This window comes from Neopsephotus bourkii, unplaced genomic scaffold (assembly GCF_033783945.1).
Source record: "Neopsephotus bourkii isolate Nb327-2 ecotype Australia unplaced genomic scaffold, CSIRO-AGI_Nbou_v1 NB_716, whole genome shotgun sequence".
NCBI classification, from domain to species: domain Eukaryota; kingdom Metazoa; phylum Chordata; class Aves; order Psittaciformes; family Psittacidae; genus Neopsephotus; species Neopsephotus bourkii.
The window spans coordinates 1418539-1992011 of record NW_026901215.1 but is presented as its reverse complement, the minus strand read 5'-3'; the positions used below and the strand labels follow the sequence as shown (position 1 = coordinate 1992011).

Below are 573473 nucleotides of genomic sequence, written 5' to 3'. Positions count from 1 at the left end.
TCTCTTATATTTCAAGGTCTTCTGCACAAAATGTTGTTCTTAATTTCGGGAAGATGTAGAGTTGATTTGTTGTTTCCGCAACAGAAGCCTTCATTTAACTTCATGATTCTCAAAACAAAAACTGAAAAATCCCTTACATTTACACCAAACTTTCTGACATAATTCAGACTTTTTTGTGTCTCAGTTGCTTATGCATGCTCTCACAAATTTGTATTTTCCTAGTCCATGACTCCAGCTACACGGCAGCTTCTAACACACAAGCTATGTGACTTCAGGGGCACAACCCTTCACAACTCACTTAGTTCCTGTTAATTTTTATTTATTGCTCAAAAATAAAGCCTCACTTCCAATCTGCCCCGATATCTGTACTTTAACCCACTGTCACATTGTTCAAATGGTACGTCCATGCTTTCTCCAAACCAAACCCTATTTCACTGTATCCTATTGCACCTTACTTATAAATTCCCTTTTCTGTGATTCTTGTAAAAATAGCTCAGTGGCTTTATCTGCTAACTAGCTCCCATTTTAGCTCAGTCTGTCTATCATTATCACTTTCATACCAGTACACCAACATTGTACTATAGAAAAAAAACTGCTAATTTTTATTTAGCTCATTTTAATATTACAGGTGTGGATTTTATCAGTCTCAACACAAGAAGGAAGCAGGTTAAGTGCAAGGAAGATGTACCCTTTTACTGGAATTGTAACCCTTTGGAGACATGCAGTGAATTTGCACTGTCTCGTTCGTAAGTCTGAATCTTGATCATTGACTTAACATTATGATAAAAAAAAACTAAACAGTAATTATGTATTGAATATTCAAGCAGCACCATCTAGCTGTTCAAAAATTAAAGCAGGGGCTATGAGCGTAAGTAAGAACTAGTTCTCAATGGTTCAGAATATAAATGTGTATTTCTGATCAGGAACCATCCATCTTCACGGCTCTTCAATGAAGCAGGTGCAGCGCATTATTTAATAGAGCTAGTAAAAATCACAAGGAGATGAAAGTAGGCAGCCTTTCTTTGCATTGTCTGAAACCTAGGCTGCCCAGAGTGGTTGATCTTCATTTTATCCCTAAGCACCACACTAAAAATTTTATCCTGTAAGGCATCTTATGATAGGGTCTGTGATTAGCATCCATATTTTATTAGGAACCAATATAAGAACATACATCTTTGACTGTTAATAATTAAAGCCACAGCTTTCCATATGTTCCAGAGAACACCCTGGTGTATCAATCATCTCTTGTTAGTACATAAGCAATCCCACCATTTTCAGTTTTCTATTAATATATAACTGTACATCTCTAGCCACTATTATTATCATCAATTTCTACTGCTTATCAATATACATCTCTCAAAATATCCCACACTTTAAGATATTTTACTTATGCTCAAAGTTACCCAATTTGGAAGCGTATTAACACAACAGAAAGCATAAACTTCATTTACAAGTGTGACTGGATTTTTAGAAGCTTATTTGTCAAAGTACAGACCTACCCTGAAATAAATGACCTCCATAAACATACCTACAGCTAAGAAAATGAAGGATCCTGCAGTTTTGTGACTTTGCTCTTTTCAGCACTGCAGTCACCAGACAGTGTGAGTTTTGTCCCCTTTCCAGACAAAAGAAAGAGGTTGGTAGTCAGAATAAGAATAAGATGAGCATTTCATTTATATGCTGCACTGAGCAGGCTTAGTCAAGGTGACATTTCATTTAACTTGAATATTATTTTTTAAAAAATGCATCACATTTTCAGATGAGACTTTCAAAAATGATTCAACAATTACATAAAGATATGGCACAAATAACGCATTTAAAACACCTTTGACCATCTTGAAAAAAAGAACACTGACTTGCCCACTTCAAACTCTGCTTTACTTTGTGATTATTTTAGCTATCTATTTCTTAAGCTTCCTGGTTATGCATTCATTTTCTCTGAGAGGTTTTCTCCTCTGAATGGCCCATACTACTTCCATGATAACAAAAGAACAGCTAATATCTCACTGTGACCTTGAAACCTGGGAAGTGGAATACATTTAAATAATTTAACAACATGTAGTATCTCAAGTGGTTATTACATGTCTTGCATTTTGGAAATGCTGAAGCCAGGTAAAAAATGATTAGATTTTTGGTAAGCAAATCCTGTGTACTTCCACATAATAGCCCGTTGGCTGCTGTTGCACAGGTCTTTTCAAGTACATCATATTATGACAGAAATGTAAATATATGCACGTAATATGCATACAGGTCATGCACACAGTGCCACACTAGCATGCATATGTTTCTGTATTCAAAAGCCAAAACTTCATTTCAAAAGCCAAGTTACTGAACAATAGTAATACACTTACCCTGATCTATTCTTTTCAAACTTGAAAAGAAATGCCAGCTAAAGGTGTTGTGAAGTTTAGGCTCACAACATAACAGCCAGTTCTCTAAAGGAAAATGGCTGTACACTTCAACAAGAAAATGGAAGAAAAGTGCATTTTTAGATTAAACAACCTGTTGTATTCCATCATTCATAAGAGGCTCATGACTCAAACTGAACTATGACAACAAACTCTTCCCTTAAAGGTCCCAGCGCTGCGGAAGGAACATGCCACCTCAACACAGCCCAGTCAGCTCTGGCACTGGGGATTCCTCAGCAGCAACCACTTGCATTGCAGCACTTACATTTGCATCTGAGCTGCCAGGAAAGCACAGGCAGCATTCACACGTTCGCAGATCCCGATCCAAGCAAGAGGCCTTGGAATCAGTGGAAAAGGGTCTTTTTATTTTACAAGTCCTAGCAAGCCTTCTCTCAAGAACAGATTGAACATTATTGAAAATGTAAAGTCACCCCTTTCAAAAACTGAGATATAGCTAAGACTATATATATATATATATATGTATATATAAATAACCTCACTGATTGGCAAGCACAAGTCTTTCAGAAAGCTGAAAAGAGAGAATTTTATACCTTGTAAGCGATTAGTGTCTGCTGTTAGTTTCTTCCAGAAGCATCTTCTGCTTACAGGTTTCTCTAACAGTTTAATAGACTTGTAAACTTCTCCTCAACTAGACCCTTCCTAAGACAACCCAAATGACAGCTTATGGCCCAGAACATGTGCCCTGATCACCCCCACCTTCTTTAAGCACCTAATATTGTGCCTGCTTGAATCTTTAGCATGCATTTTTTTGCATGCTGAGCAAAATAGCCATTGAAAAGCCCAGGCTTTGGCAGCAACTTCCTTAATTTCTTTTTCCTTCCCCATGAACTGAAAAACACTACTTCAGCTGTGTTGACAGAAAATGAATTGTTTTGTTGATCACCATTATCAAAAGCTGTTGAAGGATGACATTTTCTCATGGCTAGAAGAGCACAGAAGAGTACAAGGATGTGATATCACAGCCAATTGCTTACTAAAAGTTGGCAAAACTTTCTGCTAAGTTTCACATAGACCTAAGCCGAAGAAACCATGGAATGGTGACTGTGCAACATTTCTCCTGCGTAATTAATATTACAACTCAATTTTCACATCAGTTTAATAAATTGCCATGTATAAAGTCCTCTTCCTGCCAGAGAAAAATGCTATTTGTCAGACCTGAAATCAAGGAATGATCTCTTGAGCAAGCTGCAATACAAGCACTGTTCACACGCAGACTTGTACTGCTGTATAGATATAGCACAGATACAGAGGGCATGGAAGGGTATATAATATCACGAGCCACAAGGGAATTCATGGCTTTGCAGTTTGGAAATCTGTTTGCAACAGTTCTGGAGCACATTCTTAGCTTTTGGAACTAGCTCTTATTTCAACAATATTTATTTCTCTACCTTGAGAGAAATTAAGTACTTCTTAAAAAATAATCACAGCAGTCCTTTTTCTCAGCAGTGTTTCACTATTAATATTATGAGTTCATACAGTATCTTTTATAGAAACCATCTCAAACTTCTACAATGTTTAATCAACAGTTTGTTGATGGGTACAACATCTTCCTCACATGCCACAAACTGAGAAATTGCAAGTAGCAGAAATGACCCTATTGCTTTCTAGAAGATTGCTCTTCTAACCTAAATAATTCCCCTTTCCTTCACTCCCACATCACTCAAGTACTAGTTCAAGGAGAGAAACATTGGTGTAATAATCGCAGTTTTCAAGATGACCTACCAAATAATCAGTCATTGACTTCAGTATGTCACTGAAAAAGGTCCCAAAGATAACAGCAGTTAATGAAGAGTGTGTAAATGTCAACATTACCTTACATGCAGCATTTTGCAAGCCACATGTTCAATGCGTTACCCCACACAGTGAACCAAGCAATGGGCAGGGTAATGTGACTGAGCCTAGAGGCCAGATCAGAGGCATTTTTGCATCAATCCGGTAAACTAAATTTACTACTGTTCTATGCCAATTTTCATCTAATTTAGGATGAATCATTTTGCTTTGAACAGCTTATATTTACTCTGGGTATTACAATTGGCAAATACAGGCACACCACACACTTTCCAAAGGTGGCTTTCCTTATAACAGGGGACTCTCAAGACTCTCAGGACTGTCTTTATGCTTGCAATAGTAGTTATGGGCTGCAGCCAGGGGATGGGTTGGGAGGTTAAGGCACATCTGCATCTTCCAAGTTCAACCATTGCAACTCATCTCCTTTAATTTACTTGTCCCCATCCAGCTGATGAAGAGGGACTTTTTCTATTTATTTAATACTTCATCTGAAATTTATCTTGTTTATTGGTGTATCTGGATTTTGCACAAAGATAATTCAAGATAAATCTTAATTACATCTTGCCAGCAGGCTGCATAGCCATTTTTCAAGGCAAAACATGCAGTCATCATTTTTGATGTAACTTTCCTCTCTGGTATTTCACAGCACTGTCAGTGACTGGACAAAGGAGGTACATTAGAAGTCTCAATGCTCCCCAGCTGAAAGCAGTCAAAATGGCTTTAATAGAAAACAAATCTGCTCTAGCTTGAGCAAAAGTATACAAATTATCCCAATATATTTTACCATTCACCTTTCAGATGAGTATCTCAGTAAGGAGAAAGTTAGTAAATAAACAAGGTCCCTGAAAAGTACTGCCATTTAAAGAGGTTGACATTGCAGCCACCTATCTTTTCTCCAACAAAAGAAAACAACAGAAATAAAACCAGCTGGTGCCTTTGGTCTTACAGTGGAACAATCGTCGGTTTTCACCTTCATGGAATATTCCACAGGACAGTAAGTTGTCCTTCCCACTCATTTACTTAGGCACTCAACCAGTTGTAGGCTATCAGGCACACAGCCTACACAGAGTAGGAATTTACAGAATAAACACGATCTCCTTTCACTCTACATAAATACAGATTTATGGCTTTTATGTGTTGGCTGCAGGTTTTTAAGCTACCATCAGTTTTTATTTATGAAAGAAAAGCCATCAAACAGTCTCTGGGTTCATTTGCCTGTGTAACTGCCCATTATTTACTGAGAGTACACTTCTGTAGGCCTCACCTTTGCCATTCATAGCAGAAAAGCTGTAGATGTGGGTCTTGCAGTGATACTTACAAAAACTGTTCCTTTTCACCATGTTCATATAAACAAGGCAAATGGTACTTAAGTACATTGATTGATAGATGTTCTCATTTCAAGCTGAAACAGTGCATGATGAGAACTTGACATACACCACTTATTAGCAATTTCCGTAGAAGCGAGTCTTTGTTGCCAAAGTCAATACTTCCAAGGTAACAAAAAAAAAAAAAAAAACCAAATAGGAAGAAAAATCCTATTTTAAGTTGCAGAACACAAGGTTAATTTTCAAATGTGATGAAAATACAGCAGTTTGTAACCTAAGAGAACAAACACACTTGAGTGGGTGGTATTTTCAGAATTGAGCACTCATTTGTAGGTAGGCAGGAAACAAGGCAAGGTAACCATGTACCTGACATACAGGGTACTGAATCACAAGGAAGCAATTTGGTTTTGCTGGCTAACCAAAGAAAAATCGGTTGTTTTATTGACTAAGAAAAATCCCTGTACCTTAACACATGTTTTTGATTAGTTAATAACATTTCATGTGTATGTGTTTTTTTTTTCTGATGGTTAAGTCCCGATTTATACAGGTCACCAATAACTCCCATTTCTCTAGATGACAATTGTGTTCAACATATCGATATGAATCATACAATAGGATGAGCTGGAAGGGACCAAATGATATGATTTTACGTAATCACTCAGTTAAAAAAAACATATTTGGCTAAATGGCCTAATGTCTTGCAGCTATATCAGGGCAGACATTATTACTAGCACTTAACAGTTGTTGATTAACATAATGTAAGTATGACATTAAAATACAACAATGTGCTGGATTCCAGGAGGTCAGGCTAAAACAGCTGGTGAAGTTATGGTTTGGTTTGTTTGCAATACGATGACTACTTTACTAATGAAATCAACATAACACATTAACATACGAATTTCTTTGTGGTATCTTACAGATATATACCATTTGAGCATGTTTTTAATAGACAAAAGCAGCAGACCCCCCTTCCCTCATTCTCATTATTTAGGCTTCACACTGCTGTAACACGCATTACTTTTAGACCAATGATGTCAAAGAAGCTAAAGATCTCAAGATCTGCAAGAGGACATTTGTCCCCATTAGCATCAAAAGTCAAGAAAAGCTAGTAGCTCAATGTCTGGAATTCCAAATTCATTCCCCTGCTATAATCTGTGCCCTGAAAGCCACCATAAACTCATGTAGATTACACCAGCTCTTCCCCTTCTCACATACAGACTCTTCCAGGATACCGTAACTGCAGATTGTGATTCCACGTATTCTTGCAGTGAATTTGTCTGCTCAAAATTGGTCGGCATTTTGATTGTTTGTACTTCTGCCTGGTGCCAGACATTCCCAACTCAAGGACACATGACTCTTCCTAGCAAAGGCCCCAGCACCAGTTTATTTCCCATGCCATTCCATAACACTCTCTGATCAGCCTGGTCTGTTCTCTTTAACAAAGCATCCTTTTTACTAGGAAACATGAGTTGAAGATCCAACAGAGCAGCAAAATTGACAGAAAACCACCTTGAAGGATGGCCTTGATCCCGCAGCAGACTCTGGAAAACAAGCTTTTTACAAACATAAGAAAATATTAGCAGAGCCAGACCCCAAACCTCCTAAGAGCCTGATCTATGACAGCCCGTTTCCTCCTCTTAACCAGAGACTGCAGCAACAGCAGTATGCTTTTCCATTTCACCTTTAAATAGCAACTAAGAAACTTCATAGAGAGCACTGCCTCTTTTATACAGCATACTGCGGGCTTTATGGAGGGTAAGGGAGGTTAAAGGTTGTTGATGTTTGCCAGATAGTGCGAAGATTGTACAATGCCAATTGCCAAGGTAGGCTTCCTCCAGAGCGCAGTATGATTGCTGCCATCTCTCTACACTGAGCACAAAATTTTAACACAGATGCAAAGCAAAGAAAATGAAGGTCACGCCATGGCACAGATAATTAAGAGAAATGATGAGCTAGATATTGTGTTGTTTTTATTAACATGTGCCCTTTGACTCTAGTAGAAGCATGAAATAAATCCAGCTTTTCAGCCCTGTGACTCCAAACTTTAACCCTGAACCAACCAATCAGTTAATTCACACACTTCAGGCCTCATTAGAATTAATGCCTGCTTGTTAGTTCAAATCCTGTTCCAACTTTAAAGGGCCTGCAGAGGCCAGTAAAGAAACCCGATTTACAAAGGCAGGCCCAAACCTTAACAGGAATACAAACTTTGCCACCCGATTAACCACCCCAAAATAATTTTTACCTATCTCATAATTTGCCCTAAGCCCCATCTTCAGCTAACCTTATCCTAGCTCTGCAACCTTAGAAGAATCTACAAATCAAAAACTTTAGTTTTTAACAAGACCCTTGTAAGCATGAGCCAACAACTTCACTTTTCTAAATTTTAACCCTAAACTCAAATTTTCACCTTAATTTTTATCATAACCAACTTCCAGCATACATCCAGTGCCACACCAACATTAGCCCATTGAACACCAGTTGGACCGCTCCTCATCCTTGCTTTACAGACCTGCAGGATCCACTATGGAATCAAACATTAAATCCATAGTACTCCCTTTACTGTCCTAATCATTGTCTTAAATACAGTACACTAAAGAACACTACTAATGGAAGAAAAAACCTAGTACCTGCTTTCTGTCTCAGCCCCAGTATAGCATTTTCATCCTTCACAGCAAAGATAGAATAAGGGGAGGCAAGGAGTTTACAAAGAATTCTGAGACTGATGGATCCACAGACAGGGAAACATTCCGAATTGAGACTATAGTTCAGAGCTGTAGAAGCTGATGCACTCCAGTTGTTGCTGTGGTCAGTAAAGTTACATAGTTCAAGAGAAACTGAGCAGTGCTGCCATTCACAAACTCCTTATCACAGTTCTGATGCTGTAACAGGCTCCTGGGCTATATAGCTAAGCATGCCAACACTAAGGTTACATTTAGAGGTAAAGAGGATTGAAGAATTTGAATTCTTTGCATACACAGAACTTCCTTCCTTCCAGACTGCCATGGAATCTGTAACTTCTAAATTGAATTTAAAAATTATAATTAAAAAATACAAAATTTTAAAACTGTACTGCGGGCACACAGAATTGCCAGGTCAGATGACTTCATTCATAAAAAGCTTGTAAATAAATCCTGTTCTCTCAACAAGACGTCTTCCCCACAACTGTCAATTATGCATTAAACCTCAGCCAGCAAAGCAGGTGTAATAAAACTGCCCCTCCGTTGCATGCTTCCCCAGCTTCTACCAGGTCCTTCTGCCATCCTGCAGCTGCCCCAGGATCTTCACACCAGGTGTCGCTCTCAGAACCTGAGGGACCTGCTATGACCCATCCTCACCTTGAACAGTAACACTCCTGCCTACTTAAATTTAAGACAAAAATGAAGTAGAACATGTACAGTAACCAAAGAGCACTGGAAAGCTACCAGCTAAAAGAGTGAGAATATAAATGGGGCTAAGAGGACAGGAAGCAGAGGGGGTTGAATCAAGACCTGACAGACTGCAGTTGGTGTCCCCATGGCCAGTGTTTCTCCTTGGCAGCTGTCCCCAGGCTACATCACCTGTCTGCTGCCTTAATAAAAAAAGAAAGAGAAGCTCCCTGTGCTTCTGACAACATCTCATTACTTAAACATAATCTCACTTTTACTTGTGTGGCAAGTAACAATGCAAAATTAAAGAGCCTGGCAGCATTGCTGATGTATTCCACAAAGAAATTGGAGGAGATACACAGATTTTGACACAGATGTATTTGGCATCAGAAGCCAGTCTTCATATCCATGGCCAAAAATCAGTGCTTAAATTGCAACTGGTAGTTACATATCTGACAAGTTCTTTTAATAAGCAGATATTGTGGTTTTCTAATCAAATAATTCTTTATCTTACAACTCAGTATGTTGTATATCAAACAGCTGTATCTTTTGTCTCTCAATAGGTAGAAGTCTACACAAAAAAGAGAGAAAAATTTCTACTTCACTGACAAGCAGGCATGTTGCCAGTTACATTTCCAACTTTAAGGAATTCTATGGGCAGATTTCCAGAATATTTTTTTATTATCATCAAGCCATCCTCAGACAGATCACCAGGAACCCAACCACACTGTGTCAAGAAATTCTGCTGGACAGTAATGTCATCTGACATACCTAAATTGTGTGCAGGTGGTATTTGAAAGCTGAACTCAAAAAAACCATAAGCAATGCTATATACTACTTGGCATGGCCACAAAAACACAAACTTGAAAACAGACAGTATTAAACCTGCAGGAGCAAAGAAAAAAATCACAGATATCAGGTGCCTACATAAAACAGCAATACAGATACAAATTCCAAGCAATAATGATAGCAACTCTATTTTCTACTTAAAATTATTCTTTTTTTTTTCTTTTTAAAAGAAAGATGTAAGTATATGTAAACTTGTAAGTAAATTTATCTTTTTTCAAAATCAGTTTGCCATAATGATGCATGTGCAATCCTCAGTCAGCAAAGAATTCTCCAAGTCACTTACCCAAAAGGGCCAGAGAAGCACAGCCTAAGCAGAAATCATCCCATCATGTCAAAAGCCACTGTGAAACACAGGAGAATATTGTACCTTCACCAGGCCACTAAAAGATTGTTTATTTAGCAACTAGATAAAAGCACGTAAAGCCAAATCTCTAGCTGGTATAAATAAGCAGAGTTCCCTTGAATCTCATAAAGTTAAACTGACCTATAACTGAGGGCATTCCACATCATACAGCACACTTTATACATATATGTATATATACGAAATTAACTCCTAATTCCATCTTTATACAGTATCTAACGTCCTGCCTAATGGTGCTTGGGACTAGCCAGGAACTAAAATACTAATTAAATATAATAAACTAAATGTTCTGCTGGATTTTCTGAAGAATTAATACTTAGAAATATTTTGTAATATTTCTAAATATTAAAATTGTATGCACTACACTGCCCACCTAAAAGTGAATAGTAGGGGTTTCGCCCACCTATTTTTTTCTCCTTCCTTTTACAACCGACCACACATTCCTTACACATTTCAAAGCATCACTCAATATTGTAGCAAGCTTTCAGAGAAATCAAGAACTAATCAATGCAGATTAGACAGCGTTGTTTGAAATTGCTCTACATTTTAAATTAAGCAACAGCTATGCTGTAGTTGTAAAAGATAGCTAAAACTCCATGAAAAGAAATCAAAAAGGAGACAGCCACCCTAATTTAATTCTTCTTATTTTAGAGTTATTTTGTAGGCACGTTCCCCTCAATAACTTCTTTTGTTGGAGCTGTCATTAACAGGTTTTAAAAAGTTATTAGAACAGGTTTAGTGCAGCCAGAAGAGCTCTTGCCCCACTTGTACAGAAGCCACATATCCTTAACCAGCCCTGTCAAAATTAGCTGGTTACAGTGCTGAACACTTCACTCCTGGGGGTATGAGCCACATCACCAAACAGGCCTCACTCTGGACTTCTCTTGTTATGCTGAATCATGACCCACCTTATAAACAGCATGCATTTAGAGTGATACGATCTCAGGTTCTAACAGTTATTTAAGAGGCACTCTCTGCCCAGCTCCCTGGAGAGAAATGTGACCACTGACAAAGTTTGTTTCTTTATAGCAATTATCACTTCAGCACACCTATCAAAGTGTATCAGCAGTGGCTTCACTACCTATGGCAAAAGTAAGACTGAACTCGGGAAGAGAAAACCTAATATAAGGCCAAAACTCTCCAGCAAGCAAAACAGACATGGTTATGGCTGTTGAAATGACCCAGTTCATTGGGTCACTATTCTGTTCAGATTTGCAGTACAGAAAAAGGAAGGAAGTTTGTGCCTCCCCATCTTTAAAATTATAGCTAAAATTGTCCATTTAGGTTTGCTGAGATCTACTAATGTTTTCTGTTACTCAAAATTGCACTTTAGCAAGCTAAAAACTCAGGAAAAATAAAACCCACTCAAATCAAATGTTAATAAAGGGTCACAAGCTCACAGATTTGTATATTTACAAGAAAGTCTGGATGGATCTGAAAAACATACCTAGGCTGGTTATCCACTTTTTTGTTGTTTCAGCACTGTGAACTTCATATTCCCATGTAGTTCCATTTTCCTTATGTGGAAAATTTCAAAGAAGCAGTATCACCAGAAAAGCTGTGGGTAAGAGACATGAAACGGATGGACTCTTGAAGTACTTTACAGAGCTCATGTCCCTAAAATATTTTAAAGGGGCATTTTTCTACTTTGAGCAGGGGATGCAATGCCCACAGAGAATGAAAACATTGAAATTATTCTTTCAGGTTCTGCTGTGATTCTCAAAACTCAGGCTACACAAGTTAGTCTCCTAAGGAACAGCTTATTTCCATATGTATGAACTGAGATGCTCTTTCCAAGATGCAGAAAAGTTAATGAATTTTCCTGTGCGCACCTGAGAGTCAAACTGTAGCTGGTGGAAGAGAACAAGCACATCTGATTCCACACAACTCAATCTACTTGTAAACACAGTATCAAGCAAAGAAATGAAGAAAAACACCTGTGCAATCTCCAGAACAAGCACCTAAGAAATAATAAACTGGGCTTTGACTCAGAAAACAATTGGATTTCTAAACAATAGAGAGTTTAATTGGAGGAAACATTTCATTTCTGAAACAAAGGAATTCATAGTAGATGTCTAAGCAAGACCTCCACAGCTGAGTCAGAAAGGGCTTCATTATCTGCAGTTTTCATCATGTTAGACTACTATTTTATATAATTAAGCTCTGCACCTGCAACAATCTTACAATCACTGCAGTGATTAGTCCAGCTGTATTTATATTTTCTGTAAAGTTTATTTTATTTCTGATTTCTTCTTTACATTCCAGCCCTGACAGTAAATTTACTTTTTGCACAATATGACTGGGATTGGATTTGAGGCCTTCTGTTAAAATTAAACTACTAACAAAACATATTCAGAGAAAGTTGTATTTGGAAAAGAGACATGCTAAGATCTGGCCCCAGAATTCCTCATCTTACAAGGATCACTGGAAAAACTGGCAAAACGGTGAAGAAAAGTAGAGAAAGAAGAAAGCACAACCTAGGAAATCATTTACCCATAATTACAAATAATCCCTTGAAAATCTTCTTCAACATTTCCTGTCACAGAATGAGAGGCCTCCTTAAGCCAGTGGATAAAATGTGTTAGGGAGACACTCCTGTTGAGTCATGAGGTTCAGAAAGGAGTCCCTTACTTTCCAGCTGATTCTCAGATATTAGAGGGGCTGGGTGCTGCTGGATCCAGTCCTAGTCTCAGGCTTGGTCAATGGTTTATGTCTAAAGGTTCTGTAGTGCTTGTTCTTCTTGTCCAAACTTGTCCCACATTCAAAACAAATTTACTGTCACATTACACAACAGTGTGTGCTAATTTTGTCTTCTGCATGTGCAGGTCTCCCTAAGCCATAGAGAGCTATCCAGAACCTGGGGTTAGAGCTCCCCTCCGCCAAAGATTTCCTGTATAACTTCAGATGTCTTGACAAGAAATTGGCTAAAGCACTTGAGCAGTTTTCCTAAGTGTCTTTGGGGATCCACAAAATCATCATCTAACTGCTTAAATGGCTCCCGCTCCTAAGAATCATTTACATGCAAGAGGGCTGCTGCCAAATACAGCTGTGACATGATCATCTGGACCTCTCCAGACCCTTCTGCAAGATATCAGCCACTGCACATTTCTCTGCTCGTAAAACCCTTCTATCTTAGAACAGAATCATAGAATAGTTAGGGTTGGGAAGGACCTTAACATAGAATCATAGAATAATTAGGGTTGGAAAGGACCTTAAGATCATCAAGTTCCAACCCCCCTGCCATGGGCAGGGACACCTTGCTCTAAACCATATCACCCAAGGGCTCGTCCAACCTGGTTTTGAACACTGCCAGGGATGGCGCATTCACAACCTCCCTGGGCAACCTATTCCAGTGCCTCACCATCCTAACACAAAAGAATCTCTTCCTTATATCCAATCTAAACTTCCCCTGTTTAAGTTTTAACCCATTACCCCTTGTCCTATCACTACAGTCCCTAATGAAGAGTCCATCCCCAGCATCTCTATAGGCCCCCTTCAGATACTGGAAGGCTGCTATGAGGTCTCCACGCAGCTTTCTCTTCTCCAGGCTGAGCAGCCCCAACTTTCTCAGCCTCTTCATTTCTTAGGCCAATAAAAAATTGAGCTAATAGACTATAACACATAGAGCAGGTGTAAAGATGAAGAGTCTTGGGCGGGGGGGGGGGGGGGGGGTATGCCCTTACTTTACCAGAACAATATATGTACCAAGAACGAAGGAAGATAAATACCTGCAAGTCAAGCCTAAACTGCATTTCACTCAAATGCATTGATCTGTCACAGTCACTTTTCCCACTCATTCTCCTGGGAACTACTACTGGTGAGGACAGATTTTCCAGGAAAGCCAAGCTACACTACTTTTAAAGTCAAGCCAATTATGCAGCATATATTTCAACTGCCCTGCTCCCTCTGGCAGATCTTCAAACACCAAGCTGGGCTTTTTCAAGTCCTTCTTGTACAGCTGGCTCTCCCATTGCTCCTCCATCAATTTCAATTCAATTATTTCAGAGAAAGGGCAAAATGGGTCCTTCAGTGTCACTGTAAAACCACATTCATGGAGCATGAGACAGCATTTAAACAGCTTGAAAGTGTATTATTCACAGGATATTTCATACAAAACATATACCTTAATGTAAATAGATGCATTTCTGAAGTTGCAGATTTTGATACAGTTATTCACATAAAGGGGAGTTTATAGCTTTATACCAGGGAATTTTTTACTCCTTATTTTCTCCGCTCTGAATAAGTGACAAATACCTATTTCAGGCAAAGTCACTATACGATGAAGACTAACTTTTATTCATCTGGGGGGAGGGGCATTAAGTTATTCTAGATCCAAAATTAAACATTAATCAAGAATAGATCAAGCAAAATACTTAAGAACTGCCTCTTCTCTGATGATGCACTTGGATCTCAGACTAGTAGCATTAGCTGAGTGCTTTTCAGATACCTGCACTTCCTACTGTACTCCTAATAACTCATGGTCTTGTTCAAAGCTGCTGAAAACAAGGGACAAATCTTCAAGTTCCTGCCCAGGAAGTTTTTCAGTCAAGATCTACTTGAGGAAATTCACTGGTTCTGCTCACTCCACATGCAATGCAAAGCTTGTCTGCTCCTCTCCAAGGGATCTCAATAACAACAAAATTCCCATTAACTGCATATGACAACGCTAATGGGTACTAAAATTCACTTAGTTCTCTGCTCTTAATAGCTGAAGTCTGCTTAAGCCAATCTGTAATTTTAATTATGAATGATACTTGGGTAAGTGCACAGTTCTCACAGTTCATTTAATCGTTTCTGTCCCTCAGTCCTTACAACTGCTAAGTCTCAACACACTCTTGTGAGTTAAGCATCCCATCACCATGTGTGTTATGCACAGCACCTCTTCTTGACGTCATCCGGGCTCCATGAGACCCAGGGACACTTCTTGTGTAGTTTTTTCAGGTCAACAGATCTAGGACAGTGAAATGGTTTTCATCAAGCTTGCAGAAAGATGTTGTTCATGGTGTGACTCCAAAGGGCATGCTGTGTGCCTGGCACAGCCTAGCATAAGTTGTTTGTGACTTCAGTCAGAATAAAATACTACTTTCTCTAGAGAAAGGCAAACTTTGTAAGTTGTTTCTGCTACCTGACTGGAGCACTGTATTGCCAGCTGTATTTGGTTTTGTTCTGGTTTCAGCTAGGGTAGAGTTCACTTTCTTCCTAGCAGCTGGCGCAGTGCTGTTTTGGATTTAGTCTGAGAGCAATGCTGATAACAACATTTTAGTTGTTGCTCAGTAGCACATCCCCTGTCACCCACAGAAAGCTAAAAAGGGCTGGGGGGACTAGTATGGGGTGGGGAGTTTTTGTTGGTTTGCTGTTTGTGCGTTTATTTTTTGAAACACCTTCCTACAAGACTTTCTAGCATAATATTTGTCTTGGGTCCACACACACACAAAAGATAATCTAAAGCCTAACACTGATAATATTTTTACAAATATGTTACCAAGAACTGGGAAACCTTGTTTTCTGGATTATGCCTTGAATGTTTGCACCAGTACTCCTTGTGTGGTATTCCAAATACTTACATAAAAATGAAGTTAATTTAAAAAAATTAAGCACTATTTCATTTGTTCTTAGTTTTCCAGTGTTTACATTTGGCCACTACGAATGGACAAGACAACTTGAACAGTCAGACAAACCTACACTGTGTCTTCATACCTTAAATGTGGATTGTCCCCTTCCCAAACTCAAGTCTTGCAGCCTGCTTCTCCGTGCTCGTGAGCACCTCACAGTCAGCAGTAAGTTTGCATGTGGTGCACAAGCACACAGCACTGACACGTGCAGGGGTCTTTGTGTGACCAGAGCTGTGAGGTCACATTTGGAAGCAGGCAGCCTGGCTTTGTCCTACTTAACTTTCATGTGTCCTGTTTCCTCCTCACAAGAGAAAAGGAGTCGCTGTTGAAGGAGCCAACTCCAGTGAAAGGCTTGTGTCTGCTCTGGCATGACCCAGCAGACACTCCTGCTGAGGAAGCCAGCAACACTGACTGTGCAGAGGAATTATTTTTGCAGCACAGCCCCAGGATAGTTGTATTGGCACAACTAACAGGCAGCAGACTGCAGCATGTGAATGAGGACAAGTGATGCAGGCAAGGAAGCAATTTCTTCAGTAAGCATCAGGCCCAAGCTGAATTAACTCAAATGGTACCCACAAGCTGCAATAATATTGTCAGTTTAAGGTCTGTGCTGAATTAAAAGGGACCCTCCTGTCAACTCCCAGGCCTCAGCCAGTCTGTCTCCCTCGCCTTGTTCCAGCCCTCACATTCATGAGGTGAGGGAGCTTAAGCAGCCAAAATAGCCCAAGCCTAAGTACAGGATCAAAAAACCTCTCATTTTCTGTCACACAAGCTCTTGTTTCAGGGCAGTAAGAGAGATGGGAACATCCAAAGCTACATATGGCAGTTATCTTCTTCAACAATCTACAGACTTACCAGCACTACCATGCATCCTCACCACCTGCATTCATTTTCATGCCTTCACCATAGGTGTAGGTGAGGGAGGAAGGTGCATCTTTTGGTCCCTTCCATGTCTGATGAAACAAATCTTCCCCTTCAAGCTTTGAATATTCAATACAAAAGGACAGCTCAGTCAGACAGCATTTTTGCACAGTTCTGTTCAGTAGACAACCCTGCCCAGCTCTGTGCACAGTGCACTCACCTAGCTGAAGTACTATGGCCAAAACATAATAGGGCCCCAATTTATCTGGGCACTTAAGCATAGGCCTAAGCTTACATCCATTTCTCTGTCATGGAAAATAAGATATAGGCAAAAGGAAAGGCTTCAAGTGTATTTTTACAGACCACAGTTCCCAAGTCATACTCACTGCCAGCTGCATGACTATGGACTTGCATTCATATTGTGGGCATCTCTAAATACAGGTTTGACAGGTGACTCTGCTCTTTTAAGGTTCATGGTCACCCTAATGTTTTCACTAATTGTTCGGTCTTTGAACTGGCCCTTAACCATATTGCAGACTTCCCTAGTCTGTTCCCATAACTTTAATCTGGGATAGCCAAGTCATAGCCATCTACCACAGATGCCTCCAATGTTTCATATTTTCCCATAATTCATCTGTTACACTCTTAAAAGAAACCTCTCTGCTATTACAAACACTGTCTCATAACAAATATTTCCTCTTAGTCTGCAAATTCCTGCTTTTCTGGTGAGAAAATGAATCCTTTTCAGGTTGGTGCAATTCTCCCATGCCCCAGGTCTGTCTCCCATTCACACCTGGAGCAATGCCTGCAATTCACCTGACAACAGCCACTGGGATACAACAGCCTCTGGGATACAATCCAGCTATCAACAGCAGGTGACATTATATGAGATTTCTCTTGTAATCACATTGTCACAACTGACCTCTTCAGAATTCTTTGTACCCTTCACAACAAGCGCATATTTGATCAGCATTTCAAAAAAAGAAGCTTATGTTACGTATGCAAAAATATACACTGCTGTGGCTGACCTCAAAGCAAAGAAAGCTTCCTAGAGTAAGCTGAACAAAGTTGAACCTTGAAAACTTTTTCTTTCCTTATAAATGTTAGTTACAGGAATTTAGGTCTACTGGAACAGGCTATTACATAATTCTCTTAATCCTGCAGTATCTTAAAATATCTTACTGTACTATCACATCAAGTGCAGGCACACAGTGGGCATCAGATGTTTTGCTTGTGAAGAAAAAAAAAAACAAAACAAGGAATGGAAAAATACTCCTCTTTTATTATCAATTTATATGTTTTACAATGCATCTTTTCTTGAAACAAGCTGTTACTTTCTTTGCACTGTAGAAAAATATATGGATTTCTGGTTCTTATAAGGTTTTTTTTCTTGTTTTTAAAGACTACAATGTCAAAAAAACCATGTTTTTCTAAAGAAGTGTATTCTGTACTCACTAGTTCGCATGAGGACTACTGGAAGAAAGACACAGTAAAGTCTGGTCACCTTCTATTTACCTACCACAGGCTTTCCTGCAGCTTCAGAATAAAAAGAACATTTGTGATCTCTATCAAATGGAGCCATATGGGAAGGCTGTTCTTGAACAATAACTTTTTTCAAAGAAGGAAGTAAGCTTTGCTGAGCTTTGAATACACATCCCATTACAATTCCTTGCATTGCTCCAATGCCACATTATAATTACCTTACACCTTTTCTCAATAATTGTTATCTAGATCACAAACACACACTATGCACATAGAAGAGTACTTCAAATAACAAAAGCTACTTTATGCATACAGTAACTACAGGGTTTAATTAGGAAGACAAGGGGGGGGGTTAGATAATTTTTTAAACTCATCTCTTATTCTGTAATCTATGCTGGTGACTCCCGCTTCAGAGCGGCTTCAGATAAGAGTGGATCTCAGCAGTGGCTAAGGAGCTTCTGATTCCCAGTTGGGAGCTTGTATTATTAATGAGTCTGTAACAGCAGAAATTCCAATGTCAGAGGGAGGCAGGAGCAGGCTCTGAGAGAAAGGGCACACTCCAAAGATTTTTCAGGTTGCTCAAAAGAGCTAGCCCACATCTGTACAGACATGATGGAGTATCCACAGTTACATTCCGGCACGTTACATATCAGCTTCCCCACTTCACACAGGTTTCACTGTGTTCTGTTACTTAGGAAATTAAGAAGCTTCTTCAGGGGAAAGCCTTAGCACAGACTCGACAAAAGACAATCCTTGTTTCTATATTAATATCCTATATTAATATGAATAAGATTTAGTCCACTATTATTTTGCACAGCATTTAGGGGTCGCTCTCTGGAGTGACTCAGGTACAGATGCAACTACAGAAAAGCCAAAGTCTCTTCTAGACTATTCCTGGTCCATAATGTTTCACAGACCTTTAAAGATCTACACTTCAAGTTTAGCTTCAGCAAAGGCAATCAGAAAATCTAATATTAATTATCATTTTCAGTAATGTATTCTTTGGATTTCATACCTTGAAGAGGTATTATAACTTGAAATGTTATAACAGTTATTTTGCACACAAGTTCAAGAACAGAACAAGACCAAGGTCCTTCAAGGTAAGGTCTGTTGCACCAGGCCAACGTTCTACCACCTGCAGAAGTCATGACCATGGAACGTTATAGCCTGTGAATCATTCAGTTCCTTCATTTTAGGTTGTTTGTGCACATCTATTCAGATTTCATCTACTTAGAAGCGCATATTCCTATTATAGTTCAGATTAATAGAGTTGGTAGGTATGCATACAGAAGACTATGTCCTAACACACTACTCAATTTCTTACTATTCTCAGAACTTGGGCAGAAAAACTAATACAAATTCCTTAAGCAAACTATCCCAACTATCTGGGCAGGCAGAAGCACCTTTACCACAGGCCACCTGCAACAAAATTATCTATAGAGAGCCTGCTTAGGAAACCTGGGTTCAAATCCCCCTTAACAAATTAGGCAAGAAGATTAATTTTCTCCATTCTATGTGATGAACTGACTATTAAGCGCCAGGAGAAATCTGTGATTTCTAAGACTCTTCTGGGTAAGTTCATTTTGAGAACAGACTCACTCAACAGAGTTCTATTACCAGCTACATACAATACAACTGGCTATAATTCCAGTCCTGAGATTTTGTCATCTGAAAATTGCCAGATTTACTTCTGTACAAAACTGCAGTTAATATGCTCATTTAAACACTGTTACCAGTACACACAGCAGTACTCCATCAACATGGAAGTCAATCATTAGCAACAGTAGTTTCTTAATACAAGTGGTTTAAATAAATAGCTATCTTTCATTAGATTAAAATTAATAACATTTATCTCACTAATAAATCTTAGATATACATTCAAGAATTCTGACTTCTGTTGAATTTCATGTTTACAAGTATTTGCTGTTTACAGTGTGAACAGAGATTGTACTGAACACTATATAGACATTGTATTGAACAATGCATCTAATGAAGCCTCAAATTGAGGTTTCATTGATCACACTTGAGCCAAGATTGGGGAAACTTTCCTAATGATCAGAGCATTAAGCACATGCATCTCTCTCTCTAAAATACTTCACAAGACATATTGAAGTGTAAACATTTTTTGCTTCTTAGCAAGAAAAACAAACCAACCAACCACAACATGTTTAATGGCCAGTTAAACACTTCTCTCCAACCAGACCAGGGTAGAAGAATAAATTATTCTAAATGCTTCTATAGACACCTTCTGTTTTCTTCTGGATGGGCAATTCAGACTCTTAGGCCATGACTGCAAGTTACCAAATGATTGTTTTTCTTTTGACAAACAAGATAAAGACTACATACTTTCATCCATTTCTGTCTCAGACTGAAAACTCCTCAGAAAAGATTTACTACTGTAGACTACTCACATATTTCAATTATAATTGTAATCACAATTCTAACAAACTGGGTTTTAGCTGAAATGTTGTGATTTAAGTTTTTATAACATGCTGAAACCCCTAAAAAATTAATCATTTACATTTCTAATTCATTTTTTAGGGATGCTCTCAGAACAGATTATACGTAGTGGCAGTATCAAAAACAAGTTTCCAAGGCCTGCAGATGATATCAAATTTTAAGAATGAAAGTAATGAATGACAACACAAGCAACTTTAAAAGAATTTCAATCATTTAAGCAATTGCTCCAACAGATGGCAAAAGCACTTGGGTACACACAATTACAAAATAATTTGCCTGAAAGCAAGCAAGCCAAGGAAAGTGCATTAAATGCGACAATTATTCAGCACAATGATCTGGGGGCTTAGTGTGGGAAAAAATAAATTCATTGAAGCTATTGGCACAAAGGAAAGTAACAAGACAAAAGTATTCATAAGTAGTATCAGATACCACACAGGTTATCCTGCTAGTATGAGGTGCTTCCCAGCTAACCTCTACTATTCCCTGTCCACAAGAAGGAAAGCAGATCTTTGTGTAACTGGAGTTATTCCTTCATCCTTCTTTCCTCTTTTATCACACTGTTTCATACTCTTATATTTTAAGAATTCTTAACATACTTTTAATTTACAGTATGAACTTGTATCTCCCACAATCAATGCCACAGTTCTTGAGTCAGTTGTCACACCATACTCCTTAGACGAGTGTAAATTATACCAGCTCTTTTTAAAAAACAAAGTTCCTTAAACAAAGGAGGTCAAAGCAAGCTGGAAAATTCCATTTAGCAGGCATCTAAATTACCAGTTGCAACTTCAGAGAAAGCAAAACTTCAGGCCAACCAGAACTGAAATACTAGCGATCCCCTGAACATAACCAAACTATATCAGAAGAGAATTTGAAAGAGGCAATCTGACCGTATTTTTCTGTCTATTAAGATTTGAGCATCTGATAGATTTTAAATTTTTTAGATTAAAAAAAAAACCCTATAAAGATTCTAACAGGTATATATGGAATTTAAAAGTATTTTCAATTTATTGTTTACTTCTGCATGTGATCTTAACAAAACAGGCTGAAATATTACCTGTCTGCATTAATTCATTAAGTTCGTTTTTCAGTAAAAAGCTAAGCACTTGAACACTGAAAAAAATAGTTATAAGATGCAGTTTAATTTTGAACCCATTTACCCCCTGCCCGATTAGCATTGCTTTTCTTCAATGCGAATTTCATTTTCACAGCAGTTTCTAATAGAGGACTTCTACTATAGGTAGTATTTCCCATTACATATCCCAGCACCTTCTTTTCTCCTAAACGTGATTTAAAGCCACGATACAAAATGAATGTAGATACAGAGGCATAGCATTACAAAATGACAATCAGAATTACTGCTAATCTGAAACACTTCTCAGCCCTACCATCAGCTGGTTAGCCTAAAAGGCATGGCAGTTTAGCAATGAATCCAAAAAAAGGCAGTCAGCTGGTGCTCATCTTTTCTGGCAGAGAAGAACACCTCAGCTAAGTCTGCCTAGCGGATAATGACTGGGAGACCCAAAGAAAATGTTTTCTAATAATATAAACAAATTTCCATATTTATTTGGAAATGTTGATCTGTGGCTACACAATGACAGTTATCACCTGCTGACACAGAGTACACATCTATCTATGCCAGGGCTTGCTACTCGGCTAGCCAGTTGCTAGCCAGTCCTAAGAACACATACAGTTTCTCTCTAGAAAGCATAAATCTTGATGACGAATAAACTGAGGAATATGGGGATCTGGGCTAGAGCTGGATCTAAGAGGCAGAGCATCAGTAGAGACAGCATCCGCTGGAGCACTGCTGGAGCTACAGCCTCCAGCAGAGAGAACATGGTCTTCTGCAGAAGGAAACAACATTTAAAAAGCAGCTTGGTAGCAGGGTGTCAGAACTAATCCTCGTCTGCACAACCCTGGACGCTGACCTGGTTTAACAGAAGGCAAAATACTGTATGCAAAGTGGCAAAGGGTTTTCCACTATTGCAAAGCAGAAAGCCTGTCAGAAACAAGCTTGAACCCAGGATCCAAATCTCATGATCCTCGAGCCATAAAGCAACAGTTTTTTCTGCTTCTGACTTCACTTGTAAATGGTACCTTCTATACGCCTTATATGAACATCAGTTATACGTGATTTGCATTTGGAAGAAAGGATTCTGAATATTCAAAAAAAGTAAGTATCAAGAGACATCTCCTGCTAATTTCAGAATAAAATTAGATTTAAAAACAAGACAAATATAAGGAAAGATACATTTCTCTTAGCTTCTCCCTGAGAGTTTGAAGGAGTAGGAAATCAGTCAGTAGAGATGCAGAGAGATCAGATTTCTCTGGCCACAAATCCAGGCATGTCTGGGTCTCACAGGAAAAAAAAATAAATAAAACTTTTATGGCTTCATCCATTTTCTGTATCTCAGAGTGAAAAAAAAAAAAAAAAAGAAAAATTTACATTCTAGATAAGAAATTCATAGTAAGAATTTATATCAGTATCAAAGAGTACGCAATGTGAATGATTTTAATCTAAGACACTAATGTGACTGAACAGGAACAACCTGAATATATCACTGACCCACGTACAGACAAGACACTATCAGGAGGCTGGATCAGAGACAGCATACTGCAGCTACCTGGAGTACCCTGTACATATGTAGCTCCTAAATAACTACATCCTGTGGAGATTATACAGCAGCAGAGAAAAGAAAAACAAACTACAAAAAACCCAAACCAGCAAAGGCAAAGGAGCCGAGGGGTATGTGAAGGAAGATGATTACACTTAGCTGTACAACACTGACAACTATCTTTGCATGAGAACCAGGAGTTCATCAATGGCCTTGCTCTACATCTGGATGCAAATGAGATCTTGCAATATTTGGGGAAAGGAAAGCTATGGGACTGAAAGCTCCACCCCAAGTACAGACTGGCAACTGCTAATTTGGAATAGCATTTAAATTTCTACTAATCCCATGTGAAACACTTTTCCACAACCCAAATACATTTACTATGAGAATCTTCACTTTCTCTCTACTTTGAAAAAGTAAAACCACCTTGGACTTGAGATACCTTAGGGAAGAAGGTTTTAAGTAATATTTTTTCCCAAATTAGCTTAGCTTTACCAGAACAGCAGGAGGGAAAGAAGTATAAAATAAAAAGAATAAGACAGTTGAAGTTATTATACAAGTGCTCATTTTCCTTTCAGTCCTTGCTTAGCATCAAAGTAGCTGTGTTTTCATGCAAGAATTGCACTAAGAAATGGAACAAAAAAAAAAAAATCAGAAACCGTTAAAATACTCATTTAAAAAAAATGCTATACAATAATGGAGGTACCTGATTTTGTTTGTAGCTTTGAAAGGGAAAGAAAATACTTGCAAAAGTAGAGAAAACAAGCCACTGATTAAAATACCATCATTTAAAAGAAACCATCTTAACAAAAGGAAAATACTGAGGCTTCCCAACCACAGAAGCAGAAAGAAGGATTTGGTGATAATAAAAATGAATTTGCAGCATCTTCATTCATCTGGCACAAAGCCTGACTAATACTGAAGGACCAGCGACCAGATCTTGCTACACAGCCCCAGGGAAGTGTTACAGTCAAAGCATTGGAAATAGTGTATCCTATTGGAGAAAACTAAAAATCTGCACAACAGAATCACCACCACATCTGGATTCCTCTGTTACAGCATATTGCATCATTCTTAGCATTAAGTAGCTCAAATACAGTCTTGCTTTTTTGTTTTAAGTGGTTCAAGGTCAATTTCAAGGCACATCGTACCTTAACAGAGATTAAGGTACTATACAAGCAACTTAAAGCTTAACCACATTCCCCTTTTATCACTTCTAAATTGCAGGAAATAACCAGGACTCCTTAGCTGTGTATCAAGGCAGAACAGAAAGAGACCAGGAAGACTGTTAGTTTAACAGCTGTTTAGTCCATAGAAAGGAAATGAAATATTCCTTCTTCAAGTGGTTAAAGGCCCATTGCTCATCTTAAAATCTTGGATGTCAACAGCTTAGTTAACAGTTCTTCTCAAGGTTAGATTCCAAAAGTTGACTAGGAATGTTTCTCTGCTTCTTTTCCATTATTGACAACCTGTCAACAATGGGGGAAACTGCTTGCTTGGTTCGGGCTTGTCTGAACTTGATTGAACTTTGAAGTACCTACACTAGTGGAATCTTCAGAGTGCTTTGTAGTTTTCAGCAAAAGCCTTCACCTTTGACATTCCATCCTTTCACAAATGGTAATTCTGTATAATGAAACTGTGCTTTTTCAATTAAAACTGTCAATGAGCATTTAATAGAAAAGTAATTTTAATTACAGAACTGAAGTTTCAAGAGACTATCTCCATAACACAAAATTATGGTTACTAATACTTATTGGTAATTATTATTAATTATAAGATAAATCAACCAACACTTTTTTAACAACTATACTGCAATTCAAGCACGCAATATAATTAGAGTTAAGAGTGAAGAAGCACGAGATGAAAGTGAATGCTGGAATCTAATGTATTTTTATTAAATGGTAGCTCATAATCTTGGTATATATTCAGACATTCTTTATTAAAAACTATTCAAAGCATTAGCTGTAGTTCTTTCAAGAATGAACTTGAACACAAAGGAAGTGAACACAAAATCTCTCTTCCCTTCAGCCACATTTGGATATTTTGCCATGATGTTTGCAATTAGATGCCCACATTGTCTGCTTTAACTTGAACATAGCCTTAAAAGTAAAGTATGAAACAAGAAACCAGGTTCTAATTTTTATGGCTGTACAGGTTCAAGTAGTCACAATATTTTGCAATCTGACAATGTGGCTCTTTAATTAAAATCAGGTGCGATTCCATGCATGCCCATACCCAAAATCCCCAAGTTTTAAAAACTGCCACTGTCCTTGAATACCTGCTGCATATCCACAGAAACATCTGCACCTTGTATATCTGCCTATAAATTACTATTTTAGTGAATGATGATATGAATATAGCTACAGTTTTATGGCAGGTTTGAACTAGTGGGGACACCATTACACTGATTTAACTGGGAGCAGAGTCAAACACAGTTTGCTGCTTCTGAGAGGTGGTGAAGTGCAGCAGCCATGGGGCCAGGGCTCTGGGCAGCGACAGGAGCCTTGCAGCTCAGTCTCACAACCAGACAAGTTGTAACACTAATCAGCTTTTTGAACGTATTCACCTCTTGGAAACTACAAGCTCCCTCTTTTCTTTCTATCCCCTGAGGCCATTCTTAGTTCTCCTCACAGTATCTGGAATTTAGGAAGATACTAAAGGTAAGGGCTTATAGTGCAGTCAGGACTGAACTATATCAACGCTGTCTTTTTCAACCCCCCTATTACATTTTTATAACCAACAGAAGTTTTTCATTTACCTTTGCCAAGGTAGGTCTAACACCAAGTAGTTTTAAGACTTTTATATCTAGAAAATACCATCCACAACCATTATACAATCTGGTAGTATCAGCTCTCTCAATGTCACCCAAAACTAACAGCAGAAAAAAATGTTTCTAAATTAAGTGCAGAGGGGCTCAGCTCTCAATGCTGCAACTTTTAATTAATACAGTTTTCAGCAACTCTGCTATAATATTCAGTGATCAGCAAAACACTTTCATGCATTCCACCTCCGTGGTGCATGTGTATGTTGCTCACAATGCTAAAGCAGACAGCTTAATGAGAAGCTTCTGGATTTGGATGGTGTACTGAGGCCTTTTTCATCATCTGGCAGCTATTCCTCAATAATTAAAAGGCAGGAATTGATCTCTCCCTATACCGTAGTTTATCTGAAAAAACTTGCTGATGTGGTTTCTCTGGATTTAGCTTCATACCATTGGTTCCCTTTTGAAGGGTAAAATTTTAAAACTCCCCACAAAGTTGAAATAATGGAATCTGATGCAGTTTGTCTTAGGGTTTTTTTTCCTTTATAGCTTTCCCCATGTGTTTCTTTTCTCCCAGGAAAGGAACTCTATAATTTCCAACTTTCCCTTTAAATATACTGGGCAATAATAGAGGAAAATCATGACAGGGATTAATCACTATCAGAATAGCTTACTATGTCAGAGTGCTTTCAAGCATGATGCGAAGTTGTATTCACAATTTGCATTCCTCTGTTTTAGGGTAAAGTCTCGTGAACTACGCAATAATTGGCAACACTTTGTAAGAAATGGTACAAGACAAAATGACTGACCTTCACTTATAACACTTTATTATAGTTAGCATTTTTAACTTACCTTACAAAGAAATAAAAGCCAGATCTGGGACATAATACTACACAGTGCTGATACCCCACAAGGATAATTTTCCCTAAAACCCTGGACACTCGTGGTTCCAACCGATTTGTGTATTATCAGCATTTGTGATACAGCAAAAAAAAAAAGGGAAATCAAGACATTGACACTTCTCAAATCTCATCTTATCTGACCCATTTGAATTTAATTTTGGAAAGGATGCCTCAGAGGGGCAAGACATCAATAATCTAAGTAGGCATGTGGCCACCAAGCCTGCCTGGGACAAATACAATCAGGAACTCAACCACAGTGGTTTGCTCCTGTGTGCCTTCTATTCCAAATTAAAAACTCTGTGTTAAACTCCCTAATGCCAAAGCACTTTTAGACTCCTCCTTTTAATGAGCCACTTTCTAAAGCAGAAACAGACCCTTAGAGAAAGTTAACACTTCAGATTAATTTCTCTTTCCTGCATGCTTCCCCTTTATAAGAAACCGCCAGGTAAAGTTTCAGTGCTGGTACCACTGCTGCTTTCCCCCATGACACCAAAAGTGATCTGAGCACCTTGCCTCTGGCAGCCAAAGGTCAAACCAGCCTGAGATTGATTCATCACCCCACCCCCCCATCTTCTTATATTTGAGGGCTCTTTCACTGATGTTATTGTATGTTCTGAATTCCTAAAATTTAATACTAAAATCTTTCTAACTTATAATTTAAAACACAAAAGAAATCCCCCCCCAAAAAACAGTTTTGAAAAGTACTCCATGCTAACTTGGTTCCTTCAAAATTCAACTATGAATCTCCAAAAGATTTGATAACAGCTAAGCCAAAAGCAAGAAGACAACTGATTTTTAGTACAAAAATTTTATCATATGCTTTTATATCACATTCTTGAATAAGAAACCAACGGTAACATTTCTCAAGTCTAAAAAACAACCAAACAGCAAGAGTCACGTTTCAGTTAGGTAGTCTTTAGAAAGAGACAAGTATTTCCGTTCAGTGTTAATATTTGAGTATTTGAGTAAATAAAAACCTGTTCTCAAAAAAAAAAATTAAAGCAAAAAAAAATCAATTTTTTTCTCTCCTAATAAGTCAAAAATTGATATTTCAAAGTTGCCAAATTTGATTTTGAGTTCATGTTTCAGTTGATATCTGGAACATATTTTAGCCATTAATAAATGCTGAATTTTTGAAGGCCATGAAGTCCTCCTTCCTCACCAAAATATAAACCTTGTAGCAGAAAATAAATAATAAAAAAATCCTGACTTTAACAAAAAAAGCCTTTGCATGCAGGCTACCACTTTTCCCTATGGATTCTCCTTGACCTTAGATCTGCCACAGTCGCCTCCAGAGAACAATGTAATCGATTCTTCTGCTGCCTTACAGGCCTAGAGTATGCCTGACACAACTGTACTTAAAAGCTTTAGAGCTTTGTTTTTAAGAGCTGAAGCAGGCTCATGTGCATGGCACTGTACCCCACTGTAAGGGCAAGTTTAAATGATATTTCCACAAAACAAAATAACTCTGAAGCTTTGTTAACTAACAATTATAGATGCTCGCTGCTATGTTTGTTGAGAGGATAATTTTTAAGAGGCTAAATACTGTCAGTATTCAGATATGAACATAGTATTTTCATATCATTAAGTGGAAGAACACAACTAATCCATCACACCACACAGCAAACATTGCATTCAGGAAAGATTGTTCACCAAAATGTTTAATAAGAGAATAAATCACAAAAGCTGAATTATTTGTTTTATCTGCGACCTTTCAAGCATCACTTGTTCATTAGCACGCTCTACTCCAAACCAACTAAGCAAATACCAACTGCTCCAAAATACTTCAAAACACTGAATGTATTATTACATATTGCAGTGTTAGGGAATTGACAAAACCAAACGGGTTTATTTGAAGGGCAGTTCATAGCAATGTGCTACAAAAATCAGGTTTTGGGAAAAGTTTTTAGATGCACGAGTACTTTATCAAACTTATTTGAAGAAATTACTATACATTTACATTCTTGAGAATTCTATGCTCTAATGCCACAGTATTTGCTTCTGTGTTTCCATTTGAGACCACTTTGATGCTTTTGTGTTTTCTTATACTTTTCAGGCTATCACCATATTTGCCATGACAGTTCAGATTCCAGAGAAAGTTGCCAGAACCATGGAAAAAAGCTCAGTAACTCCCTGCATTCAGTGTCACTCACTGCAGGCTTCTTTATGTAGACTCTCAATTGAAACCTTAGTTTAATTTAAACCTCTATTGAATCAATCCTAAAACCAAAGGGCTCAATTCATCTCTTAAGAAGCGCTACTGAGTACAGTATTACTACTAATTTAAACTAAGAAGCAGAACACAGACCAGGATCAGACCACAGGAGAGGACAGCTCTTGCCCATCAACTATCTCTCATTCTTACACTTTTGCCTTTCATTTCCTCCTGCTCAAAAGTCATCCCTGAAAGGAAGACCCACTGTGTAGTATAGGCCAGTATTTTGGCAGCCTGGTTCCGTTTATTTCCCGACGACTGAAAAAGGGAAATATAACCCCCATTTTCAATAAGGGGAAAATGGATGACCCAGGGAATTACAGACCACTCAGTCTCACCTCTGTGCCTGGCAAAATCTTGGACCAGATTCTCCTGGAAGGCATGCTAAGGCACATGAAAATCAACAAGGTGCTTGGTGACAGCCAGCATGGCTTCACTAAGGGGAAATCCTGCCTGACCAATGTGGTGGCCTTCTCTGATGGGGCTACAGAACTGATGGACAGGGGTAGAGCAGCTGATGTCATCTACCTGGACTTGCACAAAGTGTTTGACACTGACCCACACGACATCCTTGTCTCTAAATTGGAGAGACATCAATTTGATGGATGGACCACTCGGTGGATAAAGAACTGGCTGGATGGCCACACACAAAGAGTTGTGGTCAATGGCTCAATGTCCCGCTGGAGACCAGTAACGAGTGATGTCCCTCAGGGATCGGTGTTGGGACCAGTCTTGTTCAACATCTTCGTCTCTGACATGGACAGTGGGATTGAGTGCGCCCTCAGCAAGGTTGCCGATGACACGAAGCTGTGTGGTTCGGTTGATACGCTGGAGGGAAGGAATGCCATCCAGAGGGACCTTGACACGCTTGTGAGCTGGGCTGATGCCAACCTCATGAAGTTTAACCATGCCAAGTGCAAGGTCCTACATCTGGGTCGGGGCAATCCCAGTCACAGCAACAGGTTGGGCAGAGAAGAGATTCAGAGCAGCCCTGAAGAGAAGGACTTGGGGGTGCTGGTCGATGAGAAAATGAACATGAGCCGGCTTCAGTGTGCGCTTGCAGCCCAGAAAGCAACTGTATCCTGGGCTGCATCAAAAGGAGTGTGACCAGCAGGTCGAAGGAGGTGATCCTGCCCCTCTACTCTGCTCTCATGAGACCTCACCTGGAGTATTGTGTGCAGTTCTGGAGTCCTCAACATAAAAAAGGCATGGAACTGTTGGAACAAGTCCAGAGGAGGCCACAAGGATGATCAGGGGCTGGAGCACCTCCTAGGTTGAGAAAGTTGGGGCTGTTCAGCCTGGAGAAGAGAAGGCTGCGTGGAGACCTCATAGCAGCCTTCCACTATCTGAAGGGGGCCTACAGGGATGCTGGGGATGGACTCTTCATTAGGGACTGTAGTGACAGCACAAGGGGTAACGGGTTAAAACTTAGGCAGGAGAAGTTTAGATTGGATATATGGAAGAAATTTTTTCTGTTAGGGTGGTAAGGCACTGGAATGGGTTGCCCAGGGAGGTTGTGAATGCTTCATCCCTGGCAGTGTTCAAAGCCAGGTTGGACGAGGCCTTGGGTGATATGGTTTAGAGCGAGGTGTCCCTGCCCGTGGCAGGGTTGGAACTAGATGATCTTAAGGTCCTTTCCAACCCTAACTATTTTATGATTCTATTTACTCTAAGCAGATGGTTTCTTTTCTTCTACAAACAGCTACCCCATAGCCACACCCATGTCAAGATTCTTTAATACACTTATTAGTCATTACTCACACCTTCAAGAACAAAAATAGAACTGGCAGCACAAAAGATCTACAGTGAACAAGTTACAAAACCTACTTCCTATGAACTTCAAGCAATCTTATAGCAGTTGAAGCTCAAACAAAATTGAACAGTTTTATTTACAAAATTCGATTTCACAAGTACCACAGGGTTTACACGCTGTTCCCCAGACTCAAATATGACAAAAAACATTCCTTAGGCTCAAATACGAGCCTCAAATCATATAGCCATAAAAACAGGCTATATGAGATAAAACCAAATTGCCTTTGAAAATTCCACAGCATTCTCCACGGAAATTGAGCTGTTAGCCCTCTTGTCCTGGCCAACATCTCGTTTGGGTAATTATGTTCTCTTACCTGAATTTCCATTAGTTATTCATTTTCACCACCTGTCTTAAAACACTGTATGAACAATTAAATTCTCATTGTGATCCTAGACAGCTGGTGGAAGGTTTGTTGCTTTGGCCAAGTTTTATAGGAAGAAAAGTCATAAATAAATAAATATACATACATGTGTTTTGCTGATCTCAAAGCTCTCATCTGCATTTTCTCAGATTCCGCTGGCTTCCTTAAAATCTCTCCCTGTTACTTTGCCAGCTAAGACAGAGGCAAGGGACTTCACATTAGAACCATGAGCCAGATTGCCTTAGAGCTAAGAAATCATGCTTCTCAAGCCTCCAAGGCTATCAGCTGTGATACAGTGTCCAGCAGCCTGCTCTGGAGAAAGGAGTCTGAAGTCAAGAGATCCAAAGGTTTTGCAACAACTGGAGGACTTGAGATCTAAGAAACATCTTCAACAAAGCTGAAATGGTATTGAATGGACAAATTTGTCTCCTTCATTAACCCACTGCAAAGTTTAGGAAACATCACCCACTGAAAATGACTCTGTGTTTGCAAAACATACTTGAAGCTTGTGTAATTAGGAGGGCAATAACCTTCTGCACTTCAAAGTCAACAAGGCATTAGGAAAAAGTCAGGTTTTATTCCATGTGCTTGTGCATGCAAACAAGCACTCTGATCCAACTGCTGATCAGATTCACTAGGTTTTGACCACTTCTAGTTACTAATCAACACACTCAGGATTTGGCTTCATTAAATTGCTGCATTTCATCCCGGAGCTGTCTACTAATTAATTGTGTATGTCAGACAAGGTGAGGTTTCTAAGGAAACATTCTAAATTCTATTAAATCAGTTGATGCAATTAAAAAAATATTCATGCTTCTGAGAATACAAACCCATCAAGTTCATTCATTCTTAAGTACAGCTTGTAATGTTTTCACATCCTAACTGGAATCTCTAAGGAAAATGAAGTGGTTTAGAAGCTGGGTCAATATTGTTACTACATTGCGGCTCTCATCCAAATTGTTCACACAAAAATATTGTTATATTCCTAGAGGATATCCTTATTGCCTAAAAGTATTCCGGGGTTTTGGTATACTATTACCTCTCTTGAACAAAGACAGTGGCACTCAAGAGTCTAGCTGTATATTACAGCCCACACCTAGAAAATAAAATCCATGTAGGATTACCCCAGCCATACTTTCCTGGAGAAGCAGCTATTAAGTTTGCAGATAAAATTCAGACAAGAGTTCAGATTTCCTATCTGACAGTGGAGACCTGATCATCATATTTTAGTGAACATCATATTTTAGATTCAGGCCTAAAGATACACTTGAAAGCTTATCAATAGATCAAATCAGTAATACAAGATACTTCCCCCCCATTCTGAAGTTTGATGTCTTTGCATTGGTTTACCAGTGTTTTCAACTCCATGACTATCACAACAGCAAAATCCATGTCCAAAATATTTCAGGAAAAAATACAAATCCAATACACTCTGCCCATTCTTTCTGTCGGTGCAAAACACATTTACCTTATCTGGAAAATTCTCCCTAGTTTTTAATCAGTTAATAATCCACAATTTCATCTTTCGCTTTACAGCTTAGTTATTCACCAGCCTTCTGCTAAAGACCCTTTCAGAAGCGTTTTTGAAATCTTCATGAACTGTTGCCGCATCTCTCTGCAGTAAGCCACTAGACCAGCCATGGGCACAGAACAGGAGTAAACGCTGCCCATGCGGTAAACCCTTAGCACAGCCTGTGACAGTTTTGCCCCAGCATATCCAGAAGTTTCATACACAGCGCCCACACACAGAAATTATTTCATTCCATTTGTAGGCAGATGGCCTTCTCTGCTAGCTGAGAAGGTATCGCTCTAAGGAAACAACCTGCCACCTGAGTCCCATGAACTGGAAATCATTCCTAGGCATTTTATTTAGTAGTAAAACTGTTATGACCATCAACCAGATCACCTTCATCCACTTGCTTATACAAACTTCAGATGATTAATGCCAACTTACTCAACACATTTACCCATGTGTACTAGATCTATTACTTACTATAGCTTTTCTCATTACAAGCCCATTATCTGTGATACTGGGCTGTCAGTTACAAGTGTATACTTTCATTTCAAACGTTCCGATCTAAAAGTCAAAGATAATGGCAACTAAGAACACTAAGAACATATAACAACATAAAAAGTTATAACTTTTCTATTCTGTGAGAAAATCATGAGTCCTCGATCCCTCATAGAATCATAGAATAGTTAGGGTTGGAAAGGACCTCAAGATCATCAAATTCCAACCCCCTGCCATGGGCAGGGACACCTCGCACTAAACCGTATCACCCAAGGCTTCTTCCAACCTGGCCTTGAACACTGCCAGGGATGAAGCATTCACAACCTCCCTGGGCAACCCATTCCAGTGCCTCACCAGCCTAACAGGAAAGAGTTTCCTCCTTATATCCAATCTAAACTTCCCCTGTTTAAGTTTTAACCCGTTACGCCTTGTCCTATCACTACAGTCCTTAATGAAGAGTCCCTCCCCAGCATATGCCATAGTGATAAATAAGCCACAAAGCTTCTGGAAAGTTATTCATAATCTGATACTCATTACACATAAACACCTTGTTTCACCCTAAACAGTGTCTAGTCTATGAATGTGCTTATACCACATATACACACTTTACTGTTTCCTTTAAGGCCATCCCCCTAAACTCCATGAAGAATTGAATTAAACCTTGATTAACCCCAACTTATTTCAGCAATGCTACAGGAAAAAAGATTCTAGTCTTTCACAATATGCAAGATAGCAGGATTTGCCAATAACTGGAAGCATAATAGAAAGATTAAAATAAACTAGTGAAGAGTATAAGTAACATGGCTTGACCAGCTCCAAAGGTTATCATTCTATATCCATTTAAGAGACATAACGACATTATTCATTGATTAACTAGCTGATCTACCTGACTTGCTTAACTCCTAACGATGTAAGATTTCGACTCATAATGAGGTGCACTTTTTTCCCCAAAAAACTGCCAGTCTTCAATCAAAGCACCTGAAGAAGTGAAGAAAATTCATCACAGACAGCTTTGAAAAAATCCATGCAAGACAATTTGCTATAAATGATTCCGCTTTGAAGCTGGGTAATTTGAGAACTTGCTTACAGTTGGAAAGTCCTGATGGACTCATGAAAGAAAGCAAAATCAACAGGAAATCAAAAATGTGACAAGTAGCAAGGAACAGGCTGACCTAGAATTAAATGATGAATTGGCCTCTGAAGCATTTTAAGAGCCAAGCATAATAACAAGGTTTGGGTTTCTTTCTCCCCATCCCTGAAGGCCTGTAATACTGCTTCATTAACTAGTGCAACTGAGGAATAGACTCAGTTCTCTGTTTCTTGATATACTTTATTTTTCCTAGTTATTCCCAGGCAGAACTATATGCAACATACAGAATCAACGTATGCACCATACCCACTCTTTCTCCAAACGGATGATGCCAGAAAGAAATGGTTTGAGCCAATGTACTGCAATTCATAGATAACACCTTCCAAATGAAAATCTATAGCTTCAATCCCCAATAAATCACTATAGAATACTAAGTTTAGTGTAAATATCTGTGAAGGTTCAACTTCCTCTTCTTTTTCACAAAATAATCTCTACTTTGAAACCTTTAAACTTTACAGCTCGTTTTGACAAGGGCAGGAAGCGAAACAGAATGGATAACTGGTCTGCAAAAACAGTGTCCTAGTAACCTATAAAGGCCAATTGTCTGAAACATGTCCCACAGTACACACAAGCCACTTTCCATCCTGATATTGGCAAATAGCTCTTCCCTGTTTTGACAGAGTCCATACTGCAGGTGGTTAAGTGCATTTCCACGCAACACCCCCCCCCCCCTTTTTTTTAAGCTCCAATATAAAGCAGAAATTTTATTTCAGCTGTGTTTGCATCATTAGCTTGCTGGCAATCATATAAGCCTAAATTATCCAGGCAAGCAGTTTCATTTATCAAGACCTCTTGCCGGAAAAGAGCAGCAATCAAATCAGTCAGCCCAAATTATCCTTGACATTAACAAAGGGCTCTAGGATCATTGTAAGAAATGACTTTCTTCTATTACCAAGCTGATTATAGTATAGATGCCTCTGCAGCATCACAGCACAAAACCTAGTTTAAAATAAAAATGTTTAGAAGAGCATGCAATTTTCATTGCCACCGTTTTCTGTATTCAATGATTTATTAAAGCATGCTAAATATACATTTTACGTGTATGTGCATGTGCTCACGCATGTGTATAGAAGCAGGAATACTTTGTGCTTACTTCAGCTAAGCAAGCATGTGTAAAAGCAAACAGCACAGGCCCCAGCCTTACAGTCTCTCAGTGAAGCCAAGAAAGCTCTACAGACTACTGCATCTACATCACTGCAGGACTTGCATCTTGTTCTCTCCAAGACCTGAAATGCGAACAAAATTGAGCTTTAGGCTGCTTCCAAGCACTAGATTTCTCACTCACCTCTAAGTTCCTTGTGCTCAGCCTCTCACAGTGAAGCCAAATCTGAGCTTTAAGCCAAATCAGGACCTCATAGTTTAAAAGCAAGACAGGGCTCACATGGCAAGGAAAGACACTGGGAGTTCTTTGTTTATTGAGGGAATTAAAAAAAAGTAAGGCAACTTCACACTCTCAGCAATCAACAGCTTTTCTCTGAGTAACAGGAAATCCTCTAGCACTGAAAGTCAACAGCTGTTATTTTTGATACCTAGGGTCAAAGGGACACTGCTGTTCCTGAATTACTCAGGTAACAGCTCCTGTATTCAAAGCTTGTCTAACAGCATTGATTTGGCATACAAAAACAAAACTACAAGGTATTACCAAAAACTGGTAAGAATATGCTTCGTAATTATTTCAGCTGCAGAAAAAATATGCAGAAAAAGCTAGAGCTGTCAGATGGGTAAGGGAAAATGTTACAAGAGAAGAGAGTATATCCAAGCTTCAAAAAGAATATTAAAAAAATTCTACTGGGAGTAAAAATGTATTTAAAACTGGAAAAATAGCTTCTACTGAAAGCAAGCTATGGAATACAGAATGTGGGATTTTCCCCTCCTCCCCAGGTAAACATAATGAGCTAGATCAACAGACATTTCTGGTTCAGGGCCCAGCTATGTCACAGGCACAGTACCTTGTCTAAAATTACAGGCTCATAGTGCAAACAGATCTTTACTAGAGACAGAAGTCTGAACTGTACACGGTTATCCAGGATATATACTGATCAACTTCAAACATACCAAATTTGAGTGAGAATTCCCAGTTGCTATTTTCCATACTCAAAGTCCATAAATATTTAAGATTGCAATATGGTTGGTCATAATACTGAAGGCTGCAACTGATTTTTAGACAGCCCTAACCTGCATTTGTTACACAAGTTTTCCTTATACCAAATGGTATCAAATCCATTATTACACATTCCCCTCTCAAGGTGCATGGTTTTAAGTAGATTTTCCTGTATAAATACTCAGACATGTTGTGCCAATAGCTCTCATACATTTGTTTGTAGTTCCTTCTCCCAAACAAGTGTGCTACTTCTAAACAGGCAGATTAATTTGTAGCCAAATATGGTTCATATACACGTCAGATATAAAATTGTATCTTGATTTGATGAATTATACTGGTTCCTGGACCAAACTGTACTCTTATGACTACCACTGTAAATAATTGCGTTCCTAACTGTAAATCTCTCCATGACACACCTCATTTTCTAGTACAGTTTATCCAACACTTATCAGAATCATCGTAGTGCCCTAATGAAATTAGTGGTTCATTGTGCCAAATATTTTACAGTTAAAGTAGTCAGTCCTAATCCCCAGAATTTAATTTAGGTGAAATACAGACCATAAGACCAGAAAGATACGGCAGTTTGTTTAAGGACACACAGCATACCTGTGGCAGAAATAACAGTATCAGTCTCTTGAACCCTAGCCAGTGATACAGCCATGGAAGCACACACTAACAGATCCCTGGGACAATACAATTTCAGCTTCTGATCCCCAGGTTTTGAATTGATTAGAAGATAAACTGTTCCTCCCACCAGCTCTTCTACAGCATGAACAAATCCTAGGAAGACGCGATGATGCTTTTTTGCCTCTCTATCTCAGCTAATGCACCAGCTGCATTAGTACACCATTTCAACATCTAAAGTTCCTGTATAAACTGAGCTGACACACTGGAAAAATTCACAAAATTACTTCATCTTTCACCATCATGCTACCACAAAGAGCTATTCTGCCTTAACTGGCTCAGCAACAGCAACTTGACTTTCCCAGCAAACTATGTCCAGGTGGATCCCTGACAGTGCCAGGTAAATTAGATACCAGAAACAGTAATCAACCTTCATCATGGAATTCCTATGACTTCTTTGCCTATAATGTTACACAGGTAAAACTGTTAAAATACCATCTGTCTGAGAGCAAGGAACATTTCACTTTCATAACGGAGATTTACTTTACTTTTTTACTTTTCCCTTGAAAAGAAATATTAAGTCCTTGAGGAATAAAATAAAATTCTCTGTTCAACAGGTATAATGGACATTATAGATATCTGGGCACAGGTCAATTACCCAAAACTTTCAAACAATTAGTTTCCATTACACAGCATGTTTTAACACCATATCCTGCATTCAGATTATGTAAGTGCTAGCAGAACTTTACAATTTTTTTCCTTTTTATTTTACATTCTTTGCAACTTCAACACCCCCAAAGGATCTGTAGGGGTTGGAATAGATAGGATCTAGCTGACAATAATGTTTTAACACTATAGTATAAGGTAATTGCTTTGTTACAAGAATAGAGAAATAACTTGATAATAAGCAACCTGTTACCCACTGTGAAATTTATGACAGTATTGAGATGCTTGTAACAGCAAGTTCTTAGGTGCAAAGTGAATTTGAACAAGATGAATTGGAATCAGCTATTTTCTACCCAGTACCACAGCCAGTGCCCTCCAGGGCCACATGTTGACAGTAAACCCAGGAGACTCCAGGGGCAGGAAAACAAGAGAGACAACCTCCACAGGCACTGCTAGCCCAGCTGGAACCACTATACTGCTCTTCTTAGCTTTTTTCTGGATGACATCCTCTCTGCCATGGAACAGGGAAGTCATCCAATTGATAAAACTTCATATATCCACAATTAAACAGTTCTGGTATCAAAGTCCACTTGTTTTCCACACTGCAACAATCTCCAAATGAAAAGCTTTTTCATTGCTGATTTTCTTGCTTTCTCATTGCACTGAGAGGGTCAGCACGCTCTAGAGATGTTCCCTTTTCAAATCAAACTATTTTCTTCCTGAATTTTAACTGAATTTAAGAAAAGCCTGAACACCCACACAGACAAGCAAATGACAGACCGTTTATTTACCGGAATTCACACTAATGTCTCTTTCCCAGAAAAGATATATGATCCCGGCTCCTTCACCAATAGCATTTTATCAGCAATATCACTGAACACGACCTATCGTTTAAAGATTTCAACCTGGCCAACTACGCAAAGACCTAAAGATTTTGTTATATAATGATGATAGTAGAAGCCTTAATGGTTTCATGAGAACACAGAGGCATCACAGAGATTAGAAAAGCAGAGCTGTGTGGTAATCATTATGATGCCTGGAACAAAGGCTGAAGAGCAGAAGTACACACCTCAATAAAAGAAAACATCTCCTGTAGATTCCACAATACATCAATTTGTAGAGACACTGTAATACCAAGATATTTCCTTTTATTCAGTATAAATGGATTCATTTAACTACTTCAGTTCCCTCCTGAACCCAGACAGTGCGTAAGAGCTGATTTAAGCGCCATACTAATTTTTTTCCCTGTCAAGCCTTTGGGTAGTGTATAAGTTCATATACAGTACATTAGTCTCCACAGAAAATTCACAATCTGTGACATTCTACAAAGATCCCCATCAAATGAAGAAGGCTACTTTGCCTCTCCTGGCAGTTTTTATTACTCTTATGTCCCCACAAATCCCAAACTCACTAAAAGAAAATGGAGGGAATATTTTGAAGATGAGAAAAACGTTGTCAGACTGTAACTACAAAGTTTTTTCTGACCTTCCTTCTTGAGGGAAAGATTAAGACAAGAAATACTCCTCCACCCTCCCTTGGAGCTAAACCTGATGCAGTTCTTTAAGACATTCTCCAATGAACCTGCTTGGTTCTTCAATACCTCTAGAGAGAACATGTTGCATATATGAACATTTCTCCTGCTTACAATTTCCTTGCTAAAGGCCTACATTTGTGCCTTCAAATCGAGAACATAATTACTCTTCATGGCACTTGGACACACTTGGAATTCAGGTATGTGGCAGATAACAGCTGCATCTATATCTAAATATTTTCATATAATTTTTTTACAGTGAGATTGATAACTGGGTTTCCCCAAAACACACATTAAAGTAGTTAAGTTATAGAAAAATCTTAAGCATTTTGACATTGAAAAATATCTTTAGCTGGACAGATGGGAAAGCACCATTTAAGAGCATCTTGCATAATGCACCTTAAAAGCATTCTTGCAAGACGCAGTAAATCTGTATTTAAAAACACACAGAAAGCAGAGAAAATTAAACTAAACCTCAGCCTTTTGTACTAGGACAAACACTTCTCAGAATTTCACACCTTTCAGTTACAGGAGTCAGGAAGGTGGCAAGATGAAACAAAAGCTTCTTCCCCTTCCCTCTTCTCCCCCAAGCCCTCATACAATCCATTCAGACAGGTAAAAGTGATGTTATTTGGAAATAGCTTTTGACATTTCTATTTTTACCTGTAACAAAAGTGTAGAAAAAAATTTTCATTAGAAAGTTTCAACTGCATAAAGTTTCTTATCAAGAGCTTAAGCTTTAAATTTCATAGTCACTCTTACAAATAAATTCAAGAAAATACTTCAAAGCTATGCTATTATTCATTTTTATATATGAAAGGAAGAAGTAATTAAAAATAAAAATGCAAAGAGTCATCTCTTCCAAATGCTACTGAGAGATCTGAGGAAGCTGCGTGCCTGCTTAAGAAACTTAGTCACTCAGTTCCACCCTCCTGCTAAAACACATTACAGAATACAAATCTGAAATGACTGAAGCACAGTCATCTCAGAGCAAATCATAAGTGCTTTCTTCTTCAACTTCAGTTTTTTTAATGGAGGCTAATCCTTTGCTCCCTACCTCTTCTTCTGCCTTCAGTAAAAATACATTATGGACTAATAAAAACTCCCATCAGCAAAAGTTTCACAGCTTGTATAGCAAGTCTATATGAAAAAAAAATATTAAGGAAAGGACAAAGTTTTTAGATGTGGCTCTTCCTTTCTGGTACAATTTTTATCTAGATAGTAAAGATTACAATATGTACAAAATATCCTTTATATACTGAAAGTAACTGAATTAATAAGGTTGGAACTTTCACACATAGTTAACTAAAGTTAAAAATTCAATAAAATAAGACAATTGAAATTACTAGAAAGACTGTTAGTAGTTTTCCAAAGGCATGGAAAGGGCATACTGCAAACAGAAAACCTGACAGTTACGTTCCTGAAACTGTATTTCAGAACAGACTATCTCGGAGAAAGACTGAAAGAGACAGTCATTACCACACATATGTACCTTTTTTGATTTATTAAGTGAAGAAATAGGCTATTGTATTTGATTCTTAGCCTTTGTATGCCTAGGTCAAGCTGAGCTCTCCTGTCTCAAGTGTGTATTTTACTGCAGAGGATCTTTGTTCAACTAGTCTCAAGTCACAAAACGTGCCACTTTGAAAAACAAACTGAAGAGCAGGCGCTAATGGTGAAACAAGGTAAGTGGACATAAGACTTCTTTCAGAGAAAAAAAACATGTCCAAACATGCCAAAAGTTGTGTCATACCCTAACAGAACATGGCACGAAATTATCAGAAAATTATTCATTTTTAGCAACATGGCAACAATCAACTGCTCAAAAGTTCAGTCACGAAGTTCCAAATAATGATGGTTTCTGATAAACATCTCTCAAAAGTTACATTAAGCTTTTTTCTTTTTTTTTTTTTTTTTTTTTTTTTTACAAGGCAAAGCTTCTCTTTGGGGATTTTTTTTTTTCCTCATTAGGAAAGAGTTTCTTTTAGGTGTACCAAAACCAAAATTACACTATTTCTCTCAGGACACTTTCACTCAATAAGCAGTAGTAGATTAGGCTGTACTGCAAGTCAGTTCCAAGCTCACTCAGGTTTTAAACATTTGAAAAAGACTACCCCAGACTTTGTGGGTTTAACCAAAGCTCCGGAATCCTCCTGGCTTGGTTCTTGTAAAAAGCCATTTACATATTGCTGCAAAATACAAACTAAAAATATCAAGAAGCATCCTGTATCTTACTGCCAGGTATTATTCCCATGCTATTGCTATCAGCACTAGCACCCTCCCTGATCTCACCACCAATCCAAAATACTATGTAAGAGCAAAAACATTTTATCTTTTTTCCAAAGTCTCAAACCACTACACTTAACAATGATGCATTTTAGATACATGGTTTGTATTTGTACCACAGGGAAGACCTGAAACAGAAACAGGTACAGCTGCTAAGGGATGCATCAGGAAAAGAGACAGTAACCTGAGAGCAGCTAGAGACCATTCCAAAGGCAGTGCCAGAAAAAGAAAAGTCCAACACCTAAAAAAGCAGTGAGTCAAGTGCTCCAAGAGCTCTGCCGAGGGTCATTCCTGCCCTGCAAATTCAAGTTCAGCCAAACCAAAGGCACACAAAGGTGCTGTGAGCCCAGGGGACACATAAAGGACTTCAGCACTGAAGTTAAAGTGGAGACAGTGTTGACAAGTTAAAGAAATTGGAGGAATTCCATTCTTAAAATTGATTATCAAGGCTTAGAAAAACATCATCGGGACAGATGTTCAGAGATACGGATCTTTGTGTTAATTTCACAACACTAGCAGTAAGGTTGTATTAGGCACCTGGTAAAAGAGTAGAAAACATAAAACAGGAGTAGAGAAAACAATAAAAGAAGGATCAGGTTAGATCATGCCTGCAATTTAAAACTGAAGCACTACATTCCATGCTGCATTTGCAGATACTAATTCAGATGTTTGTATTGCAATGGAAGACTGATGCCATCTTTTATGTTACCTGATTATAAACTGGACAAAAAAAAGTGTCTTTTTACACACTCTCACACACACACTTATTTTTGATGCAAAGATATCTAGGATGTATCTGTGGAAGAATGATTTTGAGTGGGTTATTTGAACTCTGCTAGGAGGCTGAATCACTAGTTCAGTGAATATGGAAAAACTAACATAAAGGAAGTATTCTATTTTCAATTTCAAACATTCTCAGTTGCTGTTTGGGTTATTTTTGTGGATTCCCCTCCCCCCTAAATGAAACAGGAATTAAAATTATTTTGAACTATTACACTTGAATTATTTTTTTAAAGAAATACCTGAATGTCACAGTTTTCTTCTGTTTCATTTTCTTTAAGGGAAAATTTCAGCAAAACCAAAATGAATTATGCAACTTAGAGCATCAGCAACTACATTTTCTGACAGAAGGTTTTGGTTGAAGCTTCTTGCTTGCTCCAGAAGAGGTTACATAGCTCTGTAAAACCCAGCGTTCATGCATCTTAACAGTGCATTCCCCCAACACAAGGGCTAACTTGCAGAAGTGCTAGGAAAGCATGTGATGGGATAGAATTGAAGCTTTTCAGTTTTCTTAATTAGAAAATTAATTACAGTGGCTTAATTATTGTGACAAAGGATGTGTCAGTGTAATTCTACATTCCCTGTAGGTAATAAAACCAAGGCAGTCAACAAGCTCACAGGTTATCTCAAGCTCCTCCTTTCTCTGCCATCCCCCTCCCCTGCTGCACCACATACTTTGTGTGATGGCACAAAATGACTTGTTCATTTTTCTTCAGATGGAAGGCTGATATGAAATCATTAAATGCAATGCTGTAAATTGTGTTTTGGTGCTTCCAAACTACTTTTTCATTTATATTACTATTAATTTAATGAGTTATTTTTTTCTTTTCCACACTTCCTAGCAGTTCAGTTCTTTATGTGTCCCCCTCTTACTTTCTGCACTGTTGTTATACTAAGGACAGAGACTCAGATTTTGATAAAAAGCTCTATAAATAAGCATTTGGTTCTCCTTCTACAACTAAGTTATTAGATATTTTTCATTTTTATGAGGCTAATCATGTTATTTCTGAAATAGAAAAAGCAGGAATATAAATCAAAATAGACTGCAAAGTCAGTCAGCAAAGTTGCAAGCCCCCGCCCTGACTTTGCAATCCTCTGAACATTTAAACACATTTGAGCCTTGCAGAGAGCAGCTTCTATGCATATACCTGAATTCAGCTGGGCAATGAATAAAAAGAAAGCACATTTGAGCAGATAAGAGGCCAAGCAACCGTTGAGTGAGAGTCTGTATCCTAGAAAAGGGAAAGCAAGGAGTAAATGTAAAGCCCCTAACTTCTGAAAGTATCAAACACCATATTCCTCCTTGCCTTTTAGCTTTTAAGACTCCATGTGTCAAACCCTACATCAGAGGATTAACATATTTTACTTTCAGAAGCCCAAACACAGTGAGATGATAAGGACTTGGAATAATAATTTTACTAATACAAAAACCTTCATGGACCAGATGTCTCTTTTCCCTCCATGCCATGAACTCCCTGAAGTTACTATTCATTATCAACCTCTTCTGAAAAAACAAGGTTCTCTTCCCGAAGTGGAAGATGTTCATCACTGATTACTGGTCTGTAAATACTGCCAGAAGACATTATTCCACCGAGCTCTTCAGACAGGTGAAATCTACCCAGAGAACATCAGCAAGAATTCCACCAGCCCATTACCACTTAAAGCACAGCTAGCTTGACTGCTCACAGGGGGAAAGGGAGACAGGGCACACAGACATAAAACGATGCATTACACGAATTGCTATTCTATTAGCAGAATACAAACTTCAGCTTTTTCTCATTTCGAGCATGTTCACCTACTCGCTTCATAGTGTTTAACTCACATAATTAATCAGCTTCAAGTATGAGAAAGAACTACACAAAATACTTTAAAAATGAGATCATAAGAAAAAAGCTGGATACACAGTTTTCTGGACTTCAAAGCAATAGCATTTTCTTGCAGATGCACAGCAGGGATTGCTTGAGGAAAGATATCTTGACTTGTGCAAAAGAGACTCATCCTAAATATTAATAAAAAGGCTGACTTGCAAAATACAAAATACTTTAGTCTAACACTATTATAACCAATAAGAGAAGAAGAAGGTAATACTAGATGTTGAGCTTTAAAGGTAAAACTCCTTTAAGGCAAGACTGTCACTAAAAATCAGTGACCTGAAGAAAAATATGACAAAAGTTGGCTTTCTTTTCAGTGATCAGCAAAGTTACAAGTTTTAAAAATGATCTCCATCACTTTATATAGGACACAAGCAACAGCACTACAGGTTTTAAATGCCTTTTCACTGAATCCTCAAGAAACACAGCTGATGGCAACACAACAACTGACATCTACACAGGACAGGCACAGAACAGGCTGTCATTATTTTATAGTACTTTAAAGTCGGTACAAAGCCTATGGTAAATGGGATCACAGCTCTTAAAAACTTGCAGCATTCAGAAATTCTGCAGTCTTCTACAAATATTTTACATAAATATAAGGCAGTAGAGAGAAAACAAAAAACCTTTCAAAGTTCCACCTGAGTATTTTCTGAACAAAGGAATAACAGCCTGTACATTACACTAAGCACTTCTCTTAGCATTAATAAGATGTAAATGATTTACCTTTCTGTAAAGCAGTGAATAAAAATGTCATTAGTGTTAACGAAGCATCTTTTAGAAAGCATCACATGACACTATGAAGCTGTGAGCTACTATTTACCAGATGGCTCAGTCTCTCATCAGATACTAAAAAGATCCAAAGACACTTCTATGTCTGGTAGGTACTGTCTGAAGTATAAAATATTACCAGAGGTAGCTTTGTCAAAAAGATATCCAATATCTCTCTGGACTAGCTATTATTGCATCCTCCAAAGCTCCAAGAAATGATGGGAAATACAATCCCTCACAGGGGAAAAGAAAAAAAAACAGCAATAAAAACTATTTAAAACCATGTTAGCATACAAAATATGGCAAGATTATGACAAGAACTGGCTCTGAGCAAGTTCAGTCTGGAGATTTAAGTAAGTCCAAGCTACAAGCAGAATGAGATTTAGAAATCTGTCTCATCAAGAGTAGAGGCTAAAGAAAGCTGAAATAAAAAAGAAATTAATAGTGAATTGCCATTTTGCAGCTCTGTTTCTCCCAACATTGAACTAGTTGGTCATTCATTTCTGTTGTGGTTAACTGTGTATCATTTTGATTATTATGTTATTACCATAGTCAACCTCTGTCAAAAAAAAAAATCGGATTTTTCTTCCAGGGAAAGTACATTAAAGTAAATCCAATTAGAGTACCTTGAAGAAAGCGTAAATTTTTCACTGAGTTATTTAATAATTAACCTTAAATATCCCAGTAGGGGAAATTTAATTCTTATTTCCTGACATTTTTTCCACTTTTCTGAAACTTCAGCATCATGACTTTGTGTCAAACAGACTTCTAAACCCTTAATGCAAGCCTGAAAGAGAATTCTTACACCCAGGGTAACTTCAGTATATTGCATATTAATGGTAGTAACTGGATTTCTGTGTAATTTCTACACAAGCCCATTAAAGACAAGACTGACTTTTCCATCTCATTGCAAGATCAAGCCTGAGACAATGAGATGATTCCTCCCCCAACGCTTTTTTTTTCTACTCAACGTCTTACCTTTTCCTTCCCTTAGTGAGGTATTAGAGAGACCAAAAATGAATTTTTCCCCCACATTAGATACTCTCAATCAAAAGTCACATTACAGTATCAAATCTGACTTTAATCTGTCCTTCAATGTAGGCAATAGCATCCAGTGTTTCAGCATTTTTATAACAAATAACTATTTTTTTCATTTAAATCCTAAGCTACCTGCATAACCAGTGAAAACACAGTGAACTCCCCTGACAGACTTCAGAAAGAGAGAACTCAAATTTGATGCATGAAACCATGTTTTCAATAGGCTTTAGGAAATATGCGTTTCTAATAAAGTAAACCACAGCTGTTTACAACATGGTAGAAAGAAAAACCCACAACAATCCTAAGAATTCCATAATAGTGTTTCAATAAATCTCATTCTTTTCTTGGAAATCCATAAGGCTCCATCTATGATAAAATAAAGAGGTTGTTGCTTTGCTTTTTCTAACTTTGGATACTCTCGCAACCAAAACAGATGATCTTACTGCAAAAGAGAACCCAGTTATTTCTCTCGTACCCACAGGCCACTACTTATACTCAGGTTCTTTTCACTTATTTTCACATTTCTTTGAAAAATGTGCTTTTTTGTCTGGTTCTTGATAATATCCCACTGCCTCAAACCCCTTCCTCTAGCAGATGAACCTGATTAATATGCCATAGCTCAATTAAGACTTTTTAACCTTAGAACCCCTGCATTCTATCTCTTCCAGTACTTCAATGCAGCTGTCACTCCCAACACCCACAACTATGGAAGAAGAGGAACTATAGCGGAAATACTCTCATTCTGCAACAGTTTGTATGTGAAGAAACTTATAGAATATGGATACTATTAAGAAGCTGGCACACATCTTAGAGGCACTGAGGTCTGTCTTGACAAAGGGGACTACTCTCTCAAAACTGGAAGAGGTAATACCTCAAAACTTAGACTTGCATGTTCTAGATACAAGCAAAGAATCTTTCAGGTGCCTAGATACTGGGTAGCTACACACAGTTTCTTCAAGCCTTGTTACACAAAACAAAAAAAATTTCTGTTTTGATCCCTTTTCTCTTGGATTGCTCCCTCACATATCCCTTTTAAGCACTGTACTACACAGAAGCAAGTCTTGAAAAAGAACTTCTGGTGTTTATGGTGCCTTGTACAACGTATCACACTTCCTCCGATGCTTTCATTCATTTATCAAACTGCTAGAATTCCAGGAGAAAAAAAGAAAAAAGAAAAAGGCAAAGAGTTGCAAAAAAAAATGCAACATCTGGTCTAAACACAAGGCACTAAGGACACCCTAAGAATAGAAGCACTTGAATATAATTACTGCATATGTTCTCCAGGGGAAATATAGTTTATGTGTCGTTAGTTACAACCCACTGAGTCAGACTGGATATTCTGAATGCTGCTGTAGACCTGTCTGTCAGTGAAGCAAGACCTATCTCAGTTTTACACTGCAAGTGATCTTTAAGTAACAAAAGCAAGGAAAGGATTATTGGGTTTTTGTTTCCATTTTTTTTAATACTATTGTACTTATTTTGAGCATATAATCTAGAATAGCAGAGCATTCTAGAAAAGTAGAGCAACCATCCATCAGTCTGATGAGACCATGCTCATTTTGATACTTTATCAAAGCGATTTTTAAAAGCTAGTTTGCAAATCTTACTTGTCACTGCAAAACTTAAGTATGCTGGGTTGTGAACATATACTAACTCAAGAGGCAACCAGGGCAGAAACTTGCTTGTTCCTTGCACATCTTCTAGTCTTAAGGAAATCTTGTGCATTGGCTAGATGTAATGCATACACACACAGAGACTTGTCTGAGTGGGAAGAAGGGGGAGAAAAAACTTGAGATACAGTAAAAAGCATGGAATTATGTGTAAAGAACCACCTACATCAGTCACCTGCTCTTCTACTCAAAGAACTGCTTCACAACAGGATCTGGAGCAACCCCAAAGGGGAGATGGTCAAAACTTCCTTTTCTTAGGTATTCTTTTCCTCTAAGTCAGTATTTTCTAGCAGGATAACACTGAAAGAGAAAGCATTCAAAGTAAGATCATCAGCCAAAATAATTTATGAAATCTTTCTTAAGACTATGTTTTATTTACGTTACAATGGTTGAGGAACTAGAAGCTTCTGAATTTTCTGAATAGTCCTTCAAGTTTTTTTTATGGCAATGACATCTTCAAGCAACATGTGACAAGATAAACTAGAAGAAATCGTTACTTCCTTTCAGAACAAAGGTTTCAGCAGAGTTCTTACTCAGTGGTGCGCTCTTACATTTCATCTCTATCACTCTGTTACATACTAGCTCCCTTTGCAAGAAAGTGAAAGGCAGAATCAGTAAAAACAAAAAAAAACAAACGAAACCAACACTCATCCAAATAAACCCAACAACTTTTTTGCTACAATTTCTACCAAATTGGCTCCATATCACTAAATCCCTTTAAAAAGGTTCTTAGTATCTGCCATAGAATAAATATTAAAATACACTTCAAATAAATAATAAAATACACTTGAATCATAAAACCTGTGACATATAAAAGCATAAATAACATTGCACTTTGCAGTGAAGAGCTCCCCTCATCTCCACATCTTACTACAGACTTGCTTCACACAGGCTAATGTTCTGCTTAGAAGAGTTTAAGATCTCAGTGAGATACTGAATCTCTCAAGATCTCATTAAGTTTAGAATTTATTACTTCAGTGTTTACAAACAAAGTTCCCTGGATCAGCTCCCCATGTCCTCAAATATTAGACCCTTGTTTCCCCAACAATTTAATGTTTTACAGAATCAAAAAGCCTCAAGCATACTACACAACTTCAAAAGCCAGGAGCAGGACAGGTGCCGCAAGCAGACAAGTACACTCCCAGTATAGCAATATCAACCCTCAGATGATAAAAGTTATCAATTTTGCCCAAAATAGAAAAAGTACTAGGGATGATTTTCACATGAAATGGTGAAGGAGAAAGCTCGGAGAAGGTATAAAAGCACCACCAAAGTCAACAAAGGCATCCTCAAGATCTTCAAAATAGTACATCCCTGTCACCTCACAGAAATCTGATTAGTAAAACAGTGTTACAGATTCCAGATGTATTAGATACTAGATACCATATACACACACACCCCCCACAAAGATGATTACTACCACAAAAAAAAAACCCTACACAAATATTTATTTATTTTTATATATATATATATATCTCAAATACATTTGGTCCATTTTTATTTATTCTTAAAGGTTAGCTAGTAGATCATAGAAATTACTGCACCTCTTTTAAGGAAAGTTAATTCAAGATTTAAAAAAGAGATTAAAATACAGGGGCATGGACAAAACAAACAAACTTACTAATCCCAGTGGGTACGTTCTTCTAACAGTTTGTCTATAACAAGCTGTTCTCACCGTGTGAAATATTGAGAAGACTGATCTGAAGAAGGTTTTCAAATAGAAAAAATAAAGTGTTTCCCTCACGTTTCATCTGCTGATTGAGCTGCAAAAAGCAGACGCACTACATGAACATTATGAATCCATACATCTGAAGTTATTTGAAATGAATAATGAAAATTCACTATGCCAAAAAAATCTGAGAGATTGATTGTGTTTAATGATTTCTTTGAAGCTCACAGTGGCTGTTTTTCATGAATTGATAATTCCTTACATTTGGAATATTCTCTCCAAATATTCAAAAACAGCATTCAGTGTGTAGTAACTGTTTATACTGATTATAACATAAAACTATACAGAAGAATCAGAGAATAGTTTGGGTTGCAAGGGACCTTCAAAGGTCATCTACTCCAAGCCCCCTGCATCTACATTACCATTTTCATATTTTATTTCACAATATATATGCTAAGTATTTCTAGTTACTATAGAGCTTTTGTAACCCTCTCTACACATTTCCCTTCAAATGACCAAATCAGTACCCTGTTGTCATAGCAGCAAGTTGCTTTTTGAAGCCCAGACAGCTAGGTGGCTGTTATTGAAGTCCAGCTAGGTAAATTACCTCATCCATCCATCTGCTTCTGTAATGGGGCAGAAGGGAAAAGCCGGCACAGTTTGCTATACCCACATCCCCTGCATCTCAAAAGCTTCCAAAAAGCAGTAGCATTAAAGCAGGATCTAAGCTTCCTTCCTTCGCTTTCAGTTCTTATAGCCCACAGCCAGGAAAAAAAAAAAAAAAAAAAGAAAAAGAAAGGAATCACAGCAGAGGCTCCCCCTTATTACTCAAAACCATATATTTTAAGTAATATATATGGCTTTCAAGAAGAATATTCAATTAACTTGTTGAACAATACCACACAGCAATAGCTATTATCCTGCCACTGATACTCCAACTCCAAAATCATTTAATAACTCTTTGGCTTTCTGCAATGCCAGAGGAACAGGTACCTTCTCAATGTAGCTTAAATAACCACAACAACCTTAAACAACCTTTACAATGTGCCTTAAATCAATATATTTGACCAAAGTAGTAAAAAATGCAAAGCCATTCAATACTTGCAGAAGACTGAACTATCAGGTCGATGTTCACCACGGACACTCTTCAAGCAGTTCTGCAATGGCAGATTCTGCAATGGCAGCCTGGTGCTTGCTGTAAATTATTTCAGCAACAGTTTTATTCTAAATGCTTTAAGACCTTTGCTCAAGAATCCACAATGGACATCACAAATATCAGACGCATACAGCTTCCCATTTCTTGGCACTATAAGCCAAATAAACTATTCTGATCCCGTTTTTATTTGTAGTCTCTACAGTCACTAAGATCCAAAATTGCCAACTGAGTTTACAGACTAAGAAAACCTGATGTCCCTGCAGACCATACCAAGAGCTTTTAAACAAGAACACCATGATTCCCACAGCAAAAGCAATAAAAGCAAGAGGTGTGACATGCTGGCACAAAGCCTGACTCCTAGTGCTTGTGCACCTTTGCTCTTTAATGTGCCTTGGGTTAGAAACACCATGCCTAAGTGTCCTAAATATATAACTCCATTTTCAAAACCTCGACCTCACTTTCTGATGCATTGTCATATCAAGATTTTCTGATTATACAAGTGATGGTCATGAATAGATTTGCCTCAGATTCACAATGTTACAATATAAGTTAATATTATCAAGAATTCCACATGTAATTTTTGCCCGCTTACAACACGCCAGCATTCCTTTGGTAGCCTTTTTAGATGTTTTTTTCCTCCACAACTTTCTCCTCCAAGCACATTAAGTCACAAAGCTAAACGCATGATTAAGCAAAAACACAAGTGTTGAAACAGACCACATGAATAATTCAGTCCCTGCTTTCACTTGCTCTTGCTGCCCACATTAATAGTCCTTGTTCCTCTCTCCTGACTATAAGCATTTATCCAGTCCATCAGAAAATTTTTCCTTAGCCTCCAGAACATTAGCTTGCCATATTTTCTTTCAGCAACTAGAAAATGTTGTCACTAGTGAGATGTTATTACTAAGCAAATTTAATTACACAATAGCCAATAAAAATATTTTTAAAAAGGATACAAGTTTCGAACATTTCTATAACTTTTACGTTTTCCCCAGGGATCTTCCTGTAATGAAGATTAAAAATGGAACAAATTGTTGGTTTTGTCGGTTGAGGGGTTTTTTGAGAACAATAAATAAGACACCAAATGAGTTAAACGATCTTCATACACAGCACATCATAAAATAATTGACATCAAGTAAACAATGAAGGGAAAAAAGGGAGCTATAGAAGCTCCAATTGGAAATGCCTTGCTCTAAGAGCACACTGCATGTTTCTTGCATCTGAGAGGCAAATATCTGCCACATGAGGAACCTCAGGTAAACGCATTGATAAAAGAACCTTCATCAGTATCAAAAGGTGACTTCTTGAATACAGGCTCATAACTACTCATTTCAAAGATGACAGCACCTTCCCATCCTAGTAAACAGAAGAGCCACCTCAAACAGGTAATAGCAGCTTGATTTTGACAACCAAATTTCATTCCTTTGAGTAAATCTACACAAACAAAGAAGACATGCAAAACGTTGGGTTTCATTCACACTTAGTAATAATCAGAGGATTTCTGTACAGTAAAAGTAAATCTCCACTTTCTAGCCATACAGGAATACTTCATTGCCAGAAAAAGGCTAGGTTGGTGAAAAAGCAGAGTGAAAAAACTTAATGAAGTTTTGCAAGTAAAGCAACCAGCAATGGCACAGGTTCAGCATCTTCAACTACTTCAAATAAATTCATCCTAGTGGAGTAATCATCTGGACAAACAAGAAAAAAAAAAAAAAAGTCATTGGTAGCCAGCTTCCTCTCCCTTTGCACCGGGACAGGAAATAAAAAAGGAACAATACTTTCCTACTCAATAAATGCCTATGCAGAGGCAAGAGAGCCAACATTAAATCCTCCACACCAGCTAAGTTCTCAGTGCATAACACACTTTCAAGAAACAGTTATCTTCCAATAGTTTACAGTTTGTTTTGTTTCTGCTAATTGACCTCCCCTGCTTTCCATGTATCTAACAGATTTTCATAAGAGGCATATTTGGATTAAGAAATATTACCTATACTCATTCTATGTGAGAGCTCACAAATGCCAATAAACCCATTATGCATTTTACATTGAGCTAATCCATCCCAAAAAACCCAAACCACTCATTTTTGACGTTGTTTTGGACTAAGTAAAAGTTGCTCAAGTCCTCCATCTCTAAAGATCATACATGACTTTTAAATTCTTCCTCTGCTTGCACAGAGGACTTGAACATCTTATTAGTTACAACTCCACTACAGTATTCAAATCCTATGTGTGAAGTCTAGCTCATAGAAATGAGCAATACATGCATGTATGTATTTAAGCAAAAAAGTATGTGGAACTCTTATTGCTTCCACAACTTTTCCATACCCTTCTCTACCTTTCAGTGTTGGGTTCCCCCCCCTCTGGAGCCCATGCACACAGGAAGAAAGGGATAACGCAAGCAAACTGTGGCCTCAATTTCAGAATGAGAGGTGTTGGAATGAGTTTTAATTACTGTGATGATGCTTGGGCCCATTTAAGGTGACCTGAAGTACACAAGGAATTTACACTGACAAATCACCGATGAGAGTTGATGAAATTTCTTAAGATTTCACCCTTGACTTAAATTTCCTTCTACCCTGTTATCATTACCAAACATTTTATTCTACAGGGGGTCTAAACCATTCATGCTGATTTAATTTATGGCAATTTAAACTGTGTCAGAAAGTTAATAACTTAGGAATACAGCGTGTGTCTCTTACTGAGTTTAATCAGTGCCCATTAACATGCTTGTTATTTTGCCTTTTTGTTATTCATGCGTTCTAATCTGAAGCTACATTTACATTGAGTGGAAACAAACTTACCCAACTCAGGAGACCTCAAAATAGATACCTAAGTTGCCCAAACACTTTTATCACTCTCAGAAGTGTGAAAATTCTACTTTTTCTTTTTGGATGTGCAAGTCAATATTTCCACCAAAAAAAAGAAAAAATTAAAAAAACAGTAAAAGGAGATTTAAGCTCTTTCATGTAGATCAACTGCATTTAAGAATTGCACTGTATTCATCTACCACTATAAATCAAGAAAAAAAAAATCAATGGAAGTTGTACCTCATTATAAGAGTGGCCCTACCATGGTATGAAACCAGTGCAAATGACAAAAGGTTCAGGCTGTAAATCACACATGCAAACTCTTTTGTTTGAACAAGGAATACATCAATAAAAAGAGTTTTGAGTACTTAGCTGTAGAATGAAGTTACACAAACACATTTAAAAATGCAGCCTGCAGTACCAGCAGTTGGAACACTCATTTTTAGTGTACAGTCAGGAGGAAAAGTCAACCTTACAGAAAGAAATTTTCAAGCGAGGTAAGCAGCGAGTTGAAGCCATATGAAACAATGGTGATGTTTCAGTTTATTTTAACATTTCAAGCCCCATAGAATGAAACAACCATATGGTTTCAAGGCAGCTGACCTTTCTGAAGATTTTAAGTTGTAATCTAAGCAGTTTTGCACCTAACTATATAGACCATACATGTTTAACTTCCTGTGTTCATTGTGGATTTTGCCCACTCTCAGTTAATAAATCTCTAGTATATATATTAAACAAATCTCATCTGAAGTTATAGCCATCTCTTATTCATACCAGAAAAAAGGCAATACAAGCCCAACCATTACATGGAGTTTGTAGTTTGTGTTATACTCTGCAAATGTTGTTAGCTCCATAGGGACATACCAAACATGTTAATCATGTCATCAAAACTTCATGACAAATCACCAATCAGAAGACTTTTCCATGTCAATTCAGCCACATATTTGTTTGTAATTTACACTTAAAAGTAAGTCATCTTTGGCTGAAGAGATCTTTGCCTAAGAGTCCAGATTTCCCAGTAGTTGCATCAGCCATTTACAAATGCTAATAAAGAAAATAAAACCATCTAAAATGAACAATTAAGAGGCTGGTTTTATTGAAGTGATTGCATTTTCCTTAATAGAAATAAAGTTCCCACACAGATCTAATAAATACAAAAATTTGCAAATGTACTTAAGATGCCATTAAACAAAAGGCAATTATTTCAGCAAATTCAGATTTCCAAGCACACTGCAAAAATAAAGGTAACTATTAGCATTAATAATTGCTAAGAGAGAAGGAAAACCTCACTAAGTGTATTTTAACTGTGGGAAGTGAAACAGAACATTTCAGTGCACAGTTGTCTTTTCAGAGACTTTCTTGCAACCCACGATGCCAGCAGCAGTGGATTAACCTAGTTTCTGTGGGCACAAGTCAAGAATCTATTGCTGAGTGCAGCTGTCAGAGCCACCTGCATATCTCTGGCTCCAGTCAAGTCTCAGAAGCAGGCCAAAGGGTGAATTCGGGATGCTGCAGCGTCCGTTTTCATTTATGTTTCCGAAAAATGAAATAAAAAAAATAAAAATATTAAAAAAAAAAATGATATAAAGTACAAAGGTTGGAAGTTGCTCACCATGGCTGCCTAGAAGCTTTGATTATATAAATCTGGCACAATCTGTGCTTGTCATATTTTTCCAGCGTATACAATGTCAGTTCAACCATTGTTTATATTTGTATACCTGAAATGGCTTTCCCTAACTTTAGAGCATGTTTGCATTAGCCCGTGAGGAAGCTGTTAACTGCCAAGATTAAATGGCAAAAGCAAAGCCAATCATGAGGGAAAAAAAATGAGTCTCACAGATAAAGGAAGTAAAAGATAGTGACTTCGAGTTTCAAGCAAGCTAACTTCAACAGTTCAACTTCAGCACTGTAAAGTTCAGATGCTTATTCAGACTCTTCCAGATATCCTCAAATCCAAATCTGGAATACTAATTAGGTTGACTTCTTTTGAAGTTTATCTTTTCCAACTCACCATTCTCTACCTCAGAGAAAACCGACTCAATTTGGCTGTGGACACTGCAGACACTATCCACACAACACAAGAAACACAAGTTGTGTTAAATGTTTTCTTTACAGCATTTGTGCATGTACAGAGACACACTCATTCAAAAGACCCCAAGGGCTGTTTGGTTTTTACTGGTTTGACCACTAACAAAGCAATAGAGTAGCCACCTGGATGACTTTATGTGTCCCACAAAACTTTCCCTGTTTTTGGGAATACACTTTTGGGTGTTCTAGGCGCAGAAAAATTAGTTTCCCATTTTCTGAATGAAGAGTTCATCAAAGCTGAGCAAAGTTTTGCAGCTTCACAAGCACAGGCAGAATAACAAGAATATTCTGCTAAAAACTCACATATTCGAAGCTAGTGAGATGAACAAATAAGGTACCTTCTAGTTTGCTACAAGTTTCCCAGATAAAGTGAAAATACTGGAAAAAATAACCAGGATAGTAAGTAAGGTTGTACGCACACATAAGTATTAGAAATGTCCAGGAGATAACACTAGAAATACTTCTATTACTTGTCTTTAAAAACTCACATTACTGCAGGAACGTACACTGTTTTAATGCATCCCTCTGGCCTATTTAAAAATCATGATGAAGCCTCTGCTTGTTTCTTACATTGTGGAGTTGTACGTACATAAGGACACAGTTCAAGATACTTGCACTACCTCTAAATGATTTTACACCTATAATACACTAGTTACACTATGACAGCATCCCCCCTTGGATAAGATAAATTCTGCTGCAAAGTTTTCTCTCTGTGCAGCAGTGCACTGTTGTGATATATACTTGAATACAGGTTTACAATCCGGCTTCTGTTGCCAGACAGTGCCAGATTTAGAAAACAGCTGTGAGAGATCTGTCTATCATGCCTCTGAAGGAGCTAAAGAACAATCTGATTTTAATATTACATAGCCTTATAGCACAGCAACCAAAGATGAGCTCCAACATATTCGCAAGAGACCCATAGAAGTGAAAAGGAACAGCCCAGCTCTGGACTAAAATGGTTGGGATTGATACGGAACACTGGGACAGCAGTTGGGGGAGAGCAATCGCATCAAGTCCAGGCAGTGGCACACAGAGGCACTCACTCGGGAGCTGCTCTGTAGTACACACAACTGTGCGTGCACTGCACAACACAGTATCATTTCTCTCCATTATCTTGAGGGCTTTAAGACTGCTTAGTTTCAAGTCATACATATTGCCTGCCTTCTCCTTTCCTCTGCACAAGAATGATGTAGAAATGCAGATTCAGGAATAAAGAATCCCCTAACTGGACACTACTATGAACCCAAACCCAAAACTAATACCTTGGATACGTGTCTGCTCAAATCCAGAAAGGTATCACTTTGCAGTCTTCCACTGCTGCCATGAATCAAGTTCAATATTAAAACCTTAATAGTTAGATCAAAACTAAGCTATTCAGATTCTGCTTATTTCTATTGTTCATCCATAACTTTTTAAAACAACAGCTTTATAGGTAACAAAGTTTAAGATATAGCTTCTACTCAGGATTCATACATCTCTCCAACATGGCAATAATTTAATATTTTTAAAGTGGCTTCATGTTGCTACTGTGACATTTGTTTTCATTTACTCTAACTAGATGCAGATGCTGCTCATCTGAGCATCATATTTTTACAGATAAATTTGCAGTGTAAAAACCAATTTGTAATCTGAAATGTATTAGGACTTTTCTTATTTGTAACATGAATGCAAAATGCTACCTGAGATGTATATGCTTTTATTATACACACCAATAAAACACCTTTGTGGGGGGTTTGGGTTGATTTAGGGGTTCTGGAGGGGTTTTAGGGTTTGGGGGTTTTATTAGTATTATTTATTTCTACAAGTTAAAAACCACATTTACTTTGTTTTGCTTTACTTGTAAGATGATTGGTAATTTATGCACAGAAAAAAAAGCTATTAAAATTACTGAGTGCTGTCTTGGGTGAATAACTCTTCTATTAGCCTGGGATCAATGCAAATTAATCCACTCAGTACCATGAAAAGGCTGCTTCTGCTCCTTACGTTGCATCAGAGTAGGAAAAGGTCTGATAAAGAACGGATGAATAGGCAGAACAAATAATTTGTCATACAACTTCCTTTTAGCTGCAGAGAGTAATTAATTTAGATAAATTACATCATGTCCTGCATTTTATATGAGAATTTCATTAAAGTAATGACGCTTTGATTAAGTTCCCCTCTAACATGGATTATCTGCAGGAGGAAATTGGCACTTTCATTCCCCTTTCCTCTTGAACATTCTCTAACAGTTCCTGGGTCTCACCAATTCATAGTCAGAGACCAAAGAAATGTCTGCTCTGCCTCCAAGCCTATGCAGTACCCACACCATTACTATTTACGCAGTACTCTACAGACAGCAGGGTACTCCCTTAACATCCTTGTAAGATTTATGCCTAAGAAACTTAGAAATTAAGACCTTTAATAATGTCCACAGTCACACAAGCATCCTATTCATAATGGTCAGTTTGGATATCACAGTTTCTCAACTTCGAACTCTTATGCAAAATTAAACTATTGCTAATTCAAAGCCTAAAATTATTTTTGGAACTACACCTTTAGAGTAGACGATGTACAATTTAAATAACAGCCCATTTATTTTCTCATTACTTCTCCATGGATTTCTGTGGTCAGTGATAGATTCCCTTAGTACGCAGACATAAACCTTGAGGTCAACCAATCTCTCTCTGCTTGCTATGAAGGCACTGTCACAGCAAGGTTACAAATGTATACAGCTTTATGAAACTAGAGTGAAAAACCATTCCAGTGATTTACTGCAAACCTAGTCAGAAGAAAGCCATTCAGTACATGCCACCTAAAATCATGAAGTCAGGTCATCAAATTACCATCTTAAATCCCAGAATGACATAGCAGCCAACATTATCCATAGCAAAAAGCCACCTGAAAGATGAAATTATGTATTTTCAGGTGGGACACCTAGCTGGGAGAGATATTAGAGTTCCATAGTAAGTATGTTGTCTGGGGAATAAGCAAAGCAGATATAGAATATCGCTTTAAAATCTGATACCTGGTAAATAGTTCAAGCTAGTTTTCCAAAGGTCTAAGTTAAGTTACCCTAGAGTCCCACAGGATATAAACCTTGCAAATTTACAGTAGCATTTTTTAATCAAGATTCATTGCCACAAGGGGTTCCGTTCATATTTGCTTTCCTTGCCTCCTGAAAGCAAAATTCACCTCCAGTCAGTAATGTCTAGAAATTACTTTCTTCACAATTCATTTCATCTTTCTAGCCCTTTATGTGACCCTCTTCTGACAAGAAAAAGGAAGGGTGCTTCAGCAAGTGCCAATCAGTGAACAGGTAAGTCACTAATGTTTTTTCTACATTGTGGAAATCAACATCTTCCAAGACAGTAGAAAAAGCACCAGATTATATGAAATAATTCAATATCGGAGTAAAAAGAAATGTTTTCAAATTAATTGGATCTGCAAATCTGGGTTGGGCTTTTGTCCTGGGTTCCGCAGTAGCAGTCATTCTTCTCGTTCTTAGTAGCTGGTGCAGCGTGGTGTTTTTCATTCTCAGCCTGAGAACAGCACTGATAACACCGATGTTTTTAGCTGCTGCTCAGTAATGTTTACCCTGACCAAGGACTTTCTGAGTCTCATGCTCTGGCAGGGAGAAAGGGAAGCCAGGAGGAAGCAGAGACAGGACACCTGACCCAAACTAGCCAAAGGGGTATTCCATACCACAGCACATCATGCCCAGTATATAAACTGGGGGCAGTTACGCAGAAGGGCCAGGTCGCTGCTCAGGTCAGGCTGGGTATCGGTCAGCAGGTGGTTAGTGGTTGTATGCTCTTCCCTTGTTACTTCCCTTATCATTGTTATTATTGGTGGTAGTAGTAGTGGTTTGTGTTATACCTTAGTTACTGGACTGTTCTTACCTCAACCAATGGGAGTTACATTCTTTTGATTCTCCTCCCCATCCCTCCGGGAGCAGCGAGAAGAAAGGGGGGAGTGAGCAAGTGGCTGTGTGGTTCTGGATTGCCAGCTGGGCTTACACCATGACAGTTCTTTTTTCCACCAGCAAAATGATAAAAGCCACATAAAAAAAAAGGAAAAAAAATCTAAGCTACAGCCTCATTAAGAAAGCTTTTAATCTCTCAGAAGGATAAAAAGGGTTATTCTTGTTCCCTAAATTTTAAAGGAAAAATGCATTTCAAATGGCCATGAACTGATCTATCAATCATTCCAATTTATTGTAGCTCCTGTTAAAAAACAACAGAACAGGACATCCAAAATTAGTTATTCCACCCACTTCTACTTAGCTTTATAATTGAATTTGCAAAGCCAGACATCCATCAGCTAAAAGACAGACCAGAAGGACACTTGGCCTTGAAGAAAACCCAGCCTTCACACATAAATTATTCTGAATTTTTTTCCTTTTTTTTTTTTTGGTGTATCTCAGTCAGATGAGTTAAGAAACAACAAGAAACCACCTTCTCCACTGCCGGGGGAGGAAAGGAAATAAGGGGGGACATGAAAAAACCCCACACAGATTTAACACATTTTATTTGCTTCAAGAATCGTAAGATGTAAGGTTCAAAATGGTCAATCTGTTCTTGCTGTAAAAATGAAGGACCTCAGCCATCTAGGTGTACCACAGTTGCAAGTCCCAGCAAAGGCTTGCTTGCCTCGTTTTATATGAAGGAAAATGGAAGAAGTTACACAAGTTTCTTGGCTTTTAAAAAGAACCTACAACTTTGATGTGTCTCAGAAATTCCAGCACCCTCTCTTCAGAATGGAGATTTCCAAATAAGACCACGCATATCAGTAGGAAGGAAGCAGTGGTACTTATAAAGTTCTACCTACTTTTATCTGAGCTAGCTGTTGCATTTTGTTCTCATACAAGTCACTCAACTCCATCCCTGGCAGTGTTCAAGGCCAGGTTGGATGAGGCCTTGGGTGATATGGTTTACTGCGAGGTGTCCCTGCCCATGGCAGGGGGGCTGGAACTTGATGATCTTAAGGTCCTTTCCAACCCTAACTATTCTATGATTCTAACTTACAGTACTAATTTAAAGCTTGATCAAAATACTAATTATTTTGGAGTTGCAACATTCCCTTATTAGCTTTACTCAACCACTAAGTGTTACAGAAAAAAATACTTCCCCCATCACTTAAAACAGACAACAAAGTCAAAGGCATTTATGGAAATAAGATTCTGCAGCATGTCCTCAAGCTCCTTGGACTCCTATGGGCTGATTCAGATGAGCACACGTGCCTATGTACACAGATAACAAAAGAATTTCACGTACATTTTTAAAAATACCAATGAGTAGAAACTCAAATATAAACATGGTATCAACTGAGATTCTTGGAGATCTAGAGGGTTACAACCAGAATTTGGACCCTAAAAAATATTCTGCCACCTAGCAAACTGAACTGATGTATGCATTTTGCCACTGTTTACTGGATCAACGGTTTCATGTCTAACTAACCCTAATTACACCTGCATTAAATCAGAATGAAGTATTGTCCCTAAGAAAATTATCTAGAGAAGCTTTGCTGTAGCTGTACCATGGAAAACATGTCAACTTTAAGTACTGCACTGTCCTACTGTATCCATTCTGCCCATGCTTGTTTGATTCTTTAAATGCAACAAAAATACTGTAACCTGAATGTTATACATGGCTTTTTTCTATTTTTTTCCTATACTGGTGTCACCATTCATATTCAGATATTTCCCTTGCATACAGTGACCTCATACATTATTTCATTTTGCATTGCAGAACGATTTCCATTAACATTAAACAAAAATGCTTCCTGTACTTTAATTTTTCTTTTTAAACCACAACATAACCCTGCTTTTATTATTGTGGTGGAAATTAACAATACTTGGAATAGTACTAGTACGTTTGAGAATCATCATTATGACACACGTCTGCTCCCTCAGGCAATAAAGTGGAGAAATATCACCTTCCCCTTAGACCAGTCTCAGAACAGAATTTAACATTAACTAAATGCCTGTATTATTCAGGGTTCATAATCAGCTTAGTAGCCCTGAAACTGATAACTTAGATCTACCAACTGCTACAGCATCCTTCCTACTAAAAGCATAAGGGGACACTATGTCTTCAAACATCCATCTTTCCTATTTATAGAGTGAATACAGTTCATCTTTGGAGGTTATCTTGGAATGCATCCAGAGGCCAGCTGTCAGAGGTGAAGACTTCCTCAGTGTACTCTGCTAAATTGCCAAGGAAAAAAATGGGTATATCTAATTCTTTATGCAGATCATTCATAGTACAAGTGGTCTCTGATGCCTTATCAGCAATGTTGTCAGAGATAAATTTTTAAAGAAATGTTTTAAATAGTTTAGGCTATTGCTTTATCTGTCATCACATTTTAAGAATAGAGATTAGGGGAAAAGTTGCTACTAAATACTGAAGACTGAATCCACCTATCAGTTAATACACTTGCCGTCTTCTCTAAAGATAGACAGTGGCTGACCAGACAGGTCCAAAGTGAGAGTTTACAATATTATTCCTTTGTGCATAAACAACTGTTGGAGCCCAAAATCACTATACTTAGCCTCTATTAATTAAGGTAAAACATAAAACCTTAGGTTGGGTGTGTCAAGTTCCTTCAGCTCTTTCCTTTCTTCAGGAAAAAAAAGTCTTAACATTTTCCAGACAAGGTTACAGTATCACAGTATGTTAGAGATTGGAAGGGACCTCAAAAGATCATCTAGTCCAATCCCCCTGCCGGAGCAGAAACACCTAGATAAGGTTACACAGGAACGTGTCCAGGCGGGTTTTGAATGTCTACAGAGAAGAAGACTCCACAACCCCCCTGGGCAGCCTGTTCCAGTGTTCTGTCACCCTCACTGAGAAGAAGTTTCTTCTCAAGTTTAAGTGGAACCTCTTGTGTTCCAGTTTGCACCCATTGCCCCTTGTCCTATCATTGTTTGCCACTGAGAAGAGCCTGGCTCCATCCTCGTGACACTCCCCCTTTATATATTTATATGCGCTAATAAGGTCACCCCTCAATCTCCTCTTCTCCAAACTATAGAGACCCAGCTCCCTCAGTCTTTCCTCATAAGGGAGATGCTCCACTCCCTTAATCATCTTAGTTGCCCTGCACTGGACTCTTTCCAGCAGGTCCCTGTCCTTCTTAAACTGAGGGGCCCAGAACTGGACATAATATTCCAGATGAGGTCTCACCAGGGCTGAGTAGAGGGGAAGGAGGACCTCTCTCGACCTACTAACCACCCCCCTTCTACAAGAGTAACTCCATTCATCGTTAGTTTTCAGTCCACGCAGTCAAACAATGTTACATCATCCAACTGTTCCCACTGAAAGTCCACACACTCTGCACCACTCCCCTGGACTGCACAACACCCCCACTCTAGAAAACACATGCACCAGGTACATCTGAGTCTTCAAGTGGGACAGTGACTATGAACAGCAGGAGCACAGAGCATGCTGAGGAGACAGATGATGTAGAAAGAGGAGCCTGTCCTGCTCCACCAGACACGGTTGCAGATTTCCCCTCTAACCCTGGGGGATTGACAGAGCACAACCAGCTGCATTTTGAATCCTCCAAAGATTTGAGTACAACCACTAACTGCAGTTCTCTGGGCACTGGCTGGTCATAGCAGACCTCTTGGATCTACCTACACAAACTGATTCAATCTAACCAGTCTTTTGTTGTTTGCCTATCAGTGCTACACATTGAAGCATCCCCATGACAAGCTTTTGTCAAACCTAGTATTGCTATACAATGTGACATTACTGCAGCAGTAGTAACAGTACAGGCTTGAATATTTAACTACAAATGCCGAAGCACAAAAATATTTTCACCTTGCCCTCACTATACCCCCACTCTGCTCCTGCAGAAATGGTAGTAGAAGGAATATCCCTAGGTGTCTTTTTCCTTAGAATAAGTGTTATGAGCTGGTCCGTCTGTACAGCTGCGCCAGAACCGTTTAACCGGAACCTGCAGCATCTCTACTTTCTTGTCCCAACAACCTCCAGGGAAGAGACTAACTATTTGCTCAGTCACATCAAATACCACAGTGTATTTGTGGCTTGCTCAGAGGGCTGCTGGGCCTTTAATTGCTGCCAGTCAAGTCATTTTGACAATTTATAAAAGACCTGATAACTTAAAAAACACTATTATGTAAACCCCAAAAGCTATTTCCTACACATTTTGAAGAGAAATAAAAGCCTAATTATGAGGGGAAAACCCTAGAAGATAGATGTTTAGGTTTGGTTAAACTTATCACAAAATTAATAATTTTAATAATTAACAAAATTAATTAAGAGTCTACTCATTTTCACCTGCATTGTTTTGGACATGAAAAAACATAATGATAATTTTCAGCAATCAGGAATGTTTTTTAGTTTCCCTATATTTTGCCAATGCTTCCCAAAAGATGCAAGATTCCGGATTATATTTTCCCCAAAAATGCCACTTTTTGGATCAGATGTTTCATGACTTCTTTTTGATGACTGTACAGAATAGGAATATTAAAGACCATGCAAGGGGGATAATACTGCTTAGAAATAGGAGATAAGGTGCATTGCTTACTTTCTCTCAACTAACAAACAGCAACAATTTGAACCTTCTAACAGTCTGCTGTTCAATATGTTATTTTTTAACAAAACAGGTATAAAATTAATCAACAAAGAGTCCCCAGATCATCTACCCTGCATACACTTCTAGTTATAAAAAGCCTCAGTGTGCCTTCCAGCACCTTGCAGTAAACACGAGGCATCTGCCAAAAGGTGCAACTCCAACACCCCACAGCAGGCACTACAGGAAGGGCATCGCCAGGGTCAAGGACCTTGAGACAGCAAAACTTCTTCAGGCAAGCTCTCAAAGTGGCCTCCCTTCCATGCCACAGAGAAATATAAAAAGCATCCACAACTACATAAAAATTGAAAAGAAATAGTTTCTTAGCCTCAGCATACACTTTGCAGTGAACTTACAACTGGAGCCCAAAAATTTGCCCACAGTCACACACAGCGCATGAGGAAGAAGTTCTTCAAGTCCTATAAATAGCTTTGCCGCAAGCCTAACCTTTCCTTCAGTCTCCTATTTTTTCCTCCTTTTAGTCACTGAGACATGATCTTAACTTCAGTTCAGACTTACTCATTTTCTTGCCTTAAGTATTTTAAAGTTTGTAGTTAAGGCTGCATTCAGATGGTTATATATCACTTAAAGTATTCTAATAGATCTGGACAAAAAACAATCTAACAGAGGAACAGAATAAGATGGTACAGACATTACAGATTGTTCCATAGAACCGTCTAAAAAAGTGAAAATACAGGAACTAAAACACAGAAGGAAGGCTATAGCACCTCAGGGGGGTTTGCCATGCAAAATTATGATAAACTGCTACAACAAAGCCTTCCACAAAATTTCTTAATTGCTTCTAATATTGGCAGCTGCCTAACCAGCAACATAACTTCAACCCATTTTATTTGATGCTGTATGAAAACACAGCAATACAGAAGAACTGAAATAGGGTAATATGATCTACAGAATTCTGAAAGAGCTGTTTGTAATGAGCAATACAGGAAAAAAGAACCTCAGATTGCAATGCATGTGGAAAAGCTGATAAATGGATATTAGCTCCCAGCAAACAGTCAACACCTTCACAAGACAGGAGTGATAACACAATGGGGACAAGTCAAATGGGTCCACAAGGGAAGCTGCATCCTTACTAAATTGCCATGGCTCCAAGCGTTAGTCACGTCCATCAAAAGTGACCAACCCAAAGGTCAGCCACACATGTCAAATACAGATAGTACTATGCAGCTTACATTCAGGCTAAGCAGAACAGTGCAACTAGACAGACCTTAAGTCTGATGAAGCATTTAGAAACTATCAAAAAAGCAAAGGTGAATTCTTCCAAAAGCTCAGCTGCAGGAGTATCATCTCTATATATAATTTATTAGTATTTATAAGTATTTATAAAGAATTTATAAGTAATTCACTTTAGTAAATTGTTTACTGCTTATCAGCTCCAAATGAAGCTATTTTCTACATCTAAGACAACACAGACTCAGTGTCTCAGAAATCCAGAACATGTGGGAGGAAGTAGAGATGTGGGGTTTTTTTAATAGACATACTTAAGTCTTATTCCTTACAACACCTCTGAAAAATCTGGCAGCAACGTTTAGTAAACCCACTGCTTTCCCAATAATGATGGTTAAAACAAAAAAACAAACCAACACAAAAAAACCTACCTCATCTACTGTCATTTTTTCTCTTAGTGACCCAGAGTGCCTGAGCCCTTCTGAAGTATTTTATAAGAACAGATTGCATAAATGAGCCATAATGGCTTTCATTAACCATCATTACAGCCACATTCCAGCACTTACTAGATCAGATGGCTTTTTAAAATTATGGAAATAACACAAGTCAACTAAAAGGCAGACACCTTCCTGAGAGCTGCCGTGCTTAGGCTTTATCACTGCGAATCAAAACATGTTTTTAAAAAACCATTTACCACATCCATTTATATTGTAAAGAAAACTGATACCCAATTAAATGAAGTTCTGATTTAAGCACAAATATGACAAATAACATTAACCAGAAATAATATATAGCTCCAGCAAGTTTTTTTCCATAGCTGCTGAAGCTTTAAAGTTGCTTCAAACAAGCAAGACCTGTTTGCACACCCTCTTCCAACTTTCTCAGTAGTCACTCTGACTATTCCCAGTAGCTATCAGTTTGGCTTTCTGATCTCTAATAAAGACCAGTCTTAAACCCATTTGCCCTTTTAATCCAGAGCCACATTATGTGTCTGCAGAAAGACTCATGATTCTAATGGTGAGGGAAGTTATATTCGCCTCTTCTCCATGAGAGGGCAAATAAAGCAAAAGGCACCCTGGCTTCATTCACTTGAAAGTCTGGATTTATTAGAAAGAAAAAAAGACAGAGCAGATCCTTGTCTCACCAGGTCAGTAAGTAAAGTTTTCAGGTCAACTGTTTCTTTACCTCAAAAATTCATTCTTTATTTTCCTGTAGTGTGGGCAGTTTCATTTACAGGTGATGGGTACTGAGCAAAAATGAAAGCTCACATCTGAAAGCAGCAATTTGCATTAGAGGGAAAAAACCTCTGCATTCTAGCCTACCATAAGTAAGACAGAACAGTGCTACAGCAGTGTTTAGACAGAGGAAACTATCCTTCAGTCCGCAAAGAAACCCTTTTTCATGAGAAAAGCAAGTGCCATAGCATCACTCCAGCAATGCAAGACAGAATATAGCCCTTGACCTGCCAATGTGTTCAGTATACTTAAGAAATTCATAATTCACATATCCACCCATGCTTTAGGGCTGCTTTTAAGAAAGGGAATTCAATTTCCTAATTTTTTATACTACCTATGACCTTCCAGATCCAGCAAAAGGCTTACAAATCCCAATCAAAGGCAAGCATACTCATTAGTCCTCCTGTATGATCCTCAAATGCCCAAAACTGTCCCTAACTGAACAGTTCCAACTGACATGTAGTTAGGATTTAGATGAAAGGATCACTGCCAAGTCCTCTCAGAAGCTTTACTATATAAAGACACATGAAGGAAAAAAGGCAATGATTACCCCTTGGATGCCTCACTAAGACACTACAGAATTTACTGTCATTGAAATACAGTGCAGCTGGAAGTGATGCCCAGCTCTCTATAAAATGAATCTATGGTCTAAGCAATCAACCAGTATGTGGAACTCAAATTAGCTCTTTCCTTCATCTACGAAGTTCAAGCTGCTATTTGCTGGATAGACACCAGAGTTACCAACTTTACAACAGTTCCTAGAAGGGCAATTTTAATTTCCAGTCCATGGACAGCTACCAAAATTTGCTTATTTCATTGTTCTTTGACCTAGACCACATAATTTTCCTTTAGCTTGAATATACCATGGCTCCTTGCATGACTGCAAAAGAAATATAAAATGCAGTTCCATAGTTAAAAACAAACCAAAAACCAAACACTATTTGGTAAAGAACAGCTATGAAGAAAAACTCAGTTAAGAACCATTTCAGCTGTAAGTTGCTTAGCATAACATAAATTGACTGCTGTGGCACACAAGGTAAAGACTGACTTCATATCTCAACACTTTCTTTTACTTGTTTCCTACGAGGGGAAAACCAAATTCATACAGACAAGATTACAGAACTGGTCTTCTAGGAAAGCAAGTTCCTTAGCAGGTTTATTTGGACTTGCCTGTCGAGCCCTCCTCCAGAACATAGTTTATCCCAGAAGTTCTGCTGCAGAAGAACAAGATTAAGAATGTCAAGCTTCACTAACTCTTTAATGAAAAATTACCTAAGTTGAGCTTGTTAGATCTTTTTCCCTTCAACTGAGCTGTGCATTGGGATAATTCATTGCACAGCTTCCAAAAAAGCTTTTAGTCAGCAGCACTTCTGTCTGCCTTAGGGTAAGAAAAGTCTTCTGCCTTTATCTCCCATGGAGCTTTAAAACTGGGTGTGATTTCTCTTCATGTGGAGAGCTGCCATCCAACCTTCACTAAATGTTAGATTAGGGTTAGATCTGGATCTGTGGCTAGTTGAGGAAAAAAAAAAAACAGAACACAAGAATCAATCACATCAGCCTGAGGGAAATTCTAAACAATAATACTACTGCATCTTGCAGCTTTCCTTCCTCCCTTCTAGTGAGCCAGCCTGACTCACAGTTCAGTACTGCAGATCTGTGTTATAACATCAGTTCTTTTCATACTCTCACTCAAGGGGTTATCTGTAAGTTTAAAACAAAGTGACCATAGGTTATCACTTTGTGTTGCTCTAATGAATGAAATGAGAGATGCACCCTAGTACATCTCCATAACAATCCATCTTACAGAACTGGTCCTCTCTTCCCCTCTCAAAGGGAGTGAGATTTGTGTGACTGGGCAAAGGGAAGCCCAGGGAGCTGATCGGTTGAAAACTAATCCCTAGTGATGAAACTGAAAGTCTTGGTCTCAATGAGCTAAGCCAGCTCACCGAAGGGCCATGTGCATGTCAAAGCCAACAAGAACATCTGGCAGGGAAAGTGGACCTGCAACCACACAAAACTGGCTAAAAGCACTGCAGGTCCATATTATCAGATTCCCTTTACTTTGCCTAGCTCAACTAAAGTGATTGGCTTATTAGATGATGACTTCATCCCAGAATTACATCCCCATTTTGTCTCAAAATAAAGTCATGCCCATGTTTATGCCATTCAGGTTTTAACGTTCTTTAAGTGAATACTGATATGAGAGCAGGGCTGGGGATATTTTACTGTATGAATTACACTGAGAGAGGACTGCTTTTCTTGATCTGAGCTCTGAACTCACTCATTTCCCTGCAGCCACATAAATTGCATTCCCTGTACTGAAGTGAAAGAGAGTTACTGTTCTGCAGCTTCCAGTCCAGGTTTTCTCTCTCCAGCTTCTCTGGTGTATTTGAGTCTTCTGCTGAAATATGCAGCATGAAGCAAACATGCACCTTGCAGAGCATGAATTTAAAATACACATTTGGGTGGGGGGGTCTTGAGCCTCCTACACCCATCCTCACTGGAAGTGACTGGGAAAGAAAAAAGACAGCCACAGGTACCAGGTTTTGATTTTAAGACTTCACTGAATCTAAATCATAGTTGTTACGATTTTAATACTAGTGTAACACTTCACTACCAAAAAAGGAAATGACTTATATAAACTTCAGTAGTTCAGAAAAGCCAAAGTCTATTTTATAATAAAATAATATAGGCAGGAAGATACTTGTGCATAGAGCTTCATCTAGAAAATTGTTTTGCAAATTGTACCCTGAATTCCAGCCCTTTACTGTTTCAGGTGCTGATGATAAAGGTTGGAAGATGAATAATCATAAAAGCACAGAAGAATTGGGATGGCCCACTTCCTCCTCAAACATCCTCCTATGGATCTATTGGCAGAACTGGTGAAGGGAGTTGCTTGCACTGTGCCAAACTGGTTTCCAAAATTCTTGAACATCAGGGTCATGCTCTATGACAGAAGAAAGTTAAAACTTCTTCAGTGATCCCACCCGAGCCCTGAACACCCCTTGGAGGAGGGAGTTAGGTGCTCGGGCAGGAAAAGAGCATCACTGTTGCGGCTTTTGCTTTCTTGTGCTTGCTCATGCTGCTGCACAGCTACTGCCTCGCTCCCTCGCGAGCTAACTGCTGCACCAAGTCCTGAGGATTAAGAAGTTGTCAGGAAAGCAAGTCTTGAAAACTTAAGTAAAAACCAAACTTCTCGTTTCATCTGCTGCCATCCCCTGACTCTTCCCCCAACCCACACATTCCCAGCCACAGTTTGGACGGGTTAGGAGCTGCTTCTCCAGTACAGCGCAAGATTGCCACCTGCAGGCCCAGGGAGCCAGAACGGCTCCGCTCGGACAACAGCCGAAGCAGAAGGCTGTGTTTTCCCTACAAAATCAGGCCTTTTTTTCTTTTCTTCTCAATACTTGGACTCAGAATATGAACACACAGTTTGCAAGCAGAGTAAAAGTTAAGGGCTATGTGCCGTGGCAGATTGAGTAAACATGATAAAAGATTATCACTACTGTAGTGATAGGATCAGGGGTAACGGGTTAAAACTTAAACAGGGGAAGTTTAGATTGGATATAAGAAGGAAATTCTTTCCTGTTAGGGTGGTGAGGCACTGGAATGGGTTGCCCAGGGAGGTTGTGAATGCTCCATCCCTGGCAGTGTTCAAGGCCAGGTTGGACAAAGCCTTGGGTGATATGGTTTAGAGTGAGGTGTCCCTGCCCATGGCAGGGGGTTGGAACTTGATGATCTTAAGGTCCTTTGCAACCCTAACTATTCTATGATTATTACATTTTCAGTAAATTCTTCTACATATTCACACCCCAGTTCTTATAATTTTCTTATAGCTCCAGCAGATTGTGATATGCTCTTGCCTTTTGTTTTTTCTATAGCTTTACTTTCCCTGTTCAGATTTTGGTATTAAATCAAAACCTAAGAACATATCCACCAGGACTCTCATACACAGCAGACAAGAAAATCATAGAATTGACTGGGCCCACACTGACTTTCAGAAAGAAAAGAGGTTTTTTTATTACTACTTTTATCTTGACTGATACTGAAATGATTTCTACAAGAAACTACCGGCATGCCTACCTGTACAGACAAAACCCTGTATCCCAGTGCACCCACAGTGAATACCAATTCCACATACTTTTGAGAAGGGGAGAAAAAAGCACCAGAGATTTGCTTCATATATTCTGTTTGCTTCAAGTGGAGATAAGTTTGGCAAAATCTTTTTACTGTTACACTTTCATCAGTAAGAAGCTGTAGAGAAATTTGGCAAATAGATAATCAGTATGCAATTTAGTAGGAAGCATGTAGGAATGAAAATGGACAATTCTATACATCGTACATAAGCAATGGTCAGATACGGAACACTTTTCTGCTTCAGGGACCAAGCAAACTGGAGAAAAAGCCCTTGGCAGGGGCAATTCTAATTCTTAAGACAAAGAGCTACAGTAAGTTGTGGCTTGGAGCATATACTTGTGCTCAGAAAAACAAACATTACAAAGATACCAACATTCCCTATAAACCAAGCACCACAAACGCTCGATTTATAAAACTAAGCTAGCTTCATTTAACAGGATTCAACCATACAAACGTAAGCAAATACAATGGTAAGGCATCAAGCAGTTTCAAACTCAGTCTGAAGCAAAACCAAATCAACACCTGGTGTTTCTAGATTGACAATAGTGCAGAGACTTTCTGGAGAACTGCAGATTCTGTATTTCTCCTCTTTACAAAGAAAGAGGATAATTACTTGATCTTAAGGTCCTTTCAAATTGTAACTATTCTAAAGATCAATCAACTCACAAAAACTTACTTAGCTTCCTCATTAAAAATCCAGAAGCTTGGCAAATAAATGAAACCATCTTGATAAGAAACCATGCACTACAGTATGTACATTCAAAGTGGAATGTCCACATGCTATGTAAGTGACTTCAGCAAACAGAGCTTTTTTAAAAGCTAAGGATGGCTAAATCTTATCATGCTGAAAAGAATTTCTAGTCACTATCACATGGCAACAATTCACCAAGCACATTACACCACTTCTACTGAAGTCAAGAAGTATGGGACAAAGCAACAATTTACTGGGTCTCCTTTCTAGTTCCTTTCTCACTCTTTTTTTTTTTCCAATTTCCAAACAGCCATTAGAGATTTCAGTAGTTTACCTGAAATACTGAAATCATCCTGCTGGATTTGGTCAGCAGACAGTCAAGCACCACAGACCAGTGATCAAAGTGCAAGGCAGTCAATGAGATTTTAACAGAACAGTGCAACATCAAGTCTATTTCAGCATATGTTTGAAGCAGTTTTGATTAATCCATTTAAAGGATCAAAAGCTGCAAATTCAGTTTGGGGGGGGGGAATTTGCACTGGTTTAGTTTGGTGAACTTAAACTGGGGCAAGTTTTTTCTGAATACACTGACCCACCTGCTAATGGCTAGTGTTAAAGTGGTCAAAAGCTCAGTGAAGATTCAATGAATCTCCTCCTATGTTACATTTATCATGATAGCTTACTTATTTTCAGAGAAACAAACACTAACAAGAATATGAAAGAGACAGGACTTGCTGAACATATAAAGCTTCAGTTGAAATAAATGGTGATGCTGAGCCGTTTTCAAGATCATATGCAAAACCCATGGTTTGTCTAGAAAAACATACAGGAAGATTTATCTTGGAAAGGAATAGGAAAAGGAGTCTCACCAGCTGAATAACAGCCTTTCTTACAGCAGAAAGCCATGAACTGAGCAGGGACAGTATCAAGAGAAATCACCAACATGAATGCAAGCTGCAAGTGAGGTCTGTATTATTGTCAACCATTGTTTATTTCTGGCTGAAAGAAAACTTTTACTTATTCCTTTCCTTCCCCAGCCATCATTTACAGCCCAAAGCAGAAAACATGGACAATAATCAGATGCACCAAGTAAAAATAAAGTGAAAAGAGAAATTGCTACTAGCAGTTGCAAGCTGAGATCCAGAACAAATTGTTAGCAGACAAGCTCGATGTGAGTCAGACACACAAATAATGGAATGAAGTAGCAGTGGGCAGAAAACCCATTCCACAGACATAATAGCAGATGGACCAAACTTCTGATAGCATAGAGCCTTGAAACTGGAAAAGCCATGATACTTTGTTTGACTTCCAAGTAGAGATACATGGCCTTTTTTTTTTGTTTGTGGTCCTGAGAGGTGGCATGATGCTCAGAGGATCGAGAAAACTACAAAAGGCAAGAAACATTTTCCGTGGGTTTTTTTGACTCAAAAGGAAAAATAATGGAAGATTTCTGAACCACAGTCCCTATGACTTGAGCAAGTTCATCCTTCTTCCAGATGCAAGGTAAAAACTCCTTATTAAAAACAATGGCAATCAAGTTACCTTATGACGAGAAAGGAAGCAAACATTAGCAATGTGCTTTCTAGTAAAGAGAACAAAATATGCAAGAGTCTGCAAGTAGGCTGGACTGAAAATACTTCTGCTGACTCCCAAGTATTACCTGGGATGAGGCTTTCCTTGCACTCATCACAAATAGATGATTCTGTCTAAGTTCAAAGGGAATACATTCTCCAGATCATTTGTGACTATCTAATAGAAAATTTCATGTGTATATCAGCTGTAGTCTTCTAGCACAGCCTCTAGCACAGCTATCAATCTTTGAAGCTTCATCTTCTAAACTAGAGCTAACAAGCTCTAATGAACCATTGAAATCTGTGGTTAATGTTTAAACATTACAGCAACTTAAACCATCCTTTTATTTCCTGGTGTTCATCAGAAGTCATCTGTATAAAATATCCAGGAAGGTTAGAAGCACAGGATGAGACACAGACTATATAATAATTAATACTCAGACAGAAGCACCACCTTCAATCAGTACTCCTTTCACACTAGGCAATACTCAAATATTTTCTGTAAATCCATTTTACATAATAATGCATAAGCAGCAAATTCATTTCTTCTACTTCCCTCCTCTTTTCAGGAAGGTAGAAAAACATCTTCCTCCCTTTCCCCCCTCCCCCCCCCCAACTGCCACACTGCTCTATTTTCTATTTCTAGTTTTCATTTAGAATGTCAAGGACCTCTACTCTGTTTTCAAGAGCCATAGCTGGAAATAATGGGCAGGGATCAAGGGCTACAATAGTTAGTTACAGCTGGTAAAGCATTTCCATGAACACTGAATCTGTAAGAGGCCTGTGTTGCCTTATTCACAAAGGGTGCATGACACAAATTTATGAACTTTGCAGTCCCAAGAGATGTCATCCACATCTCCTTGAGAGTTGCTTTCATTTTCCCCTCAGCATTAGCTTGCTCAGCCTCCCTCTTTTCCTATGACCATCTGCTCCCTGTGTCTCAGGGTGCACAGTACAGGGGAGACAAACCAAGAAATCAAATCACCCTTTCCTCCCAGGTACTCAGGTGCTCTTCCTCTTCACACCCAAGGCCTCTGATTACCACCAGTGTTCTTGAAATGTATTGATATACCTGCTCAGCTCAAGTTTCCCAGGAATAAATATTTCATAAAAGTATTGCTATCAAAAATTTCACATCCACATCCCAATGAGACCAAGAAAAGCAACTAAGGAAATACTATATCCAATCAGTAAAACCACTGTAAAGTGTTACTTCTATCGCGTTACAGGTTTGAACAAGAGGTAACGGATTAAAACTTAAACAGGGGAAGTTTAGATTGGATATAAGGAAGAAGTTCTTTACTGTAGAGGTGGTGAGGCACTGGAATGAGTTGTCCAAGGAAGCTGTGAATGCTCCATCCGTGGCGGTGTTCAAGGCCAGGTTGGACAGAGCCTTGGGTGAGATGGTTTAGTGTGAGGTGCTCCTGCCCACGGCAGGGGGGCTGGAACATGATGACATTAAGGTCCTTTCCAATCCTAATTATTCTATGATTCTATGAACAAAGAGCAGCCTATGATTTGTCATACTCTAGGAGGCCACATTTTATATGTAATGTTTATGTATTAATATGTAATATTTAGTACAATCCACCACTGTTATTACATGACATAACAATACTAATGATCATGTAAATCACCACGTATAACAACCGATTATGTAGCTATCCAGGCCTTTTGGGGAAGATTTTAATTAGACTCCAGAAATCCCACCAACCATTCATAATTTTGGAATTTAAAAGATACAGTGAATACATTATGTCAACTTACACAACACCACCTCCGAGGCCATACTCCAAGTTGTGGAGTTGCATGAGGTTGTCTTGCTTTGGTTTTCAGTTTTTAAGAGCAAGCGAAGGACTCAAGAAAGGAAAACCAGAACATTCAGAAACAGTGAAGCAATGCCTGGATACCCAGAGTATATTTCATGCTAAGTTCTATTCGATAGATCTGTAGTGTGATATACGGCTAATCACCTTGATATTGAACATCAGGACCAAAGTATTAAGAGATAAGAACATGTACTGGCCCTGCAGTGTGGAAGTAAGGCAGAAATTTGCCCACTAGAGATTATAAGAAATTATACTGATGTCTATTTTTCACATGCTTCACAAAACGAATCAGAACATTATTGTTTTGAAGGAGCTGACTGAACTGCCAGGGTTTTCTTCTTATTACTCACACACAGCGAGACTAGCTGCAGGCCCATAGGGACTGACATTCAAATCAGTACAGAAGGTATCAGATGGCATCATGTGTTCCCTTCGTAACAATTTCCAGAGTTGGCAGGAGACAAGCGAGTGAGTATGCCATCCTGTCCTTTTAATTGGGAAAAGAACGTGTTAGGTGAGCACCACAGGTAATGCCAAGCAGAAAGCAAAGGGAATGCATTAATACCAGCCAAAACCCGTCAACCAATCCTTGTTGGAAGGGACCCACAAGATTATCAAATCCATCTCCCTGCTCCTCACAGGACTACCTAAAAATCAAATCATATAACTAAAAGCATGGTCACCTTGAACTCTGAGACTTAGTGTCGTAACTACTTTGCTGTGGAGCCTTTTCCGGTGACACACCACCCTCTCATTGAGAAGCCTTTTCCTAATGTCCAATCTGAACGTCCTCTGACCAGCTCCATTCCGCTTCCACATGTCCTCTCTGATCACCAGAAGGAGGAAATAAGCAGCTGCCTCTTTGCTGCCTCCCCTTTCGGTAATTGTACACTGCAACAAAGTCACCCTTCAGCCTTCTCTTCTCCAAGCTGAACAAACCAAGTGACCTCAGCCCCCAAGTCTTGCTCTCAAGCTATTTCACCATCTTGCAGACCCTCTAATAGTTTGATATCCTTAGAATCACAGAAGAGAATCATAGAATAGTTAGGGTTGGAAAGGACCTTAAGATCATCCAGTTCCAACCCCCCTGCCATGGGCAAGGGCACCTCCCACTAAACCATGTCACCCTTCTTATACTGTGATGCCCAAAACTACACACAGTACCTAAGGTGGTGCTACACCAGTGCAGTGCAGAGTGAGATAATCCACACGTTGTAACAATACTACATTATAATAATACTAGGTTACTTCTGCCTTCTTACAGAGAAGCATTCTGTCTTCCAGACACATCAACTTTCACTGCATAAAAAAAGAAAAAAGGTATTATGTAAAAATCCAACAAAAAAGCTATACTGTAACAACAGCAACATCTTTTAGACCACCCGCAGAATTTGAAACAAGGCCCAAAAGGCACAGATGCCTCCCTAAAATTATATTCAACCAAAACTTTTGCTCATTATGTCAGGTTTGCTTATAACAAATGCTTTCTGGCACTGCAGGCTGAGAAATCCAAATTAAGTTAACTAGTTCTGAGTCAAACTGACCTCAGCTGCATAGCTGGCACTACAGAGTAATCCTGGCTGCACAAACAAGCTACTCTCAAGTATCAAAGTCTACTACACCTTCAAAGAAAGGGGATCTTGTCAGCAAGATTCATTCTATGCCAGAGAACAGGTGATAGACATCATGAGAACATTCATTTTGCTGCAGCATGTTTTCTTGCAACGATTCTTCCTGCTCTCTCAGATTCTTTTAATCTGAATACCATGACAATCTTGTAACCTTGTACTCACAAAGATCCTTTCTACAATATCAGCATTTCTATTTAATGTATTTTTAATGCAGAGTATAATATGAAATCATTTGGGAAAGCTATGCGCAGCTTTAATCTTTTCTGTGAATAATTAGAAACTTGGCAACAAAGGACATTTACTCTCTCTGGATTGACATGTATTCCAGTGTCAAGACATCTGCATCTTCACCAAGGAGATCAGTAATACTCCATTCATTGCATTTCTGTTTTGGCAAGCTAAAAAGGAAAGTAAAGTTTCAAGGAAGAATCCAGGCCCAGTTTTCTTGCAATCATGCTCATTTACCAGTGTAGTACAGCAGATTTGTCTTCTTGAGATGAAACACCCCTGTCATCCAACTACAGTAATAATTCTGACATGGAGACAGAGCCAGAAACAGCTACCAGGTGCCCAAGTTCAGTTTATGGAAAGCATTCCTAAAACTGTTGTTGATTTTAGGTCAGCATACAGGCAACTGCTATTCTGCAAACAACAGCTACCATCCTCAGCCATGACCAAGCCACAGCTTGGTACAGCTTTCAGTGCACACTGCACACTTCTGGCATCTTTGAAGACTACAGACTACACTGCTGGTTTTGACATCCACAAGGCCCATCCTAGATACCTAGCATTTTCTTGCCTCTACACAACTATCTGTTAGGGGTGCAACAAAGAATCACCACCTTCTACAGGGAGATGTATTCCATGTCCTGCCTGCCTTCTTTTTCAAGCTGTTTACAGGTGACCTTTGTTTGGACATAATCCAATTGTGATGCCTCCATCATTATGCTGTGAATTTGGTATTTAGAAAAGCCTAGAACTGTCACTGAAGGTAACAGAGTTGAGGCAGAACAGAAGGAGAATCCCAAGTTACACAAAACTATACAGTTGCATTGAGTCAAAGCTGAAAAACCCATAGGCTCCTGATTTTGCATTCAGTTCATTAAGTGTCCCTAGATGTGCATATGGAATGAAAGCAGCTGATGTGCCCAACTTGGAACTCTCACCTTCACCTGATTAACAGCCCTTATATGCTTATTACCTTTTAAATCTGGGGAAATACTTCGTATCAAAGCTACGATCTGACAAAACTTAATCCCATGTATCCCTTCAACTCCTCTGTATGCAAGACATACCGGTGCACTGTAACAGAAATGCTATTTACTGTTTGCTCAAGGCACTAATTAATTCATTAGATTAACTGAAGGGGAAAATTCAAGCAGGAAAAACTGAAGGGGGAAGAAAAAAAAAAAAAAGAAAAAAAAAAAAAGGTAATTTAAGTATTGTTCCAGCTCACTCATCAACTGAAACAGAGAAGCTCTTCCACAGCTGACAGTGACAGTACAGGACAGCTCGAATGAATCTGAAGAAAACAGTAACTGGCCTTGAATTACTAAAATGGTGACTATCAAGGCAAATAAAACCTTACTCTCCATTTTACAATAAGGCCAAATTAACTTGTCATTTCTTGGTTGGGGGTGGCCTGCAGCAATCTAAATATATAAAAAAAGGCAGAAAAACACCTAAGGATTGAATTTCTCCTTTGCTAGTCCTTGCAAGTCAATTGAAAGACACTTGCCTAGGCTTGTGTTTGATAGAGGGAAAAGTGGAAAGGAAATTAGACACTAATAGGAAGAAATAAATAGCTCTTCTCTAATAAGATGTGGAACAGTAACCACAGTAGAGGAACAACAAATGTTTTCTCACATTTGTCTGTACCATTAAATAACTTCAGCTAAAGTGAATCTGTAAGCAGAGCGGCTGACCCTCACTGACTGAGGAGCTTGCCTCACTCTCACACATGCATAACAGCTTCCTATCACAATGAAAAATAAAGAGGGGCTGGAATTTGGGAGTTCACAAGAGCATGGAGCTTGGATTGAATAAGAAATCTGTGCCTCTTGCTGTGGATGCCTTATACCCTGCTCTTCACTTAAAGAGAATTCTTCATTTTCTTGCAGTAACAATAAGTTACATTTTCAAGTTTTGGCTGAGAAAATTGCATGAACCACAGTTAACAGATGAACCACATATTAAACATGGAATTAGTGTGTTTAGTGCAAACAATGAATCCAAGCTCCTTTTAAGCTTATGAACAAAAAGGACCAATGGAATTCAAGTGAAGTCTCTGGAGGTTCTCCAACCAATTCAGAATTTAACACCTCTCATCTTTAATAGATTTTATATAGTATTCTTTGAGAAATTCAAAATTGCTACTCTGCAGATAAATCCCATCCTGTAGAAAATATCCTTGTCCTGGAAAGCATCAGTCTTGACAGACTGTTGCAAAGGCCAGGCCTGAAAATACTCAGTTTAGTATTTTGAGAGTTTTCTCTTTCCTGGAGAAAATAACTAGAGAACCAGTATTGCATAAACAAAAGTTATCCCCTGATGTCAATAGCATCAGGTTCCAGTCACACAGCCACAGAAAGAAAGTAATGAAACATTTGTTCTTTTGGCTGGTCTGGGGCAGGGGATGGTGGTAGAGTTTGACTGATTTATTATTTTCAGTTTGGTTTGTTTTGTTTCAGAATTTGATAAAACCCAATTAAAGCAGTTCCCATGGCAAGGCTTCTGAATATCAGGCATCACTTATCCACACAAAGAAAACAAAAAGAAAAAAACAAGTAATTTTTTTTTCTTATCTTTATGCAAGATTGGTAAGAAATTATTTTTTTTTCTCCCATACTAGCCTGCAGGAATACTAAAGACATAAATTCAATAAATTGGGAATATTTTGTACCATGTATATTTTAAGCGATTTCTATGCTTATGATGTACAGCTATATAAAGGAGACTGTAGTGAGGTGGGGATTGGTCTCGTCTCCCAAGTAACAAGTAACAGAATAAAAGGAAATGGGCTCAAGCTGCTCCAGGAGAGGTTTGGGTTGTATATTAGGAAAGGTTTCTTCACTGAGAGGGTGGTCAGGCATTGGAACAGGCTGCCCAGGACAGTGGTGGAATCACTGGCCCTGTAAGTGTTCGCAAGCCATGTAGATGAGGCCACCAGTAATACGGTTTAGTGGTGGACTTGGCATTGCTGGGGAACAGTTCAACTTGATGATCTTAAAGGTCTTTTCCAACTTAGTTGATCCTATATGACTGAATTTTCCTCCCCATTTTCACCCTTAGGAAGAAGACTAAGCTTTGAATAATAATTTTTTAGGCATTTACAGAACATTAATTCTACAAATTCCTAAAGATATTTCTAACCTTTCAGACTGCTGTGAGAAATGTCAGGAACACTTCATCTGCCATTGAAATACATTCTTCAGCTAGGGAGGAATACAGAACTGTTCAACGGGCAACAAGAAGAGACATGAAAAACATCAAGCCAGGAAATTATATGGATACCTGAGGCAAGGAGAATGAAATTACCAGAGCTAGAATTTGATCAAGGTACAAAGATACTACTGCTGGTAAACGTTTTCTGATTAACAGTGGTCTGTGGGGTCATTCTTTTCTGCACCAGCAACTTGAAAATGCAGCGGAAATGCAGACAGAAGAGAATTATAATTGCAAATGCCAGCAGTTACTTGAACAAAAATGGAAGCAAGCTCATCGCACTGGGTTATTGTGACCGTCTGCATCTATCGTGTCATTCAGAAGTCCAAAGTTTACAGGTTATACACAGACATCCTTTTCAGCATCTGTAGGTTTTCAAGTACAAAAAAGCAGAATCAAACTTTCCAATCTGAAGTATCACGTTTAATCTATACTGGCATAAATTGGTTCAAAAGCATTTGAGTGAAAAAAACTATTTAGACAGGAATCACCAACACCAAATTGTTTTATACATCACTCCAGTGTTTCTGGAGATGTCTTCCACCTGATGGGAAATGACTCATAAAGTTTAAGACAAATGGTATAGTGCCAACATATATGAAAAAGGCAAATTAATAGTGAGGTGGCTGAACTTTGTAGTCCAATTGCCCTTCTGTCAGATGTAAGTGATGTTGCAACCTTCATGAAGTGCTTGAACTCTTTATGTTATGCCCCCATCCTCAGTTTTTTAACGGTGCATCGATCACTCTTAGAACTGTAAAAAGCACTAGTGTTTTTCTTTTGATTGTTAAAAAAAAAAGTCTATGAGGTGAATTTGTCATTAGTCCAAATTTGGGCCCTTTTCTTTCCACATTCTTCCAATGCTGTCTTCCTATTTTCTCATACATTTACAGTTTCAAGAAAAAAAAAATCCTCTGCAAATCTTTGTCTACACTCTACAGCCACTTCTAAGCCTTCAATAATTCATTACCCAATAGTGTTAGCATAAAATACCTGGAATTCAAGGCAAATTAACAAGAAAACTTGCACCAAAAAAAAATTCACTTAAAGATCTTTTTTTCCCCCCTCTCCTTTCCACAATTTGATGTGGACCATGGTGGGTTATATTTTAAGCAAACATAAACCAAATGACTTCTAAACATAATAACTGCATTTTTAAACATCTTTTACCATAAGAAAAGCTGAAAAATTCAGCAGTAATACTTCACCACTCAGGAATTACGTTTTAACCTTTGTGTAAAATAAGCATGCAAAATCCTTCACTGTTACAATTTCTCTTCCGAGTGCCTCACATTACCAGTATGCCCAATATTAATGTCCAGGAGCTTAATGCACAGTACCTCCTTTCACAGCAATGAACCTCACCTCAATTGTAGGTTAAAAAACCCAACTGGACTGATAACGTCTAATTTAATTTTTAGTACTGCATGAGTGTAGGATTAAGTTGAGCCTTCACTGAAATTACTCCAAATTTGTACTTCAGTACAAGATATTGAATGAAATTTTGATCTAAGACTGAAGTCAAATGAAAGCTTTTATTTCCAAAGTCAAGTAATTATACTTATGCTCTACAGCTTTAAGTCAGCACTTTCTGGTGATGTTTTCTTCACAATTATCTTCACTAAATACACTGAATGGTTATACAAATCATGTATTCAATGCTCAGGGAAGCAGCCAACTTCTGCTCCCTTAGCTGTCTTCTGCATGTGACATACACGAGCCCAAAAAAGAAGCACTTATGATATAGTCCCAGATGTTAACTTCTACGGGCAAATCAGTTATCTTCTACTATACTTACCAGCAAAGTTCAATAATGTACCTTCTAACCACATTCTAGTATGTAGAATGTTCTCACAGCTTCTGAGTGTGTATAGGTCCCAAGGGTCTTATTTCTATGATTTCTTTCCCAAATCTCTTAAGTTACTTATTTCCGTGTTATGAGGCATTGATTTGTACACTTGCTTTACCACCTAGCCTTCAGAGCCGTAGAAAGCAAATATAGATTATTTATCACATATCCTACTACTTTTAGTGTTGAAGTAATGAAACCTTCTATAAGTTATTAATTGAATTGTAAAAGTTTATTACACTACATCTTCCAGAAAAGCCATTCAAAACAGAACTATGCAGTCAATTACCCAATAGAATAAAGCATTAATGCTAATCAGCAAGTTAATGTTCAATTAGATTTAACAGAAATACTGCTGGGAACCTGAGAAGAGCCATAATACTGATAGCCCTTTATTATTGGCATGATAATGTACAACACAAGTCCTGCTACCAACAAGACCTCAGACTACGTAAAAGTCCCAAGAACAGATGACTGTTCCTGAGATTTGAGCTTCCTGCAATTCCTACAGCTCCTTGGGGAGCTGTGTCAATTATACCATCATCAATGTAAATGGCACTTTAAAGAGTCCCTGCAACAAGCAGAGAATGTTAATGCTGATCAGAGGTTCTAATGTACAGCACGCTACTCCCAAAAGCTATTTAACCTGTGGCTTGTCTATTCAGTTGGTTCCAATCCAATCATTTTTGTGACAGGCTACTGGTGCCCTCCCTGCCTTTGCCAGTCAAAAATTAGCTATTAAAAATAACCCACTTTCCATCATCAGAGAACTGTGGAATGCAGAAGTGGCAGCAAAATTATCAACTCCTGTATAGAGAATGTGATAATGTGAAGTCTACTGGCTTTCTTGCTTGATAGGTTATTCTTATTAAGAGAAAGTGTGTGCTTGTTTGTTTTTTTTTTTAAAAACAAAGCCTACTCTAAACAGGAAGATAAATAAAAAAGTGTGATGGAGCATGAAAACACTTAATACAGATACATGACACAGGCAGGAAATGAAACTAGGCCTGAAATTTAATTATCACTATTCTCAAAATAGAAAAATCCCACATGCCCATTTTCCAATGACATTTAACGTGCATACTCCTGATGCTCCACTCATCACCTGATAGGGCTCTTTTGGGAATAGATGCATAGAGCATAAACAAAGTAGCCATACAAATCAAAAGGAAAATGCACTATTACTGAAGAAACATTTGAAAACAAATGAGAAGCCAGTTAACAATCCCACTACAAAAACATTCATATATGCAATAAATCCACTTCACATTTATGTATCAAGGAAAGCCAAAAAAAATCTGCTTCCTATGATGGTAAGCATTGAGAAATTGTGATGTCTACCCCAAATGTTGAAGCAATTCCTTTCATCAACATCACAATGTTGTATTGACTGGCATTGAATAATGTAGTTCAGTTAACCAACATTAAAAGTTATTTGCTATACTATGTGTAAATAATATCTACAATTCCACCCCCCCCAGGTTGTTCCTAATACTGGTTCACAGATGTACAAAGATAAAGTCCTTTCATAAACTATACAGACCTGCGCAAGTGAAGCAAGAGCAAAACAGAAGCACCGAAAGAAGAAATCAAAGGCACATGTGGAATAAGCATTTCAACTTCCAGTTTTAAGCAAAGCTGAGAGAAGCTTTTCAACTGTGCAGTGTTAGGAAGTGTTCAAAGAAACCAAATACTAGGTTCTAACAGCAGCTTTTTTATTAAATGGCTACTCCCCTTTGATCTGAGCTTTAGCCATACTTTGTACTATCTGTAGACTGTTCAGGCTAGAAGGCAGCAGGAGGAGGGGAGATAAAATATATATATATATATATATATATATATATATAGGAACTTACATCCAAACATACTCATAGCACTACTGTCATACTCAAGGTAGGAGATCCCCAGAGTGCCCACATCGTATTTGGGATTATCTGTCTTTTAATTGTGAAAAACACTAAGAAATGAGATCATTTCAAGGTCTGCAAAACCTTCATGGTGACACTGGAATTCAACAAAATCAGAAGACCGCACAGGAAGGTGAACTTCCCAGAGGGTGTTTTACCTTCCAGAAAGTCATCCCTCTGTGCAAACTCTTCTGAATACATTTTCCCATGCACACTCTTTGACAACACAGAAGGACATGCTAATGTGCTCTTCTTAAAGCAACTACAAGCATAAGTTTATATAATTTCTGGGGACAAATTATAAGCTTTTTTTTATTTTATTTTCTAGCAAGCAGAACAAATCAATGAAGTAGATTATTTTATAAATTCCCATGCCTTTTAATAGCTCAATAGCTTTACATTAGGTTCATAGCTTTTTAAAAAGACATTGTCTCCTCCTGCAAAGAATTCTGTCCTTCTGGAAAATGTCATTTTTTTTAACACGAACAGAACACCATTTTTGGCTTCTGTAAGAGCTCCTCTGTTTTCAACATTGAGGGCTGGTAACTCCATATGGCAGTACCAGAGACACTCCACTGATCTAACAGCACAAGCATCAAAGTGCTGTACTTCCTGCAAAGCAGAAGAAAGCTTTCAGTTAACATGAAGCTAGTGTGGCATCCTGCCCCTGTCCCCCACCAAGGATAAACCCTCCAGCTGCTTCAGCACACACTGCTCCACTGACCAGTTTATTGATTAAAATAAGACACCAGCCTCTCATGCACAGCAGTGGCTACCACCGGTAGTGTTACACACCTCCCAGCTTTCACTGCTGCTCAGTGGGAGACACACCAAGGTAGCCACAGCTGGGCCCTCCCATCCCACAGCTCCTTTTGGTGTCTGTGCAGACAGAGCTGGGAGAGCTCTACAGGCTGCACACACCAGCGAGCCCAACTCCCATCCAAGCACAACCGTGTAAAACAAAAGCTGCTCTGGTAGGTGCAGCAGCATCCATAACTTTTCCTGGCTGAAAGTTCTCACATTCAGGAGTACTCTGGCAACTCCGGGCACATAGTTGCCTTCCCTGCAATCACCTTCACTGGTTTAGAGATTTCTGAACCTTAGAGAAATATTTTTGTTGCCACACACACAATTTTATCAGAATAGGAGACCATTCACTGAAGAATCAGTTTTACATATGCACCAATAGAATACTTTATGTTATTAAATGCAAGTTAATTTGAGGGGGTTTTAGAGTATTTACATATTATTTCTAAAAGAGTTTGATCTGTTCAGTTGGATTTAGCTGTAAAGAAGGAAAACAGGTTGCAACTGTACCCAGCTCTCCAGACCATATTACTGTATTTACCAACATGGACAACTTGAATCCAAAACCATATCCTTTGTTTTTTCAACAACCAAAGCTCAAAATTTTCACCAAAACCCATGTGAACTGAACTTTAAGTGCACTATGGAACAGGAATCCCTAATGCATATAGTTTACTTTAGCTTTTGCATGAGCTAATCCCTATTTTTGATTTGATATGTCAGTAAAGGTTTCTATTGATCTCAGTTTTCCAAGTATACTTGAAAGCTTCTAAGTAACAGCGGTAGGCTGATTTTTAATTTTGCTTTCACACCACTTGAGTAGATTCAAATTCTATGAGGCAAAATGATATTTGGCAGCAAATGACACAAGATGCCACTTGGCATCATATTCTGATTTTTAAGCAGAAGCTGTTGGAAGGCTTAAAATAATTCGTCTTACTTTAGAGTATCTGAAATACAGGTCTAATCTGTTAATGACTCCAGTACTAGTGAGAGGAAGCCAGTACATTAAAACCTCCTTTTTCTGTAGATTAGGAGAACATTGATTACATGAATCTGGGAAAAGTTCAAGATACTGCAGGGTAATGTGTCTGAACATTAAAGCCTATTACGCAGTCAAGAACTGCTACAGACAAGTAGAGTTTCTCAGTTCAGTGACTTATGATGGTCATTTTAGTAGTTACCTCCATTTTTATAGTTCACTGCATACTCAAAGCAGAATTTGATCAACCCTTGGTTACATCATGAACACAATTTAAATCAGTATAATTGACTTTGTTCTGTCTAGCCCACATCAACACTTATCCTATCTGTTGAGCTGCAGTACCACCAAGTACTATGAATACTATATTCATGCTTCCCCCACCCACACTCCACCTTTCATTATTCTTTGTTATACTTGCTTTCATCTCAGTGACTTTGTCATTTGTATGGCAACTTCTTCTAACAGCTTTACTCATGCTTTCAGACTGTGCAAAACGCTGAACAAAGCAGAACAAGTAGCTTAGGCACTTGGAATACCTTTAGGAGGACTACACAGTCCTTTAACAAGCATTAGCTAAGCTCCTGAACATTATTTATTTTGCTAATACACTATTTCTATGGTTATGAATTCCACAAGATTCAGAAGCAAAAACAAATAATGAAGCATCCACAAGGAGCACCTTTTCTGTTGGGTGATCCCTCTTGTATTTGGAGAATACACTTATGAAAGAGACGAATGGGATTTAATGCTTTAAAGCAGTACTAGTTCTTAGGTTTGCTCCTGGTAATCAAGAAGCTTGTCAGGAGAAGAGAAGAAAAGAGCAGTGATAACCACCTCCCACTCTTCCTTTGGTACTCAAAGAAGGATCCATCATCAGGCACTGAAGAGTCAGGAGGTAGTACTGCTTAACATCTCATTCACACATAAAACAGTGGTCAACAGGGAGAGTATTTCACATCTGTAATCCGGCCAACATAGACTTCATATCATTAAACTTGTGACACTTAAACAATAATGGAATTTGGCTCTGAAGGTCCAGAAGGGCCCAGCATTTGTATATTCCTATGATTTATTACAAGGGATGTAGGAAAAGAAAAAAAAAAAAACCCAAAACATTCAAGCCTCTTCTTTAGAGGTATCCAAACAGCCTAGGGTTCAACACAAATTCCCCATTATTATAAGCACAGAAGAGTGTATGAGCTGCTGATGGCAGGGGACTCTCCTTCGAATTCTGACCAGAAGCAGCATCTTGACCTTTTCAAATCAAGCTCTTGTTGAAACTGGCCCATCCTAAGAAGGGTTATTTCAACAATTCCTTAACCAGCTTCCATTTACCAGTTATGCACTTAGTCTCACAAAAGCAGATTTTTTCTATTGCCACTCATACAGCTTCAGTAAGAATAGCCCTATTTCACTCAAGTAGTTCAAGACTCACTACATGCCTTCAGACAACTGCCTAGTAATCCAGCATACATATTCGAGCATAACACATTTTCACACTGATGAGCAAGAAACAGGAGCAATGCAGTGACTGTCTATATAGAATAAGAAAGACTTATTTTTGGTAGCTGACAAAAATAAAAAGAAGCATAGATTTAAAAGTTGAAGCATCACTAAGTAAGAAGGCAACAAAATGGTTCAGACTGACCAAATATCCCTTCATTTGTGGTTCAAAGCTATACATCTGTTACAGTTTGAGGCTCTTGAAGTATCCAGATCAGATATTAAACACTGATTAATCACAAAACCAAAAAAACAAACCCCAGAAAACCCTTGTGCCTACAAGTGACTGGGGTCCCATTGCAACTCTGCTGCCCAGAGTATGAAACAAGAGCCATTTTCTATTTAAAAGAACCCCGAAGTTAGACTAGAGTGCTTACTGCTTGAATGAAAAACCCTCACCCTGCTGCTTTGCATTCAGAAGAGGCAGAGTTATTCATCTGCCCAGAGGTCTGCCCAAGAGAACTGAGAAGTCGCTCAGGTTCATCTCCTGTAATTACTTTTTTTGAACACTAACGAGAAAGCCTGGCTCAGACACAATGTGCTGAACAGGACACCGATGAGAGACCTGGCATGACTGCAGAGGGGAACAAATGCAAAGCAGTCTCCATAGGATTATGTATTCGCTCACTTTATAGCAAGGGCTTGTCTGCTTCTGTGTCTCATGGAACGTGCTATAAAGTCCACTTTTTAAACCAAACAGAACACCATTTTTATCATTTTTCACAGAAAAACTGAAAGACAAACAAAACATTGCCACACATGCACTTTACAGAGCTTGTGCCAGAGGGAGCTCTCAAATGCTACATTTGAAAGTGCTAAAATGACTGAAGAAACAAAGCGAAGTAACAGAAGCACAGAGGACAGGCAAGGCAAGCACAGACTAACTGGGCAATAGCCAGCACTAGAGCTGGGCAGGAACCCAGCATTTGATGATGCTCCTACTGTGACTTTTGCCTCAGAAGACTTTTGTCCTCAATCCAGCAGCTCCCACTGCTGCCAGCCTTTCCACCCATTGAGGCAAAAGGTTGATGGGGCCTCAGGGCTTAAGTTCCGAACAAGCTGGATTCGTGTTAACTTCAGCTGTCACAAGTACTTAGCACCACACATCTGGAAGAGCAATTCTGTACCGGTCACATAATTGCCTTACAGAAGCCATAGGAGCCTAAGACAGCTGGAGGAAGTGGAGCTGTGGAAGACAGCCCCAAGAAACACAGTGACTGAGAAACCCTTAAGAAAACACTCAAGAAAACTAAGCACAGGCTGCAGGCTTGCAGGACAGCCCACATTGACTGACTGCTATCAGAGGTTTCAAAAACCAATTACACATCCAATAAAGATCTTTTTTATAAAACGAAGCACATCATGAATGGGGAGATGGGAAATTCAATATACTGACCTTAAAAGCCAAAGTAGCTCTGAATGGCTACATTTCATTGAAACACAAAGGGCACACAGGAACTTTAAAAGTGTTTCTGCAGCATTTGGTTTGCATATATCCACAACACAATGATCACTGTGTCAGTTTTTCTTTAAAATACGTTTTATTATATCAGAATTTACATAAAAGGACATAGGAACCATTCTAGAATGTGGTAGGCACTGCACAAAGCCTGTCTTTTGTCTTTTAAATATTAGTGCATCACAAAGCCTCCAAACACAATTTCTAAAGGATGAAGCAGGAGCTCAGTTCTCTGGACCTACTAGGGAAAATATTTCAAATAAGTATGTACTATAAATATGTGATTTCCATGGCATGAGGAAACCACTTCAGATATCTCAAAACATCAACAGGTTTCTGTTCAAAGAGTTTATTTTAAAAGAGAAAAAAAGGAAGAGGAGGGAGGGGGAAAGAGACACGACACCAAGACCCCATCTGCATCTTAGAATAGACTAGAATCATAGAATAGTTCGGGTTGGAAAGGACCTTAAGATCATCAAGTTCCAAACCCCCTGCCACGGGCAGGGACACCTCGCCCTAAACCATATTACCCAAGGCCTCGTCCAACCTGGCCTTGAACACTGCCAGGGATGGAGCATTCACAACCTCCCTGGACAACCCATTCCAGTGCCTCACCACCCTTACAGGAAAGAATTTCCTCCTTACATCCAATCTAAACTTCCCCTGTTTAAGTTTTAACCTGTTACCCCTGATCCTACCACTACAGTCCCTAATGAAGAGTCCCTCCCCAGCATCCCTATAGGCCCCCTTCAGATAGTGGAAGGCTCCTATGAGGTCTCCACACAGCCTTCTCTTCTCCAGGCTGAACAGCCCAACTTTCTCAGCCAATCTTCATACAGGAGGTGCTCTAGTCCCCTGATCATCCTCGTGGCCTCCTCTGGACTTGTTCCAACAGTTCCATGTCCTTTTTATGTTGAGGACACCAGAACTGCACACAATACTCCAAGTGAGATCTCACGAGAGCAGAATAAAGGGGCAGGATCACCTCCCTGGACCTGCTGGTCACGCTCCTTTTGATGCAGCCCAGGGTACGGTTGCTTTCTGGGCTGCAAGCACACACTGAAGCCGGCTCATGTTTATTTTCTCATCGACCAGCACCCCCAAGTCCTTCTCCGCAGGGCTGCTCTGAATCTCTTCTGTGCCGTTGGCATCTGCCCACCTCACAAGCGTGTCAAGGTCCCTCTGGATGGCATTCCTTCCCTCCAGCGTATCAACCGAACCACACAGCTTGGTGTCATCGGCAAACTTGCTGAGGGCGCACTCAATCCCAAATCCTTTTGTTCTGCCCATGGAGAAAATCCTTTTCAACTACAAATTAAGTACTGCAATAGTTATAGTACAGAAACTCTCTGGAGCACTTCATGAAATCGACTGGCTTTCAGTGTTTTCTCAGATGTACCAAGTCAGAGCAACTCCATTCATTATGAAAATCCATAAACTGGGATACGTGTACAAGGAGTTGCTAAGTAGAAACATTAGTTTTAAAAAAATTAAGTAAAAAAAAAGCAAAGCATGTTTCTGATGAAGCATACTGAATGAGGACTTAAGGATTCACAAAAAAGCTGCTATTTTACTTCACCTATAGTTAAGTGTTTACTAGTTATCAGCTATTAAATATGGGAATTCCTGCATTATGTCTACTCAACCTCTGGTACAGTGATGACCACAGGTACTATTAGAAGCATGGGACTGCAGATGTAAGTATGAGATCCTGGCTGGATCCTGGGATGTTCATAACTTTCTATGCACAGGGAAAATTCAGTCCAAGTGTCCAAAATGGTTTCATTTCAGTAAACTCTCCATTATCTATGGCAAATTTACCGGGTTACTAGCTGTGTGTCATTAGCACACTGACATGCTGTTGCTGCTTAGCAGGCAAGCAGCAATACTGATTCTGAGTAAAGCTCCTTGTGAAAGGAAATAAGGCAAAGCTGAAAATCTTGGGCAAAAGCAGAAATCTGTGTCACATTCCCAGTAGCAGGGTGAGCCCTACCATGCAAAGTGGGTTTTGCTTGAGGCATATGGGTCTACTCAGATTTATCAGCGTAACAAGCCCTGGAAATCACAGATACAGGCAAGAAGTAGAAAAGAAGTCTTGGACCAGGAGAGGCAAAAGTGACAGACAGTACACCACCTCAGCTACCTCGTCCTGACAGAAACAGTGAATGTGATACTCAATGGGTAAGCACAGAAGGGAAGAAAAGCAAATACTCCTTCCATCATGCTGCAGGGCTTTATGTCATGGCAATGATGATGAAGATAGCCTCTACAGGCCTCCTTACGTCTATCTGAAAAAAGTTCCATGTTACAATTACATTAAATCAGGTGTGAGAAAAGCAGAGGCTGGAGATACAGGAGCTTGAAGATGCTCATTACTCCGCAAGACAAATGAAACTGCATACAGAGTAACTGAATAAACCATACTTTCTGATGTGACCAGCTAATACAAGATGTTTTATTGATACATATTTTTTATCTGACATTAGCTTGAAATAACATTTTCAAACAATACGTTTTTCCTATTGATTTTCTGTGGAATCCATTACAATGACTGCCATCACCTCTGAGCCAGCTACAGGATTTTAACCTTCCAAGATGCCTGGGGAAAAAATATGACAGTTTTCCTGAGCAGCATCGATTGACATGTCTCAAGTTATTCTGAATAGGAACACCAGGAAAACAGCTTCTAGATGCATAATGTATAAGCTCATTTACAGGAAGCAGGGAACAAATTGAAAGGGGAGAAGTGACACAGAAGAAATTGATAGAAGCAACAGTAATTCAGTTGAGATAGAAAATATCATGGAAATTTAACCTTATGGAAAACTCACTTTATGCAGAACAGGCATTTAATGAACAATCTTCTAATTTGCAAATTGTGCTTCTCAAGGATAATGAACAGCAACCAAAATGACAGAAGTATTGCTCCTTGTTTCTGAGCTCACAGCGCACAGATAACCTGTCAAAGCTCCAGAGTGCAGACTTCCCTCCCACAAACCCACAACAGCACAAGGAACATTGTACAAAGCTTACTAGCCTTCCAACCTATTCACAAACCTCATGATAAATGCTAAATAGAAGGTTTGCAAGCAATGCACTACCTTAATCATGGAAATACACACACAAGATCTAGCCAAACCTCTACTAAACTGACCAGCTGCTCCTCCTCACCCAAATTCAAAGGCAGGCAGGCAGATGAAGCATAGCACAAGAGTTTGGCTTTTCTAGTTTCCCTGTGTTTGCTGCAGCTCCTTGGCCCTACACCTGCACTAGCTTCGGATCAGCTGCCGGTTTGGTGTAAACGCCTACTGAGGAAAGGGTTCCCAAAGAAAGAGGGGATAAATTGCTATTTCTCAGTTTTAACCTGAAAATGACACTATGTTACAATGTAGCAAACATCCCATCAGGAGTCCACAAATATTTAACTAAGCAATTTCAGGTTCTGTTTGAGCCGGCTTGGCAACCTACAGCGCCAGTGTAAAGATCCTCCAGGCAGACACAACACCCAGTACACCAGGGAATGGGTGTTCTCCCCATCTACTTCCCAAGAAAAGGTTCCCATACTCCTGTCACTGACCACTCTGTCCTACCCATGCACATATAATACCAGCCTCAAAGGGATGAGCTGGTCCCTCCTGGCCCTAGTGCACGTGGCAGTCTGTGCTCCACACATGACTTCAGGCACATGAAGTGACCAACAAGGATGATATAACCTACATAGTCCTTACAAAGAGAAGGTCCGCAGAGCGTCTGAAGTCAAACAGGTGCCAAAACGGCAGCTTCAGAACGCAAGGTATATCTGTACTAGGGATAAATTCCCCCACAAGACTGCAAAGTTCAATTTCAAACTGCCACTTTCTCCTTTTATGTGTGGTGAAGGCAGCAGCCACACATCACCACATCCCCCCCGCCAGTGTTTTCCTCATTCCATCAAAAGTTTGCTGCCTATGTAATTTGAAAACTTGATGTCATATTTGCCAGTTTGGTTTTATGCAGATGTAGTTCAGGTTCCTAAGTCCAAGGTCCATTCATTGCATCGCTTACCATACATAGAAAACAGGAAGTATTCTATGGTATGTTAAGACTCCAGTGGCATATTGGCAGATAAATCCAAAGGGAAGTTTAGCTAGACAAATTTCCTTCAATTACAGTTAAAACTGTGTGCAAGCCAAGCACATAATTTTTCTTTCGCCTAAAATAAAAGCTCTGCCTAACAGCACTCAGAACAGAATGGTGGCTTGTGTTCCTTGGCACACCAAAGCCAGTAACTCCTCTTTACCTTTTGCATCGTCCAGGGATTAGACATACATCTTTCACATTAGCTTTAGCAAAGCCTTTAAGGAAACTCTCATAATCTGCACTGGTGTTAGTAGGCATGCAAAAACAAACACCCCACACCACTGACAAGTCAGCAGCCCCTGTGCTTCTGTGGAGTTACTTTTTAATGCTTCATTTAATAGATCTAAATGGTCTTCTGCAGAAACCTCTCAATTCACTGTTCTGCTCCATCACTGGCTTGTAACTGCAGCGTTTCCAGACTCAGTGGAGCGCAAGCACAACTAGCTTATGTAAAGCTGAGAAGACAGAGAAAACAAAAGCAGACTGGACATTGGATCAGCAGTTTCTTAAAACCATAATACCCAATTACAGAATTATATTAACCAATCCACTAGACCAGTCCTTGTGCCACCTCAGCAAGATACCTGCCCAGTTACAATCTTATCTTCACTGTTATATTAACTGCCCCAAAAATCTTGTCACCATATGCCGTATTAAAAAGTCCTCAACTGGTGGACAAATCACACTTTAGAAGACAACATGCATTAAGACACCTGCAGCTACATACATTGTTCTCTCACAAATCTACTGATCTAACTCAACACTGAAAGCCAGTTAAGAAAACGTGACAGGTCTCATGTTAAAGGCAAAGGGAGGAGTAATTATTCATCTAATACTGCCATAACTGCTGCTGCAAATAAGCCACATGAGGATGTAACAATTACAAGTACCTGATTTAAGTACATAGTAAGTATTTCAGTAAATAATCCTGGCGGGTATTGAACTAAACAATAAAATTAAACACTGTGTATGAACATGAATCCTTCAGAAAAAGAAGTTTAATTCCTGTAAAACTTGACCATCTCCTGAAAAACCTAGAACACTTCAGATGCAGATTTGCCAACTCTACTTGTCAAGTGATAGCATCTTCTTCCCTTCAGCAAGTTCTCCTGCTTTTCTTTGAAACTCATTCTTCGAAAAACTTGGAAAAACATTTTAGTGGGAGGTTAAGTTGAAAGTGCTCTTTATAAAAATCTCTGCCTTCACAGTCTTTTCTGGTATTTCTCAGCTCCGGATTTATAAAAGTAGTTCCACAACACATTCACTGAAACACCTAATATAAATATACCAAAGCTCACAGTCTTTAATGAGTGTTAACATGAAACAGGAGTAAGGACGACACAAATCGTGTGCCGCTACTGCCCTCATGCGGTAGAAGTCTGAATCGCACGTTCTTTCTCAAAACTTTCATTATTGTTATTATAGAACTGATCTTACACACCCCACATAATCCGGATAGGTTCTGTATCATTACAAGTGTCTATACAATTATCAGCAAATTAACAGTAAATGGTATATACGTAATAAATAATGACGCATTCAGAAAATACAGCAAGTGCAAAAAGTAGATATTTATTTGCTACAAATTCCATTTCCAAATGGAAGCTCCACCTTTTATTTGACACAGATCAATATATTATCTAGCATTTCTTTATCATAACCACATGCTAAACAAAAAACCCCAAACAAACACCCATATACCACTTGACAGGACCACTGGGAGGACAGGTTATTCCAATACGACATGAAGCAATTCTCTGAATACTCAGACTATTTATGGGACAGTTTGCAGAGTGTGACACAGCTCCACTTTTGAGAAAAACAGCTGTATTCACAAGCACTTGCACTTAAATCCATCCCAGAGATCTTTACTCTCTCCTCTAACGTATCTGATGTAACAAGTTTCTGTAAAGGAGTAACTCCAGGCAAACCAAATGTCTTGTAGGGCCTCATATTTACTTGGGAAGCTTCATCTCTTTACTTTCATTTCCCCCTCTCTCATGTGCACTTCTTTACAGTTACATTAATGAACTAACTCTAAACAACTATTACTATGAGGGAACAAGCATGACATAACTACTGACAACTGTAATCAAAACCCCGATTCTCCTTATATGTGTTGGTCTACACAAATTGCGTGTGAAACAAAAAAGGGGCAGGGGAGAAACCTTTCCAGCACTTACAGTCACCTTTTCTTATTTTTTTACTGAAACCCCAGCAAAAATAACTTTGAGGAGCTTTATCTTAATTCTGATGCTACAGTTACAAAACATTATATAGTGAAATGTAAAAAAAACAGTATTAACTTCAGCAGTTGTCTTCAGAACAGGGCAATATTAGATGCATAGGTCTCCTTTCATAGAGGAGAAAGGATAATATATTTCCCACTCCCAAGGTCTCAGGCCACATACACACATTCCTCCAGTTAAGACTATCATATTGCAGTGCTTCCTGATGTTGTTCAAGCAAATCAATATCTGTTTACAACTCATCACCAAATAATGCTACAGCAGAAATTCCCCTAGCTGGTAACAACAGGTTTATAATCTCCGAAGGACTTAACTGTGGGATCTGTCTTCTATTAACCACAAACTCTTGCTTTTGCCAAAAAAAGCCCTCAGGAAAGGAAGCCCTATTTGTTTCAGCAAGGATCCTTACAGAAGCAGTTTTTCAAATCACATATTAACACATGGGGTAATTGCAAATGTTACTTCTCACAAGTAGGGTAGAAGATGAGAAAACTGTATTAAAAAAGTCCTAAGTCTTTCCAATGAAAACCTGCTTTTGATTAAAGCTCGTTTATAATAATGCTATTTACAGCAAGACATGTATAGGAATTTTCTCATGTATACAAGGCATTTCTAGATCAAGTGAAGTGCAAAGAACACAGCATTTTCTATAGAATCAGACAAAAGTACTGAGGACTGAATCGTAAAGGCAAAAGAGCCATGGATCAGTTTTGCTCCACCAGGAAAGACTAACCTGAAACTGAGGATAACCCTGGCAAAGGCAGGGCAGGACTTCACCAACAAAGGCATCACCCACAGCAGAGCCAGTCTGGCAACAGCCTGTGCCAATGGCCCAGTGGTTGCCACACACATGGGAGGTGATGAGGCAAATCCAAGGTCCATCTGGAAAGTCCAGCCAGCAAGTCTGGACAAGCAGGGGAGAAGGCTGACCACAGTCCTTCCCGGACCATAGCCCTGAGCTCAGTGAGGTTCCTGGATCCCTGGACAGGGAGTATGGGTAGAAGTCCCAGGTAGTTAAGACCTGCTGGTGCTCTCTGACTCCAGCTGTAGGGATTAAAGACATTTACATGTATTTCTGAAAGACATACAGATATAGATTAAAGAGAGGTGAAGATACCATTCCTGCAACTATCCACTCTGCTTCTATGGCAGGATCACCACCTGCCATAGCTGTAGAAACGGATCAACATGCCTTCAGCCACTATACCTATTCACAAGAAAACTGCCTCAGGCAGGACATCCACCAGAGAGGTAGAATAGACATCTAACAGAGAAGATGTGACACCTTCAGCTATCCAGTCTTAATCCTCTATGTCTGGCAGAGCTCGAAGGGAGCAGCTACAACACACTTCAGCAGTTACTGGCGCCCTCAGTTGTTTGCTGCCACACTCTTGAAGAGTCTTCTGCCCACACTGAGCAGACTGCAGAGCAGATGAAGTGTGTGCACTTGCTTCAGCCACTTCAGCAAAACCTGACACCCTAAAGCAAGACACTTGTCACAGCTGCAGAGTCAGCCCAGGTGGCTAACTTCAAGCTAGACAGCACCAGGGATGTTAACTGAATACAACAGTAAAGGTCCTCTGGGCTTCCACTTACTAAGTGTCTAAGTCCTAGGAATGTTTTTAAATCAAAGCACGTACATTACATTCAATTGACACGAATTAGTTTTCCTTAGTGTTGATTCAACCCAGAATCCTTACTGCAAGAACACAAAATAGGCCAGTGGCTCTGGCTGCTGCCAGTGCCTTCCAACCAGCTCCATAGCCCACTGCTTTTTAGAGTTCTCAGTCTATTTTTAATAGCACAGTTAAGAAATAAAAGCTATTTAAAACAAGCAGCATAAAAAAGAAGTATCATTTGCTTCACATGATTATTATGTGCATAGTAATGACAGGAAGACTACTGCAAATGTTTTCCAACTCTTAAAAAAGAAGAACGCTTCCTTTGCAATATATAATTTTGAATTTTAATTTAGATAACTCAGAGTATTTACTGGCAATAAAAATATGAATATTCATGAGATCTGATTTACTATAATCTTTATTTCTGATGTTCTACATCTGTGAATACTTGAAGTACTTGAGTTTGCATTCATGGGCAATTATACAGGAATCTCATAGTAGCAACAGATTGATTTATAGTTAAGAGTTTGTAGCACAGAAAGCTTTTTTTGTCAGGCTGTGACATGAGATTTGGGATTGACACTTCCACTTTCATTTTTTAACAAATTACTTTTTTTTGTCTAAAAGACATAGAAATCCAGGTCATTATAACGAGGGTCAAAACAGTGATTTTTAGATGCATTCACTCTACCACTAGTTCGCAAAGGCCTGAGGAAGGAAGTGAAATAGATGGCAAGTGGAAACCTGAAGGTTAGATTCTATGCAAGTGCTTTACAGGAGAAAAATAAACACACTGTATGGTCATTCCACCTTCACACGCCAAGAGCTCCCCCAGGCTCCCTCATGCTGGTTTCCAGCAATGCCTTTTAGAAATTCAAGCACTTACTATGCAAAACACATTTTTCTTAGAAATCTCTGCATCTCCACCCACTCTTCTTTCTGGTCTTACCTTTCTTGGCATTCATCTGAGCCTTCTGAAGTATAAAGATTCCTCTAATAAAACAAGCTTTAATTGATTTCCAAAGGTAAGTCATAGGCAGAACGAAACAAACCCGTAACAGATCAGTGCGAAGTACAACAGGAGAAAGTGGGATGAATACAGCTTTTGATACATGCACCAAGTAAGATGATAAAGCCTGTTGATGCATAAAACACTCCCTCTGTTTTATACTCACACTCCTTCAAATAAAGGAAAACGACTGCAGAGGCTTCCCAGGAAAGCTGCACCCTCACCTTCCTCTCCTTGTATGCCAATAGGCCAATGAATACTGATAAGGACAGCCATAAACACAGAAAAGGGGGGGGGGGATGTGCTAAGTGGTGTTAAAATCGAGTTTGGATGACCATACTTAGAGCAACTCAAGCTCACTATTACTTTGGTAAATCCACACATAGTATTGTTACCAGTATTTATCCAATGTCCCCAAACAGTAAGAAAACCCCACATACCATCAATTTTTGCCAAACAAAATCTCTTTCATAACTAACCTTTATTTTCCACACAGACTGCTTTCAGGTGAAAATAATTTCACAGATTACTCCACACATATAATAAAAACATTTCTCAAAGCTATACTGCTAAGACCAACCTCTGAGAGCAAATCCTCCATGCTGTTCACTTCAGGTAACATACTGTGCTATAGGGGAGGGTAAAATACTGTCTGGAACAGGTGTTGGTCCTTTGCAATCAGCCACCACTTCAGGTGCAACTCATCCGCACTTCAGAAAGAAGGCTCACAGCAAATGCAGAACAAACATGTTCATTAGCAGAAAAGGTAGAAACTGAGAAACGGAGTCCTACAGGACAAAGGATGACTTCTTCCACTTAGGCATTCAGATGTAGATTATCGGTATATCTGGCCAAAAGTGGTGGCAGGAATGGTGCTTAAGTACTAAATACAATGTTCATTCTTCCTTTCAGGAATATTTTTGAATGACAGACAAGTTGAAACACTTCACACACAAAAAAACCCCAAAGAAACAGGGAAAGAAAGAAAAAAAAAGCCACCACATTCTTCTCAGGATAATTATCACCTAGGCTGTACTGAAATCCTGGACTTCCAAAAGCCATAAAGCCCACCCACAACTTTTCAAGTCCTATGAAGATGCAGAGAGCTTCCTCGCATCTGCAATACGAATACATCTTCAATATCTATATATTTAGTGGTAAGCAAAGTTCAGGGCATATCACCTCATCTATTAGTCACATATCAACATATACTGTCTTTGAGGAGTTGGAAGATCAAATATAGCCAAGAGGTTTGCCTTCTTAAAATCCCTGCATTAGAGAAAACATCAGTTCACGCCTTTGGAGAATTTTAAGCCTTTCAACCAATTCATAGCAATCATCACAAAACAGCTTGAAAGTTTCAGACTGAAGCAGAACTCAGCCCCCTTTGTTTTAAGAAAGCAAGTACTTAAGCACCTTTAAGCCGTTTGAAAGAGGCTGCATTCATTGCAGGTCTGCAAAACGCCTACTTCAGCCATTTCTCAGCCTTTTAAGAAACTGGGACTAACTTTTGATAAAATAACAGATAATGGAACTTTCATTAAATAAATAAAAAGTCTCGGGGCTCGAGAACACCCTAAACAGAAGCTCTCACCAGTGAGCAACTCCCTTCCCTTGCCTGAAGCCGGTTCAGAAGCAGAACGTTTTCTGCGCCTGGAACAGTTTCAAACTCTGCTTTGTGTATTTAGAAACACCACCATGCGCTTTCCAACGCTGGTAACACGTTTACTTAGCATAAACAAAGAGAAGAAACGCTTATACACAACCTGACCTGAAACTTGCAACCAACCGGAGTTAACTCTCACCGGCCATGCGCTCACCTTCACATAACCGCGTCACTGTTCCCGGCAGAAAGAACGTTTGTTGTGCCGCTCCTCCGAGTACACACACAGAGGTGGAGGCACGTGCGTGGGTAAAGAGCGCCTGAGCCCCAGCAGAGCCCACCGGATCTTTTCACCCGGAGATGGATGGGTCCTGCTGCCCGTCCTGGCCCACCACGGGCACACAGAGAAAACCTTACTGCAGTCACTCATGGAAAGGCACAGCGACGGATTCCACCGGAGCGGCCCGGGTGCAAGCGGCACCGGCCCTAAAGCAGCCCGCACGAGGACCCGGTACCTCGTGCTCTGCAGCGCGGCGTCACAGCGAAGGGCGGAGCCGAGACCTGCTAAGCGGAGGCGCCGCCAACAGAGGTCGCCACTGTGCCTGCACGGCCTATCTCCTAGCAATGGCGTCCCGCCCCTTCCCACCACCCGCGCTCTGTGATTGGCCTGCCTGGAAGACTATCAACTCCTAAGCCCCGCCCACCGGCGGAGCAGAGCGGAGCGGGACGGGGCGGGTAGGGCAGTTAGGCTGTGTGGGGTAGCTGGTGTATGACGTTCTCCCGATGGTCGCTGGTGCCCGAGGGACTGGACAGCGGTTTAGAGTGACCGCTCGGCGCTGTCGCTGCTGGTCACAGCGGCTCGGGGCCCTCCCCATCGAGAAGGCAGCGGGGCGACAGGGACAAGGTAAGATCGTTGGGCTGGGCCCCACCGGCGGTGGGTTCGGGCTCCTCCGCGCCGTGCCCGGCCCGTCAGTAGGGTGGTTGTGTCCCCTCCGTCCCGCTGACAGAGCTGGCAGGTCACTCGTCCGCCGGCGGAGCCCCTGGGGCGGCGAAGGGCAGGCCCGGGCTTGTCCCGGGGTGGCGGCGCCTGCGCGATGCGGGACCCGGGCTTGTCCCCGGGGTGCGGAGAGGGTGGGCAGGGCTCTGCGGGGTCCGGAGAGCGCTGCCTGGGGCCCGGGTATGGAGCCCGGTGGCCTAGAGCTGCTCAGCTGCGGTGTCACCTCGCCTCTGGGGTGCGCGGGGTGGCGGGGGTTTGGGACGAAGAGCATCGCTCCGTTGGATAAGAGGGCTCGGTCTGTGTAGGGGCAGCTTTTCCGCTGAGTAGTTTATATACTTACAGAGAAAGGAAAGTTTCTCTCTTGCTTTAGAGACAACTGTAACTTAGTAAGTTTTGTCCCTTTAAGCGGTTTGATATGCTTACATTTGGTTTTTGTTACAGATGATTGAAACGCTTGTAACTACTGAAGCTCAGGAGCTGCTGGACCAGCTCACAGCCCTCTTGGAACAGGAGTTAAGATGTCAGCCAAAGGCCCCTGGCCTGAGGCTGATCGAATCTACTCACGATAATGGCCTCCGGATGACTGCAAGGCTTCGAGACTTTGAAGTGAAAGACCTTCTGAGCTTAACTCAGTTCTTTGGCTTCCATACAGGGACTTTTTCACTAGCTGTGAATTTCTTAGACAGATTCTTGTCAAAAATGAAGGTAAGGCTTTCTATAGTATAAGCTCTCAGTCACTGGCTTCTGCTCATTGCAGCCTTGTTCCTTTTATAAGTTAAAACATCTTGGCTTTAGATGACTGAAGGTTAAGCTCCTTCCAGAGGTTCAGATTGCACAAGAGATAAGAAATGGCTTTCCCTGTTCAGATTTCAGTATTGATAAAAAAGATGTTACCTCTAGAGAACAGAAGAAAGAGGGAATCATTTTCAACTTGAGGATGTCCATAGGCTTGGAAATGTAAGCCGTATTCATGGGTTAGATCAAGACAGATTGTCTTCCCTGTTGCATATATACAAGAATGCCTTAAATGGCTTACTTTACTGTTTAAACTTACCCAGTAAGCAATATTAAGCTGTTCAGCACTTAGAATCTGGTAAAACATTTTGTTAACAATATTCTACCATGCATATGTGGCATGCTGACCTGGGTTGTTTTTAATTGCCTAACAAAACAGGATTACCACTGTGCTATTTGGTCAAGAACAACAGCTTGTTTTCTTCGTGTGTTAAAACAAAAATGAGAAAGCTAGATGGGGTGGATAGGAAAATGATGACCTCTGAATCCAAAATAAGCAGTAAAAATGGGCACTGTAGCGCCTATGGAATAAAATATGTTTTTTGTATATATATATATGTGTGTGTGTATAGAAAAAAGTAAAAAACAAAACCCCAAACATTTCTTTTTTTTCTTTGCATAAGTCAGTATGTTGCACGCTTTAAGCTCTCAAAACTTCTGATTGGGCTATTATCAAACCTCATTAAGAAAACAGTTCTACCTCAATCAAAATACATTGTTCTACAATCTTGCTTTTTTAGATGAATGAGGCAGAACTTGTAGTGTGTAATGGTCTTCTCATTCAGTTAAATAAAGAATATAAGTAGATAAAAGACATTTGTCCATCTTCAAAAACAGAACAGCCCCAGTCTGCTCCCCGTATTTTTTTTTCCTAATATACATTGGTCCTACATAGTTTGGTACTTATGTATTGACATGGCTGATCAAAGGCTTTCCTCCTTAAAGTTAATAAACAACAATTTACTTTTCCTTAGGTACAGCCTAAACACTTGGGCTGCGTCGGACTCAGCTGCTTCTACTTGGCTGTGAAGGCATCGGAAGAAGAGAGAAATGTTCCTCTAGCCACTGATTTAATTCGAATAAGCCAGTACAGATTCACTGTTTCTGATATGATGAGAATGGAGAAAATCATATTGGAGAAGCTGTGTTGGAAAGTCAAAGCTACAACAGCCTTCCAGTTTCTACAACTGTATCACTCACTCATTCATGAGAATTTAAGCTGTGAAAGGTAATATATACATAATACTTTTTTAGCTATGACTGCATATGATGAAGAAGCCTATGTAGAAAATTAATCAGGGAAATAACTTGAGTAAATGGCCTTTCTATAGTTAAAAACCCCACAAACTTTACCCCTTTTTGGTAGATATTATAAATGTGAATATCTGTGGCTTAATGTTATTTTGTTTTTAACGTTGTTTGCATACGTTGGCTCAAAGAGGATTCCCCTCTGAGCCAAAAAACAAACTTGCTCAATAACAGTGGTATAATAAATCTCTGCTTATGCTGCACTAAGTATTGCTTCATTGCAACGATTTCAAAATCTGGCTTAGAAAGAGATTCCTTTTGCTAGTAAGCACTAAAATTCCTGTTGGTAAGACTATTTTAACAGTATGAGTCTCCCCAGTGTACCACAAGATTTATTTTTAGCATTAGGGCTGCCAAAACTGAACACCTGTTTGACTGTAACCCTAGAACTTCTGGGACAAATGAGGCCTTTGTTTAGATAACAACATTCTTCCTGCTGCTCTGCGTTCCCAAGGGTGGTGCTGCCTTGATCAAGCTTGTGTTCTTTTTTTACCTTCACTCATATGTTTTTATTACAGGAGAAAATACCTTAATTTTGAGAGACTTGAGACCCAGCTTAAGGCATGTCACTGCAGAATTATGTTTTCTAAAGCCAAGGTAAATGTCTTGAAAGCCCAGAGACAATGAGGTTACTGAAACTTAACAAAGCAGTGTTTAAAAACTTTTTCTGTCTCTTCAGCCTTCTGTCTTGGCGCTGTCTATTATGGCTCTAGAGATAGAAGAACAAAAACTGCTGGAGTTGACAGAGGCATTGGAACTTCTGCAGATGCATTCCAAGGTATATATAAAGATTCAGGGAAGGAAGGAAGAAAAATGCATGCAAGTGCGTACACAGAGGAAAAGGGAGAGATACACTGGCATACTGGTTTCTTTTGTGGCTTTGTTGGGATTTTGTTGGTTTGGGTTTGGTTTCATGGCTTTTTTTCCATTTGGCTTGGGATCTCTGGTTTCCCATCTTCTATAAAGAAGCTGAATGTACATGTATGACTAAGGATTTAATGAGTTATGTAAGATTCTGTTTTGCTGTCTAGATAAACAACAGAGATTTGACCTTCTGGAAGGAGCTGGTGCTAAAGTGCCTTACAGAATATTCCTCGAGCAAGTGTTCCAAGCCAAATGTCCAGAAATTAAAATGGATTGTGTCTGGACGTACAGCTCGGCAGCTTAAACATAGCTACTACAGAATAACACATCTTCCTACAATTCCAGAGACCAGCTCGTAATAGGTAACTTCTTTTAAAACCAGCTTCTGATTGTGTAGAAGTAATTAGCTATTAACTACCTCAAAGTTTCTTATTCTGTATAAGTAACTCCTTGAAGACATGTAACATAAACATAGTGGGCCTGTTATAGAGGCTGGTCTGTTCTCATGTTCATGCTTGAGCCAGTGCTGTACCTAAAGAAGTGGCGACCTAATATATAAACACTGGAAAAAGAACTGATCCTCTGGTGTGCTGTGGGAGGAGAAATGTTGTACAGACACTGGGACCTTATGCAGACTAAAATGTGGAATAAAACTGGTAAAAAGCTTGGCTTGCTCCTATCCTAAAAAGAATCAGCTAAGAGGAAAGAGTTGCCTATTAAAATGAGTTTCTTTTAATCTTTCACTTAAACCACTTAAAAGGAAGACAGTTCTATAGTTTTACTTGTGTAACTGTCTGATTAGTTAAGTCTAAAAACTAATTCAGTTATTCATATTACTGGGGTTTTTTTACTCTGTAGAAATTGTGAACTACTTGCTTCCTTATCTAGACTCTTAATTCCAAAGGCTACATATTTTCTGTAACAGCTGTTGTGTTGTTGTCTTGCAATACTGAAGTCTGATGCTTTGTTTAGGTCTTGTAGAAAGCCTTCGGTTGACTGGTTTGGATTTTTTTACAGGAAAACAGTAAAACGAGGAGAGAACTATGCTGTGACCTTGTCAACAGACACATGAATATTTAAGAAATGAAGTCTGAAACTTGATCTTAATAAAACTCAGCTCATGGAAAGAATACGTAACATCTCAGACTAAAGATCCTTCCAGCAAATATGTTCTTTTCATGATGATTACAACAATATTCAGTGTCAGTTTTCAGTCTGGTTAGACTATTTAGTGAAATACCACAATACTGATACATGGAATTTTAACACCTTATAGTTTGCAGAGCAGCTTGTGTAGTCTAACTTTGGTTTACTGTAAGTGCAGGTACTGAATTATGTATTTAATTTTTAAAATCTGATTCCAAAGATTACACGGCACTAGCACAGTGCTGCAGTGTCTTAAACTAAAGACTAATCCTGCTCAATACCGATGACGGTGGCAAATGCCTGTTGGTGCACCTAACTAGCTGTTTGGGCAGTGTCGTATGGTCCATATGTTCCTACTGTGCAGGACACCAGCCTTCTACGATAGACACATTAAAAACTAGGCCATGTGATACCTGCCAGATATGGCAAGTGGCTAAAGCAGGAGAAAAGAGTTCATTGCCTTATAAAAGGGTAGTCACTAACCCAGCATCATTAACTTCAGTATTTTGTAAGAAGGGTAGCTTACTGAGATTAGGAACAGTATCATAGAGTATAAAAGCTTCGTGATACTTGATAAAGGCTGAGGGAGAGTACTGGGTCACCTGCCTTAAATCTGACATCAGTTCTCCAAAGTTTCACTGTACAAGAGGTAAATGCTGATGCTTAACAGGTACATTTTTACAGGCACAGCAAGAGCAGGGCTAATGCCCCATCTTGACCTGTACATAGGAGGAATTGAGAAACAATGAAGATGAAACTGATCTCTGTAATAATAAGCTGCTTAAAATACAACTGTGTTTTTCTGAAGACCAGATCAGTACTTGAAGTGTACCATGGTTCTAATGCTAACAAGGAAGTGAATAATAAGAGTGTATTACTGTATGTAAGATGAATAGAGAGGTTGAGGGAATGTTGCTAATGACCTCCTGAATGCCACATCACTGTGCAGCAGAGGCTGTTAGCGATGTGCTGTTAGGAACGGATTGTCATGTGAACTGACTTAGTGGAGAAGAAGAGATCAGAATGTTCTGTATTTGGAGTGGTTTTACATGTTAGCCAGGCAACCCTTCCTTTTTTATGCTGAGGGGGAAAACATTCTTTTAATATCTCAAACTAGTTAAGCATTTCACAGAAGACTTCATACCAAAGCTCTGTATTGGACAAATCAAACCTTCTCATGAACTCGTGGGTGATTGCACTGCATAACATGTAATTGGGTTTTGCAACTGCCAGTATTATTGTGCTGGCCTGTGAAAAGCATACAACTGATTCGGACAAAGGTGTGGTCAGTCTGCTGGGAGAGACGGTGAAGATGCAGTGTGCAATTCTAATTGTCATGTCTCAATATTAAAATACAGACCTTTCAATTAAACATTGAAACATGCTTACCTGTGTGACTTCTTTTCCCATTTGTTACAAAACATCCTAGCAGAAAGCCTATAAAGTGACTTATCACTGAACAGTACCTGGAAAACTTCCAGGCAGGACATAAGAGATTATGGAGATATTTTCAGATTTTTACTTAAGAGGTTGAAGCTGCATGGGAAAGGCAGGAGAACCAACAGAAGAAACTCAAGATGCTTGACAAAAATTATTGCAACTTGGCCCACAATTACTCTAAATCCTTTGACACCTTTTTATTTTCATCTGTATTCTAAAACTGGAGGCCTGTAACTTGCAGGATATGATCAAAGTAGCTAACCCAGTAATTCAAACCTCTTCTTTTAAAACAATTCAGAACTGTGATGCCAGAGTACATTCTAAGCAGTTGACCTCTTTCCTTGACTTAGCTGTAGGATGACTTTCACGCTACTTCATAAAGCAGAGACTATGGGAATGTCTAGCTTTGAAGTGCATTATAGCAAATGTAAGTTCATGCGCTGAAGTATCAGATGACATGCTAAACTTCTATAAGTAAGACATACAAAACCACCCTGTGCAAACCAATTGCTGTCACAAAAAATGCGATTTCACAGGATGGTACTTCAGCATTTTTGTGCAACATTAACTGTCTTCTATTTTCTCGTCTTCAGTTAATTTTGCACCAGTCTTGTTCATTTCTTAACTATACCATCCACCTTTTATATTAGAATCACGGTAAAGACACAGAACTTCATGGCCAGAAATCAGTATTTGATACCACAGTACTTTACTTTGCATAGTACAGCAAGTTCTCAACAACCCAAGCAGAGTGTATGGACCTACTTCACATTCTGTAAAGATGACATGAGTAGAAGGAGCACACTTTATTTCAGGACTATTAATGCTTGCTTGTTCTTACAAGAAAGCAGTGGATGCAATTAAAATTATATCATTCTTCCCCAACTATTGCTTTATTTTTGCCATGTGCCAACTGAAATAATGGTGCAATTTTAGAAATAAGGCTCAGCAGCATGATGCACAGCTGCCTGCAATTTATCTCCAGTGAGACTTCTGCTTAGGACTTAAATATAGGCAATAGTTTCAGTGTTCAGACTACAACAGGATTTGGCAATCGTTTTCCTCCTCTGTTAGCCTGTTTTACCTAGCCTTCATCCTGTAGTCAGAGTGCTTCGCAGCTCCATATTGCTATGGTTGGAGAGCATCTCAGCTGCATCCTTAACAATGCGTAGAAAATTCCTGATACATAATTGGCACATGTAAAATACTATATGATGAAACAGCCAAGTTTAAAATGTGGTATTAAAAACTGTATTTATAAAAATTTACAGCTTCTTAGATAGCAGCATAGTGCTGTATGTAGGGAATGAGTAGATGCAAGACACCGTTCCCTACTTAGGGACCTCCTATTCCTTTTGAAAGTAATCACATTCTCTTACTTTCAAAATCTTAAATATTTATACTGAAAGGCTGTATTATATAAACATATAAAATTATTTCTATATCAGAGTTCCACCTGACCTTTCAGTTTTCCTGGTAACAAGTACCAATCATCAGTGCTGTACTTGACAGCACAGTGGATTCTAAAATCTTATCCACGGCAAGATGCTGTAGTAATTTTATTTAAATCGCTTTTTTAGAGTAACATTTATGAGTTTTCAGAGGGCTGCTACAGAGGGAAAGTGTGAGTGTAGCCATCCTCATATCCTTCCCATTGCAAGTTAAGAGAAAATATTAAATATCTTGCTTATAACCTTTATTCTGCAACACTGAATAAGGTATTTTTGCATAAGGACAAGTGGCATATTTATAACTGACCAGTTTACTATGCTGTTTCTAAAAAGAAAAATAAAACCCAAACCCACCTGCTTCAAGATGTTACTTTTTGTGTACGCCTTTCTCTATAGTTTGTCCCTCGGTATTAGAAAGTTATCACAGTTTATAAATCAGCTGGTAATACTTTGTCTTCATTCTACTGGAAGAGATCTTTCTCTTCACTTGAAATAATTATTTGACATCAATCCACTGAAGAGATCACTGAAGCCTTCACCAGCTACACGATTCCAGTCCTTACGGGCAATGTGAAATTTCTCTCAGGGAACACAGATAAAAGCAGTTTACTTTTCAAGACTAGAAAAGTCTGGTCCTCCTTTGCTGTAATTTCCAGAAATTTCTGCCCCGCTGAAGTCAAATCCAGGGTTCTGATGGAGGTAAAAGAAAAGTTTAATTGATGCATTATTCATAATAAAAATATTTTAAAACCCCAAACTGTTTCTGTTAATACTCTGCTATTGTACCAAGGACACAATGATCAACTCGTCATGTTTGACATGGCACTGAAATTCTTGGAAAATGTATCAACAAATAAACCCTGAATTGCCACAGTTTGGCTGCATACTGCTGAAGCGACTTTGTGATGCTGTTCTCAATCTGACAAGCAGTTAGGTCTCCCAGTAAAGAAATATTAAGGGAAGTTTAAGAAAAAATTCTGACTTCTAGTGTCCCTTGAAATTACAATTTGAAAATAGAAGTACCTGTCATGCTGGATAACAAGTCTCATAAATACTGTGTTCCTTCTTGTGTGTAGTGTGCTGATTCAGCTGTCAAGTAATAAGTTGTAATCCTACAACTCTGCAGACACTCATAGAAATAGCTGTGTGCTAAAGGTGTACCAAAACAATTTGAACAATTTTAGCAAAAGGGCAAGGAAAACTTCTACATTATCCAATGCTATAGACCAACATATTCAAAACAGCTTAATGCTAGAAGTTGGTTGTAAACACGGCTATGTCATAATTCTATATAATAACAAATTGTGTGTAGCCTAGCTTAAGTGAAAAGTGGTCAGTATTGTGCAACAGCCCTAAAAAAGCAGCACCACCCCGTAACTCATCTTAACTTTTCATAAAACCTTCAGACTACAGACAGAATAACCTCTTGAAAGTACACTGAACAAGCCTCATGAGCATTCTCTATATGTTGAATTACAATACATGCTTCCACAGCACTGGACAACAAAACAATTTTGACCAGCTTTCATGGCCATGACCCTGATGGGCAAACGCAAAATATAAGGAGTAATTCTGGTCCTTTAACTTGCCTCTTTTTGGAATCGCTCCAGTGTAAGTTTCCTTTGCATCTGGTCCTGTACCCAAGGATCAGCAGCATATTCATTTTCTAACAGAGACGTCCAACAATTTCCAGCATCTCGATTTGTCTTCATTAGAACGATTTGTATCAGCTTCCTATCTTCTGTTGAACAAAAACACACATAAACCAACTATTAAGCTCAGCCTTACACACCAGGTTTTGTTGTTGTTTTGGTGAACTTACCATTAAAAAGTACAGGATTTTTTTTTTGTGAAGTAATTTAAATTCTAAACACCAAGAGGGCTCTTGATAGATAAATATACATTAACAAGAACTGGAAAGGCTGAAGCAAAGATGGCCTGTGCAGCCCTTTCTCCCCTTTCTGGCCTGTAAAATTCTGAAGCTGTGTTAAGGGATTAAAACACAGCTTGTCATTACTTCTACTGCAAACATAAACTAACCTTTGAGGTAGGTTCACAACATATAAAAGATTTAATCAAGTTATATGTATACCTCAGCTAAGGCAATAAAGAAACACTTGAGGTCAGGCTTTACAGAGAAAATACCAGTAAAAGCCAGAATAGTTTTAGCACCATACGGAATTCTCATCAATTTATTTAAACACATACAGTATGCCTATAGACAGCATATTGGAAGTACATTTCAAAGGTGACACGTAGGATGTCTGGTTCTACTTCTCTGAATAAATACAGCATTAGCAAGTGTACTTTGAAGATTATTCACAGACTGGAAAAGGCTTCATGATGCTTGTTTACACTTCCAGCTTTCATATTTAAGTTGCTAAATTAGTAATCAATATTTAGAATAAATATTGAATGGAAAACAAAATCCATTGTAAGAGGATTGCGAGGCACATTCCACAAATGTGATTACCAAAACCCAAAATAATTTGACCACTTTACAATAATTATGATGTAACAATTAGAGAAGCTTTTATTCTTTCTTTTTTTTTTTTCCTCATTACCTGCAGGTACTTCAGTGTGATTTTTAGATTGGTTTTTGATTCTCTTGGACTGTAGGTTTTGTCACCCATCCCAAAACTTGAATGCATATAATGTCACCTATCCCTAAACCATAATGCATAACAGAAGAAGACACAAGAAAAGCAACAATTACAGAGAGGCATAGCTATATCAGACCGCATGACTATACTGTAATTGTCAGCTTTAACAAGGGTTTGCAGAAAAACACCCGCTATATGGAAGTGTTTGTAATTTATTGACTACTGGCTTCCAGACACAGCATCTCTAAGGCTTCTGTACTACCTCAGTTCCTTGGTCTGGCCATAGTGGTTGGGTTTTTTACAAGGCTATGTACAGGGAAGACAGTAATCTCTCCTATTACAAAACAAGGGGTGAAACTTCTGCAGCACATTTTGAGACATCCCACTGCGCTCATAATGCCCTCTCAGATGGAGGTTATTACCTAATGTCCATGTTCCTTCATCAGTTACTGTCGAGTCAAAAAGTTTACCCTGCAAAAGACACATACAGTATTACAAATCTGGAAAACCTGCTCAGCATCTAGGTCCCACTGAATTGTCAGGTTTTACTCCCAACTTCCCTTATTTTCTACTGAACATGGATAGTGCAGTCTGGCCCTGTAAGCACAGGCTTGCACACAGACCATCAAAGAATTATTTTTTGTTGCACAATTATTTTTTGTGTACACACAAACAAAACAAAAAGATTTCGTTACACAATTCTGTCTTTTTTAATGAGGCATTTACCTCACAGTCCCTGTTTCAGTACCTCAGCGCAGTGGAAGGGCTCTTCTCAGAGGGTAATGACCTTTGTAATGGGTTGCTATGAAAACGTCAAGCTATGAAAACTTATAGCTGTGGTGCCATGAGGCAGGTGCCCCATGCCGGGAAGAGCTGCTTGTGCCCGGTTGGAAAGCGAAGCTGCTGCTGACCCGGGTTACTGGCTCTCGGCAGCACCCACAAGCTGCCCCAGCACAACCCAAGGCAGGCAAACTCAAGGAATTTGTTGGCTTTGTTTTTCCGATCGTCTTCAAAAGCTTGACAAAACTGTTCTGATACATTCCGCTTTTGATGGATCAAAATCTGGGTATTTAAAAAAGAAAATACAACAGACGCGGGCGGGGCACTGAGGCAACTCATCCCCGTCACCCAGCAGGGCCTCCGCTCCGGCCGCGGGTGACAAGGCGCGGTGCCGTCCCCGTTCCCCCCGCGCCGGCCCGGTACCTGCAGCACGTCCTGGCCCCGCACGGACAGCGCGATGTGCTGGCTCTGCAGGTTGCAGCAGATGTCCTTGGCGCGGGTGCCCGGCGGCACCTGCACCTCAATAAACACCTCCTCCAGGGTCTGGTACCAGCGGCCCCAGGGCGTCCCGCAGGGCACCACCCCGCTGCGCTCCTCGAAGGGAGCCGACATGAGGGACAGGAAGGAACAAGACGAGACGAGATCACCGCCCAGCCGGGCCGGGCGGGCCGTCCTGCGCATGCGCAGGGCGCAGCAGCCGCTAGCCCCGCCCCCTGGCGCACGCTAGAACGGCCAAGCGTCTGCTCCGTGCCAGGCGCGGTGATTGGCTGAGCAAGTCAAGGCAGCAGGAGGTGATTGGCTGTCCAGGGCGCGTCGTAGTGTCAGTTGTGCCGTTTGAACGTTGCGGCGCTCTGTGGTGCGAGTCATGGCTTCTCGCAGCGGTGTGCTCCAGCGCCGCAGGCAGCCCTCCGGTACGTGCTGGGTGGCGGACGGGGAGGGAGCCTGAGCCCTTTGCGGTGGTGCTGGGATAGGGGAAACCGAGCTGTGGTTACCTTGGTGTGTGCTAGTGCTGCCTTTCTTCTCGCTGAGCGGGGAGCTGCCTGTGACCTGTGTGTGTGTGCGCACGCATCGTAGCCCAGAAATCAGCAGCGTGACCAGTAGGTCGAGGGAGAGGATTCTCCCCCTCTACTCTGCTCTTATGTGAGCTCACTTGGAGTCCTGTGTGTAGTTCTGGTGTTCTCAGCGTAAGAAGCACATGGAACTGTTGGAGCAGGTCCGAAGGAGGACCAGGAGGGTGCTAAGAGTCTGGAGCACCTCTGCTACAGAGACAGAGAAAATTCGGGCTGTTGAGCCTGGAGGAGACCCTTATAGCAGCCTTCCAGTACCAGGAGGGGGCCTACAAAGGTGATGTAGAGGGACTCTTTATAAGGGACTGTAGCGACTGTAGGCAGTGGGTTGGAACTAGATGAGCTTAAGGTCCTTTCCAACCCAAACTGGTCTGTGCTTCTATGTATATATACATGTATCGATGCGTATTTACATATATTTATGTAGTAAGCCAGCGACAAAGCAGGTTTTCATAGCCTTCTGGTATCATAGTACAAAACTGCAAAAATACAGAACCAGTCACAGTTGAAGTACTGCTACTGAGAGCATTTTACAATGTAGAGGTTTCCCATAATGAGGTTTTGGCTATAGCTAAATGCTACCATCGCCCATTCTCATGTAAGACGAAGTTACTCTCCTTTGCAGAAAGCTGGAGCAAGCAAACAAGCATTTATTGGGCTTGAGGCCACCTGGCTATAATTGTGTGAAGAACTTGTAGCCATCTTGGTTTTGTCTGCAGTTTCCCTTAAAATTGTTTAATTTTTAAAAGTATTGGTTTTGTAAAGTTTAAGTAATTTCCTACTTCAGAGGAAAAGCTTGGCATTCAAGAACATCTACACAATCTCATCTAAACTGGAAGAGATTTAAATAAAACCCCAATTAACTGAAGTTTTAGTTTATTCTTTAGCCTTTTCACAAGTTGTCATTAGGATCCTCTAACTCTTTGGTTTGTTTTTTTTCTTTATGGAAGTTAATGCACTGCTGTCACTAACAAGATGCCTTGCAATATTGTTTATGTAAATTATACTTCCTAATTTTATTAGCAGTGTAACAAATGAGCTTTTTCCCTTACTGCATGTGCATACTTCGTCTTTATGAAGAGGATGTGAAGAACTGAGACTCCAGTTGTCTGTTTTCCCTTTTTTTAAAGTGGATTTAACTTACATGTGTTACTGCAATTAGTTGAAGTTGGAAACTCTGTCATTTACAATTATAATTCTCTGCTGTTTCTGAAAATCTCATTAATAGCATGTACCCTGCTGCAACAATCCTATGATGTTGAATCTTCAGATGCACTGAAAAATTCTCTGTCCTCCGAAACATGTCACAGGTTTAGGAAGCAGAAAATTAAGTAGCCATAAAAGTCACACAGAACATAATGGTATATATCTTTGAATAATTGTTAGTGCTTACATGCTGCTACTGCTCTGCTCTTGTTTGGAAAATGGTTTATGTTTTAGGGGCTCACTGCCTGCCTTCCAGCTCAAGAGGACAGCTGCTGTAAAAATATGTCTGACTGAATCTTCCAAAACAAGCTTTATATGTGATTTCTGCTGATTAGGGAGACATCTGGGAATCAAATAAATTAGTTAACTACCTCATGAACCTTGAATTTAGTGATAACTTCACAGGGGGTTTGCATATAAAACATCCTTCAGTTGAAAATTGACAGCATGGATCTGGATAGGCAGGGGGGGTAAAATTTGGCAGAAGCTGCATTCTCAAAACTGTCTGTCATCTGGTAGTGTCTCTAAAATCTGTCAAGTGCCTGGATGGCTAATACTGAACTTCCTGACTGCAGTAAGAAGACAGCTGGCATTGGGTTGTAAGGTAGATAGTCTAATAATTGGGTGCCATTCTGCCTTTTGTGTAAAAAGACAATTAACTTTTAGTTTGATTACACTTCACTCCCTGTGCATGCATGCCCTCTTCCTTCATCATTCTTTTCTGCCTCCTTCTGCAGGTGACACAAATTTGAGCAATGAGAAGAGTGCACCTACCCCTGTAACTGCCAGGAGGCTCACATCTCTCGGATCAACAGTAAGATTCCTCTGTGGTGTCTGTAGCACTGCTAAATTCCAGCTAAACCTCACCGTGACTGGTTAAATCACTTAGCACCTTTATACAATTACTATTAACTGAGCAAACTATGAAATTCATTATTGTGCCTGTGCTCCTTAGTAACCAAGTAGGGAAAATGAAATTGCAGCATCTTTGGGAATTACATGATGATTACTTGGACCTAAAATGGCTTGTTGCTTTTGGTGTTATGATCTGTTAGTTTTTTGCCTCTTGCTCATTATATAATGATAGTGTGGTTGGTTTGTTTTTTTTAAGACTATTGTGGTTTTGTTTCTGCTTTAATATCGTGAACAGGGCAAAGCAGAAAGCTAGTGGTGAAAGTTCTTAGTGCAGTGTGTGAGGATAATTATTTTAAGGTACATAGCTCAACATGTTGAAAAAACTGTAACCCTGACTTACTAATTTAGTTTACTAGAACTAGTCATGTAGGATGAAATTCAGTAAACAAACTGGTGGTTAAATGATTGAATTGGCTTTTATGGAGGTGCTAATGTCTCGAACTTTCTTAATCTCCTTCCTGGAACAATGGTTATGAGCTGTCTGTTCACAGTAATGCTTATCAGAAAGTACAATGATAAAACCCCTCCTAACCTGACAACTGCCTTCCCTATTTGTGGGAGATAAGTTAGGTTTTTTTTCTGTGTGTGTCTCTTTAATAGTATTGTCTATATGAAGGCATTTAACTGTGGTGTTAAACTGATTTCTAGCTGCTTACTAGTTTAACCTTTCTAATGCACGTTTTTTCAAAAGGCTGCTAATGGGACTCTGAAGCCTAAAAGAGATGTTCTCCTTATGAAAGAGAAAAAGAAACAGAAGGCACTGGAGAAGGAGGTATGAATACATTACATGAGTGCAATCCTGTAATAGTTCTCATTTACTATACTTAAAAAATACAAGCTCGTAAAATCTTTTTCTTTACAAAACCTACAGGTAGTTCGCAAACAGCTTTGTGCAGAGTAGAGATTATCAAATGCTCTGATATGTAAAAAGTATTGGATTTCCTAATACAATTACATTAATTTCTATTGCTTGTGATAAGTGTAGCCAGTCTCTATTTGTTTGTTTTTAAAAGAGAACAGTCCTGTGTTCTCTAACCCAAAAAGGTTCTCTTCTGTTTAGCAACTATTTTCTGAGAGTTTTTCTTAGTAATTGACATAATTTTAATGTTTCAGAGGCAGCTGGCTTTTTCTTATCACACTTCTGTGTGCTGATATATGCCTTGTGTGTCTGAAATGTCACATTCTGTTTATCCATTCCATAGCCAAAGAGGAGAGTGGCTTCCGTTGCAACTTGAAGCGAAGACTATTCTGAATTTAACATGTTGCTGACTCAATAGCATAAAAAGTCAGGTGAAATGCTAGGACTGCAAGCCTGTGCTGTATAATATTAGAGAATCATTGAAATTTTGTTATCTTCTTTTCTGTGAATGACAGAGTTAAAGATATATATTCTGAATGAATGTTTATACAGTTTGGATACTCAGTCTATCCAAGAAAACCACAAGCACAAAGTAATAATGTTATTTGAAAAGAGTAATAGTAGGAAACAAAGAAAATGCCTCTTTTGTTTTAGATTCGTGCATTAGTGAGAGAGCGTGGAGAGCAGGATAAAAAACTTCAGGCTCTGGGTGAGGATTTTGTTAAGAATGAAGCAAAGCTGAGTGCTGCAGTTCAGGAGAAAACATCTCTCTTGGCAAATGTTGCATGCCTGAAAAAACAGCTTCTGGAACTAAGAAGAACCAATGAACTCCTAAAGTCAAAGGTATTCAAACAAGCAAGCACACATTTGCTTTGACTTTGCTGTCATTAAGCTCCCTGGGCAGGAAGAAACTTCAGTTGGTGATCAGCATCTATTTTCATGTGCCTTTCACTAGCAGAAACAGAGCATGTCTGGTCTGGGATCTTGTGTGCTGCTGTCTAAAGGCAGAGCAGGACCTGCTAACATGCTAACATCCATCCTAGTGATGGGTAGAGATATGTGTTGTGTGTGGGAGGGGGGTACCTTTAAAGCATTGTGCACAAAACCACTCAGATGAAAGAATTATGCTTATTGGTTTTATATTCCTCCCTAATAAGCTGTCTGAAGATGGCATGCAAAAGAAAATGAGCAGCCTGTGCCTGGAGTTAATGAAGCTCAGAAACCAGAGGGATGCTAAGGAAAAGGTATGGCCATTTGCACAGCACAGGATAGTAATTCTGAGCTGTTCAGGAAGAGTCAATGAAGGCCTTGGCACAGACCTGCAGATTATGTGTTGTTTCTTGTCTTCAGCCTGGTAGTTTCTGTGAAGAGAAAGTAGAGAAAGTAGAGAAAGATAAACCACCAAATGTTCTTGATTGTGCTGTTGATGTGCACAGTAAATCTGCATTCAACTAAAGAAGCCTAGAAATATCTCTATTATAATATCAGTCTGTTGGTTGCACAGCTGTTTTCCTCAAAAACCGGTGGTCCTAAATATAGTTTGAAGCTCTTACATGTGGTTTGTTTTGGTTTTGGTGGGGGGTGGTGGTAGTTTTTACAAATGGCTGGTATCTTTAGAAAGGGATAATCTGAACTGCATTTAGCATACAAGTGCTATCATTAAATTGTAGCTGTGACTTAATTTCTCTTTACCACTGCCTCTTAGACAATGGATTATTTACATTTTTTTACTAAATCTTTTTGGTAGTAATATTTGTTGGTTGGATTTTTTTGTTTTTTTTTTTTTTTTTTCTAAGACTGCACTTGCAAAGCAGGAAGACATGGAAATGAAGTTGCAGGAAGTGCAAAGAAATCTAGAGCATTCGCAAGGAAAAGTAGCACAGTTGCAAGAAAAACTGTAAGTAGTAAGGAATGGAAGTGACTGAGGGAAGAAATGGTAATTTGTCTAGCTTATGCAACTGTCCTAGCTTACTTGCTTCTGGTAGAATATGGCTCAGCCTCCCTACTGCAATGAGAAAACCAAATGGAACAAGTATCAAAAGCGGGTAGAATCACATCTTATAGCCAAAATCAGTTTGTCAGCCAAACTGGATTATGAAAAATGTATGTATTACTATAAGCTGTGATTCAATTATTCATTTCTACTTATCTGTAAATAAATAGCTTCCAAGTATTTGTTTAAATACGTCCATCATGAAAACTTCCTGGTTTTAGGTCTGCTACTGAGAAAGAGAAAGTTGAAGAAAAGTCAGACACTGAAAAACTTTTGGAATACATCACAGAACTCAGGTAATAACAAATTGCTCTTGAGTTGGACTGGGTAAGCTAAGAAGCAGTAAAACTAAGCCTCATTTATGGATGGGTGAATTAGAGCCTTAGCAACAATTCTTTTTAACAGTATTAAAATAGAGGGGGGGAAGGAATCAAATATTTTTTCCACACAATGGGTAGGAGTAATAATGTTAGTTATATTTCTTAATGTCTCTGTGCTCTTCTCGGCTAAGCAGTAATATGGAAGAGTTCTGTATCGGGGTCTTGAAATCCTGGTTTTAGCCTGAGTCATTTGTACACAAATCAAGCTGACCCCTTTTCCTCAAAGGTACTGGCAGTAAAATCTTTTAGCCCTGACTTGTAAAACAATTTACAGCAGGGGGAAATAAACCCCCCAATCTTGGCTTGCATAATACTCTGATTTGCATTTATGAATTATGATGAATTGTGTATGTATGAGCATCAGCCTCATCCTAAAAATTGCTACTCTAGTGCTCTTTAACTGACTGAAACTCTGATCAGTCTTCACAGTAATGTGTCCCTAGCTCAGAACATGGTAAAAATACAGAAGTATTTAAATTTAACTATTTCAGTCTTCACCTCTCCTTCCCCTATCAATTTACTCACTAAGAGATACCTCAGTAACTGCCTATATATACTAAGACTCTGCTTATTCTGGTAAAATCTGTTTTATGAATGTGTATGCTTTTCTATGAAAACTCAGCTTTGTGAAAACCTGGATAATAGCAGTCATCTGTAAATCAATTATGGTAATTAATAATGTTTTAATCAAACCTTTATATTTATGCAATTGTTTAAGTTTCTTTTAGAACAAAACATTGATGTTGAGAGAATCTGCTTTTTAATTAACCTGTTTTAATGTGCAAAAACTTGTGTCTGGGAATGCAGCGGAAGGCAGTTTTCCTGTTTGAAACCAACAGTCCTAAATATTTGTTCTTTGTGCTGAAGAGTTAAGTTTTCCAGCAAAACTTAGTGGTAACAAGTACCTGAATTTTCTCCTACAGCAGTGTTGCAGAAACAGTTGAGAAATACAAACTAGATGTTGCCCAGATGGAGGAGACAGTGATAAAGAAAGACCAAGATATTGAGATCCTGAGGGCTACCCTCAAAACTAAAGAGGAAGAATCTTTTAAACTGATACAAGAACTTAATGATAGGTGTGAATTGCTTCAACAAGATAAAGGTAATTGTTACTGTTTGTATGCTGTCAGCATATGTGGGATCACTGACATGTTTTAAAGCATCTCAAATAGGTTTGTTCTAAAATACCAGTTTAGACTTATTTGTTCCAAGTTATCTCTCTGAACTCCAGCTGAAAACAGCTAGGAATATCTCTAACAATATGGAAACCACCTTGAATCTGACATCTTTTAAGTCTAAATTTGTATTTCTCTGAAGGGTTACTAAGGTACGTACTACAGAATAAAAACTGTTTATATAGTAGAAACGGCTTTAATCTGAAAGGTGAACACAAATGACTCGTTCCTTACTCTTCATTGAGGAGCAGTATGATACTGTCTCAATTCACTGTTACAAGCACATGCACAAGTTCACTGAGATATTGGAAATGTGTCTAGGATTCCTTTGTCACCTCTTTTTCTCTCTCTTCCCCAAACCCAGCAACTCTGCAGCCTGAGACTGGTACGCAAGTTCTCTGTACCTGTTGGGCTGTGTGTGCTAGCATTATGTGGAAGAAGCTATGAGGAAATGATTTGGTTTTCTCCACCTATACTGCTGTTCTGATGAAGGCTTGATCCAAAGATTCCTGCTGTTAAATTAATTTTTAAAGTGGTGTACTTTCAGCTGATTTTTGAGGGTTTCCAGATGGGTTAAAGATGAGGGTTTGTTTTGTTTGTTGGGTTTTTTTTCCTTGCATAACAAACTGTAAATCTAGAATGGAAGTATTATAAAGATGTAGTTCTTTGAAGATGGAGAAAGGAATTTGTGTTATATTGACAATTCCTTCATCCAGAGAAAGAACTGTTGGAGACCAGAGGAAAATTCCTAAGTATGAATGCTGAAATAGAACATTTGAAGAAAAAAATTTGTTTAGAAGAACAAGAACACCAAAAACTGCTTCAGAAACATGAGGAGATGGTCTCTCAGCTGAAGAAAGAGAAGGTAAATACAGGCTATAAAGTAGTTAAAAAATGCTCTAATCCAAGTGACTGGCACAAAAGGTTCCAAATTTGCCTACATGTGAGACTGCTGTATGAATAATGGTCTAATCTATGGAACGTTAAGTGGGTGCTGGCTAGCAGAAACTGTGGTCCAATAGCTTTAAGAGTCATAGCTGGTATGGTGGGTGTTTTGGTTCTTCCTGTAGAATTGACCTTATTCTTTTGCTTCCAAGTTTGAACGCTGCAAAACAGCTTTTACTATCTGGAAAAGTACTGGTAGCTTTAAAATCTGTGGTACTCTGGCATGCAGGAGTCATCTGCATCAATGCACCAGCAGTTACTAGAGCTTCAAGATGAGGTAACAAATGAGAGGCGTCTTCTTGAAGAAGAGCTGAACGATGCCATGAATGAGCTGAATAAATTGCATGCACAGGAGAAGAAAGCTGAAAAGCTGGTGAAGCGGTTGGAGCAAGAAATCAAATCTCAAGCTCTTCAACTTTCACAGATGGAAGTACAGCTGAAAGGGTTTGTGAAATAAACTTTCTAATTCTAAACATTTGAAAGAAAAAAATATTAATAGTGTGAACAAAGCTGCTAAGCCTAATTCAGGTTTTACAGACACGAACAGATCTCGACTTATTTCTTGCTGTTTGTTGATCATTGATAGTGATCAGACCAAATAACCATCAATAGTTACTTGAATCAGATTTATATGGTCTTAATTTAGTGCAATTTAATCAGCGTGCTGAGACTTGCTTGAAATGCCAGTACTGTAGTAATATGACATTGCTGTGAAGGGTAAGCTATATGCATGTCACTGGATGCTTCTACCCTGGAAAAGGCAATGACTAGGAAAGATTTTCAAGCAAGCTTTTTCTTTGTTCATGTACTGAAAGTCTGCTGTTGGGTGTAGAATTTATGCTATGCTTACCTTGGGGAAATAAGGCAGGGGAGATGCTTAGTTAAATCTGCTGTGAAAATGGTGCTTTATTTCAAGTTGTGGCAGAGAAGTTACTAGTTTGTCACAATTTACTGCTGCCACTGCCAGCCTTCTGTACCTGATAACAGCATTGTTTAGACATACTTATCTCCAGCATGGAATGATTAACTTCTATTGTAGGAAGAATGCAGAGTTGGAGCAAATCAATGAAATGCACAGCAAAGCTGCTCTGCAAATCCAGGAAGAGCACAGCAAGACACTGCGTAAACTCGGAGAGACTGTTGCTGAGTTTGAAAGGTATTTGAGTTTCATTAAGTTCTAGGAAAGGGATTATCTCTAAGATCACAATAAAATTGGCTGTTTATTCATATGCTGTGATACTTAACACTGTATATGAGCATTAGTACAACATTAGAGCAGAGGACTTTGGAGTATTTGATGTCATTAAGAAATTTATGCCTTTTGAGTACTAGTCAAGTGTAATGACATACTTGCTGTCTAGTACAGGAAACTGGATGTTTCTTCCAAAGTGTAACCAATTATAATACTCTAATGCTCTTGAATCTCAGTGAGAGCTGTAACTAGTGATGGTCTTCTCTTTGCCTAAAATATCTTGCAAAAAGACTTCATGTGTAGGCTTGAAACTTGCACTGAATTATTATTTTTCTACAGTTCTTGCAGATCCTTCCTCTCACAATATTCAGGTTGTGGAAGCATTCAAAAAGTGCTGCTGTTATTGCTAAGTATACAAGGCACCCATGAAGGATCCAGTGGGATACTTGCCAACGCAGCCTGCAGATAGCAGGTCTTTTGGTGTTTAAAATAAGCTTTAGATATAGCAGGTCTTTGGTGTTTTACAGTATCTACCAAAATATGAGAATAGCTGTACTGCAGAACTTGTTGCAATATTACTACTTGTGGTTTTATGGAAATGTGTTGTGGTTTTTTTTTTTTTAACTTTAGAAGATTATAAAATCTCTTATACTTGTTAGCATGAGCTTTTGTAAGGCCTAAAGTCACACAATTCTTCTTATACTAGTTACAAGAAGACAACAGCTGAAGAAATAAGCAGTCTTAAACTGGAGAACACTTCTTTGCAAGAAGAGGTTGTCAACCTAAAAAAAGTAGGCCAAGATCATCTACAGCTGCTTCAAGAAGCAGAAAACACTAAGAACAAAGCAAAAGAAGAATGTGCAAGGTACTAGTCAGATAAACTTTTCTTTGGGCTAAAGAATGCCAACTAGGGCTTGCTTTCCTAACTAGAAGTTAACATGGTGCTCCACTAGATAAAGTTGGTATTTGGTGTAAGCTCAAGTTTTCTTCCTTTTCCCAGTTTGGAGGGTTGAAAATATTGACAGACAAAATTCATTAAGCTCATATGCATCAGAAAACCGCTCTGTTCTGCGTGTTCTGTCTGTTTCTATACTGTTCTTTTGTTAGCACTGTTTGTGCAAACCTTTCACTTCTGCTAACAGCTTTTCAGTAGCAGGTAATTGTGTTTTCAGATTTAGAGTACTGTAAATAAATAAATTAAGGGCTTATTAAAGATGGATAATATTTTCCTCAGGATGCTTTTAGACACCCAGACAAAGCTTGCACTAAAAGAAGCAGAAACAGAGAGAACAAAAGAGTCTTGCTTTGCACAAATGACTAAACTTCAGGAAAAACTGGACAAGCAAACCGAAGATCTGAAAAGAAAATTCGAAATGGAAAGACCAAGGTGACTTTTCTCAAACTGAGCATGCATACTGGAGCACCTCAAAGCTGCAGTGTGAGTAAGTGCTGAGAGTTAACCATGAACATAATGAAACTCCACTTCCTGCTTTTTAGGAAAACCGTAAATGAAGATGTGACCTCCAGCTTAAAAGAAGAGATAAAGACCTGGCGTAAGCTGTATGAGGATTTATATAACAAGACAAAGCCTTTTCAGGTGTGCTACCAAGTAGATGTTTATTAATAACTCTTAAGTTAAAACTTGTGCAGTTGTCTTAAGTTTTAGTCTTGAGAAATAAATAAGCTATTTCCTGTTCTAAGGCATTTATCCCACAACAGTTTCCTACTGTCCCTTGAGCTAGCTATTCCCCTTCCCAAAACAGTTTGTAGATTTTGGTTCATTAAAAAGCTATGTTTATTTTAAAGATTTCTGAAAGATTCAGTGTGTATTTCAGCAACAACTAGACGCATTTGAAGCAGAGAAGAATGCACTCTTAAATGAGCACGGTGCTGCCCAAGAAGAATTGAATAAGCTAAGTGATGCATATGCTCAACTACTTGGCCACCAGAACCAGAAGCAAAAAATCAAGCATGTTATGAAGTTGAAGGAAGAGAATACCCACCTAAAGCAGGTTTGTGAAATGAAAAGTTAGAAATCTAAGTTATTAATTTGCTTGATTTGTTTGCTGCTCTAAATATTTATAGACTCATCCTGCAAACTACCTGTTTTCTGTGATTGTAAAATTCCTTGCAAGAGCTAGATTAGAACAAACCACCAGCCTCCAGAAACACTGAGAAAATATTTTGGTTCTGACTGAATACATAACCTACAGAAGGATCACCAGTGCAAATAACTACCCCTACTTTTAGCTTGGTTGTTTTTTTCTTACCTTTTTGGAGGTTCTAGGCTTAGTAAGCTATCTGCTGAAAGCATTGCCTGAAAGTTTCAGGCTACCATAGTGCTTATTGATCTTACAGAGCAGTTATACAGTGGTGCTGGTTTCTCTAACACCTGTATATTTGTCTTTCATTTGTTTTTTAATGCTACTAACGATTGTGTATGTTTGTGTTTAGCATTAGTGAGAAGGTCTATTTCAGTAAATGAGGAAGCAGGCTTTTCTTAGTTCTCAATCTAATTTCCAAGTACTATGTTTTCTTCAGAATGTCTCAAAACTGCGTTCATTGCTAGCCAAAGAAAAGCAAAGCAACAGAGATCTTCAGGAGCAACTGCATGCAATTCAGGGTGCTCGGCGTTTCGAGCCTTCTAAAGCTTTCCAGCATGATAGCAAGGAAAATATTCCTCCAAAATCTCCTTTTAGAGAAGGTAAGCTTAGATATTGATGTAACTGTGTCTTTGTACCTCTTAAGTTTAACTGAAGAAAGTACAACAGTCTTGCATAGTCTGCTGCCTTTGGGGGAGGAAGGAGAATGGCATCTCAGGTTTCACAGCAGATGGCAGAGGCCTGCCTCAGCAGGGCACTCCCAGTGCCCCATGTTTGCTATTGTGCTTTTCAGCCCAGTTTCTCACAACCCTGCCTGAGCAAGTGGTGTGTGGTGTCAGTTTTTCTTCTGTCATACAGGTTAATGTTACCGCTAGTCAGGTGTTGGGCAGTGTCCCCTGCACAAGTGCTAGGGGTAACAGTGGTTTAGCTAGAGCTCTTTAGCTGCTACCCAGCAGAACCTTACACTACTGTAGGTGCAAAAGGCTGGCAGATGAACATGGAGTTAAGAGGGAAAGATACCAAGAGCACAGGGGGCACAAAGGAAAGCAGTGGAGGAGAGTGTGGGAGGGAAGAGATCTCAACCAGACCTTCATTACAGTGTATTCCAGGGTCTGAAGTTCTGGATTGCCTGGTGTATGAGGTGTCTGCTGGGGGGGAAGAAGGCGCTACAAATAATTACTCTATGGGGTTTTGACTATTGCTCCCACCACAATCTTAGTAATGTTCTCCCATTGCAGGTAATAAAAACAGAATTTAGTCTCTTGGTACTAAGAAAAATACCGTAAGTCACCAATGAATTCCCTCATGTACTACAGAAGACTTCAACAGACTACTGTTCAAGGTGAACCTGGATGCAGTATATAATACAACTTAATGGGAGTACTACAGGAATGGTCTAAACCCATATGTTTTTCAAAAAACTAGGCTTGGTTATGCTATTACTGAGAAGCCATGAGCATACAGGTAACTATGTTCCAGGTGCCTGGTAACATCATTGTGCTCTTTAACTCACCGATTCATGCTTTTGTGTGCTGGAGCTGCTTAGCTTGGTTTTGACAGAGAAACCAAGAAGAGGTGAATAAGCACTTAAGAGTAAGGATGATGCGTTAAATTTAGTGTCGTGAAATATGTTTTTTTTTTTTTATTCTAGCTCATGGTTTTATAATGTTTAATTTTGTTTATGGTTGTTTTAATACCAGTGACAGCAATGCTGCTAGGAGACACTTTCTTCTCTGGCCCACATAATACAGAACCAGTGCAGAAAACTGGACTGTACACTTTTGATATTCTTAATGGGATCTATGTTCAGGACATGCTAATTTCAATCCTGGGGCTGGATACCGCAGCTGTTGATCTTCAGAAGAGGATTTGCTGCTCAAATTCAAATTGACTGCATTTTAGGTGTTAGTATACTGATGCCAAGATTCGTGTCTTCAGAGAAATCTCTGTTCCACAAATGCTGAGCTCACTGGACTCCCACAGTCATAAGTTTGTAGTTGCTGTAATTGATCAATGCTACCTGAAGGGGAGTAACAGTGGAACTTGTCTTGATGAGGTGGGAGGATCCCTGCTGTGTAGACACGTTTATTGTACAGACCTGAATTTTGGCAATGTGGAAAGAATCTGTTTGCGTTTAAAATCTAAGAGTGTTTCAGCACAATAAAAATTTTGAATTAAAGACTTTGTTTATTTCCTTCATAAATAGAGGATAAAACCCAAACTCAAATTACAGTTAACTGACTTAATGTTCTTTGTTCTAGTCTTAAATCTCTGTAATAAAGCCTAGTGTCAGTCTTGGCTCAAAGACTGTGTAATCTGCAATCCTAGTGGAACTGTACAATACGTACAACCTGCAATTCCCTTATCCACTCATTTTCTGTGAGTTTCTCTTAATACACAAGTAAGTACTGGTGCTCAAATGAAACATGGAACTCTGTGTTCTTGCTGTCGTAGCTACTAATACCTTGCACATGGGTGCTGCAGAGAGGCAGTACACGAAGCTTGATGCGTTGGAGATACTACCATTTATACTGATGTTATGGGCTTACAAAGGTTTGATAATACATGGCAAATGAGGTACCAAAAATGTGTAGTAAGTCCAGGGAAAGAAATTGCTAGGTTTTGTCGGTTATTGTCATCTTTCTGTGTGTGCTGGATTACTTGAGCAAGGATGAGAATTACCTTATGGTGTCTGAATTGAAAAATAGTGTTCAATTTAGCAGCTTGCCTGAAGTGTTGAAAGGCATATTGTAGTAAGATTTCTTAAAGAATTTAATACTGGAGTTCTCTCTCCTTGTGGAGAAAAATATGGAAGTTCTCTTGTCTGAAAGATGAGATGGAGTGAAAGAAAATTGTAGAGCAAATGTGTGTTAGCCTGTTTCACTGGATGAGAACATGGCTGTATTAGAAACCCTGATGTTACATGCTGGTTGGTGGATGTGAAATGAGCAGCTGGCTAAACCAAACTGCCTGGTGAGCAAGGGGGTGGGAAGGGACACATCTGTTAACAACTGAAAATGCAGCGACACTCCACAGCTCCTACAGTGTTCTCACAAGATGGCATCATTTCATGCATGGCTGCTGGAGTTGCGCACTTTCTGTGCTATTCTACTTACATGGGGAGTTTTGAGACAAAAATCTGTTCATAAATCAATGTTGAAGTCTGAAAAGCCTTCATGCCAAAAAGAGAGACATCCCTAGTTCAATATAGTTTTAAAAATGTAAATGAGCCTTTTATTTCAAGAGAAATTAGGGCAAGTGAATGTTAACAGAAGCTTCCACAAAACTCAAAACATGGCAACAGGTACTTTTTTTTTTTTTAACTGAACCTTGATTTCTATTTGAAATGTCCTGCATTAAGTTAGCAAGATGTTGTCAGAGGGTGAAAGTATATGGAGTGAAGCAAAATACTGTGTATATTACAAGACTGCTTTTATGATGACTACAAGTTGTTTTCATACAGCCTTCATTAAAACCTTCTATCTTAACTGGCAGTGCCGTTTTAATTCCTTTTTAAGCTGCTGAGAGTATGTTTCTATTGACAGGAGTAGGTCACTCCAGCAAATAATTATGCTAGCCTTACTGCAATGTTAGGTTCTGGTTCAACTTTAAAAGGTATCTAAACAACATTGAGCAGACTAGGGGAAAAGATAGAGTTGAATGAGAGATCTTGAGTGCGTTGTGTCAACTTGAAGTGGTTTACCAGTTTCATGCAGGTATGGAATACCTGTTAAAAACTGAAACCTTGATATTGGTACCTCACCTGAGGTACTCTTGTGGTATTCACTGCAAGAATCAGCTACTTGCATTTTGTGGAACATACTTTTTAATTTTAATTTAAAAGACACTAATTATAAAAGACACTAAATTATTTCTGTCTCGCTGCATTGCAGCAAGGTCTGGGTTGCAGTGAGTTTAAATGTGAAAGGCAGAGTTGTGAGACTCCTCAACCCAGGTGACCTAAGGCGAACCCTCCTCCTGTTTCCTGTAAAAGGAGAACTGCACAAGACTCTCTGCTGGTGCTCTGAATAAATTTGATGCACACAATGGCTGCACTCGCTCATGCTGGCGGTTATGAAGTACAGATTTAAGTCCCTACGGAGCTGCTTAAATGGTACCACTGGGAATTGCCCAAAAGCTTAGCAGGACTCAGAGCCACACGTGATGTAGGGCTTGGATTAGCATTTCGGTTTCAAAGGTCAGTTAAGCCGCTGCTGCTTTTCAGTCCATGTGCTCTCTGCAGGCAAAGCAGACAAAGGGACGAGTGCGCAGCAGAACTGCAGTAACTTCCTAGGCTGGTAATTCCTTCTGTAGTTTGGAGCAATGCCTGAAATGCCGGTGGAAATGGAGCAGGTAAGGCTATGGATCTTTGCATTAACTGATTGCTGGCTGCGCTTTGATTACAGAACATAGGGGAAACAAGACAGGAGCAGAGAATTGTGCTTTAGTCTGCAAATTGCAGTATGAAATGTTAATAAGTAAAGGGCCTGGTGCATTTAGTCACCCTGTGGTGCATTATGCTTAAATAACTGATATCAACTATAATACAATTTCTATATATTCCGTGCAATCACAGTGTTTCACAAAGTGTATATAATGCTAACGACATTGGAAGTGGAAGCTGGAATGCTACTGCATTCAATGTAAATTATGTTATGAAGATAACATATTACACCCAGGTTTTGTAACTGTTAGACTGCTGACAACAGCGTGAAGGTGTTTTACAGGCCAGCTCATGGCTCTTGTGGGAGACCCCGGTGTTGAGCTTTCCCTGCTCTCCCCTTGCTCTAAGAGTGGACGGCTAAGTTCCTGGTTCCACACAGGGTGAGACACAGGTACAGCCCTGGCTGTTACCTCGGGGCTGCCCTGCTGATCCCCCAGGCTTTGCAGGTTCCTCTTCTGAATCTCAAGTAATTCCTCAAGTGAGGAAATTACTGGTATTTTTCTAAGAGTTCCAAGGTTAACGAAGGGGAATTAAATGGCCATAGTGCATTACAAGGAATATAAGGCATCTGCAGTCCAAGAAGGCAGAAACTGTCTGAAGTGATTTCTACATGTATGCTTCATGCGTTGTACATGTCAGTCCTTTCTCACAGGTAAAGGTCATTTACAGTATGGTTCTATTTAGTTTAGCAGATTTTCTAATTTCTCTTTAACTTTGTAATATCGGCTGGTTTTCTCCCTTGACTGCCACTTAAAGAAGTATTTAAGTCAAGCTGAAATTAATTCCTTAGGTAAAGATCTCAGTGTGACCCTAGCTAAACTAAAGCTTAGCTACCAGTTCTTCAAGCTTGTTCAAAACAATATGGAGCAATGGGTCTTTGCCTTTGTGTGGGGCTGAAATATCACAGTAAAAAGCTTTATGAACAGGTTCATGTTACTTTTTAACCCTGCATGTAAAAAAGTAAACTCGTAAGTGTAGAATTTTAGGATGAGTAATGCAGGCAGGGACTGCTGTTGCAGTGGGCTATTTTACCAGTCTTTCTTATGAAGCTGCGGATAAAGGCAATTGGGAAATGCACGATATTCTGCCGTTCTTAAAGTGGTATCTCTTAGTAACTGGATACGTGAAGTAGGAAGTTTTGTTGTATAAAAGGCAGGAGCTGATACTTTTACACAAGTGGAAGCTGACGCTTTCTATGGGCCGAGGTTGTTACGGCAAGGCTGTAACCGAGAAGCGGTTGCTGCAGGAGCTGGGGCTGCGCACGGCAGAACACAGCCCCTGAGCAAGAGCTGTAGGCGCAGCCGCGGCGCTGAACGCGAAGCACACACAAACGGGTTGCTCACCAGCTACTGCGCACGTAGGCCGGGCTGAGAGTCTGTGGGCGCAGGCGGACATCCCTTGCCTCCTCTCGCGGGACGAAAGGGAAAGGAGCAATCGCTGCCTGGGCTGCTCAGCTAAGACGTCGAGATCGGTGCGGGCTGCCTGCCAGCTCTAGCTGAGGGGTGATGGGCTGTGCCGCCGTGCTGGAGCCCGTTACGGCCTCATGTACTTGACACAAACTCCCTCAGAGCCGCTGCAGGGTCATGGTCAGACGGGGGCACCGCTCTGCCTCTTCCTCCTGCTTTCTAGCGGGTTCGCCCTACCGGCCCCAGCCCGGGCCTTGTCTCTGCTGTGCCTCCGCAGGAGCCATGGCCGCCCTTCGGCTCCTAGAGACTAGGGCTGCCGCCCCTACCCCGGGGGTCCGCTGCGCCTTCCGTGAGCGCGGCCCCTTTAAACCCCGCCAGGGCCCCTCCCCTTTGGCGCTCCTCAGCCATTGAGCGCGCGGCGGTGAGAGCTTCGTGTCGCCGCCGCTGCCCAATGAGGGCTCGCCCTGCTGCGCGGCGCACGGCACGTCCGCCCTCCCGCAGCGCCCCGCCGAGCAGCAGCAGGAGCAGGCCCCGGGCCGGGCGGGCCCAGCGGCGCCGCCATGGTCGGCCGGGAGAAGGAGCTCAAGATCCGCTTCGCACCGGGCCGCTGCGAGCTGGTGGAGGTGAGCGGCGGGAGCCCACGGCGCCGTTTTCTCCGGGTGCGCCGCGCCTGCGGCTCCTGGGGGGCTGGGCCGCCCCGCATGGACCTCCCTTCGTAGGGCCGCGGGGTGCACCGCCGGACGGGCCTCCCCTGCGGGGCCGGAGGAGGCGCCGCGACGTGTTGGGGAAGGGCGGCTGTGGCGGCTCCGACTGTCCGCGGAGTGCTGGGTGCGAGGGGAAGTGCGGCCGGCGGCTCCCGCTGATGGCTGGGCTCCGGGATCGGGACCCTCGGTGCCTCATTCCGCCACCGCTGCGTTGCCTCCGTGGCGGCGGTTTGGGCACTGCGGCCCTGCGTGGTCCCGCTGCTGGAGCTGTCCGGTGCCCACGGGCCCGTCCCCTGTGAGAGCCTTTGAGCAGGTGTAGCCGGCGGCAAGGAGCGGCTCTCGGGTGCTCCCGTCCCGTCTGATCCCGCGTCCTCCCGATCCTCACCTCGTGTGCTAACCTGCGTGAGCCCGGCGGCCCCTTCCTTAACATGGACATCTCTGAGTTGATCTTTATATGAAACTTATAAAGTACTTGTACCTTGAAATACCTTGCGTCTTACGGTGTTTTGTGATTATACTTTTAATAGCATCTAAAAATACTTCTAGGTCTCCCAAATGCTACTTTTTAATCTTGGGTATTTTTATTTGAGTGAGGCTTCTGAGTGCATTTCTCTTTTATTATGTTAATTCCTAGTGAGCAGTGAACATCAGACAGAAATCATACACTTTATCATAAAGCTTAAAATGGTGCATTTAAGTAGTATTATTTAAAATTAGTTGTTAAGACAACTTTGTGCACATTTGGTGACTCTGGGTATGATTGCTTCATAATTGAGAAGCACACGGAAAAAATCTGTTAGCAGATGGGCTAGTCTGATAGCAACTTGCATTTAAGGCTACAAAATTTGCAGGCAAAAGGGTGACGTTTGAAGTCTGGGATGTTTGGGCACACCAAGGCCTTCAAGGTCCTTTGGACTCGAAGGTCTGCGCCTGCAGTTCCTTGGTAGAAAGCCTGTTGCAGCTCTGATATTCTGCAAAGGAGCAAGGCAGCATATAGGGAAAGAGTTAACCTGTGCAGGTTTTGTATTACTAGGAACCTTTAACTGCATTAAAACTGGTGGTTGGTGTTGAGTTTATGGGAAACAACTACTAATAACCTTGTGGAAACAAGGGACTTAGAACAATTAGTCTTGCAGACAAGAACAACAGGATGCAGACAGTACTAAACCTGGTTGTGACTGTTGTATTCAGTTCAGGCTGTGCTGCTCGTGCAATATCCTCTTTATGCTGCATAGAATAAACAAACCTTAATGATGCTTAAAAATGCCAGAGCTTAAAAGTGACACAAGTTTTTGTGTTGATCGCTTCCTACTTATTAAAGACATTCTGTCACATTTTTAGAGAACTGGATTTCCTGCCACAAAGCTTTGATAATTATTAGCTCTAGAAGTGCTAGTAAATCTGTCCTGTGGGGCTCTGTCAAAGTCTTGCAAAGATATAAAGTACATCACAACACTGAGTGTTCTTGCTTACGCTTTTCAGAGAACATGGGCATCCTTAAAAATTATAAATAAACATAATTTGCTGTAGTTTGTTGCCTTAAAGAAACTGTCAAGATGTCAGTTACTAATCTTCACCCGGTACTTGAGGAAGTAAGTCTTCCTGCACCTGAAGGTTTAGAATGGAGGAAAACGCACATGCTGTGCTGGGAACTGTCAGTGCCTTGGCATATAACTTTATAGTATAGATTTAGATGAGCTCTTAGGCAGAAGCTCTTCCCTGTGAGGGTGCTGAGGCACTGGCACAGGGTGCCCAGAGAAGCTGTGGCTGCCCCATGCCTGGCAGTGTTCAAAGCCAAGTTGGACAGGGCTTAGAGCAAGCTGCTCTAGTGGAAGGTGTCCCTGCCCGTGGCAGGGGGTGAAACTGGATGAGCTTTAAGGTCCTTTCCAACACAAAACAGCCTGTGATTCTAGAGCTTTAAGGGGGAAAGATGGTAATTTGGAATCAATTTCTGTTACTTCCTGTGCTGCAATCAAAAAACTGGTCTGTCACAATGATGAAAATGTAAGAATTCACAGTAGTGTCAGGGCTATTTGAATCACATAGTAGAGAGCATTTACAAAGTTACAGTCAGTTATCACAGATGGTCCTTGTGCATAAAGGAGTCAGGAAATCCCAGACCTGTGGATTCTGCACACCTGCAGTTTTGGTCTGTACTGGCATGTAACTGTATGCTTTTGGGCTTGTTTATACTACCTTCAGAAGTAAAGTATAAAAGGAAAATAGGTTGCTCAGACAGACATTAACCTTGGGTTTCCTGTCTTGAAAACTTTGTGGTCCAGTGAGTGGTGGAGAGGAAGGAACTTTGTGTGCACTGATGTAAACAACAGTCTCAAGTACTGGAATATGCCAGAGTTAAAGAAGCTTTAGGATGTTGTATAAATGGAAAATTTAAACTATCAATCACTTCCAATGCTTTTTATAAAACTGAGAGGAGACCAGTATCTTGTTTTTACTTATTATTAGACTTGTGTTAAATGACAGTGAATTACTATTTAATAATAAAATTCAAGTTTTCATTTCTAAGAGTCATTGTAGGTAGGCCCACAGGGAGCTGTATGGTATTGCTGCAGCCTCTAACAGGCACAGTCTGTCCAAAATTACTTGTTGCAGGATGTGGACCCTAAATGTTGCATATTTCAGGTCCATTTTCTAAAGAAGTTATTTCCCTCGTTTCAAATTGTACAAAGTTACCAGATTTTGAATGAACTTAAAATTTTGTCTTCATTTGTAGTTCGGCTTGGGTTCCCTTCCTGTTATAGAAGTAGGTGAGTTTCCCATTTAAGTTTTGCTTTCACTGTCAGCAAAAATATGTTTAAATACTTGACTAGGTACTATCTCCATGCTCCCAGTTGTTTGCTTCCATGAGACATTCCAAAGCATTCATGTGGCAAGGGAAGCTGCTTAATGCAGTAGCTCTGGCTGTAGCCTTCCATACTTTTAAAGAAAACATAGTTATAAATAACAGTAGAAAGAAAACTTTTCCTGTTCTTGTTTCCCTAGGAAGATGTTGATATTCCCAGTAGGCGAGCTCTCATTACTGGTGCTACAGGACTTCTTGGCAGAGCCGTATTTAAAGAATTCAAGGAAAATAATTGGAATGCAGTTGGCTGCGGATACAGGAGAGCTCAGCCCAGATTTGAACAGATAAATCTTCTGGACTCTGTTGCAGTTCATGACATTATCCATGATTTTCAGGTAAGTTCCTGGAGTGTGAAGTAGAGGTTAAGTTACATTTATACATCTAATAGTCAGTTGATAGTGCTTTTCTGATACTGAGTTTATGTGGCTGTAGTGGGGCAAGGCTCTGGTGAAAGATGTATGGCAGCCTTTTCTGCCTTGTCTGAAGCTCAGTTTGCTCTGCACATACAGACAGTTCTAAACTCTGCTGGCATCACCAGAGACAGGTAACAGACAGATACGTTGGCACACTTGCGTTTATATTTGAAAGAAAAAGATAACCATTAGTTATTGACAGAGTAATATCAAGCAGTTCTATTGAAGAACACTTGAATACAACAGCAGTAACTCTTTGTCCAGTGTGTAATGCAGGAAGATGTTCAGTTTTTACTGAAAAATGACTTGCAAGAGGAACCCGAAATGCATTATGCAGGGTGCCATTCTATAAAATGGCTTTAAATACCTTATTATTGGTCTGCTTATGTCAAATAAGCCATGTGGAAATGGCTTATCTAGAAATTTTGAGTGCAGTTATGTGTGTGTGAGATACATGTTATTATAATATTTTACATTATTGCAGAGAGTTAAAGAAAAAAAACAACCAGCAACTTCAGGCTTGCTGTAACATTGAAAGTTCTGAAGATCACAGTTGCAAAATTAGTGATCTTTTTTTTTTGGCATCTAAAAGCAGCATGGTTTAGTTTTACTTCCTAAGGAAAGCATGCTTCTGAGCACACCATGCTTACAAATAATTCTACTGCTTTTCTTACTTCTCACAACTTAGTGAAATGCCTCTTTGCCTGAGGGAGTTCATGGCTAGAGCTAGGGTACAGCTGCAATCTCTTGATGATGTTTGTTGTTTAAAATTAGTCTTTAATTTCCAGCCTCATGTTATAGTGCACTGTGCTGCTGAGAGAAGGCCAGATGTTGTAGAAAATCAACCAGAAGCTGCTTCTCAGCTCAATGTGGCTGCTTCAGGGAACTTAGCAAAAGAGGCAGGTAAGGAGACCATCTAATGTATTTGGTTTCTTGTTAAAATGCTGCATTTATTTATACAGGGACATAAATAGGAGTAAGTTATTCCAAGTGCTAATGTCACACTTGAAATCACTGTGCTGTCAACCTGTTTTCTGTAAGGGTAGCATGTGTGTCTGTTTTGAGGATCAGTGAACAGACAAAGCAGCAGGAATGAGTGGGGCTAGAAGAAGATGAGGTCCTTCAGAGATTTGTTGGAAAGTTTATTGGGATTTCAGACAAGGCATGGACTAAAATAGACCATATAAACATTTTCTTCCCAGCTGCAGTTGGAGCATTTCTGATCTACATTAGTACAGACTACGTGTTTGATGGAACAAGTCCTCCTTATAAAGAGACTGACATACCAAATCCCCTGAATTTATATGGTAAAACCAAACTGGAGGGTGAAAAGGTAGTCCTGGAAAATAATGAAGGTAAGAATATGCTCACATTTTGAATAGAGGCTTTCTGTTTATTTAGTTGTATATTTGCTTACTAGACTCGTAAGTCAGTGGTAAAATTGCAAAACCATGGAAACAAAATTTAGAAAAGAATGTGATCAAGAGACATTCTCCTTGCTTGTGAACCATTCTTATTGCTTACAGGTCAACTAAAGCTTTATTTCTTACTTGTTCTGATCATCACTTGTGTTACTAGTCTCTGCTGATGGATGTTCACCAGCCTTTGTCTGCTGTGAATCATTTACTCTAGAGGAAAAATAAAATACATCGGTGTATTGTAATGGCACAAGCTTTACCATGCTTTGTACACAGCTGCTGTTACTTAAGGAGATGCATTACAGTTGTTGTAAATGTACCTTTACTTAAAGGGGAAAATGGACTTGTGATTCAGTAATTATGCAGATAATATTAACATAGGCCTTTGTTGCAGGCTCTTGGTTTTCTTGTTGATCTCCTGGTTTGCTCTCCTAAGTAAGCCATCAAGCCATCCATTTTGTTTTTACCCACCTACCTCACCATGCACATCAGATTCCCTATTGTAGCACTTTCTAAAGAGTTAGTAACATATTTCTGGCTTTAAGCAGCTAAATATTTATTTATTTGTTGTTTAAGTCTTTTCTCAATGAAAATTGGCATTCAAAATACGCAAACATAATTTTAAAACTTGTACCTTGGAGGAGAAAAAAAGCTTGTGACCGATCATGTTCCCTTGCATTTAAAACTCATTTCTTGTCTGAAACAGAGGTTTGGCTGTTTCTTGTTAGTATGCTGACAGCTTCCATTCACAGATTCTAAGGAAAGAAGCACTTGTATTTTCTCAGAGAATTTGAAGAAAACAATCTCAGAGCACTTGCAGAAGAGGCTTTCAATATGTCAGTATTATAACTGTGATTCTCTTCTGCCTAACCAGAGAATGGAACAATTGATAAATTAGTGCAATGGTCTTTCAGTGAGTAAGTATACACTGTATTGGAAAACAATGGGCCTTAGTATAGCTTTGTCATTACTGCTGAGAAATAGACTTTCTAAAAAACATTTTGAGAGGAAAAGCTCTACTTAAGTAAAAATAGAAAGTTGTTCACCCCACCTCTTACTGAAATATCTCTGAATTTGACTGTGATGCTGTTTGCTCCCTCTTCTAGATTGGTAATGAAGATAAGACTGCACCACATTCAAGTACATGTGGCTATCTTGCCAGATCCCAACCCCAACTCAGCAGTTCAGTTGTGTTTTAAAACCTTTTGAGCATGATCTGCCAGGCAGTAGTGTGTTGCAGCAGTATCATCAGCAGAAGGAATTTTGAGATGCTAATGAGCAAGATGCTTGAAAATGTGCATTCTACTGTTGATACAAATATAAATACGTTACATGTATTAAGGCTTCCAACCACTTATTTGCTAATATCGTATATGTAGAATTCAGTTTATCAGATGCCTATAGTTGCATAAAGAATTTCCATATCCATTTTTATTTGTATAGTGCAAGGAATCTCCACAAATAATTTGGGGATTTGCATTTTTTTTTTTAATCTATTTTACTTTGGTTAGGAAGGGATGTAAGTAAGTACTGATGCTTCTAAAGCAATAAAGTTTCAGTGGGTCATCAGAACCACTGGTAATGAAGCTAATGCTCTCCAAGTCCCAGACAGCTCTCTAGAACTGTTGTGTTGTCTTTCTCAAATACTGAGTACTTCTAAAGAGATTAAAAATAAGAGTTTTCAACCAGTATTTAGAGAGAAGAAGAATATATTTGCTGAGCAACTAAACTGTTTTTAGAGCAGCAGGAAATCAGTATCATACTGGGGTTTTAATTGTGTTTGTTTTTCTTATATAAGTACTTCTTTCTGTTTACTTTTCTGTGAGAATAATTTGTGTGTTAGCTTTTTCTTTTTGTCTTTCTAATGGCTATAGCATTTTCCTACAAATCTGTAAGAATTGCAGTGATTTGGTGACTTCTTCCAACTTCTGGACTGACTTTGTTTTGTTTTGTTTTGTTTTTCTTCAAGCCAAAATATCTGTGTTACTTTTAATGCATTTGTCATAGCCTTCTTGCATTTCCCCTCAGAGAGGCCTTTTGAGTCTTCGTGACTGAGGTAGACTAGTATGATGTATTCCATCCTTAAATATCCTTCTCTTTGCACTTGCTTGCTGTTAGTTTAATTTCTCAAATCACTATCTTGAAATTGGATATTGTTCACTGCCATATTCTGTGAACCTGTTCCGTATTTGTCAAGCACATAATTTATGCTAAGGTTCATGTATTTTTTCCTGGTAAATAATATCCTCCTTGATGCAGGCTTCTGCATGCTGGGCAAAAAATCTTCGTCTGTAATTGACACCTGAATATGATGCTTGGTGGGAATTTTTGTTCATGCTCTTACCCAGGGAGGAGGGGGAGTGCTGCAGTAACTGCAGAGCTCAGTTGTTATCTTTGTAATCATTGTTCTAACCCAAACAGATCCTTTTTCTCTTGTGGTGTTAATAAAAGCTTGTTGGCTTTCTGGCAATCAACAGCAGAACTCAAAATAAGTTTATATAAACTCAGTGTTTATAAAATGTTTCAATTGATACAAATTAAAATTATATTCTGAGGGCAAATATTTTAATTGCAATTTTTTTCATGATTTGTAGATGCTTAATATCACCAGCATATTTCTTAACACTTCCCTAACACTTTTCAGGTTACGCTACAGCATTCATATTCATTCATAGCAATGTTACTACTTTTGAAATATTCTTTCTTTTAGGTGCTGCAGTACTTAGGATTCCTGTCTTGTATGGAGAGGTGGAAAGGCTGGAGGAAAGTGCTGTGACTGTTATGTTTGATAAAGTGCAGTTCAGTAATAAGTCTGCCAATATGGATCACTGGCAGCAAAGATTTCCTACTAACGTCAAGGATGTAGCAAGTGTTTGCAGACAGCTAGCAGAGAAGAGAATGCTGGTAAGACTATAAAGAAACAAGCCTCTTTAAGGTAAAATAGATTTGAGTTCTTGGCTTTGTTTCAGAACATCTGAGAACTGCCTATAACCTGCATTATTCATTGCATTTCTGGAATACCTGGAGGGAAGGGAGAACTAGCTGTAGTCTGCAGTATCCTTACATGGCAGCATGTGGATACTTAAAACAAAAGTGAGGGAAGTGATGGGACAGAACCTTCTGCAAATTGTCATGTGTGTTCTAGTCTGCAGGACAGAAATGCAAATACTGACTTTCTGAAGCAGGCCTTTTACAAATTGCCATTTTGAACTAAAAAAACCCCATGGCGATTGAACATCATTCTCAAAGATGCCCTTGTTTTTACTGTATTAAGAACACTGAAGTGGCAAAACCAAGCCACTGGACTTAAATATTTGATTGTGTTTATTCATCACATCAACTTCAGGTTACCATATTTGCAAGATAACAAAATCACCTTTATTTAGCTTGGTAAAAAATGGCCATGCATGTATAGTAAATGTGGTGCAGTTGGTTTGTTTGAAAGGACTCATATATGGTTTGCAGTTTCTTGTTCAGAGTGTGTGGTGCCTTTTGCATTTGTTTTGGGTAAGTGACTAGTATAGAAGAGCCGAGTTTCTCCTTCCCAGCTATTTGGCTTTGGTTGGTTGGCTGGCTCGCTCCTTTCCCTCCTGGTAATAACTCTACAGAATATAAGCTGCTTGTGAAAAGTCAGGCCAGATACATGTAGCACCAGTACTCGGTCTCAGTCCCGAGCCGGGTGTTCTATGAAAATGCTTGAGACATTTCTAGAACGTGAGATGTTGTAACACGCCTTTAGGATAGGATTTGCTGGAAGATTGTTCTTCACAACTCTTGCACTGAGGGCTGTCTGGCTGCTGCTTTTCACCTCTGTGTTCTATCTCTTCTGTAGGACTCATCCATTAGAGGCACGTTTCACTGGTCTGGCAATGAACAGATGACTAAGTATGAAATGGCGTGTGCCATTGCAGATGCTTTCAACCTTCCCAGCAGCCACTTGAGACCGGTAAGTGATGTGTTGTTCAGCCTGTAGAAAGACAGATGTTTTATGGTTTTCAGTAGTGGGTCTTGCTAGCTATACAAATAAACTTTCTGTTCAGGGAGATTGTGTGAGTTTGCCTAGCACAGCGGATCTATTGCTGATGACGCAGTCCGTCAGTAACCAGTTTTGCAGTGTGTAGTATAACGATACTTCTGCAGAACAGTTCCCTTAGGCATGAGTAAGTCCATATTTTTTGTTGAGTTTTTGTCCTTAAAAAAGCTTATGGATTGACAGAACATTAACTCAAAGGTAGGAATCTATAAGAACTTGTCAATGTCCAGATTTATTTCTGAATACATGCACTTAAGAACTTCAGATCATTTCTGCTTTGCTTAAAATGCCTGTCCTGCAGTTTTATTGACACTTGAAAGTAAGACTGCTCTTAATGATATACTGATAATGTTGTGAGAATAACCTGTAAGCAAGATTTTATTTATATCCAAAATAAACTCCAAAGATTCTCAATTAGTAAAGGCTGGAACTGAAATGTAGTTTGGAAGATGGAGGGAAAAAGAATGAATTATTTCTGCGCAGATCAGTTTCCCTTCAGGTATATCGATCAAAGCATGGTTCTGTCAACTTTTGAGAGGATTTTTAACCTTGTGATTATAATAATAGGATGAAAAGAGGAATAAAATGTAGAAAAACGTAAATGGCGAGCAGTAATCAAGTGAGAGAAATTTACCTTGGGATACTTCAGGTCGCTCTGCCTGACATGTCTTACGCTGAAATAAAGTTAACCGTAAAACAGACAAGCAAGTACACGCATACACCCCTCTCCCCAAAACAAGACACAAAACAGTTTGAAGGGAGGAGGGAATGTGCGTGTATAGAAAGCTATGAAGGATAATTTCTAAGTGAGCACATATAGGAATGTTTTCCTGTCATCTCTGATTACGTGTTGGTGTGTTGGGGGTTTTCCTCTTTATTTTTTAGATTACTGATTGTCCAGTTGTGGGTGCTCTCCGTCCGAGGAACGCTCAGCTCGACTGCTCCAAGTTGGAGATGCTGGGGATAGGCCAGAGAACGCCATTTCGAGCAGGGATCAAAGAATCTCTTTGGCCTTTCCTCATTGACAAGAGATGGAGGCAGACAGTCTTCCATTAGTTTGTAACTTTTTTTAGTAAAAGTATGGTATGTGGCACTTTTTTAAAAGAAAAAAAAACATAGTTTTGTATGAGTGTTCTTAAATTGTGACATTTATGATTTTTCATTTAATCAGGTAAACAAACGGTCTTGCACTAGTGAAGTTGTTAGCCTAAAAAGCGTTCAGTGACAAAAACTGAGCCTGTTTGATGTCCTGGATCTTTCTTTCCATTTGTACGAGTCTAAATTAATATCTGTTCCTGGCAGATTATGGTTCTTGTCAATCAGTACCATTTGATGCTAAGAATGACTCAGCTCACTTGTAGACTTACTTTTGGCTGAAATCTGTGGTTGATGCTTAAGGTCTGTGCCATTGTTGTAAATACCATTTCTCTTCCTTAAAAGACCTGGTCGGTTACCACCAACAATCGAAGGGTTTTGTTTTTAACTCCTGAAGGTGGCGTTCTTCTGAAGTGAAACTGAAGTAAGAATTGGTCAATGCTCGTTTTGCTTCAGCTCTGATCAAACTGTTTTCTAAAAAAGTGAAACTTTATTTTTGCAATTTTCAAGTGGACTTTCTATGCTTGAACTATTTTCGGAATGTTCTGTAACTTGAATGCCCGCAGCTTCATATTTGTACAGTAAGTTGTATGCATTTGTTTTAATGGTGACATATAAAAGCTAGAACCAGGTGGGAGGGTGGGAAACAAATAGTTTTGACCTGTTCTTTTGGGGGCTGGGGGATTTTTACTGGAGGGGGGGGGATTTTTTTTATATAAAAGCATGAAAAATCTTCATCTTTCTCTTGCTTTTGTTTTTTGCTGTATTTGGGATTGTTGAAATCAGTGAAAGATGTTTGTTAGCACATGTGGCACGGAGGAGAAAGGTATTTAAGAATTTATAGCACTGCAGCTTCTTTGCACAGACTGTCAGATCTTGCACTGATGGAGCTTGCTCTGGAACAGCAAAGCATGTATATTGAAGGTTTGCAGCAGGTGTCCCTGCCCATGGCAGGGGGGTTGGAGCTTGATGATCTTGAGATCCTTTCCAACCCTAACTGTTCTATGACTCTATAATAAATGTAACCACAATAGTCTCATTGTAAGCAAATCTTGAAGTCCAGTCATTAAAGTCGGACTCAGGAGCCAGGTAAAGCGGAATCAGGTTCGCCTCCTTCTGAAGTTGTAGAATCAGCAATATTCTGAGATTGCCAGAGGATTGGTGGTAAAACAGGAAAAAATCATGTGGGTGATTGTTTATTTTTCTGAGGTTGGCATGAGGGAGAGGGGAAGATGTTCAGCTCAAGTGGGGAAAAAACCCAGGTGGATGACAAAAAATAGACCAACTGAAGCTCTTCTAAAGGTCAGTTTTATGTTCAGTCATTTAATTTCCAACTGGCATATGCTAAGAGTTCATAATCCCGATTTGTTTGAAGTCCTGATATGCACATGGTAACCTATCTCCAAAATGACAATAAATATATATTGCCAGCATGAGAAACCGTTGTTGATTCTTTCTTTATCATCAGGTTTTGTTTCTCTGAATCAGAAATACTTGCAACTCTTCCAATTCTTCTTGAAATCTGTGTGCCCTTTTCAGTCATTGGTGCCCTACCCCCCTTCCCTAATTCAGTGACCCATTTCCAGAGTTAGATTAGATTACATCAGTATTTTTCTCTCGCTGCTGCCTTGGGGATGCAATCAATGTACACAGGAGGTAAAAATGAGCCTGAAATGCCCTGGGCCTCAGTGCCCAATCAGGGGGGCTCTGAGCACATCCCCTCCACTTGAAGGCAGTTCAGGTTTTGTTAAATTTGACAGCATAATTTTTTTTAAATTCACAGTAAATTTAAAACTGATACGAAAAATGGGAGATGGTGGTAAAAGCCACAAAAATAGAACAATGCAGGAACCGTGAGGTGGCAGTCTCCTTGCTGGTTCATTGTGTGGCTTGTTCTCTTTTTCCTTGGCATACATAATCAAAAGAGAGCCTTTTGCTAAGATGAAGTAGCTAAATAATTCTTTAAGTGGTTCTTCTGAAAATTTCAGTTCCATTTTTAAAATGTGAGAAAATTCATGATAAAATACACAGTTGGAAGGCAGTGTATGCTCATCTGGACCTTCAAAACAAGTCTCATGGTCTTAAGAGGCCAAACCCTTGGCTGTGGCACCAGTCCCATAGACATTCATTCATTGAGCATATTTGACAGGCCTTTTCCAACCCCTTCCTATAGTCCTCAGGCTGCTCCTGGCTCTATCTGTGGTGCTCACATGGAATAGCAGCCATGGGTAGTGGTGAGTGGCCTGTACAAGGCTCAGTAGTCTGCTTGTGATGTCCCTGATGTGAGCCCCAGGCCTGCAGATGGCTGCCTCTGCACCTTTTGGAAGAGTCCCCGGCTATTATCACCCATTTGCCTCTTCCTAGCTGTAGTTGTTACACAGGGAGCAGGCTGGGTTGCTGCACCCACCTCCGTCTCTGCTGCTGATGGGTCCTTCATCATCAGTCTGCAGAGCTGCAGAGTACCTGCAAGGGCACCTCTAGCTTCAGGGAATGTCGCTCCCAACTGCAGGTCCTGGTGTTGCAAGCTCCTGTTCCCTTGCGTTATTCCCCTTACTCCCTTCTCTCTGTGCTCCTGGGGGAGGTTTTGGCTGTGGCTCCACTGCAGACTGTGCCTGGAACCAAGTGTCTATCTCCTTGTCCTCCCTGATGGTCCGCAACTTGCACCACCTTCTGCAGCTCAGCATCCTCTGCAGCAGGGCCTGCTGCTGGGCACATGGTCTGCAGGCGATCTGATGCCTGTCCCTCCCGCAGGAGAAGGTCTGGGCACGTCCTGCAGCCCCAGATCTGCCTTCAGTCCCCCCCGCAGTGCTCTGGCTCAGTAGAGGCACTGTCCACGGCTGGGGTGCGTGGTGCAGACCCTCCCCAGAAGCTGCGGCCTTTGCTCTCCACCCAGTGCCCACCGTTCTGCCTTGAGGGTCAGGTAGGATGATGGCCTGTGTAATGTCCCTCCTGTAAGCTGGGTTAGGGTTAGGCAAAACATGCCCCTAAGACACAGTGGATTGATGCAGAATAGTTTGTAGCCAAAAAAGCAGATGCCAACAGAGGATGCAGGAATGATTGTGGGTGACTGCAAAGATGAGTTAAGCAGCTGCTGCTTTTCTTAGACCAGCAGATGTGTTCAAGGTTAAAATGCAGGTAGGAGGACAAAGTACCTCACAAAACTGGGGCATGTTAGGCCATGGAGCACATGAATGAGGCCGAGCAAAGAGGCAATGCCTTGCTGAAAGCAAGGGAACAGCCCTGGAAAATTCATTGGCACTTCCAAAGATTGCACTCTGTGGACAACTGTGCGTGGAAAGAAGCAGGGCAGCTTGAGGTGGCATGAGGGGCTCTTAAGGACACATTCTACATCCAGGACTATACTAGCTTGTGGCTCTTAAGGTGAAAAGCTTAACAGGACACAATGGAGTGTGTGGGTCTATCACAGACAGCAAACCATCTTGGGTTATGGCACCTGTAGCTCAGGAAGACTTTATCCCCAGAAGTACGCGGCAGAGACTCCATGGGGGTATTGAGGCATACAACAACTATCTCTAGAGCTGCTAACCCCCGGCACTCAGCATCAACCAGGATTGTCAGCTTAGGGTAGCATGGAAAACGCTAGAGATGCAAAGCTTCGGCCTCTAGTGAGGAGGGGAAGATGACCATCATGCACATCTAGGTGTCTCCAGTATCGACTGAAGGAGGTTGAACCACAACGAAATGAGAGGACCTGAACATGCATGGAAGAGCATGAACATGGAATAAGCATGGATAAAGGTGATCTGTGGGGAAAGGGAGGGGAATGGAGGAAACCTACGGGTGTGGGGGAGGGAAGGGAACGAGCTGAAGGGCAAGAGGGGCTGCCCTGGACCTGCTACTGCAGCGGGTCCTTTCCTGCCCCCGCTGCCCCTTCCCCGGTCCGTGCCCCATTTTCTGCACCGAAACCCTCGAAGGCCCCAGCCCCTGTCCAGCCCCCCCCGCCCCGGGCCCTCCGCGCCCGGGCAGCCCCGCCCCAGACCCGCCCCTCCCGCCGCAGCCGCCGCTGGGTCCGGGCCTGGGCAGGCGGCGGGGCCGGGGGGGCCGCGCCGGGGCCATGCTGGGCAAGGACTACATGCTGGCCATCGTGCTCGTCAACTGCGACGGTCAGCGGGCTCCGGGGCTGGGCTGCGGGCGTGCGGTGCGGGGCTGGGGTGCGGACTCCTGGGTGCGGTGCGGAGCCGGGGTGCGGGCTCCGGGATGCGGACATCGGGGTGCGGACATCGGGGTGCGGACATCGGGGTGTGGACCTCGGGGTGCGGTGCCGTGCGGAGCCGGGGTGCGGTGCAGAGTGGGGGTGCGGGATGCGGGGCCGCGCCCGCCGCTGTCCGCGGTGCTAAACGGGCCCGCGGCGGCCTGCGCTGGGGCCGCACTCCCCGGCCCTCCCAAGGTCGCGGTCCCCCTCAGCCCCATCCCGGGAAGCGAGCGGGGGGTCCCGCGCATCGCTCGGCCCCGGCACCCCCGGGGGTGCGCTGAGCCCTGCGGGTGCGGGGCTGCGTTCCCAAGGCCCAGCTCGCTGCTGCGCTGCACCACGGGCTCATGGAGTGGCCTCTCCAGGCCCTGGGGTGCACTGGGGAGGGGGTGAGTGTACGTGTCCCAGCTGCCGGCCCGCCAAGGGTGCTTTCCTCCTCTAGACCCCAGCGGTCTGTCCCCAGCCCCTTTCCCCAGCCAAGACGGGAAGAAGCCGGTCTCGGGCACCCCGGGTGCTGGCAGAGGGCTGGTGTTGCATGCTGGCAGGGGGAGCACCGGGCTGGCAGCCCTGCAGTGTGCCTGTCCTGGCAGGAGCAGGCTGGCTGTACACTCTGTGCCTCTGCTGGGTCACCCGTCCCCTGGGGCACCAATGAGGCAGCTGCCTGCACTGATCCCTTGCTTGGGGTCCACCACTACTGCAGACCCCCTAGCGTCATGCCAAGCCCTTCCCTGCCATGCTTCCATCCCAGGCCATGCACCCACCCCAGGACCCTTTTGCCGCTGGGTGAAGCTGCTCAGTTCTCAGGGCACCCTGGAGAACCTCCTCTACCCCCAGCTCTCCTCACGCTCTCCCTCTGCACAGACAACCTCTGGAGTGACCAGAGCCTGGAGACAGACCCCGACCTCCCCCCAGGCTGGAGGAAGATCTGTGACTCTCTGGGCACCTACTACTGGCATGTGCCGACCGGCACGACACAGTGGCAGCACCCGGCACGCACCGCTGGCCCTGCAGGGCGCCCGGAGGCTGATGGGGAGGAGACAGCCCAGGGAATGGTAGGGGATGTGGGGGGGACTGAGGCCTGGTGTGGGATCCCACCCCCTCACATCTAGGGCCTTCTTCACCTGGCTCTGGGGCAGCTAGACCTCTGGACTGGCTGGGTGTTGCTAGTCCAGCCTCTCCTTGGAGCAGGCCTGTCTTTGTCACCCCAAAGCTCTGCTCAGCCCGTCCCTGGCCAGGGTTAAGCCCCTTGAAAGCCTCCAGCAGGCCCCATGTTGGCCTAATCCCAGCTAAACGGGATACCCACAAGCTGAGGTGCAAAGGGAGGAAGGGCTCCTACCTGGTGCCTCCCAACAGCCTCTCTTGCTGCCCTCACCCTTTCCCTCTTCTCTCCCAGGACTACCATGTCACCCTGGCAAAGCACTCGGCAAAGGACAGGCCCATTCCCAGCCCCATGGCCTCACTGTCCCGGAGGTAAGGCTGACCCTTGACCACTGCTGGGCTCCAGGCCCCGGTGATCCCACCAGAGCAGCCCCACACGTTGCAGCTGACAAGACCATGCTGGTGGTCACCTCCATGGGAAGTTTCCCAGCTGGCAGCATGGGGATCTGCTGGTGCCAGGCCATCCCAGCACCTCCCTGTGTGCCTCAAGCCTGTGCTGCTGAGTGGGAGCCATCCCCTCACCGCCCTGTCCCCCTGCAGGACTTCGCTGCCCTGGCATGGAGATGACTTCCAGAGCACAGAGCCTGGCTCCAAGGTACCGCACCCAGGAGGGGACAGGCAGCAGCTGGCAGGGGCAGGGGTGACCCCACTGGCATGAGAGGGTGTGGGGGGTGTCTGAAGCCCCGTGTGTCTCTGTCAGTGCTTTGCTGTGCGCTCGCTGGGCTGGGTGGAGATCCCCGAGGAGGACCTGGCACCCGGCAAAAGCAGCATCGCTGTCAACAACTGCATCCAGCAGCTCTCCAACAGCAAGGGCCAGGGCTCTGCCGAGAACCAGGGTGAGGTGAGAGCATGGGACGGTGCTGCCAGGCAGAGTCCCACCATGGGGACCATGCTGGGAGGCAGGACAGAGGTGGGATACAGGAACAGTGCTAGTGGCAGATCAACTCTCCCCGCACAGGCCATCATCTGGTTGTCCCACGTGTGGTGGTCTGACAGGTCTGTCCCTCTGAGGTGGTGCCAGGGGTGCCTGGGCGGGCTGTCCCTACACATGGGAATAGTATCTGGGGAGAGCTGTGGGGTGGGCAGGGCTGTCCCACACGTGGGGCTGAGTACGCAAGAGGGACAGGGGTGTCCCTGCCACTCGGCTGGGTGCTGGGGCTGCCCAGGCCATGGGCCAGGCTGAGGGAGCCACTGACCGCCCGCAGGGCCAGGACCTGGTGATGATCCTGAAGAAGGACACCATGAGCCTGGTGGACCCGCTCGACCGCAGCCTCATCCACCGCCAGCCCATCCTCAACATCCGTGTCTGGGGCGTTGGGTGCAACAACGGCAGGTCTGGGGGCCAGGGCAGAGCCGGAGGCTGGGGGTGGCTCTGCCTGGGGCAAGGGAAGCATCCCTGCACTAACCTGTGCCCTCTTGTCCCTCCCCAACTGCTACTGTGGCTGCAGGGACAGGTAAGGGGTGCATGGGAGTGGGGGCAAGGCACGGGGCAGGGGATGCGTGATGCCTCTGCCAGGGTCTCACCATCTTGCTCATGGCCTTGCAGAGATTTTGCCTTTGTGGCCAGTGACAAGGACACCTGCGTCCTCAAGTGTCATGTCTTCCACTGCAATGTGCCCGCTAAGGGCATTGCCAAGGCCCTGCATGAGATGTGCTCCAAGGTGGGATGCAGGGATCCTGGATGGTGTGGGCATGGCCAGGGGAGCTTCGGGGTGGGAGGAGGTACCGGGACCCTCGTCTCTTGCAGATCATGGCTGAGCGAGCTGTAGCGAGCAGCGGGCTGCCCCAGGCCACCATGCTGAGGCCCATATCCACCGAGGACCTGCCGCTGCAAGGTACCACCCTGCAGCCTGCCCTTGGGCACTGGGATGTCCAATGGCCAGAGCCCTTTGGCATGCAAGGCCATGTCTCCAGTGTCCTTGGGCATAGCGGGTGACAGGAGGGTCCTGCCCCCAAACCCGCCATCTCTCCTGTCCTGGCAGTGGATATCTTGGAAGCAGTGAGGCAATCCATACAGATCTACGAGGCACTGTACATCGGCAGCCTGCCTGTGCCCAGGGCCATGGGTAAGTACTGCTGGCTCTGCCACAACCAGGGACACATAAGACCCCCCCGCCATGGGATGTCCAAGCAGCTCTGCCCCAGCAAGGGGTGTCCCTGTCTCTGGGGCCTCCAGCTGGGGCAGGGCTGGTGGGATGGGGTCTCCTGCTCCCTAGGGATGGATGTGCTGAATGAGGCCATCGAGAAGCTGACGAGGGGCCCTGGGCGGGAGCACTGGATGCCATCCCTCATCCACGTGTCCGACACAGCCATGAGGGTGCACCCTGCACAGGTGGGGAGGGGGATGTGGGGTGCGGCAGGCAACCCCCCTGGGGAGCCCGGCCTCCCGGCAGAGGGGAGCTGTGGGGCTGCAGGGCTGCCTGGGGGTGTCCAGGGGTGGATGATCCCACAGGGTCCCCACAGGAGGACGAGGACGCGGCGCACATCTGGGAGTGCCAGGTCCGGTACGTGACCTTCCTAGGGGTGGGCCACGATGCCCACACCTTCGCACTCATTGTGGACACGGGGCGACGCTTCCAGTGCACAGCTTTCTGGTGCGAGCCCAATGCTGGCAGCATCTCGGAGGCGGTGCAGGCAGCCTGCATGGTGAGCTGGAGTGGGGTGTGCTCTGTCTCCTGGCTTACCATCCCACTGGGAGCTGCAGGAAGCGAGGGCTGGGGACAGGGCTGGGTGAAGTTGGGGACTGGGGAGGGCAGGAGGGAACAGACCCCACAGTGCTGCGTCCAACCCACAGCCATGTCTGGTTGGGTTGCCCCCACTGTGGATGCTGTGTGTGCCCCACCCCATGTCGGGTCTGACCCCTGTGGTCAACACCATCCCATTGTGTCCCCATCCGTGGTGAGGCCACACTGCATGTGACTCCATGGGCACAATGTATTGCATAGGACTCCAAGGGGATGCCACGTTGGATCCCAGCCCATAACCACATCACGTTGCATGTGACCCCACAGGGACACTGTGTTGTGCCCCACGCCATGGTCATACAGTGCCGTGTCTGACCCCGTGGAGCAAGCAGCCCCTGCGGGGCCGCGCTCCCCTCACCCCCGGCACTCTGTGTCCCTGTTTCCTGCAGGTGCAGTACCAGAAGTGCCTGGTGGCTGCTGCCCCGGGAGCAAAAGCGAGGGCCGCGGCCAGCGGAGCCCCGGCGGGCTCGGGGGACGCGGCCGGCGGGGCAGCCAAGGCGAGCGGGGGCAGCGGCGGGGCGGCGGGAGCCGGTGTCCGCAAGCGGGGGCTCTTCTCCTTCCTGGAAGTCTTCCGCCTGAGGCGAGCCCTGCTGCACACCCCATAGCCGGCCGGGGCCGGGGGCCGGGGCCGAGCGCCCCATCCCTGTCTCCAGCCCCGGCCCCGCCGCCCCGGCCCCGCTCCCGCTCCCGGTCCCTGTCCCCGGCCCTTCCCCTGCCACCCCAGCGGGGCCCTGCCCCTTCCTGCCCCGCCCCGCGCCGCCGGGAGGAAGAGGCAGGGCCGGGCGTGACGTGGCGGCATGGCGGAGCTCTACGTGAAGCCGGGTGAGGGGGCGCGGAACGGGCTGCGCTTCCGGAACGGGGGTACCGGGACCGGGGGTTCGCGTCCCGGGTTGGGATCGGGGTCCCGTGTCTGCGGTTGCGGTCCTGAGTCATCCCTGCGGGTCTCGGTCCGGAGCGGGGCCGTGTCCCGATGCTGCTGTGGGGGAGCCCTGTGGTGCCGTGTCCCGGTGGGGAGTCGGGGGACGGGGCAGTGGGTCCGTGTGTGATGTGGGGAGCCCCGGGAGGACGGTGTCTGGGGAGGGGTAACCCCCTCCTGGAACACCCCGTGTCCGGGTCTCACCGTGCCCTTTGCTGCCGCAGGGAACCAGGAGCGTGGCTGGAACGACCCCCCCCAGTTCTCGTACGGGCTGCAGGCGCAGGCTGGGGGGTCCAGGCGAACCCCCCTCACCCGCCGAGCCCCCCCACCGCCCGCGGGGACACCCCCAGGTCAGCACCAGCGAAACCCCTCAGCGCGCCCTGTGACCCTGCCCCGCCAGGCACCCCCTTTCTTCTCCCTCCCTCTCCTGTGGCTCCGGCCGGGCAGTACCGGCACAGCAGTGCGCTGTGAGCGGCAGCATGGGCAGGGGGTCGTGGGGCCTGAGATCCCCGTGTCCTGCCGGGTCTGTTTGAAGGCGGTGACAAGTGGGACCGAGTGGCAGGTGCACAGGTCCTGGCTCCTGCTCGGGCTCATGGGGCTCCACCAGTGCCTCATCTTGCAGGGGCTCCTCCAAACCCAGCCAGTGCCCCCGCGGCCTCTGCAGCAGCATCACCCCCTCGGGCACTGGGCCCGCCTCCCCTGGGCCCCATCAGCCCCCCCCGGGCAGAGGGCGGGAAGCCGAGCGCAGCAGCAGGCCCCGAGGAGTGCAGCGTGCCCGCAGACACCGTGCTGGCCCCGCTGAGGGAGGCCCTGGCTGCCTGCCGCCCCGCCGTGCAGGTGAGACTCGCTCCTGCCCCCTCTGCCCCGCACTGCGCAGCGGGCATAGCCTCACCCGAGCTCAGCTTTGCCTTCAGAAACAAGTGTGCGACGACATCGCGCGGCGTCTGACGGTGCTGGAGGAGGCGTGGGCTCAGGGGAAGTTGTCAGCCCCGGTGAGGAAGAGGATGAGCCTCCTGGTGCAAGGTGAGGGGCAAGGAGGGGCTGCACCCCGGCCATCCACCGGGCAGGAGGCTGAGCCTGAACCACTGATGGGTTCTCCTTTCCCGGCAGAGCTCCAGCAGCAGCACTGGGATGCAGCTGATGAGATCCACCGCTCGCTCATGGTGGACCATGTGAATGAGGTGAGCCAGTGGCTGGTTGGGGTAAAGCGCCTGATCGCCGAGAGCAGGAGCCTGCCCACAGTGGATGGTGACATGGACAGAAGTGCTGAGCCTGAGCCTGGCCAGGAGGAGCCCTGATGACAGGGCCAGGGCTGCGGACTGAGGAGCAGGGCAGTCCGGGCCCAGCGCCACAGCAGGAGAGGGGCCACAGATGCCCAAGGGGGTCTGGGCACCTCCCCTGCCTCCCACTCCTTGCCCAGGACAAGGGGATTTTAATCATTGCAACGTTTTAGTGACAATTCAGTATATTATGTTTAATAAATAGCACTAATCTGCCCCCGGGGTTCTGGCACCAGACACGTCCTGGTTCTCTCCCTGGAGCAGCAGGAGGTGGGATTGCTGGGTGAATCCATGGTCATGGCAGGGTGCTCATGGCCCACAAGACATGAAGGGAATGAATGTCCCTGGCAGCACCCCCAGGCAAGGGGGTAGTGATGCATTCTCCTGGTGCACTGGCCACCTCTCTGGCCTTGCCTTTGGCAGTGTGGGAGGAACCCATAGCAGCAGACACATGGACCAACCCTCCTGCAGAAGGCAGCAGTACCCACAGCCCTGTCAGCTGGCTGGGAACCAGAGCAGCCTGGCACAGCCAGGGCTTGTGCTGCAGCTGCAACCCATGCTCCCATCTGGGCTCCTGTCCCAAGTCTGGGACCCGAGAAATGTGGGTTGCCTCAGGGGCAGAAAGATGCTGGGACAAACATTACAGTGCTAATGCTGCCCCCGAGGTCAGATAAACCCAGGGTGGTGACACTCACCCTGGACAGGACGCACGCAGCCTGTGCTTGTGGCACCTTGAGCCTGGGAGCAGCCCTTGGGCCCAGTGCTCACTACACCTGGCCTGCAGGACCTGATGCTGTTCATCTCCTCTTCAGCTCCCCTTCCCAGGGCTCTGAGCACACAAACTGAGTCCCAACATAGAGAGGCACTGGGTCAGCACAGGGGTTTCATGGTGTTTATTGATCAAGCATGAGCTCCTAGGCAATTGCACCAGCCAGTTGTGCTAGAGCCTGAAGTGTCACACATCCATCCCCAGCATCAGAGAGTGCTGCAGCCAGCTGGTCACGGTGCCAGCACCTCCACGAGGCCCAGGAACATGCCCAGCCATGGCCTGGAGACAGGGAGCTGGAAACTCAGATGTCCATCTCAAAGTGGTCTTGATCTGCAAGGGCAAAGAGAGGGAGAGGGTTAGGATGGGGGTGCCTTGGGAAAAATGTGCAGGCAGAAAGCAGCAGGACTTGGAACCAGGGCTGAGCCTGCATCTCCCCTTGGGCCTAGGCCTCATGGGAGCCCCACTGGGCTAGGCCTCATGGGAGGCAGGCACAGGCTGTGCTGAGCTGCTCACCTGGCACAGCTTCTTCACTCTCATTCCGCTCCTTGAGCTCCTCCAGCTTGACGAGGCTGGACTGGACCAGGGATGTGGCACCGGGGGTCTGGGGCAGGCAGCAGGGAGGGGTCCTGGCCACGGGTGAACTCTTGCACTCCAGCAGGAACCTGTGGTCGTAGATGATGCGGGTACCTGCCAAAAGCAGGGGGCTGTCAGGCTCTGCCAGCCCCGGCCACCCCCAGTACCACAGCCAGAGCTGGGAGCAGGGGGTGCAACCCAGCGCTTGGCCATGGCCTGGGGATACCGTGGAGCTTCCACAAGGCAGACTGGGACACCCACCCTGCCCAGCAGCAACTCCCACCCCCTGCTACTGACAGCCCAGCCACCTCTCTGCTGGGGTGGGCATCAGGCTTGGGCCAAGTGCCCCAGGGCTGGCCTTGCCTTGGGGTGGCTTCTGCCGCTATCAAAGAGCAAAGGCTGGGTGCCTCTCATTGGCACCATGGGGACCTGTTCCCATTAGTTTAGCTGTCCTGCTTTGCCCTGCACAAAGGCAACACACAGGGTTGGCGGGGACATGGCCTCCAGCCTGCTGGGTGAACAGTGTGCACCCGCACCAAGGTTGTGCCAGGCCGTGCACTGTGTCTGCTGCCTTGTTCCCCTATCGCTGATGACCTTGCAGCCGAGCATCAGTTCCTTGCCAGGCTCCAGCCGTGAGCCCAGAGTTGCTGCATGGGACAGACCTGTCCCAGCACAACAAATGCAGGTTGCACAACCCACATCAACCCAGGCTGGATCCTGGCCCAGGTAAGCTTGTGGAGGCACACGATGAAGGCAGCACCTGGGGCCTTAAAGAAACAGGCCCAGCTCAGGGCTGGGTACACACTACTGAAGAGGACAGATGGCAAAGAACAGGATCTGCTTAACTGCTGAACGAGGGGGTCTGGCAGGGCACAGGCCTAGTGTAGCCCTGGAGGGAGCCCTGCCAATCAGCACCTTCCCCCAGGGCTTGCAGACATCCTGCACCTTGCAGCCCCAGCCTCTGCACCTGCCCCAGCTCCAGCCTTGAGGGACCAGCGCTGCATCCACTGCGCCAGCAACACCACAAGACAGTGACGGGCCCAACTGTCAGCAGTATCTTCCTACAAAGCTCTGGGTTCCCTTTTCCCCTCCAGCTCTGGGCTGCCAGGGTAGTCACCACCCCATGGGCCTGCCTGACCTTAGTGCCCAGCACTGGTGCCCATGCACCCAACCACCAAGGTCTGAGGTGGAGAGCACAGGAAGGGACCTGGCTCAGGAAGGAGCTGCCTCAGTGAGGCAGAGCTGAGGCAGCCAAGGCCACCGTTCCAGTGAAGGGACAACCCCATCTCCATGCTGGGTCTCACCACTGGTGTGATGGAGTACACAGTGGCACTGGCATGGAGTTGTAGCCCCCCCAGATAGAGAATGGTGACTCCCCAGGATGGGACAGGAGGAGATGGTGGTGCCACACACGGAATGGAAGAGGTGTGGGCCTATGGCCCCTTCCCTGCAATTCACTCCAAGCACAGGCACCTCTTGCACTACACCTGTTCCAACACACTTAGTACTTCTTTGGCATCTGCACTAGTGAAGGACAGCAGCAGTCCCATGTTTTTTGCATCTCTTCCTCAAATACTAGGGAAAATATCTGAGCATATCATCCAGCAGCACCTCAGAGGTTTATCTGCCTGCAGTGCATGGATGCTGCTTGTGCATTTTGGGATTTCAGTACTCCTTTCCTCATGCTTTTTCTGGGGGAAACTGCTGCTGCATATAAGCAGTTGTCTGGAGAAGGTGAAAGAAGGTGGAGAAGTCTCCAGCTGGTCTGAGGCCACTGAAAGTGGTCCATTAGACTGAACACTATGTGCACTGCAATAGCTGCTTGAGGAATGGGCCAACTGCACAGTGTAGTTACTGCACCACCACTGAGCAGAATCAGAAATAAGCAGAGTCCAAGTGCAGGAAGTGGAAAACTTCTGTAGCCCGGTAGGGAATGAATGTTCATCTTCAGCAGCATGCAAAAATCCCCATCCTCCTCATGAAAAGGCCTTGAAGAGCTCTTACCAGATTCAAAGGGTTACAGAAAGCTTAGAATTGAATATATCATGCTTTGCTCTTAGTGAGAAGTGGTCTCAGCTTTCCCAAGACCTGCTTCTAGGCAGCTGGTCACATCAGCTGAGGTTAAGCCCTGCATTTACTTACGAGCTGCCTATTTACCTCCTGCAAAATGAGATGGCATCAGTTGCCATGTTGTCAACTCAGCCTTTATTTCCAACCCCTGAACAAAACCCCGTATCTCAGGCAACACACCTGGAAAAAGACTGCTAACAGCAGCAGAACTAACCCAGAAAGGCATAAAGCGCACAACCACGTTCACTGACCAAAAATACAAGGCTATCAACTGTCAGAGGGAAGGACTCAGCAGACATTGTATACTGATGACTGGATCAAATCCCCCCCAAACCCTGACTGCATCCACCTGCTAATTCTGGGACCCTTAGAAATGCACCACTGTGCATGGCAGCAGCTACCAAAGACAACACCATAAAGCCTCTTCCAAAATTCTCACACACAACCTCTAAATACTGTTTGCCTTTTATTGAATATTCAGGTAAATAGTTCACATTAATACAGGCTACATAAAGTAGAGCCACTATACGACATGAAATTTACTCAGCTATTCCTTTTAAGTCCGTAAACAATTATACATGTATTTACCACCCTAATAGGTTGAAATCACGTCATCAGCTAGTTCTCTGCTGTATACAAGAAGCATTCAGTAGTGTTTAGCCAAAAGCATTAGTTTTGTCTGATTTTTAAGTTCAAAATGGCTAAACTAATCAGAGAACAGAATTAGTTTGTACAGGTAAATCACTTGGTGGCTATACAATGGGCCATTAAGTTTCCATTGTTCCAGGCCACAGAAAATTGCTTAGTTAGGCACATTAAAAAAATCCCCAGGGTTCTTCCAAGATCATAAAGATTCCCAAACAACGCTAAAAAAGGATAGACCCCCTTAAATCAGTTGACGTACTTGAGATGCATGTTTCCAATGTGAGGTGCCCAGGTGCCAGGCCAAATCTACAGCAAGAAATAAAAAGACAAGGCTATTATGAAAACAAATAAAGGTTCCTTTAACAGTGTTTAACCACTAGAGGGCAAGCTGAAGGCTTCCCCCTCGAATATAACCAGACTGTCCAGCAGCTGACAGCCCTCTTCAGCTCTGGCCAAAGTTTGACTGACAACCTGAAAGATGCCAAGGATGGATACAAACCCTCTCACTTATAAGTCTGTTACCTGGCTGAGCAGTCTTGAAATGCTGCTTATTTCACCTGAAAGGTTTGGTAGGTAGGGATAGCACCATATATTTTTTATAAACACACACACACACTGCAGGGAGAAGTCATGCAGACATTTTCAGTCCTAGCACCAAAGAACTGAACAAAACCCATCACCTATCCAAAGTGAAGAAAATCAAACCAAAGCACAACACTGTAAAAAGCCCCAGGTAAGCAAAAGTGGAAGAAGGCAGCCATACTACCTGCTGAGCATCAGTACATTCTGTCGAGTTCTGGACAACTTTGATCATGGGATTCCAGGCAGGATCTGGAGTATGGAGCCCATTAAAGAGGGGCCCTCCCGGGCCATCCGCCAGCTGCGGGTGCGAGGGGATCAGAGTGCCACCGTACATGGAGATGGGTAGGCCCTGAGGGGACAAGAGGAAGCACCATCAGTGAAAGCAGCAGTGGTTGTGAAGTATGATCATGGCACCACATCTGCCAAGACAAACGAGGCAGTTCACCTCTGTAAGTGACGTTCATCTAGTCAGATAGCTCTGTGAGGAAACAGGCAGAGCATGGAACACTCACAACTCTCCAGAGCTTTAAACTCAAGTCAGTTCACCCATTTTTCTGAGATTACACCTTGCCAGCATGCAGCAGCCTCTGCACAGCACTTTCTCATCACCCCATAAAGCCAGACACAGCAGCTGTACAGTGATTGCAGTGCTCCCTCCTCTCACTTCTGCAGCATGCAAGGCTTCGAGCTGAAGGTTTTCTATATGTTACTTGTGGACAATTAAAACATTCTTCCAGTTCAAAAAGAGCAAGCTACAAAGCAGCTTTTTGTGATCATGAGATTTCCTTCCTGTGTTGCAATGATTGCTGAGCTGCAATTTAGAAGATTCCAACAGCACGTGCTACAGCTACTTCTGACACGCGCTGTGAGCAGGTCTGCTGCGGAGCACATCATCCTGGACGCTCCTCCAGTGGTGGCTCAGCTAGCTGGCTAGGCCTGGCTACATCTGTCTGCCACAAGCTACATCTGCGATGTACAAGTTCTGGTTCTGTTGTGTACCATCAGGCTTAGGCACTTTTTCCAGGTGGTACTGTGATGAAAGGAGGTGCAGAGAGCAGTTGTAGAAGAGGGATACACATACAGCGTGAACAGGTACAACAGGAGATACAACAGAGAAAGTCCTTGGTCATTTTACAGGCTAAATCCCACCCTCTGAAACTTACTTTAGAAAAATCCACGAAACTATTTGGCATAGGTTGGTGGAAAATATTCGAGGGAGCCACTATTCCAGAATCATCTCTCTCCATTGGCTGATGCTGAGAAAATGTGCCTGGGTCTGACAGCTGCTGATGCATTGGATGATTTCCCATGACAGGCTGGGACCAACCTGACAAGCCTTCTGGAAAACAGGAGATTAAAAATGGCTGATTACAACTCACTGAAGACACTCTGGAGCAGAATTCAGCAGCTGCACGCACCTACATGTATCCAAAGGCTCTCTGAAAACACTGTCACAGAGGTATCTTTGGCCTTTGCTCTGAGCAAGGGCAGACCTTTCACAGCCCATGCAACGCAGGAAGATATCTGCAATTTTTGGCTCATAACCCATTACAGGCAATGCAAACACACAAGTCTTATCTGTAGCATGAAGGCCTTCCACAGGGAAGCTGTAGCAGGCAACACTACATAAGGCTGGCTACACACACACACACACACACACACACACACACACACACACACACTTTCTCTTCCCTCCAGCTCCCACAACCTCTGATGTGCCACAGGAACACAAAACAAGTTACACATAGAACAGGTGTAAACACAGGGACAGAAGAGAGACTGGTGAGGCCAGAGAAGCCTGGCCAGGCACATGCTGTCTGCATAGACACATCCTGATCCTTCAGACAAATGTGGAGATAATGGGGGCTACCAGTGGCAGCTCTCCCTTTCCACAAGAACCTCAAACTATCAGGAAGCTGAATGTAAAACTCCTGGTGTTCAAAAGTTATTCTTTTGAAACTGGAGCTGCCTGGACCAGAAGTGACCCCATTCTATTCAAGAATCATGAAGAGATCAATGCAAAGTTGAGAATCCACAACTTGAGCAACCTGGTCTAATGGAAGACGCCTCTGCCTGTGGCACGGGATTGGAACTGAATGAGCTTTAAGTTCCCTTCCAACCCAAATTATTCTAGAATTTGGATTCTCTGTGTTTCTGGATGCATTAGCTGCACCACAACTAATATTTGAAAATGTTAATGGAAAGCAAGCTAGAAACTTGGACAGAGGTAGTTGTTCCTTTAATTCAAGGGTCAGACGTGGAAATGAATTCCCTTAACAAATAAAAGTCATTTAATTTTTAACTCCTGTGTCTTTCAATAGACTCAATATGAAGTTTCTGAGCTGCTCTCCAGGTTCATAAGTATAAACTTACAGACAATCTGGGTTGGGTGAAAACCACCCACATAGGAGAGAAAACCACAGTGCTTTCACTGATACACACTGACACCATTTTTCCCTTCAGGATATTCTAGATGGAAGTTGATTACTGTGGAACTTCTCTCCTTCTCCCCAACATTCATTTCAAATGCAGTACTTCCAAAAGGCCCCACAAGCTTCTCTACAGCCCCAGGTTGTACAACAGACGTACCAGATACGCTGTTAACTCCAAAGGACCAAATGCCACTGTGACCAACGGGAGCTGTGAAGTTGGTTCCCAAGGGTGTTGGGGTGACAGATCCTCCCTGTCGAATCCTAGCCAGCCTTTCTGTCCCAATGGGCGGGGGAACCTTTCGGTCTTGGTTGGCGTTACCGGTTTTTGGCTGGCCCAAGTTAGAAGGTGCAGAAGCAGCTGAAAGGGGTGAAGATGATCCTGAGGAAACTGATGGAATAGGAGATTCACCTGCTGAAAAGAACATTTCCCTTGCTTAATCACACACAAAGCGCACAAGCATAAATGCTACCCGCTCTATCCCCCCAGTACCATTTCAAAGCAAATCATTAAAGGCTTTCTTTGGCAAGCATTCTTCAGGTCTTGCACAGCAATTCTGCTTAGAGTTTACTCTAAAAATCAACATTCTAACACAAATGCTTTCAGCCATCAGAATTATGTGATATTCTCATGACATAGCAGTACATCTAAATTAATTACAAGAAAGAATAAGAAACATGGAAGAGTTTCAGGAAGAGGTGAAAACATCAGCCAAAATACCATGAGTATCTAACCAGCGTAGTTTTGGTATCCATCACTTCCAGCAGAAGAGAAATTAGACAGCTTCCCAAAGCCACATGTGTAACGTCAGAGCCCAAGTCCCACCACCTGCAGAAGCGTCACTGACTCTTCTTGGGAAATCCAACTTCCTTTGAGCACTCATTTATGTTTTGGTTCTTAAACTCAGAGTGACAATGAAGTTGCATGCAGTGACATGAAAAGCCTCTTCACCTCAGATTCAGAATCAAAGACCCATGTTTTCTGTAAAGCTACTTCCATGTTCTTCCCATTAGCAGAGAAACCCACTGTTACCTTGGATGATGCTTAAAGATTTTGGAGCATATTAAGTAACAAAATCATTCCAGAACCCCAATTAAAAAAAAAAGGGGGGGGGGAGGGGGGAAACCAGGCAAGTATAACTTCAAACCATAGCAAATGTGACATTTTCACCTAATATTACAATCATACTATTCAGAGGGGAATCTTTAGCTTGGTATAACCACCTCCACTCCCCCACAGCCTCACACCCTCTCCTCTCTGAGCCTAGTGAGACATTATTTTGCCCAAACATGCCTTTATCAATGCTACCAGAACTAGTGGTGTTTGACATGGGAGAACACACAAAATAGCACAGCTTGGGATTTGCACACCATCCTCACCGCTGCTAAAAGCAATTGGAAAGCATTTTGTGCATCAGTGGGTAACCTCCCCTCAAGTTACAAATCTACTAGAGACAATAGCTATGAATTTATAGTTAACTAAGACAGACCCATGAAGTTCCTACATGAATTTGTTGCGCTTGTCCAAGGATGTGGTGAAAAATGCTGTCTGTTAAAGCTGGGAGTCCCAACAGGCGCTGGCCCTTGAAGGTAAACCCGTGCTCCTTGTATGTTTGCTGAAAAGCCTGTCAAAGGACCTGAAGAAGAAGTTGTAGAGCTGTTGGATGGATCTAGAGAGGGTAAGCCTGAAATAAACATAAATTTGATTAAATATCTCTCTTTGGGAACTTGCTCCAAAGCACCAGAAGAGAGCTAGTGCTCCAAATATAATTAAAGCATCTCATCACCTTCGGGGGTATCTGCACATGGTAAGTTCATTTTACAAGTGCACGATTCTCCCTTCTAAACCAACAGAAGGCATTTGTGTATGCTCTCTGGTTTGGCCTGAAGCTTGAACAAACCAGCCATCCCTTTGGTCACTGAAAGGAAATTATCTTAAGCAGGGAGGGCAAAGGAGGAAAGCTGGGAGTGGCAAGGATCTTTGCTTACAAAAAAGCCACGCAAGTCAAACAGGGATACAGGGCTCTGTGAAGGTCCCACAGGAATCCAGCACCAAAGGAAGTAGCTCGCTGCAGTACAGTTTTTGCCATCCTATAGGTACATTCACATACAGATTGGTCAGGACATGCTGTGTCCAGAGAAACAGGGCTGACGATGCACAGCACAGCAAGTGGGGGGCTGCTTTCTATGGGGATGAGTAAGAGGAAGAAGGGAGAGATGGAGAGAAAGTTCAAAGTCCCACAAAAATGATTAGCAAGGGGGAATTACAGGTTTTTAATAAGCCAAAGCTTTTAAGTACTTTTTCCAAAATACTGTAATAGCTCTTATCACACCTTATTACCTGAAAGCAGAATTGGGCATAGCCATATGTTCACCTGAGTTCTGGGTTTAGTTTCAAGGGCCTATTAAACAAGACTAGTTTCAAAACCATTTGAACATTTCAAAATGACCACAACCAGGACCAGCCTATGCTGCTGCAATGCAAGGTTGAAGGTTGTACCGGCTTCCACCACAGCAGTCTGCAAACAGCAGTGGTGACAGGAAATGTCTATAGTCATACACCAGAAGTGCACCTTCCATCTCCTGGGCACCCTCCTGAAAGCCAGGTCTTTTTCCACCCAATATTTTCCAGCACATCAACCTATGTACTGCTTCCAGAAGTGCCAGATCCAGCCTGCTCACACTGACAGAAATTACTCTCTGGATTTGATGGAGGCATTTTTCTCACTAGCCCTAAAAAGAGATATCTCCATTACAGACAATGAGAAATCAGTTACTACCACCACCAAAATGGGGTGCTGACATGAGGGAACCTGAGCATGGGAGGATAATCTTTCAGCGTTTATCACAGCACAAAGTACAAGACTCCATGGCTATAAGGATGATGCTCCTTCCTGTGCATGCACATCTAGCTGAGAGCTCTCCCTGTCACAGACCATGGAGCTGCCCTTGGGATGCTCTTGCTAAACCCCCATCCACAAAACACAAAGTAGTCAGAAGGCCCGAGTGGTGCCCAACTCCACCACACATCAACCCCAGATCTCCAGCTGGCTGACAAACCACTGCAGATCCTGAGTCTGCCCCATGCAGAAGGGGTAACAGAGCTGCTACTGCCCATGGGCACTGCTGGCTTCCTAATGGAGAACAAGGCAGAGATTATGACAAAAATAGCTCTTCTGCAGGACAGAGATGCCCACCTGTGTCTTCTGAAGGACGGTCAGCTTTCCCAGTGCAATGATTATACAGCCAAGACCATTTCAGCACTGCTGGGTATTTTATACAGGTTGAAGGAAGTGACAGCCAGAGATCAACACGTTCAATTCAGCAGCTTTCAGTTTGTGAAGAACACTTTTTATCATCATCTTGCCTTTTATAAAAGTGGATAAAAAAAACCTCTGCCCAATATTAAAAATGGTTTCTATGAACAATGACTTATAGAATCCCGCTTTCAGTAGTGAGCTTCCTATTTGTGTACTTACCCTCAAAATCAGGTTTTTAATACCAAAACCTTCTGTAATACCATATTCTGTACTTACTTGGGCCATCAGTTCAAATTCTTCATCAGGGTCTGCAATTGTAACTGAGCGGTCAAGACCAGTGTACCAGTCTCACACAAGCTCTGGTCAAAATTCACTTTGCCAAAGCCTCCAGGCACTTCTGCAGAAACTGGTTACTGTCAGGCCTGCCTCCACCTTCAGAGCAACCACTGTGACACTTGTCACTCCATGTGGAACAAGGACCTCATATATTTCATGCAACTTCATACTTGTGTGCTGCTTCCTAAGCTGGCATATTTCAAGCCTGTGATACCTTTCAGTGCCATTGAGCAAGGTCTCAAACCCCTTCTTATAATGTAGAGGAAAGAAGTAACAATAAGACTTCTTTTAGTATTTCCACAGCCTCCTCTAATGGTTGTGCTACTAAGTCTGCCCTCAATCTGCAAACTGCTTGGACAAGAGATCTAAAGACATGAGTTATACAGAAGGCCCCTTCCAGAACAGATCCACAGCCAGTGAGATCTGCATTTGAATCTGTGCCTCAAGTGAACCAGTGAATCAGAGAAAACTCACACTGCAACTGAGCTTATCCATGAACAGGAAAAGCCAAATACCCAAAATCCATCCTGAGGGGACAACTTGTTAAGAAAAACCTGGCTTAGTGCACAATGGAATTCTATTAGATCTCCACCAAATCAGCTCAGAGGCGATCACCAGGAGATGTGGATTTGTGTAAAACATTTGCCACAGTCCAATGTGCAAGACAGACAAACCTCTGCTCCATCAGGCGTAGTCACAGCTGAGATCAGAGGATGGGTGGATTGATGGCCATTACCAGTCCCTCTCCTTACACACCAGTGTACTGAATTGCCAGGCAAGGTACAGACTGCCCCTTGCCCAGCATATTGCTATTGGCCAAAGTATAAGCCAGCAGGGACCAACCCTCTCCCCCCTTTCTCCAAGTCTCATGAAACCTGCCACTGAGCCCTATGGGAACAGCCAAGGCAGTCCCCAGTTCAACCCACAGTGGAGGCTGAGATGAGAGTTTGTCCCCCTGGGAGGAGGCAGTGAATGAGATGGGTGGGCAGGCCACAGAACCACACTTACACTCCAATGGAAGGCAGCAGAGAGCCTTCAGCCTATCATCCCCTCTCCTTTCCTCACTATCACACCTCCCAGACAACCCCTCTCCCTAGGCTCCCCGAACACCTCTCCTCCTGTGCCACATGCCATTTAGATTCTGAAACACAAGTGATCAAAAGCAGTATGTTAAGTAGAATGACACCAAATCAATCAGCTGAGGAGCTAACTGACCAGTCACCTCCTACCACTAAATACTATCAGCACATCCAGCTGTTAGCAGTTTTTTCTTCACTTGCAACATCCTGATCAAATTGCAGCTTCAGTTGAGAGCAACTTCACCCTTATGTCCTCCAGGTAAACTGCATGAGCTCTCCTTGGGTATCTACCTAAGCTTCCTAACTTGGGCAAGAAACAGATTCAGGCTACCATTTAAACAGGAACAGTCATTTAAGGATATAGAAAGGACCAATGCATTTTTCCCAGGGACAAACTGGGATGACTTTAGCATAAGGGAACAGCTGTCTCTGTATATGCAAGATGTGACCATGAGAAAAATAAAAATAATAAGAAAAAAAGAAAATCAGCAGATCCCACTTGCCATAAGCTTCCCTCCCCAGGGGTTATCCGAGCAACAGCCAACTCCCAATATAGAGCACTGCAGGGAAAAAGCTGAGCCAACATAAAGTGTGGCTGGAGTCTGCTCAGGAAGGTCTGGCAATTCTTTTATTAGCAGCCTGAGGAACAAGGTCCAGTTATTTTATCACCCACAGCTGTAGCTACATCTGGTTCTGCTACTGTGCTGGGCAGGATGTGGCACAGCAGTGCCAAACACTGCAGGGGTAATGACAACTCCACAGCACCATAAAGCCATTATGGCAAGAATGAAGGGGAGAAGAGGGGGGCACAGACTAGATTCCTTAATAGTTCTTTCCAGTCAAATGGGTAGAGTCAGTTGCCTGCAGCATAGTTTGAATACTAAGATGATAAAAGTCATTTAGGCAGAGCACAGCAAGAGTAGGCAGCTCACTGATTGTTCCTAATCCGTTTCAAATAAATGCATATAAGCTTCACCTGCTGTACTTAACAGAGGAAGGACAGGGACTTTGTAATAAAACACCATGCAGTAGCACACCAATTTCCCACAGCACAACATAAGCTTATTTAAATCCTACAGTGATAGAGACTGAAAGTACAGAGAGTTTACCCCCAACTGGATCAGGCTGGCATCTCAGATCAAACACTGAACCACTGTATGCAGTCACTCTAGCAGCTGGAGCCTGCCAAGAGTCCTGGCCCACTGGTTCATGTTTGGTTATCACCAAGTCCTGTGTTCTACTGCAACACAAAAGCTATAATCAATGCTACTCTGAGCAATACAAACAGGTAGAACTCCTGTGTCTTACAGTGGACAATCAATGGAATGTCTGCAATGTTCCCAACACCTAACATCCTAAAAGAGCTGAAGAAAAGAGGGAAAGAATCATCAATGTTTTAAACAGCACTTGGAAAAAGTAGGCCATTCTCATTACGTTAGTATTATCCAACTGTCATTTGTAAACTACTTCTCAGTTTGAGATGATCAAAGTGTAATGGTTGGAGAAATAATCTTATCCAGTGCATGACTGTAATGACTTACCTACAGGACTAGTCGAAACCCGCTGGGAAGGTGGCCTGAAACCAGGAGCCTTGGAGTTGTCAGGATGCACGTTTTCCACATGTCCTAGCACAGAGTTATTCAGAAAGGTAGACTGAACAGTGAAGGATGGGTCAGCTGCTGCTCGGGTTGAGAGTGGACAGTCTCCCCATCCTTGGTTAGCTGGCACCTGGTTGCTATCAAAAAGACTACTAAAGTGATTGAAGAGCGTTGCTGGCCCAAAGGTAGGAGGCAATGATTTGTTTGCTGGGTTAATGTGCATCTGAGAACCGTTCATAACGTTCATGGCTGACGAAAGCTGCACTGCAGCAGGTGGACCTTGAGAAGGTGTTAAAGGAACTTGATTCGTAACAAAAATAGACTGAGGATCTTGATGGAGGTTTGCATTTGGTACCACTGAATAGAAAGAACCTCTGGACTGCATCCTGTGAGTAACTCGAGGTGCTGGTACAGCTACTTGAGGTAAGTTACTGTTGTCCTGATTATCTGCAACAACTGACCTGGGTGACGCTAAGCTTAAAGGAGCGGTTTCTGAGCTGGATGAAAAAGGCATCGGCACGGAAGGACTGATCTCTGACATGCTGGTTGGCAGTATTTCATCTTGGACATTGTTTAGCGGAGCAGGGCTGCTCGAAGGGCGCGTTTCAGTGACTCCTGAGTTGCTGCTTGCTGACATACTGCAACTACTTGCAACTGAAGTCGGTGCACACGCACTTGCAGCAGGCTGGTCTGGTGCTGCCACCTTCTCTTTGGGTGCCGAGACAGCTGAGAAAGAGTCCGCTTTCAGCGCGGAATGCTGCGTTTGGGGAGCATTAGATGGCAGAAATGCTGGGGGCACTTGCCCATTGCTTGGGGAAGCAGAGGAAGCTGAAGGCATAGTGCTACAGGTGCTCGTCACAGTTGAGATTGCTGTTGCTGCAGCACTTGTCTTGGGAACGCAGGCAAACAACTGCTTCCTGACCGACGAGGGAGTCCGATTACTGGTCACGCACAGCGGTTGGGTGGAAGCAGCTACAGAAGAGACAGTAATGGGACAAGTAGAAGTAGCTAATCCAGAAGACTCCGTCTGTAGGATATTTCCATTTTGATTACCTACACGACTCGAACTGTTATGCTTTGGAGAGCTGTTTGTGCTGCCAGGGTTAACTGGTCTCACTGGGAATGGTCCCCAAGTGTTCGGTGAAGGCGAAAAAGTTCCTCCAAACTGGGCCATAGGTAAGCGAGGGTGCCGGATCTGTTGCATAGTTTGGGCAGCCAGCAAGGCAAAATGAGGGTGAGAATAAGCTAGAGGAAGAGACACTGGAAAAGATGAGCGCACGTTGGCTGGGACATTCTTGTTCAGTTTGTTGGTAGGCTGGAAAGTAGATAGTGTTGATGACTGCGATGTGACGAGGGGCGGTGCTCCGAGGGGAAAGGAGTTCTTGTTTGAAGCAGTCGCAGTGCTGACCCCAGATGAGAAGTTTGCATGGATTGATTTGCTACTTGAAGCAGGGGTTCTTATGTGAGTTTTAGGAATCAAGTCTTCCAGTTCCTTGGCAGGATCTTGAATGAGGGCATTGATGAGCTGCACTGCATATCGTGTCGACTCCGTACCGCCCCTAGATTAAATGCAAGCAGATTTATCTTTTGCAAAAGGAACCCCCACTTTGTGCAATGTTCCATAGCCTCATTTTTATACTGATCTGCATGTGTACTCTAGTAAGTTATTTTCTGACTTTTGCATATCTTCATGATTATCTCTGAAGCAGACTTTCAGCATACTTTGGCTGCAGTAATGTATGTTCTCTTCTAGAACAAAGAAGCCAAATATGCCCTGTCTTAAAAAGCAAACTTCCCCATAAATGACATTGTGGACTAACTCAAGACTTTCATTTCTAGGTACCGTACCTTATAGTGATCATTCTCTCTCCATTCTTATCCTTTTGCTTATCAACATCAATATGGGCACCAGTGACATCTTGAATTGCTGTGATGTTGCACCCACCTCTTCCCATTATTCTAGATACAACAGAAGCTGGGACAGACAACTTCTTTGACCTATATCACAAAGATCACAAATCTGAGATTATTCAAAATGTAAAGGCATACAAGTCCCTTGCTGTCTGACAAGGGGCTGAAGCAATAGTATCAAGCTTCAGGGCAGCAAGTGGTTTTCTGCTGATCACTTCTTCACCCTTTGAAGCCTCTCATACTCCTCCACTCAATCACTCATCACTCGTAGTACCAGGTGGTCCTGAGAAGCATTTATTCTGCCACTGTTTTAACACAGCTGTGTCTGCCTCACACTGCTTCAGAAACATTTGGGGGGTTTATCTTACCATGTGTATCTTCAAAGTAAGACAAATCCTTAGCTCACCAACCTACATTTACATAAATAGTGCTGCTTCAAATATAAAAGTCCATGGCTTAGCTACTTTAATCATTTATAGAAAGACTTCCCAGCAAGGAGAAGGTGGTTTTCCAATGCTTTCTCAGGAAAAAGGTCTGTAACACCTGCATTGATACCCCTTTTAGTGCTCACCTCAGGCCTCAAGATCAGAAAGTTTATTGGCGACACCATGCAAGGTGGATAGAAGACTCTTAAATTATGCAGTTCTGTGATTTAAGGAACTGCTGGAAGGTACCTTGAAGGCAGCACAGACTTTCAGAAGCAGGCACAGCACCGACGCATGTGTTCAGAAAAACACACTGAGGACTTTATAATTCATGTAGTTTTGGTGGGTCAGTGCAGGCACTGAAATGGGAAGTCTTTGAACACGACCTGTGCTTGCATCCAAAGCCCAGCCAAGGTCTTTCTGGGTCACCACTGACTGATGTATGGGCTAGACCTCTCAAGCCCATACACTGCTTTCAAGCTTACCAGTGATGTGTGACAGTTCAGAACTTAACAATTAGAGAGGACTCAAAGGTGTTTCAGAAACCACTGTGACCAAAGTGCAGGCCCCTCTGGACACTCTGCAGATCACCAGCACACCCTGAAAAGGCTTCAGCTTTGCCTAGCTATTCCAGTCTTGGAAACTTAGAAAATTTGTTCCAATCCCCACTGCTATGCCTTGGGCTTTCTTCTCCCCTACACCCCAAGGCTCATCTCTCAAGCTAGACATCCCAGTCACCCCCTCCCCAAACCAGAGCTTGCATCCTCACCTGACTCTCAAGACACACCCACATTAATTGCAGGGCTCCTAACCATACCTTTGGTTGCTTCCACCCCATGCCACCAGCCATGGAGACATTCCTCCCCCAGGAGAGCTCACCCCAGTGCCCAAGCCCCTTCCCACTCATCACCCACTGCTGTTTCCCTCCCCACCACCAAGCTTGATGGTTTTTACCTTGACAAGTGCCCCAAACGGTACCTTTTTGCTCCCGAGCAGCAACGCCCTCCTCTCTGCAGCTGAAATTGCTCAATCGGTGTTGGCTGCAGAGTGTTGCTGGGGGGAGGGTCTTTCAAAACTCTGCCTACTTGCCTGTCAAGGGCAGAAGGGATGTTTGCATTGGTTAATTGTTTGATAGTCTTCCCTTCTAGCCAGGGGGTTACTCATGGGAAGAGGGAAGGAGAAGAATTCTTGTTCAGACCAGGAGAGGCTTTAGGGTTGGAAAGCATGCCGCTCCTGGGCAATCTGCATGTGCATCTGAAGTTGACAAAAAGCTCTTTGGTAGGACACATGCTTCAAAAGTCAAGACACAGCAAACACCAGTGCAGAACTTCTTATGAAAGGCCAGATTCTGAATGCCATCTCTAGAACCCTACCATCTCCAGCAGAAGAGCAGGCAATACCTAACCAACCAGCTGAACCAAGCCTATGAAACCCAAGAGACCCAAGGAGGAGAGATAGAGCAGCTCCAGGATCCATGGAGGGGTCTGTGTGAAGCTCTGGAAAAGTCAGCTGACTGTTCAATGGTCTCACAGCTGCAGGACTCGCCACGTGGTGGGCAGTCTGCAACCATACGTGTAAGCAAGGCCATGTCACAGTGGAGAGCCCCACTAGTGAACACAACAAAAGGCACAGACTGAACCAACTCTCTAAGAGTTCAAATACTTAAAATATTCAGACTAAACTGTTTTGAACAGTCGATGGCTTCCACTAATGTGAATGCATTAAATCCTCTGTACAATTACATCCTTTGCACACGGCCTAAAATTCTCCAAAAACGAGCATATTTGGTCACTATCATTACAGAACACAAAAGCAGGAGGGCATCATGAGTGCACCCAGAGAATCTGACACTTCTATGTCCATGATGTACTTCTTTTTGATAAAGGGAACAAAAAGGAAAGCCAGATTATCTCTTCTAGTTACAAGTAGAACCAGTAGTAGAACAAGTAGCTACAAGTTACTACTTGTAGTAAGACGTCATAAAGGTTACAGAAGAGGTACTGAGGTGTTAATGGCCACGTAATAAAAGCCAGTACATTTTCAAAAGGAAAGTTTGCTCTGTGGAAAATCTTTCATCTAATTGCAGCTCTAGCACTCACTTTAAGGTGACAGATGTTTCATGGTATCAGCAATCAACGTCACTGTCTAAAGCACAATGAATTTTAGCCTTGAAGAGATCCTCCACCTCTCCTTTACCAACATCCATCCTGCCTTTAGTTCAAGTGCAGGTAATCATCCAGTGTAGGAGCTTTCTACTGCCATCTGCTCCCTCCCCCTTTTATTTTATCCCCACATCCTTTACTCCAGTCACAGGGAAAGAAAAGCCCTGTGCCAAGTAGAATGTTCATAACCCATTAATGTTAAGTTAGCAAGGAATTGCTACACATTAAGAGTTGCAGTTCGTTTTCACAGCACTGCAAGAGTAAGGGGGTAGATTTTTTTACTAAATTAATTACACAAATAAGCTTTCTGGACATCCTACATTTGAGAATAATCACAAGTCAAAAAGCTCACAGACAGTTCCTAACATACAATTAAAGTCTTTACCTTCTAACCACTTCTTTCCAGCCCTCTTCTCTTTTCTGGCCTCTTTTTGGACTAGTCAGATTCAGCTTCACACTTGGAGAGCTCAGAGGCAGGGAAACAGGTTTATAAGCAGTTGACAAAGAATTCGAATTACCTTCACCATCAAGCCTGGGAACAGAAACGTGCTGATTACACATTACAGAATAAAATGACAGCATTCCAGTGAACATTCTGCACCTTAAAACTACTAGCATGAACTAAATTTATTCTTATTCTCTACCTGGAAAAACTGTTGCATGACCTTCTAGGTAGTTTTTTTACCTTCAGTCCACCGCCTATACCTTTGCTCCAAACACTGGAGTGCTAAATCGAAGTACAAAAACACAGGCATAAATCTTCATAAATGATTGAAAACCTAGCCTTATGTGATTCAATCCAGCACACCTGTGCCACAGCTGGGAGGAAGACCTCATGCTTCAGTTAAGATTGAGGCAACAAGAAAATGCATGTGAAAGAAAAGAATGAAGCTCATTGTGGTTCTTCTGTAGGTACATTTTCTGTAAAGCATCATTACCAAGTCTGAGTTTCAATTACAGCAGCCTTGTCATCAGCATGTCCATGACTACAGAGAAGAGGAATTTGGGAAGAGCAAATTTAGAAATAATTTTTGAAGTCTGCCTAGTGCAAGAGCCAAAGAGCACCTGCAGAGGTCAGTAAAATACACTAGCCCCATTTTGGTATTTATATAAGGTCTTGTTTCTTAGGCGTACTTCATCCAGCAGAAGCACCACTTCTAACAGGGAGTTATGAGTATGCATTTAGTTAGTCCTGCTGGTGTGGACTGCACACGATTCCAGGGCTTTTGTAGGAGATGGGTCCAAGGTAGGAACAAATTATGTTCCTAAAATAGAACAATAATTTCTAACATTAAGGGTAATCCAAAACAAACAAATCCACTCATTCTGCACCTAATTTCAATCTGGGGAAAAAGGAAAAGGAAAAAGTAAGTCCCAACTGCTACCTGGTGACAGCCTTCCCAGTTGCTGCCCTTTCTCATCCCATACTGTTTGTGTTCTCCCTGAAGCTGGGTCCTCAGGCAGGTGTCCTGCACATCAAGCCCCACACCCTCTGCCCTCCCTTAATGTAGGAAAAGAAAGAAAACTACAGAGGATCAGGCTCATGCCACTTATATATAAGAATAAGCAAACACTACAGATTCAGAGGGGATCTCAGCTTTTTGATTCAGGCCAATGACCTACTCGGAAACTGGTGATATAAAAGTTATTAGCACATTCCCTGGCAACTGAACCGTCTTCCAAACCATTCACACGGCCCCTGTACATTCGTCCAGTTCTTTTGACTCTCACCTCTGGCTTGACAAGTTTAAGTCAAACTGGCCATCAACCTGGCAGGTGAAATGCTCAGAGTCATCAACCTCCTCCCTCCTTAAAACAAAAAGATTGCAATCCAAATGAGTTAGTGATGAAACCATAAAACATTCAAAACGTCATGAAGCCACTTCTGTAAATAAATTATAAGTAATATCTGGCATATTCACTTTAAAATCTATTCTAATAAGGCTGACAACGCAACATGATGATTAAATAGAGCAGAGAAAACCAGCTGTTTTGCTGAAGTTGTGTAAAAAACTAGCCAGCAACGCAGAAAGAAAATGAATCTTATCTGTACCAGTTTAAAGAGGTTATGTTCAACAAACTCGACAGGATTATTTAACAGCCACAAAACCCAAGCAAACTCAGTTTCTCGAGACTTTGGGAACGTACCAGCTGGTATAAAGCTTCAGCTACAGAAAGGCTACAGCTATGTTGGCTTAAGTAAAACCCTCTAAAATGAGAGGAGCAACATAGCAGCCTCACCTTGTGGGTGTTTTTGAAGCTGAGGTGCTTGTTTTCTCTTCCTGAGAGGGGATAAGCAGGGAGGCGTAGCGCCGCTCCGAGGAGTTTGTATCCATTGTGAAGTTCAGCTCCTGGCTCTTCCCTCCACTGCTGCTTTCACTGTTGCAGTCTGTGCTATCCAAGTTATCCGAATCACTGTTCCCGCTCGCACCACCACCTCGTGGCTCTCCATTTATTTTATTTTTATCTGCTTTTTGCTGGGCTAGAGATATATGCTGATCTGGCAAAATTATCTGCATGTTCTGAGGAGTCTCTTTTGTTTTGTTTTTCTTGTTTTTCCTGTTTGTGCTGGGGGTAGTCACCACATTAGCTCTCTTCTTCCCAAAGGCATTTGTGAAAGTAGTGGAAGTTGCAGAAATCCCAATGGTGGTTGTTGTAGTTGCACTAGGAGGCTCTATAGGAATTTCTTGCTCCACTAAAAGGAAAACAGTTGACATACAATCAAAGTGCACACGACACAGGCATCAGTGCCCTGACTGAAGGTTTGCCCCAAGCAACACGGCTGAGGATGTCTGTGTGTGAGCAAAGGGGTTTGCTGTGAACTTTGCAGAGGACAAAGGATGTGCAAGGAAGCTGCAGTACCACAGAAGGCAGCTGTCAACAGATTCCCTTACCCAGATGGTTAAATAAAGTCACTCCCACAACTACTAATCGTTCATAGAAACACTTGTTCTTTACCTTCATCATCATTTTCTTCTTCATCATCATCCTCTTGCAGTTCCAGAGTTTCTTTAGGCTTGTTTTCTTCATCTTCTTCTTGTTTTCTTTTTTGTTCCTCTTTCTTCTTCTTTCTCTTTTCCTTTCTTTTCTCCCTTTTAGCTGCAAGAGCTTGTTTCCTGCTCTCCTCTCTTGACTAGGAGAAAACATTTATTTAAACATTTTTACACAGACTAAATTCTAATTCTGATCTTCCCTAAAAATCGGGGGGGGATGAAGAAAGGAGAGGGCAGGATGGATTAAAATGGCTTTGTCGCATACTGAATTGTTTACATAGAAACTGGGCAGACCTTATGGAACAAGAGGATTAGCTGGTCCCCAAACTTCTAAGGAATTCCAATATAATAACAACCAAAACAGAGGTGGTATAAAAAAATAATTTTACTGTAAAACTAACAAAATCTCTTACCAGCTCAGTCCTTTCTCAAAATAATGTCATTAATATTTTTGTAGTAACGTTCACATCTTTGAATCAAAAAGATCTCCCAGAGTATTTTACAGAACTATAATTTTAATCACTTATTTTTAATATACAGCTCAAACCCTTATGCTGTGTGGCAGCAATTCTCTACTCACTTTTTCCAGGTCTAACTCCTTCAGCAGTATAGTTGCATTCTTATTTGCTTCTGCAGCCTGCTGGTCTTTAGCTTTCACAATTGTTTCCACACACTGGTGACATTTTTTCAACAGGTCCTGGAATGCAGACTTATCTTACTATCTCCATAATAAACTACAATTGAGGAGCGAGGCTCACTCTAACAATGCAACAGCAGCATCCTTCTATTCATAACCATATAAACCATTTCAACTGAATTGGACTCTATATGCAGATATATTTATTTATGTGCATGAGTGAACATGTACATTCGATTTTCAAATACTTAAGAATTTCTCATGTATAATTACAGTGAAAATAAATGATCAGGGTCTTTTCCCCAAGTCAAACTCACCTTGTCTGTTATTGTCGCTATGTATCGCATGCACTCAATGTCCGAAGGGAACTGGTTAACTTCTTTCACCAGGAACTGAACTACCTTCACATGCCCCTAGAACACCAAAGAAAATTCTAATCTCTTGTACACAACTCTATTGCCATAATCAAAGTTGACAAGTTTGGTATCACTCAGTCCAATGAAGAAGACTGAAGATTAGCAAAAACATGTCTGGTACTGTTTGGGAAGGAAGGTATCACTGATGGGGTACCCTGTGCAACCACACAGAAAGCATCCAGCTGTTGCCTCTGAAGTTATTTGAAAGCAATGGAGGGCGAGCAGTGGCATGCTCAGTATTGCTGTTTGTCAATAAAGCTGTACACTTATTTGATATGCTGTTGAAGGCAAAGCAGCCCCCATTAATAAATTCCTCTGCTATAGCTATGCTCCTTACATCCAACATCCATGTTCAGCTGACATGGTTTAGTGGGAGGTGTCACTGCCCATGGCAGCGCCTTGGAACTAGATGATCTTAAGGTCCTTTCCAACCCTAACTATTCTACGATTCTAACAAAACTGAGGGAACCTATGTCCTTGCCTGCCAAGAAGAAAAGCTGTAACCATCTTCAACTACAAAAAATGTTCCACTCATGTTAGGAACAGAACAGAAGCACAGAAGACTCAGGACAAGCTTGTTACAGGCTGGTAGTCTGTTCCTCTCAAAAGCAGAACTGACACAAGCAGTACAATCTGCAGGAATTCAGAAGGGACCAGCTCAATAACAAAGCAGTGAAATCTCAAACAGTAACAGTTTTTGGCCAGTTCATAACTGGAAATAAAAATTAACATTGTTTATGGAACAAAGGTTTTCACCTCTCAAAAATGAGACCTGTGTAACATACTCAGATGATGGCATTTTATCTAAACAGTAATTTTGCTGTGTTATATTTGATTCTTCCAAATCCAAGCATTCAGATTTAAGACCAAATGACAGACTGTGATTTGCAAACATTTCTCACTAACATACACAATTAAGCTGGTTTCCTACCTTACGAAACGCTGACATAAGAGGTGTAATTTTCCGGTTATCCGCAGCATCCACATCTGCTCCTGCTTGCACAAGCAGCTGAACCACATCATAGTGACCCCCATTAGCAGCCAACCACAGGGGTGTGTTTCCTTTCTTGTTACGAACATCAATATGTGCTCCTCTAAAAATCCAGTGAAACAGGGAATAAGTAAAGGTGGAAGTCAGGAAGTTAAGACCACAAGAGATCCAAGTACTTTATTCAACTTTAATTCCTGAAATACAGTGGCTAGAAATTCTGTCCCTGAAACCTGCTGTTTTAAGTTGCACTGTGACACAGGGATTATTTAAACCTCCCTCACACAAACACACAGTCACTTGATGCACCACAGCAACCACAAGTACTTTACATTATTATGAATGTGGTGTCTACCCACAGGACCAAGCAACCCCTTGATATTTTAGGTTCTGCTTGAAGAGCTCAAGAGCTAGTGCCAGCCTTTGCCCTCCAGGTGACAGTGGGGAAATGCTCATGTGGGAATTGCTGGATTAATACACATCCAAGAGAGCTGCCAAACCAGACTCTATTTGCTTACTTCTGGCCCCAGCTGCCTGCTCAGCTTAATTAACACTGGAGTAGCATGATACTCCAGGATAACACTGGAGAGTAGGGGACAGATGCAACATTGTGCTTCTAAAGCTTCCCATTCCCTTTGCTCTCAAATGCTGGAGACATCTGCTACAGATGAATATAGCTACAGAGTGTGACACTCATGAAAAGAAGTGATTTACCGATTAATCAGGAGCTCACAGAACTTGTAGTGACCCTTATCTGCTGCAATTGTTAAAGCTGTATCTCTTGAGGAAGGCACAGGTGGAGCATTAACATCCGCTCCTTTATCAAGGAGAACCCTTCCAACCTCTGCATATCCTCCCGAAGCTGCTTCCATCAGAGGTGTGAGACCAGTCTGTGCAAAGAAAAAGAGCTCTGCAGTTTGACATGTGTACAGTGTACCTTCTTTGGATAACACATAAATGATTTCTACATAAGGAAATCAGATTTATTTAGCTGGTTTATATTTAATTTAGGAGCCTAACTTCAAGCAGTCTCTTTCTAAAAAGAAAGAAAATAAACCTCTAAACCCACAAAAAAACCCTGTATAAGAACCCCCCCCCAAAACACACAACCAAAAGACCCCACCCAAACCCAAACAAGAAAACCCCAAACACCAAATACTTTTGGGCTTTGATTTATACAAACCCAGGCAAATGTTGACTAAGCATCACCAGATACCTGTCTGAACAGCAAAACCGAAGTTTACAATGGTATCTCTAAACCAGATGTTAGACCAAATCCAAATGAAGACACAAGTGTTTCTATAGAAATGCTCAGAAACTGGCTCTTTGAGCTTCTCTGTAGCCTGCCTTAGCACTGAGACTGACCTGGGCCCAGCTCAGTTGCCAGGCTAGACTGTGAAATAAACTTACACCAGCTGCCAACATGCCCAACTGACCATTGCAGAGCTGGCTTTTATCCATATCCCCTTTCCTCCAGCCACAGTCATTCCAGGAGCAGGCAGGGTAAACAGACACAGCAATTATTTCAGCAGCCTTAGGAGTTACCAAAACTTCCTTTGTGCTGGGGAAATCAGTCTGGCTGTCTACACAAGCCTTAAGCTTGCTTTATGGCAGGAGACACAAAGCTGTCCCAGAGTACCAAAGGATGGGACCTGTGGAGCATTTCAGAGGCACAGAAAGTCACAGTGCTGAAGCCATGGGTTCTACAGCAACGTAAAAGCTTTACAAAGTTTGACTGAACTACTTCCGTTGTAGACAAAAGAAATCTGTTCTATCTGAGAATCAGTGTAAGCACCACTGTTCTCTTCCTGCCTGGACTTCACTTACATGTAAAAACGTGTATCTGTCAAAAGCACCATGTCAAGCTTCAACCTGAAAGTTTCTCAGTACTACAGAACAGAAGTCGATTAAGTTTCATTTGGAACTCAGGAGGACAGGGAGCTTTTCCCTAGTGCAAAGAATGCATCACCACTGATACTTCTATTTTTTTGGTAAGAAGACCTCCAATCTTATTTCAGGATATTTAGTAAGTCCTTATAGGGGACCTATAAGGATGCTGGGGAGGGACTCTTCATTAGGGACTGTAGTGATAGGACAAGGGGTAACGGGTTCAAACTTAAACAGTTTAGATTGGATATAAGGAGGAAGTTCTTTACTGTAAGGGTGGTGAGGCACTGGAATAGGTTGCCCAGGGAAGTTGTGAATGCTCCATCCCTGGTGGTGTTCAAGGCTGGGTTACACAGAGCCTTGGGTGGCATGGATTAGTGTGAGGTGTCCCTGCCCATGGCAGGGGGTTGGAACTAGATGATCTTAAGGTCCTTCCTAACCCTAACTATTCTATGATTCTATGATGTAATAAGTCCTCTGAGAAGGAGGATTTGTAAGAGAAGTAGTCCTCTGCTTCTGGAGAAGCTCAAAGGAACAGGAAAATTTGAGGCAACTTGATGACTCAGAGAAATCACCTGGCAGAAGTCATGAGGAAAGACAATTCCCACACGTACCTTTGCCCTGTGCTCAACGTTGGCCTTCCTGTCCAAGAGCAGACTGACCACTTCTGCTCGGCCCTGGAAGCAGGCCAGGGTGAGGGCTGTGTTCCGGTTGGTCTCAATTTGGGCATTAATATCAGACCCCATGTCCAGCAGTAGCTTCACAGCAGGGACGTGGCCATTCATAGCAGCCAACATCAGAGGAGAAATGCCGAGCTTGCTGCCAGTCCTGAGGGGAAAGAGACAAACTGCAGCTCCCAGGAATGCTCTGGGAAACCTAAGTGTATCCAAGAGGACCAAAATGCTTTGTTGGAAGCCAGAAAGGAACATATAACTTAATACAAATATAGCCACTGACCTAAAATACTAACATCTCTGAATTATAAAGAGAAACCAGCAGATTAACTATATGCAATAGACAACTCCAGTTTATACACGAAGAAAATACATGTTAACTTTCTACACATTCAGAGGGCTGAAGCACGCATAAGCTTTCAACTATATATATTAAAAGAAAACAAAGGCTGCACTGATTCATTCAGAAAAAAAGATCCTTCTAACACTGCTGTAACTAGATGAAATATACATTAGTTTCCTTAAAATGAATAAAGAGGAGGCTTAGGTGATATACCTGGTCTTATTGAAAAAGACATCCTCAAACACACACACAGAGCTGCCCAGACTGCTTTGGCTGGTTCTTTGACCTGATTCTATCAGAAATAGCTCGGCTACTATATCCCAGAATGGTGGGAAAGAGAAGGGATAGGTTTCCATGCTACAGTAATTCCTGAAAATTTAGGTAAAAGGGAAATGAGGTTTGTGATAGCTAAACGCAATTTAAAAGCACTAAGATAAGGTGAACATACAAGCTAACACTATGTAGAAAGGCTGCAAGGAGGCCTGAAAGCACTAGAGGTCCCATCCTCAGTGTGCAGCCAGCAGCGGAGGGTCTGTGCTGTGCTGCAGCTCCCTGGGTGTACACAGCACATTACCTGGAATTGATTTCTGCCCCAGCATTGAGAAGAATCTTGATGATATTAACATAGCCACCAGATGCAGCAAGGCTTAATGGTGTATAGTCAGACACATTCCTATGTTCTTTGTTTGCTCCCCGGGCCAACAGCAGATCAACCACCTGAAAGGACAGCATGCACATTAAAAGACATACAGTGGCCTTCATTGTTATCCAGGAAGTGAAATGATGTCATCACATGTTTAAAACCTCCCAGTGTGCTACCAGTTTCCTTTGTCAATAGATATGATTCTACGCGAAAAATCTCTATCCTGTTTGGTTTTATTTTTACACATAGGCTGTGCAGACTTCGCATCAGATGATTTGTGTGGGTTCTACAGTGCAGGCAGGAAGATTCTTTCACCTCATCAAAAATGCAAGTGAATCTCTTCCTGGGAATCTTAAGTTTGCAAACAAGTGATCTATCCCACTGCCATAATCTCTCTCACTGTTTGAGCATCATTTTCAGAAACTCCCACCACCTTAATTCAAATGACACTGAAGCCAGTTTGACCATCTGTATCATACAGTCCTTCTAGCAAAACACATGGTAAAAGACAGACTGATGTTAATGGAACAAGCATGAGGAAGGACTTCTCTATCAGAAGCTGCTGTAGATAAATAAAAGGGGAAAATTAAAACATTTCTAGTGATGTACTGCACTTTAGTGGGCCTCATTTTATTCCTAACATAGGCTAAATGATTTTCAGATAGGAGGCAGCCTTTTTTCTGACTTAAGTTGCTAAAGCAGAAACCAAGTTGCTATGCCAGAGGTAGATTCTAGCATAAGAAAAGGAAATAAAGAAGGAACAAAAGATTTAAGTAGTTCAATAAATAATGTTCTCACAGGCCACACTGATCTCGTTTGTAAGCAGCACTTCTACTGTTAAAGATTTGCAATTCAGAAATCAAGTGAAAACTTTCCAATTTTGGCCTGTTTTAATCCATACAAGTTCCAAAACTTAGCACTCCCATATTTGTCACAGAGCTCTTTGCCATCTCTGTGCTATCTTTTATCTAAGCTAGCATGCCCATGACTAAACTAGGAAGGATATATCAAACCCTATCTGGAACAAAAAACCCCACCACCACCCATCAAAAAAAAAGCTGAGAAAAACCTGAAACACCCTTTAAAAGGCCGGTATAATGTGCCCTGCATTGCACCTGCACTGACCAGCCTTGCACATTATCACTAAACCCATGTCCTGCCAGCACAAGATTCCAGTTTCTGTCCTTGTGTGCCTGCACTGGCTGTTTTGGTTTTAAGCACAGGGAGGATGCATAAGGGAGGTGTTCAGGGAACAAAGTGGTCCAGTAAATATCTTTACCTCCCTCACAAATGTACTTGCCTTGCAGAGAAGAATGAAGAAGAACAACAAGTTACAACAAACATTAGAACTGGCACAGCCAAAGGAGAAATGAATAAATTCCCCTTCCTCTTGGAAGAGGAACAAAACTTAAATTAACCACCCTTCTACAGGTCAAAAACCTTCCAGCAAAAGGATGATTTATTATACCATCAACAAAAAAACCCAAACCCTGTAGAGAAAACTGTCTACAAAAGACAACTCAAACTCATGGAGGACAACATGCCCATACCTCCTGGCGTCCACCAGAGCATGCCAACGAAAGGGGAGTATCCTTTGTGCGCTCGGACTGTGCTTCGATATCCCCACCTTTGTCCAGAAGTATTTCCACTACACCAACATGTCCAGCAGTTGCAGCCAGAATCAAAGGCGTAAAACCTAGTAACAAGAGAATATGTTAGAAGCAACCTTGAGAATCATAGAAGTATTATTAAGAAGCAGAAACACACAAAAGGGTTAATTCACAATGACTTCTATTGATCAGACATGTCTTCCTCAGACTGGGGGGCCTCCTGGTATAGGCCACAACCTCAGACTATTTCCTAGCCCTATTCTGACCCTGACATATCTAGGCTCTTAACTCTTTCCAAGTAGAATGAAAGGCTCTTCAAAAGAAATCTAAACTTGCACTGATCAAACTGGACTAAGTTCCAACCAACTTGTCTCTTTAGAGAAGTCACAGCTCTCTACTGAATTACTATTTCATAAAGCTCCAACAAGTGAACACATCTGCACTGCCTATATTGCATAATTCCAGTAGTCAGTGTGAGTTCTAAGGATTGCAGCATGGTGGTTTTCTTCTCTCAGCTCTAAAGATCTGACATTCTGCTGAATTCTGTTATTGAGAACAGTATGATACATACCTGACAACTACTTCCCACTGGACTGATCAGCCCATTAGCTGACATTTTAGCCCATTTTACCCCCATCAGCTGCTCTACCTAGTATGCCAAGGTCTTTTGTAGAGGGTGAATCATCAGGAGCAAAGTGCTTCAATTCTGCAGATCTGATTAAGATACCACTCATATGCACTGCCTTTCCAAAATACAGATGAAGGCATGCCATGCCATTGGCTTTTTATGGTCAAGATTTCTACATGAAGCACAAGGCTGCTTTACAGCAGCCTTCCAATACATAAAGAGGCCTACAAAAAATCTGGAGAGGAACTTTGTTGTAGGTAACGGTCACGCTCTTTCACTGCTTTGCCTTACCCTTCTTGTCTCTGTGTTCAATGTTGGCACCACGTGCTATCAGTACAGATACAAGTTCTTCATGACCTCCTGCACATGCAAGGGTCAGAGCTGTGTCGTGATTACTTTCAGTCTTCAAGTTTGGAAAGAAAAAGAAGAAAACATTTAGAAATTAAAAATGCTTTAAGAAAAATGTCATGTTTTTCAGACAGTTCTAGATCCATTTTCCCCCTCTCCCCCGCCTTTCAGAAGTTCAAACCCAACTGCAATTACTCACATGTGCATCAATGTCAACTGAAGGATACATGGGGAGCACCGACTGTGAGGGCACATTGCTCGATGCCTGTGAACAAGGCTCAGGCGTGGGGGATTCAGTAGCGTGTGAGGAGCTGGTGGAGCCACTGGGCACTCTGCTGTTCACAGCTGAAAGGTAACACTGGGTTACTCATCCACTCTCAGGAATGACACAACTTAGATGAAAAATATTTAGTGCCATAGAACAACATTGGTCTAGTATCAAAACAGTAATGGGGGGAAACAAATCGACATTCCTAAGAACAAAGGAGTTGTTGTCTTTGCAAAGAAGCTTTCCAAGCAGTTACACAGTGCAAGCATCTGGTCCAAACTGTGTGAAGTTGGAAAATAATCTTATGAATTAGTCTGTCTGCATTATGAGTATGAATTATGAAGATTATTAGTTATCCTTTTTATACTGTAACCTTCATTGTTAAAAGTTCAGTCATATGCTCAGTGTAAGCAGGCAAAATACTCCTAACACATAAACCTGACCTTCAGAAATACAGCCTGGAATTCCAAAGTTTTTTCACATAAAGGTTAGTGCACACCTTGACTGCAGAGAGGGTTTTCAAAGCAAGATGACTGACAGCAGCTTACACCATGAACCGTGTCTCACAGTTAAAACAACCCAGGAAGGGTGGAAGAGAAGCAGACAGGAGGGGGCAGCCAACACAACTAAGCAAGCTGAAAACTGTCTGTGCTCCCTAAAATCGATCCTGATTGATCCACAGCCTGTAAAAAGATTTCAACCTGGAGATACAGTGTAGCTCAGGGACACAAGGAATGCAGCTTTATCTTCTTTTAAAACACAATAAATTAATAATGGAGATTCAGCTTTTATTCAACTAGTTTTAAATGAACCTTTATCAGGACAAGCAGAGAAATAGCTCTACATATATCTACCTTTGTAACTATGGAAGCGTTCTGAAGGGAACCCAAATGCACCTAAGGCTCAGCTTGGATTCCCAACAGGCCTATGCACTAGGTACCAGTGCACTTGAACTGTAGTAAACCCTGTTAATACAGCAGCTGGATTTGACAAGAACTGCCACTGCTGGGTTGCCCAATTTCTATCTATGCAGAGATGGAATACCTGCTTAGCTTTTGTGATTCCAACACACAGTGTTTTGTAGTACTCCTGGAACATGCAACTGATAGAAGACACTAACAAAAGCAGGTAAGAAATAACTAACAATATTTAGCTTTTGTCAAGTGTTTCAAGCAGTAAGGGAAGATGAAGGATGAACTCAAACCTGGATACAACTGAAACCATTGCAAACCTTTCCCTGCTCATTCCTTCTTCCACTGACAAACTGCACTCATAGGAAAACAGTGCAGAGGGAATAGTCTTAACAAAAACCCTCAACACGACCCCTAATACCACTAATGCAGCCTACAGTACTGCATATGCATAACAAAGGAAACTGATTAGAGCAAGTGTAGATAGGTCCCTTCAGCTGGGTGCTGGAAACATCAAGGTGATTGTTGCTGAAATTTTGGAAGGTGACATTTCCAGATGTATTTTTTAAGTAAAGCTTCTCCTTGGCATATATGCAAAACCCAGCATTAACACTTGGCTATCACATTTAAGCAACAAAATGCTGTACCTGAATTCAGAGTTGAATTTTGCTTCACCTCCCAACCAGGTCTGTATTAGAAGTTTCAAATCTAAGAGCTCCCACACTTCACCTGCTTCCTGTGGTTCATCATTTACACCAGCAGATGAGCATTAACTAATACAATACAATTGTTTTTCTGCTCAATGCACTGAAATGCAAGATATTGATTTGATTTCTAAAGATTATTCCTTCCAAAATACAAGACACCAAATCACCCTGTTGAAGATTTACAGTAAATAAACTGGCGGTTCCTTATGAAAGACACTGGATCAATACTTTCGTATCTTGCAGATCTAAAACGCACTTGCATGTGCTGTGCATACAAAGAGGGTGTGCAGAGGTACTCCATGTGAGCCACTTCAAGGATACCAATGCTAGATCTTCAGTGACGCTGTTACAGGTTCCACAGATTCTGTTTCACAACAATTACTGAGAATGTCCAAGTATTTCTTGCACACTTTAGATTGTCACAATGTGCTTGAAACATCTTCACATGCAGTGATGATCTCAAATGTGAGAGAGGACACCAAAGGCAGTAGAAATGCAGATAAAAAATACTTGTTTAAAATAAAATCTAAAAACAAATAGTCCTGTAGCACCCACTGATGATTCATTCTCTCCATAACTACGGAGTTTATAAAACTGCAGTATTTCTCAAGTGCCATTTTCTATCTCCTCAGTGTGGCTGGCAAGTGGCCCAATGGAGCATCAACGGAATTCATCCTCTGCAGAGCAAAACACGCCTGAGAACTTTACCTCCAGTTCCATGGGGCTGATTTAGCTCAGCCTAAGTTACACAACACCATTGAGGCTGTTGTGTAACCACCATACCCACTCCAGACTTCCATCTCAATTGGCATTAATGCAGGAACAACTACAGGATGGCAGCCCAGCAGTAGAAAGCAGCACTGCCCCTGCCCAGCTGTGCGGCATGACCACCCTCAGCATCTCCAGCTGCCACAGGATTTTACGAGACTAGAGAAATGTGGAGGTCTACCCTCTGGGAAGACAAGGGGGGAACTTTCCAGCATGCAGACTGCTTCCTATGGAACAGGAATTTTGTCTTTTCACCAGGAAGGGTATAGATAAACACAGTGAGCGCCAGGCATTAATAAATACATAAAAATCCGTTTTCACAGTGTGTACCTCAGATCTCTATAAAAATACATATTTAGTGACACAGGTTTTGGATAGTTCCGTAAACTGCAATATTCAGGAGATTTGTATTAAAAAAAATTAAAAAATTAATGCTACACATGACAAAATCCAGGATCCCCACATTTTAAAGAAGGGCTTGGAGCTTGAATCAGTGTGAAGCCAAAGACAGGTCTCCAAAGACATAAAGCATGGTCTGGGTTGGAAGAGACCTTAAAGTTCACCCAGCTCCAACCCCTTGCCATGGGCAAGGACACCTTCCACTAGAGCAGGTGGCTCCAAGCCCCTGTGTCCAACGTGGCCTTGAACACTGCCAGGGATGGGGCAGCCACAGCTTCTCTGCACACCCTGTGCCAGCGCCTCAGCACCCTCACAGGGAAGAACTGCTTCCTAGTGTTTCATCTAAATCTACCCTCTTCCAGTTTAAACCCATTACCCCATGTCCTGTTGCTACAGGCCCATGTTAGAAGTCCCTCTCCAGATTTCTTGTAGACATGGATGACTTATTTTCCAAAGTTACAAGAAAAATATCACAGGAAACATGAGTAAAACAAGAGGAAACAAGAACCTGGTGTTTTATCTAAGTCAGGCTCTGGAGGCACTGGCAGAACATCAAGCATGCAGCTCTGAATGAGGCTGCAGTTGTAGCCTGGATCTGCATCTACCAAACACTTGCCCTGCTGTGAGCATGGATGTTTATGGACACAGGGTTTAATTTCAGTTCCCTAGTCCTCAAAGTCACTGGGATTTTTCAGGACTGAGCAGTTTTTCAACCTGTCCTGCAGCTCCTCAATAATGTGTTACTGTACAGGCACAGCATTTCTCACTCTAGATTATCCCCATAACTGGTTTTACTCCCAAGAGCAACCCTAAATACAGTAACTCAGATGTCACCTTCCAAATCAATACCACAATTCTGTGTAACTGACCAGAACTGGGCTTTCAGAACCAGGTAACAGTTAATGAAAGCTTCTCAAAACATGCCTGGAGTTTCACTACATAACAGGAGCTCAGAGGAGCCAGACAGAAGCACACAGAGATGTCACCTCCTGACTAAAAATACCTGCTGAGTAGAACAAACAGAAATATCCTAACTAGAGACCAAACCTAGCAACAAAGAGAAAGTTACTCATCTTGAACACCCTGAACCAGCAAAAAAGCCTCAATTCAGATACTGCCGGCTAAGAAATCTACTACAGTAAATGCATAATGTGACCTGAAATGAAGCTCCAAGTATGCCAGGCAGGATGCTTCAAGAAACCAAATGTGCACCAAGAAATGAAAATCAGATCCAAAGTATGCTTTTATATTGGAAGATGTGATCCAAAATAATGTACTGCTTCCCCAGCCTAAACTGCACAATACCTTTATCTCTTGCAAACCCAACCGACAGCTTGACTGAAGTAAGTCACATCATTAAAGACAGGATTAGTTCTAAGACTTTTACTTCAGTACATCTAAATTAACTCCATTACAACCAAAACATTCTGGAGGGGAAAGAGCGGCTTTATTTTTATGTTTTACCTGACTCTTCAAAGGTTACCTGGTTACTTCTGTACAGCTTTATGTAAGAGGGGACTCAAGTATGTGTCTACCAGTGACTAACTGTCAGGGAGACCTCCAACACTTTGCACCTTAACACCAGTCACCTCAACACCCAGCAGGTGGCAGGATACTGAGTCCATTTATGTATGTTGTCACAATTAAGTTAGTCAACAAAATGAGGACATAAGGCTTTGTAGAAATGTAAGTTCTTCCTTACAGTTCTTCCTGGTCTCAACTAAAGCACTGAAAACTTGCCTCATGCTTGGCCACTGGCAAGAGCAACAGGAAAAGGTATTTCAGGCTAGATGGAAAAAAGCCCATTTAACATTTCTCTTCTTTTGAAGTAGAGCTGGTACGAACTGGAATGCTCAGTAGGAATAAAAATGTCCAGATCAAGTCACTCACCACCATTACTGCAGCTCCACTACGGCACCATGGTCAAGGCAGACAAGCAGTTGGGCAAGTGCACAACTGCTCGATGAGCCAGACCTTTCCTGCACCAGGCACAGGGCCCTTAACAATCCTACCTCGTATCTGTAGCACACATGTGAAAAATCAGGTCTCATAGAAGTTTCCATTTCCAATCCTCTCCCAATATTTCATTTTCTTTTTTTTAATGGGGGGGGGGGGCAGGGAAGGGAAATAAAACTTATGAATTTTAGAAGAAAATATGCTTCAAGAAGTCAACATCAATACTTTCTGCAGGAGCCTCTGGAATTGGACAGCTAAAGTCTCCTTGAGTTGCGTTTCTGTAAATAGAGCTTCTAATGGTTGTAGAAAAGCGTGCTATTTGTACAGATTTTTGAACTGAGTGCATCTCATTTCTTAGCAAAAAATGTCTTTAATTACTTAGCAGAAAGAGTAATCAGCTTCAGAAAATGAACCCGTGTCTTATTCAACTTTTTATAATTCTTTTTTAGATGCAGTTTTTCTGGCTGTTTAAAATCTCTTTTCAAGCAGCACAGCTCTCTCAGCTGACTGCAGCAGTTCTTCATTTTGGGTGCACTGACTAGCTTGGATTTAACATGCAGCTGCTCACCATAAGAGGGCACATATTAGGTGGCCTTGTGCTAGATGTGTGAAGTTGTCCGCAACTACTCCAAAGATTAAGCCCGTGTTGATTATGTTTTGCACTAACCATTGAGCTCTTCCTCCTCATACACTCGAATACTCAGTCTCAAGTAATCAAAAATGATCCAATTGCATTTTGTTTTCATTGCATTGTTTTCACTGCATTCCATTTGCATTTTGCTCTTGTTGGGAACTAAGACCGATGCTCTATAACACAAGAGGTTTTCTCTGAAAGACTTACAGCTAAAGGGAGCTCATACAACACACCACACAATCCCACCACCTATGGTTCCATGGGATGTTGTGAAGTTGCAGGTAGTCTGGACTTGCACAAACTAGATGGAATTATTCTAAAAGGTCCCAGGAATGGCTGGCAAAAGGTTTTACCAACACGTTCCTAAAACCTTGAAATGAACTTGAAGAGAACAGGCCAGTGACTACAGGCAGGGAGATGGGGGAGAAGGGCTGAGGGACAGACACAAGGTGCAAAGAAAAGGTGCAAAACACTGAATTAACAAAAAAAGAAAAGCAAAACTACAGACCAAACAACACTAGCTATATCCTACATACCTCCAGCAGCAAACATCAATCCTAGTCAAACCCAGGAAATTAAGTCAATCAAAATGATATCTCTTTATCCACAAGGGGACTTGAACAACCCAACAGTGGAAACTTCCATTCCTCTTCACACCTTTACCAACAAATGGAAGGATGGCTGGAATTTTGCTTTTCATCCAGGTAAAAGGACACAATTTTGCCATGTGTCATATCTAACAAGCAGATATTCCTGTATAACAACCAGGGTTTAGAGGGTATTCTGAAAACACAAGAACCAAGCAGCTCTGCATGGGTTCCAGGTTGCGTTTAAGCTGTAGCAACACCTTGAGCAGCACGGCGAGGGACACGTTTGTCCATGTAAGTGATAATAATTTGGCTTTTTAGAGATGGCTCCTACACTGAAGGAAGTCTCTGAGGTATAAGCCTGTATAGAAAACTCTACAGAAGATATCAAGGTGCCATGCTTTCAGAATGGGCACTTTTGATCACTCATGATACGGCTTTTTTAAGAAGCACAGAAAAAGATGCGGCCAAAGGGGCAAAACCAGGTCTCCAGTACAGGAAGTTTTGCATTTTGAGAACAAAAAAAAGGGTATTTAAAAGTCCCATGTTAGAATTGGAAGTCACTGTTAGGATTAATAGGACTAACGAGGAACTATTCCCAAACTGGAAAACCCCAAGATGTTTTTTGGAGGGAAGGAGAAAGGGGGAAACTGAGCACACAAATTAATGCAAAAATAGGTATATTTCTTAACCCACCTGCTATTAGGTCATCAAGAGTGTCGGTAAGCGTCTGTGCTGGAGTGGCAACCATTAATCCGTCTGGTTCTTGAACTAAGAGCCCCTGCCCAGCAATCTGCTGCTGCTGTCCTACATTCTGCTGATTCCCTAATGCTTTCTGAAGTTCAAGAGACTCTGTCCCATTATAACCTAAATTACCAGAAAAATTACATTGCGGTGCTGGCAAAGGCTGGATAGGGACAAACTCTATTTGTTCAGCAGGTAGTGGAGACTGTTGTTGCTCGTCATCTTTAGACAAGATTGTGTCAACCTGAGGTAACCCTGAAAAGTTATCCTCTGGTAGACCCTTATCGGCTTCCACTTCTGGGAATACCCCTGTAAGTGGGCATTGCTGCTGCAGGGGAAGTGGTGTGTCTGTCTGACCTTTGGTCTCCAAATATTCTTTGGTAAACTGCTGTTGTGTTTTCATCTGCAACTGCCTTTCCACCTTCTGCAGCTCCTTCAATATTTTCTTCTTCTTCTGTACTTGTTCTTCTCTGTTCTTTTTAAGTTCTTCGATCTTATCTTTATTTAAAGGTTCACCTTGAATTAATTCCAATGATTTAAGTTGTGCTTTTTCAATAGCACTAATTCTCTGTCCAAGTTCATTCAGCTTGCCTTCAGTCTCTTCTACTATGCATTCCAAAGGCTGGTATGGGTGAAAAGGTGGCAGTAGGTCCTTATCTGCTACCTGCAGGGAACTTGACTTCTGCTTGGATGCACCTAAGCACATGAAAAATGTTTGAAAAAATGCCATGCTGAAGATCCCCCAAACCTCCCCTCTCACCCACCAAAAAAAAAATTAAATAAAAAATAAAAATAAATAAAGAAATTAAAAAATTCTTTACAACTAACACTGCACATCTGTCAAACCAGAGAAAGGCAAACCCTGCACTCCATGCTGAGACAAGGAAGCATACAGCTGGAATTTAATATTGATACTAACGTCCCTTTGAACACAGCTAGTTTAATCTTAAGGAATAAGGAACCTTTATGGTTTCTGACATACATGCCAATGCATGGGAATGCCAATGGGAAGGGAAATCGGCAAGAGCAGCAGCGAACTTCAGTAGTTCACCGAGTTCCCAAAAGTTGTCCTGGTGTGCAAAGCAGTACCCCTAAGGCTACTTCCCAGACACTAGATTCCAACAGCAAGGTGACAAGTAAAAGTAGTCTGTACTTGAGAGAAGACTAACTCTACAACGAGATGAGTAATTTGAACTGTTTCTCCAGACACAACAGCATTCTGCCTTCACTTTACAAAGAGGATCATCCTAGTGCAGACATAATGTTTTCAAATGTGTTTTGAAGCTTTGGCACTTTTTTGTAAGTTCTGAGACAAAATTAACAACGAACAAATTGCCTCCCTCTCTCCAGAAACAAATTAACAATTCTTCTCACTATTAACACTTCAGAAATGATCTTCAACAAGACAAGGACGCCAGACAGGGCAGTGCTCCTCTGTGCTCACTGCCCTTGGGCAAACCCCAGGCGGCATTCCCAGAACCTAGGAAACCTCCAGTCAGATCCTGCTAATCGTTATCTATTAGAGTGCTGAAATCTTAATTAGGACTTCAGTGGAAGAAACTTTATTTGTAAGTGTGGAAAGCTTTAGCCTTATCAAACCATTTTCTGCACTAACACTCATTTACTATTTCCAAAAAGTGATACAGGCAGCTTTAAAAAGAAAAAAAAAAAAAAACAAAACGATAAAAACTTGAATAGCCATAAAGAAAACTTTGTACCACTTATCAGTAAAAGGGGAATTAAAATTCTTACAGTTTGAGCCCTGGTTTAATAAAATTGCCTAGACATCACACAGTTAAGCAAAAACCTGGATGCAGGAACCAAGTTCCAGATCAGGTTTCATAAAACACCAATTTATTGCTCTCTGAGCCTTCCTTCATCAACGTAATTCACAAGTGACTTGATTTAGCATTGCTGTCCAACCAGCATTCACATACTCCTCACTCTGATATTTTTGGAGGAATTAACTGAAAAAGCAAACATAAGAGAATTTTCTCTTGTAAAGAGAAATGAATATTAAAGCAGAATGGAACCAGTGCTTTGCTGAATACCTTTGCTAGGCACTCTCTCTGGACTGAAAGCAAACCCTATCTAAATTTAAAGCAAAGAGGAAAGATCTTCATAAACCCAAGAAATCCCCAGCACTCTCCCCAGACACTGCAGACACCCCCAGTAGCTCTGGCTCCAGTACTTCGCACAGCTCCTCACACAGGTCAGCAGTTCAGCTGAATGCCTGTTCCAGCCATCCCTATGATTTTGCCTCTCACCCCTAAGTGAGTCCCAAGACACTTTCTCAGCAGGCAATAAAGAATTTGACTGAAGTTCAGCAATAATTTGCTTTGTGCTGGCTGGTGGATACTTAGCTCAAGTGTGCTGCAGGCTATTTGGCTCTGTAGTGTTCCTGGGGTTTATATAGCTCCCCTTTTATTTTAGAAAGTGTGACTTACAATGTAAGTTTTGCAGACCACTCATGAAAAACTGATTTACCCTCAACAAAACCCTCCAAAATGCTTGTCTATAGCTTTGCTGGAAATGTGTAACAGTCAGCATCTTTTGAAACAAAGCTGCTCCAGGGCTGGACTAGAGGAAGCCTAACTGCAAATTCACCCTGCCTTTAAGACTCAAGATGGGAACCTCTGCATGCTCTGTGCAATGCCATTCCTAAGGTTACCATAGCTATCATTTTCATCAGATCGTATCATAGATATTTCCATTCTAACACAAAGCAACCCCACCACCTGGCAGCTCTGGACAGCTTGGACCACTCTGTAGGAAAGAAAATCATAGAATGGTTTGGTTGGAAAGGACCTTGGAGATCATCCAGTTCCAACCCCCTGCCATGGGCAGGGATACCTTCTAGTAGACCAGGTTGCTCAAGGCCCTGTCCAAGCTGCAGTTCAAAAAGCCCCTAAATAATAAAGCACCAACACCGTCCTTCTCTACTATGTTCCACCTGGAAAAAAAGCAAGCCTGTCGGAAAGAGGAAAACCTCTGTACAAGAAGAAAACCTCTGTACAAGCACAAGAGAGTTGCAGAGCAGGAGTACAGCCTGGTCTTGAGAGCTGGGCTGGGTGGAAGAGCCAAGGCTGGTCCAACAGCAGCTCAGGCTGCGAATGACCCCTGAAAGTTGGGACAGTTTCTGAAGAGGAGTGTTAGAAAACCAGTAAGTGCAGAGCTGGGTTCCAGAAGAGGTGTAGAGATCTACTCTCATCAGCTTCTAATCAATGAGCAGGGCCACTTCTCAAGTTCCAAATCACCCTTTCCATGGCAGAAAACAGTTGCAACCTGTAATCTTGGGGATACCGGAAGAGGATGTGGGGTAGGAAGAATGATCTGCTAAACCTAACAGCCAGTTGAAACCAGGGGTGGAAAAGACACTGTTGGTAGCTTCGACTAAGCATTGTTACATTATGATATTGCAAGCACTTGAAAGTAGCTACTTCCTGCTTTATCCAAAGCTCTTCTGTATTACAATATCCTGAAAAATACTGTGCCCATGTTAGTATGTAATTATGAACAAAAGACTACTTTATACTTTCAATTTTGAAACATTTAAGTAAGACTTAAAAATCCAATTGTAGGCCAGATCATAATCACTTCACCTTTTATTTTACCCATTTATTTTGTTAATTTACCTTTTTGGTGGAGCATCAATCTTCTATCCAGCCAACCCATCACACAATTTACTGTAGTAGCAATATTTAGTCAATTTGGTTTTTGAAACAACTGTTTTGGCCACTTTTAGAAGACTCGTTTGGTGTGAAATGAAGACTGAGAATCACTGAAATCCACATATTCTGCACAAATACCTGCTGCCATAAGGTAATCATGATTATAGGACAGAATTGTTCACCTGACAGAAAACCCAGTTTGTGTGATACACATCTATATATTCAAATACATCTTCAGTGCCAAATCCTATACCTAGTATAAAAATCTGTACTAATTACAACATCATCCTGCTAGGCAATATTACCTAGAACTAGGTAAAAAAACACCACCAACAAAAAAACCTCCACATCATCAGTAGGAACAAAAAAGAACCCCAACACAAAATCACCAAAGAAACACATTCAGTCTGTGCCTCACTTCACTAAAGGCAGGTATTAGGGAGCATAAATCCATAGCCAGACCTTTGTGGTGTGTGAACAGAATGGCTTGTCCACTGCTCTTGCCTTTTAGGGATTTTTACAAGCCTGTTTCCACTCAGCAGTGGAGTTGGATTTGCTTAGATTTTTAGTTAGATTTTCTGCTATGAAAATTCACCAGCCTCATCAACAGGAGTAAAATGAGTTCAATATTGAAACTTCTGTGTTTAACTAGTTCGCATCAGCAGGAAATTCAGCTCTCAGGACCTGGGAAACAGCGCATATACACACAAATGCAAAGTAGAGGATGAGAGAATCTGGCTAACTGGGCAACAAAAAACTAGCCTACTTGATCCAAGTACATTCATCTATCACATAGCTGGCAATATGTACTTAATTCTTTGTAAAGAACAGGATGGTTTGTGGAGGGTTGAATGATCACTGAATGATCAAGATGAGTATTTTCACTACCTTCCTCCCGAAAACCATGCAGCATTTTTGCCAATCTTTATCCCTCCTGAGCCTTTTATATGAGAAACTAGCAGCAAGTGGGTGTACTGATATCCAACAGGTTACTGGGCTGAAAACACATAAGATATAAGTCAATTTTCTGATAATCCAAAAACCTAAGTTACTTTCCAATCTTGGTGGTCTTTCCAAGTTTCCTTTAGCGGCTTGACAGTACCTAACTTCAAAATGGCTGAGATGCCATTAAATTAGTCAGTGGCAAGCAGGTGAGCGATACTTTTAAGGAGCAGAATTTCACAAAACCACAATGAAAAGCTTTTCATACACTCATGTTCTTGGGGAGCTCCATGTGCCTTGGTTTTAAATCACCTGCCTGCACTGCTGAAGATTCACCTTAAAAAATAACAGGTCTTGAAATCTACCATGGAAATATTAGTGGTGTTAGAAAGCCATAGAATTATAGAATAGTATTGGTTGGAGGGGACATTCAAAGGTTGTCTAGACCAACTCCCCCCCCGCAATGAACAGGGACATCTTCAACTAGACCAGGTTGCTCAGAACCGTGTCAAGTCTGGCCTTTAATGTCTCCAGGGATGGTGCATCCACCACCTCTCTGGACAACCTGTGCCAGTGCTTTATCCATAAGAAAACTTAGCACTTGGTAATCCTTCTGCTGCTGCTGACTCAGGCCGAAAACATGGAAGAAATGGCCAGAGTTAATCAGAAGACACTGAATGTCACGAAACAACGAACATGCAGCTGGACTGTGCAGTGGAGAGGTCTGAAAAATATCAGAATTGAAAAGCAGGAACACCAGCTTGCCTTTTTAATGCCTGCACCTCAATTAGAACAGTATCATCTTTCTACTTCTACTGTTAAGCCTGGCCCCTATTTCAATTAAATCACGTAACTTACAAGACCTCTGCCAGTATGTAATTCAGTATGAGGCATAAAAGTACATCTTGAAGTAAAAAGTATTTACTGAGTTTGCAGCTACTGAAGTTACTGCATAGAAATTGTTTTTCTTTTCTTTCTGCAACCCCTCAGACTCTTAGATTTACCACAGAGATATAGGGGATACACTGACAGTCTAACTCAAAAAGCTTACAGATTCCAAAAGATCCTATTCAACCTTAAGGGAACTCTTACCATGAAGAGCTTCCACATGAACAACTTCAGTCTATGCTCTTATGGAATTCTAAAAAAACGTGCACCTAAGTGAGAAACATTGCAAGTTACTGCCCACTTCAAAGCAACAGTGGGGAAGACTAATGACAGCAGGTTGATAGGTTTCAAGCACCCAGTTAAGGCCAGTTAGTTAATTCATAAACACAACCTCAGGTTAGCTGGGAAGTAAAACCTATCTAGAGAAAAACTTGCAAAATACCTGATACCTCAGCCTCAAAAATCTGCCTATGTGAAAGTCTGACATGTTTAAAAACACCTTTCATAGTCCAAATATTTTGACTAAGAAAACAATCCTGCTGCTTTCCAAAGGCTTCCCAAGTGGCCCCTTGTTGCACTGGCATGTTTCTCATGGATTCGAACCACTGCCTCACCAGTCATGGTCCAAGGAAGGCTTAATGCAGCATCACAAGCACCACTGGGAGCTTTAGATCCCACTTTCATTAGATATTAGCTTGCATTTACAAACTAGACAAGATTATCAATGGCAATACCATTACACCAGCTGCTCTCCTGAAGAAATCCCACAGCATTCCTTTCAACCATGTCATGTGTTGGGCACTGATGCTCCCTCGCCCCAGGGAATGAGATGCAATGACAGACAGGGCTGCACCACAGCCACTGCATGTCACCCTGGTGTCATGCAGAGCAGGAGGCACCCTCTGGTCCTGCACAAATAACACATTTGGGTTTTCTAGCCAAAAGAGTCTCTGTGTTGAGCTGCTACATCAGAACTGCTGCTGAGCAATGCTGACTGTACTCAAGCAAGTGAAGCAGCAAGTAAAGAACACCAAGGAAGGGAACTCCTGCCTCCACCACAGAAGCACAAAGACCTGAACTCCCCTGGGATCTCACTTTTACATGGACACCACAAATGCATGCTAAACATAGTGTAGTAAAACCAATCCTTTCCAAGCATGGAAAAGGTCTATTGAGTCCAGTGAACTAATTCTGCTGCTCCTTCCACCTGATACTTCTTTAGCAATTTTGGAGGTTGACATAGCTGCATCTCACCTTCGTCTCAGTCCCTCTAGAGCCACCATCAGCTCTGAAATGTTTCTTTTCAGTTATTAAACATTGATATTAGATCCTTTGCCAAAATACTTAGTCAAATAGCAAGCATTCTGTATGTCTTCTTACTTCACTTAAGAATAATAATGGAATTCAGAATTTTGAAAAGCCTCACACCGTATCTGAACCATAGCAGTAACATCCAAGTGTGTTGTAGTTTTACACTCTATTTGCCATGCAGTTACTATTGCATTTTTTGCAGGACTCACACAGGTCCTTAAAAACCAGAGTGACCTGAGGTGATGCTCGGGTGCTCCTCTTCTTCCCCCACCTAGTGAAGATTTTATACAAGACCTAAGGGCTACTCTTGCTTGTGAAGGCAAGAAATTTGTCTTCCTCAGGAGAAACTATCTTCTCACATAGAACTTAAGGCTTCCCCCCACCAAATAACCCACTCTTTATTCACACCCTCTTTTGCCCCTTGTCTCCCAAGGACTCTAACAAGGAAAAGCTGGTATAGTAATACTTCTGTCTAACAAGTTATGAATGGAAGTTCAGCAAAGAACACTAAATTGAAAGTAGCAGTGGTATCACTGCAATGATGAATGTTTGTCCCCAAAACCCCATTTTCCCCCTAAAGATCTGAGATACACCAGAGCTTTGCACACAAACTTTTCAGGAATGCTGCATCAGCCCAATGGCACATTCCAGATTCTGCATCTCCTGCAATCCATCGCTAATTGGTTTTGCTGACCTGCATGAAGCATGTCCTGAAACAATGCTCTGCACAGCTCTGTGCCAGTTCCAACACCATGGTGCTGCTAAAAACATGCCTGAAGTATGTGCTGACATTGGCAATAAGGTTTTTCTTAATGTGAGCTATTTCTTAAACTATAATCAACTATATGCTTTTCATAATTTGATTAAATAAACCCAAGAGTTTAAGCTTGTAACTTTAATCTTTCTTACTCGGTATCAACTAATCTCAGGCTGACTTTCATGCACCACAAACCTACTTCCAGAACACTAATCCACTTTGCAGTAATAAAGTGATTGAACTGTGTGGGCACACATGCTGGTATGTAGCTTTTTGCTGTTTTACTGGAACCGTAAGTTGCACGTTCATTTGTTTGGTACTCAGCTTTATGAAACCCAAAGTATTAAATGCTGCACATCCTGAATGAGTGACACAGTAACTGCGCTGGGGAAGTCACACATGGCAGAACTGCGTGGAGTCACAGCTGCACGCTTGAACACCATTAGGTACACTTTTTTCTCTCTTCACTTGTGCACCTGCAGTTGGTTGGTTTGGTTTAGAAAGCACTAATCACTTCCAGAATTAAGGAATTAAGTAAGGCTAGCTAACAGAGCTTTGGATACTTCAGTATCTCTGTCCAAAACTGCAACTCTCCACTTGAGAAACTTCATCTCTTTCTGAGCTGACTGAGCAGACATGAAGAACTTGTTGTAGAATCCACAACTGGAAATAAACTGTTAAATTTGCCATTTCATGACTGCAAATAATTTTAACCAGCCAGTTCAACCATGTTCAAAGCAAAAACCCTGAGATTACAATTATTTACAGGAGTATTGCTACTAACACAAGAAAACTTCTCCTGTAAGTAGACCTGCATTGGCATTTTACAGCGCCAATGCATTCACATTCTACTGCAGGGACAGAAAAAAGTTGATATAGCAAGTTTGTGGATAGTAGTTGTAACTATTCTAGATGACCAATGTAAATATTCAGAAGTTAACACCACACCTGAAGTTTATTCATGTTTTTATCAGTCTGTACTATGGCAGTTACCACAACCAATTTCTTCCAATAAAAGTAGCATCAGCATAATTCTAGTAAGTTAGAATAAGCATATAAAATTGGAATAACCAGTATACTTTAGAATGCAAGAAAATATGCAGAAACTATTCATGACATAAAATATTAGAAGTTCTATTTCATTAGAGATGTTCAAGAATTAACAAAGTGGGCTATAACACGCATAAGCTCTAATAAAATTGTCCCTATCCATTTCCAAACTGCATATATTCTCTGAGTGGCTACATACTAACCTTTCACCACTCCCAAGAGAGGTGGCGGGTTCTCTTGAGGGGTTCTGTCAGGTTCCTGGGGAGGTACAACCATAGCAAGTGTATGCACCGGTACACGTGGGACCTTAAAACAAAGCCACAGACACACAGATAAAAAAACCACCTTTTGAATGGACAAGTTCTTGAAGTATTAATGCAAAGAGATCTATCTACAGCAGACCTCCATTTTGCTCTTTTCAAGCTGTGTATGCTACCTCTTGGTATGACCTGTCCATGCTGATTTATTGTAGATAACATGTCAAAGTTAACTACAGCACTCTTGACAAAATCCCGGACTGTGTAGGCTGGAACTCTGTTGGCATCTTTAGGCTTTTAATCAACTAACTCCACTGGAAAACTGCCTCTGCAGCCTCTAGAATTCTACATGTATACAATGTATTTTCTTTTGTGTAACAACAAAACCCAGCAACAATATTTGAGGGTTTGGAACTGTTGAATACTCGGCAATTGCTATACTTATCATTCTCTTGCCTGCAAGGCAAGATCATCTTTTGAGATGATGCGTTTGGGCCCATCCTGTCTATGGAGCAGAAAACAAACAAAGCTCCTGTACTGCAGACACCACCAATCAACTCTCTCATTCTCTGTCATTTTCAGATGTGTAGACTTCTATTAATTCTTTTCATTGCATATGGTCACATTTAAAACAACTTCAGAAATTAACTATTAAGGAAATACTCCTTTACAACATTCACGGTGATACTTAAGAAGAATTCCTTATGACTCACCTGAGACTGATCCTGAGATGGAGGTGTGAGCTGAGACAAGTCTGCTGCAGGAACTGACAGAACATTGTTTGGGTAATCCAGCAAGTAAGAAACAACGTTTGTATGCCCTCCTTTGGCAGCTTCGATGAGCATTGTTGAGCCATCCTGAAAGGAGATTTCAGGAATAAAAAGCCAGAAGATTAATTTTGCTACTTGACATGGCACATGAGATATGAATTAGACCATTTAAAATTGCACATTTACTAATCCATTAAATAACTATGTGGTTCTTTCAGTCCCCATGATAAATACATTACTTTAAGTTAGTACCTTCAGCCGATGAGTAGGATCTGCACCATGAGCAAGAAGGAGCTCAACGACTGCGAGGTGACCTCCTGCACACGCCAGTGACACCACCGTGTGGTCATTATTAGCTGTGGCCCTGTTAACATTGGCACCTATAAAAAGAAGGTCTCAGAATTAAACACAGGGAAACCCTTTCTAAAAGGAAGTGTCAACAAGCATTTCCTGAACACAGAGAAGCTCTTCTAATCTTCCTGATCACACACTTTAAAGGTAAAAGCAAGGGATTCTGAATAACTGATGGCTTCTACATATCAACATATATTCTACATATGGCTGCTATATACATGCATACAACCCTCCTCAGCTTGTAAAGACAAGGTCAGTAACAATGGGCATCCTGGGCAGTAAGACAGAGGGAACACCTGTGGTGTACAAAGCACATCTTTTAACTTGTCACTGTAAGCCCTCATCAGCACCACTAAATGGTGCAGTTTGTACTGTTTCAGACAGCACTCGAGGATGCTTTTTCTTCTTCAAGTAGAAAGTGCTTTTTGTAAGAAGCTGAAAATATTTGCTGTGCTTCAGATCTATCAATTAATCTATATACCTAAGTAGGAAAGTAACTACCAAAATACTTTGTGATCCACTGTAACATGAACTGAATCAAATTCAACAAACCTTGAATGGCTTGACAAATGTTCACATATGCATAACCAGAGTAATTTTGATCAAGGATCACAACACAGAGAACTGGAAAGTAGCATTTTAAAGTTTTTAATTAGTTATTTAAAGTAGCATTTTACCTTTGCTAATAAGGAACTGCACGGTACACAGATGACCGGCTCGTGCCGCCTTCATTAGTGGGGTTCTCCCACCTTCGGATTCATGCTCCTGTTGTAAAGAAATAGCAGATAGATAAATTGGCAAAACTTACACCATTGTTCCAGCTTTTGAACCATCTGGTGATGAAACCTGTCTCAGAATTACTTGTCTCAGTAGAATATCTATCTTACAAGCTGACTGGAACCAATATAAACTGATTGGAATCAATTTTCATGTTACCTTAAATACTGAATCACACTGTCAAAAAGCATTAAGACCACATCCATACTGTTACCACACAAGGAAGTTTCCTCGCTTACAGACCCCTTTTTATTATAGTGTTCAAATGTGTAGCATACTTGAGAACAGCAACATCTTGTTTCCTCCCCTAAAAGGAGGACTATTTAACACAAACATTATCCAGCATCAAGAAGTCCACAAATAGCTACGGATTGATTTACAGCAGTTCTGAAATTGTCACATGCTGCACACCAGACCTCAAAAACTGCAATAGTGTCTGAAGTGCAGGCACCAGTTTTAAATCACACTGAAGAGGATCAGCAATAAAAATGAGACAAATCACTGCAGGTCACACAGTCTCTGAACAAGAGAACTGGAGAATAAAGCAGAAAGATGAAAAAAGGATGCTACAAACCAACAAAAAAGGAGTAACAAGAACCATTTTCTAATTCAAAAAGTTCCTGCATACTGAACAGTGGGGTTGAATACAACTTATTTGAGAATAAGTATTTAGAGAAGCTACAGAACAAGAAGTCTGCTTGCTCTGTAGCCATGCTCAATACCACAAGGAATGCTGACTAATGTGCACGTCAACCCTCCCACAGTAGCAAGGGGAGGGAACAGCACCTTCCTGTGAGCGTTGTACTGGTGATCTGAATATCCAGCCTGATCAATAACACACCAGGACAAAGGTTTGGGTGTTTTTGTTGAGTTGTTTTTGTTGTTTTTTTTTTCATTAAATATCTGGGAAGCTGAGCTCTAAGTTCACTATTTACTTCTAGAATTGCATGTGTGTCTGACAGCGAAAGTTAACATTCAGTACTGACAGTGGATGACATGGCTATTTACAAATATAAAAGGACAAGAATAGATTTGGCGGAACATACCAACTCCTTCCCATAGTTTCAGTATTCCTGAAAACTCTGCAGATGTCCTCTGACATATGGCTTGCTTCAGCTGCAAGCTGCACCTTAGATTAGCTTTCTGTTCATACACTTGAGAAAGAGATCTCTTGACTGCACCTTCTATTGGAGCCTGATCCACTGCAGAACACACAATCTTTACTATGAGGGAGGTTACACAACCCCTCTCCTATGTGCTTTGCAAAAAGAAGAAACAGTCTGCTCCTCTGCCTTCACAATGACTTTGTGTTATTGTACCCTGCTTCAACGCATCTAAACCTCACAAACTGCTCCATTTCTTTGCTTACTTGGTACAGTAATGCATTAGTGCAGGCAGGCAGGAAGCAAAACCTTCCAGGCTTACTGGAAGTCACTACTGGAGCCCCCTTTTTTGTTTTAAAATAAGCAGATTCCACTCCCAGGTTTAGATGCTGATAACTATCTGCATGCTTCTGGATTGTCTGCATGTCAGAGATACCTGCAGGACATGTAAAGCTCATTAAGTTAGTATGTCACCTCATGGCATGCAAGAATTAGCAGCATGCCCTTGAGCTCTGGTGCTCAATATTTGGTACAGTCTTTCCTTCCTTAGCCACTGCCAATAGGTCATAGAAAGTCAGATGCTGCTGTCTGCCTGATGCACAGTAAATCCCTGGTATTGCTGGTACATCACTTACAAAGCAGCTATGGATGCAAAGAACCACTGAAGAGGACCAGAACGTTACTGCCCACACAATTCAATACACATTTCTAAATCTCCACTGATGCAACAGCAAAGATGCCAAGAAGCAAAATTTATTTGAGGTTATAGCTTAGCTACATTCAAGACAGTGAAAAGCCATCCAAATGTAGCATTTCAGATAACTAGCAGTAAAATGTTATTTGCAACATTCTCTATTCCTAGCAGACTTCACTGTAAGTCTTAAACACGGATGTCAGGAGGCTCCTCATTGAAATGCAAGGCAGTTACCCTGCCCAGTTTAACCAACTGTCACTTCATCAAGCAGGCAGAACTTGATCCTCAACTATTATACACTTCAAACACTTGCAGTACCATACACATCATCAGTCCAGCCAAACTAGACCATTTGTGTGCCCACCTGCTGTAGATCTGCAAAAGTTACTTCATTTTGATGGTGTTTTTCACATCAAAGGTACAATAAATTTAATCATAAAATATGTGTTTCTATGACTTCAGCACTCTATTTAGCCCTGATAAAGGCCAGCGTCAACTCAATCTTTAAAGGAAAGCATCCAGACCAAGCCAAAATAAGAAGCTGATCCAGTGCAGTGCTTCTGTCTAACTCACATCCTTTTTTTTACCTGGAATGGCCATAAATGTCAAAGATTTATTTTTTTTAGCTGTATTAGATAATCAAAATCAGGACAGAGAACATGAAAACTGTCAAAAGCATCCCCCAGCACTTTCCAATGTGCTACTTCCTTGTATCAATATGAAGCACATGCAAATGCTTTTTTTCTAAGAACAGAACTAGCAAGGAGTGCTCATCTCCAAAGACAACTTCCCCAGCTCTCTGCACTGCAGGACTCACCAGTGCTCTGCCTCTCTTCACTGCTCCAACCCTGAGAAACACTGCAGTTAGTATGATCAGAAAGAGATACGAAGGAGAACACCTATGCCACCGTTTTCTAAACACTTACGTGCTCTCCTGCTAATTCTGCTTGAAAGAATGACTGAGAAGAATTGTCCATAGGTTTAGGTACCAGGAAGGAAGGGGAAAGCAAGAGTATTACCCACATCAGGTAAGAGTTTACATCATCTGCATCTTTTCCACTGAGGCTCAAAGAGGAGATGAAAATCCAGTCAGTAATAACAATTATTTCCTTTCTTGCTAAACCGGTATTTCAGAGAGCAGAGCAAAAGCAGTGTCATCAGAACCTGGTAATTTTTAATCCTTGATTTCAAGTTGTCTGGTTTAGGTAATTCCAAGATCAGCTACATAAGGGCTTCCCTTCCTCCCAGTACTATCCTCCCTGGTTCACAAGGATTCATGGTTGGCAACTATTATTCCCTAGTATACTTTGTTCAAGTCCATTTCCAACGTCATATGTTATTTAAAAATAAAGGTCCAACTGGTCTCTTCAACTCCTAGAAAGCCTCTCACCCATGACAATGATGAATATTTAACAGAAATCTAAGCAAAATGATTTAGATGAAGTTTTTGATGCAAGACAACAGCCAAACAATACATTTCCTATCACTGTGCTACTTTGCTCATTTTCCAGGTTGTATCCCTATGAAAAGATACAGGATTCCATCAGTTACCACACTCATTGTCCCAGATAACCTTCCAGAGATACACAGCAACGCAGTATTTCAGAGGCACCTAAAAACCCAAATAGGCCTCTAGTTTAAAGTAAATACGTGAAAAGGAAAGACCTTACAGGAAGCTAGACACACAGCAACAGATTTAACACAGCTACTTATGCTAACAGACTCAATATCACTTGCTACATTGGTGAAGGCTGAGATACTGTTGTGTGAACAGGGGGTTTAGAAAACCCAGCAGCAGGGAAAATGCAGTACACAGATGCCGTGTCTGGTCTGCACAGTGAGGTTTTGTGTTTTTAAAGAGATTTAGATGCCTTAAAGCCATGCTTATTGCTAGCATGTATCCTGAGGCTGCAGCTTACAAGCATCAAAGGCCAACCTCACCTGATGCTTGCCCGGCTCTATGCCCTCCAAAATAGTCTTCTTTAAGTCCTCCTGCTTGTCCTGCGGAAGGAAAAAGAACAACTCACGGCTCTCGTTCTACAAATAAATGTTGTTCTTGGTCATGAAGACCTGGAACATGAACTTAAATGGACTGGATCCATCAGTTGAAGCCTCTGTTTTGCTGGAATTAGGCAAGCAAGCAAAAGGTAAGACCAAGCAATGCAGCTCTCGCTGTTTGAGATTCCTACCACAAGTCATTGGGATTCATGAGGAGAACACAAAGATTACATACAGCATCTTGTTAAATACAAGATGACTTTTTGCTCATTAGTGGCAAAAGAGAGAATTTGATTGTACTTTGCACCATCCAGAAGCTGCAACACAACATCCAAAAGGTGTTAACTACAAAAATTAGCTCCTCATGTGCTACAACCTTTTGCTTTATTTATAGTAGACTGAAGGCCAAGTCTAAAAGAGACCTGGAATCCCTGACCTTTCCTGATGGCTCAAGAAACAGCAGGGAAAAACGTGACAGCTTCTCAGCTCCATCACTGCCACAACACCATAGCTGTTTCCAGCATGGTTCCATTCAAATCCATAGAGCATTGGCTATTTTTGTAGATGTTTACATGCTGCCTTACACACACTGCATCAAACATGAAGTGTGTCATACACATAGAGGAAAGTGAGTTTCTAAGTAAGGAGCTACATCAATGTGACGGATGTTATCAGCTGAAGGCAAAGCCCCCATCCTAGGGAAAGAACCAAGAGGCAGTTTGGCATGACTGTATTTTCATTTTCATTTTATCTGGTTTTGCAGCTGGAGTTCTGTGGATGCCAGAGAGCCAGTTTTAATGTTTAAGGAAAGCCACATGTGGAATTTTAATTAGTACAGAGTGGGGAGAGCTTGACAGTGTAAAATGAGAAGAAACCAAGGATGAAACAGTCCTCAGGGGTTTTCTTCCATCTCTCAAGTTCAGTATAAAAGCACAGACATATTTTCTAGCAGAAAGATAAACTCCATCATGAGATCAACTCTCCTGTGCAGCAGAGTCATGTACAGCTGCAAGGCAGGCCAGATTACGAAGTCCCAATTTAAAACTATTTTCTGTGCTTCCCAGCTGAGAAAAGCTGGCACTTTCTCAATGCCGAAAAAAGAAGAATCTCTCGTTTTCAGCTACACTGGAACAGGCAAAGATGTAACTACCTTGTCAAGAGCAGTCTCACTCTCAAAAAGGCACCTGGAGTCCCTAGTATGTAGCACTTCATCCAGGTCTGGTTCTATATTCAGAGGGAACAGTACCAGGCCTCCAAACAGGCACTTTTAGTTTATAGAAAGGCATACATCTTAAAAGCAGGATATTACCTCTCATTAAGTAGGACCAACACTCTGTGAGCTTTATAATCCTTAACCTCATTCCTGTGGACACATACATGCACCGCACGTGTCTTACATTATACAAGCTTTGAGATAAAGGAAACTGCTAGTAAGGACAAAAGGAAGAAAAAATAAATAAATAAAAGAGAACTCTACAGGAAGAAGAAAAGTCTTTTCTCACCTTTGAGGTTAGAGAAATCCTTGCCATACAAGTAAATAACTCTTATTGAAGTGCTGGTTCTGCTCTCCTGAAGCTATTAAACCATCTAGAAAAATGCTTCTATAAAATTCTATCTCAGGGTTCTAATCTTCAAGTTTTTACTCCTGTTAACTACAAAATCTAAAATAGGTATTTTGACACCATAAAGAACTTCGTAAGCAAGTAAAATTTACATTTGGTCCAGTGGCAGGAGCTCAGCCTAAGACCCTGAAGTCTCCAGTCCTGCAGGCGATAAAGGGATTAGGATGCAACTATGGCACAGATGGGATCACAGTCTGAAGGCTTCAGATGTGCCTCATATTAAGTCATTCATATGCTTGGCAAGAGAGCAAGCTGATTTCAAAATGCATACATTAGCAAGGAAAGGTGTAGGTCTGCCAAGCTAGCTTTGTTACAGGTTCTGACAAGCCAACTTTGTCCCAAAGAAGGGCCCAAGAAGGGCAGCACAAAAGCATCAGAATAACTGGTAACAAGCCAGGCTTCATGAACAATTAGTCACAAAGAGATACAAACTCATCAGGATACCATATGTGATTGAGCAGCTCTGCAGCAGGCAGAACCAGGGCAGTGTGAGCTCTGACACTATTTGTTTCTAGTAGAATTTGTCAATGCAGAGTCTAAAGGAAAAATTAGCCACAAACTAGAGAAAGTTCATCTCTGCCATAATTTTCTTTTAGTTCTTCTGGTTCTTATAAAGCTATGCTTCTTAATGAATCTAACAGAGTTCTCAAGGTCTCCACTGGCTCTTGAACTGAATTACACATTTGATACCTAAGCCAGAATATCAGTCCCTAAAAAGCAAGAGCTCAAATGCTCTCCTTCCAAGGACAGCAGCCTTTTGTGCTGCTATGTGGTGGTAATAATTACAGTTCAGACAAAAACTTTACTGGGACTAAAACAGTTTGTGTTGGACAGGACCTTCAAAGACAGTCTAGTCCACCCACCTGCCTTGGGCACATCCAACCAAACCTTGAGCTTTTCTATTGATGGGCATCCATAACTCCTTTGCGCAACTTGCTGCAGTATCTCGCCATCCTCATCAGAAAACATGTTCAAACTTTAGCTCAAGGTTCTATTTTGAGCTTGAGAAAACCTCAACTGGACATGAGCAACACACAGGAATCTGTTCACTAGAATGAGGTGGGTAACTTCAAAGTTGGAAGATTTCAATAAGCACAGTACAGGAAACCCCCTGACAAGCATCTCCTGCCTCTGCCAATTTGGCTAACCCAACATGGGAGAGACTCCTCTTCACATCTGTAGTCTCAAAGTTTGCACCTCATCTCCCAGTCAGTCTTGACCTCCTGGCAACTGAAGAGAGCCTTGAGAAGCCAAGAAAGATTTGAAGTCTTAGAATAGATCTTATGCTTTCTGAATCATGGAATAAAGGCTCTGAATTGTAAGGAAATGGAAGAACTGATCACAACAGATCCTGACAGCCAGTGTTTACTGTTCCTTTAACCCAAGAACATTTGGGGAAGAAAGAGCAATTTCCTTGATCTGGAATCAGGGAGAAGAAAAATCCTCAAAAACTATGCTCCTTGCCTGCCTGGTCTGGAAGAAGACAGAATATGGAGGTGGCTCACAAACCAATAAAGTAACAGCAGCAAAATGCAGCAGTGGCTAATATCTATGGGTAAATGAAACAGGGCCATGAGACAAGCTTAGGCATGGGATCACTGGTCATCCACACTGCTTATTCCTTTGCAGCCACCCTGGCATAATATTGGCCCTGTCAAAACCAACATGCCATGAGGTCACCAGGGACTGTTCCCAACGGGCAGCATGGAAAATCTGACATCAAGCTACTTTCCACTTATCTGGGAAGCCTCACATGAACCCCTTCAACCCCACATCACAGAGTGTAGGAGTGCCCATTGTATGCTCCTAGTATCATGGGATTAAAATACCACTCTGGTGGGCTGCAACACAGCCCCTGACATCCTTACAGACACACAGGCACAGCCTCAGGCTCAGTAACATACCTAGGCCTAGTGCTAGCACAGCATGGATGCCTTCAGCATGTGCCATTTGTCCCTGCAATCAGAGAACAGCCCTCAGCCCTGCTTTATGTTACTGTTCAAGACATAACCAGTGTTTTCCTCAAAAAGGACGGCTCTACAAGAGCTCCTCAGTGACTGCATGTAAACCTCATGTATGAAGAAGATTTCTGGAAAACAATGAAACATTAGTGGAAACAATCCCAAGAAAGACTGAAGTTGCAGGATGAAAAAAGGAAAGAAAGAAAGAAAGAAATCCAGCTGGACACATACTTTCATTTGCTGTGTCCCAGCATCAGAAAGATAGCAAAATTAAGCAGAGAGATGAAGACAGACCAGGCAGAGGCCTAAGTCCAGATCCGCATTCAATTCACTACTCCACCACAGATTTCCTGGGACAGCTTACTGAAATCATCTAATGTCATTCAATTACCTATGAAAACTGGAAAAATAACCTCTCATGGTACTGCCAAAGAAGGTTTTGCATAGTCCAGCAGCAAGGTCACACGTTTCAAGAACCTTCCCCAGTACAAAGGTAACCGTTCACAGGAGCTCACAGCTCCTAATACAGCAAACCACACAAAGGTTTGAAAGGAAACAACTCCAAGCCTCAGGCACCTGCCCTAAGCATTGCTGCAGTTGCCAGGCGTTTCCCCATTTACTTACAATCAGAATTCTACAAATTTACACGGCAGATCTCCCTTTCATGGGCAATTTTCCTTTGCTTCCCTACAGCATTTTTCTTGAGGGCTCCCCATTTTGATTGGCAGTACAAGAAAATGCAGTCAAATAAAACTACTATAAAGAGGCCCAAGATTTTTCTCTGCAATACTAATCAGAACTAGATGTTAAAGGCCACAAACACTTCTCACCTTTGTGAGAGGAGGGGAAATAATACAAGCGACATGACTAATAACTTGAAGTGATATTTTTGCAGCAACTCTTGACTGTTTTAAATTAAAAGTTTATGCAGGTAATACTTTTTGCTTCATGCTTTGCTCCTCACTAGAAGATACTCCATGACTCTTATCTGTTTATAACAAAGTACTTATTTATTTAAATACCCAACAGAACTCCAAACCCCTATCCTGTCCCTACTCAACTGGCTGATGTTCAGCACCCAACACTGAAGTGAGCAAAGTGCAACACACACCCCCCCTACCAACATCCCCTTCCTCTCTGGTAGGAACATATGAAGCAGACCTTGACTGCAGAAGAATTAATAAGGCCTGAAAGAAGTATAATCATAAAGAAGAGTGAAGTATTATTAATTCACCATTACAGCATTCTTTTATTTGTAGCTGTAAATATAAATGTTTTAATTTTTCAAGTTTAAGACTGAAATTTAAGTACCTTCATTAGGATGCTGGTCTGTCAGGTTCAGTGATAACATTCTTTGACATCCTTATTATTTAAAAGGAATAAACCCCCCTAAAATATCCAACTAAAACCTCAAGACCCTCCCTCCCCCCCCCCAAAAAAAACCCACACAGGCAGAGCGTGGAAAAAGAAAACCAATCCCACCAAAAAAGGCAACAAATAAATAATCTTCCCCGCTTACCTTCAGAACATAAGGCTCCTAAACTGCTTTAGGAGACTAACATATCAATTGGACTTCACTGCTTAAAAGCCTACCTAATAAGCCCTGAATCTCTCTGTAGCTGATGAAGAGGCAGTTTTAGGTCCCCCACCATAGAACATGAAAAACATCAAAACAATTATGGAAACAGCTTAGTTATGATTAAATGTGTTACAGAAAATAAACACTGAAAACAATACACTAAAACTCAGAGCTACAAGAAAGAAAATAGTTCTGGGACAAAGAACAGATCATCTTATGTTGGTCATTTAAAAGGCATTGCTTAGTTTGGCTGTTTTTGTCTTATAGTTTTAAAAAGTTAAGAGACTCACAGCCTCTTAGCTCAGAAACAGTCTTTTAGTTCAGAAACTAACCCTGAAGTAGAGTACTCCTAGCTCCTAATACTAAAACATTTTAAATTCAGAGAAGTGAAGCAAGTTACTCTAATCCACAAGAGTCTGGGAATTAATAAAGTAGCATAATGAATAAAAGCAATGCAGAAATATCTCCTGCTAAACAATAAAACATATGAGTTATACTGAAATAATAGAATCACAGAATGGTTTTGGTTGGGAGGGACCTTAAAGCTCATCAATTCCAACCCCTGTCACGGGCAGGGACCCCTTCCACTAGAGCAGCTTGCTCCAAGCCCCTGTGTCCAACCTGGCCTTGAACACTGCCAGGGATGGGGCAGCCACAGCTTCTCTGGGCACCCTGTGCCAGCGCCTCAGCACCCTCACAGGGAAGAGCTTCTGCCTAAGAGCTCAGCTCAGTCTCCCCTCTGGCAGGTTAAAGCCATTCCCCTTGTCCTGTCCTTACAGGCCTTTGTCAAAAGCCCCTCCTAGTAAAAATTCCACCCAATAAGACAAAAGTAAGAAGGTAATGAACCATCACAAGTACAAGCTGGAGATAAAACTTTTCACTTAATGGATGAAAGATTACCCAATCAGAATTTTTAAATTTTTTTTAGATCAAACAGAATGTTCAGGCTTCTTAAAAAGGTTCTTCTGTGCCTGTTTTTGTACCCATTGTGAATCTCAATTGCTAAAATCATCTTTCTGCTGTACAAGTATGTCAGCTTTGGTGTACAATTTGAAATCAAAGTTCTCTCCCCATCAGAAGCAGCAGAAATCTTACCAGATCAGCACCAGCTTGAAGCAACACATCTGCAACATCAGTATGTCCATTTTCACAGGCATAGGTCAAAGCTGTGTCTCCTGTCGCTGTGGTGGCATGAACATTTGCTCCTAGAAACACAACAGTAGGACATCACTTTATCAAGCATTTGGTATCAGATAAAACACAAAAATCAAGGCACTTCGTCTGTGACCAAGAGCTTCCACAGCCCAAGGGCATTGCTTTCGTAGTAAAAATACTCTGAGGAGAAGCAAAGGCTTGGAAACAGTATGACCAGCAATCGGAGCACCTGTATGCTCAGTTATTCCTACATTCCCTCTATAGCAATGAAGATTCCAGTTGTTACAACACATAAAAGTGGATCCAGACAGTTGTCTAGACTATCCATTTGACAGGAGCTGACTGCCAAGGAAAAACCAGACAAAATGTATGTTAATTAGTATTAATGCTCCAAGACCATATACTTGTACATATTTCACTTCTTCCTTTCTCTTTTAAAAAAACTAAAATAATAAAATAAACTAAATAATAAAATAAACTAAAAATAAAGTAAATTTCTTTTGCTTTAAAACCATTTTGTTGAAATAATTTAACTAGCTTCATACATGCCTCCATATAGCTTTCATGCTATGCCTGGCTCTGGGTGTGTAATGCATTATACTCCATAAAAGCAATGTGATTAGCCATTTTTGTATTCTCAAGGTGTGAGATATTTAGAGACTCCCTATGCCAAACCAAGGCTTCTCAATTCACTCTCCACATTATCAGAAGTGAAGTGCAAGCAGCATTCCCAGCGAGCTGGTGACGTGTCCCAGCCTGGTGTCACTGCAGAGAGACGCAGTTGTCGCTGTCCTTCCATAAACAGCAAGCATTGCTTTCTAGAATTACAAATCCAGACAATTTCATTCTTAGGAAAGAGCATACAAATAAGTAACTTCCATAAGAAGGAAGACTACCAAAATGAAGGTCCCTATCATTTATTTTTTAAGCAGTATTACTACACTTTGGTCTCCCTACCAACTTTCAACTGACAGATGAAAACTGAAGTGTCATTTCCCCCCAGCTCCAGCAAGATTTAACTTTTACTACTGTATTGTGTAGTAGGAAAACTCACTCCTCACATCCAGAAATCCAGCACATTCCAGAGTGTCTAGCACACTATTTCCCAAGGCACAATTCCTAAAGTACTGGTTATTTAGGGAGATTGACTGCAGGTAACGAGGCTCAGTCAAAGCAGAAGCAACATATAAAACCAGGCATTATCTGTACTAACATTTTGTCCTAAATGCAGTTAGCTAGAAACAATGCTCCTAATGGATATATGGATGGTTCTAGACATGCGACACAATCCAGGGCTCTGTGAGGCACTTTCCTCTGTTAACAGCATCACACAATATTGATGTGTATCATATGCTTTTTCCTTCTTGCTAAAGTATCTGAGAATATAGTTTCCTGTTACAACAGTGACACAAAACCCAGGTATCTTCTAAACCACAGAGAACATTGAGTCTGTAGTATCTGTGGGAGAGGTCATTTGCATTGTACACATACCTGCTGCCAGCAAGTATTTCACCAATTCAAGATGACCCTCTTGAGCAGCTTCCATCAAAGGTGTTGAGCAACCGAGTTCTATATCAGCTCCTGCTTTAATAAGGAAGTCAGCTACTTCAGAAAACCCTCCACAGCATGCCAGAGTAAGAGCTGTTTCCTGCGTTTCTTCTGTCTGTGCATTTATATTTGCCCCTAGGAAACAAAATAGCTGTTATTTTAACTGACCAGACACAGGTTAAGAAGGTGAATGCCCATCGTCTCCACTATTTGAGTGTTTTACCTTTGCTCTGTAGTTACAGCAATGAGCAGTGACAGCCTCATGCTTCATCAGAGGAATTTGCACCTAATACTTAGTGGCAAATGGTCAGCACTACATCCTTAGTAAGCAACGCTCAAGAAGCAGCAGTGCTCTCACCTTGTGCAAGCAGCAAGGCAACCATCTCTTCATGGCCTTCCCGGGCAGCTTCCATTAGAGGAGTATAACCTTCATCATTAACTTCCTCCAGGTTAGCTCCCCTCTCAATCAGGAGAGCTGCTAACTCCACGTGCCCACCACAGGCAGCCAAAGTGAGTGGAGACTCAAATGAATCTGCAGGCATGTTCACTTGAGCACCACTGTCCAAAAGCAAGCGTGCCACTTCCACGTGCCCATCCTACAGAACAGGAACATCAAAGTCAGAAACATTCAAAGTCACTTGATGCTGAAGTTGCAGCCGCTATCATACTAGGTCTAAAAATGATCCTAAAAAGACAGGGTCTTTTAATTGATGATGGTTCCGTTTATGACATAGTTATGGTAATGCTTGAATTAAAGTGACATTCAGTTTTCCACCTATAGCTAAGGTTCAAATGCAAGAGGAAAAAAAAAGAATGTAGATCTATGGTGGGTTTTTGGTTCTGTATGCTTTCCTTTCTTGGGGAAGTAGGGAAAGAATTATGGGACAAGGCTTTCTTCAATATCCAGCACAATCCCTGGGACACAGAAGTAACAGAAACAGCAAACAAGTACCGTAAGTAATAAACCCACTTCATGACTAAACACCAAAACAAACACTGGAACAAATATTTTCTTTTTCTCTGTAGTTGATTAATGGCTTCTACACACAAAAAAAGAAAATACTCCAACTGGCAACTTCTAGATGCTGGGAAAGACCTGCAGAGGAACTGAAGTGGGTTCAATGAGGTAGGTAACAGGAGGAGGGTAAACTCAAATTTTAAAAGAGACTGGAAAGTGGCATGGGGTGAAACAATCTTTGTCATAGAGGAAAGAGAATGAGGATGGCCAAAGCAATCTGTCTGAGCCCCTACCAATCAAAGCATATAAATACAGCTCTCAGCTTCAAAGGAGACTACCACTAAACTCCTCAAAGCACCTGAGATAGACCTAGTAGCAAAAATCCACGGTTTACCTCAGGTGTGCTCTGTAGAGACTCAATACTTCTCAAATGGGGAAAAACTAAAGAAATTTTGACATTAAGAAAGAAGAAACACTCCTATGGGTTCTCCCTCCCACATAACTTCAGATACTGGGGTCCAAACTTGTTGAACAAATTGGAGAAGAGTTCTGGGAAAACTGAAACCAACTGCAAACTACTAATGAAGGGGGAAGTTTCAAGCCATGCAAAAAGTGCTCAGTGAGATACAGAAGGTCTGAGAGTCTAATCAGAGGACACTTTGGAATACACAATAGGATAACTTATGGATGAAAAGGGAATTCCCAAGTGAAAGACTTCAATCAAAGCCTGCTCTGTATCTCTCAGTGGAGAGAAAACTACTTGCTGCTTTGCATACTGCAAGTGCATTACATGCATCAACTTGGTCACTTCATTTGCCATCCAAAGAAATATGGGGTTCATGCAGGAGTAAACTGTCAGCCAGCTTTGATTTAGAGCCCCGTGTCCTGACACAGTCGTTCTCCTAGGATTTGGTAGATCAGATGGATTAATTCTTCAGACTAGCCCCAATGCACATTGACAGATGTTACTAGAGTACTAAGGAACACTTCTTCCTGAGGAAGACAAAAAGGGCTAATTTCAGTAGAAAATAGCAGTTGTTTTTAAGATGTGTCCTTTGAAAAAAATCTAAATGAAGTTGGGGAATACTAAAAGGGAAAAAATACATTAGAAGACCTCTCTGCCCAAGGTTCAAGACAGAGCTGTTGAGGCTAGGGCACTGCTACCGAGGGGTAATTTATAAAGTTATAACGCTAATAATTCCACTAATTCCCAAAATTACAGAGCTTCCTATGTATTAAGAACCACAACCTCAAGTGAACTACCAGTTCCCCATTCTGATCTCATCAGAAGTGCCAGCCAGTAACTCAAACAGCTAACACAAACAGGTATATCAAACACACGACTCCTGCCAGCACTTGTCTTACATTGACCATGAAGCAGGTAATAACCAGAGACTGACAGCAATCAAGTCTACAATAAAAGACAGGCTGCTGTTTTCTGAGAATCTGGCTAAAAGCCAACAACCACCTCATCTAACTAAAGGCATTTTCTAGGTGTGGCACTCTACCTTGCCCAAAACATACTAAAACTCAAAGGCACTTATAATTGGTGATCAGACACCAGACATGTCAGCTCCCTCTGCAGCATTCACTAGCTGGAAAACAGTGAAGACCAACTGGGAAGAGTCCCCATGATTTGATGGAACAGTTCCCTTCTGCAAGGGAACAGCCAAAAGGTAACAAGGAACACATTCCATCATTCAACTTAAGAGTTTGGAACTGAAAGGATCAGTTTCTTTTCAGTTGTTTTTAAAGGTCAACAGACACTGTAACGCAAACTAGTCTGAAACACACAAGAGCTAAAAATGTGCAGGCAACCCACACAGCTTTATCTTCCCCAAGCAAGACACTTCACAGCCTTCAATTCAGCCCCCTGCTCAGACTGCATCACTATGACAGAACATTGAGCTACAGTTTTGCTGCAATGTCCTTTAGGAGACAGCATTCTCAATTGCTTACTGGCACTAGGGTCCCATGCAGGGAACACTATTCAAGGACACTGTCACCATCTCACTGTCAGAAGACTTCAACACAGTTAGAGACGGTATAATCTGACCTTGGTCACTTGCATCATCACCTCACAAGTGCACTGAAGGAACACTTGATCCTCCAGGTCTCGGAAAACTGGAGGAACATTGCAGGCTGCCTTCTAAGGATTACAGGCTACTGGGAGCAAATTAAGGTCCCTTTTCTTTATTCAAAGAACTTCTGCTTGAAAGACAGATAAAAGATCACCTAAGGTCTGGACAAAAATATTGCATGTATGTTTTGACATAACAGCACATTCTTTATTAAGATGAAGCGCCTGGAAAAGTAAATTTTCCTCAATGGCTGCTTTGAAATTAGATGAGTTGTCCAAGAACTAAGAACTAACCTACTTTTGACTTACTGTTTTATTTCAGAATAAAAACCTCACAGCAGCATTTACAGAAGCCTAGAAGAGAGCAAACCATCCCTACATGCAAAACACTTCCTGCAGCAGTGCAGGAACAATGTAATGCATCAGTCATTCAGCTCAGTGTAGTTCTGGAAGTACATACCATGATGATCTGAGAACTTTTATAAAGGCAAAGATGGAAGTGACTCCTGCAGCACAATAGAAACAGTGACTTGGGCTCAACCTGCTGCACTGCACTGCCGATTAGTTATCCCTACACTTTACAAAGAGAGTATATAGAACACATCACCCCCCCAAAACTTAGATTCATTTTTCCTTATAACCAATTAGTTACCTGCAATAACTATAGTAAATGCTTCGTACTATCACAAGTAACACATGTTCACAGCAGAACCAACCCAGCTTGTTAACAAGGGCTCACTTTATCATCTCCTTTATTCCTGCCATTGAAAAAAAGAGAGCAGCAAAATAAAGGCTGTTTACCATGCAGGCCTCCATCAGTGCTGTGTGCATCTCATCTGTTTTATGTTCTTGATCAGCTCCAGCTTCAAGCAAAAAACGAACCATATCTAAATGGCCTTCAAATGAAACAGAGCAAAATAAATAAGCATTTAGTATCATAAACTTTTAGTAGCACAGACAATACATTTTATGAAATTATTTTGATTGTCACAGTTTGCTATTACAGGTTTTACAAGTTACCGTTTGCAAAGCTGTTCTTTTTAAAGTACTCTAAAAAGTACCAGAGCAAAACAGATAGCAAGACTTTAGTCTTTCCCACAGATAATTGCCCAACTCTGAGATGAAGACAGACCTCTCCAATTCAAGTTCACACAAGAGGTACCTTCCCTTGTAACTTCAAGTTGTAAAAGAGTACTTATTCCTTATTCAGCTGTAGAGTGACATGTCATTTAAGTGTTCCAAGGCAGCACATAATTGAGGGCATTATCTTTTAGAGAGGTCCATGCAGATCTGAACTTAACTTTAAGCTTTTTAATCACAGCATCTACATATTCCCAAGAACCAGGACACACACATTATGTCATATTATGTTATCTAACACTATTTTTAGAAGCTTCTACTGAACTTTACCAGTACTTGTTTTCAACTCTATTATAGCTTCTGTCCTTTTAGAATCTGTCCCTTACACCAAGTTGTACATTTTATCCTCTCAATGCGCACCCTCCTCCAAGACAAGACTTACATTTTATACTAACTGAGCTACCTTGTTTTCCTATCAATCACCTTGCCAAAGATAATACAGGAAATCTCTAGTCAATGAGTATCTTACATTACATGCATTAAGTTCTGGGTCACAAGGGACAAGAATGCCCCTCCAAAATGTCTAGGAGAACTATTACTGAAATGTCTATGTAAGGACCTACTATATGCTGCAGGAAACCCATGACAAATCCAGATGAGTCTTCACTAGTTATACTACTATGTACCAATTCTAACCACAGAGGCAATACCTGATAATAATCTGTATCCTTAAAGCTTTGATTAGGAGGAAAACAACTGTTGGAAATTTTATAGTGGCTTTTGGAAGAAAAAACAACAAAACAAAAAGCACACTGGATTACCACTGCACTAAGTTACTTTTTATAGAAGCTTTACATAGCAATATAAATCAGAAGGCTGTGAAAGCTCAAAATGTGTAACAATTCATAGATAATCCTCTAAAATTACACTAAAGAAACAATATCCAGTAATAACATCAGCATTGTCACCACATCAGGTATTCAAGGAACATTTGTTCCAACTTCCCATTTTCCTAACAGCTAACAGAGATGTTTTCAGAACTTGCAACACAGCTGGTGAAGGGAATTTAAATGAAACAAGGGAATGCTGTAGTGGGGGAATAAAAGAATAGTGGTGTGTCAAAGCACAGGTTTGGACCTATCACAAGTTGGAGCCTATCACAAGTTTCCATATGTGACATATCAAATACCCGTCCACCACAAGTAGACAGGCTTAATACTGCTACACGATGGATGAGCATTTGCTGAGTTTACAACCAAAATCCAGTATTCCAAAGCTCTTCAGAAAGTATTCAAATTACAGCTGGAAGCTTTAGTTAGATAAATCCTAGCAAATAAATATAACAAAAAAACACAAAACAAGGCAAAAGACAATACCTTTATAGCATGCAAGTGTAAGTGCACTTTCTTTGAACTCATTGGAGTGAGTGTTGATTCCTGCACCATATTCCAGCAATACTCTTGCAACCTCAACATGACCTGCACTGGCCGCTTCCATTAAGGGGGTATGGCCATTCTCATTGTGGTCTTCTATATTAGCACCGGCTTTCAACAGCACCTTCACTATGTCAACAAAGCCCCCGGCACAAGCGTAAGTGAGAGCTGTGTTCCCTGCAGAGAAGAAGTAGTTTACATGAAAGCCCTTTCAACCACTCACAGGAAAAGAGATTTAACAGCACTGAACAAAAACAAGTACATGGCTGGCAGCAGTTTTTTACCTCACAGGAATGCTACTCCAGCCAGTGATTTCAGGCTGGATAGAAAAACCCCAACACAACTACAATGTGAAAGAGTTTCAATGCTAAGCCAGTATTATAAATCAGGATTCTTTTTCTTTATTATATTTCCTACTTCAGCACACACAGAGAGATCAAATACACACACACACACACACACACACACACACACACACACACACACACACAGAGACCAAGATCAGTGAATAATTTTCACACTCACTGTAGTTGGGGGGATTAAGGTTTTTTTGCCTAGGACTATGCTGTAATTCCTTGAAAAACTTTCCCTGGCTGATGAAAATAAACTTCTAACTTAAAACTCGGGTACTGTAAGTGACAGACAATCACATATGGCTCATGTTTTACATGCTACAGTCAGTTTTAAGGTAAGTTCTGCTTAATACAGCTAAACATCAGGATAAAAAGAAGATTTCATAGTTCAGACACCTGGCTTTTTAAAATCGGAATAAAGTTTAAATTCTATCTTGATATCAGCAAAACCCAGCTGCAGGTTACTGCTCTCAGCAAGGTCAGTTAAGCTGTGGTCAAGCATCAGCAATGTAGAAAATAGTCAATGCTCACAGAATTGTTCCTCTTTTGTTAAAAAGCAACAGACTGAAATAACAGGTTATGACCAGATGTGTCCCAAGGGAGTCTTACTGGGTCATTTGGATTATACAGACGAGAGAAAACAAACTTCATGTGTTTTTCCAGTCATCTAATGCCACTGTGGTTTTCACAGGAACAGTCCTTTCCATTACAGTTTATATTAAAAACAATCTTTAACAACAGCCAGGTAAGACTCCAAACACATCTGCTATGATCCGGTCTATTTCTTAATAGTTCCCTTTCATGTTTCGTTGTGAATGAAATTGAGGGAAAACAACAGATGCTCAAAACAGCTGCACATCTTATGTGTCAGTCTTACTAGTTCTTGGTGCTCCTGCTTCCCAGTTACCTGTTGAAGACTGTGCGTTGACATCTGCACAATGAACAAGGAGCAGCTTAACAATGTCCACGTAGCCTCCACTGGCAGCTGCCATTAAGGGAGTTATGTCTCCTTTGTTCCCTCGATCTTCAACGTTTGCATGCATCGCTAGTAGCACCTAGGGGGAAAAAAAAAATCATTTTAATGAATAAATTGCAGCACCAACATTTTGCTTCTGTGTGAGAACGATTCCCCAGCAGGCAGCCTGGACATCCCCTTGCAGCAATGTCCCCAGTGGTGAGGCATGATGGCACTCCCAGGACATTTATAATTGCTACCTACACTGTCCTCTGCTTCAGGAAATGCTTGGTTTTTAAATTTGTTCCTATCTGCTAAAATCAACATGAGGTTACGGTGCAGCACTGACATTTTCAAAAGTCACAGGGAAATTCACTAACCAGAATGATAGCAGAGAAACTGCAAACTTGCATTAGCGACCAGAGCACACATCAGGGTCAGGCTTACAGTTATCCCCCTGTGCTCTTGCTCGACACCAGAACATGCAGCTGGCCACTTTCTGAGAATTATCACCTGAGCTCTGCCCTTTAATACACAAGTATAAAAGCCAAACATGCACAGAAATTAATTCACTGTTGATACAGATGTGATTAAAAAAAAAAGAACTGAGTGACTGAGACATGAGTTTTTAGAAGAGAATCACTTGTAGTGTTTGATTTTGGTGCTATTTTAGATCCTCTTGCACTGTCTGCTTGGCAGAACAGCTTGACTGCATCTAGAACAATACCAGAAAGGTAGATGTATCACAAAACACGACACATTCTTCACACATGTCCCTTAATCCTAAAGGCATATATGAGAGCAATTTCCATTAAAAAGACAAACAGTAACGGGAAACCCACAATAAGCTGTATTAACCGATACTCTGATTAGATCATAAAATATATTACACTCTGAATAGCTAAAACGTTTACCTACCAAAGAAGCCCCTTGGACAACGCTTCACAAAGGTTTAGTGGTGATTATATTTGTTACTTACTTGTGCCAATTCATAATATCCTGCTGAACAGGCCAAGCAAAGGAGACTCTCTCCTTCTTCAGTATGCTCATTCACACTTCTTCCTTCATCCAACAGCTTCCGGACAGCATTGACATCCCCATCCGAGCAGGCTTCTGCCAAACTGCGACTGGAAGATCATTACACAAAATGAGCTCAACGTGAACTGCAATAGATGGGTGGCTTCACTATGCAAGGGTGAAGTCTTTAAGACTCATGACTTGGCATTAAGCCTTACCAGAAAATAATACCTTACAGATTTAAGTATATACACACATTATCTCTGTTTCACCCATGGAAATAAAGATCTTATGTCTAAATGCGCTCCTGTCCTCATCAGTTGTTAGCTCACGTAAGCTCTCATATACACTAGATGGAGAGAATACTGCTCAAAAGTTAATCTGTGGTGTTTGCAAGGTACAGCAGTAAGCCTCCCTGATGTTATCACACATGAGCAGCATGCCAGATGCACAGAGGCTACAAGGACACCAGATTACTGACTACAGACACCAGGCAAAGTTCTAGCAGAGGGGAAAAAAAAAAAAAGTGAACAGCCTATTATCAAAGACCACTAACACTGAACACTGCAACAACACAAACTGCTGACCCCTGTCTCTCCTGTAGTGGGACTATTTCCTTCTCTGTAGTAGCCCAAAGCTTTCTTCTTTTCATTGAAAACACCAGTTTCTTAATTTAAGCAGTCATTCCAAAGAAAAATCCTTACCTTACCTAATGACATCTTAAAAGAGGAGTATTAAAGAAGTTTACTGTTTCCTTTCATGCACTGTTAAAAGCATATTACAGTTTTCAGATAGATGAAATAAGCCAATTGAACTACATATTTTTAAACAGCAACAATACAGTCCTACATGGAACACTACTTTAAAGAAGCCTGCATGGAACAGTCCTTAAAATGCTTCAAGAGGTAATTACAAACTAAAAGTTTGATGGAAAAGACAAGACAAACCCTGAGTTCTTGGCATCTAAAAGCTCAGAAGTCTGAAATCTCTACTTCAACCACCATTAATCTCTGAAATAGAGAATAACTATTTTCTCTGACAGGTAGGATGGCTCACTAACCAAACCTGGAAACAAGGTGAGCTGAGCTTCAATTCATTTCAAACCAAGTTAACTGTCCTTTAGATCTTTGTCTATACTAAAACCAAAGTCTAACAGCAAAGACAACTGTTAAAGCACTGCTAAACACAAGTGTTACAAACCACAGCAAGTCATGCTCAGCATCAACTCAATTATGCTTCTCCAACAGAGAAAATATGTGCAAGGAATGCCTGTCCTCAGCCACCAGGAACTAATCCACAGGTAATGACCTGGTGAGAGGAAGGGGCAGTTAAGCCAGAGCCTTCTGTTCTAAACAGTACTGGACTGGATGTGATGCACTCCTATCAAGCTATTTAATCTGCAATACATGGAAGCTTGTTTCCTAAAATAAAAACTAGCAGTGAGTCAGGTCCAAACACCTTAGACTTCTGCTTTTTTTTCTGTAAAAGACGAAGTTCACTCAAATTCACTGACAATGCAGAAAATATTAATTCCTCAGGAAAGCATGCAAGTTTCAACTGGTCAAAAACTGTAATGGTTGATCTGTGTTAAACGCCTCTTTTAAAAAGAACTTATTTGTCATATACTCCAAAACAAATTAAACTGTGCCAGCAGCTGACAGGTAATAGCTGAGGTCTGACCTGAAGAGAACACCCACTTATCACCTACATTTGCACTGTAATCACTAAGTGAAGTTTATTATTTGGCTACATAGGCCATATAGTGAAGCAATGGGATCCCTCTGAAATCCTGCAGGACACTGTCAGACCTGTCCCTTCCCTAGGACAGCTCTGTGCTCATGGTACAAGCAGCTCTCCTGCAGCCCAACATGTAACTAGCATTTACAGCTCAGGTTCATGTTCAGCTGGGAGAAGAGGGAAGGGATTCATACACTTTTGCACACATACAGTCTAGCCTTTGGAAACAGGAGCCACCCAGCCCCATAACCTGTGGGACAAATCCTGAAACACATGAATCATTCTCAGAAAATGACCTTGAGACACTTCCTATAATACAGAACTGCTGTGAAACCAAATGTGCCCCAGGAAACAGACTCATCTTGTCCTACTTGACTCAGGCACTTCCAGAGGTCTCCCAGTTTGCTCTCTGCTCAGGTTCCCTTTGAGATATTTCCAAGACATTTTGCAGAAGTGACAGGAATGGCACTGGGCTGCTTAAGATGTTTAGGAACTATGTGCATCACTTGTCAGAGTAGAAAATATTTCAGGACCCTAAAGATGCTTTGAAATTACTAACGTAGAAGAAAGCTTTTGATGACATAGGACAAATCTTCAGTTCTGTCACCATGGGAGTTAAATGCCGTCCTCAATAATTCTCAGCTAGAAAAAGTTATCAGATTGTAATAGAGTTTTAATTTCCCCTTAAATTCCTGAGCAAGATCCCAAGGCAAATCACTGCCCTGTAAGTATGAGTAGTTTCTTCCAACTTTAATACAATGAGCTAGATTCCTTAGTTTCCACCAAAGTATGCTGAGGCAGTAATGAGAAAACTATCACCAACACTTCTACAGCTAAGAATTTAACCTGGTTTTGAAACAGAAATCAACTGTCTGGTACATCGAGCAGCAGGTTAGAAAATAACATTATTTTGTGCCTGTCTCTTACACTTTGATGCCAATAGACGGATGTGACAGTAGTAACACCTTCAGATTCATAAACTATTTCTGCTAGTAGTAGAGCAGATTAATTGCCAAATATCAACAATATAATTAACTTAATTTGAACTTAAAAATACACACTTATATTCTATAAATGGGAAACTGGGAGTGGGAAAGGATCAGTACGTACTTGTCCACTTGTCCTGCATTGTGATTGTTCTCTGCTCTCATCCGCGTCAATGCAGCAGCAGCTTCATCCAGTGCACAGCTGACAGAGGACGTCAGTCTCCGGAGAACCTCGGGATCTGCGAAGGCTTTGCCATCGGCAGTGGACAATTTACCAATCCCTTCAGTGCACGTTCGTTCATCAGTCGGGTTAGTATGGGAGTCACACAAAAGAAATGCAAAGACACTATTTTAGATTTCAGCCACATGCACTATTAGTTAAAAATCATTTGAAACATGCCAGAAAAAAAAAAAAAAATCAGATATTTAAAAGTAAGTAATCTTTGCCTGAGACCTGAACATTTAATCAACTTTAATCAAGCGGGAAGAAAACTGTTTTTCAGCTGGCAGCTTCATTACCTATCCCAAATTCCCAATTCAGACCTGGGGTTGGAGGCATTTCAGAGGAGTAAGGATAAATCCAGGGGTCAAGCTCAAAAAAATGTAAGTTTGGGCAACAGGTAGTATTCCATAGGCTTGGTTTGATATTTTCTGAATGGGATGAGTTTTCCAATGTAAAATGATTCAATCTAGTCCCCCTTCCCTGCCCAACTTCACCCAAAATGAAGCAGACTTGGCTCTAATAGAACTTTTTTTTTTTTAAGAGTAGGAAAAAAACCTAAAGAAGTTATTACCTTCAAGTCCCAATAAATTAACACTCTAAACTGTACAGCTCTGGCTGTAGAAGAACAGAACTCATGAAACAGAACTTCACGTATTTTCAGTGTACTTGAAATCAACATCCCCTCCATGCTAACATCACACAGGAGAAATGCTTGGGCTCAAGGAACTCGTTCTAAAAGTTTGTCTTATAAAAACAGCTGGTTTGCTGCAAGAACAGCACCATTATAAGGTCTTTATCCTTCTCATTTACGTGGCTGATATAAAGCGATGGTACACCTGCGCAGCTCTACTCCATGTAGTTCAACACAGCCTATGGTACATTTGCACGCAGTTGCCTCTGCAGTGCAGGCAGGACTTGTATTTGCATATACAAGTGTGCAAACAGTGTAAAGAAATGCACTGATGAATAGTACAACACCGCCCCCCCCATAGTATCAATCACATGCTACAACAAGATGTTAGTTACTGGTTTACAGATCAGCTGCCTTCACCATACAGAACCAGTAGCTTTTCAATTCCTTCCCTATTCAACAGGGTCAAATTAGACATAAACCTCAGGAAACAGCAAATCTTCTATTTCGTATGTGCATCTCTCTGCAAGACTGACTCACACCACATCTCCCTGTACCCAACTTGCAATTATTACAGATTAAATACTGAAACCATACTTTGAAAGTTTCACACATCACCTTCAGTCAATGTCCATTCCCAGTTTGAGAGCAGTCATTTGGCTTCTCATTAATGTAAGAATCAGTACCTTCACCATGAAAGCAATTCTGGCACACTGCTACACTGCCCTACATCCCTGCTGCAGTGCTTACACCTGTCTGCCACCAAGGTGCACATCTATGATGGGGTGCATCTTAGGTCATCTGAAACGAAGCACGGGCCATTCCACATGTCACTGTTTCTGAATCAAGATATCCAATTTACAACATCAGAATGAAGGACAGAATATATTTACACTTGGTGAATATATTTTAAACATTCCAGTATGTTTTATTGCACGCTGACTGCTCACACTGAAATCCTTGAGAAACTACATGTTGGGCAGTGCTCTTTATATACAGAAGTTAGAAAAATACTGAGAATTCATTCTAGGATAGCCATCTTCCTAAGATTCACATGCTTTTAAAAACTTTAAAGTGTTAACAGATGTAGTTCACATTAAACTAAAGAGCAGTGGAGTCACAAGAGAATGTTCACTTGCTGTTAACTTAAACCAGTTAAAGAACTGGTTAAGTCAGAGCACAGACTGAACTACACCATCAGGATATTTTGGGGTAAGCCATTTTGCCTTTAAAACTAAATTCTTTATTAAAGCAGTTGAAGTTTATTTAAGTTCTTCTTCCCATCTTTATTAATTTCAGCGTGCCGTAAGAGGCTGGTGAGCCCTTGAAGAATTCCCACAATATTCACAGGCACTGACGACATCCTATGCAATAACCAGGACCACAAGTGCAGGGGGATCTCCAGGAGCTTGTAATCTGAGGATGCACTAGGAGTTGCACTGGAATCTGACTACATTTGATTGCCAATGTTACTTGTATAGTGACAGAAACCCTGTTTAGGAGTAGCTGATTCTACTTTGCTTTTCAAAACTACTCACTTTCACATCCATTTCATATCATACAAGTCCTCTCCTGACACACACAGGTAGGTACTCAGTATCTTTTTACCATAGTTTCTTTTACCTCACCTTTTGCAGCATTCATTAGAAAGATGGACTTGGAACAGAAATGCTATTTCCAAGTTCTTCAAAATTCTCACTCCTGACATTTAACAGAAAGGATTATTTCCAAAAGATAGATGTGGAGGCAAATCAGAACAAATCATGGTGACACACACTGGTCAGGTTTTCAAAGGCCTGATCAATTCTCATTCAGATTCAACTTGCTCCTTAGCCCACCTTCAGCAATCAGTAACAGGAGAAAAATACAATTACAGGACCAACTACAGAGAGCAGATACATACACTGTCCATGGGCTTCAACTGTAGCTCAGTTGACTGTCACTGAACTTCTTGCTAATATTCACAACACTGAAACACAGCAGGGCTGGGTTATTCAAGCTGACTAAATGGTACATACGCTGAGTTTACAGATCTAATTTCTGTGCTCCTGACAGTCCCCTTTTTACCAGGGCAGAATAAGGTACCTAAGTGATCCGTCTTACAGCTAGCCACAGGGTAACAGGAAGATTTCTCCTTTCCAGCAATACAACTCGCTAAAGGCTCCACAACAGCACCTTCCAAAGTTTTTTAACCTCAACCAGTGTCACCCAGTAACATTTTGGGTTATATTTGGCTCATGTTGCTCTTCATTACCTTGCTGATTAAAAAACCATCTCTCTGAAAGCACTGCCATTCCCTGGGAAGCAGGGCTCAGAATCTGCACAACCACTACTGTGCTTCAGAGTTAACTGCCCTGCCTCGTTCCTTGATGTCCACTACCTGACTAATTCCTCCTGTACAGCACAGTCAGCTTGCCTGAGCAGCCTGCAGCTTGGTAGCTTCCTCGGCAGAGGATTTATCACCTTATAAAACCACACAGATAACTTTCTCAAGCAGAGTATCTGCAAAGAAAGAAGTCTTCCCCTTGGACAGTACCAAAAGAGGTTAAGCTCAAAGTACCTTACGCTCCTAGTATCACAGTATGCTAGAGATTGGAAGGGACCTCAAAAGATCATGTAGTCCAATCCCCCTGCCGGAGCAGGAACACCTAGATAAGGTTACACTGACAGCAGAAAGGGTCAGCTTAACTCCTATGTAAGCCTTTGCCATCTTCCAAATCACAGTAAATGAAAGAATTCTGCAGTAGTTCTGCTGGCTTCATATGACACCAGGAGCTGACACCGGTGGCAGACAGAAAGCATTCATTACCATGCAAAAGGAACAATGTGCCTAACTTCAGATCAGAAAGGATGGATCAGACAATCCATGGCAGTGGTACTATTTAAAATCCTGGCACGTCTGAAACACCCTCAAGATGGCAAAAAGCTTGTAAAAACAGACAAATTTTGACTGGGGAAGGAGAGGAGGAAGGTGGCAAATTCCAGACCCCTGGAGAGGAAACCTGCTGGGGAGAGAGAAAAACAACATCTCTTTATGGCAACCACAGGCAGAGAATAAACATTCTCATTGTGTAATGGTGACTATTTAGACCGCGACTAAACTTTGCAGAAGTTGTTGACAGTATTTCATGTGTCACCATCACAGCCCCACACATACTTCCAGAGCAGCCGAGTTTTCTTCTACCAATCAGATTCCCTACAGCAAACCCTCACACCCAAAAAATGACATTTTCAATGCTATCTGAAAATCCACGTCAAAACATCTGCTAAGCACTTTCTGGCAAAAGCAGAAATATCATTTTATTCTCCTGTCTTATATGTCATGGTCTTAACCTCAAAATGTACCTTTCTTGATAAATCTCCACTCCTAAAAATAACAGGATCTCACCCACTTGAGCAATATCCACAATTGACAGGGGATGTCAGAAAACACTGAAAGGCCACCACATCCATGCCATTGAAGAGGGTTATCCTCAATCCCAGCTTTTAATTTTTCACTTGCTTGACACTTCAAACTCTTAAAACTTGTATTTGCATTAACACATAGTTCAGTGTAGCTGTCAGCCCAGCAGCCAGAATCTTGATGACAACTGTAGCAGTGAGATTCTCTTTTCCAGAATCAAAAGCCAGGAAGTACTTCTCCAGTTCCAATTAGATCTTACTGTTACTTACTGATGACAAGGGCTCCTTCTGGGGATCACCTGCTTTTACATCAGTGGGCTCAGGTATCTCAAAATCTGAAAGCTGATGTCCTATCCTTCAGCACAAACATGTATTCTTGTTTAACCAGACAATACTCATTAACATTTACATTTCAGCCGAGAGCTTTCCCATTAGATTTCAATCCAGTCTCTCTGTACTTCCATACCAGATTACCTGCTTGGGTAATTCACAACATCAGTCAGCAACTTCCACTTGTACTAAAGCTTGGAAGCCCCATAAGCAAACTCAACAATGAGAAAACAGCTCAACACAGACTCCCAGATGGTTCTAGCAGAATCCCAATACCCCCAAATAGTTTGCCACTTCATATAATTTCTCTACACAAACCCAATCCTCCCATTTCCTTTGTTTTCAGAATGCATAAATGGCTATTTGACAGATATGGAATACCACACATTTTAACTTAAAATGCAAGAAGAAAAGATTGATTCAAACCTTGTTACAGAGTTTTGTTACCATACGAGAGTTCAAATAGGAAAGAATAACAGCAGACAAGTTATCCATATAACTATCTCCACCTTATTAAAATTCCTGACCATAACAGACTTTGCTACAGCAGAACTCTCAATTTCTCTACCGGTCTGACTTTTTTCCAGCTCTCACCAGGCATTCATTTTCTCCCATTGTATAAAAATTGAGTCACCTTTCTTAAAGCTGAAAGAACATGAGGGCTTATGTGCTGATCTAACATTTAGCCACTGCCAGAAAAACTGTGCTCCTCTCCCTAGGTTTCCCAACCCCACCACTGCACTCACATTGCAAAAACAAGAGGGAGATTTCTACCAGCATAACAAGATGGGTTCAACCAGCAAAAAGCCTTTCCAGCCAGCACCAGAACTAGCAAGAGGAGAGAACTGTGCAGTGATGAACAGAAGATTCCTGCCTCATGGTGACAGCAAATAGCCTCTAAATCACCTCAACCCCCTCACACACCTTCCCCCTGGGCCTCTAATCCAGGATATCCACATTTTCACATCTCCTAAGCAAAGAGCTGTTTAAAGAAACCCAACCTTTCAAATTTTCAAGACTTTTTTTCTATTAAATCTCTAGCAAAGAAAGAGTTGCCTTCTGAGGTGACAAGCTCCCAGACACAATCCTCAACACTGCTGATTCCTTACAGGAACCAGGACCTTCAGTCACATTCATCACATACGTGCATAAAGTCATGCTACTCACTCACGAAATGCACTTTGACCTATATATCTTTACATGCAGTTAATATGGAAGCCTCATGAATTACTCCTACATCACAGTTACAGATGTACTTCATCAAAGTTCTTTTTCACCTGTCTAAATGCAGTTAAGCATCAGGGAGAGGTGTCTCCTCCTGCATTGCCTCCTGCTTTCAAGCAGCAGCTACAGTTAGGACAAAAGCAATAACACAGTCAAACAAGTCTGCCAGTTCTGTCACAGTCATCATTTAAACAGAAATTCAGTGGCTGAACTACTTTAAACAAAGCAAACTAAAGCTCAGGGGAGAATATGAGGGGGCTTGTAGTTAACACAAAGCCTAAAGAATTCTGTTCAAGTCCAAGAAAGCATTCATATTTCCTCTAGCAGAGAGGCAAAAATTTAAGACAATTATGAAACGAGCAGACATTAATGCTAGATTGGTTTGGAGTGCTCACCCCTTCTCTATTTTGTTTGTTTGGTTTTGAAGTGTTTTTTTAAGACGTAAGCCTTGGTCCAAAACCAATTGAGTGCACTCCCCCCACCCATTAAATGCTACAACCGGTCACTGTAAAAAGCTGCTTGGTATGCATCTTACACATATGAACCTCCAGACTGAAGCTCTAACTCTCTACCTACCACTGACAGTGAAGCTTCAACTGATGTGTTGAAGTTCATCTCCTCTCTTATGCCACAGCATCCCTGTGCTCAGCTGGCACAGTCAGGAGGCAACAAGATGGAGAGGTAAGATAGGAAGCAGGGAGAAAGGAGCATCTTCTTCACCCCTCAGATTTTGTTCTGGAAAAAGAAGTTCAGTTTCTTCAAGACCAGACCTCCTCAATGTGCACAGATTGCCACCCAGAGAGGTGGTGGATGCACCATCCTTGGAGACATTCAAGGCCAGGCTGGGCAACCTATCTAGTTGAAGATATCCCTGCTTATTGCAGGGGGGTTGGACTAGATGACCTTTTATGTCCCCTTCCAACCCAAACTGTTCTATGATTCTGTGAATATTCCTACATAAGAGGCTCATTCAAACTGTGTTTTGGCTTGCAGAACATATCAAATGCAAGAATAGACATTTACATTTGGACTTGGAGGAGGAGAAAGTATCCCTTCCACCCCGGCAACAAGGCCTTGTTTCTAACATGGTTTTGACTCTAAAAAAAAAGTAAATATGATTTTGCATTTGAGAGGTACATTCAAAATGCAACGCTAACTTTAATCTAAACTATAAAGGACAAGGATGGGATTAAGCACTAGTTTAGAAACACCTGCTTTCCTCTGGATGTGAATTTGTGTTGGTGCTTCTCTAGGATTAAACAGGAGGTACTGTGTATCACACTTAAATACGATCTTATCACTTCACTTGTGAATTTTTTTGAATGACTAAGGGATTTTTAGGCTCTTTTTAAGCCTTAACATAGACAAAACCCAGTGACAGACATCTAGAAAGGGCTGCCATGGCACCAAAACCGCAGCACGTTAGTTGGGTGCCTATTGTCTTTTCCACTGCCAGCCTTCTCTTCCCTACCTCCTCCTGCAACATCTTTTCCAGGGCTGCAGCACCAGCAAATATTCAAGTACATTTATGCACTTAAAATAAATGCTCTTCTAGTTGCATCACGTTTGCCAGTGTCAGTGTGATGAGCTCAGGGCTCCAGCTCCCATTGTCTGCCTGGCTTTGTTCAGCTTTTCAACGGCCACAGCTCAGATGGCAGACTCAGCACATCCCTAGAGCTGGGCTGTCACCTGCTCACACCCTGCCAAATGAAGCGTGAGGACACGGGCACATGCCAGCACGGAGCTGGGCCATGGTGACAGCCAACAGTGAACAGACATGCAGGAAGTGGGACCATCTACTGAGTGGCCAGCAGGAATCAAAGGGGTTATGGATGGCAGCTCCTATACCTCAAGGAAACATCCAGGCTAGAGACAGAGAAAAACCATCACATTGCTTCTGGTTATTCATACAAAGTGGTACTAAAACCCCAAGTAAGTCCTAGGAAATTGATTTTATTTGTGACTGTGGTGCTTCTGGTGTTTACCCTACAACTACAGAGGCAGCAACTGTGCAAACAACCCAGAAAGAGATATCAAAACCTCTGTAAGGGAAGCTTCAAAGTAAACTCGGTACTTCATACCATCAAATACAGAACCATTTACAAGGTTTGTTTTTTTTTCTTCCTGTTATTTTACAGAAAAACACCATGGCCAGCAGCAGGCAATGGATCTTTAATTCCTGGTTTTATCTTTCATGCCTTATCTAATATTTTTTCATTCCAGGCGTGACAGTTGCCTGCCACCAAGAATCTGAAAGATACACTTCTGAAAGACTTGAGACTGACTGAAACATGGCAAAGAAGAACATGAAACGATGCCATCACTGTGGGAGGGTAAGGAGCAAAGACAAACCTCATCTACCCCTAAGAAACACCAAGATAGGATCCACACACACAACAGAGATGTGGGGAGAACTCAAACGACCTTGGAATGCTGTTTACAGGCGAACATCCCACTTGAGCTCTCTTCTCTAAATTTCTAGCATTCAGTGGGAAGCAGAGTTCACATGGGCTGTGACTGGTATCCTGAATCAGAAAATGGCTCTGGCTCAGTACAGTGTTCTGTAACTACTGAGGAAAACAACTCAAAATACTTCTATGTTTTCAAGCAAAGAACCAAGAGTGAACCTTGAGAGCCAGTGACACCAGTGACTTCATCCAGAAGCACAGTTTCAGCCCCAGGTTTACCAATCCTGTATATAGGGCAAAGTAAATCAAAATACTCCAGAAGCATGGCACTTCCTCAGAAAATAAAAAAGATCACCACCCTAATGTGAATAGCACAGGCCAGGGTATAAATTCACATTTTAAGCTGTTTAAAAAAACCTCTGCTCTTCCTAAGATCCACAGCCTTTCAAATGTCCTGTCATTACATACATGCTGCATAACACATCCTGAAAGGAAGGTCTACAGGAATGCCACGGCAGATGTACAAAAATCAGGATGCTGCAGCCTTAGAAGGAAAATAAGGAAATTTATTTTACTTTACCAAACTTGAAGGAAGAACACTCCCATCTACTGTTAATGTATTAGAGCAAACCACCCCTCTACAAGAACAGTGCAGGGGCCTCACATCACCTCACAGCTTTTCGTTCCTTGTGGCATCTCCCTAAGGTCCAAAAACCAAAAGGAAAGAGGACACAGGTACATCAAGAGAAGTCCAGGTCTCTGAAGCTCTTCTTCAGATGGAGAAGGTCACATAATCCAACGTGTGGCACCACAGATCACCATGCTTACTGAGCTGCTTTGGAGTACAATGCAAAGAGAAACTGTAACAAGCATTAATCCAACAGACAGCTTATGGAGGGAGTTACTTCAGACAGCAGTATGGAAGAGTCCAGCCATTTCGGATTTCACTGTACCAAACATCTTCCATTATTTCCCTCCAGGTCTTTGCTCTTATTTGCATTAAAGACTAAAATAAAATAAAGCTGTTCTACCTATGATTCTATCTCTATACTTTAGAAAGATTAGGCACTTGGGTGTACTTATTATAAGAGGAGGTCAATAGACAAAAATCACAGCCATGTTGCAAGTTTCTCCTCTTTTCATTATTAGGTCTTCCTACATGCTCCTTTCCCTCTCCAGACTTCCAAAACATGCTGGTGGCTTGGTTTTCTGGCAATATGAGGCAAAGCCAACTGGAAGTCTGGACAGGTTGGTTAGAATCGATCTCCTTCCCAGGCTCACTGTGGCCTTCCTCTGTTACTCAAAAGCCATGTCATTCTTTGAAACCAAAGATAGAATTTCAGCCTTCATAACAATTCTACCTGAAGCAGGTTTCTTTTAAAGGGCATATCCAAACAGGAGTGTCAGCAAATATATATATAGATACGTGTATCTACACACACAGGAACAATCAACTGCACACACAGAGGAACAGTTTATTTAGGTAACAGTTCTTCAGAAAAATACTGGTTGATATGAAGTCAAATTCAACTTGTAACCCAAAGGCAAAAGGCAGACACCAAACTGAGATATATAAACAAAAGCACAGCTTGCAGGACAGATGAAATAACACTCCTACTCTCCATGCATCAATAGAGCTCAACTTGAGTATCATGACTAATTTGGGGCAACAAGCTAAGAAGAACAGAGCTTGCATATGGACTCTAGAGGAGAACAAGAGCAGCTGAAAGTCTAACTAATAACAGTTAAGGGCAGAGATATTTTATGTTATTTAGCCTGTTTAAAAGAGAGGGGAACTGAGGAACGTACCAATCTATAAATCAGTTGTAAAGGATGGCTGCACTGAAACCGGGAACACTGACCATGGGCATGATGCATAAAACCAGCAGCCAGAGTAACTCCACTAAACCAACACCAATTGCTTAGCTATGGCTTTAATCCATCCCTTGTTAAGCGCTTCCAAAGCAACTTAGTACCCCCTTCACCCCCACGTTAGGTGTTTCAGCACTTCACACCAAGGACTGATACTCCATCCCAATGACTGCAGTTGGCTGGGCATGCTGTGGAGCTTCCAGCACTGGAGAGGGTTTGCCTAACCACTTCTAAAAGCCACCCATCAGGAACGGCACAAGCACAGCTGCATTTGCCTGGGGAGAAGGAAGAGGAGAAGATAAGAACTAGATCTACTGAGATGTCGCTCAGCCTTCTTTTTCCAAGAAGTTTTAGGCAGCTGTACAGAACTGGAGGAAAAGGCTAAATGACAAGTTAGTAATTGCTATTTTAGAGCTAATGCTTTGTTACACAAGGAAAATTACATTACATTAATGTTACATTACACAGCTGCCTCTTGTACCCACAGCAAGGATTTTCTTGATGGATACAATGAGGATAAACTTGTACAATGCAAAAAATTTTCTTTGCATTTCCATGTTGAGCCCTCAAGGATTTAAATACTTTGTATTCACAAAGAATCTAAACTCCATTGTTGTGCACGATGCTTGGTTTAAATCACAAGATTTAAGTTCTCAGCTTTCAAAATAAGGTCTTTAGGCAGAAAATAATTTCTAGCAGGCAATTAAAGCATTCATGGCCCACTGCAAAATGAGCCACTTGCTCCCATCAGTAGAATCCAAGATGAGTGGCAGTATCATTTTTCATTAATCTGGTGAAAACTAGGTTGACTTCCTAGAAACTAGCAGGATTGGATAATTTACACTATATATATATATATATATATATATACACACACACACACACCCATATTATCATTTGTTTTCCTAGAAACTTGTTTATTGTAATTACTCCCTAACTATACAATAGTAATGGTTTGTCAAATATGAGTTACCAATTGAAAAAGGCAACAGGTTCATTCATTACCCCATATACCGTGAGCTATCACTCAGTACAATTTGTTGTTTCTGACACTTAAAAAAAGTAAAACAAAAACCACCAACAAAATATTTCATGCCATTATAAAACTGATAGAAGAACAATATATTGCAGGTCTGCCAACAAGAGCTCAGTTAATTCCTCTCACGTGTCCCAAGACACTCGTCACAGCCAACAAACCAGACACTGAGCAACCCTTCTATAAAACTGGTAGCCCTGCTTCTAACATAATAACATTACATCTCCCAGTACACTTCCAGTCTGCCCCAGGAGGGGTGGCTGCACATTCACACTGCCAACCTGACTTACCAGTCTGTCTAGTTGGAGCCAAGTGGCTGGCACTAGCTATTGCCACCACACTACCATTGAGTTACAGAACATCAAAACCACCCTGAAATCTATGTGGGGAGATTCGGATCCCATCTTCTGCACACTATGAATCATCCACTTAATCCTCAAACTCTGATCTGAGCACTTTTAAACTCTGGTTTTAGCATTATGTACTAAAGAATCTACATGATGGACAGGTGCAGAAAACAAAAAAGCAAACCAAGTGTGTGTAATTGAGGGGGTTTAATAAACTATTAATAGAGTCTTCTTGCAGGAGACACAATCAAGAGACAGGCTTTCCTCTCTCCTTCCTTATTCTCCTGATGCACTCAGGGAAAAGAGTTACATTTTGATGAACTCAATCCTGCAGGTGCAGTAACTGCTTCCTTTCACAAGGGTAACATCCAAGCTCCCCTCTTACACAGGCACTGCAAAGAAAGAATCGGATCAGCAGCCATCTGTTTAGAAAGCATGCCATGAATGAAACAGACACAGAAAAAATACTATACCACACTCAATGAGATACATTCTGTGGCAAGACATTTGGGTCAGCAGCAGTATTTCCCAGATACAAGTTTTAAACACTATGTGGTTTGCACTACTGTTCTATTTTTCTGTACCTGGTTAACATCACAGACACACACAACCAGCTTACCTGAGACAGTGCTGTGCAAGAGCTTCATTTACCAACCCTACACAAATCTCAAGACAACCAAACCTAAAGCTTGCTTCAGTGTACTGCCAACAAGAGTCTCACCAGCTGCCTCACTCAGCCCCCTGTACCTGCACAGGGTACCAGCTCCCCATGCCACAGGGCTGCACAGCCAGATCTAGGCCAACAACCACAAAGACCACTGACAGCTTATGCACCCCACTGCAAGCTCTGAACACGGTTATTTGCACTTCGATGGATGATGGAAACATACATGTAAGGGTGGTGAGGCACAGGTTATCCAGAGAAGCTGTGGCTGCCCCATCAATGCCAGTGTTCAAGGAGGCTTGGAGCAACCTGGTCTAGTGGAAGGCATCCCTGACCATGGCAGGGGGTCAGAACTACATGAGCTTTGAGGTTGTTTCAACCCAAACTAGTCTGGGATTCTACTCCGTGAAAAAGAGTGGGATCTTCCCTTGGCACAGGCTGAATTACAGCTCAATTCAGGCACCATGTAGGACTGTCAATAAAGCAACTTCCTTCCTCTTCCCAAACTCTCCCTACTTCTTTGGCTGAAGCTACTCCAAGCACTACTACAAGCAGCGCTGAAAACAATACTGAATGGAAAGAAGTTTTAACCAGGAATCTCCCCATACTGGAACAGGAGAGCAAAGGGGATTTTTATCTTGCAGAAGAATCCAACTTGCATTAAAAAAAAAAAAATCACACAAGAAAACAAAAACAAATGACAGAAGTAAACAAAAAAATTGAGTTAATGCAAAAAACATATCCAGATCTTTGAAAAAATCATGTTAAAAGAAGAACTGAAAGTTGTTTATGATATGGTCATGAAGCACTGGCTGATTCACTATGATTACTTCCAATATCTATATAGACAGATACATATAAATATGCAGCAGCTTAAGAGACTTGAGGAGTGCCCTGGCCAAATTTAATACACAAACCCCCCAACGTTTTGACTTGTCTCTTCCCACTCCCCATCCCTACTGAAGAAAAGTTAAAAATCTCAGAATCATCTCTGCCCAAGAATTCCAGGAGCAGCTCCTGTGAGGTAACAGAGCTGTCTGACACCTAAAGAATCAATTTAAGTGTTACAACAACGAAACTGTTCTTCGCAGCAAACTCCAACTGAAAAAGAGCCAAAAAATATGAAGCTGGGACATTTAACACACTTTCAAAGTATGGAAGTTAATTTGACTGAGAATGGGATTAGACTGAACTTTTTCTAATCTAAAAGCCTACTAGATTAGAAAAAAAATACTTAAATCATGCAAAACCTCAGAGAAATACAAGATTAATAATTCAATTACATGCACAAAATTCAAACAATTTTATCCAACTTACTCAAAAGCACAACACATCTGTGTGTTTCACATACCATATATTCCTTCCCACTCTGAATCTTTAAATGGCAAAGAAAGAAAATAAGCAAGTTACTGTAATGTGCCAGTGTTTCAAAAGGCCAAAGCTTCTCAGTTAACCAGAAATGATTTTAGTTCAGCTTTGATCACTAAAGAAGCACCAGAATAAACCTTATTCAAGCTTTCTTAATGAGAACAGTTTCTCTACTCATTCCCTATACTGTATCCATGTAACACCAAATATTTCACATCAGATCAAACTGAAAAACCTTTCTGGATTTAAAAATTAAAGATGTTGGACTAAGGTTAAGGTTTTTGCCATGTTGAAGATGGCTAAACATACTTCGAATTTGATACTGCTACATCTTTACAATAAAGTTCTATTTTTGTTCCAATGCCAGCAATTCTCTCAGATTTGTCCTCAGGAAAGACCCTCTTTTTTTTTTTTATTCAGGAACACTGATACAGATCTAGAAGAATGTGTGTTATATTCCACCAGCACAATTTGAAATCTGCAGCCATCAAATTGACAAACATGACCCTTCTGTTTTCCGCAGCCTTCAACTTCTACAGTTGGAAGCAGAGCTCAGATAATCCTTCACAGGTTACATTTCTAATGGACTAGATGCCTACATCCATTTAAATCACAAGTAAGTTACTCATCAGACCTAAGAAAGGAAACACTACATCCATATGAATCTTATTGATCACAAAGTACATGATCAAAGTGTCACTGACACTTGCCAAGGAGTCTCTCAATGCACAGTGAAAGCAAGCTGTTCATCTTCTGTCCTTTTTAGTCCACAGCTCACTCCCTGTATTGCTGGATTACAGGTCTACCTTGTCACATTCAAGCCCCCTCGTTGGGAAAACAAATGTAATCTATTTTAACCAAACAACCTCTTGCTGTTACTGAATAATGAATGGGTCTGGTCACATCATGTACAAAAAAACAGAAGTAGGTTTGATCAACAGCTGGGCAAGAGAGTAAATACAGATAGACATACACACACAGGAAAGCATTCAGTTTTACAACTGCAGAATCTCACTCTCTCCTTTCAGTGTACCCTGAAACAGGCAGATTTTATCTGGCCCATTCATATTTTGACCTGTGTTCTGTATTTCTACTAAGCAGGTGATTGCTTCCACTTTTTGCCTTCCCCGGTTCCAGAATACTCAACCTCTTTCCCTCCCATTTCATCCCAACAGCTTTCCAAAGCACAGTAAAATGCTCTTATGCCTGAATTACGTACTGAAATCCAACAGGGATTAACAAAAACTGACTAAAACTAGAGTTCTCTTTTACCATTTACACTGCATTTAATCCCCTGAAGTTTCAAATACACCAAACAATTTACGTGAGGGTCTCTGGTCACCTTTAATCCTGTATTTCAACAGAAAAGAAGGATGTGTGTAACACTGCTCCCTGTCTGAACACAACAATGGACTACTCACCTCTGTTTCACTAAGCAAACCCTCAGCTGAATATGGTTCCTCTCCAAACTAGCCTGATTCTCCTCACAAGCCTCTTTATAAACCACAGTAGGACTCCTGAAGTACTCTCTGCTAAGAAAACTCCTCCCTGTGTAAATGCTCAACAGTAATGCCAAGTGCTCCGACACTAGACCAAGTGTTTCTTCCCACTTTCTTCTGCATCTGTTTTTTGATGCCTCACTGCCAAAGTCCTGCAACACTCAGATTGAGAAGGAACACACAGGACACAGACACCTGAGCTATTTCCTCAGGTTAAAAAAAAAAAAAAAGAAAAAAAAAAAAGAAAAAAAAAAGAAAAAAGGCAGTTCAGTAGCATTCTGTCATTTCCCAGAAAACTCAGCAAACTCATGCTGGAACACTACAAACTGGGTATGGTACCCGCTTCATATTACAACTTCATATGGAATTCTGTGGTTTGGGTGCAGAAACACCAAACAGGCATAAGAGATTTTTATTTGGCCATCTTTCTCTATCCTCTTTAAGAAACAACCTGTACCTGAGACAGAGAACTGCATTACAGAAGCAAGGAATTTTCCCTTCCTGTTGCTTATAAAAGATAGGAACAGAAAATGGAACAGATTTCACCTGTCAAGCTTCCCAAGTCTTTGGAGGCAAGTTTGCCCTTTTAAGAACAGATGTTGAAAGACCTAAGGAGAAACCTGCCAAGAATAGCAAGAGCTCTGAATGTTACAACCACCCATTCACTGCAGTAAAGAGCTTTCCTGTCATCAAGTGAGTCCAGAGGAGGCCACAGAGATGCTGCAAGGGCTGGAGCAGCTCTGATTTGGAGATAGGCTGAGAGACTTGGGCTGGTTCAGCCTGGAGAAGAAAAAGCTCCTTAAGGGGAGACCTTAGAGCAGCTCCCAGTGCCTAAAGGGCTAACAAGAAACCTTTAGAGAGGCTTTTGACAATGGCCTGTAGGGACAAGACAAGGGGAATGGCTTGAACCTGCCATAGGGGAGATTGAGATGAGCTCTTAGGCAGAAGCTCTTCCCTGGGAGGGTGCTGAGGTGCTGGCACAGGGTGCCCAGAGAAGCTGTGGCTGCCCCATCCCTGGCAGTGTTCAAGGCCAGGTTGGACAGGGCTTGGAGCAGCCTGCTCTAGTGGAAGGTGTCCCTGCCCATGGCAAGGGGCTGGAACTGGATGAGCCTTAAGGTCCCTTCCAACCCAAAACATTTTGTGATTCTGTGATCCTCCAACAGTCAACTACTGTCTCTAAGAAGAGAATTTAATATGCAATTTTACTGAGGAGCCATGGAAGAATCAGGATTCTTCAGAGATGGCTTATTATTTTAAGATATTAACAGCACCCTAATTAACAGGGGAATTGAATGTGTGTAGTGCAGAACATTTATTCCCTGTCAGAATACTAAGGATTTAATTAAATCTCCCAACAGTATGGTTCTCTTTCCAAAGGTCATTTTACCTTTAAATCCCTTCTTTGCTACATGGAGTCAAACTAAAGGAAGATATTCAAAAGACTTGGTTTGCTTAGGATAGGTTCCCAAAGAATAGGATTCAACTGTTTTATTTCATCCTCAATTTCTGAAGACAAAACCAACTCCTATTTATGATGCTCACAGAACAGTGAAGCCTCTCAGTCTTCAGAAAGTAAAACTATTTTTTCTTGTGAAATAATACAATCACTGATAGTTGTTTAAAGATGACTGCTCATTAATAAAGTGCCTGTGCTTTGCCTAAACACACTACAGAAGGAAGTATCATTGTCCAAACTAAAGCTAACCAGCCAGGCTTTCAGTGGACCTAGTAAATGTAGGGAATATGCAACCCGTTTGTGGGCACACATGTATGTACATAGGTGTGTACTTGCTGCTATGTTACAGTGGGCAAGGCACAACCCTCTTGCTAGATATTCTACTTAAGGCCCTTACCCTCAGCATCCAAACCCACAAAATATCATAAGCCCTCCTGGAAACAGAATAAACAAGCTAAACTGCAAAAAAAATATCCAGCACTCTTCTGATGGGTAAATGTAATGCATAGAAACATTTTTAAGCTATTCAACTGAACTCTGGCCTCCACACTTGCATATGCAGGCCTAAGCAACTATCAAGACAGCTACAGAAAAACAAAAACTCCCACAAATCTGAAAGCCTGCGATGGCTGAAAACCACTTATGCATAAGTAATCTGAAGAACAACATCCCACCTGGCTGCAGTTGGTAGAGCTTACCTTCCAGAATTAATAAACAGCATGGCCGTGTGAGAGCTGAGCATTAAAGGATTCATGGAGAATGAGCAAAACTAGTTTTGCAAGTCATATTCATTAAGATCCTCATGACACAGCCACGAACCCCGTATGTGAGAAACCATGAGAAATCTGAGACACTAAAAGCAAGACTGATTTTGCTCTAGGTTGCTAGAGAGGGGATCATCACAATGAAGGCCAAACTCCCCTGGAAACCACATCAGACAAGGCAGTAGCAGAAATACTTGTTTGAGCAATAGCTCTGCCATCTACTTTTGCAACCTATCCCTAATACTAGGAACTAAAATGGGACTAAAATAACTGGAGTGCAAAACAATACAAAGTTCCAACATGAGGCCACTATGTTGCCACGATGGAAACCCAGAAGCCCACTTAACACTGGAAACAGTATTTTCAGTCAAACCTGCCAGAGAAACACAGGGAAGATACAACACCTCCCAAAACCATTTTTTCTTTTGCAATCACTTTCCGATTATGACTTTTCTTAATAAATTAACAGATTCTCAGTGTCTTTTTTAGCTAAGCCTCTTGGTATTTTTCGTGTTCAAATTCCCAGTGGGGAAGAAAAGTACTGCTTAACTCTTAAGACTTTTTCAAGACTATTTTCAATCTTTCAGTCTCACACATTCATCAAGCGGCATTCATTTTGTCCAGTCTTTTTAGAGAGGAAGATGGAACCCCCAAATAAAAGCAACTTCTTTGTGTTTATTTGCTTTTCTTTCCAGATTCCTTCTGTTCTGCCCATTTTCTATATCCCTACTCCAAGCACTCGGGGAATCAAAGCATGGAAACCCCAGACTAAAAACAAATCATTTAATCCTGGGGACAAGGGGCCATCTACTGCTTCAAGTCTACAGAAAACATTCTCACAGGCATCACAGGCAGCAATTCGTTAAATACCATGAAATCATTTTGAACACTGCAACCCCTCAATGTAAGCATGTCTAGAGTCTGCCCTCATAACACCAACTACCAGACATCTCCTGTGACCATTTATCAAGCTAACCATAGGTTTCAGGACACACCAGTCATCAGGTACATGAGTCAAACTGATTTTCATTTTTTAAAATGCTTAAAAAGAGATCATAGCATAGCACCATTTAGATTGGAAAAGACCTTTAAGATCATCAACTCCAACTGTTAACCTGGCACATATTATAAGGATCAAATTATTCACACTCTTAGTGTCTGGAGCATACCACATATTGTCTCTATTCCCTGCAAAGCAAAGTTTGGTCCCCCATGAGTTACATCGAGTTAGAATCATTTTAAGGGACCACCTTTCACTAGGGCTCCTGAATCATTCTGCTGACAAAAGCTGTGCTATGTTCTAAGTTGCAGAGGTTTTTCAAATTCAAAATACAAAGAGAGACAATCTCACAGCCCCTTGCATCTTCCTTCCTCAGGATGAAACTCTCGTTTAAGACTTTACACTAAACACCTGCAAATAAACACTATTTCATCTAGCTCCTGTGTGCTCAAAGCTTAAATCTGAAAACTCCAGTTTCAGCACGTTTCTACTTGTCTGAGTATGTACCCATCATGATTAAATAGGATTTGTTTCAAAACAGGGTTCTCGCATCTTTTTGTCCTTGGAATTCTGAAACTAACAATTTTCAAATTCATCATGAATACCCAAGTCACAAACCTTAGCAAGACTTGAATTAGTCAAGCTTTCACTACAGAACTAATACTTACCTGGTTCATCTAGTTAGTTCTAAAACATGAATATTAAGTATGTATTTTCCAGTCATATCCCAGAACTACAGGACGGAAAAATATTTTTGTGAAAGTTAAACCAGAGAAACAAGTATTTCACCTGCAAACTTCTGGAGCAATGAATCAATAATTATACTGACCAAAGCAGTAGAGAAAAAAAAAGTACTTTTAGCAAGTCTAATTCCTTCCATTCTCTCCCCTTTAATCTTCGCTCTGGTAACATGTACAATCTTATCTGGTAAATGAAATACCATTTAATTAAGTTTTCTAACTTTATATGTACAGGAAGAGTAGACGAAGCAACCCTTAACACCTGTACGAACTGAGCTTGTTTCCCGTGGTCACGGAAAATGGCCAGACTTGTGCATATGCCACTAGGGTCAAATGTACACACTGCAGATCTGTTACCAAGTCGTGTTCAGGAGGAAACTACACAAAGGAAGTACCTGCTGCCTCCAGTAAGGCTTCTAGTCTTGCTTGTGTTTCTGGATCTACAGTTCTCAAGTCCGCCCCTTCTGCAGCGCTCGACAAGAATAACTCCGATGTGGTTTTAAGTACTGGGTTATCAAGATCTTCTTGGTCCAAAATAAAGGATTCAACCTGTTTGCCAAGATTAAAAGAGAAGAAAAAAATAAATTACCATCTGAAAGTTTCATGCTAAATTTAAAATGTTAGATAAAATATAGAAATACTTGAACTGTACTATCAGAATCACAGTTTAACTGCACAAGTCATAGGACACCACTGTAAAAAATGTATGGTCAATTCACTGAAAAGAGAGTTGAAAACACAAAGGAAATAGCTCTTCATGAAATACAGTTTACTGTAAATATTACAATTAACAAGGTCTTAGACCACAGCAATGGCAACTCAGATTAAATATTCAATAAGTGTAATGCATGTTTGGACACTTAAACGACCAAAACAAGACTGCTGCAGAGCTTGCAGCATCTTTGTCACCAGAAGTCTACCTACCTTGTTATTCAAAAAAGCCATCAGAGATGACTTCTGTATAGCTGAACCTATGTGAGAGCCAGAGGGGGACTGAATGGTTTTCCCAGATACCCTTTAGTTCTATTTTTTAAGTAATTACATCTAATGTAGAACAAGGAGTTTGTTCTGAGTAGAAGCACCAGAGTTGACTAAAATTCTGTTCCCAAGCTGGGATTCAGCATTATCTCAATCACTGTGTTTTAGACAAGAACACATATGTAGAACAATTAAGCGAACAGGTATTCCAACTAAGCAGCAATAATGCTGTCCCACCAGTGGCCCATATGATCTCCAAATACACGCTCATGGAATTACACAACATCACACTCTAGTTCTATGACAGCTTGTCAGAGTAAACAAGGAAGATAACTGACTCATTCTCTAATGAGAGCAGAGCTACATTTCAGAATTTGTCCCAAGTTCAGACATCCTTTCCCGTGTTTTCAGTAGTATTTCAAGATAAAGCCACTATTTCATAATTAGACATTACCTGTTCAACACTCAGTGCCTTAAATAAGCCACAGAAACAAGACGCTCTGTATGCAGCCACAGCTATCCCTTCCCACTTCATGCCCCAGCCTCATCTTCCTCTCTCTGTTCTCCCCTACTACTTCCACCATCTTTTTCACACCAGCATTAAATTCTCATCATATTCAGCCCTACCACGCAACACCCCAAAACACCTCAAGAAAGGGACAATTTATACTTTAAGTGTAAAAAACCCAACAAATCAAATCAGACCATCTGCAAACTCACTGGGGGAAAAATGGTAACAAGAGGCTGGAGAGCTACACAGAGCACTGACATGCAAGAGCAACTTAGGGTCATTTCTTCCCCTTTTCGCCATGGAATTGTTCTGCAGCGTCTTCCCCCTGTCTCCAAGCCAATTCCTCAGTGCCCAGCGAGATGCACTGCTGCCATAAGAATACAAAGGATATCAGTGAGAAAGAGGGGCTTGGAGAGCTGACAGGTATTACATCCTGAGGGCCAAGGCACAAATATTAAAGCTAAGACAGCAGGCTCTGAGAATTGAACATTAAACAAGCAGAAAATTAGTGACCTAAACCAGTGATATAGATTTTTACTACAAACATAGAGAAGCTATTTACAGCTCACAGCAAAATGTGCCCATAAAGAAAGATTCACCTCTGCAGAACTCAAATTCCAGGTTACGTCACTCTAAGCAGCTTAAGGACTTCCTGCTGCAAAACTGACCTCTGGAAAAATTCACCCTTACCCACAGAAGCACTTCTCCCCAGGACTACACAGGGCACTTTGCCTCACCAATATGCTAGAAATATTATCATAGAATCCCAGACTGGTTTATGTTGGAAAGGACCTTAAGGCTCATCCAGTTCCAACCCCTGCCACGTGCAGGGACACCTTCCACTAGATCAGGTTGTTCCAAACCCCTGTCCCCAACCTGGCCTTGAACACTGCCAGGGATGGGGCAGCCACAGCTTCTCTGGGCACCCTCGCGTGCCAGTGTGCCAGCGTGTGCCAGCGCCTCAGCACCCTCACAGGGATAGAGCTTCTGCCTAAGAGACCATCTCAATCTCCCCTGTTGCAGGTTAAAGCCATTCCCCTTGTACTGTCCCTACAGGCCATTGTCAAAGCCCCTCTCCAGGTTTCTTGTCAGCCCTTCAGACACTGGAGCTGTTCTAAGGTCTCCCCTTCAGGAGCCTCCTTTTCTCCAGGCTGAACAAGCCCAGCTCTCTCAGCCTGTTTCCAGAGCAGAACTGCTCCAGCCCCCTTCTTCATGGCCCTCCCTCCTATTATCCCTGTTGTGACAGTGTTTGTGTTGTCTGGTGACCGGCAGAAAATCCCACTGTGCGCATAAGGGACTATTCATAACATATAACTTAGAAACACATACAAGACATTCTATTACATGCTAATGGACTTTTTTTGGTCTTTTCCAATGACATCACTAAATTTAACAGCAGTCCTTCCTTCCGAAGACAGGTTAAAATGGCACCTACCCTGAAACAACTGTGATATGAACAGGAAATACAGCAGAAGTGTCCCAGGAGGCTCTTGGCAAGCCTTACCTCCCAGCCTCAGGAACAGCTAGGCTACACCCAGGCCAAGGCAAGCACATCAAGCCTGGCATCAGGCTTCAGAGGCTGAGCCACTGCAACCTTTAAAACTTCATCTTTTCGACAACTGGGTAAAGATATGGACCATTTTCTCCCCAACCGCTGCCACCCTGAAGCTCACTCATATATTTACAGGACATTACCTGCACCAATTCACCTCCTGAACCTGAAGCAGTGTTAATTCACCACTCACAAATACTCTATTAACTTGCAAGGAATTCCTCTCTCTCCTCCCAACAGGAAGCACATTTTGCTTAGAGGAACCTCTAAAGAAGTCTGTCTCTAATACTGATTATGCAAACACGATACACAGCTTTCACTTAGGGTACAAGCTGGGTAGTATCACTGCAGTCTGTTCTTCTCACCACTCTTTTCACCTCTCACTGCCCTTCAGCTCTTCTTCAGGTTTAGTACAGTACCTCCAGAGATCTCACACATGTAAAGTCTCACAGAAAAACCTGCTTCATATACAGTATTTTCATCGTAGTTTTACATCACAGCAAGAAAAGGCAGCTACTTTCATTACTTCTACACTTGAGCATCAATTTTTAGGTTTTGAGTTTTAGTAAGAGTTTAATAACATAACCACAATAAAATAGAACTTGAGTGTGAAAATACCAAAAATCCATATGCAGCATGTGAAAATAGCTGTACTATTGCCAGTCTGCCAGGACGAGTTGCAATGTGGTTTCAAGTCAGACCATCTGACATTGCTGTAAATCCATGCACTTGCTCACACACTAAGGCAAGGCTAGAGAGGATGAACAGCTGGATACCTTATCAATAGCAGAGTAAGAAATAAGCTGAACAACCAGATGTCATGTCTCTTGTGAATGCAATTACTATGATCACATCATAATAACTAAACCCCCCCATATTTAAAGAAATCAAACTACCCAAAGTGTATCAAAGAAATTCTACTTTTGAAACGAAAAATAAACTTCATTAAAAACAAATACCAAACAAAACCCCAAGCAGATTTCATGTTGGCATTCCTGGAAGACTTACTCATGTGGCAAAATTTAGGCCCTGCTCTATCCTAATCAGATCTGCAGCAAAGTGATAGAGTAACCAGGCACTGTGCTATTTTTGGATTAGTTTGCGAGCTGCTTTGGGCAGTTAATAAGCATCTCACTTGGTAAGGCTCCTTAGGAAGATGTATATTCAAAACATTTTTCAACCTGCCAAAACAACTTCAAGTAGGAACAATCAGACCCCAAAGAAGCTGCTAAGCTGCATGGGACCCGAGGACAGGGTGCTGGACATCAGTGTCTTCCCTGCATTGCTGTGTTTCGCACCCATCCACAGCAACCATAGACCTTCCCTGAAGTCCTGCCAAGGACTGCAGCAGCCTCGCAGCTCTGCAGATCCAGTTACACCACTGGTCCTTCCTCCGTAGCAGCTATATTCGCAGCTATTTGAAGTCAGCTACAGCAGTATTTATGGGTTAATGCCATGACTGAGTTTACCTCAGGTCAGGGGTACATAAAGGCGACTTTGCAAGCACTGACTTCAAAACTAATACCAGCAATTCCTGCAAGATGGGTAACAACATACAGAGTTAGAAGCAAAGCCCTTTTCCCAGCATGGCTCAGACCTGCTCACCACCAGCCTGGTACTAACCCAGCCTACAGACAAGTACTTCCTGCAGTAGCCCTACCAGCACCATTTCCGACTGCTCCTCCTACCCAGGCAGGGAAGGGCAGCAGCAAACACAACTTCTTCTACCTTTCCCTTCCATTTGTGCTAAAGTAGTACTTCTGGGAAGACTATCTTTGCACAAAGTGTGGTTAAGAAACAAAAGCTGCTGTTAAATCATATCCTTGAACTTGCATTTTTCAGACACCCCCTGAGCTATCAACCCTTTTCTGTGTATCTACGCTCCTCACTCTATAAATACTGAGCACCTGAGCACTTAACTGGGACCCCTAAACTCCTATTTCTTATGCAAATAAATGACTACCTGATTGTGTGTTAGGTAACCCTTCCTAATTATCGCTGTAAAAACTCAATTTGGACATATGTCTAAATACATCTGAATATATGCAGAGGGACCTTGGCTTCCCTGAAGCTAATATAGGCCTGTAGGCCAGGCTGAAAGTTCATGCCTATGAAGCTGAAATAGATCATCTATATTTAAACTATTTTCATTCCATAATTAACAAGATGTGGTCCTACTGCAGCATTGCACACTAGGAAGATATTGTGGTTTTGTCTGATAAACCCAACCTCTGACTCTTTATGTTATCATGTCCTTTATTACACTGAATGCCAATACCTGATTAATACTTGTAATCCTGCTCTAAGAGTTTTGAGGAATACTGATACCCCAAGGCCAGGCTGCTGCTTGGAGCTGGTTTGGGGCTTGAAGCAACTTGCTCTAGGGGATGGTGCCCCTGCCTGTGGCAGGAGGTGGAATCATATGAGCTTTAAGGTCCCTTCCAACCCAAACCAGTCTGATTTTGTGATTCTATGACAGGACATCACATACCATAACACTAAATGAAAACTGAAAATGAGTTTGTTTCAAGTTTGACCTCAAGCCCCTTTAAATTCCACATATAAAGAATGCCTGCCTCAAAAGTACTAAAAATAATTATTCCAAAGAGAAATTAAAATGAAGCCCTTTGTCACTGACATGGCACTTGTAGGAACTTGCTGTGACACGTGCATCACTACACCCTGGTGTAGACTCACACTAGCAAAAGGCCTGGCTTTGTTTTACCTTAAGATGTGCTTTTCAATGCTGCCCTCCCCATGCCAGTCAAACAATTTTCCAACTACCTAAGGTATCTTCCTGACATTACTATTTCAGTTTCAAGAGATGGCCTAAAGGAATAGGAAAGCACACACCCAAACACGGGTATTTTCACCTGATTTAACCCATCAGAAAGGGATAAAATTCAGGCAGTAGGGAGGCAGGCACAAATAACTTTCTACCACTTTACTGAATTTTATGGACTTAATAAAGAGGTCTGACAAGCTGGAACATTGTTCTTCTGCGAATAGCAAGCCATCAGATCAACTCAGGTCCCTGCAAGGCTAGAAGCCTAAGTGCCCCCCACATTTAACAGAAGCTGCTATTACCTGCACACTGCCTTTGCTTAGCAGCCTACAAGAGTTTTGTAGGCAGGAAATTAGATTGGGTGGGTGGCAGAGAGGAGGGGTGTAGATCTGGTTAGCTTCAATTACAATAGGAAGTTGACTAACATGAGGCAAGATGACCTGAAAGACAGCCTTTATTCCAATATGTATTAAGCAATTATCAGATCATGAAACAAGCAACTATAGGATCTGGGCTGCAACAAGTTCATGTCAAAACAGGTTCATTTTGCAAACCCTGCTATAGACGCAACATAAAGAAAGATGGACACAACTTTATGCTTCGTAACTGGAGACAACTGCCTCACACACACACACCTGACATTCACATACAAACCTGTGCTCTGTGCTCTTGATGTATTAGCACTCACTCAAACTGACCTCAGCACTAACTTCAGCTCACTAAAATGATGGGTGAGAATGAGCAAGGGGCAAACCAACATTCATAGGGCAGCTCCTCTCTGCTCAGTCTAGCCCCGTCGATGGATCTGGAGCCTGGCACCACAAGTCACTACTCCATGCCCAAAATGAGAGCTAGTATTTGAAACATGCAGATAAAATAATAAACCAAAATTCATGTTGTATGGGACTGCTCTTCCAAGCCAGAGACTGTTGATCCTGGGCTTTCAGTTTTCTTGTGTTAATAACTGAACACAAAAGCAGGCTTTCATGACCATCTGTCAAATGGTTCACATGAATTTAACCACTTACCTAATTTCTCTCTTCAGCACTCAACTGACACTAGATATCCTTATGCCAATTTAAGTAGCTCTGAATACTACAAATTACACCTTATCACATGCCTCTGGACAGAGCTGTCTGATACATGACTCTTCCATCTCCAATTCATTTTTATGTTGCACAATGATAAGCCTAAGACAGAACTGAACTCCCAGTTAGCCCTCAAAAAACCTCAGCCACACAAAACACAGGTTGAGTCCTCTTGGCACAATAGGCTGGCAACATGAAAAAGTTTCTCTGTATAGCAGAAAAGAAAGATTACTCATTTCAGTCCCTGCTAGCAAAGAAAAAAACACCAAACCCAAACCCAACCTGTTAGAAGCCAGCCTGCAGCCATCACGCATTCAATGCCTGATACACACAAATAATTATGACTAAGTTTTCCTGATGTTCAAGAGAATCTTCTGCATCCACGAGCTTCCATTTAGAGACCTGGAACTGACAATTGAAGTATATTCAAAATTCACATGAATTCCAGTAAATCAAGTACCTGTTCTTCACATGCGCAATCTTCACGCTGACAAAAACCATTGAACGAGACCAGTAAACCTTCCTAAAATAAGCATCACTTACATTAAGCGCTCAATTTCATGTATTCTATCTCAGTCCACTCTAAATCATGTTTCCAATGCTCCATCTTCACATTGGTTTTAAAATTCCCTACTGCAAAAATAGCCCCTCTTCCCTCACCTAAACCAAGAAACAGGAGGTGTTCCTCAACATTCTTATCTACTAGAACATACAACAGGCTTGTCGTGTTAATGTAGCCAGGGCTTTCAGGCTGGGATCCTTGCTCAAGTATTAAATCCCAGTCATTACACCAAAGAGAAGACAATTTCAAAACCAGAACATGAACAAATGCATTTGTTTGCAGATGTAAAAGCTCATACCCATCCAAGACTCCCTTTTTACAAGGAGGTCCATGGAAAAGATGAGAGGACACGGGCACAAGTTACTCCTGGGGAGATTTTAAATGAACAATAGAGGAAAAATTTTCACTGAGAACCACCAGCCATTGGAATCATCACCCCAGGCAAGGGATGGATTCCCCAGCATGGGACACTTCTAAGGTGCCTGGCATCTAGACTGGGTCATGTGTTGTCTAGAAAGGGTGGACCAGATGATCCTTGAGGTCCCTTTATATATTTTATTTATATAAGGTATCGAGTTTGCCCTCACAAATCCTAAATGGTATGTATCCACTCCACAGACTCCCTTTTCCCCTGGCTACCCTGTCACATTGTGGATGAACACATGCTCCCAACAAGCAGTGCTCTGAAGCTACCATGATGGATGAGCATGGCTTGAAATCAGCCTCCTCTTTTCCCTTGGCTTGAAGTAGGACTGATTCACTACCTACCCACCACGTGACACCATTCGTTTTATTCATGATTTCAGAAAGGGAAGAGTTCAACAAGGTTAGGGATTTTCCTAGAATAAATTCTTAGTTAATTAGTAATCTCTATGTTTTACTGAAGGCAAGTAAGAGTAACTTATGGACCTAGCTGAAACTTAACGCCCAGGAAATGTTAAAAATACCAGAGAGGTGCTTTTCAGTTGTTCATCAGCCACTAAACATCCATCTCTTTATGTGATAAATAGGAAACAGTTTTCCTGCAGGACAGATACACAGCCAGGTGGCTCCCAAAACCTCCCCTGGTCATAGGAGCCAGCCACACGTGTTCACCCTCACCACCAGCATCCTGACAAATACAACATAGTAACTCAACCATGAGCAACCCTTCTGGGTCTAGGACACTTCTTTCAAAGTCTAGGATGCTCCACAAGAGCTAAAGATGAAAAGAAGTTTGAGAAGAATCTGCAAGATTCAGTTAAAGCAGAGGGGGAGGAGAAATACAGAAACTTGCTATTAATAGGGTATACCAAGAGTTTAGAGCTTAGACAAGCACGTAACCCTAACTAAATGAACTCTTGTATCCAAATATTAATTCACTTGTACCCCTTTTCCTTCTTATTCAGAGGAAGCATGGATTTAAAACACAGACTACAATACAAGGCTGCTACAAAAAAAAAATTATAACTTGAAAAGTAAACTAATTTAAAAGTTTATCACAGAACTCCAAGTCATATGAGGAATCAACGAGAAAGTTTCTATAAGATAATCCCTGGAGCCAAGCACTTGGCTCACAAAAAAATCCCAAACTTACAAGGGCACTTGAACAAATCACGGATTTTTGAAGTTTTGCTCACAGTATAGAATCACAGAATAGTTAGGGTTGGAAAGGAGCTTAAGATCATCTAGTTCCAACCCCTCTGCCATGAGCAGGGACACCTCACACTAAACCATGTCACCCAAGGCTCTGTCCAACGTGGCCTTGAACACTGCCAGGGATGGAGCATTCACAACCTCCCTGGGCAACCCATTCCAGTGCCTCACCACCCTTACAGTAAAAAACTTCTTGCTTATATCCAATCTAAACTTCCCCTGTTTAAGTTCTAACCCATTACCCCTTGTCCTGTCGCTGCAGTCTCTAATGAAGAGTCCCTCTCCAGCACCCTTGCAGGCCCCCTTCAGATACTAGAAGGCTGCTATGAGGTCTCCACGCAGCCTTCTCTTCTCCAGGCTGAACAGCCCCAACTTTCTCAGCCTATCTTCATACAGGAGGTGCTCCAGTCCCCTGATCATCCTTGTGGCCTCCTCTGGACTTGTTCCAACGGTTCCATGTCTTTTTTATGTTGAGGACACCAGAACTGCACACAATCCTTCAAGTGAGATCTCACAAGAGCAGAATAGAGGGGCAGGATCACCTCCTTCGACCTGCTGGTCACACTCCTTTTGATGCAGTATCCTGTGATACTGTCAGCAAAAGGACTTCAGGTGGTGTTTGCATGGTACAAGGGCTGCTAGTAGGAGCTAAGGTATCCACAGAAGAATAAAAGCACCCTATCGAAGACTGAAGCTTCAGAGATCAAGTTAAACACTAAGACCTGCACGCAGTCCTCACACAAGATGCACAAGTTATTTTTCTTGCTTCATTAAGTTTTAAGTGAAAAACAAACCTAAGAAAGGTCCTTTTTTTTACATATAAATCAGACTTGCCTCTGTTTTAAGTCCAAGAATCACTTTTACCCTGAACAGCTTGATACTTCTAAGGAATCTTCATGCATGTTACAAGAACTCAAATGACCACTAAGATCAAAGCTATGCAGCCTCCTTATCTGTAGGGTCTAAACCCCAGGTTTGAACTCCTCCAACAAGCAACCAACTCAGTAATGTCGCTGCTCCCAACTTTAAAGGGCAGGCCGCATGTGCAGAAGAAAAGGATTCCCTTTACATTGCCCTTCTCTCCACACTCACCCGTCATCAGAGTGAACATCACAAGGATGGTCTGAGCTCTAAACACAGCACCATCCAGCTGTCCTTACAGCTGTATGGCAGGATCCTCTGACACAAGGAGAGCATCCCATTGTCAAGCCCAGAGGGGAGCAGCTGGGTAGCCCCAATTTGAACCAGAACACAAGGACTCGTGGCTTACCAGCTGTAGCCTGTCCTTGCCTTAATGCTCAAATGAACCCTTCTTCCCCACCCCAGACTGTAACTATTTGACTGGTGAAACCTATGTGCAAATTTGTAACTCAATATAGATGTTCCGCTAAATTTGGTGGATGTCTCCTTACCAAGGGGCAGCACCACATATTTATATAATTACACAGTAGCATTTCACATCTTTACTTTCTACACCTATCATTAGAAAACGGTTGCTGACATTTATTTTAGGTCATGTACTCAACTGGGTCAAGCTGCATTAAAGGGAAACTAGAGTTCTGTAAAAAACTTTGGAAATCAGTTAATTTTAAAGGGTTATTGAATATTAAGTGCTACCCACAGCCAGACAGATTGTTTCTGGCTACCCGAGGCCAGACTTCCAAAGTTACTGAGGTATCTACCAATATTTTTCCAGGAATTAGATGCCAAGTCAGGCTGGGAATGAACAAACACCCTACTACTAATTAGCTTTCTGAAGCCTTCAGCATCACATCTCAATACCTTTGGATCCATTAACCCTCCATGTATTCTAATCAGTGAATAATTCTTCAAGAGAATTTTCCAGTTTGTTCCATCTCTTAATCCTTGCACTACTTTGAAAGAGCTGCTCAAAGGAAGAAAAACATTAACTGCTAAACTGAATCTTACAATTTTTTCAGAGATAAGGCTTTTCTGCCTAATATTATCTACCTGAATTTACATCAGCTTTCTGAATTACTATTCCTTATGGTCAAGAGAATGCTGCCATTTATATTAATTCAAATGCAATACAGAAAAATTGAAATGTATAAGGATTAATCTAAGAAGTCAAAGCTATAGCATGTATGTCATTTAAGAAGCAGCACCATGTTCAGCAGGTTCACATAGCAACGACTTTAACAGACTACACTGCCAATTTAAAACAACTACCTCAGTATTTACTCTGAATTCAAAACCCAGTTTAAAAATTAAGAGAACTCAGATTTGGGGGGGGTGGAGGGGGTGGAAGACTAAGCCCCAAACAAAATCTCCTAGTACTGAAACTGGAGTACATGCCACTCAACTATTAATTCTACTCATCACAGGAGGTAGGTTATGTCTAATTCTTAATTATGCTTTATGTAAATATCCCCAGAGGCTTATGCAATAGGTACAGGCTTAAGTAAGGCAAGCTGGTGGAGGCAGGCAGCCTGCTCTGGAGAGGGGAGCTGAGAGCTGAGCTGACTCCATAGCCAAGAGGTGGGTGAGCTCCAGTTGCCATTGAAGTCCTCCAAAACCCTGAATCACAGAACACAAGCAACTTGCTGCATTGATAAGCTCACCACCAAAAGCCACTTATGGAACTGAGCTCCAAGCTCCTCTGGTACATCTGCCAGCACAGCTGGCTTCTCCTACTTGATTTACAAAAGATCAGCAAACCACACAATCCTGTGAGCACTAACACTGCCATATTTATCACCTGCTTCAAGTCTCTATTTGTACAGCCCAGTTGTCTGCCACAATGGTTTTTGATAAGAACCTCTGTGCTTTGTGGCCAGAAGCTCTCAACCACCAAGGACCCGATGGACCTCATCTACACACACTATTAATCACCACCCTGCCAGCACACCTTCACCTTGACCTACAGGCTTCACAACTAGCATGGAGGAGGTTGTTTAATGCTCATGCCTATGGCGCTACTTTAAGTGCCATCAAAATTCACAAGGAGCAGTAGTAATACACTTAAAATTACACCAAGATCTCACTCTAAATAAGTTGCAGGTAGTGTCCAAACCCTGATCAAGCTTAGAAGGTGACTATCTACACTGAGGTCAAAACCACCTCATCTCTCAGACTGCAACCTCTGGCAAAAGCTTCTTCAAATGCCCTCTGTTTCACACAAAGAGCACAAAGCCTCTTGGCCTCATCCCTCCATGCCCAAAGGCATGCTTCAGCTTGCAATTGTCTCTATTTGCATGTGATAATTTTAACTGGTAATTCTAGAAAATATTCTGTACAGCTGCATTTAAATTCTACCTTACAGATCTGACACAACTCATTTATATGGGACCCACTTCAGTCCCTGCATTCCCAGCCACTGCCTGGTGACTCCCGTAAGTGGGCACTCAGCTCAGAAACCAGCAAGCTTTCAGTTCTCTCCCAGTTCTGCAAGGCAGAACAAACAGTACCCTGTCTTCACCTGTAAAATGGGGACAGTGCTCTCACCATAAACTACTTGAACATCTGATAAAAGAAATGCAATATATTTCTTTAAAGGTAAGCTAAAATCTATTGCTCTTTTCACTCTCTAAATAAATATTTCATTGTATTCCTCATCCTGAGCTTCACTGGTGATTTTATTCTCTCCCTAATTTGCCATTTTGGCTAATCCAATTATTTTAGCATATTAACTTGGACTAATACAAGGATACAAAACCTAAAAGCACTGCAGACACACAGCAGAGCCTACAGAATATCATACCATTATTTTTATGACTTCAAAAGCAGAGGCAGGAGTACAGAACAAGGCAGGATGGCAAACACTATTTATTTTAATTCCCCCTTCTAGTTCTCACTAATTCCACTCACTGGTAATAGCTGAAGGCATACACCCAGATCAGTGACTCATGGCACAAGACCACAGTCCAAACAGTCACTGGGTTTTCAAGGCAGTGCTCTTCAAGGATTGCAGTGTTCCATCCCAGGAGTTTAACTGACTTTTCTTTGTTAAAACAAAAGCCAAAACACTGGAAGCAGGTGCTTCTTTAGTTCTCATACATACAATATCCCTCTTGGTGCTCTCACCCTCAGGCAGAGTCCAGCACCGTGCACAGACATGGGCACATCCTCCCACCCATGCCTCTTCCCCAGGTTACTTTCCACAACCAGAAACAAGACAGACCAACTCCCAGGCAATTTCAGCTTCCAGATTAGCCCAATTCCTGAATGTGTGTTCTGGAAATCTCCAAGTATTTTTATTCCAACCTTTTTTTTATTTTCTCCTTTATTAAATATTTTCAAGCAGAAAGCTTTTCCCAGGTTTTTCAAATGAGTAGTTTTACTTTAATAGCTGTTTGGAAACCCTTCTTTTTTTTGACCTCAATGCCAACCTCCCAGACACATTATTTCTAATAGGCTGCCTTTCTTAATACTTGCTATTAGTCAAAAGACCAATAGAGTGCTTAGTAAACACCTCAGCTGCTCAATCTTCACATCCTTTAAATAATGGGGCGGGTTCAAAAGGGATAAGCTTCCAAAGCAGAGCCCTGCTCATCTTGTACAGAGCCACAAACACTGATTTCTCATTGTTTTCCAGGTTCAGTAACTCCTGCTTTAGTATCTTCAAACACACATTAAATCGTGACACAAAAGACATCTTGGAGAGCAGAAACTCATCAATTCTATTTACAATGGGCCTTCCAGCTCCCCGAAACAGATATGTACTTGAAGATGTAATCTCATATCATCCTGTGCTCAGGATAGCAATCACACAAGTAAGGTTCACACGCAACCACTCAACTGCCTCATCATCACAATTTTCGTTTAGTTAAACATCATGCTGTTAACACAATGTTTGACTCCGTGAGGGGGTCATACGCAAAGTGCAAATGGGGGTCTGCATCAGTTTAATCACTTTTATTCAGATAAGACCTGCCAGTTCAGGTCTCAGGAAGGATGGACAGAAGAGGATCCTCAATGGAAGGCAAAAAAGGATGAATGCAGGGTCCCCTCCTTCCACTTCTTCCAAAGAAATACGGACACATACCAAAGCACCCACTCCTGGCCCCCAAAGCAAAACAGGTATGTATGGCCTCAGTTACCATCTTCTTCCTCCTGCAGAAGCACACAGAAGTACAAAACATTGGAACTGCAACAAGCTTGCAAGCACTAGCCACATTTTCCTCCTTTCCACCAAGGCTACATAAGGGCTACAATGACAACTGTGATCCCAAGTAGCCTTCCTAAAAGCAGAAACTTAAGGAGGTAAGATTCACCCATGGGTGCAGGATGAGTGGGCAGCAGTGACAGATAAAAGCTTTTGTTTATCTTCTCTCCCTAGGCTACATAAAGCAGTAGTAGATGCACATTTACAGACCCAGCAATGTTCCATTTGGGAAGGGATAAGGCTCCAGTCCCTCCCCCACACCCTTCCTTTCAAACTCTCTGCAGGTTTGGAAGATCAAAGGAAGACACCTCCATTACCCTCTTCCATTTTGTTGAGCAAGAAGTATTTCTATTGCATAAAAGTGTATGTGCATGTATATGTATATATATATATATATATATATGTATAGAAATAAGGAATTTAGCAGAGTCTGGGAATCCCACATCCTTCCTCCCGAGTCCAGGGCAGCACTACTGGGGGCCGGAGGCTTTACTTTGTTCTCCGCTGGGTGGAGGATCTCACCTCCCCCTCCAAACCTGGTTCAAAGTAGAAACCACTCCTAGAGATCAGGAGGCAGCAGCACGGGAGACATATTTTCCCCCTCCCTCCGCATGCAGGGAGGCAGCGGCAAGCGGAGGGCCCGACCGCCTCGGGAGGGTGCAGGCGGGGCGGTACCGAGACCCCCTCCCCTCGCTCGCTCCCTCCTCCCCGGCCTCAGCACTAGGCCCGGGGCCGCCCTGCCCGTGCGGAGCCGCCGGGACCCCGCCCCCGCGGCTCCGGTGCGGCCGCTCACGCCCATGGCGGCGGGGAGGCCCGAGCCGGCGCGGGGGGAAGCGGGGTGTGGTGCGGCCTGTGACCCCCGCGCCCGGTCTGGAAGGCGCCAAGCGATCGGCTGGCGGCGGCGGGCCGGCGAGCGGGAGGGCGGGCAGCGGGCGGCAGGGCCTGTCAGGAAGCGGCAGAGGGGAGGGGGAGGGCTGGGCCCGCCGGCGGGATCGCTCACCTCGGACACCTCGTCCTCATCGCTGCCGGAGCCGCCGCCGCCCCCGCTCCGCAGCACGGCGGCCGCCAGCTTGAAGTCGAGGGCGGCCTCGCCAGCTGCGGGTGCGCCGGGGCCTCCTGGCCCGCCGGGCCCGGCCTCCCCGAAGAGGCGCACGGCCCGCAAGCCCAGCGGGGAAGGCCCGGCCGCGGCAGGCGGCTCGGCGGCGGGCGGCGCGCGGGGAGCGACCGAGTCGATCTCCTCGTCGCCGACGGGGGCGGCGGTGCCGTCCGTGAGCATCGCGCTGATCTGGGGCTGCTCGCAGAGCCCAGCCGTCTCCGTCCCCTCACGGCACCGCAGCAGCGCCACTAACTTCTCACACCCTACCCGGCCGCGGGCGCCGCGCCGCCCCCCCCTCCTGCCGCTGCGCCCGCGCCTATTGGGCTCGCTCTGCCGACGGCGGCTCCTCATTGGCGGCGGCTGCCGTCACTCAGGATGGCGTCACGCGCTCCCAGCATGCTGCCCTGAGAGCGCACGCCGAGGCGGTTAGAGCCCGCCGCCCCGCCCCGCTCCCCCGGCCTCACTTCCTGAACTCCCCGCCAGCCGATTGGCAGCCTGGAACATCAGTCACGCGCCTCGCCACAGCTGCGAGCGCCCACGGGGCGAGCGGGATGCCGGTCAAAGCGAATCCGGGAATCGCGGGTTCTGATTGGCCAGAGCGCACATCACTCACAACGCAAGGCGTCTGGCGCCACCCCATTGGCTCCTACCGTGCCCTGGACCCTCCTCCCCCTCGAACCCCTCTGAAGGTCTCCGCACAGCGCAAGTGACCCACGCCCGCCTGTCGCGGGCAGCGATTGACGCTGCGCGCTGCATATCAAGGTGAGCGGCCCACCCCCTCCCTTCCCTCTCCCGCCCCCGTCCCGAGGGCGGCCCGCCATAGGCTGAGCGCGCTGTCACTCCGCTCCGCCCGCTGTGACGTCACTGGCGCGGCCACGTGGCCTCTGTCACCGTCGCGGCCAGGCCTGGAGGGGCGACGGCAGCGACCGAGGGGGGGGCAACGGGGAGGGAGCGGAGCGGGCGGGTGGGAAGGGGCTGTGGGTGCCCGTCCCCGTCCTCGGGAGCAGGCGGGACGGGGCCTGCGGGTGAGGTGTTGCCCGCGGCAGGGCCGGGCACGGCTGGTCGGAAGGTCATATCGGCCCCCGGTGAGGATTACAGTCCTCACGCTGCCCAGGGCAGGTGGCTGTCCCCAGTCCCCTCTGCCCCTCACCGTGCCCTGCGCCCCGGTTGCGAGCCTAGTTGACGGAGATGTTGATCTCTGGTCCCTGGCGATGCATCAGCTCACACTGGAGGGAGAAGGAAGAGGGCTCAGGGCTCGCTGCCTTCCCCCCAGGCAGCTCTATACCCTGGTTCAGGCCGGGCTCAGCCCCGCACCAGCACGCTCAGGGGTGGCTGCGAGGAGTGCAGCACCCAGCACATCACCCACCTCCTCACTACTGCATTCATCCTCCTTCCGCCTCCTGGCCTGTTTTCCCTCTGCCTCCCCTCTGACGGTTTCAGGCAGGAGGCTGTCCAGCCAGCTCAGGTCATGCAGAGAGAACACACGCTCCAGCACCTTCCGGATCCCCACCAGGGCCAGCAGCTGGGGCCAGAGCAAATCGCGGGTCAGCATCGCACAGTGCTTGGGGCTGGCGGCCAGGGAGCGGGCAGTGTGGTCCCCGTCACATCCCCTCTTGTCCCCCGGTGAATGCCAGTGAGATGGCATGTCACCTCCTGCCTTGCTCCCAAGGGATGATACAAAGCAGTGGCAGCTCCAAACCAGGAGGTGAAGGCTGGTGCCAAGCCATGAACTGCAAGGACCTGGCAGCCCTTGGGGGTCTGAGCACCCAAACATGTCTTGCCATTGCATGTGATCCCACCCATGTCTCATGCCCAGGTGGAGGACTAGGCATGACCCTGGTGATGCTCAGGGCATGTGTGGGCAGCACCTGGCCTGGCTCCAAAGCAGTGCTGCCCAGTTAAAAGGGTTCTCTTACCATCACTGGGAAAATAATAGCAGCCACAGTGGATTTGACGACCCAGAGCAGAGCCAGGCACAGCAGCTGGATGATGGTGAAGAGGTGCACCCGGCGCAGGGGCACATGCCGGAGGTAGGCAAGGTCTGGCTGGTGCTTGGCTGGCATCAGGAGCAGCCGCACACGGTCTGTGAGCTGTAGCGAGAGGACAGAGTGTGGGTCACACCAGCTTGCAGGCAGCTCTCACCCACCTCCCTGTTGGGCCCACAGTTGGGTAGGTTTCATATTTCCACAACTCAACCCTCCTGCCAGCTCACTGGGCAATACCATTCTGGGTGAGTGTGAATGCAAGACAAGGGGACAGGCATCTAGAAAGGACTCAAGCTGGTCTTAAAGGGTTAACTGAGAGATGACAACCCCTGGATTCCCATCCCTGCCTGCAGGAAACTGCTGCTGTGTTTGCCAGAGCTCAACCCCGGATTCCCCAAGCAGACTGAAGGAGTGAGGGGGTTTCCTAGCCTGTCATCCAGAGCTGGGTAGTTGCAAGGAAAATGTGCCATTTAGAGGAAAATAAAAAAAAAAAAAGTAGATATTTCTGGAGTGGGGATTTTTTTTCCTCTCTGTGGGTTTCTCAGCAGAGAAACAGAGCTGGTACATCAATGGCAATGCGAGCACCAAAGGACCAGCAAGTCCCAGCTTTGCCTGCAGCTCTCAGAGGGGGACATCCCTGTGGCTTTGAGAGGAAGTCTGGGTTATCCGCTGGTCCTTCCACTTCTCCCAAGCCACTGTTCTATCAGTGCAGCAATACTCCTCAGCATCCCAGACACCTCCCTTCCCCTCTCATCTGCACCAGGAAGGCTGCTCTGTCCCCCTGAACTGCGTGCCAGGCTGCACATCACACAAGGGCTGTGCTGCACAGTGAGAGCAGGTATGAAGCCGGCCCCAACACAGCCCCCCTGCCCCCAGCACCCCGGCACAGCCCCACTCACCTGGATGCTGTTCAGCGCTGCCACCCCCATGTGCAGGAAGACCCCATACAGCACCGGCATTGGTATGTGCTGCAAGACAGGGGCGAGGGTCAGTGCGGTGCAGCTCCTCAAGGGATTGCCATCACTGAGCATCCTCCCCTGCACAAAACTCACACACAGCTTTTGCTTCCTTCATTTCCAACAGCCCAGTTTAATTTCATGGCTTCAAGGGCTTTAATGTCTGGACCTGCTCCCAGCTGCACTGCTTGTGTGGGGACACGCAGTCCTCAGAGAGGGGAAACATGCACCAAGTTCTGGTCTCACCAGAGTGTACTAGAGGAGGAGAATCTCCTCCCTTGACCTGCAGCTCATGCTCTAGGGATACAGCCCAGCATTTGGGGGAGGTGGGGGAGTCTGGGCTGAAGCGCACATGGCAGGGTCATCTTGTCTGCCACCCACCAGTCCACCCAAGTCCTTCTCCTCAGGGCTGCTCTCAACCTGTTCATCCCCAGCCTGTATTGATACTGGGGCTGCACCAACCCCGCTGCAGGTCCTTGCATCTGGCCTCACTGAACCTCTCAGGTTCACATGAGCCCATGTCCTCCAAGGTCCCTCTGGATCCCATCCCTTCCCTCAGGCATGTCAGCCGCACCACTCAGCTTGGCAAATGTGTGGAGGGTGCCCTTGATCCCACTGGCTATGTCATTGATGAAGATATTAAATAGTATTGATCCCAGTAGGGACCCTTGAGGGGCACCACTTGTTTCTACTTGGACATTGATCCACTGTTCCTCTTTGGATGCCACTATCCAGCCAGTTCCTGATCCATCTAACAGTCCATCCATTAATCCCATATCTTTCCAATTTGGAGGTAAGAATGTTGTGGGGGCCCACATCAAAGGCATTACAAGGCCATCCTCAGAGGTGAGAACAGAGGTAAAGGGACCTTCTCCTGCCCCATGTAATCCAGATGTGGCCAGGGTGTACAGGGGTGGCTCTGCCTAATGTGGCAGAGGCAACAAGTGAGAGGCAGCACTAGCCAGGCTCACCCTGCCAAGGTGGTGGGGGTGTTTGGGGACAGGAAAGGACGTGGAGGTTGACATGGGCAGCGGTGTGCTGCTGTGCCCTCTGTCCTGCGGTGTTCCTGCCAGGCCCTTCTCCCAGCCCCTTCCCACGGCACTCAGCTCCCTGTGCCTGCCAGCCAGGCTTCTGTGATGGATCCATGGGATGGACAACAGAAACCTCACAGCCTTACAGGATATGGCTGCCCCCTGCCTTGGACAAGAGGCCAAACCCAGCATCAGGCTTCCTACCTTGAGAACGGGTGCCATGAAGACAGAGAGTCCCGTCAGGATAAAAACAACGATGCCTGTCAGCCTCTGCTCCCTGCAGGCACAGCACTGATGTTAGGGTGCCTGGGGTTCCCCAGGAGCCCACAGCCCACAGCTGCCCTCCCCAGGGTCTCCTCTCTGTTCAGCTTTGATGGAACTATGGCATCCCCTGGGAAACACAATCAGCCACCAAAGCAGCTCATCTGGGCAGCATGGGTATGTCCCTGTCCCCTGACTGCAGCCACAGGCAGGAGGTCCCTGGGCTCACTCTGTACCTGATGCCCAGGAACTCGGGCTGCTCGCCGGGGGCTGAGGTTTCGCTCTCCTTCCTCAGGCTCTCCATGTGCGCCAGGGAGATGACAGTGGCTGAGACATACCAGGGGAGGCCAGTGGCAGAGGTGGCGACCATCAGAAGGGAGACACAGAGGAGGTCCAGATGAAAGCCTGCTCCTTTCTGCAACAGGAGAGTGAGCAGAGCTGGGGATGAGGCATCTCCCCAGCAGCGTCAGAGGGGCACAGTAGGGTCTGCCCACCTTGCCAACGGGTCAGAGTGCTGCTCTCCCTTTGTCTGTGCCCAGACCAGCCTGTACTTGGGTCCTCCTTGTTGGCTGGGTCTTGCCTGTCCCGTGTCCTCACTCACCTGCAGCTTGTACTCCCTGCGGTTAAGGATGACAGCCGTGATCTGCTGGTCCATGAAGATGAGGATGGTGACAAGGACAGCAGGCACTGCAGACACCAGGCAGACCCACCATGGGTTGGCTCCAAAGGGTGAGATGATCCAGCCCCGTTCTGGGTTTGTGGGCTGCAGAGAGCAGAAGGGTCATGGCAGCTCCCACCTGCCTGCAGCATCTGCAGCCCATCCGGGTGACAGGAGCAGCCCCAGGGGTGCTCCACATGGGGAGAGGAAGAGCATCCTTCCTCATCCTGGGGATGATGCAGGACAGTGTGACCCACCAACCCACCCCAAGGCAGAGCAGGCGGCTGCCCCTGAGCATCCCAAGCCAAAAGCTGGGCACGTGTCCTGGGGAGCAGGTGAAGGACATGGCACTGGGTGTTGATGATGACAAGTCCAAGGAGGTGGTGGTGAGCATGGGCTGCTCTGAGGTGCTGCCAGCCGCGCTCCACACCCAGGGTGGGGAGCCCAAGCCTGGGCTTGAGCTTGTGGCTCCTGCTCCAGCGTGAGCTGTACCATGACGTGGTTAGTGCAGGACCAAGCTAGGTTGTTTACAGAGCGTGGGACCTGCTGTCGTTCAACCCCTTCTTTTGCTGGGGCACAACCTGCGTCCCTATACGGATGGACCCGTGAACAGCAGCAAAGCGGCAGGATGGCTACTGTGGGGTGCACAGACCCACCCCCTGCAAAAAACACCCCATCAGCACCTTCAGCTCACTGGGGACAAGCAGCTTGGGAGTCTCCAGGCCCAGGGTGGCATCGACGGCGCAGAAGGCCAGGATGGCCAGGATGATGGCGAAGTCACTCACCAGCTTCCGCACCTGCAGACAGAGGGGGCTTGGCCTGGGCTGCCCACGGTGAGGGGCTGGCCCAGAGCACCCCTGGGTCACAGCACCCAGAGCCATCCCCACACCACTGGGAGGGGGGGCTGAAGGGTGCTCACCCCTGCAGGGAAGTAGCGGCTGCTCCTGAAGCGCTTGAGTGCAGAGCAGGAGAGGAAGGTGCCTCCAAAGAGCAGGAAGGAGATGAGGGTGACATCGGGCACATACTGGCAGCTTGTCCCCAGGAGCTGCCCTCCCCGCTCCAGGCACTGGCTCCTGCTCAGCCCAGCGGGGGCTGCTGGAGGCTGCAGGGACAGGGCAGGTGGCAAGGAGGGGCAATGGGCACCTTGGGCCCCCAGCCCCTCTCCTGCCTGCCTGAGAGCAGGGGCTGTACCTGCTGGGGGGCCATGGCTGACGGGAGCGGTGTGTTGTTCCCTGCGGAGCTGTGACCTGCAAGGGATGGGGGGTCAGGGTGCCAGCACCACGGGCACACTCCGTCAGGGCTGACTGGGACTATGCTGCCATCAGGGTGGCTCCCCAGGCTCTCCCCAAGGGCTCAGGGTGCTGGATGGGGCCCTATGGGACTCCTGAGGCCCCAGCACTGGCTGATGCTGGGGAAACACCAAGAGGGAAGCTCCTGTGAAGGGCTTCATGAAGCACCAGCAGCACCCTTGGCCTCAGGCTGGTGCTTTTGGTACATGGTGTTTCTGGTACACAGTGCAGGATCAGGCCCTAGGGAGCACTCTCTGATTTACAGACTGGGCTAGAAACAGCAGTGCAAACCCAGCAGTGCAAACCCACCCACCAAATGCCCACCTCCAGCCCCTGTCATCCCCTCTCCCAGAGCCACAGGATCTGGATCAAGGCTCTCTGTGCTCCTGGCACTGCAATGCCCAGTGCTTGGGCAGTGCCAGGAGGTAGGGATGGGTGGACAGACTGCATGGGAGTGGAGGAAGGTGCTGATGTGGTCGGGCAGGCAAGGATGGGGCTGAGCCACCACCTCCTCCAGCACCTTCTCCCATCTCGCTGGGCAGCTGGGTCCCAGTGAAGCCCCATGCAGCCGCCCCCTGCTCCCCACCAGCCCAGTGGCTGTTTGGGCTCACCGGGGCTGGACAAGTTGCAGACACAGCTGTAGGAGGTGACGTTGTCCAGCCGGTACTGCCAGTTGATGGGGAAGGTGTCTGCCAGGCTCAGCATCTTCTTCAGGGAGTCGTAGATGAATATCAAGCTGATGAGGGCGCAGAAGCCTTCCTCGGTGAAGCGGGTGAAGTACCGCACCAGGTGACTAGCCTCGGTGGCCACCAACACCACACCAAAAAAGGCCACCCAGAGCCCGATCCAGAGGCGAAACTCCAGGTAGTGCAGGCTGTGGTCCCTGGTGGGAAGAGTGATCGCAACACTCAGCAGTGACACCCTCCTGGCATGATGGTGTCCTGTGCCCCAGCCAGGGGACAGCGGGCCAAGGAGCTATCTCTGCAGGGCACTTACTGGCTGAAAGAGAAGAGGAGGCGCTCGAAGACCAGCATGGGGCCAGTGCTGCTCAGGATAGTGAGGGGCTGGCCAGAAAAGAGGCAGAAGATGAAGCCGGCAAAGGCTGTGCCCAGGAAACTCTCCAGCACCCCCTGAAACACAGGGAATGGGTGCCAGGCACCAGGGGACAAGAGTCTTGGGCCTGTCCCCAGCAGCAGCACAGCTGCAGGCATCTGCCCACACCTCCCTTGGAGCTCAGGGTCAGTGCCTGCGGGCTGCAGAGGCCAGGGAAGGGCAGAGGATCCAGGTGATGGTCAGGATGCCCCGAGGCTCACCAGGTAGTGATGGGCACCTGTAAGGCCCATGGGGCTGGTGCAGGGTACTCTGTGGCTGCACTGACCTGCATGTTGGCAGTGGCATCTCCCAGCATGCCCCCAAAGGTGATGGCATTGGTGACCGTGGCCAGGTAGATGTAGAGCACTGCTGAGAGGCACTGGGGGTGCAGGGCGTCGGAGAAGTCACTGCAGTACCACGGTGCCTTCCTCTGGATGTCCCGCCGCAGCCCCCCAAAAAGCCTGGGGCAGCACAGGGACACCTCAGAGCAGGCCCCCCACATTGGCCATCACCGCCCAGCATTGCTGCAGGGCAGGGGACAGTCCCTTCCCTTGGGACCAGCCCAGAGGGGTTTGGACGTGGTGGCCCCGTGTGCTGGGGAGAGGCAACACCCTGCCCCAAATTCAGCACCCTGCATCCTGCTGCACATTCCACGTCCCACATCCTTCCAGGCACCCACCTGCCTGTCCTCTCCAGCTCCTCCCCAGTGCGTGGGTGCCCCAGGTTGGCTCTGTCTCCTCCTGCTGCTGTGTTCCCATTGCTGTGGGACTGCTGGTCTGGTGGGTGCACTGCAGTCCTGTGGCAGAGCAGAGCATGAGACAAGGTCGGAGCCCTGAGGAGCCAGCTGCATCTAGGGGATGCTATGAGGGGACATGGAGGATGGAGGGGAGACAGGGGTGCAAGCAGCCATGGGAGGACCTCATGTGTCCCCTGATAATGAGGAGAAGAAACATCAGGAGGAGGAGGATGAATTCTATGACCTTCATGTTTGGTCCCAACCCAACCATGATCTCCAGCAAGCCCTGGAGCCAGACCTCACAGGACTGTTTTTCCTGGAGGAGTTAGGAAGAGACAGAGGGGTGCAGCTCGGAGGATGAGTTTCCCATCTGAGTGTTGAATTCCCAGCATCTCCTGCCTGAAGGGCATACTGGGTGGTTTTGCCATCCCCTCCCAAGTGAGACAGCAGGACTAACAGCAGTGGGGACCAGAGCTGTGCTCATTGGCTTGGTCAGAGGGTCTTGGCTGGGAGGACTTCACTGGCAAAGGTTGGTTCCTGCGTATCTTCATCCCCAAGGAGATGGGCATTCCAATGTCATGGGCAGAGGTCTACACATGGGATACTGCAAAGGTTGGGGGTCCCTCCCTCCAGCCTACCTCCTATGCAGGGATGGCAAACAGCTCGGTGGAGGGATTCGGGCATTGAGGTCCCATTTCCCTGGAGGAAGCACTATCAGGTCATCCAGGAATGCCTCCATCCCTGCAATGAGGTCCCCTCGGTGCTCAGCCTGCCGGGCAACCCTTTGGAAGAGCTGTGAGGAGAACACGGTTTAACTACCACGGTCCTGCCTTTGGGCACTTGGAGCCTTGCTCCTTGCTCCCACCCTGCAGCCATCACCAAGAAAGGCACCATCTACTTCTGTGCCCCGATATCCTACAGACCAACCGCAGAACTCTGCTTTATCCTGGGCAAGGGAGGCCACAGCTCATCCCTTCCTCTGACTCCTCTGCTGTAGCCTGCAGAGGAGAGGAGCCCCGGTGTCTTCAGCCATGGCCTCATCCCAGCCCATCCCACCCATGGGTGCTGCACCACGCTCACCTCATCCGTCAGCAGTGTAGCCATGGCCCTGCCAACCTCATGGTAGGTTTTCTCTTTGGCTTGGGGACCCAAGAAAATGAAGAGGAACCTGTGGGTGGGATAGAATATCTCCTGAGCAGCCACCTCATTGTCGAGGGATGCTTCTCCCAGGGGAGACCATGGTGCTGTGGGGATGCTGGGAATGGTGACTGGGCAAGCTTGCAGGGCTTGAGATCTGGGATGGGGCTGTCTGTGGGGTCCTGCTTATGGGAATGCTGCTCACAGGCAGGATGCAGCAGTGTTAGCACTGGGAGGAGAGCTTGCAGGCTGCAGGGGCAGCAGGTTTGATAGGACTGCCAGGAACATGGAAGAGATTGGAAAGAGGGCTCAGAGTCCTTGAAGGAATGCAGCTAAAATCTCACCCTTCAGAGGGTCCTGCAGAATAATGTGGTCTGCAGAAGGACAGCCCATCCAAATACTTAACCAAACCCACTACTCCTTTTCAAAACTGGCAAACCCAGTCACCATCCTGGTACCCTGAGGCTGCAGTGATTGTACCCCAGGCAAACCTCCAGTGAGGGGTAGGAAAACTCCTCTGTCAGCAAGAACAGGGCTGAAGGCAGTTTGACAGAACCAGTGCAGCCCTGACATGCAGCATCGGTGCTGGAGGTCTCCTGGAGCCTGCTCTGAGGGGTCAGGAGGTGATGGAACCCACCTGGGACTGCTCTCACCCACGCATCTTCAGAAAGGCAGTGGGAAAACCTTAAGATCCTAGAGAGGGATGTGGGTGGGAGACAGCTCTGGAATGGTGGCTGTTACCAGTGGGACAGCCCAGGGGGGCTGACAAAGTGAATACCACCAGGGCAAAAAGATGGGTAGGGACAAACTCTCCTTCCCCTCCTGTCTGGGGAAGGAAAATACAGGGCAAGGGGTTGTCGTGAGCCACTCAAGACCAGTGGGGGTTCCCCGGGGACCTGCCACCCATCTCCCACAAGAAGACAGCTGGAGGCGGATGGATGTCCTGCTCCATCCAGCTCTCGGAGGACCGGTGCTCTGGGCAGAGTGACCAGGAGGTGGCAATGTCCCTCCTGATCCCTGCCTGCTTCCTCCACACGCTCCCTAAGGAAGATCTCAGCTCCAGGGGCACACTGACCATTCCCCATTAAGGCTTCAGATGATATATTCCTCAGCCGTGGAGGAACACCTCCTGCCCTGCGCCTTTCCCCCTACACCAACAGCCCCACAGGAGCCACCCCAGCTCTCGGTAGTGTGCCATGGGCAGTGGGAGGGCAGGAGGCTCCTGCAAACCTGTGCCTCTTCCCAGACACAAGCCCCTGTGCTCTGGCGCAGCACATCGGGAGCACCCACACCCGTCTAAGGAGGACAGTGAATGCAGAGCTAGGTGAGGATAACCCAGGGGTACGTCCCTCCCAGGCTCCCAGCGGATGCTTGACTCTCAGCCCATCCCAGAATGCTCCTAAGGAGCTGGGAAAAGCAGGAGGGGAAGTAGGGAGCCAAGGTTCTGGGGCTGTGTGTGGCACTGGGTGCTGTACCCTTTGCTTTTGCCAAACAAAGCCCTGTCCTGGATGGGTGGGAGTGGGGACACGGATGAAGAGGGGTGCAGGGCCTTCAGCCATGCTCTATTTACCTGCTGGGAAGAGCGACTTCAGCCAATGAGCCAAGGACCACTGCTTGCCTGAGACGGATGAAGGCAGTAAAGGGCTTCTCCAGGAATTCAACCTCCCCAACAACAATGTGGGCAGCCTCAGAGCCCGGCGGGACCTTCTTCTTGAACCGGTTTCTGAGCTGCAAGGGGAGGGATGCAGTGCTGGGCACTCGGGATACAGCAGCTGCCCTCAGCCAAGCTTCTTCCCACCTTACCTGCTCCTTAAGAGGTGTTCCAGAGAGCTGTGCTCCGGGCTCAGCCCAGCTTTTGGCCTTTCCTGCGAAGAAAGGCAAAAAGCATCAGAATATATGTGCAAGGGAACAGCCAGCAACTGTGTGTGCACTGTATTGCTGGTGGCAGTGGAGGATGCCTGGTGTGACAAGCGTGTGGCCACTCATGTGCCTACCTCTGCAGGGAGCCAGGCCAAGCTGGGCGAGCAGCCGCAGTGGGGACTGGGTGTGCTGGTGCCGGGGCTGGAGCAGCAGCAGGGCTGCCAGGCGCTCCCTCAGCTCTGGCTGCAGCTCTGCTCCCTCGGACTGCCTGGAAAGAGCCTTGTCTGCAAAGGGATGGGGAGAGCTCTGAGTGCCCCTGGACCGCTGCCTGCTGCAGGGCTGCCAGGGGGAAAGGCCACTTTGCTGGAGCAGCAAACAGCCACACAAGACACCTGCCTAGTGCACATCAGTGCCTTTATATGGGTATATATAAATACAGATATCTCTATAAAGACCACCCCCACCATAGGGGATGACCTTTGCATTCCCCATGTACCAATTATTTCCTTGAAACTAGGGGCATCCAGATCCAGGAGCAGAGTTCCCTTCTGCAGGCACGTCCTGAGCTGGAAGAGGCTGTGCAGGGGGAGGGCAGGAACGTGGGGTGAGCTCCATCGCTCCCCTCCATCTTCCACCTTCTCTTCGAACTTTATCCACCTGCAGGGGAGATGTGCGGGTCAGAACAGAATGCTGTGCCCTAGGCCAGGCACTGGGATCTGCAGCTTTGGTCTACCATGAGGTTGGCATGGGGCTGGCACAGACAGGGAGGGGTTTGGGGGTCCAGAAGGGGCTGCAGTGGGTTCACGGAGCAAGAGCAGATGGACAGCCTCAGTGGTCACATCCCCTTTTGTGCTGACCCACACCTTGCCCTGATCCTCTGACCAAGGGACTTCACCAGTCACAGGATCACAGAACAAGTCCCTTGTTTGAAGGGACCTTCACAAACCATCCAGCCTAACCCCCTGCCACAGGCAGGGACCCCTTCCACTGGAGCAGCTTGCTCCAAGCCCCTGTGTTCAACCTGGCCTTGAACACTGCCAGGGATGGGGCAGCCACAGCTTCTCTGGGCACCCTGTGCCAGCGCCTCAGCACCCTCATCATAAAACATTTCTTTCCTGTGTCCACCTAAATTTACCCTCACCCTTTGTCCTGTCACTACAGGCCCTGGTAAGAAGTCTCTCTCTGTCTTTCTTCTAAGCTCCATTTATATGCTGAAAGGTCTCAGTACGGTCTCCCCTTCAGGAGCCTTCTCTTCTCCAGGCTGACCCAGCCCAGCTCTCTCAGCCTGGCTCCAGAGCAGAGCTGCTCCAGCCCTCGCAGCATCTCCATGGCCTCCTCTGGACTCTCTCCAACAGCTCCAGGTCCCTCTTGTGCTGCTGCCCCAGAGCTGGATCAGGGCTGCAGGGGTGGTCTCCCCAGAGCACAGCAGAGGGGCAGGATCTCCTCCCTGAGCTGCTGCTCACACTCAGGGGGTGCAGCCCAGCACACGGATGGGCTCTGGGCTCAAGCACTCACTGAAGCTGGGTCATGTCCCATCTGTCACCCAAGTGACAAGGAGCCCCCAAGTCCTGCTCTGCAGGGCTGCTCCCAACCCACCCATCCCTAGGCTGTGCTGGGGCTGGGGCTTAGCCTGCTGTTAGCAGGGTCAAACCAGAAATGTCTTGAGCTGTTTGCCATGCTTGGGCTCTGCCGAGTATTTAACTGCTGGGAGCAGACAGAGCTTCCCTTTGTCCCCTTGGGTGGGCACAGTGCTGCGGGTGGGTGGGCATGCTGCATGGGGCAGCCCCTCAGCAGGGCTGGCTGCTGCCCGCAGCAGGGTGCTACAGGGAGAGGGCTGGGCGCTGGAGGAGCTATCACAGCCACAGCTCTTTGCCTTTACCCCCTCCTAGACCCTCTAGACAGGCCCATCTCTGCCTCCAGGCCCTCACAGCCCATGTCCCTGTGTTGCCCTGATGAGCAGTGGAGGATGGTGAGGGGTGTGGGGACATCCTCACCATATTCCTGCCTCACACCAGCTGGCCGTGGTTCATCCCTGTTGGTCCCCATCGTCCCCAGCCAACCTGCCCTGACATACCCACCCAGGCACCTCCAGAGACCTGCCAGGCAGCCAGATCTGGGCAGAAACAAAGCACCATCCCAGCCTCAGCTAAGCTGCTGGAGCCTTGCAGAGGCAGCAAAGGGATGAGCAGAAGCCAGGGCACTGTGCCCATACAGGATCACTGTCTGTGCCCTGCTGACACCCTGCCCTCTCCTGTGAAATCAGTCACTAAGCAGAGCACAAGCAGTGCACACATTGCTATGGGCAGAGGGTGGTGAGCAGCCCTGCTTTGGGGCTGATGTGAGGAACCCCCAGCCTTCAAAGAGCAGCATCTCCTAATGCTTTGAAATGATGGGCTTCCCAAAGCATCACCTACCTGGCCGTCTCTCTCCACTCCAGCCCCGCTGGGGTGCTGAGGAGCTGGTTGAGCTGGATGAATAGCAGTGGGCAGGCAGTATCCCTCCAGTCCTGTTGCAGGGCAGCTGCTGGGGCTGTGCTGGAGGGGAAGATGCTGCAGCCAAAAGCCTGATAGGGAGCTTCATGGTTCCCCTCCTCTGGTCTGGGCTGTGAGCTGGCATCTGCTGCCTGGAGAGCCACGCCATCCACCCCAGGCACATGGGCTTGCATGGCCACCAGCACACACAGTCACACGTGTGGACTCCCCTCTGGAGCTGCTGGCACTTGCAGGATCCCACTCATCCCACACCTTATAGAAGCTGCAAACCAGTTTCAACTGGCCACAAACCAATACACGGGAGCCAAGCCCAAAACAACAACCTCACAACACCAGGGCCACTCAGGGGTCCCAGTGTGGCTGGTTCCTGCCACTACAGCCACCTGCCTGGGCCAGAGTCCAGAGGAAGCCCCTGCCTCCTTCTAGTGACCCACATGGACCATCTGCATTGGTCCATGGGGAGCAGCATGTCCCCAAACCCTCCTGCACCCCACAGGGCTTTGGTGAAGGGATGGTAAGGCCAACCCCAGGCAGCATCGGTGCCTGTGTCCATGGCAGGAGGGGTGGCACGGCCCCATGATAGGTCTTCCTGGGAAAGGGGATGTGAGGACATGTGCTGGGGAGGGATGTGTCACATCTGAGCAAATTCAGAGTGGGGTAAAACAGGGCTGCCGGTGATGGGGCTCATGGCAAGGGCCAGGAGCACGTCAAGGCTGTGGCCATCCCCGCATGAGAGCAGCACCACATAGGCTGCAGCGGATCTTGCAGTGTGTGCCAGGGGGCAGAGCTGCATTGCCCTGTCGTGGACGGGGAGGTGGCATGGCCAGCACAGTGCCACCAGCGAGCAGCAGCACCCTGTGTGTGCTCTGCTGCTGCGTGCCCACCACTGACACCGGCACCAGCACCGGGCTTGGCTCCTGTGGCTCTGTGCAAACAAACAGCGGTGCTGTGTGCAGTGCAAACACGGTGGCAGGCAGCACAAACACCAGCCCGGTACGGGCAGGCTGTGCTGGAACCCACCAGCCCCAGGCAGCATCCAGCCCGGCACAGGGCCAGCGGCCACCATGCAGGAGTCACGTTTTGGGTCAGAGGGAGTGGTCCCTCGGTGCTGGTTCGTGTCTCAGGGGGGATGGGCTGGGAGCTGAGGCTGAGGAGAGGATGGTGCTGGATCCAGCCTCAGGGGAAGTGGGGAGACACTTCTCCACATCAACCTCACTGTCCAGAGCTACCACCAACCTCCCCCCACCATGCTCATGCTCAGCATGAGCAGCTATTTCAGCTCAGCCCCAGCAGCTATTTCATCCTGCCCCCCTTTAGTGCAGGCAGAAGGGGAGAAGGCATCCAAGGCACCCCCCAGTAGTGCAGCACTGGGTTTGGATTAAGCCATCCCTGGTTCATTGGAGACTCCCAGGCAGAGTGGGAACAGAGCAGTGGTAGGGGGTGGGGGTGTTGGGGCTGAGGTGGGGACTGGGGTCAGCATCTGGGTCCTGCTTTGACACGTGCCACCCTTGCGGGGGACAGACATTACCCATGGGGCTGGAGCCTGGCACCCTCCTCTCCCTCCACCTTCATCCCCCAGCTGCTGGGCTGTTTGCTCTGGGGGCACCCAAACCTTCCCAGGGGTCCATCTGTCTCTCCCTCCCCTGGGGCTGCCCCAGCACAGGATGTGCATGGTTGGCAGTGGGGTGCAGCGGGAGGGCTGTGGGAGTCAGAGGGAGCAGGCAGCAGGATCCAGGCAGGAATGACAGCTGCCACCCCTTCCCTTGCCAGATGCCAGCCCTCTGTGCCAACATCCTCCCAGTGCTGACGTGAGCTGGTGCCTCCCTTTTCCAAGGTGCCAGGTCAGGTGCAAACGCTGCTGGTGCCACTGGCAGGGGAAAAAGCCCATCCTCATGTGGGACCTTCCTAGGAGCCGCAGAGTGGGGCTCCCCAGGGACACACCAGGGACACAGCCCCTTGCCCAGGCCACCCCGACCCCCCTTGCTCTGCTGCCAGTCTGTCGGGCTGCTGATGGCCGGAGGAGGCGGAAGGAAAAACATCCAGCAAACAATTGCAAAAGTCAAGTCTGAGCAAGAGGAGGGTGTGAGCGGGGGGTGGCCAAATCCGGTGGTATTCCTTGGAGACGCCAACAACAATGGCAGCAATATTTAATCATGCTTTGCTGAACCCAAACCGGCAGCGGGGGTCCTGACTTTGAGGAACCAGCCAAGGGGCTGCGGCTGACCTGATGTGAGATGGGATGAGACCCTGCGCCCTCCCAGGGCTGGAGTCAGTGTTCTCTGGCCTGGGCTGAGGATGAGCACAAGAAGCTGTGGCCATAGTGGAGAAGGGGGCAGAGAAGCTCTGGCAGTCCCTAAACACCGTGACCACAGGCTGGGATTGCGAGGACCAGGACAGAGGCTGACCAGGAGGGTTTGTGAGATGCAGTGGTGATGGAAGCAGTCCGGCTCTCCATCGAGGCACAAAGGTGGCCTCATGGACAAAACCAGCACTTCTGCCACTGGCACCCTCTCCATCACCAAACAGGGTGGCACGTGGTTAGAGACTGTCCCTTGTCGGGATACCCCACCACCAAGGCTTTAGCGCTGACCATGGGACCCTGCTTCTCACCTGATGCTCTTCCTGCGGGTTCACTTCCCCTCCCCAAAGCCCCCCAGACCACCTTGGGGTACCACCAGGCAGGGGATGCACATTGCCCTCCCTGTGACCCCCCCTTCTCCTACCCCTGCCTGACACCAGTCAATGAAGCCTCAATCCTCTTCCCCCGAGCCACCTCCTGCCCTGCACAGCCCCAGCGCAGGCTCAAGGGGAGCAGCGGCTCCGCCGGGACCCCCACACTAAGGACGGAGGAGCCAGTCCCGCCGCAGCGGCTGACAGCACCCCCCACTCTGAACCCCGCCGCCGCAGCCGGGGAAGCCCTTCCCGGGGGTGGGACCATGGGAAGCCCCGCCCTTCCCCCGGTGCCCCCCCGCTCCCGCCGCGCCGTCTTCTACCCTCCGCGGGGCCGCGGTGCCGTAGAGCGGTTGTTGGTGCCGGCCCGAGCGGAGCGGCAGGAGCAGAGCTACGGCAGCGCCGGGACAAGAGTGCCCGCGGGCCATGGACGGGCGGGCGGTGCTGATCCACGCGCTGCTGGCGGCAGGTACGGACACGAGTGACGGGGTCCCGGGCACGGGTTTGGGGGTCCGGGTAAGGGATCCCGGTGCGGGACATGCGCAACGCAGTCCCAGTGCCGGCCGTGCTGGGGAGCGTGGTCCTGTGAGACGCGGTCCCGGTTACGGGTTAGTGGGTCCCGGGAGCAGGCAGCGTGGCCCCAGCGCCGGACACGTGTGGGTGCGGAGTCCTGCGCTACGCGGGCAGGTCTCCGGTCCCGGGTGGGAGCTCCCAGTCATGGGGAGCGCGGCTCCGGTCCCTGTCGCGGGTGGGGGGTCCCGGGCACAGCCTTCCTGGCCGGACTGACCGCGCTCCCTCCCGCAGTGTGCTCGGCGGCGGCGGGCGGGCTGAGCGGGGACGAGCTCCACAACGAAGTGCTGCACAAGGGCGGAGAAGCGCCCGTCCCGGCTACGGCTCCGCTGCTCGGCGGGAGCCCGGAGAAGGAGGGCGGCGGAGTGGCCTCGGGGGACGAGCTCAGCGAGCTGCCGAGAGGTACGGCAGGGCGGGAATGGGGAGCGGGACGGTGGGTCCGGGATTTAGGGCGGGCAACGGGGCTCCGGCAGCTCCTGGCCTTTCTCCGGGGCTGTGGGTGTCCCCGAGGTCCCCGGAACAGGGGTCCCGAAGGTTCCTGGTCCCGTAGCTCCCCGGCAGACGGAGAGCACGGCAGCCCCTGTGCAGCCCTATGGGCAAGCGCTGCTTCCCCGGTGGTGGCCGCGGTGCGGACCGCGGTGACTCACCCGCCGCCCACACCGGGCTGCTCCTCATACCGGGGCAGGGGCAGGGCCAGGCGGCGGCGGGCCCTGCGCGCAGACTGGGCCGCTCCGTCCGTCCGCTCCGTTCTGCTCGCCGGGCACTCGCTTGGCTGCTCTGCCCCGGCTCGGACCGAGAGCGCCTCAGGCACTGCCAGTGGGGCTCGTCGGATGTGGGTGACCTGTACCTGAGCCTTGCACGGGATACGCTGAGCCCAGTGACTTGGCAGCAGGAGGAGCAGTCTCTGCCCCACAGTTTGTTCGCTGGTTTTTTCCTCCTTTTTTTCCCCCCGTTTTTCTTTGCTTTCGGGCTGTACCGTCAGACTGTGAGAAGCACCCCTGCAAGAGGTTGCATACAAGGGAATGCAGACCCCTGAGCAAGACTGTTACCCCTCCTGCTGGGGCGAGATGCTGCAGCCTGCTTCTCTGTGCATCCCTCAAGGAGGGGACCCTGTCCTAGGGCCAGGGGTCTGGGAGGTGTGGGCTGATCCTGGTCTGCGGGACAGGCTGCAGGCATGGGGGATGTTTGGTTATGGAGGCTGCAGCCTCTCAGAGCACTTTCTTGATGTCTTGAGCTGAGTTATGACCAGAAAAATCTGTTTTTTTTCCTGTCAAAAGCACCTTTTCTTTGTGCCACAACTCCCAGGATGTTTAAGCAGGGGGAGAGCAGCAGCATCTCCCTGCCCCCCTGGGCTGCACCAGTTTTTCTACCAGCAAGATCTTCCACATCTTCTCTCTGTCCTAAAGGAGAGGCCATGGGGTGGTGACAGTGGAGGTGGCTGGGGGGGGGGATGTTCAGCAGCACTGTGTCTGTTGAGATAACCCCCAGGCAAGGGGATGGGGCCGCACCCGGATCCGGAGGTTTCTCCAAGCCACAGAATTTCCTGGAGTATCAGTTTTCTCCAGGCATAATGTGGAGTATGTTGAAATGGTGAAATAACTTTGCTAGGTATGCAGCCCTGTGCTCCAGCACCTGGTTACGTCAGGAGGTGGCTGAGGAGGAACTGGGCAGGTTACAACTCGCTGGTTGGGCTCAGCCGCCCTCAGTTCATGTTTCCCTGGGCTCACTGGAGTTAAGTGCTGTGGTTCAGCAGGAGCCCAAAAGTCACTCCTGGAGCATGAGTGCCCCCCCAGCATCTTGGTATCCTGGGAGATCAAGCTGGGGGCTGAATTTTTGGGCACATCCAAAGAACTATTCCAGTAACATTGCTGGTTTTGGTCCATATCCAGACAAGGAGCTTGTGTTCCTTGTGTTGGTCCCCACCAGCCCAGCAGGGAGCTGGCCTTGCACCAAAAGCTACAGGTCCCTGCACTGCAATTAAAACATACCTTTGTCATTCCTGGAAATGCTGCCCTTGTCATCTCTTTGGCTCTGCAAAGCCAAAACTTAAGCCATTGCTCTCTTAATCCTGCTCTGGGTGCTCAAGGCATTCTTGTACCCACAGGGAGAAGAGTCCATTAGAGCCATGAATAAGGTCTTACAAAAGACTGTGCTCATCAGGGGAATAAAAGCCAGATAAAGAGGCAATTAGCAATTTTCTGTGCTCAGTGGAAACTGGTGCATATAATAGCAACATTTGAGATGCATAAAGCTCTGTTTGCCCTCCCCCCAGCCCGGTTCCTTTCTTTCCTTGAGAATTGTCCTTATGAATGGGAAAGGCCATGATATTTGGAAAGAAAACCCTCTGCTCGGGGGCAGATCAGTGCACAAAGGGCTGCCGGAGTGCCAGGGCTCAGCTGGTTTGCTGCTCTGTCTTCCCTTTGGCTGACACACAGAGGTGATCTGACCACCGCTTTCTCCTTCCCAAATTGTTTTCCAGTTGCTTTCCTGTCGAAGCCTGAAGGCCTGGTTACTCCCAAGAAAAAAGGGAACGGGAATAAAAGAAGAAAAGGCAAAGGCCAGGGGAAGAAGAGGGACCCGTGCCTGCGGAAGTACAAGGATTTCTGTATTCATGGTGAATGCAAATACATCCGAGAGCTGGGAGCTCCCTCCTGCATGTGAGTTGCTGGCGTGTGTGTGTGCCGGGGGAGCCTTAGTCACGGTTCCTTCAATTCTCCAGGCCAGGCAGAGGAAGAGCAAAGGAGATATTTTTAGTGCATGTTCCATGTCCATGCAGGGACGGCTCTGACATGGCCTCTTCCTTGTGCTTCTTGAGCAATGTCCATCCCCCATCAGAATCCACTGTGGATGCAGTCTCAGCATCCCCCAAGCCCTGCCTGAGCTGCTGCAGGATACCTGTGGCAGTGGGCTCAGAGGATGGTGAGCAGGGGCTGGGGTCTTGTAGATGAAGCCTTCTGCAGGTCTAGTTTGTGAGAACCCCATCCTGATTCTGTAACCCCATGGCCTCGCTGCTGACAGCCCTGGCTGGGAGCTAATGACCCCCACGGCTGTCAGGATGTACTGCTGCAGGCAGGAGGAGCATCTCTGCCATGGCACCAGCAAGGGTTGCAGGTAGCATCTCTGGGGACAGTCTTCTAAAGCCGTGCCCAAGCTGTTCCTTAGTCCTGATGGACAGAGCTGTGTATTCCCATCCCCTTTTGCCTCCTTGGGGTGCAGGTATAGGGCAGGGATGGGACTAGACAAGGCAAGTGGAGAAGTTGTTTGCCTGCTGCTGTGAAGGACCCAGCGTTGCTGCTGTGGGAAATAGCCAGGGGTGCATGTTTGATCCCCACTGATGTGGGCAGGAATTAAGCTGGCAGATACATAAGAGGCTTTGTTCTTTGCTATCAATCCTCTGAGCTACCCAGCCCTGCGCCTGGAGCCCAGGCAAGATAATAGCTCCCTGACTTATGGTGCCCACAAGATGTTGTGCCCAGCAATCCGCAGGGATCAGGCTCCACAGGGATCAGGCTCCACGTAGCTCCTTGAACCGCTTAGTTTCTCTCTGCCTGAAAGCTGTCATGAAGTTGGGCCCTTGCACAGGGGGTTCGGGACTGCCAGCAAGAGGAGATCTCCACTGGCTCAGCTTGGGTTGGGGACCCAGAGTCATGTGTGGTGCAGCACCCCCTGCCTGGGATGGTGTTCCTTCCCAGATCCCGGGGGCTGGAAGAGGACCTGGGAAAGCAGGGAGGCTCTAGGGGCCGGATGGGGCTTTCCAGCCTGGTGGCCCACCCCTGGATGACCTCTTCCCAGAGCCGCCATGGGTTCTAAGGAAGAGAGACCAGTCCCCTTCGATTATGAGACCTCACGTTGGCTGGTGTCCCTTGGTTGTAGCTGCTCTTGGTGGGTGTCTGCCCATGCCACAGGGTCTCCCGGATCATTGCTTCCTTGGGCTGGTCCCTGGGCTGTGGGGTGGGTGAGGATGGTGCCAGGCTGGGTCCTGTACATCTGCCTTGTGCCCAGCCCTGCTGCTGTGGTTGGGAGGTGACGTGGCATCTGATGGTGTTGTGAGCCAGGAGGGTTGTGCTTGGAGCCTGTCTTGGAGATCAGCTTGAGGGTCAGTGGCAGCGGATATACAGATATCTATATCTGGTCACATCAGTGCACTTGGACTCCCAGCCAGGGTTGGCAGCTCCAGCTCTGCTGGGGACTGTTATTTCTGTTCTATGAGTAACCTCCTGAGTCTGCAGGGAGGTGGCACCTCTCTGGCTGGCAGGGTGTGCAGGGACATCCTGCTCCAAGGGAAGATCTGAGCTCTGGTTTGGCTGCCTCTCTGCTCCCTTGTATGGGACTTCCTGCTTCCAAAGGTAGTCTGTGCAGCCTCGCTCTGCCTTGGGATGATTGGAAGGACCACAGACCCTGGTGGATTCTACTGTGGGGAGTTCAACCTTTCTAGGAGTCTTCATGTGGTGCTTGGGGCAGGAGAAAAGTTACCAATACCAGGGAGATCACCATCACGGTGATGCCAGCTTAGGCCAGGGGGACCAGGGAGAATGGGTAGGGTGCTGGCTAGGGCTGAGCAAAGAGGTAGCTCCTTTCCATAGGGGTGTGAGGCACACAATGACCTTCTGCTCTTGGTGATGACCAGCCTTTAATACTGTTCTTCTCCCCCAGATGCCAGCCAGGATATCACGGAGAGAGATGCCATGGCCTCTCGCTGCCTGTGGAGCACCCCCCCAGCGCATACGACCACACCACAGCACTGGCCGTTGTTGCTGTTGTCCTTTCCTCCCTGTGTCTTGTCACCATCGCAGCCCTGCTGATGCTCAGGTAAGTGGGATGGGGCTGAGCTGTTGGATCTGCATCCCTGGGAAGACCACGTGGAGGGGAGGGTGGCAGGGACATCTCCATGACCTGAGTATCTGCTTGGCCTCACAGGTGTCACAAGAGGGGTGTCTACGATGTAGAGAGCGAAGAGAAAATCAAGCTGGGCATCACTGTGAATCACTGAGGATGCCGGGTGCTGGCAAGGTGAGCCCCTGGCTGGGTATGAGGCAGTGGTGTGGCTGGGGATCTGCTTGTCCAAGCTGGCTGGGGCCACTGTGTGGATCCTGTGCCAGAGCCAGGCAAGAGTTGAAGGCAGTATGAGCCTGGAGAAAGCAGCTCACTGGATTTGGCCTGAGAGCCTGGGATGCCTTGTGGGGCTCTAGTCTTTCTTCCTCCCCTTCTGCTCAAGCCCTTGTCCCTTGACAGCCCTGCCACCATCACCTCCTTTCAAACATTAAATCCCTGCTTTGCCCTGTCTCTGCATGCTTTAGGGACATTTGGCAGTGGGGAAGATGCTTCTGGGGTTTTTTTTTCCCACCCTGTTCTGCTCCCTCTCTGACCCTCTGAGTCACTTCCGCTCTTTAGATATTGCCTCTATTTTTATATATAGAAAAAACCCTTCCTTTTCACTCCTACTCCTACTCTGCTTATTACTTGCACCAATGCAATGCCTTGCAGCTGGGTATGGGGATCTTGCTGCCAGCCCCATGTGACATTGCTCTGGCTGGGTGGTGGCCCCATGGCCGGGTGCTGGACAGCTTACAGACTTCCTCTGCTCTGATCCAAGCCCTGACGTTAGATGTGCCCATACAGATCACAGCTACTTCTCTTTTCTTAAACAAAAAGGAAAAACTTTGTTCTTTGTAGGGATGAGGTAATGCCTTCAAAGAATTTCTGTAATGTTGGTTAACAGTGCTGGGGGTGGGAATTTTTAGCTGTTTATCAGAGGAAGCTATTTTGAGGAAGGGGATTCAGCACAAGGCTTTTCATGTGTCCCCTCTGCCCTGGGGATTATTGAGATGGATGTGTCCAGGGGGCAAAGTGCTGTGGTCCCTTGGAAGGGCAGTGTGGTGAGATGCTTACCCACTGCTCCCCTGGCAATCCTGGCTCCCATCCTCCTCAGCCCAGCACTGCAAGGCAGCGAGTGGCTGCTGCTGCGGTTGCTGCTGGTGCATGGGTTCTCTTGAAGTGGGATGAACACCTTCCCACCACACAGGAACTGCCCTGGGCTGTGTTGTGAGCTGCTCTGCTTTGTCTTGCAGGGGTCGGCACTAATGCACTTCTACCTCCTGGAAGAGGCGAGAGCCACGGAGCCAGCGCTATCCCTGGGTGCTGGCTGGAGCAGCAGGGCAGCATCTGCTCTGCGGCTGCTCCAGCAGCGGTGTCACTGCAGGGAGCTCCGTGGCCACCCCCGGGATGGAGCTCGGAGAGGTGCTCGCTGGCTGCATGGAGCAGGAGGGACGGGCCGGCGGCAGCTCTCCATGTGCTGCAGTGCACACCAAGAACAAGCTGTGAAAGGAGGAGAGCAGGCTCGGGGCTTGCTGCGGCGCAGGAGGGGCGGGAGGGTAACAGCTATTTAACAAGAGATTTTTCATTTTAAATTATATATTTATTTTAGATAAACTGTACATAGTATTTATATTTATTGTAGGTCTGGCCCCTGCATCTTTCATGTAGGTCAAGGTGACCGGGTCAGACCTCCCTTATTTTTTAAGTGCAATGTTAATATTCTAATAAATAACACTTTGTTACAAACACTTGTGTTGTTCATTTAACAATGGAATTGGAAAGGAATTGGAACTCTGAAGACCAGTGGGGATCTGCAAACAGTGCAGATCCTGAGTGTATGGCAGGAGGTGCTGGGCTGACTCGTGCCATGTTGGGGTGCAGCAGAGCAGCGTGGTACCAAGGCTCTGGTGGCAGTGGCTGTCCTGCAGCCACATCACTCCCATCTGCGTTTCTGTTGCATCTTTCACAGCTGATGCCCTGTGAGGGATGTGCTTTCTTGGTGTCTGCTCACCAGCAAGTGTAAGTGAAGCCCTTCTGGCCACCAGTTCATCCAAATGGGACTGAGTCCTAGTTTTGAGCAGTCCTGGGGGATTGCAGCCTCCGGGGCTGGGGGTCTTGTGAGCAAGCATCATTTCAGATGGTGGCTCAGGATTGACTCCTGACTTTGCAGTAAAAATAACCCCCGAACCACTTTCATCTTCCCCAGGGGACCTGAGATCAGGGTAAGATGCTGTCTCTCGAAGCAGAGAGAGGACTTCCCCTGCAGGAAACCTGCTTTCATCCAGCCCCTTTCCCTTCAGCAGATGTCAAACTTTAGTTTTCAAAGGAAGTGCTAAGCTACTGCTTTCCATTCTTACTCTTACAGCGTGCACTAAAGCTGGGCAGGGAGTAGCTTGTGGAGCTTTTTGGCCTGACTTAGCCAAAATCCAGCTCTGGTAAAGCCTGAAATAAGCTTTATGCCCACTGGAGGAGGGGTTGCTTGGGAAGCCAGTGCATAGGTTCATCCCCCTTGCGCAGTCAGTAAGTTTTGCAGCAGCAAAGCCCAGGGTGTGGGAATGCAGCAATACTTTGGTATTCCAATGCTTCACAAGATAAAAGGGCTAAAGTACATGGCTTGGGCAGGTTGGGAAGCAGATGACTGACAGCGGGCACCCTTTTGTGTTATCACCTGGAGAGTAAAAGCTGCTGCAGTGGCCTGAGTCTTGGAGCCAGGGAATCAATTTATTGGCTCTGAACCTTATTGGCTGTGGGAAGGCCAGTTTAATCAGAGACTCCAAACTTTGGCTTTTTTCAATGTCTATTAAGCAAATAATGCCACCAGCTGCTATGTAGGAGGCCATTCTGCTCCAGGGCATCTGGCTGTGTCCCTCCCTTGCTGTGCTGCTTCCCTTCCTGGACCCACTCCTGCTCTAGCCCTGCTGCCTTCCAGCTGTTCGCGGTGGGCAGCTCTGCATGCCTGGGGCTCCACACCACCCCAGCAGGCACAGGGAGAGCTCTGCTCCGCCTGTTCTGCAGGCAGCTGCCCTTTGTCCTGCAAGGACGGGTTCTGGTCCACTTTGCTCCTCTATGGGCTGGGCTACCCACAGGTAATTTAACAAGCCAAGAGATGGGAAACGTGTTTTGGAGATACAGGCACTGGGGAGCTGGCTGGATCCATGGGCTGGCTCCCCTGCCCCACTAGACTGGGAAAGGTTGACAGTCCTATGGATGTTCTCTTCCTAGCTAAGGCAGAGATGAAGCCCATGGGGCAGCTCCCTGGTATGGCTGCACCTGTGGCCATGAACAGGAGGTGCCCCAGCGCCCGACTGGGGTGTGCAGACCCAGTGTACCCATGCACCGCAGGGCAGACCAGGCTGCTCGCTTCACCATGCGCGCAGGAGCAGGGTGCCAGGAACGTGGCCTGCACCACCCCGCTGTCTGCCCTAGGCAGGAGCCGCTGCCGCAGCGCCGGGCCAAGCTGCGCGGGGAGGGCTCCTGGCGAAGGCAGCGGCAGCCTCCAGCAGCCCCAGCCCAGCCCTTCAGCCCCGTCCGGGCACGCACCCGGAGGTGCACCCCCTCACCCCATGGCGTCGAGCCCCGCTCCGACCTCCGGCACCTCCCCTCAGCTCCCCCCTGCCTGCACCTGCACCTGCCCCGGGCACACCCGGAGCCCTGCGCTCCGCCCCGCGCATGCGCAGCAGGACGCGCTGCCGGCGCTCCCCCCCCGCGCAGGCGCTGTGCGCAGACAAGATGGCAGCGCCCGTGGACCTGGAGCTGAAGAAGGTACGAGCCCCACCGCGGTGGCCAGCGGCTCCTCGCCGCGTCTGCCCGCGTTCCTTCTCCTCTGCACACCCCGCGCGTTCGGCACCCGCCGCCCGCCGCCTGTGAGAGCCGCCCCTGATGGTCGCTGCTCTTTCCCCCTACCCAGGCTTTCACGGAGCTGCAGGCGAAGGTGATAGACACGCAGCAGAAGGTGAAGCTGGCCGACATCCAGATCGAGCAGCTCACCAAGACGAAGAAGCACGCACACCTCACCGACACTGAGGTCATGATGCTGGTGGACGAGACCCGCATGTACGAGGGCGTGGGGCGGATGTGAGTACCTGTGGCTGCGGCTCCCTCCTGTGTAAGGAACGGCTGCTGGGGCGGACCCGGTGCTGCGGTGGAGCGGGGTGGTGGTTACAGCCCTGTGCACAGGGACACCCCAGCCTCTGCGTGCAAGAGGCCCCTAGGCTGCTGCTTGGGCAGCTCTTCCCTTTATGAAGAACACGCCAGGTTTTCCTCACTGTGTTCATTTGTTTCATTTTTCTCTGTCTTTCAGTTGTAGCAATCTGCTTGGGAATGCAGTGAGACTTACTGGGGTTTAGCTCTTGGGGTTAGCTACTGACTGCCTTGAAGGAGGACTTATAAATGTTATTGGCTTTGTGTGGGTTTGCTCCTGGCCATGATGGTCTTGTCTGGCATCTCTGGGAAGTCTGGAACCTACCCTAGCAAATCAGCATTCTAATGAAAGCCGGCATTGGTGAGAAGACTTTCAGAGATCTGTGCAGCTTCAGTCATTTCCAATGTAGTTTACATGAGATTCCTTGAAAAAAGCTTGTGCACAGTTCATGTGCTCAGGACTTTGCTTCCAGAAATGTTCTACAGAAATTCCCTTTGCAGTATCATCCAGAGAATGGATCTAATGCATGTTGCCTGGGTTTTTTATACTCCTGGAAGAGAGCATAAAGCTCTTATGTGTAGTCCTTAAAGATGTGCTTCCATTGTTGGATGACTGTCAAGAGAAATACCTTTGACCAGAACTAACATGTTTTGATCAATTTCTACAATATACTTATGTTTGACGATGTCAGCCTCTGATAGAAGACCCTACAAAGTGGTTTCAAATCTGAAACATGGGCTTACTTGGTAAATATCACACTGGATTTCTAATTGGAGAGTACTATGGTTATTCTCTTGAGTTTCTTGTGAGTTGGGTAACAGTGATGACTCTGCTCAGCTCAGGATGTGGTTTTGCAAGACAAAATCTTCCCTGTATCCTGCCAGAAAGGGTGATGGTATCGACCTCTTCCCCACCTTCTGTTTACTCCACCTTCTTGTGCCAAAGCGGGTGATCACAGGGCCAGGCAGTGAGCCAGGTTAGACCACAAGTGCCCTGATCCATCAGATCATGCAATCTTCAGATGGAGCTGTAGGGAGGTGGCAGGACTGGGCAGCCAAACTAGTCTGTAGCTTGTCCTTAGCTGCAAGTTGTCAGATGAGGTTGTTCCCAGGCTAATGGAGTTCTTTGGAGTGACAGAGTCTCCTTCTTGGCTCCCAGTAAATACATTTTCCCATGCAGGTGAATTGAATGTGGGGTTTATGAGGGGATGCTAGCGACTGGTACCTTAAAAGGAGATAGATTTAGCTCCCTTGAAAGAGGTGACTGATTTGACCCGGGCAGGCTGTAGGCGTAGGGAGCAGTCATGTTTGGAGTAGTCATGAGACGACTCAAAAGGGTTTTTCTTCTGTTTGGTTTTGTCACAGAGCAGACAAAGAGTAGAAGATAATTACAGAGTCAATGATTTTTTTTTAAACCTGCTTTAAAATCCAAAAGTGTGGAATATTTCTCCTGTATGGGGAATTCCCTCAAGATACCTTAAAAATGAGTGTATTATCATAAAGTGATCCTGCTTGTGAATCAGATGCGAGTTGAAGATGCCATTTCAGTGCTGGCTAGAATGCATTGTCCTGCTTCTGCCTCACACTTAGGAGTAATAGATGCTTACCTTCTTTGTGTCCTACGCAATTTACTTCCTCTGGGCCTCTTCCTTTGCTCACTTTTCTGTGACCAGACAGGTGGCTTGGGCAGCTCTCGCTCATCCGGGATGGCAGAGGCACCATCAGAAAAAATATTTGCATTATGATAGTGCTCAAAAGCTTTTCACGGCCCTTGTTGTCCTAGTTGCTATGCAAATACAGATTAAGAGAGTGTTCTTCCTCTGAATACTACTCATTGATACAATATTTCTGTGAGCTCTGCCTGTTCTGTGCCATGGGGCTGAAGGCTGCCTTGCCAATTGGCAGCAATGCTCTGGTGTGATCTGTGTTACTCCCTAGTGTGGAGAACAGGCATCAGGAACACAAGGTTCTTCCTGGAGGCCACTCCAACTATTAACAGAGGATTCATTGCTGAAATCTGGGCTAGCAAAGCAGGCTAAAGCAGCGCTTGAGCAGGAGTTGAGATACCAGAAGGCCCTTATTTTGTGTTCCACTGAAGACCAGAGGAGGTGGTCGTGGTTCTTCTGGACATACAAACCATGTTCTGTGAAGTGGAATTGCAGTTTTTAATTTGTTGGCTGTGTTGGCTTGCATAGATGTGGGGGTTCATCCACCAAAACAAGATTTATGACATCTCAGTTTCTTTTGCTTAGCGTAGCGTGCAAAGGTTAGAGCTCTGGTGGGCTACAGTTATCCAGAAAGGGTGGAGGTCTGCATCAGTGTTAACTCTGATTGTCAGTGCTCTTCTGACAGCTTGCATGAATAGCTCCGTTCTTTGAAATAAGTTTTGTGCTTCTGTTTCTGTGCTCAACTTTTTTTTCCTTCTTTTTTTTTTCCCCTTCTTTAACCCATTTAACCTGCTAGTTACACTCAGGCTTCTGATAGAGCTTCTCTGTTTCTTCTCCATCTTTGGTGGTTTGGGTTGCGTGCTAGTACGTACGCTTCTGTAGGATGAGATACTTCAGGCCTTTGTGGAATTTGAAGGCTTGAGGAACTATGGTGATGTGCATCCTGGGAGGAAGTCTGCCTAGTTCAGTACTTGTTTCTGCACTTCTTGGAAAGCAGTTCTGTGGTTTTTGTTCTTGGAACCCCTATCTTGAACCTCTTTCGTTTCCCAGAGGCTTTCCAGGCACCACTGGTGAATGTGAAAGTCCACTTGTTGTTCCTCAACTTGGTGTCTCTTGGGTTTTCTTTTGGTCTTTTTTGTTAATATTGTAGTGGGTTTAATACTGTAGTGGGTATAACATGCAGAGGCCTTACTGGCTTCCACATTTGGGGCTCAGTTTACTTCTGCTATAGCTATTTTTGGTTTGACATGAGAAATGTCAGTGCCACATAGTATGAGATGATGAATTGCTGTGTACTGTACGTATCCATGAGGCTGGGATATCATCTGGGTGGTGGCATCTTGCCAAATACATTTCAATTCTGTTACTTCATACTCTTTTGAAAGGCCTGTTACGTAGCCTGAGACACTACCACTATGCTGGACTTCTGCTTAAGCTATTTGTGAACTGATATCATCATCTTGCTTTGAGAGCTATGCTGAAAGTTTAAGCTTCAGAATTCTGTCTGAATATTTCAGACCTTTTGCTTTACATTCTTTTAATCCATAACCTGGACATGATCCTTATTTACAGAAGAAAAATGTCTGGCACTTGTGCTAGGCACAGTGGGGAGCACACTGCAGTTCAGATAGTCAGTTTTGGTTTGATATTGCTTCATCATCAGTTTACTTCTACAAATGGGAGAACACTTACAAAACTAAAGTGTAAGAAAGCAAAAATTAAGCAAATACTGTAGCAGAACTTTATGTTCAAGGGTTTCTGCAAGTATAGTATATTATTACAGCTATTACAGTCCCTATAAAATGACTTTGTGCAAGTGTAGTATTCTTTGGGGACAGCTTCAGTAAGAAGATTTTGACTTTATTTTTTAATGGTAGTTCAGATTTTTGATGGCTGAATCATACACAAGTGAAACCCAGGAGAGGATTAAACATTCTTGATTGTTCCTGGGATTTAGGCGCGTTCCTGTTTTTACTGTACTTCTGGTTTTGTTTGAAAAGGAGCCACCATAAACCCTTGTAAGCTCTTTCCTGGACCCCTGAAGACAGCAGTCGCTACCTCAAGTTGCTCGGTGTAGCCATAGTAGCTGCATTTTTACTGTAAGTGTGTATGTGAGATGGGTGCTGTTCTATCCCAGCAGCACGAATCACTGAGGGTATGGTGGCTGTGCTGTGGTTCCTGCTTGCATTTCAAAAACCTCCCAAAGAATTGAAGGACACTCAAGGCTTAATCTTTATGGATCAGTTACCAACTATAGGCTGCCCTGTGAAATCGGAGCAGTTTCTCTGTTGCCATCTCCTTGAGCAAGGCTCTGTGCAGAGCTCAGCACTGAAGCCCAGCTGCTGAGCACTTAACAGGTGTTGAAGTACTTAAACGAATGCCAGGGACAAGCACATTGCCATCGGCCTCTGCTCAATTTGTAGTTTATAAACTTGAAGCTTCTCTATGTAGCCTTTTGGAAAAGGGAAGATTTTAGTTCCCCCAGTACATATGGTGTGTGTAGGAAGTACAATCAGGCACCCAACTGCAAAGGAAACAAAATTTGTGTCCAGCTGTTTGACCGCTGTTTATGCTGTATGTTGAACAAGACCAATATGTTCCTTTCTCTACACATTTAATAAGGGTAGTGGTTCCACCCAGGGAAGTGGTGGACTCCCCATGCTGGACACATAAACTGAGCTATCAGGGCATTGGGACATCTAGTCTAGTCACACTTTGCCTAGAAGGGTTAGACCAGGTGATCCTTGAGGTTCTTTCCAACCTGGGATTCTAGGATTCTGTGAAGTGTTGGGATATGGTGATGAGGACTCAAAGGCTATGTCGCATGACACGTGCATAAGCCATAACTTTTTCCATCACCCAGGTTTTTATTTCAGGCTTTTCTTGATTTTTGAGCTGCTCCCTTTTGCAGCAGCCTGAACAGTGTTCTTCACAGCAGGCCTATGCAAGTTTGCAAGATCTTCTTAGAGAAGAAGATTTTTGCTTCTTAAAGCAACAATCACAACGATGCACACAGGGGTAACACATACACAAGCCTTTGACTTGAGCAGTAAAGGGGCAACCGTCAGTTGTCATCTGGCTGATCAAGAGTGTTAGAGGAGAGCAGCTGGACAGAGGGATACACGGTTGACTGCTGACAGTAGTGGGATACTGGGATTCTGGACTTCTATCATCTGTTCTGGATGAGAAAGGAGCTTGTTCTCTTAGGCACAAGCTCCTTTTCCACCTTGACATCTTCTGCTATCTCAGACATGATCCTCTGCCCTTCCCCCACTTAATTCTTGGTCTTATTCCTGCTCATTTGTAATCTCCTGGTTATCTTGGTCCAGTTATAGCTCTCCTGCCCTGCTAATTTCTCCATGCAGTACTGAAATGTCAGAGAAGAAAAGACTTCCATGGCTTGCATGCAAGATGTATGTGTGCCCAAGTTTAGGAAACAAAATCAGCTTTATACAGAGAAATGATGTGGAGTGGAAGCATCTGTTAAGTCAGCATTTGTCAAATGCAGAAGCAACAGAAAAAAGGGTCTTACAATAATAGCTAATTTAAATTGTTTTACAAATACTAAAGTAGAACAGGAGGAAAGCAGTCCTGTGGGGTGAGGCTGCTGCTCTATATGAGTTTAATGCAGCCACTCAAGAACCAAAGTGCTGAACTCAGGAATGCTACAACTGCTGTCTTGAGTTTTTACTTTTGTTTTCTCCAGAACTATTTGCTGAATTAACAGAAAACTATTTCTGAATTAACAGAGTGTTTCAGCTAGTTTAGGAAAAAAAAGAATTAAAAATAAAAATAAATCGGGCTTTCTGAGGAGAAACAATTTCCCAAAACAACATCAGCCTTTTCAGTCCACAAATGCTGATTCCAAAAAGTTTGTTCTTACTGATTAGGAAACAACAGTGTGATTATTTTAGTGCAGCTAATTTAACTCCAGCATCCATAAATATCTCTGTATAGTGTTCTGCTTGAATTCTTTTGACTTGGTTATCTTTACATCCACTTCTGTGGGGTTTGCTGTGTTACTTTTTGATGCCTTGTTGTAGCAGGATTTGGGATGCACAGAAGCCAAGGCTCTACTATGTAACAATCACAAGCCAGTTACTGGGTCTTCCTCCTCACTTTGCATTTCATAGAATGGTTTACGTTGGAAGGGACTTTAAAGCTCATCCAGTTCCAGTCCCCAGCCATGGGTGGGCACCTTCCACTAGAGCAGGTTGGTCCAAGCCCCATCCAGCCTGGCCTTGAACACTGCCGGGGGATGGGGCAGCCACAGCTTCTCTGGGCACCCTGTGCCAGCGCCTCAGCACCCTCAACAGGGAAGAGCTTCTGCCTAAGAGCTCAGCTCAGTCTCCCCTCTGGCAGGTTCAAGCCATTCCCCTTGGCCTGTCCCTACAGGCCCTTGTCCCAAGCCCCTCTCCAGGTTTCCTTTCCCCTCTCCCCTTTAGGCACTGGAGCTGCTCTAAGGTCTCCCCTTCAGGAGCCTTCTCTTCTCCAGGCTGACCCAGCCCAGCTCTCACAGCCTGGCTCCAGAGCAGAGCTGCTCCAGCCCCTGCAGCATCTCTGTGGCCTTCTCCAGACTTGCTCCAACAGCTCCAGGTCCCTCTTGTGCTGCTGCCCCAGAGCTGGATCAGGACTGCAGGGGGAAGTCTGCTCAGAGTGTGGCAGAGGGAGAGAATTCCCTGCCTTGATCTGCTGCTCACACTCTGGGGATGCAGCCCAGCACACAATTGCACTGTTTACTGCATGGTTTGAATCTCCAGCATTCTTCATTCCTGTATGATAGAGTGGGGACATTTGCTTGACTTTTTGTGTGTGTGTGTGTGAGTTTTCTGTTGGGGAGGGGGGTGTTTTGTTTTGTTTTCTTTTTTTAATTCCCATCGTATCATTTGAACCTTCCAAAAGAATTGGCAATGTTCTTTAAAAGCAGACCACAGTGCTAGTTTATTATTTTGGGTTGTGCTATATTTAATACACACTTAGAGGTATATTCCTGCTTTCTTTTTTTTTTTTTAAGAACCAAGCATGAACAATGGTATAAATCTACCCTCTAGTTAAGTGTCTGGCAATGCAGAAACTGCTGTTACTATCTTGGCTTGAGGTAATGTAATATGCTGCAGCTATTGACAGATCAAAAAACCCAGTGAAAACTCAATGTAAACATGGCCTAAAGTGCAGAACAAACTCCTCTGCCCCTCAGCAGGCAGATGGATGTGCTGGGCTAGCCCCTGGAGAGGTTTGAGGAAGCAAACAGTGTGGCACTTCTTGTTCCCTTCCTTTAGCTCCTTAGAGTAAATAGGTTTATGGCTTACAAATGTTCATCTGAGTAAAAGTTACCCTTATTGTGGCCTACATAAGACATGGTTTGGACTGCTTCCAGTGCCACTAATCCTGGTCTCTGTGTGTGCTCCAGTGTTGTCATTCTGAGTTTGCACAGGTTCTGCTGCCTACCAGAGATGCTGCCAGCATGCTTCAATCTGTGTCTCCTTCCCAAACAGCTCCGGGTGCATGACCGCCTCTCTGAGTGCAGTAGTAAAATGACACGTGAACTATAAACTGCTGCTCCTGGAATGTCTTCATATATAATCCTCCTGATATAAGCTGCAGGATTTGTTTTGCTTTAAGGTATGTGCTGCTTTGGCAGTGGGGTGAGGGGGGAATAGTTAGGTTTAGCTATATTGAGAGTGACCCAATGAGATGACTGACCACTAAAATAAAAGCAAACATAGGAAAAGCTTCAACTCATCTGTTCCAACTCCATCTGTTTCTGAGCAAGCTCTAGTTAAGGCATATGATCTGTTGAATGGGAAATTCAAAATCAGACTGAAAAATGTGAAACCCTTAGACATGAAGGGTGGCAGCACAAGCTATAATTAGTCATGATTTTCTTATTTTCTTCTTTTAATATTGCTTCCTTGTCTTGTTTGGAACTGGGTAATTTATTTAGGATGACTAAAACTGGAATGTGCTGGTGTATAAGCAGTGCCTGTTCTGAACTGCATAGGGAATCATTTACAGAAGCATAACCAGACCCTAGGGGAGTAGAAGGGGACTGTTGGGTGCTTGCAGTTATGCACTGCTGTCTGCTGTTGGATCAAGCTGGATTGCTTGGGATCAGCTCGTTGGAAGCCTCTCTTCTCTTGGCTTTGAACAGTACTTAAAATGTGGCAATCCCCTCCTGAGTGAGCTCTGGCTTGTGCAGCAGGGTAGGTTCAGAATTAAAAAGTGCCCTTAAAGAGATAAGGGCATGACTGAGCTTAGCCCAGCTTTTCTCTTGGGAGCAGTCTAATGAAAACACTTGTTTTCAAGGAGCAGGTTATTCTGTGTAAATGAGCGAGCTGTCATTTAACACGCCATAACGCAGCATGTTAGAGGGGTTTTAAAAATACAGTGAATGCTAAAATAATGTTCTGGCTTTGTACAAAGTCATTGGTTTTGTTTTCAGTATCTTAAGTTTTTGTAGACAGTTTTCCAAATGGAATGGGCACCATAAAGCTGAAGTTATAATGACCATTTGCATGTGCTGGGAGCCAGGCTGGATGGATTTGTGAGACCCCCCCCTGCAGCCTTGCATCCAGAACGGCTTTAAACTGACAGAGGGGACATTCCCTTCTAAGCCAAACCTATCTGTGATTCTGTCATTCATCAGTATTCTGCCAAAAGAGCACTGGAGTGTTCCTACCTGTAAAACTGTCTCACCTGAAAGTAGGCAGAGGGATGTGTACGAGTGTCAGGCACAGGAATTGCTAAGGCTTCCCTGGTACCTTGTGCAGGTCCTTGCAGTGATTTGTGTGGAAGAGTTGCTTTGCAGATGATCAGGTGGGAGCCCCATGGCTGCTGTGTGACTCCTTCCCTCCTGGCTTTAACGTTTTAATACAACCAGCCTCTTGCACCAGCAAGCTGTGCAAGAGAAACATGCAGACCTCATTCCCTATCCAGAACAGGAAGAGGAGAGAATGCTCACATCTGGGACGGACACCTGCCACTGAAAGCTTCAGACACAGAGGTTGCAGTTGCAAGTCATTGAAAATAGGGGTTGTTAATGGAAAACCTTCACTATGAGCATCACTGGTACCCCACCTTTAATAACTTTATGAGTTGTATGTCATAGTGAAAGTGGCTTGTGCTGAACAAACATCTCCATAACCTCATTCATAAGGAGGCAAATATTTCAGTATCTAATACTATGTCTGAAAGTCAAGTAAACAGTACATTTTGGTGCAAACAGGCTGAGTTATGGAATTACTTACACTGTAGGAACATCACTTGGTGGGTGTGTATGTGTGACACAAAGGAGCAGACAGATGATGAAGTTGACAGCAGACAGATGATGAAATTGACAGCATTTTTGACCAGCCCAAGTAGAGCCTGAAGACCATTTTGACCAGGGATAAGGGAGTGCTGTATGAACACCAACCAAATAGGCATCATATTGAGACATTTATAACAGGGAAGGGGTAAGAGGTCCCTTCAGAAGGGAACAAGCAATGAGTCTCAGAGAGTATAGAAACCATGTTCTCTGCCTTAGAGAAACAAAGATCCCGATGTAGAACTGGCAGAGGGAGGAAAATAGAAACAAGTGGGGAATATTTAGAGTGAGGTTTCTCTTTCAGATCCCTTGTGCTCTATTTTTGTTCCTTGTATTGTCCTTGAGAACCAGCAGTCACTGGGACAGCAGGAGAGCCAAGCATGTAGGTAGAGCTCATCTGCAAACACTGCTGTTGTTGGCAGCCCAGATTTGGCTGAATATTGCTGTCCTTGAGGACCCCATTCCTCCTTAGCTTTCTTTTCTATTTGTTTTGTCTTGTTTCTGAGTTATCTTTATGGTTAGTGGAAAAATTGCTCAGTATCCAGAATAGGGCAAATCCTGCTCTTTTTCATTAGCCATTCCCTTTGAAGTAGGTGGCCAACTGAGATGTGGTGAACCTGTCTGTTCTGACCAGGTATTTCTGGTGTTGTTTAACAATAGTGAAAAAGTTCCTGTATGAGGAGGTGATTTCTGCTAAGCTTTGTAATTGCCACTGTAATGCTGAACTTGTTTCTGAATCAGTGTTTCATGGTTGATAGTGTAGGTGTTGTGTTTGACAGATTTATTAGTGCGTGCTGTGATGCTTCACGCAGAGGAGGTGGACACAGGTGAACTTGCTTGTCTGGAGGAGGATTTGCTTTGCTGCTTGTCTTCTGGGGACTACCAGTACTTGAAAGTCATCCTAGTCCAATATACAAACACTGGGACCCTCCTTGGCAGAGTGAACTCTGGAGGTGGCTCTTTGGTGCTGATCTGCACCAAGGGGTTGGTGTTAGTAATGTCATCTGAGGGGCTCAGCATCACAGAGCAGAAAGTGTCTCCTCTGCTCTGCTCTCTGATGTGATGACTCTAATGTGGGGCTCATCCTTAGCTGCTGGTGTGCCTTCAGACAGTGAATGAACCACAGAATCTTTGGATTTGGAAGGGACCTCTGGAGATCATCCAGTCCAACCCCCTGCCAAGGCAGGGCCACCTAGAGCAGGTTACACGGATGGGTTTGGAGTCTCCAGAGAGGGAGACTTCACAACCCCCTGGGCAGCCTGTTCCAGTGCTCTGCCACCTTCAGTGTAAAGAAGTTCTTCCTCATGTTAAGGTGAAACTTCTTGTCTTTCAGTTATGGCCATTGCTACTCATCCTGTCTCTGGGCACCACTGAAAAGTCTGGCACCATCCTTCTGGTACCTGCCTTTGAAATATTGATCTGTACTGATGAAATCCCCTCTCAGTCTCCTGTAAACTAAACAGGCCCAGCTCCTGCAATCTCTCCTCATGAGAGAGATGCTTCAGACCCCTGATCATCCTTGTGGTCCTGGCTGATTCCTCTTCTGTAGCTCCTTTTCTTTCTTTTATTGAGGAGCCCAGAACTGGATGCAGTGCTCCAGATGTGGCCTTACCAGGGATGAATGGAGGGGGAGAATCGCCTCCCTTGACCTGCTGCCACACTCCTGGTGCACCCCAGGATACTATCAGTCCTCCTGGCTGCAAGTGCACAACTGCTGGTTCATAGTCAACTTGTCGTCCATGAATGAAGTTCATGTGTTTGAAAGGCTTGTTCACAAACTCAGGGAAGAACTAAGACCTCAGAACCTCCCATGGTTCTTTCACAAGCTTAAAAACATTGTAAGTAAGATAACCCTGGTTAACTAAAACCAGGCAGCAGAATGACAGTCCCAGTTCTCCAGCTCAGTGAGAAAAAAGCCAAAAACATTTAGTTGGTGTTTTACTTGGGGTAACTGTAAGAATGAAATCCAGTAAAATTCAAACTCTGGTTTATGAGAAGTGCCCTGTAGCATCTCTTGCCTAACGAGCAAGACAAGTGCAGCTGTAAACCACAGTATTTCCTTAGGTAAAACCTTTGCCCAAGATCTCCATGCTGTGTGTATCCCAAGCTAGAAGCTAGAATACAGATGAGGTTTTTGAGTCCTTCTTGTGTTGGAAATTGAAGCCACAGATTTAAATCAGATATGGGTTTATAGCTTCAACTTTCTAAAGAGTAGTTTTTGTCAACTTACATGGTAGCACCTGTGCAATTTAGGCTGAAGGGTCAGTGAAGGGGAATTAAAATGGGTGGCTTGAAGCTGGAATTGGTGCGAACCTTCTGAAGGATACTGGCCAAGTCATGGACATTTGATCTGCTCTGAGCCAGCGTGTGAACGGACACAGGTTCCAGCCCACTATTTTATAGCAAATAAATTGGGGTGGTTGTGTTTGTGCCCAGCTGCCGGCACAAGTCTCGTCATGGCTAACTTCGGCCATCCAATTTTAATGTGCTGTCGCATGTCTGCCAGAGCATTGCAGGAGGGTGGGAGGCAGGGAGGAGGGAGGGTGTTTTTCCCGGTGACTGTTGTTGACATTTGCAGAATAGAAGTGAAGTCAGCCACTTGTTTGTCCAAAGGTTCTAGTGCCTGTAGCGGACCTCAGCCAGCCGGGATCGCTCAGTGCCTGTGACGCAGCACAGGGACCTTCCCAGCTGCAGCATGGGGAATGCTGATAGAGCTGTGTTGGTGTTTAACCTTGTGTCCTAGACCAGGGGCTTCAGTGAAACCAAAATGATTGATCAGGGATAGATTCAGATGAGACGTTAGGAAGAAATTCTTTACTATGAGAACGATGATGCCCCAGCACAGGGTGCCCAGAGAAGCTGTGGCTGCCCCATCCCTGGCAGTGTTCAAGGCCAGGTTGGACACAGGGGCTTGGAGCAACCTGCTCCAGTGGAAGGCATGCTGCCTGTGCAAGGTTTCCAAACCTACGATGAGCTTTAAGGTCCCTTCCAACCCAAATCAGTCTGGAATTCTACACCTTAATATACAGTTTGGGGAAGCAAAAGAGAAGGTATTCTATTCTGCTTTGCTGCCTCACAAAAAAAGGAAATAATTGAGGAAACATTCGTACACCACACAGGCTCAGGGAAGCTGTGACCATGGGGAGGACAATTGATTTTATTTATGAGGGCATCTTGCAGCTTTCATTGTTTAACTACTGACAGCTACTGCAGAAGTAAAGCAAAGTTGTGGTCCTCATACCCAAATCCCCATGTTGTGTATGTGTGAAGGCTGGGGTTTGCTGCTTCTGCTATTGCAGGCTCAAGGTAAGAGCATCAGAATGACGTGGTTGCTGGTGGTCCTTAAAAGTAGCTCCTCTCTGGCTGAATCCAGGCTCTGCATCTAGTAGCAATGTAAATGACTTCCCTTTCCTAGGAAGGTGGTCATGGGTTTGATTTTAACAAGACTGAGCAAACCCCACATTTTATTTCAGCAGGCTGCTCTGTTTTGGACCTGGAAACATTCCCACTGAGTGGAAATGGGTTGTGGAGGTACCAAATGGAAAGTGGGAGAGTGAGGGGACAAAGAGAGTGAGCTGTGTTGTAAAGAATAGGAGCAGATACATACCAATGATGACACCAGTAATAAACATGAGCTGAGACTGGGGAGAAACAAGGAGAAATTTGAGAAAATGGCAATATAAAAGATGAAGTAGCTGTAGAAAAGAGGAGGTAAAGCAGGACAAGGGAGAGAAGTGGGTGAAGGAGGAGGAGGCAATTGGTAAGCGCAGTTAATCGCAGCACCAAAGAGAGTTTTAATTGCAAACCTGTTACAGTTAACCACAGTTCTGCTCCCATACACTCCAGGAATGCACGTAGCAGGGTACTTTTCCTTTTGGCTACTCTGTTGCTGGTGCAGACCATGCTGGGTTTCAAGGCAGTGGCTGATGAGGCCCTGAACAAGCATGTTAGTAATGTCGTGTGTCATGGGAGGTGGCACTACAGACTGACTGCAGGTTCTTCTGTACCAGATGGGGAATGCATTCTGATTCTGCCCTGTCTAAAGCTGCTCACTTTAACTGTTCAAGCACGAGCTCTTGTCACCTGGCAGAAAGACACTGACCCTAGTTGGTGCTGAAGGGAGACCTTGACCTCATTGGTATGATCCAGGGAGGCTCCTTCTAAATCCCCTGGGGGACTTTCTAAGTAGGGAAGGGGCAAATCTGTGGCTTGTACATTCTTTATGTCTGGAAGGTTGAAAAACAACCATAGAGGGTTCCTAAAATTCATCTGAACTTAGTTGTCCTTTACCTCTTTGTGGGATGCCAGTGCCACATGCTGGAGAGCCTCTTTGGATGCTTGTGTTCCTTCAGGGGCTTTTCAAGTTCATCCAGTTCCAATCCCCTGCCATGGGCAGGGACCCCTTCCACTAGAGCAGCTTGCTCCAAGCCCCTGTGTCCAACCTGGCCTTGAACACTGCCAGGGATGGAGCAGCCACAGCTTCTCTGGGCACCCTGTGCCAGCGCCTCAGCACCCTCATCGTGCATTTCTTCCCTGTGTCAAATCTAGCACTGCCCTTCTGCAGTTTAAAGCCATTGCCCCTTGTCCTGTCACTTACTGGCCCTGGTAAAGTGTCTGTCTTACCAGCCCTAGTTATGTACTGGAATGCCTCCATAAGGTCTCTCTGGAGCCTTCCCTTCCCTGCTCTGAACACCCCCAGCTCTCTCAGCCTTCCTCTGTAGAAAGCTTTGTTTTTATTGTGCCGCTTTATTTTGCTTGTGAGCACTGAAATGGTAATGAATGGCTTTTTCCCCTTGAAAGAAGCTTCCTTGACTATATGCCATAAACTGCTTTAGATCCCTTTGAAGGGAATGTGATGACAGACTTTGCTAGCTGTATGCAAGGACTGTTTTCAAACCATTCAAGGACACTGAATGACAGAGGGAGATGAGTGTGCATCCATTTTCTTCCTCCCAAATACTGGGTGAGATTGCTGAGCAAGCCTTTGAGGCTGGTGGTTTGTGTGAGCTCTAGAAGCAATTTCTTCTGCCTCTGTCTAGAAGGTGTGGATTGAGGATGAATACTTGGCAGAGGTCACTGTAGTTTAACTCTGCGTGCAAGTAGGTGTACAACGGATGTAAAAGATACCCAACAGTTGTCTGTCTCTTTCATTTGTAGGTTTATCCTTCAGTCTAAAGGAGTGATTCATAATCAGCTCTTAGAAAAACAGAGAATAGCCGAAGAGAAAATTAAGGAATTGGAGGTAAGTTTTGGCAGGTAATGATGATGAAAGTACAACATTGAAGGTCAATAGATGCTGTCTGCTACATCCCTTGTTTTTATCTGATACTTTCCATTCTGAAGGATTTTAAGAAGGTGATACATAGTGCCTGGTACAAGTAACCTACAAGTAATTCATGGCACTTAGTTACTTGGTTTCTTTCATGGGTCTACAGCCTAACTAAGGATTTCCTGTCATTCCTGATATGCAAAGTGGGGTGAGGGATTCAAATGAGGTTAGTAGGAGCAAGATTTAAAACTAGCAAAAGGATGTTTGTGTGGTTATTTGCAGCAGATAGGTGATGTGAAACTGTGCCAGTGCTGTGGATGCTCGAAGTTTATACTGGCTCAGGACAATTGCACAAATTCATGGAAGAGAAATCCATTGAGAATTACCAAATATGTAGAAATGGCATTCTGCTCAGGAAGTCCTGAGCTAAAAATGTCTGAAGGCTGGGAAAGTATGAGGAGGAAGTTCTGTGTACGCCTGCCCTGTCCCTACATTCTGCCCTAGGCTTCTACTTGTGGCTGCTGTTGAAGACTGGGTCTAGGGGGAGGTAGGACTTTGTTTTGGCAATGTGGTTAGAGCACTTCTGTGCTCTTATGTTTATCTGGTTGGAGTATTCAAGGCAGAGAAGAATATGTAGGAAATATAAAGTACTTTCTGTGCAAGGATCAGTGTTCAAATGAGTTATCTAGAGAATCTTGACTATCTTCTAGTGGCTACATGTACAGCTTACTTAGAGTTCTTCGGAGCAGATATTCAAAATGTACTTTTCCAAGGCCATTAGTGGTTTGTTTTTTCTTAATGTCCCTAAGATATAATAAATGCAAACCCCTCTTCCTTGTTTCTTGGGCAATGACAGAGGAAGCAAAGACTGAGTTGTGGCAAGCTGCTTAACTCTTCTGCGTTTTGGAGAAAGTCAATGTGGAGACCAGGTTAAGTAGGGACAAGCAGGAGCAGGAAGTCAGTACTCAAACCCATTCAGTTCTGTCTCTTTTTGTCTGCTCCTTACAGTAAAACAGAAGTAGAGTTATTATTATTTTTTTTTTATTATTCTTTCTTAAAACTCAGCTTGCCTGGGGAGCTGTAGGACAAATACATCACCATGTGTGGTGTTGCCTGGAGTGTTTCCTGTGCCAGATACTAAGGGGTTTTGTGTTTCTGGCCATGAGAACTTTTACTGAATGGGGAAAACAATTCTCCCCTGGGTAGGCTGCATATTTCGCTGCTGTTAATGCAGACAGGGCATAGTCATTTTTATGGTTATGTGATCAAAGCCATTGTATCCTGGCTACTCTGAAGCCATCTCAGATGCCAGTGGTTTAGAAGAAAGGCAGCCCCATGACTGGGGTTGGAGAACTTCGTAGCAGCAGGTCTGGATTTGCCAGTGATTGGAGTGTGGTTGACAGTCTCTGTTTGCAATCTGCCCATGGGGTCCCTTTCTGCCAGGTCCATCAGGCTGTGGTCAGCTTTTTGGCTACTGTGCCCTTCAGCTGTGGTCCTCATTTTCTTCCTGTTCCTGGTGGGGAATGATCTCGCCTTCTGAACTTTCCGATTGCTGAGTTCAGCAGAATGGATGGAATTTCCCCCACATTACAACCTTTGCTGTTCTTACACAAAGCCTCAGAGCTGGCTGCTTCACAAGTGTGTTTTTCTGCTTCATAGCTCCCTGTTGCTTGAGTCTCTGGTATGGCTACTGAATTGAAGCTCCCCGCAATGATGACTGTCTCAAAAGGTGGTAAGAGTAGAAAAGTGACTGCTACATGGATTGGTTTTTCTTCTTAATGATATATAGTAGGGCTCAGATGGCCAAAACTTTCAATAGTTTGTTTGAATTGAACATTCAAGTCCATCTTTTAACTACTCTGCTTCCAGCTGGCTGGCAGCTTTGTGGAAAGGATTTTCCTTAGGCCTGGGCTTCCCCATGGAAAAGGACAAAGCTTTTAGACTGACAACTGCTGGAAACAGAGATTTCAGGGGAAATACCTGAGTCCAAGTCAGAGAGCACTTATCACAGGAGTTAGGGGATTTTACTGTCCTGAAAACAAGTAGTGACAGAAGCAGGAAAGAATGTGAATCTTTGTGACCTTGTGATTCCACTGCATCACTATAAAATAAATATCAAACCAAGATAGGTTAAAACTTCCCTCCATCCATTATTAAAACTGGAAGGATTTTAAAGCTTAAGTTTATATTTTACATTGTTAACTACCTTACTCACATTTCTCACTTTGCATAGCTGGCTCAAGCTGGTCAGAGTAATCCTCCAGTATCCACACGGTGTGGCTGATCTGGTTACTCATGTACCACGAGCTTGAGACAGTTCTGCCTTCTTATTATGACTCAATTGCCAAGGTATTATGAAATGTGGATTTTTGATACTAGCCTGAATTTGAGATGCGCTGTCCCTGCTGGCTTTTAGTACTGTTTGCAGAAGAGCAGAGAATGGAGGGTTGAGTTCACTGCTGAGGTCTTATGTAAATCCATCCAACTGTGTAGCAAGGAGAGATCCTCTTTGCTGACTGTCCGTGAAAACATGGGTTTTAACCTGCCCCCAGGGGTGTTTGGGCTGTTGAGCCTGGAGAAGAGAAGGCTGCGTGGAGACCTATAGCAGCCTTCCAGTATCTGAAGGGGTCATACAAGGATGTTAGAGAGGGACTCTTCATCAGGGACTGTAGAGATGGGACAAGGGGGAATGGGTTGAAACTGAAACAGGGGAAGTTCAGGTTAGATATAAGGAAGAAGTTTGTTACTGTGAGGATGGTAAAGCACTGGAACAGGTTGCCCAAGGAAGTGTGAATACCCCATCCTTGACAGTGCTCAGGGCCAGGTTGGACAGAGCTTGGAGCAGCTTGCTCTAGTGGAAGGTGTCGCTGCCCGTGGTAGGGAGGTGGAAATGGATGAGCTTTAAGGTCCCTTCCAACCCAAGCCATTCTGTGACTCTGTGTGAGCTGTGTTTCCTGACATTCACAGCTTTCAGAGTGAACTGCGAAAGCAATGAGGGGTTTTGCATTTGGTTTGAAAACTTTTCTCCTTCCTCATCTCATTTCCTAGAGGAACTGCAATTCGTGATTACAGTTAGTCCCTTTTCTTTGCTCCCCTGTCTTGGGTTCCTCCACTTTTGAAGTGATGCATTGCGTTTTTCAAGACAGCATTACAAAGCTGATGTGATACTTCCCTGCTGTTCATCACATAGCAAAGCTGCAAGGAGAAGACCTGTCTTTGTACAGGGCTGGGAAAATAAGCTTTGGCTGCAGTACATGTCTTAGTGAGAGGAACTGTGTTCTGAAGATACCAAAGGAGTATCAATGTGTATGAGAGAGCAAATGTCAGTCACTCTGCAGAAGAAGCAAGGTAGCTTTACCCTTCTTGTTAAAGCTAAGGAATGAAAGCGTGTATATGTGAGTGTCTGTGTATGTATATATACATATACATATGTAACATTCTTAATTTCACAATTTCTATATAATCCTTTAGAATCCAAATTGATAACCTTGGCTTGCTGGCAAAATGCACATGCCTGCATAAAGGCTGTACCAGTGAGGCTTGACTCTTGCAGAGGCTGGTGCACAGGCTCACTCACTCACTGGCATGGGAAGCATCCTGCTTAGCAGCAACGATCCAATTTTTCCAGTCCTGATACTATCAAATTCTTGTTGTGCTTCACAGTGCAAGGGGTATGTGTTAAAGCTATTTTGAAAGCATTCTAAAGGGATGAGCACAGACTCTTTTTAGCTCGGCAATGTTTGTGCAGTATTAGGAGAAAAACCAAGTAATGTTTTTCTTCCCTTGTTTTTAAGGAAACATGATATGTGAGGGGTGGAACAATGCTTTGTTTCAGGAAATGTTATCCGTTTCCACTGTAGGGCTCGATGGATTCTGTTTTTAAATGTGGCATTCTAAAAAGAACAAGCTCTATGATATAAAGACATGGAAAACTGATTCTTCATTAGGGGTGGAGAAAGTGATTATCGCTGTGTGTTTTCTCTGATAGTATCTGATAGTCCCCTTCTCTCCTGCTATATTCAGCATGTTTAGTTGTCAGGCGTTGTCAGACTGAATTGCTAAAAATAACAAATATGGGGGAGGCTCTGCTGGGCAGCTCTGTCTGCTCTGTGCCACTCAATTTAGCTCCTTCGTGAAAAGGGCAAAAGCAACCTGCAGCTTTCAGCTTGAATTGGAGTTTGGTTTTAAAATCTGACTGCAATATTGTTGTGTGCTTGTTTCCCAGGCAGTTCTTTCACATGAGCATGGGAGACTGAAAGTTCACTGCTGCAGAGATAAAGGGTTGGTTGTTTTCTTCTCCGCCTGCAGTAGAAAATGCAATTGGGAAAGCTGTACCTAAGTGCTTGATTTCCAGTTCATAAAGTCTTCATGTGATCCCTAAACTGCTATGTCCAGTTGTCCTATCCTACACAGTGAACTTCTTTGCTCTTGTTCATGGTGGAGAAATGAACACTGCTCGCAAGCACTGCTGTGCTTTGTGTTCAGAGGCTTGGATGGTGTTGCAGATCTTCTTTCTGGTAAAGTTAAAAAGTGATTGCATTACAGTGAGCAGACATCAAAGTTAACAACAAACCTCTTCCCTTGTGCTGCCTGGAGTCAAACATGCTCATGCTGTGGCTTCCATTTCTCTAATCTTATTTCTCTGGGAGCTTTGCTGGAGCCCCGAGGCATAATGGTGTTGCCCCCTTCTCGATGAGTGTGCCAGGATGTCTCTGGTTGGGTTGGCACTACAGTGTTTTCATACCCTGAGGGAACAGTTTTAAGCAGGAGAGGTGTGGCTGGAGAGGAGTGCTGGAGCATGGGAGTTGATATTCTCTGGGCAGGTATGGATGGAGCAGCTCAGCATGGCCCTGCGCCCCTGGCGTGCTCTCTGGCTTTTACCCTGAAACTATGCATAGAGGCTGATTCTGAGGGTGCCTTAACCATGTGAAAACAAGTCTCTTGAGATTTGTGGTGCACTTTGCAGACCACTCGGCAACCAGAAGAAGATAGCAATTGTTTGGCAGTTCCCAAGTTAGACCGATTTTTGTCTGCGATTTACAGTGTAGAAGCTCTCATCCCATGGTTTACTCGGGATAGGCCAGTGCCCAGGAATGTGTGGTGGGCTTTTTAAATAAACAGGGGAAAATAAGGAATGCTCCTGTTTGCTTTGGAGGGGGGAAGCCTCAAGAATAGCCTTCTGTGCTTTAGGCTGGAGCAGGTTTTACTTTGGATGAGTATGCTGTCCTCTCATTCCACTGCTGGCATACATGCACGTACTGAGGACATGATCTTAAACACATGTTGTCACAGAAGCTGCCCCTTGTTTCTAAGTGTGTGCATGGAAGAGGTCAGTCCGTAGCTTGGGTTCAGCCCTCTTGGCTTTATGGCCTAATCTGCTCTAGGAAAGGCTGATGTGCTTCTGTCACTTGTACAGGAGCCAAGCCAGACCCATGCTGGTGCTTGGCTGCAGTCGTGATCTGCAACATGTACCAAACTCCTGTGGCACAGATCGTGTGCAGGTTTGGGGCATTGCTAGGGTGTACACTGATTTTTGTCTTCTAATTTGCTTGTCCTGCAAGGTGGTATGTTGTAGCTTTGTGTTTGGTCTTGGTGTGGCTTTTGTGTTTGGTTGGGTTTTTTTGTGTGGTTTTTGTTTTTCTATTTGTCTCCTCTTCCTCCCTCCCAGCTTTTCAGTATCTAATATTTGGGAATTTAAAGTGGTGATATCTCTTTCTCCTCTTGACCCTGAATTCCCACCTTGGAGGTTTAGTAACTGCAGGTTTCTTTAACAAATCAGGAGTCCAGATGTTCTCTGCATTAAGAGGGAGACAATGATGCTTCCAGAGTCACTCGTTCCTAGAGGTGGTATCTCCCTCTGCTTGCTGTACAGGGAGGCTGCATCCCTGATGTGGGGACAGTGGAGTATGCAAATGAACTTAGTAGGCAGGATTAACATTTGGGCTTACACGGACCTTTTAGGAGGAAGCTATGGAAGCTCCACAAATCATGGAGATTAATCGGGTGACAGTGAGGTGCAGAGCCTCCTCAGGCTCCCTCTGAGGACCAGGAGAGGTGACAGCCTTCATCTTGCATGACTTTGGGTGCCTGAGGCAGCTGCAAGTGTCTGGACAGTTCCTTCTGGGCACTGACATTCAGACTTGGTGATGTTCCTGGGGCATGTTTCATCTTCACTCGTCCAGGCCCAAGTGTCTGCCTTCACTGTGGGCTTGCTCCTGCTTTTCAGGCTGCAAAGCCCGAGGCTTAGCTTGCTTTTGAGGACATGGGTGGTCCAGCTGCCTGCCTAAGCTTGCTGTCAGCTGGGATCATCCAGAGCTATGGCAGATCCTTGGCATGGGCAGAGCTGTCAGCGCTGCTCTGCCCTTCACTGAGGTGCTTGTTTTGAAGAAGGGAGTAGCTCCAAAGCTCTGTTTTTTTCCTATAGGTCTGGCTGTGTTACAGGGAGGAGAGTCTGCATTCTCAGTCCTGATATTTGAAATGGAAAATCCTCTGAGCAGTGAGAAAAATAGGCTTGAAAATAATGAAGTGGTGAGAAGGTTGAGAGTATGGTGGGCACAGAGCCAACACTGTCAGGACAAAATCATTATTTATGGAGAAGCCCTCTGACACTGGACGGGGGCCAGACAAATTTAAGGTAAATACTGGAGGAATTGGGGCATAACTAATGCTGCTCCACTTCTTTCTGTCCTGTAAACTGACTGCTGATGGTAGCATGAATAACAGGCCTTATTCCTTGCTTCCAAGGCTGTGATGACTCACTGACTTCACTTATTTCTTTATGTTTAAGCCTCACAGTCTGTCCGATTGTCATTTGTCAAAAGTGAGGGTAGCAAAAGGATTGTGTTCTCAACATTCTTAACTTTATATGTGTTTTATGCTGTTTCTCTTCTATCTGAATCGCATAATCTCTCATCCCAGACAAATGCAGGCTGGTTGTGTGCAGCCAGCATCTTGCGGCTTTAAAACGAAACAAATGCTCTTCAGTAATCGTGAGGAAGGAGGTGTATCTTTTTAAATCCTGGTTCCAGTTCCTATGGTAGGTTAGTTAGATAAAGATCAAATAAGAGTACATTCTGCTTTGCACATTGCGTAAGAAGCTTGCCCTGTGTTAAATAGTGCACAAGTCACTGGTTGCAAAACATGATGTTGTGATCTCAGAGGCACAGAAAGAAGAAATCATCACGTTTAAGAGGCAATTCCCAGCTCTGAAAGGATCTTCCACTGGTCTAGACCTGGCCTGGCTTTATAAATCAGTCACAACGCTTCAAACTCCCAGGTTTTTGCAAGCCACTGCTTAATAGTAATTCTTTGTTACTCTTCCCTGCACTGCAGACTGCAAAGTAAGCACACAAACTAGCTGAGAGGGCAAAGGCTTCATGAAGGGAAAGCTGGAATTTGATTACTGTTTTATTTTCACTGTTCCTACCCTTATTTTTAGATGGGTAATTGTGGATTTTAAAAGCAGGAGGATAATTAACGTGGGTGTTGATTGCTTCCTTTCAAATCCTTCAGAAGCCGGTTATAGAGGTACTTTCAAAATAAATGTTATCCCAGAAACTCACTTTAGGATTTATTTTTGGGGAGAGGTTGTTCTGATTAAAAAGGAATTAGAAAAGAGTTTAATGGAGAAAGCTTTTAAGACAAACTTCGCCAGTGTGCTCACATTCCTTTGGATTCCAGGGGAAAGTGAAATACATCATGACAATAAATGAAACCCCACTTCTGCTGCTGTGTTTAAATGGTTTTGTCCGTCCAGGAGCCTACATTTAGTCATCTGGGTTTGAAAACGTTGCTTGTTTCCTCTGATTAGCATTAAGCTGCTTTTATAATTACACTGAAATCATTTTAACACAAAGTTGGTAGATAAGTCTGTCTTTGTCATTTTAAACCAGGGTCTGATTCATTGTCAAAGCTCTCCTTTGTGCTTATAGCTGCAGAAGTATTCAAAGCAATGAGCTGAGCTGGATGCGAGTCCCTCTCCAAATTCCTCCTTGCATGAGTAATAGTTAGTCACAGAACCAGAGCCCCTGTCCTTGCCTTAGTCATCCAGGCCCATGCACTTGGTCCTTGCTGTCCTTTATGCTGAGCAGCTCTGGGGAGGGGGATTATCTATGCCCAATAAACCTCTGTCCTGCCCCATCTGCTCCATCTAGCCTGGGGAGAACAGGAAACGATTATTTGGAAAGCGTGCTCCTGCGTGCAGGAGACCTGACCCAGCCCTGAGTCAGCTTTACACAGCCACACCTTGCTCCAGGTATGTGCAGGCTGTTAGGGCTTCCTGCTGGCCCTGCCGCTGGGGTCACCCTGCTCATTGGGCTGGAAGTGTATTCCTAGTGAGGAGATGGCTGCATCCTGCCTGTGAGGCAGCCAGGGGAGTCTGAGCTGGGGGGGATGCTGCTTAGCTGGGAGTTCACATCACATTCTACATGAAACCTGGAGAGGGGCTTTGGACAAGGGCCTGTAGGGACAGGACAAGGGGAATGGCTTTAACTTGACCCAGGAGAAATTGAGACGAGCTCTTAGGCAGAAGCTCTTCCCTGTGAGGGTGCTGAGGCGCTGGCACAGGGTGCCCAGAGAAGCTGTGGCTGCCCCATCCCTGGCAGTGTTCAAGGCCAGGCTGGACACAGGGGCTTTGATCAGCCTGCCCTAGTGGAAGGTGTCCCTGCCCATGGCAGGGGGTTAGACTAGGTGAGCTGTAAGGTCCCTTCAAACCCAAACCATTCTGTGATCATCTCTTTGTTGCTGATTTGTCGAGTCTTTCAAGTTTATGGAAGTAATTTTTCTTTTTAAATGGCCTTGTTTGGCCAGGGCTGAGAGACATAAGGTGTGGTGTGATTGTGCAAAAGTCATATTGCTGGGAGGTATTCTGGTGAGCAGTTTTGGCTCTGCAGGACCATGCAACCCAAAGCACTAAATTAGGGAACTTAACACATTTTGCAAGAGTCAGTTTTGTGAGGGCCACTTCCACCAAACCAAAACGTGGGGATTTTCACAATCTGGGTGAGTTTCCCCTCCCCATGTCCTAAGTGTTTGACCTGACTGCTGACGAAAGTCTGGTTAGGATGCAGTATCTGTTGTGAAGCAATGTACCACTGAAAACTGCCCAGTTCTGGACCCTTCACTACAAGTGAGATACTGAGGTGCTGGAGCGGGATCAGCGAAGGGCAACGGAGCTGGTGAAGGGCCTGGAGCACAGGTGTGATGAGGAATGGTTGAGGGACCTGGGGGAGTTTATTCTGGAGAAGGCTCAGGGAGGACCTTATTGCTCTCCACAGCTGCCTCACAGAAGGATGGAGGCAGGAGGTGGCTGGTCTCTACTCCCAAGGAACAAAGATTAGACTGGATATTAGGAACAATTTCTTCACCAGAAGGGTGCTCAGGCATTGGAACAGGCTTCCCAGGGCAGTGCTGGAATCACCATCCCTGGAAGTATTCAGAAACCGTGTAGAAGAGGCCCTTAGTGACATGGTTTAGTGATGGCTTTGGCAGTGCTGGAATAAAGCTTGGACTTGATGATCTTAAACGTCTTTTCCAACCTAGCTGATTCTGTGATTCTAAATGGGTGGTTTTGCCATGAAGGGTGTCCCTAAAGAATCCACTGGCTTGATAACACATTTCTGCTGCCACCTATTGAAAGGTTCCCAATCGCTTGCTTTTGTAGCAGTTAACATCAGGCTAGGGAGCAGGAGTTCACTGGAATAATCCATCATTGTCCAGTTGCAGACAGCAGCCGTCTCAGCCTTTAGTGAAAGTACAGTTCTGGGGCTGAGACAACAGGTATGTGCAAGGGACAGAAGGGCTGCTCCACAGGCAGGTTTTCCCCTTTTTCTCTAGAAGGTGACCTCGCTTGGTACCAAGTGTGGAAAGCAGCATGCACTTCTTCAAATTAGCTTTCTCAAGAGCACGTTCCTCAGGGTTTCAGAGCACCACGGGAACGATGGGGGAAGCCCTGTTGGTTGTGCCATAGGTAGGATTGGTACATGATGAAGGTGGATTTGCACTAGCAGTTCTTCAGGCAGGTGCTTCTGAAGTGTTGAGTTGGCAAGTGTACTCTTATGCTTGATATCTCCTCCACTCAAATCCAGGTGGTTTTGAAATGACTGAGGGTCCCCGTTACCTCGTGGAAATAGTGGCTAAGGGAAAACCCAGGGATCTGAATCATCTCTGCTCTCTCCTCTTAGTAAATGGCGTCATTGCGCTGCTGTCAGCAGCTGTCATCAGAAACCAGCTGGGCTCCCTTCCTATTACACTTCACTCACTCTTGAGTAAACTCTGGGCAACTTCCTGAGAGCAGTAACTCTGCTTGGAAAGTCCTGAAGTGTATCTAAATATTTGGTGGTTGCTGTAGCGTGGTAATTTCTAATGTGTACTTGTGCCACAGTGCTGTGCTGGGTGAGGACCAGTGCTGGGTGGACCCATCAGGGCGTAGGGCTGCCTGCAGACCCACCCCATCACTGGTGCCCACTATCTCAGTTCCTTCCGAAGCAGAAGCAGCCAGGTGCTGTTCAGCAGGTCCAATTCCTTCCTGTTGATGGGTTCCAAGTGAAATCCTGTTAAATAGGGCACATCATCTTCCATGAGCTCAGGCTGACTGAAACATTTGCCTTGCCCACTGTGTGTGTGCTGGTTCCTGGGTGTGCTGTGCCCTGGGAATTCCAGCCACCTGAACAGTGTTGGTGGCCTCCAGAGGAAGGGCAGCTCACAGTGCTACTGCTGCCTGGCCCCAGCATGCAGGCAGCACAGCTTGCTTTCCTCCTGAGGAAGATCCTTCCCTGGACAAGCGTGTGCTCCCTCCTCTGTCTCAGGCCCTGCTGATCACTTTCCCAAACAGTGTGCACACAGAGCCCTTGAGGAATGCCAGCAGTGACCTGGATTAACTTTGGGAGCTACAGAAACCCTTGGCTAGGAGGTTTATTGAGACAGTGTCACAAGATGGCTTGTCTCGGGGCTCCTGTTTGAGGCACTGCATCATGCACGAAGACTCTGCAGCATTCCTCGACGGAAGCCTTCTAAGTGCAAGAGTGGGATGCCAGCATCTGGCGGCTAGTAGCCAAGTGTGCTGTGAGCCGTGGGGAGGGAAAGAGGGAGGTGTTCTGTGGGGAGAGACCTGCCAAGTTGGATGGAAAACAAGTAGGTAGAAAAGCAGTTTTTAAAAGGCTGAAGTGAGAAGGCATGTCCCAAAACCAGATGCTTACATTTCCATGGAAACATTTTTGTTTGGGTTTAAGCACATTTGTGTTTGCAGGTAGGGGCTTGAAGCTCTTTTCCTCTTGCTGAGCAGAGAGAGAAGTAAAATCTGAAGAGCGAAACAGTAGACGTTGAAGGTCCCTTCCAACCCAAGCTTTTTGATGATTCTATGAATGAGAAACTGTTACTTTGAAACAGGAAATTCACCCGTGAGCATGAGGCACAGCACAGTGTGAATGAGCCGTGGCTGTTGCGTGTAGTTTCCTGCTGAGAGCAGGAGTGCTGTGGTGGCTTTTGGAGCTGAGGGTGCATGCTGCGAGACACCGAGCTCAACGGCCAGCTCAGGACAGGGCTCTGCAGGCACGCGGAGCTGGCTGGAGGCAGAGCTGTCTGAATCATAGTGCTGGGGCAAGTGTGGTGCTTTGATCATCGAAAGCCTGTCCGAGAGGAGCTGATGAAGTTTTTTCATGCTGTGGAATCTGTGGATGTTGGCTCTTTAATCGGTCAGGAATGTAAGGTTCGGGTGCGTCAGCACCATCTCCAGTGAAGCATGAGCAGTGTGATGCAATGAACCGAGGCGGGAGGCTCAAGCAGGAGGTGACTTCCCGCCGTGTCAAGAGGCCACGGGCCACCTCCATGAACCACAACTCCTCTTCTTCTTCAGGGTGTGAGCTGTAATTGTATTTGCATTAAATCTTGTCTTTCCGCAGCAGCTGCCAAAAGCAAATAGTGAGGAGCTGGTCAGGGAGCAAGTGTGGCCCATGACAGGGAGTGAAGTGCACGGGGAGCCTTGGAGCGGGGTGATAGCAGGATGAGTGCTTATGGCACTGCTTTTTGCCAGGGCACTGCTCCTGCACCTCAGTGGGAAGGGGTGGCTGGTGGGTGCTCCCTTGTGCATGCTCTGGCTGGGGCAGAGCAATCTGGTGCTTCCAAGAGCTTTGTACAGAGCTTAAGCAAAGAGGTAACTGAGGCTGGCAGCAGCCTCCCAGAGCCATTGCCTGGAGCTGCCCAGCACTCCCTGAGAGTGGAGCATTGCAGCCACCATCCCTGCCGAGTTGTGGGGTCTTACAGGAGGCAAGGGTCACAGGGCTGGTGGTGCCCTCCATGCCCAGGCAGCCACCTTTCTTCCTGGGGAGGGTTCCCCAGGACGCTGATGGACATGCGTTGCCTGTTGGATGGGGCTGCCTGAGCAGCCAGTCCTGGTTTTGACTGCATCTCTGATCACTTGGGAGATGGTGCTTTTACTCCATGTGTACTAAAACCCTACACAGGTTAGGCCCTTGTACCACATGCCTGGTTTAGGAAGGCTGCTGGAAAGCTTAGAATTGGGGAAGGCTTCTGAGAGCTGGGAGTGAACAGTAATGGCCAGACTTGATGGTACCATTTGCTTTCAGGCACAGCCCAGCTTCACAGCCCCTGGTAGATGCTGGGAGGTCCAGCTGGTGGGGTTGGCTCTGCTTCCCAGTGAAGAGTTCTTGGCCATCTCTTCTCACCCTCCATCCCAGTGCCAGGCAGTCATTAGCGTGGCAAACATACTTCCAGAAAGCATACTGAGGTGAGAATATTTCCTTTTGGGCTACTTTGCAGACAGATCATCAAGGCTGTGGTTTGTCTTGCTCCCAAGCATTGCAGCCATTCCTGCCCAGGGAAGGTGACTGCTGTTGGCAGCAGGATTACTTTAAAGGAATTGCAAAGCTACAGGTTGAGAGGCATTGACTGTACTGGTGTTTTGGGGGCATCTTCTGCAGTTGTGCACCCTACAGGCTCTCTGCACATGGCCCAGACCTCAGTAGCCTGTTGCATGGCTATGTGTTGGCCTTGTGGCTCAGTGCAGGGCGCACCATCCTTTGTGTGCGGAGGCAGAGTGGGGCAGGAGGGTTATCACCACACACCAGGTCTTGGATGAGGACCAGAGTGTGGCCGGTGGTGGGAGCAAGTGAGGGTGAAAACGCTTGTCCTGTGGTGAAGCAGGGCAGCTGGCTTGATTTCAGAGTACGTGTGAAGCGTGCTGCCCCCTTAAAGATGTGTAACTGCAAATCCTGCTGCCTTCTCACATGCCTTCAGCCACTCTCAATGCAGCCTCTGGCTCTACTGTGGAGAGGCTTCAGGTGTGCTGATGGGACCTGCAACTCAGGTCATTCCTCCCTGCATGGGAATAACTGTCATGCAAACAAAGCAGCGTTCCTGGAACATCCAAAGGCTGTGGCAGAGTGGGTGCATTCACTGCCCCGACAGAGCAGTGATCACAAGCTGTGCCTCTTAGATAAGGCACACTAACACTCTAGAATAAATCTCTAGCAAGCAGATGTGGCAATTGCAAATCAGAGGAGGAACTGCTCTTGCAAGTCCTTGTCCTCCAAGGGCTATAGTACCTCTACTGTGGATTCAGGCTGAGAGAGCTGGCCTGGGTCAGCCTGGAGAAGGCTCCGGGGAGACCTTAAAGCAGCTGCCAGTAGCTAAAGGGGCTACAAGAAACCTGGAGAGGGGCTGTGGACAAGGGCCTGTAGGGACAAGACAAGCAGGAGTGGCTTGAACCTGCCACAGGGGAGACTGAGCTGAACTCTTAGGCAGAAGCTCTTCCCTGTGAGGGTGCTGAGGCGCTGGCACAGGGTGCCCAGAGAAGCTGTGGCTGCCCCATCCCTGGCAGTGCTCAAGGCCAGGTTGGACACAGGGGCTTGGAGCAAGCTGCTCCAGTGGAAGGTGTCCCTGCCTGTGGCAAAGGGTTGGAACTGGATGAGCCTTAAGGTCTCTTCCAACCCAGACCATTATGTGACTCTATGAACTGGCCCTGCACTGCAGCCAGAGCCATCAGCTGACAAACCTGCCTGCTCCTGCTCTCCTGTCTGTATTTCCTCCTTCCTGCCTTGCCAAGCTCTTGAGAGCTAAAATCTCGCAGCCACGGGCTGGCCCAAAAATGGGGTCACAGGATGTAGGTTTAACCGGGGCTGCAAATCGAGAGCAAATGAAAGCATGTGATGAGCTCAGGGCAGCTTGGGGGTGGGGATGAAGAGGCCTTGGTGGTGTTCCTCCCAGGGAACAGATCCCACCAGCCTGGCAGGTCTGGCTGGACCAGAAGAGCCTCCAGCAGTGCGGAGGCAGCATGTGTCAGCCGCTTGCTCACAGCGCTGCTCCCTGGGAAGGTGCAGCAGGGAGACACAGAGCTTCCTGTCTAGACCCCAGTAATCACCGTGAGGAGGAGTTTGCACGCAAGCTCCTGCTCTTTCTCCTGGGATTACCAAAGCAGAAACCGGGGAGCAGCTCCTCGGGCAGGAACACCTCGCTTCTGCCACGCATCTCGGAAAATGTCGTGGCTGTCTGCTCCTTGCTCCTACATAATTCCAGCTGCTGGGTGGGAGCCAGTGGCTGTGCTGGCTCTGCATCACTGGCTGTCGGTGTGCAGGATTGCTCAGGAAGCCTGTATCCCCCCAGCTGTGGGTGCAGGGTTTCATGGGATGCTCCTTGAGCTCAGTGGTGAGTCTCCCTGGAGGCTACTTTTGGGAGGGAGGAGTAAAAGCATCGGGACCAGCCCAGATCCTTTTGCCCCAGAAATTACGTGACCAAGGAGAGTGACTGAGGGTTATACAGATTCCCTGAATCCTCACCTGCCTGGGGCTGCAGGTGATGATTAAGTAAAGAAATGGCATTAAACCACATCCCTTTACTATGAGCTGTGAAGCTCAAGCACCTGGGGAGGGCAGAGCATGGTACTGTGCAGGAGTGGGCATTGTGGATCGCTGTTCATAGCCATGAGCACTCCTGCTCTGCACCAGGCCAATGTGGACCTCAGATGGTCACCAGCATGGCCTCCTAACTCTGGAAGTGCCTCTTGCAGCCTGGTGGGCACAAGGGGGAGTGTGGAGGACAGGAAGGCAGAGCTGTTCATAGCCTAGTTCCATTGCACTAAAGAATAATGGTGTAGTAATAAATGACTGCGTGGAAGTCAGCTCTGTTGGTGCCACTCTGCAGTCAATGCAGTGAGCAGGAGCTCAGACCCGCTTGGGTTTTCTGGGACTTGTCTCTGCTCACAGCCCCTGGATTCAGTTCCCTGGCTGTGAACCCTTTGCTGCCTGTTGGGGCAGCGGCAGCAGCCCTCATGCGTCAGCGGGTTGCAGGCAGCAGGAACCCACGCTGCCTCCTCGCCCTGCAGCTCCTCAAAAGCAGCTCTTGTGCCTGGGGACCGTGTGAGAGGGACAAGGAGCCCTTTGCCGTACCCACGGCCCTCATTGTCGCTAACAGCTTTCACTGTTTGAATAAAAGCCCTTCGCAATTCAGAATCGGGGCTTGAAGGGATGGCCTCATGGCACGGGCATTTCAGCTGAGTGCACAGATGTGTCACTGCGGTCTGCTGCGAGGGAGCAGAGGGGGAGTGATGGCAGCAGAACTCTGCTAATGAACTTCCCTTCGGGGCTAAGGGGGCTTGCAGGAGTCAGGGGGAGGCTATCAGGGAGCATCAAAGAAGGCTGGAGAAAAGATGGAGAGAGCAGGTACCTGGTCTGTTTTCCAAAGGAACAACTGGTAGGACAAGAGGTAATGGCCTCAAGCTGCAATTTCTTCACAGAGAGGATGATCAAGTATTGGAACAGGCTGCCTAGGACAGTGGTGGAGTCCCTGCGAGTGTTCCCAAACCATGTAGATGAGGGCCCCAGTGACCTGGTTTAGCTGTGGCCTTGGCAATGCTGGGGAATGGTTGGAGTTGATGATCTTGAGGGTCTTTTCCAACCTGATTGATTCTGTGGTCAGCTTCACAGTGGCTGTGTCCTCTGGCTCATGAGCGCCCCTGGCCACACGCCCCATACAAGAGGCTGCTGCTCCATGGAGGCCAGTGTGTGTGTGCTTGGATAAAGGCTGCAGCCTGCACCCATGGGTGCTGCTCTGCTCTCTCACCGATCCCTCCGTGGGATCCCCATGTTCTCCACAAGCCCAGCTATGGGAATGTTCCCCAAGGGTCTCCCCCAGCTCACAACCAAATGCATTTGGAGATCAGCGCCCAGAGCAAGGGCTGCCCATGCTCCCCCAGCATTGCCTTCTGCCTGCCTGGCCTCACCAGAGACTGTTGCGTCTGTTGTTTGGAAACCTAGAGAAAATAGTCAAAAGAGCCAAGTGCTGATTTTTCCAGTCACCTAGGAGCACCCAGACAAGCAGGAAAAAACGCTGTGTGCTGAATTCCTATCTTGGGATGCACAGCTTCGGGCTGCTTCCCTGCCAAACCTCTCCTAATTAAAGATGATTAAGGAAACACACGTATTTGGTGATGATGCCAGGGAATTTCTGATAGAAAGGAGGGTCTGGGTTTAGAAAACTGGCCCAGCTGGAGGAAGAAAGAGCCTTTTTTACCCAAGTGCAAAAGGACTTTGCTGTTGAATCCATAAGGAGGCCTCAGCATGTTAATTCCTCTCTAGGCTGCAAGCCTACAGGATCTGATTTGATTTCCTTCCTTGCTATGGTTAACGTATCCCACTTTTTGCAGCTCTGCTGTTGGAACGGCCCCAGCAGCTCTGAGGAGGGTTCAGAGGGAACAAAATTCAAAGGCTGTGTAAATGTTGCAGAGGCTAAACATTAACGTTTCCAGGCTGCCTCTGGGAACGAATAACCGCTGTCCTCGCCTTGGGAACGTGCAGGGACACGCGTGCCCTCCGCCGGCTGCCTGCAGCAGGTCCGTGCAGTCAGCACCAGGGTGAGCCTTAACTCTCCTCTGGGTTTTCTACCTTGCAGCAGAAGAAGTCGTACCTGGAGCGGAGCGTGAAGGAAGCAGAAGATAACATCCGAGAGATGCTGATGGCAAGAAGGGCACAGTAACCGTGCGGCTCCCACTGGCCTCCTGCGACCCCCTTGGGGTGGTTTTGGGCAGCTCTGCCCAAGTGCTGGTCACTGCTGCCCACTGGGTGTGCTCCTGTGGCAGCTCCAATAAAACCGCTGTGAAACCTGGGCTCCATTCCTACTTTCATTGACAGATTGCGAGCTGGGCTGGGGCAGCTGCAGGAGAGAAGGCTCCTTAAGGGGGGACCTTAGAGCAGCTCCAGTGCCTAAAGGGGCTACAGGAAACTTGGAGAGGGGCTTTGGACAAGGGCCTGTAGGGACAGGACAAGAGGAATGGCTTTAACTGCCAGAGGGGAGATTCTATGATTGCCTACCACTTCAGGGTCTGCTCTGCCTGTGGGGATTTGATGGAGAGAGGAGCCGGTGCTGAGGTTTGGGTTAGGGTTATTTGGGGCATCCCGCTTCACTCTAAGGAACCCAGAGCCCTTGCCTGCTGGTGCTGGGCCCGGGTCAGACTGGCTGCTGTGTGCTGGAGTGCAGTGGCTGGCAGGGCAGGGGCAGCCATCGCAGGCACCTCCAGGTCCAATGTGCGTGGTCATCGGCTGATGCCTCAGCAGTAACAGGCCCCGATTCCCTCCCTGCACCGGGTCTGACAGAGCCCCGCGTAGCAGCGAGCTCATGGAGGGGCAGTGCCACCCTGTGCTGCGTGCTTGCAGTGCACCAGCCCGGCCGCCTCCTTCCCTTGCTCCTGGCTGAGCTGAAATAGAGTCTTCAGGGACCTCTCCTCTCTCGCCCATGGGTTCTGTTGTGCTCTGGGCTGGCCCTTTGCCACCCGCTTCCCCTCAGATCCTGTCACCTCCTCACTGCCTGCTCTGGTCTCACCTTCGGTGGCACTCGCACACCTGCCCCATGGACACTGGGGTCCATGATCCCCCACACATACAGTGGGGAGTTCTCACCCAGGACAGAGCCTGGGAGCAGCTCAGTACAATTGGACAGTGCTGGTCATCTACACCCAACCCATCCTTTCATCCCTGTACCTCGCTGCTTTTCCACACTTCCTGCTCCCCAGTTCACCTGCACCTCTGCAGCCCTTCCTGATGCAGTGTGTGAGATGTACCCAGGGTCAGGCCCCGTGGCACAGAGCGCAGGCATTGCAGGGGGTGTGGTGCTTGTGGTGGCTGAGGGTGTGAGGTGGCTGCACAGGGCTGGGGTAGCTCATGCCTGGCTAGGCCATCCCTGGGGTCAGCCAGGGGGGTAGGCACACAAAGCACTGTGTGGAGATGAGGGGGAAGCCAGGCAGGCAGGGGAATGGGTGCAGCTGAACACCCCACCTTTACCCTTCCCTGCAAGATGGGTGCACCGGGGACAACCCTTCTGAGCCCTAAGCTGCTGGGAGGTGACAGCGACCATTCCGGAGCCTGGCAGCAGAGCTGAGCTCAGCCCTCAGCCAGAGGCTTGAATGCTGCTGGGGCATGGCTGCTGTGAGGGGCCCTCACCCACCCAGCCAGAAACATTGTCAAGGCCCATTGGAGGCGTGCAGTGTGCCTGGGCTGTGCCAAAGGCAGCGGCACCACCCTGGGGGGAACTCGCAGACTACAGCAGGCAGAAGAACCCAGCAAAGTGCTGGCGAGGCCTGAGCAGAGCTCCTGATGTGGCAGCCGTAACCCTCAGCTGCTGTTAAGACTGCCGGTGCTGCTTGTGCTGGGCCTGGGGCAGGCTGGCTGCCGAGTGCTGCAGCAGGGCAGCTGGTGAGGCAGGGCAGGGCAGGTTCAGTGCCTGTGGTGATGTGTGGTGCCTCTCACAGCTGAGCCCGGTCCCTACAGTGACACTAGACCCAGGCCCATGCAAGAGCAGGTGAGCAGAGCCGCTGCATCACTGCAGCACAGGAGAGCTTTAGGACGCAGACAAGGGCAACTCCTCACTCAGCTCAGCTCAGGCCACCCCTCCCTCTGCTGCCAGATCTCGGAGGGGTGGATACACCATTCGTGAATGCTTAGTGCAGCACCCGGGGACACCCTGCTCCAGAGGGTGCAAGGTGACGGGTGATGTGCAGCAGCACAAAGCACAGCCAGTGTGTGTGGCTACCAGGATCAGTTTTGCTCCCAAGGCAGGAGGATAGGAGCAAACCAGGGCAGTGTGCAGCTGGGTTGTGACAAGCAGCAGGTTTCCCCTCTCTGCCACAGATACAAGCTTTTTATCCCTCTTCTGGCCAGGCATGCTACGAAACAGCTTCAGCTCTAAATCCTCGGCACTAAATTAATCCATGGCCTTGTTTCTTCTTCCCCATTAATTCACCCCCCGCAAGCCTGCTCAAAACAGGGTCAGCCCTGAATGAGCAGAGGGATGAAAACCCAGCTGCGCTGCGCACTGCAGGATGAGGGGTCGGGGTGCCAGGCACAGGCATCCCACAGCAGCTGGTCCCACTGTGCTCCCACAGCTCATGCACTGGGGTGCTGCAGAGAATCCCCCCCATGCTGGTAACAGAGGGGCCAGAGGTGCCCAGACTCCTGCGAGGGGCTGCGGCACCAACTGCTGCTGGAAGGCACGTCCATGGCTGGTGTTGCAGAGTGAGCACCAGGCTGAGAACAGGCAGCAGCGGGGGAAGCACACCCTCTGCGGGACACACTGAGTGAAACAGCCGGGACCTGGTGGAGAAAATCAATTGTTGGCTTTAATTATTGCGTACGTCTTCATCTCTAGGACTAGGAAAATTTCAACTGATAAATATACATTTCATAGGAATGCCTTTGGCTGAAAGACACCATTAGCACATTCTTCAAAGTTACAACAAAAGTCTTAGAAATGTTAAAAAGGGATATTTTTTTTTTCCTTTACTAAAATAAAGAAGTGCACCCCCCACCCCAACAAGGCGCTAGGGCTGACAGACGGGAACTCTTGGCTGTGCAAAGCAGAGTGTTGATTACAGTAACAGAAAGGAGTTAGGGCAGGAGTGGGGAGCCTGCATAGCACTCAGCGAGAGGTTCTGGAGGCGGCTGCACGCGGTCAGGTCAGGTCAGGTCAGCATGTCCCAGAGGCAGCAGCAGCACAGCGCGGTCCAGCACGCCGTCAGGCAGGCGTTCTCGCCGGAGTCGTCCCTTCGCCGCTCCTCCACCACGTACACTGCAGGGACACAGAGCTCCATCAGCCTCAGCACCACACAGAACACCCACAGCACCCAGCCACATCATGGAATGGGCTGGAATCCAGTTCCAAGCCCCGTCCATGGGCAGGGATGCTTTCCACTAGACCAGGTTGCCCCAAGCCCCATCCAACCTGGCCTTGAGAAACCTGGTGTAGCAGAAGGTGTCCCTGCCCATGGCAGGGGGTTGAAACTGGATGAGCTTTAAGGTCCCTTCCAACCCAAACCATTCTGGGATTCTATGGTTTATGCTTTTTAGATGTTTTAAACCCATTAGAAGTTTTAAACTAGAGCCACCTGTTGAGGACATAATGACAAAGCACACACATCCAGAGCATGTATAAAGTGCTGTTACCAAATGCTTAATGGAGTACTTAACAAAATGGCTCTCCGAAACATGGGGCTGTGCGGTGGGAGATGGGCACTGCCACCACGTGTTTGCTCAGTGGCTCGTGTCGGATGCTGCCTCCAGCACTAGAGGGTCACAGCAGGCACCGCTCCTCCCTGCCAGCACCTTCAGCACAGCCATCGCCAGGCTGTGCTGGAAAGGTCTGCACTGAACCAGTTGATGCACAGGCACAGCAGCCCAGGCAGGACAGGGCTAGGACAGAAGAGACGGCTGTCACCAGACAAACTGACAGAAACTTTAACCATAGCCATACAGCATTAATGCTAAAAACCTTTTTCCCATCGACCAGTTGTGTGTGGGGGTCTTATTATAAAAGCAGAACAGATCAAGATGGTCAACCATTCACTTACACCTGCCAAAGTGCATAGGGCAAAAAACAGTTCAAACGAAGGCTTAGATAAACTGTTCCCAGCCAAGCTTCTCAGTAAGCTGGAGACATCCTACACCAATCCTCTCATTTTGGACACTGTGCAGCAGAAAGTCAGCTTCAAAGCACTAAACATAGTGACAGAAGTCCCCAGTGAAATCAAGAGTACATGGTAGCAACTTCCTTTAGCCTATGCATTAGGGCTACTTTAAATGCAGAGGATCCCCTGTGAGCAACACAGTAAGAGACAGCATCACAAAACCCTAGGCACCTTACTCAAACCTCTCAAAATCACGTTGTTAGGAAGCCTTGCTCAACACATAACTGACGTAATCTACCCAAGGTCTTCCCAACTTGCTTCAACCAGAAGTTTTCCGTAAACAGAAATCTGGTTTTCTACTAGAATGGAGTTACCAACAAAACCCCAACCCAAAATACAACAATTAAGGCAACCACTGGTTTTCTATGGGCCTTGGCAGAAGCCTGAATGTCTCCAAGCTAAAGCCACCCACTTTGCTGTGGTGAGCCTTACTGGGGACCTCATTAGCTGCTTTGTACTTCTCTTTTGCCCAGGGTTAGATGCTCCAAAGACCTCCTGTGGCAAGCCAGGGTCCTTGCCACCATGGGCAGAAGCCCATTAGCACTTTGGGACTGGTGGTCTGATAGAGAAGAGAAACAAGGGCTGTTTCCCTGAGGCACCAAGCAGCACTCAGGTTAGGCTTGAGTTTTGATGCTTCCATTGCTTCTTCTGAAACAGGATGGGAGAGGGAATAAGCTGAGCAGACCCTCCCATCTTCTAATCACCCTTAAGGAGCATAGCCCACAATGAATCATGCTTACCCCAAAAATGGCTGCACTCCCTGTAATCACACAGTACCAGCCTGTGCAACCCAGTCGAATAACTCCCACGTTGTTTTTAAAACAAATACTACAATACCTTGTTATTTCATGCATAGTCTGCTTTATCTTAAGCATACACATTTTGTTTCTTTTCATACCTAATTGACACGTTAATCATTAGCTCCATGAGGGAACGGCACAGGCAGCACTTTTCACCTGGTTTGGTATTGTGACCTTAGACTGTAGTGCTCCTTATCGCAGTGCTTTAATGGGTCTAAAAGGCTTTGATGACAGAACCAGCCCATCCTGTCCAGGGACAAATCTACCTTTAAGGTATCAATTTATCCACACGGGGAGCCCCCCAGAAAGCCGACAGCGATGGCACTTGAGAGCCCTCAAGCTCTGCAAGCCCTCACTTGCTCCATGCCACTGGGTGCCATGGCTCTTGCATAGGCATTTCAGGTATGACATGGAGGTAGAGAGCAACCAACAGCTCACCTCGGGCAAGCCAAGGTGCAGGCTCAGCTGCACGGGGAGGAGCGAGGTGCGTGCACCCCTGGGTCAGCCCAGCCTGGCACCAGCCAGCTCCATGGACTTTCCTCTTCCCAAGGTGAAAAGGCAAGAGAAAAGCAGTGAGTTTTAGAGTCACAGAATGGTTTGGGTTGAAGGGACCTTAAAGCTCACCCAGTTCCAACCCCTGCCACAGGCAGGGACCCCTTCCACTGGAGCAGCTTGCTCCAAGCCCCTGTGTCCAACCTGGCCTTGAACACTGCCAGGGATGGGGCAGCCACAGCTTCTCTGGGCACCCTGTGCCAGCGCCTCAGCACCCTCACAGGGAAGAGCTTCTGCCTAAGAGCTCAGCTCAGTCTCCCCTCTGGCAGGTTAAAGCCATTCCCCTTGGCCTGTTCCTCCAGGCCCTCGTCCAAAGCCCCTCTCCAGGTTTCCTGTAGCCCCTTTTAAGTATTGGAAGAGTGTTAGGCCTTGAAGTTTACTTCTCCTTTAGGTCCACCTGTGTGCAGCACAGAGCCACCTTGCATGCAGACAGGGTACTTGCACTCCTAGCTGCTGTAAGTTACTAGGCAAGGCCTGGGGCACAGAAGCAGCAGCAGCAGAAGCAGTTCACCAAGCACTGCTCCTGAAGACCAAAACTCTTCCTGTGGTATCTGAACAGCTCTTTGCCATAGTCACGACTATGGTAGAAGTATTCTTCATATTCTTAAATCAAAAGTTCAGAGCAGAAGCATTAATACCAATTGTCTCATTCGGGAGGAAATACACAGCAAAAGGCCCTTCCCCACCTGTGAATAAAGTGGTTTTTATGCCAAGCACCAAGAACTTTGTTTTTGTTTGTGCAGGCAGCAAGAAGTCTTGCTTAAAACTGCACAACACCATTTTAGTAATAGTTTCTTCCAGGGTTAAGTGCTGCCTGCAGCAGATTCATAAGCCAGGTCAGCCTGTGCATCTGGTTCTACCTTCCAAACATTCTTACCTAAGTGCTTCCTTTGAAAATCTTTATGTTGGGGATGAAGGCCAGAGAAGGGAAAGTGAGCAACAGAACAAGGGAATGAGCAGGAGCCAAGGGATGCAGATGGGACAGTGACTAAAAAACAAGTGTTTCTGAACCGCTTTTCGGGATGCGCACCCTAGGTCTGCAGATCCAGCACTGTAGGAGGAAGGAACACCCAGCACTGGCCTCTGGGACAGCCACGTGTCCTGGAGGAGATCCCAAGCAGGCAGCAAATGCGGAAGAAGAAGTGCATGACCGGGAAGTAGGGACCAGAGGACTTCAACTAAAACCTTCACACTAGCTGCCACCAAGGCTGCTGCCTACCCACAAGACCTCCAGGGCAGAGCTTGGGTGCAGATGAGATTTAACTCCCTTGGCAAGAAAGGCATTGCATTGTTCCCTCTCCTCTCTGGGGATATTTGCTCATGCTTAACAGCTTTATGCCTGACGTGTCACATTCCCCGGCCCCCCAACTCCTTCCTACCCTCACTGTACTCACAGTCCCTACCGAGACCGTATTCAGATTTCAGGAAATACCTTAGCACACTCCTGAAACAGATACCAGCCAGAGCCAGATGGAAACACAATAGCCTACTTCCAAACAAAAAAAGCTCCCAAAGCTGCAAAACACTCAGAACAAGTTTGACAATCCCCAGCTCTAAACACAAACAGCACTGAGTACCTAAGCACACTGTCAGTGAGTAGGGGTAGTTTCACCTGCAAATCCCCTCTGCCAGGGATAGCTGCAGACATAGCCCAGATTTCAGCCTGGACTCAAGCAGAAGCAACTAATGTACAATGACCCACGCTGGTATCAAGCCTGCCCTCCTCTGTGGCTGCATGACTATATCCATCAGGTTATGAAACATCCTGCCCCTCAGTTCTCACATGTCTGAGCAGCTCTCACAGTCACCCTAGAGAGCTGTTTCAGCTTTCAGGGAGCTAAAAGGCAACATACTGCAGAGAAATTACCATGCCAGTGTGCCAAGTGAGAACTTTCCAGAGCCAGCACTGCACTGGCCACATTTCACACCAGGGTAAAGTCATTCTCCTTTCACACATCATATGCACTCCAATCATGGGTTAGGTTTGATCATAAACAGTGCAGAAGATGTTCTTGCAAGTGAGCTCAGGGCTGTGGAAGAGGAGAGTTTCCTCACCCAAACACAAAGGGGTGGGATTCGGAGATCTCGGAGATGATGGCAGTGCTACTCATCAGCATTTATGGAGTATAGATGCACCCAGGAAGATTTAACATCACTAAAAGTCATGGCTATAGGCACTCCTTGTAGGAGAAAAGCATACCTTATGTTGTACTCGAGTCTTTGCATCAGTCAGCTCTCCAGAGCGCTATAATCCCCAGCATACAGGTTAGAAAGGGTACAAGAGAGACACCAAATAAGAAATCAGCTTCCCCCAGCTCAACAGTAACAGTAATTCAGGGCTTCAGAGCCTTCAGTTTTCTTCTAGACTGCAGCAGATGCAGAGATCTCCCAAAGCTACAGAATTTGAGAATTTCCTCTAACTTAAAAAGAAAAATAATCAGTGAAATCTTCATTTACTGTTCAAGCAAGGAGGCATTTCCCACCAAGTCTACTGCAGGGCTAAGAACAGCACATTCCTCAGCTCAAGTTAAGTGCTTTTACTGAAAATCAGCATCAGTCCTAGAGTTAAACAAGACCTGGCTTGAAGGGATTTACTCAGCAAAATCTCAGTCTTACAAGGGCCCTGCTAGAGTGGTCTGGGTGACAGACAGGGGGAACAAAGTCAAGTTTTAAAGTAAAGGAACATGCCACAGAAGGTATTTACTCAGCAAGACCCTCCTCGAGTACCACAGTCTGTGCAGCACTTGCGGTGCTGGAAAAAGGCTCTACAGCAGTTCCTTCTCACCCAGACTGGGAAGCACTGTCTAGAACAGCAGCCTTCAGTTTGGTCCCGTATGGAGCCAGCCTTAGCCTGGTTTACCCAGTTTGTCTGAGGCATGTTTTCAGATACAGGACCCGAGTTCTGAAATCCTTTTCTTTGCATCAGGCTTTTCCCAGCTTATCCCCTCCTTTGGGGTTAAAAGCAGCCAAGGTGAGGTCAGGTATCAGCCCCAGGACAGCACTGTCTGCCAGCAAACACCCCCACTGTTTGTGCAGTGAGCTGACACAAGGCAGGGACAGAGGGAGGTATGATACAGCAATCCTGGGGGAGGAAGCACAGCAGGTTTTAACGCACACAGTTATAAGAGGCCGGTAAGAGGACAACTGCCAAGTGAGACCTCTCTTTGGCAGGACACCAGCTGTCCGGAGTCACAGGTCCTGAGGGTTAACCTATATGGAAATCCTTGGAGAGGGTCAACATGCAGAGAGAAGGCCTGCTGGAATTGCTACATGCTGCCCTCCAAATAACCTACTGAGGGAGGCTCGGCTTCACACAGCTTGAGAAGCATGGAGGTAACCACTGAAAGGCACCAGACAGCCTAAACGGAGTGATTAGCATCCCCCTCCTTTGTACATATAGAGGAGAAATCCACTCCTTGAGCAGAAGGCAGTGACTGTGTCTAGGTGACCTGTTCATTCTTGCAGCTGGCCAAACATTAGGAGGCAGGCAGCATCAGTGTGACTATTACTCTTATCAGAGCCAGCTTTGCTGGCAATAGGTCGAATGCAGCACTGAGGTCTGTTTGCCCTGGGCTGGGGGAAAGGAAGGCTGCTGACAGAGCCTGGTGCCCTCTGGCACAGCAGGGAAGAACCTCACCCATTACGTTGTTACGTATTAGCAAGGGGGGTTGGGGAGATTAAACTGGGCATATTGCTAACATCAGCCAGTGCTTGCAAAATTACTATGTCACATCATACTTTGGCTCATTCCACTTCTTTTTAAAGCATGCCATTATCAACTGCATTACATTTCACCTCTGATTTACATAGACAAGAAAGCACCTGCTGACCAGTAACCAGATACTGTGGTTTCTTTATGCCAGTTGATAACGAATTAATCAGGAATGAAAACACTGGTGGAGAAATGAGGTATTTTTTTCCTCCAAAGGAAGTCCCTGCTGCTCTAGGCCTGCCTCCTTACACTATGCTCCATGCAGGCACTGTCCTCCTTCTTCTGTGTGTGTTTCCCAGCCTTGTTTTGCTGCAGGCAAGTTCCCTTTACCTACCCAAGCCACTGTGTTTCACTGAATGGCAGATTATGGTCTTTCAGAAACTCATGCCTGGTCAGACTTCACGTGCACAGACAAAAGGTATCCTTTGGTTTACACAGCGGGAAAGATGCAGACAGAAATCAGCACAAAGCAGTTCAGAGATAGAAAGCTGATTCAGATCCTCTGAAGGATAACATCCCTCAGGCTCAACAGAGAAATTACCAGCTCTATAGATAAAGGTCAGGTTGTTTATTTCTGATGGCCAAGTCAATTATTAGCCCCTGCAAGATGCAAGAGGTGTTGTTTCTTTGGAGACTTTGCTATTGGTAGTCTGGGCAAGCCCAAACCCCAGCTATCAAAACACCTAAACCCATAGTCATGAAGCTGTGTGTGCCACCTCAGCAAGGCACCTAGCCTCTCTGGCTCACTGCTCCTCCACCTGGAGAAAAACAAACATATGCTTCAAGACCTTTTACACCCAACAGTGTGGAGGCAGCTAGGGTGACTGAGGAGGTGCAAGCTTGCACACGTTGGACTCCATCTATGCTGGGAGAAGGGGCAAAGAACAACCAGCTGCCATTATTACCTCCAGTCTCCCTCTTCTACAGGGCTGTAATATGGCCAACAGCACTGTCTTCATGTATAAACCACAAGCTGCAACTCAGACCCTCACCACCGCTAACCCTACACAGTTTAGAGCGGAATATACCTGTTCTTGTTCAGCGCTGTTCTGACTCCACCTTCCTCCAACAAGCCTTTATAGATGTGCCCCTATTTACTGTCATATTGAAAAGATTACATCCTCCATCATCTATTTCTAGCAAAGTCATTGCTGCCTTAACAGTAATAACATCCTCTTTCCAGCCCTTGCCAAGCATGACCCCAACAAGAGGGACAGAACAATACAGCCCAGGCTTACAGCTCTCACATTCTGAGGATGCAGGGGGCCAGGTGCTGCTGCTGGGGAGATGCATGGCTGCAGGATATGGCTGCAGATTGTACCCAGTGCTGTTCAGCCTCCGGAGGCCATAACAGCAGCCCTGGAAACAAGGCTCTGTGGTTCATGACATCTTCTGCAGCACGAGGGATGAAACCAGCACTAAGTTTAAGCTGTTTCCCTATATCATCTCAAGAGTGAGCTACATGAGGTTTTTTTCTTCTCCAAGGGCCAGACAGGCCACAAATTGTTCGATTAAATCACACCATGTCCCATGGCAACAACAGTATGTGAAGAACGACCTTAATGTGCAACGGCCAAAAGACAGCTTTGTACAGTGGCAGAGGCCTCAGGGGAACCGTCTGAGTCCTGACAATTCTCCATTGTGTCAGCTTCAATACCCACTTTATCAACCAGACTTTACAGCAGCAGTACCTGAAGTACCAGTGCCTCACGCAGCTGTAAAGCAGTGACTTAGGTTTTGATTTGAGGTACATGTCAGTCTCATTTCTGTACACCCAGGTTAGTCTGTTCATGACCATGCAGCACATACAAATCCTAACTCTCCCTTCCTTCCTGACACAGCTCCAACCTAAAGCATAGTGCCTGGACAGCACCTCAGAAGAAGCGCTCCCCACATTCACTCCTGCAAAACAGCCTCTTTGGGAGCTTTTGGTAGCCCAAGGCAGCCAGAACAGCTATAGGTACTTCAGGCTCTTCTCCAGAAGAGTCTCTTGTGATATTCACTGCAATGGAGGAAGAAAGGTGGTGATGGCTCCTGGCTTCCCAGCCTGGATGACTGTTTTTATCACTGAAGAGCTGAGGGAGCGAGTTACTTCCCCATGATGTATGAGCACAGATTTTACAACCTGTGAAGCCTGTGAAACAGTGACATGAATAAACTTGGTCTCTAGGCAAGTGCCGTTGCTAGCAAGACAGAGTTACAAAAACCACCCCAAGCTAAATCCAACACTTTCCATAGGGAAAAGGCAGAGACCCAAACCAACCTTGCTGGAATCCCAGAATTGTTGATGTTGGAAGGGATCTCTGAAGATCACAGAGTCCACTACCCTGCTTAAGCAGGGTCAGTTCCCTCTTCTTCATTCCTCCCTGTCAGGTATTTATACACCTGCATAGGCCCCTCTGAGCCTTCTCCAGGCTAAACACTCCCCCCTCTCTCAGCTTCTCATATAAAGATGCTCTGGTCCCTTAATAATCTCCTTGTCTCTCCTCTGATAACTCAAGCCTGCACCAAGGGCTGCAGCGAGCCCCACAAGAATCATGGATGCCAGAGTAAACCAGCACACCATACTGAGTACATACACAGCTGGAGCAGCTAGCTGCCAAGATAAGTTACACTGTCCCCTTTCCCCTCCTCAGAAATACAGGGTTTTCCACAGAACAGTAATAGCTTCAGAAAAAAGCAGAAGACCAGGAAGGATTCCAATATATCACTTGGACAGATATTGATGGGCTCACAAAAATTGATGACCATTAATTTAGTAGGAACTGTACATTTGCACAGGGTTAGAACTCGATGAGCTTTAAGATCCCTTCCAACCCAAACCATTCTATGACTCTGTGATTCTTTGATAAAGCCAGCAGAAAGCATATATAACAAGTTCAGTATAAGGATTCTCTTGAGCTACCAGCACTAAGGATGTTCAGCGGGATCTTCCAACAGCCAGAGAACTGATAGAGACACAACAAAAGCAAGCAGGAAAACAGGCTATCAACAAGCAAGCCTCCACCTCCCCTATCCCTGCGAGGGTCAGACACTGGTAACCACATTATGTCAAGGCCAGCATGCACTCACACTTTCACAAGCCAGAAAGGGTCATGATGACACGGCACCGTGGCTGCTAGGCTTACCTGTGTTTTTAGGCCCATCTGCATAGACTGGTCCTGGAGGTGGAGGAGCGTTCTGCCATCCATACTGGGGATAGCCTTGGTAACCCGGCTGGCCTGGCTGGTAGGGCCCAGTGGGTCCAGGAGGATAGCCTGGGTAGGGGCCAGGAGGACCGCCTGGCTGCTGTGCATAGGGTGGGTATGGGGCGGTGGGGCCCGGGCCAGTGTAAGGTGGAGGGTTGTCGTAGTTCATATGTGATGCAGAATCTGTCCTGCAGAAGAAGGAAGACAAACACAAGAATTGGTTTGGCTTTTGTCTCCTTCATCCGTGACCATGCAATCCCCATTTCAGACTGCTCTCAAGTGTGAGAAACAGACCTCAAAATACCTGAGTAAAAAAGCGAGTTTATCTTTTAACCCTATCACAGGGGCATAGACTGAGTTGAAGTGATTTCTTTCAAGTGGCACAGCAGAGTGACTTGGTGCTTTCCAGTCACGTATCAGCTGTTTCACCCTAAGACATTTAACAGTCTTGTGACTGCAAAGCAAAATCCTCTGCTTCCACTCAGGATTAAATTGCTTTTAAGAGAGATTTAGAAGTGATTACTTCATGTTTCTCTCTATATTAAAAAAGAAAGCCATGCAGAAGTGTCCCAGACACGTTTGATAGCCTAAACAGGAGAAAGAGTGAACATAAATGCCCATTACACTCCTGCTAATTGTTACAAGCTTCTAGACCAGCACTCTGGAGCAAGGCTGTACGTGAACAATTTCCTGATGACACTCTAACCCAGAACATCTCGTATTTTTCCAGTAATATGCAACAGAATCATTAAGCCACAAGCAATCAGGACCTTGGACTCAGTCTCATTCAAAAAGCAACATTAAAGACACCTCAGAGAATTGATGTTCATAAAACATATCCAACGTATTAGTCATGGCACAGCCATCAAAAGACAAGACTGTCACAGTAATGCACTTTAATTAATCTCTGAGCACCATGACTAAGCAAACCATTTCTTACATTAAGTTTCTGAAGCTTCTCCCTGTTTGAGAAACAGAAGTGTCCTTAATACCATGTGTTCAGGAACCATCCTGATTGCAGCAACAGTACTCTGCTATTTCCTTTTGACATTACAGGGTGCAGAAGGTCACCATTTCCTCCCACATCCCACAGGCTTTAGGAGAAATACCAGGAATATAATTTGCCCTGTTGAAGTTTGCCACTGCCAGCACAGAACCCCAGACTGGTTTGTGTTGGAAGGGACATTAAAAGCTCATTCAGTTCCAACCCCTGCCGCGAGCAGGGACACCTTCCACTAGAGCAGCTTGGTCCAAGCCCCTGTGTCCAACCTGGCCTTGAACACTGCCAGGGATGGGGCAGCCACAGCTTCTCTGGGCACCCTGTGCCAGCGCCTCAGCACCCTCACAGGGAATAATTTCTTCCTTATATCTAATCTAAACTTCCTCCATTTCAGTTTGAACCCTCTTCCCCCTGTCCCTTATGAAGAGTCCCTCTCCAGCATCCTTGTAGGCCCCCTTCAGATACCGGAAGCTGCTCTGAGGTCTCCACACAGCCTTCTCTTCTCCAGGCTGGTCAGCATGGAGCAGGGGAGGTGGCAAGCAGGATCCTTTTTGGATAGTGCTGGAAAGGGCAGGCAGCTGGGCTAGGCTGACCTGGGTGCTCCATACTCTGTACCCACTCTTGGTGATGTGCAGATTCTGAGTCCAGACGAGACCATTACACATCTCTGGCATGACACAGATTACAGAATTTCACCTCTGTAACCCCACAGTGAGCCCAGAGCAATCATGTGCCAGGCAGAAGCCAAGTGAGTCAAGCCTCTGGGGCTATGTTTAGCTGCTGCAGTCCTGACAGGGTTGCAGTGAGCTTTGCTTGTTTACAGCTTGCTATTTCATCACTGCAGAGACCGTCCTGCCCCAAGCAAAGATCCTCAGACTCTCTGCTTAGTTACACATTACCCTGCCTGAACATCACTAGCACGGTGCTAGCTGTTGCACACTCCCAGTTAACTGCTTAGGCAGTGCAGTTGCCTTTCAAATGATATTTCTTAATGTTTTTGACAAAAGTTTTAACTGTTCAGCCAATGCCAGGGAGTAGAGGAATTTTATTTAGTTATTGTTTCTATTGCCAAGCCAGACAGACACTTAACTGCTCATCTTCAAAGGGACAAGCACAACATACATTAACTTGAGGCTCTTTAAGCACCGCACTGCAATGCCTCTACCAAGTCTGCAGCAAGGAAATCCTCCCTTCAGAGAGCCCATAAAAGACAGGCAGCAAGCCCTACGACTCATTTTAATGCAACAAACTATTTGGGACATAATAGGTCACTATAATGTTCATCTAACCTAAAAAATCATCCCAAAATAGCAGCCAAAAGCAAGTTCCCGGGGAAGAACAAGGCCAGAGCAAGTGTGTGTATCATATGCATCAATTCATTTATCTACATTTGCCATTTTAGTGCTGTAGCAAGACTTTAAAGATGTTGCAATTCCTCAGTTGGCTGTGAACTAAATTCAGGCAGTGGATAACTTAAACTCAGCCACTGCACTGCTCCCTTGCCACCGGGATATCTGTTGGGACCTCCAGGGGCATCCTCCACCATCAGGACTGGACATTCACTCCTTCCCCTGTTCCCTTCAGTAGCCAGGCATGGTGCCTGCTCACTGTGCTGTGGCTGCCTGGTTTCTGTACAAGAACCCAACGCGGGACCACACCAAAAGCCGTTTGGAGAGCTGGTACAACTGTCAGTGGAACCACATGGTAGAAAAGCATCTCTGCAGAAAGGTCTGAGGTGGTACCAGTTGTGCAAGGCTCTACCTGGTAAAGCCTGGAAACCACTGAACAAGTGTGGTAAGGTAAGAGCTTGGCTGAAAGCAACAGCCCTGGGGGATGAATGAAGAAAACTGCATCAACAGCTCTGGAGAAGAGCCTGAGAAACTGAACTGACTCATTTAAAAACTCAAGTCTGAATATGGCTTGAGCAAACAGGGAACAGAAATACCCTGTTCCTTTCTTGAAACAAGAAAGAAATGCCGGTGCCCTTTGAATGTTCAGCAGCTCTGTGTCAGAAATGTCAGACCAGGTTTTGAAAAGGAGTAAGTTTGTGATGGAGGCCAGTAACTTAGTTTCTGCCTGTTAATGTGATAACTGGAGAAAACTGGAGCGACTCCTAGAAGCCAGACAGATGCCTCGGTAGAGAACTCAGAACAACAGAGCAGCAGAAAAGATGCAGAATGAGATTAAGAAGGGCATATTCCACCACAGCAAAAGTTATTTTTTCCCCCCCTTAAAGTTGAGGGTAAAGTAACGCAACTGGGATTAGGCAAGCAGCAAAAGAGAGTATCCAGCAAGAACAGCCTCAGCACGAATGACACTGGGGATTTATCTGTGATGAAGGAGAACACTGAAGAATTTAAAGAGGCATTCAGCAAACCCAGGAAGTGGTTGTGGAAACCAGGTCCTTCAGAGGTCCCAAGTATGACTTGTGTCCCCTCCCTCCCAGCTCCACCTCAACCTTCTCACAATGGTGTTTGTCTTAGTTACATTCTCAGGAAGAACTATTCCTTGTCCCCCACTTCCACTATCAGTTACTGCCACACATACACCCTTCCCTACTTGCCCTTCGTGAACTGTGTGACTATAGGTTTTTCTCATTCTCATGAACTCATACACTACTTTACATGCTTACTAGCCCTATGTACTCCCTTGGGTATGTGTTTGCAAGGCAGAGCTTTGAATCATCAAGCAGATACTTTTCAGAGACATACTTGAGCTCCTAGTCAAAACTACCATCAACCTTTGCTGTGGGTTCTCACCCCAACTAGTAATTCCATGGGAGCTGCAACCAAGACCAGCTGCTTGCTTGCATCAGGGCTCATACCTGTGGGTTTCCCAATGAGAACCTCTTGGAAAGGAAGGTTTAAAGAAAGAGGCCAGGGCATCTGTAAAGCCCTTTGTTTCTCATGGCGCTGCAGGAGGTCCATCAGGAAAAGCCAGTACAGCACTGCAGAGTCTCAGCCAATGTGAAACTCCCATTTAGCACTAAACCCAGCCAACAAAGAGATTTCATTGATTGCCGCTAAGCATTTGCCCTTTATGTGGCTAGTTAAAAGAAATTACTAGTACAGCTGAAGAAAATGACAAAACATGCTCCTATTCCTTTATTTCCCCCATTAGTACTTTTGCTGAGAAGTTCATTAATACATCATTAAGTTTCTTTAAGCTATCTCCAAGCGCCTTTGTTCCACACCACTGAGCAAACATCATTTCCCCTATCCTAACAAAAGGGTTTTATTTTTAAACAAGCAGCTCACATACCCCAAAAGGCTGCACCATCTCCCATAAGGTCTGCAGAAAAGAAATCACTGCAGCAGGACCATGCACACAATGTACCATACTGAGAATACACACGGCACTGTATGTGCATGTATAAACACGCACACTGATGTATCAGTTCATATGAACCCGCATCCTTTGTGAAAACATTAGTTCCTCTACATCTGTAACCTGGTTTTGACTAAGGCTTAGAAAAGGTGCAAGTATAGAACTATGATGCTTTGTACACCTTATATATGTATTTTTAAATCTAATACACCCTAAAGGAAGAGCTTTGCTATTAAGCTTTGAAAATAACTATTTTCTGAGTGCTTTGAACTTACTGCCATACCAATGCAGCTCGTACAGAACTAGTCAGTCACTGCTCCTCACTCTCTGCTTCCAGCACACTCATGAATTTATTATCTCTTTTTCTTCAGGCATCTGTCCCGAACTGAGGACCCTCTGCTTCTACAAAGCCTGTCCTATTCCTTGGCAATTCTTACCACCTGTTGCTGTGCCTTGAGTTTTTCTGTTTTTCTGAGACGGAGTGAGCAGGCTGCACGAAGCTGTCCCATGCAGTGCTGCAGAGGTCTTCTGCTTCCATCCCTCGCTCTGAGCCACATCCAACCTGGCCTTGAACACTGCCAGGGATGGGGCAGCCACAGCTTCTCTGGGCACCCTGTGCCAGCGCCTCAGCACCCTCACAGGGAAGAGCTTCTAACTAAGAGCTCAGCTCAGTCTCCCCTCTAGTAGGTTCAAGCCATTCCCCTTGTCCTGTCCCTACAGGCCCTTGTCCCAAGCCCCTCTCCAGGTTTCCTGCAGCCCCATTAGGCACTGGAGCTGCTCTAAGGTCTCCCCTTAGGGAGCCTTCTCCAGGCTGCCCCAGCCCAGCTCTCTCAGCCTGGCTCCAGAGCAGAGCTTCTCCAGGCCTCACAGCATCCCCATAGCCTCCTCTGTTCTCACTCATGTAGGTTAATAGACAGGCAAGAAGCTGTATTTTTGTAGGACAGCAGAACAAGCACACTTCATATCCTGCAAGATGATTCAGGAGGAATCCCATTTTGCGCATGTCAGATACTGATTCAGCTGGCCTTTGCACAGATAAAGATGGAGGGCACGGTGAAAGGCATGGATCCCGAGAAGGGCAACCAGCACACCCTGATGTAACCCACCCCTTCCAGTGCCTGCAGCGCTAGGAAGTAGTTTTCCAATACAGAGCTCTAATGGAAAGTACATTTCACATCAACAATCCAGCTCCTGGCAACCAGCCTAGCATTTAAATTACATTTCATATGAACAGCACCCAAATAAGAAAAAAAAAAGCACAAGTGGCTTTTAAATGGCACTGGTTCTGTGTTTCCCTCTTACCAGCTTCTTTGCAAGCTCCATTAGTGACTGCATGAAAGGTATGTTAAACTGTAAGAGATTCTGTTCTTGCTCTGTTTGCTTCCAGGAAGAGCTTCCTCCCAGGTCTGCCCATACAATTCACCATCAACTTACAGTAACAGCTGCAGAAGAACTGCACAAGAACTGCATCCACCTTGCCTGACAGAAGTTGCTCAAAGCTGTTCTAATTCCCAAAATGCAGAACTGAAAAACCCAGCACGGTGCCGCAAAGGAAAAGCTAGAAACGCTGCTATGTTTGAACACATTTCCGTAAGAGATGCTCAGGGCTACTGGGACACTCCATGGTCATTAGGAAGAGATGCATTTCCTCATCTTTATTTGAATGGCTTCCAGGTATTTCCTGCACCAAAACACCTCACCTGCTGAAGCCACCAGATCAGGCAGCTCCACAGAATGAACAGCAGTGGTTTGGATGAATAAACATTTAACCTTTTGAGTCCTGAGCTAGGTATTTCCCCCTCCCAGCATCTTCCAAACCCTCCAGAGGCCTGAAGTCTGCTTCTCCTTGCAAATGAAGAGCCTAACGTGTGAGGCTGATACTTGTGTCGTAGCAACACAGAATCATGGAATGGTTTGGGCTGGAAAGGAGCTTAAAGCTCATCCAGTTCCAACCCCTGCCACAGTCAGGGACCCCTTCCACTGGAGCAGCTTGCTCCAAGCCCCTGTGTCCAACCTGGCCTTGAACACTGCCAGGGATGGGGCAGCCACAGCTTCTCTGGGCACCCTGTGCCAGCGCCTCAGCACCCTCACAGGGAAGAGCTTCTGCCTGAGAGCTCAGCTCAGTCTCCCCTCGGGCAGGTTCAAGCCATTCCCCTTGGCCTGTCCCTACAGGCCCTTGTCCCAAGCCCCTCTCCAGGTTTCCTGCAGCCCCTTTAGGCACTGGAGCTGCTCTAAGGTCTCCCCTTCAGGAGCCTTCTCTTCTCCAGGCTGCCCCAGCCCAGCTCTCTCAGCCTGGCTCCAGAGCAGAGCTGCTCCAGCCCTCGCAGCATCTCCATGGCCTCCTCTGGACTCGCTCCAACAGCTCCACGTCCCTCTTGTGCTGCTGCCCCAGAGCTGGACAGAGAACTGTAGGTGCATTCCCCGAGGCCCGTGCAACCTTGACTGGCCATGGGCAGGCTGCACAGCTCCATCTCCAAGAAAGCAATGCTGTAGCAGCAGAAATGTGCACACATGCTCCCACAGAGCCACGTTCTTGGTGGAAAATGCTCCCTGGAATACTGCTGCAGAGGGCGGCACAGCATAGGTGCAAGGCCCAACACTGCATCCCTTAGTCTGGAGAAGGCACTTCTCCCATCCCAGGCAAGCGGCTTTGGAGGCTCCCAGATTGCCCTGTGGGAAGCCAAGCTGCAGCCGGCAGGATGCCAGAGTTGGCACTGTGTCTGCCGGAGTGACTCGGGTTTCTTGCTCTCTTCCCCTATTCCCCTAAATGACCAAGTGCTATTTTCTACTCATTGAGCCATACAGTTTCAGCTCAGAAACAGGAAGTTGGGAAAGACAGAATACGAAACCAAGGGAGTAGAAAACGTCAATATCGCAGGCAGGCATTCAAACCATGCTCATTCATGTTTTCAGCTCCCACGAGAAGTTTTCACGGCCCCCTAACCCGCAGCCATGGTACAGGGAGATCAAACAGTTCACAGGAGAAATGCAGACCTGTCTGTTGAAAATCCAGAATTACACAAGCTGCTCTGCCCTCCTAGAAAATATTAAGTAACGTTAATCTGATCATGCACAGAACTACCCCTGAAAACAGGCAGCTCATCTGTTTACCATAAACACAGCCCTCCAGGAAATCCTCCATCATCCCAGTGCCACGCTAGAAGCAGGAGCATCTGTGCTTTACACTTACAGAACACCTCTGGGGTTTGGAACAGAAACCACTACGGACCTGGGGTCACATGGCAGTAAAGCACCAGAGCCTTCTATTTGATCTGACACCAGGTAGCACCTTGCAGGGGCTGCTCAGCCCATGTGCTGCAGCTGCTCATGTACAAGACATTCTCTTCTCCTCCCTGACCTCTGCAACGAGGACACCCCCCAGCCTCTACAGATCATCATTCACTGCTCACACACTATCAGGGGAATGGCAGATCAGGACTTTAACAGAGGTGGCCTTTACAGCACATGAATAAAATAAGAAAAATGCTGTTCTGTGCAGCACAGAAGGTTATTTTGCAACACACAGGCTAGTTCCTGACTGTCCCCAAGCAGTACTGAAATACAATCACTAGAATTTATCCAATCTCAGCATTTTCAGCCTCCTCCTCATTCTGATGTAGAGTATTCTTATCACCAAGGAAGAGCCACTTTTTTATTAAAACAACTGAAGCAGTTGAAAGAAAAACACCCATTTTCTGGCACTGCATCTTTCACCTCATCACCGGAGGTACCACAGCCCAAAGGAGGAAGCAGTTCAGTGCAGTCACTTTAGCTCACCCACACTTACTACCTTACCAAGACTCACCCTGCTTAGACAATCAGGTTGTCCACACAGGTCTTGTAGCAAAGACATCAAGAGCACTTTTGTTCCCCCTTTCAGGCAGAGCTAACCATGAACCTGGGATGGGTGGGACAGATCCTGGTGCTGCCCTGCGCGGAGGGTCTCCCCTTTGCTGTCAGAGGGGGCTGCCAGACCCCTATGGCAAAGGAAAGGAGGCAAATGCTCTCCTGTCCTCATTCTCCTATTTCACCATGACATTTAATTATCCAAATGAGGTCTCAAGCAGCTATAGACACAGGAAATACAAATCCAGGACAGCCATAATGGCTTTTAAACACACGATGCAGCATTATTTTCACTCGAAGAGTGCTAGCATTCCCCTTGCTCTACGCTAAATAAGCCCATTAGTATTAAACAAGCCCATCTGCTCCGGGCACAGCTGCCTGCCTCCTTCTTCTCCCCGCAGGTTGCATAAACAGCCGCAGCCGAGCAGCGCCGTTCTGCCGGTGCACAGGGCAGGGCTGTGCCACCCCACACCGCCTCGCTCCCGGCAACGGCACCCCAAAGAGTTTACAGCAACCTGCGATGACAAACGGATCGCTAGAGCTGGAGCAGGGCAGAGACACCCCTGCGGCAGCAGCACTGGCGATGCCCCCCCTGCTCCAGAGCAGGCCCCGACACCGCGGGGACCCAGCACCACAGCGGCCACCACCCCTCCTCTTCACTCCTGCATGTTTTCCTCATCATCATCCTCCTCCGAGGAGCAGCGCTCCCAACAGCAAGAGCCCCACATCCGGATCCTGCCCCACAGAGGCCAGGTCCAATCCCACCCGCCCTCCTCGGGGCCCTCCTCGACCGCCAGCCCCAGCCGCATACAGCAGAGGGCTGGGGTACGGGCTGGGCCGGTCCCACACCTGGTTCCACAGACCCCCATCCCCTACACACGTACCCGGGGCGCTCCCAGCGGCACACCCAGCCCCGCACCCCCACCACAGGTAGCTCCCAGCCACACACCCGGCTCACCCAGCCCCTCACACACACCCGGGGGAATGTCCCAGCCCCACACCCGAGCTCCCCCTCCAGTACCGCCGGCTCCGCTCTGCCCGTCCCGCACCGCGGCCAGCACCTGCTGCGCACTGCTCGGCTGGCGGTGACGCCACAGAGAGGGGGCGGAGCCAAAAGAGCGCCCCGCCCCTCTCTGAGGGCAGCTGGGCGTCGAGGGAGGGGCGGAGCCCTCCGTTCCTCCCCTGGGGGCGTGGCCAGAAGGAACGGGGGCGTGGCCTGGGCCCTTAATGGGGAGGTGGGAGCTGTATCAGCTGCGGCAGGTACCGGCATACTGAAACCAGCTTCCTTTTCCCCTTCACCAATTAGCAAATCCAATCTGGGTCCCTAATGAGGGTTAGCCAGGAAGAAACGATTTCAATTACCTATGAGCATGCTATATTCTTGGGCAAGAGAAAAACAGGATAAACAGTTATCGCTGGTGTGTATGAAGAACCCAGCACCTTACGTGCATCCTAAGTGATCCTATGACTTTGTGCCACACCAGTGACTCCAAGTGCAAGTACAAAGTAACTCGTACAAAGGTCATGAGGGAGAGGAGAACTGGTGTGGAGGGGCCAAGGGGCATGAAGACACAATGAGGGGCTCCTGCTCCAGTGGAAGCTGTAGAGCAGTTCCCTCCTGAGCAGTTTCTTTGTCCCATGATACTATTTACATGTGTATTTGTAAATGACACTGCCAGGCCAGGTACCTTGCAGCAGGCACAATATACATTGTTCTGCTGGTTAACGTTAAACTTATCTTGGTCCTTTACTCCAGTACCAGCAGGCACACACCATTGTTCTGTTAAACATTAGCTGAGAAAACAGCTTGAAAAACATAGTTTGGCTTCATTAAAATCTTAAAATGACACTTGATACTGGAATCTCCTCATTGCCCAGTTTGCACGTACTTTTATCGCTCTTATTTTCCCTCCAACAGCAATTATGTATTAATTTCTAGGTGCAGAGATCTTCATGCTGGAAACAAGGCTGGGATGTAATTAATGCCATACAGCAAGTTGGGATTTAGCTCCTATAGAAAGAAGACAAGCCAGCTCTCCCCTGGGAGGAGCAGAGGCAGTCTCCCATGACTGGGAGAGCCTTGACATGATCAAGAGCACAGGTTCACCCAGTTTCCATTAGGTGTGGTAGCACATCCCAGGACGTAGCTGAGGGGTAGTGGTAGCATCCTGGAAGTGTTACACGTGTAGAGGTAATGGGTTCAGGGGAGCTGCTGCATGGGCTTCACTACACTCTTGCGTGTGAATACAGTGTGGCCAGGGAACTCCGGAGGCACACTAATGGGATCCCTGGAACACATTGTCTGAAATGCTGAAAGGCAGACTGGCTTTTGCACCTATGAAACCAGTCCCCTCTCCACTTTTCTTTTGCCAGTGATTTTCTCTTTTGCTTTCTTCTGTTCCCTAATGTGACCTACTGTTACCAGCAGACATGGGAAGGGAGGTGGGAATCCTGTTCACAGGGAGACCTGTGCTGCCTGGAAACTGGTTTAGCAACATTTATCTCCCCTAGCCCTCCCCTACACCTGGCAGACTCAACGGCTCTATAATCACAGTTTTTGTCTTTGCTATTTACTTTATTTCATTCTGATTGCCTGAAAGACACAAACCAGTGGGAAGGACTTGACCTTGCAGAGGACAAAGGCAGAAGCTGCACCTACACAGCATGTCAAGCTGCACAGAAGAGGCGAACTGAATGAAGAGGAAGAGCAGAGTGCAAGGCAATTGCCCAGAGGAGTTGCTCTGGTTGCTTGCCCCCATTCTTGCTACCTCTTTCCACACAGTCGTTGGGTTAAACCCGTTGCAAAAGCCTTGTGAAACGTGTCACTGTCTTGCAGGATGGCTATGTGAGACTGCAGGTTGCAGGAGGGCTGGGCAGTTTTGCTGGCTATTGGTTTTGGCAGAGGTGTCTGTGGGACAGAAGGGATCCATGGAAGAGACATCCTTGTCCTCTTCTTTGTATCAGGGCCAGCTGAAGAAATCCTGGTTCATCCTCACTCCCACCAGCCTGCATGTTTGCTCCTACCCCATGCCAGTGCCCCTGCACAAAAATACCCTTTAGGACCTTGTGGGCAGATCTGGGATCGATACAACACCTCGACATGGAAATGCTGCCTGGGAGGACAAACTCAGCACTCTGTGTGCTGAAATCCTAACACTTCACTGGGACATCACCTTAATGTCAGGGGTTTCTTCTGACTTGATTGATGAAAATTAGCAGTTTAAGAGTTCAGGTCTGTAGTTTATTTCAGGAACACAGTTGGCTTTAGAAGAAGGTACTTGTCTGCCCTGCCTAAGGGGCTGTGCCCAGGCATCCAATCCAAATCGAAGGAGCTCTGCTGGATCAGGGAGTTCATGGACTGATGCTCTGAATGCAAACCGCAGTCCTGTGAGCAGCATCCCAGGCTGCAAAACCCTGTGAAGCAGATCTCTGCCATGCTGGCTGGTCCAGGATGTGTCACAGCCTTCTGGCATGATGCTGTTGAGCAGATCATAGAATGATAGAATGGTTTGTGTTGAAAGGGACTTTAAAACTCACCCAGTTCCAACCCCTGCCACGGGCAGGGACCCCTTCCACTGGAGCAGCTTGCTCCAAGCCCCTGTGTCCAACCTGGCCTTGAACACTGCCAGGGATGGGGCAGCCACAGCTTCTCTGGGCACCCTGTGCCAGCGCCTCAGCACCCTCACAGGGAAGAGCTTCTGCCTAAGCGCTCATCTCAGTCTCCCCCCTGTAAGGTAGAAGCCATTTCCCCTTGTTCCGTTCCTCCCCAGATTTCTTGCCAGCCCTTTTAGGTATTGGAAGGCTGTTGCAATGTCTCCCCTGAGAGGACGGCATGTCCCTTCATAAGTTGCCAGCATCATCTAAGTGAATCTAAGCCCTGCACTCTAAAAACTGGCTCTGCCGCAGAGAAGTGGTGCTTGTTCATCTGTCCTTCCAGGACGGGTTCTGGTGTGCCTCTGGCTGACTTACGAAACCCTCCAACTGCTCCTTGTCTCAGTTGCCCTGTCTGGTGGTGAGAAGGAGCATTACTGCCAGCATCTCCTCCCCTTCTTCAAAGGGCTGGGGAGCACCACATGCTAGCACAGTGCAGAAGGCTGTCACATTGCTCACTGTAAAGATAGTCCTGAAGCTGATCTGCTCTTCTGCTGGGCTCTGTGTCCTTCCCAAGCCACTGTCTGGGGCTGGGTCTCTGCACTCTGTGACACTCATTGCCTTTTGATCCCTGCCTGCTTTGTGCTCACCTCTCACTCCCGCCCAGTAAAGTAAGATTTATGCTGCAAGATAAGATATGAAGCATGTTATGTTTGAATATGTGAAAATAAAACATGATCAAGTGGCAGGCTGAGCATTAATGGAAAGACAGCAGATGACTTGGCAAGGCCCTAGGCTCAAGGTTCCCCATGTGAAGATGTCAACTGCGGGGGAACTAGAGCCACAACTCTTCTACTATAGCAGGGCAGGAGGGGCTTGGGGTGTACCTCAGACATGATTGCCCCCTGCACTCCAGTGTGGCTGACAGAAGTAGATTGTTCTGCTGTGCCTCAGGTTTCCTATCTGCAAGAAAAAGCTGAACACAGCCCACCCCTGAAAGTGTGATTTCAACTCACCATTGTTTGAAAATGACATGAAGAAACTCAAGGCTGGTGCTGTTGAAGGGACAACATCACTTGTACAGAAGAAAGCACGCAGCAGGGAACAGGACTGAGTTCAAAAGGCAGATGGGATCACTTTGCTCTCCAGCTCCAAGGGCTGTCACTGAGGGGTTTGGGCAGACAGACCCTGGTTGCTCTCAAGGGGATGATTTAGTCCATTGCTCCTACAGCCATCAGAGCTGAGGGATGATAAGGAAATACCATTACCTTTTTGATGGAGTGCTCTGCAGGAGCTGAGGCAGGGCACAGTCCAGTTCTGCTGGCTCTGCTTCAGAGGTGTTGAAGCCCCAGGAAACCAAGACAGCAGCAGCAAGCCAACAACAATACATCATCCCTGGGCTGGCCTGACTGTGATTCAGCAGAAGAGATCGATGGAGGCTTGGCAGAGCAGATGTGAGCTGCAGAAAGCTTACCTTTGCTTAGGCCACAGGGCCCCTGGGAGGTGTTCTTTAGGAGCCCTGAGCGATGCTGGAGCCTTGAGGGATGCCAGAGCCCTGCATGGGGCTGCAGGGAGACTGGAGCAGCAGCACTGCAAGCCTTGGATGCAGAAGATTGGAGAAGGCATGGAAAGTTACCTATGTAGAGCCAGAGCAGCTCCCAGCCAGATAGTGAGGGGAATTCACCTGTGGACCTCTCCTATTTGGAGTACCTGGTGCCCACAATGTTGATGCTCTGCAGAACAGGAGGTCAGGCAGCAAATGCTATAATGCCTGTAGGGGGGAATTGTCCCTGAAAGGTGCTGTTTTAAGAGGGGTCTCACAGATGAGATGACCCATTCTTGCTGTAGTCCAGGCTCTCACAGCAGGGCCATGTGGATCCTGGCCTCTAAAGGGGCAGGATTTTCATCTCCCCTCAGGATCCTCTGATGGGATGCTGGCCTCTGCACAGCTAAGGGGCTGCAGACAGAGACCTGCTGTTTCGAGGATGTTAAGGCAGACCAGCACTGCTCTTACTATAAAATCTGCTTAGCTGAACTGATGCAGAAGAGCTTCAAAGCAGCCATAAATCAGCCTCAGAGCAGCCATGCTGGGTATGGACCCTTGCACAAACCTCTGCTGGCTCCTTGCACTGTAGAAGTGAGGAGTAGGGGCTGGAGATGACCCAATCCCTGCTCCAAAGAGACCTACCTGCAGGGACATTTGGTGGATTACTCAGCCATAACCAGGGCAGGAGGCTGTGCCAAGCACGGTCCTTCTGGACCTTGATTTTGTGCAGTGTTTCTCTATTTGAAGCTGGAATAATGATGGGGTTTGGCTCTGGTCCTGGAAGAACTGGATACAGCACATACCTGGAGCTCAGGCCTCCTCTGCCCAAGGGCTCTAAACATTGTCTGTGTGAACTGCTCCAAGCCCTGTGCCCGGTGCTGGAAGCTCCCTAAGCCACCAACCAAAGGGGTTTGACTCAAGCGATATCAAACTTCAGAGAACACCTGGGTCATACCCGCCTGCAGCCCTTCAGCTGGCACTGCCCCATGGCAACCCTGACACAGGACCTGCTGAAACAGGAGCCCTGCAGAGCTGTACCCTGGTGCTGGCAGGGCCCTGCCTTTGCACTCGTGAATCTCATTCACACACTATTTATACTCCTCGGGTCAGCATGGAGGTGCCGCTCTCTATTAATAAAGGGCTATACCAGCCCCCTTTGAGTCGGGTCCTCTGTTCCTGTGGACTGACCTTGCTTCCAGGTGCTTCAGCAGCAGTTTAGCAGCTTGAGGGCATAGGAAAGGCTCCGGTCTGTCTTTGTGGGTGGTTTGTTTCTGACATTGTCTCTCTTATCTCCCAGCAGTGGACCCAGGTCATCCCAACCTTGTCTGTGCTGGAGGGACATGGCATGGCAACTGCTGCACTTGAACTCCACTTTTCTGGTGTGAACAGCACCACTGCTACCTTGCCACAGAGCTCAGCCCAGGAAAACCTCCTGCTGCTTAAGATGCTGGCACAGAAAGGTGATGGAGGAAGGGAGTTGAAGGCTGAAACCCTTCTGGGAAGTACTGTGAGAAGCAGCTGAGCCTGGGGAAAACCCCAGTTGTAGAAAAGGTTCCATCTGTATGACGTTCAGTGCCGGATGGGCCTGTTTAGGTGTGGAGGGATTGACTGCTCCCTGAGTAACACACAGTCCATTCACAGTCCAGTTGCATGTCCTGGGTGCCTGGCCTCTCCTCTCCAAAGGAGTAGGCTGGGAAAGGACTTCTTTCCTTCACCTACTGTGGGAGTCCCTCTCCCTGGTCATGGCTGCCCCCTGATGGGACCCTGTGCCTCCCAGGCCATTTAGGGTGGCCAGTCCCCACTTCTGACACAAGACTGGGGGGTTTCCTGCAGGAAGCCTGACTTGTGCAGCTCTGTTCCCTGTTGTTACACCTGCATTTCTCTCTGCTAAGATGCTTTATCCCTCACAGTGCCTGTGCTGTGCTGCACAGCCCCTTGTCCCACCTGAATTAACGAGATGGCTTTTAAGTCCTTACACCTGTGCAGGGAGAGAGGGTGCATCAGCTAAAGCCAGCAATAGCAGCAAAGACCTTTATGCCGAAGGCCTGACTCCAGCAGCAAGGGGGACTGGAGTGAGGGATTTTACCAGAGTCCCTCCAAGGTGTCTGCTGTGTTTTGCTTACTGAAAACAGGGCAAAATCCTTCCTCCTCTGGTGGCAGGAGGCTTTCCATGGGGTCATGGTCACAGCCAGGGGGATGGAGCTCCAGGGTCCCCAGGCCTGCCTAGAGTGTCCCCACTACCCTGCACAGCAAGCCAAGCCCTGCAGCTCACTACAGGAGGTTTTGGACTGTTCTTCCAGGGGGACTGATGCAGATCTGTGTTTGCTGGGAGCTCTGGAGGTGCCTCCCAGTAGTCCTGACATTAAAACACTCAAAGAGAAAGCAAACCCTGGCTCCTCTCTTGCAGGACACGTGTAAGCCCTCGGCCACATCCAGGGGCCTGTTTGTGACGTTCTGGAGCCCCAAACCCAAGCACAGCTTTGGTTAAACCTTTTGCTTGTGGTTTATTTGGCTCATGAGGTCTGCACTGCCACGAGGAAGCTTGAAGAGGGCTGCAGTGCTGGGTAGGCCAGTTTTCAGTTGTTCTGTGCCTGCTGTGAGCTCTCCTCCCAGCTGTGTGTGCCAATGGGCACAGTGGTGCTGATGTCCTTGCACGCACGATGCTAAGCAGCCTCTGCCGTAGAAGCTGGAGCCATTGGCACGGCTCAGCTCCGTGCACAGCCTCGTAGCTGCCACTGGCAGCGTCCCCGTGCTGTACCGGCTTCCTCTCACAGAACCCACCCGCGGCTCGAGTCCCGTGGGTCCACGGCCGGGCTGTCCCTGGCAGCCGAACTGCCGAAGCAGGGGCTCAGGTCTGCAGCCTCACCGGGTGGGTCACGGAGGAAACCTCTGCCTGCCGCAGCCAGGAGCGGTGCGATGGGAGCAGCAGGCTGGCGGCGCAGTGCGGTGCACTGGCACCCTCTAACGGCACAGCTCTGTGCGCTCAGGGGGTGCCCGCCCGGCTACCGCGGTCACAGAAACAGTCCCGGACTGGTTTCGGATGGAAGGGACCTTAAAGCTCCTCCAGCTCCAGCCCCTGCCACAGACAGGGACCCCTTCCACTAGAGCAGCTTGCTCCAAGCCCCTGTGTCCAACCTGGCCTTGAGCACTGCCAGGGATGGGGCAGCCACAGCCTTCTTGGGCAGCCTTTACTTTGCCTCAACAGTAAAGAAATTCTTCCCTATATCCAACCTGAACTTCCCCTGTTTAAGTTTTAACCCGTTACCCCTTGTCCCATCACTGCAGTCCCTAATGAAGAGTCCCTCCTCCGCATCCCTATAGGCCCCCTTCAGATACTGGAAGGCTGCTATGAGGTCTCCACGCAGCCTTCTCTTCTCCGGGCTGAACAGCCCCAACTTTCTCAGCCTATCTTCATACAGGAGGTGCTCCAGTCCCCTGATCATCCTTGTGGCCTCCTCTGGACTTGTTCCAACAGCTCCTGCTTGCCATGCTGGTGCTGACTGGTGCTCTTCTCACAGCTGCCTTGGAGGTTTCCGTGGGGAATTGCCTCTGCTGGGTGTCAGCAAAGATGCTGTTCCCACCCCCCCCAGCCCCAGCTGTGGTTGTCCCTGCCTCTCTGGAATGAGAGAGCTGATGAGCCTGCTGCCGGGCTGTGTAACCCCAGCTTTAGGCCAAGCTGTTTATCCAGGTTAACTCAGGAGGCCCCTTTGATCTAACTTGTCCTGGCCCAGAGACACCAGAAGAGTTTGGAGCTTGGTTCCTGGAGACTCCAATCTCTTCTTCCCAGCCCATTTTGGGACAAAGCCAGAGAGTGTTTGGCTGAAATGAGGTCTCTCAAATTCATCCCAAACAATACTGAACCTAATGAGAAATGAGAGCAATAGGTAAGATTGTAATCCCAGACTTTAGGAGAGCTAACTTTGGCCTCTTCAGGGACCTTCTTGGAAGAATCCCATGGGAACAGGCCTGCAAGGGAAGAAGGGTCCAAGACAGCAGGTTAATATTCAAGGATCGCTTCATCTGGGCTCAAGAACACTGCATCCCCATGGGTAAGAAATAAAACAAAGGGGACAGGAGACTTGCATAGATGGGAAGAGGATGTGGTAGAGGTGGGGAGGGAAAGGAATGGGGTTAAGATAGAGACAGGGAGAAGAAGGGGATGGGAAGGAGTCAGCTCTTGTTAGAGAAGCACAGGTTCAGACAGCAGCTTGCAGTAATCCAGCCGCATTGGACACAAGCAGCCTTGAAAAGCACTGACTGCCTTTCTGCTCGGTGGTTATCCCAAGGGCCGTGCTGCTCAGGCAGCCAACTGCACCAGCAGGATTGTATTTTACATTCAGTTTCCTGATGGTCTGGGTGGCCTGAAAACCTGAGCAGTGAATTGTGCCCGCGTGAGACTGAGGAGGAGTCCCCACCATGGACATGCACTGCAGGGTGGCACCGGGGTCGAGCCACTGAAATCACAGTTAGGGAGTGAAACTGCAGTGGGTTTCGAGCTTCATTCCAGGAGCACTGCGTTTCTCCTGAATTAGAGATTTTTTAGGCTGGTTTATGAGACATGGCCCCATGTCAGAAGGTACACAGAAATGGAGGGAGCAGTAGCTGATATAAAACAGTTTAACTGTTAAAAGAGGAGTTAAAACCAGCATTGATTTTTACAGTGACAGCATAAGGTGCTCTGGGAGGGACATGTGGGGGGGAGCAGAGGAAACCATAGCAAAACCCAGGGATGTGGGACAGTGGAGTTGTGCCCTGGCGTGGAGTGATGCAAGTAACCTGGGCAGGAAGGACACACAGGGAAGGAGTCCCCATGAGGGATGGGAGGGCCACGAATGTCCCCTCCTCAGCTTCTTGCTGGAGAGAACCTCTGCAGAGGGCAGCAGCCAGGGAAGGTGGATGATGCATCACCCATGGCTTGCAGTGGGGCAGGGAGTCCTGGGAAGCAAAAGTCCATCCATGATTGTTTTCCAGTAGCCTTATTGGACCTTCCTATAAAGGCATGTGCTGCCGGGGTGCAGCCCATGTGTGGTGGGAAGTGGAGAGGCTGGTGGGTCACAGAGCAGTGGCTGCAGCCGCCCTTGGGATGCTGCATCCCACTGGCATGGGGATGGCAGATGTTCCCGACATCTGCTCACGGTCTGTGGGTCCAGGACTGCGGATTATTCCCCCTTAGACTCGCTGTTATTTGCAGTTCTGTCCCTCTCAGGCAGCAGAGCAGAGACACTGTAAGTGTGTCCCTTGCCAGGGGAGCTGGGATGTCCTCACGGTTAAAAATGCCTGTTCCATGTTTAAGGAACTGGCCAGGCTGGATTTTGATCCTGTTGTAGCATAGCACATGTTTTCTGTTACATCCCCCTTTCCCCGCACAATGGTCAAAGCTGTCATGCAGGCATCTTTTGTGTTTTTATCTAAATCAAAATTAAAGGCTCCTTAAGATACGTAGTAGAAATTAAATAGAACAGTGATGTGCAAGAGGAGGTTCAGGGAAAGTGCTGTTATAAAACTTGGCTCCCTGCAGTGTCTCTGAGGGCTTGTACTGCAGCTGAGCTCTCACTGCAGTCTCCGTACTGGAGGAGCAAGTTTAGGTTTCACTCTCCTGCCCGGCCACCACTTTTCACTCAATTACCCTGGTACCTCCCCCATCCTGAGCGTTACTGAAACAGGCTGAAGGAGGAATGTTTGCTCGTGGGGAAGGAGCGGGGCTGGAGATGAGGGTACCACTGTGAGCATCCTCAGCTGAGGCGGCTCTGCTGCGGGATGGAGCTGTGGAGGATGAGCTAGCACGTGGGCATCAAACTAGGCCAAGTGCTCCGCTCCCAGGGCTGTCCTGGCCCCGAGCAGGAGCAGAATCAGGGACACGCTGATGAATCTGCTGCAGAAGCTGGCGGTGAAGTGGGACATGGAGTGCTCTGAGTGCACGGGGGCTTAGGAGAGCAGGAGCTGTCCTGGCACTGGCGCAGGTATCCCAGCAAAGATCCCAGGGGGATTTGAGCTGAAAGACGAGGAGGAAACCCCAGCAATGACACAGGGAATTACCACCAGAGGGCACTTAGATATTGCTCTTGCTGAACAAATGTTGTTTCCTAGCAAGAGGCCAGCCCTGGATTGCCTGACAATGCACATCGAAGCCTGACTCATCGCTGGCACAGAGCGCAAAGGAAAGCACTCACAAGGCATTACAGAAACCATGCATGGATGGGAATCCACTAGCAAGATGCAGGGGATTGAACTTTTCTTCCAGACCTCTTTAGAGAGGTCTGCCTGGCTCCTTAGGTGAGCAGCACATCATTAGACCTACCTGTGTGGTACCCACGGGGCTTGGCACAGAGGAAAGGACACCTCCATCCTGCTCACAATGAAGATGTCCTGTCTGCTGTCCCTAGTGCTGAGGATATAAGAGTCACAGCCCCAGCAGGGATCCTGCTGTCATGCTCACCTGGGTGCATCCGTGCCCTGCTTTTTATGCCAGAGCTGGGCAGGGGTAGAATTGTTATCACTCTTCTAGGAGAAATTGCAGGGAATGGTAAGGAAGGAATTGGGTAGGATTTCAAACCCAATTCTGAGAGCTCCTTCATACCCATGAGGATGTGGGTGCCAGATGAAGTCTGCAGCTGTGAGGACAGCCATATACTGCAGATGAAATATACTGCAGGGGTGAAATAGGAAAACTTCCCCCCTTGTTCTCAGAGCAAAGCACAGCACCCTGCTCATCACCAGCATGTCTGCGGGAGGCACCCTGCGGCTCAGCAGTGGGGTGTGATGGTTTGAATGGGGTCACAGGGCAGCTGCAGGTCTTGATGCCATGCCTGGAGATGAGCTCTGGGCACAGAGTGTTGCGAGGACCAAAGAATCAGAAGCTGACAGTGCTACGGGTGTATGTGATGGGTATGTGAAGGGAGTGAGGTCTCTAGAGACGGAAAGGGGAGGCCCTGCGGGTCCCCATCCATGGGGTTCTCCCACCACAGCCTGCCAAGCAAATGCCCTCGTTACCCCAGCTATTGGCTTTGCCAGGACTAGGCCCCTTCATGCTCTTAGGTTTGGCTGATTACTTGCAATTAGTACTAATTACTGTCTCTTTGACAGTGCCTTGTCTCTATATCCCTGTGTCCTGTCCATGACACATCACGCTGGGTGCTGGGCTTCATTGTGTCCTGAGGCACCTCCACCAGCCTTGGCAGCAAAGCCAAGGTTATTGTGGGGCTGCCGTCTGTGGAGGGGCTGCCTGCAGGGGCTTCAGTTTTGGGGGCACCTGAGGGCTCCATGATGCCTTTTACTCTGTAAAGCTGTGGTGCTGGGTTTGCAGTCCTGCTGCCTGGATCTGGCTCTACCCCAGGACCAGGGTACCCAGAGCAATGTTACAGGGTCTCCTTGCCTGCTGGGGGCAGAGTGGGACTGTGGGGCTCTGCTGGGGTGGCAGCGAGAGGTAGAAGATGGTGTTAGATGTTGGCACCAGCACTCTCCCATCTAACGGCTGTGTGCCCACAGGATGGACCGGGCAATCCCTCCCAGTCCCCAAAAAGCCATGGCTGGGATGCAGAGGCCATACCAGGAATCTGTGTATTCGAGCACTGTCTGCACTTGGACAGGGACACCATGGTGCAAGGTGGCATGCCTGGCTGTGACAGCAGCGGGACTCAAGGGGACATCTCCTGGCTCCAAACAGGGTCCTTCACTGAGACTTCACGGTGCTGTTGCCATCTGTAGCTCACCTTTCCCACCTATACTTTGCTATTGCTCAAACGATGGTGTTTCAGAAGCTTCTTTAGGTCCATGAATCATTAGCCCCTGGCAAAGCCACAGGTTTTTAAACCCCAAACCATCACTGAATGATTATTTGCTGTTGCTGTACCCACTATTACCAATCCCAGCACACAGAAACAGAGGCTGGCTGAGAAATCATCAGGCTGGAGGCTAAACTAAGGGAAGTCCACCAGAGAAAATGTAGGGCTTAGCGGCACTTAGCGCTATGGAGCACTATGAGGGTTGGGAGGAGAAGCACAGCCAGAGGGTATCACAGCAGGGCACAGGGATTCCCTATGTCCCTACTGCTCTCCATGGTGGGAGTCACAGCTCATCCTGCATGATGTTACTTTCAGTGCTAAGATCCTCTAACACCAGGGACTGTTTGCTCTTGGGGTACAGCAGCTCCTGTGCTTAGGGGAGCCCAGCAACCATGTCAGGGCACAAACTGCTCTTGTTACCATCAGGAGGAATGATGGTGCTTTTCCATGGCCATTCCATGGGCAGGTTCTTCCCATGACCAAGGTGAACAGCCTCAACTGGAAAACTTTGTGGGATGCAAGCTGCAGTGAAGGTTATAGCTGTGGTGAGCTCATCTCACCTGGCAGGGCAGGGAGACAGGGCTTGGGGGATCTCCTGCTTTCAGCTTTAGTGCAGTTCAGTTTTTGTGGTCAGCCCTCAGTGCTTGCTCCCCCTTGGGCAGCCATGGGTGCAGGCTTGATCAGGAGACCCTTCTGGGAGGGAGAGCAAGGGGAGGTGCAGGGAAACCAAGCGTCTGTTGTACAGGCAGTAGCACTCGGCTACTGCTCTTTCCCTCTGTTCACTGCTCTCCCGGGACACCCTTGCTGGGGGTCAAGCTGTTCTGGGCATCCATCGGCACTGAGTGCTCAGTGTCAGTGCTAACAGGAGAGACAGAACAGCTCCCCAGGAGCAGGCGGCTGCCTATAACCACCCTGATCAAGGCTCCAGAGCAGGTGGAGGTGTTTGTGCATCAGCTCGTCAGGAGGTGCAGAGCAATCGCTCACCAAGAGTCACATCACCTCCCTCCTTCCACCTTCCTCCTGGCCCCGTGGTGGAGTTCCCCATCCCTCCCTGCCACGGCTTTTGTTTCTCAGGCCTACCGAAATGCTGGGTGAGTTATGAAATGAGATACAGTAGGAGATAAGCCTCTCCCACCCCTCCTGTGGGTGGCTACAAATGATCAGGTTGGTTTCCATCTGAACAACTATTTGATGCTATCATCAGTATTGCTTCTCCCTTTTAAGCTCCTCTCTTTCCCCACTTTTAGCACCTCCATATGTTAAACTTGGAGAAACGAATCTGGGGTGAAATAATTCAGATTATGTCTTTATAGTTACCATGCTCTGCTGGGTTGAAAGGCTGAAGGGAGAAAGGGTTTGGACATGGATCAAGCTCATGTCTATGCCTCCTCATTCCAATTATACATCTCTTGAAATCAAGAGCAGCCTCTACTCCCAACACCTACATGGCAGTGCTGCGGAGCTTTCAGTTGGCTTTCAAGTCACCTTTCCATGCAAGCAGCCATCGTGGTGACAGCAGAAGTACTTGCTCTGGTTTCCTTTGCCAGAAAATGCCTCCCTTCTTTCTTCTGGAGTAACCCACTTCAGCCAATGTCCAGAGAAGACAGCAGGTTCTCAGCAATGCCAAGCAAGCCAGTGAGGAGGAATTGCTTTGGTTGGAAGCCATCACGTGAGGGAAAGCTGACTCAAGATGCTCTGTATCTGAGTTACTGGAGATTGCCCCATCAGTTACAAACAAATGGCACCAATTACTGAAAGCACCAATCCATGATCATTGTTCTTGTCTGATGCTTCAGTTTGGGTTTTAAGCACTGAAATGAAAAGAGCCAGCAGAGCAGCAGGATCAGAGCTGTGGGCACATCCCTGAGCAGGTCAGTCCATCCACCTTGTCCTTTCCCAGCCGCATATTAAAGCATCGGTGAAGCTTGAGCATGGTTGAGGCTCAGCAATGGGTTGAATAATTCCCTACCCTATGGTTCCTAATTCCTGATGCTAAAAAGACAGCGTGGGGGGTGGGACAGGAAAAAAAGCTAATGAGGGAATATTTTCTTCCAAAATAAGGCTTTGCATGGCTTGGCAAGGTTCAGAGCTGCTGTTTCAGCTTCTTCTCAAGCACCAACCATTGGCTAGGGCTCGGTAGGTATCAGTGTGAAGAAACATCCATCCTAAGTAAGTTCTTGACGTAACTCAGATAAGCATAGCTATTTTATCAGTCTGTTCGATTCAGAAAGCAAATTACTAGCAATACACTGCTCAGAACCACGTGCTTGCTCTTACAGGAGGAGAAGATGCATATAAATATTCAGGAGAATAAGCAAGAGCAGAATTACTTGCAGTGAAAGCAGCATGGTGTGCAGTGTGCTGTGATCAGTGAGGTGAAAGGCCTGGGGGGAGCAGGGGCTGCACTGCAGGGCCAGGGATAGATAGGTTAGGGCTTCCCAAACAGTGAGGGTGAGAGGAGTGGGAAGCAGGAGCAGTTGCACTGGGGACACTGGCTGTGTGCATGGAGCAGGGTCTGGGCTCAACACTCCCCAGCAGCTCGGGGGTGGTGGTGGTGGTGTGGGAATCCTGCCCTGAACGTGAAGTGTGAAATCCATGTCCAGAAATATTCCAAATGATGCATAATGTAAGTGTTTGTCGGGTTTTCTAACCAGGCACTGAGCACTGAGAGCATTAAATTAAACATTAGGTGACTTGGCATGCTGTACAAGAACGCCTGGGAAATGAGGAATGCGGGATAGATTGCATTATTTATAGTTTCGTTTTTTCCCTAGTTTGAACGCCTCTGAAGGAACGAGTGTATGCAGTGCTTAGAGGGGGACACAGTGTGGCCAGACCCTGCACTTGCAGCCACTGCCTGCTATTCCTGCCTGGTCCTTCTCCATGGATTGCTCCATCCAGCCTCTCACTAACTGCACTCCTGCTGCTTTCCTCCCACTGCCAGAAGCTCCACACGCTGGGCTGGAGCCCCAGTGCAGAACATCACCTACTCCATCCTCCACACCGGAGCAGCAGAGTGCTTCGGGGGCTGCACAACCAGCTCCCCACCTTGGGGAGCAGCCCCAGTGCTCCGGTGCTCAGAGGGGTGGAAACCCCTGAATTCACCTTCAGCCACGATGATGATCCAGAGCACTCACCCGCTTCTGCTCCTCATGACTGCCCATGGACACGAGGGCCTTGAGCAAGGTCATGGGGCTGGGAGCACGGGGCTTTCCTGCAGCCTTGTGACAGCAGAAAGCACGACCAAGCCATGCCAGAACTGGGTTTGACAACTTGTTACCTTGAAGGATGATGTTTTCCTTCTATCCCAGTGCTTTCTGCTATAAAATATATATCTATCTATATACATGCACCAGGACTCTGACGGGCGAAAACTGCAGCTAAGCAGTTCCATCTGCCGCAGGGCTTCCAGCTCAGAGCATCCTTCTCTGTCTCAGCACTGCAAGCAGTTGTCTGGAATACGAAGGGGCAGTCTCATGGCGTGGAGGGGGTCGCAGAACGTAAGCTAGCGCTCCTGCCAGACCTCACCAGGAGAGGCACACTCTGCATCTTCCTCAGAACCTTGTTTAACCCACAAGGATGCACTGAGAGGAAAAAAAAATGCTTTGGGAGGTTTTAAAGAACAGCATGAACTAAAAAAGCAGCTGCCAAAATTAATTTCCAGCATTAAAAATCAGCACTGATGAGAGCCATCTTAGATCAAATAATTTATTTAGTAATTCCATGTAAACACTTCAGATTTACTAGCAAATACAATGCTTGCTGTTCTTTTAAATAGATCATTCAAAAAATAAGAATCTATTATTAATGGCAGGTTGACTAGAGATCTCCATACTACTGTACAATAAGGAATTGGTTTTCTAATGGATTTAACATCGTGGTTTTTCTTGTTCTGCATCTGCTTTACACAAAGCCCAAAGGACACACGTTTGAACTGCTCCCTGACGATGCCACTGCGGACCGGGGTGTTTTGGGGAAGGTTCGCAGGCAAATCCTCCCATCCTGGCATTGGTATAAGCTGATGTGAGGGTGGGATGGCAGAACTTGCGTGAACACTGCTCACAAACACACGCCTTTTCAGTCAGAAAACAGAAAAATGAACGGTGGAGAACTTCTCTTTGGGATGTATAAAATCAACGAACTCCATCGTTGGCATTTACTTATCAACACAGCAGTACACATACACGTATCCACAGTCTCGGAAAAGCATCCTATGAGCTGGAGAAAGCAGTGGTTCTGAGGCTTGGTACACCAGTGCACTAAAACCAAAAGAATGATACCTTCTTACATAGTCAAATGAAAAATAAATATCTTTATTGTCTGCCTACTTTATTTCAGTTTTTCAAATAAATTTTAAATAAATCTGTACAAAGTATACTGTTACAGTATATATTTGTAAGTTAACTGAAAGGCCTAAGTGTAACAACACTACAATAAAGCAGTATAGATTGGCACATCTCTAATAAAGATTAACTTTTACACTCCAAAAATACCAGCTCCCGTGAAAAACCTTATATAGTTTTGGTATTTTTTATGCAAAACATATTACAGTCCAATTCTGCCCTGCCTTAAAGAGGAAATAACTCTTAATGTTTTTTTTGCAGAGAACGTGAACATCTTTATGCTGTTAAAGGGACACCATCAGAGTAAAAGAGAGAGAGAGAGAATGAAAGAAATAAAAAAGGTAAAAACTTTGGTCAAAAACTGGCAGGTTTTAGACTTGGTGCTCGTGTACCCATCTCACCGAGCGCTGGCTGCAGTCGGTGCCGCGGTGGCAGGACCTCTGGAGGCTCCTCGTAACAGGGATGCAAAGCGCTGCAGGAATGCTTCCAGCCAAAGAGCCAAACAAGAAAAGGATATTTTCTTTTACCCCTTGCAATTAAGAAAGCATTAACACACATGCACGGGGGCCAGTTTTGCTTCCCCTCCCCTCCAAAACCCCGAGAATCTGAGATCTGAGAGTGTCCCTTTGCTCAAAATAAAGACTTCTGTACTGTATAGACCAGATATTGAATCAAACTTGTTCACAGGGTGAAAGAGCCACATTGCCAAATTCAAGTTTTCAAATCCTACCGCAGTTGTTAAGATTCCTGAGCTCTTGGAACCTCCTAATATCTCATTAAAGAATTCCAAACTGGGAATTGGGGGATAAATACAGATTAAGTTTTCTCTCTTTAATCTTTCCAGGGATAGATTAAATCAATGTTTACATGAGGAAAGTTAATCTTACATTAGAATGTAATGCAATATTGGCTGCAACATAAACCTATAAATAAATCAACTACCATAGATTAAACTCTGTTAAATATTTCTAAGTTAATAAAATATTGACAGTATTATAAAATTACAGTATTTACAATAAGAAAAAATCTAGACTAATATATACCTTTAACAGATCTCTTCTCCAATTTGGGATTGCAATGGAATTACGTATATATGAACAATGTATTAGAAAGTTGCATTGCAATTATCTTTTTTTTTCCATTAGAGCTAGAGAGGGTGATCTATCACTGCCTTGGACAAAAAAAAGAGTGGCTTCTGATGGTGGGGTGCAGCTTTTGAGTACCAAACTGGTAACAGGAGTCCTCCGCAAGACGTCTGAAGATAAGGTAGGACCAGCCTCAATTGCTCAGATTAAAGTTGTGTTACAGAACTGCCAGCAATCAGAACCACCCAGGCTGCAAAAGGGGAGGAAAGGTAGTGTTCAGCTCAAAGTGCACAGCTGGAAGGGCTCCCCTCACTCTGGACTCCATCTAAGGCTGCAGGAGCTTCAGCCTGCATCTGAAACCTGCAAACCCCTCAGCTTTGGTGTTCATTAAGAGGAAAATAGACACTGGTGCTCCTTAAAGGGACATAGTTAGGTTGCAGCTAGGCTGAAAGAGCTCTCGCCAACCACATACGATACAACCAGAGTAGGCGTTTTGAGATCCATTTTGGCTTGCTTTGTTGGGAGGTTGCATTTTGGAAGAAGGCTTTATTTGGGGTGTTTTTGGCATTTTGCTTCCTTGGGAAAAGAAAAACTGGCTGGGACCATGCAGAGAACTCATTTTCTATTCCTCACCAGCTTCTCTGTTTCTGGAGTATCAGCGCAAGGTGGTTGTGTTTGGGTCGCAAACACTTGCACAATAATATAGGAGGCTTCAATGTTCCCAAGGGGATTTGTCTGGGAATAACCAAAACTCTGACAAAATGACCTAAAGTGGTTCCTGTCATTAAAAGTGCAGCTGCTTCTGGGGTCTCAGACACCTAGCAATGTCCTTTTAAGGATCAGACCTTGCACTTGCCCTTTCTCCCAGCCTTGGAGGAAGAGTTTACAACAAGTTCAGGAAGGGCAATGTTCAAACTCTCTCCCTCCTCCCCACGTCACGCTTTGCAGTAAATCAGAAAAAAAGGGGGGGGGGGGGGGGAAATGATTTTTTCCGACTCCTTTCCCACCCTTCCCTCCCCCAGTCCTGCTCCCTGCAAACCAGCAATGGCATTTCTCAGTGTATATTTTGGGATCATTCATTTCCTCAGCCCCAAGCCTGAAGATGCTTGTGAGATGCCTACCCACAGGCTTCAGAGAGGTGTTTCTACTTTTGTGGGGGTTCTGCCCATTCCTGCAGCTGGGAACACCTCTGTCCTTAAAAGCAGGCTTTAAAATGGTAAAAGAAGGATTTGTAAACTCAGGTCTACGTTACCAACAGAAGGCTCTAGGTCCTGCGGGCTCCATTCCCAGAGATGCAGAGCAGGAAAACTAGAAAGAAAACTTGGTACCTTTCAATCACCTGCCAGGTTGTACTGTGGGGGGAGTGGGGAACGAGAGAGACAAAATGACAACTGACCTTATAAACAAAGGTATGTTTAGGGCTTCTGGTTTCAGGAATAAACCGATATTTACTGGTAAAAGTCTGCCAAGAAACAAAAACAGAAACACAGGATTACTGGTAAATATTGGTTTATATGGAGAAGTTTAAGAGAAAGAAAAGAAATCATCATGCTCCTGATCTCCATGTGCTCCTGGGCAGGAGCCAAGAACTGCCCCACAGCATCCCTGCACTCGGCAGCATCCTTGGCACCCGGACACCTCAAACCAGAAGCCTTGTGTTGAGAGGAAAGTTGTGCTTATTTCCTTTACTCCTCTTAAGCTACGTGATTCTTTCTGGATTCCCCCCCACCCTCCTCCTCCTCCTCCAGGCTGGTTCTATGGGGGTTTGGCTCAGGAGATGGAAAGTCTTCTTCTGAAACCACTTGGAAATGAATTTGTACATAATATGGTACCTCATCACCAAGGCTGCTGGTGCCTGAGCCTTGTCCCTCCCTGAGATACCATAAAATATACAAGACTGAGTGTATATTTTAAATAAAGCATTTTCTTGTAAGTGGCATAAACCCATTCATTTTATTTACATGCTTATTTATTTCCAAAAATAGAGTTGGTCCACATTGGACAAGAGAAATCAAGAAGCCATACAGTAGAAGAGTTAAAAGTCCAACATTTAACCAAAGTACAATGAAATTCCAGAACTCTGTGGCTGGCTTGAACCACAGAAACATACACATGAGCCACACAGACATTTGTACATAGAGCATTATATTACCAATAATATTTGCAAACATGAGGTCAAGATGGCTAAAAACCCAGCAGAACCAAAGCAGGGGTCATGGCTGAACAGAAGCGGGTGGTGAACGGCAGTCACTACCACAGGTAACACCGCTCTCCAGAGGTTTTGCTTCACTTTTTGTGGTTTTAATTTAACTGAGAAGAAAGTCCTAATTTTTCTGCCCTGGGGATCACAATTGAGGACACAGTGAAATCCAACCACATGTAGCTCCCTAAATGCACACGGAGCAGCCGGGCAATCTGTGGGCACCATCACCCACGGAGATCTTGTACCCAAGAAGATGCAAGGAGCACCAAAGAGCCCTGGGGCTGGCTGTGCTGGGGCTGAGCTCTGCTCGGGGGACAGAAACCCAGCCTAAAACTGGCTGGGTTTGATGCCGAAGCAGGGTAAATCTGCAGGGCAAGAGCCCCGTCCCGTCTGCCCAGACAGACCGACCCTGCCTGCTGCTGCCTGGCCTTAAAGATCACCTGGAAAAGAAAAAGTAGGTATTTATACCCTTGTGGGGTGCTGTGGGGTGACTGGAAAGGGTCTGGATGGGGTAAGGATTTCCCTCCCTTGCCGTGGGCAAATTTTAGCATTAGTAATTCCAGTCCCATCTAGTTTTTCTGGAAGACCACAAATAATCCAGCCTGAACAGACCTACGGTGTCTTAGAGGATGTCGCACCAGACATGGGGGAAGTGATTTGTACTCAAACAATTTAACTGTTTTAAATTAAAAATAATAATAATAAAAATGCTCAGAGGCCTGATTAACAGCAGAAGGAATTAAAAAAAAAAAGGAAAAGATACATTTTCTCTGCAGTATGGCCTGGTTTATCTATTGCCTCACTGTGATAATATATCAGTGTCTCCAAAGGATGGAAAAACAGATTTAAATCTGTATGTTCTCCTGCAGAAAATCACAGCAAGTAAAAGCGGGGGGGAGACAGTTGTAGCACTCCTGGTACTTCCAAAAACAACACCTTGTATGGGGTAGAGCTGCACTAAAAGGGTATAAATGAATTTTCCTTTTTCAAGTCATCTTTGACACTCACAATATTAAGCCTACTCCAATGTGAATGCTAGTATAGAGCTAATTTACAGAATACCAACAATAATTATCTGTACCTAACAGGATTTAAAGGCAAGTATACTCAGTACATTTAGAAAATAAATACTATTACCAAAATGCCGGACCTTTGACAGCAGTTAGAACAGAAGCAGCCGTGCAGTTTGCTATGTGGACGGACAGCCTTTAGCACAAGTCGCTATTATCATCTGAGCCTGTAACAGACAACTTTATCTTCTGATTTGTCTCCTAGAATGTTTCTAATCTCAGATATGAAATACATTTTAAAAAAGAGATGGGCCTGATCCCGTGCAGTTGGGTACGTACAACGCTCCCCAATGAAACTCAAAGCCCAAATTCCTAAAGAGAGAGCACAAGAGATTTTTGTTCTTACATCAAATAGCTATCATGCAAGCATACCACAACATTTTGATATTAAGTACTTCAAAGTCAGCTGGTACAATTTAACTAGAAGTGAGCAATCTCATTAAATCGGTATTTCTAAGGGGAGGGGACAAAGGTTGCATCAGTGACAAGCACCAGATTACCAAGGGAAAGGAGCACAGGGGCACCGCGAGGGTCTGATGAACCGTGTCAAGGGAGAGTTCATGCACCGCAGCTTCTCAGACCTCAGCACCTACTGCTCTAATACACAGTTATTTTCTATGGCAGCTTATAAACCTTCACCTCATTTGCTTTTGCTACCCAGAATTCAATATTCTTCTTCCTGAATGAGCAAATCACTTAAAGCCCAGCAATATTGTTGGAGCATTAAAGACTGCCTTTTTCCCCCCCGTCCATTGTCTTGCATTTCCCAGAGCCGGCACATACTGTTGCATGCTTAGAGTACCAGACCTCATCATGATCTTCTGAACTTTCCAGTCACAGCCAGGCTGAAGTAACTTTTATGGTATAAACCAACTACTCTGTTCTTTCATACAAGTACAGGATGGTTTAGGTTGGAAGGGACCTTAAAGCCCACCTAGTTCCAACACCCTGCCATGGGCAGGGACACCTTCCACTAGACCAGGCTGCTCCAAGCCCCGTCCAACCTGGCCTTGAACACTGCCAGGGATGGGGCAATTTCAATTACTAATTCTTTTATCTAAACACTAACTCTAACTGAAAGCCTTGAGGTGGCTGCAGTTAACCTGCTCCTCTTGCAAAATCCAATGACTTATCAAAGCACTTACTCTTTGGTACCATGATCTAATAAAGACAGGGAAGGTGGGAGAAGTGAGTGTATTTGCCATGACTTCTAGACTTTCAAGGAACCTAAAACCAAGCTAGAGCAGCAAAGGGTTGCTCTAGCTCACACCAGTTAGCTGTAGGTCCTTCTAGGTCTCTTGGGAAGAGAGATAACAGGTCTGCACGCACACACACACGACACCAATCCCTCAAGAACAGTGCCACAATGAGACCTGGAAGATGTTGACCAGTGCTCTTTCCCTGCTCTTTCCCTTTCTGCCCATTGCCAAAACCAAGATCTTTTAGGTTCTCCCTGTTAAAACCAAAAGAAAACAGAACATATCCTCCACATCAGCTGTTGAGGCATGCTCTGGGATTTCGCAGACCTGCAAGTCAAGCTCAGGTTAGGAACCTGAATGGGAGGGTGTCACGTTAAAGGAGGAATCTAGATGCCACACTACCCATTACTGTGGGCTTCTTTCTCCTCTGCCGTCAACCAGACTTTGAGTCCCGGACCTAGATGGGCTCACCAGAAAAGTTCAGTGAAAATCAACCCTTCTCCACCTGGCATCTTTGGTTTTAATGAATCAGTGTTTTCCACAGGAAACTCATTTGCTCAAAGGCTGAAGACCTACTCAAGATGCAGACCTGGAAGCCTTCAATCACCATCTCCAACTAGACTTCTGTCTATCTTTTGCTGCCCAAGTGATCAACATCAGCTGCAAATAGAGAAGGACTCTATGATATTACACTTTTCATTACAAGCATAATTTTTGAGTGCCTTCTGGGGAGGACTTGATAAAACCTTTTAAATCAACCAAATAAAGATCAGTTGATTCTCTACCTCCGACTGCTTGTCAACATGTTCAACGATTCTGTTAGATTACCCAGAAAACAAGATTGATCATAGAATCACAGAATGGTTTGGGTTGGAAGGGACCTTCAAAGACCATGTAGTTCAACTACCTTTCTTTGCAGACAGCATGTGGCTTTCAACCTATCACATACTGAAGAGTTAGAGCACTTCAGTTTCTCCTTCTCAAACCAGAATGCTGGGTTGCTGATCTGGAATTCCCAGCGCCCCGTTTAATACTTTAATTAAAAAAAAAAATACTAATCTGACATTAGGATGTTAGCTACTTATGGAGAACACCATAGTTTTTCTATGGTAAAGCTAGTTTTTAACAGCCCTATTTTTGCTAGTAATATTAGCATTTCAGTCTCAAGCTCTTTTACAACTCCTAGGTATACCTGTTGCTTTTCCACTTAAATTCACTACTTTGCTCCAGCTTCTCTGCCTCAAAAACTAGAGTTCATAGGGAGGTTCCTTATCTTTACCTTCCGAAAGGACAAGGTGATGCACAGGCAGGCTCTCAAACATGCCCTGTGCTCCAGAATGACATGGAGAAGTCACTTAAGTAGCATGAAGTAGTGCTGAAAATTAACTGTGCCTTCAGTCCTGAACATTCAAGGTTTTGTCCCCAGCCTTCTCTCTGACACACTTAAGGCAGCGTTTGCTCCCTAAGACCCAGGCTCTTCAAAGCCCCTCTTAAACTGCTTAATGTCCAGCTCACAGGCTGCCTGCCACACAGCATGGCTCTTTCAGTCCACTGCAACAGATGGACTTCTGTCTTTTGATGGAGTCTTGCTGGACTCCAGAAGTCCCTTCCTTTATAGCTGATTTCCACTTCAGCTCTGAAGCTCTGCCTAACTCAAGCTATCTGTCCAGGTATCTTTCCAGGTATCTATGGGGCTGCCTTGACAAGTCTAAGGACTCTGTTTTCCTGATCTTTTCCCCTGCAATGTCTTATAGCACAAGACTCATTTTTAGTCCAACACCTTCCACCCCTGAGGATGCTGAACCTGTAATTGTACTGTGGTCACTGACTGCTATTAAATGACTCAACAGTAATTATATCTCAAACCAGTTTTAGTCCTAAATCAAGGCTAAGTCTATACCAGGTTGGTACAAGAAATGATCCCTCAAGTAAATCAAGATGCTTGTTCACCAAAATGCTAGCCAGCTTCTTCCCGAACAATCTGGCCAGATGGCATGGACATAATTGAATTTACTTGTTCATACAGGTTTATGAAGACACATGAGCCTCATTTTCTCCTCAGCCCCATAACCTCCTTCTTGTCTGGAATAGAAAATTTCCTAATACCTCCATGTCATTAAAATATGAGATTTATACCCAACATAAATTTGGCTGTGTGGTCGTCACTGCTCCAATGTCCTCTCAGATTTTACAGCAACTTGTCAGATCTAGTGTTCCTTCACACCTTTATGACCTAGAGTGCCTATTTGGTATAGTTTGATGGCAGATAATGCAGTATCTTACTGATTTTCATCACCACCACCCCCACCCCCCTTCTTGTTTCAATCACACCAGCTATGCCAAGGTCATTCTACACCACTGAGCAGCCTACAACTACTTTTGTTTCATGTTTCCATACTGGTATACAGATACTTTAAGTGTTTGAACCACAAGCCCTTTTCTTATCCCAATCTGCAGCCCAGCAGCTGGTTGTCCCTTCCACGTACTCAACTCTGCTCTCAACCTTCTTGTTCCCTGTGCTGAGAAGCTGCTCCTTGTCCTCCAGGAGAAACAGACACGCAGTTTGTTCCTGCACTCCTGTTTGGTACCTTTGCCTTCAGGAAAAGGTACCACTACGCCCTAAATTCTGTCTTCTTCCAGGCACCCAAATACCCAAGCATCCAGCTTCAAGGATGAGAGCCCCAAGCACTCTGGTATCTTCCAGGATCTACTTGTCCACTCAACAGGTAACTCATCACAAGGGACCTCCCAGTCACTGGGAGCAGAGCCTGTATTTCCCAAAGCCAAATTCTCTGCCATCCTAATCTCTCAGAGCTACTGCCCCAGCTTCTGGAGGCATCTCCAAAACAGAGAACCACTTTTCAACCAAGGCTTTAGTATTAAATTATACATTGCCCCTTTAATCCTGCCCAGTTGTGAGTCAAGTTTCCACAAATGAAAGGCAAAGCAGCCAGCACCGAGGTGAGGAGGGACCACAACCACCTGAAGATGATTTAATGCCATCTTGCCTTTACCAGCTCAGCAACTTTGGCCTCAAGACACTTTCTGGAGCTTGGACAAACTCCATTTGTTGCACTGCATAGTATTTTATCAGAACATAATCACTCGTAAAGTGTGTCCTCTCTGCACTCCTGTGTGCAGTTCCTAGTGCAATGAAGTCAATATTCTTTGATTCCCACAATCATGCTAGGATTTTTACTTTATGACCACATAAAGTCCATCTTTAAACTAAAAATAGACTGTTAATAGATTCTTTTCTTTTAATTACTTTAAACCACCAATTAGAGACTTTCACTGGACAAGGCAAGTTATATATAGCCATGCAGAAGCCTGCAAGGACTCATTTACCGGGACTTTTATTGACAGCTGTTTCTCAGAAGCCAACTTCTTTTAGTTTAAAGATCGAATGAGCCTCTGAACGTGGCACTGTCAAACGACCCATCCACAAACCAATCTGTCTGCATGTATGAAAACAGAGATGACATTTACATGAATTTGCAGTGCTCACTTCAGAATTATTAATGCTAGAAAGTTAATTTAAAGCCTCTAGTCCCTATTTTGCTCAGAGACCTACCTGCTTGCCCTTCAGCAGCCCCTGGCAATGCTGATCCTACTGCCATTTATTATTTAAATAACACAGTATCTTTAACAACAGGAAATTTTGACCCCATTTATAACTCGGCACCTGACAAGACACCAGCTCCTTCACCTCTGCTGCTGCTCACACAACATGATTCTTAAATTGCTCTGCCCACACAGCTCCTGATGAGCCAATGCTACGTTGCCAGCTCTCCTCAGCATCACTCGAGTGGGAGGTTTAAACACCGTATCTCACTAAACCCTTTATCCACGCTTCCTAGTCCCAGCATTTCTTGAAGTTATCAGCAGACCAGCAAGCTTTCACAGTTCACCTACAAGTGAGACAGCTGGACCTGCTTCTGCTAGACCAATGTGGAAGAGCTGGCCCTCGGAAACTCACTGCCCATCTCTTGATCCCCTGGTTAGTTTTGAGGACCAGCTGATGCCATCGTGCTGATGAACACTCCCAAGGAGCTGCTGGTTTAAGCTCCTCTGCCAATACTAAATACTCGAGCCAACTGCAAGCCCAGGCAAGTTCTAAACCTCAGGAGACCATAAGTAATAAACCCAGCAACTAGAATTGCACTCACAAACTGGTGTGCAACCAGGACAGAGCATGGAGAAATGAAGCATACTGCCTAGTAAGGCAGTACAGCAAGGCCAACCTGGGGGAAAGACACTCAAACCAAAGCAATGAACCTTCAAATATCAGGGCTGCTGCAAGATGTCTTATCCAGATAGGTGCTGGCCAAGATGTGCAGATGCTGTCCTGCACTCTGGCACATGCCCTTCTACCCAGATTTAGAACAAAACCTACTCCAGTTTTTAACCGGGGCTAACACAGCAATGGAAGGGCTCTTTGGATGTGATGAGCACCCAGTGACTTGAGCTCAAGTTGCACATCAAGACATTCACCAGCAATGTTAAAAACTGCCACTGCTCATCTTCTCCACCCCCAGCTCCCAGCAATATAAATTACCCAGGCATATATCTGGTGGAGATACAGCTCCTCCAGACGCTGCATGAAGCCTGCAGCTCCATCTCACCACTTGCTACATCAGCACAGCTGATGACACAAAGCACCAGAAAACATGCCCATGCGGAGCAGCCCTGCAGTGGAGACCCCATAGCTCACGTGTCCTCACATGCCAGCTCCGAAGCCTGTGGTGCCACTGCTGGCCACTCTAGAGCATCGGTCCACTGGAATGATGAGATGCCCCTAAGAGCCCAGGCTTGGCTCCCAGACCTTCCTGCAAGCATGACAGTGCCATTTCACAGTCCAAACTGCTGACATGTGTCAGTGAGACAGGATCTCCTGCAACAAGAGCTCACCCATGGGGCTGCCGCACAGTCTCTGCACCATGTTCAGTATAAAATCCAAACTCACTGGGGTCAACATGGTCACAGGGATTCAGATGCCATTTGCAAGCCACCTTTATGAGCAGCTCTCTATAGAAATCAACATGCTGACCAGGATGACAGCTCAGCATCTAGAGGTTTTCCCTTAAAAGCAGTCTAATCTCTCCAGGCATGCACTTTGGCTTCCTGGCAGCACGCAGCAAACCAGATCCTCCCAAGATCTCACAAGGCAAGAGGGACATACCCTTCCATGCTGCAGATGTAACTCCACACCTCTCACCTCTCCAGTCTACAACAGAAAGAATGAAGCTTTTCTTTGCTTCCTGCATATTTCAAGATAGTGTTTCAAGAAAAAACCCTTCTGTACCACAGCCAGGAAGGCTCAGCTCAAACTCCCACTGCCAGTGTTGCAGCCAGTCCTCTTTTCACTTCGGTCTCCTTTGTGAAAGACATTCCTAAGGAAAGGTTAAGGTGCGTATTTTTGCAAAGCTAATGACAAGATGGACAGCAACCCAACTGATGACCAGCAAAGTCAAGGAATTATCTGAGTTAAAACCAAGTTACCTACTGGGGAGATCCAGAAGATGCCCATTCAAAGCAAGCGCTCTCCCAGCTGATGGATGATCCAGAAAGGAGCAGAAGTATGCCATGTGTCATGAAAATAAGCCTCAAGACAAAGAGGTGCAAAAACTGTCAGCCACCTACACAGCAGTCTCCTGTTTTATCCAGGGCTACATCTACATGAGCAACCAGCACAGCCAGAGCCAAGTTCAACAGCAAAGCAGTCACACTCCGGACCTGACAGTCATGTTATCTGTGTTTTGGAGACTGTACTTTCCCATTGCTTGGTCTGACCTAATGCCAGCGGTTGGTTGAGCTTGTCTTTAGGCTTAGTTAAACTACAAACAGATCAGGCCATGTGCTCTGAGACAGCTCCACAGTAAAGCCAAGGTACATCATGCAGAGACAGGACAGCACTCAGCAACTGAAGCTCACGCCTGACTCGAGCTGCAAAGCCACTGGAGACACCACCTCAGCCTCAGAGATGTATGGTGCAGGGTCATGGGCACCCAAAATGAGACAATATCCAAACACAGGCAAGCCCTACAGCCAGCCTGAGCTGACCTTCCCCTTGGCTGGGCATGGTGCCTTCCAGAGCAAAAGGCTCAGGACCACATACCCTCTCCAGGCGAAGGAGCTCCTGCAGTACTGATCCGCAAAGGGACAGTGATGCACTGTTTGGGGACATCCAGACATTTGCTGTGCCTTGTTTTAACCAGTCAATGCTCAAAAGACAGACAGCAGGGCCACAAGCCCTATATCTTTACCTTTTCTCACTTTATCTCCAGCTGACACTCTTCCATGAGAACATGCCTCATTCCTCACCGTATAACTTCAACTTTTCTCCTTCTGTGATATTTTCCCTCAAACAGGCTACACAACTGTTTACTATCTTTACAGTAACGTGCCCTGACTCTCCCAACACACACGTCTGCTTGTCTGGCTTCAGCCATGTACAGACACCATATTGCAAAGATGGGACCAGCACAGATGGGACCAGGAGAGCTGCCCCAGCAGAGGAGCTCAGCCCCACGGCCCCTGGGATCAGCTGCATGACCCCCCTTGGCTTCCTATGGCAAAAGTGCTGCAAGAGCTTCTGTTATCTGGCTCTGACGGGCCTCTCCACACCAACTACCACCCACCCCGAACACCAGCCCAGATGCTGCAGCACCCGAACAGCAATCAAGGCACCTCTCAGCTGCCCACCCCCCTGTCCTGCTCTGACAGCCTCTTCCTATGCTTCAGACAGACAACACCTTCTCTGCTGTGACTGCTGGGAGCTTCTACCCCAGGACAAACTTTTTTTACCAGGCTCGGAACCCCCCTGAGTCTGCTGGCTCAGGAGATGTCTTTGTTAGTGGGATGGCACCAAACCCATTCATCCTTTCACCTCCACAGTGCTCCTCCAGCAGCAGCTTTTATGCCATCCAAATTGCAATACAATATCCGATGTACCATTGAAAAGTAACTCTGTGAACCCCTAAAAGTGGATGACTTGGTGTTTACTTCTGTCTGCTATCTTCAGTCCTGCATGGACAAGCAATGCACAGCCCAGTAAGGCCTCATAGCCCACAGGTGGGATGCACTGCAGACCCCTGGGTAGGCTGACTTTCCCCCAGACTCTACTGCTGCTAAAACATGGTCCTGCTGGGGACCAAAATGCACTGAAAAGAAGTTACAAAGAAAGATAGGAGGCTAAGAGAAACTCCCAAAGCAGACCCAAGATCAACTGGCATGAGCGATATAGGAACAGGGATGCAGCACGGCTGATGGGAACAGAGCATCCAGCTCGACTCCGGCTGCCACATGAGAGGGTACCCTTCCCATGCCATCAGACCATCACCATCACAAGAGATCCCACTTAGACAAAAAGTGCCATGAACTTCAGGTCCAAAAATTAGGCTCTGGTTAAAACAGGCTTTTTAAAAAGGTTATCATTTTGAAAGTCCACTTGGATTAACCTTAACTAGCTTAACTATATATATTATTAACTATATATATATATATCCTCGCCACGTTCGCAACCCACACACAGCATTCTGTGGTGCCAGCGAGCTGCATCACGTGCAAGTGAGCGGAGTAAAAGGTACCACAGGCTTGGAAAAAAGCTCTGGGATGAAATTATCCTTCATTGTTGCAAGTGGCAACGGCAGAAGGAATCAAGAATAAAAATGGAACTCTCTTGTTTACCTTGTCGGCTTTGTCAAAACATTTTGACAACGCTTTGCATGCACCCGCTTCTCTGTTCTGCTACCAGAAATTCAGATCCTTTCACCTAGCTTCATATGTTACAGAAGAAAGCAGAGGAGAGTCAAACTTTCAGGGAGAGAAGTGCATGTGCAAAAACTACAAAGCCCAGCACGAGATCTTAAAACTACACCAGACTCCTCTTCGAGAGAGTCCAAACACCCACATGGACAGTGACCCTTCAGTTACACAAACCAAGCTGTAACAAAGAGCAGGCAGCCGGCAAAGAAGGATAGTGAGAAAATAAAAGGGAAGTTTGGGTAAGCCTGACAAAAAGCAAAGGGAAGAGGGGGGGAAGAGAAAAAAAGAAGAAAAAAAAAGTGCAAATCAGTATTTTAAATTTGTGCCTAAAAATAAACCCATTCTTGACGGAGTCGATTTAGCGGAGAAACTGCAGTGCTTTAGGAAGAGCCCTGCCTCCCAGCAAGCAATCCCAGCCAGCAAGAAGCAGGTTTCTGAATGAGCAAACTGCACACTTAGGGAAGAATTCGCTCTCGCTGCCTTTCCAACACACCTATGAGAGACTCGCTTCCTACCCACTGGACCAGCAAAACCCAGGAAACTGGGTGGTCCTAGTTACACTTTGAATTTTCGTGTTTCACAAGAGCCCCCTCCAAATGTAAACCTGTTTTGGCATTCTTGTACATTAATGTCATGATTCTCCAGTTGTAGCTCCCACAACTTCTGCCACAGACAAGTCAATCAGATTTGGTATATGCCCTGGAAGGGGAAATGGGAGGTCTGGGTTTAAAGCAAACAAAAAAGAATCGTGCCAGTGCTCTGCAAGGTGCTGGATCCAACCTCGGTGGATCTGCTGAAGTCTTCAACTCAAAACACTTGGTGATTTAAATTAAGGTAAAAAACCCAACAGTTTAACCTATTGAACTTAGAGAAAAGAAGGAAGCGGCAGACCTTTTAGGAAGAGAGATAACGTGTACAGGTGCAAAAACGTGATGTGCTGTAGTTCACCACCTTAGGAGTAATCAGTTTTGCTTGGTTTGGGTTTGGTTTTCTTAAGCACTTCCCAAAGGGTGGCTCGAGAGTTCATGGGCACCAAGGTGGAAGCATGAAGTGAAGACATGCCAAAAACGTCAGGTTTTCATAACCCCTTCTTGAAACAGTGCACCGTGGTTCTGGTAAAAACGCATAGCTACCAAATCTCCACTGACCGTGGGCCACTTGCCTACACAACATCAATTTGCAGCCTCAAAGCTGACGTTTTTTGCCTTCTCCTTCCACCCACCTCCCCAGTTTTTTGTTCCTTGGGAGACATACAGCGCCAATGCATTAGAACGTACAAGAAATGAAAACAGTGAGTACGACTGATATAGATCCATTGACTTTTTATTACAAATGTAGTTGATCACTTGGCTTCAAAAAAGTTTAAATCAACCCCTGTTTTCTGTACGCCAGTACAAAGTAAAATCTATTTTACAAATTAAATACCTAAAAATTTGACAAAAATATTAAAGTTTGATGGAAAAAACAGTTATAAAAATCTTAAATCCCCCTTTAAGAAGGTAAGAGATAACATCCCCTCCCAACCCCCACAGTCCTGTTATACAATATTAATAATCATTTTTCTTTTTAGAATAGGTAGGTATGTTATATCTTGCTGTTAGCATACAAGTCACTCTAATAGCTTTATCTGTATATACTCCAGTTAGTGCATGAATGTCATCTGATTGAATATAATCAACTATCTTTAACTGATCCCTAATTTACATTTCATAGCTTGCATAGTTTGAAGGGACAAAGGTTATACTACAGCTAATCATAAAAAAAGGTGGTTACAGTGCTATTTGTAAAGGCAACAAAGTAATTGCTCCCCCCCCAAACAAAAAGATACCAGTCGGCTCTGGGCAGGGGTTCAAGTCACCGGCCACTCTCTCCCTGCTGCATGGGACCACCTCTGCCTTTTGCACCCTGCCCATAAGGGCAGCCCCTCTGCACCTCACCACGGTCCCGTGGCAGGTTGTGAACCGCATTCCCACCAAGCACATTTCAACCCCTGCGAGGGATACGCAAGAAAGTGACACTGTCAAGTATTTATTTTGTCTTTTTTTTTTCTTTTTCCCATTTTCCTGTTTTTATCAATTAGAATTTTCCAAAGAAGCTCTCCTCTGCATTAGGGATACACCGTGCTGGAAGCCTAGCACCCTGCCTGTTACCCCACTGCTGAGCTGCTGCCCATGGGCATGGGACCCCCGGCCCCAGCACCAGGATGGGTCCCAAGAGGAAGCATGATGAAGAAGCAGGAACCAACAGCAGCTCATTTTGGTTCTTTATTATTTCACTTCTCAGAGACAGAGCAATTTTCCTCTTTTTTTTTGGTATTTTTTTATTTTTTTTTAACAACAACCAAAAAAATACTTTAAATTCGGAGCACATTTCTCCATTAGCACAAAACCACTTACAGGGTGGTTGTATTTCAACTGTAAATTACTTGACAGTGTCCTTTTAACTTAAAAAAATAAAATAAAATAATGTCAGTATTGCAATGAATTTCAAGTTTTCTTGCATGTAGTCATTATAAAGTAGTTTTTATCATGCTCTTGGACCTATTCTACAAGACATTTAAAAGCATATCAGCAAGGAAAATATAAGGCATACTTCTCAGGAATTAGGTATCTTGGCACATTTGAGCATACTGTCTTATTTTAAAACAACACATATGGTCAAATATACCTTTCTTCTTCTAACATTAAACAGGGTTTTCTGTACTTTGTTTTAAATACTGATATATCAGAGCCTTGGTAAAGTACCGAGCACCTCTGGGAAAAACAAATAAAAATAAGCAAAAAAAAATAAACCAAACCAAAAAAGAAAACCAGGAGCGAAATCCCACGAACCTTTACAGTCATTTTGTCTTTCAATTAGCATCATTCATCAAGTCCTAGAACATACATAATGTGCATTGAAAGAAGTAACACAAAACCCCTATGAAACACGCAGAAGAAACCCAAAACGAGACAAAAACTGACCACGAGTTCTCAGACACTGTTCACAGAACTGCCAGGGGGCTGTACTGGTGGGACTGGTTGGACTGGAACCACGCGGCCCCTGCGCTGCTTGAGTCAGCCGGATCCCGGGCAGGATCCGGGCGGCACGGGTCGGAAGACCCCTCGTTGGCCATGGGAAGCTACAGGAGGACACTCGCTGCGCTCTCATCGCCTCCCGCTACTCATTGCTGGGCACACGCCGTGGTGGCATGGAACTACGAGCACCGGCCCGTGTCCGTCGGCAGCGCGACAACTTTAGGGAGGGCAGTGAACAGCAGGACCGAGACAATCAATCAGTCAAGTAGCAAAACCAAAGCAATTCATGTCCTAACTACGTCTAGCAGCATGGAGAATGCAGTCCTGCACACATCACAGTTGAAGTACAATAACCGATGGAACTGCCCATCCAGAGCCTCCGATTCAAAAGCAGGTTATCAGACAAATGTGTACATGTAATTGAGAACCATGTCAAATGTCACATTACGCACTCCGAAAGCTTATTTTACTACTGGGAAAGAGGAAAGTGCACATTAAAGCAATATTAAACATTTCCAGTGATTGTTTAAAAGAAACAGAAACACCTCGCTACCGGCAGCTTATAGTTAACTTTCTGTGAACACCAACAGCAAAACTTCTGTCAAGGGAAATAATGCAGGGTACAATGGAGACAGCTTGTTTGGACACTTACAGTACATCTCAAAAGGAAAAAGAGAAAGGGAATTATAAATTCAAATGGGCATAAAAAGACAGCAGGAAATAAAATTCCTTATAACAAACTTCTTTCTTTTTGTTTTTCTCCCCACCCTTCCAACACTCCATCCTTGACCATCAGTAAAGCAGCGCAGCCGCTAGGTCTACCAGCTTTCAAAACCATTAACTACTGCATCCCAAAAAAACTTTTTGAGTGGACCAAGATCCTAGTTTCTCTGAAACGCTGTCTACTGCATTCCATCCAACAAAAGAAAAGGAAAAAGAAAGAAAAAAAGTTTTGTTTTCACTGTTTAAGGCATCTTTTTATAACGTTTTTCTCTTCACTCGTAACGATGATAGTCATGCAGCACTTTAATGATAAAAATATATTACTATTTTACTATACAGCAGCAAGTTAGTCAATTAAAAGCACACCGACTTTTTTAAAAGGAAAAAAAAGAAACAAAACCAACAAAAAAGAACAACCTGTAGAAGTCTATTATTATTATTATCATCATCATTATTATTACAAACAATTTCAATTTGGAGAACACACCTGGACAGCTCAGTGTTCTGACAAATCTGCCTTTCCCTACCCTAGCCTTCGAGCAGAGCCCGCAAGTGCGCACGGAGCTGCTGGGACAGGGAGGGGAGGGCACAGTCAAGGCTCGCCAGGTATGTAGCCAGTAATAACTAGCACCAGAGCTACATGGAAATCCGTTACAGACACACACCGGCTTGGCTCTCACTCTCAAAACCCCGTGGCTCAGTGGGGTTACTCTGCGATGGCACCGCTCTGATTTCTACCAGCCTGCAGAAGTTAACGGCACTGGCAGGGGGGTCCCAGCATGGGTTCAGACCTCGCACCACATTAGGAGATAAGAGACAGTGCTCGTGCCAGTGGCGACACAGAAAGACTTGCTACCTGCTGCCCAAAGACAGGTCGACTGGAAACCGCTGCACATCAGGTTAAGTACTTTTAAGTACACAGAATAAAAAAAATATATATTATGAACAATACAAGTACATCTCATATACACAGCAATGACAATAGGCCTACTCAGCTGTAAACCAAACAGGTGCAGAAAAAAATTAGTACGGGAGGAAATCCTTTCCTTTTTTTTTCTCTCTCTCTCTTTTTTGCCTTTTTTTTTCTTTTTCTTTTCCTTTTTTTTTTTTTTTTTTACTATTTGAATAACTTTGGTTCAAACGTAAAAATCACAAGTTAGCAAATTTCATTTAAATGCCTTTTTTAATAATTTTTCTTCATGTTCACAGAAGTTTCACTGACCATTTTTATATGTTTAAGGTCCAGATGCAATGCATATTGTATAAAAGAGAGCACTTATTGTTTACCTTGCATGAATTAAACCTACGTACCTTTTAACTCTACAAACTTCTGCATAACATTTAGACAAAGCTCAGACACACAGCATGCCTAGCCCTCATATATATATACACATCTCTAATCACAGGTATATAGGGTGTCAAATATACTATAGTAACCTCCATGTAAGGTTTGAAATTTGGTAACAAAATGAGAAGAAAAAACTAAAAATATTATTTTACGTGTTCTAAAATATCTCTTTTTTTTTTTTGTGCTAAAGTCAAATGTTAGCTCAACATGAAAAGGACTTTTTTATATAATTCAGCAATATTATAATCTTGACCATTTTTGCAAACACTTTTAATAATAATAGCTTAAACGTGTACAAAAGTTCTCGGTTAATTAGGGAAATAAACACTCAGTTCTTTATATTTTTAATCAAGTAGGAAACACAGTTCATATATAATGTTATTACTTTTTTTTTGACTCTTTTTTTTGTGTGTTTTGTTTTGTAATTTTTTTTGTTTTTGTTTTGTTTTAGCAGCTGCTTACTGTTTGATACGGTGGGTAAAGTGGAGGAACATCCAGCGATGGGTGGCGGGTCGGAGGCGCTGCTGCCGGGCGGCGGGCGGGGGGCGCCGGGCGGGCGGCGCTGCCGGGGGGGGCTCCGGGCCGAGGGGAGGGCTTCTCGCCGCCGCCCCCCCCCCGCCCTCCCGCCGCCCCCCGCCCGCCCTCCCGCCGGCGGCGGGGCCAGTCCTCGTCCCGGGGGGCGGGCGGTCAGTCCTCCTCGGGCTCCTCGGCCTGCAGCAGGGCGCCGGGCGGCCCGGCAGCGGCGGCGGCGGCCTCGGCCTCGGGGGGCGGCTCGGCCCCGGCGCCCGCGGGGGGGGCGGCGGCGGCGGCGGCTCGCTTGTCCCGCTGCTTCTCCTGGATCTTCTTCATCTCGTCCGAGTACTTGCAGAAGGTGTGGCCGAACTTGGCCCAGACCTTGTAGGGGACGGTGATGGAGTTGCGGTAGGTGGGCTTCACCTCGCTCACCCGCATGAAGACACCGTACTTGTTGGAACCCACGTCGAAGAAGAAGCGTTTGTTGTCCACAGTCAAGGAGGTGCCCTCGGGCAGCTCGGCCGGCTCCTCCTCCACCCCGTAGTCGTCGATGAGCTTGGCCAGGGCGTCGCGGAACTCGATGAGGCCCTGGGCCGGCAGGGCGATGGTCTGGCCCTGCGTGGAGCCCAGCCCCGGGCCGCGGTTGACGGTCTGGCGGACGCGGAGGAAGCGCCCGCGCTGGTTCTCCTTCAGATCCATGTAGTACTTGCGGTTCTCCCGCACCAGGAACTCGCTCTTGAGCGCCCGCCGGGGCTCGTCGGCCGCCTGCGCCAGCTCGGGGGGCTGGCTGGGCCCCAGTTGGGCGTAGTGCTCGATGAAGTCGCCCAGGTAGTCGCGGAACTCGACGGCCACCGACATGGAGAGGGTCAGGCGGCTCTTGTTGCCGCCCGCCCCCACCTCAGCGATCTTGAGGAAGCGGCCCTTGGCGTTCTGCTTCACGTCCAGGTAGAAGCGCTTGTTCTGGATGTCCACCCGCTTGGAGGCCAGCTCCTGCGTCTCATGCTGCAGGCCGCCGCCCGGGCCCCCGCCGCCGCCGCCGCCGCCCGAGCCCGGCCCCCCGGCGCCCGCCGCGCCCCCGCCGCCGCCGCCGCCCTGCTCGCTGCCGCTGTCTCTGTCCGCCATGATGCCGCCGCCCGCCGCCGCCGCCGCCGCCGCTCGGCCTCGGCCGCCGCCGCTTCTCTCCCGGCGCCCCCCCCGCGCCGCCGCCCGCGCCGCCGCCTCCGCCGCCGCCGCCTCCTCCTCCTCCTCCTCCTCGGCCGCCCCCGGCCGCCGCCCGCCGCCGCCGCCGCTCCGCCCGCCGCCGCCGCCGCTGCTGCAACAGCCCCCGCGGCCACCAGCCGGCCGCTCTCGCGAGATCTGCGGGAGCGAGGAGAGGGCGCGGGAAGGCGGCAGAGAGCGGCCCCCGCCGCCGGCCGCCCCGCCGAGCCGGGCAGCAGCGCCGCGCTCCGCCACCGCCACTGCCACCGCCACCGACACCGCCGCTATCACCGGCACCCGTGCCAGCGGCGGCTCGCCGCGCCTCCCGCCTCCCGAGCGCCTTCGGGAGGGGTGCTCCCGGGAGGAAACCGCACGGGAGACCGGGAGCAGCGGGGTCCGCCAGCCCGCCCATCCCGGTGCAGCCATCCCTGTGCCGGGGCAGCACTCAGCATCGGGGTACCGGGCGGAAGGGCTTCCCGGGTGGGAGCGTGGAGTGGGATGTGTATTTATTAAATACATTATACTTCCACGGCGGGGACCGGGAGCTCCGGACCAGACGGAGCGGAGCGGGAGTGGGGACCGGGTTTGAAGGTGCCGCAGGTGCCGGCGGGCAGTGTACCATCAGCATCACCTCGCAGAGCCCCCCCCAATATTCCCTCGCAGCGAACAGTTGGCTTTTTATCCAAATGCTGCTCTCCGGGGCGGTTTAGAGAAGATCTCTGAGCTTCCAGTCCATATTGCCAAACTCCGGATCCCAAAACCTGGATCCCAAGCCAGCTCCACCCCAAATGAGGATGCTTCCCCCGATGTTGAGGGCTGCCGAGCAAACTGAGTTTGGCTGAAGGCCCCTTCCCGGCCTGCTTCCCTGCCTGCTGCTCCCAGGACACCGGGTGCAGACTTGTGTGAAAGGCACCGATTTACCTCGAGCATCCCAAATCCCTGCAGGCGCTACACAAGGCAGTCCTGCTGCCAGGCAGGTTTAATGGTGGCCTGTGGAGGGCTCTGCACATTCATCCAGGAGAGAGTTAAACACGTCTCAGGGCCTTAGGTGTTGCTTAAGTGTCATGGGAGGGACCCCCAGGCTGCCCCATCGTTACGATTAAAGCCTTGGTTATTACTGACTCCATGGGTGATAAAAAAAGAAGGAAAGCAGCTTCCTTCCCACCCAGCAGCCATGTTTCGGAGCTCCAGTGGGTTGCAGCTTGCAGGCTGTCAGCAGCTGTATGTTGTATGACAGAAAGGCCCCAGACACCTGGGACACACTGCTTTTCTGCCTTTCATCTCACCCGGCCACAAGACCTCTCCCAGTGGGCCCCCGGGTGTGGGAAAGGTGCAGCCAGGCCAGGGCTGAGGGCTGGTGCCCTTGCAGTCCCTCACTCTTGATTTCATGCTGAAGACAAATGACATTAAAGCACCTTAATTGCAGCCTCTTGCTGACGCCAGCAGGTATCCTTATGGAGCCCAGACCACTGCCTTATTTATACAGTAGAGCTGGGAAATGTGTAACTGCTGAGGAAGTGCATTTGGGAAAAACCTGGCACTTGGGAGGCACCGACTGGTCTGCCTCTGAGTGCAGTGGGGTGAAATTGCTGGTGGTGATGATGCTGGTCCTGTGCCGCCAGCAGCAGAGGTTATTTCCCCCCTCAACAGCACTAATGCAGGCCAGTGTTGCTGCTTTCAGAAGGGGTGCACACCAGGGATGCTGGTGATTCCAGAAACAGACCTGCCAACATTTCTCCTTTGGTGGAATTGTGCTGGTGGGACCCTGTTTGTCTAGCATAATGCTGTGTTTCCAGTTACAACAGCTACCCAATACTCTGGGTTTGATTCTGAATTTGCCTTGAATACAAGCATTTACTTATTTAGGTAAACGGAACAAAGCAAAAAGTGCTTTTTTTTTTTTGATTCCCAATAGGTAAAATCTTTTTCAGTAGGCATATCCCGGGTGTCTGGGCATGACTGTGTTGCAGTATTGGTCTGCTCAGTGCTAAAATTAGCTCACGTGGACAAGGGAAGCCTGGGATGACTGCTTGAATGAGATGAGGGGCAAAACAGGACGGATGAAGGCAATGGACAAATGCAGGAGCCAACGGAATCTTTTCATACCTTGTACAGGTATAGCCAAAGACCGGCTAGGGATCCTGCAGGGACCTCCTAGGTCACACACTGCCCTCCCTTGCTTTTGCAGTCATATCAATACATCCCATATGTTTAGCAGGCTTCATACTAGGCTTCTTCTGTGGGTTCTGCTGAAACCCATCCCAGACCTCTTTGCTCTGAAAATCAGGAATGTTTTCACCCCTAGCCTACATCTATCATGTCTTTATAGCTCCACAACTTTCAGCTTGGAGCTTTCACAAGGTTTTCTCATGCTTTCTCCCCTTCCACGCGTCTCAGTAGCAATTATGTCCCCTTCAACCCTTGTTCTGGTAGTCTAAGTTTATCATAAGATAAATCCTTTCTTTGACTGTTTTAGTCATCCTTTATCACACCAGTCTCAGTTCCTCTGAAAGACAAGGGAGAAGGTTTGCAGGGTAATGGCTGGGATTTCAGGCTTAGGATCAGTGGGACTTTTGTTTGGGAATCCAGTTTGGAGGGCATTTATGAACATAGCTGATCATCACAGTGAGCATCTCAAAGTTTGGAGCTCAAGCCTGTGTTTCAGCTACAAAACAACAACTGCTGACTCCAGGAACTTGTATGAACATTTATAATCACAGGAGGGAATCTAAGAGCCATTCAAACAACAGATACAATTAGTAACGAAAGTGGCTGGGATGCAATTGTTATTGTGCAAGTCAAAGAGAAGGCTGTCACACATGGAGGATGCTGCCAAGAAGGATGCATTCAAGTCGCAGAGCCATTCTTCTCCCATCTGCTGTCCGAATTCTCCTGCAGTCTCTCCAGATCTATTCAGGCTAGTTGGGCGATCTGAGTTTAGACTTGCCATGGGACACAGCTTTCTGCCAGGATGTGTTAGATCTTTGCCTTGGTCCAAAAGGGATTATATTCTGGTTCAGAGTGTTTCCTGAGCCATGATGGAGGTTAGAGCAACAAAGCAAAGCAAAGTTGTCATTACCATCTCTTGGAGCCAGAGAAATTAGAAGGCAGTTACAGCAGTGTGGGGATGTCTGAAGCTGCACAAAGGCTTAGACCAGCCCCCAAACTGGAGCATGTAATCAGATGGTGAAATCTTCCTTTGCTTTCCATCTGGGTCTTCTTCAGAACGTGCCTTTGGAGAGGGGAGTCCAGCATGGCTTGTGCACTGTCTGTGGGGCATCGGTTGCCCCATGAACAAGCCCCATCCTGTGCAGCGAACAAGAAACTAGCACATCACATCTGTAAGTCATTTACGAAGATGGGAACGATGAGCTGTGCACACAATAGAGTTGCTATTAGGCCTGTCGATCCTAATTAAAAAAATACATCTCAATTAAAATTATTTATAAAAAGAGATCACAGTGACCCTAAATCAAATTATTTGTGAATGGTTTCTAGTCTCCCAGATCAGTTAAAACTCCTGTGTCAGTCACTGGACGTCATCCAAACTACATGCTGAATGAACAACATGTCTGCCAAATTCCATTTTTTTTTCACCCTCACCCAGTTTGGCACAGGACAGTTAAAGTCATTTTTCTGAATATCTTTCAGAACATCAAGCAACTGTGAAATAACAATGGAAGAGCTTGGCCACGGTTAACGACAGCCCTCCAGTTGTAACCGCTTCTCTCCAAAGAAGTCACTTCAGTTTCTTTGATGCTCCAGTTGAGCACTGAGGCTCCCTGCAGGGAGGCTGGCTTCCAGGTCTTCAGCAGTGGGGCACAGCTGGATCTAGGCTGACCTTGGGTACAGCCTGGATCCAAGGGTTTGTGTCTTTCTGGCCACCTGCTACAGACTGATATCCTGAGGACATACCAGCCATTCCTTGCTCACAACAGCAGTTCCCATGGTGAGCTGTACAGAGATGCTGCTTCTGCTTGCTCTTCAGGAAAAAAAAACGAGGGAAAAAAGGGAATCAGTGACTGCACAATGGCAGAACAAGTTCTTACTTCTTGTGTCTGCAAAGATAAAGTGCTAATTCTTGTAAGCACCACATGAAATCCCATCCAAGTGAATTAAGTTTGGAATGGTTTTCATGATGGCTTGTTCCAATAATGCAGAGTGTTTTCTCTTTTTTCTTGACTGGCCTGCAGGTCTCCCTGCTACCCTTTTTGCAGCAGGCTGGCTTCCCCTTCATCAGTTCTTTCTCTTTTTGGCCATGGAAATCTCTGCGGTGTCATCACCTTCAGGGAGTGAGGATCCTGGCCAGTTCTTGGTTCTCCAGCTCCCCACATAATCCAGTAGTGCTGGCTGCTGTTTTGATGAAAACTAGCAACAAATGGCCACTAAATTCTAATCTTGCTGCTGTTCAGTGACAAAGATTTACAAAACCAGGGCTCTCTGCTCCTTGCCTCCTAAGGAGGAGTAAGGAGTAGAGCCCAGCATCATGTACAGTAGTTAGCAAAGGTTATGCAACCCCTAAAAGTTACAGTGCCCTGGTCTAACACCAGAGACCTATCCCCAGGTGGACTGGGCTATGCTACCCTACTTTACAGCAGCTTACCTCCCAGATCCAGCTGGCTTGCTTTTCTCTAGTTAAAGAAGTGCAATGCCTGTTGTTGCCCTTCCCTCTTCCCATGCCCAGGGCATTGGCTGGGAAGGTGCTTCTTCCCCAGGGTTGTTCAGGATGTTGTTGCCCTTCCCTCTTCCCATGCCCAGGGCATTGACTGGGAAGGTGCTTCTTCCCCAGGGTTGTTCAGGAGAATGGGCATAGCTGGCTTGGTGGGAGAGCTGACTCTGGCTCCTGGTGCACTACTTGGGCTTTTATTAGGATGAGGACACTCCTGTATTTTTGCTGTACAATTCCCACTGTCCTGATGCTGCTTTTCTTGTTTCTCCAGAGCTGTGCCCATGTGGTCTTGTGATACTGTTCCTACAGGCATGACTCGAGGTCCTTGACTTGTATAGCTGTGCAGCAAACCAACTGAGTCTTGCTCTTCTTTCTGGGCTTATGGAGATGCTAGTGTCTGTGGGCTGTGAATCCATCCTCATCCATCCAGCTTCTTGCAGACTGGTGATTCTTTCCCACTGCTTTAAACCACATTTCCTTAAGCATGGAAGGATGTTGGCAATTCCCAAATAATGGACTAGATATTTTACAATCCTTTGAAATGATTTTGTGTTCTGGGGTCCAAATAGCAGCATTCAGACACCCTGCTGAGAGACATGCAAACCCATCATCTCACCCATCATTTCTCACCACTTTAATCTCAGGATGGTACCCGGGTGCCAGCCCAGAACTACAGATCAAGTAGTTTTCTGTCTGCAGTGTTGTCTCAGTGGGAGCATTAACTTGTCACATGTGACAGAAGTTTCCTGTGTCAGTTCATGTCCCCATGTCCTTGCTCTGCTGTGTCCAGAGCAGGAAGGGACACCAAAAAGGTTATTTTGTAAGAGCAGCTCGTGGTTGAGCTTGTTTTTCAGCTTTCTGCCTGTGTGAGTGGAATTAGACAGGTGGCTGCCCTGTGGAGACCTCTCCCTCCTGGACCGTGGTCTGTAGCTGGTAAAGCCATCTCTTCATGCTCTTTATTGCTGAGCCTGTTGGATGTCTTAACTGGCACTGGAGGACTGGTGTAGCTCTGCCACAGCTCCCGGTCAGAGCTGCCATGAGGTGTGTGGAAAGGACCTTTTGTGCCCTGTGGCTTACAGCGGCCAAACTCCCCACGGGGCTACCTCATCCACCAGGAATATTGAAAAATAGATTCGTCTTATTGGTGCCCTGTGACTCTAATGAATGTTCCAGGCACCATCCCTGCAGTGAGTTTGTGGTTTCATTGCTAGCACTTTCCAGCCCTTATTACCTTGTCCCAAGCAGTGGGATGTTTCCAGTTCAGGAGTCAGTCTTCCTCATGAAGTCTGCTGTCTCCGCACACTGTTTCTCATTGTCCCAGTGAGAAACTGGCTCTCCCAGCTCCTAGCTGGCATGTTTCCAATGTGATGCTGCACTTGATCAGGTAGAGAAGTAGAGGTTACAACCTTGGGGGTCCAAAGCTGAGACAGGGCTGCCTCCTCACCTCCATCCCTCCTCGCTTTTCAGCAGCATGCTTGTAAACACAGAAAACGCAGAAGCAAGCTGTCAATAAAGACCATCATCTGGGGCCTCAGTGTTGGTCCAGATCATGCTGCTGTCCCGACCAGCAGCCCATTTATCCCTCACCCAATGTCTTCTCAAAGTACCAGAGAAAACATTCCCTTAGGGCAGCTGGGATTTATGAGTGTACAGCAAGTACCTCCTCAAGTCCTTTACTGCATGCAGCCCTGTTCACAGGGAGCAAGGTTGCTTATGGGGCTGGGGCAAACAGTTTTGTACTGAGGTTTATTTATTCAGTTTTCAGGAAAAGAATGCTTTGAATTTTTTTTTTATTTTTTTTATTTTTTTTTTATTCCAAACCAGCACTTATCAGTTCTTCCCCCAGGTTCAACCAGAAGGGATGTTTCGCAAGTCTACAGGAGCATTGGGATCCACAGCATCACAACCCTCCCTACAGAGGCCATGCAAAGGATGCTGTGAGACAGGATGCCAGTCCCAAAGGCTTTCTTTTTCCTTTTAAAACTATAACTTTTAATACAGCTTTTTTTCCCTGTGTAGCTTAGGGATATGTCCCTTGTGACATGCCCCACCAAAGAGGCTTTGGCTCTGTTGCCTCTGTACCTGCCCTCCAGGGAATTTTTGGCCACCATTAATTCACCCTTAGCATCCTCTCAGCCAGAATAAACAAGATGACCTCCATTATCCCCCCACCTTAGTCCCTATGTCCCCAACCCAGCGAGCATGTATGTGTGTTCCTTTATTCCCAGCCTTTCATGACAGGACAGAGTAGGCAATGACAGCATCGCCTGGCCAGGTAAACAGTGCTGGTGCTTGTACACCATCACTCCTGCAGCAAGCAGAGACTCCCTCGGAAGCACCTCTTGGCAGAGCTGGCTGGGCAGCTTTCCCAGGCGATGAATTTTGGATGAGGGAACACAAATTGTTGTCCCTGACTTTACAGGGTTAATCCGTGCGCGGTGCTGCTGCCTGTGTCCTCATCCTCGGCTCCAGCCAGGACGTGCACAGCAAAGGGCTGAGGAGGGAGCTACAGACCGGCAAAGAGCCCGTGGCCGTCGCTCCATGGATATGTTGGGGAATGTCGTGAAGTGCCTGTGGAGGGAGGCTGGGGCACATGCACGTGTGTGCCCACGGATCATAGCAGATGAGCTGCTCTATGTGTAACCTCCCACTGCTGTTGAACAGACTTTGCAGGGAGGAGAGGGAGCTGAAAACTGAAACTTGAGGCTCAGCTGCTTGGAGGGGCTTAGGAGCCTGATTCAGCCCATCACTCCCCAGCACAGCAGCAGCTCGTGTGCCTCTTGGGCCGTATTTTGGTTTCAAGCTCAGCACAGAGTGAGGCTTCCATGCTCCACCTTGGAACTGAAATAATTTTCATTAACTCACTGAGAAAAGGAGACATAAGGACACAATTAAACTGCAGAGTGCAGGATTACACTGTGATATGACGCCAAGAAAGAAAGAGGGAGGAGAAGGAAAAGCAACTTGGTCTTTGTTTTTTAGTTTGCATCCCTTTACCTGTGTGAGGACAGTGGCAGTGTCATTGTGTGCCCTGTGGGTAGGATCCAGCTACCTGGGCATCATAGCAAAGGAGGGTGCATTCAGGACCTTACTACCTAAAAGCCTGATGTCCTGGCTGGATAGTCCAAGGACTCCAGTGGACTCCAATGGCTCCAGCATGCCCTGGTAGGTGCAGGATGAGAGGCTGGTATGCCAGGAACAATCAGATCTCTTCTCTAGGTTTTCCTGCCCCTTCCATGCAGCAGCCTGGGCACAGCCCACCTCTCTCCCAGTCCCAGCTCTCCTTCCAAAGGGCAAGATGACAAGGTGAGGGGTGAGGCTCCATCACCCCTTCAGTCCTTCTGGCTTCCTGCCCAAACTGCTAATAAAAAAGCCAGTTTCATCAAGTCTTTTTCGTAATGCAAAAACTTCTCCGTAAGGAGCTCGTCCTGAATCCACCAACTGGTGGTGTACACTGGTGTAAATGTGGTAGTTATCTGATACACAGGATGAGTGTAGGGAGGTTACGCAGACAGAAGGGAAAAGAGGGAGAAAAATCAGAAGCTGGCAGAAAAAAACAGTCCTAGGGGAGAGTCACTGGTGGTGTCCTGGAGACTGGGGACTGCAGTGCCCAGGAGCTGAAGATGCACTCTCATGCATCCCTGGCAGTGTTCAAGGCCAGGTTGGACACAGGGGTTTGGAGCAAGCTGCTCCAGTGGAAGGGGTCCCTGCCCGTGGCAGGGGTTGGAACTGGGTGAGCTTTAAGGTCCCTTCCAACCAAAACCAGTCTGGGATTCTTTGCAGGGAGCACAGGCAAGAAGTGTTGTCTCCTGTCCATAAGCTTTCTGCTGATGTGTGTATCTGCCTCTCTCACAAGAGGATTCCTCTGGCCTGGACAGGGTGGGCAGTGATGGCACAGCAATTGCTCTTCAGAGGCAGGCTCCCCTCTGTCTCCTCCATCCTGAGTGGTGTGAAACCCTCCCAGAACTGGAGCTGCTGATAAATGTATTATATGCAGGTGTACATATCTAATAAACATAGTGTGTGAGAGGCAGTGAGCCCAGGCTGTGTAGACATGCCATCAGGATGATCAAGAGGCCAAATGAGGGTGCTAAGGTATGGACTGAAACAACTGATTGGAAGGTTGGGAGGAAAAAGACAAGGCCAAATTGTTTATATTTTGTCTTCATTCATCATTCCTGCTGGTGTGGGTGGAGAAGGAGTGAATGAGTTTGTTGGGGAGGGCAGCAAATAAGGAACACTTAATTCCTCAACAGATAAGTGGGTTTTGAATTCCTTGCACCTGGGTTAATATGGCACAAAGAGGCTTCAGGGAACCCTAATAGCTTCTCTGCCCTGGGAAACCACGTGTTCTTGACTTTTCTTCCCCTGGATTGCCATATGCCAAGAGAGAGCAGGTTTCTTGGGATAGGTTTCATTCCTCTAGTGAAGCACTGGGTTGTCTTCCAACAGCAAAGGTGCCCAACTTCTCCTTGGACTCCTGAGGATCTCACATCAAGCCAGTAGGACAATATTCTCAGAGCTCAGGGCAGGAGGGGTAACTTCAGCGCACCTCCATGCCATCATGGTCTCTTTCTGGGAGAGGCAGCACTGGTGACTACAGCTACATCCCTTGGTCCTGCCTTCCCCAGCTGGCACTGGTCCAGGAGGTGGCGTTTATAGGCAAGAGATATGGGAGCAGAGCAGGGAAGGGGTAAACTGAGGAAACCACTGAGACCATGGCAGCAATGCTGGTGGAGGACTCCTGGAATGGGTCTTGCTTTCCTTTTCTGCTTGTTAGAGCCTTTGAGGGACCAGTGGAATAGATTCCAGAGGTCTCTCTCCATCCTACTGCCAGATACGGTTTATTTTGATCATGGTCCTGCTTAGTCAGTCTGCAGATGCTGTTTTAGAAGAGCTTCAGGGTTCCCTGAGGTGCGGAGGGACACTGGGATCCTTAGTGGCATCTCCTGGGACACTACCCTTTGTGACATCTGTCACCAGGCAGAGCTCTGTGCCAGGAACTCCTTTGGCACAGAGAAAGAGACCTGAGAAGTGATTTGTCTTGCAAGCAACCCTGTGAAATTGGAGGAGCAAAACTAAAGGAGGCGAATGAAAAACCAGCCCCTGAAGCAGTCGTCTGAGGGGTATAAACCTCTTGGGGTCCTCCAGGCAGGGAGGGATCTGGGCTGAGCTCAGATACTCCATCTTCCTTTCATGGTCCAAGTATGATGGGTTTTCACAGCAGGGAGGTAGGGGAGAAACAGGATTTGGAGAAATTAAAGCAGCCAGGGGATGAAACAGTTGTTTTCTGAAAGAATGGCTCTTCATGAAGTATCCCAGCTGGTGCCTGAATGCAGAATGAGCTGACTTTGCTGGTTGACAAAGGGAAAACGTGGAAGATGAAGAAATAAAATCCCAGAAGGAAAGTCGTATGGATGGGCCAGAGACACAACTATTCAAGAACTGCATGGAGATGGTTTGGTGCAGAAAGGTCTGGCTTCTGGCTGATGACAGACACAAAGCCTCTTTACTGAAAGGCGCAGTGGATTTTGCAGGATAGGGAAGAAGCTGGGAAGTATTTAAATTTGACACAGTTTTGACCATCCTTCACAGGGTGAAAATTTGAAAACATGTCAGTGTTGAGCCTAAGCAAAGATGATGTCAGATAACAATCATGGTGGTGGGGTTGGAGGAGACTCTGAGACCAAATGCATAGCAGAAGAGGTCACAAAGATGTGAGCTGGTGATGCAGCCACAGTGAAATGGGGATAAGGGTCTCTACTCTGATGAGCAGATATGAGAGCTGCAGGAAATGTATCTAGAAGCAAAGGGTGAGATTTAAGAAGTTCTATTTGGGAAACTGGTTGTGGAGCCCAGAGGTTTTTGTTCATCTGCCCATGCAGATAGAATCAGTGTGACTCCCTGACCTGCAACAAGGCACAATGCTTGAGCCCCAACACTGTTGCTCATCTGAGATCTTTCTAGAAAGCTTTGAAAAGAGGCGGTGGATGTGCCATCCCTGGAGACATTCCATGCCAGGCTGGACATGGTTCTGAGCAACCTGATCTAGTTGAAGATGTCCCTGTTCATTGCAGGAGGGTTGGACGAGATGAGCTTTGAAGGTCTCTTCCAACCCAAACTATGTTTCTATGGTGAGGCACAGTGCAGCCCAGAGGCAAAGGATCCTGATCACTGCCTATGCCACAAGGCAATGTTAAGCCTGGGAGGGAGATGTTAGGGAAGGATGTGACTCAGTATCACCAGCCCATGGGCATGCTAGATGTAAGCCATCACTCTGCCCTGTGCACTTTCCTATCAAGAAGACCACAGCACCTCCTGGTGCTGTGCTTGGCTTTGCTGCCCACACTGGGTAATGGTCAGCCATGTCCCTGCACACTTTGGGCTGTCTCCCTGTGCATCCCCAGCATCCCCCAGGAAACAGAGCCTCCAGCCCTGCAGGATGAATTAGGACTTTCTCCCTCCAGCTGTCTCTTTGAGACCCGTAGTGAACTCAAGCATGACTTGCAGGTGAGCATAAACCACCTGAAAGTAGCACATTGACGAAGTTCTTTGGCCCCTTGCTGGTCTTCTCCCTAATAAACAGAAACTCTCCTAGAACCCACAAAACCTGCTGTATGGCTGTGGCACGACAGGCATTGTGAGGGAAGGGATCCCTCCCCTCTATGTGGCATTTGGAAATCCCACTGAATGTTGGGTTCAGTTGGGACTTTACAGCCAGAAAGACATTGACAGACTAGAATGAGAGCTGCAGAAGTCAGGGGATGGAGGTTAGGAGATCTGGGAAAAGCCTCATTGAGCTGGCTTTGTTCAGCTTGGAGAGGAGGAGGTCTTGGAGCTGTTCGTGGCCACCTCAGAGAGGTGGTAGAGGGGCAGAGGCTGTCAGATGGAGGTGAGCAACACATGACAGGCACAAGCTGAAGCACAGGAATTTCCATTAGGGATAAGGAGAAGCATTTTTCACCATGAAGGTGGTCAAAATGGGAAAAAGTTCACCAGGGAGCTTCAAGCCTGTGTTAAGCATGACCTGGAGTGAGCTACCCCAGCTGGCCCTGCTATGAGCAGGGGCTTGGACCACACACCTCCTGAGGTTCCTTGCCACCCTCCGTTAGCCTGTTACTCTGTGAACAGGGTCAAGTCTTTGGAAGGCATTTGAAGAGTATGTTATTTAGGCTTCATTCTCTCAAACCAGTGTTCAGATCGGGCTGGTAACTGCACCCAGACCCTGCCTTATCCATTTCATATGCCAAAATACCCAAGGACCTACAGAAAAGAATGATTTTCCATTTATATGGGAGAAGCAGCAGGGAATGGTAAAAGAAATTCAAGCATCTCTGGTGATGAAGACTAGTTGTCTTCACAAGAGCTAGGCTGAACAGAAGGAAAAGTACTGCTACAAGGAGATGTGGCCAGTGCCCTTCTATGAGGTCAAGTGTCTTCAACTCCAAAATGCCCCTGAAACAACGAAACTCCTCACTTTTCAGAACTGCCCCATAGGCTTCACAGGGGTTTTGTGCTGAATTTCTCTCAGTGATTGAACCACTGTGGTCCCACTGGGATTTCAACCTGCAAACAGGGAGAGGACAAGGATTAGCAACTCAAATGCCTGGGAATTAAACCATCTTTTCTGGTGAGGGGCAGGGTACAGTAGGAGAGCTCCAGATCCAGTCATGCTGTCCAGTATCTCCTTCCCTCTAAGGCAGAACCTGTGTTGCTGTCTGAGCAGTGTTAGGGATAGGGGAATTTCCACAAGGATTTGTGTCAAAGACAGAGGGAGGTCAGATGGTTTCCCTGCTCCTTCAAGCAGCTTCCTGAATCCAAAAGACTGTCCTTCCATCTGCCACTGGAAACACTCCTGGTCCCTTCTGCCTCCACCTGTGCTCCTCTGCAGTTTTGCACTGTCACCAAACAGGGCAAGAGAGAAAGCTTTCAAAAACATCTGAAAACAGCCACAGAGAATCAGAATCAGTGAGAGAAAAAGCACATAAGAAATGCTCCCCAAGCCTTGCCGTTAATACGCTGTGCTGCTTCTGAAGCATCACGGTCCTGCAATGGCAGAGCTGCTCAGAGAGCTGTTATCCCCCTTGGAGAGAAGGAAAAGCAGCTAGCTGGCGGTGCCTGTGCTGGGCACAGAGCTCTGCTCCCTTCCCATTTTTCCTGATGATTCTGGCTGCATTCTGTTAAATGGACCCTGCCTTCTGTGTTCCTCTCCTCTCCCTGATGCACTCCAAGAGCTGGTGCTTTCGGGGTGTGCTGAGGGATTCTCATGAGGCTGTAAAGCCACTGGGGCAGGAGCCGTGTCCCTGCTCCAGGCTGTGCCCCAACCGTCTGCCTCAGGCTGAGCCCGGCCTTCTGCCTCCAGGTCACCTCCACCCCGGTGGGACTGTGGCCCCTCCCTGCCAACGCAAATCCTGTGCAATAACAACTGTGAAGTCCTCTGCTGTTAATTTAGCATCTCAGATCCCTTCCACACTGTAGCATCTGGGCGGTGAGGCTTTGTGAGTACAGATGCTTCAGGATCAGCTGGGAAAAATAAACTGAAATAAGCCACTTTTTGGAGATTAAACTGACTCCTCCTGGAAACCACTGCAGGGGAAGAGCACTTGTTTATTAAAAAGAGACAGCAGGCATCAGGGCATGAAAGGAGGCTTTGTCTCCTCAGCTATTACCTTACTCCATTTGTCTCTGTGTTAATGTCTTCTCTTCAGGTGCACAGGGGATCTCAGGCACAGATCTCCCTGCTCCATAAAAACATCGGGAAAATAGGACCCCCCCCCGGCTCCTGGGCCCTGCAAATCACGCACCTGCAGCCGCCCCCAAAAGCGTGCATCTTTGATGGCATCTTGGGCAGGCGACTGGGGGCTTGGCGAGGGGCTGGTTCCACGGCTGAGATGGAGATAGCACGATCTGCCTCCATCACCGGGACCCCCAACCCTGCAGGAGGCGGGATGCAGGGATGCAGGGATCCCCTTTGCTGCAGCGGGCATCCCCGAGGCGGGGGGAGTCCCGGGCGGGGAATCACCGTTTTAGGGGGCGGGTGGGGGTCAGCATCCCGGAGGAAGGGGCGGCGGTGAGCGCATCCCACCTCCCTCGCTCGGAGGAGGATCCGCGCCGCGCCGTGCCGTGCCGTGCCGTGCCGCTCCGCGTCGTGCCGCTCCGCTCCGCCCCGCCGCGCCCGCCGCGCCGCAGCCCCGCAGCCCGGCCGCCGCAGGGCCGGCGGGGAGCGAGCGGTAGCCGGCGGCATGAGGCGCGACCCGGCGCCCGGCTTCTCCATGCTGCTCTTCGGCGTTTCCCTCGCCTGCTACTCGCCCAGCCTCAAGTCGGTGCAGGACCAGGCGTACACGGCGGCGGTGGTGCTGGAGGGCAAGGTGCAGTCCGTGGGCCCCCCCGCCGGCGGCGGCAATGACAGCCGCGGAGCCGCCGGTCCTGCCGGGGGGGTTTTGGTCAAGGTTCTGGACCTGTGGCCCCTCAACAGCGGCGGGCTGCAGCGGGAGCAGCTCATCAGCGTGGGCTCCAAGGCTCCCTGCTTCAAAGTGAAGCGCAACCACCGCTACATCTTCTTCCTGGAGCCCACCGAGGAGCCGCTCGTTTTCCGCACCGCCTTCGCCCCGCTCGACACCAGCGGCAAGAACCTCAAGCGGGACGTGGCGCGGATCCTCTGCGCCGACTGCGGTACGGGCCGCGCCGCGGCGGCGGGGGGCGGTGGCCGGGGGACGCGCGGGAGCGGCGGCGGGGAGCGGCGGGTCCGTACCCCCGGGGCTGAAGGGGGGTGCCCGGCCATCACCCCCCGCCTCACCGCCGGCCGGCACCGGGAGCCGAGCCTGCACCGGGGTCCGATGCGCTCCACCGGGCCCGGCCACCACGGCCGCGCTCCTTCCCCCGGGCTCCCGGCTCAAGGTCCTGCCCCGGCCCCCCGGCGCCGTGCCAGTAGCGCAGCCCCGAGCCCCGGGAACGGGCCCGCAGCCCGGCTGCCTCTGCGCCCAGGGCCGCCGGCTGTCCTTCGGGCGGTAGCGCGCTGGAGCCCTCGTTCTCGGAGCTTTTCCAGCGCCCCCCGCCCCGGGTGCCGTTTTCCCCGGTTCGCCCGGGTGAGGGCAGGCGGCTCCAGGTCGGGAGCGCCGGAACCGGCGTGCGGTGGTGGCTCCGTTCGCTCTGCGCGCATCGGTGCTGCCTGATGCGCTCCCCGCCCCGGGGCATGTTTACTGATGAGGAGAGGGGCCGTTTTGCGGGGTTGCAGGGCCGGGGGCTGGTGCTGGCTCTCGAGGTGTGCCCTAAGTGCCGGGAAGTTTTGCCTCCTTCAAAATAACGGCCTCGCGGTGTGAAGTTGGGTTTCTTTTGTTCGTTCAGCGCGTTTAGATGTCTCCTGACAACGCACTGGCGCTGCTCTCCTGTTGTGTGCATGCTGTGTTCTGATCCTCCACCACCTTCGTGAACGCGGTTATGAAATGACTTCCACCGGGAAGCGTTACTCTTTTTGCGCCTGGATTTCCCGTGCTGTCCTCCGGCAGGGCGAATACCTGCGATGGGCTGGGCTGTGGGGGACCGGGCAAAGACAATGACTGCATTTTCCCAGGGTTAGGATCTGAGCTGACAGAAATACCAGGCTGGTCCAGCTTGAACGCTCAGATACTGTGTCACAGAATCCGGAGAAGGCCGGTGTTAACCCGGGCAGTTCCAAGTGCTGCGCCATGCCATCAGAAATGGATCTGAATCTCTCGTTTTTGGTGGATTATGAGGATATGACCCATCCCTGGCAGTGTTCAAAGCCAGGTTGGATGGGGCTTGGAGCAACCTGCTCTAGTGAAAGGTGTCCCTGCCCATGGCAGGGGGTTGGAGCTGGATGAGCTCTAAGTCCTTTCCAACCCAAACCAGTCTGTGATTCTGTTATTCTATGATATACAGGGCATATCTCCAGGGAATCCAGGTCCCCCACTCAATGACAGCACGCTGTACTTCCTCATCAGGTTAATTGGCCTTTTGCCTCATTAAAAGCAAAGGGCCTCATCAAGTTATACTTAGGTCTGTAATGAACACACGTGTGTTGTGGTTGTTGCGTTAGTAACTAAGTGTTTCTGGAGTGAACACTTTGCCATCGGGACTGCTGACCCCAGATTTTGAAAGCTGGACCTGTCTCTTCTTCTAGTTATCCAAAAGATAAATTTAGAAGATGTGTTTCCTGGGAGAAAGGTGGAACCTTGCATATCATAATATGTTGTTGAGGAAAATGGGCTCGGGCTCCATACGAGAAAACTAATTTGGAAGAAACTAATTTCATGTGCATCTGTATGTGGGCCATCGTGAACATAATTTAGTGAAGTAGCTGTTGCAGGGTTACAAAAAGGGAAAATGGGGGAATTTCTTGGTTCTGTGGTCTCATCATCTGATGAAACCACAGCAAAAGGCACGTGGCTTTTATTGTTTGAGTTTTTTAAGCAAGGATTCCAAACTTGCACATCTCTGAGAAGCAGGGTACGACTTTAAGAGGAAGAGAGGCTGCTCCGTTGCTTCCTGGATCGGGCCCAAAGTGTTAACATGTAGGCTGATGTAACAACAAGTTAAGGGATGTCGTTGTGCCTGTGACACCCTCTTGGAGCTGATGCTTTTGTCTCTATGTTTTTGATGGTCTGAGGAGGGTTCTGGGCTGAGGAGCTCTTGCAGGTTGTTGGGAGTGTTGTCTCAGCAGGGCTCTGTGGCAGATTGCTGAAGGAAAATAAGAGCTGGTGATTGGGAACTGTCATAACTGTGTTTTGGTTCAGTGATGAAGATGAAACAGGAGCCTCAGCCTGCTGAACTTGTGGTTCCCCGAGCACTCCATGCTCTCGGTTCAGCTGGGAGGTTACTGCTGAAGGTGACATTCCTGACAGGAAGTTCTGATTCATAGCACCCAAGCTGATGGAAAGGTAGACTGGGAAACCATGCCATGATTGCCTTCTTGCTCCTTTGTTTCTGCTGGGAGGGGAGATCGGGAGGGGTACAGGTGGCTGAGTACAACCCCAGAGTTGGGAGGGGGTGAAGCGTGCAGTCATGATGTGCCCTCTGAGGCACAGCCAGGCTGCAGCCTTGAAAGGGATATTATGAAGCCAGGGGGCCAGATGCTGGGTGGACTTCTGGGTGGGTGGAGAGGGACCTCATAGCTCTGATCACTCCAGTCCCCTCACTCCCAAAGATGGAGGCCTCACAGGACCATCTTCTCCCTACTCTGGCTCCGTGCCTGGGTCTGTTTTCAGTGATTCATCCCCTTCTCACAGGCTAAGATGCTGTGTGTCCTTTGCTCTCACTGCTTGTTGAGTCCAGGATGCATTGCAGGATTAGGTCTGTGGTCAGAGCATCTCTGTGTCTGTCTGTTCAAGAACAGTTTCTGCTGCCTGCACAGCTTGTTTGGAGGAGAGAAAGAAGGTGGTGATGCTCTGCATGGGATCCAGACCCTCGCTGGGCAGAGTATGGAAAGCTGGAGGAGAGGGAAGGGCAGCATGGGAAGTGGGATGCAGAACAGGAAAACCAGTCTGTGCAGCTGGCCTATGCTGGTACCGCCTGGGCCACTTTGTGTCTGCCCCCCTGTGCTGAGATCCAGGCAGGAAGATTCCCACTTTGGCCAGCCCACTACTGCTGAGGAGGCTCGAGAGCCTGGAACTTCCCTACCTGCCACCTCCCGAGGCAACTCTGCCCAGCCATGGCATCCTGCTGGCGCACAGAGAGCATCTGGGCCCTGGGACTAGGATCCTGTGGGTCTCACCTCCCACTTGCCCATCTTAAAACCCCTTCTGCACTGGGAGTATTACTGTTTTTTTGTGGTATTTTTTTTTTACTGTTATATAATGATGCCTGTTATTGCTTCTCCTCCTGTCTCTTTTCTTCACATATTTTAGCTCCCTAATTTTGGATTGCCTTTTATCTCTTTTGTGCCTACATGCACAGATCAAGGTGGAAGAAACAAGTGCAAGACACGGTGCTGGCTCTCACTGGTGGGGTGGCTGTGTGATACCTGGTATCCCTGCTGGGGGTTCTCCTGATGTGAGTCCAGAAAGGGAGTTATGGCCCTGACCCTCCTGGTCTTTCAAAGTTGCTTGTGTCATTGTCTGCTCTCCGTGAGTCCATGTTTCCTGTGTGGAACATATACTTGCCCATGTTGTGTATACAGGAGGGGCTCTCACTGGTGTGGATTTAACCTCTATGGGCTTTGATTTCTGCTTTCACAGAGGAGCAAATATCTTCTTGCCTCTAATGCAGGAAGTTGTAAAGTAGCTTTAATTAGAACTTGTGCATCTCCTGCAGCACCTCACCGAAAAGGCTGCGCAGCTCCAGGATGAAGTATGCGACCTGCCTGTAGGATTAGCTAAGCTTAGTCTGGCATGTAATCTGCTGGTGGCAGATCCCCGGGAGGATTTGCAGGCAGAGGACCTGTTGTTGCAGCAGGTACTTCTTGGGAGATGAGGCGTTGGGGTTTGTTTCACTCAGAAGGTGCCGTGCTCTTGGTGGGATCTAAGAACTCGCTGGGGCTGTGGCATTGGACCCAGTGGCCATGAGATATTGGGGCTTGTTTGTCTGTTGATTCTGGGAGGGAGGTTGCTTACAGCTGGCCTGTGAGGGGAGGAGGGAGGCCTGATTTGAAGTGCCCACTGGAAAATACAGCCCTCTGGAAGACAGTGTAGGTGTTGCTGCCTGAAATAGCGCCGGCAACTTTGAACCAGCAGCTCATGCAGAAATATCCCTCTCCACTGCCCTACACATCACCGGGCTTGCTCCAAGGCAGGCAGGCACAGGGGAAGGGTGTGTGTGGGCTCCAGCTACCCGTGCTGGTGCTCTCCCTTCATCCCAGGACAGCTGTGGAGCAGGGAGCAGCAAAGCTGGGTTTTCTCACGTGCCACCCTGCTAATTGGAGATGTCTGAAGCTATTTCTCACCACCTTCAGAAAATCACACTTCCTTAGGTTCACAGAAGAGTGAAAACTGGCTTCCTTCTTGCCTTGAGTTTCTGCAGATGGGGAACAAGCGGTCACTTTGCTGCAGAAAGCTTTTACCCCTTGAAGGGGTGGCACACATCTGTACCTGAAACAACAGAGGTTGTGCACTCCCAGGCACACGCTGTGCATGGAGCAAAGCCTGGCTAATTTCTCAGTTCCCCCTTTCAGCAATGTTTGACTAAATAAAGCATCTCCCCAAGGATCTCTATGAGTAAGAGGAGACGAAAAAGGCTTCTGTGTGATCCCAGCAGTGCTGATTTTTATATATAGGGCCTCCCCATGCACAGCCTCTGGACAGCAGCTGCCGCTCGGTTGCTGTCTTTGTGCTCTGCTAGCTAATAACCCTTAGATATGGTGCCTAAAGCATAATGCCCTTTCCAAATCAGAGGCAACACCTTGGCTTGGATTTAGATCTGGATCAGAAATTGGCACACGCTTGGGAGCACGGAGGCAATAAGCATCCTTAGGCAAAAAGGGAGCCATGTTCTCCCACAGCTGAGCTCCCCACTTTGGGCTGTGTTAAGGCAAAATGCATGATGGTCACCAGGGCAATAAGCCTTAAAGCAGGCTCAGGGGAGACCTTATAACAGTCTTCCAATACCTAAAGGGGACTGTCAAGAAATCTGGAGAGAGACTTTTTAGAAGAGCCTATAGGGATAGGGCAAGGGGGACTGTCTTTACACTGATAGAGGGGAGATTGAGATGAGATATTAGGAAGAAGTTCTTTGTTATAAGGATATATTGAGGCCATGGAACAGGCTGCCCAGAGATGCTGTGGTTGCCCCCATCTACTGCAAAATCCTAGAAGGGATCACCTGTAAGTTGGGTGCTTGGATGCTGGGCTGAGGATTCCTCTCCCAGCAGGATCCGATGGGTTTGCCAGTTCCCATGAGCAGTGTGGCATCCCACGAGGAGCAGCTGCTGCTTTGCCACTGGATGCTGGTGTTGGAGTTGCCTTGTCTCCGTTTCCCCTCCTGAGTTATGGTGTGACACTGCTGAGAGTTGATGAGAGCTGTACTGCCCGGGAACAGCGTGTAGGCTTCCCTAGTGAGCTGTGACGGCCTTTGGCAGGCAAGAGTGTTGATGCAAGGAGCAGGGCAGAGGTGAGTGGTGTGTGCTTGGCTAGGAAGAACTGCAGGAGGTCGGTTCTTGGTGGGCAGCATGTCTGCGAGGCTGAGAGCCTGTGGTCATCTGGTCATCTGAGGAATCCTCACTGCAGAGGAGCCCGAGTGATAAAGGGCTGGGAAGTGATAAAGAGCCTCCTCCGAGCCAGGAGGTGCTGGGGATGTCTGGTAGCTTCTGTCAGTCCCCCTGCACCCGCTGGGTGCAGCAGCATGGTCACTGCTGGTGGGAAGCTGGGCTGCGGGTAGCAAAGATGCCAGTAGATCCTGTCTGATCCAAGGAGGTTGCTGGGATGCGAGCACACCCCCTCTCAAACTGCTGCACCCCTCTTTCATGTCCATGACTGCAGAGGGTCTGCCCTGCTCCCGGGCGGGGGGTGCGGGTGCTCTCTGCTCTGTCCGGTGCAGATGGTGGAGGAGCTCGGGCGGGCGCATGCGGCGCGGGGAGCCCTGGAGGAAGCTCATCTCCCTGGCAACTTTGGCAGGCAGGCAGGCAGGCATCTGCTCGCCTACGGAACGGGGTGTGCAGCAGCCGGGCCCCTCAGGGTGCAGTGCCAGCACTTGTCTTCTCAGGTCTGGGGGGGGTGTGGACAGGTCTGCCAACTGCCAGAGGTTGTGGGGACAACGCGTTGAGGCTGCACGGGTAGGCTAAAGATCAAAGGAAGATGAATCACTGCTGCTTCTTCTCTGCCGAATGACCATGGTCCCAGGGCTGGCCTGCTGCAGCTCCGTGCTGGTTGTGTGCTGCAAAGCCAGACGGGTCAGTGAAGATGGCTTTCCTTTAATCCCCACAGTCCAGCTCCGTGCTGGATAGGAGGGTGATGGGTGTGGAGAAGGAAAAGGTTCCCCAGAGCATGAGGTACTAGAGGGGAGCAGATGATCTGCAGCTTAAATGGAAATCATCTGTGTGACTCCAGCCCGAGAAGCCTGGGATGTGGTCAGGTAGTGGGGGATCACCTCTGTGCTCAGAGGATCTGGGGAGAAGTTTTGTATGGAAGTTGCAGCAGACAGCACTGAAGCTGTTCAGGGGGGGAGGAGAGTTCATGTTAGGGAATTGAAAGGAAATGAGAAAATAAGAGATTCGGTGTGTCAGAGTGGGCAGGAGATGCTGCCTTGGAGACCCATTGCACTGGTGGTCAGCTGAGCAGTGGTTTCTTGTCTCTGCATTAGGGTCAGCTAGCTCTTGACATTGCTGGCTGATTGCCTGTGCCAGGGAATCCTCTATGGTCTTCTTGTCTTGGGGTCTTTACCCCAAGCAATTGCTTCCTTAAGGTATCTCTGCAGTCCAAACCATGACCAAGTGGTGACCTCCTAAAAGTGATCCCCAGCATGAATCAAGGGTTGGAACCGGGCTGGACCTCATGTTGATGGCATGGGCTGAGCATGGTGCTGGTGTGGCAGTGGGCTGATGGGAAGAAGTGTGCAGAAAAGAGGCCAGAATAGCCCTGGCAAGGAAGAGCAAACCAGAGGTATCTGCCTTTCTGCTAATGATTTATCCCCTTGTCCCTTGTAGCCTGGTCTGGAACTGACTGAGAGCTACCATCAGAGAGAGTGCTTTGACAGAGGTTGGGCAGACACCCATCAGGAGTGACCCTGGTATGGGTGACCTCCATGTAGGCAGCAAGGTATCCTGCTCAGAGGCTCTGAGACTCGCGGCTAGATAGGTACTCAAGTCTGTTCCCACTCTGTTGTCTGATATTGTAGCCCAGAGAGCAGGTGCTTCTGCTCACAGCATCTCTTTCTGGTCAGGGCAGTGCTTCAAGGTCTCTGGGCTGGGATTGGTGGCCACAGTGGTTCTCACTGGTCCCTCCACCTGCCCCATGCCCCATCAGCAGCAGGACAGTGCCATCCTTTCCTGTCTTCCTGTCACTGTTTGCTGGCCCATGGAGGGCAACTGAGTTCATCCTTTCAGGCTGGAGTGTGTGTCCTGGGTTTGCAGGAACACTTCATAATTGGTGGCCTCCTGGAGGAGAGCTGGCTGCTATCTCTGGGCACAGCATGTCTGTGGGGTGGGACACACATGCTCAGTGAGTGGGGACGTGTCATGCTCTTGACAGTGCCCAGCTCCCACCCTGCTGACCCCCACTCTCACCCTGTCCTCGTGTGAGGGTATTGTCCTTTGTCCTCTTGAGGAAGTTAAGGATTCTGGGAAAGCCTTCCCAACGGCATCAGGTGTTGGAAATGAGCCTGTGGGATCTATGGGTGGGAGCTGGGCCCTGGGGCTGATGGAGAGCAGATCTTGGATGTGATGGTTTTCTAGGGCAGGTCTGGATGGGCAGTGCAGTGTGTGGTGGCTTGTGAAAACGCTGGGGAGGAGGGGAAGGCTTTGCAGAGCCTGTGGAAGGACATGCTGTACTACTTAGTGGGAGAGCTAGTCAGGTCCTGCCAATTTGGGGTCAGAAGGCAGGTATTTGCATTCATTATAATCAATCACTGCTCATCCACTTTTCATAATGGCTCGCTAGTGCTGAAATGCTGTTCAGGATCCTCTCGGTGGTCTCAGGACAAGCAGATGGCTTGGCAGGAGGGTGGGCACTAGAATTAGGTCTTCGTTCTGGGCTGTCTCAAAGCTGGCAGCAATGCAACAGCCCTGGCTGCTGCGCTTGCTGGAGCCTGTCCCCATCAGACCCTGGCTCCCTGTTGCAGCACCGCTTTAGCTGTGTATGGTGGGCTGCACTGGTGGGTCAGGATCAGGCATGGCCTCTGTCAATGTAATGTGGCCTTTCCCAGCATGCAGAGGTGTGTGTATGTGAACACATTCATTAGCCCTGGCAGCATGACATGAAGTGTGAGAGGGCTGTCAGGATGCCTTGTTTGAGGGCTGGATCTTCCTGATGCGACATTGCTTAGTAACTGCAACAATGGGAACTGGTGCCTCTGGCCCCTGTCTGGACCTGCTTCTGTGGGTGTTCCCATCTTCCCATTTCCATCCCTCTGGTCTTTCTCAGCTTCCCTTCTGTATGGCTTGGTACAGAAGAGAGGAGGAGTGGGGACTTCTAGGCTCCTCTAGGCTGGTGTCAGCCTCAAGCCAGGCTGGTGGTTGCTGCTGGTGGTCCAGTCATCAGCAAGTGGAGCCCAAGTCATCAGCCTCTCTGAGATGATCCCCTGCCACGTGGGGCCTCATCCGCCTTCTCCCCGTGTCCCTGTTGAGAGAAGGAGCTGTCTGCTCCTCCTGGCTGCTGGGCTGTCTCTTGTGCTCAGATGGGAGCTGCCTGGTGAGGCTGGTACAACCTTGGGCAGTTGCACACGTATGTCCTGTGCTGGAATGAAGTGGAGATTCCTGTCCTGGTGGGATCTGGTGTGGTTCAGTGTTACCTGCTGGCTTTAAAGAGACCTGGAAACCGTTTCTTACAGTGCTGGAGAGCCTGAGTCCCACAGACATGTCCCCAACTCTGCAGAGCTGAGGCAGCAAGAAGGAGCTGGAGGAGTTTCCCTGCCAGGTCCTTCCTGCGGCTCCTGGCTTGACTTGGCACACTCCATATACATGGCAGGAGGAGGGAGTGCGCATTCCAGCCCTGCTCCTTCAGCCTCTGGCAGTGCTTCTGGGCCCCAAGCAGATGAGGCAGACATCAGATGGGTGTCCCACCACCCTGGTGTTGCCCTGATCTTGAACACTCCCAGAGAGATGCCTTGATGCCTGGAAACGGGGATGCAGCTGGTGTGGAGGTCTGTGGTACAGAGGGGTCTCTCTTCTCTGTCACACTTTCTTCCTAGGTTGGTGATTTAATCTGGTCTTCCTGGCATAGGGAACACAGAGGCTGGGTCTGTGGGGTCTGTAGGATGACTGCTGTTTCTTGCGTGCTCATCTGCAGCAGCAGCTGCAGACCATGGCAGAACTGTGGGAGCCCCAGACCTGTTGGAGCCCTAGAGCCCAAATGGCTTCACAGGCAAGGAGGGGAAAACCCAGAGGAGATGAGGTGTTCTGGTGGGTTTGGGGGATCAGATGAGGTGAGATACTGGGAAAGACCTGAGGTTTTGGGGCCCTGGGTAGGATATAGCAGTGGATGTAGAATGATTTGGATGGAAACTAGGAATTCTTCTGTACCTACAAGCACTAAGGTGATGGGAAGCAGCAAGAATGAGGTAACCCAAAGAAGGTCCCTTTTTACACAGTGCCTTACTGCAGGGTCTGCTGGAGCCACACGGAAGAAGGATCCCAGAGGTTCCCAGAGGCCATGCCTGTGTGTACAGTGTGGTTGTGGTGCACTTGCTGGTTCTGCATTTCCCCAGATGCCTCATTGCCAGAAGGAGCGGGGAGAGGCACTGTATGAAGCTGAGGCAGTGCTGTGGTTATAGCCCCAAGAGGGTGTTGCTCTGCAGGGGGGCAATGACATGTTTCCTTATCTATCGATCCTTAATTCCTCTGTGGAGCCTGATCTCCATCGCCTGGAACATGCTCCAGAGAAGGAGTTTTGTGGAGTACCTAAGCCCACTTCTAGCATCCAGGCATTCAGCACACAAAGCCAGCCACATGGGTTAGTTTGAGCCCTGTCCTGTGCTGCTGTGCTGGGTGCATGCACTGTAGAGAGGTGTGTGCGTGGCTTCACACTCTGGAGGGAGCCGATGCAGGCAAGGGGGTTGTGCTTGGAGATTTGGTTCAGTTCCCATCTGTGCCACTGGCTGTAGGAAAGCTGCTTAGCATCCCCACACTGTGATTCCCTGCCTGGCAAGCAGGAAGCATTCTGCTTTGCATGCTTTGCAAGGGAGCAGGTAGTGTGCTGGGTTCATACCAGTGTATCAGTGTCTCTAATCAGCAGAAATGGTGACAAAACCCTTCTTCCCCCCAGCGCCTTCCGCTGATGGACCTCAGTGGCAAGGGACCTGCCTGGTACAGGGCAGCAGCATATGGACTCTCCTTTGGTGGCCATCTAACTGAACATTCCCCAGCCAAGCTCCACTCACAGCAAAGGTGTTAGATTCAGAGACATAAACCTGTGGTCCCCAAACCTGCCTCTGATCTGCAGCGCCACGCTCCATCTGCACTAGGGAGCTGTGACATGTGAAGGGGTGATTTCTGTCAGTTCACTGACATGCAAGCTTGTGACATCCAGGCTGTTTTTCTGGTGCTCACAACCAGCTGGGTGTGCTGGGGGCAAGCGCAGATCCCCAAGGGCACTCGATGCTGCATGGTGGTGTGGAGAGAGGGTTTCCCAAGCTGTTGGAAGGCTGAGCAGCTTTGTGTTTCACGCTGTGATGGAAGGATGCTCGGGTGAGGCTGAGCAGCTGGTCTGATGCTTACAAACTTGTTCAAATCTACAGCTTCTGCATGGAGCTGAGAGATCAGGGTTGTGTTTCTTGGCTTGAAATGACCCTGAGAGTGGCCATCAGGGCCCATTCCCCAGCTCTTGGGGATGCTGTGTGTCGGTAAATGTGACTGGAGGTGATGCAAATCCAGACAGGCAGGGTTTGTGTGCATGGGTACTTCTGCAGACTCTTCCTGGTGAGAGGAAAGACAACTGCACTCTCTGCCTGTGCTGAGACAGCTAATCTGGGAGCCCTCCTGCCTCGGGTTGCAGACGGTGGCAGGCCTCTCCTTCCTTCCCAGGCACTGCAGCCTGAATTGCCTTCTGCTCCATGACATCAGCGCAAAAGCACAGAGACCAGAGCTGTCACACCAGGGCAGTGCAGGTGCAAGGAACCGGAGGAAATCCTGTTGATACACCTATAGGAAAGTCAACTTAATTTGCCAAGAAAGCCCATGCTGTCACTGTGATCAGCCTGGGAACTGTGGATAAAGCTATGGCCATTGCAGGAAGGAGGCTCCACATGGTTCTTTGAGCAAGGAGAGGAAATACCTTTCTGTGGTGAACTTTGAAACTGGCTGATGGCTGATGGCTGACAGGACGAGCAAACCTCGTATTTATACATTAAAGCATCCAGGAGAGGATCTGGTAACTGCCAAATCATAAAGACGTGAAGAAGCCTGTTCAGCCTGGAGAAGAGAAGGCTCAGGAAAGACATTATAGCAGTTTTCTGATACCTAAAAGGGTGTCATGGTTTAGAAAGCTGTAGAAGGGGTTTTGACAAGGGCCTGTAGGGACAGGACAAGGAGGAATGGCTTTTCCCCTTTCTGTGATTCTAAGGTTCTGACTTCGGAATGGCAGGCACATTGGAAGGTGCCATTAGACCTTTTGAATCCTTCCTGCTGGGAGAATGGCTGTGGTTTTCCTGCAGTGGCTGCAGGATTGCAGCTGCCTGTTGCTGTTTTGGATATTGGTTGGCTGTATGGGATGTGACTGTGAGATGCTGGTGCTGAGCGTTGGGCCACCTTTGCCTGCAGGAGCTCCTGCGGCTGGAGGTGGCTCCTCACATTATGGTGCTGGGCATCTCTGCAGCTTGAGAGAGGTCTTGTTCTGTCCTTTGCTCCTGGTGCACAGGGACATGTATGGCTGTGTGTGCTCTTGTGTGGATTGTGGTCTGAGACAGGTCACTCAGCCCCTGTCCCTGCACAGATCCCTTCAGGGCTTGTGTCCAGGAGTAGGGATGCTTTGTGGGCTTTGTGGATAGGGCTGATCTCCATCTGTGATGTTCCCTTATGTTGCACAAGATTTACCGACAGCATCGTGTGAACCTGCTGGGAAGGGATGCAGCATTTCTTTTCCCATCATCTCTTCTGTAATTCAGTGCCCTTTCCCATCCCTCTGCCTTCAGGGAGTTTCCCACCCCTCGCACTTGCCTGGGGATCGGGCTGTGTCCCAGAGCCAGGAGAACAGCACTAGCCCTTTCCTTCTCTGGGCAGGCAATAAAGTGCTTGGCACTTCCCGTCCCATGGGGTGCCAGGTTAAACTTGACCTGAAGCACAGGACAGATGAGCTCTGCCAAGCCTCTGATTCTGTCCCAAAGAAGCTGCAGAGCGCTTTAACTCAGGTATTTATTAAGCAGGCTGGTCCAGGGGCCTTTCTGAAGGTCCCAGCAGAGCTGCTCTCTGTCTCCTTGGGGCTGAGGGTGTGAGGAGCGGGGTCAGTGATGCCCCATCAGGCAGCAGCTCCTGCAGCTCTGCTGCTTGTTATTTCCAGAGGCTCAGGTCCCTGGACACTGCACCCTGGCAGCCAGATTTGAGTACGGAAGAGTGGTTCTGGTGATGGGCAGTGCCTGCATGGGAGAACCATGCCCTGGGCTCCTCCTATTGAAAACTAAGCTTAGCAACCTGCCAGGCAAATGATGCTCCCAGGAGAGTTGTCAGATGGGTGGGAAGGGGGTGAGTGTGGAGCCTGTGGGAAACAAACCCATGTCCCTGCAGCAGAAACCTGCCCAGCAGTGGGGGCTGGAGGTTTGGAGATCTTTGCTGTAACAGAAACACACATTCCAGCAGGTGAGGCTAAGAACAGGATTATACATGAAGCAGTTTTATGCTGGGCTAAATTCATCTTTTGTTGGAGAGTAGGGGAATGACATACATGTGGGCAATCTCCTGGGTGCAGTATCTCAGGGAATCCCCCCTCCTTGGATTCCTACTTTCATGGCAGATATTCTTCAAAATAATGGGATTTTTTCTCTCCTTCTCTGTGTAATGGATGACACGGAAAACCCTTCTGCAAGGAAATAATTCTGCCTGTCACAGTGGCTTTCACTTGGCAGTGTTGAATTTCCTTCCATGCTGCTGTTGTCTCTCTTTTCCCCTTCTCCTCTCCTCCCTCCCACATACACTCTTCTCTATTGTACATCCTCAGCTTTCAGAGCAATAATTGCAGCTGAGCTAAGAAAACCCGAGCATGTTTTTAATGATGGCTTTGGCTCCTTTTTCTGCAGTGTTCTCTGAGACTTCACCCTGTTTAAAAACTTGAAGGTGTTTCAATGACCTTTTTTTCCATTTAGACCAATTTTTAAAGGAAATTTCCTGAAATTCAGTATTCAGATAAGAAGTGGGAATATGCAATTGTCTGCTGACATGAAATATACAGAACGTGCAGGCCGGGCCTACCTCCTGGGAAGGACTCACAGCATCCCTTCTGGTGCTGGGGAGGGGGGTGTACTTAATGGAAAAAATACCTTGGGGACAGCCTGGGGAACAGAGAAGCCACCACCAGTTACAACTCAACAGTGCTGCACAGCTGCTATTCTGCCTCAAGCAGTCTTGCTTAGGGCAAAGAGGAGGACCCTTGTTCAGTCTGGAGAAGAGAAGGCTCCTGAAGGGGAGACCTCAGAGAAGCTCCAGTGCCTAAAGGGGCTACAGGAAACCTGGAGAGGGGCTTGGGACAAGGGCCTGTAGGGACAGGCCAAGGGGAATGGCTTGAACCTGCCAGAGGGGAGACTGAGCTGAGCTCTTAGGCAGAAGCTCTTCCCTGTGAGGGTGCTGAGGCGCTGGCACAGGGTGCCCAGAGAAGCTGTGGCTGCCCCATCCCTGGCAGTGTTCAAGGCCAGGTTGGACACAGGGGCTTGGAGCAAGCTGCTCCAGTGGAAGGGGTCCCTGCCTGTGGCAGGGGTTGGAACCGGATGAGCTTTAAGGTCCCTTCCAACCCAAACCATTCTATAAATCTATGATTCTCCATTGAGTACTGCACTGAGATACTCAGCAGTGTGTGTGCTGCGTGCCAGAAGCTGCACGCTGCATGCGCGGTTATTTATGGCAGAGACACGAGGCCGCTTTGCCACTACCTGTTCCTAAACCATTTGTAGTTCCACCTGGCTGCTTACCCAGCCTGCAGTGAGGCAGTGGTGGTGCCTCCTGCCTGTGGATGCAGGGACATTTCCCTCCCCTCCCCCTGCAATCAGATGCTTGCAGAGCAAAGCTTGCAGCAAGCCAGGCATCACTTGCACTCCATCAGACGTGGGTGTCTATAAAAAGCCTCTCTGGGGTTGCGATTGGGTGGGTTGGCTGAGCCACGTGGTCTCTCGTAAGGCCTGTGTTGCTGAGCAAGTGGCATCCCACTTATTTTTGGCACTAATAGTCTTTAGTTAATACATAAATTCAGCTTAAATTCGGGATGGAAGATAAATCCCAAGTGGAGACTCTGCTAATAAGACGACAGACGCTTTGGGGAGCCTGGGACACCTGGCAGTGGAGCGGTCGTGGCTGCTGAGATGTGAGAGCAGCAATGTGTGCAGGCCCGAAGTCCTTAAAAGTTACCATGAGTTGTGTGACCAAATTACAGAGGCATTAGACAGATGGCCAAGGTCAGCTCTAGCTGGAACTGCTGGAGCTGAACTCATTGCAGCCAATGCCCCAGTGAGATCGCCAGTCCCATGCTGGCATGATGAGAAAAGGGAGTTGAAGCATCAGTTTAGGTCTAACAACTGCAAAACACTCTGTCCTCTGACAGCCTGCCTAAAGGCAAGGCTGGTCTGAGGTCCTCTGTTCTGCTTCTTTCTTGCTAACTCACTGACACTCACCCCATAGTGCTTCCCCACATCCTGTTTCATACCAGAGAGCTCCAGATTTGAGTGTGCTGAGGGCTGCATCTGAATGCCTACGTCTTTTCACTGCATGTGTGCCTGTGAGCCTGGCTGAGGAAACCCAGCCATGGTGGCCAAGCCATGGAGAGTGAGAGATGCTGGAGCTCTGACCTCACGCTTTGCTCCAAGGGTTGGTGCTGTTACCTGAAGGAGGGTCTGGCTGGGAGAGGAGATCCAGCAGCCTTTCAGACAGTTTTGTGGCACCACGCTCCCCAGTGCTGTGCCATGGGAAGGTGTCCTGGTGACCAGGCTACAAACCCTATGGTAGTGGATGGATGAGGTCCTGCTTGCCACCTCTTGACAGGGTCTTCATTGGGTTCTCAAGAGTTTCAACTCTTCCTAGAGTTGGTAAGGGACTGGAGGTTAGCCGGGGTTTAGAAGAACACCAGTTCTTGCCAGTCTGTCCTCTGGCATGCTCACCATATGCACAAGGTCTGCCCCTGCGTGATCAACATACTAACCCTTGTCAGGCAGCAGGCAAAGTCATTTAGGCTTTAGATCTTTCTGAGGAGGTTCAGGTCTCTCAGTCATAGTCAGAATCAATGGTACAGCACCAGCCTCATAAAGCAGGGACAGTGTGAGGTAATTTCTTTCCTCAAGTTCCTTACTGTGGATTTCCATTAGACCCTGCTTCTTTCCTCTGCAGTTCCCACTCAAAAGAGTGTCAAGGAAAGGCTCAATTGTTTTGCTTTTGTGGGCAGTGTTTTGCAGTCTCACTGTTTTCCCGTGTTCTTGTTACAGGGAAGAGGGGACTCATTCTGGAGCCCCTTGGGGCTGTATTTGTTGCTGTAGTGAAAGCCCTGGATAGCGTTATCAGTGGGTATCCCTGTCTCACAACACAAGGTAGTGAAGTCTCAGCTGCAGCCTGTGGGTAAGCTGTAACAACCCTGAGGCTCTGTGTTGGAGCTGTAGGTGGTTGCAGCTACTCTTCTCTCTATTCCCCCACGTCTGTGTATCTGTGCTCTCATCTGGGACCTGCCTTGGAGACACATCATGCTGCAGTGGAAGCTGCAGCGCGAGATGAAGTGGGTGAGGCCATGCGATGCTGCTCTCTTGGAGCAGGGACCTTGGGGAAGGAACTGTGTGTATGTCCGTGTGTTTGTGCCAGAGGCTTCCTTTGGAGACAGCAATGATCAGTGCAGGAGATTGGTAGGGAGGAGAAATCCCAGCGTCTTCCTACCCAGTATCCAGCAAATAACCTCTTGGGATTGGTCGTTGCTAAGTGCGGGGCTGTCCAATGAGTGAAGAGTGGTCCAGGCATGGGCCGGGACATCCCGGCTGGAACCTGCAGTCGGGCTGTGGCTGTGTCCAGAGCGGATAAGCCATGGCAAAAGAGAGCAATACACTGGAATGAGCATTTCACATGCAGTGGTGAGTCCCAGCTGCCTGAGGCTGCAGAGATCCAGCCCTGCTCAGGGACTGTGTCCCGGCTGTCTCCCTCAGCTGCTTCTTCCCCCAACCCTTCACTTCCTCGCTGTCCTTCTGGCCTCTTTGTACTTCAGGTGCCTCCTGAAGGCCCCTGAACGCAGGCCTTGTGTGCCTTGAGCCATTGTTCTGCATGATGCCTGTGCTCATCAGGAAAGCTCCCTGCCTCTGTTCTGCACCAGGCAGGGGGGAGCTGAAAGTGAGCCAGTGCTCAACAGCAAAAGCCCAACAACAACTGTCTCAATGAAACAGCAGTTTTAATAAGACAGAATAAGTAGTTTGGGTTTTTTTTTTTTATTCACTATATATATATATATATATATATATATAGTGAGTAAATCTTAAGTCCCTTCAGATGCTGGGCACCCTGTGTTTGCGCAGCAGCAGCAGAAGACAGATCCTGGACAGGTTTATCCCGTGGTTCAGAGCAGATTGCATTCATGGAGAGAAGCTCTCCCCTTTGGTCATTAGAGACATTCTATGATTTTCTTAAAGGAAAACAGCTGTATTCCTACAGGACGTTCCCATGGGAACTCCTTGCTGGGGTTTGGTAAAGGCAGGGCTCCTCTGCTGTAATGAGCTGGTGGAGCTTTCCTTGTGGCTCAGAGATCTGTGCAACCTGGCCCAGCCTGAAGAGCACTCTGCACCCAGAACAGTGCAGGTATGAGGGTACTTGGGTTGCAGGTGGATCACCAACTCCTCGATGCACAGCTGTCTCCTGGTCAGGGTCAATGCACTCCTGCTGCTGAAGCACTCCTGAAATATGGGGGGCCTTCCTCCAAGTGCCCCTGGTTGCCCTGTTGGTGCAGCTGGGTGCTGCAGGCTCTAGACCAGTGTGATCCTGTGTTTGCCCATCACCAAACTCGGGGCTTGCCATATAGCTTGGGCTTATCCTGGCCTCAGCCTCAGCACCACAGTTGCGTAATGCAGAGGTAGAAGCCATGGGATCTGTGTCCCATGTCCCAGCTGCTGAGCTGTGGTGCACTGGCATCGTTCCCTCATGCACAGTAGGGGGTGGAGTGGGGAAGGCTAAAAACATGCTGTTGGGTGGAAAACCTTTCCTTACTGCTATCCCCAGGGGTGTTTGCCAGAGCTCTGCCTGCAGGTGGTCCTGTGCTCTGCTCTGAGCACTGAGAACGTTTCTGCTCTGCTTCCTGCTGCTTTTCAGGCAGGATCTTTGGGAGATCACAAGACAGGAGGGGAGAGGACAGCACATGTGAGGAAGTAGCAGAAAGAGAAGTGCAGGAGAGCTGGTGGGGATGTGGGGGGGTAAAGACATGTGAACCCTCTGATTGTCTTCTTTATGCAAATGATTCCCCCTGATCCCACAGAATGGTCAGCCAGGCAGTGGCTCCCCTCAAGGTCATGAATCAAAGGTTCCCTTGGAGGAAGGGCTGAAGCCACTGCAGTCCTAGTGTGCTTCAGGGCATCTTTGGCCAAGTGCAGTGCAAAAGGTCCTTTGCTTCTCCATGCAGGCTCCACTGAAGACTTGTGTCCAGCACAGACTCTGACAAAGCTCCAAGGTGACAGAGCAATTTGTCAGTTGCCTTGTCAGATGCTGAGGCGTTGTTCCACTGAGTAAGGATTTTAGGCTGTGATGTACATTCAGGTACACATTTAAGTGCCAGCTCCAGCTGGCTGTTGTTTTCCTGCTGTTGCGAGGGATGGGCTGACCTGCGTTTTAGTTGATCTATTGATTTTTTTTAATGCTTTATTTGCTGGAGATAAAACAGAGGCAAGAATTGGGCTGCCCAGTTCCGTCTTTCTCTTGTCTGCAGCACATGTGGTTCACAGCACTGTGTGAAGATGGGGAAACTTGGCTCTCCTTTCCCACTGGGTGCTGGACATCTCTTGCCATGGCTCATCTCTAAATCCCTTGGCTGCATTGCTGTGAGATTGTTCTCTGTCACAGGTACCAACATGCAACCTGTGTCCATGCTATTGAACACAACCACTGAAAAAGGGTCACTTATAGGGAAGCTCTTGAACTGTGACCAGGCATTGTTTTATCCCAGATAAAACAGTGTCAAGTAGTCTGCATCAGAATGAAAGTGCAGATGCTCGTGTTACCCTCATGCAGTTTAATATACTGATATTGATATATTTTAGTGTCTGGTTTTCAAGAGATCACAGCTAATAGCAGCAGCAAGACTCCATGGTGCTCAGTGATGTAACACCTTAGCCTTAGGACTTGGGTGAACATTGTTTAATGGTCAACCTTCGCTATCCTGTTGTGCTTGTAATCCATCAAAACCCCCAGAATCCAGAAGTGTTCTTTTGGGAAGGCAGGGGCAGCCCACAGTGGGATGGGCGTCTCAGGAGGAGCATTTATCAAACTGTGCTCTTCTAATCCTGTCATAGGACATGGTGGGTACTGGGAAGGAGCAACAGCCCCTACCCCCACCACTCTTCTGAGCTTCCTGGGAGAGGTGTGGGAAGGCTGCAGAAACTTCAGACTGGGTCTGCTCACTGCTCCTCATGTCACAGGGCTGCAGGAGGATGGGAAGCCATGGAGGTCAAGGTGCATGGAAAGGTTTTCATAAGATTACTTTTCTATGGTGAAGGCCTTCAGAGTCCTTCCCTTCAGGAGAAGCATCCCTGGGAGGGACCAAACTCTCCCAGTGGGTTCTGCAGAAGGAATGGTGGCCAAGACAAAGCAGGAGCCTAAACTTGCCTTTGGTGGTGCTACGAACTGCCCCAGGGCAGGAGCTGGTTCTCCATTCTGCTCAACAAGCTCTTTGGAGCTCACAACTGGAACATGCTGTCCTAGAAAACTGTGTGTGTTAGTCCCAGAGTCTCAAAGGCTCTCACTACCATACAGTGACATCCAGTCACAGGAAAGTGGGACAGGAGAGACCTGGTGACAGCTCTGACGCGGTGCCTGCTTGGCTGAGGAGGAAGTGACGAAGTCAGCCAGATCCCATGGAGTTGCTGGTCTGAGCCTGACGTGGCTTTTCCCCATGGGCTTGGGAAAACATGGAAGGGAAACCACGATACAGAGGATGTTAGGTATCTTCTAACAAAGTAACTCTAAGCACAGTCCTTTCCTTGGCAGCAATCAGGTGTTGAATGGGATTTCTGTTGTGTAATGAGGTACTTAAAAACTTTTTACATTCAGATGGGCTCTTAGGCAGAAGCTCTTCCCTGTGCCCAGAGAAGCTGTGGCTGCCCCATCCCTGGCAGTGTTCAAGGCCAGGTTGGACAAAGGGGCTTGGAGCAAGCTGCTCCAGTGGAAGGGGTCCCTGCCCGTGGCAGGGGTGTTGGAACTGAATGAGCTTTAAGGTCCCTTCCAACACAAACCAGTCTGTGATTCCATGACTAAAATTTTTACAGATCCTAATTAAGGACCTATTAAGTGAAAGCATCACCTGTGTCTTAATGAAGGTTAATAGGCAGCAACCATTACTAATGGTGGGCTATGATGGTCTTATGAAACGATCCACATCAGCTCTAACCTCCTTAGTGTGCAGCCTGTTCTTGCCACAGCATTGTGGATAAATCTCCCTGTGTTGAGATATTCAGCTGCAACACAGCTACCACTTTGCATTGAAAGGGACTCTTAGATTAAAATATAATTAGAAATAATAATGCGTTCCCTTGCATTCGTTTCTAATGGCACAGCTGATGAGTTGAAGTCAGGCAACGTTTAGAAATCAAGTGCACTTGTCTTTGTTTTCATTCCAGCCTCTGGTACTCCCTCATCTTCCAGTTCGGAGGAGGTGAGAGAAGCTGTCAGCTTTGGTGCTGTCCTGTTAGCTCCCTGCTGGTTCCTGGCTTCTGGAGAGCTGGCTGGGCATGCTGGTGCGGGATCTCCTGAGGCCTCAGTTGCATCTAACGAAACCAGACTGGGATGTAGGAGCAGCCTGGGAACAAGTCTGGGGCCATCTACAAGTCCTGTTCTTATTCTGCATGCTGAAACAACCAGGATACATTTAGGCTGTTATATACAACCCTAACTCCTCTGATTATTAAAGGATTATTTAAGTTTTACAAATAAAAGCAGCCCTTCAGCAATTTGGATGGTGTATTTATGTGCAGTACTGTTCATTCCATCACTTTTAGCCCAGCTCTACTTTAGCAGAGCTGACACCAAGAAACCAAGGCTTCCTTTTTTGGTTTGCCACAGAAAATGGTTGGAGATGCAGATCTCTGTTTTGTGGTCATGCCTGGGTACTCACTCATGTGCAGACCCCAGAAATAGATATATTTTAATAATCATAAGCTATGTCTCCAGGGAAAGCTGCTGACCCTTTCCTTCTAAAACTGTGGTTTTTTTTCCTTGTGTGATTCTAAAGAACTTCCCATGGGATTCTTTTCCAGGGGTAGGGAAGCCAATGACAGGCAGCTGTCACTGTGCAGAACCAGCAAGAGCTTGCTGCAACTTCCAGTTGATTTCTTGCATACCTGCCATACAAAGTGGCCTTTTCTGTCTTGATCTCCAGGGTGCAGAGATATCCATGCAGTGTTGCTAATGAGTGGCTTGAATAAAGGACAGTGCTCAGATAAGTTGTGACAGCAGTGGGTCTGGGCACTTCTGACAAGGCTGTAGTGACAGAGAATGGCTTGAACCTGCCAGAGGGGAGACTGAGATGAGCTCTTAGTTAGAAGCTCTTCCCTGTGAGGGTGCTGAGGCACTGGCACAGGGTGCCCAGAGAAGCTGTGGCTGCCCCATCCCTGGCAGTGTTCAAGGCCAGGTTGGACACAGGGGCTTGGAGCAAGCTGCTCCAGTGGAAGGTGTCCCTGCCTGTGGCAGGGGTTGGAACTGGATGAGCTTTAAGGTCCCTTCCAACACAAACTATTCTATGATTCTATGATCTGCTGAATCTTTCACAGAGGCCTTGAAGGAGGCTTGTCAAAAGGTCTCAGCTAACTGGAACTGTTTCACCTGATCCTGGTGCTCTGTTCCAGACTCGTCCCAGGGAATGGGCTCCATCCTTCTTTCCCATCCCTACTGGCAGTCCCTCTCAGTCAGAGTTCCCCTGCTCTGGCTGCTCAGCATAGTCAGGAATTGCCTGGGTTTCAGGCAGCAGGACATGGCAGCCTTCCCTGCCCTTTTCCTGCCCAGAGCTGCCAGACACAGAGCAGATGGTTTTATCCACACCCAGACAAGGCTCTGTCTACTGGGCTGACATGGGATGCAGAAGAGATATGTGAACAGTTACACATTCCCTCTGTCATTGCCTGCTTTCCCACTGCTGTACTGTGGCTAGTTGAGACTTCTGAGAAATGAAGAGAGAGGTCAACCTGTGGGATGGCCAAGCACATGGAGCCCCTTGGTCCTAGTCCAGGTCTCTGGAGGCCAAGTGCCGTCAGAGGAAGAAGAGGGCTCAGCTGTTGTGTATGGGGACTCTTCTGCAGGGGTTGCCAGTTACACACTGACTGTGGTGTTCGCCAGCTTCCAAGGGAGGAAGCAATCTGTGTCATCTCACAGCGGGCTTCTTTAAATCTCGGCCTGATTAAGCGGTGGCAATATGGGCTGCCTGATATGAAAGAGCCTTCCCTGAAAAGGGCCGATTGTTAGTGCAGAAATAGCCTGTTTGTTTGCATTGCCCTGCAGTTGGAGGCTGGTGGCACATGAAATCAGCAGGTTCTGACTCCAGCTGAGTGGGAATCTGGAGATGAATAGTGTCCATCAGCTACTGGCGTTGGTTTCGGTACAGATTGTCTGTTTGCCATACACCTGGGAAAGCTGTGTTTGAATACTCAGGATCCCTCAAGATGTCTGAGGGACTTTGGGAATATCCACTGAGCTTTTGACCTCTTCTCTGTCCTTGAAAAAGCAGCATTTTTGCTTTCCATGGTGAGGCTATGGGCTAAAATACCCACGGAGAGCACAGAATGATGCTGAGGCTTGCAGGGTGGCATTGCTATAGGAAGAGGAGGTGGTGTGGTAGGTCCTTGGAACAGCTTCTCCTGGATTCATGTGCTAGATTTTAGACACATTTGTGAACGCAGCCAGTGGTTTTCCATCAGCACAGTTGCCAAGAGCTGTATCAGGGTAGGTCTAGAAAGGGAGTTTGATACTCAGACATCTCATGAAAAATTGCTGTGTGTGGTTACGTCAGTTATTTTATTCCCTGCATAGAGATAAAAGCTTTTTTGATAGAGTGCAGTCATCTTAGCTTGTGGCTGTTGTTTTTCTTAGTTTTTTGTGTATTTTGGGGATCTAATTAATTACAGGGAGTGACTGATGCTGAGGAAAAAAAAACAGTTCAAGCTGAGCTGCAGTTTTCTTCATGTTTCTTTGCCTTCATGCCCAGGAAGCAGTGAGCTGGGGCTACCAGGGTAGCAGGTCTTCAGTATTTAAGAGGCAAGAATAAAATATGGTGAACTGCAAGCTGTCCAAGGTAGTGTGTTTGTGCTGATATACAGGCAAACACTGGTGCTTCTCTGATTTGTGGAGCAGAGACCTATTAAGGAGGTGTGAAGGCCAGATACTCTGCTGCCCATCTGGAGGTGGTCTACTCTTCATTTGAGGGTTCCCAGGACTGCGGAGAGAAAGGTGAAATAGGCTGGCACCCTGGTTGATGCTGGTTAAAAGTAACATTAAACTTGGAGGTATATGTATGCAACTTCTCTTTGAAAAGCTTTGAAGGAGGCACGAAGGGACTGCTCACTCCCTGTTGAAAGGCAGGAGTCAGAATGCGTCCTCTTGAGCAGTGCTGTTGGACATCACAATCTCTCATCACAAGCTCAGGCAGGCTGAGGGGCAGTGTGCAGGCAGCTGGGAGGGCACTCTCAGGGGTAGGGTCACTCTGTACTCACCTCATTTCTTGCAGCCTTTGTCACGCTGCCTGCCACTGCTGGGGAAGAGCACTAGTCTTGGCAGGCTGTTGCTCTGACCCTGTACAGATGGGTCCCCGCGTATGGGGCAGGTACAGATGTGTTCTGGTTTTGGCTGGGATAGTTGCTTTTCTTTCTAGTAGCTGGTGCTGTGTTTTGAATTCAGTATGAGAATAGTACTGATAACACACCAGTGTTTTAGTTGTGCTCAGTAGTGCTTACCCTGACCAAGGACTTTTCAGTCTCTCATCCTCTGCCAGTGAGGAGGGGCACAAGAAACCTGGAAGGAGCAGAGACAGGACACCTGACCCAAACTAGCTAAAGGGGCATTCCACACCACAGCACGGCATGCCCAATATATATACCAGGGGGAGTCACCCAGAAGGGCAGATTGCTGCTCAGGTTGGGCTTGGCATAGTTCAACGTGTGGTGAGCAATCATATTGTGCATCACTTGTGCTTCACCAGTTTTCTTACTCTCTCTTTTCCCCCATTGTTATATTTTGCATTACCTCAGTTATTGAACTGTTCTTATCTCAACTTGTGCATGTTACCTTTTTCTGATTCTCCTGTCTATCACACGGGAGAGCAGAAGGGGGTGGGCAGGGAGTGAGTGACCTGCTGCCTGGTACTTACTTGTTGGTTGGGTTAAACCACAACAAGGTGCCTGAGCTTCCTCCAGTGGTGGGAACAGAGCTTCAGCATCTACTACCAAGGGATTTTGTTCTACGAGCAGTGCCTGACTCCTATCCCACATGACAAAGAGTAGCTAAAGTCCACAGGGCTTGTGGATAACCACTTACTCTCTATCCCAGCTATTTGTCATACCTCCATGATAAGCATTGCCCTGGACTGATAGGGCAAGTCTGAGAAGATTGAGAAGACCTCAGTTTCCATGGAGGGGTATAGTCTGAGACCCAAATTTATTTTGATGTAGGGTCTAGGATCTAGAGCCACTGCCTGGCAGGTGAGAAGCTCCTTGTCCTTCTAGTCATGTTGGGGTTACCTGCTTCATTCCTCAAGAACCTTAAAGCCTCTCTAGAGTCAGCTGGCAATGTTAATACCTTTCTTGGGATTTAGATGATGATGTATCTTGCTGAGGGACCCTTTGCTAGTGCAGATACCAGCTGTCACATGCTGAGGGAAGCAGGGCTTACCTGAGTGTTCTGCAGGTTTACCTGGCTTGGAGGTAGTGTAAAGCCACTCTGACCTCATATACTTAGCATCATTCTCTCTGACATGGGGACAGGCTTTGCCTCAGCAGGGGTTTGATTGCTGTCATCGTTTGGGCTGTGCAGAATCCAACAGGTGTGAGTATCCCTGGGTTCTTCTAGGATCTGATAATCCCATCTGCAAACACACTTCTCCGCAGCCTTCTCCCCTCTCCTGGTAACAGCGTTGGCCCTGCTAGGCTCATGTCTCTGTCTCCTCCTTCCTTCCCCACACTGTGCTGACCATCCTCTGCTGTGCTGAGCCTGCCCAAATCTCCACAGCTCGTCACCACTAGTGTGTCCTGACAGGTTGGCAACATCTGCAAACCAAAAACATCTACCACGTGTTTCAGTTTTGCCACCAGATTTTGACAGAGCCAAGAGCCTGGAACTGCTTCTGCTGTCCTGCAAGTGCTCAGTGACCCAGAGGGGACCAAGCCAAGTCTCCTTAGCAGTTCTCAAGCTATTCTGTCTCTCATGTAAGTGCTCTTTAAATAATGACCTGGTCCTAAGCAGCTAGAGCAGCTCAAACTGAGAGTGATGTTTGCCCCCATCTTTTTCCTTTCTTTCAGGCTGTGCTGCTCTGGAAGGAAAGGGCAGCTCTTGGAGGACACTAGTCATATGGAAGCCTTTTGGACCATCACAGCTCACTTGACTACTCTGATCCCAGATTCTGCTGGTTTTAAAATAGGCAATAGTCAGACATGTGAGAATAGAGGAGGTGAGTCCATGGGAAGAGGACAGCCTTCAGTTTATGTGCTTGGGGACCAGCAGGGGTTTCACTGGGATCCTGCAGGGGCTCTGCTGTAGGGTGAAGGGAATGTTGTAGGGAACAGGGGCTCAGGAGGGTGGGACCTGTGGAGATGTCATTTCCCTTTCTGGACATACCTGAGCTGCTCAGCTGGTGTCCTGGCTTTGTACTGTGTTCATGTTTGGAGAGATGTGCCCAGCCCATTAGCTTGGCTAGGGCTTGGATTGTACCAATGGCCTTCTTAATGACAGGACTTTATTAGTTCCTTCCCTCCTATTGCCTTGTACCATGTGGCCATCTCTTTCTGAACGTATTTCCTCTCTCCCCATTTGTCTCATGGCAGAAGTGTTTGGGATCCAGCCTAGCTGAGATCCTCACCATGATGGGCCTGGTTTTCTAGCCTCAGCATTTGCCTTGATTTCAGGGTGGATCATGAGGATAATAGAGCATCTTGCAGCTGATTGAATTTTTGCAGGGATTTGAGTTCCCTGGAAAAACTCCCTGGAGAGATGCTCAGCTTAATCATGATTAAGGCCAACAAAAATCTGGTAGCTGATCCTCTGAGCAAAGAGGGGCTGTGTTTGATCAGTAGGTGAACCTGTAGCATCTATTGGAAACCAATAGGGTTTTTGGGCCCTACTTGGTCTGTTTTCACTGTTCGGGCTGTACTACACTGGGCAGACCTACTGGGTGACACACCAGTATTCAAGAGGGTGCCTTTATCTGGGGAAGGCTCCATCTGTTCCACAAAGTGTCATGGTTTTCTCTTTAATACCCTAGGGACTGTTTTCAGGCTGAGGATGTGTGAGGAAGGAAGAGGCTGAGGATGCAGATGGAATGGAGGAAAATGCCGAGTGATTAAACGGCTGTAGATGAGTGGAGATACGGCTTAAGAGATTGAAGGTCGCCTGCTGGGTGGAGAGATGGAAGGAGAGATTGTGTTCACATGCACCAGGACTGCAAATCCACTCCCTCCCCCATGTTACATTGCACTTGTTACTCATTTTTAGCATTCTCATATGTAAACTTTCACGTAGTTCTGTACTGCCCCTTTATGGTCCTGTCTGCTCTTTCCATCTCTCAGAACCTCTGCTCTGTTTTCGGGGAGAAAGCCTATAAAATAAAACTCGTGCAGTCACACAAGCTGTTTGCTGTGCCTGTGTTTTACTTGGCTGAGGTGTCTGTGATGCGTTCTTGCACATGCATGACTGCGTCAGAGCTAATGTGCACAGATGAGGGATAACTCACAGGTAGCTGCGCAGATAAAAGGAAACGCATCTAGTATCAGTGTGTGCCTCAGAAGATGTAATACTTCTGTGGGGCTTTCTTGAAACAACTTCTTACAAGAGTGGCTCTGATGATTTCTGGACACTACAGCTCATGGGCAAAAGCTGATCTCTAACCAGGTTTCTCTGGTTAGATGCAGGATGGACACTGCAGTCAATTCCTCTGTCCCTCCCATGGCAGTGCTTTAAACAACCTCCAGGACCCAGGATGAGGAATGGTGGGAGCAGAGCTGGCAGGACATGATGCTGTGTGAGGTCCCCGGCATGAGACTGGTGGCTGCTGCAGGCCTGCCTGGGAAAGGTCTGCCGCAACCCAGGTCCCGGGTATGGATGGCCCCTGAGCCTTCCCTGTCTCCCACTAGGTGGCACTGGGAGCCCTGCTACGGTGTCCCTGTCCCCCCAGTCACACAGCCTGGCCAGCCCCTGCACCCCTCCAGTGCCAGTGCAGCACCCATGGCTCTTCTGGACCTGGAGCAGCTGCACACCATCTCTTTTCCACTAGGAGCTGGTGTGTCATTCAGGAGCTAGTGTCTCTCACACAGTGCCTGTTGTCCTAGGAGCTAGTGCTTTACACATTAGAGGAGGAGTCTGTGCCTCCCACAGTGACCTGGCCACACTGGGAGTTGTTGCGTTGCATGCATCCCACCGGGAACTGATGCCCTGTGAGTGTCCTGCATCATCAGGAGTCACTGCATCACAATATCCTGCTGGGACCTGGTGCATCACCAGCAGGCTTCGCCCTGTGGGGTCGGTGCATTACATGTGTCCTGATGGGAACCTGTACAGCACACATGCTCTGGTGAGACTGTCACAGATTGGCTCTGCTTTCCTGGGATTCGGTGTGCTTTGCATTTGTTCTCCTGGTAGCTGGTACCTTGCACATTGGTGCTGCCATATGAGGAGCTGCTGTGTTGCCTGTGTCCTGCTGGGAGTTGGTGTGCCACTGAGAGTCTTGGCACTGCACATTCCCTGTTGGGAATCAGACTCACTTGTGTCCAACTGGAGCTGGTGCATCTTATGGGGTCAGTCGCACTCAGTGCTGCTGGGGGGTCAGTTCATCACATGCACCCTGCTAGCAGTCAGGGCATCAGTGGGGAGCTGGTGCATCTCACATTAGCCCTGGCTGGCTGGAGTCAGTGTGTCACATGTGCCCTGCTGGGAGCTAACGTGTCCCATGTGTCCCTCCAGCAGTGTGTGCATGCCCTGCAGCCATGTCCTGCAAGGACCAGAGCAGGGTATGCTGACCTTCCCTCATTAGAAGTCAGCGAGTCTCACACGTCCTGCTGAGAGCCCGTGCATCACGGGTGTGCCAGGACTCTTGTTTCTTGCCCTCCTGCTCTGCCTCGCTAGGAGTCAGCATATCACATGCTGGCCCTGTCACTACAGCAGCCAGCACATGGCATACAGTGTCCCCTCGGTCTCCTCTCACCTAGTCCAGTAGATGTGATCTCCTGCTCCCATGATGAATATCAAGTACATCTGGCTACACCTTGCTCTGCTCAAACTTCCTATCTGCAGGGGGCAGAGGGATGCTGCAGCACTGTGATGGATTTAATTAATTAATTTTAAACATCTGTTGTAGTGAGAATTGAATGGCATTAAATGAGCCCACCGAGCATCCCACCATCCTCTGCTGCTGTTCCCAGGAGTGGCTGTGGGCAACAGAAGTCTCTCCATCCCTGTCTCTGTGCCACTCCCTGTCCTCTCTGACCTGCCATGCAAGCCTTGCTGCCTCAGCCTTTGAGGGCCTCTTCACCTCCACTGGAGCTGTGGTGAGAATGGCTGTTGGTGGCACAGAGCTGCTGGTCTCTCCCTTGTCCACTCAGTGTGGGTGTGCACAGGAAAGTGAGGTCCTGGCTATGCTGTAAGGAGGGACATGCTCAGTGGGACAAACCTGCTCAATCCAGGATTGCTCACAGTGTTTGGTGGGGTTTTGTGGTGCTGTTATCCCCCTGTGTGTGCGCTGTTCCAACTCAAAGCTTGCGGGCGTCCTGCCCTTTCCTTACAGCTTCCTAGGATCCATGCCCTTCCCTCAGGGCTGTGGGACCTTCCCACAGATTCCTCCTCTTCAGCTGTTTCTTATTTATTGGAAAGCAGGTCTGAAGGACTTGTGCAGAGCTGTTCTGCTGCCTGCATCAGGGCTTATAGAAGTGAGGTGGTTGCAGTCTCTGTGTACATGCTTCTCCTGTTCAGCTGGAGCCTTAGGTCTTCATCTGTGCTAACCGATGGTCTAGAATTAGTAGCAAAGCAATGGTTATTACTCCATCTTGCCTTCATTTGTTTCCTTTGCCCACCTCAGTTTGCTGTATCCATGAAGGTGTCATAACTGGTTTTATTTCTAGTTTGCAGTGACTGAACTTGGGTTTATCAGCCTTCTGCTGTCCCTGGAATGAGTGCAGGGGCTGGAATCTGGCTTGAGCTGGGGCTGCTTTGTTGCAGCTGCCTCTAGTTCTAGAACTTGCCTTTATTTGCTCAGCGGGTGCCAATGGCAGCGTGCACGCGGGATGACCCTGCCCAGGTGACCGCAGCACCCAGTGCTTTTACCTTGAGGTCACACTCGGCTCAGACTAGACTTTAACCTCAGTTAACCTCAGACCGGTGAAGCTCTGCACATCCTGTTAGTGGGCTCTTGAGCGTGGAGAGACCTGTGCTTGCAGAGCAGCAGCCTCGGAGAGAGCAACTAAGGTAGGTTCAGCTACGCCAGCCATGAGAGACTGTAAGTGGCAGAGAGTTGGTCCTGTGTGAAAACGTTGCCTGTTGAGCCTAAACCCAAGTACTGAAGTAGTGCTGTGAGTGGTGGCCAGGCTGCTTCAATGTGCTCTGGTTGTCACTAGAGGGAGCAGAGCGTGGTTTTTCCTTAGTCTTGTGAAAACCACACGATGCGGAGACAGCTGCTGGAGCTTTTTGGCAGGAGCGATGTAGAAGAGAAGCTGCAGTCCCTTTAACTTCATAAACATAGGTGTTTAACTGCAAGGGAATCTCTTGTCCTGCTTAGCCAGTGAGGTCTGGGGGGAGAGGGAGGAGCTGAATGCCTTAAAGAGATCGGTTTGCTAAGCAGGAATTCTGTTCTTGACTCTCCTTTGGGCTCTTGGTAGTGCAAAGTTTTGAAGATGGACAGGGCTCTGCCTTGTGCAGACACTGTATGCTCTGCAGGGGAGAGGGAGAGGGCTGGAATGGGAAAGATGTTGGACTATTTAGCTTTGCTGCTACTGAAATTAACTGGGCTTTCTCTGTCTATGATGGGCCTGGTTTGAGGCATGAAGCTGCTGGAGAGCTCATTCAAAAGCTGTTATCCAGACTCTGGGTACCATTACCACTTGCATGGCTGGACTGAGTAGTGCTAAGTTGAATCTCTGTTCCATGCTGTGCTGCAGTGGACACGCTCAGAGGTACCCCTCCAGGCCTAGAATCTAAACACAAGATGAGGAGCAAGGGAATAGAGACAATGCAAGGAAACAAAGAGACCATAATGGTATCCTGCCTTGCCTTGAATTGGATAATTCCCCTATGACTAGTTGGTGGGCAGTGGATTACTCAGTGGGAGGAAAGGGGTCTGGAGTCAGTCCTGTGAACTTCATTCCCTCATTTGTAAAATGATGTTGTGAACATCTGGCTCACACATGGAGTGTGACACTTGGCTCACAGAGGCATATAAATGTTTTCAGATCCTTGAATGGCTGTTGATGAAATGCGAAGGATCATCATTAATGAAGTCTGCAATAACACTGACGGAGCATTTGTGTTTGCTACAATTTGTAACTATGTTCTAACACTTGTTAACGAATGCTATTGTGGGTTGCAATGTGACCAAGAACACTTGAGGATAAACATGACCAAGTGGTTGTTCCTGGTTTGTGCTATTTATCACTGCAGGTGTTGAAACATATCATGTTGTGCAGCAAGGCTTTAAATGGGTGAATAGGGTAAGAGGGGAGTCTTAGCTACCACTACTTCCTTTGTGGTTTTTCCATCTGCTCCACTTACATAGCAAACATAAGCAAACGCCACAGTTGACTTGTATGAGAAGATATGTCATGATGTGGAGCTGAATATCCATGTGACATGGGAAAAATTTATCTGATGGGGTGGAGGTTGGTTTTAGACAACATGGCTTAGAGTAACAAAGCTATTCCCCATCAAGAAACCTAGGTGAGGACTTGAAGTAGTAAATGTTCATACATAAACTGAAGTTGGAGAGAGAGAACTGAGAATAATTAAGCAAAGGCCCACATGTGTGGGCAAGGAGCTCATAACTGAACTCAGACATATAAAGGGGGTATACAACACAGAGGCAAGTGACCTAGGAGGAGCGTAGTATTGCTGTCTGGTCTTGCAGGGATAGGATGACCTGGAGTTGAATATGGTGAGGACTGTGAAGGGTGACAAGAAAGGATTTTGCAAATATATAAACAGCAAAAAGAAAGCTAGGGGAAATGTGGACCTGTCCTGAATGGTGCTGAGGACATGGTCACAAAAGGTAGGGAGAAGGTTGAGATACTCGGAGCCTTCTTTGCTTTGGTCTGAGCAAAGCCCCTTTTTCTAAGAGCTATCAAACACTGGCACAAGTTGTGAAAAGGGGCTGTGGAGTCATCTTCTATGGTGATACTTAAAACCCATGGGACTCATGCCCCCCACCCCCCTGCCACCTCTATCAGTGGTATGGACTCCTGTGCAGGCTGTGACCCACAAGACCTTCTAAATCCTTCTCTGCCCCTTCTGTGTCTGTGGGGCTGAGGGCTGGCATGGTGTATACACACTGACTCAGTTGTTTATTTCTTTCCTGACTGCATTTCCCAAGTTCTTGAGATTGGTTTGAATCCAAAGCCTGTCCTGTGATATACTGGCAACCTCTTCTGTGCTGGCATCATCTGCATGATGGATAAGCCTGTTTCTTTTTTCGTTATCTGGCTCTAAGTAAAAAAGCCAATTAGGATTGACCCAAACGCCATTTCTGTGAATCCTCACTTGATGCATCTTCCATCAGACAATAAGCCATTTATGACTACTCTTTGAATATACTTTTCCTAGATGTTCTCCCATCATAGTGCCATTTGAAACTCTCTTAACTTGCTTAGGAGGCTATTGGCAAGCAAGTATCAAAAGTCTAACATGAAGAAGTGATCTCTCTTTTTCTGCATCTACAAAGGTCTTTTGCCTGGCTGTCCAGGGAAGCTAGGTTGGGCTGAAGAGGTTGTGTTAATTCCTGCACCTTTCCTTGCTTGCCTCCAGTACTTAATGGTAATGAAAACTAAGCTACTGGGTCCATAATTGCCCATATTTTATCTTCTCCCATTTGTGAAACCACTTCTTTTGCCCTCTCTGCAGCCTTCTAAGGCTACTTGATTGTATCTGGAGACCAGAACCCAGCAACCTGCCCTGAGAGAAGGCTTAACAGGCACATCTCTTTGGAAACCCTTCACACAGTAAAGTACTCCTTAACTCTGATCTTGTCTTACCAGAGGGTTAAATCTTGTCCTTTCGTAGTTGGTAATAGCTGTGCTGCATCAGCTGCTGCTTTTCTCTCACACTGGCCTTTGTGACTTTCAGCATGTGGCCAAGACAGCTGATAGCTTTCAGGCTCTGAGTGGTGGACATGCCATGTCTCCCTCTTAGAACAGTTTCTTGCCCTCACTGTTCCTGCAAAAGCTGCTGTCCTGTCTTTTCAGCTTTGTCCTGTGCTTGTGAGATTGCTTTTACCTGCTCGCAGTGATAATCCAATCTAGTTTCAGTTCCTCCTTCTGAACTCCACAAGGATATCACTATTCAGCTGCGCTGGTCCCTTCCCTTTCTTCCAGCCCTTTCTCTGGCAGCAAGAGGGATTGCTCAAAGCCAGCTTCAGGAAACTAGCAGATCTGCTGCTGCTCTTTATTTCTGTACTTCAGCCTTCCAAGATATTCTTATCAAAGCTCAGACTTTGTGTTGCTTTGACTTTCTGAAATCAGCATTTCAACCTTTCTGAAGACTTCCCAACCCTTTTGGGTCAGTCACCCTCACCCATGTTGCCTTCCCTGTTCTCCCCAGCTGCTCACACTGAGTCACTCCTGAGACTAAAACTATCACTTGCCTGCCTTGTTCTTGTCCTTGGTATGTTCTCATTTTGCCCTTTTGTCCCCAGAGTTGATTCTCTGCACTGCTGGGACTTTCTGTAGCTCTGAGTTTTCCATTCTCCTTGCACCCTGTGTCCTTGAAACACGCATTGTTGTTTGTCCTTCTGGAACAGGCTGATACTTTCCTCTGTTCGGTTTCAGTTCTCCCAGACAATCTGTTGCACCTAGTAAATCATAATTCTGGTGGTTTATAAAGCCTTCCTGTTTATTTTAAGCTAGCATCTCCAGGGCATTTGGCAAACTGATGCAAGGTTCCTTGTGCTCCTCATATGGCAACTGTGACTTAGCTCTATTAGCCTCTTCCTGGATACTGTTGTCTTGACCCGTTGTACTTCTGCTGTAGCCATCCCTGCAAAATTACCAGGCTCTTTTAGAAAGAAGGTTCTTAATCTCTTTTTTTTCTCCCACTTGACTGTGGGATGCTGAAAGCCTTCTCCTTCCTGGTGTACCCTGTGACATGTAGGGGCTAGCCTATATAGTTGGTACACATCACAGAGCAAAGATGACCTTGCAAGTGTTCATTCCTGTAATATTGCTAGATCTTCCAGAAGCATGGTCAAACTCACCAAAACTATGGTCCTTTCCCTGTGTTGATGAGGTGACCTGCAGGGTACTTTGAGCTCTTTGTATGCATCTTTTTACCACTCAAGAAGCTGTCATAACTGAGCTGGAGATGGCAGAGCACTTGTCATGGAGATGTCTGGATCATGTAGCACAAGTCCCTATTACCCCTGGCTGACATGGAAGGGCTTTGGTGAAACCCTTTAGTGAGGAAATCTTTCTAAAGGCTTCTTCTTGCACTGCTGCTCTTGTTTTTCATTCAGAGTAATGGATATTGGGCTGGAATGAAATGGTGTGCAGCTCTGTGGGATAAGCAAAGACATCAGCTATTCTGCTGGTGTTAGTGGATCAGAAACACTGCTTTATTATATGGGGAATGAGTAGAGACAATCTTCTGTTGAAGGGCTGGATGAAATCTTTCTCTTTCTCCTACCTGTATAGTTATCTTTAAAAACCTGCTGATGCTCAGCAGGGCCAGACCAGGATACACTGTCAGAGGATATCCAGGCCAATATCCTAGATGCAGTAGTGATTATAGGGTGCCTGGTAATTTGCATCATGAATACAATGGATACCGAAATAGTGGTGGGGACCCTTGTACTACAAGGATGCTACTACATGCAGTTCTTGTGGGCCAGCAACTCATTTTGGAAGTCCAATATCCATTACCATAGGAAAGGACACACAGGAGCTGAAGCTGCCTGTCCCAAGGATGTCCATCTTCCTGCCACTACCTTGCTTATGCCAGAAGGCTTTCCTTCCCTTGAAGTTCTTCTTCTTGCTGTTGAGTTTCCTCTTATTTCATGATCACTCAGTATCATTCTTCCTTCTAGTATGCCAAGCAAGTTTCAATGTATGCCCATTTTGCTTGCTATGATATCTCAATCCAGTATATTTTTCTTACTCCATTAGAGCATTTTCCCCTTTGACCTTTTCCTTTTCCTTCATTGAAAGCTTCTGCACTCCTCTTGCAGTTTTCAGTCCTTCACTTGCTTTGTCTCTGTGTTGCATCCTGTCCACTGGGAAGGTGCTAAGTGCTAGGAAACACAGTCCTTTACATCCATACACCATGGGCTGGTGGGTCTGACCTTGATATAAACCTAGCATAAAGAGAATTTCTGCCATGTTATAGCGTGCTCTTCCTCTGAAGCAGCCAGTTACTTCAGGTGCCACTTTGGCTGCATACAGTCACTAGCTCTGTGGGTATGAGATCATGTAATGATGACAATGAATGTGTAAAAAAAAATGGACTAGCATTTTAGTGTTGGTGTAAGCAATGAGCAATTGTTTGGCTCTCAAGACTGTTAGATGTAAAGTGCTGTTCTACAAGCCATAGAAGTCTACATAGAAAAAACTGCCCAAGGCCAGAGAGGAGACTGTATCTGATGGAAAGAGACCACTGGCCTCTAATGCCCAGGCTGGAATACAATAGAATAGGCACTCCCCAGCATGTCTGCAACGCTTCACACTGTGTACTTGAGGGCAGATGCTCTTTGCAGCACATCTTGAGCCTGAGGGGTTAATGTGCGCTACCTTAAAGCAGTATGCATGGCAATACAGTCAGCTCTGCTCCTGACGTACTTAACCATAGACCTGAGATCGGGGCACCTTCCCTTCAGTCAGACACAGGGATTGCTGGTACCAGTTACAAGTTATAAACTAATCTTGGCAGTTGGCCATAAAACTGCTTATTTCAGTGAGACACAGAGGCGTCTGGTGTCAGCCTGACACAAACCATTTGACCAGGGAAAGGCCCCTCTCCTGGTGGGATTTCAGAAGGGCTGATGCTGTTAGCAAAGGTAGAAGTACAGAGAGGGGCTCATAACCCTCCTCTAATAAATATTAAATGCCTGTTATCAGGCCTGGCATTTGCTTTGTGGCCCCAGCTTTTTAGCCTGCTTTGGTGGTTATCCACTGAAGGCAACAGGTTTATCAGCAAGTTCAAGCATGTTTGGACTGCAAGGTCTCTCCTGGTGTCTGGCGTGTGAAATTATCCTAATCTGCCTGTAATATCCCACTCTGTACTCAGGGTACCATGACATGCAATCTCTGCCCTGCACCTCTGGTTTGGGTTATGAGCTGCTCACAAAGGGCTTTAATCCTCTCTCCATCTCTGTAAACACTGTAGCGTTCTTATTTTACCCCATCAATGCAAAAGCTTGGCAGGGTGCCGCAGCCTGTGGCAGAAGAGACTGGAGCAGCTTTCCTGGGAAGCAGGGTGAGCTATCCTTGTATGGTGACCAGCGGTCCAGCAGAGAGCATGGTGGCTGTTCATCCCTGTGCTGCCCAGACTGCCATTCAGTGCTGGTGGCAGAGATATGTGGGGCTATGTCCTTGCAGCCTGAAGGCTCTGTATGCCTTTTGTCTTTTTCTGCAAGAGGGTGGGTCACCAAGGGGGTGGGGGATCTCCATCATTGGAGATACCTGAGTAATTGGTGCAGGAGGTGCAACAAAACCATTGCAATGGTGAGGAGTTAGAATTAGAGGAAGCAGTTCATAGAATCACAGACTTACAGAATGGTTTGTGCTGGTAGGAACTTTAAAGCCCATCCAGTTCCAACCCCCTGCACAGGCAGGGATACCTTTCACTAGAGCAGGATGCTCCAAGCCCTGTCCAACCTGGCCTTGAACACTGACAGGAATGTTGTTAACAGTCTTCTCTCAAATGGGCTTTTCATCCTTGAATCACTATGTGTTTGTGGATGATAGGAGCTTTGCCAGGGGAGAAAATGGAGGATCAACCTTCTGATCTCTTGGCTTTCAAAAGATGAGCGCACGCTCCACTCAGGTGGTTAATTTAACTGTGTGCTCCCAGGGAGTTCAATTTCACTTCCCATATCCAAACCAGGAATTAAGAACAGGGTGGTAATTGTTGCTGGTACACCTCATTTCAGCAGCCTTAGAAAAGGAAGCCAGGGGAAAAACATCATCTATTTGATAAGACTTTTTTTTCCCCCTGGCTTGCTGGCACAGGAAGCCAAAACAAACCAGTCTGGAAAGAGGCAACGTGTCGTCTTAAAGAATCAAATTGCAGAACCCCACCAAAGCTGACAGGTTGATAATAACGCTTCCTGTCTGAACGCGATTGTTCTTGTCTGTAGTAGGACACCTGGAAAGTAATTTCATTGTTTTCCCTTCTTCCCTCTGTCAAGTACATTTGTTTCTCTCCATCTTGGGGTGTGAAGCTCTAGGAATGCTTGGGAGAGCTCTCCTCTGCTGTGAATGCAGGAGTGGCCATTTCCAGCTTGGAGCTGCAGCTGGACTTGCTCTGTTGAGGGGATCAATGACTCCTAGGACACTTCACCAGAAGCAAATGCTTCCAGATAGGGTCAGTAGCCCACGAGGAACAGGCTGAGCCAGTTAGGAAATGATGCTGTTCAGTTTGGATAACTACAGCAGGTCATTAGAGAACAATAGGAGTGAAAAGCACAGATTAAGCCACTGCTGTTTCTACTGTATATACCTGATGTAAGGGGGGAATATATGCCACAGGGACTTGGGTGGAAAAGACATTTCAGACTGGCTGTGGGCAGCAGAAAACTTGGGCAGAACTTCTCAGATCTAGATTGGTCTGTGCCCAACAAAGGGTTATTTGGAGCTGGTAAGATTCTCTTCTCCCAAGACTGTCAGACTTTACCATTGCTGTTTATTCCAGGAGTCAAACTTGAGTTGTATGAAGGATTACAGATACAGTTATGTGGTTGCTTAGCTGTACATCCATTCCCAGTCTGGTAAAACAGCGTCATATGCCTACAAAGCTGGTTGTCACTGTGCTGTGAATGTTTCCTTAGTCCTCTCTTGTGACCTTCTCTGCTGTGGCATGCTCTGGATCATCATTATGTGTTTGGGGATGCGAGAAGGGGCTTTGGGTCCTGTGACTCTCTCTGGGGTAAAACCTTAACTTTGTGGGCTAAAGAAGGGTGTAGTTGTCTTGAACTGAAAACTGCAGGACCAGCATTAAGCACTCCATAACCCTCCAGCAAGCCTTTTCGCAAGGAAGCTTAGGTTTATCCCAAGCTAAAATATAGCTCAGCCATAAAATTATATATGAGAAACACAGCCAAGGGCCTGAGGAACATGTTTATATATGCTTTGATTGATGATATTGGTGCTTTGGTAAAAAACTTGGGTATGTAGGCTCCTGTGTGCTTCAACCCTACCAGCTCAACCTTATTGCAAGACCCCTGTACCTGCAGTGGTGTAAAACACTATGATGTCCTTAGTCCCTGTTTCCAGACCTGTCTTTTATTTCTGGCTTCTGGATCCAAGATTTTGGAGGAGAGCACCTATTTATTTTCCTGATGTGCTGATGCGCTGTTTCCAGGAGACCTTTGGATCGCAGAATCATAGACTTATGGAATGGTTTGTATTGGAAGGGACCTTAAGGCTTACCCAGCTCCAGCCCCCTCCCATGGGCAGGAACACCTTCCACTAGAGCAGCTTGCTCCGACCCCTGTGTCCAACCTGGCCTTGAACACTGCCAGGGATGGGGCAGCCACAGCTTCTCTGGGCACCCTGTGCCAGCGCCTCAGCACCCTCACAGGGAAGAGCTTCTGCCTAAGAGCTCATCTCAGTCTCCCCTCTGGCAGGTTCAAGCCATTCCCCTTGGCCTGTCCCTACAGGCCCTTGTCCAAAGCCCTTCTCCAGATTTCTTGTTGGCCTCTTTAGGCACTGGGATCTGTTTTAAGGTTTCCCTGAAGCCTTCTCGAGTAGTAGGGTTTCTGCCTACTTGTTAGACCTTCTGTCTCCAAAGTTGTCAGTCCCAGTCATCATCATCTCAATGCCTGTTAAGCCTTGTTTGCCGTCTGGGACTTTCTGAGCTTGTGGTGACACCTCCTGAGGCCAGTGCTGGCAGCCCATAGTATTCAAGTTGCTCTTCTATTGGACTTCCCGGGCAGTCTGCAGGGGAGCTGTGCAGAGAATGAGTCTTAGTGCATTGGCACAAATGTAAGTAGAAAGAAAACCATGTGCATGTTCTTCTGAGCTGGGAGATGTCTTGGGGGTGGGTCTGTTGTCTCAGATGCTGTGGCTTAGCGAGATGTGTCAATTAGCACAAGAGTACACAGTTCGAAGGAGGACAGTGATAAAGCAACACTATAGGATTTGTGCCTGTGGGCCAGCACAAAGGGCACAGTTAGTTCCAGAAACTCCCAGGGCATTACAGTAAGGGGAATCTGTACTCCTCAGAGCTGGATAAGTAAGTTCTACATTATCTCCTTTTGGTAGTCTTTTGCTCAGACCAAAAGAAGGCATTGCTTCCTGTACAAGTAAAGACCTTGGTCAGTCTTTTATTCCAAAGCAAATCATAGGTTAGCTGAGAGGAGGCCATGTCTGTTGATTTGGAGTCTGGTGCAACAGGGTGAACTGAGGCTTGGTTTGCCAGGAAGAGGAAGCACAGGGAGAACTCGCATTAGTTTTCTAGGGCCAACTTCAATGCCGGTGAGAAGAGAAAGGACGCAGACTCACTCTGCTGACTCCTTGGTCCATTTGGTCCTGAGACTGAGTTACTTTCAGTTGCCTAAGAGTGTAAAAATGATATCATGGTAAAGGAATTGCAAAGCCAGAACTGCTGCCTCATGTGAAATTATTTAAGTGTATCTCATGATATATTTTTATGTGTTGGTAATTATCACCCAAACTCAGAGGGCCCTACTTCTGCTTCCCTCTTGTGTTGTTACTTGTTCATGCAGGAGTGTTTTCCCTGGAGGGTGTCATCAAATACATGATAAAAGCAGGAGACACTGAAGAATGTCATATATAACCTTTTAAATTCTTCTTAATAAATGTCTTGTACGCAATTAGTGTAAAATACTTTAGCATCAGAAGCTTCCTAGAGGAAGAGATCAAGTAGATTTGAACAGGCTCCGAGTCCCACTGTCCCAGGTAGAAATTTCACCAGGGGAGCTCACAGCTGCAGTGCAAGCAAGGCCGAACACACAAATGGAGGAGGGCAAGCAGGGGAATGTTGTAGCTGCAGGGTGGATTGGACAGGTCCTTGCGTATTGGTCAAGAGATCACAATCATAGAACGGTTTATGTTGGAAGGGACCTTAAAGCTCAACCAGTTCCAACCCCCTGCCAGAGGCAGGGACCCCTTCCACTGGAGCAGCTTGCTCCAAGCCCCTGTGTCCAACCTGGCCTTGAACATTGCCAGGGATGGGGCAACCACAGCTTCTCTGGGCACCCTGTGCCAGCGCCTCAGCACCCTCACAGGGAAGAGCTTCTGCCTTTATATCTAACCTAAGTCTTTCCTGTTTTGGTTTGAAGCCATGGCCCCTTGTCCTATCACTGCTGTCGCTAATGAAGAGTCCTTCTCTGGCACCATTATAGGCCCCCTTCAGACAGTGGAAGCTGCCCTGAGGTCTTCAAGCAGCTTCTCTTCTCCAGGCTGACCAGCCCCAAGTTTCTCGGCCTGTCTTCGTATGGGAGACAGTAAGAGGCTGGTCAGTAGCCTTCTTTCTGAGCAGTGCTGTTGATTTCTTTCTGTTTTCTCAGAAATTGCCAGGTCCAAACTGTCCCCTTCTGCACGAGCCTGGCTGTCTAGCAAGTGCACGCACACAGGTGCCTGGCTCTAAAATGCTACCCAAGCTGGCTAGAAAATGTGGACATCAGAGGAGATGCTCCCATTGAGTCTAGAACCAGAAAGAAGCAGAAGACTATCTCCTCTGCGGACAGCAGGTATTCCCAGGTCTTTTAAGATGGGGTAGATGCTGTTACCTGTCCTGCAGGCCCTGTGAAGGCTCTCAGGAAGCAGACATGGAGAGATGCTGTAATTGTGTAGGTTTCTACTGTCTGGATGGAGATCTGGCCACCAGTTCCCCAAGCCATCAGCTTATCTGGGAAGAGCAATGGAGCTTGTGTGAGCTCTGCAGAGTCCACATAGACACTGGGTTAGTACTGAAGCAGGCAGCACAGTTGTGAGCTACTATGTGGAGTGGCAGGGTGGACTGTCTCATTTTGTTGCAGCTCTGGGCTGACAGATTTGCACTGACCGTGCTAATTCCTTTGTCATTCCAGCTGTGAGCCCAAAAAAACATCTAAATGGCATCTCCTTTCCTTGCCTCAGCATCCCTCTCCCTGTGCCTACAGATCTGTCTCGTTGGTGCATTTTCCAGCTGGCTGCACAGGGTTGCAGTGGTTACACCAGCAGATGAGATTGCTCTGTAGGGCTGGGCACGAGTCTCTTCTCGTGTTGCTCTGACTTTGGTGTGTGGTGTAGCTGATGGTGTGGGAAGAAAGTTACTCAGACATTTGTCCAAGAAAAACTGTTCATGAGTGTCCTGTGGGCTCTGTAGATGAGGGATCATTTCTATAATCTACTTCTGCAGCAGTCAATACCATGTTTTGGGTGCTGGCTGAATTTGGGGTGAGGAAGCTAGGAATGAATAGAGGTAAGTGCATCATCTACAGGGAAAGCTCATAATTAACAGCAGATCCTACTGGTTTGACAAAATACAGCCTTTGCCTTCAGACCCCCCAGTAGATACCATGCCATTGTATGATTTGCAAAGACTCTGATTTTTCTTTTCTTAGTCCCTTTGAGTTATTAAGTAACATCATAATGCCTCTATACAAACATCCAGAAATGGGAGGAATGTTTACTGCTGGCTTTCCTCTAACGGTATCTGATCCATGTTGTGAGTTCTCACCTGTAGGATGTACAGAGAAAAAACTACTCCTTTGGCATCCTACGCTATCTTAGAAGGTAAAAGATGGCAGGAAGGCTTTTGCCTGTGTTGCTGACTGCCTCCCAAGAGTTGAGCCTGGGTACCCCCCCCTGTTTTGCTGTGTGAAGTGTCCTGAGTGATCACTCAAGTGGTCCTTGCCCAAGTGGGCTAGTGATGCTCCAGCTCACTTTCCAGGTTTGCTCCCCGGGATGTGGGCTTTCTGGAGAACACGTGGAGCTGCAGTGGATGATGGGACCACAAGGGGTTTATCTGAATTTGGCCGGTGGAGCCACTTGTTAGAGTTCCCCGTGGGTGACCTCTGGGAGCTGTTAGAGGAAGACATGAGTAGGAAAAGGTAGGAGACATGCTAGAAAATACTCTGAAGTAAACTGGTGGGCAGGAAAAAGACCTCAACTGGCCAATGGGAAGCTCATGCTGTGTAGAAAGTGATGTGCCTGCCGTTTTCTCTGGTCTCTGGGCAGTAAATGGAGTGAACTGAAGGGGGCAAGCTTAGAGCTTGACTTCACAGTATGAAGAGAAAGCGAAGTCCTGGGTAGAGAAGGGCCTGGGAAAGAGCCTTCTAGGAAGAGGGGGGAAAACCTTGCCATGGTGAGTTGTGCTATAGAAGACAGCCAAGGTTTTGAGAAGACCTTTTGGGAAGAGATGCTAAGCAGAACTCGTTTCCCATTTGATAATTCCAAATGTCTATCTCTTTCTTTCAGTTTTAATTTTAAGCTGTCGATATTTGAGTATCCAGGCTTTGGATAACCTCTTGCCTTAGTTTTGGCAACCACCAAGGCCTGTACTGCTTTCATCAAATCTTCCTTTTATATCACTGTGGATACTTTGCTTCACAGATCTCTAGAATTGTCTAGAGTCTAGAACATATCCAGAGTTCTGGATTATCTAGAGTCTAGAATATCTTCATGCCATGTCCCTAGTGACCTGAAATCTGACACATGGAAGACCTTTACTCACATCAGGGAGTCACTAGACTGGCACTCTTGGGGTAACACTGATGGATTTTACTGCTATGCCTAATAATTTCAGTGATAGTCATTAATAGAGGTTTCTCTTTGGGATGACCTGTCTTATGCAAGGCTCTGTTTTGCTGCTGTGGCGGCATGGGTTCCCTGCCTGGGCTGCAGAGGTCCTGGCTGTCATGATTCTGGCACTGCCAACCCAGTGATGTGAAGCTCAGCAGTGCCAAGGTGCCTTGTTCCATCAGAGCAAGTGGCTGAAGCACTCTTAGAAGTCTAACTGTGTGTTAGAACTGGTTCTCCCCAGGATGGACCCACAGCTGCGGAGGGTCTGGGACCTGAGCAGGGATGCTGAGCAGATTTTTGGGCCTACATCACAGGGTTCTGGTGTACCAAGCAGAGCTGAGATCTGGTGCAGAGCTGACTCATTATGTGCCTAGGGCATCACATGAACCTTAATATTACATTGCCACAAGATGTAAGGGGATAATCCTGCCACCCTCACTGCAGGAGCAGGATCTTGTCAGTATGGCTGCTGACCTGAAGGAGAGAGTTTTGCCGGTACCTCTATCTACCCTCATTCAGCACTGACCAGGCTTTTCAAGGCAGCTGTTAGAGAGGGTCTCTAACTCCTTAGGAATTCCTTTTGTTCATAATCCTCTCCCAAAAGAGCCCATTAAAAAAAGCAAGAAGCTACAAACAAGTAATAAGTGCTGCTGAGCAGAGCTGTTAAAAAGGCTGTGTCTAAGCTAAAGGGCTCCCCTTGATACAGCAGAATTTTGCGCCGTCAGCCTCTAAAAGTCTAGTACAAGATTCCCAAGCCTCTGCGGGAGTCTTAATGGCTAAGTAAAGCTGCTCATTTTCTGCACACAAACGCATTGATCTAAAGCAAGCAAGAGGCTGTGTTTTCATTGGATTATTTGGAAAATCCAGTCCTAAGCCCTTTGAGGGCTAGGAATTGATCTCATTTCTGCTCTCTGTATGCAGGTAACTGGGATAGAAGCAGAGGGACAAAATACAGCGAGAACCTTGCAGAGGAAAGAGGCTTTGGTGTATGAATGACCAATGAGTGCATCATAGTGATAACGATGAATGCTTGTGTCTATCATCTCTGCACACCTGGATCATGCTCAGCAGCATACTTCAGAGCAGTAAATGTATCTTGGCAACTTGCTTTATTTAGCTGCAGCATGCAAATGTGAGGCTGCTCCTGCCTGTCACTCCTCATATGTCAGTGTGACTTTGAAGTGACAGATTTCCCCAAGATATGAAAGTGTCAGCGTGCCATGAGCAAACAGCCCGGAGCTGGAGGTGGTGATTTTTCTCTGCATGTATTTATCTTACTGCAGAGTAGCATGTTTTTACCCTGTTCAACACATGTTTTTGAAACAGAGGTTGAATGGGATGCTTTGGGATATCCCCTTCTTAGATAGACATGCCTCTCCTATGCAGGTAACAGTCTCTGCCCCTTTCATTTTAAATCTCCTGTGTTAAAGCTTTCTTTGTCTTTCAATGTCTCCTAACGGCGTTGCTTGCAGTTGTAAGCCATGACCTTTGCCAAATTCTGTGGTTGAGGGCCTGACAAATGGAAGCAAACTGATTTTTAGCCTTGTTGCCTGGCTGGAAGGGGGAAAGGAGCCAGACCCTCCCCCAGGCTTAGTCTTTGGGTGGCTTCACTCACTAGGATGGGAGCTGCAGCTCACCCAGCAGCACTGACACTCGTGTTGCTAAGGTGGCTTGTATGGGAGCAGCAAGACACATGTGCTCTGTAATGTTAGCAAGGCAGGCTGGATGGGACATGCGCTTCTAGGCACAAGCTCCTGCTTGCTTCAAGGCATGGGAATGTTCCTCTGTGTGGAAATGGCCCTTCTTTGATTTTCCAGCCCTCCCCTGCTGCCTGTCACAGAGGCTGCCAGCTCCTCCAGTCTGCGTTGCTCCAAGGAGCGCGCTGGAGGAGGCAGCCTGGGTAGCTTGGCACCAAGGCAGTGGGGTTAGCAGTCGCCTTGCCAAGTGCTTTGCTTTGTCTCCATGGCTCGGGGAGGTGGTGTGATTTGTGCTCTCGGTCACTGACAGGTCTCAGCTGACAGCTCCCTCCTCCTTTTGTAAAAATTACTTGCAGAGCAGCTAGTTGAGACATGACAAAGTTTTGAAAGAGGGAATTTCGTTTCCCATACGGTTTCATGGGAAAGGTCACTGTTCCACCCCTAGTGCCACTCTGGGTAAACTAAACACACACAGCTGTGCTTGCTGCATGGGGTGAGACTGATGCTGGTTATGGATGCCAGGGAAGGGGTTGGTACCTGGAGCTGGGGAAAGCAACCTGGGGCTGGGGAGAGCAGCTTGGGGTTGGTAGTGCTGCTGCTTTGCAGGGTGGCCTTGTGTAGCAGCCCTGGGCAGGACTGCAGCAAGACTTCAGCTCTGCAGGGCATTGTGTACCTCTGGAAAGACTCCAGGCTGTAGACTGAATTGCACTAGGCCCATGTGGTGCCCTGGCTGTGTGTGATGAAGACTTCACCTATTCGATAGCTTAATATCAGCAAAGAGTCTGGATGCTTCTCTCACCTGGTTACTTCAGTGTCACCCCTTGAGTTCTGTAAAAGCATACCCATTATGAATGGTTGCAACAAAAGAGAAGAAATGGGCTCTGATGGTGTTCGGCTCATTTAATGATTCTTTACATCAGTGGATGTCTGGCAGTGCAAATAAGAAAGTGCCTTCATTTTATACATGCAAACAGTGCCACTTGTGGGGCTCTTAGAAGTCATCTGGTTCTGCTCTGTGCCACAGTGGCTCACAGTAAGCAGATCCTTGCTTTGTGCATAGCTGAAGTGGCTCCCAAAGGTCAGTTTGCCATCAGTAGTAGTTACTCAGAATGACTCAGTTTGTCATGGAGTGAGTGATGGCTGCAGCTCTGGGCTAAGCAGCCATGTGGGAGGATTCCCATTGGCTAGCAGAAGTGGTTCCAGCAGCATGTATGCATGACATCTCCTGGGATGCAACTATGCCATCCATCCAAGGCAGCACAGAGGCTTTGAATCGAGGTGCTCTCTGGCCAGGAGGCCATTGCTACAGAGACCTCAGGGTTATGGCTGTGAAGTCTGATAACCTTGGCTCTAGGAAAGACCTGTTTTCTTTGCTACCCTTTGAGGGAGGAGGGGATTTCTGTATCAAGTTGCTGCCTCCATTGCAAACCCCCAATGGCTGCAGTGCTCTGTGCTGCTTCTGGACTCATGCATGCTAATTTTCTTGGTGGTGGCACCAAGAACAGCCGCATTAACTCCAAAGTTACTGCAATGTGCCTGTCTGCCAAGCCCCATCGTCTAATACTTTGCTTACAAGCCTGTGGTCTCTGTGATGGTGTGGTTTTGGGCCTGTGGTACTTTTGTGTTCGTTGTGCTCAGAATAATTTAGATTCTGTTTGGCTGGAACATGAGGAATAACATCACAGGCTCTGCTTGCAAATTTTATTAAAATGATGGTTCTCAGATGCTCATCTGCTCACTGCTGCTGCTTTCCTCTTGCTTCCAGTTACTTGGTTGCCTTAAAAGGCAGAAGAACATTCTCTGTGCTTTCCCAGGGGCACATTTTCCAGATAAAATGTGCCCACAGGGCTGTTAGCTTCCTGTGAATGAAAGCAAAGGGACCCACTCCAATAGGAAGCAGATAAGCAGATAATCTCTGGGAAGTCCCTTTGATTCAAGAGAGGCTGACCTGAGAACCAGTCACTGAATGCAAACGTGAGTCTGTGCCTTTTGCATGGTTTCCTCTGTTGTTGAGGAGCAGGAGCTGAGATGAGCATCAAGGCTTTGATGCTTTGAGCATCAGTTCCACAGCTGGATACTAAGATGCTGTGATGAGAAATGTCATGTGTGCTTTGATCCACAGTCAGTTGAATGAAGTTATGTCTTGGTGGCTGATCCCAATCCAGATTACCCAAGGTAGTTTCTGCCTCTCAGTGCATGCAGCAGCTCAGCTTCTCTTTTGGGAAAATTCTTGTGAGGAGAGGAAGGAGGTGAAATGTGAACAAAATGTAGTTCGGCTCCTTAAGCAGGACTGGAGCTAAGGGATCACATTCAGTGACAGCAAATGGCATGCATGTGAATCAGAGTGCTCTGCCCAGGATGTCAGGATTAGAAGTGGTTTTTTTATGCGAAGAAGATGACTCAGATGTATTTGAATGATGAGTTCAAAATTGTTTTTCTTCCTTATTGAGTACAGGTGTTAAAATGTGGCATGACTTTTATGCTGTCACCCACTTGTGAGCTATACAAGCATGCAAACCCATATGACATTATTGTTGTCCTCACTGGAAATGACTCTCTGGTTCTTCGAACCCCAAGGGTTGTTAGGATTCAGATGCAGGTCTGAGACTGATGTTGTCTTCCTCCAGGAAGAAAAGTCCAGGTTAAGATTTCTGAGCTGAAGCAGCACAACTATTCGTCTCTGGGTTGGAAAGGCAGACATCTCCCCATTCAGAGGGGTTGCTGGGCTGCTCTGCAAGCTCTGCTGGGTGCTCTGTACTTAGGAAGCTGCTGTCATGGTGGCTAGACCTGGACAAATGAGATCAAAATCTGAGTATCTGATTCTGTGCCCCCCCCAACTCTTTCTCACTGAAGCAGCTCTGTTGAGTAAAGCCCTGGGAGGGTTCTCTGGTTTGGATGGTGGAAGAGAGATCTCATTGTTTAGGCTGTGCCAAAGGTACCAGCTCAGCTCAGCAGCACAGGTCTGTGCCGGGGGAGCTGATGCCCCCTGGTAAAGAGCAGGGCTTGACGTTGCCCGCTGTGTGTCCTCCTCAAACACTATTAGTGGCCACACAAGCCCCCATGAACCTGAGTGCTGAGTCAAAGACCTGCTGACCGCTGCCAGCCAAGCAGAAGCAGGATGGGAGGTGGCTGGGCAGAGCTGTTGTCACTCAGGTGTGACGCTACGAGGATTGTGTGGGCATCTTCGGCTCCTGCTGGGCATGTTTAGGCAGAGGGCAAAGTCAACTCAAGACAAATGGAATTCCACAAGAGTGTATAAATCACAGCACAATCCTCATAAAAAATGAGCTCGGCAGCAGTGCCCCTGGACCTGCTGCTCCATGGTTGGTGATGCTGAGGTTTAGCACTGGAAGCTTTGTGGAAGACACGGTCTTGGAGGAGTCAGTGATCTTGAACGTGCCATATACGCTCCATTGCACCTCGTACCTGGGGCTTGGGAAACCTGTATGTTATTAACATAATCTGTAACTTATCATTCCTTTGGAAAGGAGAACTGTATGTGTGTCAAGGGGTGAATGCAGTGATCCTGATCAGGAGCCACTGAGCATGGAGAAGTCAGTGATCCCATCAAAGTGACCCTGAGTACACTCAGGTCTGTGCTGGGCTGGGCTGCGCTGAGTGTCCAGCATGGCCTCCAGGCTGTGCAGCACAGATCCCATAGCTGCAGGACAGATTCTGACAGCTGCTGGTAGCAGCTCTCACTCGATACCATCAATGACACCACCTCCATGGCCTTGCCTTTAACTGTGCAGTGAGAAGTTCTTATGTGAACATCCTTTCTGTTGGACAGTCTGCATGGTGAATAGAGTTTTTTGGTAAGAATACAATAGTTCAGATGACCAAAAAGGAGATTTTCTCCAGGGAGAAGATCTGTGCAGCCTTGTAGGAAAATTCATCTGGGGCCTGCCCAGTGCTGCACAAAGGCAGGGCTCTCAGCATCTGAAGGGATTTTCTTGCTATCAATATTTCTCTTCAATTCTTATTAATACAGCTGTTTAATTAAGGGATTTACTGTTGGGCTTCTCTTATTGAGATTAAGGAAGGGCCCTGGACTAGCTCTCCCTCTCTCACCTCATCTGGTGCAGAACTGGTTTTATATTCCCAAACAGGAACCCTATCTTTATATTTTCCTGTGTGATCCGAAATCTGTTTGTCAACAAGCTCAGAGGGTTTGCATGCACAAAGGGGTTGGGCATGGCTCAGCTCTGGCTCTGGAAAGTATGGGTTAAGAACCCTGGCTTTTTGGAGGATCTGGTCGTGCAAATGGTGGAAACTAGGTGAGTTTGAGTGAATTTGGGCCTGGTGTTGCCCCTTGCATAGGGCATGCATAAGTGTCATCTAGCTGGAAGAGCCTGTTAGGACCAAGTTGTGGTCCCCTGCAGGAGGGAGAGAAGATGTTTTGGCTGGCTGCTGAACTGAGTGGGAGTTTGAAAACCTGGTGGGAGGGCAGATGGGACCTTTGCTATCTCTAGGAAGTTCTAATTGGAACAAGAAAGTGTCTCATTTAGTGAAAGGGGATGGCCTCAGGGTCTTTTTTCAGGCTGCAACCCATGTATCTCCATGGACCACCCAGCCTGCCCACTCTCCTGTCTGTACAAATCACTTGAGCCTCTTGTTGTGGTATCCAGAAATTCCACTGCCACTTACACAGCAAAAACTGTGTCATGCCTCAGCTGACCAGACTGGAGTTTTTGTCTCAGTCATTTGAACTGCAGAGTGGTCATAAACCTGCAGAGAGCTGTGACGATGATTCTGGAGGAGGTCTGATGACCAAACTCTCTCTAGATGCTCCTTGCCCTGTCATTTACAAACTCCCTCAGTGTGCCTGGGGAAATAAGGCCACAAGTGACACAGGTCCAGAGAAGCAGCCTCACAGACAATACAAGATGGTCATACCTCCAACTCACTACATGAATCAGAGTGTTTCAGACAGGCACCCTGTAGTCTTTTCAGGCTCTAGAGAAATCAGCCTGCAGGACCACCTGAGTCAGCATTGCCTACTCAGCCCCATCTGGAGAAAAGCTTTGGGCACAGCTGCCTGGATGATATGCTGGGGATGGAAACTTCCTGGGGCTGCTGGTGTGAGGTCCAGTGCTGCTGTTGCTAGTTAGTTTGACTGGCTGGCTGCTCTGAGTGACTCTCCTGCTCATTAGTGGTTGCGTCTCTGTGGTGGCCAGACTTCTTTGTGGAGTTTGTAGGCTGCCCTACAGAGAGAAGGTACTGGCAGCACTTTTAAGCCAAGCTTGATTTGATTTACACAAAGTTCCAGATTGGGTCTGTAGCTGGTGGGGACTGAAAACTGATTGTGCTTCCCTCATCTCCTAAACACAGATCCTCTCATCCAAACTTTCGAACTCATTTGATTTCCCTTCTACCTTCACCCAGTGCACTCATGCTCTCACTGTTGGATGTGGATCCCAGCAGGTCTACAGCACACTTTCATTGTCAGGGCAGGAGACTTGGTAGGACTCAAGCATCCACATCCCATGCTGAAATATCATGAATGACCTGGGACTAGGCATACCTTGCTGCCATTCCTCCCCTCCAAAGAACAAGCTGAGTCCATCTTTCTTCTGCCTTGTCTGTGCTGTAAGCATGTTGGATCTAAACAGCCCCACTTGAAATCAGAGCTCCTTTGAAGCTAGATGTTCCAATGATAAGCCAGTACCCCAATAACAGTATAGCTCTCCTCATAAATTATTGCTGTGTCCCCAGGCTCTTTCCAGCAGGTGTATTTCCAACCCCAGTGATCAACTCACTTTAAATGTGTTTCTTAAGTCCAGGTTTCTGAGTCATCTTGTGTTGTAGTCAAATAGAGAAAGGCACCTTCTCCCTGCAATGCTTAGGCACATATGCTGCTCTGGGATCTGAGCAGGTGCTTAAACACTATGTGAATAGAGACTAAGGTCAGATAAAAAGGTGTTTTCTACCGTCTTTTTAGTGGGCGCAGCCCTCAAAATCTGACCCCACGTGGCAATGTTTCAACTTGTACTGATTGCTGTTATTTCTTTCTGTCACAGAGAAATGTGGTAGAAAAATCATCAGGCTTCTTCATAGTTTCCTCTTCGTGATGCTATTGTTACAATTAAACCTGACAAATTGTCAGGAGTAATGAAGGGGAGCTTTGCAATGGCTTGTTGCATCTGAAATTCATTAGAAGTTCTCATCTGTTTGCACAATGAAATCACCTTGGTCGCAAGGTGCTCCAAAAGAGACAAAACCCATAAGACTTATGAGGCATAATACAGTCCTTAATTCCCAGTGTTTTTGGAGAGCTGCAAACCATGCGAGACTGGGGAAGGGAATGGCGAATTCCCTGTGCCAGTTGAAAATCATCTGTTCAAATGTTCCTTCTGCCCTTTGTCTGCCAGGTGGGGTGCTCCATAGGCTCTGCAGCCCTTGGCTTCATGCAGGGTGGTGAGACGGTGGCGGAAAGGCTTTGCCTTTTTAGCCCAGGGACTTGTATAACATATTCAAGTTCTTATGTGCTTCACACCCTTTTCCCAAGTAACTGTGCTTAGAGGACAAGTGCATAACCTCTAGGAAGATGCTCTGGAAGAGATCACTCTCTTTCAGGGTTGGTCTGCACTGGGGAGCAATTAGATGTGCTCTTATTGGTCTTTATTTCATAACCTTTCCTGGGATCACTGTTCTTCAAGCTTATTCTTCTAGCATCCTGCAACTGGTGTTGCAGCAAGGAATTGTGGTGTGATTTGCAATTATCACTTCTCCTCATGTTTTTTCCCTGTTCCTGGGGTTGATGGGTCTGTGCAAGAATGGATCTTAGATCCTCATCCCGAGTGAATCTAAGCAACTCCCAAAGTGCTGGTTGAAAGGTGAAGCCAAGTTGCATGACATTTCCTGGCAGAAAACTAGGTAGGTTTTTTTCCTTAATCTTGGCTGGAGCTAATCTTTGGCTTTGTAGGCTTAAAGCAGGAACTCAGCTTTCCAAAAGTGTTTATAAAGCACTAAATGAGCCCCACTGGGGTTTGCCTTGCACTAGCCTTCCAGAATTACCCATGCCTTCTCATGGGGATTAATGGAGATGATTGAATGATGCAGTCAGTAATGGTTACAGTAGGACAATCTGGCTTAGCACCATCTGTGAGGAGACAAAGATGTAAGTCTCTGAATGCTTTTGCTAAAAGAGAAATAAATCAGCCTCTTGAATCCAGCATATGCACTTGCTGCTCTTCATTTTGTAATGCTCCGTGCTTCTTTCTGTCCTCTGTTTGCTGATACCAAGAGCTGACCTCAGCTTTCCACTTAGGAAAACTGTCTTGCTCTCATCCTAGATGATTAAACACGTGAAACATTTGACTGTTTATTGTTAATATCTTAATATTTAGCTATATAAATTGAAATGGCCTGGCTGTCAAATGCTGAAAATGCTGGTTACAGCTACTGCAGTTCAACACCTCTAAAAGGTGTTGATCTATGTTAAAGTGAAATTGGCTTTAGATGTTTGGTTTGATGGAGATGCTTGACCGCTTTCAAGTTCTTTGGGCAGGTCTGGCAGAACTGGGAGTTGAATGCAGGCACCATGGTCTTCCTTCTGTCTCTGATACTCCTGTGCAGTGCAGCTCTGGGGAAAGGAGGTAATGTTTACTCATGTTTAGATCTGCAGAAGCCGTACACTTTTACGTAAGAATAAAATAAATACTGTTTGTTTGAACAAGGCAGAATGTCTGTTATTCCTGGAATTTAACTGGGAGGAGGGGAGTGAAAAGTGCTGTGGTCAGTTTAAGTGGCTGGGACCATATCTGGTCTATTTGTCATTGGACTGAAACACCTTGTGACACGTTTGGGGATTACTTGTTTACCTGAATTAATTCCTGTAATTTGATTGTACTTTCTAATACGGGCAGATTTGTAGATCTTCATCCTACCAAATCCCTTCCAGTGTTTTAGTGCTGGTCTGCTCATCTTAGCCTTATCTCAGATCCTGTCCAGATGAGAGCATTAAGAAAGCAACTGATCAAGAAATCCTTTGAGATTCATTTGTCATTGGTTCACGTTGTGCAGGAATTTTGTGTAAGGGTGAATTTCCAGCACATTTTCCCTATAAAAGCAGATGAAGGAGCTCTTAAGCTGCAATAATCAAAACCTTTCCCATACAGCTAAGCAGCAAGGAAAGCCAAATTGGCTGGGGGAAAATAATGAAGTAGCTGGGCTGTGCAAGAGTCAAGTGACCATGAGCAATTTTAACCATACTTCTTCATATGTCATTTTGTCTAGTCTAGGTTTCTTGGCTGAGACGCTCTGGAGATCCCCACAGTCCATTGAGAACTGATCTGGATTTGTTTGCATTACTCATTTTGCAAAGGTTCCGAACGTAATATACCGTAACAAAGGAACTGAAAAAGTACTAGTGATTTTTGGGTTGTCCTTCCCCAGCTTCAAGGGGAATCTGATTTCCATAAGTTGGTGAGGCTGGAGCAGAACTTCCAAAGCAGAGCGGTAGGATGGTGAATCTTTTTGGAAAGCCCAGCTCTAACACATAATGTAGACAAGGCTTACATGTGGATGAACACCTCTGCTTCTTTTTGTGGAACTGGCCACGGTGCTTGGGATGCTGATAAAACATCCCTCACCCATATGGTAAATGATCTCTGCTAATGGATTGCCTGCAGCTGATCTCAGCCCATGGAAACAGCTGCTTAGCATGAGGGGTTGAAGGATGAACTGGAAAGGACAGATGAGATGACAGCTTCTTACAGCCAGTACGGTGGCACTCTGGGTGCTTCTGTAGATACTGAGAGAGGGAGTGAAGTGTGGGCAGAGAGGCAGAGAAAGACCATTGCTTCAATCTTGTTCTGAGCTCACTGCAGGAGAAGGAAACCAGTGGTGCTTTGATAGCCAAGTGTGTCTGTTCTCCTTGGAACCACCTGGGGAGCCCAACAGAGTGCCAGGTTTATGTAGCATGTAGATCTGCTGAGGTCCTATTGTGTGGGTAGCTCTGAGGAGCAATGAGAAGACGGTATTCGGTCATCAACATCAGTGTTTAGTTTCAGTGGGTTCCTCCTTTACTGATCCAAGCTTAGTGCCTCATGGAGTGGATGTGACATCTGTGGGCAAGTGCATAATTTCATGCAGCTCTAAATGGCTCCCAAGGCCAAACTCTTCTCCTTGCTCTTCTGCCTGCTTGCAGCACCATGGAAATGATAGCTATTTTCAGGCTTACAGAGGTAAGTTGATGCCCAGGGCTGCACATGGAATACCTGTGTACCCTAGCATTCCTGGCCTCCCAAGGTAGTGCTGTTAAGGCTCATTCCCTGTCAGAGCTGCAGATGAGGGGCAGAGAAGGGCCAGCTGCATCCTTGGGGTAGTGAAGCAAGAGTTAGGACTTCAGTGGAGAGACCAGATCAAGAGGAGGAGCTTTTATTGGCAGCCCTACCCCTACCAGAAAGAGATGTGGGCTTAGGCTTTCATGTTGGGCATGACTGGATTGGAAATTCTGGTATATGTAAGAGCAAAAGAGCTATAAACCTAAGAGATTAGAGACACTGCAGAGATGCCAACACAGATCCAGGCCTTGTCTTGGTGTCAACTTGAGTGAATGCTAATTAGGCTAGACAGTAAAGTTGATTTAGAGGATGGGAGGGTGGGATGGAAAGGGGCCCGCTTGTCTCGGGAAAGACAGTTTTTATGAAGACACCAGATTCCTACTTAATTGCTCTCCCACACATTTAAGGACTGGCTATCCTGCAGAGTTTGGTGTAGCAGCGGGGTGGGAGGGGGTTGGCTAGGAGGGCAGTTGGGCATAGGAAATGCCCATTTTGCCTTAGGGACAGGCTGTTTACAAGCTGCCGGTGTCGGTGGATTGTTTCTTTAGGTCATGGCGTGCCAAGTATTGTTTAGTTTAATAGTCCTGTTAATAGGATTATATTTGCCTGGACTATTACGTGAAGGAAAATGATTCCTTCTTTGAAAGGAAAAGACACTTCAGTAGCGATGTTGCAAGACACACATCTGTCGTCAAATGCTGCTGCTAAGCTCAGATGTCTGTGGGCCAGTGCCAAGGTTTCTTCTCATGCTTTACCACTTGGACCAGGGAAGAACACACACGAGCACGCAGACTGTCGGTAGCTCTGCATGCAGGGCTGGTGCTAGGGGTGTTGAAAGTCTGCAACTCCATGGAGATGTCCTCAAGTAGGGGATATCAGATTGGCATAGCAAGGCTACAGTCAGCAGGTACTGGGGTCCATCCAAATGGCACTGGTTGCCCAGGTAAAACTGAACCACCCTGTACTGATGAGCTTTGTGCATCAGGGCTTGATCATTGTCTCTTTCAGAGCTCCTTCAGGGCATGAATTTACTAGTCATTTTGGGAGGGTCCAAGGAGCACAGCTGAGACCTCGGTGTAGTGCACAGCTCTCTTGTTTGATGCTGCCAGTCTTGCATTCTTTCCCCATCTCTGCCAAGAACATCTCTGGTCCTTTAGACACTCGGCTCCACTTTTCCTCTGCTTTGCTCCTGCCACCACCCAAGCAGGGTCAGACAGCTGTTGGCAAGTGTGAATTGTGGCAACTTGACATATGGGGTAGAAAGTGCAGTTAGCAGAATTAGAGCCTGAGAGAAGTGGTTTTCAATCGTGGAGCTCTCAAAACTTGCTCCCAGCAGGACTGTAGACTGCTGAGCAGTTTAGCTGGTCAGTCACGACGTCTGGCTTTCTGGGCTATCTGCAACAGTTCAGAAATCAAACATTGGTAATTCCCCAAGAAGCAGCTAGAAGAATAATGCATCCTGGGACTTTGACACTGATTTATGCCTAACCTTTAGAGCCAGAGAATGTGCGGAAGTCATTACCAGGGCTTCAGCATAGGTGAGCCATTGAGAAATGTGGCTTCTCAGCATGAGGCTGACCTGTTACTGTCTCTGGTCAGGCGGGGGGAAAAAAAAAGCCAGATAGGAAACAATAATAATAAAATCCTACAGTAGGCTGCACTGTCCAGCCTTATTCTATAGAAAGGGACTGATGTGAAGCACTGTAAGGGCTGGCAAGCAGCTGGTGTTTCTAGATTGGTGAGAGTTTGTCAGTTCCCAGAGAGGTACGGGGCATGCAAATAAAGAATGAAAGAAAGCATCCATGCCCTTTTTCTTTTTTTAACTGAGGGGTTTTCCTTCCGAGAACTGGAGAAGGGCAACCAGAAAGCACAGAGGATTTTAAATCTAAGCCTGTTCATCCTTCACAATTACTGTGAAGAGTCTCAGATGGGATCACCACTGGGGTGAGTGTTCAAACACAGTGCTGGTGGAAGAAGACCAGATACCTGGCTTCCACTCTTAAAAGTACTGTAAGTGGACTGTGGGCATAATCAGAATTACTTATGTCATGCATAAATTCTCCATCTAGGCTAACACGTGCGTGGTTTCAATCTCTTCCCCGCTGTCCTCCAAAAAAAATTCTGAGTTCTTCCCATTCCAGAAGTCCCTGCTACTCCTTTAGTCACTTCCAGTCACTCTGCCTGAGGCAGTGAACATGATTGCTAGATGACTTGTGTTCCTCATCCCTGTGAAGGAGTGCTCCTGGCCCTGGTGGCCCTTCACCTGCTGAACTTTGTGGGGGATAATGTCATATTTGGGATTTTTCTCCTAGTATCACCTTGGTTCCCTGGACTGTGAACTGGGCTGCTGTGGTAGAGGTGTGGGCAAGCATTGCTTACGAAAGGTAATGAGTGGAGAACCCTGCCCCTAACCCTACTTCTGTCACAGACCATGGTTAGGCACTTCATTTTGCTGTGTCATCCAAGAAGGCTGTGTCCTAGGCCCTTCCTACCAATACCAGTATGTCCTGAGGATGATGTCTGAAGTGGGTTGATTTGACCTTTGGAGTGGCTAACATGGACTTTGTAATACATGTCTCTGAGCTCATCTGACCGAAGGATACTCATCCTTTAACTTCCCTACTAGTTTTCAGCTGCCATCCTGTGTATCATATGGCTTTGGGTGGTAAAGACTGTTGTGATTCAAGGTGAAAGTGCAAAGCACTCCTCCACAAGATCTCCTCTGAGGAAAGTTCAATTGGGAAGCACAGGTCCTGGATGTAGGGAGCATTGTGAGGGGACTCTGAGGTCTGTGTGCTGTGGCCCAGCCACCCTGTCCCAGGAGAAGCAGAGGCAGATGCTGGGGCTGAGAAGGAAGATAGCCAGGAAGAGTTGGTGATGTCTCCAAGACCAGGGCCAGTGGGAGCTGGATTGTTTGTCAGATGTTTCTGAATGCAGGAGTGCTGGGGAAAAGGAATGCTAAAGGGCTGAGGGATGCAGGGGCTGGTCTGTATGCCTCCATCTATCTACCTTGATGCATGTGACTGAAAGAGTACAGAGGGACAGAGACTGCTGTGAGCTGTGTCCTGCTACCTTGTGCCTCTGAACCACGGGAGTCTCCTTCCTGGTTTGGGACACTGAGGGGACTCTGTGTCTTGGAGACACATGGGACTCTGATGTCTTGGAGCACAGTGAGGCCTTGGGTTGCTTGTGGACATTACTGACTCAGTCATCTGCACTGAATTTGCCTTTTAAATTAGCATCTTACCTTTGGGAAACCCAAAGGACAGGACTGAGTGGTGGGGTCACTGTAAGTTTTATGCCTTAGCCAAAAAGAGAAGCAGAACAACTTGGCCATGCTCTAAACAGAGGCAGATGGGACAAGCATTTCCATTGCTTATGGATCAAATTATTCAGGGTCAAATAATTGCCAGAGAAGATCATTATCATTTCATTATGGCACAAAAGGCAGAAAAAACACTTCATTATGTTAGACCAAAGAATTGCAGACAGAGTCCTAAAGCAAAGACTCTGATTGGGAATGTTGGAAAGGGAGAGAATTTTCTCTCCACAAGTGGGGGGAATGTATGGGATAAAAACTTGCTATTTTGCCAGAAATTCTGCCATGTCTGCTTTATAGAGGAAGACACTAATTTCTGTGTACACTTACCTGATTCAACAGAACTCTCAGGTGAAGATTCTTTCATCAGGGTAGGGGGCATTTAACACCATAGAAAGGTGCAATCACTGCAGTGTACACTCTGAATCTTCAGTGTGCCAGTTTAAGGTCCTCAGTTGTCCTTGTGCAGCACTTTTCCAGTGCCTGAGCACTTGACTCATGCCTGTGGTGCATCATAGGCTTTCACTTGAGACCCTGGCCCTTTCCCTAGGGTTCCCTCCAGCTTGCTTCAATTTTAGCTCAGCTGGAGGAGGTATATTGCAAAGGGCCTCCATCATGAAACTTCCCTTGGGACTGCATGAGGCCACTGGAGATCAGTCAGACTTGTCAAGCAGCTCATTTTCTCTGCATTGCTACCAAAGGCTTGGTCGAAGGCAGTTTGTCGGCAAAGGCCAGGCAAGGTTGGCTGGGCTCTAGGGTGCCTCCTCTCAATTTCTTGAGCATTGCATTTGCCAGCTGTAGGTTATCGTTAATGGGGCCGTGCTTGGTGTTTAGGGGAACTGCTGGGACTTGTGCCCTCGCTTTGCCTAGCACACAGGCATCTTGAGCAGCAGAGATGCCAAAGCACTACGTCATATAACGCAAGTTTATATACGTGAAAATGATAGCTGCAGGGGAGTTGGTGTGAGACTGGGTAGCACAAAAGCAGATAAGTATTGTGTACTTTGGCTTCTGGCTTGTCCTGAGCTCTCTCTTCACTGATGCACTTACCTGTGCTGGTCAGATAAAAGCCCACAGGCTTATGTGCGTGATTGCAACAACTGTATCTTTGATTGCTGTGTGGACATAATGCAAATCATAACGCATGACCTGCGTCAGCCTGATACTTCTTCCTATAAACTATTCAGCAGATGTTTATAAATGTATTTGTAATCTTTAGCTGGTAAGATCATCTAAGAAACGTTTTACAAACAGGAAGGGATATCTAGTTCTTCAGTGGATTTATTTGCATTGTATAATTCATCCAGGTGTATCTGTGCATTGTCTCCTAGCCTGAGAAGCCTAGGATACAGCCTTCGGACTTAGTTCTAAGAAGTTCATCCTGTTAATTAACACAGCATTCCAGAAAGAATCTCTTCTCTCCTTGTGGTTTGCTATGAGAAGGATTTTTCTCAGCTTTAATATCTTCAGGGGGTAGTTACAAAAGCAGTTGGTTTGTCATTAAAAGAGGATGGAGGAGTCTTGTCTGACTGAGCAGCATGTTCATGCTCCTCCATTAACTCTCTGCTGAGATCTACAACTGAGCTGACCAAATGGTGTTAAAGTGTTTGGTGTTTTTTTTTTCCATGTATTCTCCTCTTTTTGTGAAGTCTTATCAACTTTTGGCTTACAGTGAGGAAGCCAGAACAGTAAAAGGAGAGACTGCTTTACGAAATGTCTGGACTTAATGAAAGCAGAGAGCACCAGGCCTCTCATGGGAGACCCCCTTTCAGCATATCTAGGAGAAAGATGGTTAAAATTAAATTTTATAGGGAAATTTAAATTCTCCTGTGGATTACTATGACAGAGATAACCCTGTGTGAGGCTTAGTAACACACTTGGTCTATTATCATGATCAACAGTTGTAGCAGTTCTTTTCCTGTTGTGCACAAGTCAAGTAAACCAAAAACTGTACTGGAAATTCACAATGGAAATTAAGCCTGACATAAGCTTCCTCTGAATGTCACTGATAGTCAGACTGCCCAGAGCATCCAGCTCTGCAGTAAACCTCAATTTACTCTTGTAGAAACATCCCTTAGGTCTCTTCTGAGCCCTTTCTTTGGGTGGTTGCAGATAAGGGCAAGACTTGGGACTATTGCCATGAGCTCTGGCCTGCATGGTCTGCTGCCTAACTCTGGGGTGAAAAGTACAGGACACATAGACACTGTGTCTGGCAGAGAGGAAGAGATCAAAGATGTATTATGTATGTGCCTAATGACCACCTAGGCTCATTAGAGCCTGTCTGTTGCATGACCATCCTGGTATTGCTGTTCTCTGCTAATCCACTTGTGAGATGCACAGGATACAACAACTTTGCCTGTAGGTTTGCTCCCAGGGCCCTCCAAGGAAGGGAGGTTGTGTGGTGCAGAAGAAATGAAGGCAGCTGGGGCATGACAAGTGAGGGATATGAAATGAAAGAGTGGAGCAGCTGCGGGTTCACCTGATTCCATCCATATGTGTCTGGGTGTCACTTGACGTCTTCTGGCTGTGGCTCGCCAAGGGTCTATGACAGGACCAAGGTGCCTAGAGGTAACTTAGGCATTGCTGCGGCAACTTCTGCACTGTGAGTCCTGGTAGACAAGGTGTAGATGTGCTCCTGGCAGGAGTGTGTTGGCCCTGCCTTGCCCAGCCCTCCCAAGCTCTTCCAGAGGGGTTCATCGGTTCCTAACTGCATGAATGAGTCAGCCTCATCAGCGCTGTTCTGTGCTTCAGCCTCAGTGTGTGCTCAGGATATGGGTGTCACAGGACCAAGCTGGCTGCTTGGAGCTGCAAAGGAAAATGCAAGGGAGAAGCACCAGCAAGTTGAACAGAAACTGAGAATCTGATGCTGGGAAAGGGCAGAGAGGATAGTCAGGGGCTGGGATAAGCTAGGAAAGGAAGCTGAGCAAATGGACCAAAATTAAAGACCAACCCAACTGTTACCACCAAGCCCAAGCATCCTCTTGCCCATCCTAAATGTTCCTTCAACTGCCAGTTGACCTATGGCCATTAGTCTTCCTCTAGCTCAGGAAGTCTAGACTGAAGAGGTCTGGTGCCGAGCTTGTCCAGGCATGCTGGTAGCCCCATCAGGCATATGAAAGCAGAGGATGGTGGTTGCATCCTAACGTGTGTGGGTTCCTTCTCTCTGAAGTGGGGGTGTCCTGATCTCAGACCTCCTGCATGCTTGTGGCAGGAAGCAGAGTCTGAAGAACAGGCCTTATTTGATGCTTAATTTTACTGACGGATGAGTCTGGGACCAGGCAGAAGTGCTGCGTGACACAAAGAGCCTGCTTATCTCCTCCTTGCAGGATGGACTGAGCAGCAAGGAGACAGCAGTACATACCCCTCATAGAGGGCAAGATGTGTAGACCCTGCAGGCAGTCAGCATGGGACTGCACAGTTCCCTTTGCACATTGAGGTTCTGCATGGCCAAGCCTCATGGATCTGAGCACACTGTATGGGAGAGGGTCAAGAGCAAAGGCACCTTTGCTGAACTGGGGCAGCAGGGGAGCCTGAGCCAGCCCCAAGAGAGCTCCTGACCAGAAAGGAGGGAGCAGTTGAGAAAATGAATACAGTGTTTGCAAGGACTTCAGGAATTGTTCCCTTGTTAATAGAACTGCAATTTGTGGAAATATGATGGAGGGTGAAGGCCTGCAAATACTTAGAGGAATAATGAGCATTGTAAGCAACAAGCACCACAGGGGAGTATGAGAAATAGATTGTACCAGACAGGCCATTTCTGCATAATTACACAATTAGTGGACTGGGGAAGACAGTGGATAACCCTTCGCAGTGTGCTGTGGTGTGGCATGGCATAGACCTTGGTGGAGACCGGAGTGCCAATTAGCTGGAATAGCTTGCAATATGGGGAAAGGATTGATGGAGGGAGGACTGGCTGCAAGGAGCACTGGTGAGACAAGGGTGAAGGGGAGATGCGGCTCAGGCATATAGTCACTCTGTGTGCTATGTAACATGCTGGTGGTGACACGGGGGATCCAGTGTGGAAAACCCCCACATTGGATTCTCGAAAGGGAGAATGCAAATGGGAGGAAGGACCAGAGAATAAAAGGCAAGACAGAGGGTTTTGACAATGAGCAGAAAAGGGTAATCGTGGTTATGATTTGTGAGAAACACGGCTTATACCTTTGGGCAAGAACAATCATAGGCAGAATTATGTAATGAGGAGGAGCTGTTTGGGAAGCAGCAGTTCTGGGACAGCCCTGGCTGTATGAGCAGATAACAACTTTGACACAGGCTGTAATACAAAGTGGTGCTGAGCTCTCTACTCTCGGGCACCTGCAGGAAGAGATGGCTGTGGGTGATACCTCCTTGGTACCAAGAGTTACTGAGCTGTGACCTCGACTGTGCATTAGTGAACAAGGCAGAGGTGAAGTGGCAGTGACCCATCGAAGAGCATGGGCTGGAGGGTGAATGGTAGGAAGCTTTCCTTGAGCCTGGAGAAGCCAAATAGAGCAGCTGTGAGAAGGGGGAGTGAATTGGCATCTGGAGATGGCTGTTCTTGTGCCCTCACACCTGCACAAGTGGCAGCCTGTTTGTGAGGACAAAAATAATAACATGGTTTTGCTGCTGCTTCTTTCCTGCTAAGAAGGGGCAAGCCATTCCCCCAGGCTCTTCCGTCTCTGGATTAAAGAAGTTACGCAAAGAAAATGCTCATTGCATAGCCTTGATCCTAAGGCAACGTAGAGCAAGGCACAGATTACCTCCCCCATGTCCCTGTGGAACAGAGGGCAGCCAAAAATCCATGCAGGCTGATCTTACCTGGTTGAGTACCCAGTGTTGTCAATTCAGGTCTTTTCATCCTGAGTTATTACTTGGAATCACCAGGGACATCCCCCACCTTCTTTCCCACACATCCTGGAGGAATCCCCTCTGCAGCCTGTTTTCTTTTCTGAGCATCACCTGTCTGCTTAGGTCCCTGTGCAGGGAGAGTATGGAACTATACTCAGGGCTTCCCTATTTCTTTTCTCCCATGTTTTGAGACAATAGCGGATGCTTCAATGGCCCATCTTCTCCCTGCAGCAGAGGAGCAGAGCTGACGGCTGTGGCCTGGCTCTGTTGCTGTCCCCAAAGCCTGTAACAGTGCAGACGGCTGTGGTGTAAGTGCCAGCAGACCCTGCCCAGGGGGATCATGATCCCTAGAGTTGCACAGGCATGGGGAGGCGACATGAAGACCAATACCCTCCCTGGACAGGTTCTTTGATACTTTCCTGGCTAAGAAAGAGTTGATTTTCTTTGTAGCATCTCATATGACGTTGCGTTTTGGTGTTTTGACCAAAACCATACTGATAACACACTAATGTTCTAAGTCTTGCTATTCAGTGTTTGTAGAGCATCAAAGCCACCTCTGTTTCTCACTCTGCCCCTCCAGCGAATAGACTGGGAGGGGTGTGCAATAGGTTGGGAGGAGATACAACCAGGCAGATGACCTGAACAAGTTGATATTCCATGCCAAGTAACATCATGCTCAGCAATGAAAGGGTTAGCCGTTTTTTGCTTAGGAGTTGGGTAGGCATCAGTCCACTCATGGGAAGTGATGACTGATTGCCTTTGCAACAGTATTTTGTTTTGTTGTCTCTTCTTCTACTCATCCTTCACTTAGAAAGCAGTCAATATTTTCTAATTTTCACCCTGACCCCAGTTTTCCTTGCTTTTATCCTTTGGTTTTTCTTTCCCCATCCCACTGGGGGTGGGATGGAATGAGCAAGTGGCTGTGTGGTCCTTTGCTGCCCACCTGGGTTAACTCACAGCATCTGCCCCATTGAATCAAATGCAGCAGATCCAATTACTCTGTTGCTTCAGGCATTCTTTAATCAGGCAAATACAACACAGAACATCATCTGCCCTGCATAATGTACTTGTCCATCTGATCACACTCTCCACCCACAGCACTGCCATCAGTGATGCTGTATCTGCTTATCTCGGTCTTTTAAGGTTCCAGAAGAGGCTTCTGTGGAAGAGCCCTTTCATTTAGGTGAAGATATAATCTCTAATTGCTTTTTTAAACATTTCTGTAAGGCAGAGTTTAGGTGTTCCAGTAGATATCCTTGCAGAGTCTTTCCAAGTAGTGAGCTCCAGTGGGTATATCACTGATAGGACCTTTCACCTGCACTCACTGGTGCTTGCGCAGAACCAGAGGTAAGCTCGACCCATGGTGAGATGAGCCTTGGAATCCCCTTGCTTCAGGGAGCCTTGTGAACTCTTACACATCTGAGATGCCCTACATGCAGTCCCTCACCCAGGATCAGATCTCTAGAAACTACAAGAGCAGCTTCTGAGTATTCTTGTTCCAGGTGGTCTCAGTTTCTGCTGTCCAACCTTTCCTCTGTCCAAGTTCTCTTCTGAATGAGGGAACTTACATATCAAATGTCCCTTTTTTGTCCTTGGTCATGTGTCTGTGGCTCTAGATGCATTTCATCTTAGTAAAACAGCACCTGCGTCTGGGCAGCAGCCTTTAGGCTATAGATCTGAGGAACTAATGGATATATGGGTCTTGTGAGAGGGAGGGGTAATGATGGATCAGGGGATGCACAAGTTAGAGTGATCACATGTAAGCAGTACTTCCTATAGAATTCCCTAGGCTGTGCGTGGGTCTGGCACAGTGCTTAGCCGAGGATCAGTCTTAGATCCACTCAGATGAACAGCTGAGGTGTTAGAGTGCCTCTCATTACAGGGTCCAGCTAGGCACAGGCTTTGCCTCCGCTTCCACTCCTCCAGCACAGACTGACCCTGTGTGCAGGTGAAGGACCGAGGGGGAGAGGCTTCCTGCTATCACTTCAATATAAACATTCCTAAAAGCAACCTTCTGATTTCTTTGTAGGAGGCTCTAACCTGCTGAGGCCTTCAGCACTTCAGCAGAGTCGCCTCTAGAGAAAAGAAACCATAAGAATTCATGGAATTTTCCACAAATCTTCCTGACCTTTTCTGGCCAGACGTACTTGAAAGGCTTAGGATGTGAATGGAGGATGCTCTGTTCCTTGGTTTCACATGAAAAATGCTGTTGATTGCAGGAGGAGGGAATGGAAATAAGGAGGCAGTTTTGAAGGAAATGGCAGATGTCTCTAGCTGTTATGAAAAGTGTCCAGGAGGGTTTCAGAGAATCTGAGGGCAGCTGGCTCAGCACGGAGCTGATTCTGCTTTTAAAGTATCAGGGCATCTGTAGAGATGGACATGACAATTAACTGGAGCTGTCCGAGCCTGGTTACTGAGGCTGATCCACAGCAGGGTTGCTCTGGCCAGCCTCAGAGGCTCAATGTGCAAGAAGCAAAGGATAAGTCTGTGATGTAAAGCCAGTCACTGAAGCCCATCAGCTCAGGCCTGTCACACAAAAACTCTCAGTGCTGCTGCTTCCAAAGTGAGGAGGAAACCTCTGTCCAAGCTCAGCACCGTCATGGCTATGGTAGGCCAGGAGCACCCATGGTCACAAGGTGGCTGATGTGCCTGCTGTGTGAGGCCACCCAAACATCAAAGGGCACCAGCGTGAGGCACCCGCAGAGACACCCCATAGTACCCCTCATCTCAGCAATGGAGCCTTGTCTAGCCCCACTTTGGACCCCCATGGAGCAGCTGCAAACAAGGGCTGTGGTTTATCAAAGCTTTCAGTGCCTCTGCTGTCATCAGAGTCCAAGAGATTGGTTTGCAGAATGTGTCAGGAGTGCAGAGACCATCTTCAGGAGACAAACCAGTGGTGGCTTGCCTGTCTTCCTGCCTGCTTTTAGAAGCTAATCTAGCTGGGTTTCAATGAGAGTCGATAACATAAGCTCACTTCTGTAAGCAAAAATGTATATGGCTATTAGACATAACACCTATGTGATGAATCGTGTCAAGGTGAGGATTTCATTCCATAAGGATGAAAAGGAAAAGAAGTTGCAATGTGAAGTATCCCACTGGGGTTGGTGGGGTCAGGTGCCTATCAATCATCCACAAAACCTGTCCCGTTTCGGAGCTGTGTTTGAAGCGCAGTGGGAGATAAGGCTGGACTTGGGAGAGTGCAGATGTGAAACACGAGCACGGCAACATGCCATGTGTGCAAAAGAAGAACATCAGATGATGGTCGGATGGAGCTTATCCAGGCCCTTACTGGACAAATAAATAGCTGTACTTGTGTGGTTTTTCTGTTTTCCAACAAAAGGTATAGCAAAGGTGCAAAAGAGGGATATGTTTTCGGTTTTAAAATACCTTTCCTAGCTTTCCAGTTCCAGCAGACAAACCTGTTGTTGAGCTGATGATCCAGCAAGTGCCAGCATCATTTCTTCTGGCACAAGATGCTTGTTGTGAGGACATAACACTGAGGACCTGTTTTTGACCCTGGCTGTGAAGGAGCTGTCTGAACACCAGTGACAGGAAGGCTGCTTTACAATAGTTTTGCTTCAGAGAACCTGCTGGTAGGATTCTGTGTATCTCCAACTTGTGGTGGGTCAGGAGCCCGAGCTTTGCTGCTTTCACAGTGCTGTAGTCTTCCCGTCAAATCTGCAGTGTTTTGTCAGAGCAGGGTCATGGAGAAATGGTGCCTAGTGGATTGCCTTGATAAGCCAAAAGGATGCTGACAGGTACAGTCCTGCTGTGTTGTCTTATTCTACCTCGCTAGAAATAATGTGCAAGTATTTCTTGCTGCCACCGATTTTGGGTCGACTCCACTCTTAAAGAGGAGCTTGACAATTCTAGGACAGACCATGTAATGCGGCACAGAGGTTCCCCAGAAGCTGATGGCCACCTCCTGATGATGGCAGTGAGAGCAGAGTTAAGCCAGTATCAAGAGCTTTTGAAAACGCCACGATATAAATGGGCCATTGTGCTTCCAAGATTGCTGCCATAAATACAGCCTCGGAAGCTCGCGGAGCATGCGCGCCTGCCTCTGCTTCTGAAATTAGTAGGAGCTGGAGTGGGCTCGCCGTCTGGGTTTCAGCGGATATCAAGCAGCACTCATGGGTCAGCGCTGGTTTTTAATCTCCCTCAGGATGGGGGATGTTGTATTAATAATTCATTTCCAGACGCAGACCTTGCCGTTGCAAGCTACCCCGCTTTCCCCTGGCGAGTGCACTGCTCTTCTGCCTGGGAGTGGTGCCTTATATCCTTCCAGACAAGAAGCCAGGATGCAATGCAGCAGTGTGACTCTCAGCTGCGGACTCTGTTCTCTACCGAGCCGACCTGGGATTTCTGTTGGAAGAAGTAATTTTACAGCTGCTGACTGCAATGGATACTGTGTGGGGGAAGAGGTAGGGAGGTTCTCGTTCACCTGATCTTGGTTATGACCTCCTGGGCATTGGTTATTAAGGAGCCCAACTTGTTAGGTTGGCATATAGGCAAATCCTAACAATGGGTGAGGACACTGTCTGGTAAACTTGCCCTGCTGCTCTCACAGTGTTGTAAAATCAGTGTGCTGGGTTTCATGCAAGAATTAGCTGTGCTTATGGTATGGCTCAGTCTCTTAAATAATGACATGCCTCCTTTTCTTTAAGCTTAAAGCTGCACAGGAATTGTGAGACTAGAAAAAACCACACGTTGGTGGTGTTTTAGGTTATAACTCTCCATGAGACTATTTAAAGCAATGAGCATTAAAAACTATTTCAGAATGAAGTATGAAGCGACTTGTGAGAGCACAGCCTTTAAAATACATGTCCCACCAGATGAGGCACCTGGGGCACCAAACTGGAATATCCTTCCCATTGGTAGGTTTTATTATATCAGTATTATTAGCTCCTGTGTTTGCGTGTCGGGATTGTTCAGGAAAGAGCATATTCCACACATCTGTGATGCTAAAGCTGGATCTAGAGGGGCGGATCCCTGCCCTGGACAGGGGCCAGCCAGTTGGAAAAGATATCAAGATGTGTGAGGTGTACACCTGCCAAGGCAAAAAATAATTTGCATATAATATTGTTCATCTGCCACAGGTGAGACTGTGATTGCTGCCAAGGTACCGAAATACACACATCCTGTGTTGCTGGTGCTGTTTCTTCCCATCACATGTTCCAGGCTGGTTAGGACAGTGTGGCCGAGTCAGACGCTGTACTTTTGCTTCTTTGACTTGGTAATTTTCGTTTTGTGATGCTGAAGCTGAGCTGTGCTTTGCTGTGCAGAGCTTCACCCTCTGAGAACTGTTCAGCATAGGGAATCTTGGTTATTTGTTAGTGGGGAAAAAAGGTAGGGCACCATCTGAGGTGCACTTGTTAACTCTAACATATCTTCACTGAAGTCAAGCACTTTAGAAAGATGATCCCAAGAAAACACAGACTCTGTGTCTTTAACAGGAACAAAGGCACTGATTTGCTGGAGTGGAGGAAGAGCTATAGTTCCGAAATGGAGTGGGGTGGGGGGAGCAAAATACTGCAGAATTTATATGAAGATACCCGTGATAAATATATTTCAAGATGAAAATAAAATTGCAAAAGAAAAAAAAGGAGGGAGAGAAGTGTGTTTTTCATGACATATCCATTTGGGAGACATGTGCTGGCAAAGGAGCTATGGCTGGCAGTAAAACATCAAAGGCCCTCAAAAGCTAAAGCAAGAGAACTCTGTTCAGGCCTCATTATTGATTTGGATGGCTGAATTAATCACTGGTGGTTGACATGGGACTAGTGACCATGATGAGTTTTTGTTCATATGGGCTAGCAGATGAGAGTTCTAATCATAAATAAGACACTCCTGAGGATTCAAAGGAACTGATTTCCCAAGGCTGAGGAAAACTGAATGAAGTTGATTGGGTGTTAAAGTATTCACAGGAAAGTATGAGTAAGAACCAGGAGCTCTTTGAGCAGAGGCCAAGAAAGTTGAGATTTCACTCAAGAAAGAGGACAAGGTTTAGCTAATATTCATCGTAGCTTGGTAGTAATGAAAGCAACAACTGGAAGCAATAATAAGGTTAACAGGTTTAGAAAAGAGAAAAATAGGTAGCAATCCATGTGCATCTGGAGTTATGGTGTGTAGACAACAAGTTGAAGACATCTGGGGGGAAATTGCCTATCAAGTGCAGCTCAAGTACAGAATTAACAGACTCTGGAAAGATATTAGCAAAGAGAACTATGGTTATGAGCCAAGTAGTGAAATAACCATATGGAAATTGTCATTCATAATGACTTAGAAGGCACTAACTGGTCAGTAATTGCTATTATCGTGCATTTGGAAAAGAAACAGAATGATATGCTAGTACTGTCCACAGAGGGTATTAAAGCAATGTATGTTAGGCTCAAACTCCAAATCAGTAGGCTTAGTAACTTTTATCTAATAACTGAAAGCAAGTTTGTTTAGGTGCTCTCCAGTGCGTGCCTCCTAGCCTTTTGTAAGGCTATATAGAAGTTATGCAGTGTGGTAATGTCCTCTGGAACTGCCCTTAAACTGGAAAATAAGTGTTGTAAGCTCTCCAATGTACCTAATATACAGGCAAAGAAGTGAGTGAGTAGCACATACCAAAAAGTCATTGCTGGCAGGCAGGCAGGCAGTAGTCTCTAGTGAGACTGTTGCCACCAGAAATCTGGAGGTGAATGAACATGCTCATAAAATTAACAAGGTGACACAGAGACTGATGGAGCTTTAAGCATCAGTGGGAAGAAAGAAGCTGGAGCGGGTAATCTGAGTGGCTTGGCACCATGGCTCCTTTAAAACAAAATGAAGCTTCACCACAGAGTGGTACTGTGAAGGAGCAAGAAATTCTTGCTAGTTAGAGAGCAGGGGACTGTGTATGGCAAAGCAGGGGCTTGATAGAAGCTCCAGTAGCAATGTAAAATAACGTATTTTCCTCATGAAGCCCAGTGTCCAAATGTCACTCTTGGGGGTTAAAAGGCTGGGAATGGGTGGCAGTAGGGATTTTGCTTCTGTATTTGCCTCTGTATGCAAAAGACAATGGAATACTGCCTGGGTTTTGTATTCCTAGCTTAAGTAGGATATTGCAAAATGGGATAGCCACAGATAGGATCCCTGAGCCAGAGAAAATGCTATACAGCAAGAAGTAGAAAAAAGCTTCATCTGTTTAGCTTATCAAAAAAGAAAAAGGTTGAGGGATAACTTGATTGAAGTGCATAAATACTTCCATGGCAGAAAATACCAGTTGCTGAAGGGCTTTTTCATCTAGGGGAGAAAACAAGAGTAAGAAACAATGGCTGGACAGTGAAGCCAGAGACTCTACTTCAGAGCAGGCAGGCATTTTTAACAATGAGGGCGATTAACCACTGGGAGAAGATCCCAAGGGGGCTGATAGCTCGTTCATTTCTGGATGTCCATACAGCAGGCGGGAGTGCTGCTCTGGAGGACGTGCTTTACTCACGGCCATGGACTTGGATTTGATTCATGGATAAGTGGATCGAATGCGCTAGCCAGTGCCTTATGGCTTATGGCCCCTTTGGGCCTCTGAAGCCCTTAGCTGCATCTGGGAATGATTTGGCAGTACTCTGGGGCTTTCCAGCTGGGGATCCTGATGGACTTTGGGCATGGCTTGCCCTACAGAAGGAGATTGGGCTGAGTCACTCATCACATGTTGGACCTGTGGAAAAGGGCCTTGTTAACCCCCAAGCAGATGAGACATGGGCTTAATCAACCACCTAGAGCTCCCAGAGATGGAGGACAGATACGAGAATTGCAGGTAAGGGCTCTCCAGCTATTCCTAGCTTTTGGAAAGACCTCCTGAGACAGCAAAGAGCTGGGTGCAAGGGCAGTTGAAGTCACTCTTATTTATGGTGGGAACAACAGCATGAGGAGAAAGGCCAACTTAATCCCTCTGCAGGGTCAAAGCAGATTAAGAATGGGTTGCAAGCCTCTAGCTCTTTCTTTAGACTCCACTGCTTCCCACATATCACCGAGATCTGAGCCCCAGCAGTTCCCCAGAACATGTATTTCTGTGATGCTCCAGAAGTTCAGAGCTTACTTGCAGCCAGAGACAGAATCAGCAAGTGGAAAACCATCTCTAGACTTCATGTGTCCAAGACACTCTTGGGAGAGCTACTCCCACCCTGTAGCACTGCTCACCTTGTCCTCCCACTGTAACCCAGTGCATCTTTTCAGACAACTGGGAGCAGAGAGCAAATGGTTAAAGTTTTGCTTCTCCACCCAGTGGTGGGTGTTGTCTGTGTTAGAAACAATATAAGAACAGTCGGAAGTTGCAGCTGGCAAGTAACATTTGGAGTAGCAGTCGTGGGGCATATAGATCTGGTGTGGACTGTCTTTTCCTGAGACTGTAAACACTTGTGCAGAATGTCCGAGAGCAAGAAAAAAGGGAAAGGAAAGAGCAAAAAGAACAAAGAAGGGAAAAAAGGGGAAAGAGAACCTGAACCAGGAAAAGGTACTTCCCATTTTTTAACAAATTTTACTTAAAGGAAGAAGAGAGAAGCCAGAAAGCCAGCAGGAATGTACTTGTGGGTTGCATGAGGGTGCAAATGATAGGGAGCGTTTGCTAAGCAAGTGTGCAAATCTCTGCATCTCATTCATATTTCATGCTGCTATAGATCTGCTTGCCTTTTGATCTTCTCTATTTAATTTTATTTTTTTTCCTTTTAAAATACCCAAAGCCTCAAGAATTCAGGGCAATGTACTCTCAAAAACCAGCAGCACTTGGTTCCTGTCACGGTGATATGGTAATTGTAGGGGGTTTGTGCTAATTCTCGGGGGTTCTGGTGTGTTGTGTTTTGATGTTTGGTTGATTGTTTTCTTGCTTCTTCCTGAGATAAATATCAAAACCCACTATTTTGGAGGATCACAGGGACTGTTCCTTGGGAAAACCCATCTCTCAGAGATTAGATAAAAGTTACAGTCTCTCTTTCTGATGTAACTGCATTGAGTTGTAGTTAAAAGACATGAGGACTGTAAACCTTCACTCTCTGCTGATACACTTAACTAGTGAAATCAAGGTGTTCCTTAGAGGAGATCTGACTGTTCCTTGCAAAATGAGCAAGGCAGTATTTCAGATGTTGCCAGGATAAAATGTTTACATTGCCTTTAACTGATGAAGGTTGATTGCTGAGTAAATGGGGAGCATGAGTTGGGGCAATATGAGAACTGCCTTGGAAAGTTACAGAAGGATTGGTAATGCAGCACAGTGGTATTTCTTTCTCGGTCATGGTATCAGAGAGGGATTATCTCTGGCTGTTTCTTATCTGTGGTTTATCTGGCAATGCATTTGGAGAGAGAGGCAACTCTCTCAGACTTTGTGTTTTATCAGTGCTAAGAGAAGCTACAAGCTGGACCAGTCCTGGAGGAGTCTGTCAGTTTACCTCTTCACTTGCCTGGATGCAGTTCTGCTCTTGGTCCCGATATGACAGCAGTGATTGCTCTCGACCTGAACAGCTTTGTTTTGGCTTCATACAGCATCACTGGTGGCAGGATTTGCCCCTATACTTTTCCATGCATTTACTCTGAATAGAGACCCACCACCCTGCAGTGCCTGGAGCTGCCGAGGTGGCAGTGGGTGCTGATGCCTTGGCAGGCTCACCTCACGCATGGTCTCCTGCTTATGACATCAGACCATAGCTGTTGCTGTGGGATCTGGGAGGAGACTTTTGGGATAGCTTCAGGACAGGGAGCTTGAAACCATCAAGCAGAGACAGCAGCTGCTTGAAGATGACCAGATCTGTCCAAGGGGCTCTAGAGTGTGCTGGAGCTGGGGGCTGTCTCATTGCATTCACCCTGTCTGTATCTCAGCCAAAGAAAAGAAAGGTTCTGGATTTGGCTTGCACAGTATGAGCATGGTCCTTTTATTGCATTAATTACTAACTAGATTACGTAGATCCAGGTCACTTCTTTGCCCTGTATTGCTGCAGAGTTTGCCCATTGTTAGCTCTGTGGGTCCATCAGAGGACGACACTTGGTTGTCTGTGGTGCCTCTGAACGAAGTTTCACTTTGTGTTGGGCTGTTTGGGATTAGTGGAATCTGTGAATACCTTTTCCCATCATAGGTCAGCTTTGCTGTGTGGTCTAAGGGGCACAGCAATGCTTCCCCAAAGGGACTTTTAGAAGAGAAGAGTTCTTCCTCCTGTCACTTATGAGCAGATGCCCTAGTCCTGGTACACAGACCCTTGCTTCAGGCAGTGGACTCTTCAGCTTGTGATTGGACCTCAGACTGCCTCTCTGGCATGATCTGGCTGATGCAAAATGGAACCCTGGCATAAATCAGGCAACCTCCAGGGTACTGCAAGGGGCATTTGTGTTGTTTCTTCCAGGTTATAGTATTTCCATGCAAGTGGGATGTGCTGACCCCTCTGAAACCAGGAGGCAGAAGAGGAACCTACAGAAATCTTACACAGACTCCAAGGAGGTCCAGGCAGGAACATTTGCTTGATTGGCAGTACAAGGGAGACTCAGGGGATGATAACAGAGTGGAAAGCCTTCCTTCTTCACACTGCATCCCTGACCTGCTCTGGCTGCTGAGGGTCAAACTTTGTTACCTATGACACTCTGATAGTCTTGATCTACCCTTGTGCTCATAGGTGTCTGTATGAGAAATTACCCTTAAACACCCATTCCTGGTGTGCTCTGTAGAGAGCCCTGGACAGCTCTGTCATGGAATAATGCTTCCTTGACTTCCAGAGGTGATCTCCCAGCCCTACGCACTGGTCTGGGGAATTGCCCCATGTAGTAAAGCTATTGACTGCCAGTGAATCAGAGCAGCAGAAAAACCTCTTAGAGGAGGAATGAGCTGAAACGGTAGTTTCAGGAAACAGCACTGATGTCCTGTGGTGACTGCGAGATTTCCCCTGAGGTCTCTCAAACTTAGGGGAGGAGAGGTTCTTCCACTGTGGCTTTTAACACAATTGTTTTGGCTTCTGTGAATATGTAAAAGAAGATGCTGATCTCATGTGAAGTGCTAGCTTTGTTCTGAGGACAAGGGCTATCTTTAACCTAAACTCACATGTTCATGCCGCTATACAGCTGACATAAAGTGAGTGCCTTGCCTACAGATCTAGGCAGTGGAACAGCCTGTAAAGGCCTCCAGAGGGAGATGGTGTCCACCTATGAAGAAGCACCATCACAATCCTTCTTTTAGACACTTGTAGCATGCATTGGAAAGTAGACTGTCCCCCACCCAACACACATAGAAGGCACACCCTGTAGGGACTACGTGAGCTGCAGAATGTAGCAACAAACCAGCAAATACACGTATAATGCTCCCACAATGTTGGCAAAGGTCAGATCTGGAAGAGAACTTCCTCACTGCAAGAGGAGATGGTACTTTATCAGACAGTGGATGGCCTGGGGCAAGCAAAGACTTGACACTCAGGCAGGACTGTGGGTGTAAAGGAAGTTGCCCTTTCGCATAGAAAGATTTGGGGTAGACTTTGGAGAAGTGGAACAAATAAACTGAGAGCAGAGCAGGATGAGCACTTGCCAGAGCTGTGGCAGTGGATTAGGAAGCCAGTGCACCAGCTTCATGGGGAGATGGTCAGGAGAAGAAGCAAAAGGGCTGGAGGAAACCTTGATGGTGAGGTACACAAGGAGTGAATTGGAAAGGGAAGGGTAATGGGACTGGGACAGACTGTATTTTCTATGTACTTCTGTGAGGTCAGTTGGGGAGAGAAGACCAGGGAAATGTAAAGCATTTGCTTGATCAAATTCTCCAGCAATTCCAAGCATTCTCTCTTATTTTGACTTGGCGGTAAGGAAAACATTGCATGTGCTTAAGGATTGTCTTGTCAGTGCTAATAACATTGGCAACAGGAATGGTACCTTCCTCTTGAACTGCCTGTGGCAAATGCTAATGCTGGAGAACTCCTCGGAGAGCATGTGAGCAGTCTCCGTAGAGGGTACCATGCTTCGGTAGGAACCAGCTTAACCTCAGTTCACAGACAAGTCAGGCTTTGGTGGAAGAGTTGTGCAGAAAGGTATTACAGTAGAAACTTGAGGTCTTTCAGAAGGAAGGTGCTTCTGGGCATGAGCCAGTGGTGGAATAGCAGCAGTAGGCTAGCCAGGATCTATCAGCCTGGGATGCTTTAGAGTGCTGCCACATTAACACGGAGATGGTGAGGGATGTGGAAGTCCCTTGCAGATGCTAGGTGCAAGCTTTGTGATGGAAACTCATGCTAGTAGAGACACTCAACAGTAATGCAACCAAAACAGTTCACTGCTGGCTAAGGTACATTTGTGTGAGCTATGTCCACATTGCAGGGTGAATGTGCTTTTGTTTTTTTCTTAGTCTTCTGTTCACAGGAAAAACACCAGTTCTAAGGAGCTCTTAGAAGCATTAGCCAAAAGGTTTGTTTACCAGAGGGATAACCCACAGCAGATCTCCTACAGTAGCAGTTTTGTTCTCTATAAACACCCAGACACACAAGGTACCAGATGTCAGCTGTGCTTCAGGATCTGTCCACATGCATGGTTTCACTAGATCATGTCCTCTGGCTAAACTAATAGCCTACTGCTGCCATTGCCATGTGGCTGAGAGCACACATGTAGCCAGTTACTACGGATCAGCCAACGTGCAGTAACTTGCTCAGCATGGGAATGGGGGGGTCTGACTCACAAGCTCCAGTGATTCATGCTGGGGTAAAGGAAAAGGTTGTATGTCCCAGCTGCTTTCTGGTGTTTTTGCTGGAGCTCACTAGCTGTGCAGAAGGAAGGATGGATAAATGAGCATGGAGCTCTGTTTCTCCACTTTATGTGGCTCATATCTCGGGTGTTAATACAAACGGAAGGTTATGGGAGAGAGACCCATCAGGGTTGAGGAATAACCCATCTCTCCATTCAGGCAGACTATGGGGCTGGGAATTGCCAGAGGGGCAGAATGGATCAGAATGGTACATTAGTAAGTGATCCTACTGTGGAGCTGGTGATTCAGAAGTGCTGGCATCCCATTCTCAATCCCTTTCTGGAGGTGGGTGTAAGTACCCTGGGAAAAGCAGTCTCTGGTGAGAGGAGGAACGTGTAGAGGGGCTGAGCACAGCCTGGCTGCTGACCTTTGTAGTCATGCGCACTCTCTTGCCTTGGTTAATGTTATGGGCTCTAGCTGCAAAGCCATATTGCCATGAATAGCATGGCTCTGGCATCCTGTATCTGCACTGCCAGCCTCCTGCTCTGAGTGCCACTGATCTCCTGTCTTGGTTCAGCACTGAGCTCTAGTGGGACTGCAGCAGTGCTTGAACTCAGACTGACTGGAGAAGATGGGATAAGACTAGTGCCTGGATCTGCATCTCGCTTCCAGGGGCAGTGAGAGGAGGGGAAAGGAGGCATTTTTTCCTCTGATCTCTCCATTCTTTTTCCCTTTGATTCCAGTGAACACTTTCAGGTGCATGAGAAGCGTTCAGCATGGGGGTGGTATGACCACGTGCCTTTCTTAGTGCCTGGGAAATTTGTTACAGTGAGGTAACAACAATCAGTGAGTGGAGCCATGTGTAGGTCATGCATGGCTCTTGGTTGGATGTGCTTGTTTTCTTCTGGGAGCAAAGCTCCATAAAAACAAAGTGTCTCTTGAAGAGAACTTGAAGGATGTAAGTTCAAGAGCAGCTGAGCTTGCAGCTCATGACTAGGACTATAAATTCTGGTCATTTTCTTTGGCTGAGAAGTTGCAGGACTGCTATGTCCCAGCAAAGGCTGGCCATCCACTGTGGTCAAGCCATGGTTGGGGCTCCTGTGCCGTGCTTCAGACAGAAAACTGTGTTTTGAACTGACGTGACCTTCAGCTGTCTCGTCTCTGACAAGAGCGGTGTTATGTTGCTGCATTTTTGAGATGTTCCAAATTGCAATAACAAATACAAGTAATAGTGGTAAAAATTAAACATTTAGGTAATTAATAACTCTGGTAATTAGGCTTGGCAGACTCAGTCATAATGTCCGGAAGGTAAGAGCTCCTGAATGTGAGGGAGAGCTGCTTTGTGGAGAGTAGCGCTAAGCAGCACAAGGCCGTCTCCACGCAGTAGGGGTGATGATCAACCTTTTGAGCAGTCCAATGTCCTGGAACTTTTCTACAGCTTGTTGCATCCTTACTAACCCTGTAAACTTCTGACTACACATACAAGTCAGAGCCCAGTTTTTCTTGCTGAATTTTCATGCCTGCTGAGGATGGGGATGTGAAAGGAACCGCATTTGCTCTCCTGAGACTCAGTGAATGCCAGCTCAGAAAGGCTGATACGGATGTGTGAGATGGGCAGAAAAGTGTTCTTTAGGGAAGCAGTGAAACTTTAATTTACTTCAAAACTACCCAAAACTCAGGTGGTTTAGTGGTTTGAGTTGGGGGTTTTTTTCTGTTGGTTTTTTTTTTATTTTTATTTTTTTTTTAAGCCCAAAAATTTGAAGCAGATTTCCTATGTCATTGACTCATGTTTGGAAGCCCTTCAGAGAAACATCTTTTTTTGGTGTCAGAATTTGCACATTTGCTTAATTGGAGGGTAAAATCAGGTTAAAATCTATCAGCCAGGTTCTCAGCAGATGTGTCTCTGACCTACCTCTTCTGGCTTTGTTGGGGGGGTGTGTATGTGATCTCTCCAGCTGAGCACCCAACCCTCTTCCTTTCAGCAGCTTTTTTATTTGAAGGCTGGGTCTTTATTCCCACTCCCAAAGCTGTGTATGTGTGCATGGGTCCATATGTTTGTGCTCATGTGAACTTCTTTTTACACTTTGAAGTCCATGGCACTTTGCAGGAGTCCCGTTTCCTGATGCATTCCAGCCCTCCGGGGGGTGTGAGTCTACAGTTTTGGCCTGCACACTACTGTGGAAATGCCTGTACTGATCCTGTTGCTCCTTGTATGCCTCTTGCACATCGCTTCCTCTAGTCAAACCATTGACAAAACACCCATCCTCAGTAGCTGTCTCTGCTTCAAAGCACCCGAGTGCTCCTGGAGAGAAGCCTCTTTGCTCTGGGGGCAAACTGGTCATGCTTCAGGAGTGGTGCATGAGCAATGTGGGCTTGTGAAGGCTTCACAGAGAAGCTAGTGTTGGCCAGATTATTGATAGCACTCCCAGATTCATGATGTGACAAGTCAGATCAGCAAGTGAGCTCAGGTCCCAGCGTAGAACGGGCTATTGATGCTCTTGGGAGAAGATTGGCCAGGGAGCTGAGGTAAAGGCACTGCCTTGAGCCTGGCCGTGTCCTTTACCTGTACTGCATGGGTGTTCAGGTGCCTGTCTCCTGTGCCATTTTCCAAGCTCTGGCGAGTGGGACAGAACTGACAGGGAGCAATGCTTAGTTTGGAGCTGACAGAGGGAGGATGTTTCAGCTGGTAGCACAGTTGTTCTGCACAGCAGGGAAGCCAGCTTCAGCCGTGCCCATGCTAACTTGCTGCTCTCTGCAGGGGAAAAGCCTCAGCTGCACTACAAAGACAAAAAGGGAAATCACCTGCCTGACTTCCATTGCAGGGTTTGTAAGCAAGAGGAAAGCTGATGGGTTTAAGAGTGGGAGACACTGCAGTGGTTACTGCTGCTGGTACCTTGCTCCCATTTGGGTAGACAATGCAAAGCAAGGGTTTCTCAGACAGCAGCTCTCCAGAGCTGCCTGTACTGCTGCTATGCCTGCTCCACGGTGCAATCACTTGATGGGCACAGCAACTTGTGCAGCAGCATCAGTTCTCCATCACACAGTGTCCCAGTGCTAGGCTGTGTGACTTCTGCCATGAGCAGAGCAAATTGCAGATCTTGTGCTATGAATCTTGGTTGCTGAAAATGGCTGAGGTATTAAAGTGATTCAGGTCCAGAAAGTCTTGTTAACAGGTCCTGGATCCATAGGTCAAGCTGCTGGAGTTGGGCAAGCTGACTTTCCAAAAGGGCAGCAACATGCCTGATTGCTGCTACCCAAGCAGCAGTTTGTTTCTCGCAGAGATCATGCATGTTTCATCAGCTCATTCAGGCTTTTGCCTGAAGGGCAAGGACAAGGAATGCGATGAACTCCTCTTTGGCATGGCAGTGTATTTTGCTTCACATTTGTCAATAAATGAGATTAAGTTTCTGTATTTGTGCTGAGAGGCTGCGTGAGAGGCACGTTTAATGAATGCTAAAATAAACTCTCCGGCTAGCTGTTGGGTAACAAACACAGCTAAGATTTGCATTGTAGAAGAGGTACGAACATTGCAGAGATGCCAGTTATATGACCATGAGAAAGGGATTCAGCCCAAAACAGAAATTATCCTGGATCTTACCTGAAATGATGACTCAGTACGAAAAGCAGCATGTGTATAATAATATCTATGCTTCTCCTCTACTTGGAAAAACATTTCCCACTCAGTCCTTGGTTACCTCTCCCAGTCCTTCCAAGTATGAATACCCTTTTTCCAGAATCTGAAACTTTTCCCCTAAAAAGGTCATCTCAGAATTATAGGAGGCAGCATGAATTACCTACTTGTGGGTGTCCTTCCCATTGCCCCCCCATGATGAGCCCTTGGTACCACCTTTTTGTCCAACAGGGCTAGTGAGACTGTTTAGGAATAAGAAAACCTTTCTGCTGTCTGAAATGGACACATTACATTAAGGAAGAGATGTGATAAACTCTTGGGTAACTCGGTTCAGGACCCCCCGAAGATATGTTAGTGGGTGGATTTCAGGAGGGACATCTTGGCAAATAATGCTGGTACTTGGGGGAGAAAATGGTAAAAATCTCGAGGACTTGTTGTGGATGATGGTTAAATGAGCACTTGAGTTTCCTGCAGGGGGTGGACAGTGCCCATCCCATGCTGTGATTATAGGTTATAGGCTTATAGGTATCCATGCTGCACTGCAGCAGCCCGCTCCTTGACAACGAGGCTGAGGATCTGACTCAGCTTTCCTGATTCACGGTTGTGCACTTTCAAACGTGAGATTGAAGAGATTTGTTGATAACCAAAGAAGAGCTGTCAAGGAAAAAGGTTGCCATGGGCAAACGGTCCTTGCCCATCCAGCACAATGTCTGCAGAGCAGTCAGGAGAGAACATTGTTATGTGAAGACATTCTGAGCAACCTTTTCTTTTGATTGCTTGGGTACCAGTATTGGTAAAGCAGCAGTAAAGGCATGATGCAAGTTTGGGCTGTGTAGGCCTAGCGCTTAGCCTGTATGTACTGGTTATAGTGCATGCTTCTGCCTCTTCAGTGCTCCTCTATCTCAGCTGATTTGTGAAGGCAGGGTCATGGGTCCTGCTGCTGCTGCTGTAGGTGCTGCAGACCCTTCACAGGGCAGGTGATCTCAGCTTCCACAGACCTCTCAGGCTTTAATTTCTTTCAGTAACACTTCTAGCTCTTCTACTGTCAAACTCCTAGGTGCAGGACTCCTGATTCTGCAGAAAGCAGCTGCAATGCTGCTGTGATTCCTTACAGCTTTTCCTAAGCTGAATTCCAGGGAATTGCTCCTTTCTGTGGTTGAGCTTATCCATTCTACCTGCTGCTGATGGGGCTGAAGAGAAAGCGGGAGTGGCAAAGAAGTGTTGTGCAATGGAAATATGTTGATAACAGCTTTCTTATCCACCTCTGTCCACATAGCATGTCTTGGGCCGGTTGTTTGAATTATTAGTGCTTCTGGAGAGGTTTCCTTGTCTATCCTATATTTAGAAAATGTGGGCAGGCCATGAATTTTAAGAACAACCCTTGTGTTAACAGGGCCATTGCTCATTTCATGTGTTGTAACATTTTGTGTTGGTAATGTTTTGAGGCGGTGATTGAGAGAGATGGCATGAGTCACAGCTCTGGTTTTCTTACGGGGTTAGGTAGGTGTCTTGTTCATTTTTAGGGGGTTAGAAAGGAGAAAAAGCAGCAGTAGTAATCTGAAGAACTGCCAACAGCTTTGGTTTTAGTGCCAGAACTGTGATAATCTGGTATTTCCCGTGAAGCCCTAGGTGTTGTGCTGGCTTTATTTTCTGTGTCTCTCTGATTTCTCTTGTCCTTTGTCATTGCAGGGCAAAGCTTAAACATTCACAATATCAAAGACAATAACAGGCCTCCAACACATCTCTCGGTGGATAGCTCATTACATTTAATCCAATATCACAATTTTTGAGAAGGAGAAGCAGCCCAATTTATGATTTCCAGGTGAGCTGAGCTGAGTGTGAGCATCTCTGTCCACTCGTCCATTCTCCTTCTTCTCTTTGTGGACACCAAATGCCTCTTGTACGTATTTGCTGTCTGCTCACACTCTTGGAGAACTACACGTCTCTGAGGCTGCCCCATCTCTTCTGCCATGTGCAGGCTCAGCAGCAGCCTCATTGTAATAGTCGGGGCCCTGGCCTTGAAATGTCTTGGGTGCTTCCCCCAGCAGGAGTTTTCTGCACTGAAGCCTCAGGGCTTGTCTGCACAGGGAGGCTCTTGCAAAACATGCTTGGCCTAGGGTGTGAATTTAAAGGGAAAGAATTATTCTGCACCAGATTACTGCCTTAAACTGTCTTATTCTGCAGAAAAAGGCTGTTATTTTACCATGCTGCTGGCTGGAATTGGTTGATCCACTGCACCTGACCTGAGCAGCCAAAGGCTCTTGTGGGAGAGCTCTGATCTGAGCTTGGGTTCTTGGTGCTGGCTCCAGTTGGCACTGTGGAGGAGGCATGGAGGTGGCAGGGAAGAGGATGGTACCCTCAGGTTCTCTGTCCACCCAGAAAAGTGGGACCACATCAGAGCAGAGCCTACTTGAGGGGCTCTTGCTACTCTCTGGAGAAGCCACCCCAAATAGGGAGGCTGCACAGACCAACCCGAGCTGATGGTCCCCCTTCCTCAGGATTGGGCTTGGATTATCTGCTCGAGTCCAAACCTGTCAGAGCAGCCTGGGACTCAACTTGATGAATTACCCTGAGTCAGCAGCCCTTCGTGCAGCACTCTTAGTCCACGTGAGCTGGCTGAGTTGTTGGGGCAGTGTGCTTCGGGAGTTCTGTGTAGGTATGGTGTTTTGCTGTGTAGACTGAGAATATGGTCCTCACCAAGAGCTGTCAGACTGGCCATCCTTGCTGCCATCTGTGGCCTTCATGTGCCACAGCATAAAGCTTCCTGAAGTCTTAAAACCACCGCCTTTGGTGCTGTCTCAGCCCCGCCATGCCTGACCTGGGATGCTGGAGAAATGGTTCTATGGGGAGCTCACTGTGGCCCATGGGTGGACTCTACCTGCTAAGCTAGGGTCAGAGGCATGGTGGTGGTCCCCAGCCTGGCTCCTGGAGGTTGATGGAGGTCCTATGCCCCAGTCACACTGGTGCAAGGCTGCTAGAGCTTTCTGTGTGAATCATTACAGTGGCTTTTGCAAGGTTGGTATGAGTAAGGAAGAACCTTGTCATTTGGAAGCGAGAGAAGAGACCCTGGAAACAGCTTTTCACCCCAGAGGATTGAAGGGACACTATGACAGCACAGAAGGTCACATAAATGAAGCACTCTTTCTTTATGTCTCCACTGAGGCCAAAGGTGGAAGCCCAAACATCCCTAGCTGCTCCTGGCCGGTTTTCACTTGGTACATCTGTACTCCCTGGAAGTTGTCACTGCAGTCACTGAAGACAAGAGCATAGCAGGACTGGCAGAAAGGGAGAGACATTGATGTGAAGCATAGGCCTGCTGTCAGCTGGATTAATGAGGGTAAAAATGCATGCGGGAGTTACAAGCCTCTAGGCATTAGGGTAGAAAAACAGCTCTGTCCTGAGAGAATGCAGAAGACTTCCCTACTGAGAAGTTATTGAAAATGAGTAAGTGATACTTGCTGCCATGAAGTGGAGGTCCCTGTCTAGCAAAGAGCATGGTCTAACCCAACATGGTACCTCTCTGCAGCATGGTGGTCTTTTCTGGCTGCTCTCTGTGCCTGTCACGAGTCCCCATGCGTCACCGAAGCCTTCTCCTGTTCTTCACTGCTGGAGCTGCCCTGCTAACTGAGTTGGCTGCTTGAGGACTCATCAGAGCTGAAATGATTTATTCCTCAGCAGTTTATTGTAAATGAGCCATTGGAAGTCTTTCAAAAGCCATCTTATCTTGACCTAAGCTCAGCTAAATGTTTTAGCAGCATCAGCTTTACATAACAAGTTAGAGGTAGGGGAGAATTCTGGGAGGATAAAGTTTATGTTGATAAATGGTCCTTGCTGACCAGGATCTCCCCCTCAGAGTTACCTGGTTATCAGAGCATCACTGACACAGGAATTACAAGCCAGCTGCCTCAGAAAAATATGATGGCTTGCTTGTTTAGTCTGGGTGTCTGATAAAAGGCCAAGCTATCTGTATGAAATCAGGTAATGCTTTGCCAGCATTTAGATTGTAGAAAAGCCTCTTGATAGAGCCCTAGCACCCCAAATTAATTCCAGTTGGTAGAAACAGGGGAGTATCACATGGGCTGAAAGCTGGGTGGGGAGGACCATGAACAATGGATAAGGATAAACAGCAGTGTGTCAAATTGTCAGGGGAGTGAAGGGGAGCACAGTGTTGGGAGCTAAAGTCTTGCCAACTGCTGCCCTTGGTGGTGAGCCGCGCGTAGTTAACCTCTGCTGTGGTTCCTGGGGGCTGCTGCAGCGGTGAAGAGGAATGCGTGAGGGTCGTTGGGAAGTTGGGTCTGTTTGTCTTTAGTTACCTGGGGAGGTGTTTGAGAGGAGCCTTCAGACGGCAGGGCTGATGTGTGATTGTCTGAGGTGTCTGTTCTGCTTTTGTTCGTGTTCGCAAAGACTCTCCCTGTTAATTATCTGATATTTTGACCAGACATTTATTTACTACTTAATTACAAAGGGAGGGGTGCAAGCTGAGAAATGGCATGAAAAGCATAATAGGGTAGGCTGTGCTCGACTGTGATGTTTAGTCTTCATGATCCCTTGGCTTTGGGTGAGTCCGAGGCGTCCTTGCTCTTTCAAAAAGCAGATTTGGGATTGGATCCTTCCTCTGTACACATTCAGGGATCCTGTAGCTACAAACAGAAGCACTTAGTTGAGCAGGAAGGCTTTCTTCTCCTGGTGTTTCAAGCTTGACCACTGCATAGAGGAACTGCCACTGCAGGGACAGACAGGGCATGAGGGTGAAGAGCCTTGCACAGTGTTGAGTACAAGTGGAAGCTCAACTTCTACATCCTGCAGCCAGGGGGAGAATGTGACCAGAGAGTGACACAGCCTTGAAGCAGCACTGAAGTATTTCTGAGCTGTTTATGACAGTGGAGCTCCTTATGCACCATCCCAAACTGGCAGAAAACCAGTATTCAGGTGCCTGTCTGAGAGGATGATTCAGGCCCTCTCGATTTCATGATGAGAAGGCTGCCTGGAGCTCTTCAGTGAGATGTGGGAGGTAGGCAGCATCTGCAGAAATGAAAGGAAGATGAGACTGGGGCTTAAGAGCGATGTTCAAGGTTTTCAAGATCATTGGTTTTTGCAAAGGAAAGAAAAAACATGCAGCCAAGGTGAATTGAGAGAAGGACAAAGATGAGTGATTTTGTTTGTGACTGGTGGCAGCTGCTATGGGCAAAGAGAAGAAAATGGATAGAAGAGGCAGTGTAAAGAACTGGAAGACAAAAGGAGAGATGAGCTTCATCTTTGGAAATAGGTGGAACATCTCTTTTGCACCTGGAGACCAAAAGAGCCTCACAGGTCTCAGTAGTTGATAATGTGGCTAGGCTCCCCATCACCTGCTAACTATTGTGCCCTTGTTCTGATGGCCTTCCTTGCAGGGACCCAGGCATTTACCCAGAGGGGATTTAGTGCTGCCTGTTGGAGAGGATGGGATCAGGTATATCCGTGAAGTCAGCCAGGTCTTGGGGCACTCTGTGGGATGCAGAGTAGATGTGTAGGTTGTTTGTGGGTGTGGATCCTGGTGAATTTGATGGATGCTGCAGGGCTGATCCCATTTTAGGGCAGGGATGTGATCAGCTCGACTTCTGAAAGGTTAATCCAAGCTTATTCTTGTAATCCTGTGATGTGTTGTCCCCCTGAACCTTCTCTTTGGGCCTTTCCAGGTTGATTTTGTAGATGCTGAAGATGGTAAAGGTCTAACCAGGCCTTTCCAGGTCAGCTCCTCAGCACCACTTCACCTTCTATGTGTTGATCAGAAACTAAATCAGACACACAGGGCACTTAGACTGAATGTTTCCTACAGAACTGTTCCTCAGCAGAGGAGTCCCTACTCTTTCCACCAGGTTTTCCATACTATGTCTCAGACCCCTGAGCTCCGTTCCTTGGGTTTCTAGATGGTTGGTGGAATTTTCCTTAAGCTGGAGTGTCTGGACAGAGAGGCGCCTTCTTTCTTGTCTAGCTCAACTGCCTTCTTGCTTTTCAATGTCAGTCTTGCATAGAGATGAGAACCATCCATGCTTATAATAGAATATGAATCCCACATTGTGCCCTGTCTTTTCTCAGGTCTTCCTTGGATCCCAAACTCCTTCCGCTTGTTGTCACTGCAGCTTAAAATTGGCATTTGTGGTGGCATCCAGAGGTCCTGGCTGCAGCATTGTTCCTCTTGTGCTATTCACAGCACAGAGTCATAACAAGAGACAGTCCCTGCCCCAAGTATATTAAGTGGGATCTTTGAGAGAGGAAATGGAAGTGCAGAGAAGGGTTGTGAATTGTCCCACTTTGCGCAACATTTCTGGGATAAAACCCAGCACTATTAATAGCTTTTTGCTCAATAACCATCCTTTGTTCAGAACTCTGGTTTTCACCTTAAGTTGTTTGTGTTGTGCAGGATCTGTTGGCCAGTTTGGCTGAAGTTCCTACCTTGTGATCTACAGCTAGACATAAAGCAGGTCTAATAAACCCCCGTTAATGTTGAACTCAGAATAGTCTTTCTGCTCAGGCCACCACTATGATGCTCATTGTCTTTTCTTCACCCACATTTTGCTGCCACATCATTGGTCTTTGTTTCAGGTTACTTTCCTTCTGCAATGTCACCTACAATATTACTTGTGTCACACCTTCCTTTGTTGCTCTTCCTCAAGTCCTTTGGTGGAGTAGCTGGACAACCAGCAAGTTTGCTTACATTAAAACCTCAAATTTGCGTTACCGTCATTCTTACTTGCTGCCCATGAATGTTCCATAAGGTGAACTTTGTGCCAAAAATGTTTGTGGAAGCAGAAACTGATGATTAAATTTAAACAAAGAGTTACAGGAAGCAAATCTTAAAATTGCAACTGTATGTTTGTGATAATAAGAGCTCTGTCACTGCTGTCAGGGGCTAGAATTGATGGAGGCCACAAAATCTCTTTATCCAACCAAAATGAGCCAGAGTTGCTTGATTTTTTTTTTCTTTTAAGCACAAGCCACAAACTGCTCATGAGCAATTTACAAGCCAAAAATTAGCCAGGATGGCTTTCCAGAGAATAGTTCTGGAGAATATTGCAATAAGCAGTACTCAAGTATAAAATGGGGGAAAATAAGGATAAAAAAATTAATCAGGAAGAGCTGACATCCTTGAGACTCCTGGCAGCCGTAAAGCAGCCTGGTTGGGGGACATTTCAGTGTGAGCCACCCATCGCTGTGCTTCAGTGGGGGTCCGGAGCTATTCAGAACAATGCTGGGAAGCCGCACTCAGGACAAGGCAGGAGACACGCTGTGTTAGTGTCTCCACTGGGCAGTGCCCAGAGTCCCAAATGGAATTTACAGCTAGCTGCTTCCCTGCAGCCCATGGAGGAGGGTGGCCCCTTCTCTGCAGGGCTCAGGCACTCCGTGGGCTCAACCGGTGCTGTTGGGCTCCTCTCTGCAGACAGTGTTCTGTCACGTGCAAAGGCTTCTGCTAGTTTTAATGGAGAGGTCAATGTGTGGGAAGAGAGCTGAACTTGGCCTGATGTGGGTCATCACTCCAGCAGCAGCAGAGACCCAGGGCATCCTGTGCATTGGGAGCTCATTATAGTATAGGGTGGTAATTCCATACTCAGTTAGTGGGGTTTGGGCACGTATGTATCTGGCTGTCTTGGAAATGCTGTCTCAGGGATGAGCTTTATTTTTTTTCCTTTTTCCTGTGTTAGGATGAAAACCAGACCTGCGGTCACTGTCTGAGGTTCTTTTGGTACCAGTGCTTTAAAGCAGTTCTTGAGTTAACAGAAAAAAAAAACCCAAAACTTTTAATCTTTCTAATATAACATTACAGAGAACAAACAAGCCTTTAATGCAAGCCCCAGGGTCTCTTGTGGGGAGATCCTGATAAAAACACTGCTTTCTGTTTTGGAAATACCCTCTGGTGGATTTGTCAAAACCCTACCAGAGACAATGGTGAACTTTCAAAGTTAAGCAGAGACATGGAAAAAGAAAATCTTGTAATTAAGGCTGCAAGTGGTTGGCTTTTGTCACGGAATGCTGGGGAACATGATTTTATAGGTTAAAAATCCTCCCACCTCAGTGTTAGGGACTACTAATCGAATTTAATTGTCCAGCTATTGAAGTGTTTTCTTCTTTGGATGGATGCCTGCTTTGTGCAGTGTTTCCACCTGGTTGTGTATGAAACACTGGGCCCAGGACTTCATGGGAGGTCAGAATGGGTGCAAGCTGGACTGTTGCATCTGGCGTTCACTTGACCTCTGCCTGCCCCAAGTTAACATCTTCCTAACTGATCCCAATGTTTGCTGACTGTTCCGTACCTGCTGATGTTTAGGCATGCTTAAAAACACTTGTTAAAAGTGACTTCACCCTGCTGGGGCAGGGAAAGGAGGCAGATCCTGCACTGGGATTCTGCTGCTACAGGCTGGGTTTGAATGGAGCTGTGAGGTGCTGCAGATGGTGTTCATGGTCTTCCCAACCTTAGACCTCACCTCTGGGGTCCTCATTCTATTTAAATACAATATATTGAGAAAGGAGGACAGGGATGTCTAGAAGTGTTGTGCTAAGAGTAAATCACTGGTCCTTTGCTTTTGCACCTAACTTAGATGGGCACGAGACATATGAGCTAGACAGAGAGAAAGGTTGACTTGCTCATGTGCCTCACACAGACTTAGCTTGCATTTATGTTTGTAGCCCTTGGTTTTTTTGTCCTCTTGTCACTGGGAGAGCCCAGGCAGTGCATGCAGTCTCTTAAATAAATTTCACCTCCTGTTTAACTGAGTGGGGTTTTTTTACCCACGTTTTTGGAAACACTCTTGTGGTTGATAGAGCTGTAGAACACCAAATAGTTTTTTCATCCCTTTCTGGAACTGATGATTTTCCACTGATGGCCATTGTACATCAGCAAATCCTTCCCTGTAACCTGAAAATTGCTTTTATCTTTGCCATGGCCTTAAGGGGTCTGTGTATGGTTTCATGTACAGATTTCTTGAGAAAGTTGTAATGAAACAAGGGGGTTTGCTATCTTAGATTGTTTTATTTCCTGGGGTGAGGGTTACACTTTCCTTTGGTGATTGAAAGATAATGAATGCCACCCTGGTCTTTACCAGGATACTAGGACAAGCAATCTGTGCTTAGTGTTCAGTGGCTAAAACAAAGAATAGATGTATTTTGAAGTTTTAGATGCCCTGGATAATCTGTTTGTTGGCTGGGTCTTGACTGGCCATCCACAGAGTATGGGTGGGCCATTTTTCTATCTGATTGTGAAGATAAAGATAAAGCTATATTTTATGAATTGCTGTTTTCAAGGTCATGTGGAAATTGAGCAGTTCATAAAATATATCTTTGAACAAAGATATGTTTGATTATAGAAAATATGATCCCAGAATCAATTGGGTATAAACAAGATGTTGCCTTTAGGGTTGAAAACACATTGTTAGAGGCATGAAGAGCAGAAATTGTCACTGCTGTCTTTGTGTGGCTATTGTTTTTGGTTTTAATAGGAACAGAATGAATGACATTTTTCCACCAGACCACTTATGCTCAACTATACCTCCAGGACAACTTCCTGGCCAAAAATATTCAAAACAAACAAACACAATAGCAATTCTACTCCAATTACATTGTTTGCAAACCAGCTAGTGTTCATAGAGTACTAGGTTTGGCAAATCCAAGCACTTCAGTCCTGGATTTTAATATTAGATATTTGTATGTGAATTACTTGTAGCTGTTGTGCTATTCAGGTAACTGGTGGAGTGGCAACATGGATGGGCACCTCTAGCATCTCTTCCCAATCTGATAAAAGCATGCCCTAGCTGTTATAGCAATTTGGCTGAAAAGCCTGGGTATTGGAAAGACATCCTTGCCCAGTGGCCAGATGCTCATTGATTTCACTGGAGCTGAGATTTCAGCCTAGGGCTCTGGACCAAATCATACACCAATTTAAAAACTTTCCCTTGAAAGAATAACTAAATTTTAAGTGTGGGAAAGAGAAAGACAGAGGAGGAGGAATTTATCAATTGCTCTTTTATGTAAGAGGAGCCAGTATTTATAAGAGGAGAGTGAACTCAGTGGCTTTGTGGAACCTTTTCCTGTGCTTTGAGCTGCCAGAAGGATCCTACAGAGAGCAAGCCTAAATCAGCAAACCTGTTTGTGACTTTTCAGTCAGTTTTCTTTGGCTGATGGGAATTATCATGGAAATAGTAATTGCTGTAACTCACAGTTTTAAATATACATAATGCTGTGGATTGGTATTGTAGTCATTACTCCTTCCTGACTTAGAAGGCTACAGGATCCTAGCTAAGGGAAAAAAACTTGTATGGTAGAGATGCTATAGGACATGAAGGGAAGAAGAATAATGCGGTCATTCTGGCTCCAGCAAGGTTTCCAAGCTTCATTGCAACCCCAAGTCTGCTGATCTCAGTCTTTTCAGAATCTTCAGACTTCCACTCATTTGGGTCCTCTCCACATCTCTGTCTGTGAGTCAGCTGGGTGGATGTCCTCAGCAGACCCTCTAGGACCTGGGAGAGTGGTTCCATCATCGTCATACCTCATGTCTCCAGCTGTCAGGGTAAGGGGTCTCCAGGACCACAAAGCTATGCCTCTGACTCCTGCTGGTGTACCTCTGCAGGAAGGGCACAGCAGCATGGTGCATGCTAGGCACAGAGCACATCTCTTCTGTCCTTGGAGAGCTTTGGGTTATTAAGCCTATGCCCTTACAGTTACTGCACAGATAGACCCATGGACACTGGAGGCAAGATGTGTATGCCCCAAAGTGAGCCACGTCATCTAGCGCTTGCTCCCACAGTGGTGTCCCTACCATCACAGATGGAGTAAGAGAAACATGGATGTGTGTTAATTGAAAGGCTTAGCAGTAGCCATAACAGAATGCTGCCCCTTGGAAATTTGACATTGTGCCTTTCTTGCCTAGGATGCAGAGCTCTGATTGAGATTCTGCAGTGTGCACAGTCAGCACTGTGATAAAGTCTGACCATCCTTTTTTGCATTAACTGGAAATGCAAGTTGCCTAAAGCATAAATTATATTACAGATAATTTGTTACATTTTATATTCTTAATTTGAAGCCTGTAGTTAATCACTGGTGAGTTGTGGCAGAGATTGATATAGGGTGATATGTCAATGTGACATCAAGGTTCTCTTTGATAGGCTCTGGACTGTGTATGGTTTGTGGAAGTTGTGTCTATCCATTGAATAAAGCTGGGGTCTGTTAGGGTGGTGAGGCACTGGAATAGGTTGTCCAGGGAGGTTGTGAATGCTTCATCCCTGGCATTGTTCAAGGCTAGGTTGGACGAGGCCTTGGGTAATATGGTTTAGAGCGAGGTGTCCCTGCCCCTGGCAGGGGGGGTGGAACTTGATGGTCTTAAGGTCCTTTCCAACCCTAACTATGATATGATTCTATAATGCAGATATGTCTTTAGTCAAATACAGCCCTGTTACCTTCAGGAGCATTGGAAATCTCAGAGGAGCTCTCGTGACCCTGCCACCAAAGAGCTGAACTCCATTCAGAGTCCCAGCTGCACAAAGCATTTTTCAGCCTCTCTTTTCCATGGCCATGGGAGTTCAAGCTAAGTTGCCTTCTCCTTCAGTGGCTCAGAAAGACACAGAAGGATCCTGTTCTGCCAGTTCTCCAGATCCACCTACCTAATTTGTCACCTGGTGTGTGCCAGGCAGGGTGCAGCAGCCTCCAGTGGTTGGCATTGCATCCTCTGGAGCAGGCGAAGAAGATAAGTCATGTCTACTCATGACATCCATTGCCCAGAGGTCCCAGATGTGTCTGTAGATTGTCCACTCTGGAGGATCTCCCAGAGCGAGCAAGACACTGCAGTATTTGTGGCTATTAAGGAGTTCACTGAGCACCTTTTCCAAGATGACTTGCTTCTGTTTCATGCTGCCAAGGGGTTGTTTATGTATGATGCTGTGTGGGTGGGATGTAGTTTTGTCACTGCTCCGTTGTTGGACTGTGTTTGGGCACTTTGCCTGGTCATGATTAATGATGTTTTGAGTTGGGGCTTTAAGGTGCTTTCAGGCATACTTCAGGTACCAGAAGTAAAAGAGGTGTTGTTATAATCAAGGTACTTCAATGTAGTATCAAATGTAATCAGAAGTGAATTAGTTAAAGCAGTGTGTACATATAAGTCCTCTTATGGTGGGTGTTCAGACAACTTGTATGGTATAATTTAGAGGTCAATTTTTAGACTTTTGTAAGCCTTTTCTCTCCATGAGATGGTGGTAACTTGGCAGTAGATGCCAGGACTGCTGTCAGAGGGCAAACCTCTCCTGCAAAGGCCTCTTAGTGAAACATAACTCTTGAAACAGGTTAGGGCATTGTGAGAATTTGTTGATCCTGGCTTTAGGGTAAATTCTTACAGCTAACAGAACTGCTGTGGGCTGGGATCTAGTGGTTTCCTGCATTTCACCTGGCCTTGGAGTAAGCACAAACCTGTAGAAAATCTGTATTTCTTGTTGGTCTTGGCTCTATCAGGCTGTGCTGCTCTTTTCTTTCTGCAGCACAGCATATCCTTGGCATGGCTGTCTGCTAGAAGAAATGCCTGGAGAGCCGCAGCCTCTTTTCTCCATCACCTCAGCCTTTGTGAGGCTGGTGGTTCTTCAACCCCATGGAGAGGACACTCAAATTCAGATAGAAGAGTGGTTGACAGGTGACTTGTGTGGCCAGTTAGGTGTTTTGGCTTGACAGAAGATGTACTGGTCATGTCCAAGCAGCAGTAACTCGTGTGGATGAGGCTGGGAAGCTGAGAACTGGTGGAAACATGGGGAAATGGGACCTGAACTCCAGCTGGTATACAACTGAGTCTGTTTGCCACAGATCGTATGTTATCTTGGTATGTATGAAGGTAGTGACTTTGTTTCCCCAACCTGTTTGAAAAAGTACTAAATGGGCAGGAGATTAAAATGACCTAAAATGTTGAGAGCATTAAAGAAAGGGGACACTTTTAAAATCCTCATGTCTGAGCTAAGCTCACGACTTTCCAAGCTGCAACTCTGTGATTTCGACAGGGCAGAGATAGGAAATGGGACAATGTTGAAGCTGAAAATGAACCAAAATGTAAAACGTTCTTTGACATACTCCATTAGCACTGCATGCGCTGCTTTGGTCTCTCCAGCTACTTTAGTTTACTGCTGGAGGAGGTTGAAAGGTGATTCATTCATAGTTTACAAGTACCTAAAAAGGGAAGAGGTTTCTGGCTGCTAGATGGGATTCAAATCTATCACAGAAAAGCAGAGAGTTCTCTTGGCTGGAAGCCAAAGCCAGAGAAATTCAGGCTGGGAAAAAGGGCTGGAGTTTAAATGATACAAATACAAACCAGTGCAAGGTCTTGGGCTGGCATTAAGCAGGCTCATCAGCAGCTAATGGCTCTGAATGAACGTTCTGTGTCTAAGAGATGCAGGGATTAGGAAGAGAGACTTTCCAGCCCAGAGCAGCTGTTGCAGGAGACCAAGGCTGGGGGCTCCTTTCAACTGGAGCATCCTGTGCATGGCTCTGGATGCTGCATCCCAGGCTTGGGGCTCTTCTGTTCTTCCCCTGCTGCCATTCAAACACAAGCCACTCTTGCAGGGCAGCAGTAAGGCACACAGATGCGCTGGTGTCAGGCAGCACAGCTCTTTCTTCGTGTTCAATGCTTTTCACAGAATCCAAAGTATTTCTGGATTGGATTCCTCTTTCACTGGCTGGATCCAAGCAGGGAATTACAGTCCATGAAGTGTGGCTTGTGAGCCGAGTGTACAGTCCCTTTCCCTGCTGTTGTGAGACAAAGACATGCAGGGACGCGTTTCTCCTTCCTTTCTGGGCAGGCTCAGCTGGAGGGGTGTAATGCAGGCAGAGCCCCTGCTCTGGGTGGGTGTCCACTCCATCTCTGGTATGTGTCTCTTTGGGCCTGCCTATTGAAGAGTGTCGTGTAATTTATCACAGAAGCACTAGGCATGAGAAGTAATAGGTATGAGTGGGATGTGACTCATGTTGGTAGGGAGAAACAGGGGAATAGAGATCTTGGAAGGTTTCCTGCTTGTCCTTGGCCCTCTGCCTTCAACCCTCTCCAGGTTTCTGGGCTTTGCTGTGCTCTTACCAGCATTTTCTGGGCAGAGGGGCAACACTGTCCTAGGCCATGCTGCCTGCTTCATAATTCTGCAGACTGCAAACCTGGAAATAACACAAAGCAGGTGCACTAGTGCCAAGGTTAGGACCTTCCTAGTATTTAAAGCACATGTATACTGTTGGCATGGTACAGGGTGACCTCAGTGCACAATAGGAACCAACCAACACACACATTCAGACAGAATAAATATTTGACAGAGTCTATTTCTCTGTTCCCCCAAATGACCCCTTATAAAAGCAAGGTCCTGTTTACCTTCCTGGCTCTCTGGGCACAGTCTTCTGAGAAGAGACAAGCCCTCTTCTCCATTCATTGCCCTGCTGCTCTTCTGAGTGACGCATTTCCAGGCAAGGATCAGGGATTTTGGCTTCACAAAACCCAGGACACTTGGATCTTCACAGAACTAATGAAATTTGGGGAAAGTTGAGATAATTTTGTTCAGAAGTGCCAAAGCACAGAGACCTGGGCAGCAGCACAAGATGCCAGCGTGAGCCTGAAGCAACTGTCTGCATTTGTCCAAACTGGTTTTTGTGCTGTTTCTACCACATTAGCACATCTGAAGCCCTCCCCATCTTGACTATGGCAAGATTTCTAGGGAGTCTGCAGCAGGCTTCAGTGTGCAAGAATAAGTCAGGAATAATATTTGAGGGGGTTTACCCTGTTTTCCTTGGTGTATTAAACATCTTTCCTTTGCACTCCTGGGTCTTGTTTGCTTCTTTGCCTTGGTGCCGATGTAGCTGTGTCAGTGGAAGACCTGGTGTGCTTGGAGCCAGAGCTGCTATGTAACCCACCCATGTGCTGCCAGGCACCTCTCCTCTAATGGTCTGGGTTTGCCTTTCAGTCACTGGGAGCTTTGCCCAGCCAACCCCTGTTACCCCAGACTGTACCTTTCTGTCCATACCTATTGAACTGAGGACGGTTTAGATTCGCATGCCCTTGCGCATACACCAAACCAGTATGAGAGTCCTCCTGACGCTGTAGCATGCACATGATGACTGCTGTGCTTCTTATTTTGTATAAGATCACTTTCACTGAAAATTTTTTAAGTACAACCTATGATGACTTAGCCTGGCATGAAGAATGAGTGGAGACATGCAAAGGTCTATAAAATAGCAATTGCTCTAATGAAACCCATCCAGTTCCTCCTCCTTTGATCTTGCAATATGGAAGAGCAATCGGAATGCAGTAGGCAATTAAAAGGTGGCTGGTGCATATTAGAGAGAGGAAATACTTTATCTGTAACACATCTTAGACAAGTGGAAATCATTGTTATGAATATTCTTCAGCCAAACCCAGCAATTTGCTTTTTTTTTTTTAAGGTTAATGCTGAAAAGGAAAAAGGGAGCTGCCAATTGAATGAAAAATCACAAGCCTGCTAATGCTTCTTGTCAGGTTCAATATAAAGCCTGGTAGAGATTGCTGAGAAGTGTTTCCCTCTCTTCCTGATGTTTCACCTGTCTGAAACACCCATGCAGAACCAGGCTTCAGATTGGAAAGCCTGACACTGCAGGTCCTATGACCATTTTAAATAGAATCACAGAATCACAGACTGGTTTTGGGTTGGAAGGGACCTTAAAGCTCATCCAGTTCCCACCTTTCTCATCCTTTATTTGTGCAGGTTTCCACTGCAGCCCCTCTCCATGGCTATTGCTCTGCCGCTGATGCTGTCAAGCTGAATGACCATCCTCTTTAGCAGCAGGCATAGAGCATCCATGTCACACACTACTGGGGGACTGGGGACTGCACCCCATGACCTGCCTCTGCTCCATCTTCAGTGAAACCCTTCAGCTGTGCCTGGTGTGGTGTGGGATTGACAACACACCTGCTAGCAGTGGCAGAGATCATGTAGGTGTTGGTAATCATCAGCAGCAATGGCAGGATGCAGGGAAAATAGTCTCCAAAGAGCTTTGAGCCTTCTGCATCTTGGCTCTGGGCTGGTGGGAGAGCCTGGAGAGCAGCACAAACCCTTGTGCCAGCAGGAAGACACATGGGTCACATCTGTGTAAGGACAGCTATGGGGCAGTGGAGTCCGGAGCAAGCCAGACCTGGGGAGCTCCCCCTGTTCTCCACATGGACATTTCTGACTCCATGCCTATGTGCTGGTAAAGCCTGGGGAGCCGCGCTGGTGTGCAGCCCCACCCCAGCCATCCCAGGTCAGTGGGCAGCACTGCTTTTGTCAAGGAGGGGCCTCGGTGCACTCACATAACTGTGTGCAGCCTGTGCAAGAGGCAGGTTTCATTCACATTGTCTGCTTTCTGTTTTTGTAGCTGTCCCTCCCAAGCTGAAGAAGCTGAAAAGCCCAAATGTTCACGTTGGTGAGAAGATCTCACTGAAATGTGAGGCGACTGCTGGAAACCCTCAGCCCTCCTACAAGTGGTTTAAAGATGGCAAAGAGCTGAAGAAGAGCAAAGACATCCGGATCAAGTATGGGAATGGGAAGTAAGTATGCCATGGGGCTGCTCTGCCTCTGCTCACTAACTCTGAGTGTCTGGGTCTGTGGGAACATCTGGATAGAAGTGATGCTGTGCTCTCCATGTCACAGCTGAGGGATACTGTGACACTTCCTTGGAGTCACAGGACCATGCCCAACTCATTTACCATGCCTGGGAGAGTGAGCAAGATTCCCAGTTTCCTAAGAAAGTAGCAGTGAGAGAGGAGCAAGGCACACACAGGATAGCTGTTGGGTCTGTAGATGGGCCTCTCCTTGGGTAACTGTGTCATTGGATATCTGAGGTGGGAGATAACTCTTCACCTGCTAGCTGTAGACTGGTTGCAGGCAGCTCAGGCTACCTGGGGTGAATTCTGCTTTGTTACTATGGGTTTGAATGCAGCAGCTGTGCAAACCCAGCAGTCACCCCACCAGCCCACAGCAGGCATGAATAAATGTGCGAGGAATCACTGTTAGCTCAAACTTAGGTGGACTCAGAGCCATCTAAGACAACTGGAGGGATGCAAGAGCACATCATGATACTGTCTGATTAGGATTTGTAGTCACTGTATCTCACGCAAGACCTTGTGTTGCTGCACCCAGGGCAACCATTGTGGCTGCCCCAGCGTCCCCCTGAAGTGAAGCCGTCAGGGAGCTGCTCTCAGCGAGTGTCATCCTAGGGATCACCTCACTGGGGCAGTGCAAAAACACCAGGAGAAACAGGCCTCAGGGACTAGCTAAGGGGTTCTCACTTGGAACTGATTTAAGTGAATCCATGTTGATAGTTTTCAAGGCCAACTACTTACATCTGATATAGCTTAAAATTATTCCATCATTGTGACTATGCTTACATTCATACATCCTGACCTAGCCAGCAACTGTCAGCTTGCAACTACCCAAGCCCTTGGAAAACTTGTTAATTCTTTGTTAACATATGTTATGTCTGAGTGTGTGAAAAATAGCTCGTCTCTTCTCATTACGGACTTCAAAGAATATTAACTTTAAAATTAGAAGCCATTAAATAATCACTTAGATCAGTTAGTGCTGGAATGAGTCATTATCAATTGCTCTAATTTAACATCAGTCCTGTTGGCTCTGATTTCAAAGTCACATGTAGAATGGTTGACCTCCATTAAGGTAACTGTAGAGTTTGTGGCTGTTCTGGGAAAAGGCAGAGAGGTGGTCAGTATAAGGTTTAGGCTAGAAACACCAGGGTATCCAGAATAACTGGCTTGTTATTGATGCTGTCTGCTCAGGAAGGGCTGTCTGGGCTTCCAGGCAGCAGAGGAAGGGCAGAACTGTGCCTGTCTCTTTGCTCTGTTGTCCTCAGTACTTCTGCGGGCCTTGTCAGCCCCGTGGCCTCAGTTGTTTACTGGTGTGTACTGGAGCTGGGATTCCCTGGAGGGATGTCTGCACCACCCACTGCAGCCCTGCGTGGGAATCCTGCTGGTCCACCCATGTGGACATTGCATCCTGCGGGCAGGCAGCTTGTGGGACCTTGAGCTCAGTGGTGCTATGTCTCACAGGGATGTTGGGGTGCTGTTTTCCTCAGAGCTAGAGAGCAATCAGCACCAGACTAAACACCCATCAAGTCTCTCTGGTGATAACAACAAGCGCCTTTTGCAGCATTTCCCTGCTGTGCTCCCAGACATCATAGTCCCTCTTGCCTCCTGGCACCCCGTGTCCAGCACAGAGCTGTGACAGGGTGGCATCCCACCCACAGTGGTGCAGGAGTTCATGCACTCCCTGTGTCAGGGACGTAAACATATGGAAGAAGGTTGTTCCTCTTTCCTCAGGACACTGCTGTCAAGTCATAATTCTGCATTTACCAGTTTCCATGGCAACGCGTTGGCTGACAGCCTGCCAGTGACAGGCCAGAGACACGCTGTGCATGCTACAAGTGCTTCTTGATGGCAAAATAAGCCCAAGGATAAACATTTTAAAGAAAGCTGAGCACCTGCCTCCTCCAGTGCCTGAGGCTTCCTCAGCAGCAGAGGTGTAAACCCAAACCCCTCGCTGTTCTGCCCCCAGAATCACAGAATCCCATCTGGGTTGGGTTGGAAAGGACCTTAAAGTTCATCCATTTCCAACCCCCTGTCACGGGCAGGGACCCCTTCCACTGGAGCAGCTTGCTCCAAGCCCCTGTGTCCAACCTGGCCTTGAACACTGCCAGGGATGGAGCAGCCAAAGCTTCTCTGGGCACCCTGTGCCAGCGCCTCAGCACCCTTATAGGAAGGAATTTCTTCCCAATGTCTTATCTCAATCTCCCCTCTGTCAGTTTAAAGCCATTCACCCTGGTCCTGCACTACATGTTCTTGTAAAAAAATTCCTCTCCATGTTTCTTGTAGACCCCCTTCAGGTACTGGAAGAGCTTCCCATCACTGCCTTTACTCCCTGCTGTCATTAAAACATGCCCTTAAGTGGAGCGCTTGCCTATGTGGGGCTGGAGCCTGGCTACAGTGATTAGGCTCAAGCAGTTGTTGATCTGGGACAGCTCTGATGTCAGAATGGTGAAAAAGGTCAACCCCTTGTTGACCATTTGCCCCTTGTTGAGCAGTCAGCAGTAAAGGAACACTCTAAGCAGATCTGGATGGGTCTGTGCACACCCAGTCTGGCATCCTTGGCTTTCAGGCCCTTCTCTCCATGGAGTTTGCTAGGTGTCAGTGCTTGAAAAGTCTTAGAGGGCAGAGTCCTTACTGGCATTGGACCTGTCTCTTTTTGGTCTTGATACCATGCAGTGAACACTAAAAATTGCTCTCTGCAAGCAGCGTGAGGATCGAGGGAGCCCTCGTGGTTTTGCATATCTCCATTAAGTATCTGGGTTTAGCAGTGGGACCCAAAAGTGGATATGGGATATGGGTGTACATAATTATTTCCAGCATGTTGTTAGGAGAAGTCTCCCGGGAAGGGTAAGTATCCTAAACTGTAAAACTCAGAAGGGAAGTCCTACTCTATGATGATTAATTCAAGAATAATGGGGTTTATACATCTGGCTCCACTTAGAGATAACACTGGTCTCCAGATAATCCCTGCTCTTTCTTTCAGTTCAGAGAAGAGTGGGGTTTCCAGAGGGCTGGAAATAGAACACTGGGGAGGGACTTCCATAGAGAAAGTACACAAAAAGCTCCATAGCATCTGGCCAGGTGTGCGGGATCGCTAGTTGTCTGCTGGAGCCAGGCAAATGAGCCCTGCCAGGATGGGGAGGTGTTTTTCATACTGTTTCTCTTGGTCCAGTGAATCCCAAGCAGAGTGTCAGGCCATTTGTCTGTAGCTCTGAGGTCCTTCAACAACATGCAGAGGGTTAGGATGGAAGGCAAGAACAGGGTTGCCCTCTGTGACTCATTCCTGCTCCGTGCATGTCTTTCTCTGTGTTTAAAGAGCCTTGAGTTTTCTAACTACCAACTGTGACTGAAGACTGTTCTTTGTGATCAAGTTTTCATCTGATCCCACTAGAGTAGATCTCTTTTAAAATAAGGGCGGTATATGTTTGTAAGGAGGAGAGGAGCAGTTAACTGCAGTTCAGCTCTTCAGCTTCTCCATCAATCCTCTTCCCTCTTGTGTTTTAAAGTTACTGGCAAAACTTCTGGTACCATCAGCCAAAGGAGTCAGGTTGGTTTTTTTCTCGATGGATATTTGCTGAAGGGAGGGGAACAATCCTGATTCCTCCTTTCTGAACTGCATGTTCCATCTGTAATTAGTAACAGGCAGGGGCAAGCCTGGCTTGCACAAAATGGAAACTTCTCTTTAAGGTAGAAGAAATTATTGGCTGGAATTTTATCTCTGGCTCCATTTAAATAAAACACAGTTGATGGGGAACCTAGAGGAATTACCCAGAAAGAATTGCCTGCGATAGTGGAAGTACAGCACAATGAGTGGCTCTCCCTCTGAGCTGCCAAAGCGATGCCATTCTCTGCTGAGTGCATCTGAGATGGGACTGAGGCTGGGTTCTGACTCTCTGGATGTCTGGCAAATGGTCAAATGCCAACTGTGGAGAAAGCCAGGAGAGTTTCTGCTTGTGAAGGTGTAGAGAACCTGACTCAGTTCAGGCTGTGCTCAGGGCTCAGCCCTGAGACATGTAGATTGCCAGCTGGAGTCAGAGGGGGTTCAGGAGCCTGGTAGTCTCCTCACTGTGGCTGTCCTTACAGCCTCTTCTCTTTGTGTGCTCTTTTACCAAGGGAGATTGCTGTGGTGATGAAGTAGGCGCATCATTAGATTGGAGAGGGTTGTGGCAGTTCAGTTTGGGACAGGCTGACCATATGACGTCCCTTGGGAGTAGTGTCCTACTTTCAGTATCACCAGGAATCCCTATTGTTAGCCTGTAAGTGGAGCCAAGGGATACCCTCCTCTCCTGTTTCTGTACAGTAGTCCCTCAGGCGTTCCTAGCTGGGGCAGATTCATTGCTGGGGTCTTCCTTGTAATGCTCCCTGCTGTAGATTATTCCCCACCCACAATGAATGGGGCTGTGGTCTTCCCTGTACAGCTCACTGCTCTGGAATGAAGGCAAAAAAAAAGAGATCATAATGCCAAAGCAGCAGGGGAAAGAGAGTGCCAATAGAGATAAATGATTTCCTAATTGAGCCTGGAGACAAGGAGGGGCAAAGAGAGCTGTTGAAGCCTTGTGGGAGCCAGAGTGAACCCAAGCAGGCTATACCACCACTCTGGCAGGGGTCTTCAGGCTGACATTTTTAAACAAAGGAAAAAGCTCATTTGACAATGGATCTTGCAAGAGCAATTCCAGATGCCTCGAAGCTAAGACTCCTCTCAAGCACCGGTGTTGTTATAATCACCAGGGGAGCTTCTGCCTTGCTAACTCTCACGATGTCATTATAAGTCTCCGATACTTGGGATTTGGTTTTAGCTGCTGAAGGCACTTTGTTGGAGGGGGGGTGTGAAGGAGAGCATCTCCTTTGTTTGCCTGTCTGTTGTTTTAAAGGAGATGATGGACGTCATCTTGGCCAATGCACCTGGGACTGAACCAGGGAATTTGAGAACTGAAAGGAGAAGCAGTTGGGTCTTGAGCTAGAACAATCCACAAGCCTTGCAAGTTGGAGCTCCTAGGAGATTCAGGGAATGGGTATTTAATGAAACTTGTCTGAGTTACAGTGGCTAACAAGTTACGGTCAGATGCCGGGTTGCTTCAACTGATGGTGTGTGCAGAGTTCGAGGTGGAAGGAGTTTTATGTGCCTGCAGTGTTGTGTGGATTTTCCAGTGATGTTGGCTGCTAAAAAAAACAACAGGGGAGGATAAAATTTCTCCCTACAGACCTTAGCCCACTGTGGCTGCAGAATGTCACAGATAGGTTGAAGCACTCATTGAGACATGACCTGAAATCCCATTCATCCAGTGTGAGTTAAAATGTTTTGCCATGGGGAAGGAGGGCTGGAGTGAGGGCTGAGGCTGCAGGCAGCTCACCTGGGGCACAACACATTATATATCTATAAGCATGAATTTTCCAGGTTCCCCTACAATCCTAGGTTTGGAAACATATCACAGATGAAGACTGATATGCAGCCTGCTCTAGTGAAAGGTGTCCATGCCTGTGGCAGTGGGTTGGAACTGGATGAACTTTAAGGTCCCTTCCAACCCAAACCATGCCATGATTCTATGGTTCTATGACAAGTAACACAAGGGATCCTGCGCTGACATCTGACCTGTGCATCAGCCTTAACCCAAAATTCAGCTTTTACGTAGGTATTGATTTCACACCCTGGCAGCTGCTGCAGGCTGGCCTGGCACAAAGAGCAGCAGCACACACGGGTTTGCCTCTCAACAGAGCGGCCACAGAGTCCGCTCCGGGGACTTGTGTGTGGTTGCATTACACTGCCTCTCTTGCCCTACACCTCTTCCCGTTGCAGGAACATCTGTGGCAACTCAGCAATGTGGCCCCAGGTTGAATTTCGGGATGGAGAGGGGTTGCACAAGTGACCCTGCTCTTTGGAGTGTACTTATTGATCTTGTTCCCGTCTGTTGACATTGCAAGACCCAGAAGGGACTCCAGCTCTCACTCTGAGACCAGTGTCAGTGTCAGCTCTACAGAGTGAGGACTGGTCGAGTCTTCAGTTTAAAATCAGCCTATCCCAAGCCTGGGCACAGAGAGACAACAGCACTGCTGAGCAGAGAAGGGGCAAATCTGCTTTTCAGGTTAGAACAGCACTTTAATGTTGGGGGACAAGGGTAGGAGACAGAAGGCAGAGGGGGTCCGGGGATGGAAACCCTGTCCAGATGGACTGGGGTTGGTCCTGTCCTGGGCACCTGCAAGGACTTTAACTGAGTCCTACAGTTCTCCCACAGTTCCTGCAGCTCAAACACTGAGTGGGGCAGATGATGCTGTGAGGGGAGGAAGAAGGAGGACTTCTCCCCTGGCAGAAGGGATGGTGGCAGAGCTGCAAAGTCTGAGCCTTCCTGTCTTTACCCCTCTTATGTGATTGCTTTGCTTGAGGCAGTTCTTTTCCCCTTTCCTATTTGCTGCTTCTGTAGCTAATCCTGAGCTAGCCAGATCATGCCCTAGAGTGCCTAGCAGCCAGTATAGAGCCACTTGTTTTCCTCAAGCACTCCAAGGCACCCTTGGCTTGCCTGGTTCTGTTGTGCTGCCAGCTCTGTGTAACTGCCTCTGAAGGGCAGGAAAGACGTTGGGGTGGTTTCCATCTGTCTGTGCAGGGCAGAGGATGCTCCTGGCTGCCACTTCCATCGTGCCAGACAGAGGTGCTTTGCCACAGCCATCCCCACTCTGCTTTGCATTGCAGTGATCCCTTCTACCTGATTTTGTCCCCCTGCGTGCTGAGGAAGATGAATGTTTTCTCAGAGGCCAGGGGTCTGATAGCCCTGCTCCAGCCAGTGGGGCTGCCTCAGATTTGATGGTTGCTGGACACCACTTCTTACTTTAAGCTGAAGAATTAGATACTCTGAATCTTCTTGCCAATCATTAATCTGCTCTCTCAGGGCAAATGCACCACCGTGAAAAGTGCCAGGACAGCACGTAGGCTCCAATTAAATCTTTGGCAGGAGTGTGAGCAGTAGACATTACAGCAATTACTGGCCTTTCTGTTCTCTGCAACATTGGTGTGCTTCCTGCTATCGGCTCTGTGCAAACAGAGAGGAATGGAGTTAATAGATAACCACAGCAGTGTATTCAGTGTGTCCTTTGCAAGGGTCATGTTTGGGAATTTCCTTTTCCTAGGATCTTGGGTGTGTTTACTATGTGCAGTGTTCTTCATTCACAATTTAGGGGCTACATACAGTGTAGTCTTCAAATTCTCTTCATCAGCCAGTTCCTCGACTTTACTACTTACATGTTAGCTACCCTATTTTTAGAAGACTAATAAAATACTATAACAGTAGTAATCCTAGAGCTATTTGTGTCCTGAATGATGCAGAAGAGGCTGAACTCACGCAGGGAGTGCCGAGTTCACAGTGAAATGTAGGTGTCTCGGTAGCAGCTTTTGGCAGCTGCATTCTTGCTCAGAGATGAATGGCTTAGCAAGGAGATGACCTGGGAAGACAGTCGCATTTTCAGTTGGCAGTAGGTAAGGGGACAAAAATGATTCAAGCTTGACCAAAGTGGAGGTGAGAACATGACTTCTGTCATGAACAGTTTCTCCTTGGCTGAGATGAAGTGCCTATTTTCTTTTCCTCTGACTATACCGAAGGCCCAGCCTCACATTTAGATGTCTGACTCTGAGATGTCTAAATTACACCAGATGAGGCCATCCTTCCTAGCCGGAATTTACCAGGGTCTCTCTGTAGGTCCCAGCCAAGGGCTAATCTCCCTGCTTCCCATTGTGATCTGGTATTGACACTGCAGAGGGTGATTCACTCATCCCTCCAAACTGTCCTCTGGGGGACTCTTTTCTCATGGTCAGAAAGGTGTTTGGGGGGGATCTTCTTCTGGCCAGGCTGAAGGTCTCCTCATGAATCCTATCCCCCAGAGCTTGCAGACAACATATTCCCTATGGCTTATTCCTCCACTGGCACTACAGGAGATAATTAGTGCGTGGCTAAGTCATATGTGCTGAGGGTCAGAAAAGACAATGAGGCAGATTTTCCCCTGGAGTAAAGAAATGTCAACAGAGTTGCACTGCAGTGAAATGATGGGATCTGTCAGTGACCCTGGCCCTTTCACTGAACAAACAGCCTGGGGTAGAGCCTTCCTCCAGAAGAATGGCATCCTTTAGCAGCAAGGCACTCTTGTGAACCAACAGTTTAGGGCTTTCCCAGGGGCTGGTGTCCCCAAGAGACATGCTGCCCACAAGGGCAGCAGGAGACTTGATGCAAAACTCCTGTGCACAGCTTAATTCCTTGTATGCTGCTACTTGGTATTGCTGTAAAACCACTCCTCAGCCTCCAAGTGAACAAAGTACCTGCCTGGGGGCAGCAGGAGGAAGGATGCAGACTTGACAAATGAGCATTTCCTAGCCAGTTTTGAGGTATTTCAGTAGCCCTTGGAGATAGTAGAATATAATGGAAACAAAGTGGTCATCTGTGCCACACACAGACCAAGGTCTAGTCTCTTTTACATCCTTCGGTTCAGTTCGTCAGTGCACAGGCATTATCCATGTGAATTAAAAGGCACATGACTAATGCTGTGAAACAAGTTATCTCTGGCTATTTCAGTGCTGCCTGGATAGGGAAATTCTCTTTATTGTGGCCATGCTCAATATTAAAACTACTCTTCATCTGCACCCTCCATCTCTCTCCTCCAAGTCTGTTACTTTCCATTATATAGCATTATAGTATATAGTGAAGGCCAAGAGCAGCTACGCCATTGGTCTGGAGTATGAAAAGCAAGAAAAAGATCTTGAATTTTTCAAGGGGATCTTGCAATCCAGGAGAACTTCAAACTGTGCTGAAAAATAAAAGTAAGCACTTTTGATAGTACAGCAGTCTTGTGCATTAAACCAAATTAATCTTCTTTGGTTTCACCTTGAATTGGATATGCTATAAATGCCAACGTTGCTTTTTATTCTGCTCACATTCCTCTCTGGTTCCAGGTAAAAGACCAAATGCCTCCCATCCTGTTCTTGGAGAGAAATCTGCCAAGTGTGCTCCCTTTCATTACCCTTTTGTGTTACTAATAACTTCCTGATTTCTATCTTTGGGGCTTAAACCCCTTTATCTGTAAAAGATCATGTACGCAGGTGATATTCTAATGCTGTAGTGGATTTTTCCAGTTCCCACACCTGGTGAAACATGCTGTGCAACTTCTATTGCAACACAGCCAGTTATCATTAGGGTATGTGTCCTCCGGCAGCTGAAGGCAGCGTGTTGGTTAATGCTTTCAGCTCTGCTCCGGCAGATAGCCTCAGCATGGTGTGCGAGGGTGGTGTGTTCTACAGGACTTGGAGTTAGAGCTCTTCCAAGCTGCTTTCAACACGTGCTGCCTGCTTTTCTGCTCTGCATTGCAGCAATAGCTACCAGCCTGTCATAGGGGTAGTTTATGAAACAGATGGTGTAGTCTGTCAGGGAGGGTTGAGACAGCTAATGGCTGGGTGTGCTGGGGACAGTGTTGTCAGAGTTGCGCTACAGCCCAACAGAGCCAACCCCTTCATCCGGCACCCATTGTATCTTCCCAGCAAGATGCATGGGAAAGCTTTAGCTCAGAGGCAGATGAATTTGAGCTACTTTACCTGGGAAGTTTACGTGAGGGCCTTAAATACTGTTGAGTTTTTCTGTTGTGGTTTGTTTTTAAGGGGGCACAGGTTGCCCAGTAATTGATAAATGCTCCATCCCTGGCACTGTTCAAGGTCAGGCTGGACAAAGCCTTGGGCAACATGGTCTAGTGTGAGGTATTCCTGCCCACGGCAGGGGGCTGGAACTACATGATCGTAAGGTCCTTTCTAACCCAAACCATTCTATGATTCTATGCACAACCCAACTGCCACCAGGCAGCAACAGGCCCTGGAGGCCTATAAATGCTTCACTGTCTCTTATTGCTAGACTCCTAAGGCACCACAACAGTGAGGACCACAGTGCCCAGGACTGTCACATGTTGCTCTAAGAGACTTGAGAAAATACAGAGGAGCGCACAACACAGAGTCAAGGTGGCTTTGCACCACTCTGCTTCTTCAGGCTGCTATGTTGGAACATGTTGGTCCACATAACTGGCTTGGCACAGTGGCTTAGGGGAGACCTAGGGATTTAGAGATCTTTGCATACTGTCAACATTCATTTAAAAATTGCACCACATGGGTCCTAAACTTGTGCAACTGAGCACTTGACCGCATCCTGTAAAACAGGGCAGAGCCCATATCCTGGGAGCTCTACCAAGCTGTCTCCAAGTGCATTTAATTTATTAATATAACTAGTGAGATGTTCATGCCGAGTCCTTGCACTGTGCCTCCCATGAGAACAGAATGTCAGGGTGTTAAAAAGATGACCATGTTTCTGTGAAGGACTTCCTATGGACGATGATTTGCACAGCCCAAAGAAAAGTCCTTCTCAGATGACACATTAACATTGTAAATATGTCCAAAGCTAATGGGTATTTTCCACATGTCAGAGCCATAGGCCACTGGGACCTCTTTCTACACCTGGCAGTGTTTCCAAGTCCCTAAATAAAGTGACTATATGACAGACCTGAGATAAAAGTTTGGGGTAGAAAGCAGAGAGATGTTCTCATGAGAAGAGACCACAGGGTGTTTTTTGATAAGCTGGCTAACATGACAGGAGATGTAATAAAACAGAGGGCCTAATGCGGGAGTCCCACTGTTGGCTCATGAGTGTTACTCAGTGTGTGTTGAAGACTCCTGTAGATCTTTATTAAAGTAGGCAACAAAAGGTTTTGGCTATTAGTCAGAGAGGCATCAGAGAGAATGAGACATCTGCCATAGGTGGGTGATGCTCGTCTTCTCCGTAGCACCTAAGAGTTCTGTTGCTGAGCTGCTCCCTGTCCTATGTAGCACACAGCACAGGTTGTTAGATGACACAGGTAATCATTCCATACATCATCTTCTGCTCTTTCTAGGTGCTTCTGACTGGTTTAATGGTTGTGTGCAGTTCAGCCCCCCCGTCTGTAGTACATTGGAGTGTGTGTAATTGGGGGATACAAAGTACTTCCCCTATTAGTAGGCCTGGATGAAGCTAGGTGCTAGCTGTCTGGGTCAAACCACAGGGTTTGATTTGCAGGCTGGAACGGATGAAACCCCACACACACTGCAGGTGTTTGTGTTTGAGTGTGTGGCACTCAATGCAGTCACTGAAGCACTGGATTGCTCAGCCTCCTGGCTGAGGAAGGTGCAGAACTCATCTCCACATCTCCATCTCAGAGGCAGATCCTGCTGTCCATCAATAAAATGGCTTTTCTCCAGCATAAGAAAGTCTGTGTGCTGGGATGCTGGGGCTGCTGGGCTCAACCCCCAGCAAGAGGGGGGAGCTGGTCTCAGACCAAACCATGGCAACATGCTAAGAGCAGCGGGTTCAAAGAGAGATGTTCATTTAGGAAATAAGGGTGGTTGTGATTCCTGGGAAGGGTCTCATCTGAATTCTGACCATGCTTGGCTGCCTATTCAGCTCGTGAGGTCAGGCAAGCCATCATCCCAAGAAGGGGTGATGTCCCAGGCAGAGTACCAGGGCCAGGAATGGTTATCAGTTCATGAGGGTGGTTAGCAATCTAGTAAGTACTATCTGCTGTACTTTTCAACAGAAAGATTTCCAGACTGCAGTTCAACAAGGTGAAGCTGGAAGATGCTGGGGAGTACAGCTGCGAAGCGGAGAACGTTTTAGGGAAAGACACCGCAAAAGGCAGCCTGAATGTGAAAAGTGGTAAGTGAAGAAGCCAGCAAACGTCTTGTCTGCCATTCATGCAGAAAGCGGGAGGTTCTGCACATGATCTGTCTTTTATTGTGTTTCATGCTTTTAGGATATTGAGTAAAATAGTCTTGGGAGATAAGAAAAATGCAGCTTAGCATAAATGTTTATCTTTGTTATCTGTCAGTGGCAATGTGGTTAATTTACATTTTAAATAAACTTACAGTCTATGTATTTTTTTAAAGGGGGTACAGAGGAAAGAAAGCTGATGGGCTCGATGTTTTCTTTTTCTAAAAGAATTTCTGAGCAGCAAAACTCACCAGAAGACAAGTAATTAAACCATAGCTTTGTGATGAGTGAAGTTGCTTCTGGTTTTCATCCTAGAATGTGTGCTCCATCTCTTAGAGCTCAGCGGATGGAGTCTGAGGTTAGGTGGTTTTATTATTATCTTGGTTATAATAATTATATTGCTTAACATGATGGTTTGGTTGCACCCTCCAGCTCAGAAAGTCTCTACAGTGGTTGCCAGAACCCAGGAGGGTGCAACTAGGGAAGGGATGACTGTGTTCCTAAGCTCTTCCTTCTGCCATTCACAATGGGCCACTGCGGGAGCCTGGGCTCTGTGTTCTGCAGCCCTTCTCGGTGTGATCCAGTTTCTCTGTTGTGGTCTTATTAGCATCAGTCAAATGTGAAGGAAGGTAGCTTTTTCCTGCTGCTTTCTGGCATTATTTTCTCTATTAACCTCTGTCTCAGCAGTGTTTGAAGTCCTGAATCTTCCATTCTGTGAAGCTGCAGTATCATATAGCCTCCCCCTCGGTTACTGTGCCTGTAAAAACCCAGTGCTTGCAAAGCCTGCAGAAAGGCCATCCGTGCTTAGACCTCCATACCTTCATGCTTCACGTCTATGAAGTTAGCACAGCTGCTCTGCTGTGTTTCTATCATGGTAGGAAAGGTGTCCAGAGTAAACTAGCTGAGGCAGTGGAACTTCCTTTGTTTCTGACTTGCACTCTGACTGTTCCACCACCATGTAAACTGCTCCTGTTTCGACTGGGGGCTACATGTGCAAATCTAATTTCCATGTGCAACATGCTCAGGCAGCATGTGCCAGCCATTAGACCCACATCTGCCTCCTCCACACCTCCTCTTCCCAGGCACTAGCAATCCCCTTTCACGAGAGGAGGAGTGTGACTGAGCAGTGTCTGCTGCAAGACTCCCATCCTGCAAGCTATTTATGGCACCAGGGATTGCACCTCAGGCCACTACAGCTTCAAACAGCCCCTTCCCACATAGAATCATAGACTGTTTGGGTTGGAAAGGACCTTAAGATCGTCTTTTTCCAACACCCTGCTATGGGCAGGAGGACCTTCCACTAGAGCAGGTTGCTCCAAGCCCTGTGCAGCCTGGCCTTGAACACTGCCAGGGATGGTAATGGCAGTATTTGAAAGGATTGAACTCATCCTCTGCAGGAAGGCATGCTATCTGACAAGGTCAAATTCTCTTTGAGGTCCCTTCCAGCCCGGTATTATATGATTCTATGATAGGCAGCTGCTTTCACTCAGGTCACAGGGAGTATGAGGACATGCCTGAGTTGCCCAGAAATGTGTTGACCTGCAAAGTCACCAAAGACACACAGAGATCTGTCCTGTACCTTTTCCTGCTGGGAGCTGCAGGCTGCAAGGTGCTGCAGATCCAGTCAATTGCCTGCTGTGCCCTGCTGGGACAGTGCCTTGATTAATCCATTTTCTAAGCTCCTTACAAATCTGCCTTTGGCTTGCCACTCTCAACTGCATGCACCCCTTGCTGCTGCTGCTTGCAGGTCACCTGGCAGGACAGCAGCTAACTGCTAGTTATAGTCCCCTGTAAACAAGGTGATGCTGTTCACTGTGGGCTTTTGCAGCTCTGTCACCCCCTTTGCACTCTCTTTTCTCTTCCCCCTTGAGCTACCCAGAGCCCAGCAGCCTTCACCTGTGCCCAGCACTTGCTGTTCTGGAGTCTCCCTCTTTCCTTTCTGCTGGCCTTTCTTGCGACTTTGATAGCATCCCTCACTTCTGCAAGCTCCCTTCTTCTGTGATATCTTTCAGTAGAAAACTCCTCAGAGCATCTGCTTGTCCCTGAACCCACATGTGTCCTGTCTTCTGTTCCTGCCTGCATTCTTCTCCAGGCCCCTTAGCACTGATCCTGTTGTGGCTAATTCTCAACACAGCACTCTGTGAAGTTCCAGCAGTTTATAACAATTGATCAGAACAGATGTGTGAGCTGGCCTGCCCTTGGAGCCCTTCCCAGAAGCAAACTCCAGCTATTGCTGGTTTTTGTGTTCTGCTGCTTAATATTCTGCTTCTTAAGTGCTGGCCTTTCCTTTGGAACTTGGTGCATTCGCCTGTCCCGGGCAGGCTGCCTGGTACAGATGCTTTGGGACCATGTGCGGGAAGCACGCCTTCTGATCTGACATTTAGCAGTACTGTTGGAGGACCTGTAATGTTACTGTGATACAGGCATGTGAATCTAGGACTGGGAAGAGGTCCTGAGCTAATACTGCATCTTGTGATATAGAGAAATGAGGTCTGTGGACATCTCTGGGTGCCCCTGTAGAGAGGTGCCATTGCAAGAGGTGGTCTGCAGCTTGAAATGAGCATCATGGAGGAGGGAGGAGTCCTCAAACCAACATGCCATTGCCCTCCAGGGGTGCAGAAGCCAGAGACAGAGGCTCCTGAGCCCACTTGAGTCCTGGCTGGCAGAGAGGGGGCTCACACATGCTACCTTCAGGCGCATGGGTACAAAGATCTGAGATGCAGTCTCTGCTGGCAAAAGTTTCTCAGCCCGATGAGGCAACGTTGCTGTTGCAAAGTACCCTTCACTCTATTCCACTGCCGCTTTCCAGTTTACACCAGTTTCTAAAGAGCACTGATTCAGCCATGCAGATCTGTTGGGAATCACCAAAACCCCCACACTGAAGAGAGATTTTCTGTAGAAAGAGAGTGGCTGCAGTGCAATGACCCCTTGTCACTTAGAAAATGTCCATCAGCCAGACCCATCACCTCATGTCTGCTCTGCAATTTTGGTATTTCCACAGAATGCCTTGCTCAGAGATAAATGCTTTTGCCTTGAAAAGCTTTGGGAGGGTGTCAATCTCTGAGGAAATGCTTCTGGGCTTAGCCAAAACATATTGTGCTTTGGTGCTATTTTCAAATTATTACTTTGAGGTAAATTAGATGCTTTCTTAGAAAAATGTCTGATTTCACAGCTCTCTTCATTGAGTATTCGAACATTAGTATCACGTGGGCATGAGGACACAGCTGAAATGTGCCTGTTTCAGGTTCTTTTCCTCAGAAAACTTCAAGACTCCTCCTGAGCTGACATCTCCCCCTCCACTTCTTGTTTAACACTGCAGGAAAAATCAAACTTGTCTAAAAAGTTCTTTCTGCTTTTACCTTTCTATGGTGGTCTCAGCGCCTATCTCTGACAGGGAGCTGCCCACACAGCGTAGGCTGCTGGTGCTTTCTCCTTTGTGAATCTAGAGGTGGTGAGGGACTTTGATCCAGAAGGAGCTGTTGCTGCCAGCAGGCTTGAGTAGAGCTTGTGACTGTGGACACTGGACTTCCCCAGTATCCTGGTTTATAAAGAGGAAATTGCTGGATGTGCTTGGCTCCCATATTGCCTCAGGCCATGGCCTTCATCTGTTTCATGTACCTCCATCTCTTATATAAGCATTACTTTGCGCTGTAAAACTTCGCTTATATATGGGATGGAGGCTCTTCAGAGGGTCTCACCTTTTCTTTAACTCCACATTTTTCTCACTGACATGTTCTGTGATCCCATCTTTACACTCTCACAGCCACCAGGGCTAAGAAACCCTCCCACAGTATTGCTCATCACCTGCCAGGTGAATCCTGAGCCCTTTTATCATGACAGAGATCCTAATGGCATGAAGCCCTCTACAGCAAGGGGACCGATGTGCCCTGTGCCCCCCTGCAGGGGCACTCCATTACCTGCCTCTGATACCGAGTCACCCACCTGAGCATCCCCTAACCAGTACTAACACATTGACAGCCATGCCAGCCTGTGCCACCCAGCAGCACCTCCTCTTGTCCTTCCCCCCTGCAGTAGCTAAGCCCACCCTTCTCTGCTCAAAATAGATATTTTGTTCACTACTTTCTTACCTTAATTTCCCCAGGAACAACGAAAGCACCACAAGTCTTACCAGCCTCAGAAACTAAAATAGTTGTTATGGAAGAAGAGTGTAAGTACCTCTCCCCCCGCTCCCCCAATATAGCTCCTTTCCCCTTCCTTGTTTTGGTTTTATGACACCTTTTGCATAAATGCTTTATTGCCTCCTGGAATCTTCTTTAATCACCACTTCCCTTTGATTTCTGCCAAAGCCACTGATCTTTCCCTGGATCTTTCAAAGAATATGATTTATATTGCTGGTGTCTATACTAGAGAGGGAGAGGCTGATAGCTATTGCAATGGGAACTTGAAGAACAAGTTACTTAAAATTACAGCGGGTTTTTAAGTGTTCACAGCTCTTGCAATATAGTCCCTGCGCATGGCAGAGGGTTGGAACTAGGTTATCTTAAGGTCCTTTCCAACCCTAACTATTCTATGATCTATTGATACTTGTAAGGTGTGCTTTGATTTAACAGGAATTTTTGTTGGTTTGTTTTTAGGGTTGGGTTTGTTGTTTGTTTGGTTTTTTTTTTTTTTTTTTGAGGATAGGTGAGAAAACCAAAGAAAGCTATAAGAAATACAAGAAAAAGTACATGAGAGTTCTAAGCATAAGTCAGAAGAAAATTGCAGAAATACATCTGTGTTCTGCCATCACATTTTTCCTAGAGTGTCCAGAAAGTAAGAGCAGATTACCCCAAACGTTTAATTGATTTAATGTAGTGGAAGTGCTTTTTAGCATTCCCTCCTATTCAGTTGTCATGAATGCAGGAGAAAATGGGCACGCAGAAGTACAAATCAAAGCATATCTACAAGGGCAGGTCTAGAAGGCAGGAGCCTGGCCGCTGGTTTGGCTCTTCCCAGTGGAGGCACTATTCCTGTGTGTGCCAGTGTCTCTGTGCTGGGGAATACTGAAGGGCCCAGCAGGGTTCCCTCTAAACGAGCAGGCACCCAGAGGGCTGAGGACTAGGCAGCTATTTGTGGTCTGCGCTGTGTTAACATTCCAGCTGCTCACAACCTGACCTGGCAGCACAGCTGGCTCTGCCTCTCTGTTGATTCCGCTTTGCAGAGTGCATGGGGATGTTTCCTCCTTGGAAAGCTCGATCGTTGATGATTTTAAAGGGAATGTGATTGCAGCCACAGCAGGGACTGGCCAAGTATCCTTTAAAAGGTTCTGATTAGAAAACTGTACTTGTGTTGTGCTCTTGTGTTCTGTTTAGCCTTCCACTGCACTGGGGACATCAAGCTGAGACACAACACCATTAATACAATGACCATACCGTCCTTCCCCAGGATTTTTCCATTGTGTTCACCAGCATAGATCCATGCTGCTGACTTGCATCACATTAGATATATGCTATTTTTTAATAGAAGCCAAATTTCAACAATAGAAAGGAAACTGGCAAAATACCGTGTGGCTTGCACAGAAGTTTCTCCTTTTGAAACACTTCTTTCCTCTGGAGGAACATCATCCTTGACTGTGGGGTTTTTTTCCTTAATGATGTGAAGAGATGGTAAAGTCTCCAGAGTTAAAGCTGTAATTGACTTTTTCCCTCACATTCCTTTTTCATGATCTCTTTCAATTGTTACCTAAATAACACATAGTCCTTCTGATTTTTATGGTTACTGATGATCTATCATAGAATTGCACATCTGTATAACATATGGGAAGGTAACAAAGATATTGTGAGGTGTGATGCATTGGAAAGCTGACAAATACCTCATTCTTGTCAAATTGTTGCATATCTTTTAAATATCTGTATCCAAAAGCTTGTCTGGCACCTGTACGTTGTCCAACCCCTCATTGTTTCACTGACAGCCTGTAAATGATCCCCTGGATTATAAACACCATGTTGAGAAAGCACCATGCAAACTTGGTGATAGCTGCAGTTCCCTGGTAAAGGAGAGACTGCCTTACACAGACAGCTTGGTCATGGCACTGGTCACTTCTGTCTGGCCTGTGGTGTGAGGCAGGCATCTTAGCAGCTAGGCTTGGCAAGGGTGTTAGACTCTACACCCCAACAAGCTCACTGTGTTCTTGCCATGGCCCAGACAGCTCCTATGGGCAAGGAGATAGAAGCCCATCACTCCATGCAGCCCCACGTGCCTTGCCCCCTGTAGCTGTGTTGCTCCTGGAGTATATGCTTTTAACTAGTCTTCTTCCCAAATGTCCCAGTTCCTTCCTCAGTGGTTTGAGCTCCCTTGCTACCCTTGCCTTGGGAGAAAGAGTGTGATACCAAATATTTCACCTTTGGAGCATTGTTAAAGCCTTTCTTACCACCCCTGAGTGCAGCTACTAGCAAATCCTGCTATGTTCTGAGTCACCCCTGCCTTCCTCAATCCGAGGGCCAGATTCAGAAAGGAACTCTGGTGTCTGGGAAAGTCTTTCCATGATGCTGTGTACCACAGTCTTACTCCTTCCTCTGAGTATATATTGGTTTGAGCATTGTCAGACCAGAGCAGCCCTAGAAATGCTTTCTTCAGAAAGCACTGGGGCCCAAAAGAGAAGAAATGCCTACTATTCTTATCAAGTCTTCCTGTTGAGCCTAGTAAGTATGACATAGTTGCAGTAGCTCCATCCATAGTGAAAAACTGTTAAATAAGACATGCTGTTTTGTTTTGTCACAGGCTAAGATTGCGCAGTTGGGTGGTCACAGTGGCTCAGCTCACAGGCAGGGACTTGCAGGAATGGGGTAACTTGATCATGTGTCCTAATGCAGAAAGAAACATCCTCTATACTCATTTCAACATACAGAGAGCTCAAAATGGTAAAGTGATCCTGTCAGTGTGCAGCTTGGAGCAGCTAAACAAGGTTTGGGGGTCTGTGGCTACAGACCTGCTTGGTAAAAGGAATAGGAATTAGTGTCAAAGTTTAGAAACATTTTGATGGAGGAGAAAATGGAAGAAATTTGAGAGCAATCTGAGATAGCAGGTATATGCAGGACAAAGATACTAAAATCTTATAAAAGTTTCCTTTTTAAATGGTATTTAAAGATAATGTTTGTAATCTTTTAAAAGGTCAGGTAATTTCTTTTGCTTGTTTTCTGCTGTTGAGTTCCCCTCTAGTTTATTTTCTTGATTTTAATAAACAGCTGAAGTCGTGAGGGTAAAAAGTTATTACTGGCTGGGTAGAGAAAGCATGGTTTGGATACTGTCAGGATAAAAGAGAATCCACCAGTGATGAGCAGATGCTCTAAACCAACATGTGGATCATTGCAGCTGCTTACCCTGCTCATGCCCTTTGGCTGGGTAACTAGCTAATCTGATTGAGTGCCTTTACCAATGTCACGTAAGGTGACATTTCTGGCCAGGCTACAGATACTCTGCAGTAGAGAGAGGTTTTGGAGACATGAAAAAAGGAGAAAGAGGAGAAGAGGCAGTGCTGAGCTTTGCTGGGAACATGAGGATTGGGGGATAATGTGAGGATGAATGAAAGCTGGTCTCTTCAGATTGATTTTTGGGGAGCTTTATTTCAACTGCTGGGGATCACAAGCCCTCCCTGAAGTCCCCTTATAGGTCCTAATGGGAAAGTAGGTGAAACAGCACTTCTTTCTCCAGTTATGTCTAACTCTCCACACACCAATTTGGGTCCACAGGTTTCATAGCTGTCATCTTGGTGATAAAATTGGTGGACTAAATCTGTAGACTTATCGGTTTAGGCTTATTCAGGTCTCTCCCATTTAATACCTTCCCCAATTCTTAACATGTCTGGGTTGGAAATGTTTTTCCTTACTGTCTTTCTTCCAGGTGAGATAGGCTTGGTGGACTCACATGAATGCAATGGCTCAATGATGTCTTTACTGTGATGTGGTTTGTAAGTCACATCTAGTTGAAGCTTCAGCATATAGCACAGTAAGATGTGACATGTACCTCAGGTTCAGTCAGTTCCTCCAAACCGTGTCTCAAGTGCAGTCTGTTATGACCTTTACTGAGTAACCATGGCAGACCTGAATGTCATTCTCTGATCTCTCTTAGTCAGAAGCCACTGTGCTGGAGCCAACAATGCTACAAACATGAGCATGGTGCTGTTTTGGAGTTGAAGGGTGTCCAGCTACCTCCAAGCACAGGTAGAACAGACGGAAGTCAGTCCACCAGGGGCCATGTGGACAAACCAGTTTTCAATATTAGGCTAAAAATAAGTCCTGATGTGTGCTCAGATGATTCAAACCCCATGGCTGGAGGTGTGGTTGATAATGGAACGGTGCCTGCATGCAGGCAGGCATGGGACCCTGAGGTGTACGTGCTGGACATCTTGCTGTCAGGCTGCAGGGAGAGCTGTGTTTTGCCTGTCCGCTGTCAGGTCCCACACTGTGTATTTTTTAAGTAACCATCAGATCCACTACTCTAAAGACAGGGCATTGCGACTCTAAGGCAAAGATGGGCAGTATAGAATGAAGTGTAGGATGGAAGCTGATGTCCCTTGGAAGAACTGAGGCTGTAAACCCAGCATTCAGAGTAGGAGGCTGTGTATCAGATCTGGTCTGTATGAATCCATCTTGTGATCCTGGCATGTTGCTTCACTTCCTTGGCTTCAACTGTCCCACCTGCAAAAGAATTTGTAGTTCAGCTGACATTGACTGTGGCTGTTCAGGTTGTTGAACAAAATCCGTCATTGAAGTATCATGTTGCTGCTATTACATTTGGTGATGGGGATTTGGGAAAATAAGATGCTGCAGCACTAATGCATGCATTCTGGGACCCTCGTGGTAGAGAAAAGCATAGGAATTGCTGGAGAGATCAGCCTGGAAGAGCAACTAGAAGCTTTACAATAACACAGGACTTTGTCCCTGCAGTAACTTCCTGTCCTATGGAAGCAAGCAGTCCCTTGGCACTTGGAAACCTTTAAACTCCCTTCTCAGTGGAACACCTGAACATTGCAGATGGGAGATGTGGGGAGTGCTGCCTGTGTTATTTTGATCAGCACTATCTGATGCTCTTGAAAAGAGTGTCCTGCAGTCTGGCATTTGCATTTTGGGATGAACTTCAAATCTGCAGCTATTGATCCTCATGGTCCCCACGGGAACTGGGAACATAATTCCTGCAGGATCTATTTTGGTAAAATGCAGGGGTAAATATTGGGTTATTTCCAAATGAATAAACACACAGGAGCAGAATTTTTACGAGCTCCAAGGTCCCCAGACTGTTGCCAGGTGAGCCCCAATCTGCACAGACCCATCTGATTCTGTGTGCAGAGAGCAGTGAGCACTTAGCCTCTCTGTTCAGGTTTATTAAGAGAAGAGGGTGTCATGCCAGACGTACAGAAACCTGCCATAGGGAGAATGGTTAGAATCAACAGCTCCTCCATGCATTAATCAGTGTAAATCATGGATTTAGTGTGGCTCACGCCAAGATTACAGTGCTACAGCTAAGGAATAGCTTGGCCAGACACCTTCTCATCCATGTTCTTCTGACAAGCTGTTGGATGAACTCGGTGGAGAGGAACCTCAGCAATTCTGTGTTTTATCAGTAAGTACATGAGGCATATACAGAGCAGGCAATCTGTATACACTCTCCAACCAGCTGAGTTCATCTGTCTAACTGAATGTCTAAATATTGAGAGAATGAAGTGTCTGTACTCTATGAACCCCCCAGTCAAAATTAGTTATAACACAAAGGAGCAGCGAACCTGTCGCAGTCTCCCTGCTCTCCTCGACAGTAGCTGGAGTTTGTGAAAGCCCAACTGTAATTTATAGTCCAAGCTGCATTAAGTAACTCTTTGCAGGGTGAGTATTCCACCAGATCTCTGACGGCGGGCTGGTGAGCTGCCTGTAAAAGTTAAATGACGTGCATGGTAGGAATTGTGTAAGGATCCGTGCACAACCATTAATGGCCTTTCTGTGCAGATGGATTGTATGAAGGGAAGTCCACATGGCAATGTCAGTGTCTGTGGCTCTCCTCTCTTGCCCTGTCATTGATGTTAATCCCAAATAACCTTGGTGTGGGATAGAAAATAGATGCTCTGAATGACTACATTGCTTTAAATCTCTCTTGTGTTTATGCTGCGCTATGCTCACTGTCTGGAACAGCAGCAACAAAACGTGTCTTCAGGTTGTTCTCAATCACATCCATCAAGACACAGCCCTCTTTTCCCCATCCTCACCTCCTTACTCCCTTCTGCTTTGTTCTCAGCCCTGGGACTTTCCAGATAGGGAAGGAGGTGCTGGCTGTGCCTGTAAAGCCACTGACAGCTCAGGGGACATGACAGGGGATAATGACTATTTTTTCTAATATAAGGTCCAGGAAAAGGCAGGTTTAAAATCAATAGCTGGAGATGTGTCTTTGCACACTGTGTGCGTAACGTGGAGCTCTTGTCACAAATAGTGTGGATATTACAAGATTTGTTCAAACAGCAACTACACATGTTCACGGAAGAGAAACCCATCAAAGGCTATTAAATGTCAAGACACTGTGGCTAACTTAGGTTGTCTCTGAGCAGCTCATCCTAGATGTCCAGAAGAAAATTATCATTGCAAGATTGTGCTTATCTTCTTCCTTAAGCATTGCCTATCGACCACTGTCAGAGTCAAGACAGGGCTTTGGTTTGACCAGTACTGCACAGCTTATAGTCTTATGAAGGCCTGTATTTCATGGCACTCTCTTCTCAGGAGGGAGCTGGGCTGACTGCCTCTTTTTGTAGCCTTTGCTACATCTCTGCTGCTAACAAATGGACCATGGTAATACGAATCTGTGACTCAGTTTTAAAACACTTTGTGCTTCTTTGGGAGAAAAGGCACAGTACTTGAAGAAAACAGGATTTAAAAGATGACAATAAGATGCTGCTAGGAGAACTGATGAACCATGTATTTTTACGACAGGCGTAGCTCTGTTGACAGCTCTCTTTCTAGCAGTACACAACATGCATGTTCCAAGCCTCAGTCATGTTAGATTCTTTTGTTTTTGTTTAAAAGGAACATTATTGTTCATATGAGATGAAAATCCCATACAATCTCTAGCTAGTCAGCACTGTAATCCACTCTGGTATCACAACATCACACAGCACTGCATCTCACTGTCTACCTTTTCTGGTGGAAGTGGTACCTTTTTATCTGAGGTGCTTTTTATGGGCAGGTTTCTGGCCTGTTTTTATTTCTCCTTCTCTGCTTCCCCCTTACTGTGGGAAGGCTTGCTCCAGAATCCTTTCCTGTAGGATTTATGACGTGAGACTTTGCCAGATGGATTGTTTTGCTTGCTAGCAACCAATACATTTGATGGTTGCAGGGGTGACAGCTTCCTGCAGTCTGTGCTTGTTCTTCAACCGTGTGCCTTTCAGTTTGCACCAGTGCTCTTGTTCGTGAAGCTTCAGTGCTCCCTGATCTGATGGCACACTTGCAGCTGTAGCAGAGACCTGTTCATTGTGCAGTTATAAGGTACATCACCAAAAGCATGCACTCCAAACCAAAGCTTTCACAGCTCCTGTGCTGAGTGCTGGCTCAGAAGCACTCAGGGACCCTTCGAAGGGACAGTGTCTGTCTCCTGTGTCCCTGTTCCCATGCAGGTTTCACATTTCCCTGGCAGGCCCCTGCTTGCTCTGTCACTGCTTTCAGTGCAGCCAGCTCCAAGGGAGATGCAGGCAAGAAGGGAAGCTCCTACTGGTGTGGCAGCACAACCTGCATCTTCCCATGCATGTGCACAGTGAAGCCCATGCACAGCCTGGCTCTGATGGCCTTTGGGGATACAGCCGCATGCTACCAGGCTCGGTTTTATCTTCATGCTCATTTTTAAAATGATCTGTGGTGTCAAGGCTTGTGTTAAGTGCTGGATCAAGTAATAGCTAAGGGAGAGCCCTTGCAAAGAAAGTCCAGCTGCTAGCACACCCCATTAGAACTCCTCCATCCTGAACCCACAGTTCCCCATTGGCCTTAGAGGAAATGTGCTACAATCTCATACAGGTATAAATTACACAGACTTGTTAGAAAGCCATTACGATGGCTTTGGGTTCTGGTTCCCATTAATCTTACCTGGAACTGAGCACTGAATTTCCTTACTAAAGTTTGGAAGTTTTCATACTTGAGGAGTTTTTGCAAGGCCTTCTTTGGTGGCTTGGCCAAATCAGGATCTGTTCTAAAACCCAGACACACTCCAGTATGTACCCTGCTCTGCACATTCGGCTCCCAGCTGACTGGCATGCCCTAAGAGGGAGGCAGCTATTTGCTGTCCCAGGGCCATGTGCATTTTCAGTCTTCACTGAAGTATTTGCCCTGTCTTCTTTGCAGAGCACTTTGGGACAACTTGCTCTGCCCTGGATAGCTGTGAAAAGACAACCCCAGAGGCAATGGTTATTCAAGGCAAAGCATAGAAATAGCTCTGTTTGGTGCACAGCTCTGTCTCTGTTCAGACAGTGGAAGGCGTTGACTTCCCTGTGGGGACAGAAGACAATGGGGTTGGGCAATGCATTGGTTCAAGCAATATGAACAGTAAGCTTGGCTCTGTCTTGAGCTGTGTGCAGGTAGCAGCATGGGCTACCCCTGCTGTGCACAGCCTGGTGAGCAAACTCCTCATTCAGAGAGGAATGGGCCCCATGGAGTCTTACTAAAAGTAAAAGAGACAGAACACCCTTGTATGGTTGCTATGTGCCAAGCATCACCCAAATGTGAGAGGCTTCACAGGGTGCTGGGAGCCCTCTCTTACCGGTGAGTGCAGGTGCTGGGATGGAGCTTGAAGTGTGAGAACAGAGACCGTGGCCCTGGTGGTGTGAGCTCCAGCCTTCTTCCTGAGACAATGAGGTGTTCAGTCTGCAGTGACAGCCTCTCTGTGAGGTTTGTTCATACTTTGGAAAACAGGGTGCAGGAGGGTATCTCCTTAGAAACCTTGAGTAGCAGCATAAAGGGCATGGGAAAGTGGGTAGCAACCACATCGCTGGAGATGTGTGTTAGGATATAAGCAAGGTGGGTAGTCCAGGAAGAAGGACTATCTTTAATGAGGTTAAGTATTCAGCTGGAAAAAGCAGATGCTTTTGAATGCCCAGCCCTTCTTTCAGTTGTGTGAAGATGGTTCTGCATTCCCCAAAGCTGGTCTGCTTTTGTAGCCTTTATCAGTTGCTTTAACAAAAGGTTTTGCCTGTCTAGAAGCCTTTGTTTTCCCATGCAGACTCTGTGTTCTGGGCTGTAAATTTGTCTGAATCGTTCAGATAGGAATTGCAGTGAAATTCTGCAGAGTCCTGTCAGCTTTGTTTGTAGCTTACATGGCTGGAAAGCTTGTCTCCAGCAAGAAAGCTGGATTTGGAAAAGCCTCCCTATCCCCAGGAAACTTGCTGGCTGCCTCCCTCTTAGCACAGACTGGGGCTGACTGACTTCTACTGCTGAACTTCTGCTTGATCTGTTGAGGCAGCCCCACTGGGGCATAATAGAGAAATGCTCAGATGCGGGGGGGAGAGATGGGGCTGTTCTTGCTTGAGCTGGACCTGTTTTGGTGACAATGAAGACACTTGCTTCTGGCTCCGAAAACATCCTTCCTCCCAGAGATGTGGAGCAATGAAATATTCCCTGCTATATCTCTGGATCTTGGTCCGGTATCATGGCACAAATCAGGCTTCAGCAGCATGCCACTGTGATTCTGTGAGCCTGCAGCACATGTTCTTCCTTACCTGCTGCCTGCAGGTGCAGGGTTGCATGAATGGGTAAGGGGGGGGCAAGAAGAGATGGGAAAGGGAGCTTGTAACTACAGCTTGCCAAAAGGATGATCTTATCCTGCCATGCTGGCTGCTTAGAGGAAGGCATGTCCTCAATTCCTCACTCAGTTGGCCACTGCAGTGGGAAAAGAAAGGTCAAGTTGCAGCTGCAGGACTTGGGGAGGTGAAGTTTGGTCTAAAAGCATAGGCTAAGGTTTGTATCTCTGGGGTTTTCATTTTGGCAAATGAACTAATTGAACATTGTCTAAGAAAACAGCATTGCCCAACAAAGGAAATAACAATATATCCTTTTTTGTGTGTTTATTTTTGTCCCTGCAGTAACCACAACTCTCTCCTCCTGGTCCGGGCATGCTAGAAAATGCAACGAAACAGCCAAGTCCTATTGTGTCAATGGCGGGGTATGCTACTACATCGAGGGGATTAACCAGCTGTCTTGCAAGTAAGTGAGTGTAGTTCTTGTGTCAATATGGGAATTACTTCACTGGGGGAGAGGAGACTGCAACTGCTTGGGAATTCCTCTGGCAGTGGCAGTTTGAGCTGTACAGGTTCAGAAAGGGAGACCAGAAGTGGGGAGGAGGGGTCATAGCTCCTTTTTGTGTGTGTGCTACTGTTCACTTTCCCTGACTTTTTCTCCAAGAATGTGTTTGTCCCAGCTGTTTCCTTTCCTATCTTCCCTTTCTCCTCTGCAGCTTCAGGGAAGGTCAGGTCCCTTTTGCTTTCCCTGAGCTAGGTTAAGCTGACACATCCTCCCATCCAAGCAGGGGGGCTTTTCCCAGGGCATAGCCACCTCCATCCTCCATGGCTGGAGGGTTTCCTTGCTGAGACCTGCCTCTGACTCCTGCTGTCTGTGCTTCGTGGGCCCAGAAGTGGGTTTAGTGCATAGCTGTTCACCACACTGTGCCACTGTGGGTTATTTCTCCCTTTCAAATGTTAAAACCTGAAAAACAAACATAAAAACCCAAAACCCAAGCAGGGAGACATACCAAGTTATCCTTAAAATGGAATTTCTGGGGAGTTTGAAGTGGGGCTGCATAGTCTGAGAGATGTGGAATGGGATGTGAGACATTTTCACCTCTGGTTCAAACCTATCACAGCCAGCAAGCTTAAAAGCATCTCACAGCTCACCCTGTAAGCCTAGTGGGGACTGTGAATGACAAATGCAGTCTGATTGTCCATGCTGGAGATGTAGGTACCTAAAGCCTATCTGTACCTGCTGCTGGGCTCCTGTGGAGTGAGCATGAGGTGGTGCCCTGTGTGTGCTGAGCAGATGCAGTCAGCTCCTGAGCTCACCTGGGGATCCAGGATCACTGTGCCAGCTTGGAGAAGCCCAGAGCTGACTATTTTCTCCCTGCATGGCTCAAAGACCTCTCCATGGAGATGCACAGCCAAAGGTATTTTAATCTGTGTATGTATGTCAAACTAGTACCACTGGTGCTGTGTGGTGTGGTGCTCACCAGACACCTCAGCTCCTCAGGCCTTGAAGGACACATCTGAAGAGAACCATCACCCCTTTTGGAAGGGTTGTGAGCTGGGTTATGCTTAGCACAACTCCTCCCTTCTCCCAACTCTTGTTTTGGCAGGGAGCAGTAGGAAAGGCCATGTGGAAATGCGTTCTGAGATCCTGTGCTCTTACTTTCCAATGCAGGATCAGCTGTGGTGGGAAGGACATAGGATGAGCAGCATCTTCCAGTTCTGCCAGGCTTGCCCCTTCACACATGAAAAGAGCCAGGTAGGACAGAAATCACATGCTGTGGTCCTCCATGTTTCCCATGTGTGTGAAGAGCTGCAAGAGCAGCCTTTGCACACCACAGACTTGTGTTTCAGGGTAGCTGTCTCTGCCATTGGCTTCTTGATGGCACTGTAAGTTCATCTTGCCAGGGTTCCCAATAGGAAATATGGGGAAGCTCCGTATGGTGAATCAGTCGCTTCCATTATTCTGGTGTAGCTGTAGCCTCGGGAATTCCCAGCAGTTCCAGTCCTTCCATGCTGGGGAGGGCCAACCCTTGAAGACCAGAGGAATGAATGAATCAGTATCTCTACCTCTTACGCAGTGCAGTGATGCCAAAAGCATATATCTCAAGACTATTTCTTTTGAGAAGAACTTGAATCCAAACCAAGACTTTTCAAATTGAACCAATTTCTAATTACAGCAAAAGTTACCTGAACTCCTCAGCTATGATGGTAAAGCTCCATTTTTCTTAACAAAGAATACATATGGTAATTATCAAGTGTCTCCAGCAGACAGGCTGTTTTAGCCAGTGTAATTCCAGCCTTGCAACGAAACAGTCTACCTTCAACCCAGGCTGCTACAATAGCTGATGAACAGAGGGGAAGATCAGTGATGGATTCCATTAAGATTTTATGTGCCCTACAATCCAGACCTAATCATGTCATATAATTTGAAAGCCTTAATTCCTTCCTTGCAGATGATGAAATTATTTCCTTTCTGATAAGTCCTAAGGTACCAATTGCTAAAATTCGATGATAATTGAATGGGTGTGTGTGGAAGGGCAGCAAAGTGTTAACCAAAACGAGGTGCTTTGAAGGTCTGCACTGTCATTACTCATCTGCCAGAAAAGACAGCTCTGTCTTAACAGGAACTCAGGGGACCCAAATGCCTTCCACTCAGTACAGTGACTTCTGATCTTACTGCTTGAGGAGATATCTGGATGCTCAGTCTCCTTGAGTGTTTTTATCATCAAATCATAGGCTGAAGATAAGAAATCCTGGCTTTTGAAGTGGTGATTTTTAGAGTTTCTGGACTCTAGAAGATAATAGTTATTAAGGAATGCAGAAACATTTGAACTGGACATAGTATTTCTCATAAATTGGCTTTTCCAGTAACAGAGATGATTCTTGGAGAAGGCTGACAATGAATAAACAGACTTTGCATTTGTCTGCCTGAAAACTAACAGAATGCTGGAATGTTTCACAGCCGCTTTGTTGCAGCAAGACAGGAGATCTGGCGTTGTGGTTCGTGAAAGCTACAATGGTACAGATTCGGAGGAGAAACCAGAGGAGGCAAGAGGCAGGCTTTGACCTGCATTTTTGACCTCAGTAACGTGGGAGCTAGCCTTGGTGCTCCAGCCACACCATGTCTCTGAGACATGCGCATGGAGATCAACAGGTTCTTCTGCACACAACATCTTTAAATATCTCAGAGGTCAAACAAGAGCTGCATGAGCATCTACAACGAGGAACAACACATATGTCCATGCAGTGTTCCCACTTTGCTGTTCTGATTAAAGACAGTAGGGCCTGGGGGAGGGTGTCTTCTGGCACCAAGTGCCAGCTTGTAGTCCTCCTTCACTGGGTGCTTAGTTTATTCCAGCACCTGGGCACCCATTCTTGTTACCAGCCTTTCCAATAGTGGCTATCAGAAACTTTTACCGTGTTCTTTCCTACCTGCCACCATCCTGTATCACTTTCCTGGGCTGGATTTCATGGTTTGATGCTGCCCACAAACATAGAAGATCCTTCCTGTAGATTTTAACCTGGCACTCCAGAGCAAAATGGGCAGCTAGGTTCTCCAACGATTTATTCTCCTGAAGTGGCTCATGCTTGATTTGTTACAGATATCCCCTGAATTGGCATGTGGCCTCCTTTTTTTTTTAACAGGCTTCCCAGAAACATGTTCTTCCTGGTCTTTTAATTCTGGGGAACAAACTGTTTGCCTGTAAAGCCACTTTTTTCATCCTCTTTCAATACTCTTCAGCTGGACCTTGAACGCTTTCTTCACAGGGGAAAGCCCAAACAGACTTGCAGCTCTTCCAGAAATTGTCTTTTTTGGATTGTGTGCTTCCATAATTTTGTCCTTAATTAGAATTAAATTCTACACATGCTAGTGTCAAAGGAAACCTGAACATGATACAATCTGTGCTGTTATCCCGACTCTGCAAACAGACCAGCTGGAAGTTAGATGGGAGAAGTGTGATTTGCCTCAGATGTCCTGCAAATTGTCAGTATAAACCCAGGAAACGACTGAGCTACACACATACAGAATTGACTCAACAGTAAATTAAAAAGCCCTAGGCTCTTGTTGACAGGAAGAATTTCTCGATCCTTCTCCACACCTTACAAGCTGACTTGGTTTCTCACCATGACTGTGGGGAAGTGGTGAGTTTGAGTAGAAGTTCCAGTGTCTGCAGAAGGGATGCTCACAAGCATGTCTCGAGGTCTTCAGCTGGTCTGGGGCAAAGGAGAACAGTGTTTGTTGTGTCTACCTTAATGTACTGCTTGGGATGGCGAGCAGCCTCTGATCTTGGGTCTGCCTTGGTCTTGCAGCCCATTGGCTTTTTGGCACAACCTAGAGCAGTTTGAGGCCTCGCTAATCTTTTATTCCTGGGTGCCATGCATAAGTACTCCTTTTTCCAGTTAGGTCTTGGCACATGTTATCTACAGTTGGGTCTTCTCAACCAAACAAAGAAGCAAAGCCAAGTCTCATCACTGCACAGTCCTTTCTGCCCACTTAAATGTGCTTCATGACTCATTTGTGTGGTGAATGTAATCAAAGTGGATGGTACCATGGGCCAGGATCTTCCTAAATTGCATGGAATCAGAAGACTTAGAGCTTTATAGAGCAGCATCCCCCCTTTATGTTGGACTACTTGTGCTTGCAAGAGCCAGGTTGAAGGATTTACAAATGCTGACAGATAAACACTGTCTGGGTTTGAGCTGACAGCATTGCATTACATCAGAGAGTGAGGGCAGGGGCCTGGAGGACCTCAGACAAAAAGTGAAAGTCAGGGAGAGAATAAAAAGCAAAACAAAGTGAAGGAGAAAAGATCAAATAATTTTTAAACCAGTGGATGTATGCAAATCACCAGTTTACAGAACTACACGTTCACCTCCTAGGGGCCTCCTCCACGTATGTTGTTTCCTGCAGGTTTTCCCAGGAGATAGGAAAGATTATTCAGAAGGGTTAGCCACATTGCCAGGCTGCCTGTGCTGTCCAGAGCACCATTCAAAGGGGTAAACAGGCTGATCCTGTCCTCCCTGCAGCACAGCTTGCTCAGCTCCCCTGTAATGCCAGGAGCTACACCACCCCTCTTGATGACTCTACTGATAGGTCAGCACAAGCTGCACGTTGCACAGACACAAGGATACCTCTTTGTCATGGATATATAAGCAGTTCTGTGGGGAGGTGTTGCAATGTCCTTGGAAATGAAGAGCCCACGGTGTTGAGCTAGGGGTGAAAATCTCCACATCCTGTTCCAAACCTTCTGAGCCAGCCAGGACTCATTCAATGAGTCCTGCGTGCTGTTTATCATGGGTGATGAGATTAGCTACCTTTTCAGGTTCAAGTAGCCCACCTATGAATCCCATCCAATGTGTCTTTTTCAGTGCACATGTAACTATAGCAGACCCTTGAGCACCATCAGTGTGAAAACTGATCCTGCAACAGTGAGGCTCAGAAAAGACAACAGCACAGATCCTGCTGAGTTCCCACAGCTCGGTTGGAGCTGCACTGTTGTCTTCACTGAGCTCATAGGTGGGTGTCCCTGCAGTTCGGACTCTACTGTACAGCAAACATGCCTTGATTAGCTGCTCTGGATAAGGCCTCTGAATTTATTCTGGTTGTCTTCTTTTCTTCCCATCAGTGATTTTGTGGAGTTCAGCCTTTTGTGGCTCTCCAGAACCTGATCATCTGGGACTGGTCAGGGGACAATGACAGAACTGTCTTCTTTTTCAGCCCTTCACACAACTAAGCAACATGCATGAAACATTTCTCCGCTTGCTATATCAGTGCATTGTGTCTTTTTTGCTGCAGCTTCTCCTTAGCCTGTTATTATGAAGCACCTGCTCCTTCACATTGTTCTATAACATGGATTGCACTGAGAGCTACCAAATTTGGCACACTTTAATTAAGATCTTGGGGAGCAAAGGAAATGTGCCAACCCTTGAAAGATTCAGATCAACTGCTGGGCAGAAAGAGTGTTGCTTCCAGCAGGAAACATTATGATAATGGTGTTATTAATTAATAGTAGCAAATAATAATTAACAATGATTCTTGCTCTGCCCAGATACAGGACAAAAGGTCAAAGCTTCTCAATTTTCATAAAAAGTGCTCTGCAAACAGCACAGGAATGGGTCTTTCAAACCATTTTGGTTTGTACTTTTCAAGGTGCTTTATTTGGCTGATCATCTTACGGCAGTTTTCTTTACCATGTAAATAAATTCATCCTGAAAGCAAGAACAGAACTTTGTGGATGTTTTTGATATGGAGTTTTAAAAAAAAAAAAGAAGTCTGAAGCAATTGATGAAAACTGAAAGATTTGGACATTTTCCATTAACAACAGAATCTGGCCATAAGAATTTTGGCAGTCTTGAGGTTGTCCACACAGACTAGAGAGGGGACAAGGTGCTGTCTGCAAGAGGTTGGTGCAGCCTTGTACTTCCCCAAGATGGGTCTTACAGGTCCAGCTTTGTCCTCTTCCCTTGGCCTTTGAGGAAAGACGTGTTTGGCCTCCAACACACCACTGAGCTGATGAGGAAAAGGTCTTCCTTTGGAATAGTCCACCATCTGTGTAGTCTCTGCAAGAGTTTTCAAAAGTAGGAGGGATTCTGTTTTGCTGGGATAGCCATCCAAAACGTCTTGGCTAGAGTCAAATGTGCAGGAAGAAGGATGCCATGATCAAAGACCATCTCATGCCTCTTGAACTTGGTGAGCCTTACCTTTCAGATATATCCCTCAGGGCATGTGCTTGGCCACTGAAGAAAAGCTGCCCAGAAGCCCTTACCACAGGTCGCAGATCCTGCATGCAGAAGGGGTCCTTTCCATCGTTCTTCCTGTCCTGACAGGGAGACTCATGTGCCATGTACACTAGAAATTTCAAGTCTAGGGCCATAGTAATGAGTAACAAAGCGTCTTCACCAGCTTACAACTATGAGACAGCTAAAAAAAGGAATCATGATCACTGCAGTCTTTCAAAGGTCTGCTGGTCACTGTTGATGCCAGCACCCTTTTTTATGAGGAATCAGGACCCAGGGATGCCAGAGCATTTTGACAGCTTGTATACTAGCTTGGGAGGTGACAGAAGGTGCTCGTGTTCATGAGAGTTTATTTTCTGTCACTTTTCCCACTGCTGATTCACTGGTAGCTAAAGATGAAAAGCCTGAGTTGTCCTAGACACAGACAAGACTGTTGTCTACTGCCTTCTGTCTAGCAAGATCTTCTCCCCACCCACATTAGGCTGACTGCAGTGATATGATAAAGGGCTATATGGTAGCTGTCACAGCATCAAAGCTTCTTTGACACTCTTCTGTTTTGCTTTTACACTTCTCACCAGTTTCTTCCTCTGGGTTTTTATTTCCTTCCACCATTTTGCACATAATTTTTAGTCTTTCCTTAATGGCATGCAGCTTCAGTCACAGTGAAGTTCCAGCCTTGGCTGACCTCTTGCAGATTTGCACCTGAGATAGTTTAAACTCTTTAGACAAAAGTGCCCTTTTTGAGGTGGGTAGGACATCTGCTTCATTCAGCAGCACCAGAAACCCTTCAGAGCTCTCACAACATATGTGAAATCTCAGATCCCAGACAAATGGACAGCACATTGCAAGCTAAACTGCATACCTTTGAAGATCCTGTGGACAAATTCATGACTCTCCCAGTTGTGATGAATAAACTTCAAAAACGATTGGGAAGATGCCTTCTATTTTGGATGCCTCATTCAAACCCCAATGGAATCACTTAAAGGTTGCTCCAAAGTTGTGCTTCCATAGGGTTGTCCTTGTGAGTCTGCATCACCCAACTGACTCAGGTTTGTGCTCTTTGATTGCCAACAAGGCATCCTCTTCAATCCACTCCCAGCACCAGTGTCCTCTGTTTCATCATGGGGAGGTCAACAGGTCTCATTGATGCCTGATGGTAACCCCTTGGGCTGGGCTTTACCTGGGAGCTGTCTGGGCTCCCTGGTACTGAAACAACGTTGCTGGCATGTCTCCCTTCCCTGTGCTCCAAGATGAATGTCCAGGAATGGGAAAAGAGGGTGAATTTTCCAAGGATATCTGCCTGACCAGGGAGTGACATTTCCAGTTTCAAAAGTTACTTGGATACCAAAAAAATGAAGTGGATGACGGGGGAGTTTAGTGAAGCCTCGTGCAGAGCCATTCCTTTGAGTTGTCCCCAATCAGTTCAGGGTGCACAAATAGTCCAGCACACTCCCATATGGAAGTGTTAGCACAGGTCCCGGAAACCAAATGCTATGTAGCATAGAAAACAGGTTTAGTCATGGGCATTGAGGGTGCACCAGCTTTTGTGCTCAGTGCAGATCTATCAAAACTGCAGTGAAAACCAGCAAGAAACCAAATTCCAAAGTAATGTCAGTCATGGAGCGTCTAGCAAAGCTTTCTTCTGTGAGAGCGACGGCACGTGATATGTCTCCCTGGACCCTGCCTTGAAGAACTGGAAAATGCATTCTTTAGGGGAAAGATGGACATGTTTGGAGCTGTGGAGGTGATGAAGTGGAGAAAGACAGTAGATGGGATGAAGAGATTATGCAGCTTTTTATTGGCTGTATCTTTTCCTTGGATCATGCTGGATTCAGAGCTGTGTCTTAAGTTCAGAAGAGGGAGAATTCAGCTGGGCAGGGAGGCAGTTACATGTAAGAGCTACGACTTCAAGAAACCTAGGGATAGCTTTGAGTGACTATCCAAGGAGGCCAGAAGATGTGAAGGGAGAAAGAGAGAAGTTCCTGATGGAGAAGTGTTTGACCACCCCTGGCTGAGCTCCCATTTCCTCCCAGGTTCACCCTTGGTTGATGGTGTGTCACAGCGCAGAGGGTGCAAGTGCTGCTGCACTGAGTGTGGTCCAGCAGCTCCTGCTGCACCCCTGCCTTGTTCCCCTGCTCCCCAGACCTAGCTCAGCCTGCAGGCTGCTCTGAATAGCACATGCCTGGCAGCCCTCATCAACAGGGCACTGTCTCCACCACTACAGCATCATGGTGAGGTACAGCTGGTGCCCCATGAGCTGTCGCATCTCCATCCATCACATAACTTCAGGAATACCCTGAGACAGCCTTGCAACTGGGCAGCAAATGAGACCTGTTGGGTTCAGCTTTCTTCTCTGTCCCTTTCTCTCTGTTAAGACAGAGACTTTGCACATGCTTCCTCTCTAATGGCAACCTTTTTCCCTGGAGCATCCTGTGGGTACTTCTGGGGTAATGATGGGAAGATGCTTGCCACATACAATGCTCGCTGTTGCCTGAGCAGCTACTCACCGCACTGTGGTGCCTCTTGCCAGTCTTGTCTAGGTAGCAGCTCCAAGGAGAGCTTCTGAAAGTAGCATCCAGCCCATCTCAATCTTCCTGCCAGCAGGTGCTTCTAGCAGGTGAGAAGGAAGGAAAGAAGGGGTTTGGCTGGCTGCTTAAAGACCCAGGACAAAGAATAGAGCTGGAATGCTGATGTAGCAGGTGCCTGGTTAAAGCAAAGCGAAGAAGAAATGTGCTCATAAAGCCTTTATTTTTTCCGTTCATCACAATGCACTTTTTATTTCTGACCTTAGCCTCGAGAATGGTGCCAGACATGTTCTGTGATTTCTCCCCTTTTCCCCTCCAGATGTCCAAATGGATTCTTCGGACAGAGATGTTTGGAGAAACTGCCTTTGCGATTGTACATGCCAGATCCTAAGCAAAGTATGTTTGAAGATAAAAAATGCACCACACTACTTAAAACCTCCCGGGCACAGCGGTGGATGTAGAGTGGTCTAGTCAGGGATGGCTCTTGGTGTCAGCTTTGGGTTAGGGCTTAGGGATGCAGGTAAGGGTGAAGGCTGAGAGTAGATGGATAGGAGTCATGGCAAGGATCAGAAGGGGCCTCAGTACAGTCTGTTTGGGTGTCATTTTGCTATCTTGTTTCTCTCTTTCTGGTTTTCTTTCTTTCGGTAGGTGTCCGATCGAATTCACAGGAGACCGGTGTCAGCATTTCGCAATGGTCAGCTTCTCCAGTATGTCTCTTTCTACTTCTCTCTCTGCCTGGTTGTTGTAGCTCTGTGTCGTGTCCTTAAAGCAGGTTCTTCTGTTCTCCCAGAGCCCTTTTCCTGTCTTGTGCACTCCCAGCTCTGCTTGGCCGTAAGAGGAGCTGCGATCATGTCCAAGAGGAGAATCAGGGCTCGTTGTTACCTTCTATTTGTTAGAATGGGTTCAGCTTTCATTTCTGATTGAACTGAATGTTGCTTGCTCTTTTCACGCAAAATGTAAATAAGGCACAAGTTCATGTGGTGTGCTGTGTGAGAACAGTCTGTGTGGTAAGCTGTATCTGGTAGCATTACTGCCTCAAGATGGACTGTGTTGTGCAGTGGAAGAGAAAATAACATTTTCCCATAACTTGAGAGTGGTTGTGTGAGTTGTACCAACTGTGGAAATCACAGTGAGGGCTGTAATGAAATTTCCCCTGAGGTGAGGTTGCGTTTCTGTCTCCAGAAGCTAAACCAAGCATCAGTTGCTGTTCAGATGAGATGGTTGGAGACTGGATCCTGGAGCACACCCAAAGATCTGGACAGGGCACATATGCAGGCCTGGAACCCCAGAGGTCATGTTGGTAGCTGCCACTGTCAGGGCTTCCCACACCTCATTGCCACACAGGGTATGGGCTTAATCTGCTGACTGGGCATCTCAGATTATATCCCTCCCAGACACAGAGATGTTCCTTTCTCTCCTAGGGGCCTCAACATCCTTGCATATGGGTTATGTCTATCTACAGTGATTGATCCTTTAACCCTGTATTCAGTGGATGTAAATACTCTAAAGCCCTTGCACCTAGTCTTTCCAAGTTTCTAGTTTTCAGTTCCTATGGGGTCTAGGTGTCCGCAAATGCCTCACCTATAGACATCATTTCGTTCAAGACAGGTAATTTTCCTGAGTCCATATTCATACAGTGTCCCAGCATCCGGGGGACCCTGTTCTGGATAAGGACTGACCTGAAAGGAGGTGCAGCTAAAGGGCAGGAAATCAGACTCAGTGACTCTTTGTGTGCCCTATCCTGATTCCATGCTGGCTGTTTGGGCCACCACAGATGGTGGTTTTGAAGGGGCTTTTTTAAAAGAGCCACAAATGAGGCTTTAATTAATGAGAACCAGACAAAAAACGCCTTTCCATGGTGACTCCTTCATTGCCAGTACCCCCTCTCTCATGCTATGTAAGAAAACCTGTGGTCCTCATCTTGAACTGGCAATAGCAGGCGTCCCAGTAGCATGTGCTAATAGCTGGTACATGCTGGCATTAGTCTTCTTCTACTAGAGAGCATACAGACAAGATGCAAATGGCCTTTGCGAGGCCCCTGGGACAGCTTGATGTTTTTGCATTGCCTTTTGTTCCAAACTGGCTTCCAAAGTTGAAACCTCCATTGATGTATTCTTTCAGACTGAAACATCCAAGTAAGCTCTTTTTAAAATGACAAAACAAGATGCTCTCTTTTGACCTTTAACCTAGTGCAAAAAGGTTTCCTTCCAGACAGCAATGAGATGCTTGCCCAATGAAGCTGATGGGTTTCAGGAGATGGTGTCCAACAAGCTTAAACATTATTGCTACCATGCTGCAAAACCAAAATGGGTGAAAATGACTTTTATGTCAGGAAAATTGCTTTTCAGAACATTAATGGCAAGAGTAATCAGCTTGTGTTTCTTCCCCAGCCTTCAGAATCCAGCTTTTTATGGGAATGAGATTTGTTTAAATGTTATTTGTGTGTTAGAGGAACCATGCCAGCTTTGAAACAGACACATGTACTTTTCCTTGCCTAAATTCTGCTTTAACCACAGGATAGTAAGGTAAAAACAGCTTAACAATCCAGGGTACCTGTCTGAACTTGGATAAAAATCATCTAAGAAGATGATTCATATGTTTTTATAGCTGTTTTCACTTTCAGGTCACAGTTGGGTAACATACATAGCAGCAGCACCACAGAAAAGCATGCACTGAACTTGCTGTTCTTCTGAATAGGGGAGGCATTTCACTTGAGTCTGGACTGTGCAAATGCTTACTTTCTACTTTAATCAATAATTAGGGCACAGTAGAAGTTGCTGTTGCTCTATAATTCACTCAGTGCTTCATTCTAAATGGGTTCTGACAGGTCAAAAGCTGAAATAGATTAAATGAGGTTCAGGCATTTCCACTGAAAATAAAATAGCTCTGTCCTGATTCATGTTTTGAGATCATTGCCAGCACTTGGCAGATACTTAAATAGTAAATAATGACACCTTGTTTTAAATGCATTTTGGGTATTTTAGGTTTTAAAGCCTAGATTTGAGCCTTCTGATTCTTTAACATAAATATTAAATATTGCAATATGACTTTCAGTAGGCACATCCCACGGCTGAGCGAGAGTCTCTGCAGAGTGAACTAAATTTAAGATGTTGTTCTGAAAAGATATGGCAGATGATTTGCTGAATTTGGGCCACAGATGGGGATGGTGCAGCATCCCAGCATCATGCCAGATGTTGTGCATCTTCCTTCTGGGAGCAGCTTCCTATCTCACTGATTTAAACCCTTATTCAGGTTTTGCTGAGGTAAAGCTCCCCATGTTCCCTAGGAGTTCAGGCTGTCTTTGTCTGGTTGACAGGTAGATCTGTTTCTAATCCGATTTTCTGAAATACCTGCTACACCACTGCAATTATGAATATGAAAATCAGATGTATTTAAATAGGTTTTCTTGCATGTGATGTTTCTCTATGTTGTTGTTACAACCATATGACCAGCCAACAACCAGTTACTGGTTGTACCTGCCAGACGTTATGGATATATAGAGAGAAACTCACTAGGAATTGTATCATTGGGCTTATTGATGATGGCTTCGCGAGTGAAGATCTGGGAAGGGCTTTAACCACGTTTATTACAAGCACGATGACCAAGGGCATGTGGGATATGCAAATCTGGGAAAAAGGGTGCTGAGGCAACCAGGAAGTGTCCGACCACGACTGTTAACTCCTGAGCTAACTCGAGCTACCCATGCACTGGTCTGCCCACATGCAACATTGGATCTTGCAGCTTACCAAAGACCTCCCAGCCTGTCCCAGCTCAGCCCTTATTAGGTGAACAGTGCCTATCTGCTTATAAAGAGTTTACATTTATTTTGCTCACACTGTAAAACAAATGTGATGGGGAATGTGCTGAGATACTGCAGAAAACAAAACCAAACCATGATAAAACTAACGTAAGAAAATACATGCAAACAACATTGCTCTGGCCTAGCAAGGTGCCACTTCCGAGCAGAGCTCCAGTATCTGTGTCAGTTCTCTAAGCCTGTCTTTACACTAAGCTTGCATTAGTCTAAGCCACCCTGATAGTCAGTTTTCTAGCAAGACTCATACCATAATGAGATCTAAGGCAGCACATTTCTTCTGCTCAGCAGTGACTAGGTATGTGTAGACAGTTGGCTACTATCAGTCAGCAGATGGACAATAACCTGGTAAGTAGCAGCAGCACAGATGAGGGGGTTGTCAACACTGGTGCACAGTAATCCCCATCCCAAAAGTATGGACAAAGTCTCAGGAAAACTTAAAAGCTCTGTCGTGTTTGACATAGGTCAGTTTTAGGACACAGTATGACAAATTGTTTTCCCACATTCATGAAGCCTTAAAACTACTACTCCAGAGGTACTGAAGGTGATGAGTACAAACTTGTAAGTTTAGCTGTCAGATGTCACTCCCAGAGCCCTGGTACAGGTACCTGCAGTCACAGATTACCTGTGCCTGGCTGTTCATGCACTAGGGAGAACAGAAGTTGAAAGCATCAAACTGTTGATCCACAGCCTGATTAATCCATAGCATTAACACCTTGAGACCATTTTGCCTTTGCAGTCAGATCTTCATGTCTGCTGGCACACGTGGATGAAAAGTTCAGCAATATCAGAAGAGCCAGGAACTCTAATATGAGACCCTCTAGTGGGCACTGCAGACTCAGTTGACAGTTGTCTCCCGAGTTCAGCTTCAGAGGCACATCTATGTCTTGCAGTGCTTTCCAGAAGGTAGAAGCATGTCCAAAATCATCCTTCCTTATCAGAAATGTTATTTTTAAACTGTGCTGGCACCTGTATTTCATAGCTGCCTGTTCTGCCATTAGCTCTATCTTCTCTCTTCTACAAGAACGTTTTCAGGTCTTTGTAAAACCCTGCTGGAAGTTTACCAATAAGCCACCCAGTTTTGGGCTGGTTGTAAAGGTTTTGTAAACCACGTTAGCAGCTATTTCACTCTTGGTGGTGCTGAAATACTGCAAGTTAAACATTGTGAGTGAGAACATTTATTCCTTGCCTAAGTCTGCACATTTGGAGTCTTTCCACTTGCAGTTTATGGAACAATTTAGAAATTTGGGATGAATTTTTATGTTCATGCTTGCCTCCTGTCTGTGGAATCTGAAATTTCATCTTAACTTTGCTATTTATTCATCTCCCAGAATAATTGTCACTGATCTGGAGGACAAATGTCATAACCATTTATCTTCTTGTTTAGTGAAACATTTTAATTTTCTACTGTGTGACCTCATTACAGTTGAAGTCTGCAGCCCGCGTGTAGACGTCTTGGAATAGAGCTGGCATTCTTATACAATGATTTCTAGCATATTCTGCTTTTTTACCCTATATTTAATTCTTGCTTTCTTTACAAATAGAATTTTAATTTGGAGTTGGAGTCTTTTTACTGGCCTGTTTTGGAAGCACAGAGCAGCATTTTCTGCTATGCACTGGGAGAGCAGCCTTTGTCTTCAACTTTGGGATCTCCTAAGAGTCTGCTATTAAGGCATCAAATCCCTTTCTCAAAGGGGACATAAAAAGCCCATTTTGTTGCAAGGTACTCAGTGTAGTCATCTGGAAACATGGAAGAGAAGACCTTGAGCTGAAAAATCAGTCTTGTAGTTGCAGACTATCTGGTCAGTTCTGCTTGCAGCCGACACTGATACGAAAGCAGATCCCAAATTCCCAGCTCGATATGCCTCCCAGGACTCTCTAACTGAAGTCATCAAAAGTTGAGTGTGATGGGTCTGCCTCCTGATCCTTTGCTGTGTGGCATGACATTTGCCTTGCACAGGTGTTACAGATTCTTTCCAACAACAGATGATGAGCACAGGTATTTTTGAAATGAGAACCACCATCTGTTCTTGAGCATCCATCGCACCGTCACTGGCATGATCTGTGTAATGATCTCAGCAGTATGATTCCTGCCCTACCATAGCACATTTTCTGTAGATTGGACGTCTGAGTCTTCCCACCAGTCATTCTTTCCAAGGAAATTGCTCTCATGGAGCCTATCTAGCCAGAAAAACATGAACGTTTTCTACTTGCAATGTCTTGATACGTATCAGGCTCACTGGGCTGGAAACAGAATTGCATGTTCCCACAGTGGCTCACAAACTGGCTCTAACGCTGCTGACTCAACCACTGTGGAAGCAGAGCAGTGGAGGTTTATCGGGTGACAGGCTTCTTATTTTTCTGAGGGATGGTCCAGCTCACTCTGAAGTCACCAGCCTGCAGCAGAGGAGTGTTGGTCTGTTGGTCATCACCCTGACATGTAAAAATGACCTTATTGAGAGGTAAGGTTTGGACATTTGCTTCTCACACTGAGGTGAAGATCCCTGTGGGATCATTTATCCCAGAGGCACAAACGTACCACTTCAAGCTCTACTGGAAAGGTCTAGATCTCAATTTCAGCTTTACTGTTCATTTCAATTCATTTATTCAGCAGCAGTTTCCTACCTGTTGTGATATGAAAACAAGTGGAAGAATACTTCTTTTTTTTACCTACTTTCTATTTCCTCCTCCACCTTTTGCTCCTCTGAGCCCTAAAACAATATTTAGCAGCTTTTTAAATTCCACAAACATTCTGCAGCTTCTTTTCAATGACACGGTAACCACTGACCACTTAATTACAGGGCAATGACTATGCTGTGGTGTGGCTGGGTAATTACAGGGCTTTTGTGGTTTATCATAACAGGGTTATTCCTCTCCCCTCGATGGCAGGACAGGTTACCCTTTAGGATCTTCTGAAGTTAATTGCATGCTAATCCACATCAGGTTACTAACACACTACTGTTATGTGTCTGGACCCCTGAGGCCTGCAGATTTCTCTGTTTATTTTTATTATACAGTACTGGACAAGCTAAATGGCTGTGCAGTTTATGGAAAGTTTGCTAACTTTCTGTACGTGGAGACCCAATGTGTTGTCCAGCCCTTAATATGAGCATAATGTCCTCTGTCCCCAGCATCACAGAACTGTCTTGCATTGCTCCCTGTACCCCCTGGGGGAAGCCTGGAGCAGGGTACTGCAAGTATTACTCTTGTCAGTACAATTTATTATCCAATAGTCTGTCTTGATGGTCTTCAGATGTTAATTCTCCACTTCATGCCTTGGAACATGCTCTGTGACCCAGAGAGCTCTCTGGGGGACTCAAGTGTGTTTGCAGGGCATAATGCATGCAGTAACTAAACATCTTAACAACTTCTTGGGCAATTTCAAGTCAATGCGAGAATGGGGCCAGTTTTCACAACTGTTTGCTAAGGCTTTTATCCTTCTTAATCATCCCTTGAATCTACAGTCCAGTGCGAGCTATCTTGTCTTGAAGTGTTACTCATAGAATATTATTTTAGATTAAATGTTTTTGTTCATCTTTTGAAACAGGTTATACAGAAAAACATAGGTAGGGATCAAGTAAGCATAGGACTTTGTCTGATGATGAGAAAAAGAATCCACCACAAGGTTTGTGACAATGGGTCCACAGAAAACCCACCTACTGGAGCTCCTAAATCCAACTGGGGTTTCTCTTTCACTCCACTTCATCTGACTGTCAACCTTTGGGGGACTTGAGTGAAGGCCCATGCATCACTTGACTCTTCAGCAAGCCCTGCTCTGAGCAGCCGAGTGGTACCAATATGGATGATGGTGTCTGACCTGAATCCCACACAGATGTGCTGCAGCTGAGATGAAGAGTGTGAAAATGAATAATTTTTGTCATCTCTTTCAACTTTTTTCCTTTTTCCCTTGCTCACCTCTCCCGTGCGCTCTGCCTTTCTCTCTTGAACAGCCTTCTGTCATACATACAGTAGTTAGGTGTTGGAACACTTCCAAACTAGGGTCCAGTCTCCTGTAAGATCAGCACAGAAAAGACTATCTTACCTTTTAGGTACAAGAAATAATGTAAACACTGCAAAATACTGCATTAAAGAAGCCAGTAGGTATTGATTCCTTAACACTGATGGCTACATTAGGAAGAATGGGTTCTATTTAAGTCCAACTTTTTCAGAAAGGTTCAGCAGGCACATATGGAATGAAATTTTCCAGAAAACATACTCATTACAAATAGTTTGGGGATTCTCACATCAGTTCAGGGTGCTCAGCCCTCGCTCCTTGCCATGACCAGGGAGCATGTGTGGAGTTCAGGCAGAGGTTGATGATGCGAGAAGAATAGTACACCCATATCCTCAGCCTAGTGCTGCCTCACTGTAGTTTATTTGTGTGCTAGCCTCTGAATTTATTGCTTCCAATGGAGCTTGTTTGTGAAAGTTGGAGAGTACTCTGCACTCTGCTAGTGCTCCTGGCATGTGTCAGTTTGTCTCTACAGATAGGATTAATCCATTTAAGTTTAGTTATCCCAAAGGTTCCTTCTGCCATGAGACTTGGATGTAATATACCTCCACATTGCGACTACCTCTGTTGGTGTGCAGTGAATCACTGCCTGGAGGAGCTGGAGGGCTTACCTAGATCTTATGCTTCCTTCTGTATCCTTAAAGGTCACAGCGTGGACTGTTGCTCAAAGGTTTCTAGGCATCCCCAGCAGCCAAACAGACTGCCAGTCTTACTGGGAGGGTGAGTAAAATGCAGGTTGACCAAACTGTTGCAGGACACAATGGAGGTGCTACACGTCGTGCTGAGCATCTTCTCCACATAGGAGCAAATATAAACCAAAGCTTTTAAAGATGTATTGCTTTTCCTGATCAACCTCTTAAAAAGCAAAGAAGACTTTTTTCTAACATGGTAGTCAGAAATATCTCCAGACCAAAATAAAACTGTTGTCTCTAGGAGAACTTTCGATTTCTCAAACATGTTTGCTACCAAGCAGTATACTGTTGATACAAAATAGGCACACTCTATGTGGTAAGCCATCTTTGTGAAGCTGATACCCTTCTGCTGGTCGCAGAATGATTACCCTTTGAAGCAATATTTTACCAGATCTGGGGTCATCTCATTAGCCTCTTGGTTGTAAATTATTGACTGGTTTTGAACAGACTCTTTAGAGAAGAGAAAAAGCCTCCAGATGCCAGTGTGCTCTTGAAGTGTCTCCTACTTCACCGTCCCAGCACAGAAGGCAATACCTGCCCATGCTGGGAGGAACTCCTGAGAAGGGGAAAGGGAGAGTGACTCCCTATTCAGTGTGTTCAGTTATGAGTAATAGAGAAGCAATGTCCATAGCTTGAAATGATAATAGCTGTGGACATCAGATGCAGAAGCTTAGGCTGGGGTAAGAATTCCTCTATCTGTAAAGCTACTGTTTTCTTTCCTACTCAGGGAAACTGTAGCTAAGATCCAATGAGCCAACTGTCTGTATCTGCTCCATGGGGCTGGGGAGCCAAAAGAAACTGCAGCTGTAATGTGAGAGTGACAGTGGGAAGGTGAAAGTCCCTCAGGTTTTCCCCACCACCTCTGTTTGCATTGGCATTTCTGAGTTTGCAAAGAAAACTATGGAAGTGTTTTGAATTGCATCCATTTGTAGCTGCAGAAGTTGCAGTAAATCCTGGAACAGGGAGGAAATATGGCAGTATAAGCAGTGTGCAGCTTAAAGTGGATCAATAGTGTAGCCATACTGATGAAATTTAATGTATCTTTACATGCATTTATCATAGGGTCAGGTGAAACTGTGTATATGTAATGGCAGCATGCCTTGGGAGTAGGTCAAGGCTAGATGTGACAATAAAGAGGTTTAGACTGGGTGTATTCTGTCCAGTTCTCTGCTGCCCACCACACTGTGTCCATGTGACTGCAGCTTGTACAAAGTGACTGTGAAACGCACGGTAGAGTTTGCCGTTCCTTTTGCACAATTGTGAGATGTGAAGCAGAGAGCATCCAGGTTTTGTGGCCTTGAAATTACACAAAATTTTAACAAAACCCAACCCCAACCAACTTCCAAACCCTCCAAACCCCCCAAGCATCAGCATTGATCTGAAAAGAAGAACCTGCTTTAGAAAATGTGTTTGTGTGTTCCATAACTATTAGTGTTGATTTCCCCCTGCCTAAATTTTGAACAGCATTGCAAAAGAAAGCCAGTATTTCTGTGCAGCAAAAAAAAAAAAAACAAACGCAGTTCCTATGGAAAATATAGTAAATAAATCTGGACATCTCCAAGCTGCAAATAATCTTGTATGTATGGTGATTGGAAGCTGCAATGGTAAGTACAGAGAACCTTCATGTTTGCGTAAGAAAAACTATCTTTTCTTGAGGCCTGTACCAGGACAATTAGTAAAATGTAGGATACCTGTTTTGGATGACTGTATGTTGATTCATTATGTAAACTACTTTGCTTAGCACTGTCTCTGCAAGACAAACTGCAATCGTGTAATGAATATTAGTCTGAAAGCAGATGCTCCTGTCTGTGCTTTTTTCAGCCTGTTTGTTGTTTCCAAAACAATGCAGAACCACAGCAGAAGTGAAATGTGGAAGATCACAGACGTGAGGGAAACTTCCAGTGCAATTTGCACTTTTAGATCTGCAAGGGATTCGTTGCCTGCGCCAGGCGATGAGTCACTTGCAGCATCAGTGGTTCAGCTGCAGAACTGTACCATCAAGAACAGTGCTCACACAGCTGACAGGCCATCAGGTGATTCACAGGCACTGCTGCCAGATGATGCTGTGCATCCGAGACCAGACTTGAGGTGATGGGCAGCAGAAATGTGCTGGCAGGTCTCAGGGCCTGTACAAGTGCCCACACATCTGTCTGCCCAGCGCCCTGCTTTAATGCACAGCTCCCAGGCAGAGATGGGCATGTGAAACCACTCAGGGTTTATTTTGCCTGTAGAAAGTGAGTGAATGATTTGTACCAGGTTCATGCAGTCGCTGTGTGTTTTGACCTGTCAGGAGTTGTTTCAGAACAAGTGTACCTTTTTTTTTTCTTTCAGTTTTTTCCCCCCCTGCCTAAACTGTGAATTCCATATCAGGTACTAACAAACATGGCTCATCTCAGAAGAACATAATTAACTAAAAGAATTCATAATTAACTTCCACTGCAATTTGTTTGGGTCTTCCTTTACATTAGATATAAGCTCTGGTGGGGATTTGAAATGCTCTGAAGCATACACTGTCTTTCGTGTAACTGCTGCTGAGCCTACAGAAAAGCTAACCTGCTCTAACTGCACAGTGTGTGTGTTTGTATATTAGAGTTCTCTGACAGACCTGTTTTTCTTTTTCTCTTTCTCTTCCTTGTCTTCTTTCTGCATTGGCAGAGCATCTTGGATTTGAATTAAAGGGTATGGACCAACCATTCATTTATTAATCAGAAGCCATTAAAAGCTGCCCACATTATATTTATGGCTTTAATGGGATGATTAAAAAATCAGCTGTTCTGTTCTCTTCCCTGGCACCACGAGAGATGTTTGGTTTGAAAAAAAAAACCAACAAACCAACCAAAACCAAACACAAAACCTAAATGTAAACCTATAAAAATACACGTGTATCTTTAGCAGCACTCTTTTCTTTGTTTCAAGCAGCAGGCTGGTGCATGTGCCATGACTGGGGTGTTATAATGGCCATACGTCTCCCCGTTCAACATGCTTTTGTGTATTTAACTGAAGAGTTGGAGTCTGTGACCATCCCAGAGGTTGCCAGCAGGCACCACTTGGGAACGGGCAGGCATTCCAGGACGGAGGGTTTTAGAACAAGGTTTTTATAGAAATTACCACCCTGGATGCACTAACCTCCACTGGATCCTATGAGGATCAGAATGAGCTTTGCTGTTCCTTCTCCCAAAGGTTAGTGGCTTATTTTGGTTCTTGGCCAGGAGAAAATTATTCCACGAAGGATGACATGAGATGTGTTAGTGCAGAAAACAGTGAGCTCAGGGAGGTCAGCAGTCTCCCATGGGAGTGGAGGGTGTCATTCTGAGCATCATGGTGGCAAGCTGAAGTTTGGAAAATCACTGCAATGTTTTAAAGGCTTTGAAAAATATCCCCTTTGGGCAATTACCTGCTCCTGCCCAAGTGCTCATAATCATATTATTTTTCTTCCATTCTCCTCAGTCTGTTTTTAGAAATACATCAAGAATTTCTTGAGTAAGCACTTGGGAAATCAGATTATTGAGGGTAGGTTTCCCTTGAGTATAAAAGCCAATCGTGGAGGCTGGTCAGATGAGAGCAAAGAGATTTATCTTTAACTTAAAAACACTGACCTGGCAGTGCCAGCCAAAGGCATCTTCACGTGAAGATGCTACAATTCCATTTATGGGGGCACCAGTCTTTCACTTCTGGATCCTAAACTGTCTTTTCTTATCCCCGGGGTAGAAAGACATGTACTAGCTGAATGAAGCTAGAGAAACTTGTCTCCTCTGGTTGTTTTGTGCCTGATCCACCCGGGTGGGGTGGATCCACCAGGATGGGTTTATATCCCGTATCAGCTCTTCCCTGCTGCAGAAAACATTCATTTTGTAGTCGGGTGTTTCAGAGAAAGCGGTGCTGCTAATGCCAATACACTGAAATTAGCTTAAAAATGGAGGATTTTTGACATCCCTTTTTTGTTGACCTCTTGTCCTTTTCCTCATCCATTCTCAATGTCATCACAGAACCGCACACATCCTGTTCCCAGCCTGCAGTTGTCTCTTCTCTGTCATTCGTCTGTCACTCTCATGCGTTGCTGTGACACCCATGGCTGGACTGTGATTCTGTCGGCATTATGTGGCACCACATGGTTTGTTCATAGTGTTTGCTGCTTAGAGTGATGCTGCTGCTGCTGCTGAAGGTGTGGTGTTTGTAGAGAGTAGAGGCACAAATGGACAAGTTCTGCTCCAGGACCTTGTAGTGCGCATTCTCCTATTTTCTTCCTGCCATTGTTGAGACGGTTTTGTGCAACAGGAAGGTACTGTGTTATGGAGCTTTATCAGCTTTAATGAGATGTGAGGAACCAAGCTAAATTACTATCAGCAGGTCATTTAACTCATAGCTTTGCAAGCACAGCCTCACACGTCACTGCTTCACATAGCAGAGCTGTCAGCTTAAGACAGAGAGGCTAAATCTGCAGTTCTGATGAACTGAAACATTCCCCCTGCAATTGAGGTGAAGGTTTGGAACAGTCAGACATGCCAGAGCCAGATGACATGATCATCACAACAGCGGCTGGGATTTGAGCCTCGGGCAAAAGATTGTGTTATTTAGCTAATAGCTTTGCTTTTTGCTTTTTCTCCCTCCTCCGTGATTCAAAGGGAACGATTTATGCTTGGAACAGAAGTCTTTGTAGCAAAAAACATAGCTGGTGAAGGACACTGCGTTTGGAAAAATTGGCTTGATGGATGAGTCCATGGTGGAAACTGACCTGCTCCGGCTTTATTTTTTTGTAAAAGTAGCTTTTGCTGGGTAGTACCAAAATTCTCACCCGGTGCCATCTGTAACCAGGATATGAACCTGGCTGGTTTTCCCTGAAACTCCTGGCTGAAGGAAAGATCTAGAATCCAGGTCCCAGAGATGTGCAAGAGCGACAAAACTTGTCTGCCATGGTTGCAGATGCCTGGAATAGGGCATCCGTGTAATGGGAACATGTCAGTGAGGGAGGTGTCTCACCTCAGAGTGAGCTCTTTCCCCATGCCAGCTCCACGTGGTTCCTTGTAGTAAAGCACAAGGAGTATGTCAGCCAGCACCCAACTGCTCCTCTACGAGCAGGTCCCAGGCCATACATGGGTTGGCTCTGAGGGATGCAGCTAGCTGGTGAAGCTGACAGAGCAGCAACTTCCAGGCCACAGGAGACCCATGATCTGTTGTTCCTGGTCCACACCCTCCTGAGTGTGGGAGAGGCTCAGCTGCCTGTAGTGAATGGTGGCACGTTGCCTTCCTGGAGACCCACCAGCAGCACCCTGAGTGCCTCATGAAGCCAGAGGCCAGTGCTCAAACAAAATGGATGGAAATGTGTTGCTTTATACTGAGATTTTGCAGCACAGGTATGAAGAAAGTTCTACTGATTATGTTTTACATCTCCATGCCAGGGCTGTCATTCTCAGCTCTTGTTTAGCAAATCTTTCTTCATTCTTTTTTTAAAAGTTAGAAAGAGATAAACATTTTTCCTAGCACTTTTTTTTTTTAGTTTTCCAAAAATGCCTTTTCTTTCCCAAAACAAAAGGGTGAAACTTGTCTAAATATCCAGTTATCTGGAATGCTTCATTGCTTGCCCCATGCTTTTTTGCTGAAGTCCAGGGTTTCTGACACCAGACCTGTTTCTCTTCTGGTTTTGTATTTCATTGTCTGGGGCTATCATATAGTCCATTCAAGGTTATTTAGTGTGGCATGGTGAGCACAGCAGCCATGGCATGAGTTTTGTTGCCTGATCTATACGAAAAAATATTTCCATGAATATTAAAGAAGGCACAAATCCCATTAACACATAACTATGCAGGCATCAGGACACCTCTCACAGATATTGAACTAAAATGCTCATGGCAAGTGTGCACAGAATCCTCCTCTCAGTCCTCCAGCCGCGGAGCCGAATTGCTTCTGCTGATCTCTGTGGAGATTGCTGGATGTTGCCGTGAAGAGCATCTGCTCTGGTGTAGCCACAGAGGAAGAGGTGCCCTTGCCATGTGATTGCTGCCTAGGTGTAGTTACCCAGCAAGCGGCATCCGAGTGTTCCCTTGAAGCCTTGATTAATGTGAACAATTACCTCACTTCAGCATGGTTTGGATTTTGAAGCAAGTGACTGACTTTCCTGGTTTGAAAGGTGGTCCGTGACAAATGGTGGTATTTGAGAGAAGCAGCAGGATGCTGCTTGAATTCTGTGCGTGCATCTCAGTTATCTGGTGCAATGAAATTAATAATTTCCATAACTGTAACCAGTTACTGCATTTTAATTGCTCCACTCCCTTTTCTTTGTCTTACACACTATCACTTTTCCATCCTCATTCTGCTTTTGGACTCTTTTAGGATGTCCTCTTCAGCACCTACATGCTTTGGAGCCTGTTTCTTGGTGGTTTGTAGCCACACCGCAGAGCTCCAGGGCATGCAGCTGCTGCAAGGAAAAGGCATTCTAAGTCAGAGCAGAGAGCCTGTGATGGGAGAGAGCATCACAGGGCATGGGTGTCTGTGGTGAGTGGGGGTTGCCTGGGGACTTCTTTGTAGGCTACTGGGTTACTGAGAAGGGGGATCTGCTGGAAGGGAGAGGAGAGTAGTGGGGCTGTTTGAGACTAGTCACTGAGTCATGATGTGGGCAAGGAAAGCAAGCAGCGTGTTTGAGCACACAAGGGGTGAGAGAAAGAGGGCAAAGGTACAGAGGGGCAAAAGCAGTGAAGGTCTCCTGCGGGGTGAGCAAGGTTGGGCCAGCTGGTCTCAGGTTTGGGGCAGCTATTGGAGACAGGCAGTGGATTGGCAGGAGGTCTGACCGAGCCCTGTTCTCCATCTCACCCACATGCAGTGCTGGTTCCTGTGCAGCCAGTCGCATCCCTGGTGCTGGAGCCCATTTGTCATTGTGGTTTCTTCTCTCCATTTGCAGAAGCAGAAGAGCTCTACCAGAAGAGAGTTTTAACCATCACGGGAATCTGCGTTGCCTTGCTTGTGGTGGGCATCGTCTGTGTGGTAGCTTACTGTAAAACCAAGTGAGTATGGGTGGTTAGCAGACAGCACTGGCTAGAGTGGCTGTGATCATGCTTTGTGCCTTCATGCTCTTCACCCAAATGCTACTTTAAGGAGATGCTGTGCTGTGGTGTTCCCAGGAAGGTCTCATGAAGGAGAACAGTGAAGACCCCTAGCAGGCTGTGCCTGAGCAGGATGCTTTCCTGGGACCATCTGCTTATCCCCTGAATCAGCATCATTTCCTCCAGCCAGGTGATGCTCTGTTACTGGGAAAAGCTGGTCCTCACGGCAGCAGCTCATCTCCTGACAGCAGAAGCACACTGGGCTGTTGTGCAGGAGCTGTGGGCTCAGCTATGTACATTTCAGGGACTTTCAGAGTTATCTTGATGGAACAAGATGCTTGGGGACCTCTTTTATGGCCTGGCTTTCCCTGCCTGGGCAGCACATTTTTCCCTACTTCACTTGCACCTCACCTCAGTCCAGGGTGACCCTGGGGCATGAGGGGTCTTGCAGGGTGGATGCCCTGCAATAGTAGGCTTTACCACTTTGTGCTTAATGAAGGACAGGTCGAGTGCCTTGCCACCAAGGCCAAGCCAGGACCTGCTTCCCACTTTCCACCTCCCTGCTTTTCTCCTCTGCTCCCAGCACCTTGGTACCCCTGGCTCCACTGCATTGTGCTGAGCCTTGTCTTGCAAGAGGAGACCTTGGACCCAGCTTCCCAAATTGCCCATGATAAGAAATGTTCATATGTTATAGCATTGTTGAATGCATTGTTTCCTCCTGTTTGCAGCTTTCACAATCACCATTGAAACAAGCATGTCTGATACTTGCCTTCTCTATCTTGCATATCCCAGGTGTCTCTGGGGCAGAGAGCCCCGTAAGTCTTCCTTATGGATTTTTTCCTTTCTGTTTTAAAGGAAACAAAGAAAACAAATGCATAATCATTTACGTCAGAACATGTGCCCTGCCCATCAGAACAGGAGCCTTGCGAACGGGCCAAGCCATCCACGTTTGGATCCCGAGGAAATCCAAATGGCCGATGTAAGACCTTTTGTCTCCGTCTTGATGCATGTTACTGAGTTCCTGTTTTCTGCCAGGGATTTGATGTGGATGTGTGTGCTTACACACCCGTGGGCATGTATGTGAGGAGTGAAACACTAACAAACTTGAATCAAAAGACTAGATTCTGCATAGAAACATTTCCAAAAATGATATCTGAAGTGAAAAGTGATTTTACTTTGAATCACAGGATGAAAATAGGGCACTTGGAACAGACTTATTTTGATTAATAAAATGTGATCCTGTTTTTTTGAGAGAGATGTTCCTGATGATGCCTGTTTATTGAGCTATTGCGGCTGCACCCCCAGAGCATGAGCAGCACTTTGAGGGAGGGGATTCTCCCCCTCTGCTGCACTCTGGGAGACCCCCCCTGCAGTCTGATCCAACTCTGGGGCAGCAGCACAAGACGGACCTGGAGCTGTTCGAGAGAGTCCAGAGGAGGCCATGGAGATGCTGTGAGGACTGGAGCAGCTCTGCTCTGGAGCCAGGCTGAGAGAGCTGGGCTGGGTCAGCCTGGAGAAGAGAAGGCTCCTGAAGGGGAGACCTTAGAGCAGCTCCAGTGCCTAAAGGGGCTGCAGGAAACCTGAAGAGGGGCTTGGGACAAGGGCCTGTAGGGACAGGCCAAGGGGAATGGCTTGAACCTGCCAGAGGGGAGACTGAGATGAGCTCTCAGGCAGAAGCTCTTCCCTGTGAGGGTGCTGAGGCGCTGGCACAGGGTGCCCAGAGAAGCTGTGGCTGCCCCATCCCTGGCAGTGTTCAAGGCCAGGTTGGACACAGGGGCTTGGAACAAGCTGCTCTAGTGGAAGGGGTCCCTGCCTGTGGCAGGGGTTGGAACTGGATGAGCTTTAAGGTCCTTTCCAACCCAAACCAGGCTGGGATTCTGTGATTTGATGATCAGATGACTACAGTGGCTCAGTTACAAGCTTTGCTGGGTCACCCTTTGGGTGCTAAAATTTAGCTTAGTTGAATCCCAGCCATGAAGGAAGAGGGAAAGGGAATTTCTAAGAGCCACATCCCTCTGAACCGAAGTGCTGACTCCCACAGAGATCTCAGTGTACCTGTCAAAAGGAGTGCTTGTTGGTGGATGGAGCAGTGCCTCAGCAAAAATATTTGGCTGACACCTGGCATTTCTGTGGGACTTGAATGTCTCACTGATCTCATGTGGTTGTCTTTTTGTTGGTCCTCTGTCGGGTGCATAACCTCTTTGAGCAGAGATGTTTTTCTGTTCAATAGCTGCATGTGGTACCGCTGTCCTCTGGGGAGCCCCTTGGCTCTTCTTACCCTCCTGCAGTCCTCATGACACTGTGTGAAGTGCAGGGGCAGAGCTCCAGTCTCCTTGTCTTTCAGTGGTGTGCAAAGCTATTGGGTTCACTCAGTCCTCATCTGATTTCACCAGAAATAATTAAGCCAGCCAAATTTGGCTGTGGCAGCATGGCCGAGCTGATGTGTGTGGTTCTTCATGTTTTACAGTATATCTCTAAGAATGTTTCTGCCACTGAGCATGTGATCCGAAGGGAAACAGAGACAACCTTTTCAGGAAGTCACTCCTGCTCTCCATCTCATCACTGCTCCACAGCCACTCCAACGTCCAGCCAGAGGTGATGTATACTGTTTTCCCCTGAACCTTCTTCCCCTCTTTGCTTTAGGATGCTATGAGATTCAAAGCCAGGAGCAGCTTTTTCTTTCACCTCCCTTTCCTGTTTTCACTTGCTGCTTGGCACTATGCTGGCATGCAGGCCATGGTGACACTGCTGGTCTTCGCTGGCACAGCTACTTAGTGAGAGGTGTGGAAAGGTGTGATCCTTGACCTGCAGTGAGGTGCCAGCAGGAGCCTGCAGCACTGACATAACTGTGAACCAGGAGGAAATGAAGTTGTGCTTTCGTGCTTTGCACAGACATGAATGGGAGGCTGCATCTAGGAAAGGTTTCGCAAGCAGGGTTTGCAGCCACACTGATAACTGCAATAATTCATTAAGCACACTCAGGTTGTTTCATGCTTGATGTATTTGGAATGTAGGACCTTGTGGAAGGCAAAGTACACGGAACATCACAAAATGTTTTGGGCAGTTCCTCCAAGTTAGGGTCTGAGTTGGGAGCCATGGTTTTTCACCAGAAAAAAACCCCACTCCTGTGCAATTTATCACAGTCCAGAAAGTTACATCACAATCACAGCCCAGAGATCACCCTAGGGAAAGTCCTGCGCTGGTTTGAATTTGGATGTTCAGGTTCTTCCTCTTACACAGCTCTCGTGCTTCTTCCAGTAAGTGACAGTGTTTCCCTAGGAGAGCACTTGCCTTTGACAAGTGAGTGGAGGTACAGGGGTGTCAGTGATGTATAGATCACCTTGCATTGACTTTTTATAAAGCAAAACATGTCCTGGCTTGTTTACTTCTTTAGCCCGATGTGTTTGTCTCTGTTTTCCAGGAAGCAATGTATCCTTTCAGCTAAAGCTCAAAGTTAGCTCCCAGCAGGTTTCTTCAGGGTTCAATCATTCATCAGGGATGAGCAAGTACTCTCAGGGTGCAACGTGTCAGATCGATTTCAGATACTGAACTTAGGTTTTCAGGTGAATTCCTCTGCAGAACCCTTTGGCTAGACCTCCAGCAAGCAGAAAGGGAGCCAAGAATGACTTGCTGGGCTGGAAATGGCTTCTTTTGTCCACAGAAATCCTATTCCTGCTGTGTTTTCCAGGGTTTTTACAATTTGTATGCTGCAGCCCAACCCTGGCTAGGTGTGTGCAAGCTTGAGCCAGTTGCACAGAGGCCTCTGTGCCTGCAGAGCTGCACCTTGCTGGCTTCCCATGCTCACTTCAAAGCCCTGGGACCCTGGGGCCACCTCCGGGAACCTCCTGAAGATGCAAAGGTGTGTCTGGAGGGCAGCATTAACCCATCACAGCTATGGGGAGGCACCTACCTTGCATAGCCTCTGGTCCTGGCTATCTGCCACCTAATCTTCCTGAGTCAAGTGCAGCAAGCAGGTGTTTCTTGAAGTCATGCCAGAGGCAAAATACTGGCATAATCAGGCTCTGGTTTACTCAATGCCTGTCTCTAATGAGGACGCTCTTTGAAGTTATAAATGATGTGGTGGTTGCAGCCAAGCATGTGCCTGGAGCCATCAATAATTAACAAGTTCTTGGGAAGTCTTAATGAGGGCTGCCGTCCTCTGCACCCCCCACCCCAAATCCTCTGCCAGCACAGCTCCATCTGCTGCGGTTTGGGAGTTCAGAGATTCTGCTGTAATAGACAACATATTTCTGCTATGGAGCATGGTCAACCTGTGGCCATAGTGCAGGTGGACCTCCAGTGTGCACATGGCCCCTTGCATCCCCAGAGAACCCTTGTGGGATGTCTTCTTTGCACCAGGACTAGGGCAGGGGGAGCTCCAAGTGCTCAGGAAGGTCTATCCAATGTATCATAGTTTTTGTTTAGCACCTTGTGTTTTGCTGCCAAAATCTTTTATAAATCAGTGGAAACCGAACATCCAGACCTACCTTTGGGATGCTTTTCTCTGCTGATGGAGAAGCAGAGTGGGGGTTTTGTTTTTAATTGGCTCCTTTCTGGTAGCATTTCTGAAGGGGCTGTCGCTTGGCTGTGCAGATGACACATCTGAAGATCCTTTGCAGACTTGCCTTGGCATGGCCAGTGCATTGCTCCACACCCAGAACACTTCACAAGCGCAAAGGAGAATTGCCCTGGCCTCCCTCCAAAGGCTGCCCCATCCTATCACCAGCTGTCAGAAGGTGGTGTGATAAATACCTGGAATGCACTGATTTGCCTTTAAGCTCTGATCATATCTTCAAGAAGTAGCAAAAGCAACTCAAAGGCAGGGTTGGGAAGTTGGGCATCCCAGGCCAGATGTATCCTAGTGAGAGAGAGAAAGGGGATGCCAATGCAGAGCGGAGTGTGAGCTGTACCTGCATGCAGCTCTTTGGAGAAGACCTTGGTGGGGATTCCTTGCTCACTGCCCATTTGGGGTTTGGTCCACAGACATGAAAGCCACACCTGGAGCTTGGAGCGGACGGAGAGTCTGACTTCAGATTCCCAGTCTGGGATAATGCTGTCCTCAGTGGGAACCAGTAAATGTAACAGCCCTGCGTGCGTGGAGGCACGGGCTCGCCGCGGGGCCACCTTCTGCATCGAGGACTCACGGAGGCCCATGACACAGTATCGTGACTCGGTGGATTCTCTGCGGGACTCACCACACAGCGAGAGGTCAGACCCCACGGCTTGGTGCTGCTCTGGCACAGCAGAGGAGAGCCATCCCTCTGTGCCAGACACAAAAATGACTGCCCGGCAGTCCTGTGGTAGCACTGGAGAAACTCCAGCTCTGGTCCTATCAAAGAAAGCCACTGCCCCAGGATGCCACTCTGGTAGTGCAGCAAGCACTGAACCCTGCCCACATGGTGACATTGTAAGTTTGGAACACAGGGGTGCAGTCAGCAACTGGTGAAGAAAACCCGGCTGAGAATACACCCTGGGCAGCTTGGTAGGCTGGCAGCTCAAGCAGGATCTGGCCCTCAGGTATATGGGGGAGACATGCGCATCCTCAGTGTAGTCCTGGATCGCTTAATGAGCAGGAGTGCTGAATAAGCAGACACCCCCATCGGCACTGCAGAGAGGAAATGAGATGTGCTCCTTAGAAAGAGGTGATGCTGAAGGAAGGGCTGTTTGAAGAGGGGCTGGGCCAGACCCAAGTTGCCACAGTGATGTTCTCACTAAAGTAGATGAAAGAAGTAGATGCCTTTTAGAGACACAAGGTTTTTGTTAAGCTAGAGGAAGAAATGCCCACGCTTTCCCCATCTGTGGCCTGAGCAGGGGGAGGGCATTTTGGGCAGCTTCCTCAGATGCAAGCCTTGCAGCTCCAGGGGGAGCAGAAAGCAGCTGTCGGGCAGATGAGTAGCAGGGAAGGCTGCTGGGAGATGGTACAGGGTTCGCAGCAACACAGGGTGGGAATTGCACACCAAGTCCCTTGGGAGAGGCAGTCCTGGGATGCACGGTGCATGGTGCTCAAGCATCCACTGAAGCCAGCAGCTCATCCTCCCTCAGCACAGCAGTGCAAGATCTCTCTGTCTGGTTCCACAGCAGATGCTGAGCTCCAGGACCATGTGTGTTGGAGCCCACATGGCTGTTCAGCAGAGCAGAGGCTCAGCTGGAGGCTTTGGTGTTGTTTGGTGTCTAAACAGATGTGTTGCTTCTCTCAGGTACGTGTCGGCACTGACCACACCAGCACGCCTGTCACCTGTCGACTTCCACTACTCAATGGCCGCACAGGTGCCCACCTTCGAGATCACGTCCCCCAACTCAGCGCACGCTGTCTCCCTGCCCCCAGCAGCCCCCATCAGCTTCCGCGTGGAGGAGCAGCAGCCCCTGCTGCGGCGGTACCAGCTCCCCTTCCAGGACACGCAGCGGTATGACAGCTACTACCAAAGGAAGACCTACCTAAACGACAGCATGGGCAGCCTGCCCTCCAGCCCCTTCCGCATCACGGAGGACGACGAGTACGAGACGACGCAGGAGTACGTCACAGCGCTAGAGCACCCAAAGAAAACAGCCAGCAGCAACAGGCGGTGGAAAAAATCCAAACTGAACGGGCACATCCCTCACAGAGCCAGAGCCGTCCGGGACTCCTTCTCCTTCAGCAGCGCCTCTTACAGTGAGTCTGACGAGGAGCTGGTGGCCGAGAGCACGCCGTTCCTAAGCACTCAGAACAATGAGGTGGTACACACAGGGTCGCCGCCGCTGCACCGGCCTGCTGACAGCCGGACTCACTACTCCTGCAGCAGGCACAGCGCGCCCGGGGAGAGCGGGCGCAGCAGCCTGGCGCACACGACGCCCAAACCCGACCCGGATCCTCTCTAGGCGCCTCCCAGACTGGTGTGCCCACAGACATGAGCTGCGCGGAGGAGGCCGAGGAGGGGAGATGAGACAAAACAAAGATAAATATTTTTATTTTATATAAAAGAAGGGGAGGGGGGGAAATTATAACAAATAAAATGTTTTATTTTCATTTTAGCAAAGTTGTCTTATAATAGCTAACGACAATGACTTTTTTATAAGGAATCTCTATTTATATGTAATGTCTTGATTTACAGCTTCCAAGAAAAAAAAAAAAAGTTGAAAAAAAAAAAAGAAAACAAACAATAAAGTTAAAAAAAAAGTGGGCCAATTTTTGACTACTTAAAAAATAGAAAAACAAAACTATCGTGGTGCCTTTTGCTGTACGCTAGTGCTGGGATTCATGCCGAGGAGTCTGTTTCAGTAGCATTTTTTAAGATCATAGATTTTTGTTTGGGAGACAACCTGTCACAAGGGAGCTCCTCCATTGGAAGAAAACAGCCTTGCCACTTTGTCCCGTACCCTGCTATTAATGATCTTATTCTTTAAGGTATTGTTTAAACACACATCAAGGACAGGAGTGGGAGCATTACCATTGTCATGTCTAATGGGGATCTGTCTTGCCCTGTAAATGCTTGTATTTTCGCTTAAATCAGAAGAAAAAGAAACCCAACAGCACCATACTGGAATGGAGAAGTGATGCTTCTTTTGCCACACAGGTAGGAAGAGAAAACGCAGTCACAGACACAGCAGCCCTGACAGAATAGCTCTCAAGTTGGGTTGGCACAGGTTTGTCAGACAAGGCAGATGCCCATATGAACATGGTGAGATAATGCCCCATCACGTAGGGTTGAGCCCAGCGCACTGCCCTGGCAGGCAGATGGCACGGTGTGGTGGTCCCGACGGAGCTGCGGTGCTGTACCAGTGCCATGCCAACTGCAGCATCCCCTTCACAGAGCGGTGTAGCTGCAGCATGGTGTTGCCATAGGGCTGCCGGGGCTGTGGTGTCCCACACACCATGGTTCAGGTGGTGCTGGGAGGACACATGGAGGTGGCCCCATGGCGCAGCATGGCCAAGGCTTGTCCTGGTTGCTGTGCCAGCGTCTGCCAGCCATGCTGTCGGGGGTTTGGTAGGAGCCAAAGCTCTCTGCTTGTCGCTCCAGTGCTGGCTGGACAGGCCCCGCGTGGGGCAGCCCCAGCAAGCGGATTCCTCTGTGCCATGCGTTGTAAGAACAGTTGTTACCGTCACATCTTGCCACCGGTGATGGACGTCGTGTTTCTAAGCTTGGAGCAGCTCTGGCCATCGGCTCTGTGGTGCAAAGAGACAGTCCTGCGTGTCCAGGCAGCAGAGCACCCCCGTGGAAGTGCCCCTCTCTCCTCAGTTCTCTGCAGCAAACCTGTTTACATTGTAGCCTGACTTTTTTCTTTTTATATTTTTACTTCTGCATGTCCTTTGCATTTCAGATACTGTAGATTGGATGCATGGTGAAGCTGTGACTGAGAAGATAATACAACAATTGACAGTGTATTATTTCATTTAACTTTTAGCAATAAAGTAACTAAACCCTCTATTCCTCACCCATGATGGGGTCAGATAGAAAACTCTGCTAATTTGTCATAAGATGATAGTCAAAGTTTGCTCTGGATTGTCTGAATGTCAGAACTCTCGACTGTTTAACACTTGAACATTTTTTATATTATAAATAAAATAAGAAATAACAAGCTGTGGGCTGCATTAATCTCAGGCACTTGGGAGAGCAAATGGGGAGCTGGTACCATACCCAGAATCACAGGCTGGTTGAGGCTGGAAGGGATTTCTGGAGGTCATCTGCTCTCATTCACCTTCCCAAACAGCTCACTCAGTTGCCCAGGACTGTGCCCAGTCAGGTTTTGAGTATCTCCAGGGATGGTGACACCACAACTTCTTTGGGAAGCCTCTGCCAGTGCTTGGTAACCCTCAAAGCAAAAAAGTGTGTTCATGTGTTCAGGCTGAATTTCCTGGTTTTTAATTGTGTGCCCATTGCCTCTGGTCTTGTTATTGGGTAGTACTGAGATGAGCCCAGCTCCTTCTTCACTGCCTCCCATCAGGTATTTATACACATGGACAGCACCGCCTCCCCGAGTCTCCTCCAGGCTGAACAGTCCCAGCTTCCTCAGCCTCTCCCCACCTCAACATCTGTAGAGACACTGAGGTGGGGGTTTTCTACCTGGTGTGGACGTTTGACTCGTGTCTGCACTGGAGACAGGTTGAGAGAGCCAGGCGTGTTCAGCCTGAAGAAGAGGAGGCTCTGGGGAGACCTTAGTGTGGGCTTTCAGTACTTTAAGGGGTCTTATAAGAAAGCAGGGACAGACCTTCTGGTAGTGCCTGTTGCAATAGGACAGGGGACAATGGTCTCAAACTAGACTCAGTGGAATAAATGTTTTGTTACAGTAAGGGTGTAGGAGCACTGGCACAGGGTGCCCAGGGAGGTGAGAGATGCACTATCCCCGTCAGTGTTCAAGGCCAGGTTAGATGGGCCTCAGAGCAGCTTGATCTAGCTGAAGATGTCCCCACAGGGGGGTTTGGACAAGATAAGCTTTAAAGGTCCCTTCCAACCCACACCATTCTCTAAGTCTACCTGGGGCTGGCACAGCAGCATCTGCATTACAAGAAGCTGCAGCTCCTGCTGGGGTGCAGCGCTGTGGGGTGTGCTCAGTGCTCAGTGTAGCTGACCCACACCAGGTGTCACCATCACGATCGGCTCTCCGACACCTTTGGAAAGGAGCTGTGGGTTTGCTCAGTGCTGTCCCATGCAGAGGGATGTTTTACCGCTCACTGGGATTTGTGATGCTTTGCATCTGCTGAGACACAGCGAGCTTTGTGCAATGGCAGCCTCGTGATTTCTTGTAGTGATTTCTTGTTCAACACGCCCCTTGATTCCCATTATGGTGTTCTATATTTGGAGGGACTTACACTACTTCAATTTTCTCTCCAATTGCCTCTAAAGGAAGCTTGTATCTCTCTCCTTTTTCCCTGACTGGTTTATTTTTAGGCCCCTCATTTTCATCCATGTGTATTCCTAGGTTTTGGCTGTAAACCCTTTACAGCAATTCTCACAGGTGGGGGCAGCCTCCTGCCAGCTCTATTCCACATGTATGATGCCTTTGCCACCCTTCCCGGGGGGGGAAGGAATTGCTTTGCGGGCACAGAGGGGGTGATGCAAGCAGGAGAGGAGCATCAGATCCTGGCTTTGGGATTGAAGAGCCTACAAAAAGTACATGTAAAGTGAATTTGGTGTCGGGTCGTGTCTGGGAGAAGGGGCCTGGCAGGAAGGTCAGGCTGCACCAGCACCAGCACTGCCTGCTGGAGGGGCTGGCACAGGTGGGGCTGTGCTAGAAAGTGCATTTGGGTACCTCAGTGAGAAAAAGATGTGGCTGCTTAATTCGTCTGAGATGCTGCTCTTCTCTCTTGGTGAAAGGCTGAATCCTTCACCTCCAAGGAGGGAAAGAGGAAGAAAGCAAGCATTTTCTTCCTGGTCACAATCTGAGGCTTCAGGTTGGTCAAACAAGGCAATTTGGCTGCTCAGCACTTCTCCACATCCATATGCATCCAGATCAGAACTTGCTCATCAGGGCAAACTGCTGGTTGTCAAAAGGTGCCAGTTTAACCCTCCTAGCTGCCTTGCCAAGGGCTGTTTAACACCATCTGCCATCCCTTTCCACATCCATTAGGTGGTGAATCTCATGCCCCTGACACCCTCTCCTGGTGCCCACAGGAGGGTTCACAAGATCCTGCTTTTCCCTGGAGCTTACTCCCAGCTGAGAATGGCTGCCTGGCACCTTCAGCATGAAGAACTGAGCTGCCCTTGGTGGTTTCAAACACACTGGAGATATCCCTGCCTGCTGGAGGGGGCCGTCAGAAAGGACGGGCTGAGGTACAAACATATTACCTGGGATTTTGGTGAGGATTTGGCTTTCCCCCAGGTTTTCGCAGTGTGAATCTGGGCACCAGATGCTTCGTGTGAGTAGCAGCATCTTAGAGTTCTTCAGTGAAAGGGATGCCTGTATAGTGCCTGACACAGCAAAGCAAATGATGCCTCAGAGAAACAGCCGTGACACTCGGTTTAGTCCTGGGTTCCTCTGGGAACAGTTCCCAGGACATCTCCAACCACCAGTGCAGATACTGGTATTTTTCTCCTCCCATAATCCTCTGTGTCGCATGGGGACAGACAGATGTGGGATGCAACAGAGGGTGGGAAGAGTTACCTGAATGTGTTCCCAAAGCAGCCCATCTGGCCACACTTGCTCCATGGGTGAGCTATCCATCAAGAGCACAAGCAGGCCAGTGTTTCCAGCACCCAGGAGGATGGACAGGCTGGTACTCATGGAAAGGCACTGTGATTTTCCAGCACTGTCTGTCAATAGGAACCTGATTTCCATGTGGCACTGGTGGAGGTCTGTGTCAGCCCAGCCATTCAGTGCTGTGAAGCCTGGGACCAATCCAGTGCATGGTAGAAGTATACTTCAGACCAGTTCTCTTTACCAACAGATTCAGCTTTATTGTTATTCTTTTTTACATGATTATTAGTGCATCCTTTCAAATAAACTATCAAACTGTACAAAGAAACAGAGATAAAAGAAGAGGTGACAAAGCTGGGCAGAGGTTTTCAGTGTCATGAACCATCATGGAAAACAGTAGTCCATAGGCTCTCAAACATTGAAGGTTCAAATAAATCTTACTTGTTTGTTTTAAAAAAAAGCTGCAAAATATAAACCATAAATGACTGTAATTAGCAGCTACAAGATCCTTCAAAACTGGAACTTGATTACTGTGAATGCACCTAGGGGAAAGAAAAGCAATCTGAGATAAAGGACCAAAGCAAACAGTGAAATAAATAAATAAAGTGTGGGAGGACAGTCGTGGTGTGGAAATGCAGAGAAATCACTTTTAGCACAACAGTAAATCATTAGACCACAGACAGCAGAAAGGAACAGAAACACAATTCCCCGCTTAAAAGAGTATAGCATGTGCATCGCAAATGTAGGCAGTACGACAGTGATGGGCAGGTGGAATCACTCCTGCACATGAAGGTTTGGCTGGATTCAACGCACGGCTCCAATCATGCCTTGAACCCCAAGTGGCAGATGCCATGGATGCTAAATAAGCAGCCATTCGGGCAGTCTGTCTGAAGGAGCAGGAACAGGAGAACAATGTTTCACACCAAAGCCAGGTGGGATTTCCATTCCAGTAAAAAAAGGAGGGGAAAGAAAGGAAAAAGGACACATAGGCTACTGCATTTCTTAAAACAACTTGCTGGGCTGGTCAGACCCTCCACGGTCTCTTGTGTCTTCCCCAGGCAGCTAGCCTTCACTGTCACACTGAGGTTAAAAACCCACATTAAAGTTTCCTTATATATATATATATTTATTTATATATATTCATATGTATATATATTTATATATATATATAAAAAAAAGGATAAGGTGACAGAGGGCACTTTGGGGCCCTCCTGCCGTGGGCAGATGAGACGCCTCTCGCTTGGTCGGTGAGTGGCTCATGACACCCATGCTGCCACCCTGCTCACCGGTGCTCCTCTCATGGGAGGGACCTGCTCCCCACCACACTGTGCCCTTCTCTGGGAGCGCTGCTGGTGCCACAGACCAACATCTCGGCTCAGTTTCCTGCACTGCCGAGCGCTGTGGACAGGAACTGGAGGGGACTCCAGGGAGAGAAGGAGGAGGAGAGAGAGGGCTGGTGGACAAAAGAGCAACCTGGCCCTTAGAGAACCAGCATATCCATTTGTTGTACAGGCTGTAGTAGGAGGGAAATAAAAGCCACTGGTGCTGTTGGAGATGAGGAAGAGATGGTGTGTCTATGATGCTGAAATGCCAGAGCATTGCCAGAGAGTGTCAACTAAAGCTTCTTTGATTTCTTTCACTAGAGCAATCACCGTGTCATACACGTCTGTGGTTTTGCTCATGTAATTTCCTAGGTAAAATTGTGCTCATCAATCTGTTCCAGGAGCAAAGCATCGCCGGTTCATCCCGCTGTGCACACTTTCCTTATTAAGTGTTCTGCTCTAAAATGTCCTTTTCCACCTTACAGCTGATGGACATGTGCCCTTGGCTTAAGGAAGGGCTGGAATGTGTCTTCCGCAAAGCAATGTCGTCAGCTTCCACCTTAAAGAAACTGGTTTCAATTCTCTCCAGGTCATCTGTCCCGACTTTTATCTTCATGCACAGCAGGTTGATGTATGTCTCATAGCGGCTCTTCTGCAGGGAAAGAGGGTACAGAAAGCTGGGAACAGGGACAAGCTATGACATATGTGGAAAGCAGATGCAGTGCATGTGCTACGGTAGGAAAACCTATCTTATATCATCAGGATCCCATTATTCACACACAACAAGTACTGTTTAACCATAGCACAATGCCTGGTCTATGAAAAGTCTGCAAAGAGGGATCAACACATCATTGAAAGGGTTGAGGAGAAAGGGGAAGATTATGCAAGCCTCTCCATTTGCTTTTAGGGGTCTTGATTGCCACTCTGATTGTATAAGGTAGATACTGGTGCTAAAATGAAATTAATAGATCTGCTCCTTCCTTATTTAGGAGTTCCCCTCAATTGGTTCAAATGCTTCTGCTTGCCACTGTTTCCATCTAGTGATCCACTTATTACTGATGAGTTGTGTCCCCATTGCTCTTCATAGAGCACACACAAAGGGAGGCATCTCATCTTTATTCCAAGGCAAGATGGGACCTCTTTTCATAGACTTGTATAACACTCCTCTTTCCCCTAACCTCTCTGAGGCAGTCTATACTCAGTTCTTTGTCTGCACAGAGAAACAAGCATTTCTAGAGCAGATCTCATAAGAGAGATGAGATGAATTATGCTCTGGAAGTGCCAGCTTCTTTTTGCAGACTGAAAAGGCAGCTCAGATGGAGACTGCTCTGCAGGCTTCCAAAACAAGATGTCTGTAAAACATGAGACAGCAACAAGCAACTATTTGAAAGACTGCTACTAAAACAAGGGAACCATCAGCCAGAAACTGGCTTTGGAGAGTTAGGCTGGGTGTTATACAAAACAGTGGTACAGACCTGGTATGAGAGAGGTGGAACACTCAGCCTGAGATCATAGTGGGAATAATCTAAACTGCTGCTGGAAGTAGGATTAGAGGCTTCCAGAAGTCCCTTCCCACTGACATCTATGTGGTAGGATCATACCCTCTGCTCAGCTCTCACTGGAACACAATATCCCATTTCTCTCCCATTTAAATGCTTCTTAAACATCTCAGAGATTCTCAACTTAGCTACATGCATCCTCAAAGGGAGGGCAATCAGCTGTAATGCTGGGTTTGGCTTTATTTACAGAAAGGATTGCAGTAAACCAAGATTAATTCTCCCAGGGATTCCCTAAGCTTTTCATTAATGTTGCTGAAAAAGACTGATTCACACTGAGAACTGAGCCACTTTCTTACTTGGGACCTGAGAAAATGGCAAGTTTCACACAGTAAAGGAAGATTTTCTTTCTCTCATCAGTTTCCCTCTCCTCTGATTAGAGATGACAAGGGGTAGGAAATGTCTGTTATTTCTTTTTTTAGCTTCAGTGCAAAACAGTGAGTCTTGCTGCTGCCCCAAGACACCCATCCAGCTTGTGAGCCCTCATCCTTCTCCCTCCTTTCACAGCATCCACTCCGGAGTTCTTAGTTCTCCTCAATCAGTCAAGATATCATTTATCACAGAGAAGATGAAAGTTCCTTTACCTCGAATATTAGGTAATGTTCTTTGAGTCTGTATTCCTCAGCCTCTTTTGACTTAAGGCTCTTCTCTACAGGATGTAATTTATGCTCTGCTAATTCATCTGCAATCTGCTTCATTTTATTTTCATGAGACCTCAGCTGTTCCTCCTGCCGAGAGAAGCGTGTCAGGTATTAAAACACAGGAGGGCAACATCCAAGTGCACTGCCTGCCTATTGATGTGGGATCTGCCTCTGCAAGGACAGAAGCTCAGCTACCACACTGGAGCCAAAGGTGTGCAGCACATTTCCAAATTTATCTGATAAGGAGCAGCTGAAACACAGGTATTTGAGTGAGATCAAACCTCAGGTGCTGCAAGTGCCAAGAGTGGATTTCTCTGGAACCTGGGTTTCTTTAGCATCATAAACACGAAATGCTCTACATCCTTTAACAGCCAGGCAGAACCAGAATTGTCCCAAGAGCAGCTCATTCTGCTCTTTCTGCAGAAAAAAGTGGACTGGACTCTGAGAAAGGCAGCATCTGGCCACATCTGGTTCAGCAAATAGGAGCTGTACCTCTGCCCTGACATTTCAGGCTGTCCTCCCTTTTGCTGGGGAGCAGTGACAGTGTGTCCCTACGTTTTGGAGGTGCTAAGGCATGTTGGGGTTTCCTTGGACAGTGCAAACAAAAGCTACTCTTTGCATGGCACATACCATCCAAAATAAACCAGGGCTATAATCAGCTGTTGGGCTGAGCAGCACCAGCTGCATCAACTCCAGCAACAGAAAGGTGCTGGGATATGATGGGCAAAGAGTAATAAGCAGGAATCAACAGCCATACATGCATAGGAAGCATTGGCCAGACACCAGGATTTGTCATGGTCTGTCCAAATTGCCCACTCCACTTCCCTGTTCCTGCCCTGAGCACCTGAATCAGGCAGGAGTTGGGGATGCTGCAGACAGACACAGACTGAGCTGTGTGCCGAAGGGCTGGCTGAGCTCTTCCATCACTCCTTCTCTCACACCTTACCTGGCACAGCTTGGTCATGGATGAAGGCAGGAGTGGGCGGCAGAACTTCTTCATGGAGCAGATTGCAGCTGGGAAGGCTGGGGCAGAGAAAATGGCAGCAACAAGGTTGATTCTCAGGATCCAGGAGAGCATTTCTTCCTTACTTCTGTTTATGGAGGAGGGGAGAAGAGAGGGGTTTTTGTAAATGCTCCTGACCCAGCACCAGCCACCTCAGAACAGCTCTGGAGCTCCGCCTGCTTTCAGGAGTGCCATTGGTAGCCTTGCTTTGAAGGCATTCCTGTGCCAGCCTGGGTTGTGAACAGAGGAAAACACCGGCTAATTGGCTCCTCTACAGTGCCCAGATGATTTCAGGGCTCTTGTGGGCTTCTTGAAGCCCTGGGAAGCCTCCCTTCCTCCTCAACTGATTGCATTTCCTGAGGAGATGGGGAGAGGTAGCATGGTGTCCACGACCAAGGACATCCTGCTCTTTGGAGAGTTAGAGCCACATAGCAGAGGTCCCACAGAGCAGCCTGGACCCCTCGTTTGTGTCATTTGTGGGACACAGGATCCCTCATCAGATGTGTTCAGGGACTGCTCCTCCAGCCCTCTAGTGGGCTTTCACTGCACAGATGTCAAGCTTGATCTTGACATTCGGACCTTCAGCCCAACTTACAGGCAATGTCACCTATCTCAGTATGAGACAAATAAAAACCCCATCAGGCTCAATTACACTTGACACTTCCTAGCAGAGGAACTTTCCTCTGCAGTGGACGAAAGAAGAAAAAGATATAGCCTGGCTGCGGAGACTCCTTTAATGAGCTTTAGACAGCTTCCCCATCAAAAGCTGACAAGGGGAACCACCAGCTCCTTAGTTCAGTGCACCATATAGATTTTCTCCCTTCCACAGACTGACAACAGAAGTTAGGTAAGGGGAGTCCTTTACTCGGCCCTTTACATCCCAGCCCATCCTGCTCAGCACAGCTTGGCGACACATGAGAAAGGACCTCCAGGAGAGACAAACAAGCTGTCAAGAGCAACAGGTAGAAACTATGACCAAATCCTTTGCACAATCCTACAGACCTCACCTTCATCTCTCCTGCTTAGCACCTTCCTCCCCACAGGTTTGTCCCCTAATGCCTGTGTTGATCTGGCCAGGTCGGAGGGAGTCTGGTGGTGGCTGGAGGTCAGGCTGCCCATCCAGGTTCTGTGGGAAGAGCTGGTACTTACGGGGCCTGGAAGAGGAAGACTCTCCAGTCAGCTGTCTTCAGCTTGAGCACGTTGGACTTCTTGCTGTAGTCAGAGGCTTTGGTGGCTAAGGCGTGGTGCACACGGATGGCGTTTTTCAGATCTACTTCAGAGAGGTCTTTGTCGGGTTTGTATTCATCCTGCGGAGAGGAACGATAATCGGATAATGACAACACTACCATTTGTGGGCTACTTTAACGAACCTGCCTTTCTCTGTGTGTTATAATCACAGAGTGCCAAGAGCAGGAAAAGCGCTGCTTTGCACCATAACTGCGAGGAGCTGATAATGATAATAATTAACATCTGGCAAATTCTTCTGTCATTAAGTTCACTGGGAAGATGTGAAGAAGGAGATGAAACTTTTAAACGTAATTATCAATAGTTCTGTCTAACATGGCACATGCCTGAGGCTTTGGGGGAAGGTTTCTGCAGAGCTTCCCACAGTGCAGAGCCTGTATCAGTGACCTGCCCTGATGCTGTAGCTGTGTGATAAAGCATCTGGCTTTGGGTTCTGCATCATCTCAGGCAGGTCTGAAGCCACTGCACCTCCGTGCAGGTCAGGGGATGAGCCTGGCTTGCCCTGCTGATTACAGTGCAAATCTACAAGACTAATTCACTCTTATATTTTGTTTCCCTTGACTGTCCTTGGCTGTCAGCACAGGGATGGCTCTGTCTGATGGAGATGGTCTATGTACCCCAGCCCTTCTTAGCTTTCAAGCTAGGCCTTGGTCTGTTCTGCAGATCTGTGAAAAGATGTTATTTTCCCTGTGTCCTGCTGGTACAAATCCAGGGGAAATTCGTGCTACAGTTTCCTGGTTGCCAGCCCTGGTCAGTAAGGCTGTTCTCTGGCCAGAAAGGTCTCCTCTCCGATGCTCTTCAGAGCACCAGGAACCAGCACTCCCTAGCCCACGGATATGGCTCACCTAGATCCTTGCTTCTGATGAGAAATAAGTTTCCAAAGCCTTTCCTTCCTTCCTTTTTAGAAGCAATCATCCCAGATGATTGGTGTGGTTGCCATACTGCGTTCACTGGCATGTGATATTTGCCCATGTGCAAAGAAATGTCATGGGACCCAGAGCCCAGAGATGTCTGGTATGGGCTCCTGGCTCATACAACTGCCTTGTTAAGGGTGAACCCCAAAGAAAAGCCCTGGATTTCCTGCAAAGGAAGGGGTGGCTGCTATAGGCACCCTGCAGTCAGGGTGACATCCAGAGGGGCTGCACTGCATGGCAGTATAGATGAACTTTCTGCAGCAGGGATTTCAGGAGTCAGAGGAAAGGGCTATCAAGTTTTTAACAACGAGCAACAAATGCTTTGCCCTATGACGACCTAATATGTTACCCCACTTGGAGAGAAATAGTTGCTGCCCAGGCCTCATGTATTGTAAAGACATTTCCAATTCTGGATGTTTTTCCAAGGCTGAAACTCTTTGGATCTGAATAAGTCTGGCTGTGATACCCATGATCTCTCATTTCAAGATAAGCTTTCCAAAAATACAAGTGCAAATTGCTAGGCTTAATGGCATGTGACAAGAAGAAACTGCCACCACTGCCAACTGGTTTGACTAATGCAGATCTTCACCTCGAATGGTATCATCATGTATTGCCTCTACTGATTTCAGGCTCAGAGACATCAATTTAGATGTAAGGAAAAGCCAAATCTTCTTTTTTCTAACACTTGGCCTAGTAAACCAGCATAAGGCTGAATCAAGCAGGTTTTTCTGCCTTCTGCCTCCCTGCTGGTGGAAACAGGCTGTGTTTGCAGGAGGACATGATGCTGGAGGCTCACTTAGGCACTTAATGCCTGTGCTGCAATCGTTGTAATTCTCTGTATGACTGTTGCTGCTGGGAGACCTCTCTGTCCTCTTAAACAGGTACCCTCCACGCACAGCTCCAATGCTGCACAATGCCTCACACACACAGCTGGAGCCCACCACAGCGCTCAGCACTGACACCGTAGTGTAGGCTCCACCATGTAGCCTTTCCCTGGAGAATAATCCCATGCCCTCCAGCAAAGCATGTCAGCTCTGCTCCAAAGCCTCCAGCAGCTTCTCTACATTTTGCTCACTCCCTTTATGGGCTTTGATGTCAGTTTAAGTGCATGCACAAACTGCTGCTGAGGAAGAGACATGTCCAAAACCATAACAGTAACTCAGATGCTTTCAGTGAAGGGATTAAAGCTCAAATAAACCAATTCATACTAAAACATAGGCAGTATCATATTTGCAGTAACTTCAGGCAATGTCTTGCCCACGCTATAGTACTGCTAACCTCACTCTCACCTTTTTCTTGGTGCTATTATCCTGCCATAGAAGTCCTGGCAAAGAAGTTAATTTGGTATCACAGGGATGTTGAATTTCTCTCTTACATGTCCTGCACTGTTCACACAGATACTTCTCACTAGGAAATGGGCAAGGTAATGCTGTGCTACACCATTCCATATACCCTTAGCCCCCAGCCCTTGAATGGTGACATGTTTATTTCCCCATAGATGCAACAATTTTTCAGGGTCTGTTTTGGTGATATCTTATGCAGGAATTGAGTCCAGATGTGGAAGCTTTGTTTCCGAATCCCTCTAAATTAATCTCATTCTCTTTCAGTTTTTAATGTTGATGGTGTAGACAGTGCATTTATGTGCCTCTCCTGCCTTCACAAAAGCTCTGCTTAAACATGCATGACCACCCCCTTGCATGGGATTAGTTTGTGCCATGGCAGTCCTCCATGGTGTCTTCAATTCACATTTCTCATGCCGGCTCTCCCCTGTTGCCCACTCCTGCGAGTGAGTGGTAGGAGATCCATAACTAATATGAATTCCCCATCTTAAAACTTGTTTTGTCAAGAAAATGTGCCTATCTTTCATGCCTGCCTCCATAGGGAACCTGGATGGGACGAGAGAGCCCAGTGTGTTGGTCCTGCTACCCTCTCCTCTGCAGTCAGCACTACTCAACACTAGCCCTGGGCAGTGATTGGAATATGCACATGGAATTACAGAGATTTCTCATGCTCTGGCTGGTGAGTGAGTTTTCCTCCTTTTCCTCGGCTCACATCTGCCACCTTAAACAAACCATGTAATGAGGAAAACCAACCACTGTGCTCTTTTCACTCTGGTCATGAAATTGGCTCTCGAAGTAGCACTACCATGTCAAGGGCCTGCCTGCACGGGACAATATCTGTGGCTCAGGACTGCAGTGGGAACTCCTTCATGGTTTGGGTCTGGAAGACCTGCACCCTTACCAGGACTTCCATATAAAAGCACTTCACGCTTTATAGCTCTCCATCATGCCTCTCAATACCCCTCTATGTGTGGTGATTAAGGGTTATTATCCCCATTTCACAAAGGTGAAGTAAGTTGCCAAAGGCCATGGAGTGAGTCAGTGCCCAGTGCAGATTAGAGCACAGGAGAGGTGTGCGTTGCTCCCTGCATTTCTTCCCCCAGATTGTGCTGCACCCCTTTAGGGGATCAAGCAATTGCTTCAACAGACTATGCTAGAACACGCTAATCCAGCAATTAACACTGGAGTCAGTGACATGTGACATCACCCCATCAGCAGGTTTATGGCTGCTGCCCGAATTGCTTCAAACAAACTTATACCTGTCCACCCACCCACTCTTCTGCCTATTTTATGTCCACCTCTCTTTGCATCTGCCTATTCCTTCCTTCTATACATCACCCCCGGCCCTTCTTCCATCTCTCTCTTATTTCTACTCAATTTGCTCTGCAAAACCAAACTGAGAAGAGTTTCCTATTAAACTTTTGGGAATTTGCTGTTAAAGCCTAGATCCTTAGTTTGGTCAGAGCGAAAAACGGCAATAGGCTGAACCTGTGCTCCATGGCATCAGGTGGGTCTGGAAACAGGTACTTTCTCCTCTATCTTCACATCAGAAGAGCTTTTCACAGTGGTTTGTGATAAAGCCATGTTCTACTCATGTTTATTTGCAGGCATCTTCCACTGAGAGCTTGGGAGGCTGGCACACTTCTCCTTCCCACATTGTGTAATTTTTGTTTTGCAAACCACCCCATAGGCACAAAATTGCACTAAGAATCCACAGGGCAGGTGGACGTTTAACATCCTCTTGTGGTGCTTGGAATGCTTGGAAGTGGCAGGGCAAGGACTTTGTCTTCATGGTCTCATGCTTCTTCCCTGTCTCTGCAAGCCTGATAGACACTGTCTACAGCCCAGCCCAAGGAATACTTTGAAGAGGGCCATGTAGTCTGGCAGCATCTCAAGACTAAGAAACCCCTCTTTCCCCAAATCCTTTGTCCAAACATTCATAAGGTTAATTTTTGTTGTTGTTCCAAATTGTACTTCCTTGGGGCACCCTTGACAATTCTGGTCTCTCCTGCTGATTACATATCAGTCATGGCTGTTATTTGTCAGACAGTTTCATAATCCAGCCATATCTCATGTGTTCTGCTTCTTGAGTCCTTGACCTCAATCAAGAAAGCCCTCAATCTCTTAAACCGAAGGTCATCTAGATAATAACACTGGCCTTCTAACTGACATGTCAGTCTCATCCTCACTCTCTTTTTAAATCTTAAACCTAGTACTAACATAAGGAACTGTGTTAATACAACAGTCTGGATGGTCATGCTCCTAGCCTTGCACAGCAAAGAAAACCCAGCCCCTCTGCCCCATCAGCAGCAATGACACTCAGTGCTCGCTTCATGGCTCTTTCTACTGCTGTCCAAGCAGTGAGGTAAACCTTCAGTAAACTGAAGTAAACACCGTGGGAAGAAAATCCTTTCGGTGTATTTCATTCTGAACATACTCCCTCAACAGACTCATCCCAAGAGACATGGGTCTTGGTGAAAAAATCATTTAGTTCTAAATGGTTCCTGTGATTTTGATGAAATTGCATTTCCTCCATTCCCTCCCCCCACTCCCCAAAAGCTGTCATAAAATTAAATGTCAATGGTAAATCCTCATGGTCAGAATGAGGACCTCTTTGGTGGACTCCATGTGGAGGCTTGTAACAAGACAAGAGACTGAGATGTAAGAATAGTGCTACTGACTTGAAGAACTCCATGCTTTGAGAGATGGAGAAAATCTGGGCTCTCCTGTATGCTGCAGCTTCCCCCAGCTGCAGGAGACAGTGGCAAGGCTGCAAAAACACCACTTGGCTAAGAGTAACCCATACTGTAAATTACAGCTGGCTCCTGCCAGACGTCTTTTGGCTCTGTGACATGTGCCATAGGATCTGGCAAAACATGAGAACCACTGGGGTGTGCTACGAGCTCTGAGTCATAATTCCATGCTGCCCTGAGGATCTTTCTGCCTTCCTTATATAATCCAATGTTTGTTTACTCTCATTGCTCTGGAGATGATGCTGCAATGCCTAGGAACATCTACCCACAGGGAGTGCTGTTCCAGCAAGGTGAGTTCAATGGGTTACTGCATAGCATGAGCTACCTACTAAGGTAGTTCAGTCTTAGTTCAGTGGGTTATGCCATGCATGATGAACAGACATTTGGCATCCCTGGCTGGCTCACACTGACATTCAAGTGAGCCCCTATGCAGGCTTCTTGGGATTTTCCCGCAGAAAAGACTATCCATGGAAATCCTCTTAGCATACAAGTGTCTCAAAAGGCAGAGACAGGAATGCAATAGCACACAAGGAAGCTCATCCATAGTGACTCTGCCTCCAGTGAGGACCTGAGATTTATACTTGCATTGACTAAAGGCTGCTACAGAATGAACGGAGATGAAGAGAGGGAGAAAGTGTCACGTGGCAACCCATGGATGGACCCAGTTCAGCAAGGTCCTGATGGAGAAGATGAACTTTCAGCATGGTTTATACCAGACTCAGTGAAGCTGTTCATAACCAGATCTGTGCCAGCAAACAAAACAATAGGCAGGATAAGACTGGTCTGATGCTTCGCCTCTTCAGCTTCCTATTGCGTGTCTCACCTTATTTCACCAACTCCCTATGCCATCTGTTCATTCATCCTCCCCAACAACTCCTACTTGCTGGGACATTACTGCAGAAATCTTGCTTCAGTGTTCCCTCTTTCACACTTATTCCTGTATTGCCCTCTTCTGAGGCTGTGAATAGTGCCTTTAGCATGAATACCACCATCAAGATGACAGCACCCTCCAGTTCATTATATTGGTCTCTGGAGGAGCTCTGTAGATGCCCATGCATGCATTTGGACATGGATTCACCTCTACTTGCATCTGTGGGTCTCCTTTTTAGGACAGTATGACTGCTTTGGAGACAGCATGAAACATCAAACGGGATAGTCCACCACAGTTACCTTTTGTAAATAAAGGACGGTCCCTTTAAGCACAGCATAAAATTTCTTCCAGCCTCTTCTTCCTCTGGGAGCTAAAACACGAAAAACATTGAATTATACATGCCTGCTTCTGCCACTGCTGTTTGACCTCCACATTTCTGACAAAACAAACCCTTCTCCTGACCCACCACTGGCATACATTGATGGCCAGACATAATATACCTCCAAGCTATTCATTATGAGTTGCTTGTCTCCAGGGACACATGGTTGAGAGACATGGGCTGGGATATGCAGCCTTCCAGCAGGAACACAAGCAGGTCAACAACTGAGATGAGCACAGTGGACATGTGCAGGAAGCCTCTGCTCCTCTAAACCCAGGTTCGTGTTCCTTGGACTAAGTGCTTGAGGAGCAGAGACATTCCTTGAGCTCTTCTGTTTCAGGTAGGTTAGGCAGACACAGCTTGGACAAGGCAGCTTCTGCTCCACTGACTAAGGAGCATTACCACCAGCTGTTTTGGTGGACCTGGAGACAGAAAGCTTGCTGGAAGCTGGAAAGGGAGGGGAGGGGAGGGGAGCCATTTACATCACCACAAGACAGCTGATCCTCCAAGCACAGGCTATTAAGAAAGTGGTGGAAGCAAGGGAGGTCTTTGGTGGTAATCTCTACTCAAGACTGCAGTGACTGGGTCAATCATATTGTCAGCAAAAGGAGTTATTAAGGGTTTTATTAACCCCTGCTCAGTTCCCAAACATATTTTCCTTTACCTTTCCTGTCATTCCATATGCTGTCAGCAGAGCTGTGCTGCATCCCGCTGCCCAGGCAGCACACAGCAGCTCTTCCCAGCACATGGCAGGATATGGACAGAAACAAAGCTTCAAAAACCAGACCAACACTAACGCTGGGGTTGAGATGGGCAACTGCTGTGGAACCAGCTTAGAGTGTGGGATTCAGGGTTATGCCCATGAACAGGGTGGAAGACTAGGTCTACCTGTGTGGGACAGGCACAGGTTCTTTGGAAGACTGAGGCCCCCTGAAAACATGTCTACAAATGCCTCAGGAGACCCTCCTGTCCCTGTGCCCTGGCACTCATGGATCTGGGGATCTCTCATGTGTTCCCCGGGAAGCAGTGAGTTGATACAGGAGAGCCAGGGAAAAGGCCAGGGCAAGGCTCTGCTACTCCCTGGGGCACACCTCCTCCCGTCCCATTAACACGTACTTCTCTTCCCATCCATGTCTGCATGGGTTTTCCGTGTGAGGACACCATGCTTGTAGGTGACTGCGTTCAGCGCTTGGGGGATGTCCAGGAAGGGGTTGCTGCTGTCAACAATCCTTGTCACTTTCTTGGCGCTGGCTCCAAATTTGTCATCTACCAGCTCCGAGAGCGACTTCCTCAACTCGTCCTCATCGCTTGGAAACAAAGTCAGAGAACAGATTGAGTGGAGGACATGCTGGTCGGGTCACAGTGTGTCCATCTCATTTGGTTTTAAAGAGAGCTCTTTATTACAAGTCTGGTCAGGGAAATAAGGTAGAGATAGAGGGACTGTAGCACTCAGTGTGCCAATGGTGGTGATCAGGACATAGTTGTGAGGAGGGTGGGTGGCAGGTACCTGTCCCAGTGAGGCTACTCAAAGCAGGTGAGGGAATGAGTGCTTGTTTGAACACCAGGAAGCTGCAGACGAACCATTGCTGAGGACTGCAAGCATCCCACAGGGACAGTCTCATAAAATGAGAGGTCTTTTGCTGAAGATGAGCTGTCACTGGTTTCTCAGCCTCTGAGGCAGCCCCTACGGCCTCCTAGATACTGAAGGAGCTTGAGGGATATCCTCTGCATCTCTGAGGAACAGAAGCCCTGCAGACATCAGGGAGATGGACCCCTGATCAAAGACCCACAAACCCTGGGACGGGTTATACATCAGCTCCCCATTTGTGTCCTCAGCGTGAGCCAGCAGAGAGCAAGAAATACTGGTCATTTCCATAAAACCTGCTTCTCCTCACGGATATCCTGGTCCTGGACCCTGGATAGCATGGGCTGAGCAGCTTAGGGAAGTGTCCAGTGACTCCACCATGCCTGTTTGAAGTAAAATCTACTCTGGTGCTTAGAAACTAGAATCTGTATGGAAAGTGATGCTTTCCAGTGTCTCTAGGACATGGAGGGAGAGCAAGCAGGGAATTTCTGCTCTGTGTGATACATGTCAGTGTCTGAATGGTATCTGCAAACTTGGGTTGCAGCTTAGATTGGGACCAAACCTCAGCTGAGGGGATGAATCCAGTATCTGGGATGAAAAGAAGGATGATTTCTCAGCCCTCAGCACCCACAGGAGCCCTGGCGCTTAGGCAGAACCCAAGCACTCTGCCTGGGTAGGGATTTAGTGGGGCTCAGCTCTCTGAGCTGCACCAGAGGGACCCCTCTGAGCTCAGGCTTTCTGCTGGGATGATGGCCATATACCTGCCTGTCTGACTGGGTTTTGCGAGCAAGGGCATTTCATTCTCTGGGATGACAAGGACAGAAGACAGAGGGAAACCTGTGCAAGGTTACAACTCAGTGCCACGTCTCTGAAAGAAAACCAGGTACCCACGTCCAGGAGCATCTGTCCCACAGCAGAGGAGCTGAGTGGTCTCTCATGTTGCATCCTGTCCACCTGCAACCAAGCAGGACACCCTGCAGCAAGGCAGGTCCGAGGCCGGTGTGGGGTGAATGATGGGGTGGAAGGATACAAGCAGGATGGGTAGAGGAGGGCAGGAGTGGGGCAGATGCTGCTGAGTGGAGCTGCAGCGCTGCAGGAGGATCCCGGGGTGCTGACACCCCCCGGATGTGCCCAGCCATGCAGCGTGTGCTGGCAGGCGTTGTGTAACCACTGCCTGCATCCAGCCAGCAGATGCACTTCTGCTGAACTCCCCTTACATAAACCATCCCACCAGCACCTTCTGCGGAGCTGCAGAGCTCCCTCTCGTGACCACGTCCACCAGCCGACCCTGCCGCTGCTGCAAAGCTGGCACCGCTGCTTTCTCGCACAGATGCCATGCAAGATGACATTTCTGGACTGAAATTGGTGCTCTGTCACCTGCTAAGAAACCACTGCCCCTCCGAGGACACTGCTGGCTTTGTCCCTCCCAGAGGAGACACCAGCCCACAGTGATCACTGCTGCCATCAGGGCATGGCTGGCAGTGGAGACTCCTGCTCTGCAAAGCTTGACCCAGGTAGCTGGGGAGGGAGATAGGATTAAACCACTTCTCTGGCCAGGACAATGAAAAGAGCAGGTGATGGAGCTAATGGCCTACAAGGTCCTGCTCAGTCCCATGACCCTCTGTAGACAGAGTGGTCTGAGGCTAAGGAGGAGAGGAGAGGGAAGATGTCCACAGTGTTAGCTTGAACCCCCAGGTCTGTCATGGGCTTCCCCATGGCACTGGTGGGGCGGCATCTGGGCTGGGAGCACAGTGCACCCCTTGCTGAGGGTCCTGCCCTTTGCTCTGGCAGGAGGTGTGTAGCAGAGCAGGGGAAGCAGGGCTGAGGAAGATGCTGTGTGAACCTCTCATAGAGGCCATCATGCTGTTCCCAAACTTGTTCCAGGGTAACAAATGATGATGTGGAAGAGCAGACAGTGCATCTCATTGAGTGTGTGGACAACATAAAGCGAGAGGTATGGAGCCACCACCCAGAGGAACAAGAGCCTCACTACATGCAGCACTCCAGTACGGCACAGGGGTGGAGGGGTCCTGCAGAAGGACCGGATGGGGCTGGCTGACTGGGCAGCAGCTCCGCAGAAACGGCCCTAAGGCTGCAGCGGGATGAACGGAAGCAGTCAGTGGGCTGTGTAACAGCGGCACTGTGAGGAGGCGAAGAGAAGTGATCCTTCTCTATCATGCACTCATCGCATCCTGACACAGCAAACAGTACTGGGCCTCCAGTACAGGAAAGGGCATCAACAAGGTGGAGAGAGTTCAGTTGAGATTCTCTATCCTTGGGCGTTTTCAGGATCAAACTGAACAAAGCCCTTAGTATCCTGGTCTTAATTCGATGTTGACCATATTTTGAGGAGGAAGCTGGACTGGAGATCTCACAAGGTCTCTTCCTGCCTGAGTGATTCACTGATAGCATTTCCAAAAGAAAGTATGTGGAAGAGATGGAAAGTCCCAGTGACCAAAAGAACACCAGATCTCAAGCTCCTTGTGTAAAGACCTCTAAAGCACCTGAAGGGGGATCAACATTCATAGGTGTAATAGTAAACAAAGAGGGCATTCCCTTCATTTAGATTGTGCCTGTGGGCCCTGTGTCCACAGACTGCCACCAGCCTCCCTGTCTGCTTTGTGTCTAAAACATAAATAAACCCAGCTTACCTACAGGAGAGACATCAGTGTTTATAGGCTTGGAAATGTTCTGGGAGCTTTTGGGGCTAAAACCATGACTCAAAACCTGTCAGCTACTTTGAAAGACACCCTACCTCTCAAATGCTTAACATATACTTACATGGCCCACTCCAGCTTCTCATTCTTGATGGAGTTATATAGTGTCTGAAACAAAAACATGGTGTCAGCTGTGTCTCTCATAGAAAGCATGTCTGGGTTGTGGAGATCATCTCCTCCACACCCTGTTTGTGTTCTTGGAGATACCTTCCTTGCTGGACTGTCCTGGAGAAGTATTCACCGGTGAGCAGCACAACTGCTGCCCTGCTAGACCCCTTTTTGTCTGTGTGCCATGCTAGGTACTGGGCTGCACACATCAGCAGCAGAGGGGTCTGACAGGAGCCCAGCTTAGAGGCTAGTACATGATATTTTGGACTAATTCTGGGTGCTGCATCCAATCCTGACCTACACAAGTATGGTAGAAGACTCCGGGGTATGAGCAGACACCTCCAATGTCTTAGTCAGGGGAAAGGGACGGAGAAAAGTATCAGTGCCACATGGTCATATTTGAGGGGGGGTACCTTGTTCTGTGCATGGTCTGGTGCGTCACAGAGCTACCATAGGGAACAGGGACCCTCGCATGTTCTAAGGGCAGATATGCCACAAATCTGGATAAAAGACCACCAGGGAAGAGATGTCTGATGGCTCACTGCTTGGCAAAGCTATCCATGTGGGTTACATTCTTTTAATGAAACTACTGTGCACTGGAAAACGCTGATTCAAGGGCTCAGTGTCCCAGCGTCCCAGCAGGACTTAGGTGGCACTACAGTACCAATGACAGCATCCCACTGTCTGTTTGTATCACGTTACCTTCAGCAAATCCTTTGCAAAGTCTTTCCCATCATTCAGCCCATCCAGGTTTGTTATGAACTGTTGACACGACATCTTCTTGCCAATATTCTGTAAGGCAAAGAAGCAGCTCATCAAACTTCTGCAGAGGTGTGACTTTAACCAGAGTGTCTGTTAAAGAGCAGTTATGTATGTAGCAGTCATGTTTGGGTTTGCCTCAGAAGCTCAATGCTGGAAGGTCTACTACTCTGATTTTGGGCTGCTAGTGACAGCACCAGACATTTCAAATGACCTCTTTTTTAATGGGGAAGATGAAAAAGATGAAAATAACCTCTCCAGCTCTTGCTCCAAACTTTCTAAGTGATTTCACCTTGGCCTCTAGGTTACTCCTGACACAGTCTGTGTCCCAAAACTCAAACCAAACACTCAGACTGCCTTGAAACTGCAACGCCTGATGGGTGTCCAAGCCTGCCACACGAGGAATTGCATGAGCCTGCAGTGTGAGCATCGGAAGACAGCCACCATTGGGCAATGACTTGTCCTTCATAGAAACTACTCCTAGTCATCACAAAAAGATGATCCAGCTACTGGTACTGTGTGAATTTGAGTGCTGTGGCATGTGAGGGCAATACACGTACACTGGAAACTCACAACCTGGAACCCACCCATCAGTAACTAATGCCATGACTATTTGGTGCTAATGCTGCCAGGTCATCTGGCACCCCTGCTATCAGTCTCATATGTCTTCCCAAACCCCTGAGCATAGCCAGGGGAGTCACTCTGTCAGCCTGCAAGGGCCAAGGGCTGGAGACAGCCTTTTTCCAAGCCTCCTCCTGAACTCATACCTCTCCAAAGGACTTTAGCAGAGGTGTGGAGGAGTCAGTGGGAATTGTAGGGGTGTCTGATACCACAAAGAAAAGATAGGTGTATCCTTGTCATATTTCAGTCTTCAGGCCCTGAGGTCCCCAAGGATAGACCCTGTGGTGACACCACATAGAGCGGACATTGGAGTTAGTGAGGAGAGAGCACGAGCTGCCATCAGCAGTCCTAAGAGGATCCTGACACTGAGTGGGCTTTGCACCCAGGTACTGACAGGATGCCCATCCAGGAGGACCTGGGGGGATGGCCAAGAACAACAGAGCCAGGAATCTGCTCAGGGATTCAGTGAGGAAGAAGGACCTCACTGAGTCACTGGAAGGGGATGAAGCTGCAGCAGATCCTTTAGGACATGCCAAGATGGGTCCTCTGTGCAAGAAAATAACCTCTCGAAAGAGACTGACACCAGAAGCCCCTGCCCACAGACATGCACAACAGCTCACCTGGAGGCTTCTCCCCAAGAGAAAGCATCAGCAAAGAGTGAGGCCTTGGGATTAGCCCACAGTATGTGTGCCCCCCCTTCCCCAAACAATCTGTGTGTGCAGACACACTCTGGCTACACAGGGAGCCTGCGCTGCATCTGAGCACCTCTGTCTCATAATTATGCCTCCTGTCAGTGCCATCTCCAGATGAGCTGGCACCCTTGAGAGAGAAGGGAAAAGAGGAATAATGCACTGCTACAAACCTGCAGTGCCTGGGGACACGGTGCAGCAGAAATCAAGACTCAGATGTCTCTGTTTTCTCACAGGGGAGCCCCATGGCTGATACCCATAACTGCACCCCATAGCTAGAGACTACTGCTAGCTCAGAGAGCTGCAGGGAAACCTGCAGACATGCTGTGTTTTCAGCAGAAGGAAGATAGATTTGTGTACGTGATGGCCAGTAGGTAACAGAAAGAAAGCCAGTAGCACAATGCACATGGAGGAAGGAAGGAGAGTGGGAAAGCAGGTACAAAATGCAGTAATGAGCATCCATGAGGGCAGGAGTTTGGAGGTCAAGTAGGTACATTGCCTGGGAACTTGAGGCACCACATTACTTTGCACAGAGAGAACATGACTACTTCTGCTAGGAGGCAGGAGAGCAGGGTGCACAGCACAGGTCCTTCTGCCTGCAGAGATCCTTCTGCAGTGAGCCAGCAACAAATGCAGAGGCCAACACATTTTAATAATGAGTGGATACAGGGAGATAGAGTGGCACAAGTTAACCAGCCTTGAGGCCCTTTCTTGTGTTTCTCACACATTGCATCCAGGGTATATATTAATCCTAAGGGACGGCTTCTTTTTTATCCTGTGATCTGCCTCCTTCTCTTGCCCAAGATCTCTGAGCTCAGAGACAGCAGCCACACCGTGAAGAAGTGGCTAATTGGTGAGCAATTGAGAAGGACGAAAACACACCCTTTGTCTGAAAACCAGAAGAGGTGATGAGAAAGCTCCAGCAAGGATGCTAATACTGTGAATCAGCTTGTTGGACAAGGTTGTCAAACACTGCAGAGTCAGGGGCAGGATTCAGGCTGGCTGTCAGTAGGATTGATAACAGGATGCTGGGGTGGCTCAGATGAAGTGCAACTTCAAGTCAACAACATCTTAATACTTCAGCTTTCTGCTCTGAGAAACAGGCTGCAGCCTGCCACGCAAATGCAAAGCCCTGCAAATGCCTCCAAATCAACACCAGCTGGATAGAGAAAACAAAGAACCACTCCAGGACACACTGCAGCTTCACTTGACCAACACTTGCAGTGAAATAGTCCTGTGATCATGAGTGACTCAGGAACCAGGCACTGCCTAAGCTTTCGCTCAGTATTTAGCAAGTACAGGGAAACCCAGGAACAACTCTGGAAAGGGGCATTCTGAGAGTGGAGGAGGGTGCCTTGTTAGACCGTTGGTCATCTTGCTGATTCAGCAACATCATCACGTGTAAACATAACCTTCAGGGGAATGGATCTGCGCACCTCAAAGCTTGGTTCTCTGTCCCCTGCTAAACTGGGACCTCTGGGTAGGGAGATGCACCTTCATTTATGGCCAGCCACACAGATAAAGATACTTTGGTTATTTTCTGGTGCATCAGTCACTTACCAGCAATAGAAAAAGCCGGTGAGGCTGCTTCACAGCCACACAGAGCTGCTATTCCTGGTATATCCCCCCTGGCAGAAAAGAACTTCATCCCACCTTGCTCCAGGCCATACAGCAAAGCATGAGAAATCACTATCAGACAATCAGCTGGCACCATGGTGTGCTTGGATGGAAAGCAAGTGAGTGAGCAGTGGATTAAATAGATGAGAAGGAATGGATAGTTAGATAAATGGGTAGGCAGAGTACGGGAATGGATGGACAGAGTGAATGTACACAGAGAGTGTATGAGAATGGAGAGATGCAGAGATAAGGTGTATGACAGCGGTTAGAGTGCATTAGAATAAATTAGGAAGGATGAGATTGATCTGATGGTGGATAAAGAGGGCTGATCCTGCCATCCTATTATTTCAACCCAGTGTAACTCCCCTGTTTACATTTCCAGGGTCCTTGCCTCCCCTGAGCCTCAGCAGCTGCACTGACTCACTCAAGGTGATTGTGGAGCATCTCCTGAAATGTGCAGGATGGCTCTGTCCACTTCCAGAAGACTCTGGGCAGTAGCCAAGTCCCAGCATTAGGAAGCTGGGCAGGTGAGTATGGAGCTGGGTGCTCAGTGGGAAAAGCAGGTACCATGTGAAAGCCCAAGGAGGAGCTCTCCTGGGGCCCAGAGCCTGTGAAGGGTGGCTATCTGTGGTGCTCTCCTCAGCATCCCCTCTGTGAGGTGTTGAACCACTTGAGCTTCTTGACTGGAGGCCCCAGGCATCCAACAGCTCAGCTGCAAAGTGCGCATCTCTGAGCTCCCCAGCATGAGCATCTTGCCCCTAGGACAAGAAACCTGCTTTTACCCAGGTTCTTCTGATCTCTCCCAAATACTAATCTTCAGGAGAAAATACCCTACAAGCACATTTATGCATCAGCATGAAGTGATAGCCATTGGTGTGATTGGACCAAGGGATCTGGTAGTAGATGTGATCTAGGCTGCAGGAAAGGAACTACCCAGCTGCAGGGAACAAGCCTGCAAACTCGGGGTACCAATGGCCCCTTGGCCAGGCAAAGCTGCTGTGGGCAGACTGCTGTTGCTCTGCAGAATATGCAAGCCATTGCTTGCATCTCAAGACTCTTCAGCTGTCCAAATGCTATTTACACAGCAGTGCTAACACCAAACCATATGTTTGGCTTAAGGACAATATGAGAGGGTTTGTAAGATTAATAGGAATGGACATGTAGAGTTAGGAGCTGTCAGGGTTCCCAGTTCAGGCTTTGTTTAGTGGCCATGAGAGCTGCTGGCCTGCTTTGGAACAAATGCTAAAGCTTGTCATATTACAAAGTGACTCCAGAAGCTGGGCTTTCTTGAAGTACCAAAACACAACCACAAGTGCTGGTGATGCCTTGGTGTTGATCTGTCGCAGTCCTTCCATGGCCAGCAGTTCTGAACAAGGAAGGATAACACTGACAGCTGAAAGGGAAACACCCCAAAGCTTTGTCTCCAAGGGGCAGAGATGGAGTAGAGGAGCACCTACTTTACCATAACATCTCCTGGAGCTCAAAGAGCACCAGCAGAGCAATGTAGAGCTGCAATAACATGGATTATACTACAAGGCTTGTAATGTTTGATGGTGATTGCCGGCTTTTAAACACCAACTCTGGGTGGTTCTATAAAAATGAAAATGTCATTTCAAGACAGTAAGTTTTCTGGACAGTTTGGAAACAGAGTTTGAGTCTACCTGCTGTAGAAAATCAACAGTACTAAGGTAATACTCCAGTGGGGCCAGTATCATGTTTTCAATATCATGTTTTAAAGCCAGTCTCACCACTTTTAAGAGTGGACTCAGTATATGTTGAATGCTGCTGGAATGGTGAACTAGCCCATTCTAAAGACACTGCTGTAGGAAACTGCCCCTTTACAGAAACAAATCAACCACCCTTTCCTAACCAAAGGAATTTCCCACTCCATGGCAATGCACACTAAAACAGAGACACACACACAATATCAAATTAGGAAATCAAATAAATAGTGATGTACAATATCACAACGGCATCTTTAACAAAAAGGGGTGAGAGACCAAGTGACACAACCCCAGGTACGCTGCAGTTTATGGAGGTTTCTTCACAGAAGTTCATGTGATGCGTATCAGCTGCTAATGGATTGCTAAGTAGTGAAGGACACTGCACAACCACTGAGGGATCCAGACAAACAAAAGTCTTTCTTTAACACAGAAAAAATAAGTCAAATGCCACTGCTTTAAAGCAAAACACTAGAATGACTGCACTTACCACCTGGTAAAGGGTTAAAGAGCAGAAAGAGAGGTTCCAGGAGCAGAAGGAAGAAAACAAAAAAGGAGGAGAAGGAGAAGAAGAAATTAATATTATACATGAGGAAAAATAAAGAGAAGGTTTTTCACAGAAACACTCAGGCATTTCTACACCTGCCCAAACGAAAGCTGCTTCTCCTTTGCCTAGATAGCATGAGATCATTTCTTCTCACCAGGGCTCTTAGCCAGCTTCTCAATGAAAAATAGAAACGGCGAGGTTTTAGAGGTTGAGGGTTGGGGTGGGTTTGGGGTTTTTGGTTTTTTGTTTTTTGTTTTGACTTTTCAATGATTTCTATCTTCCCAGAGACATATTTGGGATTTTTCAACTAAAAATCTAGACAAAATAAGATTATTTTGGAGTCAAGTTGCATACTTTGCCTTCTGCCGTAATGCTGCTTGCTGCAGGAAGTGCTTTGCTGAACATATTTTCTCAGCTCCAACCATTCCTGATGAAGGATGAATGCTTTGTGAGACCTTCCCAGGATCCAGCCCCACCGATATCCCACCACATACAGAGGCAGTTTGCCTAGACACATCACTGGCAGCCATGTGGGTGGGAATGGAGCCAATGGCCAGTGTACCACTGGTCACAGGGTGTCAGGTCCCCAAAGGATGAGATCACAGCAGCTGTAGCCAGCTTGGTGCAGGCCACAGTGCACATCTGGAAAAGACGCTCTTGCACAGACCAGTAATACTCTTCACTGACTGCTGCATCAAAGCCAGGCCACTGTTATGAAGGCTGTGTCTGTGCTGTAATGGTGGGGAGGGTCTCCCCAGCTGAACTGTCAGGATGGAACTGGTGGCCTTTGCATCATCACCATTATGGGCAAAGAGCACTCCTATAGTGTTCTTTTCTCACCCTCCACAGAAGGCTCCAGTCAAAGATGATTGTAAACCAGTTTACAAAAAAGGAGCTGGACTATGACCTATTGCTCCTTATTTGGCAAAATCAGGGCAAGCCCCTGCAGACGCACAACCAATTGTTACTAGCTGGAGGCAGAAGAGGACACTGATAGTACAGCCCGGAAACCATGGGCTTATGGGGCAGAAAGACCGTGTGTGGGTTTCACATGCACAAGGTGCAATAAAAAGACACGTGCACTCCACCCCATCCACTGCCATTCCTCCTCCAACTTCACGTAACTTCTGGGGAGTCTGTGGCTCCAGGTCAGAGCTCCCAGAGGGGCTATGAAAGAAGGTACTTCTCAGTGACCTGAGACTTGATGAGCCCCTCTTCCCTGGGAAGGAGCGCCCTGAGGCTCACAGTCTCCCTCCTGCAGTTAGCTTTCTGAATGTTCATTTCTCTTTTTCTGCTGTTCCCCATTATTATGATCAGTGTTATTATCATTGACATTATTTCTATTATCACTCTATTTCAGTTATTAAACTGCTCTTATCTCAACCTGAGGGGTTTACATTCTTCTAAGGGTAGACAGTGTCACAGTGCTGTCCCCTTTGCCCCAGCACATCTTTCCCCCGCAGTTTTCTTCCCACTCTGCTCTGTTATCAACACCCTGCTTGACCTTTTAGGAAAGAAACAACCTCTGCACCTGAAAGAGCCTCTAAAAGGTAGTGAGAGATCTTCTGACAGCCTCTGCTGTCCTTTGGGCAGTGAGCTCAGCTCATCCTGCCCTTTGTCCGGAGGCCTCTCTGATACGAAACTCTCCAGTGGCTGGCTGCTACGTCTTAAGGAAAACGAACAGTTGAGACTTACTTCATGTTTTGGGAAGAAAAGATCAAATCCAGACCTGTAAGAAGCCATTTTCTCCCTTGAAGTAGTTTCTGCGATAAGGGGAGGTGTCTGGTGTTTGAACTGCAAGAAACTGCAGCACAACTGGTGCTGCTGTTTGCGAGCCTCACAGGGACTGGTGGTGAAGAGCTCTCCCTAATTGCTCCTGGGACAGGGCTGATGCATGCAACAGGTCCTGGGAAGAAAGCTGCATTGCCTGTGCCTATATAAGATAGCTGATGGCAGCAGGAGATGTGCCTTTGGCTTAAATGTGGAGTGACTGCCCCCATGTCTGGATCTGGCATCCAGAACTCCCCATGTGGGGCTCATCAGAGTATTGACAATATCTCAGTTTGCACAGCCTGCATAAGGGGACACACCTCTATACCAGGAAGGAAAATGGAGAGGAGGAACCTTCAAGCACTACTTACATGGCCATGAAGATCTGTGTTTAGCAGCATCAGGGCACAGGTGAGCGTATGAATCCCATCTGAAACACACAACAGTCAGGTAACAAAGATTACCCCCCTTCCCATGCGATTTTGGTGTTTGCTGTCTTGACAGCCTACCCATTGCTAAACAAGGGTAACTGTTATATCTGGGGACCTAAAAGAACACCTGTCTCCTTCGACTGCGTAAGACAGTTGTCAGTGTGTGCCCACAGATGGACTGCTCCACTGAACCAAGCCAGACATGACATGACATGATGCTCCTGGCTTATTTCCCTTGTGCGTGCTGCTCTGTGAATTGCTGCCAAGGGTCAGACTGTGACTTCCCCTCCGGTCCAGGTGTGGAAGTAGCGCTGGTTGTTTCTTGTGGAGGCAGATGTGCAGCCACAGAGAGCCAGCTATGGCCTGTTCCTGTCCAGGTCAGCCACCAAGCTCTAAACACTGCCAGCTAAAGGCAATAAGGCACACAAGCCCAGGATGAAGATAGCTGAGCACATGAGCTTCTCTCTTTCTTGGAAGAACCATGGTCTGAGGAAGAGTTTCTGATGGGAACATCATGTATTTCTCTATGAGAGCTTATAGTCTTGAGGAGATGGTGTGATGGATGTTACCCTTCAAGAGAAACGCTTCCTCAGAAAGATATTCCTTCACTTTCACAAGGAGCAGCTTTAGGTTTAGGACAAAATGCCTTTCCAGTGCATATATTTTAGTCTCTATGTGAGGTTCTAGGCTGACATCTTACAGGTGGCTTTACTGTATCACTTTGGTCAGGCACACCATGTCCCACATGGCCCCAGGGTGGAGTTGGTGTCCCAAAACCAGCTATTCCTTCAGTCTTGCTTGGTTCAGTTTCATTCACTTTTTCTCTCTGCTCAGTGTCACAACACAACCACATAGTTCCTCCATGTCTGGGATTCACCAGTAAAGGAAAGCATTAATAATGTGCCCAAGACATCACTTCCTGGGAATGAAACCAGTCACCCCACTCAGCTTCTGCCACTTTTGTTTGCAGCATCCCAACATTCAAGGCTGAAGTGACCCTCAGTGCTGCAACAGCCACATCTCTATCAGTGGAACTGTTACTGAATAAGCATGTAGCAACATCCTGAAATATCTTGGAGGGCTGTAGAACCTTCTCAGCTGCCTGATAATCTCCAGACAGCACTGTCCTGACTCTTCCATGTCTCTATGCCAATAGACCATCACAGCCAGAGGTGATTTTTTAGAAATCTGGATAATACACAGTGGCTTAAACTTCTTGTTGCTAGAATACCCTTTGAAGTTCAGGCTGGAGGCAACAAGGAACTGCTTCCTGAAGGAAGAACCTGCAATAGCTTTGTCAGGTTACCATGCATCTAGTGCCTGCTTTTGCAGTATCTGGTTAATGACATGAAGCAAAGGCTAATGGTCATAACAGCAGCAGCAGTAATGTGTTTCAGATCCACTTTTCCTTATTCTTAGTAGTTTTGTGCTATTTGGAAGTGTAACATTTGAAAACAGACCCCACTAGCAGCAGTGACATCTCCACTGAGGGCCGTGCAATATGAACTGAGTTTAACTCAGTTCTGAACCATTGCCGTAGTGTGGCTCCAGCCCCGGCTCTGTAACTGTTGTTACCCACATGGCAAAGCTTGCATTTTGCTTGATCAGTCACTGAGCTCCAAATACCCTGAAGGGTCAAATCCTGATCTGGCTCCCTTGGTGGGGGAGGGCGGGGGGGGAAGTCTGTACAGCACCCAGTGTCCCTAGGCCGTACCAGTGCAAGGAGCATCAGCAGGGATGGATCAGCCTCACCTGACCAATGGGTGCTACTCAGGCCTGGCTGTGGATGCATGGTTTCACACTCAGGCTGTGACAAACATGCACTTTGAGTGCAATGGGCGCTAGAGTCAAGGAAAGAAAAGGGCTACCTTCGGATGTGCTCTCCTCTGGGTTGCACTGGCAGTACCGCCGGGAGAAATGGATGAGCACGCGCTCCCGCTCCTGTGTCTCTCCCATCAGTGGGAATGCTTTCAAGAATGTCCTGCAGAGAGAACGGGATACTTAAAAACGTGATGGATCAATCTGCTGGGCAGCATCCATGCTAAGGCAGGAGATGGAAAGGGGGGTCAGAGCAGCTAGGAAGGCTTTTGTACTCTCCCCAGCCTGTGCACCCCTGGACCCTTGCAGGTACAATACAAAGGGTTTCTATGGAGCCAGCTCTGGGCTGTGTAGGGAAACATGCTGCCAGCTGAGATCTGACCCACCTCTGGCTTGATGGCACCAGGATGGATTGTCCGTCCCCAGGCAAGAAGTTGCTCCCACTTGCTCTGATTTTGTACGGGATGGGATTCCTGGGAAAGCTGCTCTCCACCATGGGGAAGCAGGCTGTGGGCCCTCCTGTCGAAGCCCACTTTTGGTGGCAGTACCTTGTGCCAAATGTGACACCAAAGCAAAGATTAAATGACAACCTGGAGCTCCCCCAGTCCCTGCTCCTATCACACGGACGGCCTCCATGGCATCAGGAAGCCTGGAGGAGAAACCCACCACGCTGCTCTGTCCACCCCAGCGCCAGAGTCCAGCTCACCTGAGTGCTTTGTCAAGGGTCAGGCCAGTGAAGTCAAAGAAGCTGAGATACTCCTCTGCTACCAACTTGCTAAACTCGTTACTGTAATTAAAGAGGGAGCAGTCAGCCCTTTCATCAGGGAAGAAGACACTGTTTACAAGAGGAACAGCAAACTGCTGCCACCAGCCAGCCCAGCTCCCAGTGAGACACTGCAGATGTGATCCCAGACCCAGGGAAACTTTCTCCTAGCTTGAAATGCTGCTGGAGACCTCCAAAAGGCCCTGACATGCCCCCAGCCTAGCACTGCAGCTGCTAGCTTGAGACAGTTCCCAGGGAGAGATGCCTGTACCCACTGCACCCCTCTGCCGTGCTGCTGGCCAGGCAGAGCCTCCTCCCAAACCGGACAGGAGAAGGAGGACATAAGGATGTGCTGTGCTAAGCAGGCACCTTCTCTCCTAACTAGTCCTGTCCCACTGCTGGACGTGTCCCCTCCTCCTACCGCAGTACTCATGCTTGCACCCCACATCAGCCCCTATCTCACCCTCTCAACCCAGCACACCACTCGCATGTCAGATGGATGCTGCTGGGAACGGAGGAGGAGAGCTCAGCTGGGATCCTGACCCTTCTTATCCCTGAATGCTTCTCCAGAAACCATTCCCCTGCCATGTTTTTGGGGGATGCGTGGGGACGCGTTGGCTTTAAAGCCAACTCAGGTAGTGGAAGTGCAAGAATAATCAATGAATTCTGGCAGGAAATGGAAGATTATCTCACTATTCTCAGGCTTTGCCATATACAATTTCTTTTCCTTCTCCCCACAAAATGAAAAACATATTGCTAAGCATATTGTGTATGATATAATTATATGACAGTAAGCTGTGACGTCAAATTTGAAAGGAGAAGGTTAGACCTGAGGCAGCAGCAATCAGCAATGCACCTGCTACAAGAACCACAGCAAAAGAGAACAGGGATGCTGCCAGTGATGCAAAGAACCTCTAAAAGATCATTCATGGACTCCTTTTTCCCAGGACTAAGCTGGGAGTCACAGGTGATCCTTGGTACCAAAAGCTTGGGTATTTGCTGAGGGACGCTTGTGTTCTGCTGATGTGGACAGGACTGAGGCATTTCAAAGACATAAAAACCACCCCAGCAACACAGATTATATCTGATTCAGGAGAAGGATGATGCAGATTGGTGTCTTCACACCCACTGGCATCCTAAAATAAACTGTTACTGCTACACTCGTTGCTGTTACTCTGTCTTTTAGAAATCTCTGTAACTCTTCCACTTGCCCAGGCAAATCTACCAGGTTGGACCCCAGTGGGCTCTCCATCAAACCCTTCAGGCCATCTATAGACTGGCTCAGATGGTGTTGGGGTATAGACATGAAAAACCTAGTGACTGGCAGGGAGCCCAGTGCAATCCAGGTCTGGATCCCAAACCCTTCAGCCTAGGGATTGCTTTAGGGGCAATCTTTCTGGGCCCTTTCCCAAGGCAGGAAGCTCTTGGTTCTGGTGGACAGCAGCTTGTGGCATTTGATGCCCAATACACACAGGCAACTTGTAGGATTCAGATTGCCAGGGCATTGTGCTTGGACCAGTTTCAACTGGAAGGATCTCCAACAGCCCCACTTCCATCCAACAAGCCCTTGTAACAATGGCTGCAAGTCCCTTCCTACTCTGTTCCATCCTCCCAGCACGACCAATGCGCCACCACATCCCCACTTACTTCTTCCCAAGCTGGCGTGCCACATCGCAGCGCTTGAACCCTTCAAGGTTGTAAAGGCGCTTGGCCAGCCTCTTGGCAGCCTCGCTATCTGCCCTGCAGCCGTTGGCCAAGGTGTCTGTGCTGCCCTGGTCAAGCTGCTCCGTGCTGCCCAGGTCAGAGTCGGAGTCTGACAGTGCATCTTTCAAGCTGGCGTCGCTACACAGAAACAAGAAACAATTCAAGGAGCAGCAAAGTGACTTGAGGAAACCCACCGAAAAGAGCACATTTTGAGTTCTTCTCGTCCTAACCAAAAAATAAGGAAGACCAAGAATACATCTGTGAATCTGGCATTGGACAAACCCTTTCATTGCAGGTCGAAGGAAACAGTACAATTTAATTTCAAATTTGTAGAAAAGAATTGAAGGGAAGGTGACTTCTCCCTGAGAAATAAGGATGTAACCATTCAGAACAAGCAGCCCCAATGCTTTTTTTAAGCTTCCTCTCTCTCCACTGGTATGGAAAGGGATACCAAGCTCTTTCAGACCTCTGGGCTTTCAGGGAGCCTTAGAGATAGGTTATATGCTTTCCAGTTCAGATTATTTGCTGAGGATGAGAAACTGTCCTTGTACAAATCATGCCACAGGTCTGGGACTGGCACCAGAGCTGCTGTCAGTGGTGGATTGCTCCTCTTCAAGTTTCTTGTTGGTGGTGTGGCCAGATGTTCCCACAGACAAAATGCTGAGCAGCCCCACTGGCATCATGTAGATGGGGATGTATACACTTATTTTCTTGCCCAAGGCCAGTTCTGGCACCTATTCACATGTTTTTGGGCGGTGTGACTCACTGAAGGCTGATAAGCTAGCTGGACATCCAGCTCCTGTTCTCTGCCTACTCATCACCAGCCTTCCTCATGCAAAGAAGTGCCCTGCAGATAAGCTGCTGCCTCCCAGTGATGAATGTTTGGGTCTGAGCTGGTCCAGAGGATGAAGTCTCTGCTGATAGCACTGCCTGCAGAAGAACCTTTGGGAAGGCACTCAGTCCTATCTGAACCTCGAAGTGTCCCTGCCCATTAGTGCACATTTGCGAGTGTGCCTGACTGCCTCCAACATGCCAAGGGCTTTTACAGATGTCAGGTAGACCAGGCAGTGGTGTACCCAGAGGAGTCCCAGCTTTGCCTGCTGCAAGAACAGACAGGATTTGTGAGCAGTCAGATGAATGGCGGCGAGTTCCAGAGCAAGCATCAACACCAAGTGCAGAGCCTTGGCTTTTCCTGGGCTTGCAGGGCTCCTGCAGGACCCTGCAGCTCACTGCAGTTTGGGGTCCTGGGTTTGAGAACAGTGAGGACTCAATATCACAGGTCTGCTGGTGACTGCCTGGCCTAATGCCATTAAGACCTTGGTCCCCAGCTGCAGTCCTAACTTACAGGTAGGAAAGGTTTTCCCATTGGCATTTGGCCTCTCTGCCATGACAGCACATGAAAGGAAACAAGGGGGAAAAAGGCAGCTCCATCTCTATCATGTCCTCTGCATCTTGCTCCTAGGCTGAGACCCCATAAGACAAAGAAGCCTTGCCCAAAGAATTCCAGCTTGTCTTACCTGATGGAGTTAATGATCTTGGTGGCATCTTCCTCTGACCCTTCCACGTGGAACCCGTTTGGGATACTCTTCAAGGACAACCGGCTTAGCACATTCTCTGACCTGCTGCTGGTGATTGAGTGCCTGAGAGGGCTCCCAAAATCCCCCTCCACTGGCTTCGCTGCTGCCTGCTCTTGCTTATCAGCAGCCGTGTGGTGAAGAGCTTCTCTCTGCTGGGCTACCAGTTTCTGCTCCAGGAGCTCTGGGCTGTCCTTGACTCTTTGCTGGATCAATGGGGTGAGTGGGGCCTCAAAACTGACACAGCTGTCTGTCTCATCTGTGAGAGAGAGGACATCCAAAGAGTCCAAGCTGCTGTAGTATGTACCCTTCATAAGGTCAGACTCAACGATCTTCTCAAAGGTTGAGCTGAACCCATCCCTGATGTCTTTGAATTGAAAATGTTCCTTGTCATCCTCACTGCAGCTCAGCTTGGCATCTCCAGAAGCAAACCTGGACCAAAAGGGGAAAAGTAGAAAATACTGTCAAAGCAATTGCTTGCGTTGTTCCACTTCAAAAGCATGAAGACCCTTAAGATCAAGGCCATTTCATCCAACTTCAAATGTGGGCAGCAAATGTCCTTGATCCCTTTTATAGCAGAGAAAAAGCAGAAGCTTTTAGGGAGCAATTCATATGCTGTAACTTAAGCTTTTTTTCTTGGATAAGGCACTCTAGAAGTGCAAGGCACCCTACAAATACTTTTCTCTCCACTAAGAGAGATGTAAAAGGTGATGAACACACACCCAGGCAAGGGAGGCTCCACAGCTAGCCTGTGGGATTCAGGCACAGCATTACAGCTATGAACCTACAAGTAGGCTGGGAGTATGCAAGAGGCTAGGAGGGGACACAGCTGGTACAGCTGACCCGAACTGACCAAAGACATATTTCATGCCATATAATGTCATCCTCAGAAAAAAGAGGGAAAAAATGGAGGGGGTGGTGGGTGGTCTTTCAAAGGAGCCATTGCTCAGAGGCTGGCTGGGCATTGGTCTGCTGGTGGGACATGTTGAGTGCTTGCTTTTGCATCACTTTTGCCCACCTTTCACTTATTAAACTGCTTTTATCTCAACCCACAAGTCTGCTCACTTTCCTCTTCTGATCCTCTCCCCAGCCAGCAATGAGGAGTGATGAGCAAGTGGCTGGATAGGTGCTTAGTCGCTGGTTGGAGTCAACACATTGCACCTCCTCAGTGGTTGTCTCAGTTTGGAAACCCTGTGTCAGCACCATGGCTGTGCCCAGTGTCCCTGCTCATGATCATGGTCTCACCTTGCAGCAGAACGTGCTGCCCTGATGAATTCTGGGGGTGGATAAGGGATGAGCAGGTTTCCTGTGCCAGTGAACAAGATGCTGAACCTGTGCATGCCCAAACCAGCTCCAGTAATGCTTCTCCTTGCACGCCATTTTCAAACCTCGCTCTACACCCACAATGGTAAAAACTTACATGAATCTGTAGACTCACATAATTCCTTGATTCCAGGAGCTCAGGGCTTAAGAAAACAGTCACCCACTTCATCAGATCTGGCCATGCAGCAAATCAGACATAAGCAGAAATGAGACAGCAGCTCCAGCCCAAAGAGCCCTCATCCTCAGGACTGCTTGTCTTCACAAATCCATCCATCCCTGCAGGCTGAACTGCAGTTCCTGGCCATGATGGTGTGTACAGAAAAGATTGGCTTTCACAAAGCAGGTGGGACTTTACAAGTTTCATCCCCTTGTGACAGGAAGGACTTTGCAGCCTCCATTACACCCAGCAGTGGGAATTATAGACCTGCCTTGGCAGCTTATCACAGTGCCAAACTTCTTGCAATAGCCTCCATCTCCAGTGAACTTTCACCTCCCCTCCCCTACAGAGGGTCTACATCCTCCCCACTCCAAGGGAAAAACCCCTTTTTAGTGTCCCCAGGTCCTCCAAGACAGCCATCACACTACCATTAACTGTCCATATCACAGCACTTGTACTCTGCAGACCTTTCATTATCTCTTGGACCCACATTCATACAGCAGGCAAAAATGTGGGAAAGGCTGCACAGGGCAGACTGCAGAGACCAGGGCAGGAGCCATGGCCCTGAATGGGTCAGTGAGCACCAATAAGTCAGGCACATCACATCTCTCCTTGTGTGGTTCCAGAGAAGACACAGAGACTTTCTAGAGCTTTCACCAGTTCAGAAGTACCGTCTGCATCTAATCCAAGCAAAGCCAGGCTAAGGTGGAAGACACTGAAAGACCTCGCTTGTGTGAATGAACCTGACATAGCCTCCCCACAGAGAAGTGTGCCTACTTATTACACAGCAGGGAAGGCAATTGCTTTCCTTAAATAAGGAGCCATATATTTATTTGCATTGTAATCACAACCTTTTGTTAGTGTATTGAAGTAACGCTGTATCTAATTGCCTGTGCTGCCTTTCCCAGTCAGCTCTGACGCGCTGTTTTATTGCTCATGGCAAGGCATGCAGAGCAATGCACTGCATTCCTATTGCAGCCCAACTGTACTGGGTTTTTATACACTGAGCTGTTTACATGTCGTTTCTCACTGTTTAATTAGTTGTAATAAAGTACAACCTATCTCACTGTGCTGGTGGAGTGGGGAGTCCTGTCAGAGCAGGACATGATGGAATCAGCCCTTTCCCAACCATGTGCTGCAGGCTTTCTGAAAAGCTTTTCTGAACTTGACTTACGTGATGCTATAGGACACCATGGGAGGAAACATGTGGGCAAAGGCAGCAGTCCCAAACCTGCAGGTACTAAATGCATCTGCAAACCAAAGATGGGGATCCCTCTATTAAAAAGTTTTACCTTTGTACTAGCTCATGGGGCTGAAAGCAGAGAATATCATTCCCTGGTGAAGCTCAGAGTCTGGCTGCAGAGCTGAGACCTCCCTGATCAACAAGGCCAGTGCTAGAGGCTTCTAGGAAGGTGCGAGACCTCTAGGCAGCAAAGCCACAATGATAGGAAAATAGGGTTTTAACAACTGATATATTGGCATGCTAATGCATGCCATAGGATAAACTAGAAAGGGGTAAAACGGATCCAGTTAATGCAAACTGCAGCACAAGCAGTTTAGCTTTAGCTGTGCTTTAGCTTTAGTACTAAACTGTATTTCCTTGACTCTTTTAGCAACCATTTCCTGCATAGCTGCACTAACCTACCTTCAGTGGGGCAATCATGGTTTCTTTCTCCAGCTCCGCCATGGAGTCAGTGACCCTGGATGACTTTTCTCCCCTTTAATCCTCAATTGGTTCAGTGGGAAAAGCAAGACTCAACCCAGCCTCTTCTTGTAGAGTACTTCAGGATTCAGGGAAAAAAATGCACCATAGGAGCACCAACATATGGGTGCTTGCAGCATCTCTCCTGTGCCAGGGTAGGTACAGAGATAGGGCCAAGAGAGTCACAGAAGCATCAACCTCAAGTGACTAAATCACAGACCCCTGGATGATTTCTGTTGGCAAAGGGATTCTATGGTAAGTTATTTCAGGTAACTGCTGTAAGGGCTGCAGCTGAATCTCCAACTTGCAAGTAGGACATCCCAAAGTGATCACAACCAGCACCCTCGAGACCCTTAAAGCTTCTCCTTCGCTTTAGTGACTCTGTGGGGAGACACTGGCTCTAACCCCAGCTTCTCTGCATTTCTAACAGGGAAAAGCAGTGCAAGAGGCCCAGAGAGAAAAAGAGTGAAAAGCCACATTCAGCCATGAGAGCAGCTGCAGCTTTTAAAGCTGATGAGTTACACATGGAGCAGAGTAACCCAAACCAGGGAGGCTTGAGAGCCAGCACACGTAAACCAGCCCCGAGCCAGCATTAGGATCGCTTCACACTCACCCGAGCTCCTCCTCCTGCTCATCAATGCTCAGAGCTCCCGAGGACCCCAGGATGCTGTGCCACCGCTCCTTGCTGAGGGTCTCACCAAGGTCCTCCTGCCTAGGGGAGCCCCTGTGCTCCGGACCTGCGCTGCTGGGGCTGCCCGTGCCGCCGTCCTGCTCCGCACCGTTCGCCAGGCTCTGCTCCCCATCAGGCTCTGGTGGTGGCTCATCCCCATTGCTGCAGGCTGGGGAACGCTGCTCGCAGCCATCTGCAGCCGGCCATGGGACGTGGCTGTTCTCACTCATATTCTACTCGTCCCAGCGCTTACGGGCTCCCTCCCCGCGCTCAGCTCAGGCTCGGCACCACCTACAGCAGAGAAGAAACACGTCATGAAAGGCACGGGCTTGCTGATCCCAGCTCAGAGGGGCAGCAGTTTGAAGCAGAGCACAGGAAAATGTCCCCCATGGCTTTTGACTCCTCAGAGCAAAAGCAAAAACCCCAAACTAGGGTTTGCCACTTTGGCAAAGACCGGTGCTCATTGCTCAGCACAGTGAGAGCCAGAGAGGAAAACCTGCCAGCATGGTCTTGAGCCATCAGGGGCCCAGGCACCCTCTCCTGCTGCTCCCACAACCCCCAGACAGTCCCAGCATCAAGCACAGGTGAACTGCACCACACAGAATGTTAACACCACAGCTATGGCAGGGCTGGGAACAGGAATGTGGCACCTCTGATTTTCCCATACTGGCCACCATGGTGCTATTCCCAACTATTCCCTGCCCACCAGAAATAGGAGAGATAGGGGAAGTAGGAGATAGGTGTGATTTCTTCTTTTTGAACACATCTAAGCAGCTGGGATGTGATTCAGCCTGTGTGATTCTCCCTGCTGACTCTGCATTTTGCAGAGCTTCTTGCCTGCCAGAGTAACGCTTCTCTTTTCCCAACACACAAGTACTGCTGAAAGGTGTCATGAGTTGCCAGCTAAGACTGGTGAAAGTATCTGTACTGAATATACCCCAGAATGCTCTCTAGAGGGCAAGGGAAAGATGTTTTGCAATGAATGAGACGTCCTTATTGGCAAACATGCCCATGGACACTAGGTTTGCAGGTACTACAAGCACTGCCCTTTGCCATGGGCTGTAGCCACACAGTGCCATGCAGGGGGGTTGGAACTAGATGACCTTTGAAGATCCCTTCCAACCCAAACTATTCTATGATTCTCCATTGCAACCCCTGCAGCTGCCACCAGAAATGATCGCTTGTAGGAGCAGGAGTTTCTGTATGGTGCTCAGGCTGACCATGATACCAGCTGATTTTGCAAACATTATCTGTCTCCACCTGCACAGGAAGCATGGCTAATCAACTACAGCAGGCAGATGGAACCCCTGTGTTCTCCCCCAGCTTCTGTTCCTAACTCGCATCTCAAGCGGATCATTTCGACTTCCAGCCTCAGCTTCCCTCTCTGTAAGCCAGGGATTATACATCACCTCTAAGAAGCCACAAGGGTGCTCAGATGCCTGCAATGGGTTCTGGGTGAACCAGCTTCCTCAGCTGCAGCTCCTGTTGGTGGTAAGATCACTAATTGCTGGGCCAGTGCAGGGCTCTTAGTTCCTGGCAACAAGAGGTGCTGGTTGACAGCTCCCTCCACTCTTACAACCCATCACCCTGGAGATGTCAGCAGCCTCCTCCCTGCTGATGATTCCTCTACACTTGGGCAAGGAGAGAGGTGGGATTCAATCCTAAATACCCCTCAACAGCCTCGGTACAGGCAGATCCACACAGGTAGGTGCTGAGTTCCTAACTAGCAGGATCCCAAGGGTAACCCAAATCCCTGGCTGACTTTGCTCCAGTCCCATAACCCAGGCACAACTGGACCCAGGATCTGGCCTGCCCTTCATGTCCTGCTCCCCACAGTTAGATACATGGTGAGCTGAGGAGTTCAGAGCCCCATACAGGGTGGGTTTGGGGAGAAGGGTAGCACATGCCACAGTCATGAGACGGAGCAGTTCCCTCCTTGAGGTGACACTGGCAGCTTTACCTTTTCTCCAGGTGCATCCGTGTACATCCCCTGCTGTCACAGCATCACTGCTCCTGTCACACAACTGGGAGCCTCCAGTTCCTGCAGGATCACTGCCTGTAAGAAGAGATCAGAAAGTAAGACTCAGGCCAGAGAAGAGAACCCCACTGACCAAATGCCACTGCTCCATAGCCTGTTCTTTGCAAAGCACTGCAAGTATTCTGCCCTCTGCACTCCCTGGCTTTCAGGAGCAACCAAATGCAGGAGCCATTCCTAGAAAGGACCTCTCTCTTCTTTCTTTATAAAGTCTCCCTGACCAATTAAAGCAGAGCGAATTAAAGCAGAGCAGAGAAACCTGTGCTTGCAGGTTGCAGGAAGAAACTTGATGAGTCCATAGAATATCTGATTTCACCCACCAGATCCATAGAGGGAGATACCAGTCTTACAGATGGATCCCCCCAACAGTTCTCTCTAGCCCCACCAACAAACCAAGAGCCAGGTTAGAGGCACAAATCTGACCTATCAACTTCACAGATGTAGTGACATTTCTCTTGCAGAGTATATTGTAACATGCAGACTGGCAGGGACAGTGATGCCATTCCCTGAGGTGACCCCAGGCTGGAGGAGCAGGTCTGGTCATCACTGATGGTGTGTAATCTATAGACAATTGCCAGAGCTAGCAGGCCAGGCTTGCTAGAGTTGATAGAGACAGACAGACAAGGGTACCATGGCCTATGAGCTGTTATGGGTCGAGGCTGGGTAGCTCAGGCCCTAAAAGTGACACCTGCTTTCCAGTGGCTGGAAAGAGCCCATGGAGGAGCTTGGCAGTAGATATCTGTGTCAAGTCCCAGTGGAGGGATCTGCTTTCACCCTCTGTTGGGCTTGTACTCATTACCTTCAGCCTCTCTCTCAGCCAGCCCACTTCTCCCTGACACAGGAAAAGCCAACTTAGACACCCTGGGACACCAGCACATTGGCCTTTTGTGGCCCAGAACCCCACCTACAGGACCTGTAGCTCCTCCAAAGGAGGTCAACCTGGGACATTCCTCAGGTTTCACACATGTGGGCCAGGTCTCCTCTACCTTGCTCTTTTGCCATCCCAAATGAAGATGAAAGATCTGCAAATCTCTGTCCCACCAA

The 573473-nt window shown here is 45.8% G+C and overlaps 14 protein-coding genes and 1 long non-coding RNA gene across 45 annotated transcripts; 9 read left to right on the top strand and 6 right to left on the bottom strand.

Annotated features, from left to right (window-relative positions):
• Positions 1 to 99575: 99575 nt before the first annotated feature.
• Positions 99576 to 105334, top strand: CCNG1 (cyclin G1). The gene is made up of 7 exons (XM_061354068.1): positions 99576 to 99740; positions 100275 to 100538; positions 101603 to 101856; positions 102455 to 102533; positions 102616 to 102714; positions 102968 to 103162; positions 103818 to 105334. The coding sequence occupies exons 2-6, from the start codon at positions 100275 to 100277 to the stop codon at positions 103157 to 103159; spliced, it is 888 nt and encodes a 295-aa protein (XP_061210052.1). The 5' UTR covers positions 99576 to 99740; the 3' UTR covers positions 103160 to 103162; positions 103818 to 105334.
• Positions 105335 to 106927: 1593 nt separating this feature from the next.
• On the bottom strand, positions 106928 to 110922 carry NUDCD2 (NudC domain containing 2). The gene is made up of 4 exons (XM_061354069.1): positions 110644 to 110922; positions 109863 to 109911; positions 108427 to 108578; positions 106928 to 107527 (listed from the first exon to the last, which is right to left on the bottom strand). The coding sequence occupies exons 1-4, from the start codon at positions 110899 to 110901 to the stop codon at positions 107444 to 107446; spliced, it is 543 nt and encodes a 180-aa protein (XP_061210053.1). The 5' UTR covers positions 110902 to 110922; the 3' UTR covers positions 106928 to 107443.
• Positions 110923 to 112460: 1538 nt separating this feature from the next.
• Positions 112461 to 124233, top strand: HMMR (hyaluronan mediated motility receptor). The gene is made up of 16 exons (XM_061354067.1): positions 112461 to 113307; positions 114100 to 114180; positions 114922 to 115110; positions 115425 to 115511; positions 116064 to 116164; positions 116482 to 116556; positions 117564 to 117742; positions 118532 to 118680; positions 118990 to 119204; positions 119800 to 119916; positions 120659 to 120817; positions 121187 to 121339; positions 121450 to 121549; positions 121788 to 121964; positions 122494 to 122656; positions 123293 to 124233. The coding sequence occupies exons 1-16, from the start codon at positions 113185 to 113187 to the stop codon at positions 123310 to 123312; spliced, it is 2088 nt and encodes a 695-aa protein (XP_061210051.1). The 5' UTR covers positions 112461 to 113184; the 3' UTR covers positions 123313 to 124233.
• A 1811-nt stretch (positions 124234 to 126044) lies between these two features.
• MAT2B (methionine adenosyltransferase 2 non-catalytic beta subunit) lies at positions 126045 to 138798 on the top strand. Of its 2 annotated transcripts, none has more exons than XM_061354066.1 (7): positions 126045 to 126407; positions 131612 to 131806; positions 132673 to 132787; positions 133087 to 133239; positions 136013 to 136206; positions 137135 to 137248; positions 138221 to 138798. In XM_061354066.1, exons 1-7 carry the CDS (start codon positions 126378 to 126380, stop codon positions 138389 to 138391), a joined length of 972 nt encoding a protein of 323 aa, XP_061210050.1. In that variant the 5' UTR covers positions 126045 to 126377; the 3' UTR covers positions 138392 to 138798. The 2 variants fall into 2 exon arrangements, with proteins under 2 accessions (XP_061210050.1, XP_061210049.1); XM_061354065.1 differs by lacking the exon at positions 126045 to 126407 and adding an exon at positions 128370 to 128527.
• Positions 138799 to 142417: 3619 nt separating this feature from the next.
• APBB3 (amyloid beta precursor protein binding family B member 3) lies at positions 142418 to 147252 on the top strand. Its single transcript, XM_061354062.1, has 12 exons — positions 142418 to 142554; positions 143502 to 143692; positions 144034 to 144110; positions 144339 to 144393; positions 144499 to 144639; positions 145004 to 145131; positions 145345 to 145459; positions 145546 to 145633; positions 145781 to 145864; positions 146015 to 146130; positions 146262 to 146444; positions 146932 to 147252. The coding sequence occupies exons 1-12, from the start codon at positions 142506 to 142508 to the stop codon at positions 147145 to 147147; spliced, it is 1443 nt and encodes a 480-aa protein (XP_061210046.1). The 5' UTR covers positions 142418 to 142505; the 3' UTR covers positions 147148 to 147252.
• SRA1 (steroid receptor RNA activator 1) lies at positions 147210 to 148973 on the top strand. Of its 2 annotated transcripts, XM_061354063.1 has the most exons (5): positions 147210 to 147364; positions 147683 to 147808; positions 148081 to 148295; positions 148373 to 148481; positions 148569 to 148973. In XM_061354063.1, the coding sequence occupies exons 1-5, from the start codon at positions 147340 to 147342 to the stop codon at positions 148754 to 148756; spliced, it is 663 nt and encodes a 220-aa protein (XP_061210047.1). In that variant the 5' UTR covers positions 147210 to 147339; the 3' UTR covers positions 148757 to 148973. The 2 variants fall into 2 exon arrangements, with proteins under 2 accessions (XP_061210047.1, XP_061210048.1); XM_061354064.1 differs by lacking the exon at positions 147683 to 147808 and having other exon boundaries at positions 147245 to 147364.
• A 643-nt stretch (positions 148974 to 149616) lies between these two features.
• Positions 149617 to 252455, bottom strand: ANKHD1 (ankyrin repeat and KH domain containing 1). 21 transcript variants are annotated; one of them, XM_061354047.1, is made up of 39 exons: positions 251955 to 252417; positions 237114 to 237267; positions 217879 to 218035; positions 214994 to 215141; positions 213967 to 214114; positions 212650 to 212883; positions 210995 to 211089; positions 207514 to 207751; positions 207099 to 207290; positions 205548 to 205657; positions 199234 to 199293; positions 195396 to 195483; positions 194617 to 194744; positions 194308 to 194451; positions 193541 to 193643; positions 184671 to 185414; positions 177944 to 178089; positions 177688 to 177799; positions 176709 to 176854; positions 175090 to 175232; positions 174113 to 174326; positions 172326 to 172501; positions 171555 to 171717; positions 170525 to 170620; positions 170151 to 170267; positions 169536 to 169710; positions 168819 to 169272; positions 168309 to 168386; positions 166963 to 167109; positions 165370 to 165504; positions 163928 to 164077; positions 162023 to 163638; positions 157297 to 157491; positions 155967 to 156221; positions 154541 to 154716; positions 153562 to 153726; positions 153055 to 153101; positions 150021 to 150194; positions 149715 to 149837 (listed from the first exon to the last, which is right to left on the bottom strand). In XM_061354047.1, the coding sequence occupies exons 1-38, from the start codon at positions 252399 to 252401 to the stop codon at positions 150041 to 150043; spliced, it is 8250 nt and encodes a 2749-aa protein (XP_061210031.1). In that variant the 5' UTR covers positions 252402 to 252417; the 3' UTR covers positions 149715 to 149837; positions 150021 to 150040. The 21 variants fall into 21 exon arrangements, with proteins under 21 accessions (XP_061210024.1, XP_061210028.1, XP_061210022.1 ...); XM_061354048.1 differs by having other exon boundaries at positions 157312 to 157491; positions 165394 to 165504; positions 251955 to 252414; XM_061354040.1 differs by lacking the exon at positions 153055 to 153101 and having other exon boundaries at positions 149617 to 149837; positions 154541 to 154713; positions 251955 to 252425.
• Positions 252456 to 253193: 738 nt separating this feature from the next.
• On the bottom strand, positions 253194 to 265763 carry SLC4A9 (solute carrier family 4 member 9). The gene is made up of 21 exons (XM_061354061.1): positions 265470 to 265763; positions 263552 to 263712; positions 263190 to 263339; positions 262999 to 263060; positions 262766 to 262923; positions 261139 to 261226; positions 260697 to 260851; positions 260002 to 260118; positions 259609 to 259783; positions 259227 to 259360; positions 258842 to 259113; positions 258133 to 258188; positions 257861 to 258043; positions 257625 to 257738; positions 256885 to 257046; positions 256520 to 256698; positions 256227 to 256299; positions 254935 to 255003; positions 253967 to 254140; positions 253417 to 253572; positions 253194 to 253276 (listed from the first exon to the last, which is right to left on the bottom strand). The coding sequence occupies exons 1-21, from the start codon at positions 265718 to 265720 to the stop codon at positions 253226 to 253228; spliced, it is 2940 nt and encodes a 979-aa protein (XP_061210045.1). The 5' UTR covers positions 265721 to 265763; the 3' UTR covers positions 253194 to 253225.
• A 2819-nt stretch (positions 265764 to 268582) lies between these two features.
• On the top strand, positions 268583 to 275348 carry HBEGF (heparin binding EGF like growth factor). Its single transcript, XM_061354037.1, has 6 exons — positions 268583 to 268686; positions 269022 to 269189; positions 271267 to 271444; positions 273441 to 273596; positions 273705 to 273797; positions 274856 to 275348. The coding sequence occupies exons 1-5, from the start codon at positions 268644 to 268646 to the stop codon at positions 273775 to 273777; spliced, it is 618 nt and encodes a 205-aa protein (XP_061210021.1). The 5' UTR covers positions 268583 to 268643; the 3' UTR covers positions 273778 to 273797; positions 274856 to 275348.
• Positions 275349 to 277259: 1911 nt separating this feature from the next.
• PFDN1 (prefoldin subunit 1) lies at positions 277260 to 309097 on the top strand. Of its 2 annotated transcripts, XM_061354031.1 has the most exons (5): positions 277260 to 277364; positions 277510 to 277676; positions 291873 to 291957; positions 296210 to 296265; positions 296398 to 297115. In XM_061354031.1, the coding sequence occupies exons 1-5, from the start codon at positions 277272 to 277274 to the stop codon at positions 296516 to 296518; spliced, it is 522 nt and encodes a 173-aa protein (XP_061210015.1). In that variant the 5' UTR covers positions 277260 to 277271; the 3' UTR covers positions 296519 to 297115. The 2 variants fall into 2 exon arrangements, with proteins under 2 accessions (XP_061210015.1, XP_061210016.1); XM_061354032.1 differs by lacking the exons at positions 296210 to 296265; positions 296398 to 297115 and adding an exon at positions 308884 to 309097 and having other exon boundaries at positions 277317 to 277364.
• Positions 309098 to 311580: 2483 nt separating this feature from the next.
• CYSTM1 (cysteine rich transmembrane module containing 1) lies at positions 311581 to 330513 on the bottom strand. 3 transcript variants are annotated; one of them, XM_061354033.1, is made up of 3 exons: positions 330433 to 330513; positions 321139 to 321386; positions 311581 to 312051 (listed from the first exon to the last, which is right to left on the bottom strand). In XM_061354033.1, exons 2-3 carry the CDS (start codon positions 321365 to 321367, stop codon positions 311945 to 311947), a joined length of 336 nt encoding a protein of 111 aa, XP_061210017.1. In that variant the 5' UTR covers positions 321368 to 321386; positions 330433 to 330513; the 3' UTR covers positions 311581 to 311944. The 3 variants fall into 3 exon arrangements, with proteins under 3 accessions (XP_061210017.1, XP_061210018.1, XP_061210019.1); XM_061354034.1 differs by having other exon boundaries at positions 330427 to 330512; XM_061354035.1 differs by lacking the exon at positions 330433 to 330513 and adding an exon at positions 330373 to 330391.
• Positions 330514 to 345983: 15470 nt separating this feature from the next.
• Positions 345984 to 366694, bottom strand: PURA (purine rich element binding protein A). Its single transcript, XM_061354023.1, is given in 7 exon segments — positions 345984 to 346548; positions 347034 to 347115; positions 348970 to 349025; positions 349114 to 349179; positions 365507 to 365588; positions 365705 to 365811; positions 365813 to 366694. Coding segments are annotated over 7 exon segments (1308 nt in total). The 5' UTR covers positions 366680 to 366694; the 3' UTR covers positions 345984 to 346500.
• Positions 366695 to 380603: 13909 nt separating this feature from the next.
• Positions 380604 to 532147, top strand: NRG2 (neuregulin 2). Of its 6 annotated transcripts, none has more exons than XM_061354017.1 (12): positions 380604 to 381095; positions 474505 to 474676; positions 486305 to 486423; positions 490580 to 490645; positions 500516 to 500636; positions 510082 to 510140; positions 520607 to 520630; positions 524844 to 524946; positions 525841 to 525964; positions 527453 to 527580; positions 529969 to 530193; positions 531183 to 532147. In XM_061354017.1, the coding sequence occupies exons 1-12, from the start codon at positions 380666 to 380668 to the stop codon at positions 531838 to 531840; spliced, it is 2229 nt and encodes a 742-aa protein (XP_061210001.1). In that variant the 5' UTR covers positions 380604 to 380665; the 3' UTR covers positions 531841 to 532147. The 6 variants fall into 6 exon arrangements, with proteins under 6 accessions (XP_061210001.1, XP_061210004.1, XP_061210003.1 ...); XM_061354022.1 differs by lacking the exon at positions 380604 to 381095 and adding an exon at positions 450233 to 450335; XM_061354020.1 differs by lacking the exon at positions 490580 to 490645.
• A 5180-nt stretch (positions 532148 to 537327) lies between these two features.
• PSD2 (pleckstrin and Sec7 domain containing 2) lies at positions 537328 to 572450 on the bottom strand. The gene is made up of 15 exons (XM_061354016.1): positions 572355 to 572450; positions 570338 to 570685; positions 566486 to 566974; positions 564912 to 565106; positions 563208 to 563288; positions 562552 to 562664; positions 560624 to 560682; positions 553231 to 553320; positions 552485 to 552528; positions 549235 to 549425; positions 548039 to 548109; positions 541766 to 541923; positions 540560 to 540704; positions 539557 to 539700; positions 537328 to 538068 (listed from the first exon to the last, which is right to left on the bottom strand). The coding sequence occupies exons 2-15, from the start codon at positions 570622 to 570624 to the stop codon at positions 537862 to 537864; spliced, it is 2274 nt and encodes a 757-aa protein (XP_061210000.1). The 5' UTR covers positions 570625 to 570685; positions 572355 to 572450; the 3' UTR covers positions 537328 to 537861.
• Positions 547025 to 547646, top strand: LOC133212510 (uncharacterized). The gene is made up of 2 exons (XR_009725504.1): positions 547025 to 547158; positions 547324 to 547646. It is a non-coding gene; the product is annotated as an uncharacterized LOC133212510 (long non-coding RNA).
• Positions 572451 to 573473: the final 1023 nt, after the last annotated feature.

Bases quoted from the DNA above. Each gene is read 5' to 3' on its own strand.
- CCNG1 (XM_061354068.1), top strand. From the start codon at position 100,275: ATGATTGAAACGCTTGTAACTACTGAAGCTCAGGAGCTGCTGGACCAG. The intron at 100,539-101,602 runs GTAAGGCTTTCT...ACTTTTCCTTAG, and splicing joins GATTCTTGTCAAAAATGAAG to GTACAGCCTAAACACTTGGG. The intron at 102,534-102,615 runs GTAAATGTCTTG...CTGTCTCTTCAG, and splicing joins TTATGTTTTCTAAAGCCAAG to CCTTCTGTCTTGGCGCTGTC.
- NUDCD2 (XM_061354069.1), bottom strand. From the start codon at position 110,901: ATGCGCAGGACGGCCCGCCCGGCCCGGCTGGGCGGTGATCTCGTCTCG. The intron at 109,912-110,643 runs GTACCGGGCCGG...TGTCTTTTGCAG, and splicing joins GGGGCCAGGACGTGCTGCAG to GGTAAACTTTTTGACTCGAC. The intron at 107,528-108,426 runs GCAAGTTAAAGG...TACCTCCATCAG, and splicing joins TGGAGCGATTCCAAAAAGAG to AACCCTGGATTTGACTTCAG.
- HMMR (XM_061354067.1), top strand. From the start codon at position 113,185: ATGCATGCCCTCTTCCTTCATCATTCTTTTCTGCCTCCTTCTGCAGGT. The intron at 114,181-114,921 runs GTATGAATACAT...CTTTTGTTTTAG, and splicing joins AGAAGGCACTGGAGAAGGAG to ATTCGTGCATTAGTGAGAGA. The intron at 119,917-120,658 runs GTATTTGAGTTT...TTCTTATACTAG, and splicing joins ACTGTTGCTGAGTTTGAAAG to TTACAAGAAGACAACAGCTG.
- MAT2B (XM_061354065.1), top strand. From the start codon at position 128,465: ATGGTCGGCCGGGAGAAGGAGCTCAAGATCCGCTTCGCACCGGGCCGC. The intron at 136,207-137,134 runs GTAAGACTATAA...TCTCTTCTGTAG, and splicing joins TAGCAGAGAAGAGAATGCTG to GACTCATCCATTAGAGGCAC. The intron at 137,249-138,220 runs GTAAGTGATGTG...TTTATTTTTTAG, and splicing joins CCAGCAGCCACTTGAGACCG to ATTACTGATTGTCCAGTTGT.
- APBB3 (XM_061354062.1), top strand. From the start codon at position 142,506: ATGCTGGGCAAGGACTACATGCTGGCCATCGTGCTCGTCAACTGCGAC. The intron at 144,394-144,498 runs GTACCGCACCCA...TGTCTCTGTCAG, and splicing joins GCACAGAGCCTGGCTCCAAG to TGCTTTGCTGTGCGCTCGCT. The intron at 145,460-145,545 runs GTGGGATGCAGG...CGTCTCTTGCAG, and splicing joins TGCATGAGATGTGCTCCAAG to ATCATGGCTGAGCGAGCTGT.
- SRA1 (XM_061354063.1), top strand. From the start codon at position 147,340: ATGGCGGAGCTCTACGTGAAGCCGG. The intron at 147,809-148,080 runs GTCAGCACCAGC...CTCATCTTGCAG, and splicing joins GCCCGCGGGGACACCCCCAG to GGGCTCCTCCAAACCCAGCC. The intron at 148,482-148,568 runs GTGAGGGGCAAG...CTTTCCCGGCAG, and splicing joins GATGAGCCTCCTGGTGCAAG to AGCTCCAGCAGCAGCACTGG.
- ANKHD1 (XM_061354038.1), bottom strand. From the start codon at position 252,401: ATGAGGAGCCGCCGTCGGCAGAGCGAGCCCAATAGGCGCGGGCGCAGC. The intron at 194,452-194,616 runs GTACTAACTTAA...ATCTCCTTTCAG, and splicing joins ATCCTACTCATCGGCTGAAG to GATGGCTCAACAATGCTCAT. The intron at 193,644-194,307 runs GTGAGTCATAAG...CTTTGTTTTAAG, and splicing joins CATCTCAGGATCAGTCTCAG to GTCCCACGTGTACCGGTGCA.
- SLC4A9 (XM_061354061.1), bottom strand. From the start codon at position 265,720: ATGCAAGCCCATGTGCCTGGGGTGGATGGCGTGGCTCTCCAGGCAGCA. The intron at 260,119-260,696 runs GTAGGCTGGAGG...GCTCTGCCACAG, and splicing joins TTGCCATCCCTGCATAGGAG to GACTGCAGTGCACCCACCAG. The intron at 258,189-258,841 runs GTGAGCCCAAAC...CATCCCTTGCAG, and splicing joins CTGCAACTTGTCCAGCCCCG to GTCACAGCTCCGCAGGGAAC.
- HBEGF (XM_061354037.1), top strand. From the start codon at position 268,644: ATGGACGGGCGGGCGGTGCTGATCCACGCGCTGCTGGCGGCAG. The intron at 268,687-269,021 runs GTACGGACACGA...TCCCTCCCGCAG, and splicing joins CCACGCGCTGCTGGCGGCAG to TGTGCTCGGCGGCGGCGGGC. The intron at 271,445-273,440 runs GTGAGTTGCTGG...CTTCTCCCCCAG, and splicing joins CTGGGAGCTCCCTCCTGCAT to ATGCCAGCCAGGATATCACG.
- PFDN1 (XM_061354031.1), top strand. From the start codon at position 277,272: ATGCGCAGCAGGACGCGCTGCCGGCGCTCCCCCCCCGCGCAGGCGCTG. The intron at 277,677-291,872 runs GTGAGTACCTGT...TTTCATTTGTAG, and splicing joins TACGAGGGCGTGGGGCGGAT to GTTTATCCTTCAGTCTAAAG. The intron at 291,958-296,209 runs GTAAGTTTTGGC...CTTGTTTCCCAG, and splicing joins AGAAAATTAAGGAATTGGAG to GCAGTTCTTTCACATGAGCA.
- CYSTM1 (XM_061354033.1), bottom strand. From the start codon at position 321,367: ATGAACTACGACAACCCTCCACCTTACACTGGCCCGGGCCCCACCGCC. The intron at 312,052-321,138 runs GTAAGCCTAGCA...GTGTCCCTGCAG, and splicing joins AGATGGGCCTAAAAACACAG to TGTACGTGGTGGAGGAGCGG.
- NRG2 (XM_061354017.1), top strand. From the start codon at position 380,666: ATGAGGCGCGACCCGGCGCCCGGCTTCTCCATGCTGCTCTTCGGCGTT. The intron at 474,677-486,304 runs GTAAGTATGCCA...ACTTTTCAACAG, and splicing joins ATCAAGTATGGGAATGGGAA to AAAGATTTCCAGACTGCAGT. The intron at 524,947-525,840 runs GTGAGTATGGGT...TCTGTTTTAAAG, and splicing joins GTAGCTTACTGTAAAACCAA to GAAACAAAGAAAACAAATGC.
- PSD2 (XM_061354016.1), bottom strand. From the start codon at position 570,624: ATGAGTGAGAACAGCCACGTCCCATGGCCGGCTGCAGATGGCTGCGAG. The intron at 565,107-566,485 runs GTAAGACAAGCT...GTTTCTGTGTAG, and splicing joins AAGATCATTAACTCCATCAG to CGACGCCAGCTTGAAAGATG. The intron at 560,683-562,551 runs GTAGCCCTTTTC...TGTGTGTTTCAG, and splicing joins AGAGGAGAGCACATCCGAAG to ATGGGATTCATACGCTCACC.